Source organism: Triturus cristatus, chromosome 2_2, assembly GCF_964204655.1.
Source record: "Triturus cristatus chromosome 2_2, aTriCri1.1, whole genome shotgun sequence".
NCBI classification, from domain to species: domain Eukaryota; kingdom Metazoa; phylum Chordata; class Amphibia; order Caudata; family Salamandridae; genus Triturus; species Triturus cristatus.
In genome coordinates, this window is record NC_140582.1 from 1,163,728,598 (window position 1) to 1,164,214,185 (window position 485,588).

The following is a 485,588-nucleotide window of genomic DNA, read 5'->3' on the forward strand; positions in this document are numbered from 1 at the left end:
TTGGGGTGAAGCTCCAGACAGAAGTTTCTCCCACTTCAAACCTGGCATCAGGTATGAAAATAGGACCCTTAGGCACACTCTTCAGTACACCCTTGGACCTGCAGAAGACTACAGAAGGCCTAACTTGTGCTCCAAAGGACTGTCCTGCTGCCTGCCTTGTTTCTTAGAGCACTGTCCTGCTGCTTGAGGCCTGTCTTGTTCTTCAGAGGTCTGCTCTGCTGTTTCAGACCTGCCTCGCTGCCTGAAGAGGAGAGGACCATCTCCTTGAACCTACGACTACTAGAGTAACTCAAAGGGTCAGTTGGCTGACCTGTTCTGATCTACAGGGACACAAAAAGGTCCAGCGGCATCCTGCAACTGCCCAACTCAACTGTGTTATGAACCCCAATGTACCCCAATATAGGCCTAGGTAGTTGCACGACCTTTTACCTACTTTGTCTTACCTTGCTCTACATAACGGTTCTAGTGCTGACCTTTTACATAGTTAGGTGCCGAATAAAATGCAGTGTGGTTTTCTCTGAAAACTAGCCTCATTTATTATGCATGAGGATTCTCAGTATCACAGCAGGATTACCATCTTCTGCATAATAACTCCATATAAGGGTCACCACTAATGTCATCCTTGGCCGACATGCCCACAGTACCATGACACATCTAGGTAGAACCTGTGAGGGTACCTTTCGGGTACATAAGTACAACATCTTTGCGGGGCAGGCTAGAGGAGAAAATCATCCATGCTGACATGCTGACATGAGACGCTGAAGTCCCTGCATGCAGAAACTCAAGCACACAGTGCTCTGATATCCCTTTCGGGGTGTCCAACTCGAGACCAAGAAGGGGTCATTTATTCTCTCGCATCAGGTAATGGGGTTGGCTCTTTCCTAGGGGGATTCTTGGCTAGACACCTACATACATGCTAGGTACACTTAGGTACATCTGATTAGGGTTTACATCGTAGGAGAATGCATGATTACTGCCACGTATCTATATGCCTGCATATATTCACTGTCGTAGCACCATTGTAGAATTCTACCTTTTATATACTCTGTTGGTGCTTTTAGTCATATATATCTGTTTCTGTCTAATGGTTGTTTCAGCACACGTACGCTATACTAAAATGATGCTGGTTAAATAAATGCTTATTGAAAACGTCCCTACTGTTTATTCTGTATATCTCTCTGAGAACAAGTGAGCATGAGTGACTGGGCGAAAAGTATTGTACTGTTTCCATGATCCCTGAGGGGTCAGTGTTGTCATGTTCAATAGCTGCCAGAAACTATTCGCTCCTTGGTAAGGTTGTGGGGCTTGTGGTGGCACTGTGAGCTAGCTGGTTTACAGACTAACATACCCTTCGGGGGTGTATGGAATCAGTTTGGACACCAATCCCTTAGTTTATGTTGTCAAAACACACAGATCCTACACAACAATGGCTGCAACTGGCCGTGCTTGGATCTGCAACAGAATCTTCATGGACCTGCAACTGGACCTACCTGAGCCTGCTTGCTTCTATTGGAGTGAGTTCCTGATTCTAAGAGCTGCCTCTCCAGGACCTGGACCCCATAGCTGGCATCAGGTGAGCGCCTCGTGTCAAAATACTGATGTTTTGAATTCTGCGCGTAAGACTTTGAGAAGGTAACATTTTCATCTGGACTATTCTGGTCCCTGTATCTGGTCTCCACTCACTTGTGGTGATCCAGAAATTGTGATTTTGTCCCTATCTTAGATCTTTAACACTGCATATCTCCAGTTCTACTGATTGGATTGTTGTCATTTTAGTCTCAAATTATTCATTACATTTTAATAAATTTTTCTAAATTGATGTGTTATTTTTCCTGTGTTGTGTTTTCACTTTATTACTGTTTATGTTCTGCATAAATACTTTACACATTGCCTCTAAGTTAAGCACGGGAAACAACCTTTACAACGCAGTCATTAAATCGCACTACATTTACAACGCAGGCATTACATCGCAACATCCTTTACAATGCATGTCACTACCACGCAGCCATTACATTGCATGTCATTACAACACATGTCATTACAACGCATGTCACTACAACGCAGGCATTACATTGCATGTCATTACAACGCATACCATTACAACGCATAATTTATTTATTTATTTATTTATGCGATTTTTAAAGCGCTACAATTACCCATGGGTGTCTCGGCGCTAGGAGCTATAACTGATACCAATGAAGTAGAACTCCGGGCAGTTTTAGAATGATTTAAGAACAGTCATGACTTTGAGAAAACAGCCATGTTTTTAGCTGCCTTCTAAAGATAATCAACGTAGGACTGGATTTTATATTAAGAGGAAGGGTGTTCCATAATTTTGCAGCTGCGGTAGTAAAGCATCTGTCTCCCCAATTGACTTTCCTTGTTCTAGGTATGTGAAGCAGATGCGCAGTGTTGGAGCGAAGCGTTCTGGAGGTTGATAGAGGCTTAAGTGATGTCCTAAGAAATTTTGGTCCCATGTTGTTTACTGCCTTGTAGACGATACAAAGGGCCTTAAATTTCGTCCGACTTCTAACCGGAAGCCAATGCAGCTGGTCCAAGTGTCTTGAGACAGAGCTAAATTTTGGAATGCCTAGTAGAACTCTGGCAGAAGCATTTTGTATCATTTGAAGTTTGGAAATGATTTTTTTTTGAGCATTGAGGAGGAGGGCATTGCAATAGTCAGTGCGTGAAAACACCAATGTAGAGATTAGTGTTTTTCCTGCAGATGTAGGAAGATATGGGAGAAGCTTCTTTATTTTCCTTAAGATGTTAAATGATGATGAAACTACGGCGTTCACATGATGATGGAAAGAAAGTTTGTCATCAAATATTACTCCCAAGTTTCTTACTTTACTGACTGGTTGGGGTGGGGTCCCCATTTCCTCTGGCCACCATAGAGGAGACCACAAAGGCTCAATCTTACCAAAAAGCATGACCTCCGTCTTAGATGAATTTAGTTTTAGACAGTTGGAGGCCATCCAACTGCTGATAGCCCGCATGCCATCTTTGAAGTTTGCTGCTATCTGAGAACCGTTTTTGTGTATGGATAGTACCAACTGGGTATCGTCGGCATATGTTGTTAAGTTGATGTTGTAAGCTTTTATTACCCTCGCTAAGTCCGAGACATAGATGTTAAAAAGGGTCGGACTTAGCGAGGAACCCTGCGGAACTCCACAAGGGTGGCTGAAAGTGGGGGAGGTAAAAGTGCCTAGCTTAACTGCCTGCTTGCGATCCGCCAAGAAAGAAGTAATGAGATCTCTGGCTTTATGTTTAATACCGATGGCCTCGACACGGCCGATCAAAGTAGAGTGATAGACCGTGTCGAAAGCTGCCGATAGATCTAGTAAAATCAAGACAGCCTGTCCTCCAGTATCCATGGTGGTTCTTATTTCATCTGCAGCCTTAATCAAGGCAGTTTCTGTTCCATGTCCTTGTCGGAATCCGAACTGAGTATCATCCAAAAGGTTGTTACTTTGGATATAGTCAGACAGTTGTTTGTTCATGACTGATTCAAAAATTTTGGCTGGAAACGGCAGGGATGCAATAGGGCGATAGCTAGATGGTAATGCAGGATCAAGTGATGGTTTTTTTACAAGTGGTTTAATTATAGTGTTTTTCCAGATAGTTGGATATAAACCTGTTGAAAACATAATGTTACAGATGTGTGTCAGTGGAGTTGTAATAGTGTCTGGAATAGTGTTGAAGATAGAAGGATGACAAGGGCCCAGTGGGGAGCCAGATTTAATTGACAGAATTAGTTTATGAATATGATGCGGCTGTGTTTTAGTGAATTTCGTTAATACTGTAGGATTCACGTTTAGCTGTGTGTTGGATGATTCAGTTATGTTCGAGTTTGGGGAAAAGTCCTTAAATATGGAAGTAACCTTTCCAGAGAAGAAGTCAGCCAGAGTGTTGCAAAGAGTTTGAGATATCTCAGTGGGTGGATTGGGTGGTTCAGCAAGATGATTCACGACTTCGAACAGTTTCTTCATGCTGCATTTAGCTTGATTTATTTGGGTGGTATTGTAAGTGTTTTTCTCTGTGGCTATACTCTGCTTGTAGTTATGGAGTGCAGCTGTGTAAATTATTTTATCTGATACGTTGTAATGTTTGCGCCAATGGCGCTCTAGATTACGGCAATATTGTCGTTGTAATCTGAGTTGTTCGGTGAACCAAGGGGCCGAGGGGGTCTTCCTGGTGTGCTTGACTGGTCTGGATGGAACTAGTGTAGAGAAAGCCTCATCGAGAGTAGAATTATATCTTATGGCTGCAATGTTAGGATCAGTTTCTGTGTCTATGTCCAAAAAGGCCTCAGTAAGAGTCTGTGCAAGCTGAATGTAATCCAAACTTTTCCAGTCTCTAGTGGTTAGGTGGGAGTTCTGAGCTGTTCTTTTAAAAGCTGGTGTTGTAGTTTTGATATCGAATAAAATGGCAGAGTGATCAGACCATGTTAAAGACAGTGTTTGGTTAATGGTAATGTGTGGGTTATTAGTAAAAATACCATCAAGAGTATGTCCTGCCTTGTGTGTTGGAACCGTTATCAGTTGTTTCAGTTCCAAAGTAAGAAGATCATTAATGAGCTGGTCGGTGTCTTTATCGGTAAGGGATTCTAGATGAAAATTAAAATCACCCAATATGGTGAAATATTTGTGCTCCACAGCTAGTTCACTGAGTTGATGAAGTTGTGAAAGAAATGTGGTACGGGAGCCTGGGGGTCGGTATAAAAGGGCACCCGTGAGTGTTTGATTGGTGGTGAGTGTCACAGTGAATGCAAGTGCCTCACAGCTCGTGTGTTTTAGATCAATAGCTTTAATGCGAAGGCTGTTGCGATATAGTATTGCTATCCCTCCACCTTTATGCGCTGAGATACGATCCTGCCTGTGGACACAGTAATCTTCTGGCATGGCCGCTTTGAAATCTGGTCCTGATGCATCGTCTCCCCAAGTTTCAGTGAGAAACAAGAGATCGATAGCATAGGTACCAAGCAGTTCTAGTATGTCAATTTTGTGGCATGGAAGCGAGCGAGCGGTAACAAGTGCCGCTTGTATTGGTTTTTGAATTATCGATGTTTCCAATTTATGCTTTTTACAGAGAGTACAACGGAACGGCCCTCCGATAGGATCAGTGAATAAACATGTCGAAGGATCATGCTTCTTGCGTAGGGTATCGTTTAGGTTAATAAGGTCGTTCGCTGTGTACACTAACCTTACAGACTCAAGAGGTGCAGGGGGGGTGGCCCTAGGCCCGGTCGTGGCTCGGACGGGCGCAGACGGGCTTGGCTTTGGCGCGGCTTCGGTGCGCGCCCGGCGCGCCCGCTGCGCCAGCCCGCTGCGCCGTCTGGCCGTGACACACATTATATGGGGAGAGGAGGGTGGGAGTCCGGCGCGACTAGAGCGTTGACCCCGCTACTCCTAAGATGGCGCCCGCTGCCGCCAGACGCCTGAACAGATCGTCAAGTAAAAGGTAGGAAGCGTGTGAAGGGTGTTAGAGTTCCTGAATTACGTTTCCCAGTTAATCTAAAATGAAACCCCCCAGAGTACAATTCACAACAATTTAAAAAGTCTAAAATCTACCTACGAGAGTATCACTTCTAAAAGATGCCGTCAGAGTAATTCATAAAGTAAGTTCGCAGATAATGCACAATAGCTCGCAGCCCCAGTAGCAATCACCGGGGAGAGCCTCTAATACCCCTACACTATCCAACACTTACCCTACTGTTGCACCCACTGGAGTTAGAATAGTAATTTTTACCCCTACACTATCCAACACTTACCCTAAATGCAATGTAATGGTATGCGTTGTAATGCTATGCGTTGTAATGGTATGATGTGATGTAATGGAATGCGTTGTATGTGTAGTTTTAAAAAATCAGTTGTAAAATGATGCGTTGCAAAGGATGTTACGATATAAAAACTGAGTTGTAAAGGCATGTGTTGTAAATGTATGCGTTGTAACATCATACATTAGTTAAGCACATATTAATTTAGTGACTTTTGTGGTTCACACCGTCAAGGATTGTGGCTGCTGCTTGAACCCAATTTCTAATAAAAAGTAGGAGTACCCAACCCCACATATATCTACCTTGACAACATATATATGTAACTTCAATGTGCACAGGTGTGGATTTAAGAACAGTACATCTATACACTTACCTTTCGATATTTTACATCTATACTTCCCCTTTATGCACTTACCTTTCGATATTTTATTCCTTGGTATTCTGTCCACAGTATCAGTGTATCATGATATTCCTAGGCTTGATATTCCTAGGCTTGATATTCCTAGGCTTGATATTCCTAGGCTTGATATTCCTAGGCTTGATATTCCTAGGCTTGATATTCCTAGGCTTGATATTCCTAGGCTTGATATTCCTAGGCTTGATATTCCTAGGCTTGATATTCCTAGGCTTGATATTCCTAGGCTTGATATTCCTAGGCTTGATATTCCTAGGCTTGATATTCCTAGGCTTGATATTCCTAGGCTTGATATTCCTAGGCTTGATATTCCTAGGCTTGATATTCCGCAGGACAATCATCCAGCTATGAGACGGCCAAGTACAACCCTCTGAGGGCGATCACAGTGAGGAAGTGTGGGGCACCCAAACTCAGAACTCAGCAATAACCCAACAGACACAATAACTTGAATGTCCAGCTCAATCTTTGTCTTTTTGTGAAAATAACGTACATTTTAGTCACACAGCAGTATTAAACACTGCACAATTCAATGTAGGATTCAAGCCAGTGATCCTGGAGGTGATTCTCCATAGTGGACCACTGCTGAGTTTGCCCACGCTACTTTGCCCCTGGGGTACCCTTACTACCCGGGTTGTTGGACAGAAGCTTGAATCAGGTTCAGGTGCAGTCTCAAATACCCCCACAAGTCAAAAGTGCACTCAACTCATGTTCTTTAGTCTCTGATCCCTGGTAGTGTAATGTGTAATGCAATAGTTCTTGATTCTTGCCTCCAGAGTGTGTCAGGCAGCCTCTTAGTTCGTCCTGCAGGTAGTGCTTGCAGTGAGCAAAGACAACCTCAGGACCGCTGTGATACATGTGGCCACCTAGCAGACCTCTGTGATACATTGGCCCTTGTGCTGAGAAGGCAGGTGCGGGCTGCGGCATTATAGAGCTTGTGATCGAAAGGCAGGCCCCAGCCCTGACCAAGCTGTACCGATCACTTTGGCAGATGCAGTTCCAATTGAGCTGATAAAGCCAGTTGTAGTCTCAGCTAGGCCGATGTCAGCAACACGGTAGATACAGCCCCAACCGGCCAACACAGGCAGGCGCCGCCCATCTTGGGCCAATGTCTGCAACATGGCAGAAGCAGCCCTGATGGGACCCATAAAGGCAGTTGTAGTCCTGCTTGGGCCAGTGTTGGCATTAAAGCAGGTGCATATAGTAAAGTAAACTCCTAGGCAATCTCCAAATCATGAGTGAACGTCTATCATATTTAGGTTATAGGAAAACGAGAAAAAGGCTACAACATGCATTCAGTACAGGTATTGTGAGTTATATTTCTTCATGTTATTCATATGGTCAATAAGAAATATTTTACATACAATGTAAGTTAAAAATAATGAATCAACAATAATAAAAATGCATATACAATACAATATAAAATAGGTGGCAGCTTGTAATGAATAATCGCAATCGACGCGCGTATTAGGCTAATACGCGGACTAAGGTTTAGTTCGGATCATCATTTTTTCTCCGAACCATAAGGGACACAAAAGATTCTCTATTAATTTCGTATTCAAATACGATTGCTCTCAAGATGAACTTTCTTATCCTTTAACCTGTGAAACGATTATCTTTACCGGATAGACTACATCCTAAATGCGGAGTTCTTCCAAACGACTGATCTATAATATTTTAAATACTTAAGTGGCTACTCCTGATGAAGGCGTTGTGAACGCCGAAACGCGCGTCGATTGCTGGCTCATATTTGCAAAGCCACGCAAATCCACTTTGCGTGGCTTTACACGGCCTTCTAAACATGGCCCTCTTTCATGCAGTATTCTGCGTGAAAGGATGGGCATTGCTGTGGGTGTTCCCAAACAACACCCATGGCTTTTTGACACTGCCCCAGATTTACAAGGATTGGTAAATCTAAGTCAGCACCAAAAACTAACGCCTTTCAAAAGGAGGCATTAATGTGGCGCAATGAGGGGAAATACTTTTATTTCTCATAGTTTTTTGCTCTATTTTGTCTGCTACATTCTGCCGCACACCTAGAAGGAACAAAACGCCATTAATGATTGTTTTTGTGCAGAAAGGTGCTCCTTCCAGCACAAACACAATCACCCCTATAAAGCAGGGACCCTTGCGCTATGGTGCAAGGGTGCCTGCGCTGGCGCACAGCTGCTGTTTTACCACCGGCGTAGGGGAGAACACAGGGGTGCATCCTATTCCTGTAAATGCGCCGCAACCCTGCTTTTTTTAAATGACGCACCTCGGTGCAGTCAAATTGGTTGTGGCGCCAAGCTACGTCATTTCATTATAAATATCCCCATAGGTTTACACTTGAGCAGCCATTATAGAATGACTCCTACATAAATAAATTCCACATAATGATTATATATTACAAACATCTCAGCAACTACCAAGCTGAAGGCCATGACAAAAACAGCTACATTCCAACTACTTTTCCAAACCAAAATAGAGCTGCAATTTATCCATTGCACTTGATTTTTATAAGAAAAAATGCACTTTACACATTAATGGTGATCAGGGCCAGCTTTAGTGTTGGTGCACTCCGTGCAACAATTATTTTGGCACCCCCTCATGACCTCCTCCTTATCCATGGATTCCCTCTCTACCACCCTACAACAGTGCCCCCATCTCTCCATAGCCCATCCCTCAGATACATTTCATGTCTTTTATAGCGCTATTTATACCAGTGTAGGTTGTCAGAGCACTTTACACACATGTTCTAAAGAGTCAATGAAGGATACGTGTGTAACTCAGTCTATAGGAAATGTTACATAAGACAAAGAGGATAACAAGGTGTAGGCATTTCGTCATCCATGTTATTAGGCACTATATTTTAAGAATGTTTGGTATGGAGAAGCACACACCTGGGATTTAAAACGTACCACTGTGGTTGGTTGGATTTACTAGTAAGAATGTATTTCTACCCAAACAAATCATTTTTAGAAACATGAGGCTAATGAAAGACTGGCAGAAAAACATATGTTGTAACCTATACCATGCACTTTGCATGCAGCTCTTTGATGACCGTTCAAATGTTTGTTAGAATTGTAATTTGGTATCTGCAAGTTATAAAATGATCTCTGTGACAAAAGCAGTAATCCTCTCAGCTATCTGCGTAAAATACAGTTCAGATCTGCATGTTGCACTTTGCAGCAGACATAATACAAATCTGTGCTACTTTATGATGAGTGAAAAGTGCCACTTGACAAAACTCGTTCTCTTGCAAACAGGAGCATCCATCACCAGAGTTATCCTTTACATTGTTATTGTTGGTGAAAACTGTTGGACACACAAGGAACTCTGCAACAGGTGTTTTTAAATCCATAAGTTATTTCTAAACACAGCGCCTTCTGAGTTCAGCGACAGGGGTGACCCCACCTGTCGCACAACCCTAAACCCGGCCCTGATGGTGATGACACCTAATATACGGTGCAAGTTGTAAAGTTTTGTTAGAGTAGTATTAGACACATACTACTTTTCCTTATTTGGTTTTGCAGTAAAATCGGATGATGTGCCCAAGAAGTTCATTGACAGAGCTTGGAAATGCTAACACTACAAACCAACCAGTGCTGGCACAAAGCTCTTGAGGACACATCCAATTATCCTTTACCCTACTGAAAAGGTTGCAAAAAAATACTGGAGGCCAGAAAGCAAACAATGAAAGCGCATCTTCATTGTTCTAATGGTTCAGAAGGCAGAACTCCATGAGTTTATGCACGTTCTCCAGCTCTTCAGCAATTGCTAAACTTTGTGGTCACTGGTCCAGAGCTGCCCATTCATCTCTATTGTCTGCCTTCTGCTCAGTGCACAAACAGGAGCCCCCCCATCATGTCTGGGAAAACTAACCACTTAGGGAGAGAGGTATGAGCCTTCTTATTGCCAAGGCACCCAAGTCAGAGTCCAACAAGAACCTTGCCAGTTGTCTAAACCTCAGGATCCCAAGTTTCCCCATTGGTTTGAAACCTTTGTCCATAAGACTGTTCTACTTTGCCTATCTCTAGTTGGGGGACTGCAGCGGATTTACGTGAAGCCTCTCTGGTGTCCTGCCTTTAGTTATGGTATAGTTTACTGCTCCGGATTAAACCACATCACATGAAGTTGAAGAAGACAATCCAGAAATGAGGATGCCTTATTCTACCAGGAGGACCCACAACCCCAGGCACTGGTGCGCTATCGGTAAGTACGATAAAGTGTTTGCGCATGGCCTCCTGCCAATAAATACGCCTTCTTAGTTCATGTGACCTGGCTCTGAGGACTGACTAATCCGCTTCAGGTCGAAGGTTGTTGTAGATAGGGTCTCCAGCCACCAGGCTGGAGTCACTTTGTTACTACACAAGACACGATGACTTTGCCGATACTGATGGCAGCTGTATTGAAAACAAAGAGTGGAAAGCAGGACCCTGCAGAATCTAATTTCGCCATTTACTACTTGTTGAAAGACAGACATGCAGCCATCACACTGCCCACACCGCCAGGGGTTGGCAGAGTGGAAGCGCGCCCCTTGGGTTTTGTGCTTTGGAAAGAGCTGGCGCTTAAAGGGTTAATGAAGAGACTTCATGGGACCTTGGAATGGGGGAATACAGACGCTTGGAGCGTCCCTCATTAGCTCACAGCACTCTGGCACCAGCATGTCTGGCCACTTAAGCTGAAGGAGTGTGATGTGAGCGATGAAGGAACTACCTCAAGGAGAGGAAGAGGCCAAAATAGGAGGAACCGCCGCCAGAGAGGCAACAATTGGCAAATGCCCAGGTACTATGAACATCCACCACCAATTTACCAACCCTACGTACCTAATTATCAAGGATGGATGAACCCCTATTTCCAAGGCCCACCACACATGGGCACGATGATGAATATGCAACCGCAGCCCTCCTCTTTTTTAGGGAGAGGCCCTGGACGCCAGAGAGGAAGAAGAAAAACAGTCACCTGGAACGAACCAGAAAGACAAATGCACACCCGGAGCATGACCAAGGACCAACCAGGAACCAGCACGACCAATCACTGGTAGTCAACCTGACTGAAATCACACTGACACCAGACCAAGAAAATGTTCTAAATAAAGGCCTGGGATTTGTTCCGACTCCGACACTCGACATCTTCAAATTGAAATGTGAGCTAGCAGAATTCTGCAGAAAAGTAAAACTCAAGGCTTTTTTCAAAGAAAAGGAAACACAACCTAAAGAAGGAGATACACACCTGAGACCAAAGTCTACCTTCAACCCTCCAATGCACCTAATTCCGGTGGAGATACAAGCTTTTGAACAAGCCATAATGCAGCAAGCAGACAACCTAGGTTCCGCGAACAGGAGACCCTACATTAATCTTCCCAAGAGGGAACAAAGAGCGATGGCCGATCTACGCAAAAACGACAACCTGATAATCAAACCAGCGGACAAAGGAGGAGCCATTGTTCTACTAACCAGACAAGGTTACCAACAACAATGTACTGATCTTCTCTCTAATGAAAGATTCTATGTTAAACTACCTGCTGATCCTACAAAAAGACTACAAAGAACCATTGAATTAATGGTGGATGAAGCAGAGATCAATCAATGGATCTCGAGCCAAGAAGCTGCGTTTTTAAAAACCAAATCACCAAGAACCCCGTATTTTTATTCTCTGCCAAAGATTCATAAGAACAGGATTCCACCACCAGGACGCCCAATAGTGTCCGGAATTGGTTCAGTGTTAGAACCACTCTCTCAGTTTGCGGATCAATTCCTAAAACCTTTGGTACAAAAGACACCAACTTATCTAAAAGATACCCGTGATCTCCTCAATCTACTTGAGGGACAGGTCTACAATGAACATACCATGCTTCTGGTAGGTCTAGATGTAGAGAGTCTCTACACTAGCCTACCCCAACAGAAGACTCTAGATACCCTTGAAGAAATTCTTTTCACAGGCAACTGGACCTACAAAACACCAAGACATTTCGTGTTAGAATGCTGCAGACTAGCACTCACAGAAAATTATTTTGAATTCGAAGGAACCATCTTTGGACAGTGCCACGGAACTTCGATGGGCAGCACATTTGCTCCAAGTGTAGCAGGGCTGTATGTGAGTAATTTTGAACAAGAGCACATACTTAACGCCATCAATCCATTCCAGCAGGGCATCAAGTTCTGGCGCCGCTACATAGACGATGTATTTATGATATGGGAAGACAGTCAATCAACCCTCAATGATTTCCTAATATGGTTAAACACCAGAGACGAATGTCTGAAGTTCACATCCACAACAGACAAGAAACAACTGGACTTCCTGGATGTAACCATCTTTTCCAAAAACGGCACACTGCACACCAAAACCTATTACAAACCCACGGCAAGGAACAGCTTTCTTTCCTATAACAGTTTCCACCCCCGACCCCTCCGAGACAATCTACCTTATAGTCAATTCTTACGTTTAAAACGTAACTGTAGTAACCTAGATGACTATAGAGAACAAGCAAGAGGTCTAGAGGATCAGCTCAAGAAGAGAGACTACCCTACAAAGATCATAAAAAGATGCCAGAAGAGAGCTCGTAACCAGCCCAGAGAGAACCTACTTTCAACGATGCAGAGAGAAGAACCAAAAGATCTCCTCACATGCGTCACAACCTATAACACCGAATCGAACGCAGTGAAGAAAATTATCAATAAAAACTGGGGAATCTTGACCTCCAGCACATTGAAATGGCCCAAACCGAGATTTGCCCATAGGAGAACCAAAAACATCAAAGACATTCTGGTCCACACCAGACCAAGAGATGTTATTCCAAGAGAAACCCTGACTACAGCATGGAATCTGAATCCTATAGTGGGACACTACCCTTGTGGAAACTGCTCGGTCTGCAAACTCACGAAAGTGACCAAGACCCTACAACTACTGCCAAACCTAAAATGGGAACTACGTCACCACACAAACTGCAACACCACCCATGTGGTGTACATGATTGTCTGCCCGTGTGGATTGAGATACATAGGGATGACGTGCAGGAAAATCAAGCAAAGGATCATAGAACATCGAAGTAACATCACATGTAAAAGAGCAACAACACAAATGAGCAAACACTATATTGAAGCCAAACATACCGCAGAAGATCTGCAATGGGTTGTTTTGGAAACCCAACTGTTCAAAGGCCATAATGTGGAACGCACCCTCTTTGAAAAAGAACAGCGCTGGGTCCACCGCCTTAAGACAGATAAAGAGGGCCTGAACGATACCATACCATGGCACGCCCTAAAGAGGTGAAATACTCGAATGTGATCCCCTTATACAGAAGACCCCATGTATAGACTCATTATGAATCACAGACATCACCTTCGCTCAGAGTAAGGATGATAATCTAACTGCAGAAATGCCTATTCTATTAAGTACACTCTGATGTGATCTATACACACACAAGTCTCTCGGTAACCCCGAGGCACTAACCTGAGTAACAAAGGTATACAAGATGCTTAAGGATGCTCATCATGTTAACTGTGCACACCGCTCAATGCATCCCGTGAAAGGGAAGCTTCAACAAACGAAACCATCTGCCACCATTATCCTTGTCTAATTTGGCGCAACTCAAGATGCGAAAATACGATAGAGAATCTCTTCTTCACATTCGCACATCATATTACACTTATACGGCAAAGACTATTATGCCAACCATAAGTGCTCTCCCGAGGCCAACCAAGACCGACTAGTCCTACTTCAATTTCATAGAACCGGTCTATGAAAAACGAGCCCAACCGGGAGCACGTTAATCCAGGGGAACGTCAGAGTCAGAACAAGCTATTCTGCCAGAGTAGCCGGTAAGCGACGGCGAGGCGAGCTCTCCACACCGCGGTAACCTTTAAGATAAGTAACCTTATATTTTCCCATTCCATGCAGCAATTGGCACTCAACTAACTGACTGACACCCTGAATGAAGATGTCCAACTTGCGAAACAAGGTAATTGACCCAGACAGTTTGCTTCTCGCTTTTGGCTTCGTAACGCTGAATCAACAAACGGCAACGCCGTCAGTTTACATAGCCTTACGCTTACAATGCACCGAACCTTCAGTTTGTTACCATTACCCTACAATCTCATTTTGAGACGCAACATACTAAACCTATTAGCTAACAACGACGGCTCGCTCTCCCTTAGGGAAACGAGCAGTTATGAGAATAACAACGATAGACTAATCGCATCACTTAAGCGACCTTATTCAATACAATGAAGAATCACACCAGTAAGAGAACCGAGATAGCGTTCACAAAAACCTTTTGTAGTGAGTCCCCCCTTTTAATAAGCATGCACCCTGTAATGAAAGAAGGCGCGACAGCAACGCAGTCCATTGATTTAAGATATTGATGTCAACAGGGCATAAAGCACGAGAATATCGTTTTAGCATTGTATAGTATCACGTTAGGCTGTCATTTAATCCTTGATTGTCTTTACAGGAACAGATACAACCGGTCTGACTTCCTTAAATCGAAGGTGGTGAGTACTTTTCTCCACCTCCAGAAAAATAGTGGAGAGCCCAATTAAGCCCTCCATTTCACCTTCCGGTCCTGACGAAAGCCTCTAGACCCTGCATGGGGCTGAAACATGTTGACCAGATAACAACAGATTCATACCAGTGCATAAAACTAATAATCAAGTTTATTCACATGCACGAACACCATTTTTAATTTCCCTCTGTCAAGAACCCCAAGAATAAAGGACACGGGACTTGACTTTAGGAATTTTAACACCACAGTTCACAGAGCACGAGCACGCCCTCGTTCCATTATCTCTGACCACTACTGTACAATCAGTTGGTCTTCCTCCATGGGGAGGTTAGCATTTGGACAATAAAAAGCCCAATGATCATGCTATCACGATACACTACGGCGGAGAATCAAGATATACCGCCTAACGCCAGTGTACGTATATGAGGGTTTTTTAAGGATGCCCAACCACGTAAATTAAAAGACCCTGGTACACAGGACAAGTGGTCCATTCCCCCACCCTGATATCTTTGTACTAACCCCTGGAAGCCGAATGGACCTCTGCTTCTTTTTCCCTCCCCCCATTGATATATTACAGTTATCAGCAGCGCACAGCTGTGGGATTTTCTTGCAAACCCTATTTCACACCAGAACTGGGACAAAAGGGTAGTAAAACAACAGCTTGAGAACATAAAGGTGATCATGGCTGAAATGCAAGGACTAAGCTACACAGAGGAAGAGGTGAACGCTATCCTTTCGGAATCTTCTCTGTTACAAGACAGAGACCTGGCACAAACACTAACACAAACCAATGAGTGGGATGAACTTACAGAAACCAAGAAAGAACTAGTGAGAACAGCCATCCATGGCATCATAATGAAGGAATACCTGCGCGCTAACTCAGCACCCAAAGGCCTTTGGGTACAGAACGCTCCTCGCATTTTTTTGAAGGATATACTCTTCCGTAAAGACTGGTCGTCCATTTCATGGAAGTGTACCAGAGACTATCTGGTCCTAATCATCAAAACAGCAACACGATTAGTAGAAGCTCTGACGATCAGCATACAAACCAGTGAAGCCAAACTCAAGACAACAGTGCATATATCAGTCTTCAAGAAAAAACTTGAGGAAATAAATAAAGAAATGAACGAAACAAAGGAATACATCACTCAAAATAAAATTCAAAAATTAAATAAAGATCTAAAAAAATTCTCAACAGAGAAGATGCACCCCTACTCAAGAGAGGACTACATTACCCCTGAAGACAGGGAAGACGATGACTCCTCAGTAGAGAGTTCTAACAACAACTCTGACTGGAGTAGCGATGAAGGAACTACCTCAAGGAGAGGAAGAGGCCAAAATAGGAGGAACCGCCGCCAGAGAGGCAACAATTGGCAAATGCCCAGGTACTATGAACATCCACCACCAATTTACCAACCCTACGTACCTAATTATCAAGGATGGATGAACCCCTATTTCCAAGGCCCACCACACATGGGCACGATGATGAATATGCAACCGCAGCCCTCCTCTTTTTTAGGGAGAGGCCCTGGACGCCAGAGAGGAAGAAGAAAAACAGTCACCTGGAACGAACCAGAAAGACAAATGCACACCCGGAGCATGACCAAGGACCAACCAGGAACCAGCACGACCAATCACTGGTAGTCAACCTGACTGAAATCACACTGACACCAGACCAAGAAAATGTTCTAAATAAAGGCCTGGGATTTGTTCCGACTCCGACACTCGACATCTTCAAATTGAAATGTGAGCTAGCAGAATTCTGCAGAAAAGTAAAACTCAAGGCTTTTTTCAAAGAAAAGGAAACACAACCTAAAGAAGGAGATACACACCTGAGACCAAAGTCTACCTTCAACCCTCCAATGCACCTAATTCCGGTGGAGATACAAGCTTTTGAACAAGCCATAATGCAGCAAGCAGACAACCTAGGTTCCGCGAACAGGAGACCCTACATTAATCTTCCCAAGAGGGAACAAAGAGCGATGGCCGATCTACGCAAAAACGACAACCTGATAATCAAACCAGCGGACAAAGGAGGAGCCATTGTTCTACTAACCAGACAAGGTTACCAACAACAATGTACTGATCTTCTCTCTAATGAAAGATTCTATGTTAAACTACCTGCTGATCCTACAAAAAGACTACAAAGAACCATTGAATTAATGGTGGATGAAGCAGAGATCAATCAATGGATCTCGAGCCAAGAAGCTGCGTTTTTAAAAACCAAATCACCAAGAACCCCGTATTTTTATTCTCTGCCAAAGATTCATAAGAACAGGATTCCACCACCAGGACGCCCAATAGTGTCCGGAATTGGTTCAGTGTTAGAACCACTCTCTCAGTTTGCGGATCAATTCCTAAAACCTTTGGTACAAAAGACACCAACTTATCTAAAAGATACCCGTGATCTCCTCAATCTACTTGAGGGACAGGTCTACAATGAACATACCATGCTTCTGGTAGGTCTAGATGTAGAGAGTCTCTACACTAGCCTACCCCAACAGAAGACTCTAGATACCCTTGAAGAAATTCTTTTCACAGGCAACTGGACCTACAAAACACCAAGACATTTCGTGTTAGAATGCTGCAGACTAGCACTCACAGAAAATTATTTTGAATTCGAAGGAACCATCTTTGGACAGTGCCACGGAACTTCGATGGGCAGCACATTTGCTCCAAGTGTAGCAGGGCTGTATGTGAGTAATTTTGAACAAGAGCACATACTTAACGCCATCAATCCATTCCAGCAGGGCATCAAGTTCTGGCGCCGCTACATAGACGATGTATTTATGATATGGGAAGACAGTCAATCAACCCTCAATGATTTCCTAATATGGTTAAACACCAGAGACGAATGTCTGAAGTTCACATCCACAACAGACAAGAAACAACTGGACTTCCTGGATGTAACCATCTTTTCCAAAAACGGCACACTGCACACCAAAACCTATTACAAACCCACGGCAAGGAACAGCTTTCTTTCCTATAACAGTTTCCACCCCCGACCCCTCCGAGACAATCTACCTTATAGTCAATTCTTACGTTTAAAACGTAACTGTAGTAACCTAGATGACTATAGAGAACAAGCAAGAGGTCTAGAGGATCAGCTCAAGAAGAGAGACTACCCTACAAAGATCATAAAAAGATGCCAGAAGAGAGCTCGTAACCAGCCCAGAGAGAACCTACTTTCAACGATGCAGAGAGAAGAACCAAAAGATCTCCTCACATGCGTCACAACCTATAACACCGAATCGAACGCAGTGAAGAAAATTATCAATAAAAACTGGGGAATCTTGACCTCCAGCACATTGAAATGGCCCAAACCGAGATTTGCCCATAGGAGAACCAAAAACATCAAAGACATTCTGGTCCACACCAGACCAAGAGATGTTATTCCAAGAGAAACCCTGACTACAGCATGGAATCTGAATCCTATAGTGGGACACTACCCTTGTGGAAACTGCTCGGTCTGCAAACTCACGAAAGTGACCAAGACCCTACAACTACTGCCAAACCTAAAATGGGAACTACGTCACCACACAAACTGCAACACCACCCATGTGGTGTACATGACTGTCTGCCCGTGTGGATTGAGATACATAGGGATGACGTGCAGGAAAATCAAGCAAAGGATCATAGAACATCGAAGTAACATCACATGTAAAAGAGCAACAACACAAATGAGCAAACACTATATTGAAGCCAAACATACCGCAGAAGATCTGCAATGGGTTGTTTTGGAAACCCAACTGTTCAAAGGCCATAATGTGGAACGCACCCTCTTTGAAAAAGAACAGCGCTGGGTCCACCGCCTTAAGACAGATAAAGAGGGCCTGAACGATACCATACCATGGCACGCCCTAAAGAGGTGAAATACTCGAATGTGATCCCCTTATACAGAAGACCCCATGTATAGACTCATTATGAATCACAGACATCACCTTCGCTCAGAGTAAGGATGATAATCTAACTGCAGAAATGCCTATTCTATTAAGTACACTCTGATGTGATCTATACACACACAAGTCTCTCGGTAACCCCGAGGCACTAACCTGAGTAACAAAGGTATACAAGATGCTTAAGGATGCTCATCATGTTAACTGTGCACACCGCTCAATGCATCCCGTGAAAGGGAAGCTTCAACAAACGAAACCATCTGCCACCATTATCCTTGTCTAATTTGGCGCAACTCAAGATGCGAAAATACGATAGAGAATCTCTTCTTCACATTCGCACATCATATTACACTTATACGGCAAAGACTATTATGCCAACCATAAGTGCTCTCCCGAGGCCAACCAAGACCGACTAGTCCTACTTCAATTTCATAGAACCGGTCTATGAAAAACGAGCCCAACCGGGAGCACGTTAATCCAGGGGAACGTCAGAGTCAGAACAAGCTATTCTGCCAGAGTAGCCGGTAAGCGACGGCGAGGCGAGCTCTCCACACCGCGGTAACCTTTAAGATAAGTAACCTTATATTTTCCCATTCCATGCAGCAATTGGCACTCAACTAACTGACTGACACCCTGAATGAAGATGTCCAACTTGCGAAACAAGGTAATTGACCCAGACAGTTTGCTTCTCGCTTTTGGCTTCGTAACGCTGAATCAACAAACGGCAACGCCGTCAGTTTACATAGCCTTACGCTTACAATGCACCGAACCTTCAGTTTGTTACCATTACCCTACAATCTCATTTTGAGACGCAACATACTAAACCTATTAGCTAACAACGACGGCTCGCTCTCCCTTAGGGAAACGAGCAGTTATGAGAATAACAACGATAGACTAATCGCATCACTTAAGCGACCTTATTCAATACAATGAAGAATCACACCAGTAAGAGAACCGAGATAGCGTTCACAAAAACCTTTTGTAGTGAGTCCCCCCTTTTAATAAGCATGCACCCTGTAATGAAAGAAGGCGCGACAGCAACGCAGTCCATTGATTTAAGATATTGATGTCAACAGGGCATAAAGCACGAGAATATCGTTTTAGCATTGTATAGTATCACGTTAGGCTGTCATTTAATCCTTGATTGTCTTTACAGGAACAGATACAACCGGTCTGACTTCCTTAAATCGAAGGTGGTGAGTACTTTTCTCCACCTCCAGAAAAATAGTGGAGAGCCCAATTAAGCCCTCCATTTCACCTTCCGGTCCTGACGAAAGCCTCTAGACCCTGCATGGGGCTGAAACATGTTGACCAGATAACAACAGATTCATACCAGTGCATAAAACTAATAATCAAGTTTATTCACATGCACGAACACCATTTTTAATTTCCCTCTGTCAAGAACCCCAAGAATAAAGGACACGGGACTTGACTTTAGGAATTTTAACACCACAGTTCACAGAGCACGAGCACGCCCTCGTTCCATTATCTCTGACCACTACTGTACAATCAGTTGGTCTTCCTCCATGGGGAGGTTAGCATTTGGACAATAAAAAGCCCAATGATCATGCTATCACGATACACTACGGCGGAGAATCAAGATATACCGCCTAACGCCAGTGTACGTATATGAGGGTTTTTTAAGGATGCCCAACCACGTAAATTAAAAGACCCTGGTACACAGGACAAGTGGTCCATTCCCCCACCCTGATATCTTTGTACTAACCCCTGGAAGCCGAATGGACCTCTGCTTCTTTTTCCCTCCCCCCATTGATATATTACAGTTATCAGCAGCGCACAGCTGTGGGATTTTCTTGCAAACCCTATTTCACACCAGAACTGGGACAAAAGGGTAGTAAAACAACAGCTTGAGAACATAAAGGTGATCATGGCTGAAATGCAAGGACTAAGCTACACAGAGGAAGAGGTGAACGCTATCCTTTCGGAATCTTCTCTGTTACAAGACAGAGACCTGGCACAAACACTAACACAAACCAATGAGTGGGATGAACTTACAGAAACCAAGAAAGAACTAGTGAGAACAGCCATCCATGGCATCATAATGAAGGAATACCTGCGCGCTAACTCAGCACCCAAAGGCCTTTGGGTACAGAACGCTCCTCGCATTTTTTTGAAGGATATACTCTTCCGTAAAGACTGGTCGTCCATTTCATGGAAGTGTACCAGAGACTATCTGGTCCTAATCATCAAAACAGCAACACGATTAGTAGAAGCTCTGACGATCAGCATACAAACCAGTGAAGCCAAACTCAAGACAACAGTGCATATATCAGTCTTCAAGAAAAAACTTGAGGAAATAAATAAAGAAATGAACGAAACAAAGGAATACATCACTCAAAATAAAATTCAAAAATTAAATAAAGATCTAAAAAAATTCTCAACAGAGAAGATGCACCCCTACTCAAGAGAGGACTACATTACCCCTGAAGACAGGGAAGACGATGACTCCTCAGTAGAGAGTTCTAACAACAACTCTGACTGGAGTAGCGATGAAGGAACTACCTCAAGGAGAGGAAGAGGCCAAAATAGGAGGAACCGCCGCCAGAGAGGCAACAATTGGCAAATGCCCAGGTACTATGAACATCCACCACCAATTTACCAACCCTACGTACCTAATTATCAAGGATGGATGAACCCCTATTTCCAAGGCCCACCACACATGGGCACGATGATGAATATGCAACCGCAGCCCTCCTCTTTTTTAGGGAGAGGCCCTGGACGCCAGAGAGGAAGAAGAAAAACAGTCACCTGGAACGAACCAGAAAGACAAATGCACACCCGGAGCATGACCAAGGACCAACCAGGAACCAGCACGACCAATCACTGGTAGTCAACCTGACTGAAATCACACTGACACCAGACCAAGAAAATGTTCTAAATAAAGGCCTGGGATTTGTTCCGACTCCGACACTCGACATCTTCAAATTGAAATGTGAGCTAGCAGAATTCTGCAGAAAAGTAAAACTCAAGGCTTTTTTCAAAGAAAAGGAAACACAACCTAAAGAAGGAGATACACACCTGAGACCAAAGTCTACCTTCAACCCTCCAATGCACCTAATTCCGGTGGAGATACAAGCTTTTGAACAAGCCATAATGCAGCAAGCAGACAACCTAGGTTCCGCGAACAGGAGACCCTACATTAATCTTCCCAAGAGGGAACAAAGAGCGATGGCCGATCTACGCAAAAACGACAACCTGATAATCAAACCAGCGGACAAAGGAGGAGCCATTGTTCTACTAACCAGACAAGGTTACCAACAACAATGTACTGATCTTCTCTCTAATGAAAGATTCTATGTTAAACTACCTGCTGATCCTACAAAAAGACTACAAAGAACCATTGAATTAATGGTGGATGAAGCAGAGATCAATCAATGGATCTCGAGCCAAGAAGCTGCGTTTTTAAAAACCAAATCACCAAGAACCCCGTATTTTTATTCTCTGCCAAAGATTCATAAGAACAGGATTCCACCACCAGGACGCCCAATAGTGTCCGGAATTGGTTCAGTGTTAGAACCACTCTCTCAGTTTGCGGATCAATTCCTAAAACCTTTGGTACAAAAGACACCAACTTATCTAAAAGATACCCGTGATCTCCTCAATCTACTTGAGGGACAGGTCTACAATGAACATACCATGCTTCTGGTAGGTCTAGATGTAGAGAGTCTCTACACTAGCCTACCCCAACAGAAGACTCTAGATACCCTTGAAGAAATTCTTTTCACAGGCAACTGGACCTACAAAACACCAAGACATTTCGTGTTAGAATGCTGCAGACTAGCACTCACAGAAAATTATTTTGAATTCGAAGGAACCATCTTTGGACAGTGCCACGGAACTTCGATGGGCAGCACATTTGCTCCAAGTGTAGCAGGGCTGTATGTGAGTAATTTTGAACAAGAGCACATACTTAACGCCATCAATCCATTCCAGCAGGGCATCAAGTTCTGGCGCCGCTACATAGACGATGTATTTATGATATGGGAAGACAGTCAATCAACCCTCAATGATTTCCTAATATGGTTAAACACCAGAGACGAATGTCTGAAGTTCACATCCACAACAGACAAGAAACAACTGGACTTCCTGGATGTAACCATCTTTTCCAAAAACGGCACACTGCACACCAAAACCTATTACAAACCCACGGCAAGGAACAGCTTTCTTTCCTATAACAGTTTCCACCCCCGACCCCTCCGAGACAATCTACCTTATAGTCAATTCTTACGTTTAAAACGTAACTGTAGTAACCTAGATGACTATAGAGAACAAGCAAGAGGTCTAGAGGATCAGCTCAAGAAGAGAGACTACCCTACAAAGATCATAAAAAGATGCCAGAAGAGAGCTCGTAACCAGCCCAGAGAGAACCTACTTTCAACGATGCAGAGAGAAGAACCAAAAGATCTCCTCACATGCGTCACAACCTATAACACCGAATCGAACGCAGTGAAGAAAATTATCAATAAAAACTGGGGAATCTTGACCTCCAGCACATTGAAATGGCCCAAACCGAGATTTGCCCATAGGAGAACCAAAAACATCAAAGACATTCTGGTCCACACCAGACCAAGAGATGTTATTCCAAGAGAAACCCTGACTACAGCATGGAATCTGAATCCTATAGTGGGACACTACCCTTGTGGAAACTGCTCGGTCTGCAAACTCACGAAAGTGACCAAGACCCTACAACTACTGCCAAACCTAAAATGGGAACTACGTCACCACACAAACTGCAACACCACCCATGTGGTGTACATGATTGTCTGCCCGTGTGGATTGAGATACATAGGGATGACGTGCAGGAAAATCAAGCAAAGGATCATAGAACATCGAAGTAACATCACATGTAAAAGAGCAACAACACAAATGAGCAAACACTATATTGAAGCCAAACATACCGCAGAAGATCTGCAATGGGTTGTTTTGGAAACCCAACTGTTCAAAGGCCATAATGTGGAACGCACCCTCTTTGAAAAAGAACAGCGCTGGGTCCACCGCCTTAAGACAGATAAAGAGGGCCTGAACGATACCATACCATGGCACGCCCTAAAGAGGTGAAATACTCGAATGTGATCCCCTTATACAGAAGACCCCATGTATAGACTCATTATGAATCACAGACATCACCTTCGCTCAGAGTAAGGATGATAATCTAACTGCAGAAATGCCTATTCTATTAAGTACACTCTGATGTGATCTATACACACACAAGTCTCTCGGTAACCCCGAGGCACTAACCTGAGTAACAAAGGTATACAAGATGCTTAAGGATGCTCATCATGTTAACTGTGCACACCGCTCAATGCATCCCGTGAAAGGGAAGCTTCAACAAACGAAACCATCTGCCACCATTATCCTTGTCTAATTTGGCGCAACTCAAGATGCGAAAATACGATAGAGAATCTCTTCTTCACATTCGCACATCATATTACACTTATACGGCAAAGACTATTATGCCAACCATAAGTGCTCTCCCGAGGCCAACCAAGACCGACTAGTCCTACTTCAATTTCATAGAACCGGTCTATGAAAAACGAGCCCAACCGGGAGCACGTTAATCCAGGGGAACGTCAGAGTCAGAACAAGCTATTCTGCCAGAGTAGCCGGTAAGCGACGGCGAGGCGAGCTCTCCACACCGCGGTAACCTTTAAGATAAGTAACCTTATATTTTCCCATTCCATGCAGCAATTGGCACTCAACTAACTGACTGACACCCTGAATGAAGATGTCCAACTTGCGAAACAAGGTAATTGACCCAGACAGTTTGCTTCTCGCTTTTGGCTTCGTAACGCTGAATCAACAAACGGCAACGCCGTCAGTTTACATAGCCTTACGCTTACAATGCACCGAACCTTCAGTTTGTTACCATTACCCTACAATCTCATTTTGAGACGCAACATACTAAACCTATTAGCTAACAACGACGGCTCGCTCTCCCTTAGGGAAACGAGCAGTTATGAGAATAACAACGATAGACTAATCGCATCACTTAAGCGACCTTATTCAATACAATGAAGAATCACACCAGTAAGAGAACCGAGATAGCGTTCACAAAAACCTTTTGTAGTGAGTCCCCCCTTTTAATAAGCATGCACCCTGTAATGAAAGAAGGCGCGACAGCAACGCAGTCCATTGATTTAAGATATTGATGTCAACAGGGCATAAAGCACGAGAATATCGTTTTAGCATTGTATAGTATCACGTTAGGCTGTCATTTAATCCTTGATTGTCTTTACAGGAACAGATACAACCGGTCTGACTTCCTTAAATCGAAGGTGGTGAGTACTTTTCTCCACCTCCAGAAAAATAGTGGAGAGCCCAATTAAGCCCTCCATTTCACCTTCCGGTCCTGACGAAAGCCTCTAGACCCTGCATGGGGCTGAAACATGTTGACCAGATAACAACAGATTCATACCAGTGCATAAAACTAATAATCAAGTTTATTCACATGCACGAACACCATTTTTAATTTCCCTCTGTCAAGAACCCCAAGAATAAAGGACACGGGACTTGACTTTAGGAATTTTAACACCACAGTTCACAGAGCACGAGCACGCCCTCGTTCCATTATCTCTGACCACTACTGTACAATCAGTTGGTCTTCCTCCATGGGGAGGTTAGCATTTGGACAATAAAAAGCCCAATGATCATGCTATCACGATACACTACGGCGGAGAATCAAGATATACCGCCTAACGCCAGTGTACGTATATGAGGGTTTTTTAAGGATGCCCAACCACGTAAATTAAAAGACCCTGGTACACAGGACAAGTGGTCCATTCCCCCACCCTGATATCTTTGTACTAACCCCTGGAAGCCGAATGGACCTCTGCTTCTTTTTCCCTCCCCCCATTGATATATTACAGTTATCAGCAGCGCACAGCTGTGGGATTTTCTTGCAAACCCTATTTCACACCAGAACTGGGACAAAAGGGTAGTAAAACAACAGCTTGAGAACATAAAGGTGATCATGGCTGAAATGCAAGGACTAAGCTACACAGAGGAAGAGGTGAACGCTATCCTTTCGGAATCTTCTCTGTTACAAGACAGAGACCTGGCACAAACACTAACACAAACCAATGAGTGGGATGAACTTACAGAAACCAAGAAAGAACTAGTGAGAACAGCCATCCATGGCATCATAATGAAGGAATACCTGCGCGCTAACTCAGCACCCAAAGGCCTTTGGGTACAGAACGCTCCTCGCATTTTTTTGAAGGATATACTCTTCCGTAAAGACTGGTCGTCCATTTCATGGAAGTGTACCAGAGACTATCTGGTCCTAATCATCAAAACAGCAACACGATTAGTAGAAGCTCTGACGATCAGCATACAAACCAGTGAAGCCAAACTCAAGACAACAGTGCATATATCAGTCTTCAAGAAAAAACTTGAGGAAATAAATAAAGAAATGAACGAAACAAAGGAATACATCACTCAAAATAAAATTCAAAAATTAAATAAAGATCTAAAAAAATTCTCAACAGAGAAGATGCACCCCTACTCAAGAGAGGACTACATTACCCCTGAAGACAGGGAAGACGATGACTCCTCAGTAGAGAGTTCTAACAACAACTCTGACTGGAGTAGCGATGAAGGAACTACCTCAAGGAGAGGAAGAGGCCAAAATAGGAGGAACCGCCGCCAGAGAGGCAACAATTGGCAAATGCCCAGGTACTATGAACATCCACCACCAATTTACCAACCCTACGTACCTAATTATCAAGGATGGATGAACCCCTATTTCCAAGGCCCACCACACATGGGCACGATGATGAATATGCAACCGCAGCCCTCCTCTTTTTTAGGGAGAGGCCCTGGACGCCAGAGAGGAAGAAGAAAAACAGTCACCTGGAACGAACCAGAAAGACAAATGCACACCCGGAGCATGACCAAGGACCAACCAGGAACCAGCACGACCAATCACTGGTAGTCAACCTGACTGAAATCACACTGACACCAGACCAAGAAAATGTTCTAAATAAAGGCCTGGGATTTGTTCCGACTCCGACACTCGACATCTTCAAATTGAAATGTGAGCTAGCAGAATTCTGCAGAAAAGTAAAACTCAAGGCTTTTTTCAAAGAAAAGGAAACACAACCTAAAGAAGGAGATACACACCTGAGACCAAAGTCTACCTTCAACCCTCCAATGCACCTAATTCCGGTGGAGATACAAGCTTTTGAACAAGCCATAATGCAGCAAGCAGACAACCTAGGTTCCGCGAACAGGAGACCCTACATTAATCTTCCCAAGAGGGAACAAAGAGCGATGGCCGATCTACGCAAAAACGACAACCTGATAATCAAACCAGCGGACAAAGGAGGAGCCATTGTTCTACTAACCAGACAAGGTTACCAACAACAATGTACTGATCTTCTCTCTAATGAAAGATTCTATGTTAAACTACCTGCTGATCCTACAAAAAGACTACAAAGAACCATTGAATTAATGGTGGATGAAGCAGAGATCAATCAATGGATCTCGAGCCAAGAAGCTGCGTTTTTAAAAACCAAATCACCAAGAACCCCGTATTTTTATTCTCTGCCAAAGATTCATAAGAACAGGATTCCACCACCAGGACGCCCAATAGTGTCCGGAATTGGTTCAGTGTTAGAACCACTCTCTCAGTTTGCGGATCAATTCCTAAAACCTTTGGTACAAAAGACACCAACTTATCTAAAAGATACCCGTGATCTCCTCAATCTACTTGAGGGACAGGTCTACAATGAACATACCATGCTTCTGGTAGGTCTAGATGTAGAGAGTCTCTACACTAGCCTACCCCAACAGAAGACTCTAGATACCCTTGAAGAAATTCTTTTCACAGGCAACTGGACCTACAAAACACCAAGACATTTCGTGTTAGAATGCTGCAGACTAGCACTCACAGAAAATTATTTTGAATTCGAAGGAACCATCTTTGGACAGTGCCACGGAACTTCGATGGGCAGCACATTTGCTCCAAGTGTAGCAGGGCTGTATGTGAGTAATTTTGAACAAGAGCACATACTTAACGCCATCAATCCATTCCAGCAGGGCATCAAGTTCTGGCGCCGCTACATAGACGATGTATTTATGATATGGGAAGACAGTCAATCAACCCTCAATGATTTCCTAATATGGTTAAACACCAGAGACGAATGTCTGAAGTTCACATCCACAACAGACAAGAAACAACTGGACTTCCTGGATGTAACCATCTTTTCCAAAAACGGCACACTGCACACCAAAACCTATTACAAACCCACGGCAAGGAACAGCTTTCTTTCCTATAACAGTTTCCACCCCCGACCCCTCCGAGACAATCTACCTTATAGTCAATTCTTACGTTTAAAACGTAACTGTAGTAACCTAGATGACTATAGAGAACAAGCAAGAGGTCTAGAGGATCAGCTCAAGAAGAGAGACTACCCTACAAAGATCATAAAAAGATGCCAGAAGAGAGCTCGTAACCAGCCCAGAGAGAACCTACTTTCAACGATGCAGAGAGAAGAACCAAAAGATCTCCTCACATGCGTCACAACCTATAACACCGAATCGAACGCAGTGAAGAAAATTATCAATAAAAACTGGGGAATCTTGACCTCCAGCACATTGAAATGGCCCAAACCGAGATTTGCCCATAGGAGAACCAAAAACATCAAAGACATTCTGGTCCACACCAGACCAAGAGATGTTATTCCAAGAGAAACCCTGACTACAGCATGGAATCTGAATCCTATAGTGGGACACTACCCTTGTGGAAACTGCTCGGTCTGCAAACTCACGAAAGTGACCAAGACCCTACAACTACTGCCAAACCTAAAATGGGAACTACGTCACCACACAAACTGCAACACCACCCATGTGGTGTACATGATTGTCTGCCCGTGTGGATTGAGATACATAGGGATGACGTGCAGGAAAATCAAGCAAAGGATCATAGAACATCGAAGTAACATCACATGTAAAAGAGCAACAACACAAATGAGCAAACACTATATTGAAGCCAAACATACCGCAGAAGATCTGCAATGGGTTGTTTTGGAAACCCAACTGTTCAAAGGCCATAATGTGGAACGCACCCTCTTTGAAAAAGAACAGCGCTGGGTCCACCGCCTTAAGACAGATAAAGAGGGCCTGAACGATACCATACCATGGCACGCCCTAAAGAGGTGAAATACTCGAATGTGATCCCCTTATACAGAAGACCCCATGTATAGACTCATTATGAATCACAGACATCACCTTCGCTCAGAGTAAGGATGATAATCTAACTGCAGAAATGCCTATTCTATTAAGTACACTCTGATGTGATCTATACACACACAAGTCTCTCGGTAACCCCGAGGCACTAACCTGAGTAACAAAGGTATACAAGATGCTTAAGGATGCTCATCATGTTAACTGTGCACACCGCTCAATGCATCCCGTGAAAGGGAAGCTTCAACAAACGAAACCATCTGCCACCATTATCCTTGTCTAATTTGGCGCAACTCAAGATGCGAAAATACGATAGAGAATCTCTTCTTCACATTCGCACATCATATTACACTTATACGGCAAAGACTATTATGCCAACCATAAGTGCTCTCCCGAGGCCAACCAAGACCGACTAGTCCTACTTCAATTTCATAGAACCGGTCTATGAAAAACGAGCCCAACCGGGAGCACGTTAATCCAGGGGAACGTCAGAGTCAGAACAAGCTATTCTGCCAGAGTAGCCGGTAAGCGACGGCGAGGCGAGCTCTCCACACCGCGGTAACCTTTAAGATAAGTAACCTTATATTTTCCCATTCCATGCAGCAATTGGCACTCAACTAACTGACTGACACCCTGAATGAAGATGTCCAACTTGCGAAACAAGGTAATTGACCCAGACAGTTTGCTTCTCGCTTTTGGCTTCGTAACGCTGAATCAACAAACGGCAACGCCGTCAGTTTACATAGCCTTACGCTTACAATGCACCGAACCTTCAGTTTGTTACCATTACCCTACAATCTCATTTTGAGACGCAACATACTAAACCTATTAGCTAACAACGACGGCTCGCTCTCCCTTAGGGAAACGAGCAGTTATGAGAATAACAACGATAGACTAATCGCATCACTTAAGCGACCTTATTCAATACAATGAAGAATCACACCAGTAAGAGAACCGAGATAGCGTTCACAAAAACCTTTTGTAGTGAGTCCCCCCTTTTAATAAGCATGCACCCTGTAATGAAAGAAGGCGCGACAGCAACGCAGTCCATTGATTTAAGATATTGATGTCAACAGGGCATAAAGCACGAGAATATCGTTTTAGCATTGTATAGTATCACGTTAGGCTGTCATTTAATCCTTGATTGTCTTTACAGGAACAGATACAACCGGTCTGACTTCCTTAAATCGAAGGTGGTGAGTACTTTTCTCCACCTCCAGAAAAATAGTGGAGAGCCCAATTAAGCCCTCCATTTCACCTTCCGGTCCTGACGAAAGCCTCTAGACCCTGCATGGGGCTGAAACATGTTGACCAGATAACAACAGATTCATACCAGTGCATAAAACTAATAATCAAGTTTATTCACATGCACGAACACCATTTTTAATTTCCCTCTGTCAAGAACCCCAAGAATAAAGGACACGGGACTTGACTTTAGGAATTTTAACACCACAGTTCACAGAGCACGAGCACGCCCTCGTTCCATTATCTCTGACCACTACTGTACAATCAGTTGGTCTTCCTCCATGGGGAGGTTAGCATTTGGACAATAAAAAGCCCAATGATCATGCTATCACGATACACTACGGCGGAGAATCAAGATATACCGCCTAACGCCAGTGTACGTATATGAGGGTTTTTTAAGGATGCCCAACCACGTAAATTAAAAGACCCTGGTACACAGGACAAGTGGTCCATTCCCCCACCCTGATATCTTTGTAACACTACAAACCAACCAGTGCTGGCACAAAGCTCTTGAGGACACATCCAATTATCCTTTACCCTACTGAAAAGGTTGCAAAAAAATACTGGAGGCCAGAAAGCAAACAATGAAAGCGCATCTTCATTGTTCTAATGGTTCAGAAGGCAGAACTCCATGAGTTTATGCACGTTCTCCAGCTCTTCAGCAATTGCTAAACTTTGTGGTCACTGGTCCAGAGCTGCCCATTCATCTCTATTGTCTGCCTTCTGCTCAGTGCACAAACAGGAGCCCCCCCATCATGTCTGGGAAAACTAACCACTTAGGGAGAGAGGTATGAGCCTTCTTATTGCCAAGGCACCCAAGTCAGAGTCCAACAAGAACCTTGCCAGTTGTCTAAACCTCAGGATCCCAAGTTTCCCCATTGGTTTGAAACCTTTGTCCATAAGACTGTTCTACTTTGCCTATCTCTAGTTGGGGGACTGCAGCGGATTTACGTGAAGCCTCTCTGGTGTCCTGCCTTTAGTTATGGTATAGTTTACTGCTCCGGATTAAACCACATCACATGAAGTTGAAGAAGACAATCCAGAAATGAGGATGCCTTATTCTACCAGGAGGACCCACAACCCCAGGCACTGGTGCGCTATCGGTAAGTACGATAAAGTGTTTGCGCATGGCCTCCTGCCAATAAATACGCCTTCTTAGTTCATGTGACCTGGCTCTGAGGACTGACTAATCCGCTTCAGGTCGAAGGTTGTTGTAGATAGGGTCTCCAGCCACCAGGCTGGAGTCACTTTGTTACTACACAAGACACGATGACTTTGCCGATACTGATGGCAGCTGTATTGAAAACAAAGAGTGGAAAGCAGGACCCTGCAGAATCTAATTTCGCCATTTACTACTTGTTGAAAGACAGACATGCAGCCATCACACTGCCCACACCGCCAGGGGTTGGCAGAGTGGAAGCGCGCCCCTTGGGTTTTGTGCTTTGGAAAGAGCTGGCGCTTAAAGGGTTAATGAAGAGACTTCATGGGACCTTGGAATGGGGGAATACAGACGCTTGGAGCGTCCCTCATTAGCTCACAGCACTCTGGCACCAGCATGTCTGGCCACTTAAGCTGAAGGAGTGTGATGTGAGCTAAAGAGAAAGGCCAGAAACACCCAGGCCGTCTCCAGTCGGGTGGAACGTCTCACTCTCAAGTTAGGATGGAGACACCACGGCCCGGCAGCATGGTAAGGCCGAATATTTATTTTTATTGGGCATTTTATCTACTGAATATATCAGAGCGTAGTGAGATTTGCATTTAATTTAATTTGTTGATTTTTAATATTACACAGTTTGCATAAGTATAGAAAAGAATAGCTGGTAGTGGTAATAAAATTCACCTCCGCAAAACCAGTGGGCGTCGTGGGAAAGAGCTGAGACTGTTCACTGCTCTTTGGAGAGTAGAAAAACAGCAAATATCTCGAAGCTCAGGAACAGTTCATGACCCTTTTTTCTGGGTCGCACTCTTGCGGGCTCCAGAAAACGAGGTAATAAAAAAATGTTTCATTTGATCAAAGATGTAGTTTGAAGAAGCATTGTGTAACTTACGAGAATAAATCATTTGTTCTTAACAATGTCAAAGTAAAGGAAAACAGTTAATGAAATTATGTTAAAGAGATGACCACATGTTTTGGTGCAAGAAAAAATGAATAGAGCACTTTGAAACAATTTACAATATATATTTTTGAATGCCAATTTGCAAAAAATTAGGGACGTGATGTGCAAAGCCGTTTTGTAATCGTGAATCCTGTGATGCGCAAAATTGATTTTCGATATGTACGAATAGCATTTTGTGAGTCAGAAAAGAACTTACAGCTTGCAAAATAGGTTTCCAGATCCATACCGACTCGCAGTTAGGCACGGGTGTAAAAAGGGCGTGCCTTTCTAATAATAATTTAGAATAGTTGTATCAATGTATGCACCCTGACACCCGAAGGGAGGTGGTAACTGGTTCACAAATGGGTGTGTGTCCCCTTTTGGACACTTTCCGTTTTGTGAATAATGTCTGCAGCATGGGGGGGGGGGAGTTGTAGGGCTCCCCCATAGTTTCCCCAAACAGAAAACTTAAAAAAAAAAAAACATAAAAAACAGCACTGTCTTTAAGGAACCCGGGTTTCTTCAAGAAAGTGTCCCATTTAGGAGTCTAGAGGTGGAGGGGATGGGGGTCTGTTGTTCTTTGCAGGCCTCTATCCGTCTGTTTACAGAGGATCATTATCCCCTGTGCCTGGACATTTTGCGGTGCAACCTATTACACTAAAATGAGAAATCCGTCCCAGTTTACACAGGACGAAAACATTGTGCAGACCAGTCCATGAGCTGTGTAAAATTAATGTTATTATTCATTAGATCTATTTACAACTGTGCCCACGTGCCACTTTACATCCACTTCAGAGTGGAACACAACTTTCAGCGAGGAGCCAGCAGGCTTAAAGATTTTTGACTGTTGCGTGTTACATTCTGCGCCAGACAAATTCCCGCTTCGAACCTGGACTAGGAGGTGACTGAACTTTCAAGCTTTGCATCAAAGTTGGGGACTGTGGCAAACTACGTGCAGTTTTAAGGGCTTGCCAAAGTTCTCAAGTTCACGGGTAGGAGAAGATTTTTGCCCCAAAAAGTTTTAGTGAAACTCTTTTTTCAGACAAACATTTTCACAATAGGTATCTTTCACTAAAATAGAAGGGTTTGGGCGAGTTTTACTCCCACACATTTTTTTACGTTGTAATCATAATAATAAGTCCCTGTTATTTGTTATTTTTCTAACAGTTCACAAACTTTGTGGAGGAGAGAAAGCATTTGCAAATTCGCTCACCGTGGAGGTGGAGATGCTTTTTGACACCGTAGGGGATTTAGAAATCGTCCCTAGACCAGTATATATGTAAGAACAACAGAGCGAGTTTCTTAACCATATATTGTGCTTGTAGACGGTGCTGCTCACCACCAGAGGAGCTTTCAGATTACTTACTAAACCTTTTGTGTACTACATAAAAAATAAAGAGTGGAAAATGTAACAGTACATCAATTCTTCTTGGTTGTGTTGTGGAAGGCGCTTGAACTGGCTTTACTTCCCTTTGAGATGTCCAGTCACTAATTGGAAAAGATCCACCTTGTCGTTGTGGTTCAAGTTTACTATAGCTTGGCAGCCGTGCTCGTGGCGCTGTCTCTTAGCTATGATGGGCAATGCACACTGGCGCGAAAGACTCTGCCAACCAACTTTCTTGCTCAAAAGCTACTTTACGCCAAAGTGGTGTGGGCATGGTCTCAAAAATGCAAGCCACCATGATAATGCATGCAAAGAGCATGTAACGGGGCGGTGACACCACCAACAGCCCCAAGATCAAAGTTAATCAAATAAAATAGCCTGACCCGGAGCTGCATAAAATCCTAGCGCCAATTACACCAAGTGCATACAAGCGTCGTCAAAATCAGACACGTAACGCAAAAAATCCACATTTAACGTGGCGTACTATTTGCCAGTTCTTATTGCTTAGGATTGTAACTTGAGGGTGTACCTCAAACCAGGCTCCTTGGAAGACACCCCTGACTAGACTTTGCACAGAATGCAATGTTTTTTGTTGTGTTATAGCTGCCTTTTTTAACCAGTGTCACTGATGATGTTGTTGCCACGCGAAACTCTGTGGATTCGGTGCTGTGAAATTTCTCCCAGTTTATGCAACGCAACAGTCTCTGATACATCACTCCGTTGTGTAACCCATGGGAAACCTGGGTCTGTGTATGATACAAAAACAGGTGAAATAACTCAGTGGGTTAGGTCTGCCACCAGGATTTGGGTACAATTGTTTTTCTGGCATTTATTAAAGACTGATATGGAGAAAATATAATTTGTGGCTTTGATTTCGTTCCAACTATTAGTTGTTTTATAGGTGTCTAATGGTGTGATTGTGTCTATAGTTTTCAAATCACATTTTTATTAAACCAGTATAAATTCTAATGTTTATCCAGCTGGTTCTATATAGTCCTTCTTTCAAATCCTATATGCTGAAATTGGACCCATTGCATCAGAAGTGGTCACCTGCTCTTTCCACTAGGCATATGAATGACACTTTGTTGTCTGCATCTATGGACCCCGAGGGCCTCGGTTCACAAATGCCTTGGTGAAAACAAAGGGTTCCTGTTTTGGTAGTTACTACATTTGAAGTTTCTCCCATACATCACAGGAGTACTCTAGGAAGTCTGTGACAGTGGTAGGTTTCCTGCAGTAGCTGTAGTTGGACTTTCCACAAGATGTCAAACTTTGCATTGGTAAATAAAGCAATATGTGTGTTTTTTACTTGTAAAGAAACCGCGTCCTCTTCACCTGATTACATTATCTGGGTCTTCCCTCCCCTTTCACGCCCTGGAAAATAACTTACTCCTGCCATTGCCACAGTTACATGTGTATCCAGAGTGGGATGATATCTGTAATACCAACAGGCTCACATGTATGTGGGTACTGCATCTTGCATTGCCAACTCTGTGGAACATTCACATGTGTGCCCCTATACCTAAACTTGTAAATTAGTCAGTTCTGCCACATTGACAGATATTTCACATATGTACCTATGCTTTATTTATATAAAAAAACACCAGTCTTGATTCTATGAATCAGGTGTGGATTTTAGGTTGACAAATTACTGTTTTGTGTGCAGGTGTTCACATACATATTTGTAAATTCAACCGTCGGGCTGTTAAGTAAGCTTTAAGAATGTATTGAAAATTCTTTTTTATGATTGCAGTAAAATCAAAAGCACAATTTACCCCTGGTAGAATTTATTTCAGAAATCACCCCTCTCCCCAAGTGAAATGCTTGTTTGGGCATGAGTGGTTCAGGAGTGACATGAGTAGGGTATTGTGTAGGGATGTGAAGGGGCCGGAGCAAGGTGTGTCTGTTATTGTTAACGGGTGTGGTGGTTCTGTAGTGATGTGAGTGCAGCATTGTGTATGGAGTGTACGCCCCAGAGTGACCTTTGAGTAGAATTGTAAATGGACGTGGTCTATCTGGAGTGAGATGAGTAGGGTATTGTGTATGGATGTGTAGGGTCCTGCGTGAGGTGTGTCTGGTATTGTTAACGGGTGTGGTGGGTCTGTAGTGATGTGGGTGCAGCGTTGTGTGTGGATGTGTACGCTCCAGAGCGAGCTCAGCGTAGAATTGTGAATGGACATGGTCTGTCTGGAGTGAGCTCAGTAGGGTATTCTGACTGGATGTGGTGGTCCACAGTGGGGGTTGTTATTGCAGATGGGCCTGTTGGGTCTGTTGTGAGGTCAGTGTGGTAGGACGAATGGGCATGGTTGGTCTGTAGTGAGGTGAGTTGGTTATTGTGATTAGGTGTGGTGGACCTCAAGTGAGCTTTGTGTAACATAGTGAATGGCCTTGTTGGGTCCGCAATGAGGCATGTACAGAATTGTGACTGGGCATGATGGGCCCAGAGTGAGGTGAGTGCGCTATTATGAATGGGTGTGGTGGGTCTGGAGGGAGACGGGATGATTGGTGTGGGAGATGTACGCAGTATTCTGCATGGACATTATGCCCACAGTGAGACACGGCTGTTATTGTGAATGTGCATGGTGTGTCTGGAGTCAGCTGAGTGTGATATTGTGAATGGACGTGGTGGGCCATGATATTGTGAATCAGCATTGTGCGTCCGGAGGAATGGACGTGATAGGTCTGAGGGAAGGTGAGTGCTCCAGTGAGTCGGGGAGCATGGATCGGGAATGTGTGGTGGATACACACATGAAAGCATGTCTCTGTCACAGAGCTGAGACTGATGTGCAACCCATACATAACAAATAATCTATTGTCAGTTCACCCTGCTGATATCAACCTGCCCAGTTCAGTTACCCGCTCTTCTGGCTCAAGGCTCCTGTGGGTGCATCAACGCATATAAGTGTTCATTCCTTGACTAGTAATTAGTCAGGTTTGAAAATATTTGCAGTTTTCTTACTGGATGACTATGGGGCTCTGGTTCTTGACAGCCTGAAAATAAATTGTGCAGTTTAAAACTGGGAAGAAATAAAAAAAAACACATATTTGGCCTTCAAAGGACTGTTGCAGAGGAGTGACACTGTCAGCGCTGCCGCTGCAGGATGCTGTAGTCTTGTCAGATCTAGGACTGGCCTATCTTCTGAGGTGCGCCTTTTTATGGAGTCTCCGCAGTCGTAAACTTACAATTAACTCATAGTCTGTGAATACCAAAAAAACATAAACTTACACTAAAGTATAAGTTTACCTTTGTGAATCAGACCCTTTGTGTGGCGGCTCTGGTTTGTTGTTAGTAAATGTGACCTTTATTGTGTGCCAGTTATGTCTCAGTATTAAAGTCCATGTTCAAGCATTAGACCCATGCCTATGATTGTTTTACGACCAGTTCATGTGCAGTTCCCCTATCAATTCATTTTTCTTGTAGAAGCAATCTGATGTACACTTTGACACACCCATGCCGCAGGCTGTTTAATTAGCTACCTTCTTATATGACCACTGTACTGAGTATATTTTTATAAGACTGAGTCTTAAATTGAAACTTATTTGTTGATAATCCCTAGAGTGATTTGTTTCACCTGGTGTGAACGTAGGCACTAGGGGTTTAGCTAACATCCCCTTTGGAGACTTAAAAAAGCCGTTTTCTGGCCATACACACTTTCAAATTCACAACTTTCAAAACGTGCCCCTATGTTTTTTTGCCCATTTTTTTCTGTATTTGATTGTCTCTCAGAAAAACCTTGAGAAATATTTTGAGAGAAATGACCTGGAAAAGAGGCAAAATATACAACTTTTGGTGCGCTAAATATCGAATCCGAATGCCATACTCCATTCCCAGAGTAGAAACTCTAAACAGGTGGTAATTACTCCATATGGTAAATACCTCAACCCAAGGTAATGGTATTTACTGAGTGCAATAAATACCCCAAAGTTTATCCACCTCATAATAAGTTTCTCGTAGGAGGGCCTAGTTCTTTGAAAATTATTTGCTGCTGTAAAATAATTCTGTTATTCACTACTGTCAGGGAGGTAGAGCTCAATGAGGAGATATTAAAATATACGGTCAAGATATAATATTGAAAACTCCATGACCGTGTATATACCGAGATACAATCTTTGGAAATTGTTTAGCTGACAAGTCTTAGTGAAAACCTGTGTAGTGGTGAAAACCGTTCCTAATATCTGAGGCAAGTTCCTTCCCCACATATCCTGTGACTAGTAGTAAAGTTCTACTTAGACTCCGAAGTCCTGATTCACAAGAGGCCTTCGCACTCATGACGGAGGCCTCACAGTCGTGATGGAGTTTGCGCACTCGGGCGGAATCTCCAAAATGAGAATGCGAATCAGGCCTCGTGTGCTGTTGGAGAAAGTTTATCCACATTTAGGTAAAATTATGACAAGCCAAAAATACTGATTCAAAGTAATAAGTAGTGTAACTAGGCAATTTTCACCCAAAAAAGGAATATAGAAAAGATTTGATCAGAAATCATTTCGACACATTTCCTTTCTAGATCCGTTTCTAAAATAAATAGACTTTAGGAAATGAATAACTGAGGTACTAGGCTCCTTTAGGATTCTAGTTTAATTTATGAAGTCCTCGCCTTTTGGTATTTTGAAGCCCTTGAGAAATCCCACAGATACCAAAGGGTGTAGTGCAATGAACAGAAACACGTAAATGATCAAAATGAATAGTATTTTATAATAGCTTTACTATAAAAAATAACCATTTTGAAACCATAATAGAGAGAAGTGGAATTGGCTGTTTTTCATTCAACAATTTAAGAAAAACCTATTTATTTAAATATTCTTCATTTCAACATAGATGGGGCAGTTAGGGTGTGTTGCTTGTACCTTCAGGGTCCTTGCCTAACAATAATCTTTCCAGTTTGCTACAACTTCCAATTTTACCACAGCCTTCTAATTTTAGTTAGAATGATTGGGGCATTTTCCCTTGAATTCCCACCCTTTTTGCTCTAATGTCTAATGCTTTGCTCTTTCTTTTTACTTTCCATACACACACAAGCGTACATCAACCAAACTCGCCCACTCCAAAATCTCCCTTTGTTACAGGCTTCGGGAGCTGTACTGTGCTGTGGGCATCAGCACAGTTATCATGAGCTGATGTGTACTGTGGGTAACACCCGCACACCCTTCCACCAGAGAGTAAATTGCAAATCCACATAAACGTCAATCAAGTAGAGTGATATTTGGATGGTGGCCTAGTGGCCGCTTTATGCATGTCTTTCTTGCTTGCATGTCCTTATTCTGCGTACTGCCCAACACGTCTCAGACGGACGACAGCGGGGGCCAAAGAGAGGGTGTGCCACATTCAAACTGGAATCGCTTTGTTTCTTCTTTAGTTTTGGCTGCCTCGTTGATGCTCTTGATTGCTTGGTTGTTGACAGGAAAACTGGAATATAGAATCCTGCAAGTCTCTTAAGGCATAGCCTCCACTCAGAAGCATGGTGACGTTTGCGGCATTAAATATTACAGGATAGGTCTAGAATGCATTATTGGTGGAACCGCCTGGGATTGTGACTTCAAGCTACAGTCCACCGGTCACTGCTTTTATCTTTGCTGCAGTTTCCTGTAAATCTCTGCAAATGTTTCTAGTCCTCATTTGCAGCGATTGGCCGAAAGACAGCAAAACAGTAGGATCATTTAGAGTCTTCAGAGCAAATTATTTCCCAATCAAGGGGTTAATTTTCTAGCGAGGTGGAAATATGACCCATCGCTTTCCAAATAGCGGTCACTGGAACTGCTACATGGTAGCCTCATAACGATGTGAAAGAGGAAAAAACGTTGTTGTCCGTAGCATCCCCTCATTAGCTCACAGCAATCTGGCACCAGACAGTCTGGCTATTTTAGTCCAGGGAGTGTGATGTGACCTAAAGAGAAAGGGGACGGAGAAAAAACTAAGCTGCTTCCAGTCTGATCGAGGTCTTCGTGAAGTTAAGATGGATTGTCACCAGCTCCACATTTGGGTAAGTCTGCATCATGCCGCCTTTGTTAGACTTATAATGTTATTGGATTTTGTTTGTATACTGCTTTTGTAGAATACTGACTGTCACTAGTTAGCTTCTCAAGGGGGCAGAGGGAGGGGAATGAGGAATGAGGGCAAGAAACAGTGTAACAGTCTGAGGATTGACTCACTATGTTTGACGGTGTTTATTAGTAATTAAAGTCTTAAGTCGGTCAAGCTAGGTGTCGCAGTGCTTATCAGTTTAACAGTAATTCAAACTCTTTAGTTTGCCAAGGTGTGGTCCACCTTGTTCATTAGTAGCTGAAATAGTCTAGTCTAGTCTTTTTCAGTGTTTATCAGTTGATGAAACTGTTGAGTCTGCAGTGTTTATTAGTAGTTAAAACTGTTGAGTCTATCAAGCTAAGGTCTGAAGTGTTTGTCAGTAGTTGGAACTATTGATTCAATCGAGTTAGGATCTGCAGTGTTTTGGTTGTTGAAACTCTTGAGTCTATCGAGATAGGGACTGCAGTGTTTATTGGTAGTTGAAACTCATGATTTTGTCACGCTAGGATCTGCAGTGTTTATTGGTAGTTGAAACTCATGATTCTGTCGCGCTAGGATCTGCAGTGTTTATTGGTAGTTGAAAGTTTTCAGTCTGTCAAGCTAGGGTCTGCAGTGTTTATTGGTAATTGAAACTCTTGAGTCTGTACCACTAGGGTCTGCAGTGTTTATTGATAGTTGAAAGTTTTCAGTCTGTCAAGCTAGGGTCTGCAGTGTTTATTGGTAGTTGAAACTCTTGAGTCTGTTGCGCTATGGTCCATAAATTTTGTCAACAGTTGAAAACGTTGAGTCTACCGAGCTAGGGTCTGCAGTGTTTATTGGAAATTGAAACTCTTGAGTCTGTCGTGCCAGGGACTGCAGTGTTTATTGATAGTTGAAACTCTTGAGTCTGTTGTGCTAGGGTGCTGTGTTTATTGGCAGTTGAAACTCTTGAGTCTATCAAGCGAGGGTCTGCTGTGTTTATTGGCAGTTGAAACTCTTGAGTTTATCGAGTGAGGGTCTGCTCTGTGTATTGGCAGTTGAAACTCTTGAGTCTATCAGCCTAGGGTCCATAGATTTTGTCAACAGTTGAAACAATTGAGTCTACCACGCTAGGGTCTGCAGTGTTTATTGGTAGTTGAAACTCTTAAGTCTTACGCACTATGGTTCATAGTATGTACATAAGTAAGTTTATTGCAAGATTAATTAAAATCTTTACAGATCCATCATGACACATACAAGCAACAGTCAATAAGTCCTTTAAAAACCACAAGTTAAAAACCGCATTATAAAATCATTGGACTAAAATCAGGGGCCATCGCTAAAACATAGGACATGCAGTTTTTGTTCACCCTCTGAGAGTCATCTAGTGGGTTTGATTCTACGTCTCATTACCTCTGTATCAAAGAGGCAGCATGTCGAAGGGTCCATAGTGTTCGTCAACAGTTGACGCTGTCGAGTCGACGGAGATAGGCTCCAAAGTCAATATCAGTAGTTGTAATAGTCAATCAAGCGAGGATCCGCAGCTCTTATCGTTATTGAATATGTTGAGTCTATTAAGCTAGGGCCCACGAGGTTCATTAGTAGTCGTAGCTCTCCATGCAAAAAGAAATATCAAAGCGCTCTTGGCAAATGCAGCATAATTCATTGCAAGCATCTCAACTTGCAGGAGCTCATTAGCGTTGGACTGTTCCGCACTGATGCCCCATGAGATCAGTTTCAGAAGCGGGGGCGGCCTGGAAGGGTGTGGGACAAGTTGAAGTCCATAGACTACTGGCACACACTACATAGAAGGGAAGGAACAAAGCAAGTCTTTGGATAACCTCCGATAAAGGAAAAAGGCTCCTTTGTTCATCCGCAGAACCCAGAAAGAGAGGGGACAAACAAGAACCTAATTAGAAATAAGAAATACTTTGAATAATAACAAAACATTGTTCATCCAGTCTTAGTTTTCTTACAGTGGAATACTAAAAGGAACACACTTTCAAAACATGCACGCGGATCAATCCAATGTTCCCAATAGCAGGGAAAATACGAAACATTAAAGTATATTTGTTAAAATTCGCCCCTGTTACACATTTATCTCTTTGTTTTGTTAGTAAAGTTTAAACACAGACATTTTTGACATTTGTAATGACCTGTGTGGCGCAGGACTCCAGACGGGGTCCTCGTATGATAGAAACTTTATAAAAGAGAGCAAATGCATGTGTGGGATACTTAATAAAACATTTGCCCTAAGCTACAGTTCTGCACCAGGGCAGAACATGGAACTAACTCTTTTTACCAGATCGCTCTGGCGCATCATAAGCGCCCCTGTCCTGCGCCTGAGTCAAACCTCTCCGCGTCCAGACTCATAGGTGAGCAGCTGTGATTTTATAAGGCAGGCGTAGAGACTGGAGATCTTAGGGTTTTTAAAATTATGTATCAACCATAAACAGTGCTGAACCTAAGAAGTCCCATTGAGCACATGGCGTATCACGCCTGACCCAAGTGGTCCTTCCAGCACCCCGTACACGTGAGTGTGTAAGGTTCTGAGAAAGCGAGTGTCCGCTTAAGAAAACATCTCAGACACGATTCCTCATAAGACTACTTTTTGTGGTAGATTTGTGCCTGCAGTAGAGAGATTACTTTTTCTCATGCAAAAGCATTCTTGAGGAGGATTTTTTCCTGGCTTTTTTTTTTAACTTTACCAGCTTCCCAAAGCTTTAAAAATAAATCAAAAAAGTTGCAGAGATCCTGCTTTACAAAATTCGCACCAAAACTAATATTGACCACCGGAAATCACTTTAAGCTAATTTGAGCTATGATATATTCTCTCTTTTAGCTATAGTAAAGAACGGGCGCACCTCGGAATTTGGAAAAATACATCAAATGATTGTGTTATCCTCTTGTTCAAGGTCCAAAACTCGCAGATCCTGTAATAAGCACACCCAGAGTATCGCGCATTCACCCTAAAGTATCGGTATTCACCCCAGAATATCGGTATTCATAATTCACTGGGTGCACAATTACTATTCAAGTATCATGGGTTCCACAGTGAGTGCCTGAAAAGAGTGGAGGTATGTTGTGGACATCAAGCAAAGTAATTTGACCCTTCATGCACCCAACCTGCACGCAAAGTCTTAATCTTCTTTTATGCTTTCAGTCCATGCACAAAAAATGTTGTTAAATATTCTGAATATGTTATTTCACCATAAAATGTAGCTGGAGTCAAAGAATTAAGAGGCAGAACTTTGGAAAGCTGTATTTTTCTTTGAATTCAGGTATCTGCTGTTCTATACTCCTTCTTCCATTGAGTAGTGCAGCACTTTACATAAACACTTTTATTGACGTAGAGCAGGTGAGGTATGGCGTTCAGATTATAGAAAGCGAAGCTTCATGGGAGGGAGGAAACATTTAAATATTATAACACCGTTACAGCTGGTTTGTATATATTTAGAGACTACGCATGAATACAATTTGAAGCACAAGGAGACGGAGCGATTTGCACAGGATCACACCATTTATTTTCTGGTTGAGTGTCAAAGCCAAGATTCCACATCACATGCTCCAGCTTCAGCAACTAACCTTCTCACCACATAGTCTTCTTACTTGCAGCAAAATACCTTCCACCAGCATTTTGTTGTGACTGTCCCGTGGTCTGCGGGGTTCAGAATGCCACAGATGCGTGTATGTTACATATCCTTGGCAGCCTAAGAGATAGCAATATACACAGACCACTGCTGTGCACACGCAACCATCAAAACATAATTCTAAGCCCTTCAAAATTGTGGCTCTTCCATAGCTCGCCATCCCACATCTGGCTCGATATGGGCCATGTCGCCTTCAACAAGCAACGCCTCGTCTTGAACTAGAGTCTTTGCCCCAATGCAATGTAACTTACATCTTCTCTTTCCTGTGTTGCAGAAAGCTTCGATGCCAATGAGGGGGCTGGTCGTCAATAAAGAAAATATTTGAATGGCTAACTGGAGATGTTTTCAAAGAAAAGCAGTGGATGGAAACCATGAGACCGAGAGTAAACTCAACACAATCAAAGAAAGAGTCTGAGAGTGAGAGAGACCCTGGAAGAGAATGTTTGCTCCCTCTATTACACAGGGGAAATGTTATTCCACTCTACAACAAGCAATTATCACTGCAGTGTCTTAGTCGAATAAACACTCGCAGTCAAGACTGCCAACAACTATTTAAAGTAATAAAAAGATGGAAACTATAGAGCAATTTAAAAAAGATAACTTAACATGTAATGGATAGTCAAAAGGGAAAAACAAAAACAGACGGCTCTTGGCTGGAGATACAGTGGAAAAACGTGCAGAGAAATAGACATATTCCTCGATTTGGACACGCCTACACGTTAGCCCCGCCCCCTGGCAGGCTGGGCTCCGTGCAGCCGGCACGCAGAGCACCTATTCTGAAGAGTCGCTCTCGCCCGCGCGCTCGGAGATCGGAGTGCGCATGGGCCTATACGAGAGAGATTGACACTTTTGAACCTTAAAATGATATTTTCAAAAGAAGGGGATGTCTCCAGGTTTAATTCTATTTTAATATCTGTTCTTCTCAGACTGGATCAAGAATGAAATGCTTGTGGAAATTCCTTAGGAAATACGAAAGAGTAAACTACAATCCAATGGAAAGAATAAAGCACAGGTATGGTTCGTTTTATTACATTTATTTGTGGTAATGTTGGCTTTGCTTATTAGCGATGTTACGATCTTGATTTTTTATATTTTCCATAAAGCTTATTTTAAATCTCGTACCCTTAGAATTTGCATTTGTTAATTTAGTTTTTATGTTTTTCCTTCACTTGGGATCAGCGTATGACCTGTCTTGTCTGCCATCATAAGCGAAAGTAAATATGTGATGACATGTAGTCATTTAAAAAGGTTTTAAAGTTTCTATTTATGCTGTAAAGTAAAGGTGTCTATAGAGGAACTTTGTTGTAAGTAGGAATAGTTTAGTAAACACTTGTCCAGCCCATCTGTGTTGGGGCGCGCGTACCCCTCCTTACGGCTTGTCGCTCATCTGACATTTTCTGTTACACTCTGTTGTAGGCCAGTTGTTGACCGTTTTATTGTGTAATTCACGTTCTATTTGGAAAGATTTCAATCATATGATGGTAAAATTATTACTCAACACATCCTTTTAGTCCATTGATCCAGCTGCAAAGTTCTAGAGTTAAATGTATCCACAATGCAATGTTTACATCCCGCTTATGCATAAATTAACAGTAGTACATGTTGGGTATCCCAGTAACTTTCCTAGTGACTCGTATGTACTTTTCTTTCATAATTGTGTCTATCTGGACTTTCTGATATATTTACTTCACTTTTCTAAATTGAGAATGCAAAGTGGGTCAAAACCAAAGGTTAAAGTGGATTTGTACTTCGGTGTTCTAATAATAAAAAAAAAACGACAGTTTACAAAGCAAAAAACCCCACTAAAATTCACCAATTGTAGGTAACTGGCCTGTGTATAACTTGCACCACTGTGATGCACTGTTTATGACCTCACGCTTTAAATCTCTGATGGCATATAAAATCTTTGGCAGTGCACGTTACACTTAAGTTGTTTTATTCAGGGAATTTCTATTTGTTTTATAACATAAGTTAAAATCTCACTACCTTACTAACGTATAACTCCACGTTAACCATTGCATTTTTAGTGAATTTCAATTTTTTTTAAAACGTCAAGTAAGATCTTATTGCGATACATCGGTGGTCAAGTCCCATGGACGGCTAACACCCCACAGGTAGACAACGCCCCACAGATCCCTACCCCACATTAACCTGCTTTTTCAAATTGTTTTTCCTAAGAATGTACACGGGTGCTTCCCACAGGAGTCCTGCGGGACTGTGACATCCCAAATTTTTTTTTTTAAATTTTGTCCTCTAGGACCTCCATACAAGGGCTAGAATGTCAGGATATCCCTACCCTGCCTCTGTATATCCTTTTTAAATTTTAATTTAACGAATCGGGGACCAAATCCTGTAGTGGTGGCTGCAACCTTCTACTTCATGTTGCGGCCAGCCAATCACAGCTCTGGGTCCTGCAGTCCAGCTAATTGGAATGGTTTATTTTGAGTTATTTTTGTCCAATGGGAGTCCCCGGGCTCTAGATTTTGCTTTTTTTAACCTTAATTTCTCTAAACCAGTCTAACAGATTACACCATATCACAAAAATCACGCTTTCTGAGAAAAGATCTAGCTTTCTACCAAATTTGGTGTAACTCTGTTCAGTCGTTTCTCTGTATCACTGTTCAAAAATTCCTACGGAAATTGAATGGGAAAAAGTGTTTCGGGGCATCCCTTGTTTCTCAGACCCTACTTGAACGATCACCCTGAACTTTCCAGGAAGAAGCCGATGTAGCTGATGTTTTTTGGGTAAGTTTCATGAAAATTTGGACAGAAGGCGGAAGCAAAGTTATTAGCAAAACCAAAAATCCTCTTCCTATGGAAACGCTCACTTATGAATAACTAAAAAGTAGCGACCGCTAATCACTTTAGGTGGCTCATTATTCTTTCAATTTGAGAAAATAATATTAATGATTAATAAATGCTACATTCATAGAAAACTGTAACACAATTAAGTGTTCGATTAAAAATATAATGGTATATAAAATGAAATATAATAATGAAAAAAACATAATGTACAAAGATTGCATCCTATTAAACATAAATGTCAGATAATAAAAAGTATGACAAGTGGAAAGAAATGACAGATACATATTCATAGACTTAATTGTATGCAGGGCCACCACTCAACCCTTGTCTTTTTTGAGAGATGGTTGCATATAAATCACTTTAGGAGATTTATTCTCATTTCAATATGAGAAGATAATATTAATGATTAATGATTACATAGAAAATTGTAATCCAAATCAAATCATAGATTAAAAACATAAAGTAGTATAAAATGTAATACAATAATAAAATAAAAATATAAATAATGTTTAAAAAAATGAGTTACCTCCAAAAGTCATTAAAATACCTGCCAACTTGACCACCTTTAAAAAAGCACTAAAACACACACTTCTACTAAGGTACACTATTTAAGACTCAGGCCAAGAGACCGGCAGAGGGTAGTGCTCATTTTCCAAATGCTAACATAGATAGATAGATAGATAGATAGATAGATAGATAGACAGACAGACAGACAGACAGACAGACAGACAGACAGACAGACAGACAGATAGATAGAGACGAGAAACAACTCCCAGTGGATGGGGAACATTAGTTATGTAATTCATGGGAACGGATATCCACTTTGAGAACCTTATTTGCTGGAAGAACATAGGTGCCATCTTGGTTGGCCTGCTGCCATGTTACGCGGCTCCTGCATTCGCCGTTTCATAGGAAAACACTATCCAGATTTGGCTGCCTCCTTGACGTTGCAATGAGGTAGACACTTCCTCTGCCACACCTATTGCTCCTTGTTTCAAAAAAGGTGAACAACAGGTTTATTTCCGATTCTTCAACATGTACTGCTTAAACATTGATGACCATGAGTTCTTTCAACAAGATTTACAAAGATGCTGTGATTTTATTGACCATGAAACAGTTGTATATGAAACTTTAATTTCTTTGTGTCTTTGATCTTGTATCCAACAGCTTCACTAACTCCCAACTTTTGGTAAATAATTTTTTGAATCTATAATTTTTCACAAGCCTCATTAATCTGCGCTGCCAAGTAACCACAATGAAGCCATCAGTATCTTCATACTCCAAACTGCGGTACAGGTGAACAGCCCAGTAATGGGAGGCCATGCAAAAAATAGTATTCTATTATAGCCTTAGAGCCTACCGTACCGTTCTCTATCGGCCATTAAAGGCTCACTCCAGCGTTCAAGGCCCGAGCCGAAGGTGAGGTCCTTTAACAAGGCTATTAGAACATTCTTCCCCTAGAGGGCAGAATGTTTTAAAAAATTTAAAACAAAGGCCTCACAGAGCCCAGGGGGATTTAAATCCCCTCGGGCTCCATGAGCCCTTTGTTCTCAGCAACAGCTGTTGCTTTGAACTAGCATTGGAATGTTGATGCTCCGGGCTTCTACTGGCCGTTAGAAGCCCGGAGCACTCCAATGTCTTCAATGGCGCTCCCAACATTCCACTGTTCTAATAGTCTTCAGATTTTGTGCTCTGCAAGTTTTGGCCAACTGAAATGTTGGTCTGTGACTACTGTTGTTGAATCTATGTTACTACTATGATCTAGCTAGCTTCTGCATACTGGTTTTCTGTCCATGAGAAATGAGGACCTGCAATGTATCACATATTCAGTTGAGCCAATACAATAAATTAATTGTTGATATTTATTAACTGAGTAATAGCTCAGCGGAATAATTCAAATGATAGAGGCGTGATCAGAAAAGAACGATCAAAGATAGAACCATAGAGAACCCTATTCTCTATGGTTCTACCTTTGATCGTTCTGAACATGTGATACATTGCAGGTTCGCATTTCACTCCATTTGGGGCTTTTCCTTAAGAAGGCTTGTCAGTTTGCCAAAAGGCACGTAGAAAATGAATGTATTACGACATTGGACAAACAACTTCTAGCCACATTATTGTGTTAAAATAATGTGATCAACTTCTCAAATGATGAATCAAGCCACTATAACTGTTTTTAAATTGTAGATATTCATTGTTTTTATATGTCTAATATGTTATTTGTCTTGTCACATATTGGTCTACATTCCATTGCTATGAGGTTTTTGAATATTGTTATTGCTGTTTCCAGTTTTTGTGCATTAGCTTTGTGTTATGAGTCATTATGAAATTTTCGCTTTGGAGGTTTCCCATACCCCATTGAGTAGAACGAGATGTAATTTGGTTCTTAATTTACCTTAAAGATTAAATAAAGTATGTATATTTTTTCACATGTTCTTTTGGCTTATACTTTATATTATACTTTTATCTTTGAATTAGTTGCCAAGGGGTTGTTTTCTTGCATTGATTTTCAATAGGAGGGCAACATCTTATCTCTTTGTTAATCAGAATCCAGTCTTCTAATATTTATAGCTGTAATCCCTTTTGATCCCAGTTTTCCTGTGTTAAGTCTTTCTTTTGTAACTAATCAATCTTCAAACGCTTGAACTTTTTTCCATACAACATTCTTTATTTTTCAGTTTTCAGACATCTCCTTTGGCAGAAGCAGCCAATGTGTTTAATTGCTTATATAGACTTCATCAGGGCATTCACACTAGGTTTCATTTTCATGGTGTTATTCTTTCTCGGTTCATACTTTCCAATTATTTCAAATCACATCACTTGGTTTTCTTGGCGGGTAGGTGCATTACCACCTTCTTTTCAAGAGAATGTGAATGAATTGGTGAGTAAACTAAAATGAGGAGTGGTTATTAGGTACCTTGCTAGATATGTCTTTGAGTTGAGTTTACTGCAAGAGACACATTTGAGAAGGATTAATTACGGATTTCTGGGACAGGGCAGAAACAAAAGACTGGTGCATGCGGGGTTCACTTCTGGCTTACGTGGGGTTGGAATCTTAGCCTGTAGATGCCTTCCATTTCAAATTCATCAGACATTGGACGGCCTCGCTTGTTGTCAAACTATGATAAATGGGAGTTGGAATGGTGAAAAACTGTTGGTAGCATCCTTGTACCTCCCCCGGGTTTGCAGTCAAATGTGTTGGAAAAGATTGGAAAATGGGTAATACAGACTTCTAAGGCACTCCTGGTAGTGGGAGGGGACCTTAATTTCATTAAGCAGGGAGAGTTGGACAGAGTAACTACATCTTGGTGACAGTCTACGGAAGGTATATTCCTGTAAACCTGAATACGGGGAGTAAGTTACTACTTATATGTGTCTAACGCTATAAGCTGTATGTCTTGACTGGATTACCTTCTGGTTCCACGGAGGCAAAAGAGCAGATATAAGGGAATAAGATATTTGGTGCAAAAAATATCTGTTCACTCATCCATCATTTCTAGGCGTGAAATGCCACCGGTCTTGAATCAGCTGGAATGGAGTCTAGACCCCTGGGAAATGATGGAATGGAAGGTGACTGAATTGTATTTTAAGGACAATATTGAGACAGTGGCCTCATGGGTGGATATATGAGAGGCATACATGGCCGATATAAAAAAATGATCATCAGAGACCATTTGATTGCCCATATCACAGGCAAGAACAGAGAACATGAGAAAGAGGAGCAAGAGCTGCAATGCCACCAAACCCGGGATTAGCCCATCATTTAGAGCTAGCTAGGGAAGACTTCCGGTGCCGCCTAGAAATGGAAAAATGGGGACACTGTAGAGAAGAAACAAGGTCGACTGAGGTGTGGAACAAAGGCTGGTAAGCTTTTGGCATGGGTGACACAAAGAGAAGAAGACCTCAGGTGAGCCTATAGTGTACAGAGAAAGACGGCAGGGCAGAGAAGGCGGAAGAGGTTGCCCGTGTTTTAGTTACATTCTTGGCCAAACTATGCACTGTGCAATTTAAGGAGCAGTTGGAGGGGTTGATAAAATATATTACTGCCCCCTCCCTCACTGGAGATGATAAATTGCTCCTGGAGAGAGAGAGACAAAGGAAAGAGGGATCGCAGAAGAAGTGAAACTACTCAAGATTAGGAAACCCCAGGACCCAATGGCTTGCCACCTGAGTCTTTTGAAATGCGTTGGGGGAAGTTAATTGTTCCTCTTGAAAAGAATGTATTATGAGACCAGGGAGGTGGGTGTTTTTTCACATGATCGTAGGATAGCGGCCATTGTTCTTATACACAAAAAGGGAAAGCTACCTGAGGAGCATGCCTCGTATATGCTGATCTCACTGCTAAATATGAAAATAAAAATTTTGGTGAAGGTGTTGGCAAACAAATTCTCTAAGGTAATATATAAATTAATAACTAAGCCTGGGCGGAGTTCGCGGAGTTCTGCTACCTGGAACTCCGTGAAGTGCATAAAAACTCCACCACGCTACGTGAAGCTCCGCAAGCGGCGGAGTGTATTGGATAAATGCTGTTCATGGTGATTTCCAGTGCCAGGTGCTTGTCTGCACTGTGCAATCATCGCGAACGGCACCATGTACGGTGCAATCGGGCGCTGCTTCCTTTCTGCCGCTCGAGTAGATTTTTGCACGAGCAGCAGCTTTCTCAACACGAGCGGACATTTTCTCAACGCGAGTGGTCACAAGCATACAGGACCACTCGGCGTTTAGAAATCTCGCTGGGAGGCTGATTTTACTTGTTTACGCTCGCCAACTTGATGTTGACGATCGCAAACGAGGAAAATTGCAGAGAGGCGGATTTTCCTCGCTCGCGCTCGCCAACTTGACATTGATGAATGCCTACGAGTTTTTCGGAATTCCACGAGCTCCGCGTAACACGGAGTGGGGAAATCTCTGCAAACTCCGCGAGTGGAGCGGAGTTCACCGCCCAGACTTATTAATAATCCCATTTGATTTGGGATGCACCATGTACACCATTTGAGGTCCTAGAGCGGTTCTTTCATATGGTTGGTGAGATGACCCGATTATTGTTGTGGGAGGGGGTGTTCCAATGATAGCAGTAAACACACTGAAAAGAAAGCCTTATGAAGGTGGCATCATCCTACCAAATTTACAATTATAATACTGGCCAAACCAATTACAGATGGTAAAAGAATGGGTATTTGCCCCTAAACTGGAACCCTTGCTCCTAGCAGATAAAAAGGCGATGGGTCTGCGGGGGTATGTCAGGCAATTATATGGTAAAGGCAACCAGAATGCATACCCCACCTCAACATCCATGATGCTCAGGATATGGAGAAGGGTAAAACAGAAATTGAGTTGGAAGGGTAAATTAGCATTGGAGATACCCCTATGGGACATGGCTATATTTTAAAATCTGTGGACCATTCAGAGTCACAGAAGTGGAATCTCCTGTGTATCTCAAAAGAAGGGGCCATATGGGATGCTCATAGGATGATACCATTCTCTAAACTATAGGAACAATGAGATCTAGTAGTGAACCAATATTTCTGCTATTTACAGGTGAAACATATTATTTTTAAATCCTGAAATTTGCTACTTGATGTGGCAGTGGAAACTCGATTTGAATATAGACAAGCGGGAGCATCCATGAATTAAACACACAGTCTCACAGCACTATACTACCCTGCTCAAGAACAATTCAGACTCAATCGACACACCTAAGAGACAATCAGAGGAAGACTTGGGGAGGTTAGAAGATGAGGCTGGGGAAAGACTTGTAGATACCCAAGGGAGATGACCATCAGGGCCTGGTTCCGACTAGTCCAATTGAAAATATTATGCAGAGTATATTATACTTGAACTGGATTATATAAAATGAGGAGCATTATGATTGTCTGATGGTCTGTAACAAAAAAAGGAACGCTCTTACATATCATTTGGGGATGTCCGTGGTCCCATGGATACTGAGTGGGAGTGAGACAACTGATCGCTGCAACCATAGGGAGACTGTAGACCTTACCCCTCAACTGTTGACATTGAGTATCTAAGGGGAGCAGACCATAGCTAAACATGCACTACTCTTTTGTAATGTGGCAGTGAGAGTGGCCAAAAGGGGCATAGTCCATTTCTGAGAAGGTAGATCCGTCCCGATGCTGGAGCTGTGGATGTACAGCATGGATTGGTGCCTGCCGGCAGAGGAGATGTTATATAAGGATTGAGGATGTCCTAAAAAATTCCTTAAAATATGGGGCCCATGTAAAAATATATGTGAGTGCTCTTTATATAGTCAGCTGGAATGGGGGCGCTAACATTTGCTATCATTAGATTCTGTAATAGCTAGATTGCTTCTTAGGTTCTAGATTACTGCCCACAAAACACAGGGGAGGGGCGGAGAATAGCCCCAGCATAATACTTCAGTATCTGCTATGTATTGCAATGTTGGGACATGATGATAATTTTGACGGACCTGGACATGTCAGCCTCGAAGTTTAATAGTTTAATGTTTGGTTACGACTATGGCACATTGACCTAATAAACCAATAAAATGCTTTAAAAAAAGATTTTTAAATTAATTAGCAATATGAACTATATATATTTTTCTAAACATTGTATTAAATGTATTTATATTTTAAAATATTTAAAATAATTTAATGAAATTAAACATAATTTCATATGGTGTTTTATTCAAAGCTCCTACCGCCGCTATTTTCTATGGGATGTGAATGCAGTACCAGTGGTTGGCTATGTATGGTGCTGGATGCACTACTACTTTGGCAGTAGTAACTTGCACTCTTAAATTTGGCTAAACCCCTTTTTCCAGGAGGTGGAGACATTTAAGTTACACTGTCTCAGTAACTTTACACTCCAGTTTTTGCAAATAGCCAAAAAGTAGTAAACTTGAAAATGCGAATTACTCAAGAGTGTAAGTTGAATCAGGCCGGATGTGTTTGGGAGAGTTGACATATATATATGGGATAGAAATAGCTGGTGCAGCTAGGCTTTACTTATGTACATTACAAATGTATACAATTTAAGACACACGGAGGGAAAATTATTTGCCTGGAATCACATTATTTTATTGATGCTGAGCACATGATTTCAAATTCCTTGGTTCCAATTCAAGGGACTTCACCACTAGATCACATGTCCATCTTGATCTTTTTAGGTATAATTTTCTGTGGTATGAATGTCCCATTTTCTGTACCTTTTAAGCCTTCAATGTAAAGTAAGATAGACTCTTGTCATTTGAAACCACAGTCTGGACTAGGAGCCAGAAGACCTGCAGCATTGGCCTTTTACCTTTAGTGTCTACAAAAGTAGTGTGCCTGAGGGTTCCTTTACTGAATGAGAGGAGTGAGGTTAATTGTGTGAGCTCGGCAGCACTAACATTGCAGGATCTATTCGTATTCTGTTACTTACTTGTAAATAAATATCAGAGATAACTGCGATCAGCAGAGCCTTCTTTCTAGAAGCATATTCCATAAACTAGATTTACCTAAAAGTCCTTTACAATTTTCATAGGCAGTTATATCATAAGCAAAACAAAAATTCATTTTCTTTAAAAATCCACATTGATACTTGGTTGAATGGATGTCAGACAGTAGGCATTTTATCGTATGTATGTATGTATATGGTATTTCTATAGCGCAAATATAGCCGAAAGGCAGTGGAGCAACAAAAGCTAGACTCAAAAGTAAAAGATACCATGGGGTTCCTAATATTCCCTTGAAATTTCAGACAATAGCTAACGACTGATCTCTTCCGGAGGTACCCGTCTGTCCTCTATAATGACTCTCCAAATTCCTTTTTTAATTTTTAAAAAAAATCTTTATTTAGACACCCGAACATACATAGTCTGGTAATAAATACATTTAAGCAACATGCAACATGCTTTAAACATGCTTTAAACCTTTGTGATACGTATGTAAAGGATGTCAGTTATTTATTTTCCCCCCCTCCCCTTCTATCCCCTCCACCCTCCCCACGAAACCAAAGGATGCAAATTTGAGTAGAAACCTTACTGAGCACTAAACCTTGGAGTTAGGTAGCAATTTTTTTTTCTTTTTAACTCAAATCACGCCGCCTCTTCATTAATCCATTTGGTGATTGGTAGCCAGATTTCAAGCCCCCTTTTTTTGGCTCTAGATCCCCTTCTTGTGTATATCGTTTTCTCCCAGCGGAAGGTATCTAGGAGTATCTCCAACCAGCAGTGTACGGAGGGGTTTCTTTGTCTAGCCATACAGTGGCCAAGCATAACCTAAACACCACCATGGCTGCAAGTAACAAGACCCGATTTGGATTCGGCAATGCTTGATTACTTGCTCCCAGCATAATCACTTGTGGCGTTAGATCCACCTCGACCCCCAACATAAGCTTAATGTAGTTGCCCACCTCCCCGACCAGGGCTGATAGTTGCAAAGATATGCCCACTACCAGCGGCTAAACAGCCATAGCGGGAACAGTGTATGCCAGTGGTACCGCCCCATTTAGATATCCGTGCCGGAGTAATATACAAATTAAGCCAAGTTTTAAAGCATTGAACTTGTAAATTTGCCAAAACAAAGGCAGTCTGGATCAATTCTAAAGAATCCTCACATTCCCCTGCTCCTGCTTGTACCATATCCTGCCAGCAGTTATTATGTTTTAAAACATCATCCTCCATCATGTTACAAGTAAAATTTGGATAGTGGTGATGGAGCCCCTAAAGCCAAATCCAGTAAGGGAACTCTTGGGCCCCTGATTGCCTTCTTAGATAAATAGTCCCTCACTTTTAAAAATTTAAAGAAATAATTTTTTCCAATCCCAAATTTACTCTTGATACTGTCAAACGTGTGCATTGTATTATCCACCATAAGATCTCCAATATGTCTTATGCCCCTATCCATCCATATTCTCATATATCCATCTCGGAAGATTCCTGGCAGAAGATCGTTATCCGCCAGAGGGGTATATCTATGAATCCTACTTAATTTAAGTTTCTTTCTAACTGCCGTCCAAACCTTAAATGCTCCCAGCAAGATTTTGAATGTAACTCTTTTAAAGTATGCATAATCAATATGTCGCATTAAACAGCCATGGACCTCCACCCCTAGTACTAACCTATATATTGAGGTGTAGGATGTTTCCTCTACTGCCCGTCTCTTTTCCCAGTAATTCTGCCATGTGTTGAATAGCTGATGCCCAATAATAGATTTGAAGGTTGGGAACAGACCATCCCCCCGAGCTCTGGGTAGGGTCATAAATCTTCAAGCTCTGCTGGGGCGTTTCCCGGCCCACAGACATTTTGAAATTATCTGGTTAAAAGCAGAAAACCACGCCTTATTTATTTCAACTGGAATAGCCCTAACAAAGTATAAGATTTTGGGTAAAAATAGCATCTTGATAACGTTACATCTTCCTAGAAGTGCAAGATGTAAACAGTTCATTCTATTAAAATCTATTTTAGTCTTATGTACCAATGGCTCCAAGTTGATTTGTACAATTTCTTCAGTATTGGCAGAGATCTCAACCCCAAGGTATCTAGCCTTTTCCACTACCCGTGTGTCGTTTAGGCCAACTCTAGCATTTTTTACAATCATCGTCTTATTTTTATTGAGATGATATCCTGAGATTTTACCAAAATCTTTGGTCTCCCTTTCTACCTCCTTAATAGTCTCAAATGTATTGGCTGTTATTACCGCCAAGTCATCAGCGTATGCTAAAATCTTGGTCTCACCACCAATAGTCTGAACGGCTTGTATCTTGTTATTCTCTGCAATCTTATTAATGAAAGGGTCGATATGCAGCCAAATAATAGCGGGGAGCAAGGGAACCCTTGCCGTGTACCTCGGGTGACTTTAATCATATCAGATGTATCACCCATCATGGCTATTCTAGATATGTTATCCTGATACATACATCTGATAGCCCCAATAAAACCTTTACCCAGACCTTTCCTTTCCATGATAGCCCATAAAAAAGGCCAGGAGACCCTATCGAACGCGTTTTCAGCATCAAGTAGTATTGCAGCCATAGGGTCTCCTGATACCTTTGTATAGTCAAAAAGAGTAATTATACATCGAATATGTTCAATCGTGCCCCTTCCCGGAACACACCCGTGCTGAAAGGGGGAAACTAACTTCTTAATGACTACAGCTAGCCTCTTTGCCAACATTTTAGAATACATTTTTACATCGCTGTTAACCAGCGTGATCGGCCGGTACGAGCCCAATTCCTTGGCAGATGTACCTTTTTTAGGAAATACTATTATGTTAGCATGTTTCCAAGAGTCTGGGGATCATAGATCCAATTGTGCACTGTGAAAAACCTCCCGCATAAATGCAGATATCTGAGTTTTAAACTTCTTGTAGAATTCCCCCAGGATTAAATCTGTTCCTGTGGCTTTGCCTAGCGGTAGGGAATCTTTGGCTTCAATTACTTCCTCAATTGTGATTGGCTTGTCTAATCTAGCACTCTCCTCAGGAGAAAGCTGCTCCAAAATTTGCCCCTTAAATAATCTTCAATTTGTTGATACCCAACCTGGACGTCCTCAGTATATAGTTTTTGATAAATTTCTTTAAATGAGGTAAGAATAACATCGGGCTCACTTACCATATCTAAAATAGGATCTCTAATTTCCCTGATACGTGTTTGTACCGTTTTTTCTCTAGTACGTACAGCTAATAAGTGACCCACCCTCTCGCTATTCTTGTGGACCCTGCTCCTCCAAGCCAAATCCTTGCCAGACGATTTCTTGAGGGAGATCTCCGTAATAGCGGATCTTGCTATAGTAATCTTAAATTGGGCTGCCTCTGAATCTGCCCCTACAGATAATGCCTCCATCAAATCTGCTTCTGCCTTGCCCAGATCCTCATACAAAATCTGTAGCAGGGCTTTATCTTTCCTTTGCGCCTCCCAGCCATATCTAGATGTTTCTACTCTGATCCCTGACTTTAGTGTGTCCCACACTACTCCTATATTGGCACTCCCAAGGTTCTCTTCAATAAAACTAGGGATCCATTCCTCCAATTGCAGAATAAACCCTTCTTCGCTTAATAGGGTCCTATTAAATGTCCATTGTGTCTGAGGGGATTGGCGCCCGATATCCATTTCAATCACCAGTGGGTTGTGATCTGACATAACTTTGGGGTACTTACTTATTGCACACCCCTGTAAAAGCTCATGAGACACACAAAAATAATCCAATCTCACATGCGCTTGGTGTGGTGCAGAAAAATACGTAAAGCCAGGGTCAGTTTCCTTTTTTTTTGCCGCCCATACATCTACTAACCCTAGCAATGACTTACGTTGTAATAGTGATTTAAAAACTTTGGGTTTGCGACCTTGATACGTCGCTCCTCTATGGGTGGAAAGCTGGCAGCTCAGATTAATATTCAGATCCCCGCAAAGTATCAAAGGAAGAGGCCAACCTACAAGTTCCACCTTCAGCCACTCAAAAAGTGCAGGATCATCCAGCACTGAATCATAGACTGAGTAGAGGGTAAACATTTTATTTTCAAGGCCGAATTGCAGAATTACCCACCTTTCCATTCTATCTACGGATGATCGCATAAAACTACCCAATCCTTTTTGAGCCAATATTGCCACCCCTCTTGTCCGATTTTCTTGTGTCGTGCTGGCAATAAGCTGATAACCATTCATCTCTAAAACCCCTTTCCGACAGCCTTCAATATGTGTCTCTTGAAGACATAAAATATCTGCCTTCAAATATTGAACATCGTGACTGATTCTCCTTCTTTTCTGGGGATCATTCAGCCCACATATATTGATAGATGCAATTCTAAGTTTCCTCATTACCAAATAAATTGCAATTCCAAAGCAGATACCAATGCAGTACAAGAAATACCCAGCTAAAGTACCCGGTGCTCATCACCGTACAAGAATTCCTCCCTACCCCCCTTTGGTTTCTAACGTCCCCCCCCCCTCTTTCGCCTCCCCGACCCCTTGTGATGCCTCCTGCATGTGTTGTGCCCCCTAGACGTTCCCTGCCATAAAGAAAAAAAATACATGCAGAGAAAAAGACAAGGCCTGAAGAGAGAAAGAAAAAACAGAAAAAAACATAACATAACAGATAGTTATTCAGTTACATTTGCTATCATACTGCCATAACTAATTTCTTAGAACGGTCTGTCAAAAATTCCTGAGCCTGTATTTCTGACGAGAATACTCTTATTGTGCAATTACAGTTAACTTTAAGTCTCGCAGGGTTTTGTAAGAAAAGTTTGCAGCCCAATTTCTGAAAAGGAGTGATAAGCAGGCGAAGTCTCCATCTGCTCTCCACCATTGCATGGCAAAAATCAGGACGGACAAAAAATGAGTGCCCTTCCCCCACCCTTGTGCATTGGGCCTAGCTTTCTCAAAGATGGATTGACGGAAGAGAAAGTTGCCAAAGAATATAAGGATGGCCCTTGGTTTCTCATCCTGCCCAGGCCTCTTCTTAAGCATCAGTGGGAATCGATGCACTCTCTCCACCTCAGCCTCCCAATTCCATTGCGCCAGCATGGGGAAGGCCTCCTTAAGTAATCTTAGCACAAACCCACGAATATCATCCCCTTCCGCTTTCTCTGCAATCCCAAGTAGTCGGAGATTATTACGGCGTTGCCTGTTTTCAAAGTCCTCCAACTTCCAAAGAACATCAGTCATCCTGCCTTCATTAATCGATGTTTGTTGTCCAGAAGCCTCAGCACTAGTCTCGAGCTGAACGATTCTTTCTTCTAAAGCCGTGGTGCGTTCTGATATTTCCGTGCCGGCTTTATTGACTTTCTGCACTGCTCCTTGGATTTTTTTGGGTAGCCAGGTGGGCCCTCTTATGTTTGTGGCGTGCCTAGTTTTGTATTTGCTTCAAAGTTGAATATATTAACTCCATAGAAGGATTCCGCACTGTCTTTGACATCTGCTGGGCATTCGGGGGCTTTCGCCTGGTCTCTCACCCCATCCTCAAACTCTCTTCCAATTTGGGTGGCAGAGTAATCCCATTTGAGCTGGCTAGATTGGCTAAAATCCGAGGTGAAGCCCTTGTCTTTGTCTGATCCTCTTGAGTTCCTCTTCTTAGTGCGAACCGGTGCACGCTTTTGTGTGTCGAATTTCGAGGGAGAACTGCCGCTGTCCCCCCCAGTCAAATCATCTCCTGTTTCATCCTTGTCACTGTTGGATAATTCAGATTCATCTGTCAGAGAGTAAAATTTATCAAGGTCTGGAGTCGCTGGGAAATTGCCATCTCCCTGAACGCTAGCCACATGGTTCCACCTTAAGGTCTGTGCAAGGTGGGTTTCACCAGTAGATAGTATGATATTATCGGCATCAATGTCCGTGGCTTCTTGTTGTACAATGTTCTCTCTTCTTGGCAGCCCCTCCTCTGAGTCTGGCAAAATATCTCCAGGGTTTTTTAGGAGTGACATGGCAGAGCTGATAATAGATTTGTCCAGCTCTACAGTCTCTGGAGTAGACTCTCCTATATTGTGACTACTGACATTGGGCAGCCCTCCCCTTGGTATCACCTTACCAGAACTGTCCGGGTTGCCTTTTTGCAAAAAAGATGCCTTTACCTTTGCTGGCTTCTTTTTTTCCCCCAGTGTATTTATGGATCCCCTACCGGCAAACATTCCGGGCACGGTTTGTTATTTTGATCTGGTACCTGTTTCAATGGACTGCTGTGCACCATCACATCTCTCGATATTGGCCCCTTCTTTGCTCATTTCCCCGCATTGCATGTTGCTCTTGCACGGGTTCAAAATCAGGCCTCTCTCCTCTGCGGTCACACGCCGAGTCCCAGATGCAGCTTTGACTCCAGCCGGAGCGCCGAGATCTTTCAACGCAGGCTTCCCTTTCGCCGGCATGCTGCACTGGTCAATGCTTGTCAGATCTCTCACCGCGGATACACTGTTGCGCCCAGCCTCCACCGCTTCGATCTCCGGCAGCCTTTCCTCGGCATCAAAGTATCGGCGAGCCTCTCTGAGTCTACGGAACACCCCACCTCTGACGCCAATTACTGCTAACATAAACGTCCTCAGGGCGCGAGCCGTCAGATCGCCGATCAACTGCACCCTCATCAGCTCTTCCTCGGAAGATAGTTTGTAATAACAGAACCGTCGGCTTAACTGTAAGTAGTTTAGATAGCATTCTAGCGCGCTCAATGACTGCCTTTTTCTCGCTTTGTAAGACTCAGGTCAGCGTGAAAGGAAAAGCGGCTTTCACAACGCTTCACGCAGCCACCATCTTGCTTTTCCCTCACTGCTGTAATTAAATATCAGAGGTAACTGCGATCAGCAGAGCCTTCTTTCTAGAAGCATATTCCATAAACTAGATTTACCTAAAAGTCCTTTACAATTTTCATAGGCAGTTATATCATAAGCAAAACAAAACAAAAATTCATTTTCTTTAAAAATCCACATTGATACTTGGTTGAATGGATGTCAGACAGTAGGCATTATATCGTATGTATGTATGTGTATGGTATTTCTAAAGCGCAAATCTAGCCGAAAGGCAGTGCAGCAACAAAACCTAGACTCAAAAGTAAAAGATACCCTTGAAATTTCAGACATTAGCTAACAACTCATCTCTTCCGGAGGTACCCGTCTGTCCTCTATAATGACTCTCCAAATTCCATCGGCTCTCATACATTATAACATGAATAATTCCTTTTCCAAAACATCTCACCACACATATTTTAGATGATCATTTGATTTCTTCTTCACTACCAGGGTAGTTTTGATATAGACTCTATTTCTACACACACAACATTATCTTATCAACATTATCTTATTCATAACCATAGAAATGCAAACAGATATATAAGCACACTTTAAAAAAACCTACCAAAGAATTGAAGTTTGTAATGTTAATTTTGTATATGCTCTAAGTGAAAGGAGGGGAGAGACAATTGTAGAGCACATATTACAGCCCACAGATAATTCTCACCTGTTTGAAAAGATGTTCTCCTATACGCTTTCCTATTTAACTTCCTCTTTCTTTTGTGCCTCCCTTCTTTCTACCTATAATTCCTTATTTGAACAACCACCAAATTCCTACGCACAATGCAAGCTGACGTGACATCAACTCCAATTCATTTCCGGCAAAACTGAGTTTCTCTTTCACCATAAAGCCACAGGAACAGGGGAAGCCCAGAAAGATTTCCCAGTGTATTTCATGCAGAGAAACTCCAGCCACCTCGTTGTGCTCAACCAGCTGCCCGCAACGGAACTCTACTAATTCAACCAATAACATTCTTTCCAAGAATTCCAGGGCTCAAATGTAGATAGGGAATTCCCAGCAAGGAGAGAACATAAGCTGTATCCAGCAGCGGCTCCTCCCCTAAAGCGGAGGAGCACCCACTCCCCGCTGAAAAAAACGGGAAAAATAAAATTATAATAAAACCAATTTATTATCATTTTATTTTTCGTTCCCAGCTAGAGCCACCCAAGTCTGGGCGGGGCGGGCCATGGTGGCAGCAGGGGAGGAGAAGTGCAGCACTGTAAGTGCGCATGTCAGGCATAGCCGGGTTGGAGAAACAGCACAGTCTCCCAGGCACTGTCTGAGCGGCAAACCGAGCCACTCAGACCAATCCTGGCGCTGCTCTCATGCTATTGAGAGCAGCGCCGGGATAGGCTGAGGAGCTGGTGCTGGCATCCCAGGGACTGTTGGGCCACCAACAGGAGAGAAGAGGAGCACTGAGGTGGATGGCAGCATTGGCGGCAGAACAGATACTTTTTAAAATTCTTATTATTTCACTAATCACCCGTCCCACTCTGCCCCCCACTTGATATTTGCGGCAGCCGCTACTGGCTGTATCATGATACCACATACCCCCCTACAATGAAAATAAATTGCAACATGAATTAAGACATTAGACACACAAGCAAGATGTAAGGAAACCACTAAGACCAGAATAGACCACAGCCATAAGTCTAAAGATAAAAACAGAAAAACTAGGAACATGAATAAATTGAGAACATACTTATGAAAAGATGGAGCACTCAGTACAAAACTATTTTTCTTATCACCACTAGTCTACTAATGTTCCACATGTGCCCGTCCTCTAACCTAACAGATACTCTGAATACTTTGACCACTTGGAGAGGATTGCTACCCTTATTATCACCCAAAGTGTTTCTGAGAACACTCACTACATTCCCAACTTTCACCTTCACTTCTTTGACTGCCTTGCACACATCATAATCCGCTTTCCTTTTTGTCTGCTATTTATTTTCTTCATCCTACACAAACTCTCTGTAGCTTCCAATTTTACTGTTTCACCAAACTTACAATTAGTCCATGGAGGTAAAAATGTTAGTGCATGGCTACCTCAAAAGGAGGTATTCCTGTGGTAGAATGCAGGTAAACATATACTCCTGTACCCATATTAACGTCACTTCTTTCACATTTTTCCCACTAACCTTAGCTAACTGTATCACTTCCTTCAACATCCTATTGAATCTCTCAACCATTCCAGCCGGGTCTGGTGGCTTAGTGGGCTAATTTGTCCACTGTAGGGGCCTGTGTTTGACCTCATGCTCACAGGTTCATAAACAGCAGGTCCACTCAACCTTTCATTCTTCTGAGGTTGATAAAATGAGTACCATTGAGTTGGGTAACAATAAAACATCTGTTATTCAGCGCAAAGATACCCTTCAAAAATACACATGTTATGTAATAACGGTTTGAGGTCAATACAGCGCACACTTCTTGTTACAAAATCCTCTTTTCTCAGACATTTCCCCTGAGACCAACACTACTCCATTATTCATAAATATGCATATCAGATTGCTTCCATGAGCAAACACACCTAAAAAACATCCAACCACTGAAGCAGCGGAAATATCCTGCGCTGTCCCTACGTCGGGCCACCTGCAGAACATATCCATCAATACCAGCAGATCCCATCCTTGTCGCCAAAGAGGAATTGCCAAGTTGAGAAAGAAAGCACAAGAACAAAGGAAGTCCAGAAATATTCTCTAGTTTATTTAATGTAGAGAAACTCCAGACACCTAATCATGCTCAAGCAGTTCCCCTGCAACTGAGCTCTCTTGACTAATTCAACCTATAATATTCCTTCCAAGAATTCCAGGGAAGAATATAAGTAAAGATTCTGCAGCGAGGAGAGAACGCAAGCTCCGTCGTGATACCTCAGCCAGACTCCTCAAATACATAGAATGTAAATCAATCATTATCAAAAGCCCTCGACCTCTTGGTTTGCCTCAATTGTATTAATAATACTGTGAAAACCTCCAACGAACAGATCAGATTCATTCATTGAATGAAACTATTCATCCTGGAACAAGACTTCAGAGTCATAGTCCAACCCCAGTCCTCTCCACACTGGAAATTATACTATAAATCATATGAGTATTGTAAGAAAGTAGGATCTAATTCTTATGGTTACCCCGACTTTTTGCTAAATGTAATACTGTTTTTGACTAGTCTGACTGTGATCCTGCTAATCAGAACCCCAGTCTATCTGCTTTCTCCTTAAACTGTTATGTCATGTACCTAGGTACACTCCAGATTGGATACTGGGGTACCCTTGTCAGTCCCTTGTATATGGTACCCATGTAACGATGGCATGGATTCCCCAGAGGCCTCCCATGGGCTGTAGCATGTATTATGACACCCATGAGAGGCCATGCAAAATGGAACTACAGGCCTGCCATTGTAAGTTGGTGAATGTCTAAGTGTCACTGCACGTAAAACGTATAAGTCACCTCTCTAGCAGGCCTTTACAATCCTGAGGGCGGGGTGCTTGGTTCTGAGTGAAAGGATGCCACTGCATGAGCAGGACACCTTCAGCCTACGGAGTCCATTCTCCCGGGTTGTCAGTGAGGCAGCCATTCACCACATATAGAGTGGCATTATGCGACCGTGTGATGACCAACTCTAAAACGGCTGAAATAAACCCTATTGAGTTTGGTGTCAAACATGTTGGAATCATACCCCACAAAGGTAACCGGTGTGGGGGTATGATTCCATTCCTCAGAAGCGAGCTTCGTTGGGTCCCTGGTGTTTCCGGTACCAGCATTCTAGTCTTGGGCAGCACAAAATGGTTGCTGCCGACCAGAGATACATGTCTGCCCTCCTGCTGTTGAGCAAAGCTGGAGCAAGGAAAGGCAGAACAATAGGTATCTTGTCACAGGGAGGTGTGACCACCTCCCAGACAGAATTTAGTGTATTAGGGCTGGGTGGGTGCTCTTGCCAGCGATTGAAAGTCTGCATGAGGGGCACATTTGGTGTCCCTGTGCATAGTCCAGTTCAAACCAGTCCTGGGAGCAGTTGGCACCTGGTCTGGCACAAAACTGGACAAAGGACATGGGAGTAACCTCCCTACTGTCCAGACCCTCCCCTGGGAGGGTCTCCTGAATCTGTCCAACCCTCTCCCGTGGGTACAAAAGGACTTACCTGGCTGTAGGGCCTTGGATTCAACGTGAACAAGATTCTGAACCAGACACCACTGAACTTCGACTGTCTGGACACTCTGGACTTTGCCGTCCCGACTTTGTCTCCCTCTCAGTCTGAAGCATCGTCTGTGCCCGTGCACCATACAGGCTCCGTGCAGGACCTGTGGTGCATCAAGGACAACCGAAGATATCTCCCTTGGAGTGAAGTAGTCAATCCCCTGCATTCGCAGGCACCGCAACACTGCTGTCCAGTCTGCTGACTCTGAGCTTCTACGGACTCCGAAGGCTTCAGCAATACAGGAGGTGGGTTTCTACATCCCTTGAGGTCTGATCTGGTTTCACTAAGTCTGAGGTCTGAGGTCAGAATTTCTTGTGGGTGCTGCAATACCCAAACCCCTGCATACATTTGCAAGTTGCTTGTTGGCGTTTACCGAACAACTGCATTGGGCTACGAGTAGCCCCAACCTCTAGCAACAATTCCTACCAAGAACTCTGGCCTTCTCACACCATTTGCTCCGTGGGCTGCTGTTTGGTGAAATCGCTCAAGGTTCTCTTGCAACTCCTGAGCCTACGGTCTGTGGGTCTATTTGAGGGTCATCTTTGCTTTTCTTGTGCTGCCCTGGTTTCTCCAGTCTTGCCCTGATTCCCCTGTGTTTGGTGAGTCTCCTGGACTGTGCTGGTCCGAACCGTAACCATCCTTGACCTTCTGCATGGGTTGCCATTGCCAAGGCTTGTTGGTGCTCCTGCCGGACACCGACCCCTCCGCACTTGACATCCTTTGTGGGACAGCTCGTATCTGGCTCCTGAGTTAAGAACTCCATCAACGCACTTGAAGCACCCGACATCGGTGGGCATTCGTCTACCGAGCCCCTGGTCACTGCTAAGTGACCCAGACTCTTTCCCCTCTGCTTTCAGGTACTCTTCGACAAGAATCCACCTTTGGATTCCAACTGACACTTTTCTTCCTTCCAGCAGCGGCTCTTCTTCGAAGTTCTCCATTGGGTTCGACAGCGGTTTCCGATGCCACTTCAGACCTATGCACCCGGCTTCCCTGGGATAGGTAACTCAGGTACTTTGGTATCCACTGGTGGGTTGGCTCTCCAACCTCCTAACTTCCACGGGGTTTCTTCAAAGTCCAATGGGAAGGGTCCTTAAATTCAAAAGCTTCAACCACGACTTTCCCATAGAATTGTACGGAGCATGTGGTCGTGTTCCCACACTTCACCCGTTCTCCGTGGGGTGCCTACTTACTCACCTTGGGTGATTCCTTGGGGTCCCAGCGATTCCACGTCCTCTCGACACTGCCTTGACTCAAGTCGTGGTTCTTATTCCATTAGTTTAGTATATGGTTTGGTCCCCCCTGGTGCTCACTGTGTATTAGTGTTATTTACTGTCATTTTTGTGCTTAAGTATTGTGTGCTTTGTGATTATCTCCATGTAGGAGATACTGTGTCGTACTAGATAGTGTTATATTAATAAATACATATTTTAATAACTACTCTGTGGTTCTCCTTTCATTTAACCAATACTATAAGGTTGCATTCTGGTAAAACATGCTGCTTTTCCTTCAAGACTAAGCCTTAAGGCTGCTTTCAACAGCAACCACTTGGATAGCTTTCTACGGTTATCTTTGACCGCTTAAATCACCATAAGGGTTGTTTGGACTGGTTCAAGGTGCCCACTTTAATTAGTGGACAGCATATACCAGCCCAACTTCTCACAAGTATTTTATACTTCATATTTTTATGATTATGCATTTGCCCATTTGGTGTGTTTATCACTAACAACCCCATGTCCACCGAGCTCTTAATAAGGCAAATCGTGTACATATTTTCAGCTGTATTTCATCTATTCTTCATAATACAAACTAGGATACTTGCATGCTTGTATTTATTTTGTTACCATTCAATTGACCAATTACCCTAACTGTTATTTTCTTTGTCCCAATGCTCTGTATCTTTCTTTTGCCTGCTTTGTTTAAATATTTAAAGCGCTCCGATGCTCTCTTGTCTTGGATGCATTGTAGAAAAATACTAAATTAATAAAATGTAACCTTACATTCTCCTAATTTGTTATAGAATTTTAAAACACCCCGAAGATCGCTTGGATCTGGTCTGCTCCTAAGAAAACCTTAAATGAATTAGTCGAGATAACATGATGTGGGCAATAGACTATGGAATGGAAATTGTACCACCTCTTCCACAAACTGATAAATTCAACGCCATAGAAGACGTGCTATGGGAGAGATGGCATGGAAGGAAAAAGAAAGTAAGTAATTCTTTATTTCCAATTAGTTAAAATCATTGCAATATAAACAACAACAAAAAAGAAAATGTATCAGCTAAAAGTATTATTACGGTTAGCATTTGATAAGTTATGGTAATGACTACGTTAAAACATTGAGGTAAGACCTCAATTTTTGGCAGCAGAGGATAAGGTTAAAATCAGTTGATTACATTAAAATTAGCTTTGAAATGTCCATTGCAGCTTGCTCGTATATTTGGGCCGCTGCCGCTTAGAGTCATTCATTTGGAATTTCCCCTCAAGTGGGATATGGATGGCACAAAATATCTAGGCATTAATCTCCACAGAGAACAGCTCCTGCAACATAACTACGGCCCAGACCTCAACACACAGGTGGATCGCTGGGTCCGATTGCCAATCTCCATGTTGGGACGCGTGCCATTCTTAAGATGGTCGCACTACCCCACTTCTTATATCTTTTCTCCAACATCCCCATTCCCCTGCCACAATCCTTCTTCCACACCCTCCACAGAGTCCTTATGTGGCTAGTGTGGGCCGGTACGCGTCCCATGTCCAGTGGGACACACTTACGCTTCGCTATGAGCGCAGAGGTCTTGGGGTCCTCGACCTTTGCTTATACTATTTAGCTGCCCAGTGTCATTACACACATCGCTGGTATCACCCTGACGCCCGCATTCCATATCTGCGTCCAGAACAAGCTGTATTGAATGGACTCCAACAGATACTGCCATAAAGGCGTGTCACTAGACACTAAAGACATCCAGACTGTGTCCACAACATGCTGAGCCTGGCGCAGGTTAAGACACATGCTGGGGGGTGGTCCTCTTTATTCTAGAGCTCTCCCATTACACTACAACCCATGGCTCCCACTTACGCAGGAAAAGCTAGTTCAACGCAAGTTACTTCGGCATAACCTCCGCACCATGGGAGATCTGTTCCCAGATGGTCACATCATGCCTCTGGTCGAAGACCCACAGGCAGGGGGCGTCCCGTACATAGACCTTCTAATTCTCTGGTGACTCCGGAACAAGTTGAAATCGCTCATGCCTTCCTATCCACTTCCCCCGAACACTTTCCACCCCTAAATCTGGTGATTGCTGATGCAGACGGAGACCGCATGACCTCTTGACTGTTCCAAGCATGTATTGCAGTGAAACCAGGCACCACTAAACGGGTGAGGGAGACCTGGGTGACAGAACTGGGTATGAAAATCACAGATAAGATATGGATGTATTGTTGTACACAAAACATATCTCTATTTTTCATCGGCATAAGCTTTTAAATTTTACATTTATACGTCGCAGCTACCTTTAGCTACTTGACATTGCCACATTTCACTACACCAAATCTTATTGATGCGTGAAGTGTCAGGCCCAAGGGGCAGACTTCTTGCACCTAACCTGGACATGCCCAGTGGTGCCCACATACTGGATAGCAGTGTTCAAACACATCTCTGCCATGATTGGCACTGAACTATCACCCGATCTGCTACTTACACTTCTAGGCTACACTCAGAATGTTCCTCGCTCCACCCGTCGCCTAACCTCCTTGGCCTTATTACTGGGAAAGCAGGAAATTAATTTGCCTCCGGAATGGCTCAGGAGTATGAGCCGCTGTGAGAATGTGGGTGAAGACTATGCCCGCCCTCCCACCCCTTACTTTATACCCCAAGGACATTTAGCTGCCTTTCCGCACATAACACTGAGTGACACCCCTCTCCATCATACATATTGGTAGCTCCTACATGTTTAAAGCCACATCAGCCTATGTTCCTGAGTTTTCGGTTCATGATAATTGCTATATACCTGTAATGATCAACAAATTTGCTAATGATGTTTACTTAACATGCCTCGGTGATGTGCTCCTCTTTCTTTTTTCCTTTTTGATGATATGCAACTGTCTTTTGCTTGTTGTTAATCTAAAAATCTAATAAAGACAATTAAAAAAAGTGTTGTATGATTTGACCAGTTCTAAGGGTTTTCCGTAGGCTTTCCACTTGAAGCTTGGATAGATGCTCCGAGAGATGGATGAGAAGCATGCCACTTTTGTTTTGCTGTGGTTTAGTTTCAACCCCAAGGTTTGGATGTATTGTGCCGATTGGGTAATTAGACACTAGAGGCCAATCATGGTTTGGCTTAGTAGAACAATGTCTTTAGCATATTGAAGATATCTGAGCAGTTCGTCCACTAGTTTGGGAGAATTGCACACCACTTCCAATGGTTGGCTGTCAAGATCGGCCGTATAGATGTTGAATAAGCAGAGGGCTAACACACACCCCTGCTTTAGGTCAGTGTGAGCGGGAATCTTGCAAGTGGTTCTTTGGCATAACCGACTTTGTTTTGAACCCAAGTATCTGAGTCCTTGGTATCCTGTTGAATGCTGCTTTTCAGATTCAAAAAGCAAGCATCGAGTTTTGAGCTTTTAGCTTTGGCTTTGTCTTTGAGGAGACTGACTGCAAGAAGGTTGGTCTTTGTATTCATGCCTGCTCTGAAGCCAGTCTGAATTTTTGGAATGATATTTTAAAGCACTACATGGGCATGGTCCTGATTATTTTAAATATGGATTTAGGTGGTATGTTCCAGGAAGGCAGCTTCGATCTGCATCAACTTTTAATCTTGTAACCCAAAGGGCAAAAGCAGCATCTTAGGGGGGAAGAAGTTTTGTTGCAGGCACAGTCAGGTTGTGGAATTCTTTTCCTTTGGCACTTAAGAAAGCAAGTAATCTTTACTTTTTCACAAACTTTTAAAAACCTGGCAGTTCAACAAATAGAATGAGGCCCTCAAACAGGTTTTTCCACTCACTGTTAGTTCCTCTTTTTAAAAATCAAAATATGTGTGTTACAAGTTATAATTTATTTTCATTTTAATTTCATTTATTTGCAGAAGAAACCTAGGCTTCCAGGTCTATCAAAAGGTTGGAGGCGTAGCTCTTTTTTTTCTTCTTTTCTTTTTAAATTAACTTTATTTATAAGTTGCAAGTAACATGCAACTCAGGTGTACAATCCATTAAGTCGTTCGTTGGGCTTCTGCACATCAAGAGGATAAGCTCTTAGCTTCGACATCAATGAGGTCAATCAGTCTGTAGGTTACTGGATTGAACTGCGAGACTGATTTGTAAATGAGATGCAGTATACTGCCTCGCCAGGATGCTGATATGGAATTGGTGAGGAAGGCGTGGTTAAACAATGGGGTTAGTTGAGCAGCCCAGAATTGTTGATCTTGGTTGCATAAAGCGTTTGGGAGTCTGTTCGGGCCTGGGACCCCTTTCTAAGGTGCTTAGGGATGTGCCAGACCTGTGGGTCGTCCAACCTTGGCCCAACAGGTTGAGTGAGTGTAGATGCCTCCATTAAGGAGCTTTGCACGTGGGGCCTGGCTTTTCCAAAGTTGTCCTCAAAGAATGGTCTGGGATGTCCAAGGTGTTAACTGTTGTTATATGTGCTACCCAATCTGCCTCGGTAATGTCAGCATTGTGTAGGCAATAGCTGCCATTTGCAAGTTTATTAATTTCGGCCCAAAATAATTTACTGTTCTTCAGTTTGTCCATGTGAAAGAGATTTCTCCAAGTTTTTGTCTGGTGGGAAGTTTTAGCCAACCAAATAACCTTTCTATAAGCTTCCCTCACTGATGCCAGCTTATTCCTCGTGTCTTGATTGATCAGAAGATCTCATTTCAGAAGTCTTCAGATCTCCCTGTTTAACTACCCTTTTTTCAATAGTAGTGATGGAGTGAACAAGGCTGCCCCTGTTGTTATTCTTTGGGATGGATTTTGTTGATAAGGTGGAAGTGAGAGCAGTGACCAGGAACTCCCAGGCTTTTACCAGCATTGTATGATGTGTGAAGCTTTGTTGTTCTGTTGTCAAGTGGATGCTTACAGAGTCCATTATCTCCTCTACTGCAGGCCCTGACCATGTGAGACATTTTAAACATAAGGCCATGGGAGGTGTTAGCAGGTCACTTGCATATGGGGCCCTTCGTGGGGAAAGTGATCGCTCTCCACCCTAGCAGTTATGCCGTAATGAATGATCATTGGAAGTAGCTCAGCACCTGCCAATGCACAGTCGAAGATTGCGTTTGTTTTGTGTGACAGCCTGGAAAAAGCTGCCAATTCGTCCTGGAAAAATCAGCAGTTTAATGTGTAAGACCAATGCTTTTGAGGGCCCCAGTGCATGATTTTCCATGTTGGTAGGTTCTAGTATAATTTGATATGGCTGACAGCACTGTTTGATATTGGTGTGCTTGACACTCTTGGGTTAATGGAGATCTGCTTTGCATTAGATGCATATTAAAGTCCCCTAACAGTACCAGGCATGCAGAAAGGTGGATTGAAGGGATTTAAGTAGAGTGGTCAAGGTCTTTATTTTTCCAGCTCTGCTTTTGTGGCCAGGGTGAATAGATATGTTGCAGACTAAGAGGCTAAAGTCGGATGAGCAAATGGTAGAGCTGACAGTTTGATGCATTTGGCCCAAGTTAGTCCCAGGTCAATGAGTTCTTGAGCCTACCGTAGGTGGGATGCGATGTATATGGGGAGTCCACCTATAGTTTTTTCTGTCTGGTTTGGTTGCGTCGATGTGGAATTCTTTAAAGCTGGTTAGTGCTGTAGGTGTTTGCGACCAGGTTTCCTGCAGTACCAGGATATCAAAATGTTGAGGATAGTCAGTGAAGTAATTCCCTCCCACCTTACTGCAGAGACCATTCCCATTCCAGGAATGCAGTTTTAGTGGGAGATGTTCATGGCTGAGGAGCTCCTGCCTTTGAGTTCATATCTCCTGCGTCACCCTGAAGGGAAGACCCTGCTGTGACTGAAGGAAGACATCTCATGTGTGCATTGCTGGGTGCTTGATATTTGCAGAGAGGCTCTGTGTACTCTTGGGTCTGTTGAGCCTATATGCTCTCCTTAATACTCCACTTGCTGTAGTCAGCCTCTTTGGTGGAGGTGCCTGCGAGGGAAGTAGGGGGCTGGGGTAAAACTCTGGCTTGTGCCTTACTTCAATGCCCAATTTAGAGAAGTTTTCCCTGTTCTGCCATACCTGGGTTGCTCTTGTTGGATTGACACATGTAACTACTGTTATTTCATTGCCTGGAATGGACAGGTTGGGCTTGAATTCAACCCCTTGTATATGGTTTGATTATAAATGTTTGAGGTTATGGAGAGAGCTGGTCAGTTTTAGGATAGCACTTCTGTTTAAAACCTAGTGTGGTCTTCTAGTTTTGTATTGTGATATCCGTTCAAGTATTACCGAGGCTGTGTTGGTGATGAAAGGAAAAAGTTTGTCAACTCTTCCATATTTTGGTAACTCCTACCCACAAACAATTGTGCTTCCCTTATTCACATCATTTGTATTTATATAGGCAAAATTTGGGATGTTTAATTCCATGGCAAGCGTAGTAAACATCCAGTATGGCAGAGATTGTGGTCCATGCATGACCACTAACTCAAGTTCTGGAAGGCTTCAAGTTATGCAGTTACACATTTCTGCTTTTGCTGTTTTAGGTTCTTTCCATGCATCTTGAATAATTATCCCTCTCATCAACACTATTTTCAACTCTAAACCTCTAACTCAAAGGACCCCCACAATATTTTACAAGATTAAAGTAAGTGCCACAGTGCTTGGCAAGATCTGCAGTGGTTCCCAGGAAAATACACATTTCTTGATCTGTAGAAATGGCAAAAGACTTTGTCCCTTTCAATCGCGGCGTGGATGGCACTGTGCTAATCATATGCTTAAAGACTTTGATAGAAAAGCAGACATTTGAGGTGAGCAGATCTAGAGTGTCGCTGGTGTTGAGTGTGCTCTATACAGGAGCTGCTTTTCACCTAAACTTGAGAACTACCCAGAGTTCTCTGCTTCTTTTTTTAATAATTTATGTGTCACTTTATGCCTGAAAGCGTATTGTTTTGAATTATACTGTGTGCTCTCTTGTGTATGGACAAAGCTATACCTCTCTGAAGAGCTGTAAGTAGAGCGAAACACTGTGTAAGGGGTTGTTTTTACTTATTTCAAGTTGGCTTGGTTGGTATTTTACCAATTCAGAGCTGTAACACTGTGCCTGGGATGGTAAATGTTTTGTCATTTTACAGCTCAGCATGGACAGCACTGTGCTAGTCGTATGCTTTAGGACTTTGCTGTAGAAATGGCAAACAAATTTGTCCATTTCTATCTCAGTGTGGATGGCACTATGCTACTCCTATGCTTAAAGACTTTGATAGAGAAGCAAACATTTGAGTTGAGCAGATTTAGAGTGTCACTGGTGTTGAGAGTGCTCTATACAGGAGCTGCTTTCCATCTAAACGTGAGAACTACCTAGAGTTCTCTGCTTCTGTTTTTGCATAATTTATGCATCACTCTATGCCTGAAAGGGTATTGTTTTGACTTATACAGGGTGTTCCCTAGTGTCTGGACAAAGCTTATACCTCTCTGAAGAGCTCTAAGTAGAGCGAAACACTGTGTCAGGGGTTGATGTTTGTCATTTCAGGTTGGCTTTGTTGGTATTTTACCAATTCTAAGCTGTAATACTGTGCCTGTAATGGTAAATGGCTTTTGTCATTTTACAGCTCGGCAAGGACAGCACTGTGCTAGTCGTATGCTTAAAGACTTTGCTTTGGAGATGGGAAAAGACTTTGTCCCTTTCTATCACAACGTGGATGGCACTGTGCTAATCCTATGCTTCAAGACTTTGATAGAAAGGCATAGATTTGAGGTGAGCAGATCTAGAGTGTCGCTGGTGTTGAGGGTGCTCTATACAGGAGCTGCTTTCCACCTAAACTTGAGAACTACCTAGAGTTCTCTGCTTCTTTTTTTGCATAATTTATGCATCACTCTATGCCTGAAAGGGTATTGTTTTGACTTATACAGGGTGCTCTCTTGTGTCTGGACAAAGTTATACCTCTCTGAAGAGCTCTAATTTGAGCGAAACACTGTGTGAGCGGTTGCTTTTACTCATTGCAGGTTGGCTTGGATGGTATTGTACCAATTCAAAGCTGTAATACTGTGCCTGTAATGGTAAATGACTTTTGTCATTTTACAGCACGGCATGGACTGCACTGTGCTATTCCTATGCTTAAAGACTTTGCTGTAGAAATGGGAAAATACTTTTGCCCCTACTATCTCAGCGTGGATGGCACTGTGCTAATCCTATGCTTAAAGACTTTGATAGAAAAGCAGACATTTGAGGTGAATAGATCTAGAATGTCACTGGTGTTGAGGGAGCTCTATACAAGAGCTGCTTTCCACCTAAACGTGTTTGGTCGGTGCTTCCTCGCCACTGCAGCCGGATTTGAAGGTAAATCTGTTCTTTGTCCCCCTTATCAGGCAACACGCATTTGCCTCCTCTCTCCCCATGTGTTAGTCTCCTCCAAGTGGGAATCCAGCACCGGGGGGGCGACGCGTTTAACAGTAAGAGAGAATCTGGACTTCATGTTTTACCAGCTTGCAGGTGCTGGTTTTGTGACACGCCCTCTCGGTCTGGAGAGACGCGGTTTACCTGCAATCTTTTGGTGGATTGTTAAACGCGTCGCCCCCCCCCGGTGCTGGATTCCCACTTGGAGGAGACTAACACATGGGGAGAGAGGAGGCAAATGCGTGTTGCCTGATAAGGGGGACAAAGAACAGATTTACCTTCAAATCCGGCTGCAGTGGCGAGGAAGCACCGACCAAACACGTTTGGAGGCACAACCTGGTGTTTTAGTAGTCCTTTCACTGTATGGGCTCTAACGGAGGACTTCAGCGCCCAGCATGCAACGGTACTGAAGGAGAGCGCGAGATGCCTTACACCTGTGAGGCGAAGGAGGGGCAAGTGGTCACATGATCAGGAGTGGCCACAGATTTAAACATCGCCATAACGGACCCCTGAGATCAGCGAGAAGGCAGCAGAGACGGGCACTGAGGAGGCCAATCTATGGCTGAAACGCGTCTGCCCAACGTTTCAGGGACATCTATGGCCAGCGCAGAAAATCAATAAATCTGTTGTGTATTCCCCTGGAGCTGTGTCACACTCTTTCTTTAGTAAGAGAGAATCTGGACTTCATGTTTTACCAGCTTGCAGGTGCTGGTTTTGTGACACGCCCTCTCGGTCTGGAGAGACGCGGTTTACCTGCAATCTTTTGGTGTATATATATATATATATATATATATATATAATTCACTGAAAAAACCATGGGTTTCACACACGTTATAGTTAGGAATTAGCATTTAAAAAACCTTAGAAATTCAGTGAAAAAACCATAGGTTTCACACACGTTATAGTTAGGAATTAGCATTTAAAAAACCTTAGAAATTCAGTGAAAAAACCATAGGTTTCACACATGTTATAGTTAGCTGGACATTTTACTCGTAAAAAACCAATGAAATTCCCCCGTTATAGTTAGTTCAGCTAACTATAACTCGCGCGCCCGCAATGCACTGCTGATGACGTCACATATTACATCACTCATGACATGGTCAGTGACATCACTCATGACATCACTGATGACATCTCAAATGACATCACTGATGACATCATCCAGTGAATGTGTGTTTTTCTGAAAATTAAATATGTTTTATATATGTATATCTCAAGGTCGATGGAAGAATAAATTGGTATATTACTGTCTAAATGGATGATTTCTATTTGAAACATTTATTGTGTAACTGACTGATTAAGTGTATCATAGTGAATACATGGCTTAGTGAGTAATGTTTAAATATGTAAATATCTGTATCAGTCTCTCACTTTGTGTATAAGTGGCTGCATGGGTTGGTGAGTAGCTACATGGGTGTCTATATAGGTTATTAGTTGGTTTTTTGAGTATTAGTCTGAGTGTCTGCATGGTTCGGTGGGGGGTATGACGTAGTGCATAGGTGCATGAATGAGTGACTCACTGTTTGTATGTGTTGAACAGAGCATGTGTGCAGGACTGCATGGGTGGATGAGTGTGTGTATGGGTGTGTTAGTGAGTGAATGACTGTCTCAATAATGTCTTTATGAGTAACTACATATGTTTTAAACTAGTATATGTGACTATTGGTGTATATAAGTGAGTATATGTGAGAGTGAGAGATTGAAAGAGTTCCTGTATGAATAAGTATGTATTTCTATAAGTGATTGTTTAAAAGACTAAGTATGTGTAAGTTTCCGTAGAAGTAAGTGTGGTGGTGTGTGTATAACTGTATATGCAAGTAAATGTATGTTTGATTCTTTATTAGCATGAGTGACTATGTGTGTGAGTAGCTCTATGGATGAGTGGCATTGTGTAACAGGATGTATAGGTGTATGAGTACATATGATAAGTGAGTACATGTATGAGTGACTGTAGAGGGCTGTTGGTGAATGAGTGGATGTGTATGTGGATCTTAGAATTACTGAAGAGGTTGTTGTAACTGTTATTGGTATGTCCATTGTTTTGAAAATTTTAGTCTCTATTTTTGAATGTGTGTATCAAAGGTTATATTAGGGGAAGAGGAGGTCTGCCACTCTATCACAAGGATGATGTCATCAGTGATGTCATCAGTGATGTCATTTGAGATGTCATCAGTGATGTCATGAGTGATGTCACTGACCATGTCATGAGTGATGTAATATGTGACGTCATCAGCAGTGCATTGCGGGCGCGCGAGTTATAGTTAGCTGAACTAACTATAACGGGGGAATTTCATTGGTTTTTTACGAGTAAAATGTCCAGCTAACTATAACATGTGTGAAACCTATGGTTTTTTCACTGAATTTCTAAGGTTTTTTAAATGCTAATTCCTAACTATAACGTGTGTGAAACCTATGGTTTTTTCACTGAATTTCTAAGGTTTTTTAAATGCTAATTCCTAACTATAACGTGTGTGAAACCCATGGTTTTTTCAGTGAATTTGCAAGGTTTTTTAAATGCTAATTTTTTTTTTCTTCTATTTTTTTTAAACATATTTTTTTTTTAATTTTCTTACCTTTTATAAAGACTATGGTTAAATTTTTAAAATTCTTTAATATGTTTTTTTTAAATATATTTTTTAAAATAAACATGTTAAATTTATTTGCAGTACATTTTTTATATTTTTTTTTATTATTTTTTTAGTACGCGTACCGTAGGCTTACGGTAAGCGTACGGTTTACGCAACGCCCGTAATTTTTCTACGCTGCTTGCGTATAGTTACGCAATTTGCGTAGCCGCGCGTACTCCGCGTGGGACGCGTGCGCGCGTATGCTACACGCGCACGTTACGCGGAAGTGTCGGGTAGTGACTGTTATGCGCATGCGCGCAAGCGCGTGTCTTTTTTACGCGCATGCGCACTTTTGCCGTAAGCGTACCGTAAGCGTACCATAAGCGTACGGTAGGTCATGTGATCATGAAACACAACTTTTGATTGGTTGAAACTACTTTCAGTTCTAGAACTCTCCTACACCACACCCATTCCTCTCATTTCTGCTTGTGATCCCTTAGGAGAAGGAGCTGGGTTGTCTTTGTGATACGATGGCAGAACAGCAGAGCTCTTCTGAGAGTGAGGCTAGCACTAGCAGCACTACCTTGAGGCAGAGAGCGAGGAAACAAAAGCCCTCTTATGTATGGGATTATTTTACTTTTCCTGAAGGCCAGCAAAAGGTAAATGCACCTTTAGTAACTTGTAAGCTGTGTAAGCGTGTACTTTCAAGAGGTAATCCTGACAAGAAGTATTCCTTTGGGAATCATACCATGAAGAGACACCTCAAGGATGTACACAGAAGGACACATGCTCGACTTTTTGGAGGTAACTCTTCAGAAAGTCAACCAAGCACATCCACAGCAGCTCAGCCTGGACCATCATCTGCAGGGCTGACTCCTTCTTCTGCAGGTCAGGTGAGCCCTTCATCTGTGGGGGGAGCATCTCCTTTTGCTGGCCCTCTGGAAATTAACCCTCGGTTTGCGAGGGTTGATATTCGATGCGCCTCTTGTCATGATCTAATTTGTCATAGGGAGACCAGTGTTTCCCTAGTGAACAACAAAATAGATCAGCACACTTGTCGCTTTGACTAATTTTCCCAGTCTTTCTTTCCTCTGTCCCTGCATGAACACAACGGCTCTTTTAAGAGCCAACCTTATCTTTCATCTTTTTTTTACATATGTTTTTTAAAAACTTTTTTTTTTTTTTTTTTACCGTACGCGTACGGTACGCGTAATTTTTTTTTTTTTTTTTTTTTAAAACACTAAAAATCAATTATCACATTACAAGGTCCTTGAGAGACTACAATTATTATTATTGACTTACCATACCCACTCAAAAAAATATTTATTCATTTGTTTTAAAAAAAAATTGCTTTAAAAATGGTACCTACACTCCAGCAAGGGCAACCAGCCTTAGTGATGCTGAATGTATTTGCATTACAGACTGAAACCTCAAAACCCCACTCGCTTCTAAATACTGTGCATGATTATACATGGAAAGGAGCTGGGTGTGTGCTAAGAGTCTGCTTCTGCACCAAAAAAATCGCTCCCCCTTTTTCCTACTAATGCAACTGTGAAATCACCAGAGCAATACGCAATAAATCTCTGCCTGTAATTCCTATTTCCACACAGAGTCATGTTTTCACATTAGTCCCAAAACGAAATTTCTTTGCCAATTTGAATGCACACTTACTGCTCTTTTTTTTTGGCAAGTTAAAATCACTTTTACAGACTGACACATTATGAATCCACTTTTCAGATTTTTTAAAAAGCCCATGTCCAGACTGCTTTTTCAGACCACCACCATGTGTAACCTGGGTGGCTGCCTACATTCCAGCAAGGGCAACCAGCCTTAGTGATGCTGAATGTATTTGCATTACAGACTGAAACCTGAAAACCCCACTCGCTTGTAAATACTGTGCATGATTATACATGGAAAGGAGCTGGGTGTGTGCTAAGAGTCTGCTTCTTCCCCCAAAAAATCGCTCCCCCTTTTTCCTACTAATGCAACTGTGAAATCACCAGAGAAAAACGCAATAAATCTCTGCCTGTAATTCCTATTTGCACACAGAGTCATGTTTTCACATTAGTCCCAAAACGAAATTTCTTTGCCAATTTGAAAGCACACTTACTGCTCTTTTTTTTGGCAAGTTAAAATCACTTTTACAGACTGACACATTATGAAACCACTTTTCAGTTTTTTTAAAAAGCCCATGTCCAAACTGCTTTTTCAAACCACCACCATGTGTAACCTGGGTGGCTGCCTACATTCCAGCAAGGGCAACCAGCCTTAGTGATGCTGAATGTATTTGCATTACAGACTGAAACCTGAAAACCCCACTTGCTTGTAAATACTGTGCATGATTATACATGGCAAGCAGCTGGGTGTGTGCTAAGAGTCTGCTTCTGCACCAAAAAATCGCTCCCCCTTTTTCCTACTAATGCAACTGTGAAATCACCAGAGCAAAACACAATAAATCTCTGCCTGTAATTCCTATTTCCACACAGAGTCATGTTTTCACATTAGTCCCAAAACGAAATTTCTTTGCCAATTTGAATGCACACTTACTGCTCTTTTTTTTTGGCAAGTTAAAATCACTTTTACAGACTGACACATTATGAAACCACTTTTCAGTTTTTTTAAAAAGCCCATGTCCAAACTGCTTTTTCAAACCACCACCATGTGTAACCTGGGTGGCTGCCTACATTCCAGCAAGGGCAACCAGCCTTAGTGATGCTGAATGTATTTGCATTACAGACTGAAACCTGAAAACCCCACTCGCTTGTAAATACTGTGCATGATTATACATGGCAAGCAGCTGGGTGTGTGCTAAGAATCTGCTTCTTCCCCCAAAAAATCGCTCCCCCTTTTTCCTACTAATGCAACTGTGAAATCACCAGAGAAAAACGCAATAAATCTCTGCCTGTAATTCCTATTTCCACACAGAGTCATGTTTTCACATTAGTCCCAAAACGAAATTTCTTTGCCAATTTGAAAGCACACTTACTGCTCTTTTTTTTTGGCAAGTGAAAATCACTTTTACAGACTGACACATTATGAATCCACTTTTTTGATTTTTTTAAATGCACATGTCCAAACTGCTTTTTCAGACCACCACCATGTGTAACCTGGGTGGCTGCCTACATTCCAGCAAGGGCAACCAGCCTTAGTGATGCTGAAAGTATTTGCATTACTGAGTCCAACCTCAAACCCTTAAACTATTCTTTTTTTTTCCAGAACACCTTAATTTATCGTGAAAACATAGTCCATATTATTTTACATGTTCCTCACATTTAAATTTCTCCCAAAACAGAAAATGATAAACGCAACTTCAACAAAAGGATTTCCATTTCTATTATTCATTTCTTAATTTACCATATACATCTCCTCTCAAACTCTAACCTCACCTTTAAAATTAGTTAGTTGTGAAAGAAATGTGGCACTCAAACAGCAGATTAGCAGAGTGTTATAAAGAAGTACGGGAGTCCATCAGTTCATGTAAGATACTTCTTTAATGGTAGCTTAGTTCCATCACAGGTGGTCAGGATAACAGGAGGAAGTTAGATAGTACAAGATTAGCCCCACCAGGAGCAAGCTCCATTCAGCTCAGCCTGAGTACACCAACTGCCAAACTCCTCTGGAGAGACACCCAGGCATTCCATGATGTCATACAACATTCCAACCCCAACAGAGCTGTGAAGTAGAGAAAAGCTAACAAGTAATCTACAACACATCCTCTTCCCTTAGGGAACAAAAGAAGTAAAGTAAGATACCCCATAAACTTTAAGCAAGAAGATGCAGCAATAAAGTGCACCTAACCTTGGGAGTAATGCACGAGGTATCACAAAACGACTGGCATGAACAGACATATGTTAAAGATCACAAACAACATCACTACACGCCCCATCCCCCTCCCTTAGGGAAAATAATGCAAAGCACAGATGAAAAACACAATGCAACAAGAAAGACGAACACCCACCCAACCTCCCCAAAAGTGGGTACACCCAGGGAAAACACCCTGTAACCAGGTGGATGTAAATACAGACCCTTGGAAGAAAACAACATCTCCAAAAACAACAACAAGAATTAGACTAGAAGGCATGCTGACTCTTAAGATCCACCAGTAGTAACAAAGAGACCTAAACACAAAACTGCACACTCAAAGTCCTCCAAACATGAAACCCTTGGCCACGAGTTCCATGGAGGCAGACTTCGACTGGAACACAGTGTCAACTAGAAAAGAAGACCCATTGATAGCGCTGAAAATTAGTCAAGCACGCCAAAAACACAGAGTACTAACCCTTGAAAAAAAACAACCTCCCCTAAATAGGGTACACCATAGGGTACACAGACCCAAGAAAACTAGAAAACCAAAATAGAGGCATTGCCTACCCCCAAAACCTCCCCAAATAATGGGTACACAATGAGTTAAACACAAAAACAAAATAGAGGCATTGCCTACCCCCACAACCTCCCCAAAGGAATGGGTACACACTAAGTACAAAGACAACAACTTAAAGGCATTGACTACCTACGAACGCAACCTAAACCACATCCCCTAACTAGTTTACACCTAGAAGGGTACACAGGGTACTAACCCTGGAACACCGAAAACACAATCAGAGGCCAAAAATTGCCCCCACAACCTCCCCAAATAAATGGGTACACTCTATGTAAATAAACCAAGAAATTACTGACAATAACTACCAGCACCACCTCACCAAAGGGACAGATACACTGCATGTTAAACACTACGCCTAGGTAGGGTACACCCAAAGAGCAGTCACCCTAAAAACTGACATGAGGCATTGACTACCACCCAAAGACAACCTAGAATACACCACAGGGTACTGATCTTGGAAAATAGCTCATAGGCATTGACTACCCAGAAACAACAGCACCTCCCCTACGTAGTGTGGGAAACACCACAGAGTGCTTGCCTAGCGAACTAGTACAGGACATTGACCAGCCAGCAATGACAAAACACCACAGTACACGACAAGAGTATACAACGAGAAAGACACACAACTTCACTTTAGTAGAAAACAGCATAATAAGGCTAAGCAAAACAACAGACTTCCCCATGACAGGGTAGAGCAAAAGATACACATTAGCCTAAAAACTTTAACCTCCAATCAAAACAGTGTTGAGAAATGAATTGATACATTAAGTTCCCCATGGCTCTCACAAGCCAATACAAGCAATGCTGTGAGAGAAGGCAAGAAGACATACTAGGCACCGGTGATCGGTCTATCACCCGAGAATTCCACACAAGACCTCCCACAGCTGCCAACCTCAATGTAAAAAATCTGAGTCCCTTTAGTGCACATTCGCTGAATTCTGCCGTTGCAATTAAGTGCTCCGACGTTCAAAGCTCCATGCTAAGTCACACGTTTGATCATAAGCCAAAAGTTGCATTACCTCATCGTGAATTGCACAATGTCCTCCCCTTTCTGTGCCGCCCTGCCCGTTGACCACGAGCAAGTCAAAATGTAAGATCGAGCGGGTTGTCCTGGAAACTTTACACCCAACACCACAGCGTAACCTTGTCCATTGTCCACATGTCGCAGTCTATGGCGATTCTGAATAAAGCATTTCCAACCGTTCAAGCAAAAAAAACGTGGTTGGCAAAGAGGACTTCACCACAGAATACAACGAGACCCAGTATGTGCTGTTACCAAGCACAAGATGGTGGCACGCCGCATCACGTTGAGCCGAGTGGCTCACAGCGCGCTACTGCAGACAGGCGTCACGAAGCATTGAAAGAACGAAGAGAGGAAGACGTCACCATGAGAGATGAGGATCCGCGCGACGCTGGAGAACGGTGAGGAGCGCGAGCACCAACTTTGAAAATAAACGATGCGCTGCCGATGCGATCCACTTTTTAAAAAAAATGAATCCTGGTAAATAAAGATCAGATTTCACCAGAAAGTGCGCAGTGTCCCACAAGGTGCCGCTACTCGCACAGCAAGTGCTCCTTAGTTGCTGAAAGCCTTTTGACTGTCCCAAATAAAGCGCCGCCCCGAATTTCACACAGAAAGGGTGCTAGTCGTTGTTGTTCGGCTCCACAAAGTTCAAAATACGAGATCCAGACCAGACACTGGGACACACTCACTGTTGATGCGCAGAGAGGCTTGAAGCAAGAGACTAGGAAGTCATGCAGGTGACAGCAGACAGATGGGTGACAGTAGACTAAACGCCCAGGCTGCAGGCTGTCCAGATGGTACAGGACACTGGTGGGGCTGACCAGGGCGTTACTTTTGCGTTTCAATTGACGTCTTGAAAGTCCTTAAACTCCTTAGTTCCTTTTCTTTTGGTTCCTTAGTTCCTAGAAGTCCTTACTCCTTAGAGCACACGTCAGTCCTCAAGATCGTCGCCAAAATGTTATAAAGAAGTACGGGAGTCCATCAGTTCATGTAAGATACTTCTTTAATGGTAGCTTAGTTCCATCACAGGTGGTCAGGATAACAGGAGGAAGTTAGATAGTACAAGATTAGCCCCACCAGGAGCAAGCTCCATTCAGCTCAGCCTGAGTACACCAACTGCCAAACTCCTCTGGAGAGACACCCAGGCATTCCATGATGTCATACAACATTCCAACCCCAACAGAGCTGTGAAGTAGAGAAAAGCTAACAAGTAATCTACAACACAGAGCCAGGATCTCAGAGCTGTACACCTCTCTCCTCTCAGCAGAACCAGATAATGGCAAACTTTCCCTCTATTTTTCCACACATATACATGTAAGTTTCAAATCTCAGTGCTTCCCCCTTTTTTTCAAATGTAATCACACATTTCTATTGGTTGAAAACCAACCCTTTTCCAAAAGTACCCTGCCCCCAACTTGACTTCTGCCTAGTACCCTTCCCCCAACTTGACTTCTGCCTGCTACCATAGCAACAGCTCATGGAACACTGCTGTGTGGAGTTAGGTCAGAAGTTCGCCACACAATGTTTCAATTCCACAGTGCAAGAGTGCTTGACTTTTCAAACCTAACAGCAAATCCATAGTACTGTTCTTTGGTAACACATTTTTTTGTACCAATACAAAACATGCTTCTATTAATTTACACATACAGCCTAGTTTTTATTCTAGAATGGTATGAAACAGCCAATCAGTTCTTTTTGTTTTGAAAAAAATATGTATGCCTCCATTTCCAAACTGTCTTTCTTTTCATATTGCCATTCTACTGAAAGACACCTCCTGAGTGCATCCAGTTCTCCTTTGAAGATGTTCACAGTGTGGATTGTAGGGCACAGCTATGTCTTCTGGAGTGAAAAGTTTGCAGAGAAAACAGGTATGGTGAGAGACCTTGCTTTGCCAAATGTAGACATTAAATGGATTGGTCAGAGAGGGTTAAAGTGGCACCAATTGATGCCATTGGTGAAATCCTTCATGCAAATCCAACACCCTGACCTCATAATAGTGCACTGTGGTGGCAATGACCTAGGCACTTTGACTGGGGTAGGTCTGGAAATGCTTATGAAGGACACCTTTGCACAACTGTTTTCACTTTTCCCTAAAACTGCCTTTGTGTTTTCCAACATATGCCAAAGGCAAAAATGGAACTGGTCCAATCATTTCTGTCCGCAGATTGACAAAGCAAGAAAGCACGTCAACAAATCTGTTTCTGCTTTCCTCCGTGACTATGGTATGGGTGCCATTTACCACAACAACTTGCGTTATGACATGCAAGACATTTATAGAGGAGATGGTGTGCACTTCAATGATGAAGGGAACAGAGTCTTTCTCTTGAACCTTAGACTCTGCATCGGTACTTACTTGTAGGTACCACTAAAAAAATGACTTCATAAACACAACAGCTCTTTTTAGAGCTCCCTAATATCTAAACTCTTAAATCTGCATTTCATTTCTTTTTTAATTTATTTTTTCTTCCGTACGCTTACCGTAAGCTTACCGTACGCGTACCCCGTGATTTTTTTAAAAATCAATAAATGTTTTCTTTGAACTTTACAGTCCTTCTTTGACCCCCTCACAAATGTAAGGGGGTCTGTAACTCTCCTCCTTGCCCCCTTTTCTTGTTTTCACTCTTTTTTTTTCTGAGTGAAACACACGAAATGGCGGCCGCCGCTTCCTGGTTTCGGCCGATTCGAATGTTTACTAAGATCTAACAGCCAATCAGAATCGCGCTCGCGCACGCCACCGTACGCGTACGGTAAGCTTACGGTACGCGTACCGTAAGCTGGCTCAGATATATATATTGATTTAAAGGCTATTTTCTCAGAATCTACTGAACAGATTTACACCAAACCTACAAAAGGCACTTCCTTGACCTAGGGACTACCTCTCTACCAAATTTCTAGTAATTCTGTTCAGCCGTTCGGGCTGTAGCCCTGTCTAAAGGTCCTATGGAAAAATGCATGGGAAAAACGCGTTTTGGGACCCCCCTTTTATCTCAGCCCCCGCTTGACGAATCCCCCCGAGACTTTCAGGGTAGGAGCGGAGCGTAGCGCCCCACCTATTTTGAGAAATTCGCGAGGATTCATCGACCGGCGCCAAAGTTATTCAAAATAGAATGTTGCGGATTTCCTATGGAAAAGGGGTCCTAACTATAACTACCTACTGGCGACCGCCAGTAGGTAATATATATATATATATATATATATATATATATATATCAAAGCTCCCAATTGCCCGCAAGGCAGGAATGCACTCGAGCAGCAGCCAATTTCAGCGGGTAAAGGACCTTAATGCTCGCCGATAACTGCATCTTCCTCTTCTGTCATGGATGAAAGCCTGACGCGTTTCTGAGCCGTGTTGCTCGTCTTCAGAGGCTCGACCTGGGGAAGCATTCTGGGGACACACCCACACATATATATAATTAACCGCCCTCAGATGGGCGTGCTCTGGTGAGCACAACGCTCATGGATTGTGGGTAATGTAGTTCAAACCCATATCCCATAGGGTACAGTGTCACATTAAAAGCCCACAGATGGGCCTCGGCGAACAGTAAGTCCATTGATCCCTCGCCACTGCTTCATTTCGTAGGCTCTGTGTATCGGAGCCCGTGACCCCCAACGAAGGGATGGTGCAATCCTCGCGGCCGGACTGCCGCGTATAAATCAAAGCTCCCAATTGTCCGCAAGGCAGGAATGCACTCGAGCAGCAGCCAATTTCAGCGGGTAAAGGACCTTCATGCTCGCCGATAACTGCATCTTCCTCTTCTGTCATGGATGAAAGCCTGACGCGTTTCTGAGCCGTGTTGCTCGTCTTCAGAGGCTCGACCTGGGGAAGCATTCTGGGGACACACCCACACATATATATAATTAACCGCCCTCAGATGGGCGTGCTCTGGTGAGCACAACGCTCATGGATTGTGGGTAATGTAGTTCAAACCCATATCCCATAGGGTACAGTGTCACATTAAAAGCCCACAGATGGGCCTCGGCGAACAGTAAGTCCATTGATCCCTCGCCACTGCTTCACTTCGTAGGCTCTGTGTATCGGAGCCCGTGACCCCCAACGAAGGGATGGTGCAATCCTCGCGGCCGGACTGCCGCGTATAAATCAAAGCTCCCAATTGCCCGCAAGGCAGGAATGCACTCGAGCAGCAGCCAATTTCAGCGGGTAAAGGACCTTCATGCTCGCCGATAACTGCATCTTCCTCTTCTGTCATGGATGAAAGCCTGACGCGTTTCTGAGCCGTGTTGCTCGTCTTCAGAGGCTCGACCTGGGGAAGCATTCTGGGGACACACCCACACATATATATAATTAACCGCCCTCAGATGGCCGTGCTCTGGTGAGCACAGCGCTCATGGATTGTGGGTAATGTAGTTCAAACCCATATCCCATAGGGTACAGTGTCACATTAAAAGCCCACAGATGGGCCTCGGCGAACAGTAAGTCCATTGATCCCTCGCCACTGCTTCACTTCGTAGGCTCTGTGTATCGGAGCCCGTGACCCCCAACGAAGGGATGGTGCAATCCTCGCGGCCGGACTGCCGCGTATAAATCAAAGCTCCCAATTGCCCGCAAGGCAGGAATGCACTCGAGCAGCAGCCAATTTCAGCGGGTAAAGGACCTTGATGCTCGCCGATAACTGCATCTTCCTCTTCTGTCATGGATGAAAGCCTGACGCGTTTCTGAGCCGTGTTGCTCGTCTTCAGAGGCTCGACCTGGGGAAGCATTCTGGGGACACACCCACACATATATATAATTAACCGCCCTCAGATGGGCGTGCTCTGGTGAGCACAACGCTCATGGATTGTGGGTAATGTAGTTCAAACCCATATCCCATAGGGTACAGTGTCACATTAAAAGCCCACAGATGGGCCTCGGCGAACAGTAAGTCCATTGATCCCTCGCCACTGCTTCACTTCGTAGGCTCTGTGTATCGGAGCCCGTGACCCCCAACGAAGGGATGGTGCAATCCTCGCGGCCGGACTGCCGCGTATAAATCAAAGCTCCCAATTGCCCGCAAGGCAGGAATGCACTCGAGCAGCAGCCAATTTCAGCGGGTAAAGGACCTTAATGCTCGCCGATAACTGCATCTTCCTCTTCTGTCATGGATGAAAGCCTGACGCGTTTCTGAGCCGTGTTGCTCGTCTTCAGAGGCTCGACCTGGGGAAGCATTCTGGGGACACACCCACACATATATATATAATTAACCGCCCTCAGATGGGCGTGCTCTGGTGAGCACAACGCTCATGGATTGTGGGTAATGTAGTTCAAACCCATATCCCATAGGGTACAGTGTCACATTAAAAGCCCACAGATGGGCCTTGGCGAACAGTAAGTCCATTGATCCCTCGCCACTGCTTCACTTCGTAGGCTCTGTGTATCGGAGCCCGTGACCCCCAACGAAGGGATGGTGCAATCCTCGCAGCCGGACTGCCGCGTATAAATCAAAGCTCCCAATTGCCCGCAAGGCAGGAATGCACTCGAGCAGCAGCCAATTTCAGCAGGTAAAGGACCTTGATGCTCGCCGATAACTGCATCTTCCTCTTCTGTCATGGATGAAAGCCTGACGCGTTTCTGAGCCGTGTTGCTCGTCTTCAGAGGCTCGACCTGGAGAAGCATTCTGGGGACACACCCACACATATATATAATTAACCGCCCTCAGATGGGCGTGCTCTGGTGAGCACAACGCTCATGGATTGTGGGTAATGTAGTTCAAACCCATATCCCATAGGGTACAGTGTCACATTAAAAGCCCACAGATGGGCCTCGGCGAACAGTAAGTCCATTGATCCCTCGCCACTGCTTCACTTCGTAGGCTCTGTGTATCGGAGCCCGTGACCCCCAACGAAGGGATGGTGCAATCCTCGCGGCCGGACTGCCGCGTATAAATCAAAGCTCCCAATTGCCCGCAAGGCAGGAATGCACTCGAGCAGCAGCCAATTTCAGCGGGTAAAGGACCTTCATGCTCGCCGATAACTGCATCTTCCTCTTCTGTCATGGATGAAAGCCTGACGCGTTTCTGAGCCGTGTTGCTCGTCTTCAGAGGCTCGACCTGGGGAAGCATTCTGGGGACACACCCACACATATATATATAATTAACCGCCCTCAGATGGCCGTGCTCTGGTGAGCACAGCGCTCATGGATTGTGGGTAATGTAGTTCAAACCCATATCCCATAGGGTACAGTGTCACATTAAAAGCCCACAGATGGGCCTCGGCGAACAGTAAGTCCATTGATCCCTCGCCACTGCTTCACTTCGTAGGCTCTGTGTATCGGAGCCCGTGACCCCCAACGAAGGGATGGTGCAATCCTCGCGGCCGGACTGCCGCGTATAAATCAAAGCTCCCAATTGCCCGCAAGGCAGGAATGCACTCGAGCAGCAGCCAATTTCAGCGGGTAAAGGACCTTGATGCTCGCCGATAACTGCATCTTCCTCTTCTGTCATGGATGAAAGCCTGACGCGTTTCTGAGCCGTGTTGCTCGTCTTCAGAGGCTCGACCTGGGGAAGCATTCTGGGGACACACCCACACATATATATAATTAACCGCCCTCAGATGGGCGTGCTCTGGTGAGCACAACGCTCATGGATTGTGGGTAATGTAGTTCAAACCCATATCCCATAGGGTACAGTGTCACATTAAAAGCCCACAGATGGGCCTCGGCGAACAGTAAGTCCATTGATCCCTCGCCACTGCTTCACTTCGTAGGCTCTGTGTATCGGAGCCCGTGACCCCCAACGAAGGGATGGTGCAATCCTCGCGGCCGGACTGCCGCGTATAAATCAAAGCTCCCAATTGCCCGCAAGGCAGGAATGCACTCGAGCAGCAGCCAATTTCAGCGGGTAAAGGACCTTAATGCTCGCCGATAACTGCATCTTCCTCTTCTGTCATGGATGAAAGCCTGACGCGTTTCTGAGCCGTGTTGCTCGTCTTCAGAGGCTCGACCTGGGGAAGCATTCTGGGGACACACCCACACATATATATATAATTAACCGCCCTCAGATGGGCGTGCTCTGGTGAGCACAACGCTCATGGATTGTGGGTAATGTAGTTCAAACCCATATCCCATAGGGTACAGTGTCACATTAAAAGCCCACAGATGGGCCTTGGCGAACAGTAAGTCCATTGATCCCTCGCCACTGCTTCACTTCGTAGGCTCTGTGTATCGGAGCCCGTGACCCCCAACGAAGGGATGGTGCAATCCTCGCAGCCGGACTGCCGCGTATAAATCAAAGCTCCCAATTGCCCGCAAGGCAGGAATGCACTCGAGCAGCAGCCAATTTCAGCAGGTAAAGGACCTTGATGCTCGCCGATAACTGCATCTTCCTCTTCTGTCATGGATGAAAGCCTGACGCATTTCTGAGCCGTGTTGCTCGTCTTCAGAGGCTCGACCTGGGGAAGCATTCTGGGGACACACCCACACATATATATAATTAACCGCCCTCAGATGGGCGTGCTCTGGTGAGCACAACGCTCATGGATTGTGGGTAATGTAGTTCAAACCCATATCCCATAGGGTACAGTGTCACATTAAAAGCCCACAGATGGGCCTCGGCGAACAGTAAGTCCATTGATCCCTCGCCACTGCTTCACTTCGTAGGCTCTGTGTATCGGAGCCCGTGACCCCCAACGAAGGGATGGTGCAATCCTCGCGGCCGGACTGCCGCGTATAAATCAAAGCTCCCAATTGCCCGCAAGGCAGGAATGCACTCGAGCAGCAGCCAATTTCAGCGGGTAAAGGACCTTCATGCTCGCCGATAACTGCATCTTCCTCTTCTGTCATGGATGAAAGCCTGACGCGTTTCTGAGCCGTGTTGCTCGTCTTCAGAGGCTCGACCTGGGGAAGCATTCTGGGGACACACCCACACATATATATAATTAACCGCCCTCAGATGGCCGTGCTCTGGTGAGCACAGCGCTCATGGATTGTGGGTAATGTAGTTCAAACCCATATCCCATAGGGTACAGTGTCACATTAAAAGCCCACAGATGGGCCTCGGCGAACAGTAAGTCCATTGATCCCTCGCCACTGCTTCACTTCGTAGGCTCTGTGTATCGGAGCCCGTGACCCCCAACGAAGGGATGGTGCAATCCTCGCGGCCGGACTGCCGCGTATAAATCAAAGCTCCCAATTGCCCGCAAGGCAGGAATGCACTCGAGCAGCAGCCAATTTCAGCGGGTAAAGGACCTTGATGCTCGCCGATAACTGCATCTTCCTCTTCTGTCATGGATGAAAGCCTGACGCGTTTCTGAGCCGTGTTGCTCGTCTTCAGAGGCTCGACCTGGGGAAGCATTCTGGGGACACACCCACACATATATATAATTAACCGCCCTCAGATGGGCGTGCTCTGGTGAGCACAACGCTCATGGATTGTGGGTAATGTAGTTCAAACCCATATCCCATAGGGTACAGTGTCACATTAAAAGCCCACAGATGGGCCTCGGCGAACAGTAAGTCCATTGATCCCTCGCCACTGCTTCACTTCGTAGGCTCTGTGTATCGGAGCCCGTGACCCCCAACGAAGGGATGGTGCAATCCTCGCGGCCGGACTGCCGCATATAAATCAAAGCTCCCAATTGCCCGCAAGGCAGGAATGCACTCGAGCAGCAGCCATTTTAAGCGGGTAAAGGACCTTAATGCTCGCCGATAACTGCATCTTCCTCTTCTGTCATGGATGAAAGCCTGACGCGTTTCTGAGCCGTGTTGCTCGTCTTCAGAGGCTCGACCTGGGGAAGCATTCTGGGGACACACCCACACATATATATAATTAACCGCCCTCAGATGGGCGTGCTCTGGTGAGCACAACGCTCATGGATTGTGGGTAATGTAGTTCAAACCCATATCCCATAGGGTACAGTGTCACATTAAAAGCCCACAGATGGGCCTTGGCGAACAGTAAGTCCATTGATCCCTCGCCACTGCTTCACTTCGTAGGCTCTGTGTATCGGAGCCCGTGACCCCCAACGAAGGGATGGTGCAATCCTCGCAGCCGGACTGCCGCGTATAAATCAAAGCTCCCAATTGCCCGCAAGGCAGGAATGCACTCGAGCAGCAGCCAATTTCAGCAGGTAAAGGACCTTGATGCTCGCCGATAACTGCATCTTCCTCTTCTGTCATGGATGAAAGCCTGACGCGTTTCTGAGCCGTGTTGCTCGTCTTCAGAGGCTCGACCTGGGGAAGCATTCTGGGGACACACCCACACATATATATAATTAACCGCCCTCAGATGGGCGTGCTCTGGTGAGCACAACGCTCATGGATTGTGGGTAATGTAGTTCAAACCCATATCCCATAGGGTACAGTGTCACATTAAAAGCCCACAGATGGGCCTCGGCGAACAGTAAGTCCATTGATCCCTCGCCACTGCTTCACTTCGTAGGCTCTGTGTATCGGAGCCCGTGACCCCCAACGAAGGGATGGTGCAATCCTCGTGGCCGGACTGCCGCGTATAAATCAAAGCTCCCAATTGCCCGCAAGGCAGGAATGCACTCGAGCAGCAGCCAATTTCAGCGGGTAAAGGACCTTCATGCTCGCCGATAACTGCATCTTCCTCTTCTGTCATGGATGAAAGCCTGACGCGTTTCTGAGCCGTGTTGCTCGTCTTCAGAGGCTCGACCTGGGGAAGCATTCTGGGGACACACCCACACATATATATAATTAACCGCCCTCAGATGGGCGTGCTCTGGTGAGCACAACACTCATGGATTGTGGGTAATGTAGTTCAAACCCATATCCCATAGGGTACAGTGTCACATTAAAAGCCCACAGATGGGCCTCGACGAACAGTAAGTCCATTGATCCCTCACCACTGCTTCACTTCGTAGGCTCTGTGTATCGGAGCCCGTGACCCCCAACGAAGGGATGGTGCAATCCTCGCGGCCGGACTGCCGCGTATAAATCAAAGCTCCCAATTGCCCGCAAGGCAGGAATGCACTCGAGCAGCAGCCAATTTCAGCGGGTAAAGGACCTTCATGCTCCCGATAACTGCATCTTCCTCTTCTGTCATGGATGAAAGCCTGACGCGTTTCTGAGCCGTGTTGCTCGTCTTCAGAGGCTCGACCTGGGGAAGCATTCTGGGGACACACCCACACATATATATAATTAACCGCCCTCAGATGGGCGTGCTCTGGTGAGCACAACGCTCATGGATTGTGGGTAATGTAGTTCAAACCCATATCCCATAGGGTACAGTGTCACATTAAAAGCCCACAGATGGGCCTCGGCGAACAGTAAGTCCATTGATCCCTCGCCACTGCTTCACTTCGTAGGCTCTGTGTATCGGAGCCCGTGACCCCCAACGAAGGGATGGTGCAATCCTCGCGGCCGGACTGCTGCGTATAAATCAAAGCTCCCAATTGCCCGCAAGGCAGGAATGCACTTGAGCAGCAGCCAATTTCAGCGGGTAAAGGACCTTGATGCTCGCCGATAACTGCATCTTCCTCTTCTGTCATGGATGAAAGCCTGACGCGTTTCTGAGCCGTGTTGCTCGTCTTCAGAGGCTCGACCTGGGGAAGCATTCTGGGGACACACCCACACATATATATAATTAACCGCCCTCAGATGGGCGTGCTCTGGTGAGCACAACGCTCATGGATTGTGGGTAATGTAGTTCAAACCCATATCCCATAGGGTACAGTGTCACATTAAAAGCCCACAGATGGGCCTCGGCGAACAGTAAGTCCATTGATCCCTCGCCACTGCTTCACTTCGTAGGCTCTGTGTATCGGAGCCCGTGACCCCCAACGAAGGGATGGTGCAATCCTCGCGGCCGGACTGCTGCGTATAAATCAAAGCTCCCAATTGCCCGCAAGGCAGGAATGCACTCGAGCAGCAGCCAATTTCAGCGGGTAAAGGACCTTCATGCTCGCCGATAACTGCATCTTCCTCTTCTGTCATGGATGAAAGCCTGACGCGTTTCTGAGCCGTGTTGCTCGTCTTCAGAGGCTCGACCTGGGGAAGCATTCTGGGGACACACCCACACATATATATAATTAACCGCCCTCAGATGGGCGTGCTCTGGTGAGCACAACGCTCATGGATTGTGGGTAATGTAGTTCAAACCCATATCCCATAGGGTACAGTGTCACATTAAAAGCCCACAGATGGGCCTCGGCGAACAGTAAGTCCATTGATCCCTCGCCACTGCTTCACTTCGTAGGCTCTGTGTATCGGAGCCCTGTGACACTGTACCCTATGGGATATGGGTTTGAACTACATTACCCACAATCCATGAGCGTTGTGCTCACCAGAGCACGCCCATCTGAGGGCGGTTAATTATATATATGTGTGGGTGTGTCCCCAGAATGCTTCCCCAGGTCGAGCCTCTGAAGACGAGCAACACGGCTCAGAAACGCGTCAGGCTTTCATCCATGACAGAAGAGGAAGATGCAGTTATCGGCGAGCATGAAGGTCCTTTACCCGCTGAAATTGGCTGCTGCTCGAGTGCATTCCTGCCTTGCGGGCAATTGGGAGCTTTGATATATATATATATATATATATATATATATATATATAGAGAGAGAGAGAGAGAGAGAGAGAGAGAGAGAGAGAGCGAGAGATAGATAGATAGATAGATAGATAGATAGATAGATAGATAGATAGATAGATAGATAGATAGATAGATAGATAGATAGATCTGTGTTAGCATAAATTAACATAACATCCCCAGGGCAAATATTTAATTACAGGGGAGGAGGTGTGCGGCTCCCCTCCCTAAGCCTTGAAAGGCCGTTTGGACCTCATCCCCTGGGGGCCGGCTCTATGGTTGTGTTCCGAGGAGCCCACCCCCAGGAAATGTCCCTGCCCTCAAGAAGATGGGCAGGAAAAGAAATATGTGCTCCCACCTGGCAGGAGCTGTGAAAATACTCCCGCCAGGTGGCAGCAAACATTTTTTTCACAGCCCCCAGTCTTGCAGGCAGAGAAACAGAGATTTCCCTTGCCCTTCAGGGGCAGTGAAAAAAACGTGCTTCCCAGGGGTTGGAGCAAGGCCGGCTACTTCTGCACCCAGGATGGGTGCATGAAGAAGAGCCGGTGGGCTCCATTGGCTCCCCCCAAACCCCACAAGTTCTATGTTGTTGGTTCCTTGGGTGGGCACTGGGGCAACCGACGATGGCCACAGGGGTTGGGATCCCCAGACCCAGTATTTGCCCAGGTGGTGGGGCTGTGCAACACTCTTTCCCTTAAAAAATAAATACGGCCACGGGCTTGGGTCCCCTGGACGTGTAAAGGCTCGGGAAAGGAGCCTTGTGCCCCCCTGAAAAAAACAATACAGCCTGGGGGATGGAATGCTCAGGGCCGAAAAAGGCTCAGGGTAAGGGGCCGGAAGCCCCATCCCTAATTATTTTAAAAACGAAGAATTCCTAGATCCTGCAGTCACCCTTGATGCTGGCAGGAGAGCTGACGGGGCCACAATGACCCTGGGGCTTCTCCCACAACCCCCAACAAAAATATGGATCTGGGTGAGGACATTGTTTTTAATGTTGCTAGTTTTTTAAAAGCTGCCATTAGATCATGAAACCAATGAGGGATGGACTGCAGCTCTGTATAGTTGAATGAATTGTCAATGATTTTAATTATTTGCATGACTTTTATCTGAGTGTGTATCTGTTGTATGTGTTTTTGTTTTTTTATTTTAAACAAATAAAGCTTATTCTTGAATTAAATTGAATATTTGTGAGGAAGATTGGATTAAGCATTAAGCATTTCAATAAAATGTATAGTAAGAGCAAATCAGAGATAACCATTGCAAAAATGGATTCTTATGTGAGAGAAGAACCTAGTTTTGCTTTTAACACTAAGCAATTATGCATGGTCAATACTTAATCAAAAGAAGATGTTGGCCCTGGTCCGAATCGCCTGCTCACTGCACTTTTTAATGAAGATGTAGAATTGTGGGCAAATGTTCTGATGCCTTTGTTCAACCAATGTCTGCTTTTGAAGTCTTTACCAGAGTCCTAGAGAGGTACTGTTCTCCACCCAATTTTAAAGAATCGACACCCAGGTAACCCATCTAACTCTAGGTTAATTGAATAGATCCCCGGGTAATCCATCTAACTCTAGGTTAATTGAATAGACCCCCAAGTAATCCATCCAACTCTAGTTTAATTGAATAGACCCCCAAGTAATCCATCTAACTCTAGGCTAATTGAATAGACCCCCAAGTTATCCGTCTAACTCTAGGTTAATTGGATAAACCCCCAGGTAATCCATGTAACTTTAGGTTAATTGAATAGTCCCGCAGGTAATCAATCTAACTTTAGGTCATTAAATAGATCCCCAAGTAATCCAGCTAACTCTAGGTTAATTGAATAAACCCCCAGGTAATCCATTTAACTTTAGGTTAATTGAATAGACCCCCAAGTAATCCAGCTAACTCTAGGTTAATTGAATAGACCCCCCAAGTAATCCATCTAACTCTAGGTTAATTGAATAGACCCCCAGGTAATCCATCTAACTTTGGGTTAATTGAATAGTCCCCCAGGTAATCCATCTAACTTTAGGTTAATTGAATAGTCCCCCAGGTAATCCATCTAAATTGAGGTCAATTGAATAGACCCCCAAGTAATCCATCTAACTCTAAGTTAATTGAATAAACCCCCAGGTAATCCATCTAACTTTAGGTTAATTGAATAGACCCCCAAGTAATCCATCTAACTCTAAGTTAATTGAATAAACCCCCAGGTAATCCATCTAACTTTAGGTTAATTGAATAGAACCCCAAGTAATCCATCTAACTCTAGGTTAATTGAATAGACCCCCAGGTAATCCATCTAACTCTAGATTAATTGAATAAACCCCCAGGTAATCCATCTAACTTTAGGTTAATTGAATAGTCCCCCAGGTAATCCATCTAACTTTAGGTTAATGGAATAGGCCCCCAAGTAATCCATCTAACTCTAAGTTAATTGAATACCCCCCAGGTAATCCATCTAACTTTTGGTTAATTGAATAGACCCCCAAGTAATCCATCTAACTCTAGGTTAATTGAATAAACCCCCAGGTAATCCATCTAACTTTAAGTTAATTGAATAGTCCCCCAGGTAATCCATCTAACTTTAGGTAAATTGAATAGTCCCCCAGGTAATCAATCTAACTTTAGGTTAATTGAATAGTCCGCCAGGTAATCCTTCTAACTATTGGTTAATTGAATAGACCCCCCAGGTAATCCATCTAACTATTGGTTAATTGCCTTGATAGCCATGGAGACTAAGTTCCTTTCATCACTACTACTGAAAAACTGCAGACTTGGGAGATCCAGCTTGATCTCATTCTCATTAATCCGACAAGTTTCCAACCAGGACTTGGTACTAGCTCAAACCTAATGTCTTTGTAAATTTTGATTGAGAATTCTTGTCCCCAAAAGCGTCTTCTCTGCACCTGTCTTGTGGACTTAAAATCTGCCTTTGATACGGTTCCAAAACATCAATTATGGGCGAAGCTTCAAGGATGGAATATTCCGATGCCACTTCTCGGTGCCATTGAGATGTTATCCATGGACACCTGGGATGCTATCATGCTGGGAGATGGAGCCACTGTGACTAAGACCTTTGTGATCGGTGATGGCCTTAACCCGGGGTGAGGGCTGGCTCCTTTGCTATTTAATCTGTATGTTGCTGACTTGAAACTTTCGCTTGTTGATTCTATTTTTAAACTACTTTGTCTGGATTTTAACACAAGTTCAAGCCTTCAATACGTGTATAATATTGTGTTGCTGGGTATGAACTTGGTTGGCTTCCAGATATTAATTACTGGCTTTGCTGGTTTCATTCAAATAAATAACACGGAGATAAACATGAAAAAGGTAAAGTCCTGACCTTTGGAACTTGTTGAAAAATACATGTTCTTTAATGTGTTTGTGTTTGTACTTATATAGCGCACTTCTACCCAGGGGTCTTGTAGCGCTGTATTCATACCGCTGTGGAACCCTTTCTGGTTTTCCTGTGAGATGTCTACTCCTGGGCACCCCCAAGGTGAAGCCAGGCATCCAAGCGCTGTGGGGGCCATTGTGGAGATTAAGCAAGCTATTGCCCAGAGTTGCAGAGTGGGACCCATGATTAGAATAGGCACCGAGGCAAGAATTATCAGGTACGGGGAAATTGAATCCAAGAGCCGCCGAGGCGGGAATTGAACCCTGGTCCCGGGCCAGACCTCTGCATCAGGGTCTGCCGCTCTAACCATTGAGCCGCATTGCACCGTCACTCACTCTACCTATTTAGGTATCACCTTTGATAAATGGGGCATCTTTAAGACTGACTTGCTCGAAGTCTAGCTCATTGTTATTTGTATTTAGAGCTCTACAAAAAAACGTAAGTTGTTCCTCTTTGGATCCAAGTCTCAAGCAATGAGCAGCGAACGAATCCTTCCTTCAACACACGGATCAGAAATCCTCAGAGGGAATGGTACAAAGTTGTTGGACACTATAAAAGTTTTTATCTATAAAAGCTATTTAGAGTAACTATTAATACTATGCAAGCTCAGGGGCACCTAGAATCTGTCCTAGTGTCCCAACAATTAGCCCGGCATGTTGCATTTATTAAAACCTGTAAAAAGATGAAAGATGACTTCAGTTATTACTTTTGCGGCGAGAAATGATGCCCCCTAGAGCTAATAATCCATGGCTCTCAGATACTTCTTAAACTACATTTAGCCTTAAGAATATGCGGAAGCTGCCATCTTCCTTTGCGGCTTCTGAGCCTTTGGCTCACAGAAGTATAAAAATAATTTCTAAATCTAGCGACGATGGTTCTAAGCGAGACTAAAATATATGGATGTGGATAAAATAAAATAAAAACTGTTGATAATACTAGATGTGTAAATATGAGGTTCTCTGGTAGGTTTGAACTCACTGTTAATTTCTTTTAAAAGGTGACAGGTAAGATATATTTTTGCTACATTCGGCTCTCTGAGTCTGCGGGGTGTTTTTATGCCTGGCCAGTTCATGCTGCAGTGAGAACCTCTGCGTTTATTCTATTAGTCCTTCGCCTGGCAGGCTTTTAAGGTCACATGTCTTGATTGTTGTGCTATTGAAAGGACGCAGAACTGCAAGGGCATGTGTAAGTGTGTGGGTGGTAAGGGAAGACCGCTGCGGGAGTCATTGTACCTGTGAGGACCTGTGTGGGGACACAGCTGTGTGGCCCTCTGTGCGTGGGTGCAAGTTAAAATTAGAAACAGGCATTGTCGCAGCAAATCAATCACCCTCATACCGCATTACTCTAGGCCACGGTATATGTATATGTTGTCAGCACTTCACAGTGAAACATAAAAGAGTGTGACTGCATGAGGTAAGGTGCCATGCGAAGTGTTGGAAGGAATGCTTTAACATGCACAGCATGTTACAGAAATAACATCTTTCATAATCTGAAGCCTAAATGAAAGGCATATCTGTGCTGCTTCATTTTTAAATTGTGCCTTTATTCACCTGTTAGTAAAGTTTAAAACCCATTTAAATATATAGAACGTTTTTCAAATGTCCTTTCCCATTCATCCAGCCATTCATCCAAACCCCATCCATACAGCCATACCCCTACCTATACATCCAACGCCCCACCCTTCCATCCACTCATCCATCCAACCCCCACCCATCCCTCCATCCATCCAACCCCCACCCATCCTTCCATCCATACATCTTTCTATCCATTCTCCATCCATCCAACTCTGACCCATCCATCCACCCATCCATTCATCCCTCCAAATCACACCCATCTATCCACCCGACCCATCCATCCATCCATCCAACCCATCCATCCAACCAACCCACCCATCCATCCATACATCCATCCATCCTGCTATAGTGAACAAGTAATAGTGAATTCCCATCCAAGCAGTGTGTAACACTGTGGTATCCACCCTCTAATTTTTTTTAATTCGAATTAAAAATATATTTCCAGCCTGTGAATTTCTGTAAAATGACAACAAATTGATGGATGTTAGAATGCTGGAATTAATCTCAGCCACAGGTGATTGCTCAGGGGCCGCATTCCAGTCCACCCTTTTTTTCATGCACTAAGGTATAAAAGGAGCATAACAAAAACACGGAGAAGAGTAAAAGTGATAAAATTACACAACTTTTAGAGACTTTGCCCGTCCATAAATTGTAACTTTTTAAAATCCTTGTATCTCACAGCAAGTAGTGTCTGGATCATTTAAAGAGATGTGCTCCAGTGCATTACACTTGCAGGCTGAAGTCTTCTTATAGGATGCCATCAGGGTGAAGGGCGAGGCACTGTAATGTCATTAACACTGAGCGTCAAAGGCCACGCAGTGTCACTCCATGCAATGTAACCAAAGACAGGCGCAAAGGACGCATGTTTCTTCTGGTGCCCGTCGCACTTAGGTGATTTGGCATCCCCGGTGGGACTCTTCACTGGGAGCCACCGGAGCTGCCAAGTGGCCACATCTCACGTGCCATATTCAGCCATTCCTCGCCTTGCAACCAGTGTTGCTTTGAATTCTTGCACACTAGTTTGCAACCAGTGCCAACAATTGTAGTGATGTTGGCTTAAAACCCAGGCAGTGCTTAATTTGAGCCTGTGGCTTCCGGTGCTCGTCACCGACAGTTGATTCTCAGCACCAGCACATATGACAGCCCAATATATGGCAGTGCAGTTTGTCTGATGAGTAAAAACAACAGAGCGTTTAATAATTTAATCTACACTAAACATTACTAATATCTGCCAGCCAACAATTCTTATAGCTTTGGGAGACTGTTAATTTGTGAAACTTGTAAGAGTGTGATGGTTAGTAGTTGTGTTGCTACTGTCATTGGCAGTGTGGCAGGGTCAATAGGTTATGAAAACTGCAATGGCCCCCAGAAAGAACCCCGCGCACGTACTTTTTTTTTTTCCTTCAAATTAAGCAGTACTAAAAAGCCAGTACTGGCTGAAGATATCATAATAGACAAGCAATGTAAGAGGAATATAAAAGGTGTGAGGAACATGGTCAGGTATCATGAATGTGAGATGGAGAAACAGGTCACGTCTTATGATAGTAAGATGGAGAAAAAGGTGTGATGAACCTGGTCGCATGTCTCATGGATGTGAGATGGAGATAAAAGGTGTGGAGATGTGATGACCCTGGTCACATATCTCATGAATGTGAGATGGAGAAAAAAGTGTGAGGAATTTGGTAACATTTCTCATGAATGTGAGATGGAAATAAAAGGTGTGATGACCAAGGTCACATGTCTCATAAATGTGAGATGGAGATAAAAGGTGTGATTACCCTGGTCATCATGATTATAACATGGAGAAAAAGGTGTGATGAACATGATCACATGTCTAATGAAGGTGAGATGGAGAAACAGGAGTGATGAACCTGGTCATATGTCTCATGAATGTTAGATGGAGAACAAGGTGTGATCAACATGGTCGCATGTCTCATGAATGTGAGATGGAGAAAAAGGTGCGATGACCCTGGTCACATGTCCCATGAAAGTGAGATGGAGAAAAAGTTGTGATAAATCTGGTCACTTGTCTCATGAATGTGAGATGGAGATAAAACGTGTAATGACCCTGGTCACATGTCTCATGATTGTGAGATGGAGAAAAAGTTGTGATGAACCAGCTCACTTGTCTCATGTATGTGAGCTGGAGAAAAAGTTGTGATAAATCTGGTCACATGTCTCATGAATGTGAGATGGAGATAAAATGTGTGATGACCCCTGTCACATCTCATGAATGTGAGATGGAGATAAAAGGTGTGATGAACCTGGTCACATGTCTCATGATTGTGAGATGGAGAAAAAGGTGTGATGAACCTGGTCACATGTCTCATGTAGATGAGATGGAGATAAAAGGTGTGATGAACCTGGTCACATGTCTCATGATTGTGAGATGGAGAAAAAGTTGTGATGAATCTGGTCACAAGTCTCATGAAGGTGAGCTGGAGATAAAAGGTGCGATGACCCTGGTCACATCTCATGAATGTGAGATGGAGATAAAAGGTGATGAACCTGGTCACATGTCTCATGATTGTGAGATGGAGAAAAAGGTGTGGTGAACCTGGTCACATGTCTCAGGAATGTGAGATGGAGAAAAAGGTGTGATGAACATGGTCACATGTCTCATGATTATGAGATGGAGAAAAAAGTGTGATGAACCTGGTCACATTTCTCATGAATGTGAGATGGAGAAAACGGTGTGATGAACATGGTCACATGTCTCATGAATGTGAGATGGAGAAAAAGGTGTGATGAACCTGGCCATGTGTCTCATGAATGTGAGATGGAGATAAAAGGTTTAATGACCCTGGTCACGTCTCATGAATGTGAGATTGGTAAAAAGGTGTGAAGAACCTGGTCGCATGTCTAATGAATGTGATTTGGAGAAAATGGTTTGATGAATCTGGTCACATGTTTCATGAATGTGAGATGGAGACAAAACGTGTGATTACCCTGGTCACATGTCTCATGAATGTGAGATTGGTAAAAAGGTGTGATGAACCTGGTCGCATGTCTCATGTAGGTGAGATGGAGATAAAAGGTGTGATGAACCTGGTCACATGTCTCATGATTGTGAGATGGAAAAAAAGTTGTGATGAATCTGGTCACATGTCTCATGAAGGTGAGCTGGAGATAAAAGGTGCGATGACCCTGGTCACATCTCATGAATGTGAGATGGAGATAAAAGGTGATGAACCTGGTCACATGTCTCATGATTGTGAGATGGAGAAAAAGGTGTGGTGAACCTGGTCACATGTCTCATGAATGTGAGATGGAGAAACGGGTGTGATGTACCTGGTTGCATGGCTAATGAATGTGAGTTGGAGATAAAAGGTGTGATGACCCTGGTCACATGTCTCATGAATGTGAGATCGAGAAAAACGTGTGATGAATCTGGTTACATGTCTCATGAATGTGAGATGGAGATAAAAGTTGTGATTACCCTGGTCACATGTCTCATGATTATGAGATGGAGAAAAAAGTGTGATGAACCTGGTCACATTTCTCATGAATGTGAGATGGAGAAAACGGTGTGATGAACATGTTCACATGTCTCATGAATGTGAGATGGAGAAAAAGGTGTGATGAACCTGGCCATGTGTCTCATGAATGTGAGATGGAGATAAAAGTTTTAATGACCCTGGTCACGTCTCATGAATGTGAGATTGGTAAAAAAAGTGTGAAGAACCTGGTCGCATGTCTAATGAATGTGATTTGGAGAAAAAGGTTTGATGAATCTGGTCACATGTTTCATGAATGTGAGATGGAGATAAAACGTGTGATTACCCTGGTCACATGTCTCATGAATGTGAGATTGGTAAAAAGGTGTGAAGAACCTGGTCGCATGTCTAATGAATGTGATTTGGAGAAAAAGGTTTGATGAACCTGGTCACATGTCTCATGAATGTGAGATGGAGAAAAAGGTGTGATGAACCTCATCACATGTCCCATGATTATGAGATGGAGAAACAGGTGTGATGAACCTGGTCACATGTCTCATGAATGTTGGAGAAAAAGTTGTGATGGGCCTGGTCAATTATCTCATGAATATGAGCTGGAGAAAAAGGTGTGATGAACCTGGTCACATGTCTGATGAATGTGAGATGGAGACGAAGGTGAGATGAACCTGGTGACATGTCTCATGATTGTGAGTTGGAGAAAAGGTGTGGTGAACCTGGTCACATGTCTCATGAATGTGAAACGGAGAAAAAGGTGTGATGAACCTGGTCGCATGACTAATGAATGTGAGTTGGAGATAAAAGGTGTGATGACCCTGGTCACATGTCTCATGGATGTGAGATCGAGAAAAATGTGTGATGAATCTGGCTATATGTCTAATGAATGTGAGATGGAGATAAAAAGGAGTGATTACCCTGGGCACATGTCTCATGATTATGAGATGGAGAAAAAGGTGTGATGAACCTGGTCACATTTCTCATGAATGTGAGATGGAGAAAAAGGTGTGATGAGCCTGGTCACATGTGTCATGATTGTGAGATGGAGATAAAAGGTGTGATTTCCCTGGTCACATGTCTCATGATTATGAGATGGAGAAAAAGTGTGATGAACCTGGTCACATGTCTCATGAATGTGAGATGGAGAAAAAGGTATGATGAACCTCATCACATGTCCCATGATTATGAGATGGAGAAACAGGTGTGATGAACCTGGTCACATGTCTCATGAATGTTGGAGAAAAAGGTGTGATGGACCTGGTCACATGTCTCATGAATATGAGCTGGCGAAAAAGGTGTGATGAACCTGGTCACATGTCTGATGAATGTGAGATGGAGAAGAAGGTGAGATGAACCTGGTCACATGTCTCATGATTGTGAGTTGGAGAAAAGGTGTAGTGAACCTGGTCACATGTCTCATGTATGTGAGATGGAGAAAAAGGTGTGATGAACCTGGTCGCATGGCTAATGAATGTGAGTTGGAGATAAAAGGTGTGATGACCCTGGTCACATGTCTCATGGATGTGAGATCGAGAAAAATGTGTGATGAATCTGGCTATATGTCTAATGAATGTGAGATGGAGATAAAAAGGAGTGATTACCCTGGGCACATGTCTCATGATTATGAGATGGAGAAAAAGGTGTGATGAACCTGGTCACATTTCTCATGAATGTGAGATGGAGAACAAGGTGCGATGAGCCTGGTCATATGTGTCATGATTGTGAGATGGAGATAAAAGGTGTGATTTCCCTGGTCACATGTCTCATGATTATGAGATGGAGAACAAGGTGTGATGAACCTGACCACGTGTCTCATGAATGTGAGATGGAGATAAAATGTGTGATTACCCTGTTCACATGTCTCATGATTATGAGATGGAGAAAAAGGTGTGATGAACCTGGTCACATGTCTCATGAATGTGAGATGGAGAAAAAGGTGTGATGAACCGTGTCACATGTCCCATGATTATGAGATGGAGAAACAGGTGTGATGAACCTGCTCACATGTCTCAAGAATGTTGGAGAAAAAGGTTTGATGGACCTGGTCACATGTCTCATGAATATGAGCTGGAGAAAAAGGTGTGATGAACGAGGTCACATGTCGGATGAATGTGAGATTGAGATTGAGAAGAAGGTGAGATGAACTTGTCACATGTATCATGAATCTGAGCTGGAGAAAAAAGGAGTGATGAACATGGTCACATCTCATGAGTGTGAGATGAAGAAAAAGGTGAGATTGACTTGGTCACATGTCTCATGAATCTGAGCTGGAGAAAAAGGTGAGATGAACCTGGTCACGTCTCATGAATGTGAGATGGAGAGAAAGGTGAGATTAACCTGGTCACATGTCTCATAAATGTGAGCTGGAGAAAACGGTGTGATGAACCTTGTCGCATGTCTCATGAATGTGAGATCGAGATAAAAGGTATGATGAAAATGGTCACATCTCTTGAATGTGAGATGGAGAAAAAGTTGATGAACCTGGTCACATGTCTCATGAATGTGAGATGAAGATAAAAGATGTGATGACCAAGGTCATTTGTCTCATGAATGTGAGATGGAGATAAATGGTGTGATGAACAAGGTCAGATGTCTCATGAATGTGAGATGGACATAAAAGGTGTGATTACCCTGGTCACATGTCTCATGATTATGAAATGGAGAAAAAGGTGTGATGAACATGGTCACATGTCTCATGAATGTGAGCTGGAAAAAAAGGTGTGATGAACCTGGCCATGTGTCTCATGAATGTGAGACGGAGATAAAAGGTGAGATGACCCTGGTCACATGTCTCATGAATGTGAGATGGAGAAAAAGTTGTGATGAATCTGGTCACATGTCTCATGAATGTGAGATGGAGAGAAGAGGTGTGATTACCCTTGCCACATGTCTCATGATTATGAGATGGAGAAACAAGTGTGACGAACCTGGTCACGTCTCATGAATGTGAGGTGGAAAAAAGGTGAGTTGAATCTGGTCACATGTCTGATGAATCTGAGCTGGAGAAAAAGGTGAGATGAACCTGGTCATATATCTCATTAATGTGAGGTGGAGATAAAGGTGTGATGAACCTGGTCGCATGTCTCATGAATGTGAGATGGAGATAAAAGGTGTGATGACCCTGGTCACCTGTCTCATGAATGTGAAATGGAGGAAAAAAGAGTGAGGAAGCTGGTCACATCTCATGAATGTGATATGGAGAGAAAGGTGAGATGAACCTGGTTACATGTCTCATGAATCTGAGCTGAAGAAAAAGGTAAGATGAACCTGGTCACATGTCTCATGAATCTGAGCTGGAGAAAAAGGTGTGATGAACTTGGTTGCATGTCTCATGAATGTGAGATGGAGATAAAGGTTGTGATGAACATGGCCACGTCTCATGAATGTGAGATGGAGAAAAATGTATGATGAACCTGGTCACATGTCTCATGAATGTGAGATGGATATAAAAGGTGTGATGAATAAGGTCACAAGTCTCATGAATGTGAGATGGTGGAAAAAAGTCTGATGAACCTGTTCACATGTCTCATGAATGTGAGATGGAGATAAAAGGTGTGATTAATCTGTCCAGCTGAAAACATGGACTAGCTGAAAATTTGGTCAAATTTCTCTTTGTTCAGACATTGTACTTAGCGGGGTCTGATTCAATCTGTATTGGTGTTTGCAGGTGGTGTGCTTGGAGTCTCACTTTTAGAGGGTTGGGCATTATTTCTCATCATCAGACTTTGACCCATAACAAGAGAGATATAAAAACAGAGAAGAGAGAAAGAAGGAAGAAGCAAAAGATGGGCAAAAAGCAGCAAAGTTAGAAAGCGGGACTACAAAAAGAACGTGCAAGAGTGGAATAAAAAGACATCAGGGTAGGATGGTGGAAGAAAGAGGGATGGGATAATATGTTGGGCTTCAGCTATGCCGGCATCCAGTAGCCATGGCAACAGGCTCCTAAAAAACCACTGGACCCCTTAGAAATTGAGCACAGAGGCCAGTAGCCTCGCGATCTTCTCAGCCATTGTTGTTACGCGATGTGAGCTTTTGGCTTCCAGGAGAAATGAGTAAAGCAGATTAGAGTAGTAATACCGCATGAGTAGCATCCTCTGGCAGGAAGCATATAACCTATCCTTCCCCTTCGGACCATGGCATCTCACACTCATTCCATCTGTCACCTGATCTGTTCAAAGCTGTATTAGGCTAGCGTTCAATGAGGGTTTGGAAGCTGAGGCTGGAATCAGTGTGGAAGCCACAGGAGTTTTTATTTGGCACTAATGAAACAGAAAGCGTGGCATCCATCAGTGGCATCCCTCTTTAGAATTTGTGAACGCACACTGTAGTAAATTACTTGTCTACTTTTCTCCACTGTACTGCTCTATCAGAATGTTCCAGGACATCATAGAATGCCTGAGTGTCTCTCTGTGTTAGAGAGTCAGGTATTCAACTCAGGCTGAGCTGTTAGGAGCCTGCTCCTGGTGGGGTTATCTTTCTACCATCTATCTTCTCCTTCTATCCTGATCTCCTACACTGGAACCAAGCTACCAATAAAGAAGTCTCCTACTTGTACAGATGGACTCTGTATCTTCCTTTACAACACACACCTTCTGCTTAAGCTTGGATCTTCAACGAGTTTAAAGGGCTGTGGTGAGTGATCTTCGAATGGCCGTGTGAAATGTTGGGTTCTTCTGAAACCTAGAATAAGGCAACACCTGTTTACACGTATGTAAAGGAGCATTTATCTATATAATGCTACTGCTCATTTCTAAGTGTGCAATTTCGGCAGATCTAGGATCTCGAGCAAGAGGGCATGAGAAATTCACTCAAAGACACATAATACGGCAAATGATTAAGTCAGCGGAACAGGATGCTTACCGCATTCTGGTGCACACTAAATGAAAATCAGGACCGTTGGAATTATGCGGCAGGGAAGGACCCCATTATGAAATGGGGTTGACTAAATAATGCGGGGAGAAAAGGCAAATAGTGCGGCATAATGAGCTACGTTTTGTGAGGGTATGAGTTCACTATTTTGTTACTCATGGTAGCACTATCTGGGCAACCATTTCACCCAATTAGTACCAGTTCAACATTTAAATACAGCAATAAGCAACTGAAAGTTGACCGGACAACGTTTGTGGATGTCCTTCAACTGCGTGGGAATTCATGTCGCCGAGTTTTTAGTAGATTTGTATCCGTTTGTGCTAGAAACAAAACAAGTGTGGTGAAATCTGCAGATGATAGAGAAGACTACGGATTATGTGGCAGGTCCAAAATTATGCGGCAAACGTTGCAGCGGCAGAATCGCCTAATTCCAGTGACCCTGCTGAAAATTAACCTCAGGAGACATCCGTTTCCGGGAGATGTTGTTTCCCCACCACATTGTCACTCGGTGAAGATGTGAAAATAAATGTAACAGTCTCGTCTCGTGGCCACGGTATCACTTAAGTTTCCGAGTCCAAGGATAAGGTCCAGACGTGCTTCCGCACTTGGCACTTCCTGTCTCAGCGCATCAGTGGCTGAGCATCAGTATTGACCGGTGTGCAGGTGGCCGAGCATTGCACCTCCTCTGGCGTATTCTGCAACCACAGCTAAAGTTCAGTGAGCCCAGTTGGCCATATGAAAATGGAAAACGCGCAGTGGGAGGACTCCGGTGTGCCCAGGCTCTCAGCTTCGACTGCATGTCCACAGTAAGATGCGCCGAGGGTCACAGCAGGTGCGTTGGCGTTTGAAAGGTTAAATGCGCATTAAAATCGCTGCGTCTGGCCCTTTTACCTTCAAATAACAAAAGGATTTTTTTTAAACTTCTCCCATCTGGTTTACTCTCTTCACCTTGTGCTGGAAGGCGGAATCAGTGACCTTTCTGATTGCATATGACTCTGCCTCCTTGTCAGCACGGATAAGGGATTTTTGTAATAAAACATGACCCAAGCGGCTTGTGACAAATGCATGTCCCAGATTCGCTGTCTTTTCAAGGGACACACGTCTTCAGGCTTCTAGGGCCGCTCAGCACAACCCCTCCCCCGCATCCAGCCAAGCCCCCTGGGGATCTGTGGTGAAATATTCAGCCCATGTGTTACAGAGCTAATTATCTGGCGTGTAATATTATTTGTATAGTGCCTAGAAGGACAGATTATAGTGTCTAGACAAGATGGTCTGTATTTAGATTGGTTCTTTTCCTGTGGATTGCCTTAACGAGGCATCCAGTTAAGTATTTCACAATGCTTCCTCCCCCCTCAACCCCCCTCCCACTCCTCCCCCCCCCCCCCAGCGCCTTGAGGCCCTCACGGGTGAGTAGTTGCGCTTTGCCAACCTCTGATTGATTGAATGCTTAATTTGTACCAGTATTTGGTACATTTGGTATATTTGGGGACCAGGACTTATTTTTCGTCATCAGACTTTGATCCAGAGCATGAGAGAAAGGGAAAAAAAGGTTTCGAGACAATGGTAACAAAACAGGGTCAAAGGCGGAAGCAGGGAATAAAGAAAAACACAACCTGCCAAAGTGAGATCAAAAGATTTGAGGCGAATTGTTCTGGAAGAAAGATGCACGAGGAGGAATCAAGACAAGGCAACCTGGATATCTGGCAATGCCAAAGGCTTGAAACTCAGAAAACATGTGTGTCCCTTTATGATTTGCTGCAAATTAAGCACTGGTAACTGTAACAGCGGGCCTCAAATTACAACCAGACAAAATGATGCTGTGGAATGTTCATGTATACCATGATCAAGGGCGGCTCCTCCACTAGGGCGGAGGAGCGTCGCCCCACTGGTTTCTCGCAGTGCGAGAAGCAGAAACATACAATGGTATTTTAAATACCATTTTATGTTTCTGCTTCTCGCACTGCGAGAAAGCAGAAGGGTATGCCTGGTTGGGGGCAGGCAAGTCGGGGAGGAGTGGCTTGCCCAGTGCTGTGGGCCCTGACTGTTTGGTCGGCCCTCTGGGGCCGACCAAACCAGTCATGCGCACTCTGACTTTTCTCTATGTAGGCTGCATACAGCCCACATAGAGAAAATGGTCTCCCTATAGGCGCCAGGCTGGGCACCGTCCCAACCAATCACAACGCTGCCATTGTGATTGGCTTACGGGAGGGGAAGGAGGCTGCCTGTGGCTGCTTCCTGTTGAGAAAACCCCGGACCCGGCCAGGAGCTCAGGCGGCGCGGGATCCGGTAGGGTACGTTTAATTTTTTTTTAATTAACTCCCCCGGCGAACCTGTGCGACACAATCTCACCCGCGAGTCATGCCGGCCGTGACAGATCATGATATATGCATTTATTTTTCATTTGAATCTCATTTGTATTTTACTGCATTTATATAATGCTTTCCCTATTTAAAGAAAATACTTTGGTGTTTGCCTTTAGTTCTGTGGCTTGAGCTAATGAAATAATTTTAGTTCGCTAATCTACCTAGAGCCATAGAATATTTAGAGAGATTTAAAATTTCCCCAAAGTAGTCAAAGGGACTAATTTACTATTCTAATTCCAGTCTCTGAATGCTTGTTGAAAGATTAACATTTCTCAAATATTGTATGGCAGGAAACCATTCTGTACTGTAATGGCAGAAAACAATTCTTTAATTTCCAGGGGCAGGATTGCAATGCCTGATGGCCCCCTCTCATATCCCCCCCACCTGCAATAATAAAACTTGTTGAGGAGTGGAGTGGGAAAGACTCAGAGGCAACTGCTAGGTAGCAAGTGAATGAATGTTACCTGTATATTTTAACAATGAATTGCGTCTGGGATGCTATTTTAGAGTGTGTGAAGTTTAGTCAATGAGCTCTTACCGTGAATGATGTGGGTAAGAGGTGTGGCGCAGCAGCCAGGCGGCTGACTCCGGAACCCCGGGGGTCATGGTTCGATCCCCGGCGCCAGCAACAGATCAGCCCAGCACCATGTGACTCTGGGCAATAGCTTGCTTAATCTTCCCGACAGCCCTCATCGCCTTGACGCCCTCGGGTAATTGTTTGTGCTTTACAAATACTGGACAATGATTAATTTATTTTTAGACATCAGATGCAATTTGAAGTATTTATTGTTCAGCTTTTCACATTTAATGCTAAAAAGATACATATGTTAAGCTACAATAAAGTTATATGACATACATTAAATTCAGCACAGGGGGGATGTGGAAGGGACAGTTGAAAGTGAAAAAGAGAATAAAGATTGCAAAAAGGCATATACATGCTGAGGAGAGAAGAAAGATGCAACGGCTCACACACAGGTGAAAACACTGTATAAGTATTAAAACGAGATGATAGAGAAGGGAAAGTCAACAAAGGTGCTTTCGAGGAGAAATATGGACAGTTTATCAGAGTTTGAAACCAGATTTCCTTTAATGAGGAAGGAAGGACACAGATCTAGATGGGAAAGTAGTAAACATGAGGATCTTGGGGCATTAAAAGTAAATAAAAAAGGGTAAATTTTGCTTTGCCCGTCATTACATAGGCATTTGCGGTAAGTACGAACAGCATATTCAATGTGAGAAGTAATGCAAGAGGCCAAGGATAATGCCTCAATTGTGGTCTGAGAGGGAGTAGAGAAGGGTTGAATGATATATATGAAGGGGAGACAAGAATGTAGGGAGGGATCAGGGAGAACAAGAATCTTGATTCGTTGGGCATGATGACGAGAGTTCTGACACACCCCTACTTGAATGTGATAAAGATAAGATGAGGAAAACTCATGAATTTGAGAGAAGAATAGGAAAAGAACACAAACATCACCGAACTGCAGTAGTCGGCACAACTTGAGGAGTGGCTTAGTTGCAACACAGTAAAGGGAAAAGAGTAGAGTGTGGAGCACAGATCCTTGAGTAATAACAAAGGGAAGGAGTAGTATCAAACCAAATGGTGCAGTGAGAAAGAAAAGATGATAGTTTAGTAACTGAGATCGTTGAAACCGCATGCAAAGACACGCGCGGTGAAGGATAACACATTTAAAGTCTGAATTATGGTTCTGACTGAAATGGGAAAAAACAAGGAAATTTGCTAGGTATAGTTCGCAGTGCAAACCATAACTTGAACTTTTCCCATGCACTCCAAATGGCATCACACATTATATTAATGATGACATAATAAATGACAATATTTATTAAATCATTTATGGCATCCATTCCATCTCATAAGTCTATCTTCAGTAATAGGGAACAAAGTCTGTACCACATTATAAAAAGTCATGCATCTATTTCCAATTATCTTATATAATCAAATACACATTTGGTATTCATTTCATAATTCATAGGACACATCTAATTCAGAAAATATGCATGTAAAACCTTAACCCATACTTACATTCATACACAATATACATTGTCTTCGGTGGGAGGATACCTTCTCCCACCACGGAGGACCCTAATTCGACCTTCAAGTGAGTCTACAATATTAAGTCTTAAGGATCCCCTTTCTCCCAGCCATTTCTCTGTATGATCGATTATGCTCTCATATTTTCTTACTGGATCACGTTATCTCTGCCTTAAATAATTTGTCTTAATGTCATGTAGACCAAAACTGGCTATTGTGTGTACCACATCCAAAACAAGACTTAACTTCATTTATAACTATGTAGAAGATCTGCATTACCAATTAAATTACTTAACCGTCTTCAAATGAAGGCCTTCATCAGGATGGTAGAACATATGACTGGCAAAGTAAAGATTCAATCGGAGTCCACTGATGTTTCTCTATATCGCGACCTCCTATGTATCCACCATAGAAAGTCATTTTTTATTCATTTATCTTGTCAATGTTATTCCTTTCGTTTTAACTTAATATGCTGGTAAGGATCACTCTTTTGTTTGCCACCGTGAAAAACGGCTGCCTTTTACTTGGGGCACACTCTCGCCCTCCCCATACACTGCCTATGACCTCACATATTACATCATTCATGACGTATTCTTTGACATCATGGATAACATCAATACGACATCTGAAATGACCTAATTGATGACAACACTCTGCATGGCAAGGGCGCAAGTTATTGTTATTTCAGTTAACTACAGCTGGTTAATTTTTTTTGTTTTTTAGTATACAATATTGCGTATTAATGGACATTTTCACCTAACTATAACGTCACTTTAACCTTTGTTTTTTCAGTGAATATTTATAATTCTATATATTCACCCCTCTATAGTTATAGTTAGTATGGTGTTTCCATAGGAAATGCCTTTTTTGATATGCTAATTACTTTGGTACTGTTTGACAAATATTCACAAAGCTTTCCAAAAAGTTTCTTATTTTGGCTTAGTTTCTTCATGGAAAGTTTCAGGGTGATCAGTTGGGGAGGGGCGTGGGGTTCCAAGATGAAGTGGAAGTTCCAAAATGCAAAATTCCCATGTATTTTTCTTAGACTTTTTTAAAAGGGCTACAGCGTCAACAGCTGGAGGGATGGGAATGACATCAAATTTGGCAGGAAGCTAGATTTTGCTCCAGATAGCATGCTTTTTGTCATGTGGTGTAAATCCATTCAGTAGTTTTTGAGAAATTTAGGTTAAAAAATATGTGTCTATCTGGACAGTTGGATTCGCCAAAGTCTTGCAAGAGTCCCGAGGTCTTACAAATGAAAAAATTGAGCCATCTGATTGGTTGAGAGGGCTTTTTTTGTTATCATGCTCCCGCCGGAGAAAGAGGCTCCGGCACACCCCTCTGGAGCTCATGCTCTAATTAGCTGAATGTTGTGGCTGCTATTTCATGACACTGGGACTCGGTTCACTTGTCTCGAAAATTAGAAAAATGAAGTATAAGGGGCAAAGTAGGGACACCCAAAAGAGTAAAACAATATATTTAAAAAAAGCCCATGCACAGTGGAGGGTAGGAAAGACCTTGTGGCTACCCCCATACCATACACGGTCAAAGGCCGTGCGGCGGAGAGGGGAGTTGGCTGCCCATGGGCTGCAGGGTTGGCTTCCCACTGGGGATGGACGCAGACCCTTCTGCCAACCCAAGGGTGCGATGGGAAGCCAACCTTGTGGCCTACCCCCGTAGGCAGCCAACCGTTGGATGCAGGGCTGGCCGCAAGTGTGGGGTTTGCTTTTCATATCGTAATAAAATATTACTTTATGCTAAAACAAACTAGAATTTCACTGAAAGGATGAAGTAGCATTATAGTCTGGAACTGTAATTATATTGTACTTAACATTACAAAAAATACCTTAGAAATTCACTGAAAAAACAAGGTTAAAAGGATGTTCTAGTTAGGTGAAAATGTCAATTAAAACATACAGTTTTAAACTAAAAAACACAGACATTCACGTATGCTCCTTGGCCCCTTCAGGAAGGAGCAATTTAAGGGGGGAGGTTCAGCTGGTGAGAAATCTTCGATATGTCTCGATGAGTTCACCCCAGAGGATGCATTCACGTCTTCCGTGTGCTAAAGAATTTTGCATAAAATCCTTGTCAGCGTTACCACCGAGTGGAAACTGGAGAGCACTGGGACCTAGGAGACCCATAGTCTGGTCGCAGTTGGACAGCTGTATATAGACGGGGTCTATATCTACTTTAGAGCGCTCCAAGAGGAATATGATATTCAGGATCAAAAAGAATTCTACACGGCACACTTCTAGCAAAACTCCGAAAAGTGGTGGAGGCAGGGTACACTGGAAACCCCAGTACAGGGCTGACCGAAGAACGTATGCACATCAGATCACAGGACCAGGCCCATGGCCCTTTTGTATTACTTGCTCCGAAATCTTTCGCAGTGTGCTCTTGCAGGACTGCCAGATAGCGGGACCAAAGATCAGGGCATGGATCTGAGTGAGGTTGAATGGGACATAGTGTTGCGAACACCTTTAAAGTTTCTTTCAACTCTAGATTTCGATTGATAGAATATTATTAGTTGCATAGGGTTGCATAGGGTCTACATCACGGAGGGGGGGAAGAAGGTTACGAGTATACCTAACTGAAGGGTTGAGGGAAATAAAGATCCCCAAATACTTAAAACCAACGGTGTTAATTTGTATTTGGCAGTTTCGGGGAAGAATTGGAGTTTTCCCACTCAGGACAAACAGCAGGGATTTCCTCCAGTTAATAGAGAGGCCCGAGAACCTCCCAAAGATTACCAAAATATCAAGAATGACAATAAGTGATTTTCGGGGGAAAGCCATATAATGTAAAATATCATCGGCGTACAGAGATATACGGTCCTCCCACCCAGGGGACCACTTCAGTCCTCGTATCACTGGATCCTGACAAATCCACGCGGCAAGAGGTTCCAATGCCAGGGAAAAGAGAAGGGGGGATAGCGGGCAGCCTTGACGCGTTCCGCGACTAAGCGGGAATGAAGCTGACGCTTTATTGTTTACCACCACTCGTGCCAGAGGTGCCGAATATAGCAGGCGTACCCACTGGATGAACTCTGGACCAAACCCAAACTTGGCTAGGACTTCCCACAAATAGCGCCACTCCACCGTGTCAAAGGCCATAGTCGCATCCAATGACAAAATCACAGCTGGTTCTCGAAGAGTGTGGGCTCTATCTATCACCCCGTGTACTCTGCGTAGGTTGAGAGCTGTGTTTCTATGGGGCATAAAGCTAGATTGATCAGGATGTATTAGGTTGGTAATCACTTTTACCAATCGGTTAGCCAGTAGTTTAGCCAATATTTTGGGCTCTGCGTTCAAAAGAGAAATGGGCCTATTCGAGGTACAGTCCGTCTTGACCTTTCCCTCTTTGTGGATGGTGACTATGGTAGCTATCCTCTGCTCCTGGGGCAACAACCCTGCCTCCCTAGACTCCTCAAACATTGATTTCAAGTGGGGGGCAAGTTTATCCGGCCTAAGCTTGTAAAGCTCAATGGGGAGCCCGTTTGGGCCCAGTGCTTTCCCTGATTTTAGTGAGCGAATTGCTTGGGCGATCTCGTCTGTTGTGAGGGGACTATCCACATACTTTCGGTCATCAGGGGAGAGACTAGGGAGGTTGATATCACGGAGCAGTTCCTGGGAATCTGCCTCCGAGTGGGGAGATATTGACGTGTAGACTGCTTGAAAGTGCTCGGCAAATCTGTCCACTATCTCTTGTGGCTCCGTGATTGGGACGTCTCCCTCTGTTCTAAGTTCCGGCACAAGGCGGCTCGCCCATTCCCTTCTGTCCAACCATGCGATTAGCTTCCCGGCTATATCTCCCAGATCATAAAGCCTACCCTGTTGCTCCCTACTAAGGGCCTTGGCCCTATCAGTGACCAGCGTTTTGTAGCCATGTTGCTTTAGATTTAGTAGATGAAGCTTATCTGGCGTCACCCCCAGCTCCAGGTCGCCCTCCAGCCTATAGACCTCTGCCTCAAGTTCAACAACTTCTTTCTGCTTATCTTTCTTAGAGCCAGATATTAGTGACAAAGCCTGTCCCCGGATTACCGTCTTAAACGCTTCCCACAGAGACTGGGAGGAGGTCACTGATCCCACGTTGTTAGCGAAATATTCGTCTATAGTCTTAAGAAGATCTTTACGGATCTTAGGGTTTCGCAGGTGCCAGGGGTTTATTGGGGGCAGTCTCCCCGTCGTTCCCGGGCCCAGAAGGAGTTGAATCCAAAGTGGATAGTGATCAGAGATACCTCTGGCTAAGTGTTTAATGTTATTTATGTAGGTGGCTTGTGCAGCAGGTACAAGGCAGTAGTCTAGCCTGGAGAGACTGTGGTGAGCTCCAGAGTGAAAAGTGTATTGCATCTGATCTGGATGGTAGAGCCTCCAGCTGTCGACCAGGTCCATAGCTTCTAAGAAATCAGATAGCCAACAGGCAGCCCACCCCACCTCCCGGGGCGGAAACCTATCTAAGGTACCGGAGACGACTGTGTTAAAGTCGCCCCCGAGCATCAAGAGCCCCTCAGGAACCATGAGTAGGACCGCACCCAGATCGGCAAAGGTGGTACCCTGTAGGCCTGGGGGAACATAGACGGACACAAAAGTGATTAAGCGGCCCTCCCACATACCAGTGACTCCAGCATATCTGCCTCGATCATCCATCCATGTGGAACTCACTGCTAGAGTAAACGTGTTTTTCATCATAATACCCTGGACCCTGATGTGAATCCCGCATGTGCAATCATTTTATATCCCCCCCTGTGCATTGCCTTGCACATATTTCCAACTAGATGCGTCTCCTGTAATAGAACCACATCCGGAGAGTGTCTCTTAATATGCTGGAGGACTATACTTCTTTTAATTTTGTCCCCTAACCCGTTAACGTTCCAGCTCAGAACTTTAACATCCTTATCCCCCATCACCATTGGTATAAAAATGGACATGCCAACAACCCTCCGCTTTCATGTTTCCAATAGTTCTGCTGTAGGTATCATTATATTCTGTGCCGACTCTCCCCGTAACTCCCCTGCAGGTGTACTCAGATATTGCACCGATGAAACAAACGTAACAATTAACAAATAAACAAAATTCCCCCACCCAACAACCCTCCACCCCGCTGCCCTACACTCTGGGCTTAGAACTGCCCATTGAAAAACTGCAGAGTGCCTGTCGCCCTAAAGAGAAGTTCAAAGAAAGAAAAGAATGGGGAATAGTGTGCTCCATGCCCCCGCCCCTGACCATGCAAAATGTGAAACCTCTTAGCTAAAATGACTTAAGGCATATAAAGCATCACTAGTTCCCGCAGTGTAGCGTAGATACCCCACCCACCCAGGCCCCCCCACATCAAAGAGCCTGTTACTCAGTTCAAGGCTGTCATCTCACGAGTTCTATTTCAATCAGGTCGGGGGTCCGCTTGATCTGCCTGGTTCTTTGCACCATGATATTCGATCCACTCTGCCACTGCTTCAGGCTAGTCAAAGAACCACTCGCTTCCATCCGCTTCTACCCGAAGATGTGCCGGGAACAACATTGAGTATTTCAGGCCCTTCTCTCTCAAGTCACGCTTCACAGATAGGAAGGACCTCCTTTGTTTCTGCACCCTCTGTGTATAGTCCGGAAAGAAGGATATGTCAGCATTTTCATAGCGAAGAGGGGGCCCCGCTCTGGAGTTCTGCAGTATAACATCCCTGTCCCGATAGTTCAAGACCCGAGCCAGCATGGGCCGCGGGGGAGCGGCCGGCTTGGGACGGCCGCCCGGGACCCTATGGGCACGTTCAATCACAAAGAATTTGCTAAGGCCTTTGGGCTGCAGGTGGTTAAGAATTAAATCTTCAACGAACAGGTCTGGAGATTGCCTTTCCGATTTCTCCGGAACTCCTAGGATGCGGAGATTATTGCGCCTTAGCCGGCCTTCATAGTCATCCAGCATGAGGTCCATGTACTTACGGGAGTCCTGGAGCTCATGTACTTCCCTCTGCAGTTGCGTGACATTTCCAACAAGACTGGAGGTCGTGATTTCCACTTGTTTTACTTTTTCGTTGAGTTTTCCTAGGTCGGTCCTAATGAGGTTGATGTCGATCGCCATGGTGTCCATTTTGTGTTCCAGTGAAGTTTTGACACCTGTGATAGCCTCCATAACATCCTTGAGTGACGGCTCCTGTTCCTCTTCCTCTGGGTTCCCCTGTGCTGCATCTTCGGACAGTCGGTTCCGCTGAGCGTCCTTAGTAACTGTGTACCGGTCCAGTTTGTTAGTCTGGACCAGCTTCGCCCCACGCGACCCGAGGCCCTTAGCGTGATCCATCCTGCTACCCGGAGTATACTTCCGATTGAACTGGGGTATTCGCTGCAGGCAAGCACCAACCCCTCCGCGCCCACCAGAGAGGTCAGCCAAGCAGGGCACAGAGAGCGGGCTTGTGAGAGCTAAGCTTAAGTCTTTCTTTCCCCTGGGGGGATTCTCTCAGTCAGTGTTGAGCAGCGAAACGCTCTCAGGGCCCCACTGGTAGGTTTGACGCCGGCCCAAAAAGGAATCGTCTATCTTCTGCTCAGGGGCTGATCCTCTTAGGAGATCTGCCGCAGCTCCCTCCGGGCATATGCCAGTATTTGCGCTGACGAGGCGGGCAGCAGGAGTCGTCACCTCAAGAGTCACCTGCCTCCGTTACTAATTCACGGCAAGCACCCCCCAGGACCCCCTCGCCGATTGCACCCCTCCCTCTCACCGGACTCCAGGTTCGGGGGAGCTTCAACACCACTGCAGCCGCGAGTCACCACAGCCTCTCCATTGTACCGCTATGGGCGAAATCTGTATCACCAAGAAATCGGGTCTCAATGTGCATTACCAGTGATTCCAACAGCGCCCTCCCCCGACGTCTCTCCCTTGAGGGGGGGGGGGGCGGATGCGCCAACGCCCTTATTTGTGGGGAAATGCATGGCAGACAGCAACCCTCCAGGCTTCCCACTTACAGCTGCATCGAAGGGACAGGAAACCGAGAGGCTCTCACCATTAGGAGCGCACCACCACCAGTAACCAGCTCCTGGCGGGCGCGCTCCATGTCGTTACTGCTGATTCAGGCCCTTTAGACGGTCTCTGCGGGACTTGAAAATCTCCCCGCAGTTCCGCCTACAGTTAGCACAGCGGCGCCTCCAAAGCACGGCACCACCGCTCAACGCCGTCGGACCATTCGGAGCTCCGCCCTGGCACCCGTCACCACAGTGGGTCCCGGCTCCCATGCCCTCCACAGGCCCCGACTCTCCTGGGCCGAGAACTCGCCCCTCTGAGCCGCGCAGAAGACCGGGGTAAGCGGGATGGGAACCGCTACCGCTCCTGTGCCGTGAGCCTTAGATGGATTCCACGGATGTAGCCACAGGATAGACGTGAGGCAGGGACAGTCACTGGAGCAAATATACTACGCGGCCATTTTCGATCCGCCGACCAGTGAAAATCTTATTGTAAAATTCAAGGCGTTACATGACCATGGCCTCGGTTAGCTACAACTGATCTTCAATTTAAACTAATGGAAACATTTTGCAAAGTAAGGAGAGCTGGAGTTGGTACATTTACAACTACATTGACTTGGGAGGCAAGCAAAAGTTCAGAGACAAAGATTATCCTCCCGGTCCTGGATTTTAAAGCAGTTATAAAAGGGTTGCTAGAGCTTTGGACCAAAGGGTGGTGCGTTGGACCCCATTTCCCCCATGACAAGTTACCTCATTTGTGGCCCCGCTCATGCAAAGAAAGCTCTCTTTCATCCACCGGAGCACATTGTCTACACAACACAAGTTATTTTGGGATCAGTTGGTTGATTTTCTAGTCAGAAATGAATTTACTTGTCATCCGCATACACACTGGAGGATGACCTGATACTGGCTAAGTAGTTGTTCAGGGAGACACCCTTATATTTTTAAGTTATTATTATTAAGTAACATGAGGAAAAAGGATGATACCTGGAGGACGCCACTGGGCACCTGGTATGTGGATGACTCACCTGACCCAATCTTGATTTTGTTTGGGCTGAGGTTGGAGAGAAATAATTCAACAGGGACCTGTTATGCCCTTCTAGTGTTCCAGTCCTTCCAGTAGCATTTTGTGTTTGACACTGTCAATTTGCTGAGAAGAGGTTGAGAAATATAATGTTGATTTTCTTATCTTCGTCCTTGGAAATGGAGGAGCTTCACTCTTTTATTGACTAAGACTGCCTTAGTACTCCTCAAGGGTCTAAATCCGCTCAGGTTATGGAGAATATAATTCAGTTTAAAGTACTCTGGTAGCTCCTTTGTATGATCTTACTGGGAAAGGAGAGGTTGATAACTGTTTGTAAGCCTGACAAATGATTAGGAGTTGCAGTAGTTTCTTTCAGGAGAGTGTGATGACGGCATACTTTAAATCAGTGGTTCTTTACCTGTCCCATCTGTGGACCCTGCTTAATTGTTACTGGAATGCAGTGACCCCCTCTGAGTAAATACTGGGGGGATCCCAGCGTAAGCGATTTCGATTATTTGAACCTCAAAACAATACAAAAACAAGTATTCATCAAACAAATACACAAATGATGAAACATTTTATTTAATTCACCAACCAAAATAAAAACAATAAAAATTGTTTGTTTTTATACACTTTTTAGGTCTCGCCTGAGCCAGCGCATGTGCTGCTCTGCGAGACATTTAGTAAGTGGGGTTTTCAAAGTGCTACCACACGCTTTTGCTGGGCTAGCACTTGCGGTTACGCACGCATGCATGCGCGCAGCCGGCAGCTTTCAGCACACGAGGCGCCATCTGGAGCGCAATCACTTTCACTTCTGCTACGCACTCACCACTCGCATGCTTTTTTTTTCACTTGAGGCGCGCGCGTGATCTCATTTTCGCTCTTGACTCCCTTCCTTTCCCTCACTTTCACTTCTGCTGCGCGCGTACCATGCGCGTGCTTTTTTTTTTAACTTGAGGCGCGCGTGCAATCTCATTTCCGCTCCTGACTCCCTTCTTTTCCCTCTCCTCCCCAGACCGGGTCGCACCAATGCCGCACGTTCCTCTTGGACAGCCATCGCAACATGTTATCAAGGCGGCACGGCTTTTTATGTTTCATTGGGATATAAAAGTATTTCAATAGATAACATCTTTCGGCAAGCGAGGGAAGAAAGCTTTACTGTTCTGCAGGGAAAAAGTAGGTACATTCCCGTTCCATTTCATGAGCTTATCCTTCAGCTGAAAGTAAAATGTCCGCGCCCTTATACAGTTTCACTTTCTTTCTCCCTTCCTTCACATGCGAAAGGCTGTTTTCATTCCGTAACTTTCTGACGCCCGTGGGGAGCCTGCCAGGCAATACGCACCCGCCACATTTCTTGGGGATACGCGCTCTCTCTTGGTTGTGTAGCATTAGCATCGCTCAGTACTTGCCGCACTTCCCCCAACCCCCCCATTCGGGCCTACTCTTTGTCCGTCTACACCCCCAGCAACCCGCCATACTGCCTCCACCCTGGAGGATGAGGATGCAGGAGCCTGTGTGGAGCAGAAGGTAGAGGCGAGTTGCCTTGCTTAATCCTTCCGGTTTGAAGCTATGCACTTTCTTGTAGGATTATAGTGGAGTCCTGGCCCCTATAAATCTGGCTCTTGGATCATTCCAGATGGAGATTTTGCAGTGGGTCGCTGTGTATCACAGCGTTTCTCTGTTTGCAAGAGCACTGAACTCGCTGGGTCGAATTCGCTGCATCTCACCAACGGACATGACCTGAATTTTTCCCTAAACATCAATCATGTGCAGCAAGTCTCCCCCAGTTAATGTACCCCACTTGTGTTTAAATCCCCCTCACCCATTGCTAGCCCCGTAGTGCTGCCTGCTTTGCCCCTCTGTCCATGTTGCAGTCACTCCCTCAACAGTACATCTACCCATGTATTGGAGATTTACACCCTTAATCTGGTGTTTGCCACTCCTCCCTTGGTGCAGAGGTTCTGCTGCCCCTTGTGGTGCTCATGCATACGTGGCATAAACTACTTGATACCCCTATGTGCGGCAGCCAAACCTCACCCGTTATATACTCTTGAGTACTGGAGCTTAGCCAACTTGATGCACCTACTGTGCACTACACTAGTTGAGTGCGGAGACAATTGTTTTATCGTGCTGGCATTATTATTGCTTGGTTGCGCCTTGGGTTCCTTGTGACCTCACCTTCCAGTTCTCGGCACTTCATCTGGCATTGGTACCACGTAAATCACTTAACTCAAACTCCTTCTGCCTTCGGGGTGAGGACAGCATCCTCAGAAGCAGGCAAGAAAGCATTTTCCTTATTCATTTGTCCGAATCCATAATCATTTGCCAGTTATTTTAAGTAAAGGCGCAGCAACGCCAGGCAAATAAACAGTGTCTTTGTAAGTAAGTTAAAATGGGGAACGATTGTGAAAAACACTAATCTGTAAACAGAAGGAAAAACCAAATGCACACATTTCAGTGCTTAAATTGTGCCAGTCTTTGCTGATGCGAGACACCAGCATTTAGTTTCACTTGACAGTCCTCATATTTAAATACACATTTAAAACATAATTCTAGCGCGTCCAAGCCATTTACACTGCTTTGTGTAGCATTGAATGGTTTAAACTGTCTAAATGTGATGATGTTCAGTAGGAAGCGTTTATACTGGCATGTGGCAGTGATCGTAGTTCCAATAACTAGTGCAAGCTGCAGTGACCTCTGAGCGATACATTGGGCGATCACACTTGTTTATTTGTATATGAAGCACTGCGGCCAATCGCTGTCAGGGTTTGGTGAAAAAATATCATGGATGTGTTGAAGAGACCGAAAGCACACCCAGTCGTCAGAACCTCCATGACATGGGTACAAACAGCTTGAGGACAGAAAGCGACCACCCACTGCACTCCCTGCAGACACACACAACAAGCCTCGGCTTTTTTGCTCGTCACAACAAAGAATATAAGGTTTTTGGGCGTGATCACCCTTAGAAGAAGCTTGACCAACTACTTGAAAGGCAAATGTTTGATCTCTGGGGCCATATTAATGAAACTTTGCCCTGCTGCAAAAACAGGATACGTCATTGGTAAGATTTTGTACCTTGTGGAGCAAATTTACATCATACCATTTTTGCTGTTTACATATTTATAAATTGAAGCAATGTACATTCTCCACGTTTGAAATGCAAAACTTTGGCTTTTGAAGCGATTTATTTAAATCTATATAAAAAGGAAACATGCAAAATAAGTTATCTCTATTTTTTAAAGTTATTTATGGCATAGGATTTCACAATTGAAATACTGATGCAGCACCTCAATCACAACATCAACTGAACAGATCTCAACACCCCCTTAGTACCAACGAAGCACCAGCGCAAAACCACCACCATAGCATCACTAAGCACCACCACAACATCACTCAGCACCACCACACCATCACTCAAACACCACCTCAGCATCACTAAGCACCACCTCATCATTAAAACAGGCAGGAAGAAGTTGCCAACATTGCAACGACAAAAAAATGACAAGACCGTTTTTATGTTTATTCTTTTTTAATTGGGTCGTTCAGTTGTACATAATGTCTTCGTAGTTATATATAAAGTAACAAAAATGCTATGACACTTTTTTATTATAACTTTTCAACATGCTGCACAGCAGCCACAATGCTCTTAAAAACATTGGCAAAGCCAATACCTCTGGCTAAACACATATACGGTCCCAAAGGCGAGACCTATTGGCTATGCCAATGGGTTTTTTTTTGGAAGGCGTTTGAGATGGCAATTGTACATTAGGTTTTCTAGCATGGATATTTGGGCTAGGATTATTTTAATTTTTACGGCTTCCTTTCCCATTTCCTCCGGACTTGCATTTCCTTCCCTCTAGTGAGTGATGTCACTTTCTGGTGAGGCAACGTCTCTTCACCAGTCATCCTGGATGGGAAGTGACATTACCGTTTGGAGGATGGGCACCGTAAAAGTAAGGAAGTACTTCTTTTACAGAATAAGCTGAAAGAAAAACATTCGAAAGGAAGTCTGCCGCACTGTCACAAAAGTATGCCTAACATTTCCTAAAGGAAACTAGAAAAGAAAATGCAATAAATATTACTTATTGACCTAGTTTGTAACATACGTACATTTTTAAAAATTCATTCAGTAAAGTTCCGTCCACCTGTTTAGAACGTTTCAACGCTGGTTCTCCTAGCATAATGTATTGATTTTTCCTTTAAATTTGACCTGATGGTGCATTTCCTTTTCCCATTACTCTGGATACTATTCAGTTGTGTGATCTTTCATAGTGCCCTTTTCTGTGTACTGAAATGCATGTAATAACAATATAGTAGCTCTTCACCATATACACCCTATGCAGTATTACGTTTCCACGGGTTGTTGTTTTAGCTGAATAATGGTGTTGTGCACAGGGTTCTTAAAGCCAAAATCTGGGTACCCCTTTTGCCTCCAAATAGTGTTAGTTGTATAATACCTCTGGACCATTCCTATTGCAGCAGGACCAAGTCTTATTTGCATATAGCTGGGTCTTATTTGATGTGTCATGTTGTGCCACAAACAGTGTATTGGGATGTGGCTCTAGTAAATTGCTAACGGCTGAGATTGATTCAAGCACTCAATGCGTCACTTTTTTGAAGTTTATATTGTGATGTCCTTAGTGTGTGTTTGATTTGTTCTGTATTCCGTCCATCATCTGTTTCTTTTGCATCTGTCCCTCTAAATGGGAAGGGGATGCCCAGGTGTGGGTTCCGTGCCAAACCATGTGGTAAAACCCTTACTGAACTGTTGACATGTAGGAGACTGTAATGATTGCCTTAATTTTCTAAATGATTCCCAGTGTAATCAAGGTTCTGTGTGGATGAACCCTCTTCGTGTGTTCATATGCCATCCCTCACACCTGATCTCCAAGTGCATGTCTTGTGCCCAAATGGCCTTTACTTTATCTCTAGCAAAATGAACAAGCATTGGCATAGCCAATAGGTCTCGCCTTTGGGACCTTATAAGTGTTTAGCCATGCAACAGTTGATGTTGTTGCACCAAGGATATTGTGCTGCATAACTAAATACTTATAAGGTCCCAAAAGCGAGACCTATTGGCTATGCCAATGCTTGTTTAATCAGTTATTAATATTTAGTTTTCTAAGAAGTCACAGAACCCCTGAGTAGGCGTTGTGTCCCCAGAGTCCCCGTACAACAGATTCTTAAACTGCTACCTTAAAGGTTTTTGGCATATCCTCTGAAACTGAGGGAGGCAAATATAATTTTGTAGTGCCCTTTAAGAGAGATTGCAGGAATTGTTTGAAACATGATGCTGAGCAGATGTCCATGGGGGAGTTAGATGCTTTTATTTTGCTAGCTAAGCTCAGCAACTCAGTCATTTCTGTGCCCTTGAAGGAGAAGGTGGATTGTAGTGGTGGTGGTGGTGGTGAAGTGGTTTGAATTGGAGAGCGTGTTGTTGTTTTGAATAACTAATTACAGATTTTGGCACTTTTTGATTTGAAGAAATCTAGCAGGTCTTCGCGGTGTTGTTAGGAAGTGCATTGTTTGCCTTGATAGAGGTTCATGACTTCCTTTGTATGTGGAGACCAACAGACCAAAATGGAAAAATTTGCAATGCACAAAGGGATGGGTGACCAAGCAGTGCTAGGGATGCGGGGTACTCCGGAAGAAATGACGGAGGGAGACTGGAGTCAGAGGAACCCTCCCTATCCAACACAATGAAAGGGATCCAAGTTGTAAAATGCACCATGGAACCCAAAATAGACTCTGTGACAATGGAGGATGATCCTCTTGAGGAGGACATTAAAAGAAATGGTGACAAGAGTTGTGGAAAATGAGCAAACTGTCTATTCTCAATCAGGATACATAGACTTCTAAAGTAGTGGTTGAGAGGATTCGCAAAGAAAATTAGCAGATCCAAACAACATTGAAGACTATGAAGGACACTGGAGGAGGAACAATATCAGTGTGATTGGTGTCTAGGAGCGAGCTAAAGGACTTAAAGCTGAACTATTCTTAGAGGACTTTATCATTTTTAAAGTCGTTCACCAATACTTCAGTGTACATTGTCAAACAATAGCCATATCAATGATTGTCACCGTTAATAGTCCACAAGATAATTACCAGGTGGTAAGAGACTGTTCCATTCACATTATGCTGGGTAAAAAACAAAGGAAATAAGAGAAGGGTCCCCGTTGATAACCCCATCTCCCGTAATGGGCATCTGTGTACATGGACCATGCTTGTTAAATATTCATGCACAATAATGTCACATAATAACAATAATACTATGAAGCAGTGTCAGTTGCAGAACATAACTACCCCACACCTTCCGGGACCAAGCCCTGCTCCACCTGCACACCTGAGTCCCTGCGTAGCGTCTCAATGTATGACCGGTATGGGCCCCATATATCTTTAGGACGGGATGAGCTGGGCATCACACTTGCGTATACTTCACTATTGACATTACAATATGCTAGGCTATGTAGCCTGTTCTGGACAGTCGGGCTGATTTCCGTCCCCAATGAGTAGCCACCTCCCATTTCGCCAATAGTAGGCCTAGAGATGCAAACCTCTGTATCTTCTTAGGGAAGTTCACCGTATAACCCAACAGGGCCACCTCCGGGGTGGGAGTCAAAGAGAGATTGGTCATTTTCCCTAGTGTGTTATTAATTCGTTCCCAATAGTCCTGCACTTTCGGGCACGTCCAGGTAAGATGTGCAAAATCAACCTGTGGGGCAGAACATTTACGACAGCTGTGTGGCTTGGAGGGGTCGATCTTGTGTGCTAATGCTGGGGTGAAATATGTGCGGTGTAAGAATTTGAAGTGTAGGAGTTTGTGTCAGCTATTCAGCGAGATGTCCTGTGTAAACGCGCAACATGTGGCCCATTGTTCATCCGTGATTGCTGTTCCCAGGTTTACCTCCCATGCCCTACAGATTTTGTCATCATCAACCGGTTTCAGTGCCGCACAAGCCTTGTAGAGCTTGGAAGTAAGATGCATGTTGTCTACATTTTCAATCACCATAGTGAGAGGTGGAAAGGAGTTGGGCTCAACCGGGAAAGATGGGAGAGTGGCACGCAGGGCGGAACGGATACAGCCCATTACAAACCTGTCCATAATGGTGCTTGTTTGGAAACGGGTGTCTTCCATTAAGGAAAAAAAATGGCCATCTGGATAGAGGTCGCTTATCCGTGAGATTTCAAATTTGGCAAGAGTACGTTGAACCAGTAGCTCCCCGGTGATTGGGATCAGGTGGGTATTTACGATGGGCAAAGCCGAGGAGTATAGCACTTCTGCAGATCCGGAACATTATATCCCCCTCTCTCATACTGCAATGTGAGGAAGGACCATCGGACTCGCGCAGGCTAACCCCCCCCCAAATCAATCTGGATATTAGAGTGCGTAACGTTTGAAAAAAACTATTGGTAAGGGGGATATTATTAAAAAGATATAAGAATTTAGGGAGTACCACCATTTTTAGAATCGACGCCCGGCCAGCAAGTGATAAGGGAAGTCTCAAATATTTAACTGAGTCTGTAAACCATTCTAAGGGATATTCGCAGTCCTATTTTTTAGTACTGGCTGTTAGCGGAAATATAACGGATTTGGGCCAGTTTATGCCCAGTCCCGAGAAGCGACCGAAGCGGTTGATTTCCCTGATCAGTTCATGTAGGTTATCGTGAGGGTGTCTGACATAGAGGATCCTGTCGTCTGCATACAGGGAGACGAGGAGAGGGCTGGTATTGAATTGTAGGCCCCTGTGCAGATGCCGCTCTTGAAAGTGACGTATCAAGGGGTCCATGGCCAGAATGAATAATAGTGGGGACAGTGGGCATCCCTGTCTAGTTCCACGGGATAGCTGAAAGGGACCTGAAAGTGTACCATTTAGGCGTAGCCGGGCAGTTGGTTTGTTATACAACAGTGTTGTCGTGGCAATGAAACCAAAGGGCATGCCCATGCGTCTCATCACAGATAGAAAGAAGGGCCATTCTAAAGAATCAAAGGCTTTCTCCGTGTCTAGAAGGATGGCAGCTGCTGGAGTGTCTGGGTTTATCCGGTGAAAGACCGAAAAAAGTGTTCGAAGGTTAAGCGAGGTGGAGCGGTGTGGGACAAAGTCAAATTGAGCCAGTGAAATGATAAACTCCATCAGTTGGGACAATCGACTTGAAATAACTTTAGCTAAGATTTTATAGTCTAGATTTAGGAGGGATAGCGGCCGATATGAACCATAATGCGTGGGGTCTTTACAAGGCTTGGGGCGGAGAATTATGACTGCCTCTCTGAAGGTGGGTGGGTAGAATCTGTGCCTCCAATGCCTCAGCGTATACCTCGATGAGTTTTGGGGCTAATAGCTCTTTTTATGCTTTGTAGAAATCGCCGGTAAATCTGTCAAGCCCAGGTGCCGATGAGCCACGAAGAGTATCGATGGCCAATAGTACATCCGCAACTAACAACATGTATTTCTCAAGTTACACTAAGACTATCTGGTCTAGTAAGGCTATCTGGTCTAGATAGCCTTCCTGGGCTTTGTAATCACTCCCTATAGTGGTGGAGTATAGGGCAGAGAAGTATTCTATAAATGTTTTCAGTATGTCCGCCGTGGAGGTGCATGTATGAGCGTCCGGGGAGAGTGTTTCAGTGATGTAAGTTTTGTGATACGGAAGGCGTAGGAGCCGGGCCAGGACCCTGCCAGGCCTCTCTCCCTCGCCATACCGTTGGGTCGCCTGATATTTCCATAAGAATAGAATTTCCCGGTCAACCGTTTCCTTGTATTCTTCCAGTAGCACCAGCCTCCTACCCTCGTAAGTGGGTGACTTGCGGTGGCCTCATCTAATGTCTGGAGATCTCGTTCTAGGCTCTTCAGAGTGTTACGCAGGTCTGAGGACGCCAGTATGCTTAGCTATGCACGTGCCCCTGATAACTGCCTTAAAACCCTCCCAACAAAACCGCCCACGTGTCTACCGAGCCTGTGGTGATGGCAAAGTATTCCTCTATGGCTTCCCGTATTTCTTCTTTGAATACTTCATCATGCAAAGCTCGACTAGGGAAGCGCCACTGACGCACATAGCCCTCCGGACGAGGTATCTTAAGGTGTAGCATTACTGGGAAATGGTCTGAGTAAGTCCTAGGAAGGGTCCCAACTGATGCGCACCAACCATAGATGTCTGGGGAGAGCAACCAGTAATCAATCCCCGTCCAAGTGTTGTGTTGGCCTTAATAGTGGGTATATACTGTGGTGTTTGGATTACGTTTGCGCCAGACATAAAAAAACAACGCGTACCAGTCACAGAGTTCCTGCAATGCTCAGGGGGCATGCGGTTTAGTGTCTGAAGACCCTGAGGTGCAATCTATGACGGAGTTGAGTAATAGGCTGAAGTCCCCTCCTATAATTAACGTCTGTGACTGCATCTGCATGAGTCATGTGTGGAGGGAATGAAAGAAGTCGGGGGCATCCGTATTGGGGGGCATAAATACAAAGCAATGTAACATTCCTACCCAACAGCATCCCAGAAACCACTAGATATCTTCCTTCGACATCTTGGAGCATGGAGCAAAAGCAGAAGGGAACCCTTTTATGTATCAGAATGGCCGTGCCCATTGCGTAATTACTGTAATTAGCAAAATATCTGTGTGCACCCCAGCTAGTGCCAAAGTGTGCCATGTCAATTTTGGGAAGGCGAGTCTCTTGTAAATTAGCGATATCTACGTTATGTCGTGACAGGTAATGAAGCACCTGTCTATGTTTTCTCTTGTCATTAAGTCCCCGTACATTCCATGACATTAGGGAGAGGTCTGAGGCACCCTCTAAATTACCAAACCTAGCTATTTATCCGGGATAGCAACTTCAACGTTGTAATGTGGTGACAATTATTAACAGCAATGAACGACTGGATATGTCCCGTGAGAAATGATTTTGAATGTAAACAACCCTCCTCCACCCCCCACCCAGCCGAACCCCATGCAGGGAAGGGCCAATCCCAGCAAAACGAATAACGTGAAGTACCAAACTGTTTCACAGTGAAATGAAAATCTCAAAGAACAGTATCCCAAACTTAACCAAACGATTCTCAAAGGATACACCATGGGGGAGCGGCAACGCCCCAGCGAACTACCAGCGAAATGCAATGCCAATGGAAGATGATCAATGAGCATATTCCTCAAATCACACAGAAATAAATCACAGGAGACCAGTTGCTGAGTTATCCCATGCCCGCACTGGAAAACAGTTCGGCACTTGCATCCAATCCACTGTTTGGAGGGGAAAGGACCGCTCTCGCCCTGTCAGCTGGAGAATTGTTCTGTTAATAAACTCTGCAAAACTCCTGCGTCTCCGTTGGATTTTCGAAGATTCGAGCCCTGCCATCCACATCAACCTTTAACCTGTCCATTACTCGAGCCAAGATGGGCCTGGGGGGAAGACTTGGATTGGGGCGAGGTCCAATAGATCTGTGTGCCCTCTCAATTACAAAACCCACAGTGAAGGAGTCCTTGCCGAATAATTCAATTAACAAAGTCTCGACAAATAGATCCATTCGACCCATGGGGGTTGTCTCCGGCACACCAAGAATGCGTAAATTGTTGCGGCGGCTACGGGCTTCGAGGTCCTCATTTTTGATGGCCACCTCCTTTAAAATACGCTTGACTCTCTCAAGACGCTTGGTGGATTGCGCAGTGCTATCCTCCATGTCGGATATTCGTGCTTCAGCTACATCGAGCCGCCTGTCGTGTGCTTGGATTTTGGCGCCCAAATTCGAAATGGTTTTATCGAGTAAATCCAAGAGGCTATCCAATGCCTTGAAGCCCGCTCACATCTCGCTGAGTAAGGAAGCTGCTTTGTCTGAGGGAGAGTCGTCTTGCCCTGCTTGCTGCACAGATTCCGCCATGACTGGGTCTTGTTGCGGGCGGTTTCAACCAGTTTTTCGAATTGCAAGGTCCTTTGCTTTGGGTCCCCATGGCCCATGCCGTGACAAGACAGCTTTGCCTTGACCCCCAGGCCTCTGTGAGCACGCCCTGTACTATCTAGCACCCTCCCTGCTGATGCGTGAAGGGCAGTTGGCAATGTCCATTGTGTGTGGCCCCTGTTGCCACTGTACAGAGAGTGACGTAGGCAGCGCCCAGCTGCAGTCAGGAGATTCACCCAATAGTTTATGGGAGCAGCAGAGAGCGCGAGTGGGTACTCAGGGGGCGCCGGCGGTGTGAGAGGGGAACTCCCAAACTGCGTTGGTCCCCAGGCGTGGAAAGCACCGCTAACTGTTGGGGGCTCGCCCCAAAGCTGGGCCAGGACGCGCAGCACACTAATGTGGGAGAGGGAGCCAATGGTGAAAATCCCTGTGGTGATTACAGTCCCCAGTGGTGGTGGAGTTATCCACCCAGTCTGGCCAAGCGCAGGGAGGAACAGTGTTCTTGAGGCTCCTCCTCCCCTCCCCCCCACCCCCCAGCAGCTGCTTCAGGTCAGTGCGATGGATTTGAGGGTCTTGCTGCTTCTGGATTGACAGCAGGGGGCCCAGCACGCCGCGACTCAGCCCTCCACCGGGCAGGCACGTCACGCGGCGTTTCTCAGTCGGCCGTTGAAATCTGAGCCCGGCCGCCCCACTGCGGGGATAGCAGGCCGTTTAAGACGTCAGTTTGTGGTGGGGGCTAAGCTCAGGACCCGGGCGAGAATGCAGCGCGGCTCGCCGTGTCAGCGCCGATGCGGGTCACAGGCCTCATCGGGATCCCCGTCCTCGAGTGATGCATGGGCCCCGCCCATCTGGAGGGAGGCCGCGGACGAGATTTGCGCTGGACCGAGGCGCGTCTCAGCTGCTACACATCATGGCCGATCAGAATCTCAGACACCAAACGGAGCAGATGGGGGCTCGGCGGAGTCAGTTGTGTTCCACCGCATTGTGCGCCGAAATCCTGGTCTCGCAGTCGGCGTTTAGGGCAGGAATATGTTTGAGGGCTGGAAGGCTCTTGGTTATTTGGATGGCCCAAAATCCATTAGAGCGACAATACACATTTTACTCTAACGCCCAAGACAACAGTTCACTGATAGATTATTATCTAACACAGCGGATCTACACAGGCCGTTTCAGGGGGGATCAGGTAGATGGCTAGAGGTATCTCAGATCACTCTCCAATATGGGTCGACTGCAAAGCAATGAGGTTATCACCAGGGAAGGGTGATAAATAGGCCCCTAGAATCTAAAAAATAAGGAGATAACCAATAGGTTGAGGAAAGACTCTGAACAATACTTCACTGAGAACCAGGGTACAGTTCATAACGAAGTGAAACACTGAGCAGCTTTAAGACTGTGATGAGAGGGCAAGGCAATATCGCTTGAAGCAGGGGTTTGAAAAAAAGAAGAAAGAACATATGGATTTCATTGAATCTAAACTCCTTGAGCTGAAAAACTTGTTGCATACTGGCAAAGACAAGACAAGGCTCACCATCTTCGTCTGAAGCAGCAAGAGTGCTGAGGTGTGGCTGAGGATGGATCATGTGCCATTTTTCTGGCCTCCCAGTGTAGAATCTACGATGCAGGTAATAAAGCTGGGAAGTTGTTGGTCTTGTAGGTCGGAGAGAGAGAGAGGCAGAAGCTGAGCACCAGAACTGCAATCCCTCAGGGACAAACAATAAAGGGAGATAATGAGATAGCAGAAGAATTTGGAAATTACTACTGTCGGGTCTATAACTCCTCTACTGCTATGTGGAAAGATATGGTGAGAAAGATGTGGCGGTCGAGGATGCACCACATATCCACACAGGTGTGTCACCTATCATCTTGATAAAGGGTAGAGATTACAGTCCGACTTGAATAGGATGTGCGGGAGGCACTAGTTTGTACATTTTGAAAAGTTGTCTCAATGACTGATGAGATGAAGCTACCCAAAACAAATACTGTGACAAGGTAGTGAGCAAGAGTATGGTGAATGCGAAGCGGGGCAAAATGTAAGGGGGAAGAAAGGAAGGTGCGTCTGCAAAGGTGGCTCCCTTGTATTGGTGCGCAAAAGAGTAGTTAAAGTCTGAAGTGATCTGGTAGCGGTGAATGATGGGAGACTGTGGAGCAAAGATAAGTTATCTGTGGTTCCCAAACAAAAGACTGCTTGAGTGTCTGAGAAGTTGGTGGTTCTATATTCTCTGGAGGGTAGTCTTGTTGCTGCACCACTACAAGTTCTCAATCATCTGTACCCATCTTACGGGGTGTGCCCAAAAGAAGGCTAGTGAAACCCTCATACTTGAAAGGTTGTGTGACTTCTTATATTGCTTGTGTGTTCTTCTTTTTAGTTCATCAGATTTTGTTTTACTTGGAATTTGTGTATGATGTCTTGCTATGGGAAAATTGATTGTTCATGAAGAGGCAACACACTGTGTTTTCCCCAAAATCCCTTAACTGGGACAATTTCTGAAACCCAAGTTACCTATGCCCCAATTATCCATATTTATGGGTGCAGGGACTGCCAGGCAGAACTTCTCCCATCTTAAATCTCCGCCTTTAGCATGAAACACATGTGGAAATGTCAATGAATGCCCCTGCCTTTCTGCTAGAAACACCAGCATTCTCACCCCGTATCCCTACCAGAGGACTTTTATGGTGGGGAAAATCCACCAAAATAGAAGTTTTTTCTTGGGCTGCAAGATTGGCTTAGCAGGTGGAAAACCTACAATACCTGATTCTTTAAATCACAATTTGGGCAATGCAGCTATAATTATGTTTTTGTTGGCTCACTTAACCTGACCTTAGGTATATAAACAGTTTTGTCCATCCAGCCCAAGATTCAACAAATGTAAACGTTTGCTACATCCCCTGACTTGGGGCCTATTTACAAATAAGTCATGCAGTGCATCATAGCAAGTCACCTTGCTGCGCTGTACTGCGTGGCAGGGAAAGGGCAGGAATTTAGTGGTATTTAAGACAATGAATTCCTGTTCTTTCCCATGCGCTGGCACCCTTTTGGCAGCCTAGGGCCAACGCAGGCACCGTTGCACCATGGTGCAAGGGTGCCTGTGTTGCATGCAGGATTATTTTTGTGCAGGAAGGGACACCTTCCTGCACAAAAAGACTCCTGGGAGGCATATTCCTCTTTCTTTGTATGCTGCAGAATGCAGCATGTGCAGCACACATAGGAAGAGGAAATAACAAGGAGAAATAGAGCTGTTTCTCCGACTTACGCCTCCTCCCCTGGGAAGGCGTAACATTTTGTAAATTTGGTAAAATTCTTGTAAATCTGGGAATGCGTCAAAATCCATGGGAGTTACATGGGACCACTCACGCAATGCCCATGTTACACCTTCCCAGGGCAGAGTAACACATATGCAGTGATTTGCTCTACGTTGCATTACTCCAGATTTATGAAGCGACTCAGATGTGGCTTTGCGTGGCTTCATCAATCTGACTTAGTGGTTTGTGTCCCACATGTGCCACGTTGCGTGGTGCACACGCAACGCAAGACTCTCTTTCAATAAAGACTCTCTTTCAATGCGCCCCTTAGTGTGTTGGCTCTCAAGTGATGAAGATGAATGCCCGCGATGCAAAGCCTGTAGCCCAATTGTGTGCTTCAGTTGTTCATCTCTGTGCACTGCTGACGCCAGCCCTTTCTGAATTATAGATACCTTCCATGATCCTAAAAGGAGCCACTGGGAATTGCAATTTAGGTCACTTGTTTCCGCGTTCGAAAACCATCCGATGCATTAAAAACGAAAGAGCGTTCTTCTGCGTAAGGAGAAGACCAAAACATGTGTATCTTCCAACCCACTTTTGCACCCTAAAGAGATATGTCTGAACCATTCGCATGTTTACAGCTTTGTGCATACATTTTATGAACGCGTGGACCATGTCCTGATGCATATTGGAGAGAATAGTTGAAGACTGAAGGCAACATGACTTGATAATTATATTGTAATTTTTATATTTATATGGCTAAAATGAACAGATGGATAGATATTGTCAGCAGGCTTTTCAATAATAAAGCTGCAGATCACGTACAATTGGTAAAATCAATTTAAGTTTTTTAAAAAGTCCCTTTCCCAGGAGGCGTACTTATTATGTGTGCTCCCAGCAGCTAAGAGCTGCAGACGGCAGCTAACACGCCAACGAGGGAAGATGACAGCTTTAAAATAAGTGACAAAATGCCTTTTAATATTTGAAGCTTTGGCAGACTTGAGTTCTTAAAATGCCCAAAACACTCAAATGTCTCTCCCCCAACCCCTGGCGACCCCCTCCCCCCCACCCGTCTGTTCTCCCTAACAACAGCAGTGGTTTTCAATTGCATTTATTTTTTAATAATTGTAAGGCAAACACTGTGTCATTATTAGCATCCCAATTAACACGTGTCTCTTAGCTTTAATTGAGCGGTCCATCATTTATGCTGTCAGAGAAAAATGGCAAGTTTACTTTTAACCCAGTATTCTTTGAGGTGTCATGAGCGACGTCGCACACCATGTTAAATTGGTAGGTTTGGGTGGTAGTAATATATGGTTGCCAGCTCTTGAGCCCTGCTGATAGTACTAAAATTTCGGGACCTGGATAAAGTGTCCTTTATAGGAAGAAACTAAATGGACCATCAGTGAGACATTATTTCACCTGGGGCCAAGCAGGCAGCATCTTTGGATAGGTGTGAAATTTAAAGCGGTCCCATCCTGTGAAGGAAATGTCAAATACTGCACTTACAGTGTTAGGCAGAGGCAGATAAATCAGCAGAAATCCTTAAGTGCACTTCCCGAAAAAGGCAACATTCTGCTCGCCTGTTATTTTGCAAAAGAGATTTTCTTGAGGACGCCTGTCAAACAATCCAAAAGTTTTGTGTATCTAAGATGAACCAAATCTTGCCAACTTAAACTGAAGCCAGGGCTGTTTGGTGGGATTTTCAGTTTGGAAAGTGTACTCTTGAATATGGAAAGTCTGCAATGTGCTGAAATTGCCATCTTTTCAAGTTTCAGGCACTGTGGGCGTTACCGGGTGGGGCAGTCAGCTAAAGTCGATGCTTTCAATAGGCCTGTGGTGTTCATAAGCGTGACCACCTCCCTACAGGCCCTTACGGACACTCTTTCCGGTACAGCCTTTTCTCAGTGGTGTAGCCTTGTTTTTCTTCCATTCAACTAATAACATTAACACACATAAAATCAATCATTTTTAGGTGAAGCGTTCAGGACTGGAGACAGTGTCCATACTGTGGAGGATTGAGGCCGTCACCAGCGGCGGCTTCTCTATTTGGCCAGAAGAGTGTGGACCCCCTGCTGAGGGCGCAGAAAAAGTGGAAAATAAGATGGTAATAAAATGACTTTATTACCATGTTTTTTTCCCTCTGCCAGCCCCAGCAGATTGTGAGGGCGGGGACATTGATGCTGATTGGCAGCAGGGAGGAGTGGTGGCTGACTATAGCAGTTTCACGTGAGCAGTTTACTTTGCCCGGCTATCTTGTGCCGGCAAGCCTGATGTGCACTTTAAATCTCTCCAACCTGAGCTGTCGTGGAGAGCAGGCACAGGCCTCCAATGTCTTTGGGAGCGCTGAGACAGTCCTCTTCAACCAATCCGGGCACGTCTCTCATGCTGGACTAGTTACAGTAGTTGGCTGTGGCCCGCGCGGGACGACAGTAGAAGAACACCAGGACCAGACGACGTGCAGCCAGGAAAGTAAATATTTCCTTTTAGTTTTTTGTAATCAAAACTGAATCGGCAACATGCATTACATTAATGTTTTAAAGTTAAACATTTTAACTTCAAAAACGTTAAAGTAATGCATGTCGGCAATTTATTTAGTGTTTATTGCATGGCAAAGTTTAATTATTCCCCCGTTTAGTGCGTCAAAGAGGTTTTTTCCTGGGTAAAAATATATTCCCTTTGGAAGAAAAGATGTTACGTTTTCTTCACAGTTGCAAGTATAGACTGAGAGTGAGGTAAGTTAAAAATGAATAAAAGTTAGAGTTATAAAAAAAGGATGAAGAAAAAGATGGGGGCGACGAAGCCACCCTAAATACATTAAAACAAACAAATGGGATTAGAGTCGTCACCTTTAAGGAGGCGTGTCAGCGGCATGACCTTCCACGTATGCTCGATGGGCGCCGGGGGGCGGTGCATTAGCACGCTCACTCCAAGTTTATTTCAGAGAAGGAAAGGCTGGTGGTCTTCACAGGCTGCCAACACTGCCTGATGTAAGGATTTACATATGTGGAATCAATCAATCGATCAAGGGATTGTGTAGCGCAGCTACTCACCCGAAAGGGTCTCAAGGCACTGAGAGGGTAAGGGGGGTGCTCAGATCCCGGAAGTTCACGGAGCTCCGTCGAAGAGCCAGGTCTTTAGGTCCTTCAAGAACTTGGGGAGTGACGGCGTCTGTCTGCGGTGGAGAGGAGAACAGACTGCACAAAGGAGACCGAGTACATTTGCCAGCGGTCCTCCAATGGGTCACCCTAAATAATCGGCTCCAACTTTCCCCATGTTTCTCAGCATCCTTGCTATGCAATCTTAGTACAGTGTTGCTGTAGCCAAGGCTTTGCTATTTGGATTCAGCAATTTGTTTACAAAAAACAGTTGCTTCCTTAAAAGTTTGCTGAAAACCAGTTGGTGAATACAGAGAAGTAGTCTGAAAACCAAGATTGTGTTGTAAAGCAAATTATGAGGTACTTGACCTCAAGCATTGTTAAAGAATTTAGGGCTTGATCGTGTTTGAACTTTATGTTTGATCCTGTGTATGAACAGAAAAATTATCATGTCACAATAATTCTATATATGGTTATGCATAAAGAGGTGATATATGTATTGCCATCAAAAGGAACCACATCATGTTTATACTGCTAATTACTTTTCATTTGTTCAAAAGTCAAGTACAAACTCAGATTATCTTCATCACAACACATAGTTATGAAGTTTTAGGTAGTTACCTTCATAACAGAGGGAAAGGATTAAAGAATATATATCAAGTTACTCAATTCTTTTTATGATTCAGTTTCATTTTCCTACCACAACCCAGAGAGTTGGTTAAAGAGAGATACTTTTTAACCAACTCAGGTATGATGGCAACTAAGGACGGGTACAGAACTTTCATGGCTGGTTACTAAGATATCTCCTATTGTCTTTAGATACTCACTTTGACCTGTGCACATTAGTAATAAGTCAGAATGGTGGCATTCAGTGTCCTTTTTTTCTCTCACACCCCATTCCTCTTTCCCCATTTTTACTATTGGCCTCATTTGAATTCAGAGCACACCAGTAAAGGTTTCTTTTGTCAACCTCGAAAAGCACAAAAACGATTACTACTGGATTAAAATGATATCATTAGTTTGATATTAATGCAAAAACAAGTAAAACATAGAGACCTGAGATCAATCCTGAGTTAAATTATGGTCCCGATATGACTAAACGGAACCCTGTGTTTATACCTGTGCAACTGCTGTTAGGTGCTCAAACCAGAGTGTGATCTATATAGTCAGATTTTGCTAAGAGAGCCAACATGATCCGAGCAACAAAAATTCTTGATCTACCTATGATAAGTCAACTGAAACAGTCACTAGCACGGTCTTCACCTCATGTTTTGGGCAAATGCCAGATTGATAGCTGTCTACGAGTCCCTCCTTTTTAGCAGATCTTTGGAGCTCATTTACCACAACTTTGTTTGAAATATATGGACGAGACATGGCAAAAAGGACATAAGACAAAAATTGTTCAACTTCTGGGTATCCAGATTGGGTTTCTTGGGAGGTTATGTCATTAATATATACCAATATCTATCTATATATCTATATCTATCTATATATCTGGGTTTGCAGATGATGCAGTTTGGTTTTCATGCCCGTGGGCATATATAACGTTTGTCCACTAAGAGAGAAAGGCAGGATCTCCTCGGTTTGCTGCATGATGCCCGTGTCCTAGAACATTTGGCTGGCTCCATTCTAATCTATTCTTTGCTATTTTATATGATTGATGATTGATTTGATCCACTCTAGGAAAGGAACAGAGACTCTCATCTACTTTTTCAGTCATTTCAATAACACAACTGTAGAGAGGCTGCTCAGGGCTTGGTGGTTGTCGTCATTTATGGTAATAATGAAATCCTCGCTGATGTGCGGCTATCGACCGTGTGAACCCTAATGGCAATGGTGGAGATAGTTATAAAGGCTCACATTTTAAAGTTGTCTTGTAACTTCCCTTCTTATGATTTTGCTGCACTATATAAATGTGAGAAATTCCATCTGTATAATGTATTTGCTCATCTTTCCCTGAGTACACCATTGGATTAATAAAATCTATGTGATGAGTTGTGGGGCTTTGGAGTGGGAATAGTTTCCCCACTTGCTATCAATGTCTAAAAAGGCCTGTACGTGGCACAGAGACAGCTGTGGTGGGACTGACTATAGCTGCAGCTGAGTGCATCACAACCTTGTCAGGGATACGAGGGTCCTTCCGATTCTGTAATACAGTACAGTACAATCGCTCATACATTTATATTTGGCATAACAATATTTTTCAAACGTTATAGAAGGTGCAATGTACAAATTAGAATAATTTATTTAATTTGGGGAAATATTTGTAAACGGTCTGTTTCAATTGCTTCTGAATTGCGCCCCTTCAAAAATATTGGTTAAGAACCAAGTGGTGTTTACAGAAAATGGACCTAGACAAACAGGGGGTATAATAATAAAACATATCTGGTGAAGCAATACACAAAAAAGAGCATGTATGTCTGTAAGTAAACCGCGCAAACACAGACGAAGCGCTGAAACTTTTCAGACACTCACCCCCGTCACAGGTCTGAGGTGAATCCATCATCGTTCTTTTGCTCACTGCGCCATCCCCGTTCAGACCAAGTCATATGCAAATCAGTCTTGACCCTGTGCCTCATGGGAACAGTCCAGTCCGAACTGCCAAGCCAGGTCCTCCCTGGACCGGAAACAAGCATCCTGGGACCGGTTTCGGGGTGACACCCCTCATCAGTTAGGCTAGCTTGAATCCAGTGGCAAAGTGAGCAAGGGACCACGTCTGGGCGCACCCTGCCAATTTAGGGCGAACAAAGCAAACACAAGGAGATGCTGGACGGAGCACTGAAACTTTTCAGGCACTCACCCCAGTCACAGATCTGGGTTGAATCCATCATCGTTCTTTAGCTCACTTCGCCACCCCAGTTCAGACCTGGCCATACGCCAAGTCAGCTCTTCCCTGGACCGGAAAAAAGCATCCTGGGACCGGTTTCGTGTTGACACCCCTAATCAGCCAGGCTAGCTTGAATTCAGTGGCAAAGTGAGCAAGGACCCCCATCTGGGAATACCCTGCCAACTTGGGGTGAACAAGGCAAACACAAGGAGATGATGGACGGAGCGCTGAAACCTTGCAGACACTCACCCTCACAGCAGTGGCCAGAGTCACCCTCAAGTGAGGGGTCAGCCTCTAGCTCAGCTGTGGAGTCACAGTTCCTAATCATACATGGACACTATTAAGAACACACTAAAATGGGATTACATTTAGGGTGACAATGCTTACACTCTTCGTGGGGATTTCGATGCCCTCTTTACTAAAATCAGTCCCAGATTATGGCTGTTGTAAGATAACAGCAATATTACTTTTGGTTAATGTCTTAATGTTACTTCATTTCTGTTAAATATTAAACATGACTGTGACGGCTAGTAGCAAGCCAAGTTAGTCGCCATCTCTGGAAGCTCCCATTACCTGGGGTGGAAAGTGGCACAAAATGACCTGTTCCGTGACCTGGGGGCTCATAAGAATATAGACCTTGCATTGTTTGAGTAGCACGAGCTGTTTGCCTTTAAAGAATCATTTACAGGTGGTGAGTGTCACTTGTGTCCCTCCTCACCTACCAGCTCCACATGGCTCATGACGTAGACATGATGCATGCTTTGAATTTTCTGCTTGTGTGCCCCCATTGCATTCCATTTCTTCATGTGCACACTTAATTATAAATGGGTGTTTTATTTAACATTTAATAGCACAGATTTACCATATTTAACATTTTGTTTTCTATAGTTAGATAGAGCACCAATTGCTCACGTATCTGTATGAATTATATGCATCAGATTTAAATGAATGTGCTGCAGGATTTGTATGCAAATTCTTGCACTCTAAGCCTTGGTCACGAGGTTTAGCCTTTTCATAGTAACTAGAAAAGGGTATTTAAGTCTCATACAGGCGCAGCATTGGGGAGAGACGTCTTCATCTCTCCTTGGGAGTTTCATTCAAGCTGTGTACCGCAGACATATCAGCTGAAGGCCGCGGGCTGTAAGAGCCAGACCGGATCTGTGTACTTCTCAGCAAGAGAACAACATAACAGAGACAGACTGTGACCTTCTCAAGGAACAGTAGCTGATTGGAAACAACTGTTTTTCAGCAAAGATATGTGGATTAGAGCTCACCTAAGAAAACCATATGGGCACTTCGGTGCTAAGAAGGTCTAGCTTGGGGCTAGAAAGGAAGGAGTTTTATCAGAGATTGTGTTTCATCGTTCAATGTTTTGTTTTTAACAGAATTGAAAATTTTGTGATTCTTTTTAATAACCTGTTTTATTGCCACTGTTGTGGTAGTCTTTATAGTTATATCTATTTATATAATCTGCACTAGGTTAGGGCATTCATTTGTGATGAAGCCTTTTAGGTATATTGTGTGGATTTCGTATGTGTGTCTATCCACGGGGAAATAAGTTTGGAACTCAATAATACAATAAATAATCCTGATCATTGCGCAATGCATCATCCTCAGGTAATGCATCGGGAGATTAGTGGGTTCCAGTCCGACAGACTACCGGGCTTGGGTCGGTAAATTGCCTAAGTCCTCACTTTGCCAGTAATAAAAGCCAAGATAATGAAGGAAATCCAAGGTAGGTTTTATTTGAATACAACCACCGACACAGACAGGTCTGCTTCCCAGCGTCTCCAATATCAGAATGCCTGACATAACGATGAGCTCATGACATTCTCATTCTATCACTAAGACAACTAAAAGTTCTATACTATAGCATGCAAGTAAATTACAACAGTTTAAAGGGTCTAAAACTGGGTCACATTTGCTGGGAGTCCTGGAAAAACTATCACAGCTATGACTCCTCCTGCATGCTATGGAACAGCAGTATCCCAGACTTGTAGACTATCTGCTTCCTATCCCTAGAATGTGGATGCATACCAGGAGGCCTTCTATCCTTGTGTTGGTATTGGACTCCAGCGGACCAGCCTCTCTGTACCTGTCTTTAGAAAGGATGGCATGCTCTTGATGCCCCTGGAGTGCCAGCCATGTGCAACTTTGAAATTGTGACACTGAGCTTCTCTTCTTAGAATAATGCATAAAAGTGCATAGATTCCAGAAGTGCTATGACCATATACACATGATAGGTGAGAGAGACGAAGATGTAGTTGAGCAACGACGCTCAAAATCCTGTGATTTTTGGGCAAATCACTTAATCTCCTGTGCCTAACAAAAATGAATGTGTCCTCATGTAACGCAACTGGTGCTCATGTAAAATGCTCTGATACCTGATTTTGGGTCAAGTTCGCGCTATATAAAACTTTAAAAAATAGGCGTGCTCTGTACAAAAGTCGAAAGCATAGCCTCTTATTCGGAAAGCATGCAGAATTGAAACCAGGCAGAGATATGTCCAAGTTGAACCTAGTAGTTCGGTTCAGTGGAGTAACAAATCAATTCATCAGGGAAGACCTGCAATACCGCCGAAGTCTAGCTCGCATCATCACATCTTTTATTACGTCAAATCATCAGGGCTACCATCCTCTCCAGATAGTGATTGGTCTCCACCAGTCTTCCTTGCCAAATCTTCAACTAAGTCAAATCAAATATTCCAGGCTTACTTTCAATCCAAACACACACAATTACACATTGTAGGCTTGGGACAGCCCTACTGACTTGTCATGCCTTCTGCATGAGGTTTAAGACTCTGCCTGATCCACAAACTTGTTCTACGAAACCTCATGACTACTTTCAACCAACTTCAGACGATTGTCCCCCAACTCCCTATAGGAGCCTTAGTACCTTAGAGCCAACCGCTCATCTCCAGTAACTTGTTGCCACGACAACGATGTGACTTGGGCAGATGAAGATTTTCTACTTAGGATCCATTCCTAAGGAAGCCTCTTCTTCTATGAGGTGTGGAAGACATTTCTTTCTTCCACCACTATCTAAAGATGCACATATTCTGCATTGTCATTTGAACTCCTGCTTTGAATTACTGTTGTACTCCCTTCCCCTGTTGCCTTCTCTCATTCCATCCTCCATCTTATGTCTATATTGCTCTATACTTCTTGCCCTCGTATACGAGCTACCCACAAATAAAAATATGTATATGCTGCATACTAACTGAAGAATATTTATTTAGGTGTGCTTGAATATAATGTTAAACCTTTATTAAGTGGTGCATAATTATTCAAAGTATTACCTTGCATTTCAAGTTTTGGATATCCATGACAGAACCTCATGAGGTTGTGTGGGTAAATACATGGTTGTGGGTTCACAGCAGTTTGTCTGAAGTATTTGTATGTGAATTTGAGTAGGATGTGCCTTGGTATTACATGCAGGATAATCTTTGACTGTTGCTTCTGCATTTACCTGAGAACATTCTCCATGCAAACGACAGGATTACCTTTGGCCTCACACATGTTCCTTTTACAGAACTTGCAGCGGGAAAAAAGAGTCCTGCTGAAATCACGGATTGTGCATTACCCTTAACCCCTTGTGTGCCCCGCCCTTTCCCCGCCCTGTGCCGGGCGTTGAATTAGCGGGCGGGGTTCATGACGAGATAGTCTCGTCATGGGCACAGCGCAACCGCGGCCCATGACGAGACTATCTCGTCATCGGCACTCAAGGGGTTAAGGTGGCTATACATTTCGCACACCCCGAGTGGAATTTAGAAGGGGTCAGGAGAGTCATGGACTCCCTCCCCATCCAGAGAGTTATACAATCCCTCTTCCTCCAGAATCAAAGCTCCAGAAAACGGATGTTCGTCTGCTAGAGATTTGAGAACCACGATAACTGGCAGTTGTGGAGGAACATCTGTGCCCCTAATATGGATGTGGTCATAGACTGCACACATTGGTCTCAAAATCCACATATTAAACGATGAACCTTGAGGTATCTAATTGGGGATCGGAAATCAGCGAGCCCTTGGTTATTCTGAAAGTATCCTTTTCTCATCTTGAAATCTTCCCTGTCCTGACAAGGACTCTTGCAAGCTCTCATTCGCGGATTAGGGTCAGGTCTGTGCAGTTATTGGGAGACAGGATCTGAAGATTGGTGGAAAGTTTGATTAATAAAATCAGTGTCAGAAATCTTCCGAAAGTTAATTGACCGTATTGTGATAGAAAAGGGCAACACTGAGTCTGCCTAAAATATGCTAGACTAGTCACTGAATTCTACTATCTGACTGCCTCTGGAATTGACGTCTGGCCATGGACTGATATGTAGCCTCTTTGCACCCATTGCTGTCACCGGGGATAGAAAGAGTTGTGCTCCTCTGGCTGTCATGACTGCTTGAGTAGAGGCTGATCAGAAGGGGCGAATCTGACTTCAGCAGGTACATGGGATTTGTGTAGGGGCTGAAAAACAACAAGTAACTCTACAGGTGGTAATCTGCAGAAGATGATGTCTCAATACTAGGCACAAAAGATGTTCCCAAGTCTAAATGAAATGCTAAATTCATTGAAGAAAAGAAGCCACATGTGCCAGAACTATTTTTTTAACATGTTTATTCTGGGTTATAATTTCTAGATGTTCTATTCAAGCTTGATTTTAACTGCTACCAAGTGCTTTTAATTTATGTTGCTAGAACAAGACAAAGAAATCACCCTTACATGTATAATAGCAGAGAGTAAGGCAAGAAAATCAGTTGTTCAAAAAATGGTGAGCTTTTGAGGATTATAATTATGAATCCCAAGATTTCTAAAGTAAAATGTTTCGGTGAACACCCTAAATGTATGCATCCTTTCAAAAGCCATCTCAGGGAGGTACACACTATTGCATGTAAAAGGCTGGGTTTTCATCAATGGCAGGAAGTTTATGCTTCAGAGTTAAGGATCTGGGCGAAAACTCCATCTACTGATCTGAACAGTTGCATCTCCATCCACCAACCACCCAGACACCTCCCCTCTACAGGACTCCGATCCCACACATACCCAGAACCAGATCAGGAGGACAGGCGTTCGCTTACATCGCTCCTAAAGCATGGAAAGACCTTCGACTTCACATCAAACCTCCTCTTCTTGAATTCCGCAAGAAGCTGAAGATCTGACTTTTGAATGAACCAACCTACCATAGAGAAGGCCAGGCGCACGCACCTGCTCAGCACCAGGATATCCTTGCAGGTGACAGTGCGCTTTACCCATAGCATAATCTTAGAAAGAGCAACTCCACTGTGGTGACACCTATGAAAATCCACCTTTTAGATGATAAAAGTTTGTGTTTAAAGGTGTCCAAATTAGGACATCCTGTTAGCCACGTGCAAGTGCTAAGATAATGACACACCTTTTCTGAGCAATCACAACTATTGTAGTGTAGATTATTTACATGACACAATCTACACCCCATTGGAGGGCTAGTACAATAGTATTGGGCCCTAAGAGAATGAACAATAGGACATATTAAACATTCTGCCCTTATGTCTCCCACCACACCTCTTCTAGTAACACCAGTCTGTGGGAAATAAACTGTAAATGAAGCCACTGTCACAAGTAAGAGAACCGGTAACAAATATTCATAGCCCTTCATTAAGTCTTTTTTGCCTTTACCAACATCCTCTATGTAGACTTACCCGCACAAGGACACACTTCTCCCCAGTGTGGGGCCTTGGAAGTGCACAGATCATGTTGGCGGTGGTGGGTGGTTGACGGCTGTCAGAGCAGTCAGGGCAGGACAAGAATTGCAGCATGTCCATCGGACACAACCTTCTGATCATTAGAGGTCGTTTTCTTCTTCTGATGGAGGATGGTGGACTGGCACTCCCAGTGAGACCATTCCAACATGGCAGCCTTCAATTCCAGCTCATTGGAGGAAGCGTCAGCTATGGAACAGAACTGAAGGACTAGTCTCTTTCTTCACTTCACCTCTCTATGCTTTGATATGTTTGCTATAAGGCGTGCTTCATGCCTGCTTTCACTAAATCCACTTGCTTCTTCTATTGGTTACGTTTTTGCCATCAACTTGGTTTGCCCTGTTTGTTATCTCTGCTTGTTTGTTTGCCTTGAAAGAAAAATTCCAATGTAAATTATGTTGTTTTTTTTTAACTCTAGGGCCAGTTACAGTCTTAAGGCATATTCTGACCTGCAGCAGCTTGCCAACTTTGTCTCCAGCACCTTACTTTGTCCTTCATCACAAACCATCTAGCCATGGGGTCAGCAAGGTCATAAGTCAGCTGATACCGCCGCTATGAATGAACAAGGTAAGGGCTGAGTTGCAGCCAGAAAACAACAGCCTCTGTCCTTGGACAATGAAGAGCATACTGAGTGTGAACCTGTGCTAGAGGGCTCCTTGAAGCAGAGGGCCTAGGTAGCCTGACAGCCTGCCTATTAACTCCTCAACTCTCCCTCGTCCCAAGCCCCTTTGTCCAAATGCGCCTCGCTGATTCTCTGTGATAGGTTGTCGCTTAGTTGAATTCCAAGTATGCTGTAATCTCTATGGGATGTCTTAGGTCTCAGTAATTCTGGTGATTCCTCCTCATGCCAGTACTGACCCCACCACTCCCTTCCCATGGTCACGACCTTGATCCCTCATGCTTGGGAATTACAAGATGTGGTCATTTCTGTCTCTATTGCACTCATCAGTGGAGGCGCCTGAGGTCAGGGTGGGTTGGGAGTCCATGAACGCTGGTCTCCGAAGTTTTTGCTAGGTCACCTGGTGTCTGAGCGGAGGTGGACACACCTTACTCAGTAAATACTCAGGCGAGGAAGAGTAGTTGAAGTAATGATGATTACCAGTAAGTAATGAGAGCATGTCCTTAACATTATATGACCCATAATGCACTTTTCCAGTTAAAGGCAACACGGAGACAAATAGAATTTGTTTCCTAATGTCCCCGTACTGAACATTATTATTATTCTCAAATAAATGGCTGCGACGCTCTAATGCAGGAAACCAGGCTGGTGAATGTACCCTACAGGTAGATGAGTGAGCTAATGCATTCAATGCAGAAATCTGTATTTGACCAAAAGCTCACAGGTTCAAATCCTGGCAAGTACATTCAGCCTTTCATCCTTCTGAGATTGATAAATGGGCACCATTGAGTTGGGTAACAATGAACATCTGTTATTTCAGCCAGCGACAAGATACCACTGCTGGGGTAAACATATGCTGTACAAATGCATGTTATGTTACTATATTCAATCACTCCCAGAACACAAATACAGTCTCTCCAATGTCACGGGTCATTCTTCCAAACATCACACCATCCCCTGGCCAATCCATAAGTAGAAGATGAATAAGTTACTTGACTATGGTAACTGCGGACTCGATGTATGGTCAGATGAAATTGGGTGCTTCTGGGAAAACTGTTTTAGCTAAAGCTACCCCACAATATGAATATTCGTGGGGTGAATATGTAAAAATCTCAACTGTGCAGCATAGTGTTTAAATCACATGTTCTTACTCATTATCATGCCATGGGTTCTTTACTCTGGTCACAACTTAGCGCACACACAGACACACACACACACAGACACAGACACACAGACACACACACACACACTTACTTTCTGGTCAGGGCACAGTTTCTAGCTGGGTCTCCTCCATGTCTAATATCTAAGACGACACAATCAACACATTGTGGGTTTTCTGGGCTGCTCTGTAGCTCATGTCTTCAGGCAGGTGGACATTTGCCAGAACTCAGAAGGATGTGGCACACATCAGGCCTGTTTGATAGAGACTGGCTTAGTCTGTTTTGAAAATTCCTCATTCCTCATGACATGGACCATTTTTCCTGTTTGACTTTCCTTCCATGGCCTATAAATTCTCCACTGTATTGTATCAAAAATTAAATAAGTAAAAGGCAAAGCCAATAGGCCTGGGTAAACTGAAGCAACTAGCATTTCTGCATGCCTGTGTTTATATGCATTACCAAATGAAAGCCAGACCCATTGGCTTTGCAGAAACTTGTTCAACGCTGCGATTAACAACAACTGTAGGGCAACCTCTCCCAAGGCCTGCCTCAAACCTTTAAACCCTCAAATATGGCGTTGACCCAGCAAAGACATATGTGTTCCTATAGGTGGCATGCTTCCCACAGTTCCACGTTGCCAGTGGGCGTGGCCTCAGGACCCAGGAGAAGTGTGGAACTGTAGGCATGGTGGTGCTCGGAGGAAACACATAGGGGTAGTAAATGCTATATAAATGCTGCAATACAATACATTGTGGCCCCTCGGAGTGCCATTGTGGCCCCTCAGAGTGCCATTGTGGCCCCTCAGAGTGCCATTGTGGCCCCTCAGAGTGCCATTGTGGCCTTAGTGTAGGTACAGCAGCAGAAGCAGGAAGGAGCTGGTGTCAGCATATTTACATTGAATCTCTCCTTCTGTTTCTCCCACTAGTGCCTGATACACTTTTGAAATGTAACCAGCGGAGGCACTACATGAGTCAGGAGTTGGTGTTTTGGAGGCGTCATACAGAATCTAACAACCAAAGCAAATAAAGCACTTAGAAGCGTGGACGCTGCTTTTCAGGTCAATTTTGGCTCTGCATTCCTTCCTTGGGCTGCCACTCGGGGCTCCTAAGGGGTTAATGTCCTTGTTACTCAACCACAAGGACCATAAGCGGGGTACAGCTGCTTCTTCGCAGGGGGCATCTCAACATACATCTCTTAATATGCATCAATTCACAGCTGCAGTTACTGAGCAGGAACAAGTACAGGGAATAGAGTGACCACCTCCCTCCAGGTCATTATCAACACTATTTCCAATCCTGGTCTTCTGTGTCACAGCTTAATGAACTCTGGGAGCTGTAGTCATGTTTTGCTTCCTAAATTAATTAGACACATACACCTGAAGTCAGGGATAAGTAGGTGAATAGTTCAGAACTGCAGACAGGGTCTGTAATGAGCTAGAGCGGGGTGGTCCCCCTACTCAGAGTCAAGATTCAGATATATTTTATTTGCTGTTTTATATAGTGCAAACTCGACCCAAAGGTATTGGAGTGCTTTACATCAGCACCGGTTATGTTACACAAGGATACATTTATTTTTTGGTAGGCACAGGGAGATTACGTGATTTGCCCAGAATCACAGGATGTTGAGCCGACGCCGAGACTCAAACCTGGCTCCCCAGCTCCAAAGTCACGGGCTCTGATCGTTACGCTACACCTTTGAACTGTAACTATTCTGTGCACTGTGGGGCATTTTTATGAGAACTTTGCGTCATGTTTGCACCATGTAACATGGTACATACACAACGCAAACCTCTAAGTCATATTTATGAAGCTATGGAAAGCCACTTTGCATGGCTTTGACTGGCATCAAAAATATGGAGTAACGCAATGTGATATCCCAAATCGCTGCGTTGCACTACTCTGCACAAGGGAGGCATTCCATGGCTTTGCAGTGGGTGTTTCCATGCAAATCCCATGGTTTTTGATGCATTTTCAGATTTACCAAACCTGGAAAACCTGGGAATGCACCAAAAAGATACGCCTCCCCAGGTGAGGCATAATGATAAATATTTTTATTTCTCTTTTTTTCCTCTTTCTATGGGTGCTAAGAAGAAAAGGCTTCTCAGGATTGTTTTTGCCCGGGAAGGTGCCCCTTCCTGCATGAAAACAATCCTGCCTACAATACAATCACCCTTGCACCATGGTGCAAGCGAGCCTGCATCAACGCTAGGCTGCCAAAAGCGCACACGCGCAAGGGGAAAGGGCATGAAGGCACCGTATTGAATAATCACGGAGCATTCCTGCCCTTTCCCTGTGACGCAGGGCAGCGCAGCAAGGTAACTTGCTGCGCTGCCCTGTGCCCTTCGCTGCCCTGTGCCACATAACTCGTGAATATGCCCCTTATGTGTCCATGAGTTTCAAGTTCTTGGCCTGGATGCTGGTACTTTCTGGCAGAATGGAAAAGGAACAATATTCCCAGTTTCACTGACTGGAAAAGGGAAACATATTCCAAGTGCGGAACACAGAATGTGGAGGTGAGGAGGCACCTATGAAATACACGCCTGGCGGTATTTACAATTTACAAGATGCGTTATTGCAACTCCAAATACTGGTGCACTCATACTCCATATCCTCTAATATGATGAAATATGAGCAAGCAGTTCTTGCTAGAACATGCATTCATGATTTTGGGTCCAGTTCATACATTCTTTGCCAATCGTAAGCATGGTTTACTAATGCAAAAGTGTTTTTTTTCAAAGTATTAATCCAAAAAACATTCAGATATCATCTACTACTGCAGAACATTGACCAAGTTGGTGGCGCTTATAAGAATGTTTCGGAAAGCTTACTAACTTTGTGAGAGTTCGCAAACACGGTGGTATGCCACAACCAATGTCATTGATAGCGTTCGATTGGACGTAGATTTTCTATTACTAATTCCATTGAGAGAATTTTTTTGTAAACATCATTGAAGACACATTTTTGCCAGAAAGGATTTAAGTCACAATATTCTGGTACCATAGCCTTTTGGACATCTAACTTTAGTTAAATAAAAGGTTGAAGTCCGTCTCCAAACAGGATAAATGTAAATCTGTATTTGTAAAGCGCGAACTACTCACCCTTACGGGTCTCAAGACGCTGGGGGCCGTCGTGGAAATTAAGTGAACTATTGTCCAGAGTCACACGGTGCTGAGCTGAGCTGCCGCCGGAGCCGGGGATTGAACCGTGAACCCTGTGCTCCGAAGTCAGCTGCCCTGGCCGCTGCACCACACCTCTCCAACATGTTCACAGCTGCCATCTTTTCCTGTGTGTTTAAATTAAAGCTTTTCTCCCTGTGGAGAATTCAAAATAATGAATAGGATGAGCAAATGCTCATTTCTGACCCACTCACTCCTGCAAATAATCTGCATTGCTCGTCTATTTGGAAATGTATGGCTTGTATAGATTTGTAAAGCATACTCCCAAAAAAGAGGAAATCCAAGCAATCAATGTGCACAACCTGCTATGCTTGGATGCTCATATTTTTCTGCGACTTGGGAATTGTGATTTGTGAAGCTTTTAGATCCCTTGCTCCCACCGTCTGGCACCAAATCGCACCACACAACCACCGCTGCCACGCATCAATGATGAACCAGTTAGAAGTCATTACTTCCATTCCATCAGTGCGAAATAAGTTAATGCGCTGGAGAGAAGGCCCTCGGACGGGGTGAGAGGTGTGTGTGGGTGGGGTGGGGGCAGGGTATATGTGTGTGTTTGTGTGTGTGTGGTGGCAACAAACAAGTGGTATTTGTGGTGAATGATAAGAAGGGGCAGTGCTTAGTTTGTAAAAAAAAAAATACGAGCCAGGTCACTCTCTCAGGAGGCCACCGCAGCTTCCACCACCCACTGTTACTGCCGGCACTGCCAATGACCCAACTACTAACCATCACATGGCTACCAGTGTGACAATTCAGACTTTCCAAGGCCCCCAAAGCTACAACAATGGCTTGGACAGCAGGTATTAGTCATTTTTAAAGTGTCTTGAATTAATAAACAACTGCTTTTAGGCTCATCTCTAAAGTAAACATTGCCACCAGGTGGCAGCTGTCATAAGTGCTGGTGCCGAGCACCGGAAACCACTGTCTCAAATTAAGTACTGGGAAGGAGGAGAACAAAACCTGAGCTGTAAAAATATAGAGAAAAAGATCAGCAGCATGGAAACCATTTTGCTAAAGGATTAAATTGTGGGGATCAAAGCCCTATAGCAGTGGTTCTTAACCTTTTGACTTCTGTGGGCCCCCTCTGAATCATTACTGGAATCCGGGGACCCCCACTGAGTCATTTTTGGAAGCCAGTGATCCCAGGCCTAAGTAATTTCTAAGATTTGAACCTCACAACAATACACAAAAAGTGCAAAAACAAGTAAGCACCAAACAAATGGTTAAATATTGAAATATATTGTTTAATACACAAATCAAATATGGAATAAAAAAAATCAATTTTTCAATTTTGCTTCTTAAATTGTATGTACTTTAATAATTGTTATTGATTAATTTCAATACTATTTAATTTTGTAAAAACAGTCACGGAACCCCTAAGTATGCCTCGACGACCTCCACGGGTTGTCTGACAAGAAGTTACGAACCACTGCCCAATGGGTATTAGTGTTAACCTCGGACATCACAGTCCTATTTGCTAAGCAGGGTAGGCAGCTGAGGCAGGTAGGAGCATCTTTTTCTACATCAATAAGGCATGGTGAGGAAGTGACTTCCCTTCAGATCATCTAACTTATACCAAAATCTTACATATCAAAGTCGAGTAGGGTACCACCTCACCTCAGGTCATTACGAACACAGGACATGATGTATCAAGGGGTTTTCCCATTCTGTATCTATGGGAAAATGCATTAGCCCATATCAGCCACAGTCTCGTGGCCTGAACTTTTCACCTGCAAATCATTGATTCGGCTGTTAGCCTAATAAGTTCAAACAACGAAAGCAACGCTACAACACCCACAATGCATCAGGCTTTCCTACAAAAGTACACGACTGGAAACAGTAGCCATTATTCCCTGGAGAATGGTGGTCATCCAAAAGCCAAATCTCATTGTCAAAGAAAAATAATTTTCCCTGAGATAAGTGCTATATCCCAGGTTGCAGGCTAGAGGCAGGGAAGGAGTCAGTTTGGGGACCACAAGCTAGATTCAGATCTTGGAGATAACAAAAAGGCCACAGATGTGTAGAGACAGTGGTGAATCTGTGGACCATCCAACGACTATGGAATGCTTCTATCTGATTTTCCCAGTTGGTTGGTAGAAGCTGTAGGTCAAAGGTCAGTTACAGATTAGAAAAAGGTGTAGGACAGGTGCAGGTGAACCATTTGAAGGCTTGAATGCAAAACTACAGCTGGAGGAGCAGCAAGGTCGAAAATGTAAGTACAAGCAACCAGGAAATACTAGCCATTTCTTTGTACTAACCATCTCTGTAGTGCTGATCACAAAGCAAGTGGTCTTGTGGCGCTTTAATATTTTGCCTTATTTACTCAACTAAATCATGCTAGTTGCATCGGAAGGATAATGGTTGAACCAGTGTGGCGAAGATTGAAATCTGTGTCCAGATGTTTAATAGCAGGTAGGGCTTTAAGTGGGAAGCACAAAGTGGGAGAGTCTCTAAAAAGGGCAAGGCTGTGCCAAACAAATGTAAACTACATGTCTGAGCTTTCTGTTATTCCATCCAGATATATAACATAGTAAGTGACATACATCTAAAACCAGTCAGGACTATTGGCTTTGTCAGTGGTTGTTAGCTGTCCAAGATAAATGAGTAACAATGATGTGTGGCAAATAATTAATATTGAAAATGTTTCAGTTCTGAAATTTGAGAATGAATTAAACATTGACTTCACTACCCCGAAACATACAGCGCACCCACTCACCTGTAAGCACTAGATTTCCATTTACTTTCGCTAATCAATATTTGGTAACTGTGCACTTCCTTCACATCCATTTGCACAGAATCATAATTACAACTGGAATTTGTGACCAGTGCTCTATGCACTCTGCAGAGAGGCCAAAGATTGGATGGCCATGCATTGTGAACACCTTTTTGACCCCCTGACTAAGAGAAGCTCGCACGGCTTTCAGCCTCCGCTCCTGGGCTCTCAGTCGTGGCCGCTGTAAACACCTGGAGGTGAGTCACTTCAAGATATAAGGTAATATGCTACACAAAAAATACAGAATCACAATATCCTGGTTTTAGTAATGCAAGATTAAGTAAAATGTGAAATATAAATAGAAACTAAATCTGACATGGATTACCTTAACGGTTTGCATTATTTGTTCGGAAGTCGATCACTACTATTTGCCAGTAAAGGACCCATGGCTCGATGGGGATCCATTTCACTGCCCCTTTTTAAATAGTAACAGGTCCGAGACCCGGAGCGACCCGGGCCACTTAAAGCCCAGGTAGGTGACACATTAACCCTCTGAGTTTCGCAGCATGCTATGCCGCCCAGTGAGGCATTATGTCAAGTTGAGACAATGGCATCAACAAGACTGGCATTGGAGGGCAGCTGCCGCACATAACATATCAGTTTTTCTCTGGCTTGCATCTCGTCTCCTCAGCACAGTTTTTGAGGTCAGCAATACTTGGGGAGGGGGGACTTAGAGTCTGGCAGCTGCTGTCAGGGAGACTTGGGGGGAGGGGGTGTTGAGCTCAGCAATTCTTGGGGAGTACTTAGAGTTTAGCAGATGCTGTCAGGGATACTTGGGTGGGGGGGGCGGTTTGAGGTCAGCAATACTTAGGGGGGGGGGGGTACTTAGTCTGGCTGATGCTGTCAGGGAGCCTTGGCCAGAGGTGGGGCGGTTTGATGTCAGCAATACTTTTTTTTGGGGGGTACTTAGGGGCATATTTACAAGGGCTTTATCTCCGCTTTTTTTTACTTTTAAAGCCAAAAAAGCGGAGATAAAACTATCGCCCTATTAACAAGAGGGTGCTAACATCCATTAGCGCATGTTAGCACCCTTTTACCCGACGCCTCCCTTTGCATCTCTAATGAGATGCAAAGTGGGCATCACTGGGCAGTACAACCTTGTAAATATCGCCGCTGTGCACATCGCGATATTTACAAGGCTGCCAACGCATTTTAGCAGACGTTAGTTTTGGGCGAAAACCGCTGTTTTCGCCGAAAACTAACGTCTGCTAAAATGCAGATTTAGGCATACCTAATATGGGGGTGGATTGTGCTGATACGACCACAGGGTGGCATCAGCAAGGTTTTCGCCATTTTGCAGGGAACATCGCTGGAAAACCAGCGATGTTCCCTGCAAGACGGCGATTTCCTCGCTATCGCTGGTAATTATATCGCCCAGGGGAAACGCGTTGTAAATAGCGCACTAACAGGGCGATATAATCCGCCGATAAATAGAAAAGCACTAAGCGCGCTTTGCGTTTATTTATCGCCGTCCTTGTAAATATGCCCCTAGAGTGTAGCAGATGCTGTCAGCAGGGGGTGGGAGGATAATTTAGAGACAGGTAGACGCGGGGTATGACAGATGTCCCTCCCGGCCACCTTACTTAGAACGTATACATGGCTATAGACTCCAAATAGAGCAGATGTGACCCCAGCCTATATCTGCCACCAACCATGATGTTATTTTATCCATTTGAGGGAGGTTTCCCATCAGTCATTCGCTTTAAGGGAGAGCTGTGGTCTTCTAGGGACCAGGGAGGCCCTGGCTGCCTGAGAAGAGCCATGGACCCCTCCCTGCGCGCGCATCCCTCCCTTGGCCGGCGCCTGCTCCCCGCCCTGGCAGGGGGGGTGGCGCGCAGGCTCACGTGTACCAGTCCCCGGCTGCAGTGCATTCACAGTTCATGAGCACGTCAAGCCTAACCCGAGCCGACAGGAAAACCTTTACTGGAACAAACGGGAATATAGTATCAGCCACGGCTGACCGAGCCGTGAACCCGCGCCGAACACCGAGCAAATTAGCATCAACCAAAATAGCAGGCGCTTCGGATCGCTTGTGCGCGAGGCTCTGCGCGCGGCTTGCACGTCAGCTCCCCTCGGGCCAGGGGCGCGCGCGGGCGTGGGCTCGGCGGAGCCCGGCCCCGCAAAAAGTTTTGTTCTCCGACCTCAAGCAACCTCGACCGGAAATGGACCAAAAGAAGAGCACCAAAAATTCTTCCCTTCTCATATTCACTATATTTTCTTTATTCACTCGAAACGGTCCGTGTGCACCACTGAAGAACGCGTGCGTAGAAAGCAAACGACACTACTTTTGAGGATGTAGAGTTGCTAAGTTTCAGCCCCGAATTTGAATCCAGATATTAAAAACACATTGAACAGACGTGTATTAATGCGCACGCGAGATTAAACAAAATAGTGTTAATTTCGTAGATGGGCTCATCCGTTAGGTTAGGATAGGTTTAGGTTTGCTCTTGTGTCACCTGTGAAACGATCATCCGTGAGCTGTTGGGAGAGCTGAATGGGATAATAGTCCAGCCTTGAACCCAGGAGCCTACACATAGAGGCATTCTGGAGTACGTAAAGTAATATTCCTGCATTACCCTTTTACATACTCTTACTTGCATTCGGATATTGGACCCAAAACACCTAAAATGGGAATATTCAATGGATATTTATGAACAATGAGTACAACAGAAAGGACTGTTCCCTTCTTTGCACTTTTACTAATACGAGGTTGGACGTTTCGAGTCTGATTCACAAAAGGCGTGTAAGTGTGCGTAAAGAATACTCCTGTAGTACTACTCCCCATACTCCTACGTGATTTTGTGAATCAAGCTCTTAGTGTTGATTACCAGGTCACAGGTTCGAATCCTGGCAAGCCTCACTCAGTCAGTCGTATATTCTGCTATGGCATAGCACCCCAAACCAAGATGGAAACACAAGCGCACCCGATGATTTTCAGAAGTCCCTCACCTCTGAAGAAACCGAGACAGAAAAAGCTGCCACAATCAACCAATGACACACTTCTGAACAAAATCTGACTTACCTGTTCTAACCCCCACCATGTCTGCAGTTTGTTTACGCTCTCTAACATACCTCACTAATGCTTGCTGGTGTCATTCAATGAAACCACAAACCCCTTGTACCCAACCGCCACGTATGCTGCATGCGTGCTCTTTATTATACCTCACTAATGCCTGCTGGTCTCAGCCATGAACCCATCCACCACATATGCTGCCTGTATTGGCTCTCCCAGATTCCTTGCTAATGCCTGGTGATCTTGGGCATAAATCCATCCACCACATATTCTGCCTGTTCAGGCTCTCTAATGTGCCTCGCTAATGCCTGCAGGTGTCGGTGATCAATCCAAGCACCACATATCCTGCCTATTTGCACTCTCTGATATACCTTGCTAATGCATGTTGGTGTCATTCAATGAAACCACAAACCCTGTTCTAACCCTGTGAACCCAACCACCACATATGCTGCCTGTTTAAGATCATTATTCTCCCAAAAATCCTTTTTCCATTTGTCAATACTGCAAACAGGCTTATGCATTGCAGAAAGGAGCAAATGTACTAGTCTTAATAAAATGGCTTCTGGGTTACTAGAGCCATGAAACTTAGCAAGCGTCAAATCAATAAGAAACAATATCTATATTTGATGATAAATATGTTGCTACACACTTTGTAATACAGATGTTTCTAAAACAGTAACACTGCAGTACATAGAATTTAATTATATGATTGTTATCACACCATCCACTATGTATGCTGCCTTGTTGCACTCTCAAAGATTCCTCTCTGGTATGTTCTGGCCTCTGTAATTAATCGATCCACCACATATGCTGCTGTTTAAGCACTATAATACACCTCGGTAATGCCTACTGGTGTTGTTCAGTGTAAGCTCAGATCCTGATCTAACCTCATGAACCCATCCACCACATATGCTGCCTATTTAAGCTCTCTAACATACCTCACTAATGCCTGCTGGTCTCAGTCATGAACGACATTCAAACAGTCTGGGAGTAGGGAAACGTAACTTTTTTCAACTAAGAGCCTGATTCCGAGTCTGGCGGTCGCAAGACCGCCAGACTCGCGGTGGCGCAGGAGTGGCGTTCCACCATTTTGCAGATTATGGCTTTGTAAGTCGTATCAGTGGTGGTCCACTGGCTGCACCAGGGAGCAGTCGTTCCCTGGCGGTGGCGCAGGAGCGCCACAATGCATTATGCTGAGCAGGGACTGGCGCAGTCCCGCTCTGCAAATTTTGCGTTCCTGGACTGCCAGCCTTTTCATGGCAGAGCCCTGCAATGAAAAGGCTGGCGGTGCAGGAATTAAGGGGGCCCTGCCATGGGGATACATTCAGGGGTCACAGCATGTGCCCCCCTGTCTGTATTCCCCCCAGTTCCGGCACGGCATGAACGTCACCGTCCATGCCGTGCTGTAACTTTTTGGCCATTCCCTTTGCGGTACCTGATCTCCAGACACCGTCATGGTAAAGTCCAAAGGACCGCCGACCGTATTAAAAGATGAACTCGTGTAACAAGTTCAACTCGCAATACAGCTGGCGGGCTATGTGCAGGTTTAGCACAGCAGAGCCGACGTTGCGCCAGAGCTGCTGCGCCACAATCGTAATCAGGCCTATATTGATTCCATGTTCCAGTGCCTAGAAGCAAGTGAGTTGTGCAGGGTCTATGTAATACAAAACAAAGGAACCATAAACATATGCATTGTTTTACTATCCCACCTTTTGTATTATTATACACAACATATGTTTAATAAAGCAAAACCTTAGTGGTTGGACAGGTGTACACCTATCATTAGCGCCTGCCCTGATTTTGCCCTGCCATACATTGCAAGATCTTTTGCAGCTGTGGCGCATGGCTGGTAACCACTCATCAGCTTGCTCACTAGGGTGGTAGAGGTTGTCTTGAATTAGGTGGCGTGATCCAAAGTGATTTAACCAGCTTTGGCAAAGCCAATAGGTCTTGCCTACAATAGAGCTAATGGCTTTGCCAATGTTTTTAGGCATGTTGTACAGCAGCACAGCTGCTGTGCAGCATGACAGAATGGAAAAAGAAAACACTGATGCAGGAAGCTTTTTTATTGTTGATAGGAGGGTGAGGTGGGAGGCATCCAAAATGAGTGAGGGTTTGCAACACGGAGGGTTTTAGAAGAAATGTTTTTTTTGTTAAGGCTAGTGCGTGGGGGCAAGCAATGACAAGGGTGGAGCTATGACTAAGGGCAGGAATATGGGAGGGCGGATGCAGCGCTGGTCACGCTATAGTACTTTTTTCTAAAAGAATGTTGGGGTAACACGGACAGTAGGAGGGGGAAAGCGTAAACACAGAGGGTGGGAGGGGGCAGGAGGAGGCAAGCAACCATACGGGGTGGGAGGGGCCAAACAACAACACAGAAGGTGGGAGGGTGAAAGCCACAACATGGAAGCTAGACAGGAGCAAGCAACAACACAGACAGTGGGAGGAGGGGGTAGCAGCTAGCAACAACATAGATTGCAGGAGGTGGCAAGCAACAGGAAGTAAGCACATGGAGGAGAGGGATGCGGGCAAGCAGTAGGAAGGATATGGCATGGAGGGGGCAGATGGGGGCAAGCAGCACAAAGATACATGCATTCTCATGGAGTGATTCAACAAAAAGAAAAAAAGTAACACCCAAAACACAAGCAGTGGAAGCACACAAGTACTTTGGCTATGCTCCAGGGGTGGGCCAAGCAGAAGAAGAGAATGTGAAGCCAGCATGCGTTAACAAATTAGAAGCGAGCAAATAAGAGTGATGATGAAGCCAACCAAAGATAAGCAATTGGCAGGATAAAAGCCCACTGTAAGATTACAAAATGACTCCCAAGCGACAGTGCATACTCTGTCTCAGGTGAGACCTAAAAAGGATGCTCCAGGGGAGCAGCTCTGTCCTGTGTATAATTTGTAATGTGTGCCCCCACACACTTTATGCAGCCAAGGCCTTGAAGTAGAGTTTTTAAAGTTAAACTTTAGGGAAAAAGTCAGATTTTGATGCACATTTGATGTGAAACTTTTATGAAGGTTTTAGCAGAAATCTAAGGGCGCAAAACTGAGTTTATCGGGAATTGTAATTTAAAATCGAACAAAAACTTTGAAGCAGCAGTTACCAGAATGCAAGGCAGCACGCAGGCAAATAAATTGACAAGGCTGTCACAGCATGTATGATTTGGTCAATGAGATGCATGCTTCACTTGTGAAATCACACAGCTATGTGACAGTTATTAACCGGAAGTGTCAGGATACATCTGTTATATGCATGAGACCACTCAACCCTCATTGCACTGCTTGACCACTACATCGACCTAAACTGCAGAAGGAACCTCCGAAAGCACAGCATGAAATGTAGAAAGGGAAGAAGCTTGCTATACAAATTCTAGTAAAAAACATAATATAACATGGCCATTCCTTTATTTATTTATATATTTATTTTGAAGGTTTTATATAGCGTGAACAAAACCCTTGCGGGTATCAGAGCGCTTTACAAGCGCAGATATTTGAAACAGAAAAAACATTAGGAGATATAAATATGCACTATACAAAACAACTGTCGTACTACGAGTTATATACATAGTTCATGTGAATTTAGACATGAGAAGAGATTTCACTTCTTTTTTGAAAGATGCAGTAGAGGGATTCAGTCTGGTTTTTGGAGGTAGTGCATTCCAAATCCTGGGAGCAATCCCGAGAAGGTACGGTCTTCTCGGTTTAGACTTAGCGATTTTTCATAGCTGGTTGCCCGTTATCAATTCTTCTTAATTAACAAGCAGTAGGCTCACATGTCCAATTAAAGCATGTTTGAAGAAAGATGTAATGGTCCATCGTTGAAGTGAAGGGTTCCATGACATCACTTCCTGTGCCATCACAGGATATACATTAAAAAGTCGTGTGATAACAGTTGCTCTCCTCAAATGAGGCCTCTGGTTTATTGGATGTAGGGAGAGGAGCATGTCTCCTTTGACAGAATCCTCCATGTGTGAGACTTGGTACCCTTGATTTACCTACAGTTTCAGTTTTCGTAGTGCTACAGTAATATCTGTTTAGCTGTTTGTGGTATGTTGTGGAGCACTGAACTGTCACCCTGTGTCCACTGTGATGGACATGTAGGGATTCTGGTCAAGCGGACAGTGTTGAAATCAGTGGGGTAAAAGCTCTCAGTACGGTAGCTGGTCCCAATCTATTTGGCTACAGGGCTCTATTTGTGTCTTATAACACTTTTCTGCAAAAAGCAGGCCGCACCTGCCAGTAGGCTGTATACAAAATGGGGACCTTCTTACGTTCAATAGACGCAGCGTCAGAGCCCTTATTCTTCTGTTTCTATGTATGTTTGTGGAATTTTGTAAAGCACATTCTGCATACACATGGGCGCTTCAGTGGACTTGGATCACCAATCCGTGACGTCTAGTGATGCTAGTTAACCGGATGTCTACAATGAGCTGAAAGTGTGATTGGTGGTCGGTCAAGTCAAATGGTCCATTTTCCTCCTCTAAAGATTTATGGTCTTAATAGCAAGTATAGAAAGCTTTTTACAAAAAAAAAAATATCCTATTCATAAAAAGTGACTGCACCTTTTCACGAAGCAAATGTCTCGCGCATAAACTAGTCCAATGCCCCATCCTTACCAAACAAGCAATCCTCCTATAGCAAGGGTCCTACCTCTCTTCGAGCAGTGAATGTCCAATTCATGACCTCCCTTTCAACAGTAAATTTCCCATTCATTGCAAGTGCATGACCACTCCTTGCCAGCAAGTAAGTCCCACAATTGCAAATGCACTGCCTCTCATCAAGGCAAATATCCCACCTTTTGTAGCATATACGTTGAGGATCTAACCCACTCATAGCAGGGGCACAACAGCTCCTCACTAGCAAATCTCAAACTCATTGAAACTGCAGCACCTCTTGTCAAAAAATATATATACCACTAATAGCAAACATGCAACCTGTATTTGCAAATTGATTATGTTATGCTATGTTGTGTTATGTTATGGTATATAGAGTTTTTTTTAGGGCACTTGCCTCCCGTGAGGATATCCAGGTGCTTGAGCAGCTGTGTAGGTCAAGCAAGAGTAGTGGGTCACCTGAAGGAGATCCGTGAGGTTAGTCGAAGGGCCAGGTCTTCAGCTTCTTGCGTAAGTTGAGTAGTGAAGAAGAGGTCCTGATGTGTTGTGTGAGGTCATTCCAGATGGTTGCAGCAATGTAGGGAAATGTGGGACATCTAGCTCTGCTTCTGTGGATGCATGAGATATGTGCGAGAGAGAGACATAGTTAGCATTTGTCTGATGAGTTGTTAGAACTGAAGACGGTGATTGAGGTAGGCAGGTCCAATGTAGTAGATGGACTTGAACGTGCGGGTGAGCAGCTTGAATTGGGAGCATTTCTTGATGGGAACTCAGTGGAGTTCTGTGAAGTTTGGCAAGATGTGGGTGCGGTGAGGGAGGTTGAGGATGAGTCTGGCGGTGGCATTCTGAATGGTCTGGAGTTTCTGTCTGAGGTGAGTTGGGATTCCTTCATACAGTGCATTGCCGTAGTCCAGCCTGTTTGTGATGAGGGTATGAGCAATGGTGCGTCTGGTGGTTTGGGGTGGCCACTTGAAGATCTTACGTAGTATTCAAAGGATGCGAAAGCAAGAGGTGGTAATGTCATTTACCTAAGGTGCCATTCTGAGTCTATTGTCCAGGATGAGTCCTACGTTTCTGGCTTGTTCCGATGGGATTGGCATGGGTCCTAGTTCCGCTGGCCACCAGGAGGAGTCCCAGAGTGAGCTCTTGTTTCCGAAGATCAGTACTTCCGTTTTCTCTGTGTTGAGCTTCAGATAGTTCTATTTCATCCAGTCTGCCATGCTAGTCGTCCAGATTAAGAAGCTGTTTCTGGTGTTGTTAGCATTGTTTGTCAGGGATAGGATGAGCTGCATGTCGTCGGTGCAGGGTATGATGTTGAACCTGTGGGATCTGATGATGCCTGCGGGGGTGCCATGTAGATGTTGAAAAGTGTTAGGCTGAGAGATGATCCTTGTGGGACTCTGCAGATGAGTTTCAGAGGGTGTGAGATGTGTGGTGGGATCCTGACTCCCTGTGTTCTGCCTGTGAGAAAGGAAACTTTAGAGCTGGTCCTTGTATTTCAGTGTGGTTTAGACTTGAGACGAGGGCGTAGTGAAAGATGGTGTCCAAAGCTGCAGAGATTGAGCAGGATGAGAACTGTGGTGTCTCCACAGGCGAACATGGTCCGGATGTCATTGGTGGCCGCAATGAGGACGGACACTGTGCTGTAATTGCTGCGGAAACCTGATTGCATACTGTCCAGTATTTGGTGATGTTCTAGGTGTCTGGAGAGTTGCTTGTTTATCGCCTTCTCCATGACTTTGGCACGGAAAGGTAATGGCGAGATGGGTCGGTAGTTGCTGAGTTCGCTTGAATAGGCTGATGATTTCTTTAGGTGAGCGTTTTCTACAGCGTGCTTCCAGTTGACCAGGAAGGTTGCTCATTTGATGGGCATGTTGATGATGGATGTGGGTGTAGAGGTGATCGCGGATCCTCCTAAGTTGTAGATGTGTTGGGGGCATGGGTCTGTGGGGGCTCCTGAGTGGATGAATTTCATGATTGCTGCAGTGTCCTTGCTGGTGAGTACTGTCCATTCAGTTAGATGATTGTCATCCCTTGGCGTGGTTGGTAGTTGGGCTATGGGTTGGGCTGGGGGTTGAAGTTGCCTTAGGTCTTTTTGCTGTAGAAAAGTTGGGGAGGTTTCTGCGGAGTTCTTGTGAAGTTCTGATGGTGTTGGTTTCAGCTGCAGTATTGGAGAATTCTTTGACGATGTTATGTGCATTTCTGTAGTGCTTTACAACCATTTGTATGATTCAGGGGCTCTTTTAAAACCTGGGCAACATTAGCCGTTCTAGGGTACTCGTCCACTGGACTTAGAGGACAGTTGAGTTTGTTCTTGGTTGTGTTTCATAGTCTTCAGAAGTAAGTTATGTTAGATTGTGGCCAAGGAGGTTACCATGGTCTAGTAAAATGTTTAGGAATAGATTATATTGGATAGCGGGTGTATAGGTAACGTTGTAAAGGTGATGGAACGTTGCATAGATGTGTATACCAGGGCAGGGATTTACAACATACAGATGGAAAGTTATTAGTAGTTTCTTTACACTCAGGAATTCAGTCATAGGAGTCTCCATCCACTCATTTGAGGTGAGCTGAGACCCTTAAGTCTACATCCAGGTGTGAAACTCCAATGGAAAATGGTGACTAGCAAAAAGTGGGCATTTACAATTAGGTGTTGGAGTAGAATTACATGTCAGTAGATTAACACATGCCATGCAGCACGTGCCACAAACTTTGTGAGTCCGGTCAATTGCCACGTAGTATATATCTCACTCCTAGTATTTGAGCTGCCCTCCTCGCCATGCATAAGGCTTTGTCATTGATTAGTTCTGCTGCTGCTAGCAAACCTGTATTTCTACCACTATCTGATTGTTATGTTTCTGTATGTCTGCCTGACACCACTGTGAAATAGAACCCTGCCTCTTGTGCTAGCCCTGCTCAAATATTTAACCGAGAGTTATTGGGGTGCCGCCCCCACCCCCATAACTTGTCTCGTTTATACTCAAGAGATATTTCATGATTAGTACAAGAAGTATTTCACATACACAGCCCGCCTTGTACACAATGGAATGAACATACTGTGATGTCCCTGCTGTCATTCTGTCAGGCGCTTTCATCACGAGGTGTTTTAAAGCAGTCAAGGCCTGACAGCGCTGCGAGAAATTGAAATAATTGCAGCAGTCCACTGCCTGAACCCCAGGAACCGCAGATTTAACTGAAGAAAACAATAGCCCCTGTCTGCTGCTATTACTCCTCTGCATATCACACAAATCACATTCATTGGTAAAGATGGCCGCCGGAGACTTCTTGCACCAATCAGCACCGCCCAATCATATGCAAATTGCTCTTTGTCAACAAATCCCTGCAGTTGACATTTGCTTATCGCGGCTCATCATATGAATGACACTCGGCTCACGCCTGACTGATGGATCACACGCGGGGTGGATACGCCAAGTGAGCCGAATACTCAGTTGTCATGGTACACTATGAGAGTGGATGGCTATTCCGCTTCTGGGGACAACAGTGAAGCATTTGTGGGTATTTTTCGATTGTGTCTCTTGGGGATCCATTTAAGTTGTCTCTTGGGATCCATTTAAGTTAATGCTGAGGCTTTCTGCATATTGTACTCAAAGTGCATTTGAAGAGGAGAAGAGAGTGGTCGGGTCAGGCGGGCAACTAGAGCCACATTTCGGGGGGGGGGGGCTGAAAAAGATTTTGGGGGGGGGGGGGCTAAGACTTCCAGCCATAGGCAGAGTGGCTGTAAGAAGGGGCGAAAACGCAACAAAAGCCTCATTAACGAGTAAATGGTCTTTTAAAGACCTGTGAAGTACTCGGGTCCGGCTGCAATTAGACGGACGCCAGCCCGCGAGGCTATCTCAGCCGGGCTGACACACACATGACGGGGGGGGGGCTGAAGCCCGGTGAGCCCAATGGGTGTTGCGCGCCTGGGTCGGGTTATCAGCACAGTTCCCATCTTGTGTGGTCTTTGGGGGTAGTGGTAGTGGGAGTCTATGAGTTTCCCTGCACAGCTGGGTAGTAGAAGGCATAATAAAAAATTTTAAGGCACACATAGGTCATAAATATTGTGAACCAATTCCAAATGACTTAGTGTTCAGGACTCCTATGTATTGCATGGGGGAGAAAACAACCAGACATGTTACCTAAGTGAGGATCGAGCTGCAAAGCCCCTGCCAACGGCACGGGGGGGGGGCAGGGGGTATGTCTAAAGTTTCCGTCTGCTAACCCACAGCCTGCCCAGTCACCAGTCAACCTCCCCTTCCCTCTTCACTGCCCCCACTGTCCTTTACCTGCAGCTCAGAGCAGGCAATACTTGGGAGCATTCATCCGCAGGAAACAAATACTGTGCGCAACCTGGAAAACCTGGGACTGGATGGTTATTCCCCATTCCGAGGCATCAACTCATAATAACTAGATTTAGGTGCAGGAACATTGGCCAGGAATCAATCAATCAATCAATCAGGATTTGTAGAGCACGGCTGCTTCACCCGTGAGGGTCTCGAGGCGCTGTGGGGTCCTGCTGCTGGGTCATGCCGCCTGTATTGATTGGTTCAACATCCAAGTCTTGAGGTCCTTCCAGAACTGCTTGACCGCTGGTGAGGCTCTGAGGTGCAGGGGTAGGGTGTTCCAGGTCCTAGCTCTAGGTGGGAGAAGGAGCAGCCTCTGCCATTTCCCCAACAAATGGTTTGGGTGTCTGTCAGGGTTAGGGATCCAGAGCGGAGTTCCCTGATAGGTTGGTGGAAATTCACTCGTTTGTTGAGGTACGTCAGTCCTTCGTTGTGTAGTGCCTTGTAAGCTGTTATTTCCAGCTAAACTGCACCCACCACCTCCAAACTTTTAAATTGGGCCACTCATAATCGGGCCTTATGTGTGAAAGTTGCCTTTAATTTATTCTGCATCCATATTCTACATTGATTTGTCACTTCCAAATTGTAGCTCTATTTTTACCTCAATGGTGTGTCCTAGTTTTTGGTTGTCTAAATCTAGTCACTCCAGTGCAGGGGGCCGCACATCAGTGTCTCTTCTTACCCTGGTATTACTGCAACAAACCAGATGTTGTCCGGCAGGATACTTTTGCTGGTGGATTAAATCTAGTTTTACAAAAAGTAGGCCCATGAATAATTTTTATGACACAATTGTAATCTTGCATGAATTTCAATTAGTGAGTAATTTCTTGTTTTCTTTGTGCTTACATTGACTGCATAACTTTCACTTGCAGGGAAGAGTGAAGCGAATACATGTGGATGTTGTCAGCAGGTGACTAAATCAACACCTCCCTTCCCAGCTTTGGGTGTAGCATCAACACAGCAATGCCATACCTCTTTCCAGAGGTTTAACTGGGAAGTTTTCTGGATACCCCATATCCCATCCACATTCAAGGCACTGGTAAGGGGTTTTCACATGGACAAATTGTTTCAATGTGGTTAAAAACAGGGTAAAATATTTTCCAATGCACATTTCCCTTAAATCTAAACCTGCAGATTGTCTGCCTGTGACCATTGGAGTGGTTAGAAGAACGCACCGCACTCCTCGGTGCAAGCAACAGTGGGAGAGAATGGGAGTGAACGGGAGAACAACCCCCACATCGGAGAGGGACCACCAGTGTTCTGGTGCAGGTCTGGTCACCTTGCAGTTATCGTCCATGGGAGCTCATAAAGTGGACAAGATATGCACCTAATACACTGTGTGAGAGAGGCCCACGGGCTGGGCAAGTCTCAGCCTGAGAATGAATGTTCAAGCAAAAGGGGCAGACCACCAAGCCTTGAGCGGATCCTCATGTCAGGTGTCTCCTTGACATTTACTCGTGGTGGTAATGGGTTGAGCGCTTGTACATAGTGGTCAGGATCACCCACATTTCCCAGAAGGGTGCTGTCCTGTCTACAAGAGACTAGTAGGGTTGGTGAAAGCCTTGCAGCCAGGGGTTTGGGGGATTCTTTTAGTGAAATGGCTATATCCCTGCACTGCTCTTCTATAGGCTTATATGACCCTGCTGTCTGAAGGCTGACTAGCGGCGACAGAACAGTCCTGGAATTACAATGCCGCTTCTCCCTGTGCACTGGTCTCTGTCAGAAGGTTCTCTGGCTTCTCTACCTATGGAATGCTGCTGTGCACCTGCTCGACAAATTTTCCCTACACCGGGCTGCAGTTCACTCTGAAATTCTTCTGTTTTGCTGAGGGAGCTACGATGAACCTCATGTATCCTTGTCCTCGGGGGTAAAGTCATCCTTCCTGGGAAACATCCGCAGACTTCAGAGCCTGCTAAACAGCTGTGTTTGCCCTGAGCATGACTTAAAGGGTCTCAACATTGCATCATTTCATGTCTGGGCTTCTCCTTAGACTTCTACCTGCTGCAACATACAATCCAGCAATTCTGCTGATTCCACTCTGCCTTTTGCAGCTTCCCCACCCTTCCATATCTGCACCTCCGTCCATAGACCTGCCTTCTGCCGCAGGACTTGAGCCCAGCTTGATGCATTTCCTCTGCAGCCCTTCATCTGACTCATCGACCACTGCAGGGGCCTCAGCCCTTCAATTCGCCTAAGCCAGCCAACACACCATTAGCTGCACCAGGGCCCCACATGCTTATAAAAAGCTCTACACACATAGGGCCTGATTCCCAAAGGTAACTTACATCTTTGAATAAGTTCATACCTTTGAGTAAGTTTACTATCTTTTGGTATTCACAAACTCTGAGTGTAAGTTACTACAAAAAAAACTATAGTAAGTCCACCACTACACCTGGCCACCCTCTGGTACTGTACTAAACTACCATAAAAAATCCTGTATTATTTAAAATAGTTACAAATATAAATAAATATAATTTATTGTAAAAATATTGTATCAAATCAGTGCATATTTATTATTTAATTATAAAATATTTGAACAACCTACTTTGAATTAAAACTTAATATAACATATGTTACAAACAGAAATTACATTAATTTTAATCAATTCTGTACATCACCTTTAATAATTACTAATGAACACTAAAAAATATTTGTTTCTTTTGGTGAGAATTGTTTTTGTAAACTTCTGAAAAATGACTGTAATTTAATTGAATATATTTAGATTAAAGTTTTAATTCAAATTTAATTAAATAGTGATGTAGCATCCTTTTTTGTTCGGTATTTAAATCATATATAGAAAATGAATGTACATTAACATTTAACAAAATCATATTTTCAGTATTTATTTTCAAGTGATAGAAACTTTTTTTTATTCTTCCCTATACTTTACAAAGTGGAGATCACAGCTCGGACTGCAGAGTCACTGACTGGTAAAGTAAAGGAAAAATAAATTAAATTAGAATTACAATTTTAATCAATGGAAGTGTATTAAATTGATTTTAATGTGCATTAATAATTAGCAAAAGTGATCTGGAATATTATTTGAATATAAGTCAATTAAAAAATATATATATATTGCTTCATGATTTTTGAGATTCATAATAATTAAATAATAAATATGTACTATTTGTATTATTTTTATAACATTAATTTATATTTATTCATAGTTTTAACTATTTTAAATAATGTAATTTAATTTAACAGTAATTCTTGTGGGGCTCTATTTTAAGTCCCTACCTTCTTTATTATTTTTTGTATGGGACGGTGTTGCTATACCAGGGGTTGTCCATATGTAGTGCTGGACTTACTACTGTTATTGTTTTTATTTATTTCTCAGTAGCTACTTACACTGTAAGTTTGTGAATCTCGTAAAAGAGTGAAATTACTCAAAAGTTTAAGATAGCTTTGTGAATCAGGCGATCAGTTTCTAGTGCACTCCTTAGTGCTGTATTTATTGTGTCCTGTTGTGTCACTGTGTGTAGTTATTGCTCACTTGCATGATAGAACCAATTATTCTTCTGAGGTTAGAACATAAAGGAGTGTTTTGTTATTTTTTATTTTTTGTAGTAGAAGCAACACTCTGGTCTGCACTGACTTACATGAGGGGCCGCATGCCAGTGGCAGCCAGGACGCCTTGTCAAAAGCAAAAAATTTAGAGCCTGATTACGATGTCGGTCGGAGTTGCCTCTGACCGTCATCAATGCGGATGCGATACCGACCGACTGTAGGTCGGGTGTCCCGAATCCGAAATTACAATGCGACCATACATGGTGCGGTCGCAAGCTCCCATTTCTCTATGAGCTTGTGTTGTGGCCGTAAACCGACCGTAGCACAAGCTACCATAAAGAAATGAGAGTTTTTGTTAAATAATGCCACTCTGTGCAGGGATTAACAGGGGGCACCTATGGTGTCCCCAATGCCCACAACTGGAGGCCACCGAGGCAAGGGGGCCCTGCCAGGGGCCCCTACATTACTTTCCAACAGGCTTTTAATGTCGGAAAGCCCGACATGAAAAGCCTTTTGGAAACCGACATCGCAATCCCAAACGTCCGAAACGAGATCCTTAAGGGATTACGTGGTCATTCCTACTGGCCGACGGGCTCAAGGAGCCCATCGGCGACTGGCCGGTTTCACTTCCAAACGTCTACATTGTAATTAGGGGCTCGGAACTCAAACCAGTGATGTCGGTCGGAAAGCCTCCGACCTTCAGAGGCCCTTAGTGCCTATGTTTCTAAGCATGATTGAATTACACTGATTCCACCTCCTGGCTCACATAATTTTCAAGACAGTCTGCCTCGCACATAAGGCCACCAGCACTGACACAATTCTAGACCTGGCAGAGAAATGAACTATCTCATGTTGATAGGGCTGCACTAGAAGCAAGGACATCACGAGAATGGAAGATATTGGCAGAAAAATCTGAAGACATGCCTTCTCCATCTTTGCACCCATGATCAGGCACAGCATCCCCATCAACACCTGAACTTCCACAACATTTTTGCTATTCAGAAAGGAGCTGAAGATGCCATTTCAGAAAGCACTACATCTTCACATGGTAAGATTCACTGGTCCTGAACATTCTGGTTCATTGGAAGCAATCCTGAACCGTATCTCATGGCCCCAATCCTTCAACAGTCCTTTATTGCTCTTTCTCTTAGTTTGTGCTTTACAAATACCTATATGGCGTTTACTGACACATATATCTTCCTTACATTATTGGGTATTCCAGGATGGTGTCGTTTCACCTTCTGCTGGCGTCCTGGCAGGTCCATACCTTCATCATGCCCTTCAAAAAGGTTTTAAACTTATTCAACAACGGGATGCGGAACACTGAACAAACCCCCCACATATAAGAATGGTCAGTTCTATCCGTATTCTTACCCATGCTTCAAATTGTTCATTCTTCAATAGCCCAGACTTCCGAGCACCACTTCCTGAAACATTCCTGCTTTCCAGCCAGTACCGACCCTACTTTGAATCTCCGAGTACCCATCATCTCAATAGTGCGACAGGTTCTTAGAAGGGAGACAGAATTTGTTATTTCTGCTCCATATGTATGCGCTCATACTTTACCTGCTCTTTTTGTTGAACACAGGTGCCAATGTTTGCATCTCTTAATCTGGGCAATTAGTATGAGTATCACAGTTCATAGATTCAACAGATCTTTCTATATGTGACGTGTAGACCAATTGAAATCTGAAAAACATGAAGCACACAGTTATTGTCTAGAGTAATATGGTCGGGGTCTCCTAGCAAGAATGATGTAGAATACTTGGTGGCTCACCTTCCCACTGTTGCAGGGATTCTGCGGAGTCACGGAACTATGCCTGGGGTCATTGAACCTTAGTAGGCAGGGACTGACTCATCCATACACCTTAGTGATCCAGAGACCGACTGGCTCTAGTGTCTCACTTGCCCTCCTACTCATTCCCAGAGGAACAAGTGAATCAACACCCCAGAAAAAAACACTCCAGACCCTCTCAGGAATCGTGGTTACAGGACACGTTCTTGCGCTCTCACACTCACATTAGTCCATAATAGGTTCTTACAGAGACACGAGAAAAAGTTAAAATGTTTATTTTCACTAACGTGTTCTAGTATGCAGTATACTTGCCACAAGAAGTAGAATAAAGCCAGTTAGCATAGCAAGTAGTCCGTAAATCATAAAAGGAACTGTCATTATAGACAACAGTATAGCCTAACTTCCCTCCTCTTCTATGAAGCAAAATTACTATATATCAGAAGATCTCTGGGTGTTTGCAGCAGACCCCATACCTTAGTATACACAGATGGAAGTTCTACATCTCAGGTGCTGTCACACACTCTTCTCTGGAAAGATCACTCTCCAAGTGTGTGTTACCTGTCTGTGCATACCTGTGAGAAGGTGGCCTGGTATATGCCGTCCACTAGTTATAGTGGGCACCTTGTACCAGTCCAAACAACCCTTATTGATGAATAGGTTTAATACAACCTTTATTGAAAGCCATCCTAGTGGTAGCCATGGAAAGCAGCCTTCAGGCTAAGTCTTGAAGGAGTGTAAAGCAGCTTGGTTTACCAGATTATAACCTCTTGAATAACTAAATGAAAGGAGAACCACATAAGGTATATAGATAAAATATATGTATTTATTTCTAAACACTCTCTACTAACCTCTTTATGAAGTTACAGAGCAAGGCACACAATAACACAGTTATTAAACAACAGTAAATAGCACAATATTCAATGGGCCCCAGGGGAGACCAAACCATATATCAAGAAAGTGGTATAAGAACCACGACTTGACCAGACACAGTGCCTAGAGCATGTAGAATCGCTGGGACCCCAAGGAACCACCCAAGGTAGTGACACAGGAGACCCACAGGGGACGTGTGCAGTGTGAGAACACAGCCGCGAGCCCCGTACAATTCAATGGGAAAGTCGAGGTTGGAATTTTAAAGAATAAGGACACTTATAAGAGGACTTTGAGCAAAGCCCTTTAGACTTAGAGGGTTCTAGGGCCAGCAGCCACGGGAGCACCAGAGTATCTGTGGTTCCTCACTCAGGGAAGCCGGGTGCATAGGTGGCAAATAGTGTTGGGAATTGTCGTTGATTTCAATGGCTATGTGCTGCAAAGTGCTGCTGCTGTGTAGAGGAGAAGTGTCGGGTGTGATCCAAGCCTTGATCGAAGATATGAAGAACTTGAAATCAGAGGGGACAGAGTCTGGGGCACTTGCCATTGACCAGGGGCACGATAGACCAATGCCCATCGATGTCGGGTGTTTCAGGTGCGAAGAGGTGAAGCTTGACTCCACTGCCACGGGGACCAGGAGGCGCCGACGATTACCACTGTCTGCAGGCGATCTGTACCATGAAGGATGTCGAGTGCTGGGGGGTCAGTTTCCAGATTGGAGACCAGCAAGCCTTGGCAACTGCAACATATGCGGTGAGAGAAAATGGCTTTGGTGTGGACCAGCAAGGTCCTGTGGACGCCCCAAGCGATGGAGAGTCAGGGCACGTCTGGAGCAATCAGAAAAGCCCATTGAAAGTAAAAGTATCCTTCTCAGGGACCCACAAGTCGATGGACAAGGGATTGTGAAGGGACCTTGAGAGGAATCACTAGATACCAGCCCACGGGTCACTCAAGGAGTGTAGGCCAGCAATCTTCGGTGGAATCACTGCTCGGGGTCACGACTGCAAGTAGCCGAAAGCACAGCCTCAGGGATTATCAAGAAGCAAATGCTGCTGCAAATGGTCTTGGTGTCCAGGGATTCGGGTTGCACGGTGTCCACGAGGGCTTTGGAGTTGCTGAGTGCACGGTTCGGCCTTGGGGAAGCTTGGAAACCCACCTCCTGTGTTGCAAAATCGTCGGTGTCCGTCGGGAGCAGCTTCGCTGCAAACCGGACAGATGCATCTTTGGTGCCTGCCTTGCAGGGGAGTAACTCCTTTACTCCAAGGGAGATTCTTCGGTCATCCAATGTCGTGTAGATAGTAGAAGTTCTGGGATTCTGTAGCAGAGTTTCATCCAGGTAAAGTCCTGTAGTCAGGGGTTCCTATTTTATACCCAAGGAAAGGGTAGGACAAACTCTGGGGAGCCACCTATGGGAGGGTCAGGAAAGAGGGGTGGCTACACCCATTTCCTTTGTGCATTTTTGCGCCAGAGCAGGGGCTGAGAGCCCCTGCAACCGGTTTGAGCTGGACTATGCACAGGGACACCAAATGTGCCCCCAGTGCAGACATCAAAGCACTCTTGGAGTGCACCCACCCAGCCCCAATACAGTAAAACCTGTCTGGGAGGTGGTTACACCTCCCTGTGACAGGAAACCTATTGTCCAGGCCTCCCCTGCCGGAGTTTCGTCCAGCAGCAGGAGGGCAGACACATGTCTGTGGCTGGCAGCATCCATTTTGTGATGCCAGTGTCTGTTAAGCTGGTACTGGGTATACGGGTGCTGTCATGTTTCTCCCTCTAGTAGGGTGGAATCATACCTCCCATGCCAGTTACTGGTGTGGGGGTATGATTCCAAGGTGTTTGACACCAAACACAACATGTTTCCATGCAGCCATTCCAAAGTTAGCATTTACCACGAGGTTATAATGTACTTAAGAGTAAATGGTTTGGCTGCATCACAAACAACCCCAGAATAAAGGTTCCGAAAGCCACAGAGGGGCTCTGCTCATGCATGGGCACCCTCTCACATGAAACCCAGCACCCTGCCTTCAGGATTGTTAAGGCCTGCCATGGGGGTGACTGATAGGTTTACATGTGCAGTGATATGGAGAGATATGGGTAACCTATATCTCAGTAAGGGGTGCATACAACACCTTACACAGGCTGCTGTAGCAGACCTGTTGTGTCATTTTGAATGGCTTCCCAGGGTTAGCATAACACACGCTGCAGCCACTGGTGGGCCTCTGGGGTACCTATACCTTGGTACATAGTATACCATATCATAGGGACTTAAAAGGGTACCCCAGAATCCAATCTGGAGTGTACCTAAAGTACATGCAATTAATTTAGAGAGGAAGCAGCTAGGCTGGGGCCCTGTATAGCAGGGTCCCAGCCAGACTAAAGTTCGAAAAACAGTGAAACATCAGCAAAAAGTGGGGGTAACCATAAGAAGCAGATCCTACTCTCCTACAATACCTATATGACTAAGCTACGTGTTCTCAAACAACAGCTGCACCTGCATGTTTTGTCTGGGTGCTAGGGCCTGACCAAAACAGAGTAACAAGGGGTATTGTAGTTTGACCTTGTCTGCGTTGTTCAGACTAAATCCCAGTAAATAACAGAATGAAAAAAAAAACAGCATGCTCTTTGTGAAAGTACAGTATGGCACAAAGCAAAATGAGTTTGATTAGTAATGTGTGCAAAGCAGAGGACAGTCGGCAGGGGCCTCATTCTAACATAGGGAAAGACAGTACCCTTCACGGAACATATAACACCACTGCAATAGGGCTATTTTTCCCAAGAAAGTCTACAATGTGGTGCTCCTGGTGCCCCCTGCTGGTGGTGTAATGGAATTGCTATATGGACCTGTCGGACCTGAATCCTCAAAGGTGTTTGTATGAGTTTGCAGCATTAAATCTGGACCAATGATGAAGGTGTGACATGAACATCTTTCCTGGGATAAATCTGATCTCTCATTGGCAGCTCGGGGCATGAGTCATCCAGATGGCAAATATGAATATACAGTGCAAGTGTCAATGGATGGGGGAATATTTGAGGAGCCCAGTAACTATGGGGCTCATTATGATGTTGTGACGTTCGCCACCGCCGAGCCGGCGGTGGCAACCGTCATGACATTGTAACAATTGAATCCCCCCCCATATTACTATGGCGGGAGGTTTCGCTGTGGACGCAAAGTGCGTTTGCCGCTTTTCCACCGGTCGGGAATCGTTCCGATTGCCGACCAGGTGGAATTGGCCCCTAATATGGTGGTGCTTAGCAGGCACCCTCATCCATATTAGGATGGTGTGTTGTGAAGGCTTTTACATGGCGTCTTTGCCGCCATGGAAAGGCTGGCGGGGATGTTCTTTGGGGGCATTATGTGGGCCCTTGGGCAGTTGGGGGGGGTGGGCGGTGCACTTGGGGGGTACCCATGGTACCACCTTTCATTTGCATGCACAAGGTGGCAGGCACCGCGGGCTGCCTGCCACGTTGTGCATGCAAATGCACAACATGCCATTTTGGCATTGCGGCGGGTGCTGCTTAGAGCAGCACCCGCTGCAATGTCAAATATGCAGGATGCAACCGCCAGGGTGGCGGTCACATCCTAATTAGCGGTGCGGGACCACCGCTCATCTGGTGGCCGGTCCCAACAACGCGAGGATGGCGGGCGGACACAGGTCCGCCTGCCATCCTAATAGGCCGCTTAATTTCAAGATGCTCACAGCTTTTCAAGATAACTGATGTCTAGATGTTTGGGACTATGCCTGGTGCTCTTTTTCTGTTGTCGCTTTCTATGAATATTTGTTTCTGAACACCGCAGGGTGCATACCCTCAGATACCCCCTACCTTACATGCTTTACTGCACAATGCTAACTCTTTCGTACTTATAAAGGGAAACATGTTGTTTCTCATGCGCATTTAAGTCTTCCAGAACGCACCTTAAGAAAAATAATAATTATAGTAATATCATTAATAATACCATATCTATTTCCCATTTCCTAGTGCTAAAAAAACAGGTTTCATTTGACTAAGGCCAGTTGATGGTACTAAAACCAATGAAAAGGAACATACCAAATGGGGACTTGTGGAGGGTCACTATACAAACAATCAGAAAACAGATTATTGTTGTCTTCAGAAAAATAGAATAAACCTGAAGGCTACAATCATTACACTGCTTATGTTTAGGTCTCTCAGTTTTATAGCATTTGTTTCAACAATATGTTCACCTTCAACTGTATTTGCATATAAATGTATGCTTTCTCAACTTATTGGCATTTGGCAATATTATTTGTCGGTCATGGTAAAATGTAGTTGCAGATAGTATGCATTCACATTTAGTTAATCTGTAAACAGAGACTCATTAATTTCATCTGGACCATTTTTAAATGGTTGTATGTTGCAACAACAACAACAGTATTGTTGCAAAAACACAAACTACAACAATATCAACTTTTTAATCATCCTCTGTAAAGTACACTTCAAAAATATCACTTAAATTATCATTCAAGCAATGATATCAGTTAACAATGTAGATATCAGGGGTAGAGCCTTGACCGATATTATGTTTGTTCCAATAAAAAACAATTAAAAAAAAACCAATGTAGCTATCAAAAATAGACAAACAAATTGAAATATTGGTAACACACTTACGGTACACAAAAATATTGATAAAAGCACATCAAAAATATAAAACTCATAATACCACAAAAATGATTTACTGTTGAAACTTAATCCGACTTTTAAACATATAATAATACAAATGTGAGCATCTACCTAATGATGCAAAGCTTATATAATCAAAGTTAACAAAATAAACCAATCAAATTCCAAAGTAGATAAGAGAGCAGCCATCCAACTTAAATTTCAGAAAATGAATTCATGAATTCAGAAATATAGTACAAGACTAAAAGGAGGCATCTTCAATCTCCACAGCTCCTACTCGCAGAATTATTATAGAGTGTACCCCCAATAGTTCACTTCAAGGGGTAAAACAAATGCAATATATTCCCAAACCTAAAGAGAACAATAAGCAAGAAAAGGAGAGTTGAAAGGCAGCTACTCCTTCACCCAATAGATTCTTTAATACAGAATTTCCATACTATCTTAATGAAACAGACACTGAAGAAGATATCATACTTTATGATAATGAAAATGATGATCAGAGAATATTTATGTTTTGTACTACAGATAACCTACTGAGATTAACAGAATACAATATTAGCTAATGGTTGGGATATTTAAATCATGCCCCCACCCTTTAGCCATAGCTTTAAAATTCATGAGCAAAACAACAATAATTTAATTTTGGGATTTCCCGTCCTCTCAAGTAACACCTGACAAAAATTGGTATGTATGAATCAGCAAAAACCTAACAAATATACCTCTACAAACTTCATAATGGATTTGAACAAGCAAAGATCCACACAATCCTAAAACTATACCTTGATACTCTGATATAAGTGTGGTGCTATCCTTTTAGCCAGGCAATTTGGAAACACCTGCAAAAAACCCCTCCTAGTAATTGGTATGGAACAAACTGCCAATTTGCATCTGAACTGAAAAAACATTAAGGGGTCTATTAGGATGGCGGGCGGATCTCCACCGCTGGGCCAGTGATGCTCACCGCCGGCCCGGCTGTGGAGATCCGCCCGCCATATGTCCCTGGTTCAACCCCCCATATTAGTATGGTGGGGGGCACCGCGGTGGACGGGAAGACCATCCGCCGCTTTTCCGCCGGTCGAAATATCGACCGAGTGGAAAAGGACTCAATATGGTGCAGACACCGCCATCCATATTACTATGGGGCATTTCTCATGCCTTTCCATGGCGGAGACTCCGCCATGGAAAGGCATGCGGTAAATGCTACGGGGCCCATCGTGGGCCCCCAGGGGGTGGGGGGTTGAGGGGCTGCACTTGGGGGGTACCTATGGTACCCCCCAACATTGGCTTGGACAAGGTGGCAGGCACGGCACGGTGCCTGTCATATTGTGCATGCCAATGCACCACGTCCCTTCACAAGATTGTGGCGGGTGGGGCTGTGAGCACCGCCCACCACAATGCTGTGAATGCGGGATGCCACCGCCACGGTGGCAGTGGCATCCTAATTGACGGTGCGGGACCACCGCACCACTGGCGGCCTGTCCCGGCACCGCTAGGGTGGCAGGTGGACAGGAGTCCACCCGCCATCCTAATAGACCCAAAAGCCTTAGCCCTTGCACATCCTAATGAAGAAGGAAGCCTCTATGACTTAATACTGACACCACATATTACAATGATATTAAAAACAAACCAACCTACTTGTTGACTACTTTGAAGACACATTGGTTAATACAATGCATGAGTCAGGACACAGACTCCAACTAAGCTTATACAACCCATGGCAGTGGTCTTCCACCGTCCGCTGTAGGACTCCCAAACCCGTGGTGCGACCGCCCATCCCATTTGGAGTTAAATCCTGGTCTGGCGGGCAGTGTTGCGGCAGTCTGATTGCGGCGGTCTGCAAGGCTCATAGAAGGGCCTATAATGCAGACCACCACAGTCAGTCCGCCGACTGCACCTTCCTGCATGGTATGGCATACATGCCACACCATGCAGGTGGTGGGGTTGCAAATACAGGGTGGCACTACATGTGCCCCCTGCATGCACCCTCCGGCCCAAATCTGGCAGGGGGCCCTGGTAGGGCTCCCTTTGTGTCGTTTCTACCACCCTTTTGATGGAGGAATCATCGCCATGAAAAGGGTGTTGAAAATGCAACTCGTAATATGCTTGGCAGTGCTGGCATCAGCACTGCCAGCATATGAGAGCCAGTTGCAGACTGCCGGATCAGTTGCATCCTTGATCCCGGCGTTGCCTGGGGTTTCATGGCGGTCCAGCTGCAGCAGTCTGAATACTGGCAAGATGGCAATAATGGCAAGATGCAATATAGTATAATGAAGTTTCTACTTGAGGCCAAAGCAACCCAATGAATAAGAGATATTTGAATGTTCTAACCTGTGGAGGAAGAATGAATTCCATAACTTCCAAGATACTCACTCAATCAATGTGCAGCTTACAAAATAAGTATACCATATTCAATGTGGCATCATATATATGGAGTTTGTATTGTGTTAAGTCGAATAACGTATTGTCAAATTGTCCGTACTTGCAATTTATTTAAGTCTAAGCATAAATGTCTTCCGTTTTCAAATGTAAATATACATATTTATTAAAATAATATGTATATATGCTTGATTTAATGAATGCCTTTCAACCCAACACCATTTTATGTTTCAACTAGTGATATATTAATTACAATAAGCATGAGATATCTTACATGACGGTGCAGAGACAGAATATCTAGTACAAAATATCAAGTTACACAAATGTCAAGTTATTAATATCGTGTGTCAGAAATATCAACAGCAAGAATATCATGGTCAGAATATCAACTTAAGGTAAGTAATATCGATTTTAAAAATATCGAAGTGTTTAATATTGTTTGCAAAAATATAGTTGTTGAAAAATATCGTTTTTTATTATTGTAATGTATTTCAGTATTTATTTTATATGAATGTAATGTATGTTTTTTGAATAAGAATTGTTTGTACTTTTCATATATGTGTTAAATTTTTAGTAGTTATTCATTTTATTTTATTATAATTTTGCTCTATTAGTACCGTAACGGGTTGTGGGTTTATAGGGGAATAGGGTGGGAAGTATTTGATTATATTAAATGTATTTATTTTTTATTTGAATTTTGCGTTTTTAGTTCCGTAGCGGGTTGTGAGTTTAAGGGGGAATAGGGTGGGAAGTCATTTAATTTTATGAAATTTATTGATTAATTTTTATTTATTAAGATTTGTTCAGTTGAGAAGTTATGGTGTTAAATGTGTAAAGTTGTTTAAATTAATTAATTAATAATTGGTTGTTCATTAATTTTAATTAACTAATTGGAAATTAACTATGGTAATTGTGTAATTAAATTTAGGTGTGTGTTGTGATGTTTATAAGTGTAACGTGTGGGAAGTAATTTCTTCTTAATTTATGAATTAATAATTGGTTGTTAATTTTAATTAATTAATTGGTTATGCATTTAGGTAATTTTCTGATTAAGTTTAAGTGTGTGTTGTGGTATTTATAAGCGTAAAAGGTGGGAAGTAATTTATTTTTAATTTATGAATTAATAATTGGTTGTTAATTTATTTGAATTAATTAATTTTTAATTAATTTTGGTAATTGTGTAATTCATTTTAGGTGTGTGTCGTGGTTTTTATAGGTGTAAAGGGTGGGAAGTAATTTATTTTCAATTTATGAATTAATAATTGGTTGTTAATTAATTTCAATTAATTAATTGGTAATTGATTATGATAATTGTGTAATTAATTTTAGGTGTGTGTTGCGGTGTTTATAGGAGTAAAAGATGGAAAGTAATTAGTGTTTAATTAATGAATATATATTTGTTAATTAATGTGAATTATTTGATATTTATTTTGGGTAATTGTTTATTTTTGTGTGTGTTGTTTTTACTTTTAAAGGGTGAAGGGCGGGTATTAAATACATTTTAATTATTTAATTATTAATTGTTAATAGTGGTAGTTTTTAATTTTAAAATAAGTTTCAATTGTGTTTTATTATTTTATAGTTTAATTTAGGTGTGTGTTATGGATATTATAGTGTTAAAGTGTGTGTAGTCAATTAATGCTTATTAGTTTTTTTATTAATAATATCTTTTAAATTGATTATTAATTATGTTAATTATGTAAATTAATGTAATTAAATATGTTATTATTATTATTATTATTTGAAGGTTTTATATAGCGCTAGCTCCACCCGAGGGTATCAGAGCGCTTTACATCAGCAAAGTACATACTCAAGAATACAATCATAGCATTTGAACGAAACAGGTTATACAGGTGGTCGAACAAGGTAAAGGGAACAATTAAGGGGACATCGTGGGCAGAGGTACATGTAGGATAAACAGAAAAACAAATTGAAAGAACCAGAATGTTCTTGAAAATACAGGTTTCACAGTCACAAGGTGGACTCAGGGCATAGTAGGGAGGGGGGGGGTAAAATGAGGGGATGGAGGTGAGGAGGGTGTCAGAAGGGGGTGGGTGAGTGTGGGGGGGTAGGAGGAGTTGCCTAAGGAAGGAGGGGGGGAAGTAGTCAGAAAGGAGTACCGGGATTTACTATCCCCAAAATTTAGTGAGAAAATGAATTTTAAGGGCGTTTTTGAAGCTGGAATAGGAGGGGTTGCATCGAAGGTCTTTGGGGAGGGCGTTCCAAATGGTTGGGGCCTTGCCAGAGAAGGAGCAGGATTTCGAGGCGTTTTTTTTAGTAGGGGGGGTACGAGGAGAAGAGTGCTTGTGCTTCTCAGTGTACGGGCACAGCTGGCTTTTTTAAGTTTAGTTGCAAGGTAGGTTGGAGTCTTCTGATGAAGGGCTTTGTGACTAATACAGGCAATTTTATAGGAGGATCTGTCTTCAATGGGGAGCCACTTGAGGGTTTTGAGGGCAGGGGAGATGTGGTCAAAACGCTTACAGTTTGTTGTTAGTCTGGCAGCGTGGTTGAGGACGGATTTGATGGGGGCAAGGTGGATTTTGGGAGTACCAGAGAGAAGGGCATTTCCGTAGTCGATTTTGGATATGACAAGAGACTGGATAATTAATTTGAAGTCTTCAGCTGGAATAAAAGGTTTGATTTTTTTGAGATGCCGGAGTGGGAAGAGTGCACTTCTAGCTGAGTTCTTTACATGGGAATTTAGTGTGAGTTTATTGTTGATGGTGATGCCGAGAGATTTAACGGAGTCGGCGAGGGAGAGAGAGCAATTTAGCGCATTAAGGTCAGCGATCCATGTTTGAATGGGGAGAGGGTTGTTTTGGGGAGAGAAGAGGATGATTTCCGTTTTGTTAGGGTTCAGTTTAAGATGGTTGTTGTGGAACCAGGTTTGGATCTTGGTTAGTGCAGTGTTAAGGTGCAGGATATCAGCATGGGATTATATTTTATAGTACAGTTGGGTGTCATCAGCGTACAGGTGATAGTTTATTTTCGCTTGTTTAAGAATACGGGTAAGGGGTCCCATAAAGAGGTTGAAAAGGGCAGGGGAGAGGATGGATCCTTGAGGGACACCTAAGGAGACAGGAGTTGGGCTAGAGAGGCAGTTTTGAATTTTAATTTGTTGGGTTCTATGTTAGAAGTAGGAGGTGAACCAGTTAAGGACAGTGCCATTGAGGCCGAAGTGATTTTTGAGTGTATTGAGTAAAGTAGGGTGGTAAACTGTGTCAAATGCCACGGAGAGGTCAAGAAGGATGAGTAGGCAGGTCTTGCCCTTGTCCAGGGCTAAGTGAATATCATTGACTATGTTGAGCAGTGCGGTTTCAGTGCTGCAACCTTTGTGGATGGCAGATTGAAGAGGGTCTAGAAGGTTGTACGTGTCAATGTGTTTGTCCAGTTGGAGTAGGGCGCACTTTTCAAGGGCTTTGGAGAGGAGGGGGAGGTTGGAGATAGGGCGGAGATTGTTAGGGTCATTGAGGTCAGCCTTGGGATTTTTGGAGATCGGAGTGATTTGTCCGAGTTGAAGGGAGATGGGAACATTTCCTGTTAGGAGGGAGGCGTTAATGATGTTGGTCCAATGGGGGACAATGACGTGTTTGAGATCTTGGACAAGTGCGGAGGGGAGAGGGTCTTGGGTGTGGAAGGGAGGTTTGAGTTTGGCTAGGATGTTAAAGACTTCCCGTTCAGAGACGGAGTGGAAATTGTGCCATGAGGCGTTGTTTTTTAGCGGTAGGGTAGTGGGGGTGGGGTTCAGGAGGGGTATGTGATGGGAGGGGGAGTGAGGGAGTCAGGGGAGTGTTCAAGGGGAGGGATGGATGAGGTGTGGTATCCAGGGAAAGTTGAGGGGTGAGCGAGGGTTGGGTGTGGAGGAAAGCACGGTCAATTTTTGCAATTTTTTCATTGAAAAAGTTGGCAATTTCTTTGCATTTGTTAGTGGAGACCACTAGGTTAAGGGGTGCAGGGGAGGTTTGATTTCTAATAATGTTGAACAGTTCTCTAGGTCTGTTTTTGGCACGAGAGAGTTGTAGATGAAAGAATGACGCTTTTTCAGAAAATATGTGTTTTTTGTAAGAGGATCTCGCAACTCTGAGGAGAGCAAGATGGGATGGGGAGGGATGTTGTCTCCATGTTCTTTCTGCCAGTCTCAGTGAGCGTCTTTCTTTATTAAGGTCTAGGGTGAACCATGATTTGGTTGGGGTATTTCTTAATGTTTTAGTTTTTAGAGGGGCAAGTTGGTCTAAAGCATCAGAGACTATTTTGTTAAAGTGCTCAGTGAGTTCATTTGCATTTGAAGAGGGGGGCGCGAGACTAAGTTGGGATTGGAGTTTAAGTTCCAGTTCGCCAGGGGGGATTGCTTAAGATTTCTGGTCACAATTGTAGTTTTATTGATTTTTATAGGGGCGGGTGGGACAGGAGGGGAGATTGTGAACAGAATGAGATGGTGGTCAGACCCGTCGATGGGGATAATGTTGGATAAGGATGTAAGATCAGGGTTGGAGATGATGGCGTCTAGAGTAGCTCCTTTGGCGTGGGTAGGGGAGTGGCAAAGTTGCTTGAGGTCGCTGATCTCAAGGAGGTTATTGAGAAGGAGGATTGCAGGGTCATCAGGTTCATTCCAGTGGAGGTTCAGATCTCCTAGGAAGAGGTTTTTGGAGCTGGAAAGTAGAGATTTAGTTAGAAGGTCAGAGAGTTCTTCAGCAAAGGGAAGGGGTTCACCAGGAGGGTGGTAGATGTTATGCAGTCGTATTGGGGGGAGCTTTTTATTTTGAGTCTGGCTCCTAAGTATTCGAAGGTTGTGTAGTCAGGGTTGATAATCAGGGAAAGTTGTAGTTCTTCTTTAAAAATGATTGCTAGACCACCCCCTATTTTTTTGGGTCTGTCTCTTCTGAGAATAGAGTAGCCAGGGGGGGCAAGAATGTCGATGATGGGTGTAGAGTGGTCTTTGAGCCAGGTTTCGGTGAGGAAGGGGATGTCTGTACCTTCGTTGAGAATGGTTTCTGCGATTTCGGTCACATGCCGGACAGCCGAGCGGCAGTTCACGAGCATGCAGGAAAGGGGCTTGGGGTTGGTGATAGGAGCGGGGAGTAATTGAATGCTGGTGAGTTGAGGGGGGGGGGAGTCTGGGGAAGCTAGGATACACAGGGATTCTTCTAGTTCCCAGGATAACAGGGATATTGGAGTGAGAGGGGGAAAGATCTTTAGGTGGGGGATTGTTAAGGTAGGCGTTGCAGAGGACGGAGAGATCCAGGGTGGTGTAGGTATTCGAGGTTCGATTGGGTCTGCGAGAGCGGGTGAGGAGAGGCGTTGTTAACCAATGTTTGGGATATGCGTGTTTTTGTGGGCTAGCATATGGGGGATAGGGCCAAGAGGGGCGGTCTGTGGGTTTGTGAGATTTGAACCGAATGAAATCCTTTCTGAGTAGGGTAAGTTCAGTAGCTATGGTAGATAGATTGTGGTCCAAGTTACGAAGAGTCTGGTAGAGGTTGGTTAGGAGGGAAGTGGAAGTGGTTGGAATGGAGGAGGAGTTAGGGACGGAGTGGGTAGGGTGAGAAGGTAGACCGCTTAGGGTGAGCGGTTCATCTGGGTGAGATAATGTGGGAAGATCAGTGTTTGAATGCGGAGTGTGGGAGGCCAGGGGAGGGGGGGAGGTGTGGTCCGGTATAGTTAGGGAGGGATGGGTGTGATGTGAGATGGCCTGGAGGGGAGAGAGGGGGAAGGGGGGAGAGGTGAGGGAAGAATGTGAGGTGCGAGAGGGGATGTGGTAACGGTGTAATGGGTGGAAGTGGTACTAGGGAGGTGATAGGGTGTTGGGGGTGGGGGTAATGTGGTGGTTAGAATAGGAGTTAAGGAGAGGGATTTGTCATTACGGGTAGGAGTGTCAAGGGGTGTGGGGCTTGTCTAAGGGAGGCAGAGGAGATTTGGGAGTGGGTGGGGGAGGGAGCTGGGGTGGAGAGAGAGGATCGGATTGCTGTAGGGGAGAGTTCAAGAGAGGGTGGCAGAGAAGTGACGTTTGTGGAGGGAGGGGAAAGAACATGAGGGTTTACGGCCGTTATGGGACAGTTTAGAAGGGGGGAGGGGTACTGGGGAGGTGAGAGGGTGTTTGAGGTGGACGGTCATTAAGGGACATGGGAATTTGGAGGAGTGAATTTGAGGAGAGGGGGTGAATGGTTCCAGAGAGGTGGATAGATTAATAGTTAAGGAGAGGGATGTGTCACGAGAAGGAGTGTCATGGGGGAGTGGGGTTTGTCTCTGGGAGGCGGAGGAGATTTGGGAGTGGGTGGGGGAGGGAGCAGGTATGGGGAGAGGGGGTGGGATTGCGGCAGGGGACAGTTCCAGTGAGGCTGCTAGGGTAGGAGTATTTATATGGGGACTGTCGTTAGGGAGAGGGTTAGGGGTTGTGACGGCTGTGGGGTGCTCAGAGGGGTTTTGGGAATGAGCGGGTGTTGGGGGAGGAGTAGGTAGTGTCAACTGGTTATAAAGAGTGCTGAAGAAGAGTTCAAAAATTGTGAGGTGCTGTTGCACTCACCGGAGTGGGAATAGTAATTTGTATCTCTCCGCTATCCTGCACTTTCTCTCCTGTTGCACTCACTGGAATTGGAATAGTAATTTGTACCTCTCCGCTATCCAACACTTTCCCTACTGTTGCACTCTCTGGAGTGGGAATAGCAATTTTTACCCCTCCGCTATCCAACAATTTCCCTACTGTTACACTCACTGGAGTTGGCATAGTAATTTTTACCCTTCCGCTATCCAGCACTTTCTCCACTGTTGCACTCACTGGAGTGGGAATAGTAATTTGTACCTCTCCGCTATTCTACACTTATCCTACTGTTGGACTCAGTGGAGTGGGAATAGTAATTTTTATGTTGAAGTGTTTTGTTATTGATTTTGTGTTATAGGATAGGAAATAAAATAAATGCACTTATTTTTTAATACAGTTTTTTGTTTGTAAATATTTTCTAGTTTAAAAGAATCATTTTATTGTAAATGTATTTATTATTTAATTTTATATTATATTTGTAGGTGTTTGCTGTATGTAATTAATATTATAATATGTGTTCTTTGTATATGTTTTTTTTTTTTAAAATATTGTTTATTCATTTTTTCTATTATTTAAATTGGGTTTTTTAAGTGTATGAGTGTTAATAGTAAAAAAAAATCTACGGTATCCAACACTTTCCCTACTGTTGCATTTACTGGAGTGGGAATATTCATTTTTACCCCTTCGCTATCCTGCACTTTCCCTACTGTTGCACTCACTGGAGTTGGAATGTAAGTTTTTACCCCTCTGCTATCCATCACTTTTCCTACTGTTGCACTAACCGGTGTGGGAATAGTAATTGTATCTCTCCGCTATCCTGCACTTTCTCTACTGTTGCATTCACTGGAATTGGAATAGCAATTTTAACCTCTCCGCTATCCAACACTTTCCCTACTGTTGCACTCACCGGAGTGGCAATAGTAATTTTGATCTCTCCGCTGTCCTGCACTTTCTCTACTGTTGCACTCACTGGAATTGTAATAATAAATTTTTACCTCTCCACTATCCAACACTTTCCCTACTGTTGCACTCTCTGGAGTGAGAATAGTATTTTTTACCTCTCCGCTATCCAACACTTTCCCTACTGTTGCACTCTCTGGAGTGGGAATAGCAACTTTTACCCCTCCGCTATCCAACAATTTCCCTACTGTTACACTCACTGGAGTTGGAATAGTAATTTTTACCCTTCCGCTATCCAGCACTTTCTCCACTGTTGCACTTACTGGAGTGGGAATAGTAATTTTTACCTCTCTGCTATTCTACACTTATCCTACTGTTGGACTCAGTGGAGCGGGAATAGTAATTTTTACCCCTCCACTATCCAAAACTTTCCCTAGTGTTGCTCTCACTGGAGTGGGAATAGTAATTTTTACCCCTCCGCTATCCAATATATTCCCTACTGTTGCACTCACTGGAGATTGCATCTGATGTTCTGCAAGCAAATTAAAATGTTGGCGATTTGAGGATTATGTCGGGTAGTGGTTATTCTTTAGGGGGTTTTGTCTGTCTCAGGCTTCCACCTTCTAGTCTGTCCTTCCTCTTGTATAGCGGTTTGATGCCTCCTGGTCTAATGCGCTCTAGAAATGCCATCAAAAAATAAATTAATGCTTGCGCCAACAAAATGATGCAGTGGCCACATCATTGCTTTTTCCCCCCCTTGCTGCACAGCAGATAAGATGCTGTAAAGCACAGTTCAAAAACATTTACAAAACCAATAGACTTTATAGGCATGACCCATTGGCTTTGTCAATCTTTGTTTTACAAAAGTATTGTTTTCAAGCAACTGGACAATCCTTCTCACCCAGCGCTGGCATGTAGGGTCTAAGGTTTAAGAGAGGCTCCGACTCCATCACCAGGTCACTTACCTTTTTAGGTCTCGCCAGAGCCAGCGCTTATAGCGCTGCTCTAGCGAGAGTTTTAGTAAGCGGATTTTGGAACTGCTAACTAGTGGCTTTTCAGGCCTCCAGCTTGCGTTCGCGATGTCGTGCACGCGCACAGCTGCTATCCTGCTTTCTAGCATTCCTTGCATGATAGACTTTCCTCCGCCTCTCTCACCCGCTGCTCCCCCTCCCTTACTGCATGACAACAGACAACAGGTGCCACTGGGCTCGAAGCCAGACAGAGCCACTCGGCTTCATTAATGATTAATTACAGTGGGCAGATTGGAGAATTTTCCAATAAAAGTGGCAGATTGGAGCATTTTCAGGAAAATCATAACACTAATAACTTTCTTTTTTTGCTTTGCCTTGGAGCACTTCATACAATGCTTGTGTTTTCCGTATAAAAGTGGCAGATTGGAGCATATTCAGAAAAATCAAACACACTAATAACTTTCTTTTTTTTTCTTTGTCTTGGAGCACTTCATACAGTGCCCGTGTTTTTCGTTCACAGGCTCCATCCTCCGTGTCTCATTTGTTTTACCATTTTACCATCTCTACTTTACCACTCACTTTACACAGTACTGTTCATTTTCTAAAAAAGGCAGATTGGAGCATTTTCAGAAAAATCAAACACACTAATAACTTTCTTTTTTTTCGTTGCCTTGGAGCACTTCATACAGTGCTCGTGTTTTACGTTCACAGGCTCCATCCTCCGTCTCTCTTTAAATTCAAACACACTATTAACTTTATTTTTTCTTTGTCTTGGAGCACTTCCTACAGTGCTCGTGTTTTCCATTCACAGGCTCCATATGCTTCTGGTCTACAATATCTCAGAGCCGAAATCACGTGAGCATGTTTAACCTGTGTAATACTCAAAATAGCAGGAGATGCAATCCACGTCACTTGCAAAGTGATATCAAATTCATATATCCCTGGGACTCTTGCGGGATCTTTATCCCTGTGTATTTGGGGCTGAGTGGCGTGTGAGGCCGTGGTCTGTCTTTAGATACTGAATACAAATGTAACCCGGCTGTTGCGTGCGCTTCCTACACGTGGTCAGGCGCCGCCATTGTTTAACAAATGGAATTTGGTGAGTCAAGCTCTAGTTGTCAAGCAATCCCACGTGCCACGCGACGAGCCTGGGCTTCGCTGGAAGTGCCAAGTAGGGCGTTCCAAAGATATCTTTATATTTTGGAAGGCTCGCTCGCTTTCGAAATCTAATCCTTTCATGTTGGGACCTGTAAAACAATCACAAACTTCACCTGTGATGGTATCTGCTGTAGATCCAGAGAATGGATAATACGGCTTCAGCAATCGTTTTTCATGCCTGTTGGGTTGCGCTCCTAGGAATGAAAATGTGCACCGATCTGCTGTTACAATAATACAGCCATTATTCTGGTGCAGCGTGAGAAGGGTCGGACTGGGACCAAAAATAGGCCCGGGGAACCAAAATAAAAGTGCGTCCTCCCACCCCTCCCCCAATAAGCGTCACATTTTTGCAAATTGGGGCTGCTTTGAACTTGTAAAGACATGCGGTAAAAGTATTTTGCGATGTATGGAAGACTGCATGAATTTAAGCTTGCTGCAACCAATGTTTGTTTTTAATTACTGGGAAATTAACAGTAAAAACCAGCCCAGCAGACCATAAAACAGACCCAGTAGCAGCGCAAACAAGCATTGGCATAGCCAATAGGTCTCGCTTTTGGGACCTTATAAGTATTTAGTTATGCAGCACAATATCCTTGGTGCAACAACATGAACTGTTGCACGGCTAAACACTTATAAGGTCCCAAAGGCGAGACCTATTGGCTATGCCAATGCTTGTTTTAGGTTGTTGTTTGTGGTGATGCCCAACAGCTTCCACAGAGGACACAACGGCTCTGTGCAAGCAGTGTGCACAGGCCTGGCATTTCAACGCATTATGTGTGCCTGACTAACCCTACAGCGCAGTGAGTGTTCAGCACCTGTCCCTGGTGGACAGCAAGAAGGGAACTTCACTTCCAAGGCAGGAAAAAGCAAAGTAGAATGGAAATCTGATGTCTCCTCTTTGCAAACTTTCACACATAGCTTTTGTTTTCAGCACCTCAGCGCGCGGTCGACGCAGTGAGGTCTTAAGTGCTCTAAAACTCTGCTGTCTGGCGATGAGGTGATGCCTTTTGTTTATCTTTCCCACTGCTTGCTTGAAATACAGCCTTTGATGTTCACATTATTTCAATTGGTTTGTTCCCTGAAGAGAATTCAAAGAATACATTCTACAGGCGCCAGCATTCCTTTCACGCTGAGAATATTTGCGACCCCTGAAGTCAGAGGTCCTGAAGGAAACAGTAGGAACAGGATGTAGAAAGGGCCAACTTTATTTTCTGTAGCTTTTACTCATCTCCTTCTGTGCTTAAATGATAAGCATGAATGTCGAGGCCCAAAGTTTGCTCAGAAACCTGCGACCAGCAATGTCACGTGTCTGCGTGCCGAATACCAAGGCAGTGTAGCGTTAATTCCACCTCAAGACTCTTGAATCCTCCAGCAGAGACCCCCGGTCCACTTATCGCACTCTTTCAGCTTCTGCTTCATCACTCCCTTCTTTCCTTATTCTAATTCCGCCTTTCTCTTCTTCCTTCTTCCCCCTTTTGTGTTTTTCTCTCTCTTGCTCTGGGTCAAAGTCAAATAAGGAAAAATAAGTGCTGGTCCCCAAAAAATGAGTGCTTGTGGACCCCACCAGGAACCACCAGCTCAATATAAGCACCGATGGCCCTCCTAATGATATCAGCAGTAAACAGGAGACTGGTGAGACCTAAGATTAGACAACTTGTATTTCATCAGGAGTCATAAGTACACGATGTCACTTCCATCATCCACGGCATTTTGGTGAATCAACGCTCATGGTTGATACCTTTTTTCCTGCTTAGTTCGAGTTTTGAGCATTAATGAATATGCTTAATTTTGTGCAAACAGACGGAGTGTACAAACATTTCCCTTTCCTTTTTCCCACCTTACTGCCAGTAGTGTCAATTCACAATGCACAGGAAGTGACAACACGACCTTCATCGACCAATCACAGATCAGCAAACTGTTTTTTTAAACAACTTTATTAAAACCTTATAGAAGAGGAACTTTCATAATCAGTGATCAATAATAGACAGTTGCCTTTGGTTTATTTGTATTAATAATAATAAAGACATACCAGTGTCTAAAGTCTAAAGGGCCTGGACACCTTAGGCTCCAGAGGATATAACTGGACAGACTGTAAACAACAACCTATCTCCATACTAAACAAGCATTGGCAAAGCCAATAGGTCTGAATTTGTGTTACTGAAACTGTTTGATAATTGTTAGAAATTGGATTCCTGGTTGACGCGGGTGTGAGCCCTGGTCAAGCAACAACCACAATCCTAGTCAGTGTAAGACACAAGCCAACTCTAAATTAACCTGTGCTCGACCCTCTGGTAGCTTGACACACAGGAGTCAGGCTTAACTTAGATGCAATATGTAAAGTGATTGTGCAACACTTCAAAAAGTAAAACAGTGAAAACACCACACCAAAAGATCCCACACCAGGTTAGAAAAATAGAGCTTAGTTTAATAAATAAAACAAGACCAAAATGGCCTAATTTAATAAATAAAAAAAGACAAAAAATGACAAAAATCCAATCAGTGGAACTAGAGTTATAATTTTTCAAAGAATAAACTACAAAATAGCACCTAAAAGCATAAAGCACCAACCGCTGCTATCTGGTTGTGCTGGACAGGGTCAAGGTCAGAAGTTCATGCCAACCATGATGGAGCGCGGGTCGGATACAGTCCCAGATTAGTCCCTCTGAAGTTTTACCTTCTGGTGTTTTGTGCCAAGAGTTGGAGAGGGTTGCGGGAAGCAAAGAGAGTAGTGCTTAATTTGTAAAATAATAATTTCCAGTGCCCTGGCCAGGAGGCCACTGAATCTTGCACCACCCATTGCCCATCATCGCGGTCAATGATGGTACAACTTTTTCACTTGTAAATGTGACAGTTCAGATTATTTGAGGTCCCCAAAACTAAAGGGAGGTAGGTATTGGTAAATTTTAATGTATATTGTATTCATAAACAACTGTTCTTCTGCTCATCTCTAAATTAGATGAGCAGTGCCACCATGTGGCAGACTGGCATATGTGTGTTGTTGACAATTAAGTGCTGGTGCCAAGCTCCGAAAACTACCAGCTCAAATTAAGCACTGAAGGAGAGTATTATGGGCGGTAGTCAGTGTGGCGCGAGGAGCAGGTCGGGCGTCGCAGACCGGTGGGCCGGTGCTTTGTGCTGGCGGTCCTCCACGGACGATTGATGCTTACAGTGCAAAGAGGCAGGCTGGAGGCAGCTCATGCTGAATTTTGGTATGAGCGGCACAGTCTCGGTGCGAACTGGTTTGTTTGCAGTCGCCCATAAGCTTGATTTTAAGAGCCCATGAGTCACACCAAGGGTCCAGGACCTGAGAGGCACCACTGGGAAGTCAGGAACCCACTACAGCTGGCTCCATGAGATGGTTCGGGAGCCTTTGGTGTCCCAGAGGCTCAGATCAGGAGGCCAGCCGACTAGCCTTTTGCGTCGCTCTGGGGTCCTGGGGTCAAGATAAAGTTGCAGGTCAGTTCTTGTTCCTGTTCAGTTATTGTTCCCCAGGCAAGAGGGCAGCAGTTCCTTTAGAGCAGCAGTCCAGCAGAGTGGCATTCCTTGTAGGAGTGCAGCAGCCCCTTTTCCTGGCAGAGTATCCACAGGTCCAGGAGTGTCCTGAACAGTTGTTGTCTAAGGTCCTTCTTTTATATTCTGATTCCCTGGTTCTAGATGGTGGGAGAAGCTTCTAGACAGTGGCTTTGAAGTGCATGGAATGTACTGCCTCCCCGGCCCTGGCTCCCAAATTCTGGGAATGCAAGTGAATTGCTGAAACAAGAGAATATTTAAATGTATAATTAGAAAGGACTTCATAGATTATTGAGTCACAGATCCTGCAGTGGGGCAGGAAACATCTACACATCAATGTGCCTTGTTACAGATTACCTTCCAGGGGGGCGTGGCTTGGACGCCGAGGAGTGATGGCGGTCTTTACGTGAGCTCCACTCTGACGCGGAGACTTTCTCACTCGTAACTGCCTCAAAATGCCGAATTTTCAGGCGCGGATGGTGGCCCTGATCGCCTAAGGTAGCGGTGATTTGGGAAACGCTTTTCCTGTCTTTCTGCAGCGGCACGAAACCTGGAGGCTGCGGGGGTGATTTTACTTCATGGAAGCATGAGCGTCAGCCATTTTAATTTGCGGCGCTCGCGTTTCGTTTTTCATCTTAACGGAGCATTCTCCTCAAATTACTGCTGCACTGCAATGACGCCGGTATGTTTTTTAACAACATACTTATGAGCTCTCTCTTTTTTCTTCACATTTTGTTCTCCTTTTTTATAAATATATATATGAAAAATTGAGGAAAGGACTTTCTCCATTTCAGTTCATATGAGGAAATATAAGGAGAAGGTCACAATGGCAGCTGGTCATTAACACTTTCCTATTGCCAAATGCTGGAAGTTGTCTGGAACCTGCATGCTGCAGAGTGCATTATCGTTTCTGCTATGTGCTAAATGCGTATTTTTTTCCTCTCAAGCCTAGAGGGTGAATTTATAAGCATTGGTATGGTTTTTTGCAGTGATGGTGTCTCTCCATACTGAAGTGGCTCTTGAAAGTTGCTTTATTTTTTCTTCAGTGTCTACCGTATTTTGATGCAGTGCACCTGGTCAATCGATCACTCGTTCCCTGTTTTTGGTTGGTCGCTCTCCTTGCCTCCTTCTTTTTTGTTATATGGGCCGGATTCTCCCTTTTCTAGTTTCTACACATCAATCACTTCAACAACGCAAGATGGTGAGTGACCCCCATACTTCTTCTAAGGCATCCTCTTCAGGTGCTAAACCAAAGAGACAGACGAATGATCCACCTTCCCCCTTTCTTTCCTCGCAAAATCCTGTTTTGGATTCTATTTTGGAGGAGGTACGCGGTCTCCAACCTTTATGTCTACTACCAATGAAAAGTTAAAACAAATTGAAGACCGCTGGATTGTAATGGAGAATTACAATCCAGAGAGGTTACTCTTCAAGAGATAACAGAAGCCATTAAATCCTTTAAAAAATCAAAAGCTCCAGGTCCTGATGTTTCTTCTGTTGAATTTTTTTCCACTTTTTCCTCTGTTTTTGCTCCCAAACTTCTGGCCCTTTTTAACTCGTTCATTGTTGATTCCAAAGCTTCTGGTTCCTTTATGGAGGCCTTGATTGTCCTTATTCCAAAACCTGATAATCATCATTCCCTCTGTAAAAACTATCGCCCCATTTCATTAAATAATTATGACTGTAAGATTTTTGCTAAAATCCTTGCCTCTCGTCTTGAGAATATTATCCCACTATTGGTTAAGACAGATCAAGCTGGTTTTGTTAAGGGCAGATTCCCTCTGCACAATGCTTGCATGTTTGCTAATGTTGTCTCCTTCGGGAGGAAGTACAAATCTCCACTTGCAGCATTGTCATTAGATGCCGATAAGGCTTTTGATCGCATAAATTGACAATTCATGTTCAATACACTCCAATGGTTTGGTTTTGGTCCAAATTTTATTTCCTATGTTAAAGTATTATATTCTTTTCCTCGTGCTAGTATTTTTGTCAATAACCATTTTTCTAAATCTTTTTCGTTATATAGAGGCACACCCCAAGGTTGTCCCCATTCGCCCTTGTTATTTGTTTTATGTCTTGAACCTTTCCTTGAGCGTATTCAAGTTAATTCCCGTATTTCTGGCTTTTCACATAATTCTATAGAAACTAAATTGTCAGCATACGCTGATGATATTCTGGTATATATGTCTGATCCTAATACCTCCCTGCCTCCCTTTTTGGATGAGGTTCAGTTGTATTCCAGTATCTCTGGATATAAGTTGAACTTTTCTAAGACTGAAGTCTTACCCTTGAACTCTCTCTGCTATCAATATATGTTTAATAATACTAATTTCAACTGGTGTCCTACAAAAATTAAATATCTTGGTATTTGGTTTTTCTCTACCTTATCTACCCCCATTAGTTATATGTTTAATGTACTAATGACTAAAATACAATCACTCCTTCTTCCTTGGTCCCCTCTTCATTTGTCATGGTGGGTAGATTAGATACTATTAAAATGATGATTGTGCCCCATGTCTTTTATACAATATCCATGTTACCTTTTCGGATCCCTGTTTCATTTTTTTCATAGATTAATTCTATTTGTACAAAGATTTTATGGAATAATAAACACCCCGCATTGCTCTTATGAAACTTAGACGTCCCAAAATAGAAGGTGGTGTGTGTTTTCCAGATTTTAAATCCTATCATTCTGCATTTTTAATTCGTCAATTTTTTGCTTTAACTTATGATTTTGCTGATATCCCTATCCCTCGTTAGATTGTTTTTGAACGTTCCCCATTAAAAGATTTCTCTTTTCGAAATATAATATATATGTCTAATTGTACCTTTATATCAGATAATCCTATTTTAAAATATTCCCAACAATTATTATATAATATTTTTTCCGATGGTCTAGATTCATATCAATGTTTTTTGTCTTCCACTATCTGGTATAATACATTTATCAAATATAAACGTAAATCATTTTATTACAAACATTGGAAGGAGAAGGGAACTATTTTTATTCATCAGTTAATCCATCATAATTCTATTATTCCTTTCCATGAATTACAATTACAATATAATTTACCCGACTCATTTTTCAATGAGTATCTATTAATATCAACAGCTTTGCAGTCGTATTTATTTTCCAGCAATTTCTCTTTAGCCTCTCCCTTATTCACTTCATCCTCACTGTTATATAGTGTTTCTCAGGAACATAGGCCTAAGGCTGCCTCTATTTATAAGATGTTGTTATCACCTGTTACTGAACGACCTAAATCCCATGTAGAATTCCTATCTTGTCTTGGGATAAATGATGGCTCAAGTTATTTAAAACGTCTATTGCCCCACGTATTACTCAATCCCTTTATTTTATTTATAGTAGAGCTGTTATTACCCCTGTTTATATATCCAAGTTTTCTCCTACTTCCTCGTCCCTATGTTGGTCTTGTCCTGAATTCACTGGGACTTTAATTAATCAACTTTATGATTGTTCTAATGTATTGAAGTTCTGGCAATCTATTTGGTCTAAATGTTTGAAAATATTTCAATTTAATATTCCATTATCAATACAAAATGTTTTTCTAGGTTCCTCCTCACCTGATTTTGATGTTTCTAATCATATTACTTTGCTGTTTGATTTATTTACTGCTATAGCATTTAAAGTGATTCTGTCCTGTTGGAAAGATAACTCTAAATTATCATTATTAACTTGGTGAAACTATATTTGTGACGAATACAGAATTGCTACTGTTTCTTCTCTTACTCTTTCTCAGAAAATTAAATCTGACCTACTTTGGCTGCCTTTTACTTCTTATTTTGCTACACATACACCTGCATCTTAATTTCTTACTTTCTCTTAATTTCTAACTCTCTTTTATTCCTTTTTTTTCCTCTTTCTTTCTTTTCTTCTTCTCCTCTCTATCTCTTCCTTCCTTCTTATTTTCCTCTATCTCTTTTCACCTCTTTTTATTTTCTTCTCTTTTGAATTTTGTGCTAATGTTTTTCTCTTTTATATTAATTGTTATATTTTATTCATAATGTGTTCATTTGATTAATATATGTTTCTCTTTTTCTGAAAACGTAATAAAAAATTATTAAACAAAAAAAAAAGAGATTAGCTTCCAGTCATCATGCTTGTAGCATCTATACTTCCTGTATTAGGACACTCTGTTAAATTATTTACTATTACACCAATTGTTTGCGTGCTATTTTTGTAACAAACTCAAGCGCAAACATAATATTTTTCCTGCTCGATCGCTAGCATCATTAAGGTAATAATAACATTATTCAGGAGCAATATCTGATAGTAATTGTGCTATGATTAGAGTCAATGAATGAGTGTGTGTCTGAGAGAGGTCAAGTGAGTGGGTGGAAGAGTGACTTGGTATATTTGTGTGAACGAGTGAGTGGGTTGATGAGTAACTAGGTCAGTGTGTGTGAGAGCATTAATTAAAGTGGATGGATAAGGGAGTGGATGTGTGTAAGAGAGAAAGCGAGTGACGGGTGGATGAGTGAGGGTATGTGAATGTGTGTGGAAGAGAGAAAGCAAGGGGGTGGGTGGCTAATTAAATGAGTCAGTGTTCGAGTGAGAGCAAGTGATTGGATGGATGATTGACTGTGCGTAAGAGAGAATGCGAGGGGTGGTTGGATGAATAAGTGTATGTGTGTGTGGAAGACAGAGCAAGGGGTGGGTTGATGTGTGAGCGTATGTGGGTGTGTGTGAAAGAGAAAGCAAGTGAGTGGGTGGATGATTGAATGAGTCAGTGTGTGTGAGAGCATGTGAGTGGGTTGATGAGTCTGTGTGTGTGTATGTGTGTGTGCAAGAGAGAAGGGGCAGGTGGATGATTGGATGAGTCAGTGTGTGAGAGCAAGTAAGTGAGAGAGAGAGGGAGGGGAGAGTGGATGAGTGCATTTATGTGTGAATAAGAGAGTGGGTGTGTGGCTGAATACATGAGGGAATGAGTACGATAGTGAGAGAGCAAGTGAGTGAAAATGAGGAGGAGGTGAAGGCACTTATACAGACCACTTTACCTCAAGGTATGTGTAACCCTTCAGCCCAGATTTAAGTGATAGAGGCTTAAGCCTTGAGCACAGCAGGAGAGCAGGCTTATGGTGTCACTGACAAAGAGGCCAGGTGAACTACTTATTTTCACAGCGATCCATGCAGTGCCATTTCTTGAGTTGAATTTTCCACTTTTCTGTGCTTGCTGACAGGGTGCTTGCATTTCTTTATTTGACTGGAATAAGGAGATGACATAAATATTCAATTATTCGAAGTGCATATTTCATAATTGAAACAGCATATTAAATGATGTGCAAACATGGTTATTTTATGCTGGCATCACTTACAGTCAGACTTACCGTTTGCTGTTTTTAGGGCTGCCCTCGAGGGCTCTGTAAAGCTGTTTTTAATAGAGCAGTGGATGTTTGAATACAGTGTGAATGCTGTTGTTCTGACAGCAGCCGACTGAGCTTCTAGCAGTGGCGGCAGCCGCAAACCTCAAGAGGGGGGCTTTGGGGGAGGAGGTAGAAGATGGGTTTAGGGAAATAATAAGATTTTTTTTTAAACGTACCTGTTCTGCTACCGACACTGCCGTCCACCTTGGGCTCCTCTGATCTCCTGATGGTGTCCCAGAAGTCCCTGGGACACCAGCACAGGCTTCCGACCCAATCCTGGTGCTGCTCTCAATAGCATGAGAGCAGTGGCAAGAATGGTCTGAGCGGCTCGGTTTGCCACTCAGACAGAGCCTGGAAGTCTGTGCTCTTTCTCCAACCCAACATGTGCAACACAGCCGGTTTGGAGAAACCTAAGAGCACATGACGATTTGGTCAGCCTCAGACGGCCGGCCAAACCGTAATGCGCACTTACGGCGCTGCACTATTTCTTTCCTGCTTTCATCATGGCCCGCCCAGACATGACTCGCTCTAGCGGGGAAAATAAAATACAATGATAATAAATTGGTTTTATCATTTGATTTTTCCAGCGAAGGGCGACGCTCCTCCTCCGTAGCGGTGGCATTGGCGGCTAAAGGTGACTCTGGACAAAGAGAAAATACCGCTAAAGATAGAAGCCCATAGGTAGAGGTTGGAGAAACTAGGGAATTATTTACAAAATACACAAACTGCATCTCTGACCAAATCCAATCAGGGGCATAGCTTCCATTAGTGCAGAAGGTGCAGTGGACCGGGGCAAAAAGGCTCGAGCAGCCCACTGTACCCTGATTATTGCTGTATTTCCACACAGCAGCCAATGGTGGGCAATTTCCTTCATGCACTAGGGCTCATGACAGACTGGTTACTGTACTGAATCCAGTTCAAGCTGACATTGAAAATGCACTTAGGGAGTCCTGACGGTGACCCTAGGAGACCTTTAGAAAATGCCAGACGCAGGGCGAGAAAATCAATATTTGCTCATACTCTATGAGGGATTTACAATTGGGTGGTGATGCAAAATCCTCCAATTCCTAAAGAAAGTGATCCATTCGTAGGAGAATCTAAAAGGGTAGCGTTCTCCGTTCTCCAAACCAGGCAATATAGCTTGCTCATGAAAGAGATGCTGTAAAAACTTTCCCATATATGTCTCTAGAAGAAGTGCATTTTATGGTTTGATGAATGATGTACCAACAGGAACGAACAAGCGATCTTATAGACCTGTGCAAAAATCTTTGCCACCTTGGTGAATGAAAATGTATGCCACAACGACCCACTGTCACAAGATTAAAAAAACTCTAACTGCAGTGGCCACCCCTGCTGTGGCCGACTCCTCAGTGCCTAAGAGGTGTCCTGGCCTTGTTTGCTGTGATGAACGTTCTATGGACCACATGTATCAACCCATTTTGCATTTGCAAACGGTGCAAAATCGCTAACTTTTACTGTTTGTAATGCAAAATAGCCTTTTAAGATGTATGAAAGGCTTTGGCGGTGCATGTTAGGTAATCGCAATTTTTTGTGGTGGCCTAAAATTGAGACTACAAATATAGAGTCACGATTTGCGATTCTCTACGCACATGTATAAAGCATTTTCTAAATGCAAACCGTGTATTTAGGAAAGGCTATTACCATTGAATCCAAGTCGATGGTAACCATGTGCAATTTATGAAAATGCACAAAAAATTCATTTTTCAAAGTGCCATTTAGTGCACCCATGCCCCTGGGGCTTGTGTGCTCATTAAATGCGCACCGTTTTTTAGGGTGCTTCAGGGGGGCCTCAGGCCCCCAGGCACCCTTGGTTTTGCATTACCCAATATCCAAATGTTTGCTCCCAATACTGAGTCTGTGCTGCTCTTGTTCTTATAGAGAAGGTTTCAGTCATTTACAGTCACTCTATTCTTCTGCTATTTGCATTACGGTCTTGAAGCCCTCCTAATATGAAAACAATACAGATAACTGAGTGCATTAACATATAGCGCATGTTATAGCGCCTCTTCCTCCCTTTCACATATGCATTCTATCTTTCTCGCAGGAGGGAAATGGGATCCTGTGGAGGGTATGACAGATTTGCCAAGAAATGTACATTCGAATAATCCTATTGCGTTGCCATTTTGCTTCTTATTTTATTTGTTTTTATTCCCCATGGTTTTATAGAATTTAGTAATCTTTTAATGACTTTGAGTATTTTACTTAAATTATGTATTTTTACTCCATGACATATTTTATATTGAATGTAGTGTCATTTATGTGCTTTTATGATTTGCTTGTCAAATTGAATAAAGTTTATGATTGATTGATTGCATTACCTAATAGGTGATTAGCAATTAGGTAATCGCAAATTAGGTAATGGAAAACCATTTGCACCATTTGCACCAATGAAACTTTAGGCTCATAGGATCGAATGGAGTAATATTACCTAATAGCGATTACCTAATTGCGATTGCAACTCTGTAGGACTCTCTATTAGGTAATAGCTATTTTCTTATATACCATTTTGCATTCCTTAAACAGTGATTACCTAAAATGTGCTATTTAGGGAATGCAAAATGGATTTTTGATACATGTGTCCCTTAGTCTTTTCCTACCATTATAGGAGCTGGTGGGTGGGCATGCTTGGATAAAGTACAGAAGAAATAATCAAAGAAGACCCTTCGTTTTTCCCTTGATGACAGATGCAGGATCTCTAGAGGCTTAGATGGACTAAAAACCTCTTCTTCTAGCAGCATAAACTGAAGAGAATCCTCTCTCAGTCCCAGCAGATCCAGCAAGCCAGAATACAAGTCAACGTCCTCCGCTGCCCACAGTTTGCCAAAAATGCCATGGCTGAGCTTTTTCAGCAACTGCAGGAAGCCATATCCCATTTTGGATGCCCGCCATAGCATAAACTTACTGTCCTTCCAAAAACACAAATTCCTTTAACTAACTTACTTAGCTACACTTCCTAGTGGAGTAGGGAACTTCAGAGACATGAAAGCAAAGATGCTTTGTGGGTGAAGAAGAAGCACCGAAGGCAAGAGCCTCTATTCCTCATCCACTTTGAAGGTGGCATACAGTGTGTGGGACAAGCTCAGTGAAATGGGGGGTTCACATCTTACCACTCATATTTACACTGATTTGTGCAAACACAGACTTCTACCAGGTCAGATTTGTAATGAAATTGAGGCGTTGTCAGAAAACAGTTGCATAAAGCCTGAAAAGAACTCAAGAATTCCAAGAAATGGACGATGAAGGGAGATCATGGCAAACGTTGCTCCAAACATCTTATCTCTACTTTTCATAAAATGATTCTCACAAATGATGCCATGTGTAAGACCATGGGATAGAAACATTTTGAAAGGCCCTGGGTCAGACTCTTATGGGCAATGGATAGGGAAAAATCTTTCATAGCATGAACAGGACTGATTACTCAGCACTGCACTTTCCACCCAGCTTGCTAGATCTTGCCTGGAACCACAGGGTAGTGGTGGGGGGGGGGGGGGGGGGGGGGGAATCTCGGTAGGATATGTCTGTTTCATGAGATGACAGACTATGGGCCTGATTTAGAATTTGGATTAACCGTACTCCAAAATTATAGATGTTCACCAGCCCGGCACACATCTCTTAATATTGCAAGGAACCTCTGTCACGGTGCCATCAAAATCCCAAAGTGAGATTTTGCTTGCGAAAAACAAAAGCTAATAACCTCCACACAATAGGACTTTTCTCCCATTGAGTGGGGGTAATTTAAACGTTTTACTGTTCCTTGCGGTCATGTTCTTCACGGTTTTTGACTACCCATTATAAATCGGCTGGGTGGGTTGCCCGTACTCCATCTGCCTGTCACAGGAGTATGTCAGCGGTGCAGGCACAGTAGTCTTCATCGCTGATATACTTACGTTCAACCCAACTGTAAATCAGGAGGACAGACCTTCAGTTTGGCAGAGAGGGTAGTCCATAACCATTGCGACAGACTACCCTCTACACCCAAACTCTAAATCAGCACCTATTACTTCCTCACTGTATGATGAACGCATTGGCATGTGGCAACCCACTCTTAAAACAGAATACAAAACTGTTAACTATATTTAGTCTTACTTAACTCTCAGATGGAAATTTATTTTTCTCCCTACTCTCCCATACGAATTCAGAGATGCTCTGAGCTATCTTTCTCTAGACCACAACAAACCTCTGTTGACATAAGAGATTTAACAATCAAGGATCGAAAACCTAGAAGTCCCAAACCTTAGCTTTGTGCTAGTCTTCTAATTAGGAAGTTGTCCAACAAAACCTGAAAATCTTCCTCTTTCACGTCCCCTTGGACCGTCAAGCTTTCCTAGCACTTAGAAACTGCATGTGAGTACAGAACATTACAAATGTTTCCACTCACTCATCCACGCCATCACAGATTCGACCCCCCACTCAACCCCCGATCTGGAACGCAGCTCCTGACTGAATGGCAGCTTCCAGTAAGGGACTTTATACAAGAATACATAAGTATGAAGAGGTTTGATAGTTTGTTGAACGTCAACCTTCGGTAACTTCAGGACACTATGGTAAAGCAGGTATGATATGATGAAGAGTAGGACGTTAAGATCCAGTCAGAGAAGGGCTAGCACCTGTCTATTATTGTTCACTTACAAACCCATTGCACTCAAGTTCAATTCTAGGCAACCTGGAATCATTTGGTTTTAATTCCTGGCTGCATATTGTTAAGTTCTTCCCACACGTTTGGGTTTAAGGGATTTCCACCCCCTGGTGCCCTTGACTTCCAGAGGTCTGCACCCATTCAAATGTTTATTAGGTTACGAGGTGTGCAGTTGTTGAATGCAGAGGTCTGCTGGTAGTGGGGGAAGCTTCTGCAGACAGACCAGTAGTCTGAGGCATTATCATTAGTACAAAAGACTTTGAACTTGAGTCCTTCATTGCCCCATACAGAAAGACTTTCATATCTGTTTTCAAAGAGGGGGATTAGAGTCCCACTACTGGCATGGCTAGCCCTGGTTGAAGATGATCATTCTAGTAATTTCCCACTGCATGGTAATTCTGCCAGTTTTGTCCTGAACCTCATTGGCCCATTTTTTAGCAGCTGCAGTGGGAGTTACCAATGAACCACTGAAGCACTGATTACTTATTTATGGGTCTTATGTGTCTGCACACAGATAGCGTAAAAGAAGGTGGGAAAGGAATCAGAGAAGTATGGGTGGACTATAGAAAAAGGAATTAAAGGATGGATGAATTGGTAGATGGATTTCATCATGGATAAACATAATCAAAAACTCACATTAAGGAACTAATTTAATTTATTTATTAAAATCAAACACCTATCTTAGTGCATGCAGTATTAATGTTTGTTTCTATGAAAATAAAAAAGATAGTGGGTATAATGTTGTTAATAAACAGAACAACACAAAGTACTGCAACAGTATTACATTAATTTAGGATTTCTCTGCATTGATTTCCCAACTCCCTCGGCTAACTAAACCGATCTTAGCACAAAAAGGGGCCTACTTGTGTTTTATAGATGGCCTTCCTTGCAACCACATACATTTTTTGAACATCAGAAACCATGTTCAAAAAGGAGAGAGCTGTTCCTCTTTCTGCACCTCAGCAACAACAGTGTCCTTGAGCAGACAAAAAAGCCTATAAGAAGACTTTTCTAGTACCTTCCGCAAAGAACGGTGTTTAGACCTACCACGTGACCTCAGTGTGGATTCCCTGGATCGAAGTTCCGCCCTAGGTAACAATGTATCTATGCAGCATACATACTCTGACTAGGCATTGGTGTTTTTTTAACAACAAATTTTTATTGATTTTCCAAGGTACCAAATGGGCAAAGATAATACAAATACCGTGCATGGCATATATTCTGTAGGTACATCATACAAAACCCATATAGTCTGCAGAACAACAGACCGAAAACACCTTAAACAGCACCGAACACGCCTAGAGATCATCACATCTACATTCTAAACAGATTTCCAGCCACAGATAATCAAAGCCGATGGACTAAACAGGTGAATTGCTGACCACCACTTGTTCAATAGGGTCACGGGAGGCAGCCTGCGACAGTGGGGGCAGATCTATACCTCTGTGGGCGGCCCAGCGGGTCCAGATCTTCCTGTGCTTCTGTGGGCATCCTCTCGCCTGAAATACCACAATTTCGGCAGTCATACAACTGTCCATGGCCTTTTTCCATCTAGTCATGCTGGGCGTGGACGAGGCCCTCCAATGCTGTGCTATATGCCTCTTAGCTAAAGTGAGACCCAAAAATAAAAGGTGCTGCATTTAACGGTTCCCCCCGATGTTGTCCGTGCTATGTAGAAGCACCAATCTGGAGTCAAGCGGGATAGTTCACGCCAGGACCTGGCCCAAGCAGGACGCAACGCTGGTCCAGAACGACTGAATCGCCGTGCAACTCCAGACTGTATGCAGAAAGGAAACATCATCAACGTGGCAACGGAGTCACATAGGAGACTGGATTGCACCCATTTTCCACAGCCTCTGGCGGGTGTAATACTTAAACTGGATGAGTCTGTATCTGGAGGACACCGTTGCGTACCGAGGGCTAGCCAAGGCTTCGGTCTAGTCATCGTCTGTGAGGGCTAGCATGTCAGCTTCTCAAGCCGCTCTGGTTCTGTGAATGGTGGTCTTAGTGTGTGTGTTAAGTGTCTGATAAATTTGCCTGATTTTGTGATCCCCGATGTCTCCAGTCAGTAAGCAACCCTCTAATGGGTGGAACTCAGGCAGGGCCTCCAATTGACGAACCTGAGGGTCTAATGCACGTCGAAGCTGCAGATAGCGATGGAACTGCGATATATGTAAATCATAGTCCAGTTGCAGCCGCTGAAAGGATTTAAGGGTAGTGCCCTGCATGACATCCCCCAGCTGACTAGGTATTGTTGAATATTTTAAAATAAAGATCAATATAGGCACGTTGCCTTTCCATGTTACAGGAAATGTTGTTTACTGTTTAGACACAATTACTAAGAAATCAAGGTTTCAGATTCTATAAAACCTTGTTGACTATTTAGAAATGATAACTAGAAAATCAAAGTATTAAACTATACTAGAAAAAGTATTAAAAAAATATATTCAAGAAAGATGAATTTTCACATTGCACTTAAACACATATTTTAATGACATTTGCAATTATGCATTTGTATGTAAAAAAGTACACCTGAATAAATTAATATGTAAATTGCAATAGGCGATACATCAATGAAAGATATACAGAGATTATATCAGAGTGGAGTTATGGATGACGTGTTAGTGACTTAGTATATTGACCAATTAATGTGTGAGATTGGCTACAACAATTTTACAGGCTGAGGTTTCACACAGCAGTAGAGATAATGTTATAAAAATCCTAAGACATATCAATGTTATTCAAAAAAAGGCATTTTTCAGGGGGTATGTACCATTGTACCACAAGTACAGCCATTATGAATGAATAAATAAAAGAGAATTGCTCACTGGTAAAAATCATAATACTATATAGGTAATAGTTGCGGGCTGCCTTCGACCTGGTGCCTAGATCTAAACTTTGGAGTGTCCTGGGCGACTTGGGAGTCCCACCAGACATCCTGGCTATTCTGATTAAATTACATCAGGATAATTTTGCGCAGGTCAGGTGCGGCTGGATGGGGGGCTTAACTGAAAGATTCCCCGTTGACAGGGGGGTGAGGCAGGGATGTGTGCTCGCACCCACCCTGTTCTGCCTCTTTGTCAACGGGGTAATCGCCCACCTGTCCAGGCTAGAAGACATTGACGCTCCTAAATTGAACGGCAGCAGGGTGCCTGCCATAATGTTTGCAGATGACACCCTGCTGCTCTCCAAATCCCCCATGGGAATTCAACGGATAGTGGACGGGTTCCTGGAGTTTTGTACTGAGAGGCGTCTTGAAATCAATGCCTCCAAGACAAAATTTATGATCCTGAACCCTACCCCCTCCACACGTCCCAACCCTCTGCTAGGTACGGTGCGACTTGAGAGGGTTACCACATTCGAATATTTAGGGGTAACCCTGAATGAGAAAATGACATGGGGGACACACACGATCAAGGCAAATTTGAAACTATCGCAGAAGGCGGGGGGTATTCTAAGAATGGCGGGCAAATCTATTTATCGCCCACTGGGCCCTATGATACAGATCTACAAATCCCAAGCACGGGGCTCAGTTGTATATGGGGCGGAACTTTGGGGCCATGTTTCTGTAAAAACTTTAACAACTACAGAAAATAAATTTCTTAGGCAGCTAGTGGCCCTCCCCTCGAGCACCCCATTACTTCCCCTCAGATTGGATCTAGGCCTAAGGCCAATTGCTGAGGAGTTAGGTTTAAAGCCCCTAGCCTTTTGGCGACGAATATGGAGCAGCCAGGATCTTGGTGATTATAGAAGTGAGCTCCGAGAGTTCTTGGCTTTACCAAATACCAGTAACATCCCCTGGCTAAAATACATAAGGAGCATATGCGAAAGCTTAGGTCTCCCGGAACTATGGACCGACCCTGCTAACTCAAGTAGGAGGACCTCTCGAAAGGCACTTTCACAACTCTATTATCAGCTGAAGTTGACTACTGATATGGGTAATACACGGGTGGGATCATTGACTCACACATTTATACAACTGAAAGACTTCTATCAAATGGAAAGTGTATTAGATGGCATGGGTCCTGTGCTGGCAAGAAAATTATATCTACAGTGGAGATATGGCTCTCTACCTCTGAGGGCCTTCACTAGCTCTTGGTCCCAGCCCCCAATAGTAGAGCAGTGCCCAGCCTGCACACATTCTCATGAGAGTGACCTACACGTGGTCCTTTTCTGTAAAGCCTACCAAAGAGCGAGAAGGTATTGGCTCCTACCTATTCTTAAAAATATGGGCTTCAGGAAATATCTGCCCGCGTTTAGAATCCTTAAAACTGATTTGTCACCTCCGATTGTTTTTGCTGTAGCAAAGTATTTAATGGCTATGTGGCACGTTCGATCTCGTATTTTAAAAGAGGGGGGCACTGTATAAAGTTATAAGACATTGGTTTATCTTTTTTATGACTTTTAATGTTTGAATAATGCAATTTTTGAAAGTTACTGTGTAACTGAATTTGTTTAAAACATTGCAAATTTTAAATTTTAAAAAATGTCATGTATTTACATCTTTGATGGTCTAAATGACCGAGAATAAAGATTATTGATTGACTTGAATATAGGTAATCAACATATCCATAAATACACCTATAAAATAACATTGAAAATAAGGCTTATAAATTATTCACATCTGCCCTGAATCTAAGGATATTATTGTAATAATTGCACTTTATGAATTACTGTCTTATCCGCTGCATCAACAACACTAAAACAATAATAACAGTCCTACAAATTATTCATATCGTGCCTAGGTCTAGCAAAGTTAAAACAAGACAAGAACCTAAATCTGATACAGGCTGTTAAAATAGGATTACTCTGGAGAGCTCTTTCGAAGTCTTTTAAAAACTGCCAATCAGCTGAGGCATGGATCCTTTAGACCGAACATGAAAAGCATTGATTAAAATTTAAAAAATTGGTTTGAGAAAAAAAAGATTAAAAATATCTACTAACTTCCTTTTGTTGTACTTTTGTAGTATTTCCATACATTTTCTGTATGTAAATTAAAGAGTACAGGACTCAGGACACAACTTTGTGTCATGCATTTGTGGGTCCCAATTCATCTTGAAAAAAAGCTGTCAATCGCCAGCCTAGCTTGGACCTGGGTGTTTATAGAGTTTTAGAATCACCTTTAAAAAGAAATGCTGGATGTCCTAGCTCTTTAATTTGTCCTATAGCATTTCCCTGTTGACTCGGTCAAATGCAGAGTGATAGTTAATATAACAGGTATAAAGAGGCATTTTCTTTGAATTTATATAATGAACAGTCATCGTCACTAACAGCATGATGTTATCTCTAGTTCCACACTGTAGGGTGGAATCCTGTTTGATCACAGAGAATCAGATTTGGTCAGTGGCTCGAGAATTAACTAATTCAATTTAATTTTAGCAAAGCCATTAAGTGATAATTGTCTGGTTTAGATCTCCCTTTTTATAGCGTGGATGTATAATAGATATACGTCAGTTCTCTGGGATCTGATTAAATAGGAATCAACGGTTGCAGGGTGGATGTCTAAAACGGGGTATCTTTTTTGAGTGTGGCGGGGGTAAACCGCTTGGGCTTGGTGCTTCATATAAACCAACTGCCATCAATCACCCTGACAACCTATGATTGTGACCAACAAATAGTTGTAGTTTTTAAACATTTGGCAATGTCACTAGCTATACTTATCTCTGTGACAGTTTCCTCTATGCTGTCCTCAATAGCTATTTGGTGGGTGCTGGCCTCTTTTAATCTCCGGAGTTCTAGCATGTTTTCAGCATAAAATAATTATGTAATTCTCCCACTCTACACCAGAGACTGTAGACATCCTGTTTACAGTCTAAGTTATTAATAACAGATCCAGAACCTCTGCGAGTCATTGTGTGTACAGATGTTAAACAAACATAACCACTGTTTGCAATGATGAGCTCTTTGAGCAGGAAAAACATAAATATGACAGGCTTTCTTCAAAGCATTCACTTGCCCAGAGGGTGCGGAGAGAGTATACAGCCCATTTAAATTCCTAATTTTCTTCTTTGGGAGTTCTTTTAGGTTTTTAAGGTTTTTGTGAACCAAGTAGGCAAACCAGATGTGCCATTGCCCTTTCACTGTGCACTGGCTGTCTTCCTTCCCAGTACCTCAATCATCCTAGCTGTCAACATGACCAATGCTCAGATGTGAAGTTACCAAGACCAAGGGCCAGGCCTTATGATGTAATTAACTCAACAAGTAGGGACTGGATTATTGACACATTCTGTTGGTTTGATTTGAGACGTGTGAACTGATGGTAACTGGTCATATTCACGTTCCCATAAATTTGATAAGCTAGTTTCATTTGCAATGATATATGTGGAAACTGAGGATGATGACCACTGTCAATTGTTGGGTTTTAGTACAATACTCAAATGGGATTAAACAAAACCTAATCTAAAACAGCGTTCCTTATGGGTGAAATGTGGTTGTATTTGGCAAGTATGTATAGCATAAATTGCCCATCCATAGATCTAATTTATCAAGTTGCCGATCACCTACAGAGTCCTTTCTTTGCTCAGGAGGCGCATATTGAAAGTCACATCAGGCAATCTGATCGTCGTTAATACTAGCCGATCCAATTCGAGCTAATGGATGGGTAAATTAATTCATTGACACTTTTTGCTCCTATATTTGTGTTTTAAAATTTTGGAGACGTTGAGATGTTTGCTATAATTAAAAGACTGGCATCTTTGGCAATTGACTATTGAGTAGCAATGCTTGCATTATAAGCAAGCCTACTTTCATTTTGGATGTTCAAATATTAATTTATTCAAGATAAAGATCACTAGATCACAAACCGCTCTACCATAACTATCAAGGGGGGAGTCCAAGAGAGCCCATAATTCTATCAGACAGACTAAATACCTTTTCATAATAAATGCTTGGCCTCATCATCATCTGAAATGTAGAAAACCAGCAGTTTTAGTGAGGAGGCTGAAGCATTGAGAGCTTTTATCTTAGAGGATTTACTCAAACTTAATTAGCTCATTTGAAAAAGACCCCAGGGCTGAAGCTAGACAGGACCAATCTTCTGAGGGGCTCTTGCTGCTGCTGTGTGCTGGAGTTTTAGCCAACACAGTTCTTGACTCCAGAGCTTCCAAACCAACTTCAACAGCAGCAATTGACTCTTAAGTAGCCTAGGTGGAGCCAATTCCATTCAGTAACAGTACCATCAAATGGGTCTATGGAATGGTGCCTTTTGGTTCCCTGATTAACTGTGGCGGCGCCTACAGGTTACAATTCTAGGCTATTTCCGTTCCTGGAGAGCAAATAAATCTATTCCCCAAGAATCAAATATATCTGTCTTGGATTTAAAAAATGCAACCATTATTCCAGAGCATGCAAGACTGGGCAAAACTGTGCCAGTAATGCCCAGAATATGTCAAGAATTACAGCCTTGGTGCATTTTATATTTAACCCATCACTCAGTAATTCTTGGCACATTTTCATATTTGCACCATCGCTCATTAAACATGACTGCATAACTTTTCATTTGTCAAATGACTCTGTACTCCTGAGTGCATCTTTAGATTTCACCTTCACTCAGTCATCCTCAGTACATTGTTTAATTGGCACCACTGCTTGTTATTCTGAATACTTGTTCAGATTTGCACTCAGAAATCGTGAGTCCTCGCCCAGATTTGCACCATCTCTAAGAAGTCTTAAATGCATTGAAGGGTATAATTGATCATTTTTTGTATATAACAGCTATTTGTATATTTAATGGGGAGATCTGTATGATTCATATAGAGGAGAATCACACGATGGAGAACTTTGACATTAAAATGTTAAAATCTTGTTCCTCATTCTGACTGGGCTGGTTGTTTGTGTTGCAATACCAGCCGCTGAACTACTCCCACTGTCGGCTTTGGTTTTACCCAGATGCAGAACGAGCTCCACATTCCGAGTTTTGGGGGGCGGTACTTAAGATATTTTCTTCAATTCTCAGTTGCAAAACTCAGAATCTTGGGAATGATGTATGAAGCTACTTAGTGGTTGCAATGCTTGTGATTCACTAAATCACAGGGTTTGCGACTGCTAAATGTCTTGTATAGATGTACTAAACCCATTTTGCAATTCTATAACTGAATACCAGCCCAGTCTGCTATCTACTAATGAACCAATCACTTGGTCACTCCTGTTTCTGAAGTCCAGGCTCAGTCCATGCTCAACTGGACCCCCATATGCTATGATATCTTGTCCACAGTAAAAAGAACAATTGATGGACAGAATGCAGAACAATGTCATACATTCACCCCAGTACAGATATCTGGGCCTAAATCCATTGTTTATTTACTCACCATGCCATTCCAGTTTGGACCCAGCCATATGCAAATCAGTCTTAACCATGCGCCCGATGGGAACAGTCCAGCCCGAACTGCCAGGCTAGGTCCTCCCTGGACTGGAAACAAGCATCCTAGGACCGGTTTCGGCTTTCAGCCCTCATCAGCCAAGGTAGGTTGACTGCAGTGGAATGGAGAGCACAGGACCCACATCTGGGCATACCCGTCCCACTTGGTGTGACAAATGCAAAAAGAACAATTGATGGACAGAATCCAGAACAATGTCATACATTTACCCCAGTACAGAGATCTGGGCCTAAATCCATCGTTTTTTTGCTCACCATGCCATTCCAGTTTGGACCCAGCCATATGCAAATTAGTCTTGACCCTGTGCCCATTGGGAACAGTCCAGCCCGAACTGCCAGGCCAGGTCCTCCCTGGACTGTAAACAAGCATCCTAGGTTCAGTTTCGGGCTTTCAGCCCTCATCAGCCAGGATAGCTTGACTCCAGTGGCATGGAGAGCACGGGACCCATGTCTGGGCATACCCGTCCCACTCGGGGTGACAAATGCAAAAAGAACAATTGATGGACAGAATGCAGAACAATGTCATACATTCACCCCAGTAGAGAAATCTGGGCCTAAATCCATAGTTTTTTTGCTCACCATGCTATTCCAGTTTGGATCCAGCCATATGAAAATAATTCTTGACCCTGCGCCCATTGGGAACAGTCCAGCCTGAACTGCCAGGCCCGGCCAGGTCCCACTTAGGGCATATGTTGCCCTAAGTGGGAATGGTATGCCCAGACGTGGGTCCTGTGCTCACTACACCAGTGGTTTCAAGCTAGCCTGGCTGATGAAGGGTGATGCCCTGAAACCGGTCCCAGGATGCTTGTTTCCTTTCCAGGGAGGACCTGGCTTGGCAGTTCAGGCTGGACTGTTCCCACAAGGAACAGGGTCAAAACTGATTTGCTTATGGCTGGGTCCAAACTGGGTTGGTGTGGTGAGCAAAAGAATGATGGATTTAACCCAGATCCTTGTGACTGGGGGTGAATTCTTGCATTGTCCAGCGTTCCGTCCATCAATTGTTTCTTTTGCATCTGTCACCCTACGTGGGAAGTGTATGCCCAGACGTGGGTCCCGTGCTCACTGCACCACTGGATTCAAGCTAGCCTGGCTGATGAAGGGTGATGCCCTGAAACCGGTCCCAGGATGCTTGTTTCCGGTCCAGGGAGGACCTGGCTTGGCAGTTCGGGCTGGACTGTTCCCACAAGGAACAGGGTGAAGACTGATTTGCATATGGCTGGGTCCAAACTGGGGTGGTGTAGTGAGCAAAAGAGTGATGGATTAAACCCAGATCCTTGTGACTGGGGGTGAATGCTTGCAATGTCCAGCATTCTGTCCATCAATTGTTTCTTTTGCATATATCCTGTCCAAAGCCGCACCCATTTCTCATGGTCCTACTGCAATAAAAATGTCCTTAAGGTTCTATGAGTTATGCTTGTGTAATGTCAAATTGACTACAATGACATCCTGCTGCCTCAATACCTAGTAAATTATGCGACTTTCATGTAACCGCTGCAGTCGGGCATAGGAAAAACCTGAACCGACATAGGACCTGATCTTGGCGTATGTCTTACTCCGTCACAAACATGATGGATATCCCGCCCGCTGTATTACAAGTACATTATATCCTATGGCACTTGTAATACGGCGGGCGGGATATCCGTCACATTCATGGCGGAGTAGCCCATCTACCAAAATCTAAACCAGGCCCCTAGTCCAGCAAATTGGGATCTTACCGTAGGTGATGGCAGGTAAAGTTTTACAACTTCGCCTGACTTTGTGAACGCAAAGATTTCCGGCTCAGATTTCAGCTGCAGTATACCCCACCCATAAATGGCTGGACATCATGCAACTGGAAAACCGCTGGAACAGAACGGTGCATCAAGTGCGGGGAGCATCCATTGTGATCTCTGCACTAGAGATGGGGGCCTAATTTGATGGAAGCTGGTGAGGAGAGTGGGGCAAGGATGGTTCCTGTGTGGCTAAGAAACAAGTTAACATGCAACTAGCTTCTAAAAAGGACACTGAAGTTGTCCCTCTTTTATTTTCTTATACTTTGGAAGCTTCCCAATCACAAAGGTGATAAAGGTTTTTTTTTGTCTACAATGTGCTAAGTTGAGAGGCAGCAGACTTTGCAACTTCACGCACCCCTAACAGGAACTAAAAAGAATAGATCTGGGAGAATGACAGAGTTAGCTGGCTTTTGGCTAGTCAGAATCAATCTCTGTGTCAGCCATTTTGATTGTCTGCTGAGCAACCAATCAGAACAGCTTGCATCAACTTCCCTTGCTGGACTGCTGTGAGGTCCAGAACTCTTGTGGTTTTCCCTAATTGGAGAAAAGGAACATTGGATCCCTACAGTCCACACAGAAGTCCAGGCGCACAGCAGGGCTCCACCCGACATATTCTATCCTATAGAAAGGGCAGATACATCCACCGTTTTGGGAACAAAGAAAACTGACTTCTACCCATCCAAAGTTAAGAGTTAAATAATCCTGGCATAGATTTTTCCTACTGTCCTCAAAGAACTGTGAACTGGGGATATCTGTGTTTCCTATATGCAACCCAGGGGCATTACGCAGAGCCCTGCAGTGGCTGCGGAGCGGGGGTGGGCGGGTGCGAACCCACCAAGGGCCCCCCCAACCTTTCATGGGTGCCCCATTCAACCCAGGGTAAGTCAACATCTGTGAGATTCATGAGAGACTTAAGGGACCCTCGTCACATTCTACAGGGGGGCATCGTCGTTTTGCGTCATGCCTCTCACAAAACCCACAGGATCTATAAGGAATCTATACGAATCAGTAGGGTGCAAAGTTCAGCCACTGGCAATTTCGCATGCTTTACCCTTCCATAACCCCAGTCTCCCCTCAGCACTCAAAGGTTTGTCCCTGACCCCCAAAGACGACTTCTTTTGCAAGACGTCAAAGTCAGCCGTCGAGGGTTCTCCCAGAGTAGGCTTCGCACTTGTAGGTAAGTCATCAAAGCCTCCCCTCTCGGAGATGCCCAGGAGCGGCGCTACTGGCGAGCGCTGCCCTGGCAGCACGTGGGCGCGAGAGGCTGAGCGCGCGCCGCGGCCCGGGCCCCCGCGCGCCGCGCCGGGGTTCACCGCGCGGTCACTGCGCACAGCCGGGTCAGCCTGTGACTCGGAGTCTCAGGAAGTGCCAGAGTGCATTAGCACTGAGCCGCTTCAGCACACAGCGCTGCCAGAGAGGATGTACCGGGGACATCAGCGCACTTACACAGACGCAGCGCGCTTCCCAGGGCGCGGGTTCTTTCTGAGGTAGCTCATGAAAAATACATCCCCGCTCTTTCTTCTCAATCAGTGCCTGGCTGCCCGCCCCAGAATACTTTACCTTCTTTCTTTGTTTTAACTTTTAATTCCTTCACTCAAGGCGTTCCAGTTTAGAAAGTGCAAAAAGTCACGCCGGTGTTTTGACAGAGACTTTCAGCTGCAGTGCTTGAAGTTGGTGGAGCTTTGCTAATTTAACAATGGGAAAAAAACAAAGTGTAACAGAGCAGATGTTCTGCCTCTGCAGTTATGGCGCAGATGGCTGCATTACGGACTGAATTACATGGATTGGACCAGTGTCAGTGCACTTGTGCACCACACTGCTACATAGCACAAATGCTTGTTGTGTATTGCCAACATTTTCACCACATGGTTATTGTAAAATCAACATTTGCACTCACTAGTGCAAACATATTTTGCACAATTTGTCGGTGCACATATTGGCACCAGTTGCACCATTGCAATCTGTGAAATCTAGAAATGGCAGTGCTGAATTTTACATCAATGTTAAGGCATATACTGAACGGCAATCCGTGCTTAATTTAGGCCGGTGGCTGGAGGTGGGGGCAGGACATATTTTTCTTCATCATGAGCCCGAGCAAGAGAGAGAATGACAGAAAAGAGTGAAAGAAGGACAAAGAGAAAGACATGAAAACAGTGATAAAATGAGAAATGAGGGATAAAAAAGAATCTATAAAATTGCCATAGAGAGGAAGTGTGGGGTGGTGGAAGAAAAAGTCCTGAGGCAGTATTGAGATGAGACAGGAGTGGGATGGAAACTCTTGGGGAAAGACCTAAGAAAAACTTTACCTCCACTTATTTTCTTTATGATTATTTACTTTATTCAATCTGAATAATTTTTTTTTTTATAAATTAAGCACTAACTGTAATGAAGAACGTCAGTTGCCTCTTAGATGCTTTTGAGAGTCTGTTGCTAAATTTCTGTTTAACCAGTAGAATTTAACATTTATTTTTTAGATATGTTAATTATGTCCAACATATAAACACTTTTAGGCAGCAACTAGACTGAGTAGAAAGCGTTTGTAACTAGCCCCTGGATTGTCCACCCTGGAGGCCCATGTGAACTGGCCATGCCTAATGCTGTGGTTCAGGCTCTGAATCGGCTCTGGCTTCAAGAGGCCGGATCAGAAAGGGTCACGAGGCAGCATCTGTGGTCCATGTAGGTTCATGAGGAGAACACAGGAGGCTGTATTAAGCAATCACAACATCTGTGCAGATTTAAGTAGTCTGAAAAGCAAGTTACCTACTTTTAGAAAAATTGGTTTAAATTTATTTTGAATTAATTGAACTTGAATTGTTGTCTATTTGGCGAAGATACTGTCTTTCAGCTGTCGTCGTGCTGTCATAGCACTACCGATGGTGCATGGTAAAGAGAGTGGACAGAGTCCAGTGGGGAACGGGTCAGAGGCTCCGCTGTCTGGGTCAGTGGAAGCTCCGCAATAAAAGCATGGTGCTTCCAACAAGTTTGGTAGATGTGTACACCGTCAATATTTGGTAGACGTCCTGCATCTGCCACACTCTAAATGAGCCCCTAAGTCTTTCTCGAAACCTAGAGCAACGCATCTTCCACTGCGTTTCTTGGCTTTCTGGCCTTCCACATTAGAGAGCCCCATGTCCGGAGAGCCCCATGTCCGGAGTCTGGAACAGTCAAGGTGTAAGTGTGGATGGCCCTTAGATGTGGTACAGCGGAAGACCACTGTGGCTAAGCAACAGACAGAAATGCAGCAATAAAGGGGGACATTTCCATAATGTAGAGGTAAAACCCCTTTGAACAAACAATCAGCGGCGGCTTACCGGCAATGGCGGAGGAGCATTGCCCCACTGGCTCGGAGCCAGCAGCTGAAAAATAAAATATTTAATTAAAGTTTTATTTTTCACCTGCTGGCTGAGCTAGTGTGTGTAGGGAGGGGCGGGGCTGGGGCCATGGGACGGGAGAGGAGGAGCACTACGTGCTCTTCTAAGTGCGCATGTCTGTTTGGCTAGCCGTCCTAGGCTAGCCAAACAGACATGCACAGTTCGGTTTCTCCAACCCAGCTGTATTGCACGGCCGGGTTGGAGAAACAGCACAGACTCCCTGTGCCTGAACGAGCGTCAAACCAACCATCAGGCCAATCTCCGCACAGCTCTCAAAGCATGAGAGCAGTGTCGGGATTCCACAGGGAGTCTTTGTTGTTGTCCCTGTGTCTGCTGGGACCAGGAAGTAGATGAACAGCGAAGCAAGAGGCGGCAGCAGCTTCAGGTAAGTCTTTTCTTTTAAATTATCAACCCCCAAGCGCTTTCCCTCCCACACTCCCCCCGCCCACCACTTTCCACCAGCCCACCACTTCTTGTTTGTGTTGGCCACCACTGCAAACAATATGGATGGGAAGCCGCTCCGATCCAACCAATATGACAAGGATATGCAGGCTGTCTTTTCCACTCTGAACAAAAGACAGTCAGCAGGGAGAGTATAATTTTTCATGCCCCTGCATCACAAGTGGCACCCGACATCTATCAGTCGGACTAGCTCACCATATCTTCTCGCTCCCACATAGCAACAGATGGGGTACCATCACACAGGTGAAGAAGAGCAAGAAAGAAAAAACTAAGAAGCTGCCATCTTCCTCCATACACCCAGGATCTAGAATGACATCCCTCTATACATAAGGACTGCTCCAATGCTGAAGACACACCTCTTTAAAGAACACTACATCAAAATGCAGCAACAGTCCACTTACCCTCTCACAACCCAGCAAACCCTATAATCACAGGTTGACTGTATCCTTGCCTTTGACCATGTGCACCACCGCACTACCATTTTAGCTACGTTTGCACCACACAAAAGCCAGGACAATCACTGGTGTTACTGTGAAACATGCACACGCACACAGTACTCTTGCACACCATGAACACACTAGCCACACTTGATAGGCAAGGAACCCAGTTAAGGGTAACTGGAAAGATCTTTACTTGGGAGAACTAGCAGACAGTCTCCCCACATGGATACAGGTAAAAGACCTTTGCCACACGACTGCAATGACTCCGGTATCGATGCCATTGTCCTCGTACCCTGAGATGTGGGTGGGGAGGGCAGTGGAGACACTCGCTCAGGTTTGGGTTTCACTTTGGGAGACTCCATGTTAACAGATGACGGCATGGCTAATAGCAGAGAAGAATCTGGAGTACCGCCAATATTCTTGCAGATTGTCAAGTCCATAAGGGAAACATAGGAAAAGCGAGAACAAAACATACAGCGCAGGGTGGCACAGAACTCTGTGAGCTAAATGGTTTGAAACCTATTCTACTGGATACTTGGCAGACACCTGGCATATGTCAATCTTTAACATTACTTTTCAAAAGCATTGCCTTTATTTTATGGTGTTCTATAAATCAGTGCTTAATTTGTAAAAGAAAAAAAAGTGTCAGGGTCCTTCTGTGTACCAACACAACTACTAACCATCGCACTCCTACCAATGTGATAATTCTGACTACTCCAGGCCAACCAAAGTTATAAAAATGGCATTTGGCGGCAGATATTATTCATTTTTAATGTATATTGAATTATTAAACACTGTTTTCTCATCTCAAAATTTGATAGAATGTGCCACCATGTGGCAGACTGTCATTAGAGCAGGTGCTGAGAATAAAGTGACAGTGCCATGTAGCAGAAACCACTGGCTCAAATTAAGGACTTCTATAAAGATAGACCCTTTTGAAGATGTACTTGAATCATATGTGTCAGAGGAACCTAGTCAAGATTTCTACAGTTAATTCCATATATGGGTTTTCCGTTGCCTATCGAAGGATTGACTTAACCGTAACTATAGAAACCACCAACATATTAGTGTCTAAATCTATAAACCTTAACTATAGTAACCACCAAAATATTAGTGTCTAAATCTATAGAACTTTATTATTGAGAAACTATGTATTGTAATTCTCTAATTCCAGTATGGATTTCTGATCAGTTGCATAGCAACCACGAGGCAGAGTGGTATTTAAATGTCACCAGAACTCAATATCAATGCCTGTTATGTATTTTCCACATTGCAAACTTTTAGTATAGGAAATCATGAAAGTAGTATTACTTAATATTTTTATATGTAATATGTATTATACTCTGTGATCAATTTAAGCTGGTGGGGGCCACCAGCACTCGTGTTTGGGGACCAGCACTTATTTTCCTCATCTCACATTTCCCGATAGAAAGAGACAGATAATACTCAAAGGGTTAAAGGGGCAAGAAAAAGACAGAAAAAGTGTCTAAAAAGGAGAAAGCAGGTACCTGCAAGAGTGAGATAAAGGGGCAGGGAGTGTCTGGTATAGGATTAAAGAGGTCTGAACTTGATTGAATACTGTGCAGCTCCAGTGATCACCGCACTGACCTTTATTTGCACTTGCTGTTGCTTCTGAGCAAATCTCTGAGCTCCGGCGCTCATTCTTTTATAAATTAAGCACTAATTGTTCAATACTATTATATAGGCTTTATTGATGAACATCCAAAACACACAAGGTTATGATGCATCCTTATATTATGAAAAATAAATAATAACTCATTGCTTTGAAATTTACGGGGTTTGAAAGGACGTTCTATTTAGGATTCCAAAATAAACATTTTTTTTCAATAATTTGGGTTATTTATGAAACCACTCAACCTCTATTTCATTGCTTAAGCATTTCAGAAATGCCCTTTTTTCAAATGTATATGTCTCTTGTAACTGTTGGGCGTGGCTTTTACCAGCCATCCCTTGGCTAAGGGAATGGGTTTGGCCCCTTCCCTAGTGTTCTGTAACTCTGCTCTCAGCACCCAATGGGAACAGGATATAGCCAGAGCAGGAAACCTAAGAAATGACCCCCTACCAGGCGCTAGGAAAATCTCCCAGATCATTAGAATCACAGAATCCTTTGCTGTTTGTTTTTTTAACAAATCAATCAATCAGGTTTCTTGTAAAGCACAAATACTCACCCGTTAGGGTCTCAAGGTGCTAAGTGGGGTGTGGTGGGGTGGATCTGCGGTTCAGTCAAAGAGCCAGGTCTTGAGGTCCATCCTGAATTGAGGCTGCGACAGTGATTGCCTGAGATGAAGAGGCAGGGAGTTCCAGGTCTTCGCAGCGAGGTGGGATAAGGATCTTCCTCCAGCCATGGTCTTGATGATCTGTGGGATGGTGGCCTGGGCCAGTTGGGCGCAGTGTTGATGTCTGGTGGGAGTGTAGAAGGAGAGGTGGTGGTTGAGGTATGCAGGTCCGGTGTTGTGCAGGGCTTTGTAGGCATACGTGAGGAGCTTGAAGGTAATTATTTTGTTGATAGTTAGCCAGTGAAGGTCTCTCAGGTGGTCGGTGATGTGGCTGTGGCGGGTGATGTTCAGGATGAGTCTGGCAGAGGCTTTCTGGATGTTCTGCAATTTCTTTACAAGTTTTTGGGTGGTGCTAGTGTAGAGTGTGTTGCCGCAGTCGATTCTGCTGCTGATGAGTGCATGGGTGACCGTTTTCCTCTACTCAGTGGGGATTCACTTGAAGGTCTTCCAAAGCAGGTGGAGCGTATGGAAGCAGGAGGATGAGACGGCGTTAACTTGCAGTTCATTGAGAGTGAGGATTCCAGGATGATGCCGAAGTTTCTTGCATGGTCCATGTTTGTGGGGGGAGGGGTCCGAGCACTGCGGGTCTCTAAGAGTCATCCATGGTGGAGGGGGTAGAACCCAGGTTGAGGACTTTGGTCCTGTCTAAGTTCAGCTTGAGGCAGCAGTCCTTCATCCAGGTGGCGACCGCCTTCATCCCGTTGCGGAAGTTCCTCTTGGTAGTTGTGGGTTCGTCTGTGAGGGAGAGAATCAGCTGGGTGTCGTCGGCGTAGGAGGCGATGTTGAGTCCATGGTTTCTGGTGTTCTGGTGATAGCTGCAAGGGGGGGCCTTGTAGATGTTGAAGAGGGTGGGGCTTAGGGATGATCCCTGAGTCACTCAGCAGCTGATCTCTGTGGGTTCTGAGTAGAACGTGGAAGTCTGACTCTGTGTTCGGCAGGTGAGGAAGGAGCGGATCCATTCTAGGGCTGTGTTGCAAATGCTGGCGTCCTGGAGTCTTGCGCAAAGGGTGTGGTAGGAGACGGTGTCGAAGGCAGGATAGAGGTTCAGGAGGATGAGGGCTGCTGTTTTGCCTTGGTTGAGGAGGTTGATGATGTCTGTAGCAGCGAGGAGAGTGGTCTCAGTGCTGTGGTTGCTCCTGAAGCCCGATTGGGAGAGGTCCAGGATGTGGTTTGCTTCAATGAACTCGGAGAGTTGGGCTTTGCTAGCCTTCTCGTTAACTTTGGCTGGGAAGGGGGTGTGGTATTTGCCTGATATTCTGCTGCATGTCAGCTTACTAGTTGTTATGGAACTCTTAGGTGTACTAGAATGGTTATGACTAAAGACTCTGTTGCCAAGTGTTGGGAGAGTCAGTCATCACTGGCTTGCCCTGTGGATAGGATGTTGTTATATGAAGATCTCAATAAAGAAGATTAATTCACCTGCTCCTTGCCCCTTGTGTACTTCATTACACTGGCGACGAGGATGGGATACGAACCCACACAAAAGATGTGATTGGCATTCTGATTTTAAAAGTGTCTTTAATGAGAAGTTAGGATGCCTCTCAGGGTACACACACAGAATCACACTTAAACCTGATGCTGTCCCAGTGATGTGTAAAGTGTGCAGTGTACCACTAACCATGAGAGAATATATGCGCTTTGAGCTTGAAAAATTAAAGAAAGAAGGAATCATTGTTGAGACAGAGGCCTGTCAGTGGTTAGCTCCGGTTGTTTTAGCACGCAAAGCCTCTGGAGAGGTGAGATTGTGTGTGGACCTCTGCGGTCTAAACCGGGCAGTCATCTCGGACAGGTACCCTCTTCCACACATCTCAGCGATGCTGGCTCAGTTGAAAGATGCTCGAGTGTTCTCCGCTCTAGACCTCAAGACGGCCTATCATCAGGTCAAGATTGATGATGAGTCCATGAACTTGACGGCCTTTATAACCCCTTTCGGAACTTTCATGTTCACCCGTCTTCCTTTTGGCTTGAATTCCGCAGCCTCCGTTTTCCAAATAGTCATGGAAGATGTGTTGGATGGTGTGGAGGGGGTTAAGATTTATCAGGACGATGTCTTAGTTCATGGCTCGTCTCGACCGGAACATGATGAGAGGCTTAAAATCGTCCTTGAGAAGTTCAGTGCGAGGGGTTTGACCTTGCGCAAGAATAAATGCAAGTTTAGTCTCTCGGAGATCGATTACCTGGGCCACAAACTGACTGCGGGAGGAGTTAAACCTAGAGATCGCCTGGTAAAGACTATTGAGGAACTTCCTGTCCCACAATCCAGAGATGACCTTGTCACCACATTAGGGATGGCTGAGTACTATAATAAATTTGTTCCTCAGTTTGCAGGCCGCACCTTCACTCTAAGGTCCCTCCTATAAAAAGGTGTGAAGTTTTCTTGGTGCCAATAAGAATTTTAAGATGTCAAGAAGGATCTAAGCCATGCTCCCTCTCTTCAGAGCTTTGACGCCTCTTCAAATTCGATTCTAGTTACCGACGCCAGTTCGAATGGATTGGGAGCTGCCCTGAAAAAAGTAAAAAATGATAAGGAGTGACCATCATGTTTCTTTCACGAACACTTGTTGGTGCGGAGGTACAATACTCTGTGATCGAAAAAGAGGCTCTGTGTATCTTTTGGGCCATCAAGAAATTGAAAACATTTCTCTGGGGCAGTTCGTTTATTGTTCATTCTGATCACAAGCCTTTAAAGAATGTGTTTTTCAAGAAAAGTCTTGATGCCATCTCTTCAAGGATATGTAGATGGGTGATTGCTCTGCAAGATTATGATTTTACTGTAAGCTACATACCCAGAAAAGAGAACAAAGATGTGGACTGTCTCTATTGCTTAGTCACAAAACAGAGTGAGAGTCCATTACCTGATCCTGAAGATCCTTGGGGAGACGATGACTACAAGGTGTGCGAGATTGTGGAAGGTGTGATTTCTGAGGTAGAATGGAAGGATGCCATGAAGGATGATGCACTCATGAATGAAATTTGCAAGTTGGTTGTTGAAGGTTGGCCTGGGATCAAAACTCTGAGTGAATGTGTCTGGAAGTTCTGCAACGTTCGTGATGAACTCTCTGTAAGGGGAGTGGGGGTTTGCTTTGGAGGGGCACTAGACTCATTCCTCCCACACAGGTTAGGATGCAAATCATCAATTTAGCCCATCAGGGACATCAAGGTATCTCCAAAGCCAATGAGAGGGTTCGTTTGCATTTCTGCTGGCCAGGGATTGATATCCTTGTAGAGCGTGTGATAAGAGTCTGCGCTGAGTGCATTACTTGTGATTAAACTTACAAGACGAGAGTACAGCCTACAGTTATTCATGAGGCGCCCACAAGGTGTTGGCAGCATATGGCCTTAGATCTTTTGGGGCCAATCACTAATAATGCGGGCCAGTTTTATGTCCTAGTGTTGGTCGACATGTACTCAAGGTGGCCTGAAATTAAAGTGATGCAGAGCATTCAAACTAGAGACGTTACTAAGTTCTTGGAGGACATCTTTTGCAGAGAGGGTCTCCCAGAATCCATGTTGACAGACAACGGAGTTCAACTTGTGTCCAAGGAAATGGAAGAATTTTTAAAGCAAAAAGGGATCAAGCACAAGCGTTGTTCTCTCTATCATCCCAAGTGTAATGGAATGGTAGAGAGGTTTAACCGGCTGCTAAAAGAGTCAATCCAACTTGCTAAAGATCAGGTTAAAGACTGGAGGTCTTGTATAATGGAAAGAGTGATGGTTTATCGCTTGACCCCTCACTCGACCACAGGGAAAATCCCTTTTGAGTTATGTAGGTGCAGTACTCCTAACAATCAAATGTTTCAATCTTGGATGAGGGAGAAAGGTGCTGTGAATGAAGAAGTCAGGGACTCTGAATGGAAGATTAATCAGGAACTCAAGTCAATCAAGAGAAAAGCCAACTTTGACTCCAGACACGCTATCTCTCACAAGAAGGTTTGTGTGGGAGACAGAGTGAAAGTACGTTATCCTCAGAAGTCAGTTGGTGTAAAATTCATCCTGCCGATTAAGGTGGTGAAGTTATTTCGTAATGCTGTGAAACTTGATGATGGGTGCATATGGAATTTGGGCAGGATTGCTCCCATTCGCTTCCGCACATGTAAAGCTCCCGGTGCACTGCATGATTTTGTATTATCTTAGCTTTACTTCTTGATCATAGTTCTTATAAGTTGTGGTATTTCTATGTGAACTGTGTTTTTTTTATGTGTTCTTGTTTTAGGTTTCGGGGAAAGGTGTGCGGTATTTGCCTGATATTCTGCTGCATGTCAGCTTACTCATTGTTATGGAACTCTTAGGTGTACTAGAATGGTTAGGACAAAAGACTCTGTTGCCAAGTGTTGGGAGAGTCAGTTATCACTGGCTTGCCCTTTGGATAGGACGTTGTTATATGAAGATCTCAATAAAGAAGATTAATCCACCTGCTCGTTGCCCCTTGTGTACTTCATTACAGGGGGTCTGTAGTTTTTTAGGTCCGTCAGGTTGGCAGAGGGTTTCTTTAGCAGAGGGTTAATCTCTGCAATAACAAACTCTCACTTAGCAGAAGTTATGGTGCCTTACAAGTGACCATAAATAAAAACACATTACCATTGCTTTGCTATGAAATAATTTACGCCAACAATATCTCATATGTATTTAATGGTTAATATGAATTAATACTGGTAGACAAAACCACTCTTATTTTATAAATCTCTTTTTGTGATTTATCAGTACGTTAGGCAGTTTGTGGTACAAATAATGTTGGTTCCAAGTGTTGTTTTGTGAGCAAACATAATTTTATGTGCAGTAAAAGAGACATGTCTATTGCGGCTCTGATATATCAGGGCAGCATCCCAGAGTAAAATATAGGTGGTGTCTAAAAAAGACATTTAATGTGCTTCTAAGTTGTTTTGTTACTACATTCAGGGGCTTTGAGAATTCCCCACTTTAGCAGCTACAGTGGTGTGGAGTTCTTGATGCGCCTTTTCTGCAGACAAAGGCTCATAATTAATGTGAAAGGGTGAGTGGATAAGTAAGTGAAACAATGGATGAAAGGATGATGGATGGTTATTATATGGATGGGTGAATGAAAGGATGGGTGGATATATTGCTGGGTAAATGAGTGAAAGGATGGATGTAAGAATTGGTGAGTGAAAGAATGGATGGATGAGTGAAAGAATGGATGGATGAGTGCAATGGTAAATAGATGGATTGGTGGGTGGATGAAAGGGTGGATAGATGAGTGAAAGGATGGACAACCGAGTGAAAGGGTGGATGGATGAGTGGAAGAATGGATGGCTGAGTGAAAGGGCGGTTGGACGAGTGAAAGGGTGGATGGATGAGTGAAAGGATGGATGGCTGATTGAAAGGTTGGATAGATGAGTGAAAGGGAAGATGGAAGGATGGATGAGTGGATGGATGGATTGTTGAGAGAAAGGGAGGATGGATGGATGAGCGAAAGGGAGGATAGATGGATTGATGGGTGGAAGAGTGGATGGATAAGTGAAACTATAGATGGCTGAGTGAAAGCGAGGATGGGTGGAGTGATAGGGTGGATGGATGGAGCGAAAGGATGGATGAGTGAAAGAGTGGATAGAGGGATGGATGAGTGAAAGGATGGATAGGTCTAGAGATGGATATATTGGTTTGGATATGAATGGGTGGATGGATGGATGAGTGAAAGGGAGGATAGATGAATGGATGACTGAAAGGGTGGATAACTAGATTAGCGAAAGAATGGATGAATGATGGATGGATAAATGGATGAATGGATGTGTGAGTGAAAGGGTGAATAGCTGATTGAGTGAAAGGATAGATAGATGGGTGATGGACGGATGAATGCATGAAAGGATGGGTGTAAGGATGGATGAGCGAAAGAACAGTGGACAATTGAAAGGGGTGGTGGATTGATGGATGGACGAGTGAATGGATGGACGGGTAAAAGTGTGGATGGATGAATGGATAATTGGGTGAGTGAAAGGGTGGATGAGTGAAAAGGTACATTCATGGATGGGTGGAAGGGTGGATGGATGAGTGAAAGGATGGATGGCTGAGTGAAATGCCAGATGGATGGATGAGTGTAAGGGAGGAGGGATGTATGGGTGAAAGGGAAGATGGATGGATGAAAGGGTGAATGGATGGAGGGAAAGGATGGATGAATTAATTTATGTAAGGACGGATGTATAGGTCTGATGGATAGGTTTAGAGATGGATGACTAGGTTTGGATAAGGATGGGCAGACGGATGAGTGTGTAAAAAGTAGGATAGATGCGTGGATGAGTGAAAGTGTGGACAAATGGATGAGCGAAAGGATGGCTGGCTGGATGGATGGATGCATGGAAGGATGGATGAGAAAGTATTTTGGGTGACTGAAAGGGGTGGTGGGATGGGTGGATGAGCGAAAGGGTGAATGGATGGACGGACAGGTGAAAGAGTGGATGATGGATGAGTGAGTCAAAAGGATGGATGAGTGAAAGGGTAAATGGATAAATGGATAAGTGAATGGATGGGTGGAAATGTGGGTGACTGAGTGAAAGGATGGATGAATGTGTGACAGGCTGGAGGGATGGATGAGTGAAAGACAGGATGGATGGATCAGTGAAAGGGAGGAAGAATGGATGGAGTGAAAGGCTGGATGGATGGAGCGAAAGGATTAGATAGATGGATGGAAGTGTGGATGGAGGAATGGATGACTGAAAGGATGGAGGGATGGATGGATGGATGACTGAAAGTGTGACTAGTGGTATGGATGACTGAAAGGGTGGATGGAGGGATGGATGGCTGAAAGGGTTGATGGAAAGATGGATAGGTTTGATAGCTAGGTTAAAAGATGGATAGAAAGGTTTGAAAATGGATGGATGGACAGAATGGTGAAAGACTGAATAATGGATGAAAGTATGAATGGATAACAGAATGTAAAGGTGAAATGGAGGATATCAGTGGGTAGATAGAAGGATGAACGGATGGATGGATAGATGCTTGAATGGAAGAGACAAGAGAGCTCTTCTGGGGAGGGTCGCAGTGACTTGCTGCACGTGCTTGTTTGGTGCCATAAGAGTTTTGGTTCAAAGTGGGGGTAATTTAATTTTCTGGCTACTCTCTTGACTGCAGTAATGGGGCACTTGTTGTGAAGTTCATTAGGTCGGCTATGTCAATTATTATGAAGTCATCAGGTTTAATATCAGTTGTCATCATTCCATTGGGACATTCATTGTTGAGGGTCATATGATGTCACTTCCAGTGATGTCACTGAGGTCAGCTCCTGGCATTTTGGGGAATCAAAGCACATGGTAAACCGAATGTTGTACAAATGTTACAATGTAAAAAGAATAACAGAAAAATTCGAGTACAATTTACAATTTCACAAACTACTGTGCAAAGAGTTGTCACATTACAGGTTAGCCCAAGATAAAAAACAAAGTTGCAATTAAAAACCGAGACCAATTGAAAGGAGAATGTATTGCCACTGTTTCCAAAAAAGAGAGCAGTGTTGGAGGCAGAGGGAGCACACCAACCTCCATCATGGACTTTTATCGCTAGGGATTTATCTAAAAAGCTTTGAGGCAGAGTTACTAACTTTTGAGGCGGTGCAGCAGCCAAAGATGCTGCGCTGTATTGCGTGAAAGAGAGTGAGACATTTCTACCAAGAGATGCCGTTGTTTTCCTCTCTCCCTAATCGGGCACACTTAAGACTGATGTGCATCAACACATATTTCCATGCATCATAGTGCAAGGGTGTGTGTGTGTGTGATAGCTAGCATCGGCTGTGTACTTGAAGGATACCTTTCCAATACAAAATACAAATCTTAGTCACAGCTTAACACGTTTGCCGCTTGGCATGAGTGTTGCGCTCTGCAGCACACACACAAAGTTGGAAACGTTTGGGGGAATAAAAGAGGCATCATTTTTTGGTGCAGGGCCTTGTCTGTAGATAGGGCTTCGCATCAAAAACCACAGGTGGTTGCGTGGAAATGCCCATGTTCCACAAATGGTACACCCCTTTGGCACAAAAAGCAGCACTAGCTGTACTTTGCATTACTTTAGGACTACTTTCCAGCACAAAAATGGTTTGGGCTGGTAAGTGAATACTGACTATCGATTTTTAACTAAACAGACATGTTGCATGAGTGCTTGATATTAAAATTTCACAAAAAAATATACATTTTCCTGCTTTAAAGTTATAAATTGCCTATAGCTATAAATTGTGTTGCTTTAAAATTGTTGCCAGTATGTTTTAGTTGCTGTTTGATTATAGCTGAGCATGTTCACTCTTTTGGTGGAAAGCTTGTTTTTTAGGTCTCGCCTGGCGAACGCAGCGCGAAGCGCTGCTATCGCCAGCGAGATCTATTGTTGCTGACTTGCCTCGGAAGTGGGACAGGAGATGTGCACGCGCAGGCTTTTGGCGGATTTGAGTTGGTGTACGCGCTTACAGCCACGCGGCGTGCACATCTCCTGTCCCCCTTCCCTCGCAAGCCAGCATGAAGTTTCACTTTCAATTCTTTTATCATCACCATTAACCCCATGGTCCCCTCCACAGTCCCGTGACTCCTGCTCCCATTGTTTATCCTCTTTTAACAGAAGAACGTCTGGATACCTGCCCCCACAAACCAGCCCTCCCGCGGACGGAGCTCAGGCAAGAGCGCAACTTCTGCCCCCCACCCCCATTCCTCGCCGCCTCACCTCTGGGGGCAGACTGGTCGCGGTGCTCTGCCGGTTGTTGTTGGTTCTCCGGCCCCGGCCCTTGGGTGCCTTCTTACCCCTGGGCTTCAGAGTGGCGCTGATCTCCAGGCCCGAGCAGAAGAGCTCGGCCATACGGACCTCCATGGCGCGGCTCTGACCCCCGGACTCCCCGCCCCCCACCCGGCAGCAGCGGCTCAGTACCGCAGGCATCGGCCCTCTGACACCCGGCCGGAGCCGGGCCAGCGACATACACAAGGGGGCGGGGCCAATGCGAGCGCGCTGGAGCATTTAAATCACTGCTTCGACTGGCACTGATTTTACATCAGACTTGAACAAGATCTCTCCCAGGTTCCGAGGGCACACAGGTGGGTGGCTGAGCGCTCTGCCGTAAGAACGGGCTCGCGTACGGGTTGCGCGCATGGCACGCTTTCGCTTTCCCTCCCCTCATCGGCCCCTCCTTCGCTCAGAGCACCGCCGTACTACATTTTCTTCTTCTGCGGCTAAGGTTCTATCTCAAACATTTCATTTGGTCTTTGCAATAGAACATTGGAAACATTTTGAAAAATTGTACGTGCAGCCATGTATTTGCTTGCAGAAAGAGGGAAGTGTCACTTATAGTCGTTGAATGTTACTCATAATTACACTGAAATTATAAAAATGTCACACGTAGCATTCTGAAACTTTGGGAGCTATGTTGCATACACAAGTAGCAGGTGCAACGTTACCCCTCCAGAGCTTTCTTTAAAATGTAAAAAAGTATTACGTGTGCATGTGTATGTACATGGTGGGGTAATGTACTGTAACTGCTCTCCTGTGAAGCTGTGCTATAACTCAGTATTCATTTAAAAATCAATGTTTTGTTGGAAAACAGTGACCAGCACTTTCTGGGTTCTAAACAAGCATTTGCAATGCAGTAGGTCTTGCATTTGCGAAAATTTGAGCTATTGGCATTGTAATGACAATGCCTTTTATTTATGTGTTCATAAAAGCTGCAAGCGGTGCGTAAACACGCACTTATAGTCCCTGCTTACGAAAAGAAAGACTGGCAGTAAAAAAGGCATAGTTACTGCCAGAGTTGCTTTTCGCAAGCAATGCCTGCACAAATATGCCCAAAGTGCGTGTTTACGCACCCCTTGCACATTCTTAACATATATAATTAAAAGGCATTGATATTTACAATGCCAATAGTACAAACTCTTGTTTTATGTGTTGTCTCTATGGCCTACTTCGTAATCACATATCTTTAGTTTACCAAATACGTACTCCCATTGTCCTGTCATCTTTGTGTGCATTTTGTGCCATAGTAGCATACTTAGGTCTCACATTACTAAAAATTAGAGCTATTGGTGTTGCATTATTATTTGCAACGCCAAAAGCTCAAACTTTTACTAATGCGAGACCTATTGCATTGCAAATGCTTGTTTTTTTAAGCCATCATTTTGATTTACTGGCTCACTTTCTCCATGCTGCCTGCACTGAAGTCGGGGCGTGTGCTAAGAGGCTGATACTATTTGGAGTTTGTTATTACATGCACTGACGCAGTGTGTGCACAGCACAGGGTCGACCACCATTTTCCTCACCGACTGCATTTTCCTCACTGATGCCATTTTAGGTTGGCACACTAATTGTTCTGGGGCACTGATGGGTAGACTGGAAAGTCCCTACAAAAACAATCTGTTAGTGCTGCTGTGCCACCAGTGCACTGAGGGTCTGCACACCAGCCGTGCACAGCGCCAGCCATGCTGCCTGTTTTTCAGCACAAATCTACCCCAGGTCTCAGGTGTGATACACCAGGGAAGGACTGCTTGATATCGCCTCGGCTTGGTACTAAGAAATTTGTGAATTGTGTTAATATATCTCATGGCCTTAATCTCACTCAAAAGCTGCATTGCAGGAGACTGAGCAGGATGTGTGGGCCATGGCCAATTGGGAGAGAGGAGACATTAGGTAATCATTTTGTACAGTGGTGGTCCAGAGGTTGAAGGGGGACAGGACCGCAGTATACATGGGGAAGACCTTTGATGGCAGGATAATAGACGAAGGGGGCCTTTGATGTGCCCTCATGGACACACAGTTGGCTGTCAGTCATGCAATAGAAATTCACAAACTCTTGGCTCAAGGGTCATTAGAGATGTGTTTCATCACTGATACTTGGCTGACAGACACAAGTAACCCTGACAAAGCCTCAATGTGTTGTACTGGGTATACCATTATGTACCGACCTCCCCCTAAACAACGAGGTGGTGGCGTGGCCATAATGGTTAAGGATGAACTCTCGGTCAGGGAACTGGTTCTGCTAGAATTGCCCTCCGCAGACACTTTGGGTTTCAATGTTTCCTCCCCTACTACGGCATTGGCTGATTGGGATAATATGCTACTGCCCATTGGGTCTAGTTTATGCCTCTATTGACCCTCTGCTTGACCTGGTACTCCATCATCCTTAACATGCACCAATTTTTTAGTATTCTGAAACTTTTAACATCTTGGCTGACTCTCCTTTAAGTCCCATTGCTGACAAACGTATTAGTAGCATGGCTGCCTGTGGACTATCTATGTAAGTCAAGTGCCCTACACCCTCTAAAGGCTAAACACTGGACTTACTCTTTGGACCAAAAGAGTTAACCCATTGTACGAACAGCGTTCGGTTGGTGTGGCTGAATCACTTTCTTGTGGTGTTTCCTCTTATGTCTACCCCTAGAGTGACGGACTAGAAGAGTCTATTACCTAAATCACAGAAGAAGGGTCCGTGGGCAAAACGGTCCATCTCAGACCTTGTTCACAGTCTGAGGGACTCTAACCCCACTGTTAATCTGGAATCAACCACTGAGGGATATTCAAGATATACTGAGGGGGAAGGTTATAGAAGATATGCTGAGGGCAGCTTTGGATGTCATTTTTCCTTATAAAAGCTTTAGTAGTAAGCGGTGCACTACTAAAACTCTATGGTATTTGCCGGCACTGAAGGAGGAAAAGATAGGCTACAAACAGTTGGAAAGACTCTGGCACAGTGGCTACTCTGTGTTGGCTAGGGAGGTGCTGATGACGGCCCTGAAGAAATATTTTTTAAAAATTGTTTCTGTAAAGACTGAATTCTATACCAACAAAATTCTTGGGCCTGAAAACTCCACCAAGGAGATGTTCCAAATTGTGCACTCCTTCTCCAAAATGTGTTGCCAACACAATTGAGAATACTCAAGAGTTTGCAGATAAGTTGTTAAATTTTTTTGAAGATATGATCTCTACTGTTTTTTAACTTGGTCCCCCGTAGTGACTGTTCATCTCCATGGGAGGGTCAGAGGTTAGGATTTACCTATGACAACTGGCAACTCAGAGCAGGGGCATCTATTAGGCCCATTGGGAGCCTCTCTTTGGAACAGTTCATCTCTCTTGCTAGCTCGTTTACTACCGGATGCCCACTAGAACCTTTGGCTTCAGCCCTGTGGAAAGCAGGAATTGGGGTCCTCAGACCTCCACTACTTGAGGTCTGTAACAGCTCCGCAATAAGTGATTATGTACCAGAAGCATGGAACATCCGGATGGTGCCCTTGCTGAAAAAGCCGAGTGATGACCCCCTCCATCCTTTCTAACTTTCATTAAATATCTCTGCTACCATTTACTGTTAAGATTCTGGAGAAGTTTGTGGAAGAGGTGTGGCGCAGCGGCCAGGGCGACTGACTCCGGAACCCGGGGCTCACGGTTTGAACCCTGGCGGCCGATCAGCCCAGCACCATGTGACTCTGGGCAATAGCTCGCATAATCTTCCCAACGGCCCCCTGCACCTTGACACCTTCGGGTAATTGTTCGTGCATTACAAATACTGGACATTTACGGCATGATGTCGAAAAGAATTTAGTGTAATGACGCAACCGCATGACTGCCTTATTGAGACATTTAAACATTATAAAAAGGTGCACCCAGTACACCCTTAAGACCGCGTGCTTTCTTTATATTCAGGCACTTGTGACTCCTGAATTTATAATGAGATAAACATGATTATTAGTAGTATATTGCAAATAAATAACCTGGACTGGGTAAGTTGCTCGCAGATGGACCTGGCTGGGAAACTTGAATTGAGAGGCCTGCAAGTGTTTCCCCTCCTGCTGTTGGTGGCCTATGCTGTCCTCAACGCTTGCCTTACACTAGAAGCAGCTTTGGTTATCTGTCACTCATGCTGCACAAAATAATTGAAAAAAATATAATGCATGCAAAATAAACATTAGGAACCAGCTTTTCTTCAAAGCTGAACATGTAAAAGACTTCTGTGTTAATTTCGAAAATGCTAAGAAACCAACATTATTAATAACAAAAATCACGATAACATTTAAAACTATGACATTTAATTTATTTTCCATTTTTTGTAAACCACTTTAGCATTGCCGTAGGCAGTTTTCTGAAGACTCCCCATTCCACTGCATTGGGCACTGCCGCTCTCTCTTGCATTAAGCATGGGGGCATGATCCCTCAGACACCATTGAATATTTTTCCTACAGTAGGCCAACTGCTCTTAAAGTCAATTAGTGTCGGTTGCGCATTGTCGCTGGCTGTCTGCTTGGCACTGCGCAGACATGATCGCGTGGACTGGGGGCGCTGTGAAGCCGCGCTGCGCGCCGCGCGCCGCAGTCCATCTGACAGGCAGTATTCCAAACGAGGCCAGTCATGCATAAAGCAGGAGCTGATGAGCCCACATCTGGGTTCATCCCTTCCGGGATAAATGCGTCAGGATGGTGACCTGATGAACCTCCCCGCCAGGGACTTAAAGGGACAGCATCCCTTTTGCATCCGCTGCAAAGAGCTTTTGTCATGTTAAATTATAAAACATCACCCAAGTGGGATGAAATCAAATATTTTTAGTGCCTTTGAATATTATGTTTTGCTTAAGCCTGCATGCCTGGCGCGCGGCATCTTGCGGCACTTTAAGGCAAAGGACTCAGATTTCGACTTGTGTTTAAAGCTCAGTCTTTGTAATTTTCAATTGCATTACAGATGCATAAAGTATATCATGCATGCAAAGACATGCTTTAACAGAAAAAAAATTACTGTTACTGATAAAACATCACCACTTGTGATTCTTTAAGCCCCAAAGAATGTTTGCAGGCGAATTGCAACACGCGAGCAGTTGTTCATAAGATATTTATTACAAATCTATGAATCTAACATAAAGACCATTGCATCTTTGTGTTACCAGCTAACTGAAATGATTTTATGGTTAAATCATCAAATATTGATTTATAGAGATGAGGCAATACCAGAGTAAATTATATTCAGCCACCAGCACATTACAGAATACCCCAAAATCATGCACAATCAGAAACAAGCATTTACAATGCAATGGTCTCGGCATTGTTAAAGTTAGAGCTATTGGCATTGCTCATGACATTATTTTTGTTTATGTTTTTGTTTTTAAAACATTTAAAGAAACGGCATTGTTATTTGGCTCCATATAGCGCCTTCTTCAACTTGACGCTTATTTGACTGAATATTGAAATTATAATTTCATAAAGTGTGACGTGCGCACTTTCATTGGGATGTGTATGTTAAAATCACCGCTCTTTTGTAAAACAGTCTAAACATTGTTAAGTCTAGTAGCGAAGAAGTGTTTCTGTCTAAACATAACACATAATTACATCGATTGTAAAGTGTACTGTGGGTGGAATTCCTACTACCGTCGGCTTCTCAATAAACGGAAGGTGATCGGTTTGCAGGTTATTTTTTTAGTTTTTGTTTATAAATTGTGCACCTGAAGAGAGGGTATCCGCGGAGGCTTATTCAGAAACCCCTTAAAAGGGCAAGATTCTATGATAGAGACCACCTAATCTGTCAAGAAAAAAATAAAAAAAAGATCTGCTAATAGTATGTATTATGAGACATTCTGTTTTGAATGTAAAAGTACGCCAGGCAATCAATTCAAATTGGCATATTCTGAATGCAAAATCAGATGATTTAACTATGATCCACCTACCGCTAGGTGCAGAGCAGGCACCTGCGGAACGTCCAGGCAGCCCACTTCAGCCAATCCTGTGCTGCTGTCATGCTGCTCATCTCTAGCAAGAGAGCAGCGCTAGACCTGCCACTGATCGAAAGCGGTAATCGGGGTGTAAAGACCCGACACTTGGATACGGGAGTTGAGCCCTACGTTCCGGGCCCTCTCAGCTGTTTCGGGGGAGTTGTCACGTACAAAGCTGCAGGTAACAGGGCCTTTCGACTCGGGGCTACGTATAGCGCGAGGGAGGGAGGTTGTTCTCTCGGCGCTTTGCCTGCAGTCGCCAGTAGGGGGCGCGGGTCAGAATGAGGTTCCTTCTAGAGATGGCTTGGCCGACATGCGGAGATGTCATGTACTCAAATATTATAAAGCGGGCACTGCAGTGGCAAGACAACAGGCGCTTTGTTCTTGTTGGCTGTGACTGCTCCGAAATCACTTGGTGGAAAACTGTGCTGTCCCGGGTGCCTAACGCGCATGAATTTTATGTATTGCAAATTGTTGTTTACCATGAGCCCTACGTTCCGGGCCCTCCCAGCTGTTTCGGGGGAGTTGTCACGTACAAAGCTGCAGGTAACAGGGCCTTTCGCCTCGGGGCTACGTATAGCGCGAGGGAGGGAGGCTGTTCTCTCGGCGCTTTGCCTGCTGTCGCCGGTAGGGGGCGCGGGTCGGAATGAAGTTCCTTCTAGAGATGGTTTGGCCGACATGCGGAGATGTCATGTACTCAAATATTATAAAGCGGGCACTGCAGTGGCAAGACAACAGGCGCTTTGTTCTTGTTGGCTGTGACTGCACCGGAATCATTTGGTGGAAAACTGTGCTGTCCCGGGTGCCTAACGCGCATGACTTTTATGTATTGCAAATTGTTGTTTACCAGAAGCACTCTATGTGAAAATCATTATAAGAGATGAGTCGGGGTGGGCGGAGCCTTGGCAGAGGTCCCACAAAGGCAGACAGAAACATGCATCACTCATCTGACTTTTATGTATTGCAAATTGTTGTTTACCAGAAGCACTCTATGTGAAAATCATTATAAGAGATGAGTCGGGTGGGCAGGGCCTTGGCAGAGGTCCCACAAAGGCAGACAGAAACACTCATCACTCATCTTCGCATGGTCTAACCACAAGGCGGCCGTTCCCACACATCATTCACTGACTTCTCTCTTTCCCAGCAGATCATTCTGCCCACAGTGGATCGTTGCAATAACAATATTCTGCATGCGCGATTTAACTTCCACATCAAAATGCATCCCCGCTCCCTTCCGCTGCGCACCGCAGACGCTCCGGGGCGACAGCCGTTTAATCAGCTCCGCGGCTCCCAATAGCGTCTGCACGGAGCACGAAGGCGCCGTAATTGGCCACGAAGCTGAAATTGCTCAAGATATTAAAGCAATCATTCACGTGGGGCAGGTCCTGGGAGACCTCTATCATAATTACTGCCTAATTACTGCCTAATTACCACCGCCTTTCTCCGAGGTCAAGCAAACCTCCGAGACGGAGATCAGGACGGGGCTTGTTTGTCTCTCCAAACAATCCCCGTCCTTTTCAGATTCGGGGAGTGTTTTGAGGAGAGAAAGAATCGAAAAAACACGCCCCCGAATCCGAAAAGGACGGGGCTTGTTTGGAGAGACAAAGCTCTTCTCCAATGGCTGACCAGCATTTAAGAGGCCAGCCAATGGAGAAGAGGAGAGAAGAGGGGCGGGTTAAAGCCCCACTTCTCAAAGTCATTAAATCTCGCAATCGAGACTGCGCAAGCGCAGCCTTCGCTAGCCGAGACCTAAAAAGCAGTGAAAATACTTTCATTCTATCTGGCCTCCTCTTGCTTTACTAGACAGCAGAGTCTGTCCGATCAGACCACAGTTGAAAAGACCACGTGGGAGCGGCGTCTGGGCTTCATGTACTTCTATTTTGGACATTCCTAAGTTAAGAAAAAAGCCAGCAAGCCTCCAAAATATGTGCAACGGGGGTCACAGACTTCCTTCTGTTGTATTGTGCTTAAATTGTGAATTGCACATTGGGAGCCTCAGAAATGTGTACCCCATCAGCACTGTACCCCATCCAGATGTTTTTCCACCAGTGTTTCCCTGAGTCCCTCCTCTAATCCCTATGCCCATATAAGGACTCCCACAACACCCATTTGCTTCTCTACCTTCCCATTTGCCCTTTTGTTGAAAAAAAGATGAATTAGTTCTATGTACACCTAATTTAACTCCTGAACTCTGTTAAAGAAAAATCTGCCCACATGCCAATTTGAAGTCTGCAAATGTTTATTAACAAAAGAAAAGGTAATCTGTGACTCCCAGAATTGGATGACTAGGGGATCCCCTAACACCCTAATTGAGCATCAAGGTATTTAAGCAGAGACCAGACAGACATATGTGTTATGTTATGTTATGTTATGTTATGGGCATTTATATAGCGCGACTGTTACCAAAAAGGTGTCCTGGCACATAGAGAAGACCTGCAAGAGGATGGGTGGGAGAAAGATGAAGAATAAAAAGATCAATACTTGAAAAGGAATGTTTTTAATGATTTTCGAAAAGGGAGGAGATCAGTCATACTTCTCAAAGATAGAGGAAGAGTGTTCCAAGCTTTGGCTGCATCGGTCGCAAAGCCTCTGCCACCCCAATTGTCCTTCCTATGTGTCTTTTTATACAAAGGGTTCCATAGAAAATCATAACGTGATACATAATAATAAAAAAGGTGCCGGATCTGAAGTCATGGGAGAGTGTGCAAACGATCTAGAATACCATGTATGAGAGCGAGGCTTTACATGTCAGAGACGGGCATAATTTACAGACATGGTTAGAACGCTGCAGCAGTTACACTCACACTAATGCAATCATTTAAATTTCACACTTCTGTTTTCTTTGATGTGGAAGCCATCAGCCACGTCCAGCCCATTGGGGCAGAAGGGCCACACTCCCCAACCTTTTGCCAAATGTAAGCCTGACAGACACTGTTCATTTTCAGGTCAGGCAGCCAGGAGCCAGACATGCGCTAAATGCGCAGGCTCCTGGCTGCCTGAGCTGAACTTTGCTGGGCTGAGGAAGTCACAGCTCCTGTGGGCGTGACCTCTTCAGCTCAGCAAAGGTCCCTGAGGCCCTCCCCTCAGTGATGAGGGGTAGTGTAACTGATTGCCTCGCACCTGGGCGCTTCAGTTTTAAGCCCAGAAGCGCTCAGGGTCGAGTGTCAATAAGTGGCACTTCATCACAGAGTGGGGTGGGGTCAGCAGTCTCACTGACCCCATCCCACTCTGGGATGTTGTTGGGACTTCTGCCTCAGCCAATGAGGGTAGACAGCAGCAATCCCAAGCCTCCTGGGACCTCCGAGGCAGAGCTGCAGGTAAGTGTGTGTGTGTTTTTTTATTAATGTTTGGTGCATGCGTGTGTGTATGTATGAATGTTTGGTAATGAGTGTTGTGAATGGATGTGTGTGTGCGCGAGTGTGAATGCATGGCTGTGAGTGTGTATGTGTATTTGTGCGTGTGTGTCCTAAACTTACCGGCCGCCTCGGGAAGCCGTTCACTCGGTTTTAGGCACAGAAGTATTTTGACTTTCAATGTAAGGACAGTTTTTTAAGACTTCCTCTAAAAAATTCAATTGAGCTTTGAGGGTCCTTCTAGCAAAGCCCTGGCCATGGGGAGTCAGATTGCCTTTTGACCGTCACTGGGGATGCTGTTTACCAAAAGCAACACTCTGCAAACACATATTCCGCTGCAGGCAGTGGCTAAATTGTAGTAGGTTTATTGTCCTCCTTGCATGATCAGAACACAAGCACTAGTCTCTTCAAGCACTGAACACTCTGAGTACACTGGTGCCGTGATTTTCTCTTCGAAGCTTTGAAACTAAACTGCAGAGTAAAATAAATGTATTTGCCAACTGTTAAATAATAGCAAGGACAGGATCCACAAACATTGGGAAAAACAATCTGGAATTTGCTCCCTGTGTTTGGAAAACAATTCAGACCTTAATTTATTCACAAAGATTCAGAACGAATCTGTGGAGTACTCTTTGAATACTACAATAGTCACACTTTTCTAAGAGTTGTCACATGGATCGCATTTTTTATGCACACAATTTATGCCAGGTGGAAGATTCTGCATAAGGAGATCTGACGTTAAAATGGATTTGCACATGAGACTACTTTTTATTGTTTCTGCATAGCCTCTTCTACTACAACTGTAATAGGTGTGGGGGTAATTCCCCATTCCTATGATGGAAGCACAATTTATCCTACTGTTGATGGGTAAATCTGCAAATATTTGAGGTAGGAGCTGTCTGAATGGGGTATATGAATACCTGCAAAGTTAAGCGTTAGTGGGGATTTGCATACTTACTCAGTAGGGTCTTCCAGGGATGCCCATAAACTAATTTCTAACCCAGAATTTACGATTCCATACACTGCACCAGACTTGCGCAATTTACCTATTTTCAAATTTCTTTTGTGGAAGTAAAATTCAGATATTGCAAAATAATGTACTTGTTTATATTTATTTATGTACTTAAACTGAATTTAAATGCACAAATACTTCTGTGAATCAGGCTCTGACCCAGCACCTGCATTGTCATGTGGTCTGTTTTAGCAGAACCTTGGGATAGTTTGAGTAATCACAGACCCACTCTCAGACTCACTGTTCCACTGCAGGGATATCTGGAGTGTGATGATGCTCCATCTCGCCCAGCTTGTAGACTGAGAAGTCTAAGAAGCCTCGCCTGAGAGCACAGGGGAAAGGGGAACTGGGACAGACATATGGCACTGCCCAGCACTCTCTTAAGGAACTGATATAGATTTGTTTCATGCTTTTGAGTCAGGGGAGAATAAAGAATCAACATTTACGATATAATCTTCTGAACTGAAATATCTCACGCCATTTAAAATACTGTGTATGATATACCTATCATTGGTTTGTGAATATAAATAATAATAATAAATATTTTAGAGCGTGCAGCTTCTTCCAAGGAAGCATCCCGGCACCAGCAGCAGAAAGTCAGAAAGACCCAAACTTTTCAGAATCAAAGTACCTAGAGCCGAGCTGCAAAGAGGAAGTCCTTAGTTGTTTATAAAAGATTGATTCAGAGGGTACAGTACGTAGCACAATAGTTTACTTATTTATTTACTTGAGTTTTATATAGCGCTGGCTAGACCCGTAGGTATCAGAGCGCATTACAAGAGAAAAGTAACATAGCTTACAAGTTACACATTGTTACATAAGTTACATCAGTTACAAGTTACATCAGGAAGGGTGTTTCAGAGTTTAGTAGTCAAGAAAACAAAAGATCTTCCTTCCCTTCTCACCCTGCACACCCTTGGAACATGTAATAGCATCATGTCATTGGAACACAATATAAATGGTCTCCCTGTAACATATATTAGGAAAATATAGTCTACAGTCTGCCTCTTATGTGGTGTGGTGATATATGCATGCAGAACTTAGTTGGTCAACTATCTCAATAATATTGAATGCAGTTTAAAATCTGTTCATAAAACCAAATCAAGTATATTGTTCAAAGTATTTCAAAAGAATGGGAGTTGTTTCTCCACAGACGAAAACATGACTTTATTTCAATATAATCAGTCATGAAACAATATGGCCTTTAAGGAAATGTCTAAGTCTATACAAATACACATCCAACAGCAATCAGTTCCACTGAAGAAATTCAACTGACACCACAAGGAGGTTTTTCTAGAGATAATCATAGCACAATTCAGTCTTTAAATGGACCGAAATGCTAGCAGTCATAAAACGGCCATTGGGAAGTATGGTTCTCCAATGCAAGCACCTTGATAGGCTGGGGTTCAAAGAAGGCCATCACATTCACATTTGGTCTTACTTGGAATGGTATTCTCACTATGTGCACACCATCTTGGTTTGGGAAGAATACACCAAACACTCACCATTCCGACTTCCATGCTACAAGTTTAGAATGTTGCTTAATTCTGCTTTGGGATATTAAATATGTGAAATTAATATTCAAGATATACAAATTGTGAATGGCAAACTGTAAGGATCAATAAATGTACTGAAGAAATGGATGCAGATAAAGATAAGAAAAGATCTTTTATTCACACAAGATCAGGTGATGGGAAGAGGGAGCTCTTCTCACAGGTTCTACAGTTTCCTTGCCCACTCGTCCCACCTGGAACGTGGGCTCAAGGAGATACATTCCAAGGTGTACATTGCCAAGGATAGGTAATGTTTGCTGGTGTGGCCTCAACTAAGATACTTATTGATAAGGCTGAATCCCAACCATCCCAATCAGGTTCTCGGGGTGTTGTCTGATGTAAATTTGGTGTGTGACAAAAAAATACAGGGAGAGAGTTCCCTAGGTATTCAGAAGTGAATTAGGTTTAGTCAAAGGTTTTGCTCATAGAATCATATAGAAAGAGTGTGTTTGTCCAAGGGTGCACAAGTCTCGCACTGTGCTTTTGGTGATGAGGGAGCCTTTAAAGGAGGAGTTGCAGAAGCTGTGCAAAGCAGGACTTATCAAGTAAGTTAAGACTTTAAATAAAAATAAAAAAATTAAATTACAAAAAGTAAGTTAAGACTTCAGAATGGTTTGCCCCAGTGGTGTTGGCTAAAAAAACAAATGGAGAGTTGAGAATGTGCGTAGATCTGCGTGACCTGAATAAGCCCATTTGGGCGGACAGTTATCCTCGACCCAATATCGGTGAGATGGGAGCAAGTATACTTTTTACCTTGGATTTGTCGCTCCGCCTATCACAGAATTGCATTACACCCTGATTCAAGGCATCTTACATCATTTGCCACTCCTGAAGGAGCATTCAGGTCCAAGCGAATGCTGTTTGGTCTAGCTGCAGCTTCGTCTGCATTTCAGAGGTAGCTGCACCAGTTTTTCAAATTACTTATTTTCAAGATGACATACTGATTTTAGCAGAGAATGCAGAAAAATATGATGACATTTTGTCTAAAGTGCCCGGAAACCTTTCAAAATAGAGAGTTTGCTATAAAGTTCAAACAATGTAATATTTGCATCATGCGTCTGGAAAATCTTGGACATTGGTTGGATGAAAAGGTTGTGTCACCAAAATCGAAGTAGGTGAAGCCCATTGAAGAGGCTTGATCACCAAGGAACAAAGATCAGTGAGGTCCTTTTTAGGACTGGCAGAATACTAGCCACACTACTCTTTTGCACTGCTCCTCCACTTCCGGCCCATTTAACAGGACGCTCTCCTCTTTGCCAGCCATCCTCATTAGTAGTGAAAAAACGATGGCCCATAAAGATAAAAAAGATCTTTTATTCACACAAGATCAGGCGAAGATAGAGCTGGCCAGCATGCCAACATTCTCTCTCTCCTCACAGGTTCTACAGTTTCCTTGACCACTCATTCCACCTAGAATGTGGGAGCATTTCACACATTCTTCTTGTCCTGAGAAAATACAACATGTACCTAATGCCTATGTCCATCTACCTTGATTGGCACCCATGACGACATGTAACGCATACTTTGTTGAAGTTCCCGACACCCACTGGTTATTTCTTGTGTGTCCTTTCAGGCATGGAAGCAGGCACACGCATGCTGGGGTCAGTGCCTCATTTTGGTTCTGTGATTTGTGCAGATGTAGATTCCTCCCCATTTGTTTAAAATATGCTGGCTGCAACAGTGTCTGCTCAGAAAGTGGAGAGATTAGGTTACCATGCTTTCCCATAGTCTCTACCGATTTTCATTGGGTGTTTGCCCCCATCAATCATGCTGTTGGTGTAATATATTGAAAAGATTATTACAAAGCATGCCACTTGAAAAAGAACTGATACTAGTTATTACAGTGTCAACAACAGTGTTGCCTGCAGCAGAATAGCTCTTTCTCTCAAACACTGTGTATTAAAGGCAGGTCAATTAAAAGCAGGCTTTGAGATGCTGATCAGAGTAAATGCGGTAGAGTGTTGGGTACATGAGATAAGCATGTGCTGATCAACATTTACCATACTGCCTGTTGCTGAGGATCTGATTTATAGTTGTCTGGTAATGGAAAATTGTGCAATTTATGCAGTAAATGCTAAATTCAGAGTAGAATCAAAAACTGGAATTTTTTCCATGTACTTGTCATATGGAGGAGAAAATAATATCGGTCGATGGTCCTTTAAAGTTAGCACTGCTCCAGAAATTGGAGTATTTTCCAATTCTGCTCAATTCTAACTCAGGTCTTCACTTGACTCTCAGCACAGAGCTGAGGCACGATGTTTAAAAATATATGGAAATTAGCAGTCCATTCAGCATGGGTCAGCAAACAGACAGAAGTATTCTTGAATTCAAGACTCTTTAAAATGCCAATCATAGAAAGACCAGGATTCAATCCAGTCAATAAAATCAATAAACAATTTAGTGTATTAAATGTTTTGATATAACTGTCAGATGTGAATTGATTAAATATTTTTACTGTCATTTGCAGGAGGACCCTCCATATTCACCTTGTGTGTTTCCATGTCAAAACCCTATTGTCTCCTCTTCTTTATCCTCAAAACAATACCCCTTTGCCTCCATTTTACTAAGAGGAATAGAACGCTGTTTTATCAATTATTAGTTAAAACTGCTATTAACTAGTTATAGATTGTCTTTCTTAAAAAGATGTACTCTACATATTTAGATTACTAACTTTTTGTTTCTTTATTTCTAGTACTCCACATCTGTATTTCTGCATTTCTACTACAAAACGTTCTGACCCTCACAAATGTCAGAAACCTGTTTACAGAGGAAATCGGGAATGAATGTCTGAAGTTGCGCACTGGATCCATACTGGATTAGACCAGAAAAGGGGCTTAAATCTGGAGGTTCCAATGAAAGCAAGTGTATTTTTGAATGAACTGAAGAATACCAATAATATATCCTGAAACATGCCAAGGAAGAATTTGCAGAAACAATGACATTATTATCTCTAGATGACTCGAAAATATCCAAGGGATTCAAAGCTTCTCAGAGGAACCTGTGCAAAGGTATTTATGAACCAGTGTTTTTATTTCACATGAATAGTGTAGAAAATGTGTATCCAAATATGGAAGGTGCCCGGTATGGTCACAAAATAAAGCAAATCAATGCTGGGGCAGAGGAACCATGATGCTAGTAATGGACACTTGAGCAATAATGTATCTGATTAGGGCAGCAAGACCTCCCATAGTGTGGCAGATGGAGCAAATAGGTGAATCGATAGTACAACAATGGTGAGATCCTTTAGTTTTTGGGCGAGATCAAGGCACCAAAGATTCTCTGTAAGTAATATGCCTTTTCATTTACTAGATTTTGAGTCTGTCCTGATTCCAGTTTCTGCACTGTGATCTAAGGAAACTTCCAAATAGTCTGACCTTGACAAAGAATATCACAATTGGGCCGATTGGCCACTTTGGTCTTCGGTTGTGGGACATACCAATGCAATGATGATAGTTAGTTGAAAGTAAGTAGAAATACAGCCTCTAACCTAAAATATTTATGGTCCCTGCACACATCTCAAGTGTTCTCATTTTGTGCCAAGCAGTGATGCACACCAAGCGAATGCTTTCACTATGTTCTTGAGGTTGAATGTCAGACTATCATATTGACAAATATCTTGTGAGATAACTATTGTGTTGTAAATATTGTTTACAAAAACATCCTCCCATTGGGTCCATACTTTCTGTTGTTAGCTTCAATAGGGCTATATTGGTGGAAGATATTTAGGACACTATATTTATTTCAGATGATAATCTGACAACAGTATTCTGATTCCACGCATGTATCTATGAACTGCATTCATTGGTTTGGTTCCCCTGCATCCCTCTGAACACCCTTGTAAACTGCACCCCTGATGGCCCTGCACCCCAGTGAACTGCTCCCACTAAATACTTGATGCCCCTGCACTGCTGTAAATCGATGCTTGCTACACCTGCACTTCTCAATTCTGTGCACTTAGTTGCCTGGAAAATATCACATCCCTGTACTGTATCCATTGCATGGTTGGTATTTTGCACCTCAAAAAATTCCCCAGATGCTTGAGTAACACCAAACCACCTAGTAGATGATACTCTTTGGATACTGGACTACAGAGGTAAGGACCCCTTCTATATTGTAAACCCTGCTCTCTGTACGTTTCCACTCATTGCGAGCCTGGTGTCCCCACAACACATCCGAAGTATGCTCTCTCACAATCTAATGCTTTTCCTCCTCCTTGCCACATGGCTACCCACAGTTACTACCCTTTGTCAGTAATATTTTTAAACAACACTCCTGCCCATATAGCTACATCAGCCATTAGGCACCCATCTTTATCCCCAACAAATGACCATGTAAATTACCTCACCCCCACATTACCAAACCCCAGTGCTTAATAACTATATAAATGCAGGGCCCCAGGTTTTTTCTTAGGAGCCCGCTTTCAAAGCTGTTAAATATCGGGGTTTCCAAGTAGCAAGGCTACTCAGTTTTCAGTCCCCCTCATTTCTCTTTCTTCCACCACCACCTCTTTCTTCCACCACCATATACTTCATGCCTCCTGATCTCCTCCGGTATATTTTTCAACCCTGCTCTCTCCCTTTGTCTCTGTTTTTTATTGTTCTCTTCCTTCTCCTTTCTCACTTTTCTTCCTTCTGCTATCTTGCCCTGATCAAAATCTAATGTAGAAGAATTCCTAGTCACCAAAAAGTGAGTGCAGATGACCACCACCTACAACCACCGGCACAAATTACGCGCTCACCTCAACATTATTTTGAATCTTCTACAGATATCTATTAAACCTTCTAATATCAAATCCTCCTGCTGTCTCTCAAATGCCAGATCTGCACGGAAACAGCCTCATACATCAGGGACTGCTACAACAGCTATACACCTCTTCTTCACCTAATAACCTTTTCTGAGACCTGCGGTGGCCCAAAAGATTATGTCACTTTCTCTGTCCTCAATCCTAACCATGCCATCTTCATCCACTCACCCATCTGATACCTCAGATACTTTCTTTGATTACCCAGACCTGCTCTTCTTGCTACCCATCTCATGGTCATTGCGGACTTTAACCTGGATCTGAAAACAAACCAACCAACCACTCTCTTCAGACAACTTTTATATAATCACCCACTTTAAACAATCACTCTCTTACCACTCAGTCACAAAGTAAAACACTTGACTCCACCATTACTAGTAACTTTCCTTCCAACCATCAATCCTTCCCCTGCTTCTCAACCCTTTTACATTATGACTACCTCCATTCTTCCGCCTGCTATTCTACCAAAATAATCATTCCAGTTCGAATAAATCATCTTAACACAACCACTAACTTCCTGCAGCAAATGTCTAAAGCTCTCTACTCAGTAAACACATCCTTCAAGAGCATCAATAACCTACACTGAGCAGCTCACCACTTCCAATGTCCCTTAAAAAACCTCACAGTCGCGGCCCATGACTGCAGCCATGGATTACGCCACCCATCTAAGCACTCAAATCTGTTCCCTTAGGGTAAATTAATGAAATCCCACATATATGAAATCTCAACACCAACAAAATTGCCCCAGCACACTCTTCTATGTAACTGTTGCAGCAAAAGTATCCTTTTACCAAAACATAATATCTGTTGTTAACCCAACTTTCAAAACCTATCTAGTAGTAGAAACCCTGCCCATGTTAGCCTAACTTGTGGCTGAAATATTTGCCACATACTTTCAGGTACGGTGTGAGCACTGCAGGTATAACAACAATTTGTTTGCTGGAGGGCTTCCCTCACACCACAAAAATCCAATATTTTGGCCATTTTGTAGTGCTTTGATGTCACCACTAGGAGGTGCTATGAAGTTGCTATATTGTCTTGTGGAAGTATTGGCTCTCTATACTTTACTTCTAAAATTACCACTGTTAGGGAATATTTTCCACACTCCTGCTTCCAATTGCTCACTCTTACACATCAGCACATCTTACCCTTGTAGCTTCCCAACTAAATTGGTCCTCATTACCTTTTCTGCCATTCCTTCCAGTGCCTCTTCTGGCCAATTCATCACCTCAATAAATAAGCCTCTTGTTCTCTCTTCTATTACTGACTTTTCACTCCTCTTTAACCCCGTCCTACTCTGGATGTTATCCAGACAGCTTTCAGTGGCACATCCCTCTTCTGCATCCAACTTCATCCCAATTGGTCCAACAAGACTTAGGGCCTCATTTAGATATCAGCAGATGGGTTATTCCGTTACAACGGTGACAGATATCCCGTCCGCTGAAATATAAATCCCATTATGTCCAATGGGATTTATATTTCGGTGTACGAGATATCCGGTACTACCGTGACGGAGTAATCTGTCTCCAATATCTAAATAAGGCCCTTGGTCCTTGGTGGTGTTTTCTCCTCCTTTGGTTTCTCTTATAATATACTGTCATTGTTATTTGAAAACTGTATTGCTTGATATGCTGTGGATACAAAAACCATCTGTTTCTTTCCCTCTTTCACCCTCTGAATCCAATAAAGGATCTCTCTGGCATAAGCACACAGCCTCCATCTGCTTACCGTACCAAAACCCCTGAGTTCCTTCGCATGTCAGAGCTTTTGGTTCTGCACCCAATCCTTCTCCTCACTCATCTGAGGATCTCTGAAAACCCACCTCGTGGAACTTGAAACCTCCCTCTGTTGATCATCCCATCCCTCCAGCTATCTATGCACGTTAATCTTCATCTTTTTCACCCCTGATCACTGATCTCTTGATGCCCATTTGTACATACATAAATGCACTATAGTTTCTGTCTTCTGGCTGCAATCTTCTTTGATTCAATATCTGCATGTTCTACATTGCAACTCAGGTTTCATCAACTATTCTACGTGTAACCAGCAAAAAAACAGCAACTCATTTTATATAGTAACCTTTTACTATATGCAACTTTATCTGTACCAAAAAAGTCTAAAATCAAAACAAATAAAGCATTCAGATTGGGAGATGTGGAGGTCCTGAACACTCCATATGCAATGGAGCCTAGGCACTTCCTTTAGGTTCTTTCCTCGTGTAAATTTAGGAGCCACAGTGCAATTCTAGGTGGGGATCTCATCCTTACATTCCTTCATGCACATAAATACAGTACTTCCTGATATTGGGTCCCTGTGTCATAAACTGCAGACCTGTCCTGCAGAGATCAAATCTCTACCTCATGGATTCAAAGCAAAAGTAAAAGGCATGATACCCTGTGGTCTACACTCTTCTGCAGAGGCTCTCAAAACTCGCCAAAGTTCCAATCAAAGGTGGACTTCCCACATTATGCAATAAATATTCACTGGGCACCACACATTTCTGGTGGAGAACCAGCAATATTTACAGGTTGATTGTAAATCACTAAGGCCTAATTGTCAGCACCTGTATGTAAAATGGCATCTGCCATGTGTTGAAAGTGTGTACCCATATAATACCAATGCATGGCATATAATGCCAATTACCTCTAGTACGTTAGTGTATTTTCCAGATGACAACACCTATGTAGCAATAGATACAGCTCTCTGCTCATAGGTAGCTCCGCTTATACAACCTTGAATGCAATTTATACAAGGGAAAGCCCATACCTAGCAGCAAACATCTCTTGTTGTGTATCTGTCTTCCTGTGTTCTTGTCAAGTTCATTTACACTTAACAAGAACACAGGATCACAGATACACAACTCATTCTAGACTTCTTACTATAGTAATGCCTTTTGTCTTACCAGAGGGTCAGGGCTGTCTAGCAGTGGACTGATCCATTTATACAAAGAAGAAACATTATCATGTAAACATAAAACAGAGAATGACATACATCATTCCAGCCTATCCCTAGGTGGCACCTCGTGGCAGCCGTAGACTTTCGTTTGATCCAAACAGCACACATCACTGAGGGTAGAACAGGTCATAGGCATTCCCGTCTAATGACATCTGCCTTGAGGGCTCCACCTCTCCTGAGAATCTTCAGAAGATCTAACACCACACAGGTCTTTAGGACTGTGCTAACCACAGGCCTGCATTCAGAGCATTCACTAAGAAGCTATTCAGATAATCCCTGCAGTGCAATGAGCATCATGCCCCAGAGCGCATGGCACTATCGGCTTGTCGTCCTCATATGAACTAACATGGACGTCACTTAAGCCTTCTTCAGGGAACACTGTACAGCTATGGCATAATGAGATTAGCCCAGGCTGTGTGAGAGCTGATTACTACCCAAGCAGCTACGCAGACTTCTCTTTTATCAAGTAACTGTAGCAAGGGCATAAAAGAGGCCCTCATGGTGTTGGGGGGCACACCGTTCACCTCAAAGGAGGCCCCTGTGGGTTGGCCAGCTGCAAACAAAACACTCACAAGCAGCAAGGCAGCAAGGTAATGGGACCCCCCTCACATTACCTTGCACGGGGCCCTTTGAGAATTTGTAACACCACAGACTGTAGGAATTCATACTAGATGGAAACGTAGGGCCAGATGTACGACCTATTTTTGCATGCGCAAACGGGATTGCGACCCGTTTGCGCATGCAAAAATACCAATGGGCCATGTACAAACCCTATTTAGCGAGGCACAATTTATTTGCGACTCGCTAAATTGGATTTGCGACTCGCTATCAGAAAGGGGCGTTCCAAGAGCCTCACTTCCTAATAGCGAGTCAGAGGCCCATGTAAGAATGTTTTGCAACCCCAATTTCGGTCGCAAAACACTCGCAATTTACCACCCTCTTAAAGAGTGTGGTAAAGCACTCGCAAAAGGGAAGGGGTCCCCTGGGACCCCTTCCCCTTTGTGAATGCAGGTGAAAATATTTTTTAGGGGCCACCACCTGCTCTTAAAAAATTAAATGAAATGTATTTGTTTTTTTTTGTTTTTTTAAATGCATCCCGTTTTCCTTTGAGGAAAACAGGCTGCATTGGAAAAAAACTGCTTCATTTAAATGCAGTCCCAGACATGGAGGTCTGCTGGACCCAGCAGGCCACCATCTATGGGAGGGCCAGCCATTCCCAATGGGTTCGCAAGTTGCCTCATGAATATTGATGAGGCATGCAATTTGCGACCCCATTGGGAATCGCAAATGGTATCTCTGACACTGTTGTACATTGGCAATTTTTCGCAATTTGCGAGTCGCTAATGCCAATGGTCATACATCTGGCCCATAATGTATAAGGATTAACACTACTGATCAAAGAATAGGTCTGGTACACAGGGACTACCACCAGGAACAGTTTTTTCTCATTGTGGCCCTGGTTATGAGTGAGGCGGAGTAAAATTACTTCATGGCTTTACCCATCAATTTCACTCGTTTCAATTAAAAGCTTTTTTGCATGTGATTTTTTTGCATGCGTAAATACTGCTCACTAAAATCGCATATGAAAAGAATCACATGCACAATTGTAATCAGATTTACTGTGTGATACAATTGCATGCTGCAAATATAAAACTGCTTTTCTGAGTTGAGTACTAAACCTGTGGGCATGAGGAATTACCAGATTTAACACATAATATGCCCAGAGCACGTGTGAATTGCCTATAGCAAGTGATAAATATAAATCACAGGTGAAAAAACGATAAAATGTCAAAACAGGTTATAAGCAACAGACATAAGTATAGCTTGCACTACCATAGACTTCAGATGTAATTTGTGATATAATATGTAAGGCCATAAGTAGTGCATTCCAGCGGGGTAAGTTATACTTATGCCTGTTACATATCATTGGTAAATTGCCCTCCTTTTTTATATTTTAAACAGTAGTCCTTTTCAGTGAATTTCTAAGGTTTTTTAATGTGTGTTAAAATCTTACTGCCTTCCTCACGTATTACTCCAATTTAACCTTTGTCATTTTTTTTAACTCTGTTCAATAATAATCATATCTACAGTACCGTTCAGTGTTCATTGCAATTATCTAGTACATCTTACAATGACCAGGGGTCAACAAGTTACATTTACAAAGTAATTGTATCTCTGTTTCCACCTCTACGCAGTTCCAGTTCTACCATTGGAGGTATACATACATTTCCACAGTAAACGGTCCATTTGTTCCATTTCTTGTCCCACTTTTTAGGGCATCCACGTGTTATAAATACTTCTTTTTCCGCTACCATACACTTGTCGAGTTCTTTCGCCCATACATCGATGGACGGTGGGTCCGCCGCCCCCCCCCCCCCCCCAATTTCGTGCTAGCTCTCGCTTAACTAATGTATATCCTAATGTTGCCAGCTGTTGCTCAATTTCTGTGAGGTCCGTGGCTGTCCATATATTGAGTAGGCCCAGTTGCGGTGTGAGAGCTAACTCCTTCCCCAGTGCAGTCTGAATGTGAGTCGTGGCTCCCTCCCATATATGCTGTATCACAGGGCATTCCCAGATCGTATGATAAAAGGTAGCTGTTTGTTTGCACCCCCGAAGACAGAGCACATCCTTGTGCCTATTTTGGCCAGAATGACCCCTGTTAGATAGGACCGATGTAGGATCCTAAGTTGTATCAGGCGGAAGCTGCTTCTATAGGGGACATTAAGGCCGTTTGCCAGTCTTCATCGTCAATAGGCCCCAGGTCACTTTGCCACTGCTCTCTAAGTTTATTAAATGTATCGGGCAGGTTGTTACATCATTTTTTATAAGTTAAGGATATGGCTTTCGAGTGTAATGGCCCATTCAACAGTCGATCCTCTAACAGCGGCGATTCTGGGATGTCTTTGAGATCTGGAAAAACTGCATTGAGGGCGTGTCTAATTTGTAGGTATCGAAACAGTTCACCCTGAGCCATTTGATATTGGCCCTGGAGTTCGTTAAAACTAGATCCCTTTTTTATCACGTCTCCAACCACTGAAATCCCGATCATATCCCATTTGTCGAACCTGGGTTGGTGACATAGAGTGCCCAGTCTCTGGGCATGCCACAGTGGCGTCGCTTTTGTGAGGATGTTGGCCCAGCCCAGGCGTGAATTCACCTGGTGCCAGATCCCTATAGTGTGAGAGGTGGGCTCAAAATATCTACGTTTCTTGACTTTGGAATACAGTGCGCCTAGGTAACCCGAATGGCCAGTTTGGTATCCGTCCAGAACATATGCCGGATCATTAGGGGTGTGGTATATTCGGTGGTTCACCACCACCAATTGCGAGGCCCAGTAATAGAGTTTAAGGTCTGGGAGAGCTATGCCCCCATCGTACCACCCTTTTGTTAATTTTTTCATTGCAACACGAGGGGCCTTGCCGTCCCACAGCAATGTGCAGACTTCACTTTCCACCGCTTTGAAATATGCATCTGGGACACGGTTTGCGCAGTTCTGGAGAATGTATAAAAAGCGCGGGAGAGCCAGCATCTTAAAGAAGGCAGCGCGGCCCACTAGGGACAAAGGTAGGGACTTCCAGTGCTTTACATCCGCTCAAAACCGGGCTAGCGGAGGGGCTAAGTTGCGGTTATGAAAAGATTCCCAAATACCGAAAGCCATCCCTAGTCACTTCTATCATACAATTCACCGGGAGACGAGAAACCTGTCCCCGGAGCACGTACAAAATCGACTTGCTCCAATTTATCCCGTAAACAGAATACTTTCCAAAATTCGTGAAGATGTTCAAGACAGCATGTATGGATTTATATGGGGAGGCAAGGTATAACAGTATATCATCAGCGTACAAGGATATTCGATCCTCCTGATCTTCTGCCCATTTCAGACCTTTTACCATTACATCCCCACGTATCCATGCCGCAAGTGGTTCTAGCATAAGGGAAAATATCAGTGAAGATAAAGGACAGCCTTGTTGGGTTCCGCAGTGTGAATGCTCGGGACGTGTAATTGTTGACTCTAATTTGCCCTTGTATATCTGTATAAAGCAATTTCACCCAGCCCAAAAATTTCAGACCAAATCCCAACCTCACCAGAACTTCGAATAGATATGGTCATTGTATAGAGTCGAACGCCATAGAGGCATCTAGTGACATAACCACTGCATGTTCCTCCATGAATTCTCTGCGTGCGAGCACATTATGTAGACGACAGATATTGAGTGCTGTATTCCTCCCTGGCATAAAGCCAGATTGGTCAGGGTGAACTAAGGAGGAGATAATTGCAACTAGCCTAGTGGCAAGAACTTTCGCTAATATCTTAGCTTCTACATTGACTAACAAAATCAGTCTGTATGAGCCGCAGCTATCCACGGGCTTCCTTGGTTTATGGATAACCACTATGGTGGCAAGATGCTGGTCTTTGGGCAGTTTTCCCGTCTCGTAACTTTCATCGTACATGGCCCTAGGTGTGGGGCCACTTGAGAAGCCATTACTTTCTAGAACTCAATGGAAGTGCCATTGGGCCCCATTGCTTTCCCAGAGTGGATTTGGCTAATGACCTTCTGAATTTCCTCGTCTGTTAAGTCACCATCGAGGGTGTCCCTATCTGACTCAGAGAGTGTTGGTAAGTTACTATCTGAGAGGAGTTGGTGGGAATCATCCACTGTGTAGGTAGTAAAGGGGGAGTATATCTTCTCTAAGTGATCTGCAAATACCTCCGCAATATCCTTGGGATGGGTAAGCGTATCGCCATTTGGTAGTGTGAGCCTCGGCACCCATCTATCCCCTTGTTCTCTTCTCTCTAACCATGCCAAAGTTTTGCCGGCCCTATCTCCCAGCTCCTACGTTCTGTGTTGGGTATTAAGGTGTTTGGCCATCATATGTTCCCTAGCTTTGATTTTGTATTCTTCTTGTTTTAGCGCGAGACGATGGTGTGTGTCTTCTGATGGTCTATGTGTGTGATCTAGTTCCAGTTGTTGAAGCTCATCTTCCAAATGGACAAGTAGGCGACGTTTATTCTGGAGTTAGCCCAACTTTGTCATTTTTCAGTGAATTTCAGTTTTTTTAATGTAGAGTAATATGTTATTATGATACGTTTGCGGTCAACCCCTCGCCGCGCACAGCCTGATAGGGAGTGGCTGCAAACAAATCCCTCAGCACCGATCAATCAGCTTGCACGTTTTAATAGTTTTCCACGCGTGACTCCTGTGGCACTAGATATCTATAAATTGTAAACCTTAATTTCTCTAAAACAGCTAAACAGAATTACACCCAGGGTTGTAGAATTTATTAAAATATCTACTTGTCCATGGGACCGGTTGCTTCTTAAATCTACTTGTCGTGCAACATAATCTACTTGTCCCTTTGGTGCCATGTAGTGCAGCGACAAATTATGTCAGCAATCTCATTATATAAGAGCTCTGATAATAGCCTCTCTGATTAGACCAGGGCTCATACTATAATAAGGTTTAAATACTTGCAATTCCCTTATTTTGCCACCTTTCCCTAGATCGGTATACTGGGTCTTGGGGTAGCGGTAAGCTATAGTCCCAGGGTTGAAATGCCCTTTTGAGTATGTGCAAGCCTACTAACTTGCATGTTTTAGGGTTTTTTCGGTTTTCACCATGTCTTCTCTAATCTTTTCCCATTCTGAGAAAGGTTGGAAATTTACTCCGTGATAAAGGCAGAAGTAAAACTTCTTCCATGGTTAGAAACAAGTGGATGGAAGGAAAGTGAACTAGTAAACGCTCAACAGATTTTCGAATGAGCAAATCTACACATGCGTATTAGTTGGTGCTAAAATGGGGTTCACAAATTTTTCCTAGGAGTATGATTTCCTGGCCTACTTCTGTAAATTCATATGAATTCATGAAAACCATAAATCTGCCCTAACACAAGGGCATATAACATGGATGCGGATGTGTGACTTTCTTTAGGAATTGGGCATCTAGTTAGGTCTGGTGTTAACTAAGAGCTTTTGTTTTTTTATTAAAAGTGTATCTCTTTATCTGCTTGCTTCAATGTGACAGCATTCTGCTCTTTCACAAGGAGCATATCGGCACACAAAGTTTTATTTAGTGCCAGTAACTATGGTCGCAATGTGTGCTTTTTGAGACCAAAAAATATTTTTGCTTTTGCCGATGTTTGTGATGATGGCGAAGGCATGGCAGCTCCCACAACAATAAAGTTTTAGAAAAACCATGTCAAGACAAAATACACATTGACAAAACGAAAAGGCTGACTACCAATTTCAGACCTATTTGTTTTGCCAATGCTCGTTTATGTTCATGGTTTCCATAAACTTGTTGAAACTGGTTACACCGATTTTCCATTATGTATGTTTTTTCTAAATACTAGCATGTATCAACAGATTTGACTAAATGAAGCTTCAAAGAAATGGTACTTAAAATTTCACTGTACTTCTGCAAAACATTGTTTTTCCCAGTTGCATTTGTTTGTGAACATTTTATTTTGAAAGCAAAGATTCATCAATCTGGCTTTCAAGCCTCTGCAAATATTAGCACCTAATCAGAGAACATTCTGGGAGCATTATACGTAGCCTCATATTGTTAAACTTTGCAAATGCGTACATATTTTTATACTGGAACCACCGTCAGTAGTGCAGTCCGAGCTTACATTTCCTTAAACCGCTCACTCTAATAATTAAGGCTTTGCATTAATGTACCATGAATACAAGTACGAACAGCTTTAGCATATGGGCACAAATATTAACTTAACTGCAGACAATGCTCTTCCCTGGTCCATAATGTGCTATTGTAAACTGGCAGCCATAGGGTTTGTACTGCAGGAGCTTGGGTCTACTTCTCATAAGAACAGAATAAACATATAAACCTGTTGTCCTTTACCCCAAACAACAAGTCGTGGGTGTTGGGCTATAGGAATCCCACACCAAACGACTAAAGGCACATTTTCTAGATAAATATCTAGCTTTCTGCCATATTTGGTGTAATTCTGTTCAACCAGTTTTTCTGTATTGTCTAATTTTTCCTATGTAAAATGCATTGAGAAAAAGGGTTTTGGGACCCCCCTTTTTCTCAGTCCCGCTTAATGACTCACCCCAAAACTTTCCAGAAAAGTACTGAGGTAGTTGAAGTTTTTTTCTTTTGCAAAGTTTGGTGAAGATTTATTAAACAGCACCAAAGATATATATATATATGTGTGTGTGTGTACATATACGTATCTATACATATGTGTGTGTGTATGTACATATGCATATATATGTGTGTGTGTGTACTAATGACATCATTATGACATTATTACATCACTGATAACACCTCAATGACATTGTTGATGACATCATCAATGACATCATCCAAGCTTCGTTTTCCAACATATTGCTGTATAAATTGCTAGGACTTTACACGTAGCATAACCACAACCACAGATATATGGGAAGCCCTCATTCAGTAAGGTGTTTAATCTGTATACCACTGTTCAGAGAAAGTCAAAATTGTGAATGCCAATTCCAAAACAAATGTTTTACTACAGAGAGCTGTTATCTGTATCATACCCCTCACACACCGAACCTACATTAAGAAATTAAGTTAATATCAGTAAAGAACTGAGTACTGTAAACAGTGTTTACTGTATGGAGAGAGTTCATTCTATACCATACTGCTTGCAAACAGTTAAACTCTCTTGAGAAATACACCACAGAGTATTCAAAATAATCTACTAAGAACAGTGTACATTCTATGCAGCACTTGTCAAAACAGACACTATTTTCTAAAAAGAGCCAAGATCTGAAAATGCTAAAGGTCATGCTACCTGCACCTTTCATACTGTGGTGAGAACTTTACAGATAGCCCTTCTTCTGAAGCAAAACAAGCACGTGTACATAGATTAGTACCTGGTGCAAACACACTTCCATTCATCATGCGGACATGATTCTCTCTAATAACTCAAGGCTGCTTCAAAAGTTAATATTTACTACGTAGAATCTTTCTCCTGTTGGAAACTTTTTCTGCAGAACTGAAACGTTGTGTAGAGCATAATGAATACAAGTTAACTGTCACTAGAATACAAATATTTATAACGTTTTCAATACCTCTACACAGCTACAGTACATTAGGAGCACACACGTTTTCTAAACACTTACACCCATTAGCTGCACCTAAGCTGTATTTAATTATGTAGAATTAATATGGTAGTTGCTCTCATGATGTAAACTTGCACACTGATTGGATGATGTCATCAGTGATGTCGTCAATTATGTAATTTGAGATGTCATCAGTAATGTCATAAATGATGTCATAGAACATGTGAGTGATGTCATATCTGAGGTCATAAGCAGTGCTTGGTGGGCAGGTTATAGTTAGCAGTGCTAACTTTAACTGCTGAATATGTGGGTTTTTTTGTTGAAAATTTTATTGTTGTCACTGAGAAATTCACCTAACTATAATGTTACTTTAACATTTGTTTTTTTCAGCGAATTTCTAAGATTTTTTTCTAAAGATAACTGATTATTTTTGTGAGTGTATGAATGGTAGAATTACTTTAGAATATATATGTTGGGTTCAGACATTGTTCTAGTAAAATATTTTTTTTTATTGCAACAAAACAAGATATGGTTCACAGTTTGCAAAATCTTTGTAAAATGTGTGTGAGCATTAAACAGATAAATATTCAATAGAAATTGTTAATTTGCTCAATTATTGTAACTGTGATATCAAGACATGTCACCAGCAATCTTTTTTTGAGGCGTCATTACTCTTGTGAGAGGATCGCAAGATGCTCATGTGGCACTCGAGAGATCGTAAAGTTCCAAATTTCATTTTTGTCTATTGTATATGGTTCTTTATCATGTTTTCAGTTATTATTTTGTGCTAATCTATAATAGAGTAGTCAATAAAAGATGATTACATGTACCATAATCCCTTTTAATGGTCTTTCTGAAGCTTTTATGTTAGCTTAATTATTAACATTCACAATGTCTGCTTTATTTCTGTTGCTTTATGGTTGTTTTAACCAGGTAATAGCACTTGTACTGTAGTAATACACATTCTTTTCTCTCCCTGTTCAATCAAGCCCGCAAGACCCTCTCGAGACAGAGCAAAGACCTCATTGGCAGGGTCACTCGTTAAATTTCCATGCGAGTCTAGCAAGACTCTTGTAGGATTGTTCCAAAATTTGGAAAGCAGTCATTAGAAAAGCTCATACTGTTTATCAGCTGCACCATACAAACAGCAGTTGGTCACTACCTAGCCTACTTTTGTAACTGCCAAAAATCTACCAATTACATTTATAATTTTGTCACCCTCCCATTTTTTCTCTCCTCTTATAACTGCAAATTGCTTTTGAAGCTTTCTCATTCTGCTGAACACTCCTCTTATGAATGAGATATCCATACTGCACCATGGTTCGCCTCTGGATTTTGGGACACAGCTTCATCCACTGGGCTAGAGAATATGCCATCAACTGTGGTATTGTCAAGAATCTTGGATTTCCAAACTTAGACATAACTTGGATTGGTCATAGAGTTATGGAGTGTCATCAATTATTGCCAATGGCTGAGAGCATTTTGGATTGTGAGCATTCTGACCTGATGATAGTGCACTGTGGTGGAAATGACCAAGGCACAATCACAGGTGTTGCACTTGAAATTCAAATGAAGGAGACCTTTTCACAATTGATGTCTCTCTTTCCTCACACTGCCTTTGTATATTCTAATATATGTCACAGGCAGAAATGGCAATGATCAAAAGAGTTTTGTCCTAAGATTGAGATATCCCAGAAGCATGTCAATAAAACAGTTTCCACATTTCTTCGTGACCATGTCATGGGCTCTATATATCATAACAACATCCGGTATGATATGCCAAATGTCAATTCGTGACATGGAGTACACTTCACTGCAGAAGGGAACAAGATCTTCCTCAATAACATCAAAGAATGCATCTAGTTCTATGTGTAACTGAATATTACACACTATAAACAGAAAGGCTCTTGTCAGAGCCACTCTAATGCAACATTATGTGGTTATTTAATGGTATATATCCCTTAAAAAAAGAAAATAGTGACACCCATGAAAGTCTTGCGGGACCACATAAATGCCTTCTCTCACTCTTTTATTTCTTACGCTCACGAGCGTCCCACGAGCTAAAACATTCAAGCTATATTTAATGCATAATAGCTCTGTATAAAAGGATGTCAGTATTACACTGTGCAAACACACAACCTCTGTACTGTAACCTTTCTCTAGAGAAAGATTTTCTATACACCATTACATGTTTGTTTTCTATACCCCATTACATTAAAAACAATTTCAGGGAAGAATTTATACTTTTCTTCATTACAGTACTTATTCCTTATTCTCCCACTAGTGGTCTGTAGGTAGAACGTGGGATCTCTACTTAGACCTTTTCATAGTATGACAGGATAGCATAGTCTTCAGGAACTTGTTATTCCTTTCTCCTGGAAAATACAACACCTTCAACCAGTCTATTTTCATATTTTTGCAATTAAATTCTAACATTCCATGAACTCTGCTTCCATAACAGTTTCTAAACTAACACAATCATCCTGACACACCTTTGCTAACACTCACCACAGTGTTTCACACTAGAAATGGCAATATCACCACTCAAACATCTCATAGGGCTAAAATATATGTACACTCGTGTTCATAAATCCAGCAGAGCTCGTATTATTACATTCTTTGTTTTATAATGTAAGAAACATTGCTTCCTTTACTTACAAGTACATACAGTTGAAACACTTAATTTTTTAACACAATCTAAAAACCTTGCTCACATCTCTCTACATTGTAATGTGTACCTCTCAAAAGCTATATTAACACATCTACACCTCCCCAAACAGCTTATCACTCTGTAAATATGGCATAGAATACGTATGCACAGTGTTTGCGGCACTGCAACACACTAGACAGGAGATCCCCGCTATTGCGGTCTTTTCAGACATGGAGAAGGCGTTCGGCTCTGTCGAATGGCCCTCCTTAAGACTCCTTTGGATGGTTGTCAGGCAGATATTAATCCTGCTGATTGGGGCGTTATACAATTCGCCTACGGCTCGCATAAAGGTGGGCGGTCTGGTTAGTACTCCTATTCAAATCTCCAGAGGTACTAGACAGGGCTGCCCCCTGTTCCCCATATTATACGCCAAAGTGGCAGAGCCCCTAGCCTGTGCGCTCAGGGAGTATCACGGGCACAGAGGCATACGGTTCCCAACCTACAAATTGATTGTATCCACTTATGCAGATGATACGTTACTGTATGTTCGACATCCGGATAACAATCTTTCCCCAATACTATGTGAAGTTGTGCTCTATGGCACCATGTCCGGTTTAAGAGTTAATTGGAGCAAGTGAATTATGTTCCCCCTAACCCCGGTTACGACCGCCTTTGAACCCGAGTACCCGTTGCAGTGGTCGACGGAGGCGGTGAGACACTTGGGTATAAAACTACACACGGATTCGGAAGTGGTGTTTAGGGAAATTATGGGGTTGCGATCAGCAACCCTGAAGAGGACTTTGCTAGATGGATCCAGCTTTCTTTATCCTTGATGGGTAGGGTGTCCATTATGAAGATGATCATACTGCCGCGTTTCTTGTTTTTATTCATGAATTTTCCTATGGTGCGGCCACGGGTCACCTTCCGGCGACTTAAGTCCCTTATGACCCACCTAGCCTGGGCAGGCAAGCAGGCGCGTGTCAGTTGGCAGATCTATGGGTTTGACTTGGCGCCCCTGATTTGGACTTATATTATAGAGCAGCACAGAGTGCACAGGCATATCAATGGATACATGGGCCCGCTGACATCCCACATATCCGAATAGAAACAGTAGTGGCAGAACCTCTGCCGCTTCCGGCTCTGATGTTTTCACCCCCTGACAGGCGTTCGGAGTTTATCGACTCACTCAACACAGTCAAGCACACATGGCATCACTTATTATACCTCCAAGTTGGTGCGATTATGTACTCCCCCCTTGCTTGCCTTGATTGGTGTCGATGGCTAGCGCTGGCAACAGACAAAAGGGTTGTTAGAGCGTTGGGAGAGCTCGGGCACAAACAGTGGGAGACCTGTTTATTGACGGTGTGGCTAAAAGTTGGGAAGACTTGTGTACGGACAGAGTAACACCGACCATGCTTACGCAATTCCAATTTCACAGAGTCAGACATGCACTAGGTGCCTTCCTGGGGTATGACATGTCTGAGCCCCCTGAACTACTGGCCTTGACCACACTCATCACAGCACAGACGGCCACCAAGATAGTATCCAGAATTTACCAAACCTCGATGGCTAATAGGCGACATAATTACACTAAAGCCAGGCTTGCCTGGCAGCGGGACTTGCAGAGAGATATCACGGACGACATCTGGGCATACTGCTGCACAATTACCAAGCGAATATCCCTAAATGAGAGACATAGACTCATACACTTCAAATTCCTCAACAGGGTTTATTACACGCCGGAACGCCTGCAGCGATACGGACTGAGGGAGGAATCGGCATGTGATAGGTGCGGTGCGCATGCCACTGATTTTCTTCATTTGGCTTGGACATGTCCGGGGATAGCTCATTTTTGGGGACTGATATTTGCGGAACTGAATCGTGTGACAGAACTGACGCTGACGCCAGAGCCGATGCTGGCTTTGCTTGGCTATTCCAAGCCAATACCCAAGGGGGCTCGAAGACTGATAGATATGTGCCTTCTGTTAGCTAAACAATGCGTGGCGATATGCTGGTCACGTGGCCCCCCTCCTACCAAGGCCCAGTGGTCAAAAGACATGTTACACTGCAGTACGCAAACAGAAAACTATAGTGATCTGCTGCCACCACGTAACAGACCGAAAAATGTTTGGGCGCTGTATAATACATACGTGATGGGCAGAGACGCAGGTGGAGCGGACACTGAGAGTGAGGAGCGGGCGACAACACGGACTGTGACACAGACGAGTGGGCAGGATGAGTAGTGACAGTGTCCATGATGTGGGATACTGGGCTCGGTCGGATAAAGTGTGGGGTTAGAAGTTAAGATTGGGAGAATGAAGCTGCAAAAGGGTGCATATACTGTGTGATTTGTCCAATAATTTATTGATATAAGCATTGTGCAGAAGTTGTAGGTTGTGAGCTTCTACCGTGATCATTATGAAACACTGTGCGTCTCTTATTAAGGTTGCTAAAAATGTAATAAAACAAATATTGCAAATATTTTTAAAAAAATATGGCGTAGAATAAGTGTACCAACATTAGTACACTTACTGGCATATCACAACAAAGTTTATAAAATATATTATTAAATACCTGAACTTAGAGCTCTTTGTTAAATGCTGATGAAGACACCAGTCTCTTTCAGCTCCAAATTAAGTCACATCTGCTGAGCACAACTCAAAGAGACTTCCTCCTCCTCCAAAGCACCAAGGAAAAACTTAGTTATCTCTTGTTCTGCAGCCAATCACAGTTCGGGCTGGACTGTTCCTATGAGGAACAGGGTCAAGACTGATTTGCATATGGCTGGGTCCAAACTGGGGTGGCATAGTGAGCAAAAGAATCATGGGTTAAACCCAGATCTGTGACTGGGGTTGAGTGGTTGAAAAGTTTCAGCACTCCGTCCATCATCTTGGTGTGTTTACTGTGTTTGCCCTAAGTGGCCAAGAGTATGCCCAGACGTGGGTTCCGTGCTCACTGTGCCACTTAATTGAAGCTAGCTTGGATGATGACTGGTAATACCCCGAAACCGGTCCTAGGATGCTTGGTTCAGATCCAGGGAGGACGTGGCCTGGCAGTTTGGGCTGGACTGTTCCCATGAGGAACAGGGTCAAGACTGATTTGCATGTGGCTGGGTCCAAACTGGAGTGGTATGGTGAGCACAAGAATGATGGATTAAACCCAGATTTGTGACTGGGGGTGAGTGGTTGAAAAGTTTCAGCACTCCGTCCATCATTTTGTTGTGTTTGCCAATCACAGCACAGCATTACTTCAACCATGTAATAAGAATGGTAACTATTGTTTCATCCTTGGCCCTTTTTTCCTACTTCTCTCCATATGATCTCGCAAGGTGCTCGCAGGATCGTAAAACACATTGTAGCAGGCCTAGTAATTTTCCATTCAGGCCTCATGTGAGGCTCGCGGGATCGTAAAACACCTCGTGGCAGGCTCAGCAATTTTCCATCCAGGTCTTAGCGAGTGTCTTGCGGATTGCATGAGCTTCATGCGGCAAGCCTCACTCCCTGACGTTTGCGCTCTACTCTTGCAAGACTCTCCTGGGATCGCAACACAATTGTAGGGAAGTAGTATATGGAACCACATGCCTCTCCACTGAGAACCCTCTGTTGGTTAATGGGTGTGCATACTGGAGTATGAGAAGGACTACCCTCTGCTTTCAAACTTCTCTCTCAAATGATAACTATGCATAATAGGATGTGTGCATGGACTGCCCTCTCTGCTGCCACCCCTCTCTTGCATAACAGGTATACATAGTAGTGTGTGTGGTGGGACTAGCCTCTTGTATGAGACCGCTCTCTCAGACAATAGGTGTGCATAGTAGTGAATGGGGTAGGACTGGCCTCTCCTTTCAGACCTAGTAGGGTGTGTGGATGGAGAAACTCTCCATTGAGACCTCAGTCTCAGATGATGGGTGTGCATAGTGTGAGTGGAGAGGGACTACTCTTTCCTCTCAGACTTCTCTTAGAGATGACAAGTGAGCACATTAGAGTGTGTATATGAATTGGCCTCTCCTGTCAGACCTGTCTCTCATATGACCGGTGTGCATAGTAGGGTGTGTGGAGTGAGACTGGCCTCTCCACTGAGACCTCTCACTCAGGTGACAGGTGTGCATAGGAGGGCATGGGGATGGACTGGCCTCTCCTTTCAGACCCCCTCTCTCAGATGACGGGTGTGTATATTAGAGTGTGTGGAGGGACTAGCCTCTCTGGTGAGACCTCTCTCTGTAATGATGGGTGTGCATAGTAGGGTGTGTGGAGTGAGACTGGCCTCTCCACTGAGACCTCTCCCCAGGTGTGTGTAGTGTGGTGTGTGGATGGACTGGCCTTTCCTTTCAGACCCTGCTCTCAAATGACGGGTGTGCATAGTAGGGTGCGGAGAGTGACTGGCCTGTCTGCTCAGGCCGCTCTCTTGGATGACGGGTGTGTGCAGTAGGGTGTGTAGAGGGACTGACCGCTCTGCTGAGACCTCTCTCTGTAATGATGGGTGTGCATAGTACGGTGTGGGGAGGGGCTGGGCTGTCCTTTCAGACCTCTCTCAGAGGACGAGTGTGCATAGTAGGGTGTATGGAGGGACTGCCCTCTCCTTTAAGATCCCTCTCTTAGATGACAAGTGTGCACAGTAGGGTGCGTGGATGAGCCTCACATCTACTCACAACTCTTCCCAAGCCAATGAGCATAAATAGTAGACTTTGATAAACACCATCTCCAGTAAGACTCCTTCCGACAGTAACAAGTGTGTATAACAGAGTGTATTCAAACAGCGCCTACTCCTTGCTACTTTTCACAATCCCGCAAGACTGTTGTAAGATCGTAACATTTAAAAAAAATGTTTTACTTTCTACTCATCCCAATACTAATGTCTTACACACTATGCATTCCTACTAATAGAGTGTATTGAGAACTCATATACTCCTTTTTACTATTCATGATCTTGTGAGAGACCCGCAAGATCGTAAAAATTTGTTAAAAATAATATACATTTATTTTCTTCAAAGTAGTTATCCATAGACACCTCCTTTCTAAATCTAGGGGGACTGCATGCCGTTCTGCTGCCCCCTTATATTGTTTTTTTTTTTTACTTCATTTCCACAACACATCCAATTTTTCACAGTAAACAGCAATGGCTGCCATTTAATTTCTATTATTTCAACAGACAGCCAATCAGAGCGCTTGCTCTCGAGTGAAGGCTCAGAGGAAAAATAGACCTCGACTAATCACAGAGCCCCATTTTTTATTTTGTGCTCTTGCTGGAGGCTTGCGAGCCCAACTGCCAAAGTATACAATTATTTTTCATCTTTAATTTCTCGATAATTACATAACGAATTTTCATCAAATTACAAAAAGCACAATCTGCAGGCCAAGCTCTAGCTTCCTGACAAATTTAGTGTTATTCCGTTAAACAGTTTTTGATGCAGAGCCCTGCCTAAAGAAGTCTATGGAAAATGCATGGACATTTTATGGTTTGGGCCCCTCCTTTCTTAACTACCCCCGCTTGACAGATCACCCCGAAACTTTCCAGGAAGGAGCTGAGGTGAATTAACTTTCTTTTTTGAAAGTTTTGTGAAGATTCATCAAATGGGGCCAAAGTAATTATCAAACCAAAAAACACTCCATCCATGAAAAACAGACCTAACTATAACTGCCTACTGGCAACCGGCACTAGGTAATAAGTAGATATATATATATATAACCCTGCGCCCCAGAAACCAAATGAATCCACACAAAAAAAAAATCAACCACAAAACGCCAAGAGAGGAGAGCAGCAAAACGCAAGGGCTCCCAACAAAAGAGGAAAACAAACTCGCCCGAATTGGAGACGACAGAACGAACAATAGGTCCATCCGTAGTAAATCTGGCAAATATCGATTTGACCAAAGCGGAGGAACAACTGTTATCATTAGGACTCTCTTTTTGTCTGGAAAGTTCTTTCAATTATGTTTCGACACGCATGGATATTTATAGAAGTATACGAAAATTAAAACTTACAAAATACTTCGTGCAACAAAATAAATTCTCCGAGACAAACATAGCTAAACATCAAGAAACACTACCTCATTTGTCTCCTCCTTTTGGTCTTGCAACAGCTGATATGCCTGTTTTTCAAACTATGCAAGACTTGCTAAATGAAAATATGACCTTGACATAATTTGAAGGACAAAATGCCCCCCAATACAACATAAAGAATCGGGGCATGGAGGCAACACCTTTCAAACCCAACTCCAGTTTCAATCCTATCAGGCCCCGCGATGCAATCGAGATATTTCAAGAGCAAATAGTGAGTGAAATGAAAAAACTAAATCATAAAGTTCAGAGGATGACCAGAACAAAGAAGAACAAAACTGACATCCAATATCACTCACTGATGACTAAACTCAAATGTGACATAGAACTGGTTATTCGTAACTCTGATAAGGGAGGAAATCTAGTCCTATGGAATAAAACGGACTATATGAAGGAAGCGGTGAGTCAGCTCCAGGATAGACAATGCTTTCATAAATGTGATCAAGCAACTTTTAAGACCACATACAACTCATACAGGATGAAACTGATAGCCTGGAAGAATGCAGGGCTACTCACGCAACAGGAATATTTATACTTACGGAATGATCATCCAGTAACACCCATTATGTATTTCATTCCCAAAATACATAAAGATCCTGTTAAACCACCGGGAAGGCCGATCATTTCGGCAACAAATAGCCTCCTGGAACGTACATCCATATATGTGGACTATTTCCGCCACGATTTTGTACAACACATCCGCGATACTGGAGACTTTTAATCAAAACTCCAGAACTGCGAGTGGAACGTTGATTATCTTTTAATTACATTAGATGTTTCCTCACTCTATACATCTATTAACCATCAGGATGGTATAAGGGCACTAACATACTATTTAGATCAGAGACCCCCGGAGTTTATACTTCACAGTAGAATGCTCAGAGATATGGTTGAATTCTGTTTAAATAATAACATCTTTATTTTCCAGAACACTTTATTTCAGCAACTACGAGGTGTAGCTATGGGTGCCAGCTTCTCCCCCAGTTATGCATGTCTCCACATGGGATGGTGGGAGAAGCTGGTCCTACTTAAAGAACATGAGCAAACAGTCACCAAATACATAAGGGTTTGGCTAAGGTATATTGATGACCTTTTCATCATCTGGCAGGGGACCCTCCCCGAGGCGGAAAGATTCATCAATAACCTCAATATCAATAACCTCAATTTAGAGTTCACGGCCACTGTAAGCGATCAAGTGGTTGATTTTCTTGATGTACAGGTTTACATCAGGGAAGGAAAAATTGCCACCAGATTACACCGTAAAAAAACGGCTGGAAATGCAGTTTTGCACGCTAGGAGCTCTCACCCGCGACATCTAATTCAAAGTATACTTATGGTGAGATGCTCCTGTTAAAATGCATATGCAGCAATGACGATGACCTACGGTTGGCCCAACTAGCTAGTCAAAGAAGTTTTCTTGAAAGAGGCTATTCTAGAAAGATAATATCAACCGCAATTCCTAAAAGCAACGCTACAACAAGAGAAGCAATACTACTAAAATCACAGTCAGGGCCAACAAGAATTAGATCAAGTAAAACACAATATCAACAAGAAAGCTCTGAGGAAACTGAAACTTTCAGAAACATAATAAGCTACAGAAAACAAGTGATAGCCATTAACAATAACATCAGGAAAGACTGACCCTCGTTTTAAGTGATCCAATCATAGGCCATTTGCTACCCACTAGGGCAGCAATTACCTACAGCAAAGCTCCCTCTATGAGAGACGTGCTAGTCCACAATGATCCTTGGAACTGTACCAAAACCACATGGCTTTCTCAACTAAAGAGCTTTTTTAAATGCAGATCCTGCAAGGCATGTCAAAATGTGATTAATAAATCCTCCTATGAAATGCCTTTCAGTGTTCAGGAGAAACCCATACACAGAAGCCTCACATGCAAGTCGGAATATGTCGTTTATGTGCTGGAGTGTCCGTGTGGCCTACGATATGTTGGGAGTACCATCCTCCAGGGCCATAAGGGCTATCAAAAACAATGACCAAACCTACCCTGTGGCACGAAACTTTGAGGAGTCACACATTGGGGATCCCATAGAACTCACATATTTTCTAATTGACTCGGTGCCACCAAACAAAAGAGGAGGCAACTGGGAAAAGGCCCTTAGAAAGCTAGAAACAAGATATATTCTGGAATTGGACAGTGAGCAGCCAAGGGGTCTCAACAGGACAGTGGACTTATATACCTGTCTCTGATAGTCGACCACAACAATAGCTGAGGAGTTTCCAATATAGTCTCATTAGGGCATCCAAAAAGTCGCATTCGGCCCCCTTTTATAACCATCACAGTGAATTTTATAGGTTTTTGCTTTTTTACACGAAGGGGATTCATACACATCACAACATATGTTTAATGAACTTGCACTTGCACTTTTTTTGAACAACGCAATGGTTTACAACATTCAATCATCACTATTGATATTATGACTATATGACAACAGGCAATACACTTCAAGTAAATACTATATTGTCAACACAACAAATATGTTGTTCTCCCCCTTTGGGGGTGACTTTAGGTATTTAAACCGTGATGTTTTATGAATTAGCAAATGCTTTTAGCTTACTCACAACATTTTAAGAGTATTTAACAAATTAATTTTATACCAGCTCAGGTTTAAAATCCCAGTATTATTGATTGTTTTGTAATTATTTAGTACAGTAATTTTAAAACAAAACACAACAAATTTGTTTACCAAAAAAGGATTTATAACAATTGTGTTTTTATCAAGATATTTGCAAAATCACGCAGAAACAATATTATGTCTTTGAATTTTTGCCCAGACAATAGTATTTTTACTATGTCTACCTACCTTGCGATCATTTTGCACTTATCACTTTAAGAACATTTTTTTTTAAATGGTAAAAAAATGGTTTAAAAGCTGGCCAACAAATGTGAAACGCGTCATGTGATCAAGGGCCCACGGACCCGAAAAGCGTCATAGCTGTAGTTTGTTGAGCTGCCAATAAACTACTCACTTCACGAAACTGTGGTCCGAGCTCCTGTTTTTCGCCGCCAACCGGAATACAACAGGAGTTGCTGTTATATATATACTTATATTTCTCCACATGCCCAATAGTTCCGACAGCGTAAACAGGAGAGCACGCACAGGTCCTTGCTTAAAGTTACTTAATTCGTGCAGAAACCCCCCCGCACTGACAGACGCATTTCGGCAATCTGCCTTCCTCGATGTGTATATATGTATATATATATATATATATATATGCCACAAGGAATCGCCTCACCAACCGCACAGCATTCCAGCGCGAAAGACGAACACGGACCCAGAGTAAGTGCTTAGTGGTTTTTATTGAATCAAAAACCCAGTAGCTGCCATGACGCGTTTCGGCCTTCCAGAGGCCTTGATCACATGACGCTGTCTCGTGAAGCCAGAGTTTTTAAAGTGCAAGTGCAAAGGTTAATCATGACATCATCACAATAGATATAGAAAACATACTATATAAAATACATTCGTACAAATGCGCAAACAGTTAAATGCATTAATTCATCGTGTGATTCATATTACACTAAATTCTAAAGCCACAAATAAAAGTCAAATGCTTTCAAAACACATGTGTGTTGGCCAAAGAAATTTAAAATTTCAAGACTGATGAGACATTCTGTGCAGCACAATTCGATCTGATAAATCGATCTAAAATTTAAAATTTGTAGCTTATATCGGTTGCACCAGAGAACTCCCTGGTAACCAATGCCTACACAGAAAAAGCCAAAGCTAATAATAACTGGATCAATCCGGTTAAACTCAATCATAATCTTGCCTCCAATCAATCAAGACATAAGAAAAACAATTTTGAGAACCCATGCATAAAAGAGAATGCGCAAAGTGATGGTCTGATCAATCTAAAAAATACATATATACAAAGTTATTCCTTGTGAAAGTGCTGATGAATGTAGAGGAGGGGACATAAGAAAGAAAAACAACAACAAATTAACAACAACAAATTTATGAAATACATAACAGCTAGATGGATAAAGCTGTCATGATAATCTATATACTCAGGAGGAAAACCGAGGTTAAATAAATATTGGAAGCTGCAGAAAAACGTATTAAGAATGGGTAACTCAGAGTACGTCAGCGAAAGACAGCAAATACGGGCTATTACAGCCAGGTATGGAAGTCCTCACTCGAATTTAACCCGTTAGGTGCCTTCGAGTCTAGCTCAAGGATGTACCTAGTCTCCAATCTCCTAAGCATTGCTTCCCTGTCACCACCGCGCCTCAGTGGAGGTATTGTATCGATGACAAAGTAGCTGAGGTTCTCAAGGTTACTGTTGTGCTTTTCACCAAAGTGCCTGGCTACTGGATAAGACGCATCATGGTTAATGATGGCTCTCATGTGCTGGAGTATACGCTTGTGTGCCTGCAATTTGGTACTCCCAACATATTGCAGGCCACACGTGCACTCCAGCACATACACTGCAAAATCTGTCTTGCAAGTGAGTTTTTGGGATATTTTACAGGGAATGTCTGAAAACGGAGAGGTGTAATTGGACGTGCTTTTGCCCAAGGTACAAGCCTTGCAAGTAGAGCATTTAATAAAGCCCTTGCTGGCCTGCAGCCAATTACTTGCATTGCTCTTGAGCTCCGGACTACTCTTGACCAGCATATTGCTCATAGAGCGTGCCTTGCGAAAAGTGATGGCAGGATTCTTCGCTATGCTATTGCCGATCACCGGGTCTTGTTGGATCAATGACCAATTTTTCTTTATAATTTTACGCAAGTTATTATGCTGGCGACTGTAGGTTACAATCAGTCTAGATGTGTCATCCTGGACAGAAGCAGGACTAAGGATGCTCTCATGGCTCGTATCTGTGGTGTTGATACCTAGGATTTGGTCCCTGACTAGAGCCCTAGTCCGAGATATTGCCTTGTCAAGAATAGTAGGGGAATATCCCCTGGCAAGAAACCTAAGCTTGCTCTGTTCCTGAGCAACCCTGCAGTCCTCATCAGTGCTGCAAATCCGTTTTATGCGCAGCATCTCCCCATAAGGGATGCTGCGTATAAGGTGGTCAGGATGGTGGCTAAGTGCATGCAACACAGTGTTGCCTGCAGTTTCTTTTCGATATAGTTTGGTGAGGAGTCTTCCTTCAGAGATAAAGACCTCCACATCAAGAAAGTTAACTTGGCTCTGACTTAAAACAGCTGTAAACTGTAAATTAAGCTGATTCATGTTGATGGCTTGAATAAAGTCACAGGCTGAAGTTTTGGAACCCTTCCAGACCACGAAGAGATCATCAATATAGCGATGCCAGGCAACGATGTTATTAGCCATGACAACACTATATTCTTTGTGCAGGACTTGCTCCTCCCACATGCCCATGTGCAAGCACGCGTAGCTTGGGGAAAAGCAAGCCCCCATTGCCACGCCTCTCAGTTGCTGGAATACAACATTCTGAAACAGAAAATAGTTATTGTTGAGGCAGATGTTAATCATAGTTAATATCATTTTGCAATGGTCCATCATGTAGATCGGTTCAGTCTTAAGAAAGTGTTCCACCGCCTTAATCCCATCTTGGTGATGTATACTGGTATAAAGGGCGGTTACATCCAATGTGATCAGCCAGAAATTCTCCTGCCACTTGATGCCACTGATTTTTCTCAGAAAGTCGTTTGTATCCTGTATATAGGAAGGTAATCCCCTCACATATTTCTGCAAGAAAAAATCAATGTACAATGAGGTCTTTTCCAAAATACTCCCCCTGGCCGAGATGATTGGTCTTCCCGGCGGTTTGGCTGCATTTTTATGTATTTTGGGGATCAGGTAGAAAACCGGCATGATCGGGTGATTGACCTTTAAAAACTTCAATTCCTCAATGCTGAGGAGGCCCGCACTCTTCCAAGCCAACAGCATATTATAGAAGTCGTTCCAAGCGGCTTTTGCCACCTTCCACTCTGTTCTTTTGTAGCAAGCTCTGTCATTAAGATGTAATAGGGCCTCTTCCACATACAATTGTCTTGGCCATAGCACCACGTTACCTCCTTTGTCCGATTGGCGGACGATGATATTGTCATATTTTTGAATCTTCTTCATGAGTTGTCCGTATCCATGATTCCAATGTTGTTGGGCCTGCCGAGCACTGTTGACTGATTTGTGCAATGATTTCAATTGGCAGGTTACTCTTTCATTAAAGATTTCTATATTATCATGAACCATGATGGGATTGAAAGTGGACTTGGGTTTAAACGGAGTCACACCTGGTTTGTTAGTAACAGGCAAAGGATCACATTGTGATGAATCCTGAATCCGACCCTCCTCATGAAGCTGCTGCAGGTCACAAAGGAGATTAAAATCCCCCACAGTTCCTACTGGAGGGCTTGAGGGGATGTTTTCACTCAGTGTGGTGACCATTTTATTTCTGTTCAGTTCGAAAAATTTACGTAGCTTTAATTTGCGTGTAAATTTAAAGATGTCTACGCGAGTTTGCGCATAATTAAAGTTGTCCGCTGGACAGAATGAAAGGCCAAGGGCTAAAATCTTCTCCTCCTTGGAACTCAACTGCATGTCCGTGAGGTTAATGACTGCTAAAGGTGAAACTGCTGGGATCATTGTTTGCGAGTCCATCGCTTCTGTGTTCTTTTGCCGCTCTGAGGTTTTAAACCGCTGTTGGATCTTGCGGTGTTGCCTGCGTTCCCTTCGTTTGACGTTGTTGCGTCTCCTTCTGCTCTCGTGTTCTGCGCCCGTGGTCTTAAGGTGTGGCGTCTGTCCTGCCGTAAACAATCTACCTCTTGTCCAATGGTAAGTTTTGTAAACCCCAATTCTTTGTTAGTAGAGGTATGCTCATTTTCCGATTCACTTCCTGGAATAGAGCTTAGATCTGATAGGGAAGATGATATGTGACCCACGGGATTGCTTGACGTGGACGCCGTGGCAGATTGGCGCGCTTTTTGTTTGTAGGTGACAAATTTCCTAGCAAATGTAAAAATTTGGCCATTTTGATAGTCAATTTTGTCCCTTTGGAACTTGAAGGCCTTGCGTTTTTTGATGGATTCCTCTTCCTTATCCAAACGGGTGTGCATATTTATATATATATATATATTTCCACACAATCTCCCTAGCCAGGAAGAAAAACGGGCCGCACTCCCAAAGTAACCGTTTCAAGCAGTTATTTATTTGTTAACATTAGGGCTTAAGCAGAGCTTGATCTACGTGTTTCGATGCCGCCTGGCACCTTGCTCACGATCAACTCGCTCCCTGACAAAGTCTCGTTAAAAAGATTTCAGATTACTGTGATGTCATTTCCTGTTTGGTTACAGGCTCAATGCCTTGTGGTCATTGTAGTTGTCAGCAAAGTTTACGAAGAGAATAATTAGTTTCCCATTTCACATCACCGTCGCCCTCCATAGATCTCATGCTTGTTTCGTTATATGTTGTTGCACGGTACAATTGGTCTTTATGATTGTAATTCATTAATTTCCACAGCAATAAGGTTGTATAGATTATTTCTTTGACTTACAGTGTCATTTTGAGAATGTCAATAAAGTTATTTCTTTTACTTTTTGTCTCTCTTCCCTTTATTGTTTCCATGTGAATATCTTCTCATGCTGCTCAATCGTTGTTTTTATTTCATTTCACATCTTGCCTTGTTTGATATTAAAACATATTTGCTACCTTGTATCCCCCATTGTATGTAGGTTCCAACAAAGATCCCTTTGCCGATAATATCGGTCTTCCCGGAGGTTTCCTCTGATCTTTATGCACCTTAGGCAGGAAGTAAATTGTCGATATTATTGGATGTGTCACCGTGAGGAATTTTCTCTCCTCTTCATCAATTAATCCACTCAGTACCCATTCCGAAAGTTTCTCATCCACCATTTTTTTGATAGCTATGGTGGGATTGTTGGTCAGTTTCTCATAGTATTGGGTGTCTCTTAATTGGCGATGTGCCTCTGTGATGTATGCCGCTCGCTCCCATATTACTATGTTACCGCCCTTATCGGGCGGTAACATAGTAATTCCGTGATTAAGATCAATTTTATTTCCATGAGCTAGAGCCAAGAAATAAAATTGATCTTTTCCAAGAAGCAGTAATTCAAGACCTGTACAAATTACAACATTCCAAATATGAGGACAACCTAACGAAAGAAGAAAGAGAAGCCCTGAAAATATTATCAACAGATGACCAAATCGAGATCAAAATGGCCGATAAGGGCGGTAACATAGTAATATGGGGAGCGAGCGGCATACATCACAGAGGCACATCGCCAATTAAGAGACACCCAATACTATGAGAAACTGACCAACAATCCCACCATAGCTATCAAAAAAATGGTGGATGAGAAACTTTCGGAATGGGTACTGAGTGGATTAATTGATGAAAAGGAGAGAAAATTCCTCACGGTGACACATCCAATAATATCGACAATTTACTTCCTGCCTAAGGTGCATAAAGATCAGAGGAAACCTCTGGGAAGACCGATATTATCGGCAAAGGGAACCTTTGGCGAATTTCATAGATCATTTTCTGAAGCCATATGTGACGCAATTAAGCTCATACTTACAAGATACTACTGATCTTCTAAGATTGTTACAAAACACTCCATGGCAAACATCGTACCATCTAATAACAATGGACGTCATAGCCCTGTATACCAATATAGGGAATGAGATGGGCATGAAAGCTTGCAACTTCTTCCTTCAGGATAGAAACATCATGTACAGCAACCACAATAAGATGCTGTTGGAGATGATTTCCATTTGCCTCAATCAGAATATTTTCTTGTTTGGTGAAGAAATATTCCGTCAAAACAGTGGGACCGCCATGGGATTTTCCTTTAGTCCAAGTTATGCCTGCCTAGCCATGGGATGGTGGGAACAAGAATTTGCGTGGAACACAGTGAACGATCAAGCAGTAAACAAGATCGTCAGTTGGAAGAGATACATCAACGACTTGTTAATAATCTGGGATGGCACAGCCATGGAATTTCAGGAATACTTCAATGTAATCAATAACTCTACAAATGATTTGAAATTTACTTACAATATAAGTAAAGAAAGGGTCGTTTTCCTGGATACGGAAATTTATATCAAGAACAATGAAATCCATACTACGCTACATAGAAAAACAACAGCAACAAATGCCACCCTAGAAGCGACCAGCTTTCATCAAAGTTCTTTAATTTCCAGCATCCCATATGGAGAATTCCTAAGGATCCGCAGGATCTGCAGTGAGGAAACAGAATGGCAGATTCATAGCGAGAAAACGGCGAAGCGGTTCATGAGGAGGCAATACAAACCAGGAATAATAACTCAATGTTTAAAAAGAACTAATGAAAGAACCCGAGAGGATTGCCTGGCGGTGAAACAAATCAACAACAATGAAAAAACGGAACCGATACAGATGATCATGGACTATGCACAAGAAAGTAACCAAATCACAAAAATATTGAGGAAAAATTGGAAGATCTTACAACTGGACAATACGGTTAAAGACATAGTGGGTAGTCATCCTACGGTAACTTACAGGAGAACAAAAAACCTGAAGGACCATCTGATCCACAGTCACTTTAGAAATAAAAAAAAGGAAGACACATGGTTAAAAACAAAAGGATTTGTAAAATGCCATACATGCAAGATGTGCCAGATAGCCAAACCAATCAAAGAGGTGAAGTTGGCCAACAACAAAAATTGGGAAATTCGTCAATTGATTACCTGCAAGACACCATACACGATACACGTGATAGAATGCCCATGCCCACTCAGGTACGTGGGAAGTACCATTTGTGAACTTAAGAAAAGAATAATGGAGCATGTGAGGGCAACCATCCACAAAGATCGAACCAACACGGTATCGAAACATATGGAGCAGGTTCATCAAGGAGACTGGAAGAAATTAAGATTTTTTGGAATAGAGTCAATTCCAAAAAAAAAACGCGGTGGAGATCGGGAAAAGTTGTTGCGCCAGAGGGAGTCGCGCTACATCATCAACCTGAGAACTCTAAGTCCCCATGGCCTTAACCAATCTGAGGAGTTATATATCCATATATAACCGTCTACAGCAAAATTCATACAATGGGGGATACAAGGTAGCAAATATGTTTTAATATCAAACAAGGCAAGATGTGAAATGGAATAAAAACGATTGAGCAGCATGAGAAGATATTCACATGGAAACAATAAAGGGAAGAGAGACAAAAAGTAAAAGAAATAACTTTATTGACATTCTCAAAATGACACTGTAAGTCATAGAAATAATCTATACAACCTTATTGCTGCGGAAATTAAGGAATTACAATCATAAAGACCAATTGTACCCTGCAACAACATATAACGAAACAAGCATGAGATCTATGTAGGGCGACGGTGATGTGAAATGGGAAACTAATTATTCTCTTCGTAAACTTTGCTGACAACTACAATGACCACAAGGCATTGAGCCTGGAACCAAACAGGAAATGACATCACAGTAATCTGAAATCTTTTTAACGAGACTTTGTCAGGGAGCGAGTTGATCGTGAGCAAGGTGCCAGGCAGCATCGAAACGCGTAGATCAAGCTCTGCTTAAGCCCTAATGTTAACAAATAAATAACTGCTTGAAACGGTTACTTTGGGAGTGCGGCCCGTTTTTCTTCCTGGCTAGGGAGATTGTGTGCGAATGAAATAGCGGTGTGGTTCTACCGCAGGGGAACGCACCCACAAGGAGCGCTGCAAATAACCGGCAAACAGGAACCAGCTTGGAGGATATATATATATATTTATATACACACATGTATATATACACACACACATATATATAAAATGAGATAATTGCACAGCACACTAAAATTAAAAGTTGAATATTTTTTAACTGTGAATTACAAGAAAATAATTGTTTTTCATCTTTTACTGCCACAAGGTATCACACATAAAAAATGTATGTAAATAACTTTTTTGTTTGCAAATGTTAACACTGTTTACATTTTTTCTGTCCTATCACAAAGATTGCATGTATGTATTATATGGTATTTCTATAGTGCAAATGCATTGCAGCTGTGTACATGATCAAAGACGAGCATAAAGTCGACGAGTAATAGGAGAGGAAGCTGGGTTGTGGACAAATCATGAATTCTAATTTAGTGTTCTTTAGAGAGGTGAGTCTTCCACTATTTCCTAAATTCAGAGGATTCACAAAAAGACAACATCAGATACACCCTGCTGTGTTGAGACTGTCCTGTTGGATACTCGGATTCTGTTCCAGATCCCGGGAGCACAGATAGAAAAAGCCTGTAGTACTGGGTTTTCCTTTTTTTTCATTTCTTACTCTGTAGTTTGATGTTGTCCTGGCTGCGGTGTGCCGAGAACCACCAGAAATGGTGAGCATGTCTGCAAGGTAAGTGAGGATGCTGTTCATGATGGCTTTGTAAATGATGTAGCTGTTGCTGCAGCCTCACTAGTACTAGTGAGGCTGCGCACTCTGATGATGGCATTTTTGAAAACACAGTAATTTTCCTGAAAAGTTTCATGAGCTTCCTCCATGCCAACACTTTGGTGATAAGTCTGTGCCATGGTGTTTACATGGGGGTGACAGGCGGTTGAAGTTCAGACTGACCAGAATGTGTCTTCCTTGGCTGATGGGCTCCACTCTATGTGTGCCCCTTCAAGTGGATGTCTCATACCTTCATCTTCCTCTTTCCTTCCCCCTTAAGGCATACGTACATCTAACACACTCTGGGGAATGGGTACCGACAAAAGTAGTTTGGTAATTGACAACCTTTCAGTTGTACTTGTCTCAGGAAGAGTTTGTGCAGTGATCACAGTTCCTGAGGTAGGCTGGCTTGGTATTATTTTGCCAATCGTGGTGGGAGTCACCGTGACTGAAGGGAGAGATGGAGTAGCTGTTGGTTGTGTAATTGACAATGTATTTGCTGTAGTAACAACATTGGCATTGGCTCTTATGACAGTCTTTGCTTTTGGGCGCTTTGTAGAGGGTGGGCCGAACGTGATGGAGAGTTGTTCATAGTCTTTCTTTGATGTGTTTCCTGTAAAAAAAAGTGCCATTAATCTTTGATTTTGACAAAGGCAACCTCAAAACATACCACTACAGTTAGGGCCAGGTTATAGAAGTACCATTTTTTTTGGTACTGGAATACCGGAAGCCTGAATCTCTGATTCTGCCTGGTATCTTCATATCAAATAAGCATTTACAATGCAATGGTCTCGGCATTGTTAAAGTTAGAGCTATTGGCATTGCTCATGACATTATTTTTGTTTATGTTTTTGTTTTTAAAACATTTAAAGAAACGGCATTGTTATTTACAATGTCAATAGCTTAATCTCTCTCAAATGCGAGACCTATTGCATTTGCACCCACACACAAAGCCACCCACACACACAGAGCCACCCACACATAGCCACCTACACAGAGCTATTCACATAGAGCAACCCACACACAAATAGAGCCACCCACACAGAGCCACCTACACACACACACAGTTACCCACATACACACAGAGTTACCCACACACAGACAGAGCCACCCACGCATAGAGCCACCTACAAAAAAAGCCACCCACACAGAGCCACACACATAGAGGCACACACACATAGAGCCTCCCACACACACACAGAGCCACCCACACTTACACAGAGCCACACACAAAGCCACATACACAGAGCAACACATACAAACACAGAGCCACATACACACACAGCCACACACACACACATATAGAACCACACACACACACACATAGATCTAGACACATACACATTTGCTAGCCGAGACCTAAAAAGGAAGCTCAGTTCCAAGATGGCGGTGGCACAGACTAGTGGTTTAGGGCGGACGGCGCCTCGGGAACCAATAAGAATCCATACACGTCCCATATAGCACACGCCACCCCTCCCGGCCCGCCACGGCCAAGAAGCAGTAAAAGACGGTACCGCCCACGCAATCTAATGAGTTATGCATTTTTGTGAATACGTACAGTTCAACATTTTCAATTGTAGATCATAAGAACCCAATGACGTTTTTGGTAATTTAGTGGGACTCGCTAGTTTTTTTTGCTGCGTCCCAATTTCATGCCTGCAACGTTAGGTACACAACAGCACCCACCATCCTACCAGTAGGAGGCGCCATCTATCGGGTCATATATGCAGTAATGATTTCAATGCAATGATGAACTGAAACATACAAAAATTACCTATACCCAACTGGCAACTGATGTGGACAATATATGTCCCGGCTCCTAATAACTCCCAAAAGATTATATGGTACTCCATATAGGTCACGTTTTATTCCTCTTTAACGGCCACTAGTGATCCAAACAAACAAGGCGTGGTACTTACCGCGGGTCTTCGAACTCAACGAAAGCAAAAGAGGGCCCACCGCGCCGATTCTTGAGGTCGATGTCACGAATAGCGCCATATCTGTAGAATACGTCCTCTATGTCCTTGGTGCGAATGTCGGGCGGCAAGTTCCCAACATATATGCGGCAGTCATTGTTCGGAGCGAAGTGCTTCTTACAAGTGGGAGTGACTTTTGGTGAGAATGTGGCGGCGGCGAGCGAGCCCAGCTGCCAGTCGTTGAGGGAATTGCTTCTCTGAGGGAATTCTGAAATCGCCTTCGTTCTCTTCACCCTTCCAGCCGGGCCATGTACGGGGTACCATGGTGGACGGGGATGACGCCATGAACACCACCATGTTTCTCCGAGGTCAAGCAGAAATGCCTCGGAGAAACGCAGCTTCGTTTTCGTATTCGGGGGCGTGTTTTTCTTTTTCTCCTCCTGCCATTGGCTGGAATGTTTACATTCCAGAGGAGAGAAAGAAAGTAAAAATCACGCCCCAGAATCCGAAAAAGGCGGGCTTAAATGGACAGACGCCCCTCTCCTCCAATGGCTGGCCTCCATTTAGGAAGCCAGCCAATGGAAAAGAGGGGCGGGTTCAAGCCCCATACTAGAAAACATTAAATCTCGCCAAGCGAGACTGCGCAAGCGCAGCCTTCGCTAGCCGAGACCTAAAAATGGCTTTTATGAGTTTTCCCCTGACATGTTGAATAACTACATGGAACTGGAAATATTGAGTCCTGTTTGTGCTTCTTTTCCCCATTCTAGGGAAAAAACATTGACATTTTTAACCAGCTTTGTACATGTGGAAAGTGTCAGCCGGATGCCTTCGAAGGGGGATTGGGGAAAAGTTAGGAGGCAGGAGTGCAGGGTGGATTTGCGCCTGCACAGGGGGAGCATTGTGTGCTTCTTCCGGACTTCTACAGGGCTTGTGCATGGCTGGACTGTGATGCCACCCAGAGCCCCTGATCACAGCACTTGAGACAGGCTTGGTTTCTTTCGGCCAGGAATTTTTGGGTCCACACTTTGGGGCTTAGAAAATTATGGGTCCAAACACACTTGTACATCAGAATTTAAGAATTTAACCTGGATGTCATGTCAAGTCAATGTGTATAGCTCACAAATCACAATTCATTGTGTTCATGATGAATGTATCCATAAGCGCATTCAAAATCCCCAGTGCATTCCAGTGCAATTCCAATTCCCCAATGCATTTTGGACCACACACAGTCTTTCATCAGAGGGTGTCCAGGTAGTGTGGCTGGATCGCGTGTCTCTCGACATGCTGCATGTACCTTACACAATGTGTTGGAAAAATTAAAGCTTGGAACAATACCCCGAAGCAAGTTGATTCAACTGAATACAAGTTGATTAAAAATATGTCGGGCCCCGGTAGCCCTGCTCCCCACTCTTCTTCCCACTTCCTCTCTCCCCCCCACTTCTGTCCCTTCCCTCTACCCACCGTCCTCTTCCTTCTTGTTCAGCTTTCTCTTTTCTTTCTCACTCTCTTTGTCTTTGATTCCCCAGTATAACACTGTGCAGCCTACTAACAGCATTTGCCTGTTATATGCCTTGTACTGTAGTGTGTTTGTCTTCTTTAATAATAATAAAAAAAGACTTGACAATAAAAATTCTTTGGGGGGCGGCCCGAAATGGTGCCCGAGTAGGAGCCACTCCTCGGAGCTCAGCCATGCAAGAACGCCAGCACGAGGTTATAGGAGCCTCCATTCCGCTCATTGCATGGACTGTGGGGGAAACTTACGGAGCCGCAGGGTAGCTGAATCTACCACCTAAAGTCACAGCGCTGGTAAGTGTTTTCAAGATGGCGGCCGGGGTGAGGTGTGTTAACCTGCGGTCAGAGTGAACAACCCCCGATCAGTGTTAGCAGCAGGCTGAAGTGCGTGTCTCCCAACACAGCAGCGCAACAGTGGCCTGAGTCCCATTGGGAGCAGAGATGGTGGTGAGACACAGCAAACCTGTGATCAGTGCGTGTGGACCCGGCAGACCATCATGGTGCATGTTGGCCCGTGCTGCATTCTGGATGCCCTGGGGGCCGGGTTCAGGCTCTGCTGCTTAGGGGAAACTGCTTGGGTCCTACTGGCAGCAGAGAGACCTGACAGTTTCAAGGTGTAACAACAGTGGCTGCAAAACAGGCATTTTGGTGGCCGCAGAGCTGCAATCATTTCCAAGATGTCGGCTGTGGTGAAACATGTTTGCCCAAGGTCGGGGTGAAAAGCCTCAGGGCAGTACTGGCAACAGGTTGAGGTGAGTGTTTCCCTGCAGGTCGACACTACAGTGGGCTCAGTCCCTTGAAAAGTGGAGGGGGCAGCAGTGGAGATCCCCAACAAGCCTGTGATCAGCGCAGGTGGGCCGTGATGGAGTAGGTGGGCCCTTGTTGCCCTCTAGGGGCTACAGTGCTAGCATAAAGACACTGATGAAGCTGCCTGAGCCCCGCCAGCTACATGGAGCACTCGCGACCTGACGCCTGAAGAGAGCAGTAGCAGGTACGGAGGAGGAATAAGTGTGAGGCGGTGGAGGCATGTTTGGACCCAATCGGAATTTGAGGAGTTAAACCCTGCAGATCAGAGGTAGGCTGACATGTGGGAGCACCTGAAAGACTGGTGCAGCAGTGATGGCATCTGCCTGCCACTCACACTGGGATATGTGTGTCCACCACCCGATGTAACTCCACTGCTGCGCCATAGCCACAGAGAAATCCCCAGCCTGGAGAATCCCAGGAGAGGACTGCTGGCGTACCCTGTGCCTTGGGCGATCACCTGGGGTGTTGAATAGACACCAGTACGGCTGCACAGCAGGGTAAAAAAGATACTACCCTTTGGATATGCTCTCAAAGTCTGCCGCACAAAAGACCGAACAGACCCGAACACCATCGCCAACCCCGAAATCCATTCTCATCACTGAAACAGAAGGCCAACTGGAGGATGACTTCACCAGTCATGCGCTGATTCATGGAGACTCTATTTCATAAGATGCGCAATTACATTGCGGCTCTAACACAGGAGGTATCAACAGATATAATGGATGTCCAATCCGAGATGGGGGATGGGGCCTAGTGAAACGACTCCCTGGAGCAGAGCAGTAATGCAAAGGAGGAGGAGGAACTTGACACCTACCAGCGGTATTTGACAGAATTGTGCAACAAGAATACACACCTCCAATTCCATCTGGAGGATCTAGAGAATAGTTCCTGCGGCTCCAAAATCCGCATTAAAGGTATCCCACGTCAGGCGTATTCTGGGCAGCTGGAGTACTATGCAATTCTACTATTCCATCATATTGTGCCAGAACTTGCAAACAAAGAACTCCCCCTTGATCACACTCACAGAACAGCCCGCCCTCTGCTGCCCCAAGATATTCTGACCTGTTTGCACCACTACCATCAGAAAAAGCCATAATGTAAGTTGTGAGAGACCAGGGCTTGGTCACTTCTGAAGGGATTAAGGTATGGCTTTACCAAGACTTATCCATCATCACCCTACAACGTCGCAGGGCATTGAAGCCAGCTACAATGTTCCTCCAAGAGAAAGGAGTCAGATACAGGTGGGGGCACCCATTCCGCCTCATCTTCACTTGGAATAATGAAACACATGGGGTGCGCAGTCTTGAGGAAGCCTGAACGATCCTGGGATTGAAGACCCTACGAGAGAGTTCCTAGCAATCGTATTTGCGGCACGCCTAACCCCCAGCGGCCTGAGCGGAGGAGCGCACATGCCCTCCAACACGAACATGAAATGGCAAGCCTTCACTTTCCCAAAGCCACACAGAAAGATCAACCCTACTGCAGCATCTCGATCAGCGGGGGCCATCTTCGGATCCAGACTCTGCCTTGTATGCTGGAGCTATGGATGCAGCCTCCACTATATGGATTGCTCTGTCAATCCACTGCTATAATTAATCTACACCTTCCACTGTCCTCCTGTGTTGGACAGCCAGATGGGGATATCTCCTTGCCACGCCCTACGCCATTATCTAGACTTGATGTAGTGTGGCTCCATCACCCTGTTGTTCACCCACTTGTGTTCCTACACCTGTGACATGGACCCCGATAACATACCCTGTTTGGCTCCTTTCAACAGACCAACTGCTTCATCCAGTGTTATAGTTAACCTACTTATCCTCTGCTCGATGATCACGCCACTCTGTTGTCTATTCTACAGGGGCTGGCCTCTTGGGCAAGGTGCTGGGAGCACCCCGTATGTTGCCACATGTGCCCCTCTATAGCACGCGTTCCTCATAATATGACTCCATGATCCAGATTCTAAGCCAGAATGTACGCAGACTTAATGCACCAGCGAAATGACTCACTCTTCTTGCCATGCTGAAAGACTCTAACTGTGATATATGTCTCTCACAGGAGACCCATCTTCTTCCACAAGGATGGAGTCGTCTGCAACCCTGATGCTTTAATAGACAACATTTTTCCTCAGGGCTGGGGAAAAAGCCTGGAGTAGCCATTATACTAGTGACACACTTCCAAGTTCAGGTACTCTAGGTACAGTCGTAACTGACAAGCAGAGTCCTCTCCATAAGACTCTCCCTGCATACGCATGCCTTTACAGTGGCCAAAACTTACGCTCCCGATGAGCTCCAAGAGGACTTCATACAGTGGGCAATTTGGCATGCATTGACTGCTCCCGATGAAGATGTCCTTATCGTAGGACTTTAACCTGGTCCGAGATGCTCTTTTAGACTGATTGGCCCACAGAATGGGTCAAACAGGGGCATACACAGCACAGGGCCTGCAATGGCTCAAAGAATTGGGGTTGACGAATGCGTGGCGGCTCTGTATCCCTACTACGAGGAACTACACTTTTTTTTCAGCAGTACATCGAACATACACCAGAATAGATTACTTCCTTGTGACAGATAACCAGCACATGTAAATTAAAGCAGGAAAACTTTTAGACTACTCCCCAGCCTTTATTACATTACGTATGCCTCGCCCACACCCATCTCCATGCACGTGGCGCCTCAACCCCAAAATATTAACACACAAGTCCACCCTCTTAGAAATTAGAGACACTATCCACACCTATATCAACACCAATAACAGTCCGGGCGCTCCTGCGGCTCTGCTTTGGGACACTCTTAAGACGGTGGTGAGGGCCACAGTTAAAGCTATAGCTGCGAGGCTCAACAAAGATATGCAGGACAGGCGCAATGCTTTAGAGGAGCAGGTGCAGGCCTTGGAGAAGATTGAAACGCAATCTGGTTCCCATAAGGTGAGGCATGGCACAACATGGCTTTAGGCCTGGGCACTCGACAGAAACAGCACTGGTGCTGGCAACAGAAGAGATTCGTAGGATAGTGGATTAAGGTGGCAGAGCAATCCTGGTCCTATTGGATCTTTCGGTGGCATTTGACACCGTAAACCATAAGGTGATGGTACAGCGGCTGAAAGAGATAGGGATGGAAGGTACGGCATTCAATCTTCTTTCCTCCTTTTTAGAAGCCAGACAACAAAATATACTTTGGGAGAACATGCAATCGGGAACATTCCAACTCCCTTGTGGTGTTCCGAAGGGCTCGGCATTGTTCCCAACCCTCTTCAAAATATATGTGTCCCCACTGGCCAACGTGGTTAGGAAACATGGGTTTTCACTAATCATGTATGCCGACGATTCACAACTCACTATCTCAGCTGCCGAATCTCCAGATAGAGTAGCCACTGATTTCCATGCATGTCTGAAGGATATGAGTTTTAACTTTCTAAAAATAAATACGGACAAAACCGAGGTCCTAGAATTTGGTAAAGGACCGTCGGTATGGAGCACTAACTCGTGGCCGATAGAGGCTGGGATTTGCCCTAACCCTGTGACTAGGGCAAAAAGTCTAGGGGTCACCCTAGACGATCAGCTTAACCTATCCGCCCATGTTAATCAGTTAACTTCCTCCTGCTTTTTTCTTTTAAAAACTTTAAGGAAAATATTCCTGTTTATAACATCAGAGCTTCAAAAAACAGTTGTAGTTGCATTGTTTCTATCTAAACTGGACTATTGTAATGCTCTTTTTGTGGGAATTGACAAAGCACAGGAGACGAAATTACAATCACTTCAGAATGCAGCGGCTAGGCTACTTATGAACCTTCCTAAGGGCCATCCCACTTCAGAAGCCATCAGAGCATTACATTGGCTCCCCGCCCATCAAATAGCTAATTTTAAGGCTCTGTGTCTGGTGCATAAGGCCCTTTATGGTGGCATTTCTGGGGAGGTGCGGAAACTTTTTATTAGGTATCTCCCTGCTAGAACTCTCAGATCCTCTATGAAGGGCTTTGTCTGCGTCCCAAAAATACTTAAGGTAAGGTGGGGGGGCCACACACTGTCTTTTTGCGCGGCAAAACTTTGGAACCAGATGCCATCTACTCTGCGCTGTCAACCGAACCGAATGAGGTTTAGGAAGGAAATAAAAACCTGGTTATTTGCCAAGAATTAAAACCTGTTCGGGGTCTATTAGCCACTTTTCACAGCCAGCGCCAAGACGCCACGGCATTCGTTGCACTCTATAAATAATAAATCAAATCCGGCATCAATTAACCTTCGCCTGGAAACAACTTCAAGCCCTAGACAAGGACTAGGCAGAACATGCCCTTCTCCGCACTAAACAAAAATATTGCGCTGGAGGTTATAAGGCGGGGCGCCTACTCGCCCATCTCTTGAGGGCCCAAAACCAATGATTTAGAGTAGCAGAAATCCAGAGACAGCATGGCCCTGTGTGTACCAAAATGAAGACATGCAGCCGAGTTCGCTCACCTCTATGCCGATCTTTTCGCAGCAGAGCAGTTAAGTCACTCGGATGCCACCGATTATGTAGCACAGGTTACTCTAGCCTGTTTGTCAGCTGGGGATGCACTCTGGCTGGAACAGGACATAAAGGGGGAAGAAGTCCTCAAGTCTATAGCGAGACTTAAATTAAATTTGGCACTAGGGAAGGATGGGCTCACATCCATTTTCTATAAATCATTTGCTGCACGACTCGCGCCTCTTCTCACTCGCCTTTATAATTCATTTGGGGAGCAGGGTACCCTTACGAATACTATGAGAGCTGCCATCATTACAGTCATAAACAAACCCGGAAAAGACCCTATGTGCACCTCTTATCAGAATATTTCACTGCCTAATGTGGACGCTAAGATTTTTACCTGCATATTGACTGTCCGATTGGGCCCATACATAGACCCAGACAAGGCCGGTCCCGAAATCCCTGCATTGCTGTGATCTATCGATGCCAAGAAGGCATTTGATCGAGTACACTGGCCCTTTTTTCCAGCTGGTCTAGGTATGTGCTTCCGTAAATGGATATGGTCCAGTTATGCTGGTCCAATAGCCTCCGTACGGGTCAATGGCCTATTGCCCCAATCCTTTAATATAGAGCGGGGCGCAACAGGGTTGTCCACTGTCCCCGCTCTTATTTGCTCTCTACATCGAACCCCTAGCAGAAAGGATAAGCACGAACCCCCTGATTACGGGTATAGCTATAGGAGGCCAAGTACATAAAATCGCCCTTATGCAGACGATGTTATGATTGCACTCACACACCCACACTCTTCACTGCCTCCGCTACTGCAAGACCTAGAGACCTTTGACAGGGTCTCCAGTTTTAAGGTTAACATGCAGAAGTCCCAGGCACTCAACCTCACCATACCTCAGGACGAGAGAACTTAGCTGGAGGGCCTCTTCCCATTTCCATGGGCACCCCATAGTGAACAATATCTGGGTCTCCAAATACATTCTACCTTAGCAAAGACAGCGGAGCATAACTACGCAGCCTTGCTGGTCGATGCCATCTCTGTGATGCAATCCTGGCAGGGTGGTTCTATGTCGTAGCCCGGCAGGATAGGGGCCATAAAGATGACTTTTCTTCTGAAAATCCTTTAACTCATGCAAACCCTTCCCATGCAGCCACCTCCACATGTCCTCAGGAAACTTCAGCAGTTGACTGATGCTTACAGTTGGTCGGACAAGTGAGCGCCTATGGCTCAGAGGCATACTTACCTGCCCGTAGCTTGATGCCTATTTTCAGGTGGCGCAGTTACGATATATGGTGGAATGGAATAGGCCTAGCACAGAAAAGCACTGGTGCTTTATAGACCAAGCGATCACCGGCATTCATATGTGGAAAGTACCCTGGCTGGCCCAAAAACACGGCCTATCCGGGTGAATGTCTCCCCAGTCATGATGGCAGTACTGGGGCGTGGGACAGGGGCAAAGTGGGCAAGAAACCTTCCACACATATTTCACCACTTACACCTATCATCAGAAATCCAGATTTCCCACCTGCTTTGCAGGAATACAACATTCCTTCCCTGGCAAGAAACTAACTGTTAAAGGGTGAGAGACCTGTTTGACCAATGAGGCCTGCTCGACTTTACACAACTTAAAGCTGACCATGGCCTCCTGTACACCAAATACTAGCACTATATCGCCATCAAATACTGGGTGGCACACCCCCTAGTACGCCCCTTTGCAAGGAGACCTCTACGAGGTTCGAGAAGTGGCTTTTTACCCGCCACAAGGTTAAAGGGCTTCTATCTGGCATCTATCCCTTTCTCAGCAGTCCCCAACACCATAGCAAGTCACCAGTGTAACAGCCATGGGAACTGGAATGCGAGCGCCCCTTTACAGATAAAGAATGGTCAGACATACTGCACCGAACTCGCACCTCAGCGACAAGCTCTTCTGGGAAAGATACTCTCCTCAAAATAAAGCATTATTGGTACTACGCGTTGGCCTAGGGTAGTCAAATAGAAATGAGGTAATGATGATAGCTGCTGGCGCAACTATGGACAAACAAGGTCAAGGTCAAGGTACTTATAGAGCGCACTGTCACCAGACAGCCACCTTGCGGTGTCGCCTTTTGCGGTTTCCTGGCGCTGATACTCATACCGCTGTGGAACCCCTCCTGGCTTTCCCTGTGAAGTGTCCACTCCTGGGCACCCCCAGGGTGAAGCCAGGCATCCTTTGCGCTGTTGGGGCCAGTGAGGAGGCTAAGCAAGCTATTGACCAGAGTTGCAGCGTGGGGCCCGTGATTAGAATAGGCACCGAGGCGAGAATAGACAGGTCCGAGGAAATTGAGCCCGAGCCCCGCCGAGGCGGGAATCGAACCCTGGTCCCTGGCCAGAACTCTGCTTCAGGGTCTGCCGCTCTAACCATTGAGCCACACTCCTCCACAGGCATGCTGACACACTTGCTATGGCATTGCCCCAAGCTACACCGCTACAGGGTAGACATATTAGCACACATTGATATCATATATGACCAAATATACCCCAGTTCCCCAGTTATGTCCTGCTTGGGCTACCTGATGCTATATCTTATCCCCTTTGCTCACCCAAAGGTAAGGCATCACACTGGCCTTGTGTGCGGCCAAGCACGCCCTCTTGTCAAAATGGGGCACAGAGATGACTCCAACTCACATGGACTGGCTCTATAAACTCTGGGAGCTTCTTGGCATGGAAAAACTAACTGTTATCTGTGGAGCATAGGCTCCCGCAAGTTGGCAAAATCTCGGGTCCATGCCTCCGTTTCCTGGCGTATAATTTCAAGGAGTTAAAAGATCCGAAATACCTCCGGGTACTTCGCCTCACGACAGCGACACACCATGTACACTAATACGGCACCAGCTCTAAACCGCTCTACTCGATGGATTCCAAAGATGGCCATGATCACCGAGTAACATCCTTTCCCCTCCCGTGTGGACTGTTCATTTCTCCCTTCTTCACTGTTGGCCAATTGGGCTTACCACTCTACCTAACCCTTCTCCCCCCTTTTTAGGTCTCGGACTAGGCAGCGCATGCGCTGTCTCGTCAGAGAGATGCTGTATACAATATTGTGGGGGAAGCTCCGCCCACTTTCCAGCCTTATTTTTTATTGGCTTGAATCATAATTCATGCATTCTCATTGGTGCTTGGCTTCTTAATCCCGCCTCCTGGCGGCCATGTCGTCATTTTTATCCTTACGAGGCTATCAGCCCCTTTACTAGAAAAACTGTTTTGTTCCAGTGGCTCTTCTCATTCCCTCCTGTAGTCTGTAACTTCTTACACTACAACCACTCCCCCACCTCCTCCCGTTAGTGCCTACTTTTACTCCCGCACTTCTGTGTAAAATGCAATAGGGCTCGCGTAAATACGAGCCCTATTGCCTTTTTAGTGCTTGTTTGCCATCTCATTGGTGGGCGAATTCGCACTCTTTGTGTCGCATGCGTGCGATGCCTTACATCCTGCGCATGCGAGGCAAAGGGAGGCAGTGACAGCACAAGCAGTGAAGCAGGACGAGGTTGCCTTTCCTGCTTCGGTAGGTGGAGACAGAAGCAGTGCCCCAACAAGAAGATGCCCCAACAAGGAGCACTGAACGGATTCCATTTGCAAACGTTCCCGCAGCGCTGACTACAAGCAGTCTGTCACATGAGCCATCGGAGGTGTGCAATGGGGCAAGAGCTCCGAGGAGATAACTAAACACGTTCTGTTAAGTGGATGCTGTGTTTCTCACGAAGGGCGCACGTGGAACAGGGACCGGTGTCCGCGAAACCCAACTCCGTTCATGCTGTTTCTGTCTGCTAGAAACAGCAGTGTCTCACCCCTGCCGGTCTGCTGATAATTTATCTTGCATCAAGCTGGGCGGTGCACAATGGTCTGTGCATCGTAACAACCAAGATAGGCGAACAAATGGTGTATCAGGTGTGTGTGCGATACTCTGTCTGCCGGCGTCTGTTCTGTCCAGCACAGTCGGGCCATTAAACAGCTTAACGCGTGTCCATTTCTGGCATTAAGTTGTATGCAATAGACTACTCCGGTCCCATTGTTTCAATGTCAGTGGGAATTCAGCAACGCAACTACACTATTCTTCAAGAGAATTTATTTTCCCAATACCCAATATATGTAAAGAATTTCGCCAATGGGAACAACGGAACTAATTAACTTGCACCCTTTGATGCTTTCATAGAAGGGATGGAGCAAACCGGATTTGCACCAAACTAAACAAAAAATTGAGCAAACTGTGATCTTTGCACGATACTACAGGTGGCAAATTCAAAATGTTTCCACTTTCACACGATACAGCTATACCGACCTTTAGAGGGAAATCAGTTCAACCTTTTTATGATTTATTAAGAAGCAAAAACTAAAACAGTCAGTCGGCTTAAAATGTTCTAAAAAGTTATTTGAGCATTTTTCATTTTTAACAATTTATTTACATATGCAAAATGCTTATTAACCAATAGCGTCAGATTATAAACTTTGTAAAACTATTTCTTTTCTTTTTACCTGGTGCAACTCACGCAGCCTCCCTGCTTGCCTAGTTCGTAAAAAAGCGTGTCTTTCATCACCTGGTATCAACAGAGGTGTATGTTCTTATACCAGATGAATCGCCCAGTCCAAGAGAAACATAAAACGGGAGTAAAAAATATTCAGAAGGACGAAAAGACGTTAAAGTCAGTAGCTCTTAGAAGCCTCAGTTGTGATGGTATCACTGAGTGATAAAATCGAACCAACCAGCTGAAAATCGGCAGAATGAAAACATACATGTTTATATGAGTAAGTACATTTTGGAGTCAGCCAAGGTGTTCCCAGGCTTTGATGTTAGTGTTACCTGGTTCAGGGTCGGTCAGTCTTATACGGCAACTTGGCAGTGCCAGAAGTCCTGGTTTGATAGGTCAGTGTTTGGACTGTTTTTTGGTTGATTGTGGACCTGCGTTTTGGTTTGGTGAACGTTTTTTATAGTTGATGTCTCTGATATTACCACAAACATTGTCTGCAGCAAACACAACTGCCTGCAATCTCCTGTACCTTGCCAAACACCTAAAAAAGCCAAAAAATAACCTGAAATAGCACCCTCTGCAAAGCCGATGTTTCTGTTATTTTATAGCACGTGGTTCATTTCAGCGGGAATTGCATGGTAAGTCATTCTGTAATTTCGCCATTTTCTCACGTTTGTCAAGGATTTTCTAATATGTGACCACCTTCTCAAAAGCCTCAGCGTGTCTTAATATAATCAGCACGTCACCTGCGGTCCTGCTCTGCCAAGCGATAATGGCATTGGGTGTGCACTCTGTCTGCAACCACCGTGGCATCGTAAGGCCTGTGGCCCCCTCCCGCTCTTCTGCCTTTTGTACGGCATACCCTGCCTTGCCCCATTCCCTTCACTTCCTCTCCCTTCTTTATTGTCCTGTCTCTGTCCCTCACCTTTCCCGTTTCGCTTTTCATTTCTTTCTTCACAAACCGCGTCTCCTCCTTTCTGTTCCAATGCTAGCTCTCCCGTTTGTTCATTGTTCTATTCCGCTCTGCTCTCTGCTGGTCTTCACTGTGCTTCCCTGTTCTGCTCTGTCCTGTTCCCTTCTGCCCTGTTCTGTTGTGCACTATTCTGTTCTGCCCTGTTCTATTTTGCATTGTTCTGTGCTGCCCTGTTCTGCCCACTTCTCTGCTGGCTTTTTCTTTTGGGCGCTGTTCTGTTCTATCCAGTTTTGCGCTGCCCTGTTCTGGCCACTAATGTGCTGCGGTTTTGTGTTCGGCACTGTTCCCTTCTGCTCAGATGTTCCGCCCACTTCTAACTAGTAAGATGAAGAAACGGGGGGGGGGGGGGGGGGGTCTCTCAAAGGGCCATAGCCAATCTAATAAAGGGCGTGGCTTAAAACATGTAAGCTAAACATCTGTGCTTAGCATAGTGTGCCACACTACTGCTATTTTACTGCTTCTGTCATAGCATCCACATATATGATACATCAAATAACATTACACCTACAACAAGCCAGGACTATTGCCTTTGTCAATGGCTGTTAGTTGCATATTACTAAGGCCACGTAATATCTAATACTAGATTGGCATCTAGTCTCCTTGGGACTCACAAACTTCTTCTCAACCATTTCTCTATACCATCCTGAATAACTTAGCACAGGAAAATTCTTCGCATACGCAAGTTTGAACTATTGACATTGTAAATAACAATGCCTTTTATTTTTGTTTTGGATTTTAAAACATAAATAAAAGGAATTGCCATTTGCAATGCCAATAGCTTGAACTCGCGTAAATCCGAGACCTAATGCATTGCAAATGCTTGTTCCATCTGCATCTCATACCCAGGTATATTCCCCTCACTGTCCTTTGGATGTAGGTGAGGAATTTGGTATGTCGATTCTCTTTTTTGGAAATCAATAAAATAGATTTAAAACCAAGAAGTATGATAGAAGGATTTTGAATATAAGGATTAAATTTAGAAACTCAAGGGATATTTGAGTGGTTCTAGAGCGGAGACCCTGTCCCGCTCCAGGACTAGGGCTTCATGGACAGGCCATGCCCCTGTATTGTTGTATGCAAATGATGCAGCTGTTTTGTCCCATACTGAAAAAGGGCTTCTAAGGTTATTAGATCACTTTACTCTTTTTATGAGACGGCTCGATTTGACCATTAACTTATCAAAATCGTTTACAGTGTAATGTGAGCCAGAGACTACTAAAAACTCAGCTACAACATAGGTGGAGCTCTTGTTGAGAGTGTTGAACATGTTACATATTTGGAGTTACAGGGGCGGCCTTAGGCATGTGCAAGCTGTGCACCTGCACAGGGCCGCCAAACCCCAGGGGCCACCACGAGGAATTGGATACAATACATATTCGTGGTGGCCCCTGGCAGGGATTTGGCGGCGTCCGGGCGGGGCCCCCTACCTACGCTCCCTGCACAGGGCCACCATGAGCCTAGAGCCGCCCCTGGGAGTTACCTTTTGATGAATTTAGGATGTACATATTCTATAGGACAGCATCAATTTTCCAGGGCCATTCAGGTCATATTTAGGTTTGCAGGGAAATTTGGGCACAAACCACTAAAGAAGTGTTCAAAACATTCAAGCCTAAAGGCATATGATTGCCATCATATGGAGCAGGCATGTGAGGGTATACAGAAAGAAGAGGGCTTCAGAAAGGAGAAAAGCGCTGAGACTCTTAGTAGTATCGCAGAGCTTCTCTGCTCTTGTATGTATCGATGAGCTGGGGGGTCCCATATATTGAGTATTTACTCCAAATTTGCCCACTCTGGGTGTCAATCTGTGCAAGTGCGGAGGCTAGCCGCATAAGACCCCATTATTCGTGAGTGCCTAGCCTTAGAGGGAGCGCTTTCTATTTCATGGCTCTTTTACAGTAAAAAAAAACCCAGTGCGAGCTGGATGCCCTGAATTTATTTGTTACCCCTGATCAAATTACCCCCCAAACTAAAGAAGATACCAAACAGAGGTTTTTTTTAGCTATCAGGAGAATTGTAGGAACTATGTAAGTCCATGATAAGAATCCACTACGTCATAGTAACAGCCAGGACATTAGAGCCCTTAACGCGATTAATGTTTAATACGGGGCACTTTTAGGGTCATTCTCCTTGTGTGGTACTTGGTCTAAGTGCCACCTTTGCTGTCTTTGTGACTCTCGACCCACTCAGAGCACTCTGCACTTTATGCTTTTTTGTAAGTTTTACTCAGACGTTAGCAAACTCTTTCTAGTACCAGTTCTGCGCAATCTAAATGTACATCGGTGCGGATTGTCTACAAATTTATCACAACAGCTTAGCTCTGTAAACGTGCGCCAGTAGTAGATTTTATTCCAAATGCTATAGAAATCAGGAAAGGACGCAGCAGCTGAGGTGCAGTATCGGTTTGATGCACGCACTCTTTGATATGATGCACTCTTTAATGGTTCCTCCAACTTTTAGCCCATGCATTTTGATTTTAGGTAATAAAATATAGAAATGTTTTATATTGATGATATGCATGCTTTTTTTTTATTTTATGGCTAGATGAGCTGAATACAGATTTTATTGATTGATTTATTGATATTAGATTTCTTTTTTTTTAAACTGCAGCCGTATTTGCATACAGCCTTGAAAAAGTGACAAAGGGGCATATTATCAGGGCCTTATCTCCGCTTTTTTGGCTTAAAAAGCCAAAAAAGCGGAGATAATGTATTCGCCCTATTTACAAGGCAGTGCTAACATACATTAGCGCATGTTAGCAGCCTTTTTACCTACGCCTCGCTTTGCATCTCTAATGAGATGCAAAGTGGGCGTTTCCTACTAACACAACACGGGAATCAAGGAGTTACAGCACTACTCCCTATCAACAAGCTGGCAATACCTATGTTAGAATCAGCGCTAACCGCGGATAACGCCGATAGCTAACGTCTGCTAAAAAGCAGACTTAGCTATACATATTATGGGAGGTGGATTCTATGGCTGAATCCACATCTCCCTATTAGCAAGGCTTGCCTCATCGCTTCCGTTGTATCGCTGGATTTCCAGCGATGTGCGCGGATTTGATATCGCCGTGGAGATATGCGTTGTAAATAACACGATATCTCGGCGATTAAATCCGGCGATAGCCGGCGTTATGCTAAACCCGCTCAGCGATGTTTATCGCTATTCTTTGTTGATATGCTCCTTGGTGTTTTGAAGCATGCGTGGGCTGGGGCTGCCATTTACGTTGTCCATCATCTCTTGTGCACTTGCATCTACAAATATGAATATATGCACTTTGACATGAAACGTGTAGAAGATATCTCTCTATATACAGGGAAACCGCAATGCCAGCAAGACGGCTGCAGGAAAATCATTTCCATGCTCAATGCACACAAGAAAAGTATGTGTCAACAGACACATTTATAAATTCACGGTCCATTATTGACAAGTTAATAAATGGTATTGAATAAATGCATCAGTAGAGGTTATATGACGAGTGAAACAGATAAAGCGTTGTTTAAAGCATATTTATCTGATCAGTATTTCTTAAGTGAGATAATAAATGCATGTTTGGAGAGAGGAAGTATATTTTTTAAAGCGGGATACATGGTATGAAGGTAGATACCTAGTACCTGCCAGTAGGAGACAGCCTATTGACAAGTAGCCATGCGAGCCCTGCAGCTTCAGGATGAAGTGTCAGCCACGTGTTTGTGTGATAGATTAAAACTTTCAGTGGTCATGTATGGTTGAGTTTCCTGCAAATGCAGAGCAGACCCTTGGGCTATGCTTTGTTTTGTGTTTTGTCGAATCATGCCACTACCAGCACACATCTGCAAATACGTGTGCTGAAATTAATTCTTTATCTCTGGCGCCCCCTCGTGGCACTTGGTATAGACAGTTATCACCAAATTATTGATCATGTATTTGATCCGATCCCTTTTGGTTTAAAAGTCAAAGGAATTTACAGTTTTTACTGAGCGAAAGCATAAACTTTCCTACTTTGGATTTTGCCTTTTACATTTCAAGGGCGCACTTTGAGTGGCATAATGATATTAAAAGGAAAATATAAAACTACGACAGATGCTCATTTTAAACAACCATTGGCAATGCCAATCGGTCTCGCCATATTTGTTTTTTTTGTATTTGTTGTGAATTTTGAATATTATAAGTAACGTTATAGTATGCGATGCATACTCTTCTGTAATAAATTATTTTTAATCTTTTGGCAGACAGATCCAAGATTACATCTTTCCATACAAAAAAAAAAAAACCCATGTGGGAACATTTGACCTCGCCACATACTATCCCTGTGTACCTGCTCTGCAACAATCATGCAACTAAAACTTAAATTTATATATCCTGTTATTGCAACATGAAGCAAAGCCTTTCACCACCAGCCCTTAATTTGTAAAACATTAAATGCCGGGGCTCACATGAAAAACCGCCAAAAAAATGTTTTTATTTTCAATTTATTGGCACATAAATACAAAATAACATCGTGCCATACCAAAAACAATAAAAGCGGACGATTTAGTAACATTTAACTTTGCCACATACTATTCCTGGTTAGCTGCTCTGCAACAATCGTGCATCTGAAGGCTACATTGGGGTAGGCTGCTATTGTAACATGGAGCACAGCTTTTTACATCCAGCCCTTTATTTGTAAAACATTAAATGCCGGGGCTCACATGAAAACATCAAAAACAAATGCCACGTACTATCACTGTTTTAATGCTTTGCAATAATCATGCAGCTAAAATCTACATTAAGATATCGGTAAAGGACGTCACTTGTGTTGGCAAAAGCTACATGTAATACAAAAGTGTGTGTAATACACGCTCGATTTGCATCTAAGTAGACGGAGATGGCAGCAGGACAAACAGTGTGAAGTGAATGTAGACAACAGACTGAAAAGAGGCCAGACAAGATCGTTATCAACATTGTGTCCACATTATACGTGGTTTTGGCGCGCTGAGACTGCCGGGGCATCACTGCGGGTGCTTGAGCCAGACGGGAGACCTGTCTTCGTGGCACAGTTCCGCCTGCCCTTGAGCGCCCTCCTCTATTCACAAGATGGAGCTCAGCATGACGTCAAGATCAGCCCAGGGATCCAGCATGCTGCTTTCCCCACCACTATCCGGCCTTCTACCCCTATGGACATCTCCAACTCCAGACCCAAGATCACCAACCTTGAGTGCAACACCACCTGAACACCTGGCTGAAGGATGGCAAGAATTTCTCTAAATATGTAATATATAATTGTCCAAGCCTAATCGCTATTAAAAAGTAATCCTGAGTGAATTTGCAATTTGTATATATATAACTCTAACCACTAGCATATGTAGTAGACCTTTGTACTTACTACTATTCCTATGGGATTTTAGAGTTTATCTGTTTGTACCTCTTCCTTGAGTGACTTTACAACTTGTATATTTGCAATTTTTTCTGTTTGCATCTCTTATGTAACTCCTGTAATCCAAAGTCCTTATGTAACGCAACTGGTTCTTTTGTAAAGGGCTCTGACACCTTCGGGTAATGTTCACGCTATATAAAATTGCATTAAATAAATGACTTAATAATTCACAGCGGGCTGTCAGTTAGTAGCCATAAAACCCAGTAGAGAAGGCTTCAAAGCGAAACTAAACAGTATTCCTAAAGGAAGCAAGATGTTTATCACTAGGGCAAGGCAACATCTGTTGTTTTCGTTCTTAGTTTACTGTTGAATAAAGGCAAAGTAAGCAAATCCTCCTTTGCACTAAAATATTTTAAATGTATTTGCACAGGAACCAAACATTACTTCATACTATATCCAAACAAGCATTGAAAATGCAATAGGTCTCGGCCTCGTTTAAGTTAAAGCAATTCTGTTTGTAATTAGGTAGCTTTTTAGCTTTGCTTTTATTAGTGTTTTTCAAACTTTCATGTACATAACATGCATATGTATGCATATATGTATATGTATGCATGCATTTATGTTTGTATTTATATAGATATGCAGATGTATATATATGTTTATATATGTATGTATGCAAATATATCCACTTACATATATATAAATGCATATATATATATATATATATAAAGTTCAAGGAACAAGAAAAACGCACACTCGGAGGTTCCACTCGTATTTTTTACTGAGTAAAAAATACGAGTGGAACCTCCGAGTGTGCGTTTTTCTTGTTCCTTGAACTTTGTTGGATTATCCGGCCGCAGGTTCGCCGGACAACGCACCACCTGGCAAGGGTTTTCTTCCCGGAAGGACCTGATGGTGTTTGTGATATATATATATATATATATATATATATGCGCGCGTAGAAAGAGGTAGAGGTAGAGAGAGGTAGAGGTAGAGAGTGGTAGAGTGGCAGAGAGGTAGAGAGTAGTAGATAGAGAGACAGAGAGAGAAGCAGAGAGAGAGGTAGGGAGAGGTACAGAGTAGAAGTGAGTAGTAGAGAGCAGAGAGTAGAGAGTGAGTAGTAGAGAGTAGTAGAGAATGAGTAGTAGAGAGTAGTAGAGAGTGAGTAGTAGAGAGTAGTAGAGAGAGAGTAGTAGAGAGTGGGTAGTAGAGAGTTGTAGAGAGTGAGTAGTAGAGAGTGAGTAGTGAGTGAGTAGTAGAGAGTGAGTAGTAGAGAACTGTAGACTGAGTAGTAGAGAGTGAGTAGTGAGTGAGTAGTAGAGAGTGAGTAGTAGAGAGTGAGTAGTATAGAGGAGTGAGTAATAGAGAGTGAGTAGTAGAGCATGAGTAGTGAGTCAGTAGTAGAGAGTGAGTAGTAGAGAGGGAGTAGTAGAGAGGGAGTAGTAGAGAGTAGAAGAGATCGATACAGAAGAAGAGGGAGAGCAAAAGAGAGAATGAGGAAGCAAGAGATTGGTAGACGGGAGGGAGGCTAACAAACATATGTGAGTAGAGAGGAAGGAATGGACAGGAGAAGAGGGGAAAAAGACAGGGGAAGAAAAGAGGTAAAGAAGAAGTGGTGAAGAGGGGTGTAGGGAAGAAGGAATAGAAGTAGAAAGAGAGAAAGGAGTGGATCACATGGAGGGAAAGAGTATAATAGATAAGGTATGAGGAGCTTGAAAGAGGGAGAAAGAGAAAGGAAAAGAGTGCCTGAGACTCAGGCAGACACGATGTCATATTTGTAAATGACATTTTCATCGTCCAAAAGTTCTTACATTTTTGGCGCGTTTACTTGTACCAATAGCCAAGGTCACAGTTTGGAGTCCCGACAACATGGCACCGCCGTGTATCCTTTCGATTGATAATAACCCGTAGTAAGACTGATTTAATGTTTGGTGCCAAACTGTTGGGGTGCAAAGGCACCTCCAAGACAGCCTGCCGTCTAAACGTAATGTTTGCTGCAAGTACAGCAGCCATTTTTTTGTGGCTTAAGTGCTTACAATCACAGCGGGAGCACTTTCAGAGAAACTGCACAATGCCAATGGGACATAGAATGACGGCTCGGGCAGAAGTTTACATTGTTTGGTTTTTCAAGGACTCCATCAAAATAAAAAAAAATAAAAAACGCATTACAAAAACACACTCCAAAGAACCTGAGGGTGTGTGTCTTGAAACCACCATGAACTGCATGGTAAAAAAAACACACACATGGAGGTCATGGCGCTGGAATGCTTGCCCAAAATAGAAAAGGAGAAAAAACTTCTGAGGGAGTGCTTGAATACATTTGTTAAGTGCAGATGAAGCAGCCGAATTTATGACTCAACATTTGTGCGCACTATTAGTTTTCTTTCCTGGCAGATGTTCTATAAACCATTCATGTAACACAAGTGACAAAGGTGGTCACATGCAATTCCAAGAACGGGTGAAAGGCACCAGATTCTTGCACACAGCAGGTGTTCCCGCCAAAAACAGCACGCTGCACGCTGCTGAAGTCTCCACATTTATCAAGAATATGTGTCAGCTCAAGAGAAGCTGGCATATGGACGTTCAGAGACTTAGACGGCGGGGGTGCAAACTCTCCCAAGCACTTCCTACAGGACGGCTGCTGAAAACAAAGGAGACATGGTATTGTGCCGAAGCAAGGTGTCTGAATATTGTGGGGCGTTTATTTTTAAGGATCCGTTTGGATTCCGAAAGTGCTCATGGATATTTTAATCAAATTTTGGTTCATACTCTTCGTTTCAATAACGTACTTACAAAATGTCTGGCTGCAAATGTATCGAACTTCATCACTTACACACAAACCATTAGCCTAGCATTGTCACATCTATGGGGACATCTTTAACTGAGCGGCGCGGTCCCAAAAGCGACAGAGGATCTCTTGTTTTTATGGGGCCATGTATTTGAAACACATGGCCCCATAAAGATAAGAAACCTTTTACGCCAGAAGGAAAGCAGGAGAGCCCGTCCAAGTGGGCCGTCCAAAAAAGCCAACTTAAAACCCTCCTTTTCAATGGGAAGCCAGCGTTTAACATAAACGCTGACGCTACCCAATGAAAATGAGGGGAGCGCCTCGAGTCCCCTTCTCCCAAACTAAGCTGATTACTATAAGTCTCGAGGCGAGGAGCGCATGCGTGCTCCAACGCCAGCCGAGACCTAAAAAGCGGCCTATTTGTGAGCATTCAACTGCACCACGTACTATCCCAGTTTAGCTGCTCTGCAACATTCATGCAACTAAAAGCTACATTTAAATATGCCGCTATTGCAACATGGAGCATAGCCTTGCACACCCAGGCCTTATTTTGTAAAACGTTCAGGGGGATATTCTCAAGAACGTGTGATACCTATTGGAAAATTTGCTTAACGCAACTTTGCACATCGCAGTCTATCGCGGGAAAATAACGCTGTGTTAACGTTGTATTCTCAACATGGCGGCACCCTGAGATAGTCTCACGATAATGCGCCAAATGGCCGCGTTAAAAAGAACGCGACGCCGTAAAAACACGAAACACGAACGCAAAAAAAGTTGCGATGTGGCCAATCGCTTTACAAAAATCAGCGATAACCAGTGACAGGCCTGCAATTCCCATGCGTAATGCAGGAAAATGCACTATAAAAGAAAAAAAGGCAAAAAATAAATAAACTGCGTAGCACCATGGATGCACCTGGACCGAGTACAGAGGACAACGCGAACCCCACAAGCCCCACAGACGACCAGCCAGGAACCTCGGGGTCGGGAAAGGCCAAGGAAAAGAGGAAGAGGAAGACGCGGTTCAGTCCGCAGGAAAACAGGAGAATCGTTACGGAGGTGATAGAACACTACCAACAATTGTTCGGCACCTCCAACGTGTCATTGGCAGCAAAGATGCAAATATGGCAGACTATCTTGGACCATGTGAATGCAGTTGCAACGTTGAGGAGTACAATGGAAGAGGTCAAGAGGCGCTGGAATGATGTGAAGGCCAAAACCAAGAAGAAACTCGATGCCAACATGAAAGCAGCAACGCTCATTGGAGGTGGGGGTCCAGCGGCACACCAGGAGCTGGATGACATGGTGAAAATGGTGGCCACAGTCATCAGTCGAGAAACGGTGCCTGGAGTTGGGTATCGGACACTGCTCAACATGACCAAACACAACATCAACAGGGTGAGTACCGACCAGGGATTGGAGGGACGGGGGGAGATTGGCACAATGGCACACATGCACAACTAAATAGAGCACACTGCACACCCGCAATGACTCTGGATCATGTCCCTGATCCCGTGGCACACTGCAGCACACACACAAACACCAAGTAGGCCCCAGTACCCCAAGTCCCCAAAGGGGTCCCACATCACCAATCTCACCACCAACACATGCACACGTGCGAAACCCAGCAAAGTTGCCTATTTGTGAGCCACACTGACAATGCAAGTGACACTACATGACGATCAGCATGGCTGCAGGCCAATCATCATGACATTGTGCACGCCACAACACTGAGGTGGCTGAGTGTGGACCACATCCGTAAAGGAGCAGGTCACACTCTGACACATCCATGTGCACAAACAACCCCTGACGTCAACAACACATCTGCGGGCGAACCCTGCCCAAGAGTCATAACTTGACCAAGAGCCCTAAACCAACCAAGTCTGGTACATCTCAGCACTGTAGAAGCATAGAAGGCAAAGGCACACCGCCTGAAATGGATAAGGGGCCACAAAATCAGAGCTGCAGGGGCGACTCACCCACAATGCTGCACACATACATAAGAATAAGAGCACCTCAACATTGACAACATTGTGGCACAAACTGCAACACTTTCACAACAGTACACAGGACACAACTGGTGCTGCATGGGTGTACAAAATGGCCAATCACTCCTGGCATAGCAGGAAACTGTGAGATGACAAGGTACAAGTACAATCTCACATCCCTGATGTCGTACAAATGTCCACTGTCCCGCATCAAATAGTTAACTCACCACAAACAGTCACAATGTACATTGTTATGCAGTCTGTATGTAAACTGCGCCAATGCGTCAACATACATGTAACACACTGTGAAACTGCATCTCCCCTTTACATTGCAGAGGGACAATCAACACCTCCTGCAGAGCAGACCCTACATCACGTCAGTGATGATGGAGATGACCCCAGGACATCGACCTGTACGAACTCCGACGGTTCATGGACACCCTCAGCACCCCACCCCAGCACCTTCGAGGTGAGCCCACCCCCTGCACAGACCACACAGCAGGAAGCACCCACCTCCCAAGTCTGGCTCCCAGCACCTCACCGAAGAACACATGGTGTTCCAATGCCGTGTGCTAGACTGCCAGAGGGGGCTGGCTGAACAGGTGCGGCTGGGGTTCCAACTCATGGCAGCCAAACTGGATGCCATACGTGGGTGTGTAAGTCCCAACAGGGACCACTTACACTCCCTAACGGTCACCCACAGTCCGCCCCATGTCCTCCAACAATCCCTGGCTGGAGTCGCTGGAGTCAGGACTCGGAGACGACAACAACTGTCCAGTCAGAGTGGCTACAGCGATGTCATCCGTGATTTGGGAAACATGAGGAGGGTCATGGAGAACATGGAGCGGATGCAGGCCCAAAGAATGGCTACTACGGCTGCACACGAGAAAGCTGTAGATGGGATCTTCCATGCCCTGCAGATCCTCATCATGGGAGTGATGCCACAAGACATTGCGCAGATGAATGCTGTTGCTACTTCTACATCCACATCTCCGGCCCCCGATTTGTCAGTGTCACACACTGCTGCAGACCAAACACCACCACCCACATGTGAGGCACATTAAACGTCAGGGGCCAAAGATGAGGATGAATCTGCCTCAGTGGTAAGTAGGAAGCAGTAGCATTCATCTCCGCCATATGGCTTCTCACTGCTTGGTTCTACACTCTGCATCGAGCCCTGGAATAACACCTTCCACTGTCCCCCGATATACCCAGCCAACCTAACCTTGCAGCTCGACAGGGACTGCCACATATTGTCTGCAAAACAATGACACAGCAATCAGCAATCAGCCTGCGGACTGGACTCTTTCCCTTCCCAGTGACTTGTCAATGCCTATAGGACTCTGGCTGGCCCTCCACGGGGCAACATTGTAAAGTTGTGTCTGCATGGCCCAGTACTAAGACAACATCAACACTCCACTGTGCGTGAATGATAACTTCCAATACACACAGATGTGTCATGTCCATGATTAATCAAGTATGAAAGCCTGTACGAATGTAGGGCAGTGATTCCCCCTTACGTCCATGTTGCTCATGTTCTGGGACTTGAGTCACAGGGTGCATCCCTGCATCATGTTGGTACATATCTGACCCCAAAAGAAGCCCTGTTGTCAATTGTAGGTCATAAATGACAGCCTATATGCAATTAAGTGGGAGACATGTGAAAAGCTGATGTGTGGGATTCCGTACTATCCCTGACACACAGAAATGGCATTTCGAATACGTGACAACCCAAACAACCTCATTGTACAGAGGTGACACACCCAAAACCTATTCCAAATATTCGAATTCGTTACCGCTACATGTTGCACTTACACTTGTCAGAGTGATGTGCCTGTACACAGGAGTGACAGGCACTCAGGGAATGTGTTTTTGAAAGAATTTATTTGCACATACTGTGCCTGTGCTAATTTTGAACTGTCCCATGTCTACTAAGGACTGTGACAATGTGACGTGCTCATGTGAAGAAATTGTCAATGATGGTGTTCCTACGGGCTATTACTGATGCAGCTAAAGTGGGGTGTGGTCCACATGCATCATCGTCCGGTGCATCTGGCACTTATATCCATGGGGCATTGGTGTATACTCGTATGTTGTGCAACACACAACATGCAACGATCATCCTTCACACGATATCTGGGCTGTACAGGAGCCTTCCACCTGTGTTGTCCAGGCACCTGAAACGTGACTTCAACACGCCAGATGTGCATTCCACGATGCCCCGGGTGCGTTTGTGGGCTGCATTTTACTGCCTCTGGGCCTGTGTGTTCGGGGCTCGGAGGGGTGTCATCATCCAAGGGCAGAGTGCGTATCTTTGGTCACCTGTGACAGTGCAGAGAGACATGAGTCAATAGTTAGTTCAGCATGATGTGTTGGCAGGCTCACTGGTTCATTGGTGTGTGATATGTGTGTCTTAGTGATTCCTGTTTTACATGTACTGCTTGTAGCAAATGAGTGGCATCAATGTGTATTACGTAGCCTCACTGCTGCTCCTCCCTCCCTCCGAGCCTATTTACTACTCTGCGTAGCGCAGTTGCATCACTTGCACTCCCACGGTACACCATTGTCATGCCTGTCTGCGCATGTCCACAAGCCTGACTACGACACTGGGATGTAGTTCATTGAAGGTGGGCGGCCAGGTGTGTGTAGGCCTATGGTAACGACAGGGCGGATGTAGAGTTCATGGACGGCTGAACTCGCGATGCGGTTGAGGATGATCCAGCGCGAGGCCGGAAGAAAAAGGAAAGGGGATAAAATATATATATATATATATATATATATATACAGCTATCCTCCCTGCGTCGCAGACCCAACGTCACACTAGCTCATTCACACACGCAATCATTGGTGGGGCCCATAACACCAACACTCACACGTCTCTTACTTCACGAGTCTGCACACAGGAGGGATGATGATTTCGCGCTGGACATGTGGGGGGGTACCTTATTACCTATAGGGAAAAAAAGTTATTTTACAGAATATACATTAGCATTCACCACCTATAGAATCCTAATCCCAAACATCAAGGCACTCCACCCACTTGGTCGACGGACCAATTCGTTGGATTGGTTGATGGTGATTTAGAACCAGCTAAAACACATTTTAAGACTTAGAATCTTTTATTCTTTTTATCGAAAAACCACAAACTCATAATTTATGTTAATCAAATATTTTTTTATCTAAATATTGTTTGCAAATAATTCCGACATTATGATTAATCAAAGTTTAGAAGCTTAGAAATTTTAGTAAAGTAATACAGATCGCCAGACATTTATATTTACCTATTCTTGCTATCTGGATGTTTCTCTAATTCATTTGGCTCTGCAAAACCGAATTTAGCTGTTAATTGTCCAAATAAAACAGGCCAAAACTCAAAGTCCAAAGTTCTTTGCTCAGCACGTTACAGTCCCAAAGATCTCCAAAGGACCAGAAATCGTGCAAGCATCTGTCATCGTCTGTGGGGTCAAAGAGGGTGTGCAGTCATCAAAACTGCCGAATGCCAGCATAGATGTCAGGAAAATGGGTAATGGAAGATAGAGATGCCCCTCCTATTCTACTACTCTGTTTATAATACATTTCGGGATAACTTGAAACATTTTTAGGCGACAAAAGTCTGTGATTGGCTAATCGGAAAACGTCCGATTTTTATTCTATGAGGTTCCCATGGATTTAGCTGGTTTATTTCCGTAGATGATGTAGTCCTTATGCAACAATGTTTAAGGTTTGCTTGCATGTCCCAATTGTTCATTTAGACCAGTTTTTACTGACTGAAGTTTAGCAGTCCACCAAGATCCTATCCTTGACCGGGGACATGGTGCACAAGGGTTGTCAGGAAGTTCACGGAGCCATCCGAGTCTGCGCAGTAGGCATTGCGTTCACGAGAAGGTGGCCACTTCTGAACTCGATTTCGGTCGCCATTTTAAGGTAGGCCCAAATGTCAACTTAAGTAAAACAAACACAAAATAATAATTAATACAAAGAAATTATGATTCTAATGTTAAACCCTCACTAATCCCTTTATATATTAGTATTTTCCTAGCATATAGCGACATTTAATGCGATAATACTCACCATTAGGATCCAAACAGGAACGCAAACATCACATAAGCAACATAAATCATGTGATATCTATTACCACATGTACTACTATTAATATGCGTACATATTTTAGTTATTAGAGTTAATTTGCCATGCAAATAGCAATTTCCCACGTGTAACTGGTGTATGTAATTTGTTGGTTTAGTATAACACTCCACTCCGTTAGTGAAATTATAATTAGTAGGTTATATAGTCTTTTCATGCAAAATAGAGGAGGTATACAAAATGTTGTTCAACCTGCTCCATCAATCCCCCCTTTAGTGATTTTTAACATCACCACACTACCTTAAAGTTTGTAAAATTTGGTAAATAGGAATGAATTCAGTTCTCTTAATATTTTGTTAGATCACATGAGTGTTTCTCCTGTCTCTTCTTATCTTGTCTTTTTATACATACTCTTTTTCCACTCTTCTAATTCTACCTCTTCAAATTCTCTTTCTTTTCTTTCTTTCTCTCTTTTCTTTACAGTTTCTCTTTTTATGTTATTTCGTATTTTCCTTCTTTTGCTACGTAGACATCCTAATCTCAGAATTAATACTAAAATAATCACACATGTTATTGGAAATAATATTTTACCAATAAAGGTACTACCTAGTTTTAGTAAAAAGTTTTAAATAGTAGAAAACTTTTTCCCAATCTTTTCCCAAATCCCTTCAACCTCCAGTGGAACAATCTCCTCATGCAAATCGGTTATATTCTTTATGTACGTCTTTAAATCTTGACTTTCGTCAGGAATTTAAGTACAACAATGTTGAACTTTCAGCATTCCACAGACTCCACCCTCTTTTGCCAAAATTATATCAAGGGCAAGTCGATTTTGCATTACCATGGCTCTCATGGCAACCATTTCGGTATTTACCAATAAAAATCCTCCAGCAGTGCTTGTTGACAATCGATCCACTACTGTTGATAATTTTCTAATTTTATGTGCATTCAGAGATATTCCAACTGCTGGTATCAACGTTCCAAAAATGTCTCCTACAATTTCTAACCAAGATTCTCTTCTCCTACGTGTTAATTGTCTACCTATCTCATGTGCACCATCTTTTCCTCTTCCCGCATGAAATATCTTTGGGAAAACCAGGCCTAGATAACATGTGCCATACCAATGGTCAGGTAATCGATAATAAGCTTTGTTTCCGCAGATAAAATATAATCCAGGAAAAACCAGATCATTTCCTCCTTTAAATCCCCATCCATCCATGATTCTATAAGTATCATGGCAATCCCTTGTGCCTGCAAAATAGTTATCATATGCAGTCTGATTTCTTCTAATACACAACTTCCCTTTCTGAGGCCAATCTAAAGCCATGGTTGGACTAGCTTCAACTTTCAAATGTTTTTCCTTTTCAACATCCCAAACTGTCTATTCTTCTTTTCCCTCAGGTACCTTCTTTTGCATTTTTAATCTCCTTTCTTCTACCATATCTAAGAAAGTCTTCTCTTCTATTTTCAGACTACAAGTTAGATTATTTCAAAAAATTGACTCAAATGTTAATTCTTTAGTTTCTAAGAAAAATTCACCTAATACTTTAGCAGGTTTTACTTTGTTCAGCTTGTTGACTACAGGTACTTGTGAAAATATGTTATCTACATCTGAAAAATAATATTCTAATTTCCCTATTTTGTAAAACAAACTTGCTAATACACTACATATTATTACATATGTTACTGGGAGGTGATGATATGTCACTCCCTCAGATACAGATGCAGGCAACTGCATGCAGACGTAGCAATCCCGATATCCATCGTCCTCACATATACGTTAATAACTTTGAAAAAACATTGTTAGAAAAATCAGTAATGGACCTATCTTCATGTAAGTAATTTTTATCTATTTTAGTCGGATAAATCTTTTGAATCTTTTCTACATTAGTCTTATTCTCACTATGACCTTCTATTGTTTCTAATGTAACCTCAAATGAGACCATTAAAGCTAACGCACTCCACAGAAGCATTAGTAATCCTGAACACATTTTGCACCATCTTCTAAGGAACACACATGTAGATTTTCTACTTTCTGTGTTTGCCATTTCGGAAAATGATCAGTGTCTTTTGACTTAGCCTCTTCTACTTCACAACTAGTTTTGTCTAACCCAAGGCTTTAAGCACCTACTTGGTTCTTTTCAGTTTTATGTCTTTTTCGGTAATTTCAAATTTCTCTTTTCAGAGCACTTTTTGTTTCATCAGTTTGGCATTTGATCGTCTTTTACTTTCCTTTCACAATCTTGCTTCAGAATTTCCTGAACATCCGTCTCTTCCCTGATGTCGGACAAGATAACTCTCAGGATTTCCGATTCTTCGTCTTCCGCAACCACTTTTGGTATAGTCACCTCTAGATCTCCTTGGCTGTCTGCCTCTTCTCGTACTTCAGGAAGGGCCATATACGACCATTCCGGTTACTTATACTTCTGGTTAGGTTTTCTCGTTCTCTTGCTTTCTTCTGATGGTGTTTGTTCAACGTCTTTTGATTTCTCTTGGCTAGGCACTTCATTCACTTGTTCAGCTCTAGATGAATTTACTCGTGTGAATCTGTATCTCAATCTCTTTATCTTGTTTGGCCAAATTTCATCCTTTGCTGGCCTTTTTAACTTACTTCCCTTTTCATTTCTCTCAGTTCTCCATGCGACTCGACCTTCTGGTATTTCTTCGTCACTGTCCTCTGATTCAGTTCCAACTTCACTCTTACTTTCAGTAGTCTTTCTTTCCACCACTTCCATTTTCTTACCTACTTCTGTCCCTCCTTGTGGTTCTTCCACACAATCTTCCTGCTGACTAGCTGTCCCTTCTTCTACCTGGATGTATGGTTTCCCTACAACTCCTCGGTGGTCTTCCACAAAAATCTTTCCCTCACTCTCTGTATCTGGTACCTTACCATCTATTTCTGTTATTTCAGGTGGAATTTCTCTTAAACTTTCATTCAGAACTTCTTTATCAAGAATTTCTTTGACAGTCTCCTCAATGTTTTTATTTTCACTCTTGTGTGTTTGTACTGGTTCAGTGTCTGATTCTGAGCTGGTGTCAGAAATCTGGCAATTTTCTTCTTAATGGAAGATTCTCTGGTGCAATAGCTGGACTTGGTTCTGACTCCCCCCTTTCAGGAGTTTGTCTTGTTCTTATTTCTTCAGCATCTGATTCAGAACTTGTATCTGATTCTTCAAAGTATTCTCCTTCCTTGTTATCCACTGGATTTGGAATTCGCAAGGTGTGACTAGCATGAATCCAGTTCTTCACTCCTGCACATTTTACAGCTGTCGTCGTGGTCAGGATCACCTGACGTGGTTTATCCCACCGTGGGACCAAACAATTTCGTCTTCTATGCACTTTTATTCTCACCCAGTCACCTGGGCTCAGATCATGAGCTGGCTTCTTTTCAAGAGTGGTGGCATCCGATCCAACCTAATGAAACACAGAATGAACGGAATCAGCCAACCCCCTGCAATAATCCAACACCAAGTCATCAGATATAGGCAATAGCTTGTTGACTGGTATGAAAACATGTCGCATTGCTCTTCCCATTAAAATCTCGTGAGGACTCAAACCTGTATTCCTGTCTGGAAGAGATCTTATGGTCTTGAGTACCAGAGGCAAGACATCAAGCCATTTCAAACCTGTGGCTAAACATATTTTCCCTAGTCTGTTTTTAATGGTGCCATTTACCTGTTCCACCACACCAGAAGCCTCTGGGCGATAGGCACAATGTAGTTTCTGTTGTACATTCAATGCTTCACAAATTAATTTCATGATTTCATTATGGAAATGTTTTCCTCTATCTGATTCAATCGTGACTGGGAAACCAAACCTAGGAATGAACTCTCTCAATAACAGCTTGGCTAATGTAATTCCATCACTCCTTCTTGTTGGGTAGGCTTCCACCCATCGAGAGAACAGACAAACCATCACTAAAACATACCTCAACCTGTTGCAGGGAGGCATTTCAATGAAGTCAGTCTGCATTCTCGTGAAAGGCCTTCCTTCTCGTCCTATAGTTCCCAGACATACCACTGTTTTTCTTCCAGGATTGAATTGCTGACATATAAGGCATCTTTGACAAAGGCTTTCAGCTACAAGTCTAAATTTTGCATTATACCATGTCTGTTTGAAAAGTCTAATCATAGCATCTCTTCCTACATGTGCTTGTCCATGATACATCCGTGCCATGGTAGAAACCATGCTATCAGGCATTACTGGTCTTCCATCCCGATAAACCCACACATGATCTGTTTCCCATGGTGCACATCCTGCTTTTACCCACTGTCTCATTTCCTCGTCTCCTGCTTCTTCCTGTAACTGCCTCACTTCTTCCCACGTATTCACCGTGTTAGTAAACAACAAGGGACATGAATTCATTTCTTTTTCTCCCATGATTAACAGAGTTCTGATTACGTGCACAATACTGAGCCATGTCGTTGGCAAACCTGTTGCCCGCTGAAATATAGTTATTGGATTTAGTATGCGCAACACATTTCACCACTGCTAACTGCTTAGGCAGCTGTATCGCCTCAAGCAATTTTCCAACCACTTCAGCATTCCTTATAGGAGTTCCACTCGATGTCAAAACCCTCTTTGGGACCAAATTTGCCCAAAGTCATGCACTACACCGAAGCCGTATTGACTATCGGTTATCACAGTCACTCTCACATTCTTTCCCAACTTACATGCTCTCGTTAATGCAAAAAGTTCAGCAATCTGGGCTGATTTTACTCCTTTCAGACAAGATGCTTCCAGCACAGCTGCTACCGTACATACTGCATACGCTGCACTCAGAATTCCCTCATCCGTTCTCAAGCATGATCCATCCACGAACATCACTTAGTCGCTTTCTGTCAAAGGTACATCTTTTATATCTGGACGTGGTTTGGTACAGAAATCAAGCACTTCCAAACAGTCATGATCCACATCATCTCTGACTTCCACATTCTCAGCATCAGGTAGCAATGTTGAAGGATTCACATTCAGACATCTCACAAGGCTCACATTCGTTGCACCTAAGATGACTTTTTCATATTTAGTCAGACGACTATGCGTCATGAACTGAGTGCGGCTCCTTGTTAAAAGTATTGCCACATCATGAGGTACAAACACTCTCACAGGGTATCCCATCACAATTCCTTCACTTTGTTCCGGACTCTTACAAGTAGCTGCTACAGTTTTCAAACAACCAGGCAATGCTACAGCTACAGGGTCTAATATAGCTGAGAAATATGCAATTGGTCTCCTCAATTTTCCGTGTTTCTGTATTAACACAGAAAGTGCACATCCATTTCTTTCGCTGCAATAAAGCTTAAATTCCTTTTCATAGTCAGGCATGCCAAGAGCTGGTGCTTCACACAACCCATCTCTCAATTGTTTAAAAGCCTTTAACTCTTCTTTATTTAATTCAATGGGATCTTTTACATCGCTTCTTTTCAAGCGTACCAAAGGTTTTGCAATCAGGGAAAAGTTACTGATCCACTGATGACAATATCCAACCATTCCAAGAAACATTCTCACTTCTCTTTGGTCATTGGGGCTCTCATTCCTTTTATTATCTTGATTCTGTCTGCAGTTACTTTTCTTAATCCTTAATCCTTTTTCAATTTTGTGGCCTAAATATTGTACTTCTTTTTGACAAAATTACAATTTTGATGGGGATACTTTAAGTCCTCCATCTGCCAAATGATTCAAGAATGCAATGGTATCCACTACATATGCTTCTTGAGTTCTCGATGCCACAAGCAGGTCATCGATATATTGAACCAGTACCGAACACTTCTAAATCTTCTAAAGACTTTTTCAAAATCTGATTAAATATTGAGGGACTCTCTGTATACCCCTGTGGGATTCGGCACCATGCCAAAATACATTCGCCAAACCGGAACGCAAATATCTGTTGGCTGTCAGGGTGCAATGTAATGGAAAAGAAAGCATGACACAAATCAATCACTGTGTACCATTCTGCATCGTGAGAAATCTGATACAGAATCACAGATGGATTGGGTACAATGGGACAACATGATACAACGATTTTGTTTATTTTTCTCAGGTCTTGTACTATTCTAAAAGTTCCGTTAGGCTTTTTCAGACCCATAATTGGTGAATTACATGTACTGCTCATTATTTCCCTCAAAATACCTTGTTCAATCATTCTCTCTTGTATAGGAGTGACTCCTGCAATTATCTCGCATGTCAATTTGTACGGCGGAATATTTCTCCTGTGAAATCCCATACCTCAGTTTTTATTGTCTTTTTCAACTCTTGAGGCAATTCCTCGGGGTCAAATACAGCAAATGCCTCGTTAATCTCAGGTTCCATATTAGCTATAGTCATTTTATACAGTACGCCCTCATCAGGAGCCTCAAAGGCTATACCATCCGGAGTACAGAATATTGTGCAGTTCATCTTCCACAGCAGGTCTCTCCCCAACAAATTTACAGGACTTGAATCGCACACGACAAAATAGTGCATTTCATTAAATTTCCCTATGTTAATTTTAACTGGTTCAGTGAGATACGTTTTTATCTGTCTGTTGGATACTCCAACTACTTGGATCGTTTCATCCGAGAGAGGAAGATGTTTAACATCAGCTGACCTAACAGTTGAACGAGTAGCACCAGTATCTACTAGGAAAGTAATGTTTTCGTCATTAACCTTTCCATCCACAAATGGGCCTGTCTGGTCTACTTCTAGAGTTGCGCCAAGTACGCACTCCTCTTCCTCCCTTCGGCACCGTCAATAACTTTCTTCTGACTCACTCTCATCGCGTTGTAGCCAATACTGCGAAACAGCACTAGCGCGCGGCAGCTTAGTTACCTGTTCTTCGTTGTAGAATTCTGTCTCATTATTGTATTTCTGAGGATTTACGCTCTGTGGAAAAGGCGGTTTTGGCGCCTGATTCTGTTGGGCAACAACCTGCTGCTGTCGCTGCGGTTGACAACTCACCTCATTCTGCACCTGTGGATTCAATGGTGCATTATCACCATTAGCACTTGGGGAAAATTTACACTCGGTTCTCCAATGCCCTATTCTTCCGCAATTATGACATGGCCATTTCTTTTTGGCTTCATCTAAACTAATCTGTCCTTTCCCTTTCCCAATGTTAGGTTTTTGTCTCATGCCCATACTATTTGCTTGTTCAATCAATTGAGCTTCCTGTCTCTCTGCCACTTTTACTTGAGCCCACATGGCTTTTTCTTTTAATTTACGCTGCTTTGCTTCGATTTCATCACTAAAATATTTTGCATGTCTCAGTACTTCATCTATCTTTTTATTTTGCTAATCTACTGTATGCTGTTTAATAATTTCACTTACTTCAGGTCGTAACCCATACACAAATCGATATACAAAATGACTCAAATCCTTTTCACTCAAATTTTCATCACCACTGTACTGCTTAAAAGCAAGTATCAACCTCTCGTAATATGCGTGTACGGATTATTTCGCTTCTTGATGAGTTCTATCAATCTTTACCCAATCAGTTTCTTTAGGAGGTACTTTATTTTTCAGAAAGGTAATTACTTGTTCATATTTTCTGATTACTTCTGGATCAGGGACACCTGTTTTTGGATCTCTAGGGTATTCTTGAGTTGCCCAACTTATTGTAATTTTACATTCTGTCCATAGATCTGCTGGTACAATTATGTCAAATAAACTATTCAAATCAATCCATAGTACTTTTGATAATTTTACAAACCTGTCTACCTACCTGTACCATTCAACCGGCTTCTCGCGCAAGCGAGGAAAGTCATTGGTGAATGATAAAATATCTTCTCTGGTCCAGGCGACATGTACATAGCCTCCACCTGGAATCTCTCTCATGGGACATTCATTTACTACCTTTTCTTTTTCTCTTACCGGATAAGCTGCAAACGTTTTGTCTGTTGCATCGTCTCGTTTTCGAAACCATCTACTTTTCCATTTGTCTACATCGCCCCATTTTCTCAGTAAAATAATTAAATCTTTAATCTGAGTTGTTCGTCCTGTAGTATTCAAATTTTCAATATCTTTTTCAGAAAAGTGAATGGTTTTTGTAATGACTTTACATTTTCAAGGTCAATACCCATTTCATTTGCTACTTCTTCTAATCTTTCATGTAAATTTCTTGCTCTCCACGTTATACTTTTGCATAGAAACATTAATTCCTCATCCTGATATGTTTTTAATTTTTCGGTCGGAATAGTTCCTACTATTAACTCTTCCAAAACTATTTTCAATTTAGACACATCTAAAGGTCTAGGCTCAGCATCTTTTTGCTGTAAACTCCTTAACCATACACTTAATTCATCAGATGTAGGACCTACAGGAATCTTTTCATTTCGTGTTTGTTCTAAGCTTTTTGGTGACCCTGGTACTGATTCTGTCGTCATTATTGCTCTATTTGCTAGACTCTGATTTATTGTCAAATTTTTAGGAGTACTTTGTTCAGAATTTCCTATCGCTTGTCCCCATGAATTTTCTCTTGAACCGCTTCTTTGTATTTCATTTTCTTTATTACTATTATAAGGAATCGTCAGACAATGCTCACTATCCTTTTGTTAATCAAAAATCGGCATTACAGGCCCTATTGTTACAGGAACAGTTACAGCTTCCATGTTTTTAGTCAATTCCCTAATCTTTTCAGTTAACTCTAAAGTAATTCTGGCTAATTCAACTGAATTTTAATTTGCCATTTTACTAGGTTGTGTATTTTCCGTTTCTCTAAAGGGATTATTTCTTCCTACCTCTTGCGGTATTGATTCAAAATTTATATTTTGTGGTGATTCTTTTACTGGGGCACTTGGTGTCAATAATGTGGAATTTGGTTGATATGGGGGTGGATTTTTATAAAACATGTCCTCAAGAACATCATCCTACGACTCATGCACACCATACTTATAACCTTCTGATCCTGTATTATTTCTCTTTTCTGTAAATTTACTACTAGTAGTCTCTTCAGCACTTCTCATAGGGAACATACCATCAGTCATATTTGCACTTCGCCATCTCCTCATTCTATCATCATGATTCTCTTGTCCACACGGTCTACCAAACATATATCTGTACCTTCCGCCACTCCGCTGCCGTTCTCTGTCATACATCTCATCTTCCCATTCTGTCAATGCTTCAAACTGAGTAGGTCTAGGTCTTGGTTCTAGTTTCATCATTTTCTCTCTCAAATTCCTCAATACCGCTAAACTGAATGAACCATGTTCTGGAAATGCTAAAACTCCATCATCTTTTGTATACTTTGCCCAATTGTCTAACCAAATACATGTATGATAGCCATATTTCGCAACCATAAAGGATGCAGGTGATTTCGGTGGAGGAAGCAACTGTCCCTCTCTAGTCACAATCGGTTTGTCCTTTTTAAATAAGTTCTTGATCTTTCCGAACCAGGACTTTTTCTCTTTTTTCAGGTGGATCGTAATACATCATTTTCTCCTTTCTGTATCGCTAAATTTCTTTTACGACTATTCTGTTGTCTTATCCAATCGTAGCGTGACTCACACTAATGCACCAATCTGGAGCGTCTATGTCACTTTTGCAATTCTTCAATCCCAGCGCGACTCTCATAACGCACCAATCCGGAGCGTCTACGTCACCCTGTAATTCTCCACTCCTAGCGCGGCGCACACTAACGCACCAATCGGGAGCGTCTTCGTCCGTCACTGACTAACCAATCCCAGCGCTGTCTATCTGACGTCAGTTTTTCTCGCTACTCCTGCTTCTGCTGACCCCTCCTTTACAAAATTTATCGGCAAACTTTTTACATTCACTTTTTACTTAAAATTCTGTTAGTAACGACATAAATACGCCACCATTATCTGTTTCGCTGACAAAAGGATAGTCTTGACCTTTTTCAAAAGAATTCCATCTTTCCCGAGAGCAGCGCAACAATCTGTCCTACTACGGAATCATGACATCCGTTGATAAAGTAGCACTTCCCTCTACCTTACCCTTCTAGCAAGCATTAACTAACCGTTTCTCTGGAAATAAGACACCTGTTGGAGACGCACTGCTCCTGAGAAATAAAACCAGAGTTTCACAATTGAGTCGAATGCTGTTTCATTTATGCACTTTCATATGGAAAATGTAGTTCACTCACACAGAATACTGTCTTTCCCGAGAGCAGCACGGCAATCTGCCCTACTACAGAATTATTACACTTGTTAATAAAGTAGCATTTACTTTACCCTTCTATCCAGCTTAGGGAACACCTATTACCTTTCCAGTGATAAGCGTAATCAGAGTTCATGTTACTTAAGACCAAAATTTTCACAGGTGGCCTTCGCTACCCATACACCTCTTTCACACAGAAATGTCTCTAACAGTAACACACGACGATGTTACCAAATCGAACCCAGACAATGCGTCGTGCAACTTCAATCGTCACACGTTTTCCCCATGTACCTTCAGGGCACAATAATTCCGTCTTTCCCGAGAGCAGCCCTACTACGAATCATTACATTCGACTTCCTACATCCCAAAAGTCGTCAAAACAACATAGAACGCAACACGACACAACATAGAGTGTTAATACATGAACCAATACTTATCCGAACATCCACAATCAATAATCAATATTCTAAAATAGGAAAATCAATAAGCAATAATCAAATCTATAAGCAATAATCACCAAACCAATGCAAAAGAACCATCATTCTGCTACCAGGAAAAACTGATCCAGCGCGAGGCCGGAAGAAAACGGAAAGGGAATAAAATATATATATATACACAGTTATTCTCCCTGCGTCGTAGACCCAACGTCACACTAGCTCATTCACACACGCAGTCATTGGTGGGGCCCATAACACCAACACTCACACGTCTCTTACTTCACGAGTCTGCACACAGGAGGGCTGATGATTTCACACTGGACATGTGGGGGGGACTTATTACCTATAGGGAAGAAAAGTTATTTTACGGAATATACATTAACATTCACCACCTATAGATTCCTAATCCCAAGCATCAAGGCACTCCACCCACTTGGTCGACGGACCAATTAGTTGGATTGGTTGATGTGATTTAGAACCAGCTAAAACACATTTTAAGGCATAGAATCTTTTATTCTCTTTATCGAAAAACCACACACTCATAATTTCTGTTAATCAAATATTTGTTTATCTAAATATTGTTTGCAAATAATTCCGACATTATGATTAATCAAAGTTTAGAAATTTAGAAATTTTAGTCAAGTAATACAGATCGCCAGACATTTATATTTACCCATTCTTGCTCTCTGGATTTTTCTGTAATTCATTTGGCTCTGCAAAACCGAATTTAGCCGTTAATTGTCCAAATAAAGCAGGCCAAAGCTCAAAGTCCAAAGTTCTTTGCTCAGCACGTTACAGTCCCAAAGATCTCCAAAGGACCAGAAATCGTGCAAGCATCTGTCATCGTCTGTGAGGTCAAAGAGGGTGTGCAGTCATCGAAACTGCTGAATGCCAGTCAGGAAAATAGGTAATGGAAGATAGAGATGCCCCTCCTATTCTACTACTTTTTTTATAATAAATTTCGGGATAACTTGAAACATTTTTAGGGGACAAAAGTCTGTGATTGGCTAAATGGAAAACATCCGATTTTTATTCTATGAGGTTCCCATGGATTTTGCTGGTTCATTTCTGTAGATGATGTAGTCCTTATGCAACAATGTTTAAGGTTTACTTGCATGTCCCAATTGTTCATTTAGACCAGTTTTTACTGACTGAAGTTTGGCAGTCCACCAAGATCCTATCCTTGACTGGGGACATGGTGCACAAGGGTTGTCAGGAAGTTCACGGAGCCATCCGAGTCTGCGCATTAGGCATCGCGCTCACGAGACAGTGGCCACTTCTGAACTCGATTTCGGTCGCCATTTTAAGGTAGGCCCAACTGTCAACTTAAGCGAAACAAACACAAAAGAGTAATTAATACAAAGAAATGATGATTCTAATGTTAAACTCTCACTAATCCCTTTATATATTAGTATTTTCCTAGCATATAGCGACATTTAAAGCGATAATACTCTCCATTAAGATCCAAACAGGAACGCAAACATCACATTAGCAACATAAATCATGCGATATCTATTACCACATGTACTACTATTAATATGCGTACATATTTTAGTTATTAGAGTTAATTTGCCATGCAAATAGCAATTTCCCACGTGTAATTGGTGTATGTAATTGGTTGGTTTAGTATAACACTCCACTCCGTTAGTAAAATTATAATTAGTAGGTTATATAGTTAGTCTTTTCATGCAAAATAGAGGAGGTATACAAAATTTTGTTCTACCTGCTCCATCAAGGGTATACCTTTGACTCATGGTGCGGTAATGGCGACACACACAACAGTTGGCATGTATGATCCCGGACCCCGAGCGGGCTTGCGCTCCCTCATTTACCCCTTCGGCTGAGCCCGCACTCCGGGGGCATGATACATTGCAACATTGTCCATTGCGTGACGGGTGGCGCCGACACTACAACAGAGACACACACATTAGTTACTGCCTTGGCAAGGCCATAACTTAACCACGCCCAGAGCCCCGGTGTCCCTCATGCATACATAATGACCACATGGACCCACTTAGATAGTTTGCAGAACTGGCTACGGGGACGTGCATCCGGCCTCTTTAATGGCCAGGGTCAAAATGTACAGTGACGCTCGCTTGGGCTGGATGGGTGTGGGGTGAGTGTAAGCCAGCCTTCATGGAGTGGTTGCTGCTGGCAACAACTTGAACAGTGATCACTATTTAAGTGGAAACCGAAAAAACCAACATAACACAAAGCACTGCGAAGCATCATGGTGGTAGCCGAAGCAAGTACAGAGGTCACCCAATATGCAATCAGAAGGGTCCGTGAGTCAAAGTGCATTGATGTCGGGGCACCAGAGCCGAGCGTACTCATGTTAAGTGATTTTCTAGGGTTGTGTCCCTTCAGGATATTCCTGCTGCAAATGCAGTGGGGTGTGTTACACCTGCCTCATCTTCCCCATCATCGTCCCAGGTCTTCCCCACGGCCTGAGGTGACATTGCTGCATGAGCTGTCCACAGCACAAAACTTAATCAGTAAGGGCCCATGAGTTGTGGTGCACTGAGGCAGTGGCACATGAAGAGCTGAGCAGGGTATCAAGCTGATGATGGCATCCACCACAGGTGTGAGCAACTCTGGTAGTCTGGCTGTGGGACTCTTTCGACTCTGGCAGTAGTTGTTTGGAGGTGGTCCTGGTGGTGGTGGCATGGGCCTCCTGCGGTGATGCGTCGACCAGGCAGGTCAGGACTCGATTTGATGTGTGAACCCTGGTGGACCACAGTTGGGGCCGGTGGCAGCGGTCAGCGCAAGGCCACAGACACATGGCATTGAGGACCCCCAGGCCATCGACCCAGAGGCCATCAAATATTCAATCAGACAGGGTCCATGATTTGAGCTGCACAGAGTTAGTCGACCCGGATGCAGTGCGGCCGGCACAGGCACACCCGCAAGAGACTGTGACTTGCAGTGCACTGAGGTAGGGCCACGAGAGCTGAGCGGGTCCTCGTCGATGTCCAAGGTGAATGTCGCGGAGTGTTTTGGGGGACAGTGGAAGCTGTTCTTCCAGAGTATGATGCAGAGGGTAGTACCAAGCAGAAACAGACAATATGGAGTAGATTAATACTACAGACTCCTTTTTACCACCAAGTCAGTATCAGCTACATGATGATGATGAAGACAACCTCCCTGCCATATACTCATATGCCACCAGAGTCCAACCATCGAGTGTCCATGACTTTTGGGGGACACAGAGTCAGTGGCACCAGACCTGGAAGGGGATGCAGTCTGCGATGATGCCTGTACAATGATGTAAACTCTGCAATGGACAAATCAAGACTCAGTTCCAAATGTGTGACCTACAGGACCGCAGTGTAGGCCGGAGGCGGTGCTCAGCATGGGCCCACAGCCACGTGTCGTTGACTTGCGATGCACAGAATAGTGGCAGAATAGTGGCAGTTGTTGGTAGTGTCCGATCACCTCCGTAACGAGGATATTTTTTTCCTCCGGACTGAACCACGTCTTCCTCTTACTCCTCTCCTTGCGTGCAATGATATGAACTCTGCCATACAGAAATCAAGACTCAGTTCCAAATGTGTGACCTACTCGACCGTAGTGTAGGCCGAAGACAGTAGTCAGCAAGGGACCACAGACAGTTGTCGTTCGGATGCTATGCACAGAGTTGGTGGCACCACATCAAAGGGAGTACAGTGATATAAACCCAGCCATAAAGTGTGTCCTCTGCCATTGCATAATCAAGACTCAGTTTCAAATGTGTGACCTACTTGACCGCTGTGTAGGCCGGTGGAGTACGTCAACGAAAAAGGAGTGATACGGGCCTGTCTCGAGGAGGACATCGATGGTCTGAGGAGGCTGCCAAGGTTGACTGCCTCAGGTTTGGAGCTTTGCCAGGCACGTGGTGGGCCCTTTTTGACACATGCCGGTGTCGGAAGGTAAGCGATGTGGCTAGTTGTGCTGGGGTGGGCAAGACGGGTCTGGGGACCTGCGGCCTGCGGTGCGGCAGGCGCACATGGTCGCAGGCACCGCCGCTCACGTCGTCGGCCTTGTGGCGTGCTGGGAGTCGCCGCCCTGGCAGACACGTTGGCCATTCCGGAAGAGAACCATGCCCAGAGCTACAGGCTTTTTATTCACACCTCTACGCTGGCCTGGCATATGCCTAGCCAGCCCACTCTGCTCACGCTTACAAGGGGGGGACATGATGAGCTACTTTCCGCGCTCTTCCCCACTGCCTGGGGTAACATGGTTGCATCCATTGTTCACTACGCTCCAGACACCAGCAGTATATGTTGACATGGGCAAGTCTGTGGTCTGCATACTGCAGTCTGGCCAGTGCATCCACTTCACACCTGGCATTGTGTACATTCTCATTCATGGGTCACTTGCCTCCTTCGCACATGCATGGTTCCCACCTCTCCCCACATTCTGCAATTGTGTGGCTGAGGTGCCATGCCGTTGATGGCTCGTGAACATGGCTTGCTCAGGTCACCACAGTAAGTTGTGCTGTCGTGTCTGGTAGGTGGGCATGTTGTTTGGCATGTTGTGTGTGAGTTTGTAACATGTGCATTCCCAGAGTTGTGAGTTGCATGATTGTGAAGTTGAGGTGTGTGGTGTGTTCATTTGCACTGCATTCCCATAGGTGCCAGCCTCAAAGCGCTGGTTGATGATGGATTGTCTGAAGATGAAGGAATTATGCACACTGCATGGGTAGTTGACGACGACATTGATTAAGGCTCCACGGTGGTCCACTATTGTCTGCACATTGATGGAATAAGTGTGCTTCCTGTTGCGGTAATTGTGTGCAGTGGTGGCAGGGGGCACGAGTAGTACATGTGTGCAGTCGATTGCCCCCAACACGTGCGGGAAGGCAGCTATGGCGTACAAGCCTTTCTTGGTTTCCAGCTGTTCCTGCGCAGTGGGTGGGAAGTGAAGGTATTGGGGTACCAAGCTGATGATGGCATCCAAGACAGGTGTGAGGAACTTGGTTAGGGTTGGCTGTGAGACTCCTCCGACTCTGGCAGTTGTTGGTTGGAAGGTCCCAGATGCCAACATGTGCAGCACAGCCAGCAGCTTTGTCTGCGGAGGGATGTTGGTTGTCCACTTTTTTAGTACCGTCAGCCTGTGGGCAATGATGGTCAGGATGCATAGGATGGTTGTCCTTTTGAGCCTGTAGTGGGAAATGACATCCTCTGGTGTTAAGTCTGTGAGGCAGGTGCGTTTTCTGAAGGTCAAATGTCTTTGTTTGCGCTGCCTCCGTGGTGGCTTGGGGGCGGCGGGAGGGGTCTGGGCGGTGGTGGCGGGCCTGGGGGTGGTGGCGGTGGGTGTTGTGGCCCTCTTGGGGCTCCGAGCTGCATGATGAGTAGCTCCATGGCATCTGTTGTTCTTCAGGTGTGGCTCTGGGCTGGGCATCCTTTATGGTGCAGGGTGTCGTCCGACTCAACACCAGGTCGGAGCAGGTGTTAAATCCCTGCTGATAACGCGCCTTATCGCATGTTTTGTGAATTTATCGCCGATCTGGCTGGTCGTTGAGAATGTTGCGAAGTGGTGATGTTGCGGCTTTTTACACGGGAACGCCTACTCTGCATCTCATTAGCGTTAGTTGCCGGTGTCATCTGTGGCGATGTTTTTTGCGGCTGCTATCGCCGGAAAACTGGTGATGTTGGCTGTTAGCACGAGCTTGTGAATAGTGAAATGAATTTATTGCCACTTTGGCAGCGATAAAGTGTCGCTAACTCGGCGATAGGTCCTTAAGAATATGCCCCTCAATGCCAGGGCTCACATGAAAACATAAAAAAAATCACATTACAAGCGCGAAAGCAAGCAGAGCTTTAAATCTTCCTTTGTAAAAAATTATTTTCAGTCTATTTGCACTAAAACCAAACATTACTTTGTACAATACCCCCCACAAAAAAACGGCCTATTTGTGAGCATTAAACTCCCTCACGTACTATCCCTGTTTAGCTGCTCTGCAACAATTATTCAACTAAAAGCAAAATGTACATATGCAGATATTGCAACATATAGCCTAGCCTTTCACAACCAAGCCTTAATTTGTACAACATTCAATGCCGAGGCTCACATAAAAAAAAATTTAAAAAAATCGCATTACCACCGCAAAAACAAACAAAACATTAAATCCTCCTTTGTAATAACATTACTTCTTTCTATACCCCCCAACAAATAGCGGACTATTTGTGAACAGTACACTTGCCCACGTACCCATGTATTATCCCTGTTTAGCTGCTCTGCAACTATCATGCAACTAAAAGCTACATTTAAATATGCCGCTATTGCAGCATAGAGCATAGGCTTTCACACCCAGCCCTGCAGACAAATTAGTTATTTATTTGGAGACCAAAAAAAACAAAGGTGGTCGATTTGGAAAGTTTTTCCTTCATGTACTATCACTATTTTATTACTCTGCAATAATTAAGCAGCTAAAAGCTACATTTGGATATCCTGATATTGCAACATGAAGCAAAGCCTTTAACCACCAGCCCTTAATTTGTAAAACATTCATTGCAGGAGCTCACATAAAAACGAGAAAAAACAACAGTGTACAACCGCGAAAGCAGAACTTGAAATGCTCCTCTGTAATAAATTATTTTTAATCTATTGGCACATAGATCCAAGATTACATCTTTCCATACAAAAAAACAAAAGTAGGAACATTTGACTTTGCCACATACTATCCCTGTGTAGCTGCTCTGCAACAGTCATGCAACTAAAACCTAAATGTATATATCCCGTTATTGCAACATGAAGCTAAGCCTTTCACCACCAGCCCTTAATTTGTAAAGCATTAAATGCCGGGGCTCACATGAAAACCCCCCCAAAAAAACGTTACGCCCGTGGAAGCAAGCAGAACTTTAAATCCTCCTTTGAAATAAATTATTTTCAATCTATTGGCACATAAATACGAAATTACATCTTGCCATACCAAAAACAATAAAAGCGGACGATTTAGGAACATTTCACTTTGCCGCGTACTATCCCTGTTTAGCTGCTGTGCAACAATTATGCCACTAAAGGCTATATTGACATAGGCTGCTATTGTAACATGAAGCCGAGCCGTTCACACCTAGCACTTCATTTGTAAAACAATAAATGCCAGACCTTAAATAAGAGCCCAAAAAAAAAACATATTACAAATGTGAAAGAAAAGAACCATTTAAATCATTAGTCGTAAAAAAATTTATATTTTATGTTCTAAAGGCAAAAGTAAACTAACATAATACTTTTTATTTGTACTATGTTATTTAAAACAAGCATAAATAGGAAATATAGCAACCTGTATTAAAAAATATTTTTTGTAATGCAAATACTATTTCCGTTAATATAATACATATAACAAAGCCCCTCACACCCAGCCCTTACATTTTAAAACAATAGATGCCAAACCTTAAATAAGGCCCTACAATATAAAAACACATTAGAAACGCAAAAAGACACTAACATTTAAGTACGCCTTTGTAAAAAAAGATTTTCTTTCAGGTTACAAACGGTAAAGCAAACAAACATAATAATTATTATTTGTAGTACATTATTTACAATCAGCATACAGCGCAATAAATACCACATCTAACACGCCGTATTACAAGCAATTGTATTGTAATACAAAAACGAATTACATAATCTAAGACATATTTCACGCTTCAATAAGAACACTACATATAATGGGGGGGGGGGAAACGGCACATTCGGAGACGCAATGTTTTAAAAGCAAGTTAAATACCAAAAACAAGACTTCGTATTATTACACAAATACTGTTTATAAAGAACAATACTTGAAAACACCTCACACACACAAGAACGCAAACAAAAATAAATTAAAAAACAGAAGTACACTTACTAAACCATTACCCACAATACAGATAGTAATGCCTTCGAAAACAAAGCCAACAAAAGCCATTAAAAAAATTAGACGAAAAGCAATGCCTTCCAAAACAAAGCAAACCAAATGCATTGAAAAACTTAGACGAAAATCAATACCTTCGAAAATGAAGCAAACCAAATCCATGGAAAAGTCGGAGGCAAACAAAATCCATAAATAAAAAAAATTGTACGACGGAATGCAATGCCTTCGGAAACTATCCGAACCAAAGCTAGGAAAAAAGTAAGAGGAAATCATCATATATTTAGAGCAACAAAGTAATACGAGTAAAGGGGCCAATAGCTATAGGCGTGAACAACTCTCCAGAAGAAGGGACTTTAGAACACATTTCACCAACCACAAGTTAGACAGTTTAAGTGGCACACGAAATAACAAATAGAAACTACGGAAAAAAGAGGCGGTTATGAACATTGTATAGTGTATGCAGCCTCTCTCGACGAGACAGCGCATGCGCTGCCTAGGCGAGACCTAAGAAGGAATGTACTCATGGTGGGTGGCCAGGTGCGATTTCAGTCCCTGCAGGAGGGGCACCAAAGTTAGCGCATACATGCCAAACTCCCCCGCCTTCTCATCCAGGTACTGACAAGTGAAAACAAAAGGGACCCCCTGCTGCCTCATTTAATTCACTCTCAACAGCAAGGGCACCAAATTTCTCTCCGCTCACACCCATGGTGCTATTTTAGCAAAGGCGGGCTGTGCCTTCATGCAAGCATCCGATTCCTCGATGGGTTTCTGCCGACAGAGAATGGTCATGTGTGACTCGGAGTATGCACTGCCGGTAACCTGCTCCTGCTCCTGCAGGCCAGTACACACCATTTTTGTCACGCTCTCTCTGCCCACCATAGCCATTTCTCTGTCCTCCTGACAGATAAGAAAAAAGATCTATTTTTGCATTTCTGATATCAGGCCTTACAGTAGCAATTGCAAGTCTAGTACATGACAATAGACCCGATTATGGCCTCGTTCTCAATAGAAGTCAGTGGAAGAAATGTATTCTCCAGATTATGTTTTTTTGAATCTCCTACTTTCCTCCTCAAAAGATTCGGCATGTATGTTAGCGCTAGGGGTGGCAAAATGGCAGCCGCCTCTCACTGCCACCAGGTTCTTTTTGATGTATGTGGCTCCCTTGTTATCACCACCCATGAAGGTAGCAAGGGGCTTATTTATGAGAACCCTGCATCACATTTGCACCACGTAAAGTGCTACATGCGTGACGCAGGGCTCTCATATAGATTTATGAAGCCACACGAAGCCAACCTGCATGAATAAGGCGACGCAGCAATGTGTGCCCGAGAGGCATTTCATGGTGTTGCGGTGGGTTTTCCCACGTAACACCCATGGAATTTGACTCTGCCCCAGATTTATAAAAACATGTACACCTGGAGAAGCGCCAAATCAGTACGCCTCCTGAGCTGAGGCATAACGAGGAGAACTAATGTCATTTCTTTGTTTTTCCTCTTTCCATGTGTGCTCAATTCCGCAGCAAACATAGAAAGAGGAGAAAAACGCCTCTTAGGATTGTTTTTGTGCAGGAAGGGGGACCTTCCTGCACAAAAACAATCCTGCTTGCAATGGAGGCACCCTTGCTCCATGGTGCAAGGTAGCCTATGTCGGCACTGGGCTGCCGAAACGGCACCAGCGCAGGCAGAAAGGAGAGGAATGCACCGTATTGCTTAAATACGGTGCATTAGTTCCCTTCCAGTTTGGCATAGGGCAGCACAGCAAGCTGCCTTGTTGCGCTGCCCTACGCAAAAATGCCATAAATGAGGCCCACAGTGGCGTTACAAATGTGCCATTGCTGCGGGTCTCTATGATCCCAGATCACTTTGACAACACTGGTGGGCCAGTAACAACGACAATAGCCATGCGTCTGACGGTGTCTGCGTGTTCCCTGTGAAGAGCTGATATCACACGGTGAGCACCTGGTGAGGGGAAACCCTTAGAAAGGGTTGGTTTCTGACTTGGGTTTTGGAAGCCCTGCACCCCTGGGTTCCTGTCAGGGTTATGTATCCTCCCCAGGACACAAGAGGCGGGCTCCGAAGCCTTTATTTTTGCATTCTGATAGGGGTATGGGAAGCTTCTTTCGGCCTGATGATGTCAAATCCTCGTATAATATTGCCCCTTGGGTAATGGTGATACCTCTTATTATTGTGGAAACCAAGCGCTTGGTGGTAGCCAATCCTGGCGCATGCTGGCGCTAGTATCTTTATGGTAATTGTTGGTATCCAGAGTGTGATGGTGATCACCCGTGGCATAACGCTTGCTCTGTTACTGGCTCTAAATCTTGGCATATTATGGGCATCTTGGGCACATTGGTGTCCAACCCAGGCATAATGCTGGCCTGGCATAGCTGTGGCCATTTTTGATATATTGTGGCATCCGTGGCAAATTGGTACCAACCTCAGAGATCATCGTGGTGGAATTCCTTTCCTTTGCAGAGGAATTCATGTCATGCAATGGTGAACCATTCACTGACATAAAAGGCTGGTTAGGCAAATGAGATTTTTTTAAATTTTAAAATTTTAAGTTTATTTATGCAAAATAAGAAGCTGGTGTCTAGCAATGTAGCCTGAGTCTTTCCAGAAACTGACAGCTGAAGTCTGGGGAGCAAGCTTAGCATTTCTAACATGCATTAAAAGCTGCAATAGGAGTTCTAATTCGTGCTGAGTTTCAGAGGCTTGCTGATAATATTTTTATGGTGAAGTTACAGAGACAGATGTTGATGCAGCTGTTATTTGGTGACTACTGAAGGCATTTAATCATCTTTATTGATGACGGCTTCTGAGGCCTGAGATTGTCAGTCCTGCCTTATTTTTAAATATTCTACCCTGTGTCTTCAGAGCAGACATTTAGTTATAAAATATTACTGGGAACCTACTTGGAAGTAAGTACATGAGGGAATAAATGAAGGGAAGTCAAATGTAGAAGTGGAGAAATATGTACTATACATATAAAAAATAACAGTTAATGTGAAAATGCATATCCGGAGTTTTTATCTGTTTTTTACCTGTCTGTGATATATATGGCTTTTAAACAAAATGTTGTGAAAAAGAGTTAAAATGCACTCTTAGTTCACCATTCATGAGGTGGGTGAACCCCAACACCCCCCAGGAAGGTCATGCATGATCAACACACCATCGAGTGTTGGAAAATTGTTTGAAAATCACTTTAAATCTTATTTCTTTTGGCCATTTAGGAATGTATTATGCTCTAAAGTGCACTATTTTATTCTCATGGTACAATCCTTCGGGAGCAAGTTGGCTTGCTGTCTTATTTACCAATCTGGGCATGTATTTAGAACCCACCACAACAGACATACATCCTTGAAGTATAATTGAGTCTCAGCAAGAAGGTTGGAGCTCCCAACCCAAAACTACAAACTGTTGATTAAATCCCAACCAGTACAAGAGGGTGGGATAGCAGCATCTGCTTTGAGTGATGAATTCTGACGGTTGTATTATGGAACCCCACATGCATTTACCCTACATGCCTTTACAATGCAGTCACTACCCCGACTGCGATGTTACCATGCATTACTTTAGCATGCAAGTCATTGCAATGACTTGGTTTAGGGGGCGCTGGACTTTGGAATAGTATAAAATACTATTCCAACTCCAGTCTACGCAATAGTAGGGGCTTAAAAATCTAACACCTGTCCAACAACGCACCTCCCTACAGCAAGTCGTTGTAACGACTTGCGGGTTAAAGTAACGCAGGGTAGTGATTGCGTTGTAAAGGCTGGTCGCAGTCGGGACTGCAGGGTAAAGGATGTTTCCCGATTCTAAAACACAACAGCAGAATTCATTAAGTTTAGAGTAACTTCCTATTAGCTGCTTCTATTCCTTAGCACTTAATAGACAGTGCCAATGACATTTTCATTTACATTTGCACTGAACCATTCTATTTATAGTGCAGGAGAAGCTCATGAGTATTTTATGGTGAACTAATTTCCTCGATATCCTCAAAATCCAACTCTTACTTCTATGTCTCTTTTTTCTCCCTCCAGGATCTGCTCTGAGTAGTTGTAAAGATGTACAATACCTCCTGCTGCACTTTCCATTTCTGTTTAAATATGTTTTTTATAGATCTCCCTAACCATTTCAAATAATGATCTTGTTCATACATAGCTTCAAATTACTTTTCAGCAAATCATGTCACATTCTCACTGAAGCATAAATACTATGCCTAGGCTGTAATCACAGACACTGGGAGAGGATGTGGCATTATGGTCGGGCACGCTGACTTTAGAACTGGAGAACCAGGTTTAAGTCTTGGCCTCGTGTAATGTAATTGGAGCTCATATAAAGTGCTCCAATACCTTTGGGTTGAGTTTGCACTATATGAAACTGCAAAAAAAGTATATATACTGCTGAACCTTAAATGACCTTTGTTCAATATTCCTACAATGAATCAATTTGGCCAAAATATTTGATATTTGATGTTTACATTGATGAAAGGGTTACTTTTCAAGGAATGTTCTGAATTAAACAGAACATAATAACTAGGGACGTTGGACAGGTCTTTTTAATGTCAGCAAGATTTAAAATTTTACTTTAGTATAATTCACGCCAAAGCAAAACTAATTGTAAGGAGATTTGTGAACAAACTCTCCATCCCTATAAAACCAGGTTCTGTTACCCCTGCCTAAAATATGATGTTACAGTGCTGTAATGCAGTTTTGTAGAAATGATTGTACTTAGGAAGGCCGAATCCACCATAAGTTAAATTAAGCTGAATTTCCTTCTTGCTGAGGTTCATGTGTTTTCTTTCTTCCAGATGGAAATTCTGTTTGCTTATTTGCAAGAATTGTTTCCCAAACTATCTGCATCTGGAGACAGGGGTGAAGGAAAAGTCATGTCCTGTGGGATTAACAACACCATAAATCGGAAATAACAAGGTATATTTTACATTTGTTTCTCTTTTCATATAGATATTTCATACATATATTGACTAGTCTGCGATAGCTTAAAGAATTATGTGGCGATTTCCACCTAAAAGTGGATTAAATTACTTCATAGTTTGAATTAAGAGCACTGAATTCATCTCAAGTGAACTCTACATCCTCCAGTCTCATGTATTGCTTGCTTGTCAAGTTGATCACTTTCATTTCCCCTTCATTTCAGTAATGCCACTAATGCTCCATGCCATATATTTAATTAAATCAACAATTTTAAAATCTATAAAAGTCAAGGTATACAACTCTTAGCAATCCGGCACCAGTATAATTTGGTAGAAATGCAGCCGAAACACCCATTTCACAAACACAACCACCATAAGAGAAAACAAATATTTACAATACATGCTGCTACATAGAAACTTAACACTAGTATATTAGAAACTATGATAGAAATTACCTTATTAATGTAACTAAGCTACTGAAATCATGTTGCTGTAGATTAATAATGAAGATAGACTAAATATAAAACTAATCATGTACTCATACATCAACTAGCCCTCAGACACCAACAACCAGCATATCTTCACATTGCCATAAATAAATCCGGAAGTGGCAAAAATATCATAGCAAAGAGGTTCTATTTCTGGAATCAAAAAGATTCAAACTTCAATCATCAGCAGTAAAATATTTTTCTGGTAGTCATTGAGCTGATGATTACACCATCAATTCCATTTTTGGCGATCACATTTTCATAACCACGCCTACCCGTAAAATCTCACACTGCAGATGAGCATTCGTAAAAACGTCCCCAGATTGACAAAGCCACTTTGAGGTCATAGAGCCAGTGATTGGCAAAATCACAGAGGGTAAGAACACAAAATGACTTTTTATCTACTAAATTCGTTTTGTGATTCAGTAAATGGTACTTATTCGCAAAATGGGTTTGGAAATGCATAAGAATTCACTATAGGGTGTATTTAGGGTGTTCCTTCAAAATTGTAATTTACCAGGCAAAGTACCATTGTTTTCAACCATAATCCTGTCGCAAAGCATTGAAAAGTTACAGAATCCTGATTTGGGGTGGTAAACCATTCGAAAAATTCTGGATTGTTAATGTTAAAAAAAAGTTTGTTGGGGATTAGGCATTGATCCAGGGAACCACTGCCAACTCTCAAACAAACGTATTTAAAAAGAAACATGTTTCCTTTTAAACACAACCCTTTTTTGTTTTAAGGAAAACGGGCTGCATTTTTAAAAACATGTAAAAAGTGAGCACATATCTTTGATGACCACCGATTGGAGTGATTTCCAATTTGCAACCTATCTCATTAATAATAATGAGAAAAGTTGGACTGCTACCTACTCCAAATGGGAACTTTGCAAAGTGACCTATGGTACATAGGTCAGTTCACGCAATTCTATTCCATTTGCAAAATGTCAGTGCTCAAGTTGCGACCACTTTTTACAAATAGAATTTTAAGGATATCTGGCAAATCCCAGACCACTCTTGCAAGCTATCTACTATGTCAATATAAATCGCCTATCAGGAGACCAGATAAGAAGACCAGAACATTGATGGACTGCAGGTTTGCAATGCAAACACACTCATGTGAAAAGTAAATCCTCCTGAGGAAGGTGAGAGTACAAGTAACAAGCATTTGCAATGCAATAGGTCTCGCAGTTACGCAACTTTGAGCTATTGACATTGTAAATGACAATGCCTTTTAATTTTTTTTCTCGTTTTTAAAACAAATAAAAGGCATTCTCATTTATAATGCCCAATAGCCTAAACTCGCGTAAATGCGAGACCTATTTTATTGCAAATGCTTGTTTAATCTGCTTGTCTGCATACTGAACTGTTTTTCAGTTTTTAACCTTCGTAAAATTACATGTATAGGTTTTAAGTATTCTTACTTTTTTACAAAAAGGCTATTGTTCAGTGTTTCCCCCCACCAAACTCCACTGTGACCAGAGGCGCAAGTAGAGCCAAATTTCTAGGGGGGTGGGAGGAGTCCTACTAAAAAAAAAATCTGGATGGGGGGCTGATTCTTCCAGCAATATGAAGAGTGGAGATGCAGGGGCTCTAAGAAGGGGTAAAAACACAAGAAAGCCTCTTTCACAAGTAAATGGTCTTTTAAAGACCTGTGAAGTGCTCGGGTGCGGCTGTGTATGTGCCCGGGAAGCTGTGTCACGACGGGAGGGGTGGTGCTGAAGCCTTTTATCCCGATGTTACTTGTACTATACATGGAATTATGGTCTGATTGCTGTACCAGGATTTTGACTGTATACTATCAAGTCTTTGATTTATCTGTTCTGTGTCCACCTCCTTCCAATTATGCTATTGCTACACCACAAGACTCTTCTTGTATACCTTTGCAGGTGTTCCCAGTCTAGCAGGTGTCCCTTCCTCTTCTTGCGCTGTTCCTGCCCTGGAGAACGGCTGCTTTACAATGATTCTAATTGGATGAGTTGTAGGCTGCCACTGCTTATATTCAGAGAACAACATTTTTCTTTTTTTTATCACTCCATAGGTGTGTGTGTATCTTCTTGTTTGGTCTTCTGTATGCTGCTTCCCCATCCCAACCCCACCCCTTGCGCTCTCTACGTCACAACACGCTGCTTGAGTTGGTTCCCACACACCTCCCTGCCTCACTTGGCTTTAAAAAAAATATATTTTATACTCCTCCCCCAACTGTGGCTCAGTAGGCAAAGTGTCCTGGTACGGAGATTAAAGTGCGATTAGATTAGCAGATTACACTTTTGAAGGCCCTGCAGGGCTGGTTCAGCTGTTCATCTGTCTGAGGTAGACAAGAAGTAGCACGGAATCGGACAACAGGACCGGATCTTCAAGATCCCAGTCAGGCAGTGCTAACTACAGTGTAAATAGTCAAGACGTCATTATTTCATTGTCTGCATTCTCTCCTTGTGCCACTCCTGTTGTCTCTCGCTTTCACAACCTGTCTCTCTCCCGCTGAGCTGCCGCTTCCTGCCTCTCTTCATTTCCTTCTCCCTGGCTTGGACGGAGCCTCAAAGACTCGTAACCTGGAAGCTTTTTTTCTCCGCTTTGCCCTTCTCACCCAGACAAGAGTTTGAGAGGCAGGCAGGCAGGCGGGCACGTCTCCTGCTGAAGCATGCACAGCGCATATCTCGTCGGACAGCCCTCCCTCACAGGCAGGGTATACCACACTACCATTGCAGGTATTGTACGCCCTATCAGTCGCTGGATTCAGATTCAGTGTCACATCCGGTATTGTGTCCCTCTAACCCTGGATTCAGATTCCTGACATTACAACTGCAGGTATTGTGCGCCCCATTGTTTGGTTCAGATTCCATAGTGTCATACACGGACAGGTACTGTGACCCTCTAACCCTGGATTTAGATTCCTCACACACCTTAGTGTTTGAGCCAAAAATGGAATTATGTGTGTGCCGCACGTGCGCAGCTAATGAGCACTGGAATGGGGAATATCGTGCTGCCTGTTTTGATGTCCACAACTCCGACTCGGGCGCAACCTGTGTGATCTCTAATTAACGAATCTCACCTTAGCACTAATTAACAGACTCGCTCTTGCTCCTGCGTTCAGATACTCGCCTGAGGTCGGATTTCTACCTTGCATACCACTTCAGCTCAAGTGCTTAGACAACAGAGGCATATCTCGGGAACAATCGAGGTTCCGCGCGGCGGGACGGACCCGGAGGAGGTATTTCTTGTATTGATTTTATGACCTGAGTGGAAACGCGATCTGCGGTTTGGCTGCAGCTGGGTGTGCTAGCGGGGACACGCTGCAGTTATAAAGGAGGTGGGCTTAACAAAAGCAGCGTTTCACACAGGGAGAGATTTCAAAAACGCCTTTTCTTTGTAGAAGCAGGATAACGTGCGCAGCCAGGACAGGGGGTCTGTCAATGGCCGCACGGCGCAATGCAAAAAATAAACATGCGCCGCCATTGCCAAAGCCCCTGTCCTGGCTACGCAAGTCGTCCTGCCTCTGCAAGGACATTAACTCGCAGGGAAAACAAGCGTGAGGGAATGAAAATGAACCATAGTGGAGGGTATAAATGCACAATTATAGTTGCCAACATATAAAAACAAGGCGGTACCCTATTCCGTGGTGGAGCTTGTGGCGAGCTGCATCGGTGCAGTGGTGGTATTGCTTGTAGAGTGTGGCGGCCGAGACGTGGCGCTGCAACGTCTGTGAATTCTGTAGGCAAGGTGAAGAGGTCGCGAGGGACCTCCGCACACTGGCAGGAGGAGGAAGGCATGAAGCATGTCGGTGCTGGGGAACTGCTGCCAGGGCTGGCTGTGAGCAGCTGCAGTCGCACAAACACGCACAAAGCACCGAGGCAACCACAGGTAGTGTGCGTGCAGAGTGAGCACGTTGGAGGCAAAACAAAATTAACTATTTGAGTGCGGCGCTGGTGGAAAAAACAAGGAAGTAGTCCCTACATGACTACATAACACCGAGCAGCGGACCGAAACTGTAGTTAGTCGGTGCTGCTTCCTGCAAAAGGGAAGCAAACCGGAAGTGATACAACGGAACTCAAGCCAATGAAAATCCTTCTAACAAAAAAAATACCAGAGTTAACAAATAGAAAGCAGCAGCAGAAACTACTGCCAATAGGCGGAGTTTCACCTACCACATCAAATTACTTAATGCCTCGTAGAGGCAGCGCATGCGCTGCCCTTTGCGAGACCTAAAAAGGAGGGTCAGGGAAAGGATTGCACTTTGGGGCTACAAAAATGAACAATGCATTTGGAGCTTCATACTCAGCTAGGACACTACCCCAAACTTTACTCCTCAAAACACTCTGGCTCACACTCAATAAATATACCTCACCGCATGACAGAGGTCAGCCTATTATGCACACTGTGTTACTGAGCCACTGAGTCTAAACACAAAGAGCTTCCCATAAACATATGTCTGTAATTTCAACAAGTCATTCTTCTTTTAAAGCATCATAGGGCACACCATGTCTCCTGTTCCTAGACACAATAAGATACACAATCACAGAGTAATGTCTGCAACATCACTAAGTTCACCCTTGCCTTAGGGGCCTTCAATGGCACACATTATCATCAGAAAACGCCCACACACACCTATTCGTTGACCGGATAATCGTATTGGTTCAGGAAAAGACTATCTCACTTGTGAAAGAGGTTAAAAAAGAGTATAAACACTCATATCATGAAGTTGGTGGAGTCCTGGCTTCTTTCTTAGGAAGAAAATTGTCAGCCAGCTACAGAGAAGTATGAACTTCACAAATCGTTCTACTTTGTATGGGATCTCACATTAAGAGTCACCTCATACTTCAAACATTTTCTGGATTCTAGGTATGATGTGGCCATCCCAGATTCCGTTACAGTCTCTGCAAGTCTCTGCAAGCATGAAAAGACACAGACAATTGTGTCCAACTAGGAGTCTTCTGTACATTCACACACCATATTGCATCTGAATATGACACTTGTACTCGTGATCCCCCTTCCAACAATAGGTTGCAGTGTTTACTCCTTGAAGACATCGCTGATGACACTACCACAACCCAGTTAAAAGGGAGCAGAGCAAATACAACAGGACACTCATCTGTCAAGCAGACTATAATGGTGCTCACACTTACTGGCTTTATCAGTAATATGATTGAGTGATTTTCAGGCCATGATAACTGTGGTCCAGGACTGGAGGAGGTAAGTGCACCAGTGTGAGAGAGTTCTCATTTGTTGTTACTGCCCTGACCTGCCCTTGTTGTCCAACTACTCCATGGCCCTCTGGTGAAACAAAGTGATATAAAGTGACTTATTAGAAAGAATTTCAAAGTATTTTAGGAACTTATTTTATTTTATTAGAAGAGAAGCATGTGACCAGAGATGCCTGGCCAAAACACGAGACTATAAAAGAATGCAAGGTGCCCAAAAAACAGGAGTTGATGGAAGTATGGGAATAGGGCAGAATAAAGAGCCACCAGGGGATTGGAGTGTGCTGAGCTCCCATTGCCTCATTGACTCGCTCGAAGATGTACTTCTCAGGAGCATTGTTTCAATAGCATCATCGATAAAAGAATTTGTAGGGAAACATTTTAAAAACAAAAATGTGTGCGAGCCTCTTACTTTTCCCATGATGCGGATTGATGGTGCCCCTCACCACAGGCCCCTCACCAATGAAAGGGCATATGGGATAGGAACACGATGTGTTGAAGCTAGTTTTAGATTTTGCTGTTTTTGTTGAGCCACGTATATCTTTTTCCTCTTGTTTCCACATGCTCTGTCTGCTTCGTAAGAACTTCAAGTGGATTCCCCCTTGTCCCCTGAGTCCAGGAAAACGGTCACCCATGCGCTCGTCAGCAGCAGACTCGACCACAGCAATGCACTCTTCGCTGGCACCACCCTGAGACTCCTAAAGAAACTGCGGAACATCCAGAACGCCTCCGGCAGACTCATCCTGAATATACCACGCTGCAGCCATATCACTGGCCACCTGAGAGACCTTCACTGGCTCCCTATCAACAAAAGAATTACCTTCCAGCTCCTCACCCATGCCTACAAAGCCCTCTACAACGCCGGACCTGTATACCTCAACCACTTCCTCTCCTTCTACACTCCCACTAGATGTCTCCGCTCCGCCCAACTGGCCCTGGTCCCATCCCACACATCCGCAAGACCACGGCTGGAGGAAGATCCTTCTCCTACCTCACTGCGAAGACCTGGAACTCCTTGCCTCTGCACCTCCGGCAATCACCATTGCTGCCGCATTTCAGGAAGGACCTCAAGACATGGCTCTTCGACAGAATGCAGACCCTCCCCACCCCCTCAATGCTTTGAGACCCTAATGGGTGTCTAGTCATGCTTTACAAGAAACTTGATTGATTGATTGATCTCACAGCTTCCCCAGATGAGTCCTGCAATATGGAACTATGGGCCCCATTGCTGACTCAATTTTTAATGCCTGTGGCTCCGCTGGTTTTCTATCTACATGGTATGAATCCATTTTGGTACCTATTTTTAAAAAAGCTGACAGGGCTGACCCGGTTTGTTACTGGCCAATATCCCTGCTGGATTCTACAGTGAAAATTGTAGGCCGAGCAATACTGAATAGAATACAAGACTGGGCGAAGAAACAGGCAGTGATAAGTGACCAGTAATATGGTTTTCGCAAGAAGCTAGGCACAATTGAGCAGGGTCTTAATCTTAATATTTTAATGAATAAGTACATTAAAGCTAAAAAAGGACCCCTAGACCATGGCATTCATCGATTTATCATCGGCGTTTGACTGTGTAATCCGTAACAAATTATGGTTCATTTTAGAGGAGATGGGTGTGGAAGTAGTTTTGATTTCTTATTTAAGGCAGCTATATCAAGGGGCAAAGGCGCGGGTTCGTTTTGGGGCAGGAGGGAATGCACTAGACACTTTAAAGTGAGGCGTGGTGTGAGACAGGGTTGTGTCCTTGCACCATTTCTTTTTACATTGTACATAAATAGTTTAGATAGGGTTTTAGTACAGGAATGCAAGGATTTACCAGAAGCTGATAAACGACCTATCCCTGCATTATTATATGCAGATGATGCAGTTCTCATGGCTCGTACATTACAGGGACTTCAAAGGGTTGTAAATAGCTTTGCAAATGTTATGGCGGAGAGGGGCTTGACTATTAATTCATCTAAAACATTTATAATGAATTGCGGGCCAGGGTGTATAAAGCCTAGGACAATTTTTATTGATAAAAAGCAGATTGAAAGCACCAAGACTTTTTCCTACCTTGGAATATTATTTGAACGCACAGGATCATGGGTGGAGGCAGTTAAAATAAGAAGATTATTGTTTATAAGGACATTGACTGCCCTGTCTAATTTTAGTAGGAAATTGGGCAGACACCCGACGGTGGAATTACTAAACATATATAAAGCGAAATGTGTCACTGTAGCTTCGTATGGAGCCGGTATATGGGGGCATGTGGATGTTAACTCCATCCAGGTAGCTGAAAATATTTTTCTGAGGTTTTTACTAATGGTCCCAAACAGTACCTCCTCTTTCATATGCCACGCAGAACTAGGGTTGCTATATCTGGAAGATATTATAAAGATCCAACCGGTCCTGTTGTGGCATAGGGTATGGACAATAGAGGAAATGAAGTTTAATCGTCTGATTCTTACAGATTGTATGGGTCTGGATGGGGTGAAACAAGTCAGATGGTTGCTAAATGTCAAATCGTTTTTATATAATCTGGGCCACCAAGATTTTTATGATGAACCCCTTTCCATGCACACGATAACAAGGAAAGATCTAAAAAAAGAATGTTTACGTTTTTTGAGTGAACAGAGGTCATGTGTGGAAATGAATAAAACAACGGTGCAGGCACATAACCTCATATTAACAACTTTTACATTGCAACCGTACCTAGACCTGATAACACATGATTATGATACATTTTTGTTGATGCGATTTCGTCTGGGTATTTTGCACAGATAAATAAGTTTCCCTGATGTAAATGACTGGTCGAAAGACCTGTGTAATTGCCCATGCGATGATACCTCTGGACAATCAACTATACATGTGGTATTCTTTTGTAAATTTTATTCAGTACAGAGGAAACTATGGATTACCCCTGTTTTAAAAACATTTGGTATGATGCAATGCCGCCCAGCATTCATGGCCCTACAACAGCTAGAGACAGAATTTGTGATAGCTTCTGTAACAACTTTTCTAAAAAATATTTTTAAGTGTAGGAAATCGATCATGATGTAATGAGAAATGAAATAGTGTTTTTTGAATTCGGCCCATTATTCTATTGATAATTTAACTATATGTTTTTAACAATTTTAATATGTTTTTATGTACTTTTATGGTTATTTCTGTAACCGAATAAAGTGTTATTGAATTGAATTGAGTCCTGCACGGTGTTCTCTTCTTAATGCAAGGAACATTGCTTGTGATTCTTGACTGCGATGTGTTATCGAACAATAACATGAACATCCAAACAGGTTTTCTTAAGGCTAAAGCTGAGGATCAGAAGCAGATCAACTCTTGTATGCCCACCTTAGTTAGGCCAACAACTGACTCCAAGATTGGGGATCCCAATGGGAAAGATATAAAAAAAATGGGGGGAGAGGAGAGGTCAGTCTTTGTATCCAGGTGACCGATGCTAAAAAAAGAAGAATTAAATCATATTATTATAATAGGCATCAGCTATATTTTAGCCAGAGAAACCGAGAGACGAGAGGGAACGTGTTACAAATAGAATGGATCTCTGTAGGTTATAGATGTAGGTTTATTTAATTTAGTTACAGGTTACAAGTAATGCATCCTTGCTGCTCAGCCCATCCACTCCAACTGACCACATCCAATCACAAACACTCTCAACATTCTAATGACCTCACACACTGGCTGAGCAGCGGCGGAGAAAACTTCTATTGGGAGGATGCATTATGCTAAAGTCTGTAATCAGAAAGCAGTGGTAAAAGAGGTGCAGAAGCCACAATGAAAGGGGAGCCAGGGGGTAAAAGGAGGACACAATCTATAGGGGACAGAGTGATTTCAACACCCGAAGTAAATGAGCCTGAGAAATGGGAGCAGACTAAGGGAACAACAAAAAAGAAAATCCCAAGACCTGGTAAACCAGAGCAGGGCTTGCCTGAGGTAGGGGAGGCAGCAGGTGTGGAAAGAAAAGAAGCATTGGAAGTTGGAAGGAATTCTGGCAACAAAAAGCATCTCGTAAAAAATACAGAGGAGAGGTCTCAACTGCATTAAAATGAAAAGTTATAATCCCTATATATACTTCAGTGTATTGAAAGGAGGGGAAAAATCAAATAAATTACATCACCTTAATTGATCACGCCCGTTGGAGGCTTTCCAGAAATTCTCATCTTTATGTGATGTCTCTTCAAACATATTAAACAAGTGTGGTGCAGAGAAATGACAAAAGCATAGTTCTATTCCTGATTGGTATTACATTTAATTCAGAGGTCAGAGAAAGATCTTATTAGCGTGAGCATGAGAACTGATAGAGGAACCAATGGTAAAAACTTTTTTCAATAGTCATGAAGGCCTGAGCAAGCAATTAATAAGCTGCGCATTGAGAAGTAATGTAGGCATAGTACTCAAGAGTGCAGCGGGTTTTAATAGAGGAAGCTTCAAAATATTTGTAGAGAATTGAAGAGCCAGCTCTGTAATAATCACTTTGCTTGTTTAAGCTCTTCACAAGAGGGAGATCTTTCCAGGATGTCTAGTGTGGATTAGGTATTGAGATTACCGGGTAACCTAGAGGTTCTTTCCTGGAATATAGAAATGGCTCAACACACAGCTAAAATCATATGTTGCAGACAATAGTATATGTCAATATCTGAAAATAAGCAAAAATACAGTGTCTCCCAAAAGATTCACAATGAGCTTTAATTTCTTAATGATGAAATTTTCTTTATTCTTTCGTTTAAAATTTTCTGATTTTAAAAGCACAGCATGAAGTTCATAGCCTGGAATATACATGGCTTAAAACGGCGAGTAAAGACAGTAGATCGCACTAGTATGTGGGATAAGAATGGTATAATTTACTTCCAGGAAACCTAGTTAGCGGGTGAAAACATGAGCCTAGAAGGGTTTGTCCAATTTAGTAGGGATGTAACAAAAATAAGTTTAGGCCCGTTACTGCTAATTCCCACGAAGTCTGTCAAAGGAGTCAAGTAAATTAGGACTAATTGTGATTGGGTGCTGGCATGTCTGGTAAACCTATATCAATGCTCTGTACCATAGATACACTAATTGTGTTGACTGTTTATGTGAACGGTAGCGATAATAGATATAACCTAAAGCAAATGCAACTTTTCAGTAATGACTGACGTAATCTTGGCGGCTTGTTTCGAAATACCCCTGTAGTTATTTTAAGTGGTTTTAATTTACAACTGTCACCGGTGATGGAAGACGAAAATCAGATGGAAATCCTTGAGGTATATAAGATCCCCTAGGAAATATTTCCTAAATGCTTTTTACAGAGAAATGCTCGGAAAATGCAACATTTTTAATTGAAACCGGCTTTATATGTCTTAATGGCCATTTGGGGGAGGGAATACCAGCGCTCCAAACTTTCATATATGGAAATCAGAAGTGTCCAATAGACTACATGTTTGTTCAAGCTTGTATTTTGTATTTTGTAATAGTCTAACGGTGTTAAGAGGAGGGAATGACCATTGGGGTTTAAAATCAGTACTGTTTCCATTTTCAGCAATAGAAAATGTGTGATACCCCAAAAAACCTCCTTTCCTAAGCGTATGATAAGGTGTGCAGACAGAATATCAGAAACAAAATATCCTTTGAGCAAAATATTGTATATTGTGGTAAAAGCGGTCAAACATTATGTTGGGATCTGTTTGGAATGTGCTTTGAGCTTGTGTGTGAGCTGGTGTAATCTTGTGGGTTCCACTCTAGAATGGAGTGTCCCATCGGTGGCAGTTGCTGCCAGGACCTTGAGGACGTTGGGCCTAATAGACCATACTTATACCCACAATGGCGTGTCTTCCTTTCAGTACCGACAAGTTGTTCTGACGCCTTCGGATTCCCTCATGTGGTGCTCCTGAAGCTGTGCCACACCATATCCAGGTTACTGGATCCTCCTGTTGCTCTCTCCAGATCCCTGGTCTGCTGGTCCTTCCTGCTGTTCGGTGGAGGTGGTGCTGCCCCTTGGGGTGTCACTCCTGGAGTTGCAATCAGTTTTGGGCAAGTTCCGGCTGATTTTCTGGCCGGCGCGCTGCGCCCGCCTCCTTGCCAGTTGGTGTTGTCCTCGTGCGCAACGAAGGCTCGCGCATCATCTCCTGTGCACGGTTCCTGCGCACACTGTTGTCAAGATACCCATTGTTGCTACTCCAGCCTTAAGCTCCTACAACTACAGGTAGTTTAGAGATGAGATTATCCGTAAACAATTAATTGAAAGGACATCCAACAAAAGATCCAAGAGAAATTATTGTCCTCTGATGTTCCCGATTTAGAAACTGCACTCACGTTGGCTAGGAGTATTGAGCACTCCCAATTTTGTATGAAAGAAATGAGTAGTACTATCTCCACAAGCGAAGTCAAACTCTTAAATACCAAACCTGTCTCTAAATCATCAAAAGGATCTGCCACTAGCCCTACTACACCCTACTCCAAAGTCAGATCTGAACAAAACACTACTGCACCCTACTCCAAAGTCAAATCTGAACAAAACGAGACTGTGTGTTTCTGTTGTGCGAGCAGGTCACATTTAGGGAATGTCAGATTTTGTTTTGCTCTTAATCAAACCTGTTATAAATGGCGAAAGAAAGGTCATTACTCCAGAATGTGAAAAGCTGTAATGGTTATAAAGAATTCAACTCAGGTAGTATAGGCCATTGGTGAAAATTTGATGGATTCTGAGGAGGAGAGTTATGAACTGTTAATGTTGTCCCTATCAGCGTCTCATGCTGAAGGTGTTGTCGAACTATCTTCTCTGGAGGGGTCTCACAAAAGGAAATCTCCTTCGTGCAACATTAATGTCAATGATATTTGTCTTAGCGCTCTACCTGATTCGGGTTCGCCTTTTACCCTCACCACCGTCAAGGATTTTGGGAAGGTAGTAGGCATTCAATTGGAATAGTCCAACATCAAAATCTTTGCATATGGGGGTAAAAGAGTGGAAGTTTTAGGAAAGCTTTTGGCAGATCTTGTCTTTAATGCCGATCAAGCTATGGAAACTGTGTTTGTGGTCAAGGATGGTGCGAGCTTGTTGGGGTGAGACAAGCAGGGTGCTCTTAACATCCTTCTGGACCCGAATCATCCTGATATGGTGGTGTCCCACAATGCCCTCAGTCAATTCTATAATCTCACACCTCCTGACTCTTCCCCTGCTCGCACTGTTACTCAGATATCCAATGACAAGTGAGCACTCATTTTTCCTGAAGTATTTAACGGTGAACTTGGGACACTGAAGGGCTTTCAGCTTTGCATCATACTCAAGGACGGTGCAAAAGCCGTAGTTCATAAGGTTTGCAAGATACCTTTGAGTCTACGCAATTAACTCAAATGCGGATTGGAATGACTGTGTGCTGCAGGGGTTATTGAACCTATTGAAGGTTCCGAATGGTTGGCCCCCATGTTTTAGCGCGGAAATCAGACAAATCTCTCAGGATGTGTGTTGACTTGAGAGACCTCAACACTAACATCTGGGTTGAGATGCTGACCACTCTTCAGGGTGCCAGGTTTTTCTCCTCCCTTGATATTTCTTCAGCGTATCACCAAATTGAGCTGTGTAAAGAATCTAGACATTTAACATCTTCTGTCACTCCAGAGGGTGCTTATCGCTACATTTGCATGCCTTTTGGCCTTGCCTCGGCTTCAGCAGTGTTCCAGAGATTAATGAATAATCTATTTAGGGACATTGCTGGAGTTGTGTTTTTTCATCATGATATCCTCATTTATGGGAAATATGAATCCGAACACGATGAGAGGGTCAAGCATGTGTTAAGCATTATTAGATCTAGTGGTTTAACGTTGAGGACAGATAAGTGCAAGTTTCTCTAAAAGGGTGTTTATTATCTTGGCCATCATATCTCATTTAAAGGAATTGAACCTAAACTGAAGATCATTGAAGCTATCCAGAATGCACCCACACCTTTGAACAAGGACCAACTCCGTTCTTATTTAGGGTTGGTGGAGTACTATGCCAAATTCGTCAGCAACTTTTCCACCAAAACTGCTTCCATGCGGAACTTGATAAAGAAAAATGTCAAACTTGTATGGGATGTTGATTGCAACAATAATTTTGAGTCAATCAAACAAGAGATTGTACATGCTCGTCCCCTTAAACTTTTCAACATTATTGATCTAGGTATTGTGTCTACCGATGCAAGTAATGTTGGTTTAGGGGCAGTCCATCTTCAGAGGAGGCGTGATGGTCGTGAAGAAACCATAGCCTTTGCTTCAAGGACCTTAAGGGTGCTGAGAGCACCTATTCTACCATTGAAAAGGAAGCTTTGGGTTTGTGGTGGGGGTTCAACACTTAAAAAATTTCTTGTGGGGCAACAAATTCATTTTAAGAACCGATCATAAACCTTTGGTCGATTTGTTTACCACCAAAGGTGGTGGCAGGGCCACGCCACGTATTTCTAAATGGCAATATAGACTGCAGGAGTTTCACTATCGGCTTGAGTATGTGGCTGGAGCCAAAAACCATGTAGCTTATTGCCTATCCAGGTTACCTCGCTCATGTGAAGATGATGTGTTGGGGTGTGGTGATTTAGAGATAGTTTGTGCTGTGTGTTTGTTGGAAGATACTGCTGGTGGCGCTCTTTCTGAATATGAATGGCTGGAGAGTATGTCTGAAGATGCTGATGTTATGAAAGTCATTGATCTCTAAGCAGGTGTGTGGCCTAGTGATAAAGATTGCCCTTCCGAGTTAGTGCCTTACAAAAGAGTTAAGGATGAGTTATCCGTAGTCGATGGAATATTGAGGAGAGGTGGTTTGTTGGTAGTTCCTTTGTCCATACGCAAAAGGATTTTTAATGTGGCTCATGAAGGCCATCCTGGAATTCGAGCCATGAAAGGTAAGGTGAGACAAGATTTTTGGTGTCCTGCCCTAAATAAGGATGTTGAGCATTTTGTTCATGACTGCTGTGTTTGTGTTACGAGCGACAAATCCCAGGTGACCCATCCTTCTCCGGTTGAACCTGTTGTGGTGAAGAACTCTCCTTGGATGAAATTGGCCTTCGACATTGCGGGTCCGTTTGAACTCGTTGGCAGTTCTCCTAAATATGCTCTAGTTTTAATTGACTACATGTCTAAATGGCCTGAAGTCAGGTTTGTGGATAATGCGAACTCTTCGTCTGTAAACAGCTTTTTGCAGGATGTTTTTCTCAGGGAGGGTTTTCCTGAAGAGTTGGAGTTGAACAATGGTACCCAGTTGGTTTCTAGTGAGATGCAAAAGTTTCTTAAGGATATAGGTGTAAGACACACCCTTACGTCCCTTTATCATCCCTGCAGCAACGGTTTAGTTGAGCGCTTCAACCGAGTCATCAAAGAACACCTGCAGTTGGCTTTAGTGAACGGGTTGCATTGGCGACAAGCTGTCAGCGACATGCTGTGGGCTGTGAGAACCACTCCTCATGTTAGTACTGGGATTGCTCCATTTACTTTACTTAGGGGAAAGGTTGCTGGCTCTAAATTAAACAAGGAATGGATGTCCAGGAGGGAGGTGGACACGAAGAAATTGTCAGTTGTAAGTGATGTCAGGGCTGCTGTTCAGGCTAAGTACGACACCAGGCCTGGAATTCGTGGTTCTTCGCCCGTCAAGGTGGGTGATTGGGTGAGAGTTAAGAAACCTGACTTTCTTCGCAAGGGGGAGTCTCCCTTTTATGCTCCCACAAGAGTGTCTGTTGTAAAAAATCATGTGGGAGTGTTGGAGAATGCGAAAGTCTGGAACAAGTGTGCTGTTTCCTTTGTACCCGAGTCTATGCTTGACTATGTCAACAAGCAATTTAGTGTTCTTTCTCCTTCACTGACTGTGCCCATCAGTGTTCATGGCAGGGAAGCTATTCACTTTGACTGTGTTCCTTCTAGAGGTGCATCTACCAGTTTGAAGCTTGTTCCAGCAAAGTTTCAAGATTACAAAATGCTGAAATGTTGTTATGCCATGTCATATTGCCATGCTATATATATTTATTTATTTCCTGTTTTTTCTTCATTTTTCTCATCTTCTGTATCTCACGTTTTTCATTATTGTGTTGGGATCTGTTTGGAATGTGCTTTGAGCTCGTGTGTGAGCTTGTGTAACCTTGTGGGTTCCACTCTAGAATGGAGTGTCCCATCGGTGGCAGTTGCTGCCGGGACCTGGAGGACGTTGGACCTAATAAACCATACTCCTACCTACAATACTGTGTCTTCCTTTCACATTATAATACTAATTCCTTAAGAAGGGTGCCAATCTCAATAGAAGTCAACCCTGGAATTATTTGCACTGTCTGGATTTTAAAAAGAAACTAAGGAAATTAAAACAGAAAAAAGAAGCCTCAATAAAAAATGAGTGGCAGGAAAACAATTGAAGGGCAAAAGAGAAATATGCAGCTCTAATAAGGAAAAGAAAGGGTATCACTATAGAGCAAATTGGGAAAAAAGGATATGGGTGCTATTTGAAAAAAAGATGAAAATATTCTGGAAATTCATGCGGCTGCAGAGCATGTTAGAGATTGGTGCTACATGGTGTATGGTACCAGAGGAAGCCTGAGAAACCTACCTAGGTTAAATGTATTTTAAAAAGTTAATACTTCTAGCAGAAGAGTCAGAGTAAGGCCGATGAAGATTTAGTAAGCTATCTGGAGGTAAACCCATTGAAAATGATAATATCTTCTCTATCTGACAAGGGCGGCACAACAGAATAATTTTCCGGCGATAATTATAAAAACAACCTCACATTGATGGGCTAGGTGTTTTTCAAGGGTGTTCCTCTCAATGACCAAATCTGGAATCTTCCTGACTAGCTGGAAAGAAGCAATAATAAAATCAATCCATTCCAAAAAATGATCCAACTGACCCTAAAAAGTACAGACTTATCAGTTTGATACACATAGGGGCCAAACATTACTCCAAAGTTATCCTTTTATATATGAAGTATTGCATAGAGAGAAATGATCTTGTCCCAGAGATGCTTTAAGGAGGGGCATTCCACAATCAAGAAATGCTTTTTTCTATGGGCAATGGGTCAGAAGGCTATGGAATCCTCAGCCAATCTTTTTTGTTATTTTGTTGATTTCCGTTCTGCTTTTGACTTGCAATCACAAAATCAAGACCATCTATGACAACTTTGACGACAACAACCTTCATGGGGAACCCACGCCTACAGCTCCCCACACCACGCAGCCAACTCTGGACAGCTGGACCACCCTCTGCATTGTTGACACCCTAAAGACTATGAAGACAACCCAATCCGGGGCCCCCACGGACTCCTGCCCCCACCACATCTACCACAGAGCCAAAGACATAATCACCCGAGCTACAACGAATCATCAACCGCTCCTTTGAGATGCCTTCTTCCCCGACAACTGGAAACACACCGAGATCAACCCTCTCCTGAAAAAACCCTCGGTGGACGCCACCAACCTCAAGAATTTCAGACCAATCTCCTTACTCCCATATCCGGTGAAAGTAACTGAAAAAACCGTCAACAGTCTCCTTCATAGAAGAAAACAACATCCTCAACCCCTCTCAATCAGGCTTCAGGAACAATCACAGCACTGAGACCGCCCTTCTCGCTGCGACAGACGACATCCGCTCTCTACTGTGGTCCTCCTGGTCCTCTCCGCCGCCTTCGACACATTCCCACAGCGCACCCTAGCCAGCAGACTCCACAACCCAGGAATCTGAAACAAGGCCCTCGACTGGATCCACTCATTCCTCTCCGGCAGAACGCAGAGGGTCAGACTCACCCCTTTCCTCTCGGAACCCACAACAACCACCTGCGGAGTACCCCAAGGATCCTCCATCAGCCCCTCCTTGTTCAACCACTACATGACTACATGGCCCTGCTCGCATCCATCATCAGATCACACGGACTCAACATCGTATTGTACGCAGACGACACCTAACTCATCCTCTCCCTCTCCAATGAACCCAACTTCTCCGAACACAACTTCCAAGAAGGAATGGAAGCAGTCGCCAGGTCGATGAAGAACAGCTGCCTTCAACTTAATACAGACAAAACCGAAGTTCTCATCATGGGCACACACCCCGATGCCTGGAACGACACCTGGTGGCCCCCCGCCCTCGGGAACCCTCCCTCCCCACGGACCAGGCACACAACCTAGGAATCATCCTGGACTCCGAACTCAAAATGGACTGCCTCCTACCACACCCTCCGCCTACTCCGAAAGACCTTCAACTGGATTCCCCTTGAACACAGGAAAACGTCACCCACTCCCCCACTCAGCACCTTGAGACCCTTCGGGTGAGTAGCTGTGCTTTATAAACCCTTGATTCATTGATTGATTGACTTACCACCATAATATGTTGTATTGTTTGTATTGTTTGTATTAGAAGAGCTTCATCAAGAGAACTGGGCAGTGGTGGAACTGGAAATGAATGGCTCATTATCAGGCAAGATCTCAAAAGAAAATGGCTTGCGGCAAAGGTGTGTTTTAGCCCCAACCATATTTTCTTTGTATCTCACCGATTTACCGACAGTCTTACGGGAGGTACATGCCTTCTCCCCAAAAATGGGGGGAAGGCATGTACCGTGCCTTCTGTATGCAAATGATATGGAGATTGTATACTTGACACAGATGGGAGATCAAAGGAAACTCTAAGCATTTAGTACTTAATGTGTTTCAAATGTGTTAATTATTAATATGGAGAAAACTAAAATTGTGGCATTCGGGAAAAAGTGCAAGACTTTTACTTGGTTGATCAGGGACAGAATAGTGGAATAAGTAATTTCCTTAAAATACCTAGAAATCATTTTTTTAATAAAAAGTTCAATTGGAAATTGCAGTTGTAGGCCTTGAAAACATGAGCTTTGATAACGGTTGGTGGCCCTAGGAAGTTCAAAAAGGATTTCGGAGGACCTTCTCTGGTACCGTTGTGTACAGCTTATAGAGCAATGTATCCCCACAGTGTTTATATGGGGCCAAAATACTATGCTTAGTCTCAAACCTAGATTGGGAAAAGAGTGAAGGAAAATGCCTAAAGAAAGTACTTGGGCTCCCAAAAAGTGTAATGGCACAGGCGGTAAGACCTGAAACCAGTATGAAGTCCTGGAATTATGTGGCAATATCACTAAGGCTGCAACTCACTATTTTTATTTATTTTATTTTATTGTGAAGGTTTTGTATAGCACGAACGAGACCCTTACGGGTATCAGAGCGCTTTACAGTGCAGATGTAAGTAATAGAAAACAAGCATAGAGAGAAAAAGGTGAGTCTAATACAAGATAGTCACTAATACTCTAAAAATAAATATATTACAGGTGTATATGGAAAGTTCAGGTACATTTAGCCATGAGAATAGCTTTCACTTCTTTTTTGAAGAATGCGGTAGAAGGATTCTGTCGCGTTTCTGGGGGCAAAGCATTCCAAATCCTGGGAGCTATTCCTGAGAAGGTGCGGTTGTATGTCTTCTTCTTGACCAATCGTTGTGGTTTGAGTAGAAGATTATTGGAGCTCCTGTTGGATCTGTTACCACACGAGAGCACCAGTTTCTGAGTTAGATAACTTGGAGTTTTATGATGTAATCACTTGTGCCTCATACAAGCGATTTTCAGATGAATTCTCGCCTCGAAAGGTAGCCAGTTGATGGCTCGCAGGTCAGGGGAGATGTGACTGTTTCATTTGGAGCCTGTGATGAGTCTAGCAGCTGCGTTGATTGAGGCTCTAAAAGGGGCCATCGTCGATCTGGGAAGGCGGCATAGAGTGACACTCCCATATTCCACTCTAGGGATAGCTGGAGCTTGAACTGCCTGTTTGAAGTCATTGGCGGGCAGGAAGGATTTCAGTCTTCTCAAGATTTTCATTTGAAAATGTGCTCCTTTTGTAGAGGTGCTAATGTGTTTCAACATATTTAGATTTCTGTCCAGAGTCACTCCCAATGATTTTGCTGAGTCGATAATGAGGGGTTGACCATTGAGTGCTGTTAGGTGGTTCACCCAATCGAGGATGGTGGTCGATTGGTTGGGGGGAGCGATTAAGAGGAATTCGGATTTGAGGGTGTTAAGTTTCAGATGGTTTTCGGCTAGCCAGCTCTGCATTTTTTGAAGCGTTGAATTGAGTGATTTGATGTCTTCAAGTGAGTGGATCTTTATGTAGAGTTGTGTGTTGTCTGCATACATGTGCATGTGATAATGGACCTTCAAGGAGCTGAGAAGATCGGTGAGTGGTTCCATGAACAGGTTGAAAAGTGTGGGTGAAAGGGATGATCCCAGCGGTACTCCTAAAGCAACTGGGACGGGCTTGGATAAGGATTGATTAACCTTGAATCTTTGTGATCTATTCTGTAGGAAGGAGTTGAACCAATTTAGAACAGATCCAGATAATCCCATTCTGTATTTCAAGAGATCAATCAAGTTGTCATGTTTAACGGTGTCAAAGGACGATGATAGGTCAAGCAAGATTAGTAGACAGGCTTCGTTTTTGTCAAGGATTTTTAATGCGTCTTCTATTATGTGGGTCATGGCTGATTCAGTACTGTGACCTGCACAGAAGCCGGATTGGTACTGGTTGAGCAGGTTGAATTGATCTATGTGTTTGCCAAGCTGTGTGTGAATACATTTTTCTAAACATTTGGCCAAAGTGGGGATGTTGGATATTGGGCGATAGTTATTTAAGTCTGAGGGGTCCGCCAATGGCTTCTTTAAGGTAAGGGGATACCTGCCCTGCTTTCAGCATTTTGGGGATGGTTCCTTGAAGGAGAGAGGTGTTCATAATCTTGGTCCATAGAGGAAGTAACAGTGGTATGAAGTCTTTTATGTAGTTTGCGGGCAGAGGTTCTGTGAAGTGGTTGAAGGGGTTCAGGGCTGTGACCGTTTTTAATATAGATTCTGCACTGTAGGTGTGGAAGGAGGACCAGGATGCGTTGTTTTTTAGGTCGAACTTTGCGGAGCATGTGAGTGTGGCTCCTAGAGGGGCAGTGAAGTGTCCATATGAGAGTCAGATATTAAGTCGTTATGTGTCTTCATAGTAAAGAAGGCAGCAAATTCCTCTCAATTGGCTAGTGAGTCTGGGTTAGCTTGGGGCAGTGGGGTGCGTCCTTAGATTGAGATTTGATTAGTTCGAATAGCTTTTTGGGGCGGTTCTTGGTTTGGTCTAATTGCTTACTGAAGAAGTCTGCTAGAATTGCCAATTAAACTCACGACAATTGCCAATAACTTTATAATTGTGGATTTTAAGGTTGACAATCCACGTTTCTTTTGAAAAAAAAAACTAAATAAAATTTCCTTGAAAGGGGTTGAGGTTCAGTGATTTAAGTTACATGGCCAGAAAGAGGTCTACTCTACATTTGTTAGAATCTTGGCACGAAAACTTAGTTAATCCATATTTTTCAGTTTCCCAGCCCTTTGATGTGTATGAACTTATTGAAATTTCGAACTGGTTTTAACCTTTTAAATGTAAGTAATGATACAGTACGTGGCTTAGTGGATGGGGATGGACAATGTATAAGAGGGTTACAGAGTCAGAATTTTTATGTACATTTATTGTTTAATTGTATATATTTTATTACTGTGGGGTGCCTAATTTTAAAACTGATTTTCTTAAAATATTTTATAAGGTTTAGAAGTGATGCCACTTGGTTAATCTATATTTTCGCAACTTTTTGATGTAGCTAGTGCGGTGGGACGGTTTTTAAAGGTAGTTTTTGGCTAAGTGGTTTCAGCATGATCTTTCCTTTTAGCTCGTTATAGTTGGTTTTAATGTTGTATGTATATATGTTGTTTAATAGATATTGGTCTAAATAAACATTTGTTTTTACTATAACTACTACAACATGATCCTCAATAAACAACTCCCAGTTGCTATGGTACCCCTGCAAATTCTGATGCATGGGGTAATCAGGCAGCCACTGCAACACCAGATTCTTGGAAACGCAGAGTATAGGAGAAGCACACTAGCCCAGTGGATGTGTTGCTCGCACTCTCTCCACAGACACGCGCACACACACACTTGACAAGACGTACTGGGACCCATATGGATGTTTAAGGCTAGTACCATCAGATGGTTGGCCAAGTCCACATATCCTGTCTCTGACACCGGGCACCGCAGCAAACTCACTTAGTTCAGCCACTAAAATCACCAGGGAAAGTGCCGCTTAGCAGATTACCATATTCAATAGTAGCTAAAAAAATCTGCAGTATAAAATGGCTAATGGAAAATTAGCAAAGCCTCTTATGCAGTTATAATACATTCAGTAAATCCTTAGGTATACTGCAGCACAGTGTACTGGAAATGGAAATAGAATTATTAAATATCTATATTAAAATATTAGACAATTTGAAGCTAAGTTTCTCCCTGCCTCAACCCCCTCTTTGAAGCCCTTCACTTTTCTATCGAAATAGCCCTTAGAAAAACTTTCAGAGGCATGCTACTCTACCGCCCCCCAGTGCCAGATGCAAGTTTGTACAAAACCTGGATGGGCTCTTAGAACCCACTTTTGCCCGTAATGAGTTTACCATCCTTGGAGATTTTAATGTCTATTTAAAAGACACAGAAGACCAGGAGAGTGCCGTGCTTCTGGAGACATTGGGAGCCTTGGGCCTTTCTCAGATGGTTCACTCTTCCACCCATGAGGCAGGACATATGCTGGATGGGTTCTCTACCTCTATGCTAGGGCTTGCTCAAAATGAAATTCCGCCTCTGACATGGACAGATCACTTTTTAGTTAGGTTTGACCTTGCAATTCCTATAGCTCAGCCAGTCCAGAAAACAAAAACACACCCCACGACCTATATCGCGTGGAATAAGGTAGAACCAGCTCTGCTGCAGGCTTGGTTGGAGGAGATGTGAGAAAGTGCCTTCTTTCTTGCATGGTATGCCCCCACTTTTTGCTGAATAGCTGATGTACTTTGACTGAGTGTGCCCTGGGCTCCTGCCAATAAGGTACCCAGGGCCTGTGTTCCTTCCCTAAAACTGCATTGAAGCCTAAATCCAATTGGCATCTCTGGCCACATGTCAGCCCCTGGTAAATGGTACCATAGGTACCTAGGGCACTGTGATCAGAGAAGGCCCCTAAGGGCTGTAGCACTTATTGTGCCACCCTTAGAGGCCCTGTACCCTGACACACACACACTGCCTTTGCAGGCTGGGTGCCTAGGTGCAGAACAAAACAAAGAGTCGACATGGCACACATCCCTGTGTTCCATGCCCACAAACCACTGCCCTGGCATGCATCAGTCACCCCTCTAGCTGGGTGCCCTATGCAAGTGGTGAGGGTACAGGTGCATGAGCCCTGTACCCCTACAGTACCCAGGTCCATTTCTGGGCCCTGTAATTGCAGTGCTGCCATTAAGAGTATATGGTGCTGGGAGGTTGTCATTACACAGCACCATAATGGCAACACTGAAGACTGGGAAGTTTGGTATCAAACTTCTCAGCACATTAAACCCACACTGATGCCAGTATGGGATTTAATGTAAAATGCACGACAGAGGGCACCTTAGAGATGCCCCCTGAAACTCAACCAACTCCCAGTGACCTGACTGAGTGGCTGCACAGGCTGCCACCACCAGACATGTTTCTGGACCCCTGGGTCGAGAGATTGCTGCTCTCGGGGGCTTGAAAAAATGTACATCCTGGGACGAGGTGCCAAGCCTCCTCCCCCAGGATGGGCAGGGTTCACGAAGGAGAAGCTTCAAAGGCATGCTGCCTTTGTGAGCTTCTGCAGACCATTTGCTGCTTTCAGCAACTGGTCCCCACTGGTTCTACCCCCCACTTTGGGCGGGAGAACCGGCGGGAAAAACAAGTGAGGAAGAGAGGTGTGCCCACCTCTGCCAACTCCACCCCTAAGGTGGGGGAAGCGAGGTGAAGCACAACCTCGAGTCCCCGCCATCTTGAGGATGGGGGGATCCAGCCAACCAGGGAGAGGCTCCAGCCCCCCTCCCACTGGAGAGTGGCAGAATAGGAGGTGTACCCCCCCCAGGGAAGGGATCCATTGGTCCCTACCCTGTACCTACCTGTAATGCCCCTAAATGTAGTATTTAGGGGCACCCTGAACCTTCCTTCCTCAGATCCAGCAACCACAAGAAAAGAAGAAGAAGAAGAAGGACGAGAAGCAGTGCAGAGCTAACAAGAGGATGACGCCCACTGACTTGGCCCCAGCCCTACAGGCCTGTCTCCCCTCGAACCTGCTCCTGCAAAACTCTGGCGTGTCCAGCGGCCAGCAACCTCAAAAATTCGGGAGGACCTGCCTGCATTCACTTTCCAGGCTGCTTCTCCCGTGAACCCCGGACGTGTTTGAACTGCAGCTTCTGGTGTCTGCCAGAAACCGCAAATCCAGCACAATCTGCACCCGCCGAGCCCGGCCCGTGTTTGAGTGAACAAACACCATAAGGACATAAGCTATATCAAAGCTGCACCATTTCCCAAATGTATACAATCAAATCATATTTTGTCCAGTCCGTTTTGAAAAAATATAAGGTTCCTGCTTTATTTATTTTTTCTTAAAAGAGCCACAGCCAACGCGTTTCGCTCAGCAAACAGAACTTCTTCAGGACGTTCCTCTATTTCGCGAAACCATTAGGAAATTGATATGTGACGTAGTGGTCTCTCACTTCAAAATTTCCTTTGGAGATTATATTCTTATATCTCATCCGTATATCTGTGCCTTTGGACAGAGGGCACTATTCAAGTTTGGACACAGAATTGCTTTGTATCTCACAGAATATTGGTATTTCCTCTGCGGTTGGTGCCTAACGCAGGCGAGTTGGTTCACTGTCCAGTTTAGGTGTAAACACCACGAGGAGGTCCCCCCGGCGATCCTGACCCGAGATCCGGTGACATCTAACCTGCCTCAAGCCTCCAGACGACACCTGCAGCCTCAATCCAGAGGACCCCCCCTACCGCGACCAGAGCGGGTAAGAAAATCCGACGTCCAAAGGCACCCCTGCAACAACGCCCCACAGCCTTATGTGCCCAACCCAGTGGAGCCTAACCATCCCTCTACATCCCAACTTACCCCTCGAAGTGGTGGTCACTCCTGGAAGATCTTCGTCCCCGAGTCTGCAGTGTTTCTTTGTCCCGGAGAATCTCTATTGAAATCAACAGGGCACCCGACCTCAAAACTGCACCCTCCACCCGCCTGCCCTAGCCCCGCTGAGGGTGCCCCTTTGGTGCTAACTTGGTCCCCAACTTGCCCTGAGCTTAACCGTAGGAGCCTTACTCCCACAACCCTGTGGCCTGCTTGCCAGCCGCCACCAACCGGAGTCTCCCTAACCCCCATAGTATAACATTGGGCCTCAACACTATGCACACGGCCGCCCGAGTACCGCTGAGGGTGCAACAACAGTGCATCACTGACCTTGGGAGACCCCTGAGTCTAACACTAGAACCCTAACTCAAAAGACCGATTACTTACCTTGAAACCGATAACTAATTTTTCCTCATAGGATAACATTGACACTTTTTCTCCCAAAAAGTTTCGAAGTGTCGACTTTTGAAAACTACAAATATTCCTTAAAAATCAGCCGATTAACCAAAACGCATTTTCTCAACTGTTTTCAGGAAATGTCCCAGTGCTGAATCCAGGATCCAGCACTGAGTAAGAAAAAGTAACAATAACCTAACTTACCTGCTAAGTGAATTTCCTCCCGTAGGATAACATTGGTGATTCTATGTGAAAAAGTTTCTAAGTGTCAACTGTTGAAATGCAATAATATTCCTTAAAAATCGTACCTTTAACCAAAACGCATTTACTCACCTGTTTTCAGGAAATGTCCCAGGGCTGAATCTAGGATCCAGTCCTGTGTTAGCAAAAGCAAGCTGAAAAGTAATTAACTGCATTTTACTTAAAAAGCCCATTCAATTGAATGTACTATACCTGCAATGTGTTGCAAACTGCTTTCTTAAAACTGTAACCAAAACCAGTACAAGTTATACTGCAATTCTGAACTGTGTTCATACAAGTAAATTACTACTGCAAAGTATTTATATGCTTACCTGTACCAGGCTTGCTTGGTTCTAGAAATAAAGCAACAGTATATTTTTTATACAAAACAATTTGCCTAGAGTTCAGTTCTTGAGTGTGTGAGACCATTTGCTGACTGAGTGTGTACATCAAGTGCTTTACACTGTCCTCTGATACTGCCTTACTGCTCGACCAAGCTACCACTTTAGAGAGTAAGGTTCTATCTAACTTTAACCTCTGCCAAACCTCTGGAGACTCTTGGACTCTATACACACTGTACCTCACTTTGGTGCAGTATATATAGAGCCAATTTCTTGCAGGAGACACATCCTCAACTCAACCTAGCTTCATATTTAGATGCTATTAAATACACTGATTGGCTTAATAAAGCAATGAAAGCCTCAGTGCCTCCGGGGAAAACATCTGGGAATCGGAGTACAACTTCGGCACCATGGTTCTCCGACACCCTGCGCACGAAAAAACAAATGTGTCGCAGAATAGAAAGGCGCTTGAGAACAAACTTTAATACAGCAGATAAAGAGTTGTATCGAACAATTCTAAGTCATTATAAAAACTCACTTGAAACTGCAAAAAGAGATTATTTTACCAAGCAAATTGAGAAAGCTAAAAACCCCTCCAAGAAGTTGTTTAGGACAGTGAACAAGTTAGTGTCCCTACCAAAGTCCGAAGTAATAAAATGTGACCAAAACCTTTGTGATCTGGTCTCATCAGCTTTTAAAACTAAAGTTATGGATATCTCTGAGGCTTTCTCAGCCACGCCCTTTTACAGTACGACAATTTCTCCCCTTGGGGATGCAACTAGGAGGAACCGCTTTAGTTCTTTCTCCACTATTTCTCCTGATGTAGTGGTCAAGCATATTCTAGAAGCCAAATCCAGCTCACCTGGTCAATGCTACTGAGGAGATCAGAGCAGTGATGGACTGAGGGGGGACAGCCGCCCTAATCCTCTTCGATTTATGAGCCGCATTTGATATGGTGGATCACAGCTTATTACAGAAGGGTCTGGAATCGGTGGGGGTACAGGGAATATGTAAAGACTGGACGTAGTCAGAAGCGTAGCACAGCAAGTCTTTATTTACGAACTCCCACGGGCACGAATGCTTGCCTGTGGCTAACCACAACACACACGTTATCACCAACTGTCATTAAACACTACGTCATCGCAGGCAGCGCGAGACGCTGAATGTACGCCTCGCGCTCAGGCAGCGCGAGGCAGGTCAAGCCACTACATATCTCCTTTTCTTGGAGAACAGAGAAATAGAGAAAGCAGCGAAGGGGAGAGCAAGAGACAGGGAAGAAAGAAAGAAAGAAAGAAAGAACAAACGAGAGAGAAAGAGAGAGAGAGAGAGAGAGAGAGAGAGAGAAAAAGAAAGGAAGTGCAGGAGAAACACAACAGTGGCATAGAGAAACACAGAAAATCATTGACGGTACCTAACAGGAATATTAACTGTTCTGGTACTCCTCCTGACAGCGGCGTGGCTGGGAGAAGAGCTCTGGACATCAAGTTTACCTTGAGAGATCCTATGACAGACCTCACTTTTCAACATGGGACACTTGACGTCATTGAGCACATTTTTAACTTTCGCCACCTTGTTACTATTCCACCAGTCTTTTCCATTGACTCGAACCGCATTTCCACACACTTTATCCACCACCACAATTTCCCCATACTTAGCTTCTCCTTTTCTTACAAAACCTGGTTTCTTAATTCTGATCCTGTCTCCCACCGCAAATTCTCTGATCTTAACACGCTTCCTTTCATCAAAGTACTCTTTTTGTTTGACCTGGACCTCAGCAGACTTGGACCTCACTTTCTCATCCATTTCTTGGGGAGTAATCCATTGTGCTTTGCACGCGTGGGTTCGGATCCCATCCTCGTCGCCACTTTCTCATGTAAAGACTGGGCGTAGTCAGAAGCGTAGCACAGCAAGTCTTTATTTACGAACTCCCACGGGCACGAATGCTTGCCTGTGGCTAACCACAACACACACGTTATCACCAACTGTCATTAAACACTACGTCATCGCAGGCAGCGCGAGACGCTGAATGTACGCCTCGCGCTCAGGCAGCGCGAGGCAGGTCAAGCCACTACAGAATAGCACTGACCTTACTAGCCGCCTTTCTGAAGGAAAGGAGACTAACAGTCACTATGGGCAGTCTTCGATCGGAACCATACGTTTTGCCCTGTGGAGTCCCTCAGGGATCCTCCCTGAGTCCAACTCTTTTTAATATCTGTGTTACGGAACTTGCCTCCTTGATTAGAAAATGTGGCTTTTCCTTGACGTCCTATGCGGACGACACCCAGATAGTTGCAGCAGCATATAGGAAACAAGCCTCGCCCGCCCTGCAGTTTCAGAACTGCATGAGAGAGGTAAAGAAATGGATGGGAATGCATTGTCTGAAGCTAAATTCAGATAAGACCAAAGTTATCATCTTCGGTAATCTGCAACCTAGATGGGACAATCTCTGGTGGACACCTGAGATGGGGGAAGCGCCCAAACCGGTACAAAAAATGTAGGAGTGTAGATTGACACTAAATTAGCACTATCACATCAGACTAATGCTATTGTCTCCGCCTCACATTTTCTGATAAAAAATGTGAAGAAAATCCTGCCGTACATTACGATAGATTCAAGAAAGTCGGTGGTCACTGCACTGGTACAGTCTAAACTGGACTACTGCAATGGTCTCTATCTTGGTATGCAAAAGCAATACCAAAATAAACTTCGGACATTCCAAAACACTACCGCTTGGCTACTGGGCAACTTTTCCAAGTATGACTCAATGTCCAAGGAGATCCGTAGACTCCATTGGCTCCCGGTGGGTCAGCAAATCAAGTTCAAAGTTGTCTAGATAGCCTATAAGGCTTGCAACAACACAGGACCTTTTGCTCTTAGACGACTTTTTGACTGGTATCAACCAACCAGACAGCTGCGATCCGCAGGTGCAAGATTGATGAATGTTCCAAAAATACTAACCACAGGCTGGGGAGGCCGAAGCCTATCTTACGGCACCGCAAAACTGTGGAATACACTGCCGATCGAGCTCAGGGAAGCCACCTCCCTCATTACTTTTAGAAAGAAGTTAAAAACATGGTGGCATATCAACAACAACCGGCGATAATTATCTGTAAGCGCACTTAGCGCTAGGATAATTATCGCCGGCTAGCGTGAATTTTTATCGCTGAGATAGCGTGCTATTAGCAACGCTTATCTCAATAGCGATAAAAATCCTCACGCTAACAGGCCAACGTGAGATTAGCGCTGGAAACCCAGCGATAATCTCACGTTACCTTGTTGATAGGGACAGGCAAATTTAGCCATGATATCCTCCTTCCATAGGATATCATGGCTAAGTCTGAAAAATACCAGACGTAAAAAAGCAGCGTTAACCGCGGTTAGCGCTGCTTTTTTTGTCTCTAACAGGGTTAGCGACATTCTGGATAATAGGAAAAATGTCGCTTAGCGACATTTCTCCTATTATTTTACTCTGGAACGCCCCCTTTGCATCTCATTAGAGATGCAAGGGGAAGCGTAGAGTAAAAGGGTGCTAACATGCAAATTTGCATGTTAGCACCCTGTTGTTGATAGGGCGCTAGTTTTATCTCTGCTTTTTTGGCTTTTAAAGCCAAAAAAGCAGAGATAAAACCCTTGTTGATATGCCCCATGGTTATTCCAGGATTGATCCCCAGGTGATGAATACTGACTGCATCCATAGCGCCAAGACACCTTTGGGTATTCGCGCGCTCTACAAGTCTCACTAACATAACATAACAAAAGAATTTAATTTGCTAGAATGATCTTATAATGCTCCCAGGAGAGTAGAACTCCTATTGCCCGAAACCAAGGCATGCCACAGTACAGTTGTGAGAAAGAGAAATGCCAATGAAAGATACACATTCATACATATAAAATGCTCAAAATGCCATATCCGATTCATTTATACATAGCCTTTACAGTTATGGTTCACTCTGCAAGGAAATACAGTGAGGTTGAGGTATACGTTCAGCCTGCATTAATGACAGTGTGTAAACGTCCTCACATGTTTGCAACATTTGCCAATTTGTAGCTAGTTACAATGCTTTCAGAATGTTCCTTTATATGCAAGTATAAGTAGAGAATGGATGCAAGATTGGTAATTTTATTTTTAAAGCAAACAAAGTATCCAAAAAACAAAGGTTGCAGACATTTTTGCTGAAATATTGTGCAATGTATTTCCTTTTAAAATAAGATGTAACCAAATATATTTTCAACCTGAAAAAACCGAGTAAGTATACAGCCACTACATATAAACTATGGCATATTTTAAGGCCAACTTTAAATACTACTTTGCTATAGCATGATTTAATATGTTTGATGCATGCCAATATTTTAAAACTATATTAGCAGAGAATCAGTAAAACCAACCCGGGCCCTTTTTAGGTCTCGCTGTTGCATGACATATGATTAGTTTACAGTGAGCTTACCATTGGCTGGCTTCATTGTCACTCTCAAGTGCTTGCTTACCATTGGTTGCCTTCATTGTTACTCTCATGTGCTTGCTTACCATTAGTTGGCTTCATTGTCACTCTTGTGTGCTTGCTTCTTATTCATCGGCTTCTGTAGGCTTTCCTTCCTCTTCTTGTGTTTGCTTTCCCAAAACCTCCTGCATGCCCTCCATTGTCAGCTTGCTTGCCCAGCCCCTCCCACCCACCCACCATATGCAGTCAGCTTGCTGCCTCAGCCCCTCTTACTCACACTTTATCCTCAACATGCTCTCTCAGCCCCTCTTGACTGCCCTTTGTCGTCAGCTTGCTTCACCAGACGCTCACGTCCACCCTCCATTGTCAGTTTGCTCACTGAGGCTCTCTGCCCACCCTCAGTTGCCCTTGTACGTCCCCTGTAACTCCTGCCCACCCTCCGTTGACCATGTGCTTCCCCATTGTCTTTTTGCGTGTCCGGTTCCTCCACCCGGGCCCTTCCATCCCGCCCTCCCTCCCTCTTTGGCTAATCTCCCAAATCATTCCCCTGTGTCTTTGTTCTTTTTTTAATAAAGAAACAAGCATTCACACTTAGCATAGCACTTTCCTGAAAAAACTCTTTGTAGCTATGCTGCATTGCAGCCTTGCTGCTGTACAGCATCTCTAAAAATCATTACTAAAGCCAATAGCTCTGATAAACGACAGCTATTTTCTATGCCAATGCTTGTCTAAAAAAAGTCACAAAAGTTCATCCAAAGGTCTAAGGCTTCACATCAGTACAGATTTATAGCTTTCAGAAATTCACTAGAGTTTACAGAAGTAGGCCTAGTTTCCAGCTTTATTACAAGCAAACGTTTATGAATTACATGTTTGAATGAGAAAATATACATACATACAGTTGCTCATGCGAAAATGTGCTGAGCAAGTGCAAATCAATTTGTTAAAACTTTTATGACTTTTTCTCCCCAGGGAAAAAATATTTTCCCCTATAGAAAACTCCATTCCAACAGTGGATAAATGTTCACTCCTGCACTTGTCAGCAGTAAGTATCCAAACATTTCCAAGGTGGAAAGGTGTTGGAGAAGAGTTGGTGAATACATTAAACATATATACATTTTTGGGTGAACTCAAATGTACAGGGCACTCCAGCCTTAGAACAAACACGTCCTGCCTATTTCCAGCACTTGTGAGATTTGCTCACCTGAAAATCGTTATGGGAGTAAACCCTTTTATGAGTGAAAAACTAACTTTTGCTTGTGGAAGTCATGCTAATCAAAACATTTTGACTCTGATGAGACTTTGCATAGTTTTAAAATGGAAATGTCCAGCCATTGACATAGCAGTTAGTATGTACTCATAATTATGGCAAACAAGGTAACTGTGGTATAATGAGAAGAAGTGATGTGTCCAAAAAAACACAATGGGCCTGATTATGAATTTGGCGGTGAGGCGCCAGGACCGCCCTGTTGCTGCACTGCCAAAGCTTCCTCCTGTCTGGCAGACTTTTTTTGCATTTCCACAGCAGTGCCTCTAAAAATGGGCACTGCAATGGGAACGACAAAAACAGTTCCTGCATGGCATCGACTGTTAAGTCCATGCCTGGCAGTAACTGGTGTGCATGCACACAGGGGGGCACATGTTGGCCACCCTGTGTGCATCCACATGGCGTGTGGCATCAGGGGGCCCTGTAGGGCCTCCTTTGTGTCCTCTCCACCACGGTTTTCATGGAGGAGGAAATACCATCAAATCCGTGGCAGACTAGAAACTTGTAATATGCTTGGAGGGACTGCGGTGGTCCCACCTAGCATATTACTCGCTCTACACCGCCGCACCACCGTCAGGGAATGGCAGTTCCCTGGCGGCTGTGGCAGGCAATGGTGGTCCGACCAGCCTAATTGTACTAGGGCAGTCGGTAGACCGCCACCGCTGAACCCCGTGAGTCTGGCATTCCGTGGATCACTTTACTCGTAATCAAGCCCAATGTGTTCAAGTGGAGAGTACCACCTTAATCTTCAGTTGGCAACATAAACACTTGCACTGCAAGGATAAATCAAACAAAATACCCGGAGCATTTAGTGGAATCGAGCGAATTTCTAGAGCTATTCACAAGTTACTTCCTCAGAAACTAAAGTTAGAAAGAGAGCAATGATATATCTTGAACTCTGCTATAACTAGAGCCGAGGCATAATGAAAGTGCTGGCATATGCAGAGTCCTGCTGTAATCAGAAAACCAGCATAAACTGAGCCCATTCATAGAAAGCCTCTGAAGATGCAGCGCCTGTGACTATTCAAAGATATGAGATGTGCAGAGCCCTGGTATGCTAAGAGTCTGGCATAATCAGAAATTGTATAATCCTAGATTTACTAAAATCCACAGCCTGACCTGATACGAGCCCTTTCATAATCAGAAAAGCTACTATCTTAGCTGTGATTGATGAGAATTACGCCATATGTCGTCTCATTGCGTAGAACCAAATGGGACAAGTTTATGTTTTTTGCAGGACAAATAGATTTCTGAAGCATCTAGTCTCTTGGGTAAGGAGACGTTTTATCAAATTCTATACCCCTGTATTTCTTTTTTTTTTTTAAATAGAAGAGGTATGTGTCCCTATCATTTCTGAAATATTTGTGTAATTATGAGTCAGAGCAAAAGGCCGAGCAATTGTAGGAGGTAATTAGGGGTGGTAAGGTGAAATTGATGGCCAACTCTAACCTTCAACCAACACCAGTTGTTGGTTGAGAAAGGGGGAGTCTACATCCATGTTTGATTATTATTGATCATACCATAGACTTCAGTTAACCTATCTGGCATCAACACACAGGAATGGGACTGGATAGGATGAAGGTGAGGAAGATCATATCATCATACCCCCTCCCTGAGGAAGGTGGCCTAAAACTATTGCACACAGAGAGAGCAGATACTTTCTCCACAGACGTTCTTTGGACTTTCACCCTTCACGTCACCAAACTACTGATTCTTGTAAGGCCCATCCTGCAGGTTGCATCCATCCATCATTGAAACAACATTCCCAACTATCGCCAAGAGCACAAATGTTGAATGCTGTCTGTCTGAGGGACCTCCCATTGGTGGATTGCTTACATGACCTGTAGTTGGATATTACCAGACCCATTCATCATCCTTTGGCTCAAGGGGGGGGCTGGCATTTGGGGGATTATGTGAGTAAGAAGTGCTGCCTGTGACTCAAGATGTGTTATTCATTTTGATTCCAAGGACATTGTTCTGCATTGATTAATAAGTAGTTAACAGGTGTGTGGGGCTAATTGTTCTACTGTATAAATGGAGGTTTCAGTACATAAATGCCAACGTGTGTAGAGTTCCCATTTCCAGGAGTTTAAAAGAGTATTTGTTTTTCTCCTTAAGCAACTGAATGGAAACTGTACTTTTGTTTTAGTTAGAAGTTTGCTTAAAGTAAACACTAGTTTCCTTAAAGTAGGGATCACTGCCCTAAGCGCACCACATTTTCCATACATCGTTAGTAATTTTTTCCCAAATATGTACATTTATTGATTTTCACTATAGCAGTGCTTTTGTTTTTAGCTGTTATTTACCTAAAATAAACCCAGTACTTCATACTTGAATTTTGCATTCTACGTTTTAAAATAATATTCTGATCATTACAGCACTGTGTTCTTTATTTCTCAGACATATGTATTTTGAATACGTTTAACTTAACGAAGAGAGTGTCTGTTGTGTGATTAATTCTTTCTTCAAACAAGAAGACGCCGCTCTTGCCCTAACACTGTCTAGGGATGTCTAACAAGGTATGGTCCTTTTCTTTTGCATCATCCATAATTTGAAATTCCTTTGTTAGAAATAGGTTTGCCTTTCCTTTATTTATGTCAGATTTTCAGCACCGTCAAGAAGTTATGTAGCTTCTAATAGCAAATTTCACAAATTAGTTTTTTATTGTAGAAGATTCATTATTCACAAAAATGTAACTAACACTTGATGTATACTGTTTTTATTTAAATGTGTTAACATTATAATACCTAGACCTTCAGAGCCATTATTTGTTAAGTTACCTGAAAATAAATTGACTATTTACTGTTTAAGTTTATGCAGTCCTCAGGTCTCAATCTTTCTGTGGTAGTAATGTTTATGAATCTTTGAAGTTAGTTCTGTGCACAGTCACTAGTTAGACTGAGCAAAAGTTAATGGATGATTCTTCCTTCACACATATTAGATTACTACAACACCCTTTATCTAACGTGGTGCAGTGTCTCACACTTTCTTATATTGTCCTCATGCTGGCGATAGGCCACATTGTCACAACACCCATTATCTGGTGTGGTGTTGGGGATCCCTCAGTGAGGCCAGGTTGGAAAGCCAGTCTAATATGGGCGAAGAATTAAACTTGGTTTCTCAATCTGGCATCACTGATGCATTTCCAACACCACATCAGATAAAGGGTGTTGAGGTAATGCAGAGTGTCACCTGCATGAGGGCAAGTTGCGAATGTGTGAGGCACTCCAGTGTGCATCAAAAAGGGTGTTAGGGATCAGAAAAACGCGGTTCACTGACTAAATATCGAAACCGCAAATATTGTGGGACATAAATATCATGTCAAAAATACCGAGCACAAAAATATAGTTATCCTATACTTATAATGTAAATGACAGAAATATAGAAAAAAAAATCATTATACACTAAAATCGAACACAAAAATACAGTTGTTTAATATAAACATAGTTGAACATAGTAAAGAATTTAATATATTAACATTAAACAGTAATATAATGTAAATTAAATATATTTAAATGATTTAAAATTTTATATAATTTTTACACTTATTTAAAAAAAATCATATATATGTGCATGTTTATTTAAACATATATAATTTAAAACCAATATTAAATGAATAGTAAAGTATGTTACATTTGACAAATGTTTTGTAAACTTAAAAAATTATCACACACATTTATATATATCATAAATTCCAAACTGTAACAAATAAACTAGAAAATATTCTAAAAAACATACCAATTTAATTACACATAACAACTAAGCAAAATAAAAATGACATTTTGCTAAAAATATATTACACATTGCAATCACATAAAAAATAAATATAATATTAGATTCAATACACATAAACATAATAATACAAATTCAAACAATATAAACAAAATTATAACATTATAGGGATAATACATATGCTATTCCTACTCCAATCTCTGCAAAAGTAGGGAAATCATTGGATTCAGGAGGGGTAAAATTCACTATTCCAACTCCAGTCTATGCAACAGTAAGAAAATCATTGGACTCAGGAAGGGTGCAAATTACTATTCCCATGCCAGTCACTGCAACAGTAGGGAAAGTGCTGGGATGCGGAGGGGTAAAATGTGCTATTCCCGCTCCATTCAATGCAACTGTAGTGAAGGCGTTGCACTCAGGAGCGGTAACAATTTACCATTCCCACTCCAGTGGGTGCAACAGTAGGGAAAGTGTTGGATTGCGAAGGGATAACATTTACTAATCCCTACTCCAGTCTGTGCAACAGTAGGGAAAGGGTTAAACTCAGGAGGGGTAAAATTTACTATTCCCACTCCGATCTGTGCTACAGTAGGGAAAGCATTGAACTCAGGAGGGGTAAAAGGTACTATCCCTTTCTAGTCTGTACAACACTAGAGAAACTGTTGAATTGCAGAGGTGTAAAATGTACTATTCCCACTCCACTCTGTGCAACAGTAGGGAAAGTGTTGGAATGCAGAGGGGTAAAATGTATTATTCCCACTCCAGTCTGTGCAGCAGTAGGGAAAGGGTTGGACTTGGAAGGGGTACAATTTACTATACCAAATCCAGTCTGTGAAACAGTAGAGAGAGATTAGGTCACTTCAAACAAATAAAATATTGCCTTTACAATGCAGTCACTACCCCGACTGCGACGCTACCATGCATTACTTTAACAAGCAAAGTTGTTGCAACAACTTGCTTTAGGGGGCGCTGGACTTTGGAATAGTATACATTACTATTCAAACTCTAGTCTATGCAGCAGTAGGGAAGGTGTTGGACTTAAAAATCCAACACCAGTCCAACAACGCACCCCCTACAGCAAGTTGTTGTAATGACTTGCAGGTTAAAGCAATGTGTGGTAACATTGCAGTCGGGTAGTGAATGCATTGTAAAGGGTAGTCTTTTTTCAGACTGCGTGGTAAAAGATGTTTTCCCGCACATGCCCATATACAATCCGTAATCCACCCTGGGTATTTCATGAGAGCTGGCTGGGCCCTGATGAAGGCCAATAACCTCATATTCACAAGCAGCTGGAATTCTGTTTTGGCCCTGTATATGCTACTACCTTAATGGTGGAATCTATGTGATGGATGATCAGATTTCTGTGCTATATCTTGTGTATAAAATGGGTGAGATTAACGAATACCGAGCCCATGGTTTGCTTAACTGCTACACATAAGATGTAAAACCCATAAAAATATTTTGAAAAAAAATATTTGGGGGGTCAGCATACCTAATATATCACGAATACTACACAGCCATATCCACTATTTCAATACATCATCCTTAAGTGTTAGCAATTGCCAGGTGCCTGCATAAACTAGTCAGGTTCCACAGCTCTTATTCGTTCTTCTCGCTTACCCAGAAGAGTTTTTTTTTTGTAAGTACAAGCATGTTTTTTTGGGAGAACTAATGCAGGTGAGTGCTATCACATAGTAAGGGTCAGACTAGGACACAAAATAGGCGTGAGCACCAAATTAAAAATGGACCTCATTAGTGAATTAGCTGGGGGGAAAAAGAAGTGGCGCATGTTTGCAAACAGAGGCAATTTTGAACTTGTAAAGTGACACTCTTTGAGTGTTTTGCAAGGTACGGAAGACAACATGGATTTGAGTTTGCCGCAGGCATTGTTTTCTTTAATATTAAGGCAATCAATAGTAAAGACCAGCCCAGCATACCAGAAAACAGGCCCACAAGCAGCTAAAAAACCAGCCCATACACTGATCTGTGAGGCTAGCCTGTCGGGCACTTCCTCATTGCCCTATAGGCCAGTCCGATTCTGCACATAGTAAGAGATATCTAAAATCAGCTTCCAAACATTCTGAACGATGTCTGAGGGGCTTTAAGTGGGCAAGTGTCTGCCCCTTTAGATGGAATTCATCAATCAGCATCTAGAAATAGTTACTGATGGACTCTATATCAGTTTATAGGAAAAAAAGGCTTGCTGTAAATTGTGAGTTGGTGGCTGCCCTGGAAGCAGATCATTCTTTGTAATACGGCACACTGTCCCTGTTTGTGGCTGGTGCACCTATTACAGTGTGCCATTGCGCAACCAGGGAAAGTGTACCTTATTAGGTCTCGCCTAGGCAGCGCATGCGCTGTCCCTTCGAGACATGCTGTATCTAGAATATGAGCTTTAAGCACCAGCCATCTTTCTAATTGACTCCCTTTACTGTCCTTTGTAAATGTATGCTTTTCTTTGAGTAATATACTCAGCAGCCCCTCCTTCTCTACTTTCGTAACCTCCCATGAGGTCTGCCCCTGTTACATGTGCTGTTAAGTTTCATATAATTTCTTAGCTTACAAGCACTCTTTTTTATTGTTGCTCTTTTAGACTCAGAAACACGCTTGCTCCCACACTGGTATCTCACACTCCTCCCCCTACTCTCTTGTGCTCACATCATACTGCCACTCACTCCATCTCCTCTCCTCGGTGCCACCTTCTTACCCCTGCTTGTTATTTGAAGGCTGCGTGCCTTTTAATGACACACACTCCACGTCAGATCAAAAATAAATAAATAGGGAGTGCTGTATCTCCCCGTGGCGTGCCTTCTCTCCCCCACCTCCCGCCAGATGCCTGCCTCTGTTTTCTTCGGGTGGCGGCATGTGCAGGTCTGTTAACCCTTTCCCCCTCTGCTGATACTTTCAAGAATGTGTATTGTTATACGCTGTGTGCTGCTGCTTTAAAGTAGCGCTGCACTAAGCTCGCTGACTTGCTGCTGTTTTCAGATCCCCGGGTGTTTGATAGATTCAGCAGTTATCATACGGTAAGATTACTGCAATTTGTTTCAGTTTAAGAGAGGAGGTAGATGTGTGCTTTCGGAGTCAGCGCAATTATTTTTATTAGAAGTCCACGCGCCCTTTAGTGACATGAGGTTACACAGCGAAAACAAAAAAAAAGCCTTGTAGTGCTTCTCACAGTCTTTACGTGGTTGGGTGAAGGGACCTTTTAATCTTTCTGACTTTTCAACATGATGCACGCACGTGGCTCACAGTGGGCCAATAGGTTTTTAGCTAGCACAGCGGCAAACACTTCCACTTTCAAACAGTGCTGATGGGCGGCAACTATGGAACTATGGAACTATTGAAACTGACACCCTCTGAGGCGGAAGCCGGAGGTTTTGTTGCTCTTTTTAAAAACACTTATCTGTTTTGTTTTCTGTTTTTAAACGACCTCTACCTGATTAAAAAGGACAGGCTTCCACTCCACTTACAGCGGACATAGCGCTGTCTGGTGCCAGAGTCGGAGCACGAACGCCTCACCCTCGCGACACGAGGCCACGCCTCTCAGCCAGGCCACGCCCTCAACCTTCTCCCTAAATGTGCCCCCAGCACAAGCGCAGCGGACGAGCGCAGCGGGAGCGCCGTTTGCGCGCCGAAGGCGCGCTTAAGGCAAGCCCGTCTGCGCCCGTCCGCGATCGCACGCGGTCTAGGGCTAGACCCCATGTCCCTCGTGCGAATCATACACGGTGGAGTAAGCTAGAACTACTAGCGCTTCGTCCTAGTACTACTGAGCAGTGCAAGCACAAACTAAAAGTAGAGGACAACATAGGTTGTGAACACTGTCACTTCTCCTACGATCCTGGTAGAAGCATGGCCACTACGGACAATACCCTAGAATGCGGACTGGTTAATGTCCGCTCTTTACGCAAACACAAGCTAGATCTATATGATCTACTTACTGAAACACAATGGGACCTGGCATTTTTAACCGAAACCTGGCTGGATGAGGAATCCACGCCTGACGCCTTGGAGGCACTTCCAGAGGGATATACAATATACAGACTAGACAGACCTACAGGCAGAGGAGGGGGCATTGCAATAATTGCACAGGAAAGTCTCCGCTGCCAACTTAACTATGTGCCTATCTTGGACAGTGAGGCAGGGAGCTTCACGATAAAAGTGAATAACAACCACACACTGGAAGGTATGTTAATTTACAGACCCCCCGGCCCCTCAACTAGGTTCGAGGAGAGTCTAGTTGAATACATTATAGAGTCCTCGATATGTAAAAATAAATTCATGGTACTTGGTGACCTCAACCTCCATTTCAACAATCCATCTGATAACACCAGCAAAAACCTCTGCCAAGTATTAGAAGCTTTACAACTTAATCAAATTGTAAGCGGGCCCACCCACCAGTTAGGGAACTTACTAGATCCCATATTTGTTAACTGGGGGGAAGTTGAAGCGAAGACTCCCATTCCCATCCCCTGGTCAGATCATCACCTGGTACCTTTCACCATTCATATTCCTGAAGGTAGAGCCCGACAACCCACAGCATTATACCACCTAAGGCGAAAATGGGCCTCTTTCTCCCAGTCCAAGTTCTGCGAGGAACTAACAAAAGGAGGCGACCCAGGGGGAGATGATGCAGATACAGCTAACTCCAACCTATGCAAACGCATCTACGATGCATTAGATCTCACAGCCCCGCTATCTGAAATTAATCCCAGTGACCGTGCTCAAAAAACCGCACCCTGGTTTACTACTGAACTGCGGAATGCTAAAACCTTACTGAAGAGAGCTGAAAGGCAATGGCGTCGGGCTTTCTCCAAAGATACTAGAGAGGTCTACCTGTCAGAGAGGCGAGTCTACCATGGACTGATTAGAAAGGCAAAAACTACACACTATGAGACTAAGATCAACGAAGCAGGTAACTCGACAAAGGAGTTATTTCTACTATACAAAACTCTCTCTAGTGGAAAATCCGCCACTGTCCCTGATGACTGCTCGCCTGAATCTTGCGACAGAATCGCAGACTTTTTTGCTGAGAAAATATCTAAAATTTACTCGGCTTTTCCAACTCAACCCACGAATGGGATTGAGTTTGTAGAACACTCTAGGGATAGGGGAAACTCACTCACCCTTACCAACTTTGTTACCCCACCCACAGAAACTCTCCTAAAAATATGCAGATCTGTAAAGTCGGGTTCCCCACGGGACCCTACTACTCCCAAACGACTAAAAGACAGCCTGGGGGCCTTGGAGCCTTACATCAGGCATCTACTGGATGTGTCTTTTATGACAAAGACGGTGCCTAAAGAATGGAAAAAAGCGGTGGTCCTTCCGCTCAGGAAAAAACCTACCATCAGCTTTGATAAATTGGATAATCTGCGGCCCATTTCTCTCTTACCTTATCTTGCCAAGGTGGCAGAGAAAACGGTCAATATCCAACTTATGGATTTCATAGACAAAGCTGCCTTACTGCACGACACCCAATTTGGCTTCCGCCCCCGCCATTCTACGGAATCGGCACTACTGACGGCAGTGGAATCCCTAAGACAGGGGGTGGATGAAGGTCATACTATGGCCCTTATCCTACTGGACCTGAGTGCTGCACTCGACACTGTAGCTCACTCCACCTTGCTACAGTGTCTGAATGATGGAGGTATAACTGGAGCCGCACTCCAATGGTTCCTATCCTTCCTGACGGGAAGAAGTTTCCAGGTCCGTCAAGGGGACCACTATTCCCGAGACATAGAATTGGGTCAGGGCGTTCCTCAGGGTTCGTCCTTGAGCCCAACTCTTTTTAATCTCTATGTCTCCCCAGTGGCTCCAATTGTAGTGGGACACGGACTACAAATTGTTACCTATGCCGACGACACACAGTTGGTTGTTTCCCTCTCGCGTGCACCCGGCCTTGCTATGGACAGCTTCAGGGCTTGCATGCAAGATCTTGCAACCTGGATGTCCACTAATTGCCTTAAATTAAATGGCAACAAGACCGAGGTGCTCGTGGTGGGAGGCAGCCCATCTGTCTGGACGTCGGCATGGTGGCCACCTTGTCTAGGTGAGGCCCCCACACCTCGGAAAGAAGTCAGAAATCTCGGGGTCTGGCTAGATATCGACCTGTCTTTCGGACCACAGATCAACAGGGTGACGGGCATTTGCTTCAGTATTCTAAAAACTCTGCGGAAGGTCTTAACTTTTCTTCCTACGACCGCCCGCAGAACACTGGTGCATGCCCTTGTCACCTCACGCCTAGACTTTGGCAACCTACTGTATCTAGGAGCTACCTGTAAAGCGATAAATCGACTTCAGGTGCTACAGAATGCTGCAGCCCGCCTTATCTTAAACCTCCCAAAAAGATCTAACTCCAAGGACGCCCTCCAGACACTCCACTGGTTGCCGGTGAGGAGCAGAGTTGAATTTAAGTCCCTCTGCACCTGCCACCGGATCCTCGCTAAGAAGGCGCCAGCACCACTCCTGAACCTCATCTCAAGGTATGCACCAACCCGTGCATTGCGCTCCTCGCAAGGAGGCTTGCTTAAGGTTCCTAAGGTGAAAAAGGCCCGTATGGGAGGTAGATCCTTCCGATACCTGGCGGCAAAAAGCTGGAACAATTTACCTCTTAACCTCCGACTGGACCCCTCCGAATCCAGTTTCCGGAGAAAATTAAAAACCTACCTCTTCTCAAAATAGTGGGCTCCTCCCCTACTTCTCTCTCGGAGTGTTTCAGTTCAGCGCGGGGACACGCAGTTTGCGTAACCAGGCGCTCTATAAATGCCCCTTAATAATAATAATAATAATAACATGCCATCCACGTCCACTATTCACGGTATGCATGGGTTTATCACAACGCTTTAATTGTTACGTTTCCGATTGTTATTCATTTTGTTGATCAACCAGCTAGTTTCCCGACATACCATATTTATAGAAATACATGTAGTATATGATATAAGGCTGAAGAACCCACTTGAAACATTACGTGTGGTCGGGTGCCGGTAAAAATGCATCATAACTAACTAAAGGAATATAGTTTTTCATTCAGCCGGACTGTAATTATTGCTGCAAGGCTATGTGTGGAAAGATGGTTTAGTTGCTCTTTCTGCTCGATTTTTATGGCTTACCAACAACTTAGAAGTTTTGTGTTTGCCTTGTTTTTCTGTTTTTTACTTGAAAGGATATATGCAATAAATTTGTTGTACGCTCCCGCAGGATAGTGGAGAATGCTTGTTCCTTCGGGTAAAGCTGCTAACGTCCCACTTAGACTGCTCACGCCCATCAATGACTCATTGCTCATCTGATGCCCTACGTACGGTAATTGGTTGTGCTTCAGAAACACTAGTTGCTCTAAGCTAAAGCCCCGTGACAGTTCACAATGGTTACTCTGGCATTTGATTACAAATGTATTTTAAGCAATAGTCAAATATTTCCAATGTTGTTGATTCCCGTCAAACAGATTACATCGCACAGTACAGAATTTGTATTAGTGATAATAAAAAGAACATTTGCGCCTTACTCAACAAAAACATTTGTGGCCTATTTCTCTATAATTACATTACATGAACCAGCTCTGAAAAGCTTCATGAACCTGATGGTTGTCTTTGATGCCAATTAAAAGGCGGGGTTAATGATAGCGGTGGTTGCTCACAGGTGGTACTGTGAGATGCCAAAATATTTTCTCTGAACTTGGAAATCCATTTATTCGTTGCATTCAGACAAATTTGGTCTCTTAGGTGTCTGCTCTGGCTCACAGAGTAGGGTGTGCATGGAGATCATGTTCCACCCTCCCCGACCACCATGGCTACCTTTTTTATATTTCTTTTTTTTAATGGAATATGCAGTGTTGCTCTCTGAAGCATCACTAACTTTGCTGGGAAGCAGGAAGCATATCATTTGTGTTGCTTAACATGACCACAGTAGGACCCTCCACTTTTCTATCTCTTTATTAGACCCGTTTCTGTGATATTATTTTCAAAGGGGCCTTGGGTATATAAAATGTGACGGTACACATCCATAGATACCCAGATGTTAACATTTGTAAACACTTTGCTCTGCTGGTCTCCTAAAGGTATACTGAGTAAGAGAAACTTGAGTCATTAAAAAACATGACCCCTTCTCAGATTGCCCTTTGCCTGTTTTGATAAACATATAGGATCTTGGTGACCCTTCTAGGGCAAAAAACATGATAGTCCGCTGCATGTGGAGTTTGTGCATGGCATGGGTGGAAAACTCCACATTTGATACGTCTACCGTTTTGTTTTTCTTTTCCTTTTTAATCTGACGTAAGTCGCTGAATGTGGAAACCATTTTAGAATGGGCATGTTTTTTTAAAGTACGCTACTCCTTCTTTGAGACACCTACAGTTGCATATATTGCAAGCGCCACTTGAAGGACATGTTAAACTAGTTTTAATATTTAGATGGTATTGCATTGAGAATGAAGGTGTTTTTGTTAGTGAAATACTTCCCTTCTAGTTGTGGTGTTTTTGACTATTTTAGACAGTGGTGTCTTTTCTGAGGTAACACTTCTCCAACTAGTGAGCGTACGCATGCACAGTCTGTCTAAATGAGAAATGCCACAACCGTAAATAAAAAGCGCATGTACAACTAGTGCTGCTCCCATTCTCTTTAAACCTTTCTTTAAAGGCAGTAGCAGGCAGGGGTGTCTCAGAGCTTAGCCACAAGCATTCTTCCATGCATACTAAATGGTACCCTTGCTTTGAGAGATTTCATGTTGAACATGCACCATCAGTAGTATACACACACAGACATAAAGCTCAACAGACCAACCGCTAAACTGCTTCATCTGGGGGGGCGTGACCTGGCGATCCAACTTGTTGGACGCGCACTTGGCAAGCTCCACTGAGCCCGTCTCCAATATCCTTCATTTCTCCTGCTTTGTCAGCAGAATTCACTCTGAAAGTCCCCGTGGCGCTTAGGAAACCAGAGAAGTATCCAAAGGTCCGAAAATTAGCCGTGCTTTTGACATTTTGAACGGATCGGCATGGTATGAGGCCTGGGAGTCCGGAGAGCGCCCTGGAGGTGGAGCCAGTCGATTGTGGCTACGGGGGACAGATCCACAACGCTGCCGCACATCGAGAGGCGCGAGCCTGCAGCAGGCCGATGGGCTCTGCGGGGGCAGATTCAAACAGGAGGCGGCGGCATGTTTTCTGATTGTATCCCCCGGGAAACATACGTTGTGGCCTGAGGAGGGCCTGGGTATCCCCTTTCCCCCCTGCTGTACCTCGGCGGCTGAGCTGGTCCGCACGGGGGGATTTGGACGAACGGGGCAGTTGTTGGAGGTAGGAGCGACACCTCCGGAGGCCTGGGGCATAAGCCGGAGAGCCCTAGGGCTGTGTGGCACTCTGCTGATGGACGGTGGGCCGATTTACACGCGGCGCAGAGGCTGTACGGGGGGGTGCCTGCACACATAGCAAAAGCCGGCCTGGTGAGTGTTATGATCTCTCCTCCTTGCCCCATTTACTACAACTCGGCGGTCAGCTCGGGCCGCGCGGGAGGGTGGACTGTTGTACCGTGGCTGGTAGGAGAAGGTAGTGCCCCAGAGCTTGGGTGCGTGCGTGTCACTCCTAGGAGCTCGAAACATACTGGGCACAGGCAGGCACGGGTGACACCCGTTAGGGGAGGGGGAGATTCGACTACCCGCGGATGCGACTGGGTGAGCACTCGGTGCGGCTTGTGGGTGGGAGGTTCCACCTGTGTTCTACCCCCTCAGGAGCCACTATGCTAGGCTAGGACAATGCAGACTGAGTCCAAGCGGAGGAGAAGCCTGCGGATCTTTTGTCTCAACGCTTCAGCTCCCGTTGGAGCCCACATGCCACCTCCGCCACGACAGATACTTCAGCAGTTATGAGGTATTGGGGAAGCTGGGCATAACGATTTCTTTGTCGGTAACCCTAAGACTCTATTCTTGGCTGAGGTCCACTGGCTTCTCCGGGTATGTCCAATCGACCCTTTTGAACATGCCCTTTGATGGCCGTCACCTGTTTGGCGAAAAGGCAGACACCATGCTCAAGCGCTTCAAGGACTCTAGGGCTACGGCCAGATTATTGGGCCTCGCTACCACCTTGCGCCCTGTGCAGTCTGCCTTTCGTGGCTACGGAAGGGGTGCCCCACCACGTTCCACCCAGGGCCTCAAGCCGGCGCAAACTGCTCAGCCTCTATGCGGCCGGGAATGTGGGACCCAGCGCCGTGGGTCTGGGGGCCAGTGGGCGGACCAGTCCACCAGTGCCCCCTCTGCAGCAGCCTTCCAACCTTCCTAGCTCGACCTTTCAGGGCCACCAGTTGCCAGTGGGCGGCAGGATCCACCATCACCTCACCCACTGGCACAACATCACGTCGGACAGGTGGGTTTTGCAGATAGTCCGAAGGGGCTACTCCCTCCCCTTCGAGACTGCCCCTCCCACCATGTCACCAACACTCCTTCTCATGTCGGAGGATCACTTGGTCCTTCTCCATCAGGAAGTTGTGGCTCTCTTGGCCAAGGTAGCTATCAAGCAAGTCCCTGTGCCAGAAGTAGGTTGTGGTTGCTACTCCCACTACTTTCTGGTGCCCAAGAAGGACAAAGGCCTGCATCCTATCTTAGACCTCAGAGATGTCAACTGCTTCCTCCGGAAAGAGAAGTTCAAAATGTTGACATTGTCTCAGGTCTTGTCTGCCCTCAGCACTGGAGACTGGATGGTAGCTTTGGACTTGAAGGATGCTTATTTTTTCACATCCCCGTCCTGCCGGCTCACAGGCGTTACCTACAGTTTATAGTAGGCCATGTGCATTTTCAGTATACCGTGCTACCTTTTGGCCTTACAGCGCCCCTCGGGTGTTCACAAAAGGGATGGCGATGGTCACAGCTCATCTGCACAGATCAAGGGTTCCAGTCTTCCCCTATCTTGACGACTTGACGGGGTAGTTGGGTTATTTATGTTCATCTTCACTGGAACACTGCTTTGTAGGGCTACTATTTGTGCTCAGAATATAGATTATTTAATGTCTCATATCCTGTGATGTTTCTACTTTTTCATTTTTACTGCATCACCCATTTATTGAACCACTGTATACTTGTTGGCAGATTCTCGCCCTGCTCGTTAATGCTACTGGCTCTATCAATGGCAACCTCCACAGCTAGGTTGCAGGCCCCCACAGGTGACCTTCACATCGTTAGCTGGAATGTTAGGGTCCCGCTCGACAAAGTAAAGAGGGGGGCCATACTCCAACAGGCCAAACGCTATAGGGCAGACATCTTCATACTGCAGGAGACGCACTTACTGTGAACGAAGACCCTTTGCTTCCGTAGATATAGGTATTTCATGCTGGGTTCACGAGGGGATCCTGGGGGGTAGCCATACTTATCCACCGATGGGTCTCGTATAAACACTTCAGGTCATGGGTGAATACCCAGGGCCTATATATTCTCATCATGGGTACTAGTTACAAGGAGCAGTTGGTGCTGGGTAGTGTCTATGCCCCCCGCCTTTGACCTGGCCATTGGTTGAGCGCCTCACGAACCTGTGGGCAGACATACCTGACGGGTTAGTAATTGGAACGAGGTTATGGACATGGGTAGGGACAGGTGGAAACAGGGAGGCCAACCTGTGGTTTGTCAGACCACCAAATTATACACTCTGGTGTCAGGTTTGGGTTGGATGGACCCCTGGCGTAGGTTACATAGAGAAGAACAGGGCTACACATACCTTTCAGCAGTACACGGATCATTCTGCAGACTGGACTATATATTTGTGCCACTGGCGGCATGTCGCACCCGAAAGGAATCACTGTTGAGGTCCGAAGCCAACATCATGAAACTTGAGCGAGATAGTAGGGAGGCAGGGGGTGGTCTGGCCCGCCGTCAGTTGTTGATAGCGAGACAGACCCATGCAAATCTATTGATGGACGAGGCCCGATTGACTTGGTTGGCGTCCCGCAGTAGGATGTATCAGTGGGGGGACAAGTCTAGCAAGCTACTCCACCGCTTGTGTCAGGGAGCTTTGAGCCCCCTGGTTCTCCCTGGAGTGCAAGGACCTAATGGAGGGATTCTCGGAGATCCCTCTTTGATTGCTGAGAGTTTTGCACACTACTTCGCAGACCTCTACACCCCAAAAGAATCCCTACCAGAAGAAATGGTACACCGCTTCATAGGAGATCTCCCGCCCCGGACCCTCTCTGACGAGGCTCGGGCTGAACTAGACCTTCTGTTTATGGAGTAGGAACTGTCTACAGCTTTAGGGGACTTAAACTCCGGGAAAGCCCCAGGCCCTAACGGGTATCTATGCGAGTTTTTTAAGAGGTATTTTATGAAATTGGGACCTCGTCTCCTTAGAGTGATAGATGAGACGCAAAAATGCGGAAGCCTCCCGGGGGGCTGGAGGCATGCCGAAATAGTTGTGTTCCACAAGCCGGGCCGACCCCAGACCAACACGCCTCATATCGCCCCATCTCCTTGGTAAATATAGAAGCTAAATTCTTAGCCAAGGCATTGGCAAATCGACTCCAATCCCATATTATGTCCCTGATTCATCCAGACCAGGCAGGATTCATGCCTCAAAGAGTGATGCGACATAATATTCGTCGAGCACAGGTCGCGGCGGCCACTATTCGGGGATTGGATGAGCCGGCTGCACTCCTTTTAGCGGATATGGACAGAGCTTTTGATTCCCTCCGCTGGACATACTTGCTTGCCCTTTTAGATCGTCTAAATATCGGTTCCCGCTTCTTGTCCTATCTTAAGATATTATATACGGACCTTACAGCCTCGGTCCTATTAGATGGGGTACCCGCCAGGGCTGCCCACTGTCGCCATTCCTGTTCACTTTGGCGATGGAGCCCTTAGCGGCATGGGTGCAGATGGATGCTCAAGTCGCAGGATTTGAATGGGCCCAGGGGTGTTCAGACCGCATAGCCTTATACGCTGATGATGTCCTTTTCTTCTTGACAGATATTAACAGCACTTGGCCAAGGTTACTTCGCATCATGCACATATATGGGGAATCGTCTGGCTTGTTCATGAATCCTTGTAAATCCACCTTATGGATATTGGGGAAACAAATGGAACTGGACACCTGGGCCTTGGCAGTGCATGTCTCTACAGTAGGTGTAAAATATTTGGGAGTCTTCCTGTCTGACTCAGCGAGAGTGTCATGGGACCGTAACGTGGTGCCGGTGTGGGCACGGGTACGCGAGGAGCTGGAGACCTGGTCTCATATGCCCCGGTCCCTCCGGGGTCACTCGCCCAGCTACAAGATGGTATTGTTGTCATGACTGCTCTACCAATTACAGAATCATCCTCACCCTGTCTCCCCAACATGGTTTCGCCAGATCAATTCGACCCTGGGCCAGTTTCTGTGGGTGGGAGGGCATCCAGAGTGGCATTGAAGACTTGCTTTCAGTCGACATACTGTGGGGGGTTGGCCACTTCGGATGTACAATCGTATTATATGGCCTCACACCTACTGATCTTGAATGATTAGTGGTATGGAGATAGGAGTGACCCCGCATATGCGGTGGAAAGACGTTGCATGGGGTTTGCCTCCCTACATACTATCTTATACTCTGCCCCTTTGCATAGAGCTCTGCCGTCAGCCACGAGGATAGTCTTTCAGGTGTGGAGACAGGCTCTGCAGAAAATGGGGTGTTGGGGCAAAATGACGAGGAAAACGCCACTGTGGTCTAATGGGAGATTGCCTCAACTGGCGGCGTTAGCGGGTTTCCGAGGTTGGGATAATATAGGGATTTCCACCCTGGGTGATGTGATGCTGGGTACAATTCTGAAGTCTTTTTGGGATCTCCAGCAGGAGTACCAGATGCCAAAGACCCAATTCTATAAATATCTCCAATTTCGGCATGCTATACTCCCTAGTGTTACCGGACTGGAGTCTCTCCCTGAATTCAGCCCTATTGAAGCTAAACTCTTCATGGGAGACCTACAAGATCACAAAATCTCCAAAATCTACCAATCGCTAGAAACAAATAGTCCCACCACACTAGATAAACTTAGGACGGCATGGGAGGGAGATCTTGGCCCACTAGATGGAGACGATTGGAACGTAGCGCTGGCATCCCCTCAAGGGGCTGTGATTGCAATGCGGCTCCGACTAGTTCAATTTAATTACCTACACCGGGTGTACTATACTAGAGTCAGGCTGTGGAGGACGGGCCTTGTGGCATGTCCAATATGTCTTTGATGCAATCGGGAGGAAGGCACCTTACTTCACACAGTGTGGCTGTGTACAGCGCTCGCAAGGTTCTGGCGGGGGGTATTGGTCTGTTTGGCCCGAGGTTTTGGGATGGGAGCTCCCCTTCCCACCTAAATTAGTTCTTTTGCATATCATGGAGGGAATTGGCGGGAATATTTAAAAATGCCATTCATTGCTTTTGGGTCTCATACTAGCAAAACGAGATATCGCACGAAAATGGAAGGCAGAGGTCCCGCCCTCCGTATCTGCATAGAAAAACGGTCTCGATTTTAACATGGGGTTGGAGATTCCTATCTTTAAAGCACGGGGATGCCCGCAAAAGCATCCGAAGATTTGGAAACGATAGTCCAGATTATAGATGCCTGTACCTGGAGCCCATTCCATCCAGAGATGATACGATCTAGAACTGTTAGCGCAGGACTGAGGTACATGAGACAAGTGGTTAAACGGACATCACTCTCCACTAAGCCAGAGTGGAGGTGGTGCCTGAGATGCAGTATTGAGAGGTGGGTTATGTTGGGTACATTTGATTGTTTTTTGGTTTATTTAAAAAAAAAAGCATATACTCAACATGTCAATGTTAATCTTTTGTACTTTATACTGTAGCAGATGGCTTCTGGAGTGCAGAGCTCTGCATTATATTTGACACTTGACGCAATAAAATATGTTTCTAAACTGCTTCACCTGCTGCTCATACAATACGGTTAATCAATTTTAAAATTCATACTTGGTTCACCAAATCCAAAATCAGCTGCTTTACCTCTTACGTTACTCCACTGCAAACAAAACAACATAAGTAAAAATAAAATAATTTACAATGCTAATAGCTCTAACTTTGACAAATGTGAGACAGAGTGTATTGCAAATGTTTGTTTATAATATGGCCCTTCGTGTCCAAATTAGATTTCACTAAAAAAGCGTATTTCTAGCTCCAACAGATCAAATGGCCACAAAATGATTCCACTCAATGACATACGCTTTCCACAGGTTTACTAATAACCTTTAAGTTGCTGCTTGTTGTATTTGGGTGCTGGTACTAATGGGGTGCAACTTTACCTAGGCAGCTATTAATAGGGGTTGAGATGTGAAAACAATGAAATAATACTGTCACAGTTTGTGCAAAATTAAATAATACTGTCACAGATTGTGCAAAATGATATAATACTGTCACAGATTGTGTTAAATGAAATAATACTGTCACAGTTTGTGCAAAATTAAATAATACTGTCACAGATTGTGCAAAATGAAATAATACTGTCACAGATTGTGTTAAATGAAATAATACTGTCACAGATTGTGCTAAATGAAATAATACTGGCACAGATTGTGCAAAATTAAATAATACTGTCACAGATTGTGCAAAATGAAATAATACTGTCACAGATTGTGTTAAATGAAATAATACAGTCGCAGATTGTGCTAAATGAAATAATACTGTCACAGATTGTGTTAAATCAAATAATACTGGCACAGATTGTGCTAAATGAAATAATACTCTCACAGATTGTGCAAAATGAAATACTACTGTCACAGATTGTGTTAAAGGAAATAATACTGTCACAGTTTGTGCAAAATTAAATAATACTGTCACAGATTGTGGTAAATGAAATAATACTGTCACAGTTTGTGCAAAATGAAATAATACTCTCACAGATTGTGGAAAATGAAATAATACTGTCACAGATTGTGCAAAATGAAATAATACTGTCACAGATTGTGTTAAATGAAATAATACTGTCACAGATTGTGCAAAATGAAATAATACTGTCACAGATTGTGCTACATTAAGGCCAAATTGCACTTTTTTTGTGCTTCTTCCATTGCATTTAAGGAATAGCAATTTGCGATTCCTTAAATGCAATCACAAAATAAGGAATTGCGAATTTTGCGATTCCTTATTTTGCGAGGCAGTTTTTCTTTAATACATACCAAAGAGCCAAATTGTGATCGCAAATGCCGCAATTCTGCAAATTTCAGCATTTGCGATCGCAATTTGGAATGATACATATGGCCCAAGGTATATAAACAATGCCCTCAAGGACGGATCCTGGAAATCCTTTTCTAATCTACTCCAGAAATAGGATCTCACAATTACCCAGCAAAAGTGATACAACCCCCTATAACACTTACAAAATACCCTCTAATGCAGTATTTTCATGCATGGAAAGACTATTGGGGACAATATTGTGACTCTACGCCATCTTCATTAACTATAGTTTTTCCATAAATAACTTCTCCAATCTCTGTGTCTGGTGGGAGCTACGCCTCCAGACTCAGTTCCAAGAGAAAGAATGATAATCTATTATAGCCGGCTATAACAAAGAATTTAGGGAATCCCGTTCGAAGTACAGCCTTTATAAGATCTTCCATTGCTGACACTGTTATCCGCCTAAGCTATATAGTGCTAAACTCTGTGCAGATTCCTGATGTTGGAAATGTGGGGAATACAATAGCGATATTTTGCACATCTTGTGGGAATGTCAGAAAATCAGGGATTATGGGCGTCAAATTTGGGGTTGCTCGAGGACGGACTTAGGCACATCCCCTTCCTTGACAGTACGCATATCACTGCTCCATGATCATTCAGCGTTTCTGGACACCTTCTCCCAGAGGACTCATCGGCTGTCTACAGTGTGGGGTGCTGCATAATCAGTCTGATGTAATCTTGTCATCCCACACCTGGCTGTAAAACTTGTACAAAATGGCAATTTATGAAAACATGATTTAGAAATGTAATGATAAATTAATGTTATTAGAGGACATTTGAGGGGGAAGTCCTTAAATCTGAACTCTAATCTAGGACCCATTGAAAGGATAACCTTTTTTTCCCTTAACAGAGGACTCTCTCCCACACTCCCTACAATGGGTGGATCCACCTTTATAAAAAATGTAAGAATAATGGGTTAAACTGCTTAGCATATTGTAGATTTTTTAAAGTTTTGCTTTGATGACTGAGGAGGCTTGTCGGGCCTGATTGTCCATTAGTACAACCAATTTGCTTAATGTTTTATTATAATAATGTCTGAGAGTTTCATCTTTTTTATGCGGATTATATTATGTTACCTCTTTGCTATATCTGCCACTTTTTGGGAGAAAACCATTCAGTACTATATTGTACCTAATTTTGCTCTGAGATGTCAGTAAAGAATTTAAATACAAAAACAAGGTTCTGGTAGATGAGCTATAAACAAGGACATGCTGTCATGGACAATGAGACACAAGTGTCAAACAAGCTCATGGTGCTTAGTAGTTAAAAATAAAAACTGTGGTATAAACCGCACCAAAATAAAAAGGTAGATTTGTTCACTTTAGTAAAGTGCAATGTCCTGTACTGTTGTTGAAAAATATCAGTTGTCATCCAGTGACATTTAAAAAAAAGTGTATTGCTTACTTTGAATTTCCTCACACAATGTATACAAATTAATTTTAAGTATGTGCATCTTTTCAATCAATGTTTAAAACTACACTGTTTACCGTATTTCAAATACATAATAAAATGCTATAAAAGCCATTTTATTTTTTAATGAAAGGGTATTATTTTGTATTGTGTTGCAGGCAATTCAAGTAGTGGCAATAGGTGGATTTATTCAAGTTCCTGCACACCTTTTGGTGCTTGGATGAATCCATTGTGTTTGTCGTTTGGAATGACCAATCTGAATTGAGTTTTGAAGCCAACACATTTTATTTTTCATTAAAATACAAATATGAGCTTTTTACAGCTGCTTTTATTTAAGATGGAGCATGTGAGCTTTCTGTTGAGAAAGGTGCTAGCTTAAATTTCCGGATGAGTTAGGTCTCTTTGACAGGCTGGAAGAGTGAAGATGCTGCTGGATGCTGTTCCATTCCCTAGGTGACTTAAAGGGGCCGTGCGGTGCAGATAAAAAAAAAAGGTTACCCGCTCCTCCCTGTCTAGCAAGCACCTGCAATAGGCATTCTAGAATGTTGACATGTTGATGATATCATCTTGGATTCTGAGATCTATAGAGGCATCACTCACCAGATGGCCCTTTTATAATTCAATGAAGGAGACTCTAGGTGATGTGTACCCTCTTCTAAACTTCATGGGACATGACCAAACACTGCTCAGGTGAAGTCTTCCTGTGCCTGCTGATAGGTTTCAATTTGTAGCCTTTAAACTATAGATCGCTTGAACTAGAGAGGTTGCCTGTGGTTACAAATACCCGACTTAAGTAACCACTAATTTTCAAATGAATATGAATGCAAGAGAAAAGTGAGAATCTATCTGGGCACAAGATGTTTTGAAGACAGCATTTAGATAACTACATCTGTGTAAGCATTCTTGTGTGCATTTATATGTAACCTCATACAAACACTAAAACATCTCAGTATCATCAATATGAGGTCTTGGATTTAATGAGCATATTCTGTACCTATATAACCCATTCCCTCTAAGGTCTGTCAGAGACTTCTGAAAAGATTCCATTCTCGGTGGTCTGTGATAGAGCTGGTGAGGGATTGGGCAGTACGCTTCCCACCGAAATGGACTTCAGATTTGAAGATCATGAGCCATCAGGTAAGGAACATTGAGATATGTTAAATTTAAAATGAAGGCCTACGTTTTTAAGCAGAAAATCTATTTCATATCTTTGATACTCTGGGGATCTATGGGCCCGATTCACAGAACTAACTTAAGACAAAATCCTAAACTTACTACCATTTTGGTATTCACAGAAGGCACTTACTCATTTTGGTATCTACAGAAGGCACTTACTCATTTTGGTATTCTAAGCACAGAAGGCACTTACTCATCAATGAAAAAGAGCCTTCTCTGAATACCAAAATGAGTAAGTGCTTTCTGTGAATACCAAAATGGTAGTAAGTTTAGGATTTTGTGTTAAGTTAGTTCTGTGAATCGGGCTCTATCTGTTTACTCATGAATCTCTTATTCATAGCATGTTGTGTATATTTTATGTCTATGCCTTGAAGCTGCTATGGGTTAGGTAGAATTTGGCCTTTAACCACAAGTAAACCAATCTAGAGCAGTAATATTGATTCTATTGAGTCTTTCCTAGAGTTATCCACAGTTGTGTTGGTCTGCAGGAAACAGTGAGATATCAACACATGAATTGATTTCCACCCTCTTCTGGAAGCTTCTGCTATTTAATCTTGCATCTGTCTCAGCATTTTTTTAATTTATGACTTTCCTTTGATTCCATTGCATAAAGGATATGAATGTTCCCAAGATGATATATATATATATAATGAGTTTGTTTTTTTGTGCCAACAGGTAGAGTACCACCTGGGCCATATAATTTGCAACAAGTCGGTTCAGACAACGATCATAAGTGTATGACCATTAAGATAAATCTGAGCCTTGATCAATCACCAGGTTAGTATTGCAGAAGGTCACAGGATGACTGGAAAATGGAAAACAGGAATGACCGTCAAGATACAAAAAAAGGTTCTCTTGCTTACATATGAATGAGTATCCTGACAGTAACATAAAGAAGGGGTTAGCACTTAAGTGTTTCCCTAATAACCAACAACTTCGGATTTGGGAGAGGTCCTTGCTTTCCATTGTGGTTTTTTTTTTTTTTTATATAGCGCTAGAATCGACTCTGCGCTTCAGAGTTAAACATTCTTCTTTGATCTTAAGAACACGTTTCACTGAGCTGCTGTGGGACGCATTGTCTAGTCCAACTAATATTTGCCCCTCTGATTTAAAGGCCCAATTCTTATAGCATTTTACATACCTAGGTTGAACTTATTATGCAAAATTCTCACCTTACCCACAGACATTCAAAATCTAAATTCAGAGAATCAGGATTGGTGCACTTTTCCATATCTAGTGGCTTTGGAATTGCGGAAATGTTGCCGCTATTGTGAAATTTCTGTATTCAGTACATTTGGAGAAGATGTTTGTTCATAGATATTACTGGGTGGGTCCACCTGTAAATCCTTGTAAAACACCAACAAACCTGTGTATTTGTGGATATTCACCTACGATTTGCAGGTATACGCCTACCTTAAAAACACAGGCAAATATACTTCTGATTTGGGCGGGGAATCAGTATGTTTCGAGGCTGCAAGGAGCCAGGGGGGAGGGGTGTGGAGTAATGTCCCAGTATTATAAGTAGTATGTATTTCTCCATGATGAAGGTAGTTTTCTCAGGGTTGAAGCATAAAACAATTTAAATGTGCAAATGCACAGTTACATTTTGTTTTGAAATGTGAAGTTGCACATCTGAATGCAATCCTCCAATCCAAACGTGTGCATAAGTGAATACGTCTAGAAATCTACTGCTTGCCTAGATTTCCAGGATAACATCTAAATTTCCATCTGAATTTTAAAGCGTTGAACATTCACTCTCGACATAAGTAACCCAAGAGAAATCAAGTCTGACATTCGTCCTATTTCCTCTGTGACTCAAGCCTCTAAAAGCAGAAGACTTGGTCATGGTCCACAATGAAAGTGCAAAATATAATTACAGATGATGCATCTTCATTCAATTAATACCGTTTACAATGTGCTCAGAGAAAGTTGCTTATATCTAGTTGGTAAGGTGTGTAGATCTCTGGTCGGTAGGGTAGGAGATGCGGAGCATGGGTAGGGAAGGTGAGGCTAAGAATGGCACGGGGTGCGAACATGCTGTGAAATGGCTGCAGGGACTAGGATCTTTAGAGAAGTGAGTTGTTCTGTATGTGTAGGAGGAGAGACTTGACAATAGGGGCAGAGTGTGGGTGGTGGGTTGTTTAATCCTTTGTTTCCTATTATCCTTAGTAGCTGGCCTGTAAACCCCTTTAGGACCGGGCACATGGAAAGACACTGTGGTGTTGGGGGGGGGCTGCAGGATAAAGCCCTTCTTTTCATGCCTGGATACAAATATAAGATGACTTTCTTTGCTTGATATTTACTGTGGAATTGTTTTGATAAAGTGTTATAGAACCATAAACACACTGAGTTAGCGCTCTGAAGATAACCTCATCCACAGGACTAGCTAACATCAGTGCCTACTTGGCATAGAGCCTGAAGATTTGAAGTGTGTATGACCATGCTAAGGTCCCTCCTGGGTTCTAGGTCATTATTAATTGGGCTTTTCTATAGACACACTCAGACACTGAACTAAATGCACTTGTCCACAAGAGGAATAAACTCAAAAGAAAAAGAATGAATCACAAATTGCATTACATTACAATATAATTTGATATTGTGCACGAATCAGTTTAACTGGGTTATCTCAGCGCACTAATAAGCGGAAACATGCAGGTTTGTAATGCATTTATACCCCACATACCACTGCAGTTGTCAAACACGTTCTTGGCTTGGTTGCTAGTGAGATACATCATGTGAATGTTGTCAGGGAGACACTGCAATATACTGACCTGCATTACATGACCCAGTTGGCAAGGGATGTAGAATCAGGTTTCTTAAAGCAAGGATGAAAGTATATCACATTTCTCTACATGCTAGGTCTCTCCTAGTGGTAAGAAAGACAGAATTGTTGTGACACAAATGCTGCTCATAATGTTAGTGTGAAGCCTGAGCCCAAACATAAACCTATTAGCTAGTGTATGAATTGCAAAATCAGAATTTGCAACTGGTACTTCACTTAACTGTTCATTTTTTTATGTTTTCATTTACTCCCACAATGTTAGGCTTTGATGCATTTTGACTCCTAAAACAGATAAATTACTTCCATATCTGCAGGTATTGAATTTTGCTACTTCCTGCCGAGAAGATAACTAAAGTACTGCACATGTAATGAATTTGTATGGCTGCGTGTTTAATGTTTTTCCTCATATTAACCCGGATTTAGCTCAGTGGTTTCTGTTTCACCCGTTTGCACGTCTCTGCTGAATTTCTATCTGGCATCTGGATTTATTTGTAACTTTTCCTAGGGTAAAAAGAGCAGTCAGAGTCTGGAGAATAAAATGTAAAAAAAAAAAAAACCTTGATTTAAAATTGCATGGTAAAAATAAGTTGCAATGTACGGAAAATCAAATAATAGCGGAGTGTGAATATAGAGTTTTGAAGATGATGCTACTGGAAGCGTCTCATTCCTCACGTCTGCAATGGTTTGCATTGGATGAAACGTTGCAATTCAAAGGATTCGTTCATTTTTGTTTCAGAATACTTGTATATCCTTTCAGTAACTGTTATACTTTGAATTTGAGAAAAATATCAAAAGACATTAAAATCTTTGAAATGCATATTAACTTTTTCTCTTACTTTCAGTCAGAGAGTCTGGAACTTTGAAGCAGCACTGGAAAAATGTACACGGGACGTGGAGTTGGAATAATAATGAAATATATGCAAGACACAACCAATGCCCATCTCTGGTAGGCTCCCAGCAATACCACCTGTCCACTGGTGTCAGAGGACTGAGCACACCACAAAAGGAAGGCAGCACACGTGACTGTAGTGTTGCAAGTTATTCGATAAGAACGCACAAGAGGACAATAAATGGAAACTAAAAAGGGAAGTCAAAGATTGGGGACAATACCGCAAAGTCATCTAATGCCAATGTTATTGTCACGTATTTAAATGGGATAAAAAAACACCACTTTACTGAATGGGAACAAGATCCCTAAGACATTCTATGTTGCTTTTTACAGCAGGTCAGTCACATGCAACCAATAACACCAAGTCAAAGAAGGGAAATAAAAATCACCATTATAGATGGCAATTGTATCCATATATGGCAATATCTCAATGTGGCACCACCAAGACATTTAGTTGTAATTTAAGACGTCATATCAAGCAGTGGATTATATACATATAAGCCATTGTACATTTAAGTACAATATCAAGTCAGTGAACAAAATGTCTCACTGATTACATGGCAATACACAAATGCAAGTCAGTGCCATTCTATAAATTTAAGATTGAGTAAAATATCCATGCATCAATGAATGTAACTATATATCTTGAAGTCAATGATCGGGACATGTATCATTGACTCTTAATCCAAATGGTAATCTTCATTAAATAACAATGGAATTGTTGTGTCATTAAATCATATTTTTTGTATTTGTGGCAAGAAGCTATTGAATGGGGATGTAGAAATTAAAGGAATGACTAAGTCACTGAATATTAAAATCAATGGGGTCAAAAAATAGAACCGTACAAGCAAGTTATTCATCAAAACTGTATATCCAGGTAAACACATTGAAATGCCTCATTCAATGTGAGCATAAAACCCCAACTCAATGAGTCAGTATGTTCAATCCCAAAACCTAGGGTTGCACAGATTCTTCAACAATGACACACAACTTTTTATAATGGTTAGTAAATTAACACAATGTTGTGCACCATTTTGTACTATGTGTTCTCCCACACAAAACGTCAGTAAATAAACCGTCAGGTAGTTACAAAGTAAACTATATCCTAAATCATTGCTTGGCATTGTATCACCAAATGCAGGAATGGGAAGCAATTACTAATGAATGGATACACATAATTGAATAGAAGCAATATTAACAAATAATTCCAATTTTATTGCCTTTTAGTTAAGTGCTAGTACTGATTATTATAATGATAAAATACGTCCTCTAGAAACAAGCTCAGAATTTGCAGTAAACTCCATAAGAGCCTGAGGTGGATTACTGTAATAACATCTTCATTCTTGAGAAGCTACTTTGTTAGAAACTGGATACCATATCCGTGATTTCCTTAATAACACCATCTTCCGAGGTGGATTGCATTGTATTCAGCCAGGCAGGTAACGTGCATAAGGAGATAACATGAAGAAAAATCTTTCTCCACTGGGCAGGTGGTAAATAGAATGAACTGCCCAGCCACTTTAACTCTGTCTAACCACAGAGCTGCTATACAGAAATCACTTGGACTAGTGAAGGCAAGCTATTTATTATTCTCTGGGTTGTGGATCCATCCCTCGTGTATAATGTGTCCCTCCTTTTGGTTCTGTGAAAACACACCGGTTCTCCTTAGCAACACCAATTAATATTAGACCACCAAATATTTCGTCTCATTCTGTCTATGCTCCCTTGGTCATATTCTGTATTGGAAGCTGGCAAAGGTGCGAGCAGGCATAAGTTCCAAATTTGCACAGTACATGTCTTCAGGCAAATCCACACCTCCCAGACAATTCCTACTAATCCACATTCTTAGAACCCGTAATGGAAATATAGGGTTGTTTCCTTCAAACAATTGTGACGCCAACTTTGTATATTGTGAATCTCTGTCTCCAGTTCCAGAATGTACATTTTATGAACTATTGAGGTACCGTCAATCACATTCCAATTTTTGTACAGGCCGTGTACTTTATTGCACCTTACACCATCCTGGATGTTGATGTTTCAGTCCAGAAAGGATGCCCTGGAGGGCATGCCTAGAATCTGAAGCAATGAATGGGGTAGCGTGAGCCTGATGCTGTCTCCCTTTGGGGGTCTGCTCTTCATTTGCCTCTGTTCTGGGTTTTTTGGGGGGCTGTGAGTCATGTCTCAAATCAAGTAAACTAGTAAAATAGGTCACACTTCAACAACACTTCATTAGGCCAGTCCTTAATAACATTGTTTACTCCAGTAAAACTGTGTGCCCGGTTACTGTACTGGCGTTCTAAGAAATTATTTCTCCCTTTCTTCAGCAGTGGTTTTTGCAGGCCTCCAAATTTGCTTGATTCTGTCCATTATACAAATGGGATGGGTGGAGGGGGTCAATAACTAAAATAAACTATATATATATTAGTAAATGACTCATTTGCACTCTGTTGTCCCCATTCCACATACACAGAAGCAAACCAGACTGCAGGGGAGGTTCACAAAGGTCTATTACTCTCTGAACATTCCCAGCACAGTCAGCAGCACATGTCTAATCTCTCAGGCTAAGGTGCTCCTCACAGGGAGTGGTCCTAGCTTGGAAACCAATTTGCTCTTGCCTTAACCCCTTCCATGCTCATGACGGAACGGTTCCGTCATGAGCCACGGTTGAGCTGTGCTCATGACGGAACCGTTCCGTCATGAGCCCGCCCGCGCTCGAACCCTTCAGCACCGCGGCGGAATTCGCCCAGCGCTGAAGGGGTTAAAACATCCTTTTAGTCATAAGAATTTTCCATGGTGATTTCTATTTACAAAACAAAAACACAGACTGCATTTACTGAATGTAAATAGGAAGGGTGTTCCCCACTCCCCTCCCATTTATTGGTAAACAAAAATGTGCTAAATGTACTAAATACAATGAAAACCAACTCCCAAAATGTAGAATGTATAGGAAAAAGAGTCATTGAAACTTAGGCCTGAAAGCCTTCCAATCTAATACATTTAAGATTGGAACTATGTAATTACAGAACAAACATAAACTCTTCTCATTAAGAGTGATTTCTTCGCCTGAATTCTCTCCATAGTACAAGTTTGATTTTTTTCATGAAAAACACTGCCAGTGTATTAATAAACTACAAGTCAAATCACACGGTTCTACAGCGCAATGTATTAATCTTAATGCTGAGTGGAATTTCTCCATTCATTGTACAACATAGTTCAATTTTCTCCTTTAAAGGGGCCATCTCGTGAATGATGTCACAGTACAACTTGAAACCACTAATTGATGTCATCAAACAAAGCAACAATGTAGAACACCTGTTAGTGACTGTTCAAGAGGCAGGAATGGAGGAAGATAATTGTTTTTTTTTTTCTCATCACTGGATAGCCCCTTTAAGAATGGAGAGACGTGGGGCAAGTGAAAGGCGCACCCTAGTCTTCCCCCGGGAAACTTTGTGATTGGGGAAAGGCCAGACAAGGTATAGGTGGGAACAGGAGAAGGGGTGGATTTGAGGGAAAGTATAAGGAGTCAAGGGAGGCATGGACAGCCTCTTCTCGACTCCTTTGCACTACCGGGAGGAGAGATAGAAAAATCTGTGAGGAGATAGAAAAAGCAGTGAGGGCAGTTAGGGACTTCTGCAGGTATGATGAGCGAGGCGTGGATCAACATGAGGCATTGAGGGCCGCCCTACGCACCCCCGGTGCCACAGTACACACAGATTTAATCAGGCCTCGGGTTTTAGACCAGGCTTGTGTGGAATGTGCTGCCCGATGCGTGCCACGTCTGGCAGAGTAGCGGCCACGATAGTTACATGTTTTCCTCCACGGGGAAATCTCAGGGCAAAACAGTGGAGGTGGAGCGTGGATGGATCACACCGGCTGCGGTGGTTTAAAAGAAAGCCCCGGGGAGGCGGCACAGCCTCCCAGTAATACTAGTGCACAAGGGAGAGGGGAGGCCGGAGCAAGGCCTGGTGCACAGCCAGAGGGTGGGGCCTAGCGGGAGCAGCCACACACCTGTTTGCGTGGAGCCACCCAGTGCCAATGTGAATTTCAGGCCTGTTGGGGATGATGTCTTTAGATTTAATGGCCAAGACGGCCTCAGGGGGACTGGGGCTTGCCTTCTAAAAGATAGAAGCGGGGGAGCCCCAGCTCATTCAGGTGAATGAGGTCAGAACAGGGGGCCCAGGCACAGTGCATGCACCAGGAGGGAGGAGAAGCTGAGCAGTGGCCTGCAGGGCTGGGGTCAAATCTAGATCCAGAGGTAGGGGGTGGATAAGGGAGCAGCGCCAGCCCAGTAAAGAGAATGGAGAGAGGTGATAGTTCCTCTGCACAGACAGTGGGGGGGGGGGGTGCTAGACTAGAGTCACCTCGTCAAAAAAGCAAAAGGCATCCTAGTGATCAGGGGTACAGGGTCCAGACTTGAAGGGCAGGGTAGGGGAGGGCGATGGTTAAGGGTTCCAGACGGAGGAAAGGAGGGGTCAAGGACTGTGGAAGCTAATGTGGCTCAGGGGCCCAGTGGTGCAGGGGACCTGTCCTGTTGGTACAGCCTGGGGGGAAGGATCAGCGATGCCAGCAGGTGAGGCTGGCAGGCAGTTGGTGATGCCAACTGGGCACACGACGGCCCTAGGACGTCGGCCCATAGAGGTCGGGTGGTCTGCGGTAGCTCCCCTTTGCGATGGTCTCGGTCAAGCGGCACTCATCTAGAGCCATACACTACATTGGATTGGAAAGAGATGTGTTTGGGAGAAAGAGTGGTGGGGTGGGATGACATGGCATGTCATGCTGTGTATGAGGTGGACGCAGGTGAGGATGAGTTGAAGTTGGATTATGATAACGGCAACGATGAGTGGGAGGAAGGTGAACTGCATGATGATGAAGTGGGGGTGCCAAAGATCCCAGAGCGAGGAGGTATTACAGAAGGTACAGTTGGTGTGTTTCAGAGGTCAAGAGCAGACAAGGGACACACCGCTGGAAAGCAGGCCGGGGCAAGTAGCAGATTGTCGCAAGAACAGACAGGATGTTGGCGGATTACCTTCAGGTAATAAAGATTGGTGGTAAAGTGTGGCACACGCAAGAAAGGGAGACAGGTGCAAAAGAAGGTAAGTCAGTTGAGGTCGAGGATGAGGTCATTGAGGGAGTAGGAAAGAAACCGACAGACACAGTGAGGGTGCCAGCGATGCTTAAGGTGGCGGTGAGTAAAAAGGTCGAAGAAGGAACAGGGGCTCAGACAGATGACGCAAAAGCAACAGACTTCACTGAGGAAGACAAGAACAAGGAGGGTGGGGCAAATAAGAAAAGGCTTCCGTACATGGGCTTGGTGATGTCCCTGTGGTCCCATATATCTGACAAGACGAAGAATAGGATATGGAAGCAGGGCCATATCGGGCATTCCCCAGGGAGGCTGGAAGGTTGGGGCCAGTTTTGTAGCGGTGGGGGATGGTTTTGTTACTGGGGGCCGGTATTGAAGTGGTGCTACAGCATCGACTCCCAGTAACAAAAGCAGCAAGCATTTCCAGCTTCCCGGGGCCAGACATTGCTTCCCCAGGCGCTGGTCCGAGAAAATTGCCAGAGCTGCTTTGGGTTCCCTGTCCAGCCCTGTATGGAAGCATGAGTATGTGGATGTTTTAAAGTTATTACATGAGGCATTCAGGCTAAAAAGGGCTCTAAGGAAGAGGAGTGGGAGCTGGCAAGGCTGCTCAGGGTGCCCATTAATATGGATGACTGGACGTCGGCCTTTTTAATTTACACCAGAATTTATTGCAAGAAACATGCAGCAGACAGGGCCATTGCACTATTCAAGTATATGGATATTATTATAAAAGCGCTAATGCATTTTGGGGGCTATAAGCATCTCAGCTATGATGAGGAGTTCAGAGTTTGGTTGAGTTTTAACCTAGACAAGCCGTGGGGGGTGTATATTCTGAATTGTGGATGCAATGGATGTCTCAACACAGTCAACGGCTTCTACGCAATTGGCTAGTGTCCTCCAATTTGGGGTGCCATTTATGTGGACAGAGAGTTGTCCATGGGCTGTGACATTTTGTGTGCTTTGATGGAGACTTTCAGCACTTTTTGCAGTGGGTGTTTACGAAGAAGAGTGGGCACTGAGAGGTGTCCCATTTCTTGGATGATTTTCTGTTTGTGGGCACAAAGTAGTCAGATGATTGTCACAGGACTCTGATACGATTCAAGAGGTTAGCTGTGGACCTGGGAGTTCCACTTGCTCCGGAGAACACAGAGAGCCTCAGTAAGGTGTTGACAGTTTTGGGTATTGAACTGAACATGGAGTTGTTGGTGGCGACGTTGGTGAGTGAAGGCTCAGGAGATTCAACAATTTTTTGACTAAGTCATTGGGGAACGCAGACTGGGGTTGAAGAATGTGCAGAAGTTGTTAGGTTTCTTGAATGCATGCAGAGAATTCAGGGGTGAACGGAGATTGGGCATGGCTACGTTTGGAGAAGTTATACCCCACCACAGAGCCCGGATTTCTTTGGCAGTGAGAGCTCATCTGTGTGTTTAGAATGCTTTTATGGTTGACTTTAATGGAATGTTGATAATGTTTCTGGAGGAGAACATGGTTTGGCAGGTACAGATTTTTTTCAGATGTGGCGGGAGCCCATGATTTTGGTCTGTTCTGGGATGGACGGTGGTGTGCGGAGAGGTGGCCGCCACATTGGTTTCAGCAGGGATTCTGGAATTTTTTCAGTTGTTGGTGCCATTGACAGTGTGGAGAGGTGAGTTAGCGAACAGGACAGTGATGTCCACTGTGTACAATACGATGGTAGTTTACTTGGTGAACAGAAAGAGGGCACGGGATCTGAGATTCCTGAGATTATTGAGACGATTTATGCTGGGTTGTTTGCGATTAAACATTATTTTCTAGGCTGAACATGTGCCAGGTGTGAACATGGTATATAGCAGATTCCTTAGCTCATTTGCAGTGGCACCGATTCCGCAACTTGTAACCAGAAGCAGAGGACAGCAAAACGCCATTCCCTGCAGGCATTTGGGCAAGGGGTTAGTGAGAGTGATTGGATTGATGTAGAGGTCTTTAGCGGATTCTGCCAAGAGGGGCTATCATCATCTGGCATGGAGCGAGTTTGAGACTTTTGAGGGATGCCCAAGGAGGACATTGAGACAAGACCGCAGTGACAGGGAAGGACGGGTGATACGTTTTGTTCTGTCTTTAATTGACAAAGGTTTCTCGCCCCTGACCATAGCGAGAAAGCTGGCGGGCAATTCTTTTTATAGGAAATTGTACTGGGTCTTTGACCCGGTGAGGGATGAGAGTTTGTGGAGTATTTTGAAAGGGTAGGGTAGAGAGCAGGGTGCAGGGGGCATAAATTGTTGTCATGATGGGTTTGAGGTGGCACTTTTCAGGTTGTGCATGATACGGATGTTCTTTGTTGTGTTCATGGTGTCTGAGTTGTTTTCTCATTATACCTTGTCTCCTACATATTGTTGATGGTCACACAGTAATTGTTGACACAACTGCCACAAACTGTTACATGCTGCAGGTAACTCCAACACCCTGCAATTACCTTGTAACCATACTATGCGATCATGTACTCATATGGAAGGAGTCCCAATCACAACTGCTGGATTGTGATAAATGTCTTGTCAATAAAACCATTTACACAAAAAAATGAGAATTGTTGGGTGAACAAGGTGATTACGTATCAAAGATGTTTGACGTTATGTTAATGTTGTTGAGGTTGATTAATGGTTTTGAAACCCTGTCCAAATAAAATGACCTTTTACAGTTCATGATAGTATGGCTGGCGTGTGATTATTTCACGTACCACTGGCTCCCGCCTTCCCTCCTCTTGCTCAAGATTCCAGTGGCCTGTTTCCTACTGCTGCCTCTGAAGTTTTCCTCTTATATGCAATCCTCTGGAGGGATCTGGCCTCTCTTTATCTCCATTCCACGGCTCGCTGCAGAATGTTCTCTGCCTTCAAAGCATTAGGCACAGCTGAGCAGGTAAGAGGTTTAATCAGATTAGTTGGCAGCAGTTCAGACCAGGGTGAAACAAGGTCAGCAGCTTGTGTGAACGTCCCATTCTGCAAAGGGAGGACTTTAATTGATTACTGTCTACCACTTTGCTTACTGTGACAAAACCCTTTTTAACAGCTTTCTGTAACTGAATCATTTATTTTTTGTGCACACTTCAATACCATGACGGGTTTGGGCAGGAGGGTATCACTCGAGGTGTCATGAAGTCTGGCTGTGTCTCAGATTTGTTGTTGCCACAATCAGGACTGTCCATCGGTTGTTAAAGTGGAGGTGGGCTTTTGTCATGATATGTGGGTAAAGGGCGCTGTGGGCATTCTAATTGATAGCAAGAGCCCTCATGACTGGCCCTCTCAGGGCAAGTCTTGGGAAAGGCCTCTGTGGCCTCAGATTCACTTCTGAAGCTGTAGGGTTGCCTGTAGATGAGTTTGGATGAGTTTGGATCCCTATGTTAAGGTAGATGTAGGCAGTCCGGAACCTGACAGGATGTGCAATGGACAGCTGCTCGCGATTGATCAGGTCTGGCCCAAGCACAATAAACAATCTGAGGAAGGCGGGACATCATAGCAATACACATTTGCTGAACGCATACCACTGGATGCACATAAATGCAAGGCAAGCGGTGCACAATGAATGCTCTGTACCCAATTAATACATGCAGTAACTATAAAGATGTCTGAACCGGCGGATGTAGAGAACTGTTCCTGGGTATTCATCTAAAGCTCCGATCCCAGCAGAATGATGGGGACCCCCTGCAGAATGTGATACGGGGCCCCCAACACTCCCATATTTCTCAAATATTCATTGGCTTTGGGCTGATGGGGCCTCCCTGAATGGTTGGAGGCCCTCTGAAGGGTTGGGGGGCCCCGTTTGCTGCAGCACTTGTGCTATGCCCTTGCCTCCCAGAGAACACACTCTTGAGAGGTCCCCTGAACTGTGGGGCCAGTTGGTACCCTTGCTGTCCGATGGTGGAGGGTACTTTGTAGAAGAAACATCGCCCTGATGTAGAGAGGGTGCCAAGTAGGATGTGCAACATATGTAAACCTCTACCCTTCCATGACAGAGACAACCAGGTGCTCCCAGGGGGCTTCCAGGCAGCTAGGCCATGTCAGAGGTTGAGATGATAAGCGCTCCAATTATTGGATAAACACGTCTTATCCACACTGATGATAACTTCGAGGTTGGGGTTAGGTCCTATGCTGCTGGATGATAAACATTATATGGACCCCACAGACCACCTAATCTCCCTGGAGATCCTAGAGTTTTTCTCAATAGCAGTAGCATTATTCTAATCTCCAGAGAAATAACCTCCAACAACAATAGGTCTTGCCTATGCAAGAGCCTATAGTTTTAGCCATGTTGTACACCAACATGGCTGCTGTTCAGCTTGGCTAAAAGTTAGTGGGGTAAAGGAGAGTGGCTTGGAGCGGAGTGTCGTAAAGTGGAGTAGAGTGAAGTGTCATGGCATGGCCTGCAGTGGGTTAGAGTGGTGTAGAATAGAGTTGAGTACCATGGAGTGGAATGTCATGGAGTGTTGTGGAGTATCATGGAGCGAGTGGAGTAGAGTGTCATAGAGTGCTGTGGCATAGAGTGTCATAGAGTGGTGTAGAGCAGAGTGGAGTGGTGTTGCATAGAATGGAGCAGAGTGTTGTAGAGTATAGTGGCGAAGAGCAGAGTAGATGGTCATAGAGTGGAGTGGCATAGAATGGAGTAGTGTAGGAAAGTGGAATGGCATAGAGTGGAGTAGTGTTGTATAGTTGAGTGGCGTAGAGTGGAGTGGCATAGAGTGTAAAAGAGTGGAGTAGAGTGCCATAGAGTGGAGTAGTGGAGTGGAGTAGAATGCAGTGGAGTAAAGTGGCATCGAGTTCCATAGAGCGTTACAGAGTGGAGTAATGTTTTATAGTGGCATAGAGTGCAGTAGAGGATTGTAGAGTGGAGTTGCATTAAGCATTGTGGAGTGCTGTAGAGGGTGTTGCATAGAATGTTGTAGAGTAGAGTGGCGTAGAGCAGAGTAGATGGTTGTAGAGTGGCATGAAATGTCATGGAGGGAATTGCATAGAGCGTTGTAGTGTGGAATAGTGTTGTAGAGTGACGTAGAGTGTTGTGGAGTGGAGCAGAGTATCATGCAGTGTTGTAGAGCAGAGTGGAGTGGTGCAGAGGGTGTTGCATAGAGTGTTGTAAAGTGGAGTAGATTGGCATAGAGTGGAGTAGTGTAGGAGAGTGGAATGGCATAGAGTATATTAGAGCATTGGATAGTCGAGTGGCGTAGAGTGGAGTGGCGTGGAGAGGGAGTTGCTTAGAGCATTGTAGAGTGGAGTAGCGTTGTAGAGTGGCATGGAGTAGAGTGTTATAGAGTGGAGAGGCATAGAGTGGAGTATAGTTTAATGGAGTAGAGCATCATAAAGTGGAGTATCATAGAGTGTAGGGTCATACAGTAGGGTAGAGTAGCCTAGAGTGAAGTGGCAGAAAGTGCAGTGGTGCAGAGTAGATTAGCATAGAGTGCAGTGGCGTAGCATGCATTGGTTTTGAGTAAAGTGGTGTAGAGTGCAGTGACATTGAATAGATTGGCGTAGAGTAGCGTGGTGCAGAGTAGATTGCAGTGGTGTAGAGTACAGTGGCATAGAGTGCAGAGTAGATAGTTTCAGAGTAGAGTGAAGTGGCGTAGAGTCGAGTGGTTCAAGGTAGAGTGCAGAGGTGTAGAGTAGAGCGCAGTGGGGTAGAGTACAATTGTGTAGAGTGCAGTGGTGCAGAATATGGCATGGAGTGATGCAGAGAGATGCAGAGTGTAGTGGCATAGAGTGCATTGGTGTGGAGTAGAGTGGTGCAGAGTAGAGTACAGTGGCATAGAGTATAGTGACATAGAGTGCATTTGCGTTGAGTAGAGTGGTGCAGAGAGCAGTGGCATAGAGTCCAGTGGGGCAGAGTGGATTAGAATGGTGTAGAGTGCAGTGACAGATCGCAATGGTGTGTAGTGGCGTAGTGTGCAGTGGCATAGAGTGCAGTTGTGCAGAATAGAGTGACATTGAGTTCAATGGCAGAGAGCGCAGTCCTGCAGAGTAGAGTGGTGGAGAGCGCAGTGGCATAGAGTACAGTAGTGCAGAGTAAAATAGAATGGTGTAGAGTGCAGTGACATAGATCCCAATGGTGTAGAGTGGTGTAGTGTGCAGTGGCGTAATGTGCAGTAGTGTGCAGTGATCTAGCATGCAGTGGCATAGAGTGCAGTTGTGCAGAATAGAGGGACATTGAGTTCAATGGCAGAGAGCGCAGTCCTGCAGAGTAGAGTGGTGGAGAGCGCAGTGGCGTAGAGTACAGTAGTGCAGAGTAAAATAGAATGGTATAGAGTGCAGTGACATAGATCCCAATGGTGTAGAGTGGTGTAGCGTGCAGTGGCGTAATGTGCAGTAACTAGGAGTTCAACAGAGTAGAGTGGCATTGAGTTCAGTGGCAGAGGCTGCAGTCTTGCAGAATAGAGTGTCGTACAGTGCAGCCGCATAGAGTGCAGCGGCATACAGTAGAGTGGTGCAGAGTAGAGCAGTGCAGAGAGCACTGGCGTAAAGTACAGTGGTGCAGAGTAGAATAGAGTGGCAAAGCATGCAGTGGCTTAGAGTGCAGTGGCAAAGAGTGCAGTGGTGCATAGTAGAGTAGGGTAGAGTGCACTGACTAGGGTGTTACAGAGTAGAGTATAGTGGTGTAGAGTGTAGTAATGCACAGTAGTTGGCGTAGAGTGCATTGGTTTTGAGTAAAGTGGTGTAAAGTAGATAGGTGCAGAGTAGAATGGCACAGTGTGGAATGCTGTGGTGTAGATTGCAGTGGCGCAGAGTGGAGTAGAGTGGTGTAGAGTGCAGTGGTGTGGAGTAGATTGTTTCAGAGTAGAGTGAAGTGTCACAGAGTGGAGTTGTGCAAGGTAGAGTGCAGTGGCATAGAATGGTGGCGTAGAGTACATTGGCTTCAGAGTGCAGTTTTCCAGAGTAGAGAGGTGTAAAGTAGCATAGAGTGCAAGGGCATAGAGTGGAGAGGCGCGTAGTGGAGTTGAGTGGTGTAGAGGGCATTCGCATAGAGTAGATTGTTTCAGAGTAAAGTGGCGTAGGGTGTAGTGGTATGGTGCAGGGTAGAGTGCAGTGGCATAGAGTGCAGTGTTACAGAGAAGAGTGGCGTAGAGTGGAGTGGTGCAGAGTAGAATGGAGTGTCCTAGACTGTACTTGTGTATAGTGCAGTGGCGAAGAGTGTAGTGGTGCATAGTAGAGTGGGGTAGAGTGCACTGGCATAGAGTAAAGTGGTGCAGAGTAAAGTAGAGAGACGTAAAGTGAAGTGGCGCAGAGTGCAGAGGTGCACAGTAGATTAGAGTGGCATAAAGTGTGGAGGCGTAGAGTGCAATGGCACAGAGTGCATTGGCACTGATTGCATTGCAGTAGAGTTTCGCAGAGTGGAGTGGTGCAGAGTAGCTTGCAGTCATATAGAGTGCATTGGCGCAGAGTTGAGTGGCATAGAGTTCAGTGGCAGAAAGTGCAGTGTTGCAGAGTAGTGTTGTAGAGAGCAGTGGTGTAACGTACCGTGGTGTGCAGTGCATTGGTGTAAAGTGCAGTGACGTAGAGAGCTGCAGAGTAAAGTGTCATAGAGTGAAATGGTGTAGAGTGATGTGGCATAGAATAGAGTGTTGCAGAGTACAGTATAGTGGGATGCAGAGTAGATTGGCATAGAGTGTATTGTTTTGATTAAAGGGGTGTAGAGTGCATTGGCGTTCAGTGCAGTGGCATAGAGTGCATCGGCGTAAAACAGTGGAGTGGAGTGGCGCAGGGTAGATTGCAGTGGTGTAGAGTGAAATGGCGCAAAGTGGAATAGAATGGTGTAGAGTGCAGTGCTGTTGAGTAGATTGTTTCAGAGTAGAGTACAGTGGTGTAGAGAGCAATGTCAAAGAGTACAGTGTCTTAAAGTGCAGTGTCATAAAGTGCAGTGCTGCAGAGTAGATGATGGTGGATTGGCGTTGAGTGCAGTGACATAAAGTGGAGTGATGCAGAATAGAGTGGCATAGAGTGTAATGGCAAACAGTGCATTTAGGTAAATTGGAGTAGAGTTGCATAGGGTAGAGTGGTGCAGAGTAGGGTGCAGTGGTGTAGAGAAAAGTGGTGTTTAGTGCAGTGTTGCTGAGTAGAGTGGCATAGAGTAAAGTGATGTAGAGCGAAGTGGTGCAGAGTAGTGTGGAGTGGTACAGGGTAGAATGCAGTGGCATAGAACGTAGCGATGCAGAGTGTAGTGTCATAGAGTGTAGTGGCGTAGATTGTTGTGGCGTCAAGTGCATTAGCATACAGTGGTTTAGAGTGGTGCAGTGTAGAGTGCAGTGGTGTGGAGTAGATTGTTTCAGAGTAGAGTGAAGTGTCACAGAGTGGAGTTGTGCAAGGTAGAGTGCAGTGGCATAGAATGGTGGCGTAGAGTACATTGGCTTCAGAGTGCAGTTTTCCAGAGTAGAGAGGTGTAAAGTAGCATAGAGTGCAAGGGCATAGAGTGGAGAGGCGCGTAGTGGAGTTGAGTGGTGTAGAGGGCATTCGCATAGAGTAGATTGTTTCAGAGTAAAGTGGCGTAGGGTGTAGTGGTATGGTGCAGGGTAGAGTGCAGTGGCATAGAGTGCAGTGTTACAGAGAAGAGTGGCGTAGAGTGGAGTGGTGCAGAGTAGAATGGAGTGTCCTAGACTGTACTTGTGTATAGTGCAGTGGCGAAGAGTGTAGTGGTGCATAGTAGAGTGGGGTAGAGTGCACTGGCATAGAGTAAAGTGGTGCAGAGTAAAGTAGAGAGACATAAAGTGAAGTGGCGCAGAGTGCAGAGGTGCACAGTAGATTAGAGTGGCATAAAGTGTGGAGGCGTAGAGTGCAATGGCACAGAGTGCATTGGCACTGATTGCATTGCAGTAGAGTTTCGCAGAGTGGAGTGGTGCAGAGTAGCTTGCAGTCATATAGAGTGCATTGGCGCAGAGTTGAGTGGCATAGAGTTCAGTGGCAGAAAGTGCAGTGTTGCAGAGTAGTGTTGTAGAGAGCAGTGGTGTAACGTACCGTGGTGTGCAGTGCATTGGTGTAAGGTGCAGTGACGTAGAGAGCTGCAGAGTAAAGTGTCATAGAGTGAAATGGTGTAGAGTGATGTGGCATAGAATAGAGTGTTGCAGAGTACAGTATAGTGGGATGCAGAGTAGATTGGCATAGAGTGTATTGTTTTGATTAAAGGGGTGTAGAGTGCATTGGCGTTCAGTGCAGTGGCATAGAGTGCATCGGCGTAAAACAGTGGAGTGAAGTGGCGCAGGGTAGATTGCAGTGGTGTAGAGTGAAATGGCGCAAAGTGGAATAGAATGGTGTAGAGTGCAGTGCTGTTGAGTAGATTGTTTCAGAGTAGAGTACAGTGGTGTAGAGAGCAATGTCAAAGAGTACAGTGTCTTAAAGTGCAGTGTCATAAAGTGCAGTGCTGCAGAGTAGATGATGGTGGATTGGCGTTGAGTGCAGTGACATAAAGTGGAGTGATGCAGAATAGAGTGGCATAGAGTGTAATGGCAAACAGTGCATTTAGGTAAATTGGAGTAGAGTTGCATAGGGTAGAGTGGTGCAGAGTAGGGTGCAGTGGTGTAGAGAAAAGAGGTGTTTAGTGCAGTGTTGCTGAGTAGAGTGGCATAGAGTAAAGTGATGTAGAGCGAAGTGGTGCAGAGTAGTGTGGAGTGGTACAGGGTAGAATGCAGTGGCATAGAACGTAGCGATGCAGAGTGTAGTGTCATAGAGTGTAGTGGCGTAGATTGTTGTGGCGTCAAGTGCATTAGCATACAGTGGTTTAGAGTGGTGCAGTGTAGAGTGCTATGGCAGAGAAGGCAGTGTTGCAGAGTAGACTTTCGTAGAAAGCAGTGGTGTATAGTAGAGTCACGTAGAGTGCATTTGCGTGGAGTGTAGTGGCTTAGAGTGGTGCAGATTAGAGAGGTGTAGTGTACAGTGGTGCAGTGTAGAATAGAGTGGCATACAGTGTAGTGACGTAGAGTAATATGGCATAGAGGCATAACGTGTTGCAGACTAGAGTATAGTGGCATAGAGTTTAATGATGCAGAGCAGATTGGTGTAGAGTTCAGTGACGTAGAGTGCATTGGTGTTGAGTAAAGTGGCGTAGAGTGCATTGGCGTGAAGTGCAGTGATGCAGAGTAGAAAAGAGTGGCACAGAGTGGAGTAGTGCTGAGTGGAGAGGCGCTGAGTTCAGTGGCAAGGAGTGCAGTGGTGCTGAGTGCGGTGGCATAGAGTAGATTGTTCCGGAGTAGAATGGAGTGGTGCCCGGTAGAGTAGAATGCCGTTGAGTAAGGTGATGTAGAGTGCAGAGCAGATTAGAGAGGCGTAGAATGAACTGGCATAGAGTGCACTAGCTTAAAGTGGAGTGGCATAAAATAGAGGGCATTGGCATAGAGTGCAGTGGCATGGAGTGCAATGTTGCAGAGGAGAGTGTCATAAGGCCGAGTGTTTAGTTTCGTTTATTTAACAGTTTGATATCTTGGCAATAAGGCAATACATACATTCCATTGTATATACCTTAAAAATGCAACACATTTCTAAAAACCAACATTCATCATAAATACATTTCTTCTACATGTACCTCATAAGTACTAAAATATTCTGAAAACCATAAACATGAATTTTCCAATGGTAAAACAATATCCTTAGTATTCGTGCAAGATACATTTGTTTAGGTGAAAATATGACCGGACTTAACCTTTTGTTTTATAAAGGGGCAATTCAGGGCAAGACAAAACGCAAATACACCAACAAGGATGAACCAATAATATAACAATAGCCTTATCATTTGTGTAAAATACAGTTGTTTTAAGTACAAAATATTAATATAGCAGGACTTCAACTTCTTTTAAAGAAGAAAAATAAACTAGGAGACAGAGCAGAGATCATAAGTAAAAACATATTCTAAGAACCACTAACAAAAATGTACCTATGCTATAGCAATTCCAGGAATCATTTGTGCAAAATACAGGTATTTTTGTGCACAATATGGTTTTAGCAGAGTGTATCAGACCTATGATATAGCAATATCATTAATATGTGTGCAAAATGCAGGTATTATTGTGCAAAATACATTTTTAGCAACAAGTAGCAAAAAACAAAATAAAATGATAAAATATTGATACTTTAAAAATCCATCAGGTATATCTTATGATATGCAATAACATTAATAGGTAGAAATGACTTCACTGGACTCACAATTCATAGATAATTGAAACGCCCCTCCACATTCCATAAGGTAAATCTATTACAATGAGCTGCACAGATCAGCCAACAACTGCAGATAAAGGTTTGCCTACAACGAAACACAAACTCATAGTATTGCATTTTAATATTACTGCCATTAACTCACTAATATGACAGACATGTACATTTCTGAAAACAGGGAGTAGCAAACTTCTTATTGTGCCAAAGCAAGTGCAAAATACAATTATTTGCGGAAAAAAGACAATAATGCATTTTGACAAAAAGGGCAAATACCCCCACCCGCCCCAACCTCAGCCTTACAAAGGCCGGGATCTGCCCACGCTTACCTTCAAGGCCCACTTCCTGCTATAGGCACTCCTCATATTGCTCAAATAAGTCTGGATATGAACGCCAGAGTCTGACTCCAATAGGTGTTGCAGGTTATCTCTATTAAGCAAAAACCAAAGGAAATGATGGACGGAGTGTTGAACATTGCAAGCACTCACCCCCAGTCAACTGATCTGGGTTTAATCCATCACCGTTCTTTAGCCCACTCTGCCACCCCAGTTCAGACATGGCCATATGCAAATCAGTCTGACCCTGTGCCTCATGGGAACAGTCCAGCCCGAACTGCCAAGCCATGTCTTCCCTGGACCGGAAACAAGCTTCCTAGGACAGGTTTCTGGCATTTCAGCCGTCTTCAGCCAGGCTTGCTTGAATCCAGTGGCAAAGTGAGCAAGGGACTCACGTCTGAGCGTACCCTGCCAACTTATGGCGAACAAAGCAAAAACCAAAGGATATGATGGACGGAGTGTTGAACGTTGCAAGCACTCACCCCCAGTCAACTGATCTGGGTTTAATCCATCACCGTTCTTTAGCCCACTCTGCCACCCCAGTTCAGACATGGCCATATGCAAATCAGTCTGACCCTGTGCCTCATGGGAACAGTCCAGCCCGAACTGCCAAGCCATGTCTTCCCTGGACCGGAAACAAGCTTCCTAGGACCGGTTTCTGGCATTTCAGCCGTCTTTAGCCAGGCTTGCTTGAATCCAGTGGCAAAGTGAGCAAGGGACTCACGTCTGAGCATACCCTGCCAACTTATGGCGAACAAAGCAAAAACCAAAGGAAATGATGGACGGAGTGTTGAACATTGCAAGCACTCGCCCCCAGTCAACTGATCTGGGTTTAATCCATTACCGTTCTTTAGCCCACTCTGCCACCCCAGTTCAGACATGGCCATATGCAAATCAGTCTGACCCTGTGCCTCATGGGAACAGTCCAGCCCGAACTGCCAAGCTATGTCTTCCCTGGACCGGAAACGAGCTTCCTAGGACCGGTTTCTGGCATTTCAGCCGTCTTTAGCCAGGCTTGCTTGAATCCAGTGGCAAAGTGAGCAAGGGACTCACGTCTGAGCATACCCTGCCAACTTATGGCGAACAAAGCAAAAACCAAAGGAAATGATGGACGGAGTGTTGAACATTGCAAGCACTCACCCCCAGTCAACTGATCTGGGTTTAATCCATCACCGTTCTTTAGCCCACTCTGCCACCCCAGTTCAGACATGGCCATATGCAAATCAGTCTGACCCTGTGCCTCATGGGAACAGTACAGCCCGAACTGCCAAGCCATGTCTTCCCTGGACCGGAAACAAGCTTCCTAGTACCAGTTTCTGGCATTTCAGCCGTCTTCAGCCAGGCTTGCTTGAATCCAGTGGCAAAGTGAGCAAGGGACTCACGTCTGAGCATACCCTGCCAACTTATGGCGAACAAAGCAAAAACCAAAGGAAATGATGGACAGAGTGTTGAACATTGAAAGCACTCACCCCCAGTCAACTGATCTGGGTTTAATCCATCTCCGTTCTTTAGCCCACTCTGCCACCCCAGTTCAGACATGGCCATATGCAAATCAGTCTGACCCTGTGCCTCATGGGAACAGTCCAGCCCGAACTGCCAAGCCATGTCTTCCCTGGACCGGAAACAAGCTTCCTAGGACCGGTTTCTGGCATTTCAGCCGTCTTCAGCCAGGCTTGCTTGAATCCAGTGGCAAAGTGAGCAAGGGACTCACGTCTGAGCATACCCTGCCAACTTATGGCAAACAAAGCAAAAACCAAAGGAAATGATGGACGGAGTGTTGAACATTGCAAGCACTCACCCCCAGTCAACTGATCTGGGTTTAATCCATCACCGTTCTTTAGCCCACTCTGCCACCCCAGTTCAGACATGGCCATATGCAAATCAGTCTGACCCTGTGCCTCATGGGAACAGTCCAGCCCGAACTGCCAAGCCATGTCTTCCTAGGAAGCTTGTTTCCGGTGGCAGAGTGGGCTAAAGAACGGTGATGGATTAAACCCAGATCAGTTGACTGGGGGTGAGTGCTTGCAATGTTCAACACTCCGTCCATCATTTCTTTTGGTTTTTGCTTTGTTCGCCATAAGTTGGCAGGGTATGCTCAGACGTGAGTCCCTTGCTCACTTTGCCACTGGATTCAAGCAAGCCTGGCTGAAGACGGCTGAAATGCCAGAAACCGGTCCTAGGAAGCTTGTTTCCGGTCCAGGGAAGACATGGCTTGGCAGTTCGGGCTGGACTGTTCCCATGAGGCACAGGGTCAGACTGATTTGCATATGGTCATGTTTGAACTGGGGTGGCAGAGTGGGCTAAAGAACGGTGATGGATTAAACCCAGATCAGTTGACTGGGGGTGAGTGCTTGCAATGTTCAACACTCCAGCCATCATTTCTTTTGGTTTTTGCTTTGTTCACCATAAGTTGGCAGGGTATGCTCAGACGTGAGTCCCTTGCTCACTTTGCCACTGGATTCAAGCAAGCCTGGCTGAAGACGGCTGAAATGCTAGAAACCGGTCCTAGGAAGCTTGTTTCCGGTCCAGGGAAGACATGGCTTGACGGTTCGGGCTGGACTGTTCCCATGAGGCACAGGGTCAGACTGATTTGCATATGGCCATGTTTGAACTGGGGTGGCAGAGTGGGCTAAAGAACGGTGATGGAATAAACCCAGATGAGTTGACTGGGGGTGAGTGCTTGCAATGTTCAACACTCCGTCCATCATTTCTTTTGGTTTTTGCTTGGTTATCTCTATTACCCAAATCTTCTATATCACCCTTCCTGGAAACACTCTTTTATCACTCTTCTATCAGGCCTTTTAAGATGTGTTTCTGCTGTGGAACAGACAAATTTTGCTGATCACACCCTAGTGGGATATCCAAAGAGGCCTTATTTCATGTAGGTTGGCAACCCATAGGCCCAGGTACTTCTGCAGTTTATTATTTGCCTCAGGGAGCCCTTATCAAACTTTAAAAGACAGGCCAAGAACTTAAGGATCCTCTGTTTGTATTTCAATACTGTATCAGTCAAGCCCAGCTCCAGCCTCAGGGAACTATTTACAGAGCCTCTAGGCAGGCCAAGCCAGCTTTTCCAGAACTTGGTTTCAATAAGCTGCAGCCGCTTCATGTTCTTTGCTGGCATAACCCACAGCCGTACAATAACAAACGTGCAATTTTTGCATTATAAGTCTCTCTTAGGATTTTGATGGACTTATGTCCTGAAGCTAAATCCATCCTATAGATGTGTTTGTGCAGGAAGGGACACCATCCTGCACAAAAACAATCATTGATGGCGTTTGCTCCTTTTTTGTGTGCTGCAGAATGCAGCACACATAGGAAGAGCAAAACAACGAGGAGAAATACAAGTTTTTCTCCTCGTTGTGCTACTTTAATGCCTCCCCATGAAAGACGATAGTTTTTGGCGCTGCCTCTTTACCAATCCTTGTAAATCTGGGGTAGTGTCAAGTAGCCATGGGTGCTGCATAGGAACCCCACAGCAACACACATGACATGCCCCTTTATGCAGAATACTGCGTGAAAGAGGCCATATTTACGAGGCCTTGTAAAGCCATGCAAAGTGGCTCCGGTAGTGCTAATTGTTTGTTAAAATTCCCCCATAAGGCCAGCATGGATATTATTATTTTTTTGGTTCCCATTGTTTACTTTATTTTTTATACTTATACACACTTTATGAGTGTGTAGATATTCATTTTACTACACAGGTAACTGATGCATTTTTTGCAATAACTAGCTTCCCGAATGTGGATGGGGCTACAGATAAGTTCCACACACATCCCACTGCTTTTGACAAACGCCAAGGAGCAAGTCTGCCGAACCCTTACACAACATTGCAGAGAGGAATCCTGTGCCTCATGAGGAGGAGAGAAAGCTCAGAGGGGATGCATTTGATGATGAAACAGAATTGGGACATGGTGCATATCAATTATTGCAGAGTAATTACATGCAAAATACCTCATTTAAATAAAACAAATCTAATGTGAGCTCATAATGTATTTAAAGAGTGACAGATCACACCACCTGCCCCCCTGTGGCCAGGTCTTCTTGCTTGTGTGATAACATTACCTCACAGATGCACCACTTGTTGTCATTCCGCCACATCATGGTATCCTAGATCTCACAGGCATAGGTCGAGTTGGTATTCATTTATCGCTGATGCTCTGCTTCACCTTTAACTTTGCTTTGAGGGGGTTTTGATCATGGGGCGCCTTAATGCCATGTCTCCTTCTGGCCTATCTCCTCTGCCAGTGCATGTAGTTCTTGATTGGAAAATGTGTTTATCTGTTGCCTGCTTCCAGATGAGGCCACCATGGTGTGTGATATGATAATCCTGATGATCACGTCGATGTCTTGGTCCCTGTTGTACAAGAGGATGATGGATGATAGTTCACCATGATGTGTGGGATGATAATCCTGATGATCATGCAGATGTATTAGTCCCTGTTGTACAAGAGGATGATGGATGATAGTTCACCATGATGTGAGGTATGATAATCCTGATGATCATGCAGATGTATTAGTCCCTGTTGTACAAGAGGATGATGGTTGATAGTTCACCATGATGTGTGGTATAATAATCCTGATGATCACGTCGATGTCTTGGTTCCTGTTGTACAAGAGGATGATGGATGATAGTTCACCATGATGTGTGGGATGATAATCCTGATGATCATGCAGATGTATTAGTCCCTGTTGTACAAGAGGATGATGGATGATAGTTCACCATGATGTGAGGTATGATAATCCTGATGATCATGCAGATGTATTAGTCCCTGTTGTACAAGAGGATGATGGTTGATAGTTCACCATGATGTTTGGTATGATAATCCTGATGATCACGTCGATGTCTTGGTCCCTGTTGTACAAGAGGATGATGGATGATAGTTCACCATGATGTGTGGGATGATAATCCTGATGATCACGCTGATGTATTAGTTCCTGTTGTACAAGAGGATGATGGATGATAGTTCACCATGATGTGTGGTATGCTAATCCTGTTGATCATGCAGATGTATTAGTCCCTGTTGTAAAAGAGGATGATGGTTGATAGTTCACCATGATGTGTGGCATGATAATCCTCATGATCATGTTGATGTCTTGGTCCCCGTTGTACAAGAGGATGATGGATGATAGTTCACCATGATGTGTGGTATGATAATCCTGATGATCACGCTGATGTATTAGTTCCTGTTGTACAAGAGGATGATCGTTGATAGTTCACCAAGATGTGTGGGATGATAATCCTGATGATCATGCAGATATATTAGTCCCTGTTGTACAAGAGGATGATGGATGTTTGTTCACCATGATGGGTGGTATGATAATCCTGATGATCACGCAGATGTATTGGTCCCTGTTGTACAATAGGATGATGGATGATAGCTCAACATGACATGTGGTATGATAATCCTGATGATCACGCAGATGTATTGGTCCCCGTTGCAGAAGAGGATGATGGATGATAGTTCACCATGATGTGTGGTATCATAATCCTGATGATCACGTCGATGTCTTGGTCCGAGTTGTACAAGAGGATGATGGATGATAGTTCACCATGATGTGTGATATGATAATCCTGATGATCATGTCAATGTCTTGGTCGTTGTTGTACAAGAGGATGATGGATGATAGTTCACCATGATGTGTGGGATGATAATCCTGATGATCACGCAGATGTATTGGTCCCTGTTGTACAATAGAATGATGGATGATAGTTCACGATGATGTGTGATATGATAAACCTGATGATCATGTCAATGTCTCGGTCCTTGTTGTACAAGAGGATGATGGATGATAGTTCACCATGATGTGTGGGATGATAATCCTGATGATCACGCAGATGTATTGGTCCCTGTTGTGCAATAGGGTGATGGATGATAGTTCACCATGATGTGAGGTATGATAATCCTGATGATCATGTCAATGTCTTGGTCCCTGTTGTACAAGAGGATGATGGATGATAGTTCACTATGATGTGTGGGATGATAATCCTGATGATCACGCAGTTGTATTGGTCCCTGTTGTACAATAGGATGATGGATGATAGTTCACCATGATGTGTAGTATGATAATCCTGATGATAATGTCAATGTTTTGGTCCCTGTTGTACAAGAGGATGATGGATGATAGTTCACTATGATGTGTGGGATGATAATCCTGATGATCACGCAGATGTATTGGTCCCTTTTGTACAATAGGATGATGGATGGTAGTTCATCATGATGTGTGGTATGATAATCCCGATGATCATGTCAATGTCTTGGTCCCTGTTGTACAAGAGGATGATGGATGATAGTTCACTATGACGTGTGGGATGATAATCCTGATGATCACGCAGATGTCGTGGTCCCTGTGTACAAGAGGATGATGGATGATAGTTCACAATGATGTGTGATATCAAAATCCTGATGATCAAGCAGATGTCTTTATCCCCGTTGTACAAGAGGATGATGGATGATAGTTCACCATGATGGGTGGTATGATAATCCTGATGTTCACGCAGATGTCTTGGTCCCCGTTGTACAAGAGGATGATGGACGATAGTTCACCATGATGTGTGGTATGATAATCCTGATGATCACGCAGATGTCTATGTCCCCGTTGTACAAGAGGATGATGGATGATTGTTTACCATGATGTGTGATATGATAATCCTAATGATCACGTTGATGTCTTGGTACCCGTTGTGCAAGTGGATGATGGACGATAGTTCACCATGATGTGTAGTATGATAATTCTGATGATCATGTCAATGTCTTGGTCCCCGTTGTACAAGGGGATGATGGATAATTGTTCACCATGATGTGTGATTTGATAATCCTAATGATCACGTTGATGTCTTGGTCCCCGTCGTGTCTTGGTCCCCGTTGTACAAGGGGATGATTGTTCACCATGATGTGCGATATGATAATCCTAATGATCACGTTGATGTCTTGGTCCCCGTTGTACAAGAGGATGATGGATGATAGTTCACCATGATGTGTGGTATGATCATGCCAATGTCTTGGTCCCTGTTGTACAAGAGGATGATGGATGATTGTTCACCATGATGCGTGATATTATAATCCTAATGATCATGTCAATGTCTTGACCCCTGTTGTACAAGAAGATGATGGATGATAGTTCACCAATACCGGTATCAGGGTGCAAACTGGTGGATTTCTGACACTAGTAATGGGAAAGGTGTTGGCAGACATGCACAGGGGACAAGATGCTCTCTGCCTGTGCTCCTGGTCTTTCCTTTTTAGTCCCCAAAATTGTGACTTCCCATTTTAAAGCACATCTGCAGTATATGCACAATCACTAATTCCATACAGTTTTGCTGGGTGGTGTAGGAGAGTAGGGTCTGCAATCCTATGATCACCCAGATTTTTTGCTTTTGCTTCATTGGTTTACGACTTTCTCCGGCTGTGGGCCTGCCAATCAGACCCACAGCCTAGCTGTTCTCTCTCGAAATTAACACACATGTACGTTAGGTGCATCCACTAATTGGAACTGGGCCGCCTTGTCAGTCCCTGTCTCAGCATACCACAGGTATCCAGGGCACCGGTGTACCCAGGGCCTACCAGGGGCTGAAGCATGTATTATGCCACCCCTGGAATGGCCGCCCAAATCTGACACAACTGGCTGCACGACAGCTGGGGCCACGTGGTGTAATCACCCGTTGCTGTAGGTGTAGTATTCCTACACCTAACCCCTAAAATGGACACATGGATTCCTATCAGTCACTCCTATAGCAGGCCTTATCAATCCTGAAGGCAGAGTGCAGGGGATCATGTGGGACGGTGCTCTGGCGCGAGCTGAGCCCGTCGACGGCTTGCGGAACCAAGTCCTAATAGCCGTGCCATGGTGACGCGGGCCAACTACTTTTAATGCCTTATAATCCTTGCGGTTATCTGCTAACTTTGGCCTCGCATCACCTACACATGTCGAGTAAGGGGTCATACGAATGGGAATACGAACCCCTCGCCAGTCCTGGTGACGGGGTTGGCATTCCCCCCTTTTAGAGGGACACGACATGGAAGTAACCTTGAACCCCGGTTAAAGTTGACTCAAGCCTCAGCATCACAAAATGGATGCTGCCACCAGACACAAGTCTGACCTCCCGCTGCTGGGGGACCTTCCAGCGAGGGGAGCTTGGACAAAGGGTTTCCTGTCGAGGGCGGTGTCAGCACCGTCCCAGACAGGGTTTGTGTATCCTAGGTAGGCAGGGCTGAAAGGAAGGTGATTGCAAGTGGCACCCCGGTGCTCACTGTGCATAGCCCGGCTCAAACCAGTTTCGGGGGCACACCAGCCCCTGAGCTGGCGCGAAGCCGGACAAAGGATAGGGGTGTAACCACCCCCCTCCTGGCTCCACCCATAGGTAGAACCTAGTCACGGGCCAGCCCCTTTTTCTTAGAATAAAGGTAGGAGCGAGTCCCCTTCCCAAATTGGATAATCAGATAATCGGATACCTCCGAATCACGAACCACTTTCCACGAAAGGAACTCTTGACTATTTCTGAAGACTCTCCCTTGTGGCTAAGGAGTAGCCACCCTGCACCAGCAGGCACCACCTAAGCGCTTGCGGTTTGCTGTAAGTCTCTCCTACGGATCAAGACTGCCCAGCTCGACGAGACCCGAGTTCCCTGCCATCTCTGACCTTTTACCTCCCTCATCAGCTCAGCTGAGAGTCGTAGGTGTGACGAGACCTGCGGGACCGGCTATCTTCAGAACCTGCACGACGCTTATCTAGCACGCCCACCGAGGGACCCTCGAGTGAGTGCACCTAGGGTTTGAGAAGCCCTAAACCCTGAGCAGCTCCAGCATCGAAGTCTGTCTCCCCAGCATCCACGAGATCTGCGTGGGGGCCCTTCTGCTCCTTGCTGTTCACCGCGTTGTCCGACCACTTGCCGACCGGCTTGTGGCCCTCTTCACGGCGCACCACGTTTGGTTTCATCACTAGTCTGGTTGCTCCAGACTGGCTCTTGCTCCCCTTCAACAGAGGAGTACCCCGGACCCTCCTGGTCCACTCCCGACGCCATCTTGACTCCCCCGCTTGGGTTGCCACTGCCAAGATCCGCTACCCCTTCCTGGGCCCAGCATCATCGACAGAAGACACCTTCGTGGGACAGCTCGCCCTCCATCCTGGTCGCCGCCGCGCCTCCTGGTCCGAGGAACAGCCGAGTCCGACGTCACCCACTCACCTGGTCGAGGTGACTTCAGCCGGTACCCTCCTGGTACCCACACGATCGCTGGCTAGCGGTTGAGAACTGAGTCCCCTCTGCTTTCAGGTTTTCCTTCATCACCGATCCAGGCTTGGATCGCTCTGAACATCGTCACTGGTCGCCTGCCAGCAACTTCTTCTTTCAGGCTCCTGAGACTACACGAGGACTCCCGACATCTCGACGAACTTCACGCAGCCGCAGCCTCCGGGCTAGGTAACTCGAGCATCTCGGTGCTCCATCGCAGGTTCGCTCTACAAGTGTCCAGTTCCTTTTTCATTTAGTCCCACTGATCGGATCACTCCGGAATCAGTACCTCCAGACTCTAACCATTCGCATTTCACTGTTAGTGTAGGTGGTTTCTCGTGCCCCTCGGGCATTTGTGTAAATTGTGCAACTGAAGTATTTTCCTACGAGTTTTGTAGTGTGCTTAGCTCCCTGACTCATAAAGAGCCAGGGTAGTCTTGTTATAAATAAATATCCTTTTATTTTCATAACAACTTGTGTGGTGTCCTTTCACTTGGTGTTCAAGGGGTATATGTGATGGTAAACAGCTGGCTTAACACGCCCTCTAGAGTTTAGCCTAAGACTGCTCGTATCCACGCTACTAGGATAGCTGGTCTAAAAGGTTGACTTACAACCAATCATCAATAAGGGTCGTTTGGAATGATACACAGTGATCACTAGAATAGTGAGCACTACATATCAGGCCAACTTCTCACATTGGTGAGCAGCGGTTGGGATTTGAGCTTGCTGTTGTTTTACCACACACGTATCCTAAGAATATCGCAGTGAAAGATCACATAAGTACCCAGGTACATATAACTTAACTTAGAATACTCCGAGTTCTACTGAACCGGCTGTTGTAGTGTAACAGGGCTTAGCACACCCTGACTACAACTCCTAGCAAGGGATCAGTAGGTAAACCCATAGTGTAGGTAGGTGCAACACTTACACCTCACTAGAAAAGCATGTCGATCCACGGAGAGTCTTCGCAGACTCCCTTAGTGGTCAGTGACCCTCCACAGGTCGTGTCACGATATGCAACTCTTAGCTTCAAGGAGATGCGACAACTGTGTGCCTCCAGGAAGCTAAACCAGGGTTCTAACCCTACCATCGCAATACTGATAGGTCTCTTAGAGGCGTACGATGCTAGGAGGTCCTCTAACACAGGTCCCCCCAGTGCAGATGGGAACATGCCGCCCTTAGAGGGAACCCTCGGTGACCCGGACCTCGACCCTCACACAGAGGAGGAGGACGAGGACGAGTTATCGGGAGACGAGGCAGACAAAGGTCCAGTGGTAGTCGGCAGGCTTACAAGGACCAACTTAAGCAGGCATGAGAATGGAACTGGGGGAGCCCCGGGCCCACGCTCAAGCAGGCTTAACCTTGGGAACGGACGGGCTAGGTCTCTCTCCAGAGGCTCTGGCAGATCGGTTCATACACATGTCTCTCAGGCATCTTCTCAGAGAGGAATGACTTCCCCTCAGAGGAGGGAGCATGAAGCGAAGATGCGGGAGGTCAATCTGAGGATCGAGCGGGAAGAACTTGCCCTCGCCAAAGAAAGACTTGCCTTGGCCCGAGAACAGAAATTAAGTGGGTTAGATCCCACTGGTGGCAGCATTCTCCCTAGAGAGAAAGACAGGGGTATAGACACTAGACACCTGAGTAAAATCGTGCCCCCCTTTAAACAAGGGGACGACATCCACAAGTGGATAACTGCCTTGGAGAGGGCCTGCACTGTCCAGTGCGTCCCCCCAAGTCAGTGGGCAGCTATACTGTGGCTTTCCTTTGAAGGTAAAGGAAGGGACAAGCTCCTCACTACAAGAGCTGAGGATGCTAACAACTACCAGGTCCTGAAGAACACACTGATTGATGGGTTCGGCTTAACCACGGAACAGTACCGGGTGCTGTTCCGGGACACCCAGAAAATTCAGTCTCAGGATTGGGCTGACTTTGTCGATTGTGCCACTAAGGCTTTGGAAGGCTGGTTGCTGGGTAGCAAGGTTACTGATTACACAGGATTGTACAATCTTATCATGCGAGAACAGATTTTAAACAACTGTCAGAACCAATTGTTGCATCAGCACCTTGTCGACTCGGATCTGACCTCTCCCCAAGAATTGGGAAAGAAGGCGGACAGATGGGTCAGAACAAGGGTCAAGCAGAACCAGAATCAGAACCAGGGTGGTCAGAAGAAAGCAGACCAAAAGGGTAACAAGAACGAACAAAATGACCAGAAGTCTTCGACAGGTCCCCAACAAACCAAAGAGGGTGGGGGTCAGGCTTCACAGAAGAAGAAGACTCAAGAAGGCCAGTCAAAAAGGTGGTGCCAATACTGTAAAAGTAAGACTCACTGGTTTAGTGAGTGCACCAAGAAAGGAGGGCAAACTCCTGCCACTGCAGCCCCTAAGGCACCTGCACCCCCTAGTACAGTCAGCAGTGGTAGTGCGCCTCCCAAGGCATTAGTTGGGTTAACCTTGGGAACCGAGGGGAGTGACGACTTAGTCGGCACGCTCACTCAGGCCGTCCTTGTCTGTACAGGGGATATGGATATGTCCCCTGACGCCAGTCCCAATACTTTGGGCAAATACAGACAGACACCTTTGATAAATGGAAGAGTGGCTCAGGCCTACAGGGACACGTGTGCCAGTGTCACCATGGTGACGCCTAACTTCGTGGACCCTGGACAGATCATGCTAGGTACCAGTTACCTAGTGACCAATGCCAGCAACGTCACTACCAATCACAGTATGGCAGTTGTTGATTTCTCCTGGGGAGGGGTAAGTGGCCCGAAAAAGGTTGTGGTTAGTTCAGACCTCCCCGTAGAATGTCTGTTGGGCAATGATTTGGAAACGTCACAATGGTCAGAAGTGGAGCAGAGGACTCACATGGAGATGTTAGGCTTGCCAGCACATGTCCTTGCTGTGACCAGGTCACAGGCCAAAAGATGCCCCACTGAACAGGTGCTGGATCCTGGAAGAACGGACCAGGCACCTTCCAAGAAAAGGAGCAGTAAGGGTAAGGCTTCGCCTTCCCCCTTGCCCCAGGTCGTGGATCAAGTCTCCGAGGAGGCTGACCTTAAAGAACTGAGGGAAACTGAGCCGCAAGAGCTTGAACCTGGTCAGGTTGAGTTTCTGGGCTCAGGGGGACCCTCCAGGGAAGACCTGGGGAAGGCACAGTTAGACTGCCCCTCACTTGAACCCCTCAGACAGCAGGCCGCTGCTGAGGCTGCAGGGAACGCCACAGGTACCCACAAAGTGTACTGGGACGATGGACTCCTGTACTCCGAGGCAAGAGACCCCAAACCTGGTGCGACCAGGAGGTTGGTCATCCCCTTGTCTCTGAGAGGTTTCCTTCTCACCTTGGCCCACGAGATTCCCCTTGCAGGTCACTTAGGCCAGAATAAGACTTGGGACAGAATTGTTCCACACTTTCACTGGCCCCACATGTCCGAAGATACGAAGGAGTTTTGCCGCTCCTGTGTCACTTGCCAAGCCAGTGGTAAGTCAGGTGGCACGACAAAGGCCCCCCTCATACCACTGCCAGTGGTGGGGGTACCCTTTGAACGAGTGGGGATCGACATTGTCGGACCAATGGAACCCCAGACAGCATCAGGGCACAAGTTCATACTGGTGGTGGTGGACCACGCCACCAGGTATCCTGAAGCTATTCCCCTTAGGACCACTACAGCACCTGTGGTGGCACGGGCCCTACTTGGAGTGTTCTCCAGAGTGGGCTTCCCTAAGGAGGTCGTCTCAGACAGAGGTGCAAACTTCATGTCGGGATATCTGACTGCTATGTGGAAGGAATGTGGTGTCAACTACAAGTTCACCACACCCTATCACCCACAATGCAATGGGCTGGTTGAGAGATTCAACCGGACCCTAAAAGGGATGATTCACGGACTACCTGAAAAGCTTCGGCGGAGATGGGATGTCCTGATACCCTGCCTCTTGTTCGCCTACAGAGAGGTCCCGCAGAAGGGGGTTGGCTACAGCCCTTTCGAGCTTCTGTTCGGACATCCTGTAAGGGGACCCCTTTGTTTGGTAAAGGAAGGATGGGAGAGACCTCTCAGAAAGCCGGCATCAAACATTGTGGACTATGTGCTCGGTCTCCGCTCGCGGATGGCGGAGTACATGGAAAAGGCGTCTAAAAACCTGGAGGCGAGCCAAGAATTACAGAAAGCTTGGCACGACCAAAAGGCTGTCCTGACTGTGTACCAGCCTGGACAGAAGGTGTGGGTGCTGGAGCCAGTGGCCCCAGCAGCACTCAAAGACAAATGGTCTGGGCCCCACACGATCATTGAGCAAAAGGGAGAGGTCACCTACTTGGTAGACCTGGGAACTCCTCGGAGCCCCCACAGGGTGCTCCATGTAAACAGGGTCAAGGCATATGTCGACAGGGAGGGCATGGGCTTGCTCATGGCCACAGATGAGGGACAGGAGGAGGAGAGTGACCCTCTCCCAGACCTGCTCTCTCAGAACCCTGACGATGGATCAGTAGATGGTGTTGTCTTTTGTGGCAGCCTCTCTGGACATCAACAAGAGGATTGTAAACAGGTTCTTCAATCCTTTCGACATATGTTCTCTCTGACACCCAGTCAGACCAAGTGGTGTACCCATGAGGTCGACACTGGGGACAGTCTGCCCGTAAAGAGTAAAATCTATCGGCAACCTGATCATGTCAGAGACTGCATCAAGACAGAGGTGCAGAAAATGTTGGAGCTGGGAGTCATTGAACCCTCGGACAGCCCCTGGGCTAGTCCCGTAGTGCTCGTGCCGAAACCTCACACCCAGGGCGGTAAGAAAGAGATGAGGTTCTGCGTGGACTACAGAGGTCTCAATGCGGTCACTAAGACTGACGCCCACCCGATACCAAGAGCAGACGAACTTATCGACCGGTTGGCCTCGGCCAGCTACTTAAGTACGTTTGACCTGACAGCTGGGTATTGGAAAATCAGGTTAGCTGAGGAGGCCAAGCCCAAAACAGCATTTCCTACCCCGGGTGGGCACTATCAGTTCGTGGTAATGCCCTTTGGTTTGAAAAAGGCACCTGCCACCTTCCAAAGGCTGGTGAATCGAGTTCTCACTGGGTTGGACGACTTCTGTGCGGCGTATCTGGACGATATCGCTGTCTTTAGCTCCACCTGGGAGGATCACCTGGTCCACCTGAGGAAAGTGTTAGAGGCCCTGCAGAAGGCAGGCCTCACTATCAAGGCCACCAAGTGCCAGATAGGGCAGACACAGGTTGTATACCTGGGCCACCTTGTAGGTGGAGGCCAGGTTCAACCATTGGAGAGCAAAATACAGGCCATCCAGGACTGGGCTCCTCCAACCACCCAGACTCAGGTTCGAGCTTTCTTGGGCCTGACTGGTTATTACCGGAAATTTGTCAGAAATTATGGATCCATTGTGACCCCGCTAAACGACCTGACAAGTAAAAAGATGCCAAAAAAAGTTCAGTGGACAGCAAGCTGTCAGAAGGCATTCGATGACCTAAAGCAGGCCATGTGCACAGCACCTATCCTAAAGAGTCCAGACTACTCCAAACCATTCATTGTCCAAACAGACGCTTCGGAGCTGGGTGTGGGAGCTGTTCTATCGCAACTGAATTTTGATGGTCATGACCAGCCCATAGCTTTTATTAGCAGGAGGCTGACCCCCAGAGAGAAGAATTGGTCAGCTATTGAGAGGGAGGCCTTTGCTGTGGTTTGGGCCCTGAAGAAGTTGAGGCCATACTTGTTTGGCACTCACTTCAAGATTCAGACCGACCATAAGCCCCTCTTGTGGCTAAATCAGATGAAGGGTGAAAACCCCAAACTACTTAGGTGGTCCATTTCCCTACAGGGGATGGACTTCACAGTGGAGCATAGACCTGGCACTGATCATGGCAATGCAGATGGGCTCTCCAGGTATTTCCACTTAGAGCAAGAAGACTCACCTGGTCAAGGTTAGCTTATTGTCCCAAAGTTTGGGGGGGGGTCATGTAGGAGAGTAGGGTCTGCAATCCTATGATCACCCAGATTTTTTGCTTTTGCTTCATTGGTTTACGACTTTCTCCGGCTGTGGGCCTGCCAATCAGACCCACAGCCTAGCTGTTCTCTCTCGAAATTAACACACATGTACGTTAGGTGCATCCACTAATTGGAACTGGGCCGCCTTGTCAGTCCCTGTCTCAGCATACCACAGGTATCCAGGGCACCGGTGTACCCAGGGCCTACCAGGGGCTGAAGCATGTATTATGCCACCCCTGGAATGGCCGCCCAAATCTGACACAACTGGCTGCACGACAGCTGGGGCCACGTGGTGTAATCACCCGTTGCTGTAGGTGTAGTATTCCTACACCTAACCCCTAAAATGGACACATGGATTCCTATCAGTCACTCCTATAGCAGGCCTTATCAATCCTGAAGGCAGAGTGCAGGGGATCCTGTGGGACGGTGCTCTGGCGCGAGCTGAGCCCGTCGACGGCTTGCGGAACCAAGTCCTAATAGCCGTGCCATGGTGACGCGGGCCAACTACTTTTAATGCCTTATAATCCTTGCGGTTATCTGCTAACTTTGGCCTCGCATCACCTACACATGTCGAGTAAGGTGTCATACGAATGGGAATACGAACCCCTCGCCAGTCCTGGTGACGGGGTTGGCATTCCCCCCTTTTAGAGGGACACGACATGGAAGTAACCTTGAACCCCGGTTAAAGTTGACTCAAGCCTCAGCATCACAAAATGGATGCTGCCACCAGACACAAGTCTGACCTCCCGCTGCTGGGGGACCTTCCAGCGAGGGGAGCTTGGACAAAGGGTTTCCTGTCGAGGGCGGTGTCAGCACCGTCCCAGACAGGGTTTGTGTATCCTAGGTAGGCAGGGCTGAAAGGAAGGTGATTGCAAGTGGCACCCCGGTGCTCACTGTGCATAGCCCGGCTCAAACCAGTTTCGGGGGCACACCAGCCCCTGAGCTGGCGCGAAGCCGGACAAAGGATAGGGGTGTAACCACCCCCCTCCTGGCTCCACCCATAGGTAGAACCTAGTCACAGGCCAGCCCCTTTTTCTTAGAATAAAGGTAGGAGCGAGTCCCCTTCCCAAATTGGATAATCAGATAATCGGATACCTCCGAATCACGAACCACTTTCCACGAAAGGAACTCTTGACTATTTCTGAAGACTCTCCCTTGTGGCTAAGGAGTAGCCACCCTGCACCAGCAGGCACCACCTAAGCGCTTGCGGTTTGCTGTAAGTCTCTCCTACGGATCAAGACTGCCCAGCTCGACGAGACCCGAGTTCCCTGCCATCTCTGACCTTTTACCTCCCTCATCAGCTCAGCTGAGAGTCGTAGGTGTGACGAGACCTGCGGGACCGGCTATCTTCAGAACCTGCACGACGCTTATCTAGCACGCCCACCGAGGGACCCTCGAGTGAGTGCACCTAGGGTTTGAGAAGCCCTAAACCCTGAGCAGCTCCAGCATCGAAGTCTGTCTCCCCAGCATCCACGAGATCTGCGTGGGGGCCCTTCTGCTCCTTGCTGTTCACCGCGATGTCCGACCACTTGGCGACCGGCTTGTGGCCCTCTTCACGGCGCACCACGTTTGGTTTCATCACTAGTCTGGTTGCTCCAGACTGGCTCTTGCTCCCCTTCAACAGAGGAGTACCCCGGACCCTCCTGGTCCACTCCCGACGCCATCTTGACTCCCCCGCTTGGGTTGCCACTGCCAAGATCCGCTGCCCCTTCCTGGGCCCAGCATCATCGACAGCAGACACCTTCGTGGGACAGCTCGCCCTCCATCCTGGTCGCCGCCGCGCCTCCTGGTCCGAGGAACAGCCGAGTCCGACGTCACCCACTCACCTGGTCGAGGTGACTTCAGCCGGTACCCTCCTGGTACCCACACGATCGCTGGCTAGCGGTTGAGAACTGAGTCCCCTCTGCTTTCAGGTTTTCCTTCATCACCGATCCAGGCTTGGATCGCTCTGAACATCGTCACTGGTCGCCTGCCAGCAACTTCTTCTTTCAGGCTCCTGAGACTACACGAGGACTCCCGACATCTCGACGAACTTCACGCAGCCGCAGCCTCCGGGCTAGGTAACTCGAGCATCTCGGTGCTCCATCGCAGGTTCGCTCTACAAGTGTCCAGTTCCTTTTTCATTTAGTCCCACTGATCGGATCACTCCGGAATCAGTACCTCCAGACTCTAACCATTCGCATTTCACTGTTAGTGTAGGTGGTTTCTCGTGCCCCTCGGGCATTTGTGTAAATTGTGCAACTGAAGTATTTTCCTAAGAGTTTTGTAGTGTGCTTAGCTCCCTGACTCATAAAGAGCCAGGGTAGTCTTGTTATAAATAAATATCCTTTTATTTTCATAACAACTTGTGTGGTGTCCTTTCACTTGGTGTTCAAGGGGTATATGTGATGGTAAACAGCTGGCTTAACACGCCCTCTAGAGTTTAGCCTAAGACTGCTCGTATCCACGCTACTAGGATAGCTGGTCTAAAAGGTTGACTTACAACCAATCATCAATAAGGGTCGTTTGGAATGATACACAGTGATCACTAGAATAGTGAGCACTACATATCAGGCCAACTTCTCACAGGTGGTATAACTGTTATATCATGTGTCTCCTAGTTCCTAGCTGTTCAGCCTGTATGAGTGTGATGTAATAGAATGTTCATGAGTGCATGGTTTGGATGAGTGGTCAGTTGGAATGAGTGGGGCTGAGCTACAGGATGCTGCTCCCGGTGGGGCCTTTACCATCCTACTTGTAAGTGAATAAACTACATAATCTACACTACTGACTACTGGAGTATTTACCTACAAGGACCCTACTTCATTTACAAAAATACCACACAGAATATACACCTGTCTTTTACTATGCGATGTGATGTGAACTAATTGCAGTTTTTACATAAGCAGTATTTGCCAATTTCACAGGAATATAACAAGGGTATTGGAATGCTCCTAAAAGAAGGTGTAGATTCATGTGTAACAATACCCTACAGGCTTTATAATAAATATGTTAACTATTATTAAAACAAAGAAGTTTATTGGTATAACGACCCCCATACATAAATCGTTACACTGTCAAAATATTAAAATGCATGTGAAGATTAAGGCATTCCTTAAAAGTCCTACCTACAGGTAATGTAAGATGTGTGCTGCTGAAGAGATCACAGAGGCCTGGAGAGTTTGGGTGCATTATTGGCACTCCATAAACTGCTCTAACAATCTTAGCCACTTTGTGTATTTGCATCTTATTTTAATTTGTTAGACTTGGGGTTCATTTTAGATTGTGTATGTATTGTATTATGTTTTGTTATGTGTATTACATGAGTGGTGGTTTAGTTATTTGAATATGCACCTTCAAGCTTCTTCCTGTTTGTATTTCTTATGCTTATTTGCTTATTAATAACAAGAAACTAATCTATGAGCAGGGTCACTGGAATTATGTGATTGTGCGGCTGTGGCAATTTTTGCATTGTTGTAAATTTGCTGCATTTGTCCTCATGTAACACAACTGGTGCTATGTAAAGCGCTCTGATACCCGATACCTTCGGGTCATGTTCGCGCTCTATAAAACTCTGTAAAAATTAAAATAATAATAATCCGTCATCTGCTGCCTAAACTCCATATTTTAACACCGCACAGTGGAAGGCCCTTTGCAAAGGTGTCTGCTCATCTTTCTGTAACTTATTGCTATATTTGAGTGTTAAACTGGTATTAATGAGGTACAACTAATGCCCAAAAAGTGTTACAAGATTAACAAGCATTGGTAAATGCATTATGTTTCGCCTACGTGATTAATAATAAGATATTTTTTGCTGTAAATTATAACTTGGTGAGTAGTTGTACAATATAATTTAATAAAACTCAGTAAAAGTGTTATGACTTGTTTTTTTACAAAAAGTCAATATATTGTGCCTTTGCTAGTTGTATTATAAAGTGGGGGAAGCAGTTACGGGCAGGATGTAAACATCAAGCGATCTGCAAGGGTGGGATGTAAAGGATGAAAGATCTGCAAATGCGGGCACCTTTTAACAGATCTAGAATTTTGAGATGCAATTTTCAGCTTTTGTTTTATTGTCTTTTAGGCCTTTGTTTGCTAGTGTAGTTTTTATTTAATTTGAAATGTAATTTTTACAAATGCCGAAATAAAGGATGTTGATTAATGAGAGGCAGCACATATCTACAGTGTCCTAAAAAGTAGCTGTGGCATGAAGAGTACTTGGCACCGATGTCTAAAGTCTTAAGCATTTGTTGTGCACCGCTAAGTCATAAACAATGATTACGCACCAGTGTTGGGAGCTGGAAGGCTTTTCCATGAAATCAGATCTTGTCGTACAGTTAATCAGTCCGTGACGTCTAGAGCGGCCTTTAAGCTTTTGCGGCTTTAAGTCAACATATGGGACATCCGTGAGGAAGTTTCCCAAAACAAAGTTAAGAGGAGTCGGGACGCCCAAAAAATTAAGAAATGATGCGTCAAACAAGCACAGTGCAAATGCGTGTTGAGAAGATAAGATTTGAGCGAGTAAAATGTTGGTCAAACCAAAGCAGGCTTGCAATGCGTGCAGCCAGGCGAACATTCGTTGAAAGGAGAAGGTAGAAAACACAGGCAACTGAGTTTAATCCATCATTCTTTGCATATAACTGGGTCCAAACTGGGGTGACGTGGTGAGCAAAAGAACGATGGATTCAACCCAGATCTTTGTGACTGGGGTGAATGTTTGCATTGTTCAGCATTCCAACCATCAATTATTTCTTTTGCATTTGTCACCCTAAGTGGGAAGGGTATGCCCAGAGGTGGGTCACGTGATCACTGTGACACTGGATTCAAGCTAGCCTGGCTGATGAGGGGTGATGCCCTGAAACCAGTTCCAGGATGCTTGTTTCCAGTCCAGGGAGGACCTGGCTGGGCAGTTCGGGCTGGACTGATCTCATGAAGAACAGGATCAAGACTGATTTGCATATGGCTGGGTCCAAACTGGGGTGGCATGGTGAGCAAACGAACGAAGGACTAAACCCAGATCTTTGTGACAGGGGATAAATGTTTGCATTGTTCAGCATTCTGTCCATCATTTGTTTCTTTTGCATTTGTTATGAACATAAGGCTCTTAGATCATGGTAAAGAAAACAGGAGATTCAAGACCTGCTTCTGAAAGTTCAAACTTTGAGTCCCGAATTTGAACCCATCAATCCACTCGGCCTTTCGCTGTTCTGGGCTTGATGAAACGTGTGCCACTGATTTGCATTGACTGAAGAAGCTGTTATAAACAAGTATCACTGGAGTGGAGAGGATGTGGTGCAGCGACCAGAGATGCTGACTCGAGAGCTGGAGATCCCGGCTCGAGTGTTGGTAGCCAAACATCTTGTGATTCTATAAAAATCACTTAATCTGTGATTGGTGATAATTTGCCCAATACAAATCTGCTCATTTAATTTAAAGTATCATGCAAGCCGAAAAAGCAGAAACAGGCAAAGCTTTATGGAAAAAATAGCTCCACCAAAGCACATTCCAGGAAGTTGGCGGTGTTTGTGTCTTTGAGGTCGTCAAGGTAGAAGTTAAGGTCACAGAGGAAGATGTAGTGCTTGGGGTCAATGGCGAATGAGGAAATGACTTTGGGACTGGCTTTGCAGAAGGAAACAACCTTTACAACGCAGGCATTCCATCGCACTACTTTTACAATGCAGTCATTACATCACAACATCATTTACATCGCATGACATTACAATGCAGCCATTACATCGCTTGACACTACAACGCATGTCATTACAACACATGTCACTACAACGCAGGCATTACATCGCAAGTCATTATAACACATAACATTACAACGCATATTACCCTTACACTATCCGACATTTACTCTACTGTTGCACTCACTGGAGTTAGAATAGTAATTTTTACCCCTACACTATCTAACACTTACCCTACTGTTGCACTCACTGGAGTTAGAATAATAATTTGTTACCACTACACTATCTAACACTTACCCTACTGTTGCACTCACTGGAGTTAGAATAGTAATTATTACCCCTACACTATCCAACACTTACCTTAAATGCGATGTAGTGGTATACGTTGTAATGGTATGCATTGTAATGGTATGATGCGATGTAATGGAATGCGTTGTAAAGGTAGTTTTAAAAAATGCGATGTAGTGGCATGCGATGAAAAAGAATGCGTTGTGAAGGATGTTGCAATGTAAAAACTGCGTTGTAAAGGCATGCGTTGTAAATGTATGCGTTGTAACGTCATGCATTCCATTGCAGAAGCATGGGTGGGGTCCTGGAGGTCTGTTGATGAAGGTGCCTCTGATGGTTGTTCTGCCGTCTGTGTGGAGTTGAAAATTGAGGTGTTCCATCATGGGTGTGGTGTTGTCTTCAGTGGTAGTGCAATGGATGGTATCTTTGTGGACTGTCACTTCATAAAGGTAGGACATGCGACAACCCCTCCCTGTGTGTGGCCCAAGTACTTCTCTGAACGGAGCCAAAGATTGTCTGCCGCAAACCCAGGGCTTTAAGTGAGCCGGGTCTCACCGGTGCTTAGCACCAGCAGTTTTTTACAGGGGGGCTCGAAACGTGTCTCTATCGGACTCTGTTATGTGCCCTGACGCAGGTGGTCCGTTTTTTCCGGACTGCAGTGACAGCAGGCACAGCGATGTGCGCGTGTTCACACTGCTCGCTTCTCACTAGTGTTGAAGTTACGGCATGACGTCATGCCAGGTCGGCGTTGTAGGGGAAGGGACATCCTTTAAAGAGAGTCCTTTTTTCTCTGGATTTCCCTCTTCTTTTTGAAACACAGGAGCTGCAACATTGTGGTGTCAATCAGGGCCTTAAGTGGAAGCTTTTTTAAATATTATATACTAGCCATAGTTGCTACTTATTTATCTTATTCAACTAACAACCATTGACGAAGCCAATAGTCCTGGCTTGTTGTAGGTATGATGTTACTTGTTGTAGCATATATTTGGATGCAATGACAGAAACAGCAAAACACTAGTCGGGGGGGTGGGGGGACACACTATGCTAAGCACAGATTTGTAGCTTCCGTGCTTTAGGTCACGCCCCACTTCAGTTTTTTCATCCCACTTCAAGCCCTGCGCGTGCCTGTAGCCTGCCTGTCAGATGACATTCTGCTTCCAGTCGCTGGCACAAGGATCCTGTGTAATGACCTCAGTGTGCCCACCCGCGCCACCTACTGTTTAAGAATGATAAGACACATGATCAGGGAGTAGGGCGTGAGGGCAGCCTGCGGTAGAACTGCACAAGTCACAGAAAAAGGTTTGCATTATTGAACTGCACGTGTTACATTTTAAATGCAAGCGATTCATTGGCTCATGCCACACAGGTGGCTGGTACCCAAGGCCCTGAGACCTCGAGGCAGCACAGCAAGGAAGCCAGAGGGGGCACCGGCCTTTCGCCCCCCTGCAGACAGCCCAAGTGCCCACAGCTGTGTAACTTCCTAGCTTCAAAGATCGTTGGCACGGACAACTAAAAGGCGCTGAGCGGCCTCATCGAGGCAGGTGTGTGCTTCAAAAATATGAATAAAATAAAATGAAAGTTACTTAGTACAAAAAGCATTCTCCGGCCTTGCAATCAGCAAGGGAGCTATTCCCCAGGGCATGGACTGACTGTGGTTCAATGTGAGGCCCAGGGGTGCCCTTTGAGCTTGCTTCTATGCTACCTAGGACTGTGTGATGCCCACATATTCCAAGATACATGAAAGTGATGCGTGTCCACCATCTTCGGAGTGCAAGGCCCTCTGAACCTATTATAGGCACTTGGACTGCGGGGAGGACCAGGTGTGGGGTTCCCGCAGGAGGGAGTTACCAGCGCCGAGGCCTGTACTATAAACCAGAGACAAACAAATGGGCTTTAATCTTTTCTCTTCAATACAAATAGTAAATTTACAGAATGGGCGGTCCCTCCCTAAGCCTGTGGGTGCCCTGCAGATGACCCCGTCCATTCCATGTTTGGAGTTAATCTTAACTGCATCTAAATCCCTCTCAGTATAATAGAGCATTTACCGGGAGTGATCCGACTGCAGTGCCTGCCTGTCACTGGGGTTTAAGTTGCACAGCAATAATCCTGCTTGAATCAGGACTCTTGAAGTTCGGATAAAATAGCTCTTTGTTCTGTCCCAGATTACAAGTGCACCCCCAGGTCTGTCACAGGTTACGGGTGCATGCCCAGGTCTCTCCCAGGTTACAGGTGCACACCCAGGTCTGTACCAGGGTACAGGTGCACGCCCAGGTCTGTACTAGGTTACATGTGCACGCCAAGGTCTGTCCCAGGGTACATGTGCACGCCAAGGTCTGTCCCAGGGTACAGGTGCATGCCCAGGTCTGTCCCAGAGTACATGTGCACGCCAAGGTCTGTCCCAGGGTACATGTGCACGCCAAGGTCTGTCCCAGGGTACAGGTGCATGCCCAGGTTTGTCCCAGGTTACAGGTGCATGCCCAGGTCTGCCCCAGGTTACGGGTGCACGCCCAGGTCTGTCCCAGGGTACAGCTGCACCCCCAGATCTGTCCCAGGTTACAGGTGCATGCCCAGGTCTGTCCCAGGTTACAGGTGCACGCCCAGGTCTGCCCCAGGTTACAGGTGCACGTCCAGGTCTGTTCCAGGGTACAGGTGCATGTCCAGGTCTGTCCCAGGGTACAGGTGCACGCCCAGGTCAGCGCCAGGTTACAGGTGCACGCCCAGGTCTCTCCCAGGTTACAGGTGCACACCCAGGTCTGTACCAGGGTACAGGTGCACGCCCAGGTCTGTACTAGGTTACATGTGCACGCCAAGGTCTGTCCCAGGGTACATGTGCACGCCAAGGTCTGTCCCAGGGTACAGGTGCATGCCCAGGTCTGTCCCAGAGTACATGTGCACGCCAAGGTCTGTCCCAGGGTACATGTGCACGCCAAGGTCTGTCCCAGGGTACAGGTGCATGCCCAGGTTTGTCCCAGGTTACAGGTGCATGCCCAGGTCTGCCCCAGGTTACGGGTGCACGCCCAGGTCTGTCCCAGGGTACAGCTGCACCCCCAGATCTGTCCCAGGTTACAGGTGCATGCCCAGGTCTGTCCCAGGTTACAGGTGCATGCCCAGGTCTGTCCCAGGTTACAGGTGCACGCCCAGGTCTGCCCCAGGTTACAGGTGCACGTCCAGGTCTGTTCCAGGGTACAGGTGCATGTCCAGGTCTGTCCCAGGGTACAGGTGCACGCCCAGGTCAGCGCCAGGTTACAGGTGCACGCCCAGGTCTGTCCCAGGGTACAGCTGCACCCCCAGGTCTGTCCCAGGTTACAGGTGCATGCCCAGGTCTGTCCCAGGTTACAGGTGCACGCCCAGGTCTGCCCCAGGTTACAGGTGCATGCCCAGGTCTGTCCCAGGTTACAGGTGCACGCCCAGGTCTGCCCCAGGTTACAGGTGCATGCCCAGGTCTGTCCCAGGTTACAGGTGCACGCCCAGGTCTGCCCCAGGTTACAGGTGCACGCCCAGGTCTGCCCCAGGTTACAGGTGCACGCCCAGGTCTGTCCCAGGTTACAGGTGCACGCCCAGGTCTGCCCCAGGTTACAGGTGCACGCCCAGGTCTGTTCCAGGGTACAGGTGCACGTCCAGGTCTGTCCCAGGGTACAGGTGCACGCCCAGGTCAGCGCCAGGTTACAGGTGCATGCCCAGGTCTCTCCCAGGTTACAGGTGCATGCCCAGGTCTGTCCCAGGGTACAGGTGCACGCCCAGGTCTGCCCCAGGGTACAGCTGCACCCCCAGGTCTGTCCCAGGTTACGGGTGCATGCCCAGGTCTCTCCCAGGTTACAGGTGCATGCCCAGGTCTGTCCCAGGTTACAGGTGCACGCCCAGGTCTGCCCCAGGTTACAGGTGCACGCCCAGGTCTGTTCCAGGGTACAGGTGCACGTCCAGGTCTGTCCCAGGGTACAGGTGCACGCCCAGGTCAGCGCCAGGTTACAGGTGCATGCCCAGGTCTCTCCCAGGTTACAGGTGCATGCCCAGGTCTGTCCCAGGGTACAGGTGCACGCCCAGGTCTGCCCCAGGGTACAGCTGCACCCCCAGGTCTGTCCCAGGTTACGGGTGCATGCCCAGGTCTCTCCCAGGTTACAGGTGCATGCCCAGGTCTGTCCAAGGTAACAGATGCATGATCAGGTCTGTCCCAGGTTACAGGTGCATGACGAGGTCTGTCCCAAGTTACAGGTGCATGACCAGGTCTGCCCCAGGTTACAGGTGCATGCCCAGGTATGTGTCAGGTTACAGGTGCACGCCCAGGTCTGTCCCAGGTTACAGGTGCACCCCTAGGTCTGTCCCAGGTTACAGGTGCACCCCTAGGTCTGTCCCAGGTTACAGGTGCACGCCCAGGTCTGCCCCAGGTTACAGGTGCACGCCCAGGTCTGTCCCAGGGTACAGCTGCACCCCTAGGTCTGTCCCAGGTTACAGGTGCACGCCCAGGTCTGTCCCAGGGTACAGGTGCATGCCCAGGTCTCTCCCAGGTTACAGGTGCATGCCCAGGTATGTCCCAGGTTACAAGTGCATGACCAGGTCTGTCCCAGGGTACAGGTGCATGCCCAGGTCTGTCCCAGGTAACAGATGCATGATCAGGTCTGTCCCAGGTTACAGGTGCATGACGAGGTCTGTCCCAAGTTACAGGTGCATGACCAGGTCTGTCCCAGGGTACAGGTGCATGCCCAGGTCTGTCCCAGGTAACAGGTGCATGATCATGTTTGTCCCAGGTTACAGGTGCATGCCCGGTTCTGCCCCAGGTTACAGGTGCATGCCCAGGTCTGTCTCAGGTTACAGGTGCATGCCCAGGTCTGTCCCAGGTTACAAGTGCATGATCAGGTCTGTCCCAGGGTACAGGTGCATGCCCAGGTCTGTCCCAGGTAACAGATGGATGATCAGGTCTGTCCCAGGTTACAGGTGCATGACGAGGTCTGTCCCAAGTTACAGGTGCATGACCAGGTCTGTCCCAGGGTACAGGTGCATGCCCAGGTCTGTCCAAGGTAACAGGTGCATGATCATGTTTGTCCCAGGTTACAGGTGCATGCCCGGTTCTGCCCCAGGTTACAGGTGCATGCCCAGGTCTGTCCCAGGTTACAAGTGCATGCCCAGGTCTGTCTCAGGTTACAGTTGCACGCCCAGGTCTGTCCCAGGTGACGGGTGCATGCCCAGGTCTGTCCCAGATTACAAGTGCATGCCCAGGTCTGTCCCAGGTTACAAGTGCATGCCAAGGTCTGTCCCAGGTTGCAGGTGCATGCCAGGTCTGTCCCAGCTTACGAGTGCATGCCCAGGTCTGCCCCAGGTTACAGGTGCATGCCAAGGTCTCTCCCAGGTGGGAGGAAGTACTAAAATAGGTGGTTGGCCACTCCACAAGGAGCAAGGACTGCAGTGCTCGACCTTCAGACACAACTGAACAGCCCACTGTACCAACACCACATCACACCACATCTCACTTATACATGATCACTTAGGCTGAGAAGGCCCACGAGGAACACAATCACAGTGGTGGTTCTTCCGCTAGAGCGGAGGAGCGTCACCCCACCGCTTTTTAGGAAAAATAAAACTGGAGGGTTATTATCATTTTACTTGTTCCTGCTGCGACAGCTGGGCGGGGCGGGGCTGCTATGAGGACAGGGGCAGGGGTAGTGGTTAGCACACTTTGTAAATGCGCATGAATGTTGAGCCGGCCATCTCGGGCCGGCAAAACATTCATGTGCACTTTTGTATGCCCTTCACCCTAGCTGTATTGCAGCCTAGGTGGAGAACATGCCAAGGCTCCCACTGCCTGTCTGAGTGCTGAACCACGGCGCTCAGACCAACCACAATGCTGCACTGCAGCGTTGTGATTGGCTAAGGGGAGCCTGGGTGTGCTTCATGTCCAGGTCGGAGCGAGGGACTACGGAGGAGAGACTCGGCAAGGAAGCGGTGAAAAGTTAAGTTTTTTCTTCTTTTTATTTTACACTCGCTTCCCCCGTCCCCCTGACTCCCGCCCCCACCCCCAAACTGTGCCAGCCGCAACTGTCCCAGGAGGCTCCTTAATCCCTGATAACTCAGCCCTGGAGTTACTAATACTGGAGGAATCCATAACTCTAGGAGGTTGCAGAGTTACAATGGGTTTCAAGTGAGATCCCGAGGATCCCTTTAGAAAGCAGTGGCGGGCTATGCATGCAGTGAGACGCACGCCGAGGGAGCTCCGGTAAACTGCTGCCTTCTATGGCTTGAATCGTGGCACAGAAGCCTTACCCGCAGTTTTCCCTGACCTGCGCGGACTCCTGAGGCATTCCAGCATCTCCTGGCCGATTGGTGCAGTGCCGTTGAGGCCGGTGGCTGCGATCTGATCGGCGGGGCCTAGAGCTGATACTTGCGGCCGCCATCATGATCATTCCAAGCCCTTGAGATGGGCCGCGAGTGAAGTCCTTGTCTCGGCAGCAGCCAGCAGTGCCCAGAGATATCTCAATAAGCTGCCTGGGACAAAGACTGCTACCCTTGCAGAGGAGCGGCAGCTCACAACTGGTGCCCCGAGCTGCGAGAGGTGCGTCGCACTGTGGAATGTTCCATCGCTGCCAATTTGTGGGCTCTCCCGGCGGGAGCAGGCCCTTGCTGAAGCACCTCCCGCTGCTCTTCTCTCTCGCTCGCGGGGACCTGGAGGGCCCGCATCTCTAAGCCAGCAAGTACTGGGGAGATCTGTGATGTTTGGTGGTTCTAGGCGGTCTGCCACTTTCCCGGGGTCTGCTGCTCTCTGCCCCTGGAGGACCTTGCCAGATGTGGGCCCCGCTTATGCCCTATCAACGAACTCTCTGTCTCTCTAGGCAGGGGCAGCTGGTGACATTTGAAAGTGGTGAGGCGTAAGATGATTGGTATACTTCACCGTTGCGAGCGAGCGCAGCGAGCGAACCCGAACCCCTATAAGGTGGGTTCGGGGCGATTTTTCCCCCTGAGAAAATTTTGAAAAAAGAGAAGAGAAATGGTGCATTTTCAAGCAAATTTGAGACAGCAGGAAGGTTAATAAAGCAATTGTGAAAGTGCAGTTATAACATTAATAAAGAGATGTCATATAACATAGGTAGGTGCTTATTCAGTATAACCACAGAGCTTCATAACAGACTTCGAGATACAATGCATTTCTGAGTACCTCACTCACAGATGTTTTTTATTTAACAAACTAAACTGGTTGCAAAGTAGCAGCATTCAACATTGTTTACTTTTTGTAAATGAAATCAGCACTTCTCTCTTTAAGAGCAGCAAACTTTTCAATAACTTTAATGTTAAAGTCCGGGATTCTCTGAACTAGCTTGCTCTCTACAGAGAGCATTGCCAAAGCATTGAGTCTTTCCTCAAGCATGGTGTTTCTCAGGAATGTCTTAATCCTCTTTAAGGCTGAAAAACATCGTTCTGACTCGACTGTTGTCATAGGAGTGGTTATGACAATTTTAAGTAAAGCCACTGTCTCTCCAAGTGACTTTTCCATATTAAGTTTATGTATTAAAGCCAGCAAAGACAAGGCACTTGTGGCCTTCCGGTACATAGGCATTGCGTACAGTACAGTCAACTCAGTTCTCAGCTCTTCTTTATTGAGCATAGGCTAAGCTCCCACAGCCTCATTCAGAGCACGCTCTGGGAAGGATTAATCATATTTGGCAAACTGTTGACTTTGCAATAATGTGGCACTCACCAAATGTTTTGTGAAAGAAAAACGCTCTTTTGCCTGCACAATTACAATGTCACAGATCTCCTTTGCAATTCGGACCATAGTGGTGATGTTTTTCCTGCGGTTTGAGAAAGTAGATTGCTCTGGCAGTTTGCTGTCTAAATTGTCAACCCCATCTCTCACTTTGCTTATGCTTTGTACAAACATAGTAGTATATACTTGCACTTTGACAGTATCTATCTCTCGTGCTTGTAACTGATTGTATAACAGGTCGACAGCTACCATTATATCATGAAATAAAAACAGTAAGAACTGAAACTCTCTGTCTTGTAGTGTTCTAGCAAAGCCATGGGCTTCAATCTGACTTTTGTAATCAAACTCATCATTGGCTTCTATGGCTTCAAAACATTTCTGAAGGTCCTCTCTATATTCATAGATTAGGTTGACTGTACGGATGTTAAAGTTCCAACGAGTTGAGGATCCCCTTGGAATGCTTTTGTCTACAATGTCATGAAGTGCTTCTGTTCTTTTGGGGGAACGCGAGAAGAATGCTGCCACGCCTCCTATATCCTGAAAGAAAATTCGTGTCTCGGTGATCTTTGATACTGCCTGTTGCATAATAAGATTAAGTTGGTGACCGTAACAGTGCACATAATGAGCATTAGGGTACACATCTCGAATTCTCTTCTGAACTCCACTAAGGCTTCCACTCATTACGGACGCACCATCATAGCTTTGCGCAATAAGTTTTTTTTTGAGGCAGCTCTGGAAAAATTAAGCTCAGTTGACGCAGTATAGCTGCAGTAATGGTTTCTTCACTAGAGTCTCTTAAATGTGTGAAACCATAGTACCTCTCCACAACTTGTCTGTCATTGTCAATGTATCGAAACACTAATACGGACTGTGTTTTAGTGGCCACATCAGTGGTGTCATCAGCCTGGATAGCCACAAAGTCTGTGTTTTGAAATTCTTGCACAATATGGCTTCTCATAATTTCGAGCATACACTCAAGAAGTTCATTTTGTATTGTTTTAGAGGTGCCCTTAAAGACTGTAGCATGTGCTAAATGTGCTTCCATATCCTTGTCTATGCTTGCTATTAAATCCACAAGGCCTTTGAATATTCCAGGATTTGGGGAACCTTCCGATTCATCATGGCCTCGCAATGCCAGTTCAAAAGCACCACAGAAACGAATGCAATCAATTATTTTGGATAGAATCTGTCTGTTCCTATCAACTGCTTCATTGTGTTTCTGTATTGCTTTGCGGTATGCATCACTTATCTGCTGCTCAATCGGAGCATCTTCCCCCAACATTCCCAGTCTAGTCAGGTTTTCCATATGCTTTCTTGTGCGTGAATGCTTCTTTATTTTTTCAGACAAATGCTTCAAGTCTGTTACTCCTTGATTTGTCCAAGAAAACTCACCACCAAACAGCAAGCAGGGGAAGCAGAACAGAGAATTTCTTAAAGGGCACCCTGTAAGCCAATCAGCTTGTGTGTACCAGGCGTTTGAGAATGTACGTGTGGACATTTTTCCTCTGTCCTGGGAAGTTTGCTGTAGTTTTAGGTCAGGCAGATGAGGTCCCAATTGCTTTAAATATATTTTCTCTTCAAGTGGCCGTGCCTGGAATGACCTTGTAATCAGCTCTTGTACTGTATTCATGATGCCGATGCTGGCCTTACCAATATATATTAAAGAAACCTGCCAATAATCAAAGTACAACATATAAGGTGTGGTGCAATAATATCAAATTTCAGTATAAATACATATATGTTGTGCAGTATCGCAATAAATCTCCAACAGCTCCCCTTTGCACAACATGACTGCTAAAAATACAGCCTTACTGCCTGCTGCCTCTGTGTGCCATAGTGGTTGCTGAAGGCACTGAAACAGACACTGCTTGAGGGCCTTGAACAAGGCAAGGGATAGATAGTGCTGTTAACAACCGTTATTGCCCAAATCACAGGGCTAAGGCTGTTAGTAAATTCCATCCACTGAGGGTACAATGTTCAGAATGTGTGCCTACCCCAACCACCATGTACAGTGACCACACACATAGCCCTAACTCCAATCTAAAAAAAAAATAGCATCAGTTTCCTTACCTTTAACTCTAGTGTTTCCTCTGTCGTAGCCGGGGTGAAAGAGCAGCAAAGGAGGTCTTGTTCTTCGCCGGAAATATGACCAAAAATTTGGTAATGGTTGTCAAGCTTTAGAAGGTGCTGAAAATAAAAATCGAAACTATTTATTAAAATATGTGATGGATGTGTTAAGCTTCTTCCTGGTACTTGACAATTTCGCAAGCTGTGACTCACAGCTTGCGAAATTGTGACGTCGGATGAGATGGGCGTCTCCGTTAACCTCCCTTTTAAAATGACCTTTAACTCCTACCAATTCTGACCACGCCTCCTGCCCTGAAGAGCTTTGAGGGAACCTCTGCATGCCTATTTTTACAGTTTTTGGGGAGACCAACATCCGCCTCTCTAGAGGCATTTTTATTTATTTTATTAATATAACTTCTAGTGCTAGGATAAATGCTGGTGATATTCATTTCCCGCACATGCTTGAACACAAGTAGAAAACCAAAACTTTCAAATGAAACTTAAATCCCCCTTTTAGAACCTCGGTAAATTTGTCTTTAAATTATATTCATATTTGACTTGCTTTAAGTGAGCTACTTACTTCTCATTTACTCTGATAATCCCTGAGAATACTAGGATAATCCTCAAACACAAAGGAACATGTACTCTGTGCTCTAAAATCACACAAATATCGCTGCATTACTTTTTTAAAAAACTTTTCCCCCCGAAAACCCTTTTTTGGGGCCAGTTACAAAGCTAGGTTCTATTTATTGCTCCCAATGACATCAATACCAGAGTGTGCGTTATTTATCAGGTGCAATAACTAACACCTATTGCGGGATTCTGGGGAATAACAGGCAGATTTTGGTGTTTAACTCACCAAATCCTGTATAAAACTGTAAATACCATATGCTTTTCCCCTGTTCATTTTCGGCAGGTGTGACCTAACACTGCAATCACAGGCACCTGCAATGTTGCAAAGTAACTTAAACTTTCTATTACATAAGCTTTGAAAACGGGTATAAGGATGGGTGTTGATTCATCAAAATGCCAGGGTTTGGGCAAGTGACATCAAAAACCCTTTGAGGTTAATAACATCGAAGGAAGTGACATCATCTGACCCTCGACTCTGAGGTTTTTCAAAAAAAGGCATATTACATGACCCAAACATCACAACAATTAACATCGCTGAAGGTGCATAATAACTGTAGGTTATTATGAGAACATAACACAGACAAATGTCTATTTTAGATAACCCCTAAATGATGGTGCTGGCTTGATCTTTGAAAGTCCTAGGATGTAATACTTGCCCTGAATTGTACTGAGAGAGCGAAGCAAGTTAGCCAGACCTCCAGGAGGTGTCTCACCAAGGAAAAATGTGAAAAGAATGGTTTGAACTACTGAATTTTGAAGCACAAATTCCACATACAATTTCTGAAATACAGTAAGTGCATAAAGGACTTTCCCTGGAGTTGCTCCCGTTTTGTTTGAATTGTGTTATGGGGTGTCCCAATATGTTGAAAATCACCTCCATGGTGCCAGGGCCAGCGTTTTATGAGGCCTGTCCTCATATGCTATGGGTGCCGCCTTAAATCAGAAATGACATAAAACAGGCCAATGCCAGGAGTTTGAATTGTATGCCGTTCATTAACCATAGGCAACCTTTATGCCAAAATTTAAATCATCAGTGTCTCAGGGCCTGCATTTGTCATGTTTTCCACCTTCGTATGTATCAGGTTGTCCACATTTATACCCAGAATGTGGCAGTGCCGGTGTGTCATGCGAAGAAGTGCTTAATGTCAGTGCCACTGTGCCAGTATTTATCTGTGGGTGTCTATAAGACAGTAATTTGCTCCAACATGCCACTTGTGCTCACATTCACTCACACTCATTCTCTCACTCGCTCTTTCATTATCGCACTCTCTCTTACATCCCTTAGAAATATTCTCATTCATTCTCACTCACATAATGTGAAATTAATTGCACCCCCTGACGCAGGGATGGATGGCATATTCATTAAGGAGCCCCCTGACACAGACAGCAAATTATTTAGCTTTCAGATTGTGTGTTTTGTGCGCACTGCTAATGTTCCATAATCCCTGAAAACAGCAACACAAATATTGAAGTTAAACATTATCTCCTCCGGACGGGCCTTCCTGCTTTCATGTCGCCGTCGTTAATACTTAAATTTGCAGGTTGAGAGGGAGACATACACAGTACTCACCAATGGACAACCGCAGACCTAGACCGACGTAGTCATGGAATAATGTCAATAGCGCCCAGTCTCGTGGCTGCAAAAGGGGTGTGGGCCTCCTTGATAAGGGCCAAAGGAGTGTTCCAGGGAGGGTGAAGATCATATATCAGGAGGGTACTGTCTGGCCAGTGACAGTCTGCGAAGCCTAGCGCTGTATATGCAAAGGCGCCAAACAGGAAGGTTCCGGTAGTCTGTTCAGAGGACTGTCTCTTACCGCGATTTAAAACAGAAACCCTGCAACTGCACGGATGCAATGCGGCGATAAGCATGACCTGTGCCTACAGTGGTGCGCCACCGGAAATAGTGCTGAAGGAACATGTGAGAGTCAATGATCCCCACGTGAAGAAGGCGTGGCATTACGGGCAGTGTGTAATACATCAAAGTCCACCCTCCGTGACAGATTATAAACAGTAGAGACACATCCAAAATGATGGATTAGGGCATACAACTAAATTTCGACATCACCACCGTGCTGGCGGTGTCACCAACCATGAAAACGCAACAGGGCAACCCAAATCCCAATAGATCTGACTTAACCCTTAGGCAGAGGGTCTAAAACCTGACATAATAAAAAACAACATCAAAATCCGGGCTAACCAATGCCCTTCGCTATGAGAATGGGGCGAGTTATTGCAGTGAAAGAAATGATCGCTAAAGCGCGGCTATTAAAAAACCCTCGTTCTGGCCTTATAAATTAAAAAGCACTGAGCGAACGGGGAACACAGGCTGAGTCAGGAGCACAGCATCCTCCCGGGGAGATATATAGTGGCACCAAAGTCGTAAAGTGCCAATGCGCTTACCTGTAGTATCAATAACGGCGCTACGGCTTAGTCAGGGACAACGGACAAGTCACCACCACACGAGTCGACGACACGAGTCACACGACGCTGACACACATTGTATGTACACCGCCGCCACGAGGTGTGTATGCAGACAGTGTGGCACCGTGCGTGATGACTCGACGGACTGCAGAGAGTGCGCTGCGCACCTCATGGCCAATCACTGTCACTGTTCAGACATAAGCCACAGTGATTGGCTATAGTTGCGCAGCACCCAATGCTGTTTCTTCGTAGGCTGCCTCAGGCTCTCAGCCAATCCAGAGACGCTGCATTAGCAGCGCCTGCCCTGGATTGGCTAAAGAGCACGGATAGGGCTCGCCCATACCGAGAGACGGGGCTGCTGCATGAGGCAACCCTCGGCCTCTCGGCCCCCTCCCTCTCAGTCCATAGTAGTGCCTAGCTGGCTGGCAGACAGTGCGGCGAATGCGCATGCTCGTGCTTGTCGAGAGCCAAACTCGAGCATGCGCAAATAAATTACGAGCCGCTGTCAGGCAGTGTCCGTGCATGGCAGGGTGAAACTGAAACAACTGTAACTGAACAGTCACTGGCCCCACCCCCCCTTCATGTGCCGACTCCCGGCCGGCGGCTGCTACACAAGAATAAATAAAGATTCATCATTGCTGGATTTGCTGCAGTGCAAGCACACCGCGTGCGTTAAGTGGGGCTCCGCCCCTGCGCCCCAATGGACGCACCGCCGCTGTCTCTAGGAGCGCTGCGGGGGTGTCCCCCCGGGGGGACTGACGCCTGATGCTTTGGGATTTCACTGGGCCAAGTTCCTCAAGCGCGGTGCCATACCGCCATTGGCCAACGCTTTCTGCAGGCACCACTGAGATTATATTGACCGTGTTGGCTCGAGGGGGTATGCTGTGATCCTTCGCTGCTTGAGGTGCAGGCCTGGTGCGGTTAAGGTGCCTCAACGGATTCTCTCCATTGCAACAAAAGCTTGGCACCTAGAGGGGAGCCCACCCTCCCTGCCTCCCTGTTGTGATCTCTATCCCTGCTCCCTTGTGAACTTCATCTACGGGGGGCTAGTTGCGGCCCTGAGGGACCTGTGATTTGTGACAGCTGGGGGAGACCCTGTGCCCGTTGAGGCTTTACGAGAGAAGTAGTCTCCTCCTCCGCCCGCCTGTATCTCTTCCTCATACGCTTCGAGGGAGGGAGCCTGGGGGGACAGTTGCTGTGATGGGGCGTAGTTATTGCCCCCTCTTCCCCTCGGCACTGCTCTTTGTTTAGGACACCCCTTGCTTATATCTGTGGCTCTACTCACCTGCGCTACGAATACTCTCAACCCCCTGCTCGGGAGTAGACTGGACACCTTGCCCCGCATCCCAAGCCTGGATCTCTACTGTGTACATCAGTGTATGAAGGGTCATGCCACGTACTAAGGCTGGAAAAGGAAGCTACCGTGTCTTCATGGTTAACTTCCTGCAGGAGATTAAGTCTGAAATCGGATCCCTCAGAACAGAGGTCCAAACGTGCATCAAGGAACTCAGGAAAGACGTTACGGAAATTGGGGAGAGGGTGGACGACCTTGAGAAAACGGTGGATGCTTGCACGGAAGACCAAGAACAGCTCTGGCAACGACTAGCCCTCCTCAAAGAAAGCAGTGGCGACCGTCACAGATATTTTTTCTTTATTTAACTGCTTAAAAGCAGTAGGGTGACGTTCCAGCGCCTTAGCGGAGGAGCCGCCACTGTTAGAAAGTTAGAATTACTGAGGGAATGGGTAATTCCGATCCTGATTCACTGGTAATTCCTCGTTTTTACCCACATGTTCCCCCTTAGTGTGCCCCAGAGGAATATTAATGGGTCTGCAGTGTTTCCCACAAATCATGTGCTGAAACAATTCCCTTTGTTTCAGTTTTTCACAAGGGATCTCAGCCACGCCCTTTTTACCATATCCTTCGCGCTTATACTACACTTTACATTTATTTAGTTTTTGTAGAGCACCATGTGAACGTTTGTCAGCCGCTTTCAAGTGATTTAAGAGGTAGAATGGAGACAATACAGTCGAATCGCTCGACCGGTTAGAGATGGAAGTCAGCAATGGCTTCCAACAGTGATGGTTGAGAGCATTACTACTCGTCCAGTCTTACAGGCATCACTGCTTGAAGTTAACAGAATTTAGGTGGGACAAGCCTTGCCATTGATCGAGAAAAGCCCCCACTTCCACTGGCTTGCAATTGGCATGTTGTATCCACTCAGCAGATTTGGTGTTAGGTATCTGACCACACTCTGGAGTGTTTCTTACAAGAAACATTTCATAACCATCAGTTCCTACCGGGAGCGAAGTGAAGGATCATGGAGAAGTTGGTATGGTTAAGGAACTTAACAAGTAGTTGACAAGAACTCAGGCACAACAAAGTAAAATGTGCAAGACCGCCTCTGAGCACCAACTGAACATTCATAGCTCGCCCTACACTCCACCATCCCACTGCCAACATTGCACATACTCCATGCACTGCATCCCGACACACAACACGCTCACCACATTTATTGAAAAAACAAAATCCATATAAACAGGATGAGAACAAGAAACCTGCACTGAGACACAAGATAATCTTTATGCCTCCCAGGTAGCATCCTATGCCTACCACTGCATCTGACTCATTACTCCCCTGAAGGAACTACACACTCATCACGAGAACAATTTACAACCGGACTGGAGAAGCTCCCCTTTTCAGTGTCTACAGCATCTTCCTCCAACCCGGCATTGTTAACGACAAAGAACACATCATCTCTGCTCTCTCCAGGTTGGTCATCAAAGCCATTGAGTACTGATACCCTGGTCAGATTCCATACAGTACAAACTTCACACCTTCCATTTATTGAAGAACTCTATAGAAGAACAATGTTTGGTATGCAATTGGGAAACTTTGAATGGCACACAATTTGAAGAAGCGCTGAAGCCAAATGTAAAGCAAATAAACGCTAATATAGATGAACAGTGCTCATCTTATAATGTATGCATTTCTCAAACTGCAGATGAGATAGTTCCTCTTCAGGCGAAAGTAACCTGAAATCAGAGTTACTTTGCCACTCGTTCACTAATGATCTCAAACTTCCAAGGACAATTAAACACACACATCTAGATGTAACAAGCAATGGCAAAGCCAATAGGTCGCGCCTATGTGAGAGCTATTGGCTTTGCCAATGCATTTTAGCCATGTTTTAAAGCTAAAGGGCTTCAATACAATATGGCTAACAGCACGGCTAAATGTTAGTGGTGTGGTGTTGAGTAGAGTAGCATAGAGAAGAGTATCGTAGAGGAGAGTGGCGTGTAGGAGAGTGGAATAGAGTGGAGTGGACTGGCATAGAGTAGCGTAGTGTGGTGTGGCATTGGATAGAGTGTAGTGGCAAAGACTGCAGTAGCATAGCATAGAGTATAGTAGAGTGGCGTAGTGTGAAATGGCATAGCCTGGAGTGACGTAGAGTGGAGTTGTGTAGAGTAGAATAGCATAGAGTAGAATGGAGTCAAGTTACATAGAGTAGAGTGGAGTGGCATGGCATTGAGCGGCATAGAGTGCCATTTTGTGGAAAGGAGTGGCATGGAGTATAGTGGTTTAGAGTGGAATGGAGTAGAGTAGAACATTGTGGTAGGAAGTGTTGTGGCTTAGAGTGGCGTAGAGTAGAGTGTTGCAGAATAGAGTGGCATTGAGTGGGGTGGATAAGAGTGGTGTGTAGTAGAATAGCGTGGCGTAGAGTGGTGTATAGTGGGGTAGAGTGGTGCAGACTGCTGTTGAGTGGCATTGTATGGAGTGGCGTGGAGTAGAGTGGTGACGAGTGGCTTAGAGTGGGTACAATGGAGTAGAGCCACATGGAGAGGAGTATAGTGGCATAGTGTAAAGTGGTACAGAGTAGAGTGGAGTACAGTGGCGCATAGTGGAGTGGAGTGGAGTGGTATAGAGTGGCATAAAGTGGAGTGGCATAGAGTGGAGGAGCATAGAGTAGTATAGAATAGAGGAGCATACAGTGGGGTGGAGTGGCGTAATGACATAGAGTGGAGTGGAATGGCATAGAGTGGAGTGGTGTATAGTGGAGTGGCTTAGAGTAGAATGGCTTAGACTATAATAATGTAGACTAGACTAGAGTACAGTGGGTAGCATGGAGTGGCATTGTGTGGAATGGAGTGGCATACAGTAGAGTGGCATAGAGTAGAGTGGTGTGGCATAGAGTGAAGTATAGTGGAGTATAGTGAAATAGAGTAGAGTGGGCTAGGATATAGTGGTGTACAATAGAGTGGCATAGAGTAGGCTGGTAAAGAATGGAATGAAGTAGAGTGGTGTTGAGTAGAGGGGCGTAGAGTGGAGTGGGATAGAGTGCAGCAGAGTGGCACTGTGTGGAGTGACGTGCCGTGGAGTGGTGTAGTGTAGAGTGGGGTGGCATGGAGTAGAGTAGCAAAGCATGGAGTGGCTTAGAGTAGAGTGACTTAATGTACAATGGCATACAGTGGAGTGGTATACAGTGGTGTGGAGTAGGGTGACATGGAAAAGAGTAGAGTGGCGTAGACTAGAGTGGGGTGGCATAGAGTAGAGTGGTTTTATATAGAGTGGTGTGGAGTGGAGTAGCATAGAGTAAAGTGGCATAGAGTAGTAAAGTTCTAAGTGTAACTAACTAAAGAATCAATAGAGACAGCAAATAGGGCAAAAGCAACACAGATCAGAAGTTGTATGTCTGTGTTAAAAGTAGGAAAGCACATTGCCCGTCCAGGAATAAAACCAAAATACTTATAACATTACAAAAAAGTGTGTTGCAAAAGAACGAGGAAGAACACATATACTTGGTCCATGCTCCAGGGAGGAGCTAACAAAAGAAAAGAAGGAAAGCCTATGAGAGCTAAGCATTCAAAAGATTCCAAATGAAAGTGTCAACAAAACTAATTGTATGCTTGAGGTTGCTTGTAATGCTACTGAATTGTAAACAATACGTCTTGCAGCACTGCACACATGTGCTGTAGGCAAGACCTAGATATGAGAAAGAGAAAGAAATCCAATGTAAAAAGGATATGACAGAATACAAATACTCAATTAAAATAGCCAAACAGACATATTAGTGTGAGAAAGTAACTGATTTGCACAAACCCCAGAAAACAGTTTTCCAGATAAAAAGGAAGATATCTAACTATTCTTGAAAAATACCTATTATCATTCGCAGTCACACTTTCTGTAACGATCTTAACAGTTATTTTATGAATAATATTTTACATATCAGGAAACAAATTGAAAAGTTAGACTTCCCTCAACCAATCGCAGACTTATGCCTCACTTCATCAATTTTTTCTGTTTTAAATCAGATAACCATTCATATCTCCCGTGAAGCTCCCCTTCTAGCATGTGTTCAGTTGCCATCATTAAATTATTTGACATGATACTCTCCTTCCTCTTAAGAGACTACTAAATTAATCTTTAATCTCAAGGCATTGTCCCCTTTCAGTTCAAATTTGCTATTACCAATCCTATCCTGTAAAATGTGGCCTAGTTCCTACAGAAATGAAAAATATTCAACACATATCTTTATTATCACTTGCTGAAACAAATTTAGAAAATCATCTAACAAGTCAACTAAGTAATAACCCATCCCCAACAAACCTGTTAGGACAGATCCAAGCCGGTTTCCATCAAGTTCACAGTACAGAATCGGGCCCTGTGGCTGTAGCCAACAACTTAAGAATAAAGGCAGGTGAAGGCAACATAAGTGATTTCATTTTAGTAGATATTTTCTCTGCGGTTGACCATTCTATTCTTCTCAAATGATTGAGATGTGCTGGCATTTCTGATATTGCACATACTTTGGTTTTCTTCATTCTTGGAAAACTGCTTCAAAAGCAGTCAGTCTACCCACTTCAAGAGCCCCAGAAGACCATGTTAAATATGTGGTCCCACAAAGTTCAGTACTGTCACATCGCTTATTTAACATCTATCTGTGCCCTTTAGCTAAACTCCTCCAATCATGAGGAATAAATTGGTACATATATGCAGACAGCACACAGTTATTAAACCGCGTAATTGGTAATTTAGCATTCTGTCCATGTTCCCAACAATTAATTAAATGTATGTGGGAATGGATAGGCAGAAACTCTGAAAAGCTATGGTTCTAAATGGCTGTTCTGATCTTTTTGATTGATTCCTACTGGCTCTCCGAGATAGGCGCAATCTCTGACGCAGTCTAAACAGTGAAATGCCTGGAAGTCTAGAGTGACGATGATTTTTCATTCTCAACTCAGATTTCCTCTGTGGTCTCTACTTGTTCCTACTATTTAAAAATCTTTGATAAGATTATGCCATTCTTGAATGAGAGCAGAGCAAATACTGCAGTTGCTGACGTTATTGGATCCTGACTTGATTAGGTCAACTCATGTTATGTGGGTCTTCCAACTCTTCTAATTCAAAGACAAGTTGGTAAAAATTTCGCTGCTGGATTTGTGTCTGAAGCTCACAGATTCTGTCATGCCAAACTTCTAAAAAGACTGTGGTGGCTCCTTATGAAATAATGTATTGATTTTAAAGCCTTAGTCGCTATTCATGGGGCCATCTAAGGCCATGTTTCCTGGTTCATAGTGAAGTGCATGAAACGTTACGTTTCTCAAATGATTCTCAGATCTTCTTCTGCAAACTTGCTAGAAATTCCAATATTTAGCAAACGGTGACTTGGTGGACAACACTTCCTGATGTTTGCTGCTAAAACCTGATATGCAAAATGATCATCTTTGAATGTGTATAAAGAGAAGATTCTTGATAAATTATTATCTGTAATTCCTGTGCATGCACTCCACTCGGAATTTGCACTCACCAGCTCAGTTTTGTTAGTAAGGGCAAACACATTTAGGTGGGCCTACATACAGTCTTCTTCAAGCATCTGATGGCACTTTGAGAGGCTTATAAAGAGGGAAACTTTTTGCACTCATAAGAAATAAGAAGGATTAAACTTTTAATGTTAACCTTAGGGCAGTCTTAAAGCAATTAGAATGTACAATAGAATATTTGCAGACATGGTCTCCTGATCAACTTAAACTTGTTTTTTAAAGCAATTCCTAGGCTATGTTATCTCAGTGATCTCCTATTATAGGAGCCTAAATCTGTGAAAATCTTTTACATACATTTGTTGCTTTTAAACAGACCCACAAGTACTTATTTCTGTCCCTGGATCACATGTTATACTCTTGCTTCGACTGGGTAGTCTTCCTTTTCATTCTTGCAAAGGATATGGCCATAGAACACTTCTAGATAGAACCCTTGAGGGTACCTCTTGGGTATATAAGCACTACATCTTCGTTGGGCAAACCCGAGGAGAAAAAGACTTCCATGCAGACACGCTGATGCGAGAGGCTGAGGTTCCTGCACACAGACACTCCAGCATGCAGTGGTCTAACATCCCTCGCGGGGTGACCTTCTTGAGACCAAGACGAGGTCCTTCGCTTTACCACATCAGGTAATGGGGTTGGATTTATCCTAAGGGGATTCTTGGCTTTACACCTACATACACACTAGGTACACTTAGGTACATCCAGTTAGGGTTCACATCGTAGGAGTACGCATTATTACTGTCATGTATCCATATTCCTGCATATATTCATTGTTTTACCACAATGGTAGAATTCTACCTTTTCTTTGCTCTGCTCGTGCTTATAACCGTATATATCTGTTTCTGTCTCATAGTTGTTGCAGTAGACCGTATTTTATACTAGAATGACGCTGGTTCAATAAATACTTATTGAAAACGTCCCCATAGTTTATTCTGTGTATCTCTCTGAGACAAAGTGAGCACAAATGACTAAGCGAAAAGTACTGCACCATTAAATCCCAGTAAAAAATACTCCAACTCCGTGGACAATACCCAATAAAACATGACGTGAAAAAACAAGTCAGGGAGATCTTAGATCAACTTGAATACCAAGGTGTAATAGAGAAATGCACCTCTTCCATGAATAATCCTTTGTTTCCCATAATGAAACCCGGTAATTCATACGGTCTAGTTTTAGACTACAGACATTTGAACACATACACAAAAACATTTGCATTACAGAATACACACAATGCCGCACTAATAAATAACATTGTGCGGAAAAAATATAAAACAACACTAGATATCTCAAATGTATTCTTTTGCCAAAATATAGCGCCTGAAAGCAGATATTTGACAGTATTTGCAGCCCTAGGCTCTCATCGCCAATTCTGTAGACTGCCCACGGGTATAAGAATAGCCCCGTGTTGTTTTCAGCAAGAGTTTAGGAGTTACTTCAATGTTTTGATGAGGAGGCATTATCCTATGTAGACGATATATACCTGATGGATGATGAATTATTGGATCATTTGAACAGAGTAAATAACATAATTCTGGGATTTACCTCTGAGGGTTGCAAATGTAACCTTTAAAAAATCTAAAATTGCCCACCTCAATGTCCTATTTTTGTGATATGAGCTCTCAAGTGAAGGGAAAAGTCTGGCAGCTAATTTTTTTGAAAAATGTGCGCTGCTCCAACTTCCAAAGACTCTGAAAGACTTACAATCCATTTTAGGATTCTTACCTTTTGGATTACAACTTAATTTGACCTGATTTTCTGTTCACCATTGGACACAGGAACACACAGAAATACTTAATTTCCCACAAGCTGACATGATAGCTTCCAGGCACTTACACACATGTGTAAACACTACGAATTTGGTGATCTGGGTAATTGCGGGTCAATCTGGGTACACTTAACTCACCATCAATAGGGGTCAGGGGCGGCTCCTCCATGTGGGTGGAGGAGCTTTACCCCACTACTTTCTCACAGTGCGAGAAGCAAAAACATAAAATGGTATTATGAATACCAGTTTATGTTTCTGCTTCTCGCAGTACGAGAAAGCCGAAGGGTTTGGTTGGGGGCGGGGGGTTTGTTCAAGGGCAGGGGAAGAGTGGCCTGCTCAATGCTGCCGGGCCCTGACTGTTTGGTCGGCCCTCTTGGGCGGACAAAACCAGTCATGCGCACTCCATGGAGAAAATGACCTTCGAATAGACGCCAGTATGGTCGGCGACCCAACCAATCACAATGCTTCCAGTGCAGTGTTGTGATTGACTTAGAGGAGGGGAGGGAGGCTGCCTGCCTCTTGTTCCTGCAGAGGCAGGAAAACAGGAGCTGGAGCCGGAGCTGAGAAAACACGGTACCCGGGTAAGGTAAGTTTTTTTAAATGTATTTTTTTATTATTTAAAGCCCCCCTCCCTGCACGACCCCCCTCCCTTGCGACCACTCGCCTGCCCCCCCACGTTACCCCACACCTGCCCCCCCACCCGTGAGCCATGCCGGCCGCGACTGATGAAGGCGAAACTGTACCCATTGCATACAGATCTCTTTTGTATACAAAATCAGAAATGCGTTTTGCATCAACTGGAAAAATACTGACAGCGGTACAGACTGCTGTAGTGAGAGTAAGAGCACTAGCTCAGGGGAAAGGCCTGCATTCCAAATGCAAAAGCACTGCATCCCAAGATGGATCCAATGGCCTAATTCTCTCACTGCAGCAGATGTAGACTACAAGTTTGCCTCTACATTAAAAACACAAGCATTCCTGCAGTACGAACAAGAATATCCTCTCCGGAATGAAATAATGCCTCTAGATCAGTATGACTACATAATTTACACTGACGGTTCAGCTCAGCCAGCCATAGGAAGTAAGCAACAATACAGTGCCGCCTGTGCGATTGTAAAGCGACGTATGCGGGACGGTAAGTTCCATCCAAGCAACACACAGATGCAGTCTCTAGGAAACTGCACAGCTCAACTGGCAGAACTAAAGCCCTGATACTGGCACTAAAAAATACAGAACGAGGGGGGGCGTGGCCGAGCCGAGCTGCAAGATGGCCGCCGTGTAACGGGGCTCTGCCGGCCGGACAACTAATCCATCAGCCCATCCGGTCTCTGCCTTGATTTTTGTGCAGGGAAGATACGGCGGGAGGTGCCCAGACGCCGAGGATCCCAGCGGTGCTCCTGCGGCAGGAATCGGCTGCGGGAATCCGGAGATACGTGCCCTAGCGGACCCGGCGGCTGGGAGGCGCCGCGCTGGGCGACGACATCTGCTACGCGGGGCCCTGGTCGCGGGCCGCTGACCGACAGGCGCGCAGAGACTAGCGTGGACGCCTGCAGGGCGCGGGCTGCCCTGCGATTGGAACCTGAGGTGAAGCGGCAGGCCCCTGCTGGGCTGTGAACGGCCTTCGCGGCGGAGCTGGAGCGCGTTGTGTGCTGGCCTGACGGACTGACTGCCTGGGCCTTGCCGGCGTGGCCGCGATCTGCGCAGATGACTGGGCCGGTGCTCCTGCTGGCGTGAGGCGACGGACGACAGACGCTGCGACCACTGGTCGGCGAGGCCCGATCCATACTTGCGACGAGGGGACTCCAGCTGTCTGGCCTGTGTAATCCGTGCCCGGGCCTCTGGGGGTCTGCGGCGCCACGAGGCGGTGGTGAGAAGAGCGTGAGAGGCCGGGTGACTCTCCGGGCTGCTGCCTGACCGCGGTGAGCCCGCGATTGATGCGTGACTGGTGCCGACCCGCGACCTGGGTGAGCCGAGAGCTGGCTGGGCCTGGCCTACCTGTAGAGGTCTGCTGTAGTGAGAGTAAGAGCACTAGCTCAGGGGAAAGGCCTGCATTCCAAATGCAAAAGCACTGCATCCCAAGATGGATCCAATGGGCTAATTCTCTCACTGCAGCAGATGTAGACTACAAGTTTGCCTCTACATTAAAAACACAAGCATTCCTGCAGTACGAACAAGAATATCCTCTCCGGAATGAAATAATGCCTCTAGATCAGTATGACTACATAATTTACACTGACGGTTCAGCTCAGCCAGCCATAGGAAGTAAACAACAATACAGTGCCGCCTGTGCGATTGTAAAGCGACGTATGCGGGACGGTAAGTTCCATCCAAGCAACACACAGATGCAGTCTCTAGGAAACTGCACAGCTCAACTGGCAGAACTAAAGCCCTGATACTGGCACTAAAAAATACAGAACGAGGGGGGGCGTGGCCGAGCCGAGCTGCAAGATGGCCGCCGTGTAACGGGGCTCTGCCGGCCGGACAACTAATCCATCAGCCCATCCGGTCTCTGCCTTGATTTTTGTGCAGGGAAGATACGGCGGGAGGTGCCCAGACGCCGAGGATCCCAGCGGTGCTCCTGCGGCAGGAATCGGCTGCGGGAATCCGGAGATACGTGCCCTAGCGGACCCGGCGGCTGGGAGGCGCCGCGCTGGGCGACGACATCTGCTACGCGGGGCCCTGGTCGCGGGCCGCTGACCGACAGGCGCGCAGAGACTAGCGTGGACGCCTGCAGGGCGCGGGCTGCCCTGCGATTGGAACCTGAGGTGAAGCGGCAGGCCCCTGCTGGGCTGTGAACAGCCTTCGCGGCGGAGCTGGAGCGCGTTGTGTGCTGGCCTGACGGACTGACTGCCTGGGCCTTGCCGGCGTGGCCGCGATCTGCGCAGATGACTGGGCCGGTGCTCCTGCTGGCGTGAGGCGACGGACGACAGACGCTGCGACCACTGGTCGGCGAGGCCCGATCCATACTTGCGACGAGGGGACTCCGGCTGTCTGGCCTGTGTAATCCGTGCCCGGGCCTCTGGGGGTCTGCGGCGCCACGAGGCGGTGGTGAGAAGAGCGTGAGAGGCCGGGTGACTCTCCGGGCTGCTGCCTGACCGCGGTGAGCCCGCGATTGATGCGTGACTGGTGCCGACCCGCGACCTGGGTGAGCCGAGAGCTGGCTGGGCCTGGCCTACCTGTAGAGGTCCCCCGAGGTGCGTGAGGGCCGCTTGGAGTGGCGAATACCTGACCTCTACGATCCGGGCGCTGGTTGGGGCCCGTGGCCTGCGGCGTTCCAGCTACCCCCCTTCATTGGTGCCGGTGTGTGAAGACCCCTCGGAGGCGACATGGGGAAGTCGGACACCAAGCAGCGGAAGCTCCACTTTGAGAAGCAGGCTTCCCGCGGCGCTGTGGCGGTTCCGCCATCGCCGAATGTGGTCCCTGAAACGCAGCTAGACCCAACACCGGAGGATGATGTCCGAAGCATGTTCCGCGACCTAAAGGGCTGCCTCAAGGAAATCGATGGCAAGCTCGACTCCATGGCCCAGCGGCTTGATGGCATATCCCATAAGGTAGACCAGCACGAGGAGCTGATCGCTGCGGCGGAGGCGCGGATTGCCGAATGCGAGGAGGGCCTCGGAGACACCCAGGAGAGGTTACTACGCATGGACAAGGTCCTGGAGGTGATAAGAGGGCGCAACGAGGATTTGGAAGCCCGTTCCCGAAGAAATAATGTGCGTATTATTGGCATTGCGGAATCCACGAACATTGGAAACATGGAACAATTCGTTGAAGGAATGTTCCGCGAACTGTTTGGGGCGGACCTGTCGGCCATGTTCCTGGTCGAGCGGGCGCACCGCACGCTGGGGCCGCGACCTGTGCCTGGAGCTCCGCCACGACCGATTCTGGCACGGGTTCTGAACTACCGAGACAGGGATACCATCCTGAGGTTGGCGCGTGAAAAAGGTGAGCTCCGATTTCAAAATATGGCCATCTCCCTATTTCCGGACTTTACGCAGGCGGTGCAGGCTGCGAGGCGAGAATTTATACCGGCTAAAAAAATATTTCAAAAGGTGGGGACTAAGTATGCCATGTTATACCCGGCCAAGTTGCGGATACACCACAAAGGGAAGCCAATGATCTTTACGGCCGCGGCGGATGCGCTCAAATTTGCGAGGCAGGCAGAACGCTCGCAGCGTGAGCGGCGAGATGAGCAAGGCACTCCTCCGCTGGGCCAGTTGAGCGACACTGAATGACACCGCGCACTATCACTTTGAGATGTGCTGAAACGCTGGTCGCCGTGACTGTCAGGTACGCGGCCTGTAGCCGCATCTGGAGGTCCATGGGGCCTACAGGGGCCGAGGGATCTGTCCCGGACCTGTGGGAACTGGCTCGACGCAACACGGTTCACTTTGCGAATGCCTCACGGAGCGTTGCGGGGGGAGGAATGTTGGGCCTCCTTTGCTGGAGGTTGTTGTACTGCGTTAACAAAAGGCAACAATGTTCGGCCACCCTGTCGCTTTTAGACGGGGGAGTGAGCCGGTGACCCCACGCCCTGTGGGATGATTCCCGAGATACTGTTACGTGACATTTACTGTTGGGTGGGGTGGCGGGGGGGGGAATGTATCTCAACCTGATTGGGGGGTTAGAGTGGGTGGAGGGGGGTTCTGGTTATTGTTGGTTGTTACTACCACACTGCGTTTTGTTACTGCACCACGACGTGACGACGCGGCCTTGCCACAGGCTGACTCTATATGGTTGCCGATCCCCGGGAGGGGGCAGCGGGGGGATCCCCTGTGGGCCCTGGTACGTGAGACATGGGTAACCTTGCCACTGTATGGGACACACACATATATGCCCCCATGACCGAGTTGCACTGCCTTACATGGAATATCCGCGGTCTTAACGACCACCGCAAGATACGCTTGACTCATGCACATTTGTCACGACACCAAATTGACATATGTTTCCTACAGGAAACTCATTTGCCTCGCAACGCCGGGGACAAGCTTCGAGGTGCTAGATGGGGCGAGATACACACCTCCGGCTGCTCCAGCTATTCCCAGGGAGTGGCTATTCTTATCCGTAAAGGCCTCCCTTGGCAAACGTTTAAGGTAACTGCTGACACTGAGGGGCGCTACATCATACTGACTGGGAAACTATTTCACATGCCGATGACGTTAGTTAATACATATGGCCCCAACTCAGATGACCCTGGGTTTTTCCGTCACGTCTGGCACCTGGCACAATCACTGGGCGGAGGGGCTTGCATGTGGTTGAGGAGATTTCAATGCTGTGCTGTCGCTGGACCTGGATAGGGAGGGGGCTGCTCGCGTGCATCACCCGCAAGCTGCAGGTCTCATACGCGGCCTAATGGCAGATTATAATCTACTGGACTCATGGCGGGTATTGCATCCAGCGGCTAGGGAAGGCACCTGCTTCACCCCGCACAGAGGAGCCTGGTCCCGCTTGGACTTCTGGCTCTTGACCCCGCAGGTCCATGCTTGGGTGTCTGCAGTCGCTCACAAGGCGCGCACCCTCTCAGACCACTCCCCTGTCGAGCTAACTCTGCGTGTCCCCAAGCCATACATCACGCCCTTGTCAGACCCGGTGTTTCGGGAGGATATCCATCAACACATACTTGACTACTTTGAGCACAATGAGGGTTCCGTGACGTCGTTGGGAACCTTGTGGGACGCGTTTAAGGTGGTGATAAGGGGCCACTGCATTGCGGGGCGGGCCAAAGTCCTAAAAACTATCAGGGGTGCGCTCGGTAAATTGGAAGATCGCCTGCACTCACTGGAGGTGCAGTACTGTACGGACCCTTCGACTGCCACGTTGGCGGACACTCGCGCCACGCTCACTGAATATCAGACGGAGGCCGACAGGGAGCTTAAATTCCTGACTAAGCATGCTGTGGCCCGCAGATATGGGGAGGGGGATCGCCCGGGCAGAACGCTCGCCCTCCTGCTGTGCTCACAACGGCCCTCTCCTTTTGTCTCCTCAGTGATGACTGCGGGTGGTGATACCGTGTATACCCCTCCGGAAATACTAGATACCTTCCGGACGTTTTACAGGGACTTGTATAGGGCTCGGGCAGCCCCCCCACAGGCGGAGCTGTCTGACTATTTTGATACGATACAGCTTATATGGCTTAATGCGCACCAAAAAGGTTACTTCGATCGACCATTTGAGGCAGACGATGTACGGGAGGCAATTGGGTCATTAGCAGCCGGTAAGGCGCCGGGACCGGACGGCCTCCCGGCGCAGTTTTACAAGGAATACGCAGACCTCCTGGCCCCCCGGCTGTTGGCAGTATATGCAGAGGCGGTCGAGTCAGGTATACTCCCAGACTCCATGAGGGAGACTGTCATCATTACCCTCCTGAAACCGGACAAGGATGCCCAGCACTGCGACTCCTACAGGCCATTATCATTAATCAACACTGACGCTAAGATCTTTGAGAAAATGCTCGCAACTCGGCTACAGCCGGTGTTGCCCCTGATGATGCGCCCGGATCAGTCGGGCTTTATACCGGGCCGATCGACGTCCCACAACCTCCGCACCCTCTTCGGTGTACTGCACTATTTGGCCCCACATGTTAAGGCTGCGGCGGTGCTGCTGGGCGCCACCAAAGCATTCGACTCCCTGGAGTGGGGGTTCCTGTTTCCTCTGCTGCAGCGCATGGGGGTGAGTGAGGCCTTTATCAGATACATTAGACTGCTTTATACCGACATTACTGCAAGGCTAAGGGTAAACGGGCTAGTCTCTGCGCCATTTGCCATTCGGAGAGGCACGAGACAGGGTTGCCCCCTGTCGCCTCTGCTTTTTGCCATCGCCACAGAACCTCTGGCTGCCCGCATTCGACAACATCATGCGGCCAGGGGCATTGGCTTCTCGTCAAGGGCGCTAACCATATCGTTATATGCAGATGATGTTACGCTGTATGTCTCTGATCCTCAGGTTAACCTCTCCCCTCTGACACGAGAACTGCTGGAATATGGACGGTTGTCGGGGGTAAATATAAATTGGGAGAAGTCAGTCATTCTGCCCCTGACTACCGGGACTCCCCGCTTTACCCCGGACTGCCCGCTGAAATGGGCAACTGGGCCGGTACGATACCTGGGGACTTGGATAAGCACAGACATGCAGCAGATATGGGCAGAAAATTATGGGCGTGTGACGGGTTGGATTGAGGAGAGGGTTGGCCGTTGGAAGCATTTGCCCCTTTCGCTGGCTGGCAGGATTGCTGTGGCTAAAATGGTGATCCTGCCTAAACTCCTCTATTTATTCGTGAATATCCCGCTGCCCCTGACTACACATTTCTTGCGACGGCTGCGCTCACTGATGGTGGAGCTGGCCTGGGGGGGTAAACAGCCGCGGGTGTCCTGGGAGACCCTCACTCTCCCACAAAGACAGGGAGGCCTGGCTGCACCAGACTTCTCATTATATGCCTACTGTGCCCAGGCGCAGTTCCTGCACTACTGGGCGCACCCTACACCGTTTCAACCGCATGTGGCGATCGAGACTGATAGGGCGGCTCCGCTGCCGCTGACTGTTGCACTCTATGCGCCACACGTCCGGAGGTGCACGGAAATCGACCCGGTGCACGCACTCAGGTGGGCCTGGAATGGGCTGAGACGTAGGGCCGGATTAGATCTTCTTTATACCCGCTCTGTGCCCCTGCGCGGGAACCCGATGTGCCCGCCGCTGCGGACTATGCGGACCGGGGAGCGGGCCGCGGAGCTGGGCCTCAACACTGGGGGTGATCTGTTTCCAGGTGACACCTTCCTTACGCCGGAGCAGATGTGTGGATCGGAGGCTCCGACGCTACTGGACACGCTTCTTTATTACCAGCTCCGCCACTCAAGCAGGAGGCTGTTCCCCACGTTCCCGGCGCCACCGCCGGATCTGCTTGCTTTGGAAAATGTGTTATCTGTGGAATCTGGCCGCAAGCTGGTCTCCCGGTTGTATGTGCGAATGCAGACTAACCACCCCGTGATGCTTCCGGCGGCGCGGGGCCTGTGGGCGGCGGAATTGGGCGCGGATATTTCTGATATACACTGGGATTTGTGCTGTAAGCTACTTGAGATTCTGTCCCCCAACTACAGGCTACGCCTGATACACTTCAAATACATACACATGACTTATCGCACACCGAGCCGGCTGCACCGCATGGGTTTAAGGGACACCGATGAATGCTGGCGCTGTCATGCCCCGGGGGCCACCTTTGTACACATGGCGTGGGGCTGTCCTGCAGTGGCGCTGTTCTGGACGAGGGTAGTGGAGATAATATGTGCTATCACAGACCTACTGATCCCATGCACACCCCAGGTTGCACTGCTGGGGATTTTACACATGGTTGAGCCCAAACACCGTAAGCTGCCAGTGATGCTATTATTACTGGCCAAACGACAAGTTGCTATGCATTGGGGAGTTGCTACGTCACCTAGCATTAAGGTATGGGTTAAAAGCGTTGTCTATTGCCAGACCCAGTTGGCCCTGTACTGGGAGCTTATGCCGATGCGATCAAGGCCTAGGGATATATGGGGACCCTTCATACACTGGCTGGAGCTCATTCCGCTACAAACGCTGTAGCTCGATGTTATCCCCTAGTACGGGAGGGTGAGGTCAGTACTTGCTGCTGCCAGTGTGGCGTGTAGGCGGCTGTCGGGGTGGGGAGACACGGGTGGGAGGTGGTGACTGATGGTCGGTTGGGTACAGCGGAGAATGACATGTAACACTGAGTTGATGTCCTTGACATTCCGTACTTTGTGCCTTGTTGGTTGGGAGACGTGTCGTCATTGCTTGAAATATGTACGCAGCAGTGTGAAGCATTGTTGTAAGTTTGTTACTGAAAATGCCAATAAAAAGAATTAAAAAAAAAAAAAAAATACAGAACGAGAATTCCCCAACCATAATTTGCTCTGGGAACAAGTGGCAGAGCTCGAAAAAGGCTTGCCACTGGCTCACATGATTCATACGCTGAGTCATCAATGTGTTGGCATGCACGTTGAAGGGAATTTGTTGGCTGATGCAGCCACCAAGGCGACAGTGAGAACTGCTGCCGTAGATGCAATCACTCGTTCTCGCACGAGAGTAGACAGACAGATAATGGTAGCTCTCATCGCTTCACGCAAAAACAACAAAGCCTTGCCAAAAGGTTTTCCACTCAAGTACTTATACAAGTTAGATGCACAAAATATTCCGTATGCTCAAAATCCAGGAGTGGAGGATAGAGTAATACCAAACATGGATGTCAGATTATTATTTAATACTAGCTGCACACGAGGGTCTGGGCTCAGCAAACGCAGGTATCACTGCAACAGTTTCCTTGTTGAAACAACGTTATTGGTGGCCAGGTCTTACCAAGCAGACCAAGGGCTTTGTCCTTAAGTGCAACATCTTTCAGCAGACAAAGGGTTCCACTGTTGCGCGCCCACCACAAACACCACTACTGATATCAGACAGACCTCTCGCATGTGTCTATTTTGGCCAGTGCGGCCCCATACAATCTGATGGGGCTTACAAGTACATCTTTGTGGCAGTGGATTCATGCTCTAGATTCATGTGGGTTTGGCCTCAGTGCTTGGCTGATGCCTGAACTGTTATGAAGGATTTGCGAGTCTTCATAGGGATATATGCAATTTGCACATTACATTCTGACCGTGGCCCCGCATTTAGCTCTCAGGCTTACAAGGAAGCCATGGGAAGTTTGGGTGTAGCATTGCGGTACTCCTCTCCATATCATCCTTAGGGAAATTTGATTGTGGAAAGTAAAAACCGGGACTTAAAGTAATCCTTAACAGCAAGTGTATTAGGCCCGGGTGGCAGTTGGATCAATCACCTATATAGGGTCCAGAGGGCACTTAATAACATGCCAAGAAGCTCCATGGGAGGCTGTACTCCATATGAGGTCCTGTTTGGGATGAGAATGCAGGTATCCAACATTTGATGGTGGCAGCACAGTGGCGGATGAAAAAGCATTTGACATTGATCGCTTAGCTGTTTTACAGGGACTCAGTGAATTCTGGGCACTACAAAGTAACATCCAAGTGAAACACACCGCCACTGGGGAAGTTAAAGCAGTTTCGGCAAGACCTGCCTGGGTCCCAAAGATTGGGAAGCTGGTCAGAGAAAAGATTGTGGACAAAAAAGAATTTGGGCTGTCATACCTGTACCTGTCCTGCCTGTTGAAGGAACAAGAGCAGTACTTCTTCCACCTCTTGCTGGCAAAAAGGAAAAGAGATTTGTCTCCAAAGATCTGATCAAACCATACTATGTGGCCGATACTGAATAGCTGTCTGCGTGGGCTCCTGGATAGCGGCAGATCGCCTCTCACCACCATACAGGAAGTTCAGACAGAAAGAATAATAACGTTTGAAGAGGCTACTCTACGAAGTAACGGAGTTGCCAAAAATAGAATGGAACTCATACCTATTGAAATTGAACAACAACAAAATACAAATGAAACACAGATTTCAATTCGGCCTAATACCCACATCTATGTCAATATGTCTCACAAGGAGTCATCTGCCAGTTCAGCAAAACCTGCTGAGTTGCCAAAGATAGATCGAACAGCATCTGGTTTCTCCATAGATTTTGATACCTTCTCTCTGGATCAGAGTGAACCTGGGTCACCGCCAGCTTCTGTTCCCAGCAAAGAAAAATTATATAATATATACCTTCAGCTGAAAAAGAATTACTTTGTTTCACCCTGGCTACAGCTCTGGATTGCCATGGGTCTACTATTCCTAGCCCCCTGAATAGGTGCAGTGACTGTCTTTTTCCTGCTTCTGAATGGACATTATCTCCCAGAACACTCTGCAGTACAACATGCGAACTTGGTTCTGAAACCTCATACGTCATCACATTGTGAGAGACGAGACCTGTCCTTTGTAAACATTACAGCAGTTCTGGTTCCTGAAGGAATAGTTTGGGACAGGGTTTCCTACGATGTATTTGGTCCCACTGAACTTTTGAAAATACCGCATGTATTTAAAATTTCTTTGAATGATATCATCACCCCTATTACATTCTCTGCTGATTGGGACTTTGAAACTGTGAATAGTATGCTGTATGATTTGGAACAATCTTCTGCATTTTCTAAAAACAAATTGTATGATGAAACATCAGATTTTGACAGCAAGTATTGTTACCGACACTATGGTCATCATTTCTTGCATAAGACAAGTTTTCCACATAATGTTTTACTTACCATCAATGAAAACATTGCCCAACACCACCAAAGGGTAGTTCGCAAACAGTTGCACAGAAGTTTGCTTATTTTTCTGGGTTTAACACTTCAGACCCAACCTCATAATATTTCAAGTTTGCACCTACATCTGCGAAAAAAAAATGTTCACCAACACAAAACAGACCACACTAACATCTAGGATTTATTCACTGGGCAACATTGTGTCTTCTGCTATAGATATAATGGAACAGGATATGTCCATCCTACAACATGGGCAATCACAGATATGATGCATTCTATTATTAAGCTGAACGCTACAATCATTGGGTCACGTGCCCTTGTGATATATTAATAGTACGTCTCTGTTTTCGGTCTATAGTTTAACAACAAGGCAGACAACAATGGCACAGAGAGATGCAAAGTATACAATGCTGCACATTGAAAAATTGGACCAATTACCTTTCACCATGGCTGAGTCACTGTCCACAGAATGGTTAATTCATGGCCATATAACATTGCCAGTAACAACATTCCAATTTCAATATTGCCTAGAGTAACACCATGTAGGCAGATATTAAGCATTAGGGAAGAAATACATCCATGAATCTTGGGACTTACCATACAGATTTAGATGCAGGAATGGGGACACAAGTATTTCTCAGTGGTTCAGACTGTGAGAATTTGTTAAGTGGGTCTCTAATTTGTCAGGATATTATGCTTCACTGAGCTTATAATGCTTCGGTTACAAACCTATCTTGCCACTTGAAGGATCCCCAGCTGCCGTTATTAATCCGGTGTTCATCCTGCACTCAAATGGGACTTACTTAATGCTGAATGATTAAGATTGTTGTGAAATGCTACCGGACATCACATTTCTGGTCACAGTAAGTTCCAGGGTTACTTGTTGTATGCAAGTATCGTTTCCACCATCTCACAGTCAGGGAGGCACCCCTATGGCCTTCGTTGAATGTTTCCTTTATACGGTTTGAATCCCTGAGTAGACTGAAACCCATACTTTTACAGAAGGAGGTGGCCTTAGACTAAGCTCGAGAGACTTTTGATCTCCAGGTTGTAAGGTCTTCAGCAAAGATACAGGCCTTAGTGCAAACTAACTTCCCGCTCCAGTTCGGAGAAATGGCACATTGTATCTTCAATATGTCTGATACAAGTCGGATAGTACACCTATTTAAGACCATTGGTTCTGGGCTGTTAAGCATCTTTCAGACCGTTTACGGAGTTATTCCATCTTTAATAAACTCCATATTGGTAGTGGGTATTCTGATTCGGATTTTTCTGCTATGTAATGGACATCCCTAATTCCAAGAAGATGGAAAAGGCGCTCGTGGAGCGGCGTTACCGTGAATGCATGGTACTCTATCTGGGCACACCTCGGCTTCAGGAGCTAAGCAAGCATTGTTTTTTATCATTCAGATCAGTCTGGGTAGACTGCCTCTTGCCTGTATTCCGCTACTTATTCTGAGGACATGAATGCATGTTGGACATCTGTCTGACACTTCCATCGGTGGTTGTGGCTCCGGATGTGGATGTACTGCTGGACCCGTTAAAGGCCTATGTAGTGCAGTCTCCTCAGCGTATTCCAATCCTGATGTCAGCAGTCCTAGAGCCACCACGGGATGCTTCATCTCCTGTTGGAATGGACACCGGCTCTGTACCAGACTAACTGGCATAAAGTGCTTCCTCAGCAACGGCTATGGGAACCGGAAAAGACAACCTTTGCTCCATTGACCTGATCCGAGAGGCGTTACAGGGACAGTCGTCTGCAAAAGCAGGCAACAGTGATGTTGCGTCTCCCGCACAGGACACATAAACATTTGGCTTTCCGTGTGCTAGGAACAATTTGGCCTTTTTTCGAAAACAAATAAAACTGGAATTCGAAAACAGCATTTTTTGTTTTATTTTTTGTCTTCTGCTCTCATTGAGCACTATGGCTTTTTGCATGCTCAGTTGGTCTCACAGTATATTGACTTTCTAGAAAACTCCTAGGGCTTTGACTTTTTATATAACATATACCGTGTTTTTTAGATGTTTTTATACTCACATTTTAGCAATGTTTTTTTAATGCTTGTTTTCCAAACAACAGGCATATTTTAGCATTTATTATTATGTCGTCCAGTTGGATGAGAAGTGGGTGTTATGAACCCCAATGTACCCTAATATAGGCCTAGGTAGTTACACAACCTTTTACCTACGTCTGTCCTACCATTGTTCTACATAACGGGTCTGGCGCTGACCTTTTGCCTAGTTAGGTGCTACATGACTGTCATGTGGTTTTCGCCAAAAACTAGCCTCATGTATTATGCATGAGGATTCTCAGTATCAAGGCATGATTACCATCTTCTGCATAATAACTCTGTTTGTGGGTCACCTCTATCGTCATCCTTACTCAACATGCCCATAGTGCACTTCTAGGTAGAACCTCTGAGGGTACCTTTTGGGTATTTAAGCACTATATCTTCGCTGGGCAAACCAGAGGAGAAAATGACTTCCATGCTGACATGCTGACGTGAGACGCTGAGGTTCCTGCTTGCATACACTCCAGCACGCAGTGGTCTGACATCTCTTGTGGGGTGTCCTTCTTGAGACCAAGACACGGTCATTTGCACTCCCACATCAGGTAAAGGGGTTGGCTTTATCCTAAGGGGATTCTTGGCTTTACATCTACATACACATTAGGTACACTTAGGTACATCCAGTTAGGGTTCGCATTGTAGGAGTACGCATTATTACTGTTATGTATCCATATGCCTGCGTATATTAATTATTTTAGCACTATGGTAGAATTCTACCTTTTCTGTACTCTGCTGGTGCTTATAACTGTAAATATCTGTTTCTGTCTCATGGTTGTTGCAGCACACATATTTTATACTAGAATGACGCTGGTTCAATAAATCCTTATCGAGAACGTCCCCATCATTTATTCTGTGTATCTCTCGGAGATAAAGTGCGCACGAATGACTGAGCGAAAAGTACTGTACTATTTCCACGATCTCTGAGGGGTCAGGGTTGTCATGTTCAATAGTTGCTTGAAACTATTCTCCTCTTGGTAAGAGGGGCTCATAGTGGCACTGTGAGCTAGCTGGTCTAACAGACTAACATATCCTTTGGGGGTGTCTTGAATCAGGCTGAGCACTAATCCCTTAATTTATGTTATATAAACGTGCAGATCCTGTATAGATTTGTAGGAACTACACAACAATCTCAGTGTAGTCTGCCTGGCAATCAATATGTTCTGAGGAAGATGAAGAAGATTGCAGCTTTTGAGCACTTGACCACTCTTTTCCAAATGTTCTAATGTGTTTCTTTTATGTTCCATAAAGGTACCTGGATATAGGCTCAGGTAGTCACCTAACCTTTCACCTATATTCTCCCCTACCATTACACTGCATAGCGGTTCTTAGTACTGACCTTTAAACTAGTTACGGTATTGTCCAAGGATGACATGGGGTTTTCTCCGAAATGCTTAAGCCTCATTCATTATGCATGAGGATTCTCGGAATCACAGCAGGAAAGCAGGCCTACTATCTGCTGCATAATAACTATGTATAAGGGTCATTCCATCCGTTATCCTAGTCCGACATGACACAGCAAGGTATATTCCATGGGGTACCACTTTGGGTATATATGCACCATATCTTGCTGAGGTAGTCATTACCTTAGTTGGGAGACCAAGAGTGATCCTTAAACAATTTTCTCTCGCTCTCTTGTTGATATTAGGCATCTCGAAACCAAGACAGGATCCCACAGTCTCCCACTTCAGGTAATGGGGTTGACGTTATCCTAGAGGAATTTTTGGCTTTAAACCTGTAGAAGCCAGTTTCCATGCAACACGCCCATACTCCCTGTAAAGAAAGCATCCAAGGGCCAAGATGAGGCCCCTGTATATAAATTTACCCAAGACCTGAGGGAATTGAACAAAATAGTGGTTCCTTCTTTCCCAGTAGTTCCAAACCCAGCGACAATATTATCCAATATCCCTGTAACATCGACCCACTTTACAGTACTAGACTTGAGTTCAGCCTTCTTTACCATTCCCCTGCACCCCAATAGTCAGTCATACTTCTCCTTCTCCTATAGATCGAAACGCTACACATGGTGTAGGCTCCCACAAGGTTTCACAGTGTCACCCTCCATTTTCACAAATGCCCTGAAGACAGATCTAGACACCTTGACGCTACACGGCGGCTCAACTATTGTCCAATACATAGATGACTTATTACTGGCCTCACCTTCAAGAGAGGCATGTATAGAGGATACCATTGCTGTCCTACGCCATCTCGCAATAAAAGGGTATAAGGTCTCTCCAAAGAAATTACAATTCTGCCTCACCGCTGTAAAATATCTAGGCCGCGAACTGTCCGAAGGGACAAGGAGATTGTTACCTGACAGGATATCCACAATAACACGCTTTCCACGACCACGCACACAAAAAGACGTTCAGGCGTTCCTGGGGGTGGCGGGATACTGCCGCCACTGGATCCCGAATTTCTCCCTCATTGCAAAACCTTTACAGGCGCCAACACATAAGGAGGTCCCAGACGTAGTCCCTTGGCCACCGGATTGCAAAACAGCATTCAACATACTAAAGAGCGAACTGAGTGGGGCCCCAGCGTTAGGACTCCCAAACTACAGCAAAGACTTCCATTTGTTTTGCCACGAGAAGGGAGGATGTTCACTGGGGGTATTGATTCAGAGGCATGGATCTTACTACCGCCCAGTGGCATACTACTCAGCAACATTGGACCCAGTGGCCGCGGCTCTTCCGCCTTGCCTTCGAGCGGTAGCTGCAGCGGCATTAGCAGTAGAACAGTCAGAGAACATAGTGCTGGCCCACACTATGATATTGCACGTTCCCCATGCGGTAGACACACTACTAACGACAACAAAGACCCAGCACCTCACAAATGCCTGTCTCACTAGGTATGAATTGATATTACTAGCACCACACATAATGATCAGGAGATGCACCACTCTGAACCCGGCATGCCTTTTGCCAAAAGAGCATGAGCTGGACGATCTACATTCTGATGATGCCTTCCACGATTGCACACTGGCAATAGATAGTCACACAAAGGTGCGCCCCGATCTACAAGACACACCCCTCTCCGCTGCACAAGGGGACCTGTTTGTGGACGGGTCGTGCCTTCGAGATGACAAAGGAACATTACAAGCCTCCTACGCAGTAGGCACCGCAAACAAACTACTGGAGGGTGGGAGGCTAGTACATGCCAAGAGCGCACAAGCAGCTGAACTCGTGGCACTGACGAAGGCATGCACATTGGCTAAAGGAAGAGTAGCGAACATATATACCGACAGCCAATATGCCTTCGGAGTGGTCCACGACTTTGGCCAGCTGTGGTCAATGAGGGGATTCCTCACATCAGCGGGCCAACAAATACAACACGCCCACTTAATAAGTGACCTCCTCCATGCCCTACTGCTGCCTTCAAAGGTGGCCATCATTAAATGTGCAGCACACACCTCGGCAAAAGATTATGTGTCCCAAGGAAACGCATTCATTGATGGGGAAGCCAGGAGAATAGCACGGACAGGCTATCAATTAGCTATGATACAGGTGGCAAGCCCCAACAATGACCCAGAGGTCACCAATGATTCCTTACACTTTGACCCCATACATATTCAGACGAAAGTGGAGAAAGCAGAGAAGGAAGACTGGGAAAAGGGTGGGTGTGTGCAAACGAGGGAGGGACTATGGACAGGGCCAAATGGGAAAATATGTCTACCCTCAGCCATGCTCCCCTCCATGGCACGCCTCTTTCATGGTCCCTCACACATTGGCAGGGATGGCATGATCCGACTATTTGCCCAATGCTGGTACAACTGCAAATTCCGCCAAGTAGCAGAGAGGCTTTGCAGACAGTGCACCGTCTGCGCACAGTACAATACCGGGAAGAGCACACAAACAGCACCAGGCCACTTCCCCCCTCCCCACGGACCATTTGAAAGCCTCCAAATGGACTTCATTGACATGCCCCCCACCCACAAGTACAATTATGTGTTGGTGATCGTATGTATGTTCAGTAAGTGGACTGAAGCATACCCGACAAAGAACTGTGATGCACACACGGTCGCCAAGTGCCTCCTGCAAGAACTGATCCCACGCTTTGGAATACCTGCCCTTCTGAGCTCCGACAATGGCCCAGCATTTATTTCCCATGTCATAGGGGGAATATGTAAAGGACTAGGGGTCACCCAAAAATTACACTGTGCATATCACCCCCCTGCTGCAGGCGCGGTGGAAAGAAAGAATGGGGTGTTGAAAAATAAAATTGGGAAAATATGTGCGTCAACAGAACTTTCATGGGTGGATGCACTACCACTAGCTCTGCTAGCAATGAGGAGCACACCAGATAGAGTAACAAAACTGAGCCCCCATGAGATACTTTTTGGCCGCCCCATGAACATTGCAGGCCATATGTCCACGGCCCCACTCTCAGTTACAGACGACCTACTTTTATGTTATTGCAAGAAATTAACAGAGACTTTACGTTATCTTCACCGCCAGGTCCTGCAGGCTCTTCCAGAGGCGACAACTCCACCGCCACATGACCTGCAGCCTGGCGACTGGATCTGGATAAAGGCCCACACCCGACGGCACTGCCTCCAGCCAAGGTGGAAGGGACCTCACCAGATCATCCTCCGCACAGCAACAGCAGTGAAGTGTCAAGGACTGACTTCCTGGATCCACAGCTCACACACCAAAAAGGCAGACGGACCAGACGGACCAGACGGACCAGACAGCGAGAAGCAAGTTCGACCAGCACCTCCTGCGACATCCGAGACACCCCGTAAGTACAACCTCCGATCCACCACGCAGGACAAGGCCAACGGGAAGTAAGAGGCAGACACCTGCTCCGGGCAGGCTAGGCCTCCAACGGACAACAGAAACTACAAGAGACACTGCACACAACAAACCCAGGTCCCTGGGTATCATCACCCCAGAGACGTCGGCACTAGTTACTTCCCAAGGGAGTGCCAACTGTCATGTGCTAGTAACCTCTGACAGTCCCACATAAAGGCACCAACGTCTCTTCCAAATGGTTGACTGGTGTCTGCACCAATGAACACATAGGAGGTGCAGAGCCCGCTAGTTAGAGTTGCAGAGGAGGCTCCAGAAGGCACTGTACACCTACGCTTAAAATAGACGACAGCTACGACCAATGACAGCAAATAGGTCGGGAAGGCTTCGAGCTATACAAGTGAGAGTTGAAGAGTCGCGACTAACAATTCACATCAGCTTGTTGTGCCCTGGCCTAGGTTCAATTGGGGTATTAGTACTGACAGTGCCAAACCCTCCCCTTTTGAGCGGGCTAAGAGAGCTAATATTGCAAGACATCTCATTCCCCACTTTCGGAATACAAGCAACAACACAAGACATTGAAAACACACGCCTCGACATCTTGGATTGCATACTACTGGCCACTGAAGACATAGGACTAAGCATTATTAGAGACGGTGTCTGAAACAAAATGGGAAGCAAAGGCACCATGCAAAGGAGAAAGAGACACGAAAGAATATGGCCTTCAGTGGTAGCAGCGGTAATGACACCAGTGCCAGCAATAATAGTGACGGCACTAATAATAGTATTTGCAGACGAACTTGAAATACCGTTCCTTAACGGCCGGCAAGGAGAGGAGGGTGGTAACAATGTGACTAATGATGACGAATCATTTGAGTTTGAAAATGAAATGATCCTGGGAAAGGTTGGCAATAAAGAAGACGGGGACGGGGTACTATGGGATGAGTACAATGGAAACCAGTATGTTGAAATTCTAAAAGTGTATGTGCACATAATGAATATATCTGGATGTTACGTCTGCACGCACTTACCAACCAACACAGAAAGCGGTATGAGCTACAACGTGTTACCAGTTTCCAAGTATGTGGGGTGCATTCTAATGAGAGATCTGTTCCTCAAACAGCACAATATGTCAGTATCAGTTGCACCACCAGCAGATAGCAGAAGGTCAACGAAAAAGGGTGGGAAAACACCCGGGAGAAAGAAAGGGCCTTGCATGAATATCCTACCAACAACAAGGGACACGGAGATGTTAGCAACAATAGTGGGGGTGGCTGGAGCAGAAGGATGGGAAAGAAGGGCAGAGTGGAACAACTTGGGGTCGATGAAGGAGAAAAAATTGAAGATACCAAGGTTCAAAATAGAACAACTGCCACATGCCCCTTCCTGTATTCAGAGTAACAAGGTGATGCTCACAACAAGAAGACTCCAGTTGCCCCAGAAGGAAGGAAGCTGCACGATAGACACGCTACTGCAGAAAGATGCATGGAAAGACTGCATTGCATCTGCATGCTCTGTAGCAGAAAGGATACAAGGGGAACTGGGTCTACTAGGTTGTGAGACTAGGATAAACAAAATGAGGAAAACGCTAGAAACAGAGGGAACAGAAGAAGAGGCGGAGGGACAAATATTCGTTGGCAGCAGCAACTGCACACACACAACACGGCTGTCAAGAGTTAGGAACAAGCAAGGGGGATTATCCCATGGATTAGTAGGGTACAAAGGATTGTTTTTTGTGTGTGGCGAGTGGGCTTACTTCTACCTACCACCAGGATGGCACGGTAGCTGCTATCTCGCCTCCATCATACCAAAGATGACCCATTTCTCCGACATAGGCCAGATTGCACTCCTAGGCGCATCGCCAAAAAGGGTCAGGCGGACGCCGGAATGGGTGGACCATCTAATGGCAGGCTTAGGGGCAATGGTCCCGGGTGCAGGGATTATCTACACCACCGAGAGAATACATCAGCTAGCACGCATGATTGAGGATTTAGCTGCAAGTACGGCTGTAGGGATGGGAAACATTACGGAAGAACTCACAGCCATGAGGGCCGCAGTGATGCAGAATAGAGTTGCGTTAGACATCATTTTGGCGAAAGAAGGTGGAGTCTGCCACGTCATCAAACAAACATGCTGCTCATACATACCTGACAACAGCCGCAACATAGACGATGCAATACACCACATTATAGACATTAGGGACGAGGCACACGGCATACATACCGGGAGCATGTGGGAAAAGGTGATGGTATGGCTGGCCGGCTGGGGTTCATGGATACTGGAAGTAGGCATAGTTATAATAGCAGTGCTGATTACTCTGTGTATAATGTGCCACGTTTGCCCAGCATGCTGCACCGCCCTGGTGTCCCGTTTTGCACATCATGGACACTATAACAGGTGGCGTATGCCACACGGCCACGACACAAAGAATAATACAGGAGCGGATGAAGAAGGGGAGGAACTGGGGGTAATAGCATAGGGGATGGTGATTTGGTATCAGATGGGGCAATGTAGAAGCCAGTTTCCTTGATGATACCAAATGCAGAAAGTTTGTAGGCCCCGTTAAGTTAGCATGACAAAAACTGTACACTGGCATTATTCTTTCTTTAGGGGGACGGCTTCAGCACCGCAAGGCTTGCTCATAAACAGATACGTGGCAAAAGAAGATGCTCGCTTCAGCATGTACACTTGCAAATCACATTTCTCAATATGTCTTTGGCCATCTCTATTATGTTGCAATCATTAACTGGAAAAGCACCAGACCTATATCTTACATCATAGTGGAAAGTCCCAGAAGCAGACTTGGGTCACGCAGCCAGCAACAGTACTTTTCGGACCTTAAATGGTATGCAACCATCTAGGCCCTTGTTAATTGGTCAAACGAACTATGCTTAATTTGTGCTACGTATGTTATGATGCTACATCCTCTGTGGTTTGGGCCTATAAAAACTGTCAAGCACGTCACCTCTTTGGGCACTCAGTGGCTTTTGCTGGTGCCTCCGTGCTGCACGTTATTCTGTTGTTGGTTCTTCCAATAAATGCTCTTATCTTACCCTTGACAGAGAACTGTTTGCGTGGATTCATTTCTTGCTTTTATTTCAGATTCCACAAACCCACATACATGCTAGGTACACTTAGGTACATCTAGTTAGGGTCGCATCGTAGGAGTACGCATTTTACTGTCATGTATGTTATATACTTGCCTGTATTCATTGTTTTAGCACGATGGTAGTTATCTACTATCCTTTTACTCTGTTGGTGCTTATAATCATTTATATCTGTTACTGTCTAATGGTTGTTTCAGCACACATATTTCACACTAGAATGACGCTGGTTCAATAAATGCTTATTGAAAAATTTCCCCACAGTTTATTCTGTTTATCTCTCTGAGACAAAATGAGCACGAGTGACTGAGCGAAAAGTGGCACTGTTTCCACGATCCTGAGGGATCAGGGATGTCATATTTAATAGTTATCAAGAACTATTCTTTCCTTGGAAAGAGGGGTTTCTAGTGGCACTGTGAGCTATCTGGTAACAAGGCCAACATACCCGGTGGGAGTGTCTAGAATCCGTCTGACACCAATCCTACAGTGTATGTTATCTAAACGCACAGATCCTATATAGGTTTGTAGCAACTACACAACACTTCATTAAAGACAGATATTCCAGTTACTGATGATTTAGATGATATTGTGTGTGTTCTTAATACGACAAGACCGAGATGACGTGGGCACGATAACCACGCATTGCAAGCTACAATGGGAGGTTAACGCATTCCTCTTTTTAGGGCGTCAGATACACAACAATGAGTCAGGCATCATAAATAGTAACTTAGGCGGAGCATTAAAGGGCCTAAAGGGTTCATATCATTCTGGTGATCTCTCGTCCTCTTGATAACGGGCAGAGATTCTTTACCTAAGAAGGGCGACACTATTGAAGATCTTCGCTACTTTAACAATATGCCAATGATCCTGCTTATAATGTTCCTTAAAGACTCACTTCCTTAATTTAAGTTTGGAATACATGGTACTCTGTCACAAAAGTAGTGGAGTACCCTGTCTGCCAAACTCTTGGTCTCTACTTTATTTAGAGTCAGGCGAAACATCACCCCCATGGACATGGGTCCTACTTGGAATTGATTTTCTGGCATACATTTTTCCCTATATGGGTCCACCAGGAGAATTCTGGCAGCTCTGAATATGAAAAGATAAAAGTGACCCTTCCCCCATCACCACACACACAGTGAAAAACTTCAAGGTTGTCAGAGCCACTAGTTGTTTAAAACATTCCAGACATCCCAATTCAAGGATTACCAGGGTGGAAACAAACTCTAATCATGTTGATGAAATACGTATATGAGGGAGAACCTAGTGGATCTTTTCAAGTTATTTAACATATTAGAAAGTCATCCTTTTTCCCTGTTTCCCCCCATTTATTTTGTTGAATGATACTGGTGGTAACTGACTGAAAGTACCCTGGGCACTGCTAACCAGACCCAGGGCCAGTGCTTTGTTTAAAAAGGTACATGTAATAGGGTACACTTACAATTGGCAATGACACACCCTATAAGTCCCAGGTAGACAATAGGGCCAGGGAGGGTGCAATCTACCTATAAGTCCCTAGTGTATAATGGGGCATGGAGATTTAGAGGCCCATCAGATTACCTGCACTTGCATGTGTGTGCTTCTGTGTGCCTGCAGTCCTTTTAAAGGCAGTCCTGCCTTGCAGCCTGTCTTTAAAAGTAAATTCTCACAATTGGTATTGACAGTCCATATAAGTCCCTAGTATATAATAGGGCTAGAGTGTTCAAACCACTAATAAGTCCCTCGTGTTAATAGGGAATGGAAGATTAGAGGCCCAGCAGATTTCCTGAATTTTTATGTGTGCACTGCTGAGTGCCTGTTGTCATTTTAAAGGCAAGGAAACCCCCACTGCCTAACAACTATAATTAAAGTGCTAATTGTCACTGATATATATATATATATATATATTTTTTTTTTTTTTCACTGAAAAAACCATAGGTTTCACACACGTTATAGTTAGGAATTAGCATTTAAAAAACCTTGCAAATTCACTTAAAAAACCATAGGTTTCACACATATTATAGTTAGGTGGATATTTCACTCGTAAAAAAAACAATGAAATTCCCCTGTTATAGTTAGTTCAGATAACTATAACTCGCGCGCCCGCAATCCACTGCTCATGACGTCACATATTACATCACTCATGACATGGTCAGTGGCATCACTCATGACATCACTGATGACATCATCCTTGTGATAGAGTGGCGTTCGCGCGAGTTATAGTTATCTGAACTAACTATAACGGGGGAATTTCATTGGTTTTTTACGAGTGAAATATCCACCTAACTATAACATGTGTGAAACCTATGGTTTTTTAAGTGAATTTGCAAGGTTTTTTAAATGCTAATTCCTAACTATAATGTGTGTGAAACCTATGGTTTTTTCAGTGAATTTGTACGGTTTTTTAAATGCTAATTTATTTATGTATTATTATTTTTTTAATATATTTATTTTACAATAAACTACGTATTAAAATTTTTTTTATTTTTTTTTGGTTTTCACCGTGCGCGCACGGTGAGCGCACCCCCGAGATTTTAAAAAAATATATATATTTTTTTTTTCTGCCTTCGGGGTCCTTCAGGTACCCCCTGACAAAGGCTAGGGGGTCAGGAACTGTCTACCCTGCCCCTTTTCACGTTCGCCACCTTCCTTTTTCACTCTCGCACTGAAAACAAACAAAATGGCGGCCGACACTTCCTGATTTCGACCGATTCGAACGTTGACTAACATGTAACCACCAATCAGAATTACGCTCGCACACGTTAGGGTGCTCGCACGGTGCGCGCACCCTGCGCGCGTATAGATATTGATATGCTTTTAAATGCTATTTTCACAGGAAATACTGAACAGATTTACACCAGACCTGCAAAAGGCACTTCGTTGATCTTATGGCTACCTCTCTGCCAAATTTCAAGTAATTCTGTTCAGCCGTTCGGGCTGTAGCTGCGTCTAAAGGTCCAATGGAAAAATGCATGGGGAAAACGCGTTTTGGGACCCCCCTTTTTTCTCGGCCCCCGCTTGACGAATCACCCCGAGACTTTCAGGGTAGGAGCTGAATGGAGCGCCCCATTAGTTTTCCATAGGGACCTTTAGTCCAAGGTACAGCCCGAACGGCTGAACAGAATTACTTGAAATTTGGCAGAGAGGTAGTCCTCAGCTCAGGGAAGTGCCTTTTGCAGGTCTGGTGTCAATCTGTTCAGTAGTTCCTGAGAAAATCAAAAGTAAAATCATATATATATGTGGGCGGAGCCTAACCACACATCTCATCCTGAGATCTGATTGGCTGTCAGCACTTCATTCCAAGAAGTGTTGGCAGCCATCTTGGGACCAATATACATGATAGCACCTCATTAAAAAGCATTGCAGTTAATAGAAGGTTTTAAGACTTTAGTTACATTATAAATCATTTGTTGATGGTACCATACTCATTTTAGGAATTGTGGTATGTTCTAAGGTGATTTTACCATGTGAAAAAGCCTTCTGCTGGGATATCATGATTGAGAGAAAAATATTTTCTCATGCTTTTCCCACAGAGGTTTGGAAGGTGATCTATAAGCTAAACTGAGAGCTTATTTTCTGTAAATTCACATTATCTTTCTCAGTCATGTGAGAATGAAGTCTGACATTCTCAGTAAAACATGTACATCCAACAAGGGCAGAGACTGTCAGTTGATTTATTTGTGTTTCTACTGCAGCTTCCCAGAGTGTTCCAAAGAACAACTATAGCGCTAACAGTCCTACTTATGATAAACGTATGGCACACCTGAAGCCATCTTGCTTGGATTAAAGTGGTAACTCTTAAAACATTTAATTTAAAAAGGAACAAAATGAGGGGGTTCATTTTTCCATAACAAGTATGATTAGTGCTGCAGAAAAAAAAACTAGGGCACATTTTGACTTCTGAAATCCTCTTTTATTGCATTAAACAATTCTGACATGCAGACTGAAACATGCACTTTCAATACCAGCAGCAGTTTTCCCTGGTGAGCAGTAGCTTTACTACAGTGATCTAATGAGCAAAAAGAGTGCTAACATTCTGAATTTATGGCAAATGTGTGACACATCTGAATGCCTTCTTGATGGAATCAAAGTAAAAAACTGAAAGTATTTCCTACTGAGGAGACTGCAGTAAATGAGGAAATTAGGAAACTTCATAACAAATAAGTCTCCCAAGATGGCCACCAGAGACAAAAGAGCCCAAATGTAGCCCAAATATCACCCAGATGTAGCCCAAGTATAGCCCAATGACAGAATGTCCCAGAGTGTTCTTAAAAACCACTAGAGCGCTTACTGTCTTCATTATGATAAAAGTATGGCACACCTGAAGCCATCTTGATTGGAATAAACTGGTAACACTTAAAACATTTAATTTAAAAAGGAACACAATGAGGGGGTTCATTTTGCCATAGAAATTATGATTAATGCTGAAGAAAGAAAATGAGGGCACATTTTGAGTGACTTCTCAAATCCTCTTCTATTTCATTAAAAAATTCTGACATGCAGACTGAAACATGCACTTTTAATACCAGGAGCAGACTTCCATGGTGAACAGTAGTTTTACTACAGTGATCTAATGAGCAACTAGAGTGTTAACTTTCAGAATTTATGGCAAATGTGTGACATATCTGAATACCTTCATGATGGAATAAAAGTAAAAAACTGAAAGCATTTCCTACTGAGGAGACTGCAGTACATGAGGAAATTAGGAAACTTCATAACAAATAAATCTCCCAAGATGGCCACCGGAGACAAAAGAGCCCAAATGTAGCCCAAAATTACCCAGATGTAGCCCAAATATAGCCCAATGACAGAAGTGTGCAAAACACTTATTATTTTGTGTTTTTGCAGTGTTATATAGTGCAGACTTGTCAGGTATTGGAGTGCTTTACATGAGCATTGGTTACATCACACAAGAACAAATTCATTTTGGTTGTAGACATGGGGAGACTAAGTGATTTGACCAGAATCACAGAATGTTGAGCTGAAGCAGAAACTCCAACCTGGTTCCCCAGTTGCAAAGTCTGCAGTTCTGGAAGTAACACCACATCCTCTCCCCTAAGTGCAACATTTAATCAAGTGGTCAACTGGATAAAAAAAATAAAGATAACAAATAATTTAAAAGTGCATTGTCGCTATTTGAAAACTCAGAAAATATGTCCTTATTTTAGTCTTTTAGAGCACTAACCATAATTTTGATGCCAATAAGACCCTCTCATATATGTAATTTCTAAAGGAAATGCTCTAGGTATTACAGTTTTGATTACATCAAGATGACGTCAGGTGTTCCACACTTTTGTAATAAATATAGAATGTTAGCAATCTAGTTGTTCATTAGGATACTGTTGAGAGGCAGAGGCCAGGGGCACGGACTCTGAAAATTGAAGGCAGGTAGGAGGGTGCAAAGGCAACAATTTAACCACACTGAGCAGGCAGGAAGGGCCGTGGCAGCACAACAGACTATGGAGGGCAGTGGAAAGGGGGGCAGGGGCAACAAACCAACATTACAGGACTTGCAAGAGAGGCTGTGGCAATGTAATAGACCATTGTGGGCAGAAGGAAGAGGCAATGGTAGTACAACCATACATGCCAACAGTCCCGATTCAGCCAGGAAACGTCCAATGTTTTTAAGCTCAAATGGGCTTTATTTGATCTGTCTCCTGTCTACAATCTCCTCTTTTTCAATGTAACTCAAAGGGGAAAATCAATACCCCATTTTTTTTTCAAAATCTCCCTCTTACCAAGTTCAAAATGTTCGCAAGTATGGTACATTGGATCATGGAAGGAAATGGGGTAGGGACATGGACTTGGATAACAGAGAACAGGAGGGACATGGAGAGGTGCACCGAACTGACCCTGCAGGGCAGGCATCAGGGTTTGCAGCAGCACAATACACCACACAGGGCATGCGGGACGGGAGTGCAGCACAACAATCCATAGAAAGCAAGAGGGAGGGGACAGGACCATGCACATGGACAACAGAGAACAGAGGGGCAAGAGGCAATGGTAGCTAGCTGACCATAATGGACAGACAGGAGAGAAAGCTGCAGCATAACAGACCATAAAGGGCAGGAGGGACGGATCAGGCGCATTACAATGGAACAGACAAGCCAGGATGGAGGGAGTAGGGGTCTGCACATGTAAACAGAGGGCTGGGGGCAAGGGGGCAGGGCAGGAGCAGCAAGATAGCCATGGAGGTCAGGCAGGATGGGCACTAGAAGTAAGACACACCATGAAGAGAACAGTGAGACTGTGATGGCATACACACAGACCATGGAGGGAAGGTGGGAGGGGGTCAGGGGCAGCTAACTGAGCACACAGGGAAGGTGGGAGGGGCCATGGCAGCACAGAAGACCATGCATGGCAAGTGGGAGGGTTAGTGGCAGCACAATGGCTATGATGGGCAAGAAGGAGGGTGCAGGGGCATGCACAAAGGACGATGGAGGATAGAAGGGAGGGTCAGGACCTGTGCACAGACAAGAAAGTTCAGGGGAAGGGGCCTCACAACAGACCGCACGGGGCAGGCAGGAGGAGCAGTTGCAGCACAACAGACCAGGGAGGGCAGAAGGGTGTGGCAGTACAATGGACCATGTAGGACAGGAGGAAGAGGATAGGGGCATGGCATGTGGACAGGCAGGGTGGAGGTGGCAGGGACAGGTTACAGTCATCTGATAATGCTAGGCGGGTGGGAGGGGAGTGGCAGCTCAACAGAACACTCAGAGTAGATAGGAGTGGCAGGTCCATGGAACATGGTGGGCAAAAAGGATGGAGCAGGGGCATGCACAAAGACATCGGAGGGCAGGGGGAAGGAGAATAGGGGCAGCAAGCTAAGCACAGAGTTTAAGCAGGAGGTCAATGATGGGGCATAGAATTGGGCAATGGAGGGCAGGAGGAGGGGACTGGTACATCATACTAAATTGAGGGCAGTGGCAGCACATCAGACCATGCATGGCAGGAGGGAGGAGGGTAGTCCATGGATTCACACAACAGAAGATAGGGAGGAGGGGGATGGGGCAGCAAGCTAACTGTTTAGAGAAGGCGGGTATTAGGAACTTTATTGTTTTTAAAACGTGTGTCTGTGCGAACTACTTAAAATATGAACAAGTATGCAGCATAATCTCACTTTTATTCAGGAAGAAGAGGACGTTTGTGACTGTGACTCCGGGCTCACTTGGCAGAAACACCCCCTGACCCTCCACCCCCTATCGCAAAATGTAATGCCCGTGAAAAGGGTAGGTGAACACAGTGTTATATAGAACATAGTCCTGAGAGCACGATTGAAAATGAAAACTAGATATAGTGTATGGTATAAACTATGCACCAAAAAGTGTGATATAAGATGAACCGGGCGTGAAATATAATATGCAATACATTGTGCGCAATGACAGATTCATTGGAGAGCGCGAGATAGCACAGGCACTAGCGCGTGCTATGCGATGTGCGCCTTGGAGTGTAATATGCACAGGGCAGTGTTGTGTAACCTAACTAGTCTCTAAAGTTGTAATATAAAATATGTGCTGGGGAGTGGAACGTTGCATATGCACTGTGACAAAGATATGGATCCCAGATTGTAATATGTATGGCATAGCACTGTGCGTTATAACATAGGCATCGAGGAAGGCACGTTAGATGGAGCAATATAACCCGTGCGAAGACAAGTGTGGCATGACATATTCACGGGGTGGTGTTACAGTGCACATCGGCTAGAGAGTGTCATAGCATATGCACTAGCTGGTGGAATACAACACAGAGGTGTGTGGCACTCGGCAGGCAATGGTGGGTGTAACACAGCATTGGGCTCTGCCAGGAGCGCGCTGTGACTCTCAAGTGATGTTCGTCCCCTTTCCAGAGAGTAAAATAAAAAGTATTACACATCCGGCAGTGGATGTGTGTTTTATTAACCGTGAGGGGGGTTTCTTACATAGTTTTGGTCGAATTTTTGTCGAATCCCCTTTGAATGGCTTGGTGTGCATGTGTATTAAATGTGCCCGTCAAAAGCTACCCATGTTTGTATAAATAAATTACAAGGGTGTCTACCGGGATTAGGCACGGTAGGGCATCAGACATGTCAGAGCTTCACTAGTGGTGTAAATACATTCCACGTGGATTCATTGTATGCATAGTCACCTTTTAATGAATATCACTCAAATCGTCATGGTGATAGGTACGTACTGTTTGTCCAGCATGTCCTAGGTGTGTCTATAAATATATTTTTTTTTAAAATAATAAAAAACAGTTGCCGGCCCTGGGGATTGGGGTCAAAAAAATATAATTAGGAGACAGGCCCTGGGGGATGGGGTCATCAGGGCCAATAAATTAGAATAAGAAGGGGAACCACACAGCCCCCCTTCTTAAAAAATTAAAATAAATAAAAGACTGGCATCATGCCGGAGGCCACGCCCCCTCCTTGCAGCACTCTGCAAACGCGCCCCCTGGCGAGTTGTAAGTTGGGGAATTAATTCCTCTTCAATACTGAGGGTCCCTGATGGCCAACTAGCCCAACAGGCATCTCCAGTATGCGCCAGGGAGCTGCGCTGCAGACAGGTGTTCTGAGGCCAAGCCCCTTTTTACACCTCTCTGCAACGCAGCTCTGTGGCGCTTACTGGAGGTACCTAGTGGTCTAGTTTGACCCTAGGGACCCTTAGGATTCAAGGGGACTTAATCTCTCAACTTAGAACAGCCACAGGGCGCGTTTACACAGTGGTGAAGGGAGGGGACGGGGCCTGAGGTGACGTGTGCAAACACGCACTATGGCACGTTTTAAATTGGGGATATAATTTCCCTTCAATACTGAGGGCCCCTGGGGGCTAACTAGCCCACCAAGTGCTTCCAGTAAGCGCCACTGAGCTGCATTGCAGAGAGGGGGTCCAGGCTGTGCCACTTTTTACACCTCTCTGCAACGCAGCTCTGTGGCACTTACTGGAGGTACCTAGTGGGCTAGTTGGACCCCAGGGACCCTCAGGATTCAAATGAACTTAATCTCCCAACTAAAAACGGACACAGGGCGTGTTTACACAGTGGTGAAGGGAGGGGACGGGGCCTGAGTTAACGTGTGCAAAAACGCCCTGTGGCCTGTTTTAAGAGGTAGTTTTAATCCCCCTGCCCTATTATATACTAGGGGCTTACAGAGGAGGTCATGCTAATCACAGGGGGACCCCAACGCATAATGTTCCCTAGTGTATGTAGGTGTTTTCACTGTATTCTAAGTGTCTTTTAACATAGCACTAGCTAAAGGACTGGTTAGTCAGACTCAGTTACCACCAGTATCCGTCTGAAAAAGTTGAGGGTACAGGATGATTTTGCAACAAGGATTCTTTCTGCTCTTCTTTTTGTTCTTTCTGCACGTTATCCTTCTTCCTGCACTTTTCTTCGTCTTTGAGGACTTCTGTTGCTTCTTTCTGCACTTCTTTTTTTTCTTTCTGTGCATTTGTTCTTCTTTTTTCACATGTCCTATCTCTGTAGGCATAGTTAGAAATTAGCATTTAAAAAACCTTTGAAATTCACAGAAAACACCATAGGTTTCAGGCACGTTATAGTTAGGAATCAGCATTTAAAAAACCTCAGAAATTCACTGAAAAAACCATAGGTTTCAGGGGTGTTATAGTTAGCTGGACTTTTCACTTGTACAAAACCATTGAAATTCCCCCGTTATAGTTAGTTCAGCTAACTATAACTCGCGCGCCCGCAATGCACCCCTGAAACCTATGGTTTTTTCAGTGAATTTCTGAGGTTTTTTAAATGCTAATTCCTAACTATAACGTGCCTGAAACCTATGGTTTTTTCTGTGAATATATATATATATATACACACACACCTGCCCCCCCCACCCCACGGGACAGAACACAGGGGTATGAAATCAATTGCATCAAATGTATTGTATTTAATCACAACAAGCATGAAATTGTCAAGATTGGTAAATAATAACGAATACACAAATTACCCAGGCGCAACTAGCACACATCTACAAACCCATTCAATCAAACTAATACATACTGATACAAAATGAACATTCTAATAATGCCCCCCCACATGTGTATAAATATATATATATATACCAGTGACGATTAGTACTTGTATTATAGTTGTTAGGTAGTGGGGTTTTCCTTGTTGGTAATACCTTGTTTTCCCCTGTTTCCCCTGCCTACGTATCCGATCAGGGGCTCCCTTCGGTGTATTGGTCATTTTAAAGGCAGCCTGGCTTTGCAGACTGTCTTTAAAAGTAAATTGTGTGCAAACTCGACTTTGGGGGGATGGACATTTTGAAAGTGATAATCTACCTTATGTTTACATATTAGGCACCCCAAGGTCTCCCCTATGTGCCCCAGGAGTGGAAGCCATGTAACTAGTCTGGGACCTCATAAAAGATGTTTTAGATGCAGTAGGAGCTGCCACAAACAAAGGGTGGTGGGTGTAGGGAACGCAGGGATGGGAGCGTGGGGGTGTTAGAATATATAAAAAACAAAAGACCTTACCTGAAGCCGCTGGCCGCCTCCCACGTAGCGCTTCCTCTTCTCTTCCTGGCCCCAGGAGCCCCTGGGATAGACTCCCATCCAATCCCTGCACTGCTCCCCTGCTAGTAAAGCAGCATGGCGAATGGCCTGAGCGGGTTGAACAGAAGCTCCGCTCAGGCCAAGGAGTCTGAGGAGTTTCTCCAGCCCGGCTGCATTGAACTAAGTGCGCATGTGTGTTTCTGTCTGCCTGAGAGGGCCGGCTAAACACATATGCACACTTAGCGAGTGCACATAGCACTCCTCCTCCCATGCCCCTCATCTCCTTTCGCAAGCTCCCTCAGAGCTGGCAGATGAAAAATAAAACGATGCTTGACCAACAGTTTATTTTTCATTTGCTGGCTCTGAGCCAGGCAGTGGGGTGACTCTCCTCCACCATTGCGGAGGAGTCGCCCCTGTTTATGTGCCCTGGTGAGGAAAAAAACGTTCATTTAAGTTTTCCCCATTGTAGATACTCCATTGGTTAGCATTGCAATACTTTATTTAGGTATAACTATTGCTAGGAAAGGAGGTGAAATATAATTCAAGGGCTTAAAAGATTGGTATTGATAAAGTCAGCAACTTGCCATGTTTGAATTTATCATAACTAGTATAGAAGAGAGGTTATAGGAATTTCTCTTCTGTAAACCAAACTCCAGCCTTTTAGTGGTCTCTGCTGATTGGTTAGTTGTAACAGGCTTAGCCAGGCTGCTTATTAGGTGATACGTGGCCTGGCCGCAGCAGAGGTATCTGACGGAGAGAGCTCTGAAGCTCAGGAGGGTGGCTCCTGTAGAGGGGATGGGTAAATGAAACTGAGCTCAAAGAGAGAGCAGATCATTAAGGGATGCCAGGTGTACCTACCCCCACATACTGTGCCCCAGCCAGATGGCAAGCTTAGGACAGAAATTTGCAGAGATCAGGGGAGAAGAGCTAAAGGAAAGTAGCCAAACAGTGGGTTGGTTTAGCTAACTCCTCTGGAGAGAAATCATCCATGCTGGATTTTGGGAGTGCAGTGCTTTGTGGGACACGAAGATACCACACTTTGGAGGAAGTTGTGATGCTTTTGCGTGGCACACAGCCTCTAATTGGACAGAGATGCCCCCTGCTTGTTACACCAGAACACTGAATAAATATATGAGAGCTACATAGTCCCTCAGGTCTGCTGCCTGAAACTACAAGGAAAAGAAGGACTGCCCTGCTAGAATCTGGAATTGCACCCAAAGGTCCGCACTCCGAATGACTGCACCTGGTGCACAATCTGGTAATACAGCCCTGGGGACTGTGCCTTGCTTCAAGAAGGATTAAGGAGTGGCCTCCCTGCAAGCCACCGGTTAAAAGAGGCCACCTGCATCATCTCCACTAAGAGTCCCCATCCTGGAGTGTGTCCACCGGTACTTCGATGGGCAGCACATTTGCGCCCAGTGTGGCAGGACTTTATGTTTCAAATTTTGAACAAAAGTTCATTCTGAGTCAAGATAACCCCTTTTTCCTTTACCTCTCCTATTGGAAGAGGTATATCGATGATATTTTTATCATCTGGGAGGGCCCGGAGAGTATTCTACTTGAATTTTTGACATGGATCAATACTTGTGATCCCCATCTGCTGTTCACTTATGCTTTCCATGATTATGAAATGATTTTTCTGGATGTAACTGTGACTAAAATTGACGGTGCACTTGTGACCAAAACTCATTATAAACCGACAGCCAAAAATAACCTTTTGGCCTTCTCCAGTTTTCATCCTCGGCCATTACGGGAAAACCTCCCTTATGGCCAGTATTTGCGAATCAGACGCAATTGCAGTCAAGTGGAGGATTTTCGTAAACAATCAAAAGACCTTACGTTTAAATTGAAACAGAGAGGCTATCCTGACACTATCTTGAATAAAAGTTGCAAACGAGCAAGAAATCAACCTAGAGAGATCCTTTTACAAGATTCTCCTAGACAGCTCACTGAGATTCCACTAACGTGTGTGACTACTTTTAATACTGCTTCCAATGCCATCTCTAAATCGATTAAGAAACATTGGCGTATTTTGGAAAGCAATAGTATTAATTGGGACAAACCTCTATTCTCTTACAAAAAGGCTAAGAGTATCAAGGACTCACTTGTTCATACGAGACCGAGGACTTGTAATAAACCGACTACTGTCTCAGTTCTCGACACCTGGGGTTTGCCACCTATTCTTGGTCATTACCCCTGTGGGTCCTGTAGCATCTGTCATCTCACGTCCCCCACTAAGACCTTATCTCTGGAAACCGGGAAAACCTGGATTCAACGCAGCCATACGAATTGCAATACTACAGATGTGATCTATTTAATCACGTGCCCATGTAATTTAAAATATGTGGGCATGACTACAAGAAAGATCAAATTACGGATTGGTGAACATCGGAGTAATGTCCGATGTAAAAGAAGCGCAACTAAATTGACCGAGCACTTCCTGCGTCTGAATCACACTGCAGACGATCTACAGTGGACCATTATCGAACAGGTGAAATCAACTTCATTGTTCGAAAAGGAACAACGTTGGGTCTATAGGTTGTCAACACATTTGTCAGGACTCAACGACAATATCCCTTGGGGCACAGTGTTGAGACGCTAAGACAAGAGCCTTTATGTAAAAATAAATACTCGTTTACATCTGAGTGGTGTTGTGCTCTCATTTATTGACCTAAGGGCCTACTCTGTATTTATGGCCCCATGTGGATCTTTGGTCACCTGTGGTAATTTGCAAATTATAAATTCTGAGGATGAGGTTGCCTATGTTTCCTACACAAACATGGCTCAACAGGATTTGATTTGTCACGAAATCCTTTATTTTGAGGAGTTTCTGGGTGAATCAGTCTTTGAAAGAAATGGTCATCCGTGGAAATTACTTTTGGGTAACAGGGGGAAGTCGGCTGAAGTGGTGTTGACCACCCTTGTTTAATAGCCGATGCACGGCTATCGTTGTTCAATAAAGTTTTAGGTTGAAGGGAGCCTTTAGCGTTCTAGCATTTTCAGAGGATTGCAGCCATGCAGTCCTTCTTTGCTGTCTCAATCCCAGAGGCGTTTGGGGAAAGACTTACACATTCACTTCCGGTTCGTCAGCGGCTGACTATTTGCATTTAAACACGAGCCCGCCAGTACGCATTTACCTCCGGGCTCGGCGGACCTTTTAGGTGCAGACTGCTGGCTGTGGACTTGGATGATGTAAGTACTATCTTTTAAATAAACTCGATCTCTAAAAATCACGCTATACGGAATAATGTGGTAAATAATCTTTGTGAGGGACGGTGTTTTGCTACATCTAACGCTTTCCCCGCATTCCTCTCTTTTTGTTGCCACAGTTGTTCTGTAGTCCCGCAATTCGCCTTCTTGCCCAAGGAGCACGCACCCACTCTTTTATACGTAAGCTACTAGTGTTTCCTTTTTACCATTTCGCATTTTGCTTTCCTTCAGTTTCATTTTGAAGGTGCAAAGTATTCTTAAAGTGCCTTTGATACATGTGATCCTCATTAACACTACAAATCATGTTTTGCTAGAGTATTGACTAAATTGTTTGAAATACTCTATCTATATATTGTCTGTGTATATGGATCTTGGCATGCTTACAAATTTTGTATTCACATTTATTTTTCTAATTGTTACATAGAAATGGCTAAAAGTTTACATAGACCATGTAAATAATGTGGGGACCGATTTATTTTCGGTTGCTTGGTTTCACGCATATCTGATGAATATAAGGCAACTATTATGTCTGTCAACTTAACTAAATAAATTTTCTTTCAGAAATACGAGGTCTGTTTCCAGAACAGTGGGAGACCTCTACTGTAACCGTGAGTCTATCGGTTCTTTGCACCTGAGGTTAGGGTAAGCCTTAGTGAGCTTACACCGCCAAGGTGCCTTTTTTCTGTTGTATAATTAGGTCCTGATGAAAGCTTAGTGAAAAACATTTGATAAGCTGAAACATGTCGACCACTTGACCACCTACAGGATAAATCTGACCAAATTAACGTCAGTAGTAATTATCCTTCACAGTTTTTAACATATTCCTGTCTCGTCACTATTAAAATGTTTTGGTGTACGATACATGATTTTTAAAAAAAAAATCCTTTCCCTTGTTTATTCCACACCTATCACCTCACTTTTTTCTAGTCTGAAATTGTTGCTCCGCCTTAATTTCAAGCGTCGAAGCACACCAGAGGTGCACAAGGCCCCTCTGGTTAAAACCCCATGATGAAGCATGTCACCAACTATGTTGGTGAGTGAGGGTTTTACTTTTCATCAGATGGATTCTGTTTCCTTTACACTTTATCCAAGCACATAGTGAATCACTGCATTTTCGATCCTTTATCCGCGTCACGCTCTTTTGTTGTTACTATACTGCTGCCTGAAACTACAAGGAAAAGAAGGACTGCCCTGCTAGAATCTGGAATTGCACCCAAAGGTCCGCACTCCGAATGACTGCACCTGGTGCACAATCTGGTAATACAGCCCTGGGGACTGTGCCTTGCTTCAAGAAGGATTAAGGAGTGGCCTCCCTGCAAGCCACCGGTTAAACGAGCCCACCTGCATCATCTCCACTAAGAGTCCCCATCCTGGAGTGTGTCCAGTGGACTTTTAAGGACATGGCCAGGTGCATTGTGGGAATTGTAGTCCAGACATCCCAGAGACCATCTAGGAGAGTCCAGACCTTTGGATTGATGTTTAGGGCCCTTGGAAGTTACAAGGATACCTTCAGGAAACACCTCCTAAAGTTTGGAGAACTTTTGCGAAAAATCTCCATGAGGTGACTGACCTGACGTTGAGAGTCAAGCTGACTACCTTCAGCAAGGGCCCGGCCAGGATTTCAGGTTTGTCCCGCCAAAAGCTTTGGAGTTCTAGACTTCCAGCATTTGACAGTGGCATCACGGAAAGTCAAGCCGGTGAACCCTCTCTGAATCCGACCTGCTGTGGAGTGTTGAGCGACGTTGGAAGAAAAATCTCTAGAGCTGTTTCTACGTGTGAAGGTAAAATGTTAACCTGGGCCTCCCGTTTAATGTATCCTACCAGGGCTCCATTGCTGTAGACCTCAAACTTTGACTTTGACACGGCCCAGCACAACCATATGTCCCAGAGTGGCGCTATATGTTTTAATGCACTATAAAGTAGTTCATCTTTAAAAATTCATATCTCTGGTTCCCTACATTGGATATTTGTCGTTTGGTGTCTATTTGTTCAAAAAAATATGTCCTATTTTTTATAAATTGTTGTGAGATTTTTATTGTGTGTGGATTCTTACTTATTTGATGTATTGGTGTTTTTAAATGCTTTACACTCCTGTCTCTGGAGTTAGGCCTGACTACTTGCTACCAAGGGTTGAGCAAGGAGCTAATTTACTAAGACCTTTACTGGAACCTATACCATGTTGGTGGCCTTATTACTAGTGGTAGGTGCATACTTACCTCTACCAATAACCCACTTTTCAACACAACAGACCATCACCATGTACCCTTGCTAACTTAACTTCTCACATATCATAAAGTAGTTAATGCAATAATAAAGGTTTGGGGAAGTGCTGAACAGAAACTATTCTCACACCAGCTAGTAAATGACATATTCTCATTTTGAATTTTGAGGGACTTTGTGACAACCAGTTATAAAGTTCTACAGAAAAGCTCCAGAAAAATGGTTGATATTTTTAGGCAGGAAGTTTGGCATTTGATATTGAGACAAACACATAAGGTTTCTAGGAATACACGATGGAAGCTTCTCCTATTTAATTTTTTATACAGAATGTGGCTATCCCCAAGGAAATTATGTCAAATAACATACCCAAACTCAGATTCTCGTTGTCCTAGGTGTCAGCATGAGGAGGCAGGTTTCTTCAGTGTGACATGACTCTGCCCAAATACAGTAGACTTTGTAAGAGAGATTGTAAGGTCATAACTGTAACTTCTAAAACCATGGACCTATATTTAGGGCTTAATGCCAAGCCCCAGGAAAAGAAAATTGGAACTAAGTGTATTGGCCTGATGTCAATACTAGCTAGAGGAAGCATAGCAATGACTGGAACTCAAACTGAATGCCAAGCATTACACACAGGAAAGCAAGGGCTGAAATGGGATGGGTTAGATATTATGATTTAACACATGGAATGCCATGAAAGACTGAAAAGCATAGGGGAATCACAAGATACTTTCTCAAATGCTTCAATTCCTGTGTGAACTAGTGATTGATTAGGCGGAAAACCTTGTATGTTACTAGCTCCAGACTCTGGTAAACCTGTGGGAATAGCAGGAGTAGAAGGCTGAGCTGTCACGCCTCTGGATCTGCCTGAAGGATTTGCTTTTTTTTGCAAATCTGATTTATTGTTTTCTTGTTTTTGTAAAAGATACAATACTGATGATACCTGTTTGCAAGCAGTAGTGGACTTTGACATGTAACATGAGTATGGTACAGATGCATTTGTATGTCACAATCATGCTATCAGGATCATGGACTTAGTGTTCAGTGAGAAAAAAAGATAACATTAGCATCAAGTTCGTGAGTATAGTCACATTATGTGTTCATCAATCAGTTTAAAAATGGGGAGAAACTGTGGAGAAAAGGCAGGTCAACGACTGTAAACATATGGCATCAGATGTCCAATAAATTATACATATTATTAACTCTCTGCTGCTGAGTGCCTTTACACAAGTTAACATACTATACAGGTACTACCAATATTATTTGCTCTGTGTGAGGCGGTATCAATAGCTTAGAAAGAGAAGGTAAAACATAGATTGCGTTAACTTACAAAAGAAACATACTAAAACGTATGTAACTGTTGTTCAGCCCTTAACCTCCTATTGAGAGTCGTGTGTTGTTTTCTCACTGCCGGGGACTACCCTAATCAGTTTGTAAGTTAAGAAATGCCAAAGTATAAACAGACTGACATGGAATCTTCCTTTGTGGAAGTAAGAAAGCAGTCTGGCCCATCTACCAAACGGGGCATCATTTATAGGTTTCAGGTACAGAAAGACGCACACGCGACATGGTGAGATCCAACATAATGATTCTTAGAAAACTCTCTGCAAAGAATTTGTTGCAATTGCAGAAGCATTCTGCACATGGCTTTCTTCTTGTGGAACACAATTTATTACATTCGGCTTGACAAGTAAAGATCACCCTAAATGTTATTATAATTGCTTAGTGTCTGAAATGGAAGGACACAGAAGACATACCACACATATACATTTTAAATGAGAAAAGTGGGAGATTTGTAAAAAATAATCAGGAGAAAGTATTTCTCTTATTGACTTCTATTGAGAGCTGAATCAGGTATGTTGTCATGTATGAGACTTGTATGCATGCTGCTGCATGATCAGTTATCAGAAATGCAAATATACTTTTGTTTCTTAACTGTCAGGAGCATGGGGAAAGTGCTGTGCGAGGCAGAGAGAGCATGATAAAAAATGTTGTGCACTGCCCTGCAGGAGAAGGTTCCTGGCAGTTCTTATTTAAAGAAAATGTGTGATCACCAGTACGGTGCATGGGAATGCATGGTTCACTTACCACATTTTTCTGGCCCCTTCTAGAGGCAGAGATTATGTGTGCATCTTTACACACAGAAACATCAAGATGCCTTGCACGAAACGAAGACAGGCACCTTAGAGCCTTATATTAGGAAGGGTAGACACAGTAACAAAGGAATGTGCACACAGGAATTTTATTATGTGTGTACATTAACATTCGTCTTTTTTATCTTTCACTTATCTCTCACTTCTTATGAACCTTTTTTTGTAAAATATGCAGGCTCAGTACAAGCCCATATAACAACTAATAAATATTATTGATGCACACGCTACAAATTAATGCATATATTGACAGTAAGAATTTTTTTTTTTATCCACTAGAGACTTCAGTTCTTCTTGTTTATTCACATGGTTCTTCCACTCCCCAACGCGTTTCGTCGTTTTGAAGGGATTAACCATACGACTTCCTCAGGGCTGGAAGCAACATAAATATCAAATGTATAGAATTGTAATAATAATATGCAACAAACAAATACATGCCCCAAAATTTGTGGACTAGTGCAGAGGAATCTCAGGTGCTGAGTTAAATACAAACAGGTGCTCCGTGAAAAAACATGTGTATAAAACTAGTCAGCGTATATAATAATTATTGACCAAAATAAGCTCACTGTCGAAAAACGAAATTAAAATTCAGTGACAACATGAATTTATACCAATACTTGATTCACTCACCAACCCTAGTGAGTAACATGCTGTAACATTGAGTGCCAAACGTCAATTTTACGAATCACATCAATAATTCAAAAAGTGCGCCAGAACCTGAATATAATGGACAAAATAAATAACATTATTACAGATCAATAATACATCACGTATTAATTTCGAGTAAGTCCAACAGATATAAATTAAATTAACAGAACATAATGATAACCATCGTTATCATTATGTTCTGTTAATTTAATTCACATGTGCACCGTTATATCTGTTGGACTTACTCGAAATTAATACGTGATGTATTATTGATACATTAAGGTATGGCATAGAGCGTCACATCTCCAGTTTTTCTAGATAGTCACATCTGCTATATTGCTAAGTAATATGGCGCTCATTATTGTAGCGTTTGGAGGTAGTTACTCTTTCTATTTCTACTTCTCTGATTCTCACGGGAGGAGCCTTATGGTTGGAATACTTGTTACATGTATTCGGGTTTCTATTTTCGTTAGAGGCTAATCGGATCTGTAATAATGTTATTTATTTTGTCCATTATATTCAGGTTCTGGCGCACTTTTAGAATTATTGATGTGATTCGTAAAATTGACGTTTGGCACTCAATGTTACAACCTTAGTTACAGATATACGGGCTGTGATACGATTTAGACATGGCGCCCATGACTTTAGTTTGAGGGTAGTCACTTTCTTTATTTCAACTCTTTTTTACTTATACGGAAGTAGCAGAACGACGGAAGCACTCGTTACCTGTACTCGGGTTACAAGAGCCGTTTTGAGGTGAGTTAGGTAGGGTTGCAGTTAGTAGTTATATATTTTGGGTCCTAGAGTACTATAAGGACGTTAGTAACTACAAGATTCTTTTGCTTGTAGGTCTACTTATATCAGGGACGACTTGCTGAAACGAACTCGTTTGCTTTCGAATGTTTATACAACGCGACATAGCCGTTAAATAGGGTAAGACCGTGATACACGTATTTCCTTGCTGTTTATATCGGCGATTTAACTAGTCTTGTGATATATTATACATATATTGTTGTTTCAGGTGGTTGAAAATTCGGGCCTTACGTACTTTGGTTGACTCATAAAGAATATGAAATATTTCGAAATTGGAGAATAATTTTTGCAGCTATAAAAGACTTTGAAAGGTATTGATATTGGTTTTAGTTATTTCATTAGTGTATTGGTTTATCGTGCCTCATGTGTGACGCAGTCATTAATTTAGTACTACTTGTACCACTACAGGTTTGCAGTTCTTCAGAAATAGAGGTACAGATTCAATTATGTTATTGTATTAGCCACATACAGCATGTTACTCACTAGGGTTGGTGAGTGAATCAAGTATTGGTATAAATTCATGTTGTTGCTGAATTTTAATTTCGTTTTTCGACAGTGAGCTTATTTTGGTCAATAATTATTATATACGCTGACTTGTTAATAGTTTTATACACATGTTTTTTCACGGAGCACCTGTTTGTATTTAACTCAGCACCTGAGATTCCTCTGCACTAGTCCACGAATTTTGGGGCATGTATTTGTTTGTTGCATATTATTATTACAATTCTATACATTTGATATTTATGTTGCTTCCAGCCCTGAGGAAGTCGTATGGGTTCATCCCTTCAAAACGACGAAACGCGTTGGGGAGTGGAAGAACCATGTGAATAAACAAGAAGAACTGAAGTCTCTATTGGATAAAAAAAAAATTCTTACTGTCAATATATGCATTAATTTGTAGCGTGTGCATCAATAATATTTATTGTTTACATCAATCTAGGATTGAGTTTTTAGGGATCTTGGGTGGTGTTCCCTTTATTGATGGCACTGCTGTTGATTTCTGATCTTTCTAAATAATTTTGTGTAATCTTGTTTGTAGCGCCATACAGCCTTTCACACCCATTAAGTATTCCATATAACAACTATACCAAAGTTGCGTGAATAAATTAGACCTACGAAGTAAAAAAGGTAGATCTGACTCCCATAGCTATGGTCCTGATGAAGGCCTGGACCTTTTAAGGCAACGAAGGCTAAAACATGATGACCACTCACATGTGATTCTAAGAACGGATAACATGTCCGAACACCATCACCACTTCACATTTTAGCCTTACCCCAATACTTTTCACCCACATTAAACTTCATATGTAAGGTATAGGAAGTAATTTTAGATTCCACTGCACAGATCCCACCAGTACCCCCCTTCAGACAGAGGCAGCACTTGCCTGGGGAAGCTAGTACCTAGGTGCAAAACCCAATGATGACACCACTCAATAAGATACCATAATGGTGATCACTTACACAGCCCTGCCAAGTACAACACATCAGGCGTTAGACTAACACATTTCAGCTTGGTGGTGCACATCACAGCACTGAAATGCAAAGCACCTCAGGTATCAAGCGGAGCACTATTAGTGCACTGTTAGAAAGCCAGGTTGAAGTGCACGGTCCACTCTGCTTGCAGCAGGCTTGGGGGTGTCTGCCTGAGCTCATGACTGGACTGGCTTAGGCAAAGCATTCAGGTTCAATGTCTGTCACGTGACATTACCGGTTCTGATCAATCAATTTCACCTCACGTGCTATAACTATGCAGATGACACGCACATACTCCTTAAACTGGAATGCCCCAAAGACATTGGAAAATCCCCAATTTTCAGTTGTCTCAGCGCCATGGATCAGTGGATGACTTGGAACCATCTCAAATTGAATGCTTCCAAAACGGAAATACTAATGGGCAGAGATTGGAAACATTATTACCCGCTTGCCGCCTGGCCTGATGAACTGGGATCACCGCCTAAAGTATCGAAGGAAGTAAGAAACCTCAGAATGACCATGGACACCAAGCTGTTGATGAATGCCCAAGTGGACAAACTAGCAAGATCAACCTTTGTCACTATAAAAACGCTGTAACTAATTTTCCCTCATTTGGGATTTCCACACAAGGTCCAAGCTACCATCTCCCTTGCTCTGTCCAAACTCGATTACGCCAATAACCTCTACCACGGATCACATTTAACAACCATGAAAAGACTACAACAGATTCAGAACTCGGCTGCAAGACTACTCTTGCATTTCAAATCGCAAGACCACATCTCACCTGCCTTGAAAGGCCTGCATTGGTTACCGTTTTCCAGAAGATCCACGTTCAAGCTACTTTGTATCACCCACAAAGCAATATATGGAATGGGACTGCTCTTCATCAGGAATAAAACCACCAAACACATTCAACAAAGGAACCTCCGCTCTAAAGGGGCATCTTGCCTAAAAATAACAAGATACAAGAAAAAAACCATGGGTGGCACATCCTTCTCTGTTCAAGCAGCCAACCTATGGAACTCTTTACCCCCCAACATATGATCCACCGACAACCACCTTATCTTCAGAAAACTACTCAAGAATTGGCTCTTCCCCACATAACACCATACGAAATTTACAGCATATCCCTCTGTATATAAGCATTTATTTTCACTATAGATATGTACCTATCTTTGTGTATTGCTTTGTATAAACATGTAGAATAATTACGTTGTTAAAATTGATTTTTTTTTTAAAACAGCTTTGGTCTACATGTACT

The 485,588-nt window shown here is 44.3% G+C and overlaps 1 long non-coding RNA gene across 1 annotated transcript; it reads left to right on the forward strand.

Annotated features, from left to right (window-relative positions):
* Positions 1–31,659: 31,659 nt before the first annotated feature.
* On the forward strand, positions 31,660–385,715 carry LOC146863290 (uncharacterized). Its single transcript, XR_014978589.1, has 10 exons — positions 31,660–31,710; positions 43,405–44,142; positions 66,379–66,568; positions 145,205–145,353; positions 165,358–165,524; positions 240,764–241,079; positions 325,482–325,602; positions 359,331–359,449; positions 380,102–380,203; positions 383,051–385,715. It is a non-coding gene; the product is annotated as an uncharacterized LOC146863290 (long non-coding RNA).
* The last annotated feature ends 99,873 nt before the right edge of the window (positions 385,716–485,588 follow it).